Genomic DNA, 514,381 nt, shown 5'->3' on the forward strand with positions numbered 1-514,381 from the left:
TTCAGCGGGTCACTTTGGTGTCAAGAAGACAAAGGCTAGGCTAGCGCAACATTTCTATTGGCCAGCAGGCAGCAAAGAGGTTGAAACACTTGTTCGGTCATGCGACGTATGTCAGCAAGTTATTAATGCCAATGACAAGTGACAGAATTTCACTCAGAGCAAGACAGGGCAAAATATAAACTTTCTTCGATCGCCTCAGCTGTGTCTTGCCTGCCCGAATGACTGCTAGGAATTGCTTTGCATTCTATTCTTTATCTGTTTATTCTCTTTGAATGTGTCTACTTCGACAGCACTATATGTGGAAATCTGTATCCCGCGCTCTTTATCATGTGCGCATTTCGTGTTGAATACAATAACCATAATGATGCTTTTGAGAGCACGGATGGGATTAGAGCGTTTGTTTTCATAGAGTTTGGTCTGGCGTTGTGAAGAGAATTGGGAGGATGCTCACTTTCACCAAAGTGATTGGCGTTGATTTTGGGACACTCCGTGAGATTTCTCATACCCAAGCAAAGGGATGACCAGTGGATGAATTGGCGGGAAAGCCATTTCATTAACCCCGTCAAGGACGTCACTCATCGGCATATTGTATACGTCGAGCCGCATCGAACAGCTAGACTTCTGGATGTATTATCTGGAAGCAGGGGTGCCCTTGTGCCATAATACGTGCACCACATGGCTACCACGAGGTGACGGGGGCTGCCATACTACGTGCACCACGTGGCTACCATGAGGCGACGAGTGCTCCCACTTCGCCGCGATGAATCGAGAAATCCACATGGGAGCCGAACTGATGAAGCGCCCAGCCATTTTCGCGACGAATGAATAATTCACCCGGGCGACGTCATCACCCTGCCCCGCCTGGTTCCTGCCGACGACAAGTCGCCCAAACTATTTTCTGCGCACGAGGAGTCACTGAAGTGATTTAAGGAAGAACACGCCTATTGTGAGAGGAGAGAGCCGCTTCCAGCCGCCCAGTCGGTCTGATGCGCTCCTTTTGCTACCTGGTTGCTATCATCCACTATCTGTAAATATTGCATAAAGTTTTCATTTCTTCTTCATCTGCGGAAAGAGTCCGTCTTTCGTCCTCCGCCCCGAAGTCACAACGATTTCCACAGTCGGTATCGGCGTGGGCTCCGATGTCAGCTTGTCCAAGAGTGACAACACCGTCGCCGTCCGCTGAAGGCTGTATGTGCAGTGAAGGCGTGCGAGGGGAGCGGACGATCACCGCTCGGTCTCGCCCGTGCGAGAGAGACGAAAGCGGGAAGGAAGCGCGCTGTTTTTCGTCGTGGAGGAGAGACCCAACCACAGAACACCGGTATAAACTTAGACAAAGGAAACTCTACCTTGCAGAGTGCAACGGAAATAAGATTAGCGGTAGCTTTCGGAACTAAAGTATACTACCGAGGGATGGCGCTGACAAATTCAAAACTAATATCATCATTATTATGCAGTGAGCAATATGACCTTGGCGGTAGTGGCTGACAGTACTCGTCGCGCTGTTCGCTCACTGCTTTTGGGCGGAATGTTACCGCTTTTCGGGCGCTATTCATATGTAGGGTACTCTAATATTACTACATGTACCTTGATTATGTCGCTAGGTAACCTAGGGGCCTAAATCGGCAAATCCTACTTGAAACAAATAAGCTTACATTGTTTGTTGTCAATGGTGAATGAATAAGCACATGCTCACAGTTTTCGTACAGGTCAGGTGGACTTAATGCCGGCAGTCAATAAGTTTACAACACCAATAGCCATCTATTTAATATAATTTCAAGCTGAAATCGAGAGAAGCTTCAGACAACGATACCGGGCTAGCCTCGTACTTCTGGCTGTGTACAGTGCTATTTTACGTGTTTCATATTATACATATATTGTCTGCGTTCGACGATTTCAGCCAGATGAAGAAAAACAAACATAAAACGTGCTTGGCAAAGTTGTACTGTCAGCAAGATAAGGTCGAGCTGCAGTGTCCCATTTTCAAAACATATTGGCGAAAGGCTACTAGTGTGTGGGAAAAAGAAACCTTGCGCAAAGTTTTGCATCACGTATTGCCTGATCTTTTGTGGCACATTTAGTGTTCAGAGGCAGCAGTAACATCTTTGGCACAAGTGGAGTACTAGTAGGAAAGCAAGGAACGTTTTGGAGACAACAGTACTTACAATGACCTCTACAAATATCGTGTGTGTAAACAGGACACCAAATATACAAATATGTAAGCCCAATGAGCTCACGGATTCCTGGGGAAAAAATTTCCGGTTTCATACTGAAAACAATATATTGATTTGTGTATTCAAACAAGGCAGAAAGGTTGCAAGGACACAGACAGACAGACAGACAGACAGACAGACAGACAGACAGACAGACAGACAGACAGACAGACAGACAGACAGACAGACAGACAGACAGACAGACATAGAGACAGACAGACAGACATAGAGACAGACAGACAGACAGACAGACAGACAGACAGACAGACAGACAGACAGACAGACAGACAGACAGACAGACAGACAGACAGACAGACAGACATACAGACAGACAGACAGACAGACAGACAGACAGACAGACAGACAGATAACTTTATTGATGGTCCTGAGGAACCGCGTTAGGGCACCTCCATTTTCAGGTAGTCCCCGTAGCCGTCCAGGGCCGCACCCACGTCGGGTGCGGGCCGCAACTCACCCAGTATGTATCCCGCCATCCATCCAGTCCACCCATCGTTCACCCAACACATTGATCCTTGACCAACCATTTACACAAGTCATGCAGTATGTATCCCCGCATGCACCCAGCACACACACTCAGCACACAGCACGCCCGCCACTGAGACACGTTACCCAGTGTGTATACCACCAATACATCCCACCATCTACCACTGCACCCACCATCTACCCGGTATACACATGATAAATTCCATCATACCCACCAAGCCCTCCCTCATGCACAGCAAATTTTCTACCAAGCAGAGCATGAAATTTGTGACGGGCAATGCTGGGATTTTTAATAGATATACACATATGTATACCTAAATGGCGTACGTTACGTGTTTGATGCTAGTGGGCCAAGCCTGTGGGCTATGAAAGAAATTCGGGAGAGGCTCCTAAGATTGCTCATATGGATAATGCGAAAATGTTGTTCCACTTCTAGAGCTCGGAAAGTCATGATGTTGCATCATCACATGCCCAATGGTGCACATACTAAATGAAAACTTTAGACTGCCATATGACAGCGAAATCTTCAGTGACGCACGCCCTAGACACACCTTTAGTCAACCAGAACTGTGAAGATGCCTTGTCAGGTAAGCGTGCTCGTATCGCATCTCAGAGGCCCGGGCTCGATATGTAATTTTTTTCATAGATAGACTTGTTTAGTTTACAGGAACGTTCCAAAGAAAGTTGGCATTCCGAGCATTTATTGATGGTTCTTAAGGCGAAAGCTTCGAATGTCTAGGTTTCAAGGTCGCGTTGTGAGGTACAAAAACATCACGTGACGCAAGCAACGTCCGAAGCAAACCAAAGGATGTCCTGCCGTGTATAAAGGATGATTTATGATAAGCAAAGTTTATTAATGATTGATTTTAGATTGAGTTAGAGTCGTTAAAGTCGCATTAAAATTGATTAACGTGGGTAAGGGTGCATTAGGGTAAATTGCAGTAGGCTTTACAAGGCTTTCCTCTGCACTTCTTAGTCGATAGCTAAGGACACTTGAAACTTTTCTACTGCTTGCGGCGTAGGCCATCTTTAGTACCATCGCTCTGTCACTCCGCCGTCGTCGATGGATTTTCGCGTGCTAAGGTACATAATGCTTTCAGATGAAAACAAGTATGTGCCCCCGGAGTGATTGCGTATATGACAGTAAGGATGTGACTGAATACTCGTCGCTCTACATGGCACAATGGAAGCCAGTTTGGGTTACTGGGTGACATAGGCCGTTCGTTAGTATGTGTGCCATTATTAAAAAAAAAACAGCTTTGTCCCCAACATGTCAGTATTGCTGCCTTTTCGCGTGGGTTTGTGCCACTGGGCATGGGCCGCGGGATACTGGGTAAGAGAAGTCAAGTTTATTTACAACATACACAAAGGTCTGTGTTGAAGGCCACCCTGGCAAGAAAACTGTAAACATACATCTTGACGAGGGCAGGAGGCCCCAACCAGGCCCCCTGGCCTGGTGGTGGCGCACAGCGCACACATCCGCAACACAAACAATAGGCTTTCATAAGTAGCTTCATTAATGCAACACGTGATATATATGCACATCCCTGCGTGTGAATAGAATAACATACATGTATGCGCATAACGAGTGCATTGCAATCAGGGTAAATACCATTTGCGCCAGAGAAACATATACTGTTGCGCAGTTAAAAACCAACCTTAATAAGAACAGTAGTTAAAAGCAAGTTAAGCAACAGTAAAGAATGTGCACGTGCAATTTACAAGAAATATTATGAATGTGCATGTGATAAGTAGATTCTGAACAAGTAGTGACAGGTTATGTCAATGTGGGCCATTCCTGTCTATATAGAGTGCTGTGTATGCGCCGCTCTTCAATGTTCAACTTTGACACCACCTTGGGCGTCTTGATAATGTGGCCCGCTGACGAGGTTATGCACAACTTGGCATGTGCCCCACGGCCACTACATATGGGTCCAGTGATGTCACTGTGGGTCATTCCTGCTCATAGGTGCTGCTCTGTATTTGCGACTGGGTATGCGGCACGTTCATGAACCACTTTGATGCCAACATGGTTCACTGGGCAATGTAGGTTCCTCCTCAGGAGGGGGAACTTAGGACCAGTTGGTCCGGCATGTTTAAAGAGCAAAAGAACCGCGACATCATACGGGACGTGAGACGAAGTATTGGACATGACGAACGGCAACTAGCAACTGTGGTTTGTTACCATAAAACAAATAGCGGCAAAAGGTCTAGTCATCGCGAAGGATGCCTTGAAATACTGAAGAACACGATGAAACACATGTGGTATAAGGCATTCTAGATGTCTATGGAAAATGCCACGGGTCAAAGGGGTTGAGAACACGGCTAAACAGGGCATTCGACTCGTGTTCTCAGCCCGCTGAGAATTATCCCAACCACGTAGGCGCGTGGCAGAAGGTCCGCGCTAGGTCCCCTGTACTACTAAGCACGAGTGGTGCTTAGTAGTACAGCACGATCGGTGGCACGTGCACTGTGCCACCAGTGTGGTGTACAAGTTCACGTTGTGGTGCGGCATTGTTTACGTTGGCCGAACTGGTCAATGCAATGCATTGCATTAATAATAGGCTGCGGCAGGGCAGTATATCCGCTCCTTGAAGGGTGATAGCGGCGCGAATCTCTCCAGGCGCACCAGGGAATGCAAATACTGCTACCCCAAATTCAATCAAACCATCATTGTAGGTCGGAAGACTAGACTTGAGCGAGAAATTTGGAAGCGCCTCACATACTTCTCTTTACAGGTGTGTAAAGGAGCCTTTGGTGGCTCTCCAAGATAAAGAAATGCGGTATTTTATTAACCAGTGATAGTTGTTTTTTGCCCCTTGGCACTTTCCATAATCATCTAGGGTGCTTGGTAATGATGATAATTACCTTGATGAGCGTGGCGCATACCCACTCTTGAGGATTAGGTAAGAGTCGGGTAGACTTTACATATGTGTTCAGATAATGAATTTAAAATCTATAAGATTGTTGCATAAATTGAAGCGAGGGAAGTTCAAAACGCTTCATTAGGCACCAAAGGGGGAATGAAATGAATCATAGAATAAGTTCGGTTTGTTTCAATAATACATTTTTCTAAGGCAATCCACATATTCCTGTAGGAGTACCCAAGCACAGACGCTCCGAAAGCCAGTAGTCCCTGAGTGTTCAATGGCAGGCCCAGCTTTCGCACTGCAAATTCCAAGTCATTTTTCTCAGGGAGGAGAAACACCGGCAATCCAGTAAGCAGTGTTCGATCATGTCTTAATAGTTGGGACAATGGCACAAAGGGGATATTGCCAGACCAGATCGGTGCATGTATAAATTTAGAGATCGGACTCGACAACGCTGCCTCGTTAATGTCACGTTTTGCAAAATTTCCTGCTTTCTTCCACGTGTGTTTAAACTTCTTCAGTATGTCAAGGCACTCTGCGCGCAGATGTGACCTTTGGCTGCTATGTGTTTCATGGTAATAAGCCACTGTTGCTAGTTACTGCTCGTCTTGTTCACTATTTCGTCCCACGTCCCGTCTGAAGTCGCGGTTCTTTTGCTCATTGAATAGGTCACGCCTATCTGTATTAAATATTGATTTTAAGACGTTCTGATGGTTAAATATACATTCCAAAACCAAGATATTGCTACGGTGGGAAAAGAGGATATTGTCGACGACGGTGAAGATGCATACCAAGCAACTCCACCAAAATGTCACAGGCATAAAACTATTTACACGATGTATTTAGAAGAGATACATAAACAGCAGTTGAGAATACCGAGAGGTTGTTGCCACTTTGTCATCTTTACCGTCATCGACAATGTTCTTTTCTCCCACCATAACAATATTTACGCAGCAAGCCGTAGCAGGAGGCTCCATTAACTTTGACCACCTGGGGTTCATTAATGAGTGCCGAATGCATGAAATACGAGCGTCTTTGCGTCTCGCCGTCATTGAAGCTTTGACGCCACGGTAGGTATTTGATTCCACAGCCTCGTACTTAACAGCGCGAGCACAAAGCTACTTAGAAACCACCGCGGTTCCCATGGTTTTGTGCCACTGGGCAAGTGACCAGTGACGTCGATGTTGGACTGTCCCTTGAATATATGTGTCTTTGCAAGTGCAAGTGAGTATGTTTTGCACTTAAATCAGCCGCCTTGTCAACAACTTCGGTCACTGGGCTATAAGGGCCATTCCCGTGGGTATGTGTAACTAGGTATGTGCCCAGTGGTGTAAATTTGTGCTGCTACCGTGGATATATGCTAGTGTATGTGCCATTATTAAATGCACTACATTGATGCCAACAAGCGTAACTAGGTATTCTAGGCAGTTTATGTGAGCATGTGCCACTGGGTAGGTGCCCTTGGGCACTGAGTGTGTTCTCAGTACACTCACTGTAGGCGTTTCCGTAGGTATATGCTACTTTCTCTGCCCCGCGGAGAATTAGGCTCTGCTCAACAAAGCTCTTTGACTGCAACTTTACGATAGGCACAATTCCTGGCAGCGAATCAAGTCTGCGAAATACCTGCCGCTTTACGCATACGCCTGCCGGCTCGACGCCCTTTCAGTGAACATGTGTGAGCTACTTAGGATGGAAACAAAAGAAAATTGCGCCGCTCGCTCCTCTTAAACCGAAGGCTGTCCTGGCATTTGACGGTAAGCTTGACAGCAGTGCGGGAGTCTACACCATGCGGCCTCTTAGCGTGTTGCAGTTCCTTCTAGGGACAAACTGTCGCTCTTTGAATTGCACGTTGCACAGACCGAAGATACCGCAGCCTAATTATATGAGCCGATCTCGTCGAGTAATGGGTACTTGCCCTTTTTCAACAGAATGCTTTGATGCCACAACAACGATGACCACACAATCCAAAACACATGAGTTCAATATACGTCGCGAAAGCTTTACGCGATCGTTGTAGAACAGATATGTGATTCAAAAGAATCGTTTTATTTAATACCGCTAGCAAAACCATGAGGTGACACTATCTGGTTTTTACTTCAACAGCAATTATGTGCTCAAATTAGGTTTGCCTTGTCCGTTCCTCTATTCCGTTACGCTCACGACGAGCGTTGCCATCGACGACACTGTAGGGTGATTTCTTCAAGTAGCTGAAGTAGTTGGATCACATCGTAAGGTCTGAAGAAGTTTGCCCAGACCGAGACAAATACAAAGCGGTTCAGAAAGCACGAAAGCCGAACAACAAGCAGCAGTTCAGTTCGCCCCTTTAACTATTAGGCCACTCTGGGACTCTCATTGGTTGTCTGCCCAGTGTGGTTTTGCCCTGAGTTGGCTTTTGTGCCACGACGCACCGTAGTTTTGAAGCAACGAGTGCGAAGCTGCATTTCTCCTTTCAAAGGCCTTGTTATGTGTGCCTCTAGTGTACGCTCACGAGGATCACAGCCTGCCCCTACAGTTGTGTTGAAACACTTCAGCGTATGACAATGGTTCTTTTATTCAAATGGCCAATGACACCCAATTGCTTATGAGTACAGAACTTTATACAAAACATTCGTTGTGTGCAACCTAATTGGAAACGGACTGTTTGCCTTATTTCTAAAAAAAGAAAAGTGTAACTTTTATCTTTATAGATTACGAATTGTATTAGTGTGGGGCCACAAATCACTGCACACACATTTATACCAAGAAAGGCAACCCTACCAGAGCTTCTGATGAATGCGGCGTTGAACAATATTTGTCTTTCTGCAGCTTTAAAACGCTTAGGCTGATGTCGCAGTCCAAAAACGCGGATTCAGAATGCCTCTTGTTTTTTTTCATTTTAGGGCCTCAGTGAAAGAAGAAAGGAAGACTGCTTTCATGTCGTACTCTTTTCAGCTGTAGGCGTATATCTAAAGCGACATGCGGCAACCCAATAACAAAGCTATATCACTGCAGGTGCATGAGAATGACCCTAATAATCAAAAGCCAAGTGATGAACCGAAGTCAGTTTTCAGCAGACGCTGTGAGCTTGATCTACAGCAAGGTGCTCATTGCTTGGTGCTCGTGTCCTCGTCTCCGAATTTTTCCGGTCGTCCATGCTAGGGGAGCTGCGCCAAGGGGTGCCCATGATTGTGCGGATGAAGTTTAGGAGAAGGTAATTCTATTGGCCAAACCCGAATTCTAACACTAAGTAAGATCTGCCACTCGCGGCTCTCATACTGTAGGTTGGCTTGCCCTACCAAAGCTGGGCACGGCAACTTACACTATGAGAGACGCGAGTGCGAACCAGATCTTCCCCTCTGGTTAACCTCCCTGCCTTTCCCCTTTCCTCTTTCTTTCTATCAAAGCTTAATTTCTACGAAAGTTGGATCGCTAAATTGGTCTGCAGACAATCGTTACATAGCTCAACTGCAGCCTACCACCACTCTTGCAGATTGTCTGCGTCTGCCTTCTACGTGGAGCGATGGGGCACCCGTGAGCCGCGTCATGCTCGTCCACGGTCCGAATACCGTAATGTGAATCCAGCTTCGGATGCACGCTGGCACAGTCTTAAGGACTATTTCAAATAAACTCAGCTAGTCCGTTCAACGGGGTCATGCTAGTTGCTCTTATGGGCGCATACCTCAATTGGCCATCAACTATCAGCTATCAGCTATCAGCTATCAACGTGCAAGGCAAAATATACGAAGTGAGCGCTTACGGAACGACCGCCCGCGACACAGTCAAGGGCGTGATCAGGGGCATAGCGCTCGAGGACAGCGAAGCTGAAATAATGCAGCAGATTGTTACCAAGTACAACCCCCTCGCCGTGGGAGCGAAGCGTATCGGGCACACGACGACAATAATCGTTGTGTTCAACGGTATCAAGGTTCCCAAGTATGTGCGTTATGGATCCACGCTCTATCCGTGCAGTCTCTACAGGAAGCAAATAGAAGTGTGCAAAGTATGCGGCAAGGTCGGTCACAGGCGCGACGTGTGCCCCACACCAAACGTACGTGTTTGTTTTTCATGCGGTGTTTCTAATCCCAGAGAGGGCCACACGTGTGTCCCCAAGTGCAAGCTCTGTGGCGAAGAACACCCCACTGGAGACCGCCTCTGCAGAGCCAAATACAAGGTTCCGTACGTCGTGCGGCGACGGCGATGGGAACGCCGTAACGCCGAAGAACAGCGAAAGCAAGCACTCGAATCAAGCGCCTTTCCACGCCTAGGACGCTCCCGCTCGCGCAGCGCTTCCCGTGGCGGGTCCCGCAGCGCGTCGCGCCACGCATCACGTTACGCTTCCCGTCATGCCTCGCGCAGCGCATCCCACTATCGTGACTCATCGGACAGGAACAGTTGCGGCGCAACGCGATTGCGCTCCCGTGACAAAGTCAGCTGGGCCGACGTAGCCAAGGGCGAAGTTAAAGGCAGCAGCGTCAGCTCCAACGCGCCACTAGTGGCCGAAGCACTCCGAGCACCTGGCAGGCATGGAGTACAAGCCCAGCTACTACAAGGAACTCGAACAACTCCGCGCAACCAATGCGACCCTGGTAGAAACCACGCGCCGGCTTGCCGAAGAGCTAGCCGAGGTCAAGAAAGAGCTTCAAGCACAGCAAGCCCATCAAAGGACAGAACCAGCTCAGTCACCCGAGACACCTACACCCGCCACCGACACGCCATCACACCAAGGCATACAATCAATGGAGACAACCCAAGACGAGCCCCAGGAGGAGAAGACCACTGATCCAACCCCCAAGAAACGAGCACGCACCGAACCAACACCCACCGTTGTCCCCGAGCAGAACTCCGACACGCTATCGCACCAAGTCACAGAATCAAAGGACAAAACCCAAGACGCGCCCCAGGAGGAGAACACCACTGACCCAACCACCAAGAAACGATTACGCACTTTATCACGACATCACAGGGACCTGACCCAATTGGAAATTCAGCTCGAAGCCAAAATTGAAGCGTTCGCCAACACCTACGCCAGCACGGCTGCCGTGACCGACCAACGACTGGCACGGCTGGAGGAACTGATCACCACGTCCTTCCGCACCATACAAGAGCGTTTCGAATTCATTGAACACACCCTCAAGCCCATAGTCCGCAGCCCCATCTTTTCAGCGGAATTCGCAAAACACCCATACCTCCAAGAACAGACGCAAGCCCCACCCTCGCCACAACTATGTCCCAACACAAATCCACAATAGCATCACTACCGGGCCTTACGGTCTGGCAGTGGAACTGCCACAGTTACAACAACAAGTAAGCCATGCTGCAACAACATATTACCACAGTAAACAAGAAACCCGACGTTATCCTGCTGCATGAAACGGCGACGGTGACCCCCACCCTCCCTGGGTATCGCGCTCACGTCAGCCAAGCGGAGGGACGGGGCGTCTGCACGTTCGTCCGCAAAGGGCTCACGTTTATCGAGCACCAACTCAAACAATGCCGCAGCAGGGTGGAATACGCCTTCACCGAAATCATCCCAAGCAAACAACGGAAAGGTAGCCTGTTCATCGCCAACATCTACAGTAACCCCAAGCACCAAACACAGAAATTCAAGACCCTACTACACACAGCCAGCACCCAAGCCAGAGAGAACACGTTGCTGATCGGAGGGTACTTCAACGCCGCCCATCGAGCGTGGGGTTATGTGAAGGACACGGCCAAGGGACGGGACTTATTACAGGATACCCTGGACCACAAATGTGTCCTAATCACGGACCCCGCGCATCCTACGCGCATCGGCAACTCCGTAGCACGAGACACCACACCAGACCTTACGTTCATAAAAAATGACCACACGGGCAAAGTAACATGGCACAACACGGGCGTCGTCCTGGGCAGTGACCACTACATCCTCGAAATTACGATACCCAACCAATTACGGAGCAATACCATTATACATAAGTGGACGGACTGGGACGAATTCCGTAAAGGGCGCCTCACCACAGCACAAGACATCACAGAGATCGAAACCTGGACTGCGGAACTCCGCGATGCAGTGCGCTCAGCCACAAAGACCCTAGAAACAGACGAAGACGTCATCCTAATAGGCAGCCGCCTGGCCCATCTTATAGAGGCCAAACGTTCGATACAGGCGCGTTGGAAGCAGCACCGGCTACATCGCAAATTGAGGAAGAAGGTGGCTGACTTAAATAGGGCCATTGAACAACATTGCATGCTCCTGTGCCGTCAACAGTGGAACGAGATCTGCAACCGAGCTGGCAGGGAATCGCACCGCAGTTGTACATGGAATCTATTTCGGCACCTCCTAGACGAAACAAAGACCAAGTCAACCCAGCGAGACCGCCTGGCCCGTCTCATGCACACCATCACACAACAACAAGGAAAAGACGCTGTTATCAGGAGCCTGGAAGCCAAGTATCTGCCAGACACGCCAACAGAAACCCACCCGCCGTACGGGGGGCTGCCCAACGCGTGGCTAGACCGAGATATTACCATATCAGAGGTACGGGTAGCGCTGCACGAGCTCAACACCCGCTCAGCAGCCGGCGCAGATCTCCTTACAAACAAGATGCTACGCAACCTGGACGACGCTTCGATAGAGGCCCTAACGGACTACTTCAATGAATGCTGGCATTCGGGCAAGCTCCCCCGAGAGTGGAAAACGGCTAGAACGATCCTGATTCCGAAACCGGGCAACCCACTAGACATCGGCAACCTGCGTCCCATCTCGCTGACGTCCTGCGTGGGCAAGGTGCTGGAGCACGTGGTCGCCAACCGTTGGCAGGAATACCTAGAGAAGGAAGGCCTCTATGCTGACACGATGATCGGCTTCCGGCGCAGACTCAGCACACAAGATGCCACGTTACAGCTCAAACAAGAAATCGTCGACAACAAGACACAAGACAGCAAAGTAATTCGGGGTCTCGATTTACAAATTGCATTCGACAAAGTCAAACACTCAGCCGTGTTAGGACAAGTATCAAGGCTCAACATGGGGGTAACGAGCTACAACTACATTCAAGACTTCTTGACCAACCGCACGGTGGAACTGTACGCCGGAGACCTCAAGCTCCCCGAACACAAGCTCGGCAGTATGGGTACTCCACAGGGTTCGGTTATATCGCCGTTACTCTTTAACCTCGTCATGATCGGGGTAGCGAGGGCAGTAGCGGGGACCGGCGTCCGGCATACGATCTACGCCGACGACATTACCCTGTGGGTGGCCGGCGGCACCGACGCCAGCATCGAGCAACAGCTGCAAGCGGCGGTTACCGCCATCGAGCAGCACCTTGATGGCACAGGCCTCATGTGCTCGCCCGCCAAATCCGAGCTGTTCGTCCTCACACCGCTTCGACCGGGACGGAAGCGCACTCCTCTTCGTGAGTGTGATCACATCAAAATTGTGACTGCATCGGGGCAACGCATCCCCGAAGTTTCCAAGATCAGGTTCCTGGGCCTGCTGCTCAACAAGAGCGGCCGCAACGACGAGACCATCAACAAGCTTACCACCAAGGCAATGTACGCCATCCGGCTCATACATCGAGTCTCTGCATGACGGGCGGGCATGCGTGAGGACAGTCTCGTGCACCTTGTACAGTCGTTCGTGATTAGTCACATCGCCTACGTTGCGGCCTACCTTAACTGGCACGTCACTGACCGGACCAAGATCAACACGCTGATCAGACGGGCTTACAAGGCGGCGCTGGGTTTAATGGAGACCACGAGTACGGCTCGGCTCTTGCAGCTCGGCGTCCATAATACCCTAGAAGAAATAGCCGAGGCGCAGCTCAGCGCGCAATTCGAGCGCCTCTCTACCACCAAGACGGGCCGCAGTATACTGACGTCCCTGGGTTACAGCCCCCAAGCTACCAGCCGGCAACCGTGCGAGATCACAGATGAGGCGCGGGCCCACATTTTGGGCCCATGGTTCCCAGCGCACGCCGGCGAGTGTGCATCCTCACCGAACCACAACGAGACGGCTCATTCGGCGGCACGAGCGCTTACTTTCCGTGCCCCCGAGAGTGACCGTTCCGTGTGGTGGTACGAAACCAAGGACAGAGTGACTAGTTATGCCGAAGTAACTAAGTGTTACCGCTTAGCTCGACGGACAATGCCGCCTCCCCACCCGGCACTTAGTCGAGAGGAGGCCGTAATCCTAAGACAAATACAGACCGCGTCACTCCTCGCCCCCGCAATGCTGCACGTGCTTCACCCAGAGCTCTATCCGAGTGGGCTGTGCGGTGTTTGTGCAGCGGGTCCGGCGGACCAATGGCATATCATGTGGGACTGTGCCAGGTTCCCGACGGCAGCTACCTCCAGGACTTACCCGCCAGAACTACAAGGTGCACTGCAGTCTGCAGACAAGGAATCACAACTATGGGCCGTCCAGCAGGCCCGGGGTGCGCTCGAGAAGCACAAGCCTCATGACCCACTACAAACGGGCCCAACTGGGCTAGTGCAGAGTAGGGCATAACCCCGGGTCGACGCTTGGCCAGCGTCACGACACGTTAAATCGTCGTTTGCCGGCACTTCATTAAAGTTATTCCTATCCTATCCTACCTCAATTGGCCAAAGGTGTTCGCGTTGAAAGACAGTTCAGCCAAGGATATCCGACTGCTTGAGGAACATGGATGGAAAAAATTAGAGCAGAAATCCTGTTCGATAATTACCTAGCTCAATGCGAAGCATTTCATGCCTGCACGTGGCGCAAATCACGAAAGAACTCACGTCTGCCTAGAGAAACACTGGCTCGAAGACCATCGCATTCGTGGGCCGCAACACCCTGATGACACACATGCGCTACGAGAGGCTGTCGCAGACGCTATACGCAGCAAGAAATTCGTCTTCAACAAAGAGCACTTGAAAGTGCGCGTACCCGCCATGGTTGCCATGGTTGCCATGGTCTGCTGAGCACGCGGTCGTGGGACTGAATCCCGGCGACGGCAAACGCATTTCGGTGGGGGCGAAATGCGAAAACGTTTGTGTACTTGAATTTTGGTGCGCGTTAAAGAACCCCAGGTGGTGGAAATTTTGGGTGTCCTGCACTATGGCGTGCCTCATATTTAGAAATTGGTGTTGGCCCGTAGAACCTCTTAATTTAATTTTTAAAAGCGCGAGTGCGTCGCGTATGTGGCGGTGCTCCAATCAGTACCACTTGGTCTGGACTGCCTGTTCAAATATTGTTTGCTTGGAATGGCACTGCTAGTCGGCTGCACATCGCTTCTTTTGTGATCATGGTCGACACCCGCGTCTATGTCGCCACCACGATGACGCACTAATAAAACATTGGATGACCCTGTCATGTGCGTAAGTGCACAGATGATCATAACTTAAAAAAAAAACCTTGCGCGCCAAAAGTTGTGGCCAACTTCAATGGACGCAGTGGACCCTCATCCATGCGATTATCGTGTTGACAATGCTAAACAGTCCTACAACGATTCCTGGGATAGACGCGGCTTTTAATAAGTCATTATGAGCTAGTGATCATTCTTCGTTAGAGGACGTCCACACCACCGTAGATACTGCTTTTAAAACTAAGAGAAAGCAAAGTGAGAGTGTCGTCAAAGAATTCTCATAGATATCCAAGTCGATATTAGCGATTTGTCTACTTATAATACATAATGTACAAATTTATAAACTAAAAAAATAGCTAAGGTTAAGCCCAGGATGTGAAGCATACTAGCCTTTATTTTAACGCGACAGCGTTAAGGAGCTCGTGTCGCAGAAAAGCCGGTGTCGTCGGCGTCGGCTCAGGCGTGCGGCGCTTGCTCAGGCGCACATTTCGTTGTCGCGCCGAACGCTGCGTTGCTCGACGCTCACCGCGTCCGATGCGGGGGGCGGCGCTGCGAGCGACGGCGCGAGTTGGAGCGCCGTTTCTCCGCTGTCGTGACGTCACGGTGTCACGTGGTATTGAGGGCGACACCGCCGCGCCTGAGGAGCTGGGTTGAGCTCTCGTAATATGCTTCGCATAATAATTCACAGGTGTGCACCAATGCTTGCAACTGGTACAACAAAGACGTCGAAGCTGTGCGAGCGAGTCCTCGCACCATTGTGACATACATTACCCGGTTTTAATCGAGGCGAGGAAGAGTTCCCCCCGGTTGCTGTACACGCGTTCGCGCAGAAAGTGCACTGAAATGGACAACCTCACTGTAGTGCACAATTTATTTCTGGACTCTAAATGGACTACATCAAGATATTTTTTTTAACTTCATCAAGCGCCATTTCCACTGACACTTCGCACCTTGAGTAAAAACAAGGCATCCGAACTTCAAAGCGAAAGTTTCTTTTCCTTTTTTCTTTGACTTGATCACTGCTACTGCTGCTGCGGTAGCTACTGCTGCTATCTTGCAAGCCGCGGCTGGAGGTGGTATAGAGCGTGCATATAAATGGCAGCAGCGTGGAAAGGAGGAAAGGTAATTCTAGAACCTCGTTAAGAATTTTCACTGCCTCTAATGTGCACACTGCATTTTGGGGCTACTCGGGCGTCACCATATTAACCTAGTGACGGCTGTAATTATCCGTGATTTCCCGTAAAAGCATTGCAGAAACTGCAAAGCTTACTTTCTACTAACACCAGAGGGGAGCTGGATATAATGGTAGAGAGGAGGAAGCGAGGGAAGGCAGAAAATTGGTACAACCTACGCAGTCACTAAACGAGTAAATGACAGCCATGCCCCACTTCGCTCGCAGCTCCCATACAATGGGCGAGGGCGGAAGAGGGAAAAGGCGAAGTGAGAAGACCATCAAACGCTACTTCTTAACATGTCAGCGGTTGTGGCAAACATGATATGTTTTAGTTCAAGGTCTGGCACCATACGTTTCTCCAGTTTATGAAATATAAACACTGTGCAAGCACTTGACAGCACTTGACAAGCGGACAAATGGCGCACGGCGTGGTGACGCAAAGCCGCATCAAAGCACCGTAGTGTCTAGGCGACACCACGGAAGTGGTCGGACGTGAATCAAATGCTCCTGTGCCCGCCGTGGTTGCTTTGCGGCCATAACATTGCTCAAGGTCGCAGGTTCGAGCCCGACCACGCCACCAGATTTCGGCGGTGCCAAAATACAAAACCCTGCTATACTTAGATTTTGGTGCATGTTAATAAAGCTGTGGGGTGGGGTTCAAAATTATTCACGAGTCCATCGCTACGCCGTACCTCATAATCCGTTTGTGGCTTTCACACATACAGCGCCATAATTCAACTGAAGGTAACATTTTTGCCAGAAGGCGATGTGCCCTTTGAGGCGATCATTACACTAACCTTTTCAGACCTTATGAACAGTTGCGCCCAACAAGGTCTCAAAGAAACATGACGCGGTGTGTTATGTTTATTATGCAGACAAACAGTACTTACGCAAGGTAACGTTCAACATGGACTCTCCAATCCTACATTTCGCTAAACTCTCAATAACTTAATATTTGCCACCAAAACCGGCTAATAATATCGTGAATCAAAGCAAACAGCACAAAAAACATCGCTTGCATCGATTCCCACGGTGCGTGGGATATGTATAATTCTGTCTCAACTTTGTATTATCCTTTTTTTCTAGTTGTCTGTAGTTAAAGAACAGTAAGGATGTTTTCAAAGCACCCTCTACAAAACTGCAGCTTTAGAATGCTCCAATGCGCTCAAAACATCAATACGCACCTGCATATGGGATCCTGGTAGCGTCATTCTTATTACTTGGCTCCACTTGTTTCATTCGTATTTATTATAACCGTTCCGCAAGTACCTCACTGAAAACTAACCTAGCACTTACTCCACTAGCTAGCCACCGCAAAGTCGCCAGTTTTTCGCTGTTTCATGAAAGTTTCCATCCCACCACACTTCACAACGGCTTCGTGCCGGGGCCTCAGTACATTTCGTACAGCATTGATCATCGCAGTAAGGTAGAATTTTTTTCATGTTAGAAGGAGTCTTTGTTTCAATCTTCCACCCTCCATACATATAAATAATGAAACCACCCTCTGTCAAGTATGGCAGCCATCACCAATAGGAAACGTTTTTTGCAAAACATTAGTTAACCTTGCATACTCAGAAGAATCATTACGTTACCAGAAATCATTGCACTTGTATGTGTGTTTGCTTTACTCTACTACTTTGTAACCACTCCCAGTTTTAATGCCATATGGCCTTGAGGGTACATTAAACGGTACGATAATAAACTAAAGTGTGAGTGTTAGGGTTTCAGTCAACATGAAGTATAATTTCTTCAAAATTGCATTGTGCGTTTTGGAAGGTTTGAATAATTTTTGCATTTTCACGTAACAAATAAAATAGTTAGAGAGCGTATGATGCTTCGCGGTGATGCCCGCAAAGTGTATTTGCAAACAGCATATGAGATACTTTGTTACTTACCAAGTTTGTATCAAGTTTGCTTTGTTACCCTGCTACATTTTCTTCTGGTCGTAACGGCTATAACGACTTGAAAAGAAACAAGTTGGTACTCAACATGTTACTACTCTGGTCTTCATAACGCGCCCTTAAAATCAAGTAAGCCTTTGATAAAATTTCAGCACTGCCGCTCGGTCCGACAGAAAACTATAGGCTGCTCGTTTCTTGACAGGACTCATACCACTTCATCTGGTAAACTGGCAAACATTTTATGGTGAGGCACATAGCTGAAGAGGACCTGCTGTCATTATGGTGACAGTTGAGCTTCTTATGGCTTGGTGTGGGCAGCTTGTAGACCAATAATCTCTCTTTCGTACGTCTTCCTGAAGAAAGAGACGATGAAACCGTGACACACATGCAAGCAAAATATCAAATGCAAGCAAAGATCGTCAAATAAAAGAACAAATCACGGTTCTGGGTGAAGCGTTCAAAAACATACGTTGCGAGGATTCTGGCCCAGTGGTGAAACATTTGCTGTTGCCTCATACGTTCTGAAAGAAAAGACTCCAATGGCGCGAACACATATGAGCCGTGTATTGGTGGCTGTAGTAGAAGGAAAAAAGAGCCTCAATCACTATGGCCGAAGTGTGGGTGAGTTTGTGATTCACGTATGACTAAGAACAGTTCACAAAGCTCTTCATGACAGAAAATCACACATAGAAGACTGTTTTGAGTGAACATTTCTTTCAGTGGTGTCTTTGTGTGGGCTCTGCTTAGTGAAGCATCAATTAGATGACATTTTTTGCCAGACCATATGTACTAAACATAGCAATTTTGTTCAGCACCAAATGAAATTATATCAACTATCACCGGAAGTACATTTGCACCAATGTGCAGCGAATTTATTGCAACGTATCATTTATGTTTAAACAGTGAAAACTATTTCTTATATATACTGTACTCCGTGTCGGGAATTTTAGCAACGTGGCAAAATAACAAGAGCCTTGTTTGAGTTCCCTTTGAAGAGCAATAACTTGGTAATTATTAGTTTCCACTTTTAAGAAATGACTGCCGGAATCTGCGTTATTCTCATCACACGCAAAGAAATTCAAAGTTGCAAATGTAAAGAAGTGCTCTTTTTACTCTGCGGTGCACACACACAGAGGCTGCAAGGTTAATCCGCCTTCGTGGATAGTTTCCAAACAGATTGTGCTCGGTTCCAGCGGCGAATTTTCATGCTAGCTCGCACATTTTGTAAAGCAACATGTCATTACCCGGCCAGACGCAGCAGATCACTAATGATGGAATTCGTGCATGAGCAGTTATGCCAGTTAAACGTCGCCAGCTGATGAAATTCACCGGCTTTAAACACGTTCGCTGAGCGGCGGCTGTCAAATCTTGGAAGCATAAACTGACTGAGATATGATTGCTATTATATTTAAACAAACCTGCATGATCTTGCTAAAAGAAAACGACTACCCCGTTCGCAAGCATTAGTGCCGCACAATTTGAATCGAAAAACGGCGCGTACTGCAATCTATACCAGGGGGCTGCTGCATATCAGGTGTCAGAGAGGTCTCACAACCTTTATTCAAGCAATAAAATACAGTTTTTAATAACACAAGTGCACTAAAACAACTGTCTGCTTATTTATTTATTTTGTAACAAAATGACATGTTAATTATGCTTGTCATTTACTATATGTAAATTCATAGATCAAATATTTAGCCATGTTGAACGCCTCTGCAAGAAAAAGTACAAATTTAATGTATCCTACCAAATTACCGTAGCTCCGTCTGTGCGGTTCATGCTAAAACGTGCCGCGGTTGATTTTTCGTCCTCTGTGGCGATCGCTGGAACTTGATTGTGTGCGGGGCCTTACTTATGATCACGGCTCAATCTCGCGCGACATATATGGAGGAAAGTGGGAAGGCAGCGCGGTAGGGTGGCTGGGGGCTCCTTCGTTTCCGCCAGCCAGTTCATACTTTGGACGGCAGTGCGCCGTCGCGCGCGCCATGCCTGAAAGGGCTGTGGAAACGGCTCATTCCATTGCGCGCGCTGTGTTCTCGCCGCTCTTGCCTTGAAGCGATATAGCGCACGGCCACATTCCTGGCTAAGGCTTCCACGCTTGCTCGCAGCAGCGTTTTACCAGTGACTGTCGGCACTCATCGAGCGTGACGTGTTCATGTTTGCTTGTGTGCACTGGCACCATACTTCCTAATTCATTTAGTAAGCTAATGTTTCCAAGATTATACGGCCGACAAGACTACTGTCCTTACTTCGTATATCTGCCCACTGGTTAGCTGCCTCAATCGATACTGGCCTTTCGGACGAAACTGCGTCTCTTCTTTTTTTTTTGAGAATGATGACTTTCGTAACTCGCAAAGCGGCAGATGTGAGTTTTGGAAACTCATCATTTTCAACAACAATATAGAAGCCATTTCGGCCCAAAGGCGAAGCATCAATTGCATTAGGGAATAAGTAGACAGCTAGAGGGATTGAGAATAGTAATTTTGTCGGCCGTATAATATTGGAAACATCCGCTTACTAGCTGAATTAGCATGGTGTCAGGGCACACAAGGAAATCTGAACACATCACACTCGATGAGCGCGCACACTCGATGCTCAAACGCTGGCGCGAGCAAGAGCGGAAGCCTCAGGCAGGAATGTGGCCGTGCGCTATATCGCTTCAACGCAAGTGCGACGAGAACACAGCGCGGGCAATGGAAAGCGCGGTTTGCGCAGCCGTTTCAAGTACGGCACGCGTGACGGCGCACGGCCGTGCACACTACAGACTTGCTGTAGGAAACGAAGCCACCTACCCCTACTCACCCTACCCACCTTATAGCGCTGCCCTCAAATGTCGTGCGAGATTGAGCCGCGACCATCAGTCAGGCCAAGCACACACTCAATTTCCAGGCACCGTCAGAGAGAGCTAAACATAAACCGCGGCGCGTTGCAGCATGAAGCGCGCACGTGGAGCTACTGTAATTTGGTCGCCTACTTTAATCTGTACTTTTTCTGCTAGGGGCACTCAACGCGGCTAAATATTTGAATAAAATACTTGGCTAAAACTATGTTTTGTCCTATTATTTCAGAAGAAAGCCCCTATGCTGCTCAAAAAAATTGCAGACTGCGAAAAGGCTTCATGGCTTTCTGTCTGTGCCTCCAGCATAAGTATATATGCCGTTTTTAATTGATGCTGCAATCAATTTGTGGTATTATTTAGGTATAAAACCCTAGCTTGCACACACATATAGTGGACTGTTGTAATGCAAGCCTACGTATATTCATCATATTTATTTTCAGTCTGTGAAGCTGACCTAATTTAAGTTAGATTATTTCTGTTCCCGACTCACGTTACTACTATAATGCCTTAGTGATCTAGCATTTCACTTTGACATAATCCGGAATCGCCTATCCTGTTTAGGGTACGCTGGGAAGAAGAGCCGAATCTATTAGACAGGTAATGATTAGGAGTGAAAGTCTAAGAGGAATATCTCAGACACCTTGCTTTACAGATGACGTTAACAGGCTTAACAATGATGGCGACGACTGTCAAAAATTATTCAGGACATTAGACGGCAACGTGAAAGGGTTGGGTTGAAGCTTACTCTAAGCATAGAAAGGCAAGAGAACAAAAGTTCGCGTTCAGTAATCAGCGTGTAGAATACGTGCAAGAGCACGTTCTTCTAGGCAAGTTACTGTCAGCGTAACATCTTCATGAGAAATTACATTTACAAAAAAGTAAAAATGGGTTGCAGTGCATATGACCGGTATAAACAAGTCATGACCTGAAGCTTACCGCAATCATTTAGGAAAAAAGCACACAATAATTGTTTTCTACCAGACTAACGTACAGGGCGCAAATACGCAAGGTAAATAAGCAACTTCAGAAAAAGCTGCGCATCTCGCCACGAAGGATGGACAAAAAGCTTATGGCTTAGCATAAGGGAAAAAAAACAGGATGGTGTGAACTATAGAGCCAACAGGGACAGCTGTTGCGTGAAATGAAGCAGGAAAAATCGAGCTCGCAGGTCATGTGATATGAAGGAAAGAACCGGTGGTAAATAGACTTACCTAATGCATGTCAAGAGAAGGGAAATTCAGTAGATTCGAGAAAATTAGGCGAGGTGGTTGAAATGAGAAAATTTGCCCGTGCTAGCTGGAATCATCTTGCGCAAGACAGAGGTAACTGGAGAAAGCAAGAAGAAACATTCATGCTTTCATTCAGTCAATTCATTCAGCAGCAGCAGCAGCAGCAGCTGCTGCTGCCGCTGCCACTGCCGACGCCGCTGCTAGCTAACTTCAACCATTAGTGAACCAAATCATTCCATTTTACACGTCATCTTGTAAGGTTCGAGTGGGCATTCAATCAGAAAGATGTTTTGCAAGTTCCACACAGTCATCAGCATGACGGAACAACGAATATTATGAAATAACCAAAGGGATGTCATTAACGAAGACGTTAACAACAATTTAGATACATTTTTTCACTTAGAACCACAAGCTTTCAGCTACAACTAAAACTGAAAATGCCCTTAACATCCGTGAGGACCAGTTGAAATCAGTTGCTTAAGAAATTTTCGAGAAAGTTGTAAAAGGGCCTACGATACCTCAAGAAATTGTTCACCTAACAAGATTTTGAGCTTCAGGTTGTCAAAGGTTTTCGCAACATCTAAGAAGAGAGCACATGAGAAGAGGTTCTGATCGAATGCCGAAGATCGTCTAAAAATTCCTCAAGCAGTGCAACATTATGACGCCCACAAAAAAAGCCAAACTGTCAATCAGTTAGAATAGAATATTTCTAACCAAACAAGACGTATTCTGGAATAGAACTTTTCTAAGACCTGATCAATAACTGGTAAAACAGAAATTGGCCAACAATTCTCACTCTTAACTTTCCTCCCTGACTTGTGTAATGGTATAACTACTGTAGTCTTTAGGTATTCCTGGATAATATCTGACAGCGCATCCAAATTCTCTCGCATGATATATAATGATAGTATTCCATCGTATCACGGGACTTGTTAGGACGGAAACTGAAAAAAAATTTTCCAGATGACATTTCGAAATTCTCTGGAGAACATCTGACGCAGATGTGGATTGCGGTAACGACCGAGTGTTTAGGAATAGGGCGAATGCGTTTTAGGACGCTCTTACGAAGTGTCTGCTGAAGGAATCAGCTGCTCCTGTGGGATGTTGCTGGAAAGCATCAAAAAGAGACCGTTATTGGAAACTCACTCCTCTGAGTTTACTTATGGAAGACCTAGTTTGGCTAACACTATTTGAGGATTTCTAGAATTTAATCAAAAATAGGGGCGTTTTGGGCCCCGCAGAAGTGCAACAACTCAATTTCTTGCTGACTGATATTCTAGTCATTGTGCTTAGTTGTAGCATTTCCTGCAGTTTCGACAAGGTATCTCGATACGAAATCGCAGCAATAATTTCCCCGTTGATAAAGCAATGACCCTTACTTATCGGTGTAGCTACCAACCGCGTGCACCGCCATTAAAAGTTTTCCAGTTGTGTGTAGAACTTTTTATAAGCTTCACACGACGAATGTTCTTTGGTTAAGGATGCCCAGTCAAACGAAACGATAAGATTTTCAAGCTTAGATTGCCTAACTATAGTGAGAAGGTATTTGCGTCGTCCAGATCTTGTTCCAATGTGAAGCGTTCCAGACGCGTCCGGTAAGGCAAGACGGCATGCTACAAGGTAGTGGTCAGCTCAGCTTTGCAGAATACTACATGATCTAATTTAGTAGTTGGAGGCTCTGACTGCTATGTGTTCTAAGCAGGACTTCAATACGCGAACATTAAGTAATTCCGCTATAGGTGGAGCTTCAATTTACATTCCGAACCATGAACTGCAACGTAGATAGATAATCAGACATATCTTTTCGGGGCGTAAAATGCTGATAATAAGTATCCGATCAAGCAAAATTGGTCCACTGAGCCCCATTCCCGCATGTTTTACCAAGCTCTGCAAGAACATTTGAAAGCCTGCGTGAAGGTGGTCCATGGATAGGAAAGATGTGCATACAAAATGACCTCTTACAACCTTTGACCGCCGTACATTCAGCATGTAAAAAAAAGCATAACCAGGAGGAACTGTACAATGCCTCTGCCACCAAAAACGTTCCGTAAGTCGAAAGCATGTCCTGAAATTACCTTGCTTAATGGCGAAACAAATGCACGGTTTTCAAAGGAGTTAACATCGGAAAATTAAAATAGTTCATTTCATCGCGACTTTCGTTAAATTGAGGTTCCTTATATCGAGGTTTGACTGTGAACGTATTCACGGCTATTTTAGTGCATGACTGTACGAGATGATACGAATATGGCATTCAGCACAAATGATTATTTTTCCACTGCTAGGCAGCGTCTTATCACAAGCAATGCAGTTGTAAGCTTCCCAATGAACAAGGCAAACTGATAATAGATAAAAACTTAGACAACTAGCCGAGAAGCAAACCAGCAAACTGATGGCAATCCGGTAAAACTGTTCATAGAAGGCATTCTTCCAGAAACAAACAAAAAGTACCGCTAACAACGAGAAGCGCAGAAATCGCCCGAGGCCTGCCGTAACTAACTGAAACTGCCAACAAACCTCACCTCACAGAGCAAAGCCAGAAGCGACTACACGACGCACAGGGGCGCAAGGCACATTTTTGCGTTGAGCGATAAGCCGCAGCAAGTAGCAACCCTCGCGCACTAGCGCAGACCGTAGGTAACGGCTTGGAATGGCTGTGTTGCCGAAATAGTACTGTGAGAGTGCTCACCGAACAAGCTGAAGAGGTCGTCCATACATATCCCACAGTAACCGTCCTCGCAATTGACATCGTGTGTTGTCGCTTTGCCAAAAGCGACTACTACCAATAATCAATCAATCAATCAATCAATCAATCAAACAATCAATCAATCAATCAATCAATCAATCAATCATGCAATCAATCAATCATTCAATCAATCAATAGTTTCCCGTGCCCAGGAAGAGCCATAAAGTGTGAGAGCTCACGGATGCATACACGTAAAGAAACATCAGCGGAATATACGTAAAAGGAAGGAAAATGAATAAAAACAATATTCAGAAGAACAGTGTACGTACAAGAACGCTCAAGTTGAGTACAAAAGAAAATAAAGGAGAGTTGAACAGTAAGTCAAACTGCGACACATTAGCGAAAAGCTCGGAAAAGAACAATAAAAATCATGAAAATCAGCGTTATAATGACTATCTTGTGAACGGTTGAGTGTCGGTAATAATAATGATAATGTTAGCAATGATAACGAATGAAATGTTTATTTTTGAGCCGAAGAACAGCTACGGAGTCTGCGTACGTGTGTGCTTAAAAATAATTTTTGAAACGAACTACAAAGAGAAGACAAATGCTGTAGACCAACCAAAGGGAGGTAGCGAAGCACATACAAATAGGGAAATAAAAAGCGAGCAGGTGCACGTAAAAGCGACATAATCGTACAAAATTATTCTCTACATACACATGAAAGCAGAAACAATGAACTGCTAAATGGGTCAATACAGATAAAATAATTATAGCGCGTTTTTTGGAGACCAGCCAAAGGACACTATAATGCAACTAGATCACGCGCAAAACCTGGTATGCTGCGTGGTATATTTTGGCGGCACAGAAAATTGCACACAATCAAGAAGCTTTGGACAATGTATAATTGCATGGAGTACTTTGCAGAGGAACAGAAGGAACGAAAACGGGAAAAGTGGTGCTTTTGGAATAGCCATGAGCTTAGTTTCTCTGGGGTTAGGTTAGAATTTAGGTTATAATTTCATTTGCATGTTCCCGCCAATAATACAGAGCCACATTCTGGCAGTGCAACGCACACCATAGAATACAATTTCAGAAAAGCAAACGGGGAGTGGAAGTCATGCAATATAGGACAAGCGATACCTAGATGGTGAAGGGCACGCGGTTTCGCATGCTTAGCTTGTGAAGAGAAGTTCAGCGCTTCGTTAAAGTGTACACGACGATTTTTCTTTAATCTACCCTGGGCACTGGAGCCCACCAAAATATGTAAGGTAATCGCACATGGTGTGGTATCCGCATATAGCTTGATACTATAGTTATGGAACCATTTATTAGTAGCTACCATCTTTGCGCGAGTTGCCGGCTCGGAAGCAGAACATTTAGTTGAGCCGATCAAGGTTCAGCCTCAGGTTCCCACATTTTAGCGTGTGATGAGACGTTGCCTCGTAGTTCGAAAGATGTGGTGATGCCGCCACGCAAAAGCCCGTCACAGTGGTGCAAAGACAGCAACGTATAATTTCATCTTTCCTCTAACAAAAAAACACACAGGATGCGCATCCGAGACCGACATGGCTAACAATATCACGCATTGAGGAAAAGCGACCAATATTCAGTTGTTCTTTTTTTTGGAGACACATCATTTGAGCGGACTTCTTTATTTCTGTCGAGTAGGCCACTGATATCTTTTTATATAGATCCAGCATGTTGCGGTCCTTTCAAATCACATAGGGTCCTTTGTTTAGACAGGCACTTTAATAAATAAATGATGTATGCTTAAGCTGCATTGGGTTTCGCTAGGATTATTTTCTTCCCCTCCATTTGTGTTCCTATATGACTTCAGCTGCAGGCATATGCTACCGCAGGTGCCGCTAGTAGGAACGATAACTAGATCGGAAGGTCGCATGTTCATCGTGACACATCTTAAGCCATTAGGCGACACACCGTTCTAATAGCACGTTTTAGTTTGGCGTGTAAGCACAATATGCAGTTTTTCTCGTTCAGCATTGGGAGTTTTCAGTTTATTTGCTCGCAAGAAAGTTATAAGCAGCTCTAGGCAGCTCTCGCTCATGATTTCGAGTTTAGGACCTGAGCCCAGTGCAGCTTCGTTGCTTTCCAATTATGTGTACAGAGCTAAATTCATTTATAGCTGCTCTGATTCGTTTTCGAGTCATGAATTTACTCTAATATAGGCGACACCGCTGAAAAGGAAAGCAGTCACAAATTTTCAGAAGCATGCCGGAAGAAACGCAGCTGGTTCCAGTGGTTATTTCCTTCTCACGGTACCCCGAGGTTTGAGAATTCGTACGGGTAGCGGGTGTCTACTCTGTTCCCGTGCCTATACTCAAGATCGAATTTCGCTTACGGTGAGCTTCAGAGGCAGAACCTGAACTGTTTGTTTTCATCCCAAATTTGTTTTCACCCCGTGACGCTTTGACCAAAAACCGCGCTAAACCTGAACAGTTGTTAGCCTCGTTCTATCCCTGCTTAACATCCGTGTTTAGCTTCTGAAGGCCTGACAGATGCTACGGCCTCTTCATTCTACGACGCCATGTGATATAATCCAACACGAATTGGAGCGCGAAGCTGCTGATATGAAGGTCAAAACAGTCATTTATCCTACCCGTAGCAGTGGAGCAACGCCACGAACGAGTGGTTGCACCTTTCGGAGGATTGCTACGAACATACACTTCCCTTATTTACCTTCCGGTTCGATTTAGAGGCTTTGAAACCCATGCCTGTCACCAGGCAGGCCGGACTTTTGCACGCACAGCACAATTATTTTCTGGGTTTCGACACTGGAATCCTTGAGGCCGATCATGATAAGTTTTTTTTCACTTTCATTTTTTAAAATTTATTTACCCTAAAGGCGCAGCTTCGGCATTACATAGGGGGGGGGGGGGGGAGAACAAGTGATATACAAAGGTATAAGGAAACGTGCATGTATGTCGAATATCTTCATATGAAGTCGTACAGGCTATGCAACCTTTACATCACTTCTCATTCGACATCTTACGTCAATAATTCTTACATTATACAGAAAATAATCTTACATCATCTGGCATCTGATGGAAGGCAGGAAGAAATGATAATGCTTTTAATTTACTAATGTTTCATTAAGTGCTTGGAAATGTGTATGCACCCTACACCGACGTCAATGCCGACGCGCACCACTTCTGCGTTTTCGAGCTCGAGAGCTGTGTGTCGACGTGGTGTCCAAGGCCAAACAGGCATCCGGCTTTGCCAGAAGGCGTACACACAACTTAAGGAATCGCTACATATGACACGCCCTTCAATATGCGTCATCCGTGTCGGCACCATATATAGTCGGCGCTGTGTTACCACGACTCTTTGAAACCGACAGTCCAAATGAGGCGACATGTCGTGCTGTTTCGTGGATGCAGCACAGTTCGTTCAGAAGCTTCTGTAACTTCGTAACGGCAACGTTATTCGTACTCGGCGATATTACACAGTGAGCCAGTACTATGGTGCACACCACACAGCCACAAGGAATCACAACGGTCCTCCCACTGCGTGCACGTGTGTGTAGGCGCCGACAGTAACTTTCGATTTTAATACGCAGCATAATATAAATGCTTCATTTATTTAGGCGTAGTGCATTTACCAAACCAACCAATAACGTTAGCATTTCTTGTATTTTTTATTAAGCTTTCTTTTTATGACGCCATCAAGCGTGGCAGCAGCGGGCTCCACTTCGGATCGTCTCCTGCCACGCGCGTGCACCCAGCGCCGGCCAATCCCAATAAAGAAACGCGTCACGCAGAGAGATACGATCTCTCCAATGCTATTCACAGCGTGTTTACAGGACGTGTTCAGAGACCTGGATTGGGGAGAATAGGAGATTAGAGTTAATGTAGAATACCTGACTAACTTGCGATTCGCTGATGATATTGCCTTGCTTAGTGACTCAGGAGACCAAGTGCAATGCATGGAAACTAACCTGGAGCGGCAAAGCAGAAGGGTGGGTCTAAAATTAATCTGTCGAAAACTAAAGTAATGTTCAACCGTCTCGGAAGAGAACAGCAGTTTACGACAGGTAGCGACGCAATGGAATCGTTAAGGGAATACATCTACTGATTGCAGGTAGTGACCACCGATCCGGATCATGACACTGAAATAATCAGATGAATAAGAATTGGTTGGGATGCGCTAGGCAGGCATTCTCAGATCATAAACAGCAGGTTGTCATTATCCCTCAAGAGAAAAGTCTATAATAGCTGTGTCTTACCCGTACTCACCTACGGCGCAAAAACCTGGAAGATACCGAAGAGGGTTCTACTTAAATTGACGATGACGCAACCAGCGATGGAAAAAAGAAGGATATGTGTAACGCTAAGGGATAAGAAGAGAGCAGATTGGGTGAGGGAATAAGCAGGAGTTAATGAAATCTAAGTTAAAATCGAGAAAAAGAAATGGGCATGGGCAGGGCATGTAATGAGGCTGGAAGATAACCGATGGTCATTAAGGGTTATGGACTGGGTTCCAAGGGAAGTGAAGCGTAGCAGGGGGTGGCCAAAAAAGGTGGGCAGATGAGATTAAGAAGTTCGCATGGACAACATGGCCACAATTAGTACCTGACCGGGGTAGTTGGAGAAGTAGGGGAGAAGCATTTGCCCTGCAGTGGGCGTCAGGTTGCCATCATCCCTCAAGAGAAAAGTGTATAACTGCTCTGTCTTACCAGTACTCACCTGCAGGGCAGAAACCTGGAGACTTACGAAAAGGGTTCTACTTATATTGAGGACAATGCAACGAGCTATGGAAAGAAGAATGATGGGTGTAACATTAAGGAATAAGAAAAGAGCTGATTGGGTGAGGGAACAAACGTGAGTTAATGATATCTTAGTTCAAGTCAAGGAAAAGAATTGGGCATGCACATGGCATGTAATGAGGAGAGAAGGTAATCGATGGCCATTAAGGGTTACAGACTGGGTTCCAAGGGAAGGGAAGCGTAGCAGGGGGTGGCCGAAAACTAGGTGGGCGGATGAGATTAAGTGTGCAGGGACAACATGGCCACAATTAGTACATGACCGGGGTTGTTGGAGAAGTATGGGAGAAGCATTTGCCTTGCAGTGGGCCTAACCAGGCTGCTGATGTGGTGATAATGATAATTATGAAGTAGTTGGCGCTGAACTTGGTGGAATCCATTCCCTGAACGAAATGTGGCAGCATCAGAACTTAAGTGAGTGCGGAAAATGATGAGCATGGGCTGGTAAACATATGCAGAGGCGAGACGTCTCGTACGACGGCGCCCTGCATTTACCTTAATATTCTAAGTCTGTCTTAGTGCACTTTATGACAGTATGAGTAAAAAACAGCTCACACTCAAGGAAATGCGTGTGAGCGACAAATTAAACGGCACAAGAAGGCTCCATCGCTGCCATTCGCCAACGGCAACAGAATGCGACTTCAAGAACAGCTAGGGGATTGCACTGTGCTGTATAGGATTGCGTTCCTCTGCTTCAGGCTTTGGATTTGGATAAATTGGATAAAAGTTGGATAAACATTTGGATAAATTTTGAATTGCATTTTAGAAATGGCAATTTTCATAATGGAAACATATTCAAACAAAAGAGCTGCAGCACAGTAGCTGCTGATGGGCAGCGAAGCAAACTAACATCAGTGCTCGATATGGGAGAACTACATGTTGTCACGGTATCGCGTCGAGAAGTTGCACATTGAATAAGTTTTATTTTTATTACCGGCGAAAGCGCCCAACAGCGCCATGGAAGCAGATGCGGCAGCTGATGCATCGGTAATGAGCACACCTGCCGGCGCCTAAATAGGTGTTATCCACCTCAACGCACCACAGTAGGAGCTTCGGCGCAACGGAGTCATATAGTTAGCTCATACGCGCGCTTATTGATGATTTATGTTGACCTCTAACATGTCATAACCAGCCACATACGTCTCGCGTGGCTCCATAAATAGCCATAAGTAATTCGAACAAATACGTCTATGCTTTATTTCATTTCTTTAAACAGCACCATGAAACTGGGAAATTACACGCGTCGCAAAATCAAGGTACTGACTCTTTACTACTGCTGCACATTAGCTCCACATTTTCATCGCTGCCTTGTAACAGACGTTCAATGCACAGGCGCTCACTAGCTCACGACCCTTTCAAGTTGGTTTAAAGGCAACACCGTGAAGGCTTGGGCTAGCCGGTGCAACTGCTCGAATAGACAAAGGGAATGGAGGGGACGCTGGTGTGCGTTATTTTTCTAGTCCGTCTTTTCGCGCTGTTACCCCGTCTAGTTTGAAGGCCTCTGCTGAAGCCCCAGTATATAATTGTTTTTGTGTTTTCAATTCGAACACTTTTCTTCAATACCTCACAAAAATTTATTCGAATTGTGTCACTGTAAAATCTTGTGCTTAGATGAACATCGTTTGGAAGAAAACTTATGATATGTATTCCTTTAATAAACCCTTTACATTACTGACTATTAAGCTGAAACATTATGGTATAATTTTATATTAGAATGTTGAAGGGAACTGACAGAAAGGTCTTCTTTGTTTAAACGTTGTAAAACCGACATGTAACCTGGAATAATCGGTCAGAAATTGTTCAATTTTCCTGATTAGGCAGGTAGCATTGCAGATCACAAATTGCGGTAGAACCCTTCTGCGACGTAGCATGGCACCGCAAATCTAAGCTGCTATCGCACTTCCCTCTTCTTGAAGTTTTATTCCAATTAGCGCTGTGTAAACTTTCGATTGCATGTAAACTCACTTCAGAAGCAGATGAGAGACGGACCGCCTTACCGTGCGGTATAGCCCAGCTTCATTTTTAACCAGTCTGGTTCATCGAGGGTTGTACCACGACAAGCAATTCGCAGTGTTGCGTGCGCGAATAGTTGAATTCCGCAAATAATTCGAGCCCAATTGTTTCCGTTAGCGCAGCCATCTAAAAATGTTGAAACGTGAGACCTTATACGAAAATTCCCTTCAACGTTCAACTTACCAAATGCGCTAGCACAGACAGATTCGATGGACTGGGTCTGCACAATACTTTTGACGAGTACGCAGTCGCGACGTTATATGCTCAGGAAAAACCACTTTGTTCTTCAACTCAGGACAGGGAAGTATTGGCGAGGTTAGGCTTTCCCTGAGACCCCAGTATTGCTGAGAGGAAACGGCACAGATAGACCGCAGTGTTCTATCGCACATCGCGGTGGCCAGAATTCCCAAAAACATGCACCGCAAGTACCATCCCGGACGACGCAGAGCAAGGGTAAGGACTCTTCACAAACGTTTTGGCATGGGACTGGGGATGTATTATACGGGTGCCAGTCGAGCCAGCTCAGACACTTTCACCATAGTCCCTACATGCAACAACAACATAACAACGGCATCTTTCAAAATCGCCTCGGCATGCGTGGCAGAGGCTGCAGCAATTACATTGGCCATTCAGGACGCCGAGCGCCAAACCGATTCGGCTGTCATATTATCCTACTCAGAAGCGGATTGCCGCTTGTTTCTGCATGGAACGGCACCCATATTAACAATAAAAATTTCAGGCAATCAACTAGAGGGGCACCACACTATCGTATGGTGTCCGGCACATGGGCGACTGGAAGGAAACGCGAGGGCAGACCATATTGCACGAGGATTAAACGTCCGAGCAACGGCATGGCCTAGCGACGACCTTCCACCGAATTCTCGTGACATCCTCCTGCAGCAAAGGCAGGAGCGGAGACGTTTTGGACGTCCTCACTCCGGTTTAAACAGCCAACAGGAGAAGAAGTGGCGTCGTATTCAGACGAATACATACGCCAACCTGTACCACCTACACAGAATACACCCCACGAGGTTCACTGACGAATGCCCGTGGTGCACAGAAACACCCACACTAAAACACCTCACATGGGAGTGCTCCAGGAGGCCTCCGCACATAGACAGCCCCATATTACACCAACATCCACTAATGAGGAATAGGCAGTGGGAGGCATGGCTTGCGGACGATGGCCGGGAGAGCCAGTTGGCTCTTCTGGACCAAGCCCAGCGAGGCGCTCGTGCCAGTGGGGCCCTGGAATAGGGGCTGCAACCATCGTGCCTTATTTTAATTAGATTCAATAAAGTTTACACCCACTCACTCATTCTTCACATACAGAAAATTTGTGGTACAGTTTGAAACAATGCGTTTCACCTATTACATTTATTGAAACGCTTGGTTTGGCTTTTTCGATGGAAGCGATGTCCACTTAGGCGCGAAAATGTTAGGTAGTACCGTGTTTCGTGTTATCTTCGTGGAATTCGTACGCTAAACACTGTAATGTTTTGTGTAGATTTATTTTTCACAACACTGTACATATTATCACGTTTGAAGAATTTTATAGGGGCACGTCATTGCGCTTTCCACTCTGTCGGCAGCCACATCGTCACATTTGAAGGCTGAAACGTTACTCGTGCACTCCCTGACGTCAAAATGAACCCTCATGCAGCAGCTACGCAAGGCCATATGCCCCGGAGTCCGGCTCAGTTTTTCTCCACCCAGTGCCTTCGTTACTCTCCACTACTCCCTTATTGCAGTAAAGACCTCAAACTGGCACCACCCTCTGCAACTATCTCAGTCGCAGTGTCTCCACTTGGAGACGCGACTTTCTTTGACTTTTTCATCGAAAACGGAAGGAATCAAGCTGCACACATGTGCGCCTAATATTCCATACAAACGTAATAAACGCAATCTCATATGAAGCGGCGAAACGCTACTGAAGAAAAAGGCATTTCAACTCGGACGACTCCATGTTTTAGCAAGCTGTTCATGTTACCCGATTACAGCAGCCTCAGTCATACAGACAGTTAAATATTCACGTTTTATGCAAAGAGGTACTATGAAAAACAGTTACTAAATACTAAGGTTTATGTTACTGAATAGTTTTGACCCTGCTTTTAAGCGCGTCTTCATACGGAGACACCGCTTTACCACGCCGACGAACCACATGCACCACGCGAAATTTAAAACTACTGACACTTTTTGGACTTGTTGCGGCATCTAGTGCACTGTCGAAGAAGTAGTTTGTTTTTTTACCATTCTTTCAAGTTTCAAGTGGCGGCAATTTTACATGTAATACAAATATCGCCGTACACACTGTTTGACCGTGAAGATGGAAGACTGTCATGTCTCCACGTTATGTCGCGTCCTCGAGTGGGTGTCCGGATGCCTGCGACTCCTTGTTTGAGGCCAGATCAATAGAATTTCGTTAGGACGACGCAAACCGCAGTAGCAGCCCGAAGTGCTGGTTTTGTATTTGAGTATTTTGCCTGCTGACCTCTAGCATTGCTTTTTTTTAAATTTCATTCTTCAATAGATCCTTTTATGTCACCGTCCTAGCACTGCTTTTTTTAATTTCATTCAATAGATCTTTTTATGTCACCGTCCTTGCTCTAAACCTAATGCGAGTTCTTGAGGTACGATGTGAAGAACCACAGGTATCAGCAAGTCCTGTCGTAGTTTCTGTAGCGATGCAAGCAAGATTAGTGTGTGGCGAAAACCAGGGACACTGCCAGAAATGCGACTTTTTCCGGTGCAGAGCAGCTCAGGACCCCTTGTTAAAACATCCCAGCATGTTGATGTCAATGCGTACTTGCAAAAAAGAAAATTATTATTGCGTGATGATGCCTACATAAAAAGATGCAACCAAATTCGCACAATATTAGTGCGAGAGAGGTGAACTCTTTCTTCGCACTCTGGACACCTAAAATATCAAGACTTGGTAGCTTAACGCTTTCCGTGCAGAATATCGTAATTTGTGACGAAAGGGTTTGTGCGTTAGGGTTGGTCAAGAGACCATCTTGAGTGAAGCGGCAATGGCCATGTACTTCTTGGTACGCTAAAATTAAACACAATTACTTCTTCTGACGGGTTGTAGAGAAGAGTGTAACGAGAATTACCACTACTGCGTATTTAATTTTTTTTCAAAGAAAATAGTGAAATGGCTCATTTAAATAAAGAAGCAGTAAGGTAAATTGTAAAAAAAAAATAAAAAAAACGTACACGTGCTGGCGAGAGGTTCAAACAATGTCTCGCGTTGTCGGAGCCGCTAATGCTTTATTTGGCTGCCAATACCACGCGGTATTCTGCCGTCTATGGCCACGGATACTACACGGCTTCACATAGTTGTCGTTGCTAACGTGTTTGTGGCGCTTCCTTGATTTTCGGCAATGGATGTCGACTCCGCCCTGAGCAGCAGTCTGATTGCGATGAACATGATGACGATTGCGGCAACTAGGGCCAGCAGAATCCAAAGGATAACGGGTTGATCATCATTTTTTGTGGCATTCTCCGCATCTGCTGTGGTTGCTGCCGCCGGCTCGCGAGCTGGATCCGTTTTGGTCGGGCCTGTTGAGGTCGTTGCCGAGCCGGTCAGCATGTACGGCTTTTCCGGCGTGGTCGTGGTTGCTGCTCCAGGCTTCCTGTGCGACACTGCCCGTGTAGAGATGGAAGCTCTAGTTGTGAGCGATTTGGCGGAAATATTGGAGAATTCATACTCTATTGGCAGGCTCCTGGATGGCTTGCCCTTTAGTCCATCCGCGTTGATAACACGCGCCGCTACGTACGCCGTCAGCTTGAAAGCACTGTCGTCTGGAGTGGTCGTTTCCCAGTCGCGAGGAAGTGCGATCGACACGTCGTGCTTCGAACCGGGGGGGAGGGGGTCTAGGTTGCCTTTGACGACATTGGACAGAAGCTCCTGGCTGTCGAAGTCCCTTTCAAGGTTGTCTCTACTAGTGTCACCTCTGATCTCCACTCCCGCAGCTGTAATTGAAGGTACAGAAGACAGCTGTCATCCGGTACGACGACGCGCGAGGCGCAAACACCGCATCTGTTTGCTGACACTCATTACAGGTTTATACAGGCCATGATACCCCAATATTTATGCACACACACACGCACACGCCCACACACACACACACACACACACACACACACACATATATATATATATATATATATATATATATATATATATATATATATATATATATATATATATATATATGGCATTGTCCCCGCTATTTAAACCTTTTGATATATTTCTTAGCTACGGTAATGTTACAAAGCTAAGATTTACTGGCAACTCAATTGTTACGTAAAATTTGCTAGCTGAAATAAACAGCATATTTGTTTTGGGGGTGAGCTTTTACCAAATCCGCCATGGTTGCTCAGTGGCTATGGTGTAGGGCACGTGGGTTGGGGCCTTAATCCCGGCCATGGCGGCCGCATTTCGATGGGGGCGAAATGCGAAAACACCCGTGTACTTAGATTTAGGTGCCGGTTAATGAACCCTAGGTGGTACAAATTTCCAGAGTCGCCCTCTGCGGTGTGCCTAAAAATCAGATCGTGATGTTGGCGCATAAAGCCCCATGATTTAATTAATTAATTTAATGTTAGTGTTTATCAAGAATGGTTTTACACACGTCAAGACAGCACTGTTAAACAATTCGGGCAAACACTATAAGCAAGATTATGCTATCATATTGCCACAAGAATGAGATGGAACCTCTGCATGATACAGTTAGTCCTCCTTCCCCCTGCCCCCGTTTTATTTAAATTCTGTTTACAACTCCTTTGTTGGAGTAGAGTTCTGCAGTGATTCACAAAGACGCTACCCGAAGTGTATATGGAAGGTGCGGTTGAGTCTGCAAAATGACCTTTATCTAACATAATATTATTATATATATTTCGGCTGTGCCAGCTAACGTCCGCTGAGGTGTTGAAAAGAAATCAGAAAAAGACGCTGTGCGAGATACCATTTTAGGACCTACGGTGTACGGTCGTGAGAGGCGTGATAAACGAACACTGTTGGTCTTCAAATCCTATCTTACCATGCTTTGAACAGCTTGGCTAAGGTTAGCGAGAACACACGGTACTTCCATATACATAAATACCTAGCCATCGTGCAGAAAGTAAAAAAAAATTGTTGAAGCCTTCTTTGCAATGAAATTAATTGAGTTTTGCTAGCAAGAATCTGAAGGCACGTCTCGTATTCGTCTGTTTTATATTTCTGTTCTTGCCAAATCTTAAGGTTGCATATATCCTTTACTAAGTTTAAATACTTCATTTATTCCTCATACGCCCAATTCAGGAGTTAGAACGACGTCGAATTCATCAGTTGCTTTTGTTTGCCGGGCGCTGTCTTTAGCATGGCTTTGTCTTGTTTCGCTTGCGAAACAAAGCCCAAAATTATTTTAAAATATTCGAAAATGCTTAAGCTTCGCTTCTAAGAGCAGAACGTGACAGCTTCCAAACTACCTCATGGAATCCCCCCACGTACCTTTTGTGCCGTCCTCGACATTGCTTCCCTTCCCTCGGCTTCCCTTCTCTAACTGCAATGGTCCATCTGTTACCTGCCCGCATGCATTACATCGAATGCCCAGCGCAATGTTTTTGTTATAGCGCCGCTGTGTGTGGATAGGATCCCGGGGTTACTTCGTAGGGAAAAGCCGAGAAAAGTCGTTGGTTGGCCGATTGTGGTGGCAGTGCAGGGCATATCAGTGTCTCACACCTCCGTAGGGCAGTGGCTACAGGCAGTGGCTTATGCAAGCAAAAATGGGTCTTTGTTTCCGCATAACAGTGTCATCTTTCTTGTATATTCCAATTACACTCCGACACTCTCATATCTGTAGGTTGTGTGTAAGTCGTACTTTACGAATTTCTGAACGCATTTTGCTTTGACAAATTGAACTAGTTCAGTCACGCCAATGTGCCAAACGGAGAGCCTGTTATAGTTGAGGTTCGGGATGATTGTCTCTGATAGACAACATCGCCCATTGTGGAAGCCGACGCGGTCACCGGATTTTCTGCGAAACGGAGCACTCAGAGCTCTGGTGTTCAAATTTAGAACGAGACTAAGCTCTGGTACCCACCGACGACAGCCCTGTCAAACGTGCTCAGTGTGAAGGAAATTGTCTTGCCTCAAGCACACGGCCAGCAGACTGCCTAGATCGTGCTTTGATTCTGAAGCCAAGCTAAAAAGGGCCTGAACGATACTGTTGTAGCCTTCTGCCAGAGCTATCACGGTAACCATGCAAACAGTTAACCGATATTATTTCTAAAAGCATACCTGCCATAATCAGACCAGTTTGTCTTTTTCCCGCCATCTAGCTGTCCCACACTAAACGTGGGCCGAACCCGTACTTGTGTGGCCTGATTCTGAAAAAAAAAAACCCTGCTCTGATCACGACGGTAGTGAAGGTTGAAATATTGGCGGTTTATGTGGGCGTGCGCCACTGGGACCACTGGGCTTCAATCAGCATCTAATGGTCCGAATTGGCTGAAGACGCGTGTTCCACTGGGTATACGTGGACTGCATGGCGGCACTTTCAGAAGGCGCAGCTGGTCTAGTTAGAGTAATCATCATCATCATTTACCTATTTTTTGTCCACTGCAGAACGAAGGCCACTCCCTGCAATCTCCAGCTCCCTTTGTCCTGAGCGAACCAATTCCAACTAGAGCCTGCAAATCTCATATTTTCATTACGGCACCTAGTCTTCTAGCGTCCTCGGCAGCGCTTCCATTCTCTTGGCATCCACTCTGTAACCTTAAGGGTGCAACGGTTATCTAAACTACGTATTACATGAACTGCCAAGCTCCATGTCCTTCTCTTAATGTCGAATAGAATATCAGCTATCCATGTTAGCTCTCATCTTAATCGCTCTCTTTTTGTCTCTCAACGTTATGCCTAGCAATCTTCGTTCCATAGCTCATTGCACGGTCCTTAACTTGTTCTCAACCTTCTTTGTCAGTCTCCAAGTCTCTGCCCCATATGTTAGCTCTGGAAAAATTCACTGATTTTACACCTTCCTTTTCAATTTTAATGCTAAGTTAGCACTGAGGAGCTGACATATGCGATGCAACCATTTTTATTCTCCTCTGAATTTCCTTCTCATGATCAGGTTTTGCTGTGATTAATTGACCTAGGTAAACGTACTCCTTCACAGACTCCAGAGGCTGACTGGCGATCTTGAACTCTTGTTCTCTTGTCCGGCTATTCATCATATTTGTTTCCTGCATATTATTCTTCCATCCCACTTTTACACTCTCTTATGGTCCTCAATCATTTGTTGCAACACGTCCGAATTGTTTCTGAATAGAACGATGCCATCGGCATACCGAAGGTTGCTGAGATATTGGTCATTGAATCTCACTCCCAAGTCTTCGCAGTTTATTAGCTTGAATAATGCTTCCAAGCGTGTAGTCAATAGGATAGGAGACATTTTGTCTCCTTGTCTGACCCCATCTTTATAGGTACCTTCCTACTTTCCCTAGTAGAGAAATAAGGTAGATGTGCAATCTCCTTAGATATTTTCGAATGCATTTACGTAAGCGTCGTGTATACTTTGATTACGTAATGTCTCTATGACTCCTGGTATCTTTACTGAATAAAATGCCTTTTCGTAATCTATGAAAGCCACGTAGAAAGGGTTATTCTACTCTGCGTATTTCTCTATTACCTGATTAAGACATGAATGAGATCCATTCTAGGGTATCCCTTCCTGAAACGTGCCTGTTTCCTAGGTTGAATAAAGTCCAGCGTTGCTCTTATTCTATTGAACATTATCTTGGTGAATATTTTATATATTATTGGAAGTAAGCTAATGGGCCTGTAATTTCTCAATTCCTTAACGTCACCCTTTTTGTGGATTAGTTTGATGTTGGCATTCTACCAGTTCTCTGGGACACTTGAAGTTGATAGGCAGTTCGTATACACGGTAGCTACTTTTCCAAGCATTATGTCTCTACCATCTTTGAATAAATGTAGTAGTATTCCATCTTCTCCCGCCGCTTTCCCGATCTGATGTCTTGCAAGGCCCTTATGACGTAATCGCTAGTTACAGGAGGACCATTCGCATCCACTTCCTTACTGCTTTGAATGAAGGCATTCTGACTACTCTGGGTATTGTAGAAGTCAGTATAGATTTCTTCCGCTTCTTTTACTATACCTGAGATTGCTGATGATTTTACACTGCTTATCGTTCAATGCATACACATTGGTTTGCCCTATTCCAAGTTTCCATCTCGAAGAGTTCAGGCTGCCCCACTTTTTTTCACTACTTCCTCAGACTTCCGCACGTTATGTCGAATATCCGTTCTTTCAGCCGTGTTGATCAGCTTTGACAATTCGACGAATTCTATGTTATCGCTAGAGTTGGACACTCTTATTCTTTTTAGTTTCTTTATTAGGTCCTTTGTTATTTGGGAGAACGTACCTACTGGTTACTTTAGGGCCTTATCTTCCAAATCAATTGCTGCTTCTGAAGCCAGCCTAGTTACGATTTCATTCACTTCCCCTACGTCATCTTCATCTCTCTGTTCTAAGGCTGCACATTTATTTGATAGTGCCAACTTGAATTGGTCTGCTTTTACCCTTACCGCGTCTAGGTTGCCCTGTTCCTTCTTCACCAATTTTACCTTTTCTCTCTTCAAATTGAGGTAAGTCCTAGCCCTCACTAACATATTATCACTGCAATTTACCCTACTTAACACGTCTACATCCTTTGCTATGCCGTGATTAGCCGAAAGTATGAAATCAGTTCTATTTCCTGCCTCACCATTAGGGCTGTTCCAAGTCCGCTTCTTGTTTCAACGCTTCCTGAAGAAGGTGTTCATTATTCGCAGCTTTTTCCTTTCCGCGAATTCTACTAACATCTCTCCGAGAAGTGTTCCTAGAGTTCACGCAGTAGCTTCCAATTGCTTTTTCACCAGTCTGCTTTGCCCCCACTTTTTCATTGATGTCACCCATGAATACAATATACTGAGTTCGCACTTGTTGCATCGCTATGTCAATATTTTCATGAAACTATTATACTTCTTCGTCATCGTGACTAGAGGTTGGAGTGCAGGTTTGTGCTACATTTATTCTAGACCTCCAATTAGCTTTATTGCGACTATTGCTGCCCTCTCATAATTGCTGTAGAATTCGTCAATGTTGTCCGCTGTGTCCTTATTGATTAGGAATGCTACTCCAAACTGCTTCTCATCTGGGAGTCCTCTAAAGCAGAGGACGTGGCCATTTGCCAGCACTGTATAAGCTTCCCCAGTTCTAACCTTACTAAAAGCCCATTATATTCAAAACTATGTCTGATACTTACTCAAACAGTCCTGCTAGGCTAGCTTCACTCGAGAGGTCTCAGGTGTTAAACGTTGCAGTGGTCAGTTTCTATTGGCGGCCTCTCCGGGTGCAGAGATTTTTAGCACTCTCTGCTGCATTACAAGTCTGACCGCCGCTTTGGTCATGTGCTCCGCAGTTGCTGGGTACTGACTGGAATGACTGGAATGAGTCATTTGTGAGGGAGTGGCCGAATACTGCACCAAGTAGGCGAATTCCTGTTCCGGTTAGGGAGTGTCTTGTTGAAGCTTAATGGGTCTTCCTAATTGGATTGTATCTGGATGAGTATAGCCCCACTTGCTCTTGGCGTTTTTGCAGGTGTCAGGCGCCACTCCAAGCCTAGGGTGGTGACTTTGCATTTTTTGGCAACATCAACACGCCGCATAGTGCGTGCAATAAATACAGCCTATATGTTTCATAATGAACTTCAGTAAATTATTGGGTTTTACATGTCAAATCCACGACCTCATTATGAGGAACGCCGTAGTTGGGGACTACGGAAATTTTGACCACCTGCGAGTTCTTTAACGTGCACCTAATCTAAATACACGGGTGTTATCGCATTTCGTGCCCATCGAAATGTGGCTGTCGTATCCTGGATTCGAACGCGCGACCTCTTGCGTAGCAGCAATACCTTAGCCGCTAAGCTACCACGGCGGGTTTAACCTGTAAATTGAATACAAATATTTCGTGGATAAAAGATTGTTCATCTGATGCGAAATAATTTCCTGAATTTTTTAGAGGCAGCCATGTTCATAGTAGACAGTTCATCTAAATAACTTTTTTTCACTTAACTTTTTTTCACTTGCTGTCTACAGTGGTCATCGTGCGTTCTTCGTTTTTTTTTACTAGTCGGCTGCTTGCACTGAATGTAAAAAATAATTGGTAAACGCTCCTAATTCATATTTGTGTCGAACAACGGCTACAACGCAAATAAATACTGTCTGTACAATACATCTGCGCTTTTGTAACATACAGCGCTACATTCTTACCTAAAGCTGCTCACTTAAAGGTAAGGATTGTTGTTTCAATGTTCTGGCTGATTTCTACCGTATGTCACAAGATCACAAATCAACGGCCCCAAGTTCTCATTGCTATTTTCCATGAACTGGCAACCCAATAGTTATTAAATATGAAGAAGATTTGTTGCAAACAATTACATTTTGTTAATTCACTGCACATACTAGCCCACCCAGTAAGTGAACGGAAGCAAAGATTTTTATCAATTATATATCAGCGCAACGCAACAACAAGAACAACAACAAAAAGAATTAACTTTACCAGTAGGCTGTCGCACTTCTCTCTTATTTTTTTTTTTTGCGAGGCGGTTTGCTAAGACCCTATGTGAATTTGGTCTTTCAAGGCGTTGTTACAGAGTTTAACATCGTTATCACCTAACGTAGTAGACATGATTAGGAACACCTCTGAGAAATGAAATCCGACACTTGACAGACTAGCAACTGAAATCTGTACGCGTTCTGGACAGCTAAATATTGCCTTGCATCCACTATGTATTGTATATTGCAATACGGTTGTCCAAATACTAATCACATTTAAAAAGTAGAGCTTCACTCACTGGTATTACTAGTTATAATGGTCTTGTAGAGTGTCCTCATTTAATTTGTTTTCTAGTGCGAGATGGCCGCTCACAGATAATACGCACCTAATCCATGTGTCATGCGCGCGCCAGGCCATGTCCACGTCAGTCTCAGAACAGCAGTTCTGTCGATCTCGACGTAACCGTCCACAGCCTTTAGGTCTCTGATTTGACCAGGAGGCACATCAGTCTGCCACAGGTCCCTGGTGACCTTGAAGTAGCTGCCATAGGCGACCCTTTGGAACGGAGCCGTCGGCTCCCTTTCTCCCAGGAGGGTATCCTTGAATGTGTAGTTGTCAGGCGCTAGTACGACTGGTACTGACGCTGCACAACACATAACGACAGTATAACTACCGCAAAAAAATTAAGCAAGGCAATCTAGCGGTGTGTGGGGGGAGGAGGATTTACCGGGAAATAACATTTATGATTGCATTTGACACCAACCCTGCACGCGGCATTCAATGCTCTTCCAGTACCTGCCGACAACTGCAGTAATAACACACTCAGATGTGCCGCAGGTATACATTGGCTATTTCCATAATACGTTGTTGAAATGGGCTGGTTATTTTCGTAGTTTTTTATAAGATATAAGAAGCTTCGGCCATACATTATTTAATGTGTTTCAAGACTTGCGGTTCCAATATATTGAACTTCTAGACATGGAACCGATTTCGAGAAACCATGCAAGTGTTTTTAGCAGTTATTGTGATAGAAGGAGTTGTGCTATGTCTGTCATACCTGATAGCATCCACCTTGCGTTAACTGGACAATGTTTATAAACTACCAGCGGCCATTGCATGGAAACTTATGTCCAAAAGTTACGCCGCTCCGCACCCTATACAGATCTGCTAATTTGAACTACTTTATAACTATAGAAGAATTTCAGTCTTGCTTTAAACAATCAAAAGATCGTGAATTTATTATTATGCGATAAGCGTTTGCACTATGTAAATAAACTTCGAGGTCAAGCTGAATTGAAGATGAAGGGCCTTGCTAGACATGACCCGATGCATGCGCTACTACGTTGCTCAACGAATCGTTCAACAACATACTTGAAGAAAAACAGCGCTAAAATTATATGAAGGAAAAGAAGAGCATGTACGACGGGCAGGCACTAAACCAGAAATCATGTAACTCTGTCGATTTGTTTTGGAGTTGTGAAGCATATTTCTCAATATGTAAGTCCTAACAACCACGTATCTTTATTTTTGCCAGAAATAAAATACCTCTAAATGGATTTCACACATTATCAAAACGCATTTGATTCAGTAGAGATACCATCAGTCATTGCGGCATACGGGAAGGCTCGACAGCTACCTTGGTTCTACACAAGAAAACTAGAAGGGTGTGATGACCCTAATATGGGGCAAAGGTTCGTGTACTCAATGGTTTGGTTGGTTCTCTTAGGCGGAGCCTCCGAGAAACCAATTGAGGACAAAGCCATTGGTTTAAACACACACACAAAGACTTTTAATCAAACTAAAAAGAGGCATAAAATAAATAGAAGGAAATAGAAAGTATGCCTAAAATAAACACTCAAGCAGACATTGCGGCAGGGAACACGTATAGGGCTTGCATGAGGTTAACGGGTGCGCGAGTCCGGGCTTGCCACGAGGGCGGGGACGCGTCACAGTCCCAACGCGGCGACAAGCTGGCGAAAGGAGTGGTGCCGGTCTCACCGTAGGTCGCGGTGTAAGCTGACCGACCGGGCGACCGGAGCGCGCCAGCTCTGGCTAGGCGAGGTAAAGCAGGCGGCTTGGTGGCGCGAGTAGACGGCGTCGGCGTTCTGAACGGGCAGCTGGCGTAGAACGCGAGCCTGAAGCCACACTATTCTCGTCTCGCCCACGGGCGCAGAAGCTCGAACGCCGGCCTCGGGCAGCAGGTGGCAAGGCAGACGGGGCGGCGTTCTTGCCGGGCAGCTGGAGTTGAACTCGGGCCCGTAGCCCGACTGTTCTCGTACTGCCCACTGGCGCAGAAGCTCACCGGCGTTGAGGAGCTGAGGGCACGCTCGGGTAGACGGGCAACGCACAGGAACAGGTTGGCAGGAGGTCCCGGTCAGGTGAAGTCCTGGTGGGCTCGGGTCCGGAACCCGACGGCCCGTCTTCAACGCCCGCTCCGGTGGTTGACCTCCTCCTGCCGTCGCCTCCTGGGACTCTCCTGGCGTCACCCCTGCGTCTCCTCTGCGTGTCCCCACCGTCTGCCAGCGCACCACGCTTTTAACGCGACAGCGTTAAGGAGCTCATGTCGCAGAAAAGACGGTGTCGTCGGTGTCGGTGTCAGCGTCGTCGGCGTTGGCCGTGAGCGATAAATCCCAGCAGGCACTTCATGAATAAAAAACAACTTGCAAGATGGGCTGGGTGGGAATTGAACCAGGGTCTCGGGTGTGTGCGACGGAGGCGCTACCACTCAGCCACGAGTTTTTTTTTTCTTTATTGCCTGTTTGCAGCACAAACCAATAACACATTCAAACGCTAAAACATGTCAACCACACTTTGGCTAACATTATATATTAAAATCGCTTCAGCTTGATCAGTTCATCAAGAATAGCCACCCACTCGGGAGGCTCACTCTGGGCACGATATATTTCCCGAATATACGCGACACTTTCGATGAAGTTTATTCTCGCCGGACGGGTATCGACATCCGAGTGTCGCACTGCCATTCTCGTTTTCCACAGACTGTGGAGGCCAAGGAGCATAAACATATCGTACGGAACTCCTCCTTCGTTATCGGTTGGCAAATATCGAATACCAAGAGGTGTAATCGGTAGTTCTTTTTTAAGTGTACGTTGTAAGACATCCCAATGAAATATTGGATCCCAGCAATCGATGAAAACGTGTTCAATGGTCTCTGGCTTTTTACAAAGTAAGCAGTTTACTGTCCATGGCACATATATTCCTTTTTCGTCTAACCATGTTTTTACGGGTAGCGTGTTTGTGTGTAGCTTAAAGAAAAACGTTTTTTGAGAGGGTCTAACTGGCATTTTTTTCACCCGTTTCAGTACATCATCTCCTTGGCCTCCCCAGTTTACAGACCTGTACAATGGTATTGGCAACATTGTATCAACTAAGTCTTTATACAGTGTTTTTCTTGTCCCAGAACATAGATATTCCATGGAAAACCGCACACGCAACATACGAAGTGAATCAACCACTTCGCGCAGATATCCCCTAATACTTCCTCCCTTCACATCACTAGTCGTTACAACATATTGCGGCAGTGCTTTTCCCAAACGAACTTGAATTACTGTGCGTAGAAAATCATTTCTCTGATCCCGAAAAAAAAGAAAACGCGACACAATTTGTCTAATAAACAAATGCGACAGACCTAGCCCACCACTTCGAGCTGAACGAAACAAATTGGTTCTGCTTATCCTCTCCCAACTGGAAGCCCATATGAATACGGCAAAAACACGGTGCAGTTTTTGCACACTTGAACGACACATTGATAACACTTGCATAATATACCACACTTTCGCTACTAAAAAGAGATTGCACACAGAAGCACGTCCAAACATTGACAAATCTCGGCCAAGCAAACCCTTTGATTTTTCACTCATTCTATCAGCTTCATCGGACCAGTACTGTGCGGTATCATTATAGTGCTCGAGTGGCACACCCAAGTACTTAGTTGGCGTTGTTGACCACCGGATGTTTGCAAAGTGAGCTGGTATAATGTCCCAATGACCGTGCCATATACCGATGCTTTTTTGCCAATTGATCTGGGATCCAGATTGTTCACAGTACTTCTTTACAAGACGTACAGCTTCAAGTGCGCTATCACGATCCTCGCAGAAGACTGCGATGTCATCAGCGTATGCCAGTACCTTGACTTCAGAAAGCTGTAGTCGAAATCCTCGGACGTTGTCATTGCGTATCACTGCTAAACAGAAAGGCTCGAGGTACAATGCAAAAAGCAATGGACTTAGTGGACACCCTTGTCTAAGGGAAGATCTGAGTGACAGCTTCTCGCTGAGGGACTTATTAATTATAATCTGTGTCGTGCATTGGTCGTAGGCCATTTTGACGCCATCTAAGATTACTTTCCCTACGTTAACATATTCCAAAACAAGAAGAAGAGCATCGTGGGACACACGGTCGAAGGCTTTCGCCAGCTCGAGTTGCAACAAAGCGACGCGTCTAGCGAAGACGTCGCAACACTCTAGAACGCTTCGCGCTACGTGGCTGTTTGTAGTAATAGTGCGGCCTTTTATGCCGCAAGTTTGATGCGGACCGACAAGATTTGTAATGACTGTTTGAAGCCTCTTTGCCAATACCTTCATGAGTATTTTATAATCGGTATTAGTTAGGCTAATTGGCCTGTATGCCCCAACCGATAAAAGCGCCTTATGGTCATCTGTTTTCGGTATTAAAACCATGTGTGCACTTCTGAAAGACGGTGGCAATCGCTTATATTTATGTGCCTCAGAGTATACATGCTCCAACACTTGAGCAAGCCCAGGGGCAAATGCCTTATAAAAGGCGGCTCCTAAGCCATCGGGACCTGGTGATTTGCCTGCAGGAAGTTCTTCGATCGCGTGTTCTATTTCTCGGACGCTTATCGGTTCCTCGAGACTGGCCTTTACGTCGTCATCAACGCGCGGCATAAAATTCACGAAACTTGCTTCAAATTCAGCACCCACGTGGATTGGGACGCCGAACAACTTGCGGTAGTGTTCAGTAAAGGCCTGTTCAATCATACTCGAGTCGGAAGTAACCTCATCCCGATAATTAATCTGTCTTATTTCATTTTTCCTTGCGTACCTCTTTTCATCGGCAATGGCGCGTTTGTTCGGCGTTCCATCAACCCACAGTCTTTCCATCCGTGCCCGAATAACTGCTGCTCTATATTTTTCCGTGTCAATAGCTTCCATTGCGTTTTTAACTGTTCTGATTTCATCACTAAATTTTCCAGGCTCCGCACTGTCCATAAAAATCAGAAAATTTAGTTCCTTCTGGAGCTCCTTTTCTTTCATTTTTTCATTGTGTCTTCTAACAGTTCCTACTTCAATCGCAACCATTTTCACGCGAACCTTAAAGTCTTCCCATACTTCTGCCCAAGGTACACTCTCATTACTCAACATGCTTTGAATTTCGTGCTTTACATCGTTTATAAATTTTTCATCACTTAGGTGTTTTTCGTTGAATTTCCAAAGTGCCCAATCAAAGCGCGGCTTTTTTGGCTTGGCACCGAGTGCAAACCACACTATACTGTGATCGCTAAAGGACACCGGCTTCACGACATAGTTATCGCATAGAGGCACAAGATCTAACGAGATGTAAGCTCTGTCAAGTCGTGCTTGGCTATCTCGTTGATAGTGTGTAAATTGCGACTGCAAAGTACTGGCCAAAAGGCGACCAACGTCTTCTAGGTTGTAGTCATTTACTAAGGTGTTCAATATCACTGCACTCTTGTCCTGCGGGTACGAGGATCGCCACTCCGCGCTTACCCTGTTCGAATTTCGACGAGGCGACCCGGTAGCCGGGCAGGGCAGCCTCGCTACCCTAAGTTCCTTGTAAGATCATGACTTGCGGTTTGTCCGCCTGTGAGACAACGAACTGTAGCAGCGGAGCGTTGCACTTTTTGAAGCTAGCACAATTCCATCGCCACACGACCAGCTCTATAGTTGAGTTGTTCGCCATGATTGATACCTTGGATTTGTTTAGCACCTGCAGGCGCCATCTATGCTTCGATACGCATCACTCTTGTCGCGAGCGCTACCCTGCTTTCCGCTAGTTGCTGGACCATTAGCTGCAAAGCGCTAATCGACTGCTTAATTCCCAATAGGATACTACTGGACTCAGGTTCCGCCAGGCTTCTCTCCTCCGTCAGGGGAGGGGCCCTGCGTTTGACCGAGCGAACTGACTGCTCCCCTTGTGGGGTCGGTGCACTTTGCGGCAACTGCTGTTTCCGAAATAATTCAAAATCCGCCCTCATTTGCTGAATCTCCGCCTTGAGGCACGCGTTTTCTTCCGCTAGCTGCGCTATTCTAGCGTCTTCTGAAAATTCTTCTGAAATATTATGACTAATATGATAACATCTCATTGGTCCTTTAAAGACGAGAGAGACTACGCATTGCACGTTAATGAACGAGAGATAAACTCACGAGGAAGTGGTCCTTCCCCGTCCCAAATTTTGGCATCAGGAGGGAATCCCGGCCTACGGTACGCATGGCTGGTCTTGTTGTCCCCGTAAATGTATGCCCAGATGGCATACCTTCCTTCGCCCGTGAACTGGGTGAAGAAGCCACTGTACGTACCATCATCTGCCATGATATCAGGACCTGCAAAATTAGTACGAAGACTTGTTGAAAACGGGATTATATAGCAGACTTTTGACTCCATCAATTTCTTCAGACTTAAATGGTGTAGATATGAGCCAAAGCGATGTGAAAGTAACTTTTTTTCAGCAGATAACACGTAAAATGGCCGATTTGGAAATTTCCGAAGTATGTGGTACTTTATTTTTCAAATATTTCGTTACGTTTGTTCTCTACCAGTTCACACCTTGGATTTAGGAAACGATGATTCTAGCTTTTTTTTGTATCGAAGATTTCATGTTTGGTAAATGGTTTACTGGTACTTACCATTGTCACTGTGTCATTGAGTGTGTGATTGTACGGCCAGCTGCGCACTGAAAGGCCTTTTTGTTTTGCCCCTTCTTACAAATCTCCCATACGAAGTTGAGAATATAAATTGAAACAAATACTTTTTAAACAAAAAGGCTAGAGTTCACAGAAAATTCACTATATCATAATCATACGACACCATTTGCAACACAGGACCACCCGTCTGCTCCGGACACTCAAAGAAAAAATTTTCGACCACAGTTTTCTTTTATAACGTTATTGTGAGAGAAATCACATAGACATTCGCACCACATCCATGCCCTTTAGATCTCGATCGGTGCCACGGTAATGCTTTTGGTATCGAGGGCACTTGAGTGGCCAGCGCACCAACAATTTAGGGTCATGCGATATTCTATGTGAGGGGAAGATAGCGAAGTTCAGAAAGTTAGGTAAAGAAGGGAGGTTTGTGGTTTACTAAACAGCTTACTTTCAAGGCCTTATGAGACTCCCTGCGGAGAATATAACACAAAACTGCGGTACTATTCCTTACGGGAGAGCTGAAAGTTTGGCCATTCTCTCAGCATGCCAATGATGCTTGTGGCGCATTTACATGCCTAACCTTTGCCCCCTGGCTTCGATTCACCCTGTGACTTTGCAAAAGAATCATTTGATGCAATATATTGGCGCATAAATGTAGCATTTCCCAACCATTATGCGCTATCTAAAGACTGAAAATGGCTCATTCATACTGGCAAATTGCAGAGTTCACGTGACTACGTTGGTAACAAACTGACTGGTCGCCTATTATACGGCTGAAAACAATCAGTTTGGTCGGCAGCCTGTCGTAGCAGATCATAGCCTGTCGGTAGCAGCGCCGGAGCTCCAGAGTGGCTTGGTCGCAGGATTTTTACGAATAACAACTTGGCTGCCAATAGAGAAGGAGACACACGCAGCCTCCTGTTGCCTCTGCAGTGGAACCAATGCGTTTTTCTTCAATCCCTCACATGAACATTGTCAACGTGCAAACTACAGCTTTGCAGATTCGTATTGCACATACCTTAGTGGCGATGCAACAGGTACAGAACAAGAATAGTAGCAGTTTTACCTGAAGGACCAGCAGCGATAGCAAGGTTTCGCGTTGCTCTTTATCTCTAAGGACGGTATTCGAGAGTGTACGTGGGTGCGAATTCGTGGAGCGATGCTGCACGCAAGTTAACTCGTGCTGGGTTGCAGAGACAATGCCCTGGCAGTTAGCAAACATCTAATAACGTTTGCATGATGAAGAACGCGGACAGTAGTGTTGCAGGTGTACCATATCAAGGTTGCATGAGTTGCACGAGACAGAAGGGAAGCCATGTGCCATCGCAATACGCATATCAACATTGTCACTTAAGTACTTGTGAAAATTTTTAAAGTTTAAATTCCGCATCAGAAGCGGGCGTCCTTCATGTGAAATTAAAGTACGTGTTTTCATGTGTGGAAACCGCGATATGATACGGGACAAGCTAATGAGAGCGACTCCGGAATAATTTTGACTTACAGCATTTATACTACGTACACCCAATGCACAGCACGCGGTGATAGCAGCGCGACGTTGAAGGCACTGCGCCACCACGGCGGGTGCAGTTCACGTGCAGTGGATGCGCTTCACGTAGGCTCCGTGTTTGAGGATCCACTCGACCAGATTTACGACTCACCGAGACATCAAAATCGCACTAAACGATGAATACCACCGAAAAGAATCTGTTCCGACCGCTGTAGGGAGTGTGAGTGCCATTCATTTGGTATTCTCCGTCTTTGAAGTTTTGCATTTGGGATCACCTAGCTGAGCTTTACGCGGATTCCGCCGCTCACCGAAGGGAACTTTTCGGACTCGCTCAGCCTAGGCAAGATTAGGTTGAGTCACGACATCGGACACCAACCGAGATTGAACAAAAACCATGTTTTCCGCAAATCGGGCATCATTCACAAACCGCAACCTCTACCGAAGCCACGGGAATCTTTTTTGAAAAATTCTCTTGTACAGAAGATTGAGGCAGTATCAAGGAAGGACACGATGCTAGATACAGGCGGAAGGTTCATCGCCCTTTACAAGATTCACAGCTACGTACTCGTCGACATCCTGGAACCCGGACCGGGTTCCAACGCAACGAGTGCATAAATTACATTGCTACACCCATATCCTAGAGAACATGCACTCTCGGTAAGACGATTACCGACAGGAGCAGTGTGCCCAAGCCTCGACAACAGGCGGTTGCCCCTTTACTAAACAGGGACCCAAGAGTAATGATAAGAATTACATATAAGTCTCGGGAACGGGTAGAACTTAGTGGCTGACACGCCAAGCCGACGCTATTCAAGGCTTTGGCAGACTGCGCTTAGGCGACATGAACTACGAGGTGGTCGCCTAGGTGGCGGAATTCGACGCAGCCTGTCTCTGACTGGTGCATAGCATTGTTACCTGCACTAATTCTGACTGAACTGTGTGCCCGCAGGCCGGGGTCATCGTGCGAGCTCGCATGCTTGGAAAGCTGAAAACTACAAACATCAGTTTCCAAGGAAAGACGGTCACTTGTTTTGTTCACTTGTACGCTATTCAAGTGGCTTGGGTTTGCCCCTTCCCCCCCCCCGCCCCGCCAAGTGTGCTACATCTGCTACCAGCCAGGCCACTGTGCCGACGTGCGCCCCGCGCTGGACGCTTCGGACTACCCGCACTAAGGAGAAGCCGTGAGTGAGCACTTGCACACATGCGAGCCCAAGTGTATGCTGTGGGTGGCTCGATCTAAGCTTACGTGTACAGGGGCAAGCTCAAGACAGGAAAGATGTCCAGGGGGCGAGGAGATAGTTGTTTAGCTCGGACGCGAAAGCAACGACTTCGAGATCAAGGAACTGAACCCCGTGAACCTCCCACTCTAGGTTGAAGTCACTAACGGTCTTCGCCTTGCAACCAGTCCCGAATTAAGGCGAGGGAGAGGAGGGGTAGAAAAAGTCGAAAAATTCGCCGGACAAGCCAATCTGAGAATAACAGTCGACAGTTATATTTTAGGAATGAATTAATTAGTGATACAAGTAATTACCACTGTTCAAAAGCGTTATGTACGAGGTGTTACTCCAGCACGACTGCAATTTCGCCTTTTCATAAGAACACTCGGCTATGTCTAGTGCCACCACCGTGAGGCCTGCACCGTGAACTTCCGAAATACATAGCGTGTTGCTGCGCGTGAAAGCTGACAAACGCGTCATGCAGCAATCATATCCGGCCTCGCGTTCCTGTCTGGGGACCTGCGCCATCTAGTTGCACTCCGAAGAATAGTTTTCTCGTTTGACCGCACACTCAGTCACATGTACTCAATGTAAAGTTGGCGAGAGGTTCACTGAATAACGGCACATACACAGTGAAATTCATAGAGCTGTTCGCTTAAGCGTGGGCGTGAAAGGCGTTCAATGAAAAGTAGCACATACCCAGAGCAGTCGCGGCGGAGTTTTGTATTGCGCCAGGTTCTTGTCCATGAGGAACCCTTGTGACGTGGAGTCATTTCCAATCAGCAATAGGAGAATTTCGGAACCTTTTTCGGCATATACAGCGGCACATTGCCTGTGGATAATTACCCACGCTGGCGTCAAGGAGGTTCGTTGGAAGACAGCAATGACCGAGCGGCATGTACGCAGTTCCCGAAAATGGCGTCGTGTTTAAGCATCAAATGCTTTTATCTCCAGTAATCGGCAACCTTCAACTGACCTTGAGCCAGAAGACAGGGCCCTTACACTCAGAAGAGAACGTCCGGACCTCGTTGCGAGAACAACTCAAGATTATTCTGGCAACCAGAAAGAAATTAAGACAAAACTCAGTGTCCTTCCACTCTGTGAAGCATGACCAGCGAAGCAGTTTATGTGGGCCCCTTATTGGCGAACTGCACCTCCGACGCTGGTCGGCCCGGCACTGCACTATCTTAGCGATCGGCCCACGTATGGTGAGTGCTTAACGCCTGATTCATCTCCGCTCCGGATCGGGCTGGTATTACACTATCTTCGGAATCAGCCCACCTATAGGGAGTGCTTAACGCCTGCTTCACCTCCAACGCGGGTCGGCTGGGCATTGCACTATCTTCGGAATCGGCCCACGTATAGGGAGTGCTTAACGCCTGCTTCGCCTCCGCCGTGGGTCAGGCCGGTATTGCACTATCTTTGGTATCGGCCTACGTAAGGGGAGTGCTCAGCGTCTGCGTCTACTCTGCGCGGGTCGGCCCACCATTGCACTACCTTGGGGATCGGCCCACTTATGGGGCGTTTTCTGTGGAACGCCACGAAAAAATCGTCGGTAGGTAGAGGTAAACAGCTTAGCTGCAAAAATCTGGAGGACGCTTAAGCTTCGCGTTTAAGATTGGCAGGCGATAGCATTCAAACATCCCTGAGTGTTTCTCATGCATCCCGGCAAGTGCAGCTCATGTAACCGTAGCGTGTTCCGGGAAACGCTGTCGGCGAACGCTATGTACAAAGGTAAGGTAGCCGCATAGGGAATCGAGGGTGCCGCGCCACTCCTCCTAAGACAATCCTCTGACGGCAGCCGGAAAACGCTATCGCGTCAAAGCGGTTTGTGTTTGACTTTCACGTAACAGCATTGTTTTCTCGTATATCCAATTTACAATCCTACGCTATCATGCCTGTAGGTTGTGTGGTAGTCGTACTTTAAAATTTTCCAGATGCATTTTGCCATGAAAAAGTGATTAGTTCGGCAGATTCTTTGTGCTACATGGAGAGCCTGCCTGGCTGGGCATGCGTATTTCTTTATGCGTGGTACGGAATAACATTTTGCCGATATGACGGTCGACGCCTGGCGCAGTCACCGCATTTTCTGCGACACAGGACCCTTAATGCTTTCGCCCTAATAACCGTGTCTGGACCCGAACCCTTTGTACAGGACCGCGTTATATACGCTAGTTATTGCCCAAACAAGTTGCAAAAAATATTGCATTCGGTCTCTTCCAACTGTTTGTTCGCAATATCATCCAAACTGGAACTTCTAGCAAGGTGATTTTTTTTCAATAGCGTCATTCAAAGGCAGATAGAGGGCACCACACAGTTGGTTGTCATCTTTTAGCGCTGAGAAAGAGTGGGCTGTTCAACGGCACCGGTCCGTTAGTTCTGCGGCGCGGGTTTTGTGCCGTCTCGAGAGATGGCTCTCTGCTGCGTGACCAAGACGGCAGCGTTCGACGCGCAGCGGATGGCTCTTTGGCCGAAATGGCCATTTCATTGGCATTCAGTTCGAAACAGGGTCCTGCGCTGTTGTTTGGTGTGGTAATGTGTGCCGTTGCAAACATGCACTATAGCCATCTAATGGTTACATATAATATCACCTCCAACCAATCATTTTTGTCGATAGCCATTTCATGCTTACGTCTACAGATGACGACGCTCGAGAATTACGGAATACAGAGATACTTGTGGCACTACAAGAAGAACTCGCTGCGCTAGCAATCAGCAGCACAATGCAGCCCCTTCGTGCTAGAGCAGACAATAGACAAGGGGATTGCTCTTCTACAGCAGAAGTTTGAAGACTTTAGGAACATGGTTATGATAATGTTCGAGGAGACACCAACATGAGACTCAGCAATTAGCACAAAAACAACAAGCTGCACAATAGTAATACACTACGAAACCAAATCTGGAAGGAACAGAACAAGAAGAAAGTGAAGTAGAATGCATACATCATTTTCACCAATCATTTTTGTCGATAGCCATTTCATGCTTACGTCTACAGATGACGACGCTCGAGAATTACCGAATGCAGAGATACTTGTGGCACTACAAGAAGAACTCGATGCGCTAGCAATCAGCAGCACAATGCAGCCCCTTCGCGCTAGAGCAGACAATAGACAAGGGGATTGCTCTTCTACAGCAGAAGTTTGAAGACTTTAGGAACATGGTTATGATAATGTTCGAGGAGACACCAACATGAGACTCAGCAATTAGCACAAAAACAACAAGCTGCACAATAGTAATACACTACGAAACCAAATCTGGAAGGAACAGAACAAGAAGAAAGTGAAGTAGAATGCATACAGCGTCCCTTCGCTACCTTGTAATTCATAACGTTGACAACAGCCAGCAACGTGACTACTGAAATAAAACGACGTCTAGCAATCAATGCCGAAGGAACTAGAGCATCGAAAGAAGAGCGAGCTCGCCGGGCAGCAGACGTCAACTGTGGCCTAGGCCTGGGGTGCCAAACATGAAGACTGCGATATTAATCTCCTTTTATGCAATAAAATTTTGCAACCAATCAGCCAAATAAGCCATGCGCCTGAGGCTAAATGCTTAGAGCACAAGAGCTCTGTGCTGGAGGCCGGCACCGTGATCAAATCCCAGTCGGCTAATATTTCTATTTACATATACCATACACATATGCTCATATTGCAATGCTGTGTTCACGCTGTGTTCACGGTGAACTGCATATTACGTAATTGACTCTTATTTGTCGACATTTAACACGACGTTGCCATAGGGGAAAATTCTCCTGAACATTCCATGATTCTCATTCTAGTAATAAAGCTGAACAAAAAGCAATAAAATGCTTGTAGTGGGTGGTGACAGCACCAACGGGTTTACTATCGTCTCATCTTGAGAAACACCGAGGTTCCACTGCTCCAACTGCACTAGTGGAACCTCATAGCGCCGCGTTTCCAGACGCGTGTTAACTGCCAGCGCGCTACCTCTGCACCTCAGCAGCTGTTGCGTTCTGTGCGGCCGTGACACCAATCAGGCTGCCCCAGCGTGTTGTTATTGCAGGGTGCGATGAGATTGAACACGAAGGTAATCTGCTCTGCCGTGATCGTTTGCCCTTTAAATGATAATAATAGAAGCTCACCAAGGTGTCCGAGAGATGCAAATGATAGACTGCAAGATGAGGTGGTCGTGTTAACAAGTGGCGTTTCTCCATTTTCTGGGCGGTATGCTTGGATGCTCATGCGCGTAGGCAATAACCTGTCTTTATGGACCGCCGCACTTTCTCTAACTTTATCGCAGTTGTTGCTGTGGGCGCAACTGAAGCAGGGACCTCTGAAGCCGAAGAAGAGTGTAAGTTATCTATGGCACAAGAAAATGAGTATTGCCATAAGGTGAACGAATGCGTTGCTATATTTCCAGTAGCTTCAATGTGGTATTTTCTGCGCCATTCTTTTTCCCACCTAAATAATTATCAAGAACTAAGCCACGTAAGGGCACCTGAGAAGCTAAGTCCTTGTGAAGCTGATCATAAATTTGCATGCGTCTGATTGTATTCTGACAAGCATATTTTACTGTTGCGATTACCTGCAGTCCAAAGAAGAATGCAAAGAGAAGAAACCATCAACAATTGACCCACGTCGTCATGAAATACACTCTCTGGCATAGGCCCCCTTTGCTATGACACTATGCATGGACCATGCGTCCTACAATAGAGAGCGGATCCTGGAAATAGCTCAATAACAAACTACACCTTACTCGGGAGAACGAACAAGCATATGCGCCAAACCTCAAACATTAGGAAAGTAGGCATAAAAATGTGTGCCTAATAAAAGAATTATGCTCTTGATGAGGCATAACCGTTGGTACAGTATTATATTAGGTGTGTCTGTTTTTTATCGCAACGTTATTGCGTAAAAAACAAGTCCAGCAACCAAAACATCTCAAATGGTATTGAATGGTCATATTACCCTGTGGAAACCTGGAGTAAAATAAAACAAAGCCTTAGAAAAAGAGCATAAAAATTAGCATGACTTCGAGAACATTAAATTAAATATAAATGAAACAATAGTGCGGCAATAAACCCTTGTGAAAGATCTGCACTGTCAGTGCCGTAGGGCAGTCTAGTTTTCCTATGTTTAAAAACACTTGTGTAACCCAGACAGAAATTTTAATCTCAATACATGTCTAAATATGACATATACAGTGTCTGTACCACATCCAAAATAACACGTTTCGTGTCATTGGTTCGGCTGCTCAGAATACTCATGGTAACTCCATCTTCTCGCCACTAAACCTTTTCTCAATAATTAAAATTATCTTCTACAACGATAGAATCGGTATATATCGCCCACTTAAAGTACACATATACATTGTCATTGGCTGAAATATTCTCAACAGGCCCAAAATTACCAGATTTTCATTCCATAATCTCATTTTGCTCTTACAAAAAAAGAACTCTTGGTTTTGCTGGTATGCAAACTTTGGGTACTATAGAATCTAACGTAAAATCTTCGCGAAGATTAGAGCGTTAACTTTGAAATTATTTTTCAACTTTGTAAACTGTATCCTTACCTCGATGTATCTTCACCTTCACCTTCAGCTTTATTATTTCTTCCAGTATTTTTTCAACTTTGTAAACTGTATCCTTACCTCGATGTATCTTCACCTTCAGCTTTATTAATTCTCCCAGTATTTTTTTCAACTTTGTAAACTGTATCCTTACCTCGATGTATCTTCACGTTCACCTTCAACTTTATTAATTCTTCCAATATACACTAGAAACGTCCTCCGGGGCTAAAAGCTGCTTGTGGCAGCTTTTAGCCCAGGATGTTTTTGGCGCGCATCTTTTTGGCCCATATCCCATGTTACTGAATATAAGCAGTTCTTATGTTTAATGCGTCATATTAGCTTTTACTGCTTCACGATGGTTAAACTTTTGTAACATTTCTTGGTTATTTTTATTCGCAATGAACGCCTTTTTCACAAATTATAATGTAGCTTGAAACCGGAGACACAACTGAAGTTTTGAACCGTGAGACCTCCTTCTGTATAACGTTATTTATATAAACTTAGCGCTAATAAAACAGGAATATTGAAACTCAGTCGAACTAGCCACGCTAATCTCATCCCTTCACTTATATAGACACAGATTTATAGCAGCGTCACTGGCGCACAAGAGCAATTATGGAAATAAGGAACAAATTAAATGCAGCAGCTAGCTGAAAAGTGCTGCAATAATGATTCATCAATATCCGCTTCTTATAGTTCTTCACTTGCATAAGCGGCTTTTGGCAAACCTGAGGGGCGGTTTTTCAGTAATATGCCCAGAGGAGAAATTAGCACTCAATTTAATCTAACGCAGTGTGCTAGTGTTCTCTATGTGCTTGCTAGAGCTATTGAAAATATGTTTCCTTCTTAACATTGGTATGAAACTTATCCGTGGACAACCGACCACACTCAGGCTCTATTGTTGCAATGAGGAATTCAATACTGCCCTCTTGATTAAAAAGATATCAATTCCTAAAAAAATCAATAGGACGTGGGAGGTTTTCTTTCGATACGATATTAGAATGAAAAGTGGCCTAAGCAAAATCTTTCGGTAAAAGTACCAGACATTATCAACACTAAATTTATACTTTCTAGTCTACGTGCTTCAAGAAAGATCCGAATATGATACGCACCTCATTGGGAAAACTGTTTTTGCCAACTTCGGCTCTGAGGATGCGCCTAATGTGAGTACATGAGTTCACTTTAAATCTGTAAGCGTTGATATGCTTACCCAACTAGAAAACCGTCCGCCCGTCCGTCCGCCATGCAAGACGATCGCTTTCAAGTGACCGCCCGCAGTAGCGACTGACTTCGTGTTGCCTGTCGCTTCAACGCGAACGACGCGTCGAGAACACATTACTCGCCGACCTCTCAGCCCACGCCACACCCTGCCTGTTTCGCCGATCGCTTTCAAGATACGTACCCGCGCGTCTCTCTTCGACGCTAACCTAGCGGCGAGAACACAGCGCGCCAAGCTATCCGCAGACAGCACTCCCTCACTGTTAGCAAAAATGATCCGAGATGGGAGTAAATGACCTGTCCTCTAACGCATTCCGCGATGGGAGGTTAATATACTCCGGGTAGCCGGAGTAAAAGATTTACTCCACTGCTGAACGGAGGTTGTGGATGTACTTATGGGAATATATGTTTACTTCCATCGCGGAGCTTCTGCGGGTAACTATGGGAGTATATGTTTACCTCCATCGCGGAGATTTTGCAGGGCACTATGGGAGTACATGTTTACCTCCATCAAAAAAGCTTTTGCACGGAACTATGGGAGCACATGTTTACCTCCATCGTGGAGTTTTGTAGGGAACTATGGGAGTATATGTTCACCTCAATCACGGAGTTTTTGCAGGAAGCAATTGGTGTATATGTTTGGATCCGCTTTTGCGGGGAGCGATGGGAGTATATGTTTACATCCATCGAGGAGCTTTTGTAGGTAACAGCGGAAGCATACGTTTACATCCATCTAGGAGCATTTGCAGGGAACTATGGGAATACTTTTTAACATTCGAGGGAGGTTTTTCAAAGTACCATTGTATTTCTTTACATTGATCATGGAGGTTTTACAGAAAACATATGGGACTACCTGTTCACATAACTCGGCTAGTGTGTCGATTTAAGAATTTTCAATATTGATTTTCCACACTGAGAAATACGCAATATATTGGTTTGCAAGCTGGAAGATGCAAACTAAAGTAAGCAAAGTGGTGACTTGCAGACAATTAATTTATTGCATAAGCACAGAGGCTAGGAAGAAATGGACGTCGCAAGCACAAACTCTCAACTGGTTTTAGATTCTTTCTTGCCCATGAGTTATCACCACAAACCACACATTAAGAATACAAAGCAACACATCCAGCTGCAGGTTTAAGCCAAGACCTTATGAAGTACATCAAAAATACATGGAAACCAGCCACAAGGGCCTAAACAAGGTGCAGTACAGTTGTTGTAGAAACAACATAGCTATAGGAGTGCATCCTCTGAAAAATCTTGACTGTGGTACTACAAAAGGTACAGCAAAGAGTAAAGAGGACATCATTTCTCATCGATATTGACATCGGCAAGAGTTAAAGGAGCAAAAAGTGGAGTAGACGCGACAACACTTATTGCACTTCAAAATAAATGATTAGGAAAATGGAAGTTCTCGTAGGCACTAACAGTGCCATTTTTACAGTAACAAGCTGGCAGAGTGGACTAAATAAAGCAGAGTTCAGCTTTGCTTTTTCCCCAATGTTACCGAAAGGCAAGCATGGTGGCTAAGAGAGAGTCATAAGGGATGATAAAATGTTCATTGTATTGTACCCTACCTTAAGAACGGGTGAAAGTGCATGCTGTTACGTTTTGGCCGAGCAGGATGACCGAATGACAAACGACGTTACTTTATTGCGAGAGTTGCGAGTTTTTTGCGAGAGTTGAATCTTTCTTTTGTTCCTCGATCAACGTGTCCTGATCAACGGAAGACAACGCCTGAAAATCGCGGCTCGTGGGGGGGATGCAACTGGTTTCAAGTTCGCTTTCTTCGTTGACGGATTCCTGCGAGCCTAAACTTGGGCCGCTGTTGTTATCGGCCAGACCGTGATGTTGGTCCGCAGCGCTGCGAGTGATAGCGCGTGGGAGAAGCTGCGGTTGAGTTTCCGCTTTTTTCGCCATCGACCTAGTAACAATCATTACAGGGTTCATGTCGAGCGTCACTCCGGACTTCAGCAGCTCTTTTGCCGTTCTGTTTGATAACTAATATGGACACCTTGGCAATACTTCGTCCGGGATGGTTGCTTCGGTCTCACTTTCACCGAATGAACCTTTCAAAGTTACTTTGGCTACTGGTAGGCTCAACGTACTTTTTTCCAAGGCTTGCCATAAAGACGCGCAATCCTCCGTGAAATCTCCTGCCTTTACGAAGGACGAGTGCACCACGTCATACGTTGCGCCTGTGTCGCGCAATACTTTACATTCCTTTCCGTTAACTTCCATGTCATGAGGTTACCGGCGCAGTAAGTCTTCGTTTGGCTCGAGAACAAACTGGACCGGGGACACTTTCGGAACCCGGCATCCCACGGCCACTTGTGCGGCTCTCTAGCAGTTAAAGCAGACAATTTGTTTCGGCGCCTCAAATGACATGTGCCGTAAATTGAAGGATTCCTTTAGTTTATTCTTAGCTTTCTCTGGCTTACTAAATAATCTCGGCTGTGCTGTAGAGACCCCTGCTACGCGCCCGCTTTTTTCCGGTATTATCAAAACGGTGTTTAGCGCAGTAGTCATCGGCATACTCCGCAGCCTTCCGTGAAGTTTTCACGTCTGACCTGTCGAGCACCCGTTCCCTCAATTTAGTTGGCAGCGTGGAACAGAACTGCTCTAGGCAAATTTCCTGAAACATTTTCACTTTGTCATCAAACGCATCAGCGCCTTTCAGCCAGTTTTCCAAGAAGCTTGCTAGCTTGTATGTAAACTCCGAGTAGCTTTCGTCTGGCTGTTTAGTTGCTTCTCAAAACTTTAACCGGAAAGCTTCAGGCGACAAGTTATACTTTGCTAACAACGCTCCTTTTACGTTCGTGTAAACCTCCGCTTCTTCGGGGCTCATTCTGGCTATAATATTGGCGGCTTCCTCCGGCAACAAACTCAGAAGTTTCTGTGGCCAGGAGAACAGCTCAAAGCCCATTCTTGTGCACGTGCGCCTAAAGTTTGTCAAAAACAACCCCAATTCACTACCGATGGAAAAAGGCTGAAGAAAACCTCTCACGTCGTAGGTGACAGGACTCTGTTCTGCCTTTTTTGACAGTGTTTGTTTTACTTGTTCCAGTTGACAGTGCTTAAGTTCTTCGTCTCTTTCTCTGGCTCGGCGTTTCTTTTGGATTTCATCCACTACTTCTGTAATTTCATCGTCTTTGGCCCCGCAAGTTAAAATTTTCTTCACCATTTCGGGTTTCCGAATAGCTTTGCGACATTCCACACCGAGCTCTTCTGCTAAGGCTAAAAATCTATTTTAGCAAGCTATTCAGCTGCCCGCAACTGTAATGAAAGTCCCCTGTAGTCGCCTTTCCTATTTCCTGCTTACTCGAAGAAATTATAACGCTCGGCGTACCAGAGTACAAGACCAAAAGCCTCACCGACTGCTGCCGCAGAGCCTCCGGGAATCCGCCATCCCACCGCTGCCACCAGCTGTTACGTTTTGGCCGAGCAGGGCTCCAAGCCGAGACAGGAACACGACGCCGAACGACGAACGACGTTACTTTATTCCGCCGTAGCTGCTGCCGGTTGATACAAAAGCAACCACGGCGTGGCTGCGCTTACCTTTTAACCAGCCTCACCTTCCCAAAGGGAGAGCGAAACAACCCTCCTCATGATAGGAACCATGCGCGGTAGCAGCTTATCTCGCTGAATGGCTCGCCGAGCTTCGGCACTTGGTGTAGGCAGACGCATGCGCGTGAGCGCAACAATACCCTTAATAGCAGCACCCCATCACGATTCCTTGCACAGACTCACTCTAGGAACTTTGAAGCCGGTGAATCAAGCCCTTAGCTTCGAACATACATCATGCTTAAATTTCCCCACACAATAACACTGAGAGAAAAAGCTGTCTGAAGAAAAGCAACAAAAGTGGCAGAATAATGACAAGTGAGCTTCTGATGGACACTATCCAAGTTTCCTTACTCATAATCAACCTCGACAATTCTGCTGGTGCACGGCTTACAGAGCCTCTGAACGACTGTCTGGGTTAACTTCTGACGATTAAGTAAAACAAAAAACAGGCAGTGCTGAAGACTGCATCATAAAAGAACACGTGGATTAGTTGAGGTGACAACTTTTGGGAGCTTCGTTCCATGACATCTTGGGAAGAATAAAAAGTAAAAAATCTTTCAGAGAAGTGTGCCAATCTTGCAAGACTTATAAGAGATTTCTCACACCCTTTAGAGGAACAAGGGGTCTAATTGCTGGCTCACAGCCTTGCTTGCACACAGCAAGTGCTCCTGTGCTTGAGCATGGTCAAGGCTCGTTGGTTTAGTGGTAGCCTGCATGCCGGCTAGCAGCATCGTGGCATCTGCTTTTACGGTAGCAGCCATACAAAGTCCTTGCTGACTTTTAACACAAAGCCAGTATAATAAAATGCGACAAACAAAAATTATGACTTACTTATTAAGAAACCGTGCAAAGAAGCTATCTATTAAAGCAAGGTATATGCAGGTAACATTTATTTTATAATTGTTGATAATTACATTTCAAAAGAAATTAAAGGCTCCGAACCAGTGTTGCATTTACAATTCAGCCGCATCCACACTGTAACTCCCGTTAACAGCATGGCTGTAAAATGGTGGAAGCCTCTGTGGCGCTGCATATATTGCACATAATTAAATAAAGAATAGAGACTGTTATCATTGTGAAACTCCTGGTAACACTGTCACTGTAACAATGACCCTGCAGATATTACCCATAGCTAATAAGTAAATAAAGGTACATATAAGCAACAAAATAAAAAGTTCACTAGTAGCAGACAAGGGAGGCATGTTAAATTTCACATTAAAATTGCGTCAGTCCTTTGAATATAATGCTGAGAACACATGTGGTTTACGAGAATCAAGTGAAGCATGCAGAAAATTGTTAGCCATGTAAGCCAATTCCACGGCCTCTAAGACCTACAATGCCACAAACCAGTGTCTGAAGGTGTACACTCCTGGCCATTTGTGCAAGTGAAGTGAACAGAGTACGCTTCCATTCAAGCCAGGGTACTATCTATTTTCCGGTTTGCACTGCACTCTTTTCACATGTTGAATACAAACCACCTTGGCAAGGAACAGTACCAACAGATGAGATAAAACAAAAGACAAGCACAGTGCTGACTGACAGGTGGATACGTTTGCTGCCATGCTATCCCTTTTTACACTGTCAGGAGTCACCGGCAGGGCATGTGCGATAACATGAAGCAGATGACATCGGTAAGTGAAATGGCGAATGGATACCTGAGATGAGGAGCCATGTGAAGTGCCAGAGAAAAACTGACGGAAAAGGGAAGGAAGGCCAAGGAGCAGGCATTGCTGACATAGATGAGAAGCAAGGCAGTGGAATCTGTAGCTGTACTTTGGAGGTGGTAAGTAGTAGCTTCGGACCACGGACAGACGAGAGGACATCCGAGAGTTGGCCAGCAACAGCTTCCAAGACCTGACTACATCGCCATGGCTGCGCTCTGCAACCCCAGCCCAACGCCACGCTGCCGTAACCATCCTTGTCCAGTGCCACAATCACCTGACCACGTCAGCAACACAATACTCAACTAGTCCAGACCGCGTCCTGTGCAACGCAAGTCTCGTAAGGGTGCTACAACCTTGTCACTCACAACGAAGGTCGGTGTCTACGCTGTGTTGGAACTACACAAGCTGACATCTTGCGCCACACCGTGCCGGCGTTGACTGCTACTCTGACGGTTAGAGCATTCAATTCTTGGGGAATATGTGTCACTTGGCCAGTCAGACTAGGAACATTATACAGCTAATATCTCATTTGTTTTGATTACGTATATACCAAGTGTTGTGATTATCTCTTTTGTGTACAGGATTTATTTTTTGCGCACTTTCTTTGCTGTTCATTTATTTTGGGTTATAAATGCGTCTTGGAAAAATATTTAATTCGTTTGCATTGTGGTTTTTGTCCATTTCTGGAGTGCTGAAATTCGTGACAGTTGGCGAGCCTGTCAGGATTTGTTCGTCCTGCCCCAATCTTCCACATGAGCAAGGGTCTCGCTTATGCCATGGATGTAAGGTATCGAAGCCCGTTTTTTGGGGCCCAGGGTGGGTGGGTACTGCGTGAGCCAGCTGGCACCCTAATGATTCAATGAAGTACTCAGGGTATCCTCAAGCCATCAATTGCCGCCGCACAAGTGCATTGTCCGCAATGCGGTCTCCCGTTGTTAAGCCCACATTTTTTGCCCCACAACACACCTCTTTTGCGAAGCGCATGTGTAGTTGAGGTAGCGACCAGTATTAGTTTGCTTTCTAAACATCTTGAATAACAGGTTCGGCCCTTCGCTTGGAACAAGGGTGTCCAAGAATTTCAGTTGGCCTTCGCGTTCCACTTCTATGGTGAACTTAATTTTGCTTGCATATTGTTTAGGTGAGCCGTGAAGAGGTCAAGGTTTAACTCAAGGTTAACTCGCTTACATAGACACCTAAGATCTTCTTCAGATATCTCGACTTTTTCAGTGTTTTGCAACGACAGAACGTTCACCTCCTCACGGCTCACCTAAACACTAATTCAAGCAGCAATTAAAGGGAAACTGAAGATTGTATGTAAATCAAGAAAACGCTCATATACGGATGCGGGAACCTTATAAACGATGCACGTAAAATTTTGGGCGAGATTTTTCGCTTAGGAACGACGTAATCACCAGTTAAATCTGCGCTGTCGCTCCGCCCCCTGTCGAGCCCCGCGCGCTGCTGCTGACGCTGACGATGCGAGCGGAGACCGGAAACCGCGGCGTAGTGACGTCAGCACTAGTGTTCGGCACCTTCGCAGTCTCCGCGACCATGTCTGACTGCACTTGTTTCTGAGTGCGTGCCCTCATAATCTGCCGCGCTCGAGCTTGCATTTCTTTGCTTGTGTTTGTTTCGAGTGGTAGTTGACGCGCGAAGCATCAATTAAAGTGGTGGGTCGATTATGCCGGCGTTCTGTGCAGCCTACGGATGCACGAACACCAGCGGCCATGCCGATGTTCGATTACTCCCCGCAAGACAAGAAGCTTGCAGCTAAATGGGAGGCTGCTGTGAATGGAAAGAATTTGAAGCGCTCAAGAAGAACAGTGCTGTGCTCTAACCACTTCCGTGACGACGATTACTGCCAGAGTTTATCAATAAGGCGTGAATGAGTGAAAGTGTGACTTTCTGCTAGCAGGCTTTCTAAACGCAGCGCGAAAAGGTCGGGGCAACGAACGCACAAAGGCGGGTGGACGGATGGTAACTGGTCTTGGAAGACCTTATGAATACAGGAACTTGCCTAAACCTGGATGTTGATTTATTACTAGCGCCTTTGTGTTAGCACGCTGAACGGAAAGTACATGCTCATTTCCAGCCCTTGACGCAGGTTTGGTTGGAAACCGCCGTTAATTTTGTATTCGCGTGTGTATTGTGAAACAGCCAAGATGCAGCTACCGTAATGCAGTGCAAGTGTAAAATTTTAATGTGTTTGAAATCTGGCGCACGCCAGGACGCTGCGCTCCCCCTCGCGCATAGAGAGAAAGCGGCTGTCACACGTCGCCGACGGAATTCGCCGCCTTTATGGTAAGTTTACCATTCGCGTGCGGATGGCGCGCTGATAAAAGCCACTACACATGCTACGAGAGCTGGAAAGCTTTTCCCGCATATAAACCTGTGTAAGTTGCCGACAGCCTTGCGGCAGCGCACGAATGTCGACGATCGCATCCCTCCTTACGTTCCACGAGGAGGCATGCAGGTTTGCCCGGAAACGAACTCACTGGATCACCGAATACAGCTTTGCAAAAACCTACTCACGAAAGAACATTTCTAACACGAGGCGATGCTAACATTACGCTTTCGTTCGCGTCGAAAGTGCTGCTTGCTACCAGCACATCTTGCTTCGTGGAGAGGCCGGCTACGCATACAAGTAGGGTGCAATGCCGAACTCCTCAGACAAACGAAAGCTCTCGAAATTTACCATTACCGTCTCACCAAACCACAGCGCCAAACCACCTTGCACCGTGCTTCACGTGTGGCGGCAGCGGCCGGTGCGGACAAACACCAATGTTGACGTCACGAGGCGATCGACCAATCAGAGGCGAAAACGAGGTGCGCGAGCTGCCCGAGTCTGCTGCTGCACTTTTCGTCGAAATAAAAGTTGTTTGCGCTTTCTTTCGCTCAATTTCGATGCGATATTCGGATTCGGAGGGCTGAAAACATATAGCTCTCCACTCATTTTGCTGGGAAACTCTTCAGCTTCCCTTTAAGTTCACCATAGAAGTGGAATATGAAGGCCAACTGTCATTCTTAGACAGCCTTGTGCAATGTAAAAGGCCAAACCTGTTACTCGAGGTCTTTACGAAGCTAACTCACACCGGGCGCTACCTCAACTACACAATGGTGCACCCTGCTTCGCAAAAAGAGGTCTGTTGTCTGCTCTCTTCTTCGTCGGGTGAAAAATGTGCGCACAACAGCGGAAGACAACATGGCAGAGAATGCACTTGTGCGGCGGGAATTGATGGCTTGCCGATACCCTGAGTACTCCGTTGACTCAGCGGGGTGCCAGCTGGCTTGCGCCATACCCATCCACTTTGGACCCCCCAACAAATGGGCTTCATTACCATATATCCACTGCATAAGCGATACCCTTGCAGGCGTTGTGGTCATATTATGTGCAAGCTCTGCACGTTCCAAAACTTGAATACGAGCTCAGGCATGTGAAAGACCCTTCGGAAAAGGATAAATTCTGAGGCGTAGTGTAAGTCATTCGGTGTGCAAACTGTCGGTACGTCTACATCGGAGAAACCGGCAACTTCAAAAAAAAGAATTAAACAGTACAGGAATGATGTCCAGAAACGAAACTTTGCATCGAATGCCCTGACCGAACACTGCGCAACTACATTACATACAATTACCTTGAAAAAACATCGCTTGATTAATAAGGAATTAAATCATTCTACGTGTCTTTATTTTGAATCTCTAATCATCTATGTCCATGTATGCCATGTACCTTAATCATGTTTTGAGCTGCACATAAAAAGGCTACCTATTTTGCTGCTGGTTTCTTTGTGAACAAAGTTCCCGCGGGAAGCCGAAACGTAAACAGATATTTTAAACAATTTTGGTTGCGTTTGCTTAGTCCTGACATTTTGCATGGTCCCCACGACTTCAATTTAACGAGGCTTAGTGCATGTGCACATGTATACAATTACACGCTTACCTAATGTCTCTCAGCATATCTGCTAGGCTACGGCTCATTTTGAGCATCGCGATTTCTCCTCCTCAGGGGCAACACATCTAGAAAGATATGCATTGAATGCATCTGGAATATTAATCATTTCACTGTAATACACATATTGTTACAAACATCACACAAACAAATTTGAAAAAATCTCAATGATACTGTCCAATTTATTGAGGCTCAATGCTGGCTTCTCAATGACACTGCGGTCATTCAGGAAGCACAAACAAGGAGCCCCTGTGATGCTCCTATCCTGAATGCCAGAAATCTCCACACCAGTTTCGCCAGTTCTTTGCAGAACAGGGGGTCCTATCCATGGAACTAGAGCAGGTCCCACTCTTCGTCAATGTATACATTTTCTAGATGTACATGCAATAAAAAAGGGCAGAGGCACGTTAAGACTGTTGTTGTGTGGGAACGTGAAAGCATCTTTAGTGAACCAGATGGCTGCAACGTGACATGCGCAATATGACGCATACCCTAGGCACACCTTAAAGCTACTGACAACCAATCTTTAAGTACTTAGTTCTTCATGGCGCGACGCAAAGCTCACCCTCAGTTGCGTTTACATCTGCAACGGTTACTTCCAAAAACACATGGATATTGTGGCATCACAGACGTGTCCTTGTTTCACAACCCAGGTTATATTCCTACCCAGTCTGCCGAACTTTCTTATTATAGCAGCTAACTTGCTTTGTTTACGGGAACCTCAGAAATCTCACATCAGGTATTTTTTAAGCATTTTTATCGTTTTTGCAATCGGCCATTGGTCTTATGTCACTAACTGCTGGCAGCAAAAAGAAGTATTTCCAGTGGCATTAGTGTAAGGGTTCCACACAAAATTATATGGCTTACGGCTGTTTGAATGTAATCTTTAAAGAGACTATACAAGCAATACATAACCAGGTTCAGTGAGCCCACGTTGACTTTCAGCTTTGTGAAGCGTAGAAAGTGGTACAGCTTGTACGGCATGGTGTTCTAGCACAAAAAAAAACTGGAAAATGAAAGATTTAAAGGACAGAAAAGAAGGAAAGAAAGACGGCGCCACACTCACAACTGTTTATTAGGCACAAAACTTGCTGTATATATATCGCGCACACTCTCGACATCAGGGGAAGAAAAGAGCAAGCGACTGCTCATGTTGTTTGTGTCAAACTCAACAATTTCCTTTTGCATCATATAACAAAACAGATGTTTGACTAACACACGCTTGACCAGTTATATGAATGTGACATGCCTCTTGCAGTTCCTGCGCAGTTTTATCGCTACTCTTACCCAGGATTCTCCCCTCAGAAAAATGTTGCTCACAGTACAGCAGCACGGCCTGTAATACGCTGAAAAATGGGCGTTCATATCCGTTTTAATGTTGTTTGCACGTTCCCTCATTCAGTCGTGCACACAACGGCCAGTCTGCCCGATGTTGGTTTTCTCGTAACTTAGCGGTGCCTGGTAAACCACAGCAGTGGAACACTTTACCACATAGTATTTTGCCTGCTTGACTTTGTACATTTGCACTGCACATCCCATGATTCGGGGACATAGTCGAGACAGTTTGTTCGAGGAAGAAAACAGGTACATCAAATCTGTTCGCCGCCTTGAGGCTGTGGCTCACCCTGTGGTAATAAGGTGCCACTTGAGCCATTCTTCGGGAATCGTGCTGACTTCCCTCACTCCCCTTGGGATTATTGCTACATTTGAGTTTGTGCAGCGAGGTTTCTGCCAGTAGGTGATGACCGAATGAGGAAATCTCGCATTTAACAGCCGCTGGACATGATGCTTGAAACTAGAGAGAAAAGCTATGTGGAAAAGTGGTCCACTGCTGTGGTTTACTAGACACTGCTATGTTATGAGAAAACCTATGTCGGGTAGATTGCAGGTCGTGTGAATGACCGAATGAGGGAACAAATCAATTTAAAAAAGGACACAAACACCCATCTTACTGCGCATTGCAAATCATGCTCCGGTAAGCCACACTTTTCTGAGGTAAGAATCCTAGATAAGAGTATAGATAAAACCGCGCGGGAACTACTAGATGCATATCACATTCAGATCAGTTGTCAAGCATGTGTTAGTCAAATATCTGTTTTTTATATGATGTGGAAACGAAATTGTTGGGTTTGACGCAAACAAGATGACCTGTCACTTGCTCTTTTCGCTGCCCCTGATGTCGAGAGTGTGCGCAGTACACATGTACTGCGCACACTCTCGCAAGTTTTGTGACTAATAAACAGTTGTCAGTGTAGTGTCATCTTTCTTTCATTTCTTTCTGTCCTTTAGAATCTTTCTTTTTACAGTTTGTTGCACTACAACAACATGGCATTTATCAAAGACAAACTCGCTCAAGAGAAAGTTACTGTGTGGTACAGGTTGCACCAACCAATCAGAAGAGCTGCCCTAGTATACCCCTCTGGTCACCCTGTGAGCAATTAGTGATAGCCAAAATACAGCTTGTATCGCTACAACCTTGGCTTGTGCTGTGAGGCTATCATCCCATAAACTATAAATGCAGAAGTACATATTAGCATGTTTTATGAAATGCCAGAGTAGTACTATACTGACTGGAAGTGACGTAAATGGTAAGAAGAAACATATTGAGTTTATCAGCACTGACTGACTAGTAATTGAGAAAGTTGTTGCATGTTGATGTTTAACTTTTGCGTGCAACAAAACAAGGGGCAGAAGAGAGACCACAGGGCACAAAAGCTATCAATTCATTGTTTAAGTGTACGGCCGATCGGAACGGCGGATCCAACGCCACCATGTCGCTAAACGGAACGCTTCTCTGCTTACTGCAGGTTTTTCTTGGCTTCACTGCTTCTGGATGCGCGCGCCCCCTTGATGCGTCTTGTGCCAACAGCCAGCTGATCAACAAAGGCCCTTCCTTTTCAACGCTGTCATCATCCGGCGGCGCAACTCTACTGGCCTATCATTTCAAGTACCACAATGTGACGTCATCGCTAGGCGCCGCTATAAAAGAAGACCGGTATGATTTCGTCTTCTGTGGGCACAGCGGATCCAAAGCCGCCATGTCGCTAAATGGAACGCTTTTCTGCTTACTGCAGGTTAGTACCAGTTCTAGTTCAATACCTAGTGACTGTCGAGGCTTAGTGGTTTTGCCGTGCCCACGGCGTTGTTTTGTAATAGCGTATGACTACTTTGTCGTTTAAAACTACTAATTTGCGGCGATGTCGAGGAAAACCCAGGACCTACCCAGAAGGAACTGTCCGAGCAACTACTTCAAGGTCAGACATAAATTTGCAAGGAACTATTAGAAATAAGAACTGATTTTACTAAACTGAAAGAACAGATGTATGACTTTAGGCGTACTATTGAAAATATGGTGTCTGAGCGCTTAGTGGAGAAGGAAAATACTGATCAATTGCAAGCCACATTGAAATCGTTTGAACACGTGATGTCTTTTCAAACTAAAAAGCTAACAGACCTCGAAGACCTTAGCAGACGCTCTAATTTAATTATTCATGGTATACCTGAGACCTCCGTAGATTCAGAAGAGGAACTAAAAATCAAGGTTGGGAAAGGCATTTTTCAAGACAAACTTGAGGTTAAATGCGAATCTGTTGGGCGTATTCATCGACTTGGTAAGCAGGTGGGAAAGTGGCCTGTAATAGTACACCTGCAAGGCTTCAAGGAAAAGAAACAAATACTGAAAAACGCAAGCCAACTGAAGGGCTCAAATATCATTATTAAGAATGATTATTCTAAAACAATGTTAAGAAAACGCAGTCTGCTCTGGAAGAGCGCAAAGGCCGAGGTAGAACAAGGCAAAAGAATCAACCTGATACACGACAAACTAAAGATCGATAAGGATATGTATTTCTGGGACGAAGTCCAAAACAGGCGGTTGAAAGGACAAGCTACAAAAGCACCACCACTCAACCGTCAAAACCGTGACGTAATGTGCATGCGCACGACAAGCAACTTCGTCTCTTTAATTTGAACGCCCGCAGAATTAGGAATAAAATGGGGCCCCTTGAAGTTTTGCTGCTGCAGTACGATCCTCACATTATTGTAATAACTGAGACATGGTTACATGAACAAGTGAATGATGACGACATTTTCCCGCCTTCGTGTACGATTTTTCGTAATGAAAGGCAATCAAGGGGAGGTGGTGTGGCCGTTCTCCAACACAAATTTGACGCTGCCTTGCTGGAGGACGTACAGGAACATTAATGAATCTGCATTAAAGCAACCTTGCGGGGCCACGCATTCATCCTATACGCATTATATAGACCGCCTGACTCACCTCTTGAATACTTACTGAAATTAAAGGTACATATGTCTAAATACCAGTACAACAAAGTTCTTTTGATTGGCGATATTAATCTGCCTGGAGTCGACTTGGAACGCTATGATACCTTTTCAACCAATACCAATCATGCAAATGCTGTGTTTGACTTAATGCCCCCACATAATTTGATACAATTAGTTCAAGAACCAACTCATTATCAAGCCGCCTCTAACTCTGTTTTAGATTTGGTGTTTATTTCTCGTGATTTCGCTACATCCACCGTTGTAATTGATCAAGGGCTATCTGATCACTGGCTTGTCTCAGTTTTCATTCCCCTGGTGCCGCTTTCGCAGACTGCAAAGCCGCCCTTTCATCATGTGAAAGAATATACACGTGCCCTTGATGCACGCATTATCGACCACCTAGAAACTTGTCTAACAGATTTGATTAATACGGATGTTTGAAGTTTGTAGGACCAATTTAAACAAATGTACTTCTATTGCATTGAAAACTTTACACCGTTTGAACGTAAGAAGGTGCTTAAACATCCACCATGGATGACGAGAACCATCATTCACCTCAAGCGTAAAGCAAAAAGAATAAAGAAAAAGCATGCTGATCCCCAACTTATATCCGACACTGTAAATAAACTTGCAAGTGTGCTGCTTACTTCGAAAGACTACTACTTAATACGTCACTCCCAAACTTCATAATAGAAATGATCCAAATAAGTTTTGGAACTATATCAGCAAAAAAAAAACATATCACAGGTTCTTTTCGTTGACTCATTGGGATCTGATCAGACCGCCATTGCTCAACACTTCAATGACTATTTCCATAGTGTATTTTCTGCCGATAATGATTCTTTACCCACCAGAAACAAGGACCATGCTGTAAATGTAAACTTCATTTCTCATCCTGGCATCCGTGCTATGTTGCTTGACTCTAAGACTAAAATTTCTTGTTGGGCTGCTGAGCACGAGGTCGCGGGATCGAATACCGGCCACAGCAGCCGCATTTCGATGGAGGCGAAATGTTAAAACACCCGTGTACTGAGATTTAGGTGCACGTTAAAGAACCGCAGGTGGTTGAAATTTCCGCAGTCCTCCACTACGGTGTGCCTCATAATCAGAAAGTGGTTCCGGAGCGTAACACCCCATATATTAATTTTTAAAAGTTCTTGTGGTCCCGACAATATACCGAACATATTTCTTCGTCGCTTTGCAGAGCCGGTTTCTAAATACTTAGTTATTATTTTTCGTGTCTCACTGCTATCAGCGGAATTGCCAGATGACTGGAAGACAGCCCGAGTTGTGCCTATATTCAAGAAAGGCGACCGTCTAATAGTACAAAATTATCGCCCGATCTCCTTAACAACTTCGTGTTTTAAACTTATCGAACACAGAATAGCTCACAAATTACACGAATTCTTAGAAGAAAACTCAGTTTTATCAACTCAACACGGATTTCGAAAAGGATTTTCTACCACAACACAATTGGCTACTATAGTTCACACCTTTGCAGCTTGTCTAGATACGAGCAGTCAAATTGATGTAATATTCCTAGATTACAGCAAGTCATTCGATACAGTCCCACACGATAAACTAATTACTAAGCTTCGGATGATTGGCATACCAGAATTATTCATTTCCTGGATTTCAGCCTATCTGTACAACCGCAACCAATACGTTCAGGTGGGAGAAGTCTCTGGCTGCCTTCCGGTAACTTTTGGCGTTCCGCAGGGAAGCGTACTTGGCCCTCTATTTTTTTGCTATGTATTCATGATATCGCCAATGTCGTTAACACCCCAGTTCAGATTCGTCTCTTTCCTGATGACTGTGTTCTGTCTAGAGAAGTTACCTGCATTATTGACCAATATGACCTTAACTCTAACTTAGGCAATGTGTTGAAATAGTGTGAACTATGGGGAATGCTTCTTAAGGCAACTAAGTGTGTCTACCACCCCATAACGCGCAAACAAGTCCCCTTAGACTACACTTACAATTTAGCTGCAGCACCTTTACTGAATGTAACATGCTATAAATATTTAGGCTTAATATTAACGAGTGACTTATCATGGAACTTGCACATCAATACCTTCTGCTCTGCCGCTTTCCGGAAAATATGCCTTCTGCACCAAAAAACTCAAGACTGCTCCATCTAGTGGTAAACTACTTTCTTACTTTTCCTTAATTAGGCCAAAACTTGAGTATGCTTCCATAGTTTAGGACCCTCACACAAAAATTAACATTAAGAACCTAGAAAGAATAAAAAAAGCAGTACGATTTATTTACAGTAAATTTAAGGCTACTGACTCCCCCACTGTTTTACTAACCGATAACGGTATTGAACTATTGCAAATTCAAAGAAAGAAAGTCGGCTAGAGTTTCTTTTGAACTTTATTATTCTTAAGATAGCCTTAGACACCGCAAAAAACGTATCCCCCTTGACAAGCAGACCCACTGGGCACCACTACCCTCATTCTCTAACACCTATTTTCGCAAGGACTGACACGTCTCGGTACTCTTTTTTCCACAAACAAAAGATGGCTGGAATAAACTAACTGAAGCAAACCCCCAGCGCCCGTGAACTGTATATCATTTGTGTAATCTTGCTATTTCGTGTATTATTATAGTTGTATTGTAATCAATTTAAAATTTTTCTTAATCGTCTACCTTACGACCAAACAATTTCTGTAAAAAACGTGTTACACAATTCTTTCATCTTGTTCTTCTCTGTATATCGTCTTTGTTTTTTGCTCACCCTGCTTTCTCCTTGTCCGCAGTATTGTATAAATAAATAAATAAATAAATAAATAAATAAATAAACATTTTATGGAAGCAATACAGAAAATATTTACATTGAATGTGCACTTGAACTGCACAAACGTTATTTTAGAATGAGGGCAAATGTTGCAGTAAAAATGTACAAAAGCATGATAAACAGTACTTGCATAACAAATAAAATTAGAAAGCACAGAGTGATTGCTATTCGGTGTCATTTGGAGAGTGTTCCTCTTTTCCATGCATTCATAACGAGAGCGGACTGACACGGCCCATTATTTTAAGTGGTATTCCTCACTGTTATTGTTGGCCATTCAGTTACCAGAGTTGAACAAAATAGATGAACAATCTAAATCTGATGCACAGCACCAGTCATGTTGATGCATTGTCATGTGGGATATACGGTGCTCTCCTGGGTGCACGTTGAGGCACCCACCAGCCTGCCCCATATGCATTTAACCAAATATACAGATGATCAAGTACACTACTTCTAACGGACACAAGACAAATTCGGTGGTATCTAACAAGAAAGCCTCCCTAGCATGGGTGCCTTTCTCAATTCACCTGTGGACTACTAGGAATGCACATTTGAACACACATACATATGTGTACACATGCACAACAGTCCACAAGTGAACTGAGAGAGGTTAGCAGGAAAACGAGGTTCGCTTGATTAAAGCAAATGTGTCTAGTGTGTGTGAGAGGCAGTGTACTGTATTCCTTTCAGATGTGGTCAAATTTACACAGGGCAGACTGGCCATAGCTAAATGTGCCAAATGTGTGCCAAACAAATCACCAGTATGGTCGTCCAACTTGGCCGTGCACTGCCGCGATAGGGCCTCTAGCTAAATTAAGATCGTTCATCTGTTTTCACCCACGGCGAAGAATTGACGTGAGAAATCAGTGAGGCGTACCACATAAATAAGACATGCTTGAGCCAGCCGTCATTGACAATAAAAGAAAAGCGTCCTTTCAAGATGACAAGGGATAGAAATTATTCTGCATATATTTACTTTTCTTTCTATGTAAACACTGCTCATCGTGGTTTTATGCCTTTATATCACAACTTACACCTCTCCTCTTAAAGAACTTGTGCGCAATATAAGCACACATCCAGTGATATTGTTATTTTTAATTCTTCCATGAAACTAAAGAAACAGTTGTTAGCAGCAGTCATGTTGTATGGTCTCCCTTCCCTCCCTGTGTAAATTCTGTCCTGAAAAGTTCCATGAACTGACCGGCAAACTCATAAGGACACTACAAATTTCACCTAGTGAAAAAAGCTGGTTCTCAGAAATTGCATGAATACGGTGATCGGTATGTGTGTGCATAGTGTAGCACACTAACTTCGACACTACTGCAATACTTCAGCTGTCCCATGGCTACAGTGCTTTAGAGACCACAGGAGTGTAAGTGCAAAACAAAAACCAACAGGTTCATCAACCAATAATTTGACTTCAGCGAACACAACGTAGGCTGTTTCGTGTGGCTAAAACACTAGCTAATATGTAGAAAGTATATGAACAGGTAAACTTAGCTATAGATACTCGCTCATCCAACTTAAAAACTTATTATGAGTTGCTGGGCATATGACGCTTGCTCTAGACACTGGTGCTTTCAACAAAGATGATTTTAGAATGAGATAAAATACTTTCATCTGCCCAGTAATCGAAGTTTTACTGATAGCATTATAATTTAAACTTGCTGGTTGAAGATATTCTGACCTCAACAGCACCAAGAAGCTTGAATAGAAGACTGCTCACCGTGCAGACCAAATACATAGTATGAAACAGAGCACATTAAAAGGGACCCAAAATATTAGAAATTATTCTTGACAGCTGCTGAAATCGGGCTTGTTGGTTGATAATCACTCTAAAGATTACGCAAGTGCCAACGGGAATGTGATATGTGGTGCTGTTGAAATCAAATTCATTTGATGAGCAACACTGCAACAACGAGCAAATGCCATAGCAAAAGCAACCAGACAATTCAGCACTATGTACGAAATAGCGTTTTTAATGATTGAGCATCAATATTGATCTACCAGCTATGCGATTTATACTGTGTTGATTTAAAGCGAAAAATAATGTAACTGGACACAGACTCTTAAATGCTGCAATGCCGATTTGCATGAATTGGCATAGCTTACGAATTTTTTTAATGGGAGAGAAAAAATCACGCTTACTAGAAAAAACCTCAGTAGAGCAGTAGCGTCATCAATACTTCCTTTTGGGAGAGTTGGTTCATCTTGAAACATATGGGTAACAGCACAAACAGACTAGAAGATGGCAGACAGGTACACACAGTGCTGACTAACAACTGATTTTATTGGCAAGGATAGCACAGCTTGCATGTCTCAGCACACCTTGTAGGGTGTCCCACATAACTTGAGTCAAGAATTTAAAAAAATGGGCAGGCTCTGCTTGGTTAAGCAAAGAATGCGTTGCATATTGCGCGAGTTGGGGCCCAGCTTTTCCTCCGGTTGTCGTGACGTCACGTCACGTGGTTGCGCTAAAGGTCAATGGTGGCTGCCCGGCCGCGCCCAAGGGCTGAACTTAGTGATTGCAATATGCAACGCATAAAAATAGAAGCAACCTAATAATAAACATAGCAAACTTAAAAGAGAATAGACCCACATATGAGACGCGCAGCAATGAACAATGGCTCATACCCTCAGTGGTGGCTGCCCAGCCGCGCCCAAGGGCTGAACTGAGTGATTGCAATATGCAACGCATAAAAATGGAAGGCATGTAGGAAGCGAACTAAACCGAATGCATATTATTCGCAATGGCCTAAAGTACCTCGGACAATTTTTTTTGTTTACCGCATAACTCAATAATTAATAAAATTTTTTTTACCCAACCCTGGCTGAGTTGGGTAACTTTCATTATTGGCTGAGGACCCCAAGTATGACACACGCACTTGTAGAGCCCCTTCAGAAACTACCGATCGAGTTGTTTGCTTTGCGATACGTCTCACAAAGTCCTTCTTTCTGGACTTTAAGAAAGCCCGCGAAATATGAAACAAGCCACGTGACAGAGCGCTTGCGCAGTGGTATTGTGCTCCTCTCAAGCATGCCTTCGGTGAACAAGGTCGGTTCCCGTCGGATGACGCCGAAAATGCATGCTGTAGGGGGAGCGCTGCCAATGAGCTAAAGAATGCCCTGCCAGTTTCTCGTCGCCAGTCACGATGCAGCCGACTTTGTTCACGGAACGCACGCTAGAGTAGCACAATAACACTATGCTCCATCGCGTGGCCTTTTTCATATTTCATGGGCTTTTTTTTGCAACCCGGCAAAAAGGACTATATGACACATTTTGTAAAGGAAAGAACGCGATCGGTGGTTTGTGAAGGTGCTCTACAAATCTGCGTGCCATACTTGGGGTCCTCAGCCAATAACTAAATGTTCAGTAATTAAACTTAATTAATTAGCGAGTTATGGGGACAACAAAAATGTGTCTGAGTTAGTATAGGCTATTGCGAATAGTATGTGTACGGTTCAATTTGCTTCACACGCATCTTTCATTTTTAAGTTCTTGGCTGAAGTTATGTGGGACACCCTCTATATGCCAGAGTTAAGCAAGGGAAATGAAGGGGAAAATCATGTCAAGGGTGACAGCGTGCCAAGAATACAAGCGCACTAACGCCAACAAAACACAACAAAACGCAAACAATTATTTTTCTTTGCAATCTGAAGCCCCGATAGCAGCACCCATAAGATCACATTCAGCATCAAAGAGAGCAAAGGAAGGGGTGCTAAAGCAGTTGCTACCAAATTTTCTAATGTGGAAAGCTTTTAAACTTATGGGCGCAGTCTTGTCACTGCTCTTTCCTAGAATCGTCCTGTCTTTCAACCGAGCCACACAATACGTATACTTGCGAACGTGCGCAAATAAATGTGTGTATTCGTCATCTAGTGTTCTTTTTTTTCTTCAGTTTTTTTTCTTCAGCGACCAGTTTCGCCGACGTAAAACATCCGACGTGACATGGGGATGCAATACACCACTCTAGTGGAACATTTTACTTACGGCGGTTGGTGGTTCTTCTGGAATGCACGTTTTCTGGCATTACAGATATGTGGACACAACTTTCCCAGCTCATTTAGGACATTCAACAAATTGGCCCACCGTGCCTACTTGCCACCTTAAGACTGTGGGAAAGATGTGCATGTAAGGGACCACCTCTGTCTTAGGTGCCTACAGTTGATCACCAGCCATTTTACTTCCACATCCACACTTGAACTTTTCAAGGAATACTTCTGAAACGGCAGTCAAGCCCGAGATGGGGAACCCTGCAACTAAAAGATGGCTTACCTGATTATGAAAGCTGGGCTTAATCTGATGTGGGCAAAATTTTGGGAGAGCCAATTTCATACGTAGCACCTATATACCTCTCAGTTGTCTTGGAGTGTGCCGAGTGAAAGGGTAGCAACTGTTTAGCCCGTGGGTTGGAGGCTCAGCCAACGTGTTCATCACTAAACATGATTTCTAGGTATAAAAACTCAAATTAAAAGGTCTGGGAGTTTAAAGATGAAAGGCAACTCACGTCCATGTTTGCTAAATATAGATAAAACTTCGCCTGCTGTAGAGGGTTAGGAGAAGGCAGGCTGCATTCAAAAGCAGTAAATAATTGTCCGCATGCATAAAAATGTTTAAAACCGGCCACCCGTTCAACACCTGTTCCAGTGTGTTGTCCACCTTGGCCTGAAAGATGTCACAAAGAATAGGGGCTACGCAAGACCCTATGCAGCTGCCATCGCACTGCAAAAACAGGTGCTTGCCAAATAGAACAAAATTCAAGTTCAAATAAAACTGCAATAATAATAATAACAATATATGGGGTTTTACGTGCCAAAACCACTTTCTGATTATGAGGCACGCCGTAGTGGGGGACTCCGGAAATTTTGACCACCTGGGGTTCTTTAACGTGCACCTAAATCTAAGTACACGGGTGTTTTTGCGTTTCGCCCCTATCGAAATGCGGCCGCCGTGGCCGGGATTCAATCCCGCGACCTCGTGCTCAGCAGCCTAACACCATAGCCACTGAGCAACTGCGGCGGGTAAAACTGCAATAAAGATGGGAAATTATGAACGGCCAAACCAACGGTGTTCTGGAAGGATTCGTCGCTGTTATCTTCAATGCAGTCTTTGACACACGCTAGCAGTTGATCTTGCGTAACAGAATCAAACAAGTCCTCCACGTGTGCCGAAAAACCAAAACCCACATTATCATTTCCCTCTAAAAACTGTACTACTGTGACTGATTTCTTTAAAGGAAATGGGTCGTTCAAAGCTAGCGTTTGAGCTTCTTTAGCAAAAGCTGGCTAACACACTTCTGCCAAGATCCATCTTCACTATCTGCAGTGCTAAAGGATACTTCGGGCTTATGTGTCTTGGCTGTTGAAACCCCCTTGATGCTCTTCCCTCTGCTGTTACATATGTCCCTGGCAAACTTTCCAAGCTATGATTGCTTACAAAACTCAACGAACTTGATTTTTACTCGCACTTCACTTTTCTTTCTGGGGACACAGTTCTTATTAGCCTCTACCAAACTTTTTCATTGTAAATTCTCTTGGGTAAAATGGCGAGCCCACTCTCTTTGTCAGCTTGCGTAAGCATCGGGTTGTTGTTCTTAAAAAAAGATATGTCATTCAATAATCTAGTACAGTGCGTGTCCGGGGTTTATGGAGCAAGCTTTAGCAAGCAGTCAACACCTTCAAGAAGGCAGGGGTCCCGATAATCATTTTCTGAGTGGCCACTTTTCAATTCAATGCAGTGAGATCATATGCAGGAACATCAGTTTCGACCCCAAATTTGGATCCTTTCTGCAGATGACGCATAATCCTCTCTGGTATATGGACGTCCCCATGACACCGACATTGCTTCCATCTTGCGTCATGTTCTTGTCGCCTGAACACCGCAGCAACTCATTCAAGATGCACCTCCTCCTGCACTCAATAAGCGGTAACGGCTAGGCGCTTCAAAGATGCGAGCGTCTTAATCGCAAGCCAATCGGGATGGTCCTTAAAACACAGAATATGGAACCAGCCCTTAAAAAGTTGAACTTGTCCCAGTTCTGAGCGACTTATTCTGCAAAACCTTTTCAGATGCCCCCACACTGGTCTGACAATGCGGAAGAGGACATTTACTTCATTAGGGACATGTCCTTTCCTGATGCAAAAGGTGAAGTGTCTTGCCTTCCTATAATAAGGTTTTAAAGCACCTCCCTTTTGCTCCATCAACTCAGTCACATCGCCCATGCAACATGCTAGTCAAGACAGTTCAACTTTTCCATCCGGACATGATTCGTCCATTATGCAGTAAGTGCCCTCTTCGGCCCTGTGAAACCAGCGGGGGGGGGGGGGGGGTAGTGTTGCACTCGAAAAGACTTTGCAGAATAAGTCGCTAAGGACAGGATGCGTATTCTGTCATTTAAGGACCATCCTGATCGGCTCGTGATTAAGAAGCTCGTATCTTTGAAGGGCCTAGTTGCACAGCTCAGGGAGTGTAGCTGGAGGCGTACCTTGAATTTTCTCTCTGTTTTACGGGAGACAAGAAAATGGCGCACGATGGAAGCAATGTCAGCGTCATGGGGGACATCCATATACCAGAGAAGATTATGCATCATCTGCAGAAAGAATCGAAATTTGGTGTCCAAGCTGATCCTGCGCATTATATCACTGCAATGAATTTGAAAGTGGTCACTCAGGAAAGGATGATAATCGGAACAGCTCTCTTCTTGAAGTTCTTGACTGCCTGCGAAAAGTTGCTCCGAAAACCCCGAACTCGCACCGTACTAGGTTGTTGAATGACATCTCTTTAAGAGCAACAACCTGATGCTTATGCAAGCTGGCAAACAGGGTGAGTTAATCATTTTACCGAAGGGAATTTACAATGAAAAAGGTTTGGTAGCGGCTAATAAGAACTTCGACCCCGGAGGGGAAAGTGAAGTGCGAGTAAAAGCCAACTTCCTTGTGTTTTGTAAGAAATTAACCTCAGAAAGTTTGCCAGGGACATATCTAACAGCAGAAGTACAGTTTGAGGGGTTTTTTACAGCCAAGACACATAAGCGCGAAGTTCCGTTTAGCACTATTGTTAGCGAAGAGGAATCGTGGGAGAAGTGTGTTAGCCAGATTTTGCTAAAAAAGCTCAAGATGTTAGGTTTGAACGACCCATTTCTTCTAAAGAAATCAGCCGCAGTAGTACAGTTTTTAGAGGGAAATGATCATGTTGGCTTACGTTTTTCAGCAGACGTGCAGGACTTCTTTAAATATGCTCCGCAGAATCAACTGCTAGCGTGTGTCAAAGACTGCATTGAAGATAACTCTACTTTTATAGTGGTAATATTGTTGCACTTGGTTGGCTGCATTGTGCTTGCGTTGTTTTCATGTCCATGTAGTTTCTTTTGTAGCAGTTGCTACGAGTAGGTGGATGTCTGATTTGCCCTTTATTAATTACTTCTCTCCACCTTCTGGGTTCTGTCAAACAAAACGAAATAGAAATTGCAGCTAAGCAATTGATGCAAGAAAAAATTGTTAATATCCGGACATGTTAGATCTAGTTTTATATAGAAAACGATATGTGCATAACAGCTATGAACACAAATAAGCAGGAAGTTGCAAAAATACTTAGCCTACTTTGTAAGCTGTGTTGAGTAATATGTTGCTAAACTTATTCACGAATGATACCGAGGTCCTACTCTTTCGAACATATACACCTCATACATACCTCAACCAAGCAATCAGATTACACACTGCGCTATGGCGGTCATTCGAGGTTTCCCTGCACTTCTTTTGGCTCCTCCGTAATGTGTACAATGGTGTGCGTTGATGAGGGGGGGGGGGGGGGGGGGCTCACCCCTACGAAATAGGTTGGGAAAGTTCGCAGTTAATTTATATCAGTGGCACATTTACGCTATCACAGTGTGAACACATGCAAGCCGCATTTAAAATAGTCAAGAAAATTATGTTTGCAATAATGAAGAGTGGCACTGGTCACATGGGGCGAGCGTCATCTGCAGACCTATGCGGCTGTGTGGCCCCCGTGATGCCTTAAATACCAACCAGTACACACTCATGAGCCGTGTTGCGCCCAACAACGTATAGTTGTGAGACAAAAAAAATAAACATTTAAGCGTGTATATTGCACGCTATACTTCACTGTAGAAAAAGATTTTATGACGTATTTTCGATTTTGAACAACTTCTGCCATATGCAGCCAGCAAAAGTTTGGCCTTTGAGATCCGCACTTCAAATCAGAAGTCTTTTCATGACGTTATGAGCTCCGGCCCTTGCTACGTGCGTTGTCACTTCGTTTTAAATAACCTTCTGCTGTCGTCAACATCAACTGTAGCCTCAGGAATTGTTGACACGGTATCAGATGTACGCTTGTGCAGTGTGCGATGTTTCCGTGCGTGTTTAACTGTCTCAGTCGGAAAACATCAAATCTACGAGCGTTCATCACTCGTGTAGCGCAGGTTACACCGGGGTCGCCCACATTTGCTTTCGCGCCGGTGTGTTCAATGTGCGCGGGTTTCCTTCCTGGCGCCCGTGCCTTCTGTGTTTATCGTGCGAATCACGAACATTCCTAAGAAAAAAAACACATATCTCTGCAGCGTACATGTGTCCTACGTGGTGTGTGCTAGAAATGCGCGGTGGTGTACGATGTTTTTGCAGCCAAGTGGCTGCAGTGCATTCGAGCGAATAAACGCGGTTACGTAGTGTTTCCGCATTATCTTTGTGATTTATCTGCATCTGCGATAGAACCCACGAGGCGTTTGCATGATCTTGCTTTGTGATTGTGGAATTTTGTGTTTGTTTATCTTCTTCAATGACCGGTCTTTTATAAACGTTCTTGCTTGATAATAAAAAAGTAATGAGGATGAAATAATCACGCTTTTCATTCCTTGAAAATTGGCGTCAGTGGTAACTTTACAAGATAATAGCAATCCAGCTCTGGACATCGAGCTGTAAAGAAAAATATCTAAACTTGTTACAGTATGTGAGTATTGCTATGATGTGTCAATATCTCTAGCATGTTCTCAGTGCTGAGGGCTGTCCATTATGTTAGAGGCAAATGCAATTGTGTACTCATCTGAAGTAGTGTATATGATTTCTTCATATCATTTGTTCCAACTACAAAAAATTTATGGGGGCATTGTTCACTTCTAGAGTTAAAAAGACACCATGAGATATTACTCAACACTATGCGTTACAATCTTTCGACATGAATTCAGGAGTATTATATGATGTGCCGTGCATAGTTACTTCGTACAAGTATTTATATGAATCCACAAAATCTGATTCCTCCATCGCCTGTTTTTTGCCTGTACTGATTGCTTGCTATATACTTCATATTCAAATGTTTTCTAAAAATCTGCGACAAGAATGATCTACCTTAGTTTTGCTTCTACTGCTGACATTGATGTAACAATTTGTGTAGAAAGATGTTCACCATGAGCAAAATACTGATGCAAAATATATAGCTGATGTTGAATCAGTTTTTCTAAAGCTGCAACACCATTTATACTTTGTGCAATAAGCGAAATGTCAAGGCAATGAAGGTAACTGTAGAATGGTGTTTTGTCATTTTACGGGTAGAAACAATTTCTGGTACCCAATCTGAGCTGATGCAGCAACCTCACCCATACTTCACAGAAAAATGGAAAGTTTCTTCACAAGTGACTGATTAACACAGGCTTGGGAATATGTCTAGCATATTTAATGAAATCATTCTGAAACATAACTAATCAGTGTTCTAAAGATGAAATGGTAGTGGTAACATGGCCAGAGGCTCCAAAGTGGTTGTGTTATACCCCTGTCACAACGGACATTTTGATGTCATTCGAATCGAATGACATTAGCATTCATTGACATTATTCGGTTGCTACGCAGCAATATTTTGTGCCATTAGAATCGAATTACTTCTGCAATCAAATCAATTTCAGAAAATCAATCGGCTTTGCACTGGCGAATGACTAAATATGACATTGAAATTCATAATTTCAGAAGCAGTGATGTAAAGAGGTAATTAATTTTGTGTGGTTTAAGGTATCTGCTATTTTTACTAGAGGAAACCTGTATGGCAGGCTTTCACAAAATGTTTTTTTACTCTCTACCTCAGTGGCGTCTGGTGGTTGTCGCTTTACTAGTCAGTCATACTGCAAGGAGTCGGGCGCCTGTATGCATTTGTTTGACAGTCTCGTCACTTCCTCTGATTGCTTTGTTTACAATGCAAAGCACACATCAACTGCTTCAGCTACTGCTACCTAGCGTCACCCAGCACTGTGATGTCAGTCGTATTGTTTGTCTTCAATTTATTGGCTATGGCTACTAAGCTGGTCAAGCCTTGTTTTTGCTTGTAGTGGCCAGAAATTCTGGAATAGGAAGTTGTATACGCGTGTTATTTTGGTGAAGTGACATGCCATATTTATATTAAAATAAATTGACTTTTCAGACATTGTACATATACCTTGCTTTTGTTTTCTCACCAATTTTTTTGCAATGATTGCCATTGATATTGTCACGTGGTAGTGACGGTGAAGAAAGAAGCAGTACGGTGGAATACAAAACTAGCTTTTATTGGGTGAACCTGTGCCCACAACACAGGCTACACTTATAGCACAACGAAAGCGGCGAACACAGTCGGCGATCGTCGAAAATCTGATCAGCGGTTCAAGCGCGTCGGCTTTTTATACACAATCGTCGAATGTTCCAGACTAATCGTTGGGTCCCGCGTCCCTTCGATAAAGTTCTACATCATTCGCGTCAGGCGAATAAATCAGATAACACAAAGTGCGGCGACAACAGACTGCGGATAGAAGCATCGATAACGTTCCAGAAACTTCGGATACATACAGGCGCATCCCACGCTGTGCGATTACATTTGTTAGGCTGCGAAACGTGGTTGCCCCATAAAGATAAGTATACGTGTCAATATCATGACGGAATGGCATCAATTTTTGTTGTGTACCGCAAGCACGAGTCCAATGGCATTCATCGCACTGAATGTAATTTGCATCTAATGGCATTAAAATGTCCAGTGTGACAGGTATTAGATATGGTATAGCAGCTTACACTTTGAAGGAGTTTCGGTAGGTTAGCGTGTTCTGTAAGTTGGGGTGAATCAATACATACTGGCACACCTGTCACACGTGTAAAGCTGATGTTATTAAAGCTTAGCCTTAATTTTTTTTGATTAGTTAGATTAGGGCAGTTCGTCTTGGCATAAGTTTACAGAGATATCATTCAGCATAGCACATATAACTTTGGTAACGTGAGATACTAGGTTACACTATTCCTCATCTTCGGTTACAGTTACGTGATTATGCCTGCTCTAGTTAAATATGTTCGCAGTTTATTCATGTCGACTGATGGCAATTTTACTTGGCTCATTTGCTCTGCAACTGAGCTTAAAGACCACTTCAACCTTTAAGTAGCCAGCTCCAAAAGGGCCCGGCGTTTTAAAAGTGGCCCACCCGTACCTGAGGCACGATGTTAATTAATTTAGTCACAACTCGAGATCCGCGATACAAGTTGACTCGTATATAGGCGGGCAGCACAGCGATCGTGAGTCGCGGTGGTTTTCGTGGCTTGCCTATGTGTTCGATCATCGCTGCCAAAGATGTCAAGACAGCCAGCTGCATTTTCATCAGACACGACAAAATTGTAGAGACGTTATTGTCCTGACGAATATAGGTTCTAAGCCTAGTGGCTTCCAGCGATATCAGCGGCTGCAAGGGGAGCCTAAATATACGGCACTCCGCTGCGGCGACACTCGCGTTGATATGCCTTTAGTAACATCGTTTTGTGTAAAACGAAGGAGTGCTGAGCATAGACGTTTGTTTGCAGCTTCTTGGCTGCGAAGTATTCTGGTCGTGCTTGCAGGAGCTTGTTCGTATACCACACGAATCGCCGCGCAAACCACTCCGACGCGTTGCACGGCGGATCGCGCGCAAAGCAGGTGTTTCGCGAACGCGACGGAGAGCGCCGCCGCTCAAGTCTGTTGCTTGCCCTATTGCAAAAGCCAGCGTCTTCCAGTGCCTTCCAGTGTGCAACCAGCACGTTTTTATTGCGAAAGCAATACTGCTCGCACACTTTCGGCCAATTGGTGGTCGTGGCGCCTCCTTACACAGTTGCGCGTCACGTGACCGTGTGACGTCATGCCAGACCGAGAGACGGGGCCCCACCTCGTGGCATGGATGGTGTAGGCGAAGCCTTGCGCGCTGCTGCTGCGGCGCTACCGAGAGAGGACACTCGTTGGTGTTATGTCCCGCCAGACCGAGAGACGGGGCCCCAGCTCACGGCATCGATGGTGGAGGCGAAGCCTTGCGCGCCGCTGCTGCGGCACTATCGAGAGAGGGCAGTCGCTGGTGTGACGTCACGCCAGACCGAGAGATGGTGCCCCAGCTCGCGGCATCGATGGTGGAGGCGAAGCCTTGCGCGCTGCTGCTGCGGTGTTACCGAGAGAGGACACTCGTTGGTGTTATGTCCCGCCAGACCGAGAGACGGGGCCCCAGCTCACGGCATCGATGGTGGAGGCGAAGCCTTGCGCGCCGCTGCTGCGGCACTATCGAGAGAGGGCAGTCGCTGGTGTGACGTCACGCCAGACCGAGAGACGGTGCCCCAGCTCGCGGCATCGATGGTGGAGGCGAAGCCTTGCGCGCCGCTGTTGCGGCGCTACCGAGAGAGGGCGCTCGGTGGTGGGACATCACGCTAGGAGGATAAATGGAGCTACAGCTCGGCACCTCGCAATGGTCGGCGCGCTGCCTTGTACTATGTCGGATGATGTATAGCCATAAGTTTAACAAAGGGCAACCATGTCCACACCATCAGCCGAACCAAGGCGCAGCCAAGGGTATTGCTTTGGCAATCTTCCAGGCTTAACCAAGCTAAGCCTTCAGCCAATTTGTTTGACACTGGATTGCACTGGGGACGCTGGTGCTCGCTGGGACTGACTGGGACACCAGTCAGAAAGCTGGGTCCCACTGGACGAGACGCTGGTTCCACTGCCATGACGCTGGGGCGCACTGGTTTGTGCTGTACTATGCTGTACAGGCACTGGTTCTCGCTACAGTTCACTGATTCGCGCTGGAAACTGCGCTGGTTGTGTGCCACGCTGGTTCCAGTGCGTGAAGACGATCGCTGCTGAATATTAAGTGCTTTATACATTTTCATCGCTTCATACTAGTCCGTTGTCCTAAATAAGGTTATATCTTGGGGTCATAACACTATTTCGTGTCGCAGCTTGGAATAAAGGTGCGTAAGCTGCCCTGTTTATACATGCGCATTTCACACTAAAGATCACTGTCGTTTTTTGCATTTTCCCTTTTGGCTGGGCAGATAGCAAAATTCTTGAACGAAATCACGCAGTCCAGAGGACGCCACGTTTTTTAGTAGTTTGCGCGTAACATATGACTGGGATTTGTCGCCATTGTGGAGTGGAGTATTGTGGAGTGGACATGAAATCCAGAAGTTGTTCAGACGCGCTCGAACGGACCCCGAGTTTGAGGCATACCGCTGATTGATATTATCGCACCGTTAACGAAGCTGAGGCCATTCGTGCGCTTCCACTTTCCCTATTGTACTAAAGGAAAATTCTGAGGCTCAAATACACGCATTTTAGCTTTCATTAGCTACCCGCGCCGAGATCGGTCCCCACCGAAGCTCAGGCGTATCCGCCGAGTCCGTCTGCACGCTATCGGCGTGTCTGGGTTCAGGAATCAACAATTCTAAACAAGGATAAATCACTCCATATTTCAACTTTCGCATCGATGTTCTTAAATAAACCGTTTTTTTTTTCATGTCTACGGTGCCATTATAAGAAGCGATGCGCGCCGATGTGACGTGTCATAAACACAAGTATAGGTGCTGTCGCCGAAGGCTGCCAGCACTAGCCTGCGTTTCTCTGGCGAAGATATGTGACTAAACGGACGTGTCGATCGAATCGCATCACTGAACTAAGAAAACGTTGCATATCTAATGCGAGAAGAACAAGAATCGGCTATCGAAATCGGTAGTAACAGCGCTTACAGCGTCGCGGGTCGGCGGTTAATTTAGGACTTTTTTCGAAGTTAAAGTACCTATCGCAAGTGAAAATGGATGCTGTGACACTTCCGAGCATACTACTGAATAAGGACAGCAACTTTATTTCTCTGGTACAGGCGTGACCTTTAGTTGCTGGGCGATAGCCCATCTACTGCCTGTGTGAGACCTCTCTCTCCCAAACTTAAATATGGCAAATTATTCTCAAGTGGTCACCTGCTATTGTGGCGTAGTGGTAAAGCACTGGGTTTGGGATCTTTAGGTCGGACGATCGAATCCTAACCTGAGCATTTCTTTTCACTAATACGCTCTCTATTGCTTTCTGTAAACAAAAAATATGTACGTTTCCGGGCACAGCGTATTTACCGCGCTAGAGCTCCTTTTCGCACCAGTACGCCGCGCCTGAGCAGCGCCCCAGCATGCAGCCCGCGACACAGGGCCGGCGTTGCATTGGACACTGGGTACTGGGTTTTGCAACAGGATTGCAAGGGAAGCGGCAGCGACGGCTGCAGACGACGCAACGAGGACACATTTCGTTGTCTGTTTCGATTAGTAAACGTCGCTGTGACGGCGAAGTCGCACTTTCTGCTGCAATTTGCCCGTGAGTTTGTGAACTGCTGACGACAGTTGTATACCACGACTTGTTTGCGTCCAATGTACAAACGGCGCGATTTCGTAGATTGAGCGGCTGTACACAGCCAAACCATGCCTTGCACAGGCGCACGACATCTTGTCGCATTGGCGTTTTCCCGTACACCGAAAATATTATCGTGGATTTTTGAAGCGTACAACCCAGGGAAGACGTCCAGCGCGTTTGAGCAGTGAGTGCAAGTAACCTTGACACGTTCACACAAAACACGAATCTGTCGTTGCAGCTGCTCGGTGCACTGATAATTCGTTCTCTCAGCAAATGATCATATGAAATAACCAGCGAAGACACTGGGCTTCACAAAGTTCACACGGACGCGCGCTGACACACGCACGCCCGTCCCTAGAATCTCCATGGGGAGCTTCCAACCACGTGACCTGAAACTCCGTGTGGAGTATAATCGGGTCATGTCGTTTTAAATACTCCGTTCTTAACCTATTGGAGTATAATGAAGACATATGCCGTCTTCACTCCGCTATGACGGAGAAAATCCTTGGGGCATGGGAGGCATTGGGGCTGATAAGCCGATAAAACTCCCATCTCGGCTAATTTTTGCTTACAGTGATGTTGGCATTACTGACCGCTTTAAAGACAGCGTCCGCGCGGTCACGCTTCGTAAGGGTTCGCCGCGGATGGATAAGGCGCTCAAGAGCAATAACGTCTTATAATGATCGAACAATCATTAGCGCAGCTCGCGTCGCTACAGGCAGTACTTTGCTTGTGTCGTCATTGCACATTTAACCGCCGTGCGCAGCAGTTCGTGGCGCCACAGTGCTGACGTATGTACTGGCCGCATCAAGCTTCATGAAATTCATAATGACAACGGACTGCGTGGAGCTGAGCAAGTGGCACTACACTTACGCACACTTAGGCAAATCCCACAGGGGTTCCTGCACAATTTCTTTTTTTTATTGCACTTCGTCCATAAAAAAATGCGGCCGCCGCGGCCACGATCCAACCCACGACCTCGAACTCAGAAGCGCAAAGCCATACACTGAGCTACGTGCCGGGTCTGCGAGACATTAGCTTAAATGCACGATAGAACCCTACTACATTCCTTGATCATTTCGATTAGTACAATCACACTTGTCGAGTTCTCACGTGGATTAGTGCCGGAATTGTCTAAGGGCGCTGCAAGTACGTAAATGGGCACTTACGTATACGTCCTCTTTCCCTTATAACAATTCTGGTGGCATTGTACGCTTACTGAACAACATGTATAATATCATAGCCACGTTTAAAATGTCAGATGCTTTTCGTCGAGTCTGAACAGAACAAGCAACTACCGAGATGTCCTTACCTTTGCCGTCGTCACGCAGTCGGGCAGGGCAACTAAGTCTCTGCGTGTTGCGGACCACCACCGTCACGTTTGCGTCCAGGACAACATGGCTTCCTTTGCTCAAATCAACGAATATGATTGCATCCTCTGGTTGCTCGACCTCGTCCTCCGACGCTTCGCACAAAGCCACTATGGGCTCATTGTTGACATCTCTGATTTGGGACGTGACCACCATGGAGACAACGACTGGACCCTGACTTGAACACTCCACATGAAGCGTCCACGTACCCGGCTTAAAAAATAGATCAACCAATCAGTCAATAAATTATGCAATCAATGAATCACTGTATCAGAATGTGAAACGGAGCAAAATCATGACTGCTGGCCACTATGTCGCGAACTCTGTCTCTCTCTCTCTCTTTATATATATATATTTATATATATATAAATATATATATCAGCTGGGGCAAGTAACACCATAAAAATGTTTACTGCGCAGAACTTCTGAAAAAAAAAAAACTGGGTGTCCGCCAAACGAACGCGTGCTCGCTTGACAACGACAGCAAAAGTGAAGACGTCATGTTCTATTACTCAAGCCTCAAATATGTATACGTAGCAAGAAGGTGTCCACATAAATTTGCAGTTGAAATAAAGCGCAATTAAAAGAGCGTTGGTGCGCAATCAGTCTCAGCGCCAGCGGCGACGCTACATTGAATATGTCGTGAACTGCGTCTACGCCCCAATCCAGTACGCTCGCAGCGCACCCGCACGATTTTTCTACACGCAGTGCCTCAGCGGTAGAGAGCCGTTAGGCCCACTCGACCATTGTCTACTACACTCTAGCGGTAAGTAGATAAGTAGCTACAGTCTAAGGAAAATCCCGGGGAAAACCAGAGTAACTGGGCCGTGTTGTACCCGTACAACCAGCCCGTATTCCAAATCTATAAGATCCAGAATTATTCTGCGAACTCCCTTTGGACAAACCGGGGGCTGCGCCGAAAGCCACAGCACCCTTACCCTCCCTTGACAAGTCAAGAAGCTGCGCCGCCAGGCAGTGGAGCCCTGTGGAGGAGCATCGGTGAGCGATATGTCCAAACGCGCAACTGAGTGCTACACAGCTCGGCGCCGTATTTCCTTTCCCTGGAGGTCGCCAAGCGCGGCAAATTTGAAGCGGGTGGCAGGCGCTACATTGAATATTGAGAGCCATTGACGGGCTGGTTGGACCTATCGAACGACAGTCGAGTGCTGGCTTTTTATTGGACCGTTTGAGTGACAATCGTTTCTCGGGGCGTTATAAGCCCCGATGCCGCCGCCTGGAAAACCGGATCCACCGAACCACCATGAGCTGAGTGCCGCTCTCCAGTGGATTAAGATGTGTTACACGTTGGAGTCTCGCCGGACGTCGCCTTGCGGGAACAGTGGCGTTTGCTGTTATCTCTCAGCCCCGGTGCCGATCCGATCTTGTCTTGTATAACGACCTGTATATAGTGCATAAAGTCCCTTTTGTTATTCTCACCGACGCCTGACTCGGAGCCTTCGCCACCGACTAGAGAGCTGGCAACCCTCTGTCACGAAACGGGTGACGAGCGATACGGGACAACATCAAAGTCGCAACAGTGGATGACAGCTACACCATTGACGGGCATCGGCTACCTCGGCGCGGTGAGTGCCTGAAGTTTACCTCAAACACCAGACTTCCTCTGACACGGGTTATGGTAGCTTAAGGAAGGATTTGGTGTTGCATTGTGTTAACCTTGTGTGTTTCAAGCCTAGTGAGAGTGTTTTGAATACCAGGGGATGCTGAGGGGCTAAACAGGCCAATGTGTGAAATACTTGCGGATGTCTTACTAGTAGCGTTATAGTAGCGTACGGCAGGTATATACAAAAAGGGTAAACAGCAAGAGGACAGTGTGAACGATGGAGAAGTACAAGGTCAAGGAACTTCTCCAAATTTGTGAGGAGTTGGGCATTGAGTTGGGCTCAACAGGAAGAAAGAATGCGATCCTTGAGGTCATGAGGACTGAGGACGTAATGGCTGAGGAAGCCGAAGAGGCCTGGGCGGATATCAATGAACGTCGCGAGGAGGAAAAGAAGGAAAAGGAACGTTGCGAGAAGGAAAGAGAAGGAACATCGCGAGCACGAGCTTAAAATGAAAGAGTTGGAAACCCGAAATACCTCGTCCGCGCCTAGTCTCACTTCTAACGGTCCAAGAACACGTGATCAACTTCCACATTTTGTCGTCGGAGAGCATATGGACAAATACCCCGTCAAATTTGAGCACGTGTGCGAACGGAATTGCATTGAACGATCCCTCTGGGCACAGAATCTGTTAGCCTTGCTTCCTGGGGAGGCATCAGACGTAATAACTTGCTTATATCGAAAGAGCCGTTTGAGAGTTACAGTGATGGGAAGGAAGCTCTACTGCGGAAGTACTAATTGTCGGCAGATGCTTTCCGGCAGAGGATCCGGTATGCAAAAAAGTGCAGGGAGTCAAATTTTGACTTCGCATTTTGTCTAAAAGCCGACCTGGTGGAATGCCTGAAGCTTGAAGAGGCTTACGACGACTGCGACAAAATCGTCGAATGCATCGCGTAGGAGCAACACTACCATTACTTTGATGAGGATGTCAGGCTCTGGCTGGAAACTGGCTAAACTAGGTTAAATAAACAAGGCAGCAGAGTTAGCGGAAGAGTTTTACACCCGCCGCAGCTTGCACAGCAAGGCAGTCCGCGTAGAAAAAGCACATAAGAGAGATGGGTTGTCCGGGAAGCCCGACGAACGGAAGCATATCACGCGTCGCGAGTTTCGGAAAGACGAGTTCCTTACAGAAGAAACTGTAAGGGAAGGACATAATTCATCTCAGAGAGCTAACGATCGTCTCAAGCATTCTCTAGCCAGCGAAACGATACGACGCGTTCTTTTGAAAAACAAAAGCCTTTAACCTGCTACAATTGCAAAGAGCAAGGGCGCAACGCTGGGAACTGGCAAGAGAAAATTTCTTTTGCAACAATACAGGAAACTAACAAAAACATACGACTATTGTAGCCATATATGCAGAAAATTAGGGTAAACGGCAAGAATTGCAGAGCACTTCGGCACTCTTTAGCAACTATGGACGTTGTCCACCCGTCTTTCGACTCCTCGATTGATTTTACGGGAGAATGCGCTTCGATACGGCATGTGGCAGAGGAGGAGAGTGTCTGTTTACCAATCGCAGCGGTTATTATTGAAGGAGACTTTGGGAAACTTAACAAAGAAGCCGCTGTGTCTGCCGCCCTCCCGGAGTACTTTCCCTACCTCTTCTCAAATAGCTCAGAGCAGCTGCTGATGGATCAGGGCAAATCATTCTTTGCCGACGTGGAATACATGGCCCCCACGCGATCCAAAGCGCGCCAGCTGTCGAAGGAACTTGACTTTGCATCGGTGAGCGAACAGCGGTGCGGCACACGGACCGATAAAAGTAACTGGAGTGGCGAGCAGGCACGGGAGAGGCAGAGCTTGGAGGCTGGCCTGGGCGAGCATGCCCTGGAAGTGACTGGGAGTGACACGTGACGTGCTAGCCACGATATGGATACGACGCTGCAGTTAGGCGACGTGGGCTCCACACTCGCTCCGGTTTTCGCCAGCTGGCAGGAGCTGGCTGCGCTTGAAAGGGAAATCCTGATTCTCGAGCAACAGGAATACTGTTGAATAGCCGATGAGGAAGGGGCCGAAATCCTGAGGACAGTTGATATGAAGGTATGTGGTTTAGAGCTAATGCTGGAACAGCTGACGTTGAACGCGCGACAAAGAGCCGCTCAAAAGGAGGATTAAAAGGGAATCATTTCAGAGTTTAGGGAGGTTTTTTCGAACCGTCCCGGAAAGACCACGGTCCTAGAGCACGACATCGAGTTAGCAACTGAGCAACCGATCCACAGTAAACCGTACCGTTGTTCAGCCGTGCAGAAAAAAATCAAGGCTGAGGAGATTCAGCGCATGCGTGACTTGGGGGTTATAGTGCCAAGTGAGAGCGACTACACATCGCCCTTGATACTAGTCCAGGCTCCAGGAAAAGATCCGAGGCCATGCGTCGATTATCGGCGTCTGAACGCGATAACGCGAGATCAGACATATCCGATACCGAAACTGGAAGAAAGGGTAGAGACGGTCTCGAAATCAAATTATATATCTAGCCTGGACCTCGTTGGAAGCTATTGGCGGTAACCCTTACGGAACGAGCTAGCTCCTACGCCGCCTTCATTTTGCCGCTTGGAACGTTCCGCCCACTCATGTTGAGCTTCGGCCTCAAAAACGCGCCGTATTGTTTCTCTAGCCTGACGGACAGAGTGCTTCATGGTTTAGGCGAGTTCGCATTGCCATACCTCGATGATGATGCCATATTTTCGGACACTTGGAAATCACATCTGGAGCACTTGCGAGTCGTGTTGAACACTTTGGAAGAGACAGGCCTTAGTGTGAAACATGCTAAATGTCACCTAGGTTGCCGCGAAGTGACTGATTTGGGCCATGTGGTGGGGCGCGGTCGGCGTAGACCTTCCGACATCAAGGTAGCCGCTATTATGAACTATCCCAGGCCAACCCCGAAGACGGATATAAGGGCCTTTTTAGGTTTAGATGGATATTACCAACACTATGTGAGAGACTACTCTGACCTTGCCAGCCCGCTAACCGACGCGATTCGGAAGTCGAAGCCCGTTAAGGTGACGTTGGACTCGAAGAAAGAAAATGCGTTCCAAATGCTGAAGCGAGCATTGAGCCATAAGCCGGTTCTCACAGCACCAGACTTTTCGAAATGATTCATCATTCAGTGTGACGCGAGTGATCACGGTGTGGCAGCCGTGCTATGCCAAGAAGATGCTAGTGGTCATGAACGACCAATTTTGTATTTAAGTCGCAAACTAAGTTGTAGAGAAGAGGCATACAGTACCTCTGAGAAAGAGGGCGCCTGCGTTGTGCCGGCCGTTCAGAAGCTGGCTTGTTATGTCTCCGGTTCTAAGTTTCTTGCGGTAACGGACCATTGCCTACTAACTTGGTTAAGTAGCATGCCGTCTGAAAGCGGCCGTTTGCTGAGATGGGGCATGACCCTCCAGCAGCACAGCCTCTTTGTCCGTTATAAGAAGCGAAGGTTGAACGCGAACGCAGATGCTCTAAGTCGTGCATTCTAGGTCTCGCTTCTTTTAGTGACTTAGTAGTTACCTTCTCTTGCTTCGCTACAACCTGTCATGTTCGCAGGGAAATCGCGGAAAAAATTGCATGACCTCCTTTGCTTCCTCAGCAGCATGTTTTCGGTCCACGTGATTTCAAGGGGACCATTCTATATATAAATATAATTGCTGATTATTAATTGTTCCTGATATTTTGGTGTGTTGTTAATTTGAAAAATGGTTGTTTGCGCCGTTTGTACCAGATCGCACACCTGCCTCTTGTTGCAGCGGGAGCAAAAAGGGGGATAGCAATTTAGTTAGGTTGATTTGGTTTATGGGCTTGTCTGGTGTTTTACGCGAGACAGAGGGCACTTGCTCGTGTTGGATATTGCCTTTTGCCGGTCGGTTTTGCAAGCTGCAGTACGACCATCCTTGACAATTGTCGAGAAGCAACGGCATCGGAACGACCCGAGGGCGGCTGGTCGAGGTGCCTTGGCGACAACGCTGTGAGCAGAGCTCCTGTCCCGGCGGCTTATAAAGAATTGCTCGTAGATACAGCGGGGCGTGCCACTTTTGACGGAGCTCGACGTTTCTGAACAGGCGCGAGTAAGAGCGGGCGCGAGGGAGAAAATCTGGGGGCTTTTGCTCCTTGAATATTTGACTCAGCCTAGGCACTACGGAGGAGGTTTCTTAGAGTGCGTTGTATTCGTTTGTCCCCTAGACATGCTGGCATTGCGGAGTTCGGTCGAGTTGGTTTATACGCTCCGCCGCTGGCTGCCCGCGCGCTGAGGCAGTGGGCCCGGACGCCGCTTGGTGATCGCAGTGTGTGAAGGGACAATGTTCTGACTGCTGTTTTATAAGTCGCAGGTCGCATTTTTCGTCGCGACGATAGATCGCATTTTTCTACGAGCACTGCTTTAGGAGGGCACATGTAACCGGCAAACGGAGGCCTCAGGAGAGCACCTGAGGTTATATTAAAGCTGGCAGCGCAGGATCTCCGGGGCACTCAAGCGGTAGCGGGGGGGTCAGAGCTGGAAGCCGGGTGGCCCGTGGGTTGAGGCCGCAGAGGCCGAAGCGGGCCTGGGGGTGTTCGCATAAAACATTGGCTGTCTGCGATAGCGAACAGCCAATCTTAAGCTCCCCTGGCACGCGCAGGCCTCTGCGAGCCCCAACTCACGGACCAGTCCGGCTTCTAGCTTTGATATCCCCGTTTCCGCTTTGGTGTCCTGGAGGCGCCGCCAATAATGCGAAACAATGACACGTTGTTTTTATCAGTAAAAACACGATCGAATAAATATGATTGCGTCGAGCCGCCAACTTGCGATGCTACGTTCAGCACAACCGCGCCCGGCGACTTCTGCCGCACGCCTAGGGACAAGCGCATACACCGCGCGCCAAGAAACTCCTCCGTAGTACCTAGGCAGAGTCACATTTTCAAGGAGCAAAACTCCCCACAATTCTTCTCTCGCACCCACTCTCACTCGCGCATGCGCGCAAAGGTCCGTCGTCTCCGCAAGTTCCACGCCCCGCTGTACCTACGAGCAGTTGGAAATACGCGTTCCGGCGAGTGGGACCTGGGCACGTGAAGTTACCTGGCGTCCGGACGCTGGACATGAACTTGGACGAGCCTGACGAACGTGCGCGCCTGGCATCCGAGCCACGTGGAGGCTGCTCGTCTTCCGGGCGCCTTATCTGATCGCGGGGATGCTGTTGTGCCCGTACAATCAGCTCAGATTCCGAATCTACAAGATGCGGAATTTATCCTGCGAACGCCCTTTGGACAAACCCGGGGCTGCGCGGAAAGGCACAGCGCCCTAACGCTCCCTTGACAAGCCAAGATGCTGCGCCGCCATACAGCGGCGTCCCGTGGAAGAGCATGGGCGAGCGACATGTTAAAACGTGCAACAAATTGCTAGACAGCCCGGCGCCGTATTTCCTTTCCCCTGGAGGTCACCGCACGCGGCAAAATTGAAGCGGGTATACAGCGCGGTTGCTGGTTGGACCTCTAGGACGACCGCCGAATGCTGGCTTTGTATTGGGCTGTTTGAGTGACAATGGTTTCTCGGGGCTTTATAAGCCCCGACGCCACCGCATGGAAAACCGGATCCACCGAGCCACCGTGAGCCGAGTGCCGCTCCCTATAATCGGATACAACTTTAGAAAAAAGGGGAGGCCCCGCCCAGATGACCGAAGCGGCGAAGTCACCGGCCGTCCGGCGCATGACGTCGGTCCAGAGTGCGCACCAATTGGTGGATGCTCTTGTGCATTCGCCTCGGAGGAGTAAACGCCCCCTTTTTTCTAAAGTTGTATCCGACTATAGTGGAGTGACCTGTGTTACGCGTTGGATTCTCGTCGGACGTCGCCGTGCGGGAACAGTGGCGTTTGCCGTTAGCTCTCGGCCCCAGTGCCAATCAGATCTTGTCCTTTACAATAGCCTGTATGTAGTGTACAAATTCCCTTTTGTTATTCTCAGCGACGGCTGACTCGGAGTCTTTGCTACCGACTAGAGAGCTGGCAACGCTCTGTCACGAAACGGGTGACGAGCGCTACGGGACCACCTCAAAGTTGCAGCAACCGTTAATCCTAAAAAGGGCGCTTTCGTCTCTCAAAGGATGAACTGCATGAATTTACGTGCCATGTGTGAATTTCGGAGAGTAAGTGTTTAGTCTCTGGTCGGAAAGAGAGCAACCGTAGGACGAACGACAACAGTTACTCCCCATGCACTTCGCTGTATTCGTCCATGTCACGGAGCAATGCGGCGAAAACGGTATTTTCTATAAGTCGTGAATAGTTCGAAGTTCGTGCACTGTCTATTGAACTACATGCATAGCAGCACCTTGCCTCATCGTGAGAAAATTGCGTGAAACTTAAAAGCTGCAATGTGAAGAGCCATGCCCTTCGTGCACACACCATAAGTGAACGATATAGACTAAACGCGCAAGTCAGTGACAGACAGCTAGACTTTCAATAGTACCTAAGTTCCTTCCGTTTCAAGGAGTTTGCGAACTGAAGCGATGTGTAGCTCAAATGGGATAAGCTAAGCGACTGAGAAATTGGCCTTCTCCGTCGTCTTGGGTGCCCCGTTTGAGCTCGACGTATACATCGCGTAACGCTTCAGTTTAAATCACTCTAAGAATACTCGGGCTGATTGCTTTTCGCAGTCGGTTTTGGTTGCAAGACCATTCAACGTTAGAGTACCACTGCATAGCGTGCACAAAATGCCAAGTCGCTTTTGCTTTGCCGCACTTGCGTTCCGATGCCTAACTTCGTCTAAATATCCATTCCTGACAACAGACCATCGTGGTGAAGGAGTCTACTTCCGGCAACTGAGCGTGACGGACGTATGATGATGGGCTCCATCGGAGCGACTACAGCGGCCATGCCTGGTCGCGGAAACACGCCTATTGCATCGGACAATGAATACCAGGTCGTACTGCCTACTTTGCCTACAGGTCATTTTGTCTTGAACACCGTTTTCCTGCACGGGGACATCAGTCCCCGCCCATACTGGGTGGAAGATTTTCGTGATGCGCTCGCTCCACTTTCGCTCCTGCCAGATGTTATCGCCTTAGACGCGTACGGCATGAGTCATGTGTGGGCGGTTACATTCAAGGATGCCGACGCCACGAAAAAGATTCTCAACATCGCCGAGTTGAACGTGAAAAATCCGAGGTGTCTTGTGATCGACCCTGCAAACCGGGATGTTCGAAAAAGCTGCACTGGCTCCTTCACACCGTACCAGACGAGGACGTGCGTCTTGCTTTCTCGCCGTTTGGGAAGGTGACGGACGTCTCAAGCGAGCTGTGGCACGCTTATGGCGTGTCTGATAAGGGGTCAACTACGAGGATGGTGACCTTGAAGTTCAACGCTGTCGTGAAGCTCGACGACCTGCCGCACCAGGTGAACGTAGTTTCAGAGCTGGCGCTTGTTGTATCGGGCAGGCCACCCCTGTGCCTTCCCTGCTGTGACACAGGTCATATTCGGCGTTACTGCCGAATTCCACGGTGTGGTTCGTGCCATCGCTATGGACACCACGAGGGCCAGTGCGCACGGACATACGCCAGCGCCGCCGGACCAGTGAGCAGTGATGAGACGTCAACACTTCTCATGGATGAGGCCGATGCGGAAGGCGCATCGAAAGAAGCTAGCGGACCAGCGGTGCAGGAGACCACGTCGGCTGCTCCTCGGGCGCACCAGTTGGACGCACAACTCAAGGCTCGCGCATCTCCTGGACAGACGCTTCTACCTATGGGACCGGACGCTGACGCGGTGTCAAAGAACGCAGTAGATACGCCTGACGCGACTTCGGAGAACGCCACCAAACCGCTGGTGGAGCCCATGAACCTTTCCCCTGAAGGGTCGAGCAACATGACCGGAAAGTGGTCGCAGAATGATGCCGCGAGCAAGGCGTTGCAACCGGATGCAATAGGCGGTGATGAGCCTCCTTTTAAAGCATCAGGTATGAGGCGAGCGTCCTGTAAACTGCGGCCAAACATTCCGGCCGAATCACGGCAGGCGGGGAAACCGCCTCCATAGTTTCGCGCTGCAGATCCCGAAATGGGGTTTGGGGGCTTGCGATGTTGTCGTGAGGGTGGACACCATAAGATAAGGCTTCTTTTCTCTCGATATGGCGATCCAGCTTCCTGAAGCACTACGTGTAGCGACTCGGAATGTACGAGGTTTTGGAGCAAGAAGGCTACAGTGTCAACTTAGTCGCCTTCTCTTTGAAAACAATCTACACGTGGTGGCAATCCAAGAAACCAAAATTGATAGCCAGGAAGCGACTGATCGAATGGTGTCCACTTTCCGTCAGCATTAGGATGTTTGTGTGTGTCATTCTGTCGGTGCCTCTGGTGGCTGTGCCCTTTTCATCCGGAATATAGTGTCGGTATAACTGTGCAATCGCTCTTTTCGTGCCAAAGTGGACGCCTCCTGGTTGTTGATTATGGTCTGAATTTCCGTGTCATTTGTGCTTATGCTCCAATTGTAAAGCAGAGAGAAAACAGTTTTTTGAGCATGTTCAGATTTATCTTGATTGTAAAAACGTGCTAGTTTTGTTGGGTGAGTTCAATTATGCTTGTCGTTCGGTAGACTGCGTAAAAAGGTTTGCCAGTGCGAGATAAGAGCGCGGAGGTCTTGGATGTTTTAGTCCACTACCACAACCTAGAAGATATCGGAAATGTTGTCACAAATAGCAGGCGTCCGCAATTCACACATTTTCAAGGCGATAGCAATGCACGATTGGACAGGCTGTACGTGTCGCTTGAACTTGTGCCACTATGCACATCGTACGATGTTAAGCCAGTGTCTTTCAGTGACCACTGCCGAGTTATTGCATCCTTTGGTAAAAAAGGACAAAAAAGTACTTCAAGTGGGAACTTTGGAACCTAATGCGAAATTGATGGAGGATGAGGGTTTCGTTAAGGATGTAGATGAGAAGCTAAAGAAGCTACTCGCAGTGCAATCTTTAAGTATGGGTGTAGAGTGGGAGGAGTTTAACCAATTAGTAAAAATGAAAGCCATAGAAAAAAGTAGCACATTGCGTAATGAATGCATACGAAACGAAACACTGCTTCGTGAGCAACTTGAATTTCTTTCGGGTAAAGAATGCTCCCAACCAGGTACGTACACCAACGAATTAAGGAACATAAAAATTGAGTTGGAGTGAATTGATGCAGAAAAGTACAGAGCGGCGGTTATTCGTGCACGAGCCGAGAAGCTGTGGGCCGGTGAAATGCCCAAAGAACGCGCGTTATCGGACGAAAAACGATACGCTTGCAATAAGGAAATACGGCAAATAAGAAGCGGGAATGACGTTTCGGAGGACCGCAACGTAATGAAACCAGTCGTCGCTGATCATTTCAAAGAATTTATCGGTCAACCACGCACCATTATAGGGGGCTTTAAAGCGGAATTTCTGTCGTTAGTGTAAAGCTGAATGAAGAAGAAAGAACGCGTCTGGAACAGCCAATTTCCATGAAAGAAATAGAGGATGCAATAGATGCACTACCTGTTGAAAAAGCACCCGGGCCTGACTGCCTAGGGGTAGCATATTATAAAACATTCAAACCAATTATAGCCCAGATTCTATTCAAAGTTATCGCTGAGTCGTATCAGCAAAAACGGATACCACTCTCCTTCACAACTTCGCACATTGTTCTGATGCAAAAAACTGAGGCACCTGAAAAACGTCAGTTGGTGGGGCCTTATCGCCTGATAAGCCTTACCAACGTCGACTATAAGATATTTATGAACGTGTTGGCCAAACGATTGCAGGGTGTGATAACGAGGCTGGTCGGCACGCATCAGACCTGTGTTATAAAGGGTAGAAGCATCGCCACCAACATACACGTAGCTCGAAGTGTGCTAGACTGTTGCGATGTATTTGGCGATCGAGTGGCTATGATGTAACTAGATCTCGCTAAAGCCTTCGACCGTGTTTCCCACGATGTTCTCTTCGCCATATTAGAGCACTCTAACGTAGGAAGCGTAATAACAGACGGTGTCAGGATGGCGTGTGCTAACTGCTCAACTCGGGTGATTGTTAACGGGGACCTGACAGACAGCGTGGAAGTGCTGTCTTCTGTCAGGAGGGGATGTCCGCTGTCGCCCCTGCTATTCGCGGCTTGCCTTGAGCCTTTGTGCAAGGCCATCCTTGACAATGAACGAATAACTGGCTTCAGGTTAAAGTCAACACAGGTGAAAATATTGGCGTATGCCGATGACATCGCCATATTCTGTTCAAATAGAAATAGTATTTGTGAGGCGGTTGCGGTAGTTGATCCTTCTGCAAGTGCACCATGGCGCAAATAAACTGGGAGAAGAGTTATGGGTTTTGGCATGGTGAATGGGAAGAAACGCCAGACTACTTCGCTCGACTTCGGTGCTCAACCATTGCAACAACCTACCTAGGCGTGCCTCTCGACTCTTATCGCGACCCTGAGCAGTACTGGAATGAACAAGGGGTGAGAACAATGGATAAGGCTAACGCGTGGCAGGGGCGACAGCTGTCAATGTTCCCGCGCGCCACAGTTTGTAACCTATTTCTTATGTCCAAGATATGGTACGTCATGAATGTGCTGTGTGCTTCGCGGAACAACATCCAAAAAATTCACCGTATCTTCGCCGTTTTCATATGGGCATCGACTTCGGAAAGGACCAGCCGCACACACTTGTTCTTGCCAGTAAAGAAACGGGGCCTTTCGTTGGCATATTTATTTGTGCGACAAGTTGTGTCGTGCTTTACGCACCTTCGCGATCAGAATGATGTGTTCATTCGCACAGTCATGCAAGTGCTTTTATGTCGTCACCTTCTAGGATTTGTTGTATGCTCGTGTGAAGCAATGCTTGGTGCCGTTAAAGGTTACCTGGGAGAAGTCTTGCTTGCGTACAGAATGTTGCATCTGCGGTTTTCTGTGCAGTACCTCGCTAATATTACTAGGAAAAAACTGTATAAGGACCTTATTGACACTATATATGCTTCCTGTACCGAATTAACGTATGTCAAACCGTGGAGGCCCAGGAGATGTCCTCAAAAAGGGTTAAAAGAATGCCAGTACACCCTTCGGTAAAAACATTTTTCTTTAAATTACACACTAACACATTATCAGTTAAAATATGGATGTATAACAGGGGTATTTTTGTCCCGTGGTCCATTAACTGCTTCTTGTGCAAGAAACCTCAAACGATAGAGCATGCGTTTCTAGGTTGCTGGGACCCCATGTTTTTCTGGGATGTGCTACAAAGGAGTTTAAAGAACGAGTTACCTTTAGATCCACATGGAATAAGATTCTTACCGGCAGAAACGGAGGCTTTTCCGTATGACGCTATAATGCTCCTGGGCCTCCAGAGTTTGTGGAAAGCAAGAACGCAGTTCAACAATGATGATGTCAATTTGCGACATACACGTGATCACTTCATTGAATGTGTAGTACGGTTCAGGGATGTCCATCGGGCGCTCCCTGAACAACCAACATGGATTGACATGTTAGATAAGCTTGCAGCATTGAAAAAATTTTAACATGTCATGCCAGCAAAATCCTTGTTGACATATTTGCTTTTTTGTGTATTGTTTGTGTATGTCTAATCCGGCAATAAAGACAAAAAAGAAAACACCATGGTGAAGTGGTGGTTGGAGTGCCTGACTTGTGAACGAGAGGACGTGAGTTCAAATCCTACCTTCGGGCATGTTTCTTTTCCTTTTTTTCAGCTCATTAATTTTTTTTATTGGGGTATAAATGCCTAATTTCATCAATTCCACCTTAGCGGGGCATTGAAAAGAATTACCGTTACTCCCTTGAGGAGCATCGGAAAACGGCAACTGTTTGTCCTCGAAGGAGTAAACCCATCGGGAGTAACAGTTCATCCCATGTCAATTAGTCCCCAAAAGGACTAATGTTTGTGACAAATCAGTTATTCCCCAAAAAGACTAACCTCCCTACCCCTTTTAGTCCTTTTTTCTTAAAGTGTAGTCTCTTGTCTCGCCTAGTTTTTTAGAGCACTGCACTCACGGAAAGCTTCACGTTATATAGATTCGAACAGGGCAAGGTAGGATCTGCTGCATCTCTTTACCTAAATAACCATGCCCCATTCTTTTGCTTAATTGAAGGTAGTCATTGCAAGTAGAAACGCCGGTGCACTGAACATGAAGTTGCCTTGGAGGATACCGGGTTCACAAATCAGCATTCAATCGTTACTGAAGGAAACAACAATAAATAAATGGTCAGTTCCCTAATCAGTGAAAGGCTGCACACCCGAAACGACAATAAGGCGGAGTAGCTGCGTCAACAGCGGTAAAAAATAGGCTACGAGCTAAAAATTAGAAGGTATATAAATGGTATAACTATATATAGCATCATCTACATGAACAAAAAAAAAGTTATTTGGTTGCTTACATCGGAAAGTGTTACCCAAGGAGAAACTCTACAAAAACTTTAACGTGATGAATAATGAAAGTAACTGTAAATAGTTTGAAGATATATTTATTTCATTGAAAGTTGTTATGTGAAATACAAAACTACGTATGCTGCTTTATTTATGTACAGAAAGTGAGATAATAACAACTTCCAACGTAAGGATCGGGTAATCCACTACTCCTCTTTACTAATTCCTCGATAACTTTCTAGGGCATTTCATTGGAACTATAATGAAATACGAGTTGAAAAAAATATGTAAATGTGCGTATTAGCCACAAGTGGTTGGGCCGACCGTCCGAGCAGGGCAGGGACTGTAGCACGAGCGCTGTTTCCCGAGCAAAGCGCCGGAGTGAGTGAGCAATTAAAACGCGCTGGAGAGGATTGCCGACTATGGCACCACCTATTCACTACGATTACCGAGGGAACGTAAAAGAAGTCATCCGGCATTCTAAAAGCGCCTCCCTTTGAGTCAATCATAGTACGGCTTGAGACGCTCTGCTTTCGGAATGTTTCGTCCGCGACGGCGCATGTGTGAAGGCTGTTCAACTCGTTCGATCATGTAATTAACGGGGGTGCACGTTCTACGATAAGGTAGGGCCCTTTATACTTGAGCAGTAGTTTTGAAGAGAGCCCAGGTGCAGTGGAAGGAATGGAGAGCCAATAAAGAGCTCTAGCAAGGAAGGTTGGTGCAGAAGTGGTACCACTACAAGTGCTCTTCTGGAAGTCATGATCGTGGTGCTCTTCTGAGGCACGTGCGAGATCGCGGCACTCTTCAGTATGTCTTTGCACTGCGGAAATGCGCGCACATTCAGATACATCCGGAGGGTACGGTAGAATTGTGTGGATGGCGTACGACGGTGGCCGATACTACACAAAGAAATAGGGTGGAAAGTCAGTGGTGCTCTGAGTAGTAATGTTGTAGAGTAGGTTAGGAAGGGCAGAATGACGTCCCAATTTCTGTCGTGGGAGGCGACGTACATTGCAAGCAGGTCACCGAGCGTACTGTTGAAGCGTTCTGTAAGGCCATCGGTTTGAGGATGGTACGCCGTAGCTGTGCTATGAACATGGTGGCACTCTTTAAGAATGGATTCAACCACTTCGGATAGGAACACACGTCCGAGATTACTAAGTAGTTTCTCAGGTGGCGCATGGCGCAGGATGAATCGAAGAAGCAGGAAGGAGGGAACATCACACCCGCGCGCTGTAGCGGCCGGGAGGGCGACGGATTCTGCATATGGCAAGATGAGCTGAACTGCCACAATGGCCGAGTGGTTTGAAGGCGATGTCAGAGGAAGCGCCCCATACAAATCAATGTCGACGCGCTCAAAAGGCCGGGTAGGGCAAGGTAGAGGCGGCAGACTGACTGGCGAGAGGAGAGGTGGAGATTTCCGGCGCTGAGCATCGGGGCAAGCGCGAACTAGCTTGCGAACGTAGTTGTAGATCCCTTGCCAATAGTACCGCTGTGGTAGGCGCAGATAAGTTTTGATAACTCCCGAGTGTGCACACTGTGAATCGGCGTGGAATGCTGCCCATGTATCCGAACGGATGATGATGATGATGATGATGAAGCAACATTCACTGGGCCCGAAATAAATCAGTGGTGCACGCAGGCACCAGACGGGGTGGTCTGCGGTCGGTGTACTACTAATATCCACTGGCGCCGGTCAGGGTTATAAGTACGCCGGTGAGACCGTTTGTCGCAAATAGCGAAATCGTGACCTTGAAGAGGCAACGTGCGTGTGTTTGGTATCGCTTATGGCCGAGAAAGTAGTTTACAAGAGAGACAATGCAATGGTCCTCGCGCTGCTCAGACGCGATGCTGATAAGCTTGAGCGAAGAAACTGCAAGGTGGTAAGGGAAGAAGCAGGCAATGTCGGATAAGAAAAAAAGTGAGAGCCCGCCACTGTCAGTATGCTGACGTCCGCTGAGGTACAGCACGCGGATATCGTAGTCCTTGAGGCGAAGTGTCCATCGGGAATATTCGCTTGAGGGAGCTTTCAAGGTGGGCAGCCAGCATAGTGTATGGTGCTACGTGAATACATCAAATGGACAGCCACCAAAATAGGGATTGAACTTTGCGAGAGCCCAGATGAGATGGCTAGGCACTCCTTTCTGTCACCGTTGAGTTGTCTGTTTTCAGAAGCGTACGACTTTGATAGGCCACTACATTTAAGAAAGGCCTTCGCGTTGGGCGAGTACACAGGTGAGGCAAACAGCGCTGTTTTCTGTGTGCACCTCGGTAGGTTTTGGGGATCGTATTAGCGTAAAATTGGCAGAGACGTCAGCAAACGACTGAGCTATGCGAACGCCTAGTTCTAGTTCGACGTGTGTGCTACAAATATTGGTATTGTGTTGCGAGAGAAAATCCCAGCCGAGAATAGCGTTAACCGAGGATAACGCTGCAGTGTAGGCCTAGGCAAGAGTTCGGCAAAATGGAGAGGCCAACGGGGAGAGGGTGGTCGGGTCCTCCCGACGACTTCGGCGTAGCTAAGTGGTGCAGTCGACGCGACCATTTCGGATGGCCAACGAGGTCCTCATATAGCCTAGTTAAACAGCCGAAAGAAGATGTGGGCACTGGTCTGGCAAGATATGGGCGATTACCTGCTCGATTGTACGATGGAGCGGAGGCATAAAAAACAATGCAGGCTGTTGTAGATAAGTAGGCTGAGCCAATAATATCAAGGAGAGCTGTTGTGCAACTTGCACCTGAACGAACGCCTTCATTTAAGCAACGGAGATGGTAGCTAAACTAGCAACGAGATCGTCGAACGAGGAAGGGTGACGTGGCAACGAGCCCTGCCTGCGTAGGTCCTCGTAGCTTTGGCATAGAGTGACAACAATGGTCAATGACTGAAGTTTTGGGGCAGGTAGCATGTTGTATGCATCGTCCTCTATCCTCTTTATCAAATTTCTGATTTAGTCGGACTCCGACATGGTCGCGTCGACATTCTTACACAAGTTCATTGCATCCTAAATGTACCCACCCAGCAAATGATTCACCTTGCTGCTGTACACGTTATCGAAATCGCGATTCCACCGGCAGCTCGAGCACAGCAGGGCGCCCGAACAAAGCCCCTAAAGAGGTATTGAACGAGAACTACGTCGCAAAAGCAGTCTGACGGCACTTGTCACAGACTGGCGAGAACCGCAAAAGGGAAGAGCATGTTGTTCAGCTTAGTGAAAAGGTCTCATTTGTTTTGGGCGCTTACTCTATCATATGTCGTCAGCCAGTTCTCGACGTCGGTGTCGTCCGTGCCTTTCAGAATGACAGGATACCTTCGGTGAAGTACAACGCAGCACATGACCGACAGAGGAGGTGCTGGCTTGGATGTCTCTTCAGGCATGAGTGAGCGTAGGGTACGGGATCGAAGTTCCAGGATTGACGCTGTAGGCCTAAACAAACTCCACCATTTCTAAACATGTTTGTTAGCTGGCGGCAGTTAGGCCAGGGCACGAACTCTCAGCACGAGCAGCGTTTCCCGAGCACAGCGCTGGAGAGGATTGCCTACTATGCCATACCTCTTCTTCGCTACAGCTCACATTTTCAAACCTGAGAGACTCTGATGATCTGTGTTGCCGTGAACTTCCTATAAGCAGATGCGAGAGCAAAATTCAGACTGCCTCGAGCTATGTCAAGCTCTTCGGGTTGCACAGTATTCCATTAATACGGCATTCATAAATGCGCACTAAACGGCGTGAGTGATACCAACCAAACTAGAAGGTCAGCTGAGGACAGACTTTCAAACAGACATATATGAACTGAAATGCTAATCGAACGTGGACTGGTACGTCAAAATTTTTATCATGTCTCTTGACAAAAAACATATTCAAACAAAACTTATCAGCTTATTATACGAATCCTAGCTTCTAAGAGTAAAGTCATACCATGGCTGGGCTTGGTATGGTAAGTAGTTTGTCCTCGTCATTTTCAGTTTCCAGACAGCTCTGACACCTCTTTCCCGTGGGGTCAACAAGCCAGCCCGTGAGGGAGTCTCTTCCAGTGGATAGAGGCGTGATGGTAGCGATCGTGTTGTTTCCCAAGCCTTCATCAACAATAAATGTTTCTTGGACAGTTCCGGTGAAGCGCTTTGTTTTGTGCATAATCTGTGAAACGAAGAAATGCTAGTTTACTTACTTTACAAGGGGTTCCAACCAATCTGTCAAAGAGGTCTATCGCTAAAAGCTGTTCATCAGATCGGTTTGACACAAGCTCATGCTACCGCCACTTCTGTACAAAGGGATCGGCGATACCAGCAAGCGAGCAACAATACTGAAAAGGACAAATACATAAGATAAAAATTTCCTAGAATACAAGTGCGCGTGTAGCAAAAGTTGTAAGGGGTTCATAATTTTAAAAAATTTGTTAGCAAAGAAAGAACTTTATAAGGCTATTTTCGGAAGTTACATGGCAAACTTCTGTGTTCGCCTCAATGTGGGTAGTTCAGCTGATAGTTTTTCTGCGAAGTAGAATATTTAGTCAATAGTGTGTTGCCCATTTATTTTTTTTTTTTTGTGAGTGACGCGATCTGGCCATTCAGGAAGATGTATTTTAAATAGTTCTCGCGAAGGCTCAGGAAAAGTGGTTGATATAGCGTAACGCAGAGGACAACATCGGGTACCCAGTATTTAGATACATTACAATGTATCGTCAATTCTTCCTATCACCTTGCAAACAGGTTGTCAATGTTTATTAGGGAATTCTAAACTCTAATTCACCATGAATTTACCTTTACACCCATATATGCGAGGACCAAGAACTTCAATTTCATTAAGGAATTGTGACCTCGAATTCACCCTGAATTTAACTGTACACCTATACACTCCAAGACCAACATCTCCAAATTCAGCTTTCTTCGCCGGCCAACTGAACTCGAACTCATTTAGGCGGCGGTGTTCGTTGTGTGCCATTCGATAACAATGTGTCTATACTTAGCGACAGCAAACACGTGTTTGCGTAATTTATCTTGCTGAACTTGTTCAATCTTGATGGATTTCTCTATTCATATATATACATACATATTATATATATATATATATATATATATATATATATATATATATATATATATATATATATATATATATATATATATATATATATATGTCCCTCTCATAGTGTCCTTTGTACGTACCCACTACCGCACTAGGCCTTACGGGGCTGCAGTATGCTTAAATGTAAATAAATAAAAGAAATAAAAAGGACTTACTGCAATGCTCCCCGCACGCGGTTCGATGCATACTACACCGAACGGAAGGAGTTCATCCACCTAACCACAGTGTGCGAAGTGCCATACTTATATTTATGTTCTTGGGATTCACATGCCTAAGCCCTGTATTTATTTTTTTATTATGCCTTTGGGGCCACAGACGTTACGGACGGGAGTCCTTATGAACAATCAACAAAAAACAGCAAAAATACCACGCGTACCTAGTAATTTGTACCACATTTAAAGAAATATGCAAGTTCCACGTACAAGAACAGAAGTCACTCTGTTTGCCATCGCTTGCAGCAATTCAAACTAGTGTATCATGCGTAAATGATTATTTGTAATCATCGTCTCATATATTGTAATTAGAGTAAAAGTATTATTGAGAAAGTACCCAGTCATGCTGAAAAACTGCCGGTCCTGCGTTCTGATATTCAATACGCACCCTATAAATGTTTTTCCACGCGTGAATTAAAGCACACGAAATGCAAAAAATTACCGCGCGACTACTTGACCTTTTAAATAATATATCTAAACCATACAAAAATATTGTGTTACCCACCGACTTGCATGACACAGCTGCTTTGTGAGATAGCATTTAGGAAAATGTTTCCAATGAAAGTATCTGTTTGATGTAAATTTTAAACTAATAGAAAAAGTTTTCATTTCAGCTTAACAGTCGGTGTTTACAGAATAGCGACATCTGCTTGCTGTCCAGCTACAGATATTTATAGTTTTGCACGCTTCGATTGTTTTGAAAGACAACAATTTGGCCATATTGAAAACATGTCAAGCCGGACATCAGTTTTAACAGAATGAATAGAATTTCGCTTCCTCTCTTAAATGCAATAATTACAGTTAAAATTGGTCGAGCGATTGATTCGAAAGTGCATTTCACGTGCATTTGAATAGGCTGATTGTATACATGGATCTGAGCTAACTATCTCCAAAGCGCGGTAACACACTTTGTGGTGGCCAAAAAAACTACGATGCTAAATAGGTGTAGAAACTTCAACTGCCTGCAAGAATAGTCTTCGTTCAGCAATACGAAATCTGCACTTACATGCAAGGGCTCGTGGGAGTACTTCTTGTTCAAGTTGAAAGGATCCTTAAAGGCCAGCGAAATGTCGACATTGGGATTGTATCCGTCGCTTGGAAAGCACTCGCCGTCCGTTGACTGAAACGTGACCAATTCTGCAGATTCAGCCAGAGTGGTGAGTTCGTTTTTCGCCGTACGTAGCGATATTTCCGCATCGGCTTGGAGTTTTGCTATTTGTGGTTTCAGTTCATGGTGATTGGGCTCCGTGGTACCCTCGTCATGGATCAATGGTTCAGTGGCGTTACGTTTCGAAGTTTGAGTGTATGGGATGAGCCCCTGAAAGGTATAGGTACAATCAGAAGGACCGTGATTACTGAGCTCCTAGCTTAGCTACATATCACATGTACGGACCCTGGTCGCAAGAAATCAGCGTACTAATCCACTGTTACGTTTGCATATCAAACGAAAATTCTGCAGTAGTAATGGCACAATCTTTGGCCTAAAAAATACCATCCCCTGTCTTTAACGAGCAGCTGAATATTACTCGAACATATATTGTTTACTAACCTCGAAAGTATTCTTGTCCCCAAATTATTCTTTGGAATGTCACAAATCGGTTTTCCCTGTTTATATTCTTGTGAAAACGATTATGAACTTTCGCGCACAACATGAAAGAAGCACATAAATAATAATCACCTCTCCGTTGCAACTATTATTTTCAACAGAAATTATGCGGACACATAAACCATGTCCACGCAATTGGCGCTGTCATCCCGCTGCCGTGCTATCGCGGTATGCGTCCTTCGCGCGTGGCTGGTTAGACGGTTGCGAGAAGAGCGCTGTGCGCTTGCCTGCAAAAACCTCAAAACCCATGTGCGCACGCCGTCCCATCGCAGTCATTGCCAAATTGCCAAAACAGCGGAATGAGCTCAGGCCTAAACCGTCCTCTGTTTGTGCGCATTGTGAGCATTGCGAGCATTGTGCGCATTGGCGTTCATGCACGGAATGTTTACACGATACGGCCTCACATCTTGCAGCTTTGAGGTGTGACTCCTGCAAGCGACTGTCGGCGTTCCTCATTACGGCAACGTCGTGAGTCGCGTTGTCTATAGATACCCGGTTTGTAAATATCGCTCATTACTGTGCTTGTAATCTGCTATTGCAAAACTTAAAAATTTTGCAAAATGTACGCAGTTGATGCAGAAAACTCGTTTTTTTTACAAATTAGCAACGTGTTTATGCCGATGTGGCTAATGTAATGTGTGTAACTGGATGTGTGGACTTGGTAAGGCAGTTGGCATTTAGCCTTCCCCATGAAATACTGATATACGGTACATGCGTAGACGCATGTAAATCTGGTGCACGTTCCAGCTGCACAGCAGCACTTGATTTGGGTGCCAAGGCACTTTGCGCCAGCGTATCGACCCCACGTATCGCTGAAACACCGTCCAAGGAGCTCGAGCACAACAGTATGCATCTCCGTCAATGGGCAAAAGTGCATATGAAGGTGATAGTGTCGAGTAGCACGTTGAAGATAAGTTTTTTTCGACAAGTTTAATCAGAAAAATTTAGGTGCACTTGATGAGCAGAACAATGAACAACAATGTCACATTACATCAACAGGTAAGGCACATTACGATGATACATACAAGTATGGCAGGATTAAGGTGTCAGTAGGGCAACGGCTGCACAGTAATGCCCCCATTGCGGAGTTTTATAAAGCCTGTCGACCATTTCCGCAGGAACTGGTCTTCACTTAGGTTCATCATGTCTCCGAAAGCCTGTTCTTGCATGTTTTTGCGTAAGTGGCGTAGTAACGGGCTTCAACGCGGCGGCAACGCTGCATATTTTCTTGTGTCAAGTGCTCTGTTCCTAGTAATTCGCACACCTTCGTTGCCGGTTTGTAAACTACTTGTACACTTGGTCAAGTTGGTCTAATTGATTGAAGACTTCGGCATCCATATATATAACATCGCGGCGCCTGTTCCACCGTAGGTCCTCTTCTTACTCCTGATAAAGAGAGCTACCTGGATGTTCCTAGGAAATAGTTGACAACTTTCCTGCCTGGTATTCAGGATTGTTTACGAGGTCGTGAAAACCTGGCAATGCGAGGACGGAGCTAATCGTTGAGATACTCGAGATGCTAAGTCCACCCTGGCTCGTTGGAACAGATGGAGCTGATGTGCCCACAATGTTGTTTTTTCTTCCCGAAGGAAAGAACCACAGGGTGCCGCTAGCGTCTGTGAAGCTTCGCGTGGTGTGCGAGCTATGCGTGCAACGTAGTAAAAAGCCTCGCAAATGCCATATTTTATGTAGCTGCGCTTGGCTAGCGACAATGGGAACTTTGCTGCCACTGACATCTTACGCATGTCTGAGCAGGTAGGTCTCCTACGCCACTTTCCTAGACGTGAGGAAAACTACCCCCAGGACTTTTATCCCTGCAACCCACTCAAGTTCTTACCATCGCCTTACTTTTGTCTTAATTCAAAATGGCTCCGGATAATTCATAGCAACCGTTGAACAAAGAAGACATAATAGCTGTATTCGTTTCTTCAAAAGAGGGGCGCGTCGTCCGTATGCGTAGAAACCTTTATGTTTCCTTGGCCTGGCAAGGGAAAAACACGTATCGCTGGGCAAAGTGAAATGCTGAGCAGCAAAGGCTCAAGACATACAACGAACAGGTGAGGGCTCAGTGAACGAACTTTCCTAAAGCCGTGTGTGACCGCAAAAGAATGGCTTAGGCAACCGTTGACGAGCAGTTTGGCCGGTAAGCCCGAAAACAAAGGCCGATCTTATCTTCTAATTTGGCGTGAAAACCAGCTTCCAGCACCAGTTTCCAAACCAGTTTCCAGCACGCCAAATAGATACCGACACTCAACACGATCGAAAGCTTTCACTTGGTCTAGCGAAACAAAGCATCTTGTGTGTTAGTAGCGAAGGTATAGCATCCCTTGTGAATGCTAGAGATGAAAAATTGTTTGGCCTGGCACGCTACGCATATGCGCCCGGATGATTACACGCTACACATATGCGTCTGGCGGTTATGTCAGGAAGGGCACTAATTTTCTTCACTAGCATTGAGGTGACCTTTAGCGGTGAGAATTTGGAGTGGTGCACTCTTGCGAGTGACGTCACGGCCAGGACGCCGCTCGCTCCGGCTCGCACAGCAGCCGCGCGCGCTCTTGCTTTCTTGGTGCGTGCTTAGGGTATTGGTGGCTTGAGCCGTACTTACAGAAGGTATTTAGGATTATTTCTGTTGCCGTGTGTGGACCACAGTTTTTTTTTTGAAACCGCATGAGTGAATAAAATTTGCGACTTGGATATCGCAACCTATGTAGTGCTGAAGGGGTCTACTGGTCTTGCAATGCATATATGCGCCTTGTCTGTTCATAAATGTTGCTTCAAAATAACACCTGCAAGTGCAACACGCGAAGTTATTTAGGATGCTCCTCTAAACACTTGACATTTTCCTTATACTTCAGTATGGGAGACATTTCATTTTACGTGGAAGAAATACATAAAAATCCATGTTACGATCAGGCCCTGCGAAGCTTCCATCATACTTCTTATCCGTCTGGTGAGTTGTTTTAATCTAATGTGGCAACTGTATTAAGGCCTAAATGGAAGAGACAGGTGCGAATTTCGGGTGAAAAAGTTGGGTAATTTCATCGTTATCAGAACTAGGCACCCAGGAACGCATTGGCGGTTAGCACGACAGCGCATCGTGCACAGTATATATTTATTTCACGAATACCGTAACAGCAATAACATGAAAGAAAACTACATGTTTAAGATCGAAAAGTAATCAAATGCAAGCGACGAAATTTGTCGTAGTGACCCTCAGTAGCTTTTATCGACGATATCGCACACACCTCCCTTAACGGATGCAACCGACTGTCGTAATGGTGAGGCGCGCTTTGTTCGCGACACCCAGCAGTTCCGTACAACTTCGACATGAAACCATATAGTAGCTCTTTACAGCTACAATTACAATGCCTATTGCATACTCGAGGCACTACAGCGCACCTTAGGCTGCGTTGAGATGAAAAAAGCAAGTACATCCTGCCACAACATGTCTCGATCCTGCGTTGTTTGATTACACAGACTGAAAACTATTTGCTTCGTCAGTGTATAAAAGAAAACCTCGCTTACCCGTCTCTTCAAGACACCAGAAATCTCACATGAACACTTATTTGATCTCCACTGGCAAACAATATCTTAAATATGTGCAACACTACTAATGAATGGACCTTCGGCTTCTTGCTGGGTGCAGCAAACCCGTCCAATAGGCATATTTCCCTCAAACATTTGACCGGAGCCTCCTGTGTAAGTTCTCCAAACTGATTAATCATGTCTGTTTCTCAAGCAAGAAGCACCGGTAAATTGCTTAAGTGAGTTGAACGTGTAGCACGGAACGGGAATAAATATTGGTACATTCCTTTCTGTGTGCTGCAAACAGCTGTAAACCTCAATCAGCTTTGCTTCAACTTACCGCCACTTAAATTTAACCGGGGTAGAACGGCCTAAATTTGAAAACCAGTTAAAAACGAAAATGGTGCCGTCCGAATATAAACTGCAGTGGTATTTAAGTCCTCGTGTTACTACCGAGGGTTTCTGTGAAGAAATGTAAAAATTCTATATGATACCGGGAACTATTTGTCATGAGCAAACATGTTATAGCGGGTTAAAACCAAGATAAATATTGCAGCAGTCATATATAGTCAGCGTTTAATTGTGACACGCACATTGCACCATGGTGGGCATGAAATCCTTAACGAGATTTCTATGTGCTCTGCTATTACGTCGATGCTTTTATTATTTACGTGGGCTACCACTGGAAAGTGTAGATCCGCGCATGAAAGACCCGTAATGGGCAGGTCTGAGCTCCCTCGAGTGGCACTATGGCGTTGCCTTCGAGAAATGTTTTGTCGTCTAGGAAATAAGCTGCTTGATTACATTTTTGCGAACAAAGACATCGTAAAATATATATTTGAGAGGCCCGTGATAAGCATACAAGCACTGGGGCCGAGAGTGAACAAACGGGAACACTGCAGAAGGCGTCTGGACACAGCTCGAAGTGCAGCAGACGACAGGCGCGAGTCCGTGCCCTGACGTTACGCGAGCGGCGCTCGCAGCGCCCCTCTAGGTCGTTCTCGGGGCTAATATTGTAGTCCGCGTTTACCAAGAGCGTAATTGGTCGCCAGGAGAATGGGTTGGAGGCCTGGCTGCCTGACTTGGGGAGGAGGACGATATGGCTATCGCGAAAAGAATCTGGCTGAACGCCATCTGATACGAACTTATTATCCATGGAGAAAAGCGCTTCTTCCGTGGCATGGAACAATCGCACGTAAAACTGGATTGGGATACTGTCGGGCCGGGCGCAGATGAGGCATTCATGTATTTTACTACTGCTCGAAGCTCCTCGAGTGTCGCTGGCTCGCACAGGTGCTATAGGACACTGGATGATACTTCGGGCAGGGCTCGTCAGAATTCCCTCAGTCTGTCACCGTAATCGTTCGTGCACCAGCTGCCTTCATCGGCTGTAAACACCTCGCTGACATGCTGTTTAAAGACTGTGCAAATGTCTGATTAGTGGCCACTGCGAGCGCCATCCAGAAGCGTAATCTGAGGCATTCGGGTAGAACCTTTTTCCTATGTCTAGCCCGCACGTATGTACCGGATGGCGGCTGGGTAGGACAAAGGATTACCCTGGGTGGCAGCCTGACTGGCAGCTCTGGACGATAGTCTAAGTTTAATGCTTGGTGTTCAGCAGGTAGGCATACTCATGCGCTGCAAACATATTCGTATGTGCACTGTGGACGATTCAAATCTACCTAATTACTTCATGTAATTAGCGAGTGATTCGCGTTTTTCGAATGCGTCCGGCTCGGCTGAGTAGCGGGCGCCACGCCGCCTTCAAGTCGTCCCAGGAGCGTCACGGTCGCACAAAGCTAATAATGCAGCGCCTGTAGCAGCGATGCTCTCGATATCTGTAAGCAGATTGACATCCATTCGCCAAAATTGCGCTGGATGGCAGTCTCGCCTAGATCCAGACGCATGTACAAAGGGTGATGATCGGAAGTGCGGGGTGTACCCGTGGGAACGATATAATTTAGCAGCTTTCGAGATAGCAGCTAAGCTCAGGGGGCAAAACAAATTTATCTAACCTGCTTGTTGACGAGCCTGTTTCCCAAGCTGGTCCGAATAGATCATCGTGCAACTGCACCCACGCGTCGGATAGGACAATTGGAGTAGAGTGCGGGTGCATATATCACCAGTGGCCTAGCCCGTCACGCGTTCATCAGAAAATCCACTGCTAATGTGCGGCCGTCTAAACGCGTGCGTACACTGCGCTCCATTCCTAAAGCGAGAGTTTACAAGCACTGCTCTTATGTCACAGGACATAGCGTTTGTAAAGAAAAAGAATGCATCGACAGCAGAACGGGTCTTCAAGTTTTACGCATCAAGGCGTGTGCGGTAATGAAAATTTTTACAAGAAAAGCACATCGTCGTCCCGCGCTCGCGCGCAGTGCAGCACCTCTCTGTTGACTGACCGTCCCCCGAGACGTTTTCGGGACTTCAGATTCGCTCTCCTTATATGGTTGCTACTCGAGTCTGTTTCTGTTTCTCCAGTTCTCTTTATTTACTGCTTATCAGTGTCCATTGCTTCTGCCAGGAGGAGTAGATCGGAAGCTTTAAACACTTGATCTTTTAACGACGAGCCCGTTGTTCGCGGCATGCGGAAGCCGCTGGCTTCGGCAAGTACAGTCTCTAGCGTGGCGTCAGGTGTCGGCGTTTCCCGGACCTGGGGGCGGTGGCCATGGCTTACCGGGCGACGCGGCCTGTAAGGGAGCTTGGCGGCTCGCAAGTCGTCTTCATGGGCTGTGAATCGCGCTGACTCGCCGATTATAAATTGTAGGGGAGGGGCCGTTTCGCTTGAGCTTAACTCTGTTGCGCTGACTTCGGTAGTGCTCTTCGCAGAAGAGGGGAATGGTGGGAACTGCTCATCTTCCGAGCTGTCTGCAGCCTCCAAGAAAGACATGGGTTCGAAACGTTCGTTGCGGCGTGGTTCTCTTCAGACGAAGCCTGTACATTGGGGTACCGGTCGTATTTGAGTGCTTCTTTGGAGAGCTCATCATTCTCTTCTTGGTCGCCGTTTTCTTCGTTGCTGACAGAGGTGTCATTGTTTGTGGCTTTCCCGGCATGGGATCTCGGGAAGCAGTAGACCGCTGTGACCTCCTGGTTCACGGCACAGCGGCAGCAAGGGGGCATGCACTTGAGGTCTCGTTGCCGAAGACTTCGCACCTTTCGCATCGTGACCTGTGGCATGCCTTTCCTCGGTGTCTTTCAATCCCACACCGTGGAAACACCTTCCAAATTCCTCGGCAGTCGAGCTCTATTCGATGGTCTTGTATTGACATAAAATTTCACATGCTCTTTGATATTTCCATGCGAATGAACCTCATGCCGCTACCGATTAGTGGTCGTTCTTTGAACTGTGATTCTTGAATTTCAAGAACATTTCCATACAGAGACAGGACTGCCGCGAATGCGGGGTCTCCCACGCATGGGGGGACACGGAAGGCGGTAACGTAGAGGTCTTGTGGTCCGACTTGGGTGAGTGGGACCGAGGCACCATTCAGAACGAAGGAGCCCCGGAACGATAGTTTTACAATGGCTGCTGCGGACGCGACAGCTCCTCCCTGGTTTTAGAGGGTCTCAAGACCTCCGGGCCCTACGGTTTCGTTGATGGCATCGATTGATTCATCGCCGCTGCTGCCCAATGGCGCGCCGAAAGTGAAGCAGTACACTTTAGGCGGGGGTTCCCTAGACGCCATCTGGTTCAGTTATATGACTAAGTGTAGCCCTGGCTACCACAGCAGGACCACGGCGACCACATCAAGCTGTTGCTCACGTTGGGCGATCGTTGGAAAAGCACGCTTATCATTCGCGAGCACGTGCTGACGACAGGACAAAACTTTCGTCACAGAAATTCAAGCGTCTTCGTAAAGATCACAGCGGCAAAAAATTTTCGAACCACGCATACCCAGGCTCTCCATGTGACGGAATGAATTTACTGACGTAATTAAATTTCTCAACCTAAGATACGTGGAAACATGGTAAACCACGACTTACATACAGCCTACGAGGCGACGCGATGGCGCTTTCGTCGGCCAAGGTAAACCAATGTTGCTCGTCGAGGCGCACATATCCTAACGCAACCGATCTGCGCTGGCCCTCATGCCGCTGCAGTCGGTCCGCACATGGACTACTGTCTTTTATGCATAGGCACGACTATTGCACCTTCACAGATGTGCTAGTCAACGCGTCTGCTTTTTATGAAATGATACATTCGATCAGCGAACGACTCCTAACTTCCATCACTGCAGCTAATGAATGCTTTCAAGCACCTAACAACCTTAAAGAAACATTGACGAGAAAAACCGATCAGTTCCTTTAAAAATTAACCTTTTAAATTTTTAACAGTGAAGAATCCACCGTCACTTTGAGAATGGCTTGGTAAACTAGAAACCACGAACCAAATGCAGACAGCTGGTGACTCCCCCTAAGAATTCCTGTGCCAGCTACCAATGAAGCCATGATTTTGATTGAGCATATTCGGGCCCTTTTATATTTTAACGGGAAAGACGTACTCCACGAAACAATAAATAATGCACATATAGAACTTGCCAAGTTTTAGAATACTTACCATGCTAGAACACTACAAATGTAAAAAAAAAAACGTACTACCAAATCCGCCACGTCACCCGGACGAGCAAGCGCTGGGATTTTGGCAGCAAATCTTAACCAATCTATTGACAAAAATTTGGCCTCCTCACGTGCAACTGATTTCTATAAAATTGGCACATGGTGTTTTGAAACAATAAGCTATCCGTTTCAGGACATTTGGTGTTTCCCGAGTATCGCATTAATAAAATACGCAGTTTTCAATTAGCGTTCGTCTACTTGTTTATACACATTCGTTGACGGTGGTTTTCCGCTGTTTCTTGCACGAACTTTATTTTTCCTCACTCCAGGGATTTCGTAGTATGGGTATGTACGTTCCTAATTCACCTCGTTCCGGCCCTCTTCAACAAGAAAAGAAATGCGGGAGCGATGCCGGAATCACACCTCTGTCTCACAGCATAGCAACCCAAGCTCATTATTTAATAATATTATCCATTACCGTTATGTATAAATATTTGTTCCTCTGCAACCTCTGCCACGCCTACTTCCTTTATGCGAAAGCCAAGTATATTTAAAGACGTTTTCCGCGTTCCTCATGTGGCCGTTTCTGGTTTTGTTCGCGCCGTGTTTCGTACAACGCAGCATTCGAGATGAACCAAGTTGAGTCAGTTCTTTGGTGGTAGAAGCTAAAGTTAAGAAGAAGCCGGGTGACCTTGCACTGTTTAGTGGCAGGGCAAGCTCGAATAAACTTTGAGATTTCAGCGCTGCAGTGCAAATGCCACAGCTACATGAATGTAGACCCCATGACAAGGACACTGGCACGTGACAGTGCACTACACTCACTTCCAGATAACGTCAAAATCCATCTTTCTCTCGCTTATGCTTGTTGACTATCTACGTAGAGCCTACAATGGGCGTGTCCTAAACACGCGTTGAACGGATGCTGTAGGAAGCGTGCCGTCTCGGTCATACAACCGCCGTAACCACTGTCTCGCCGTTGTTCTTTAGTAACAACTATTCCCTATACACAAACTTGAATATTCCGCAAGTAACGCCTTACGCAACTCAAGTGATTCTTTAGTGCTGCGCCCCGAATTAGCAGTGCAACAGCGTCACCCAGATGGGAACTGCAGCAGCGCCCCACATTGACTGTGACGGCCAAACAAGCGGCTATCTTAGAAGCTACGGCATCCGCCACCCCCCGTAGAGGCGGTAACGAGCATGAACTATTTCCGCAGTATTTCCGCAGTAGTAGAAGTGGCGCCAAGTTGACACCTAGTTCTTGTTACGCGAGGAAAATACACAAGGACAATAAAAATTATGCATGTTAAGAAATAACATATTGCCATGCAAGGTAAAACAACTTCGCCTAGACGGAAACTTCTAAAATTATTAAATGATCACTGTATATAAGAAGCAATGCGAAATTTCAGTGCAACTCTATACGTGTTTTGACAATACATTGGCTAGCGAAGCCTGGTGCAGCACGTTTACATTGGAGCGAAGTGAAGCGCGAATGGATCGCTAATGCGGAGATCCCGTGAACCAGCGCGCGGATGAGGCGTGGGCGCAATTCACGGCAGCCGCCGCCGACAGACCGACCCGTTGCCGCGTGCTACTCTGGCGCCATCTACTATCTATGGTCGCCACACTACGCGCTTTTTCTCACAATTTCGCAATACCCCCTTCCGCTTCCTTCTCATCGTCCCGCTTCAGCCTCCTCTGCACTTTCTTCATCGTTGATTTCATCCTCCACTGCCCTCAGCATTCGGTTTCATGTTTCGCCATACTCGTTTGCGCGGTCCCACCCTGGTACGAGCCCAGGCGCGGCGACTTTCACCGGAAGAACGGGCGTGTAAGAAAGAGCTGCCGTGTAAAGAAAGTCTGCAGTTAATACGGAAATGTTAAATAAAAGTTGGAACAGGTACATAAGTGTAACCGGAGCTAGACGCCTCGCGGACTGCAGAGGGGGCAATAATTCAGAATTACACGCCCCAATCTCTATGTCTCAGGTCAGAGAGGAGAACAATCGGCTATTAAGTCAGCGGGAGGCGCGGACAGAGGGAGCAATCGAATTCGTTTTTGAATGGCATTGCTCTGTAGGTGGTAAGTCGTGGTAGTATTAAGGCGCATGTCGAGTAGTCTCGCCAGGGCAGAAAAGGACGGAGCATTGAAATTGCTGGCTTCGGTCAGTGGTTATGCGCAACGGGCAACCGAACTGCGGTACCCATTTGGCAATAAATGCTTCCGCCACTGTTTCAGCCATGACGCCTCATAGAGGGGTCCTCTAAGGCCACCTTGAACACCGGGCGACCCACATGAGGAGGTACTTGAAACCTTGGCAGCGCGGAAGAGGCCCCACCAAGTTTAAATGCACGTGATCGAAACGGTGCTGCGGTGGTCTAAATGGCTGCCACTAAACGCATGTGCCAGGTCACCTTCACGGCCTGACAGGCTTGCAGCCTCTCGAACATCTTAGAATACCTTTGTTGATCCCTGGCGAGATGAAGCTGCCTGCGATAAGCCTCTGTGTTGCTTTTATGTCGGGATGGCTTAGCCCGTGCACTGAATCGAATATCGGCCGCCGAAACTGCAGGGGCTTGAACTGGAGCTGCCTGGGTGTGCCACCCGTGGCCAATGTTGTGTAAGGAAGCGGCCCCTCCGCAAGCCGGAGAGGTGAGCCTCCGTCCCACAATCGGACCAGTTCCGCATCGTTTTCCAAGCGGGTTGGAGATTGAAAGGGCCAGAAGACACAGCACCCATCCGTGACATTGCATCAGATGACCGACTTTATGTCCCAGAGGTGTGGCAGATGCCCACAGAAAATTCCGATAAGTGAAGTTGTCGAAGCTCATGTTCTGAGTACGAGGAAATGTATTAGAAATTGAAAGCTAATGGCTTGTGATCAGTCAGAATGTGAACATTACAAATTTCAAGTAAAAGAAACAGAGATGCTTGACAGCGCAATAAATGGCCAACATCCCTCTCAAAGGCGTTGTTGCGAGCTTCTCTAGGTTTCAGGCGCTTTGAGAAGAAGCTCAGCGGCCTTCGGCTTGTGCCATCGTGCTGCTGCTGTACTGCACAAATTGACATGCTCGATACGTCTACCCCAGGGCGAGTTGGCACGTCGGGCAACGGATGAATCAGCATCGCTGCAGTCCCCAATTGCGTTTTTGCTTCCTCGAAGAGCTGGTCATGCTCCGAATACCAGTGAAAGGTATGGTTTGTGTTTCTTTCAGGTCTCGCAGCGTGGGCCAACTTCTTCTCTATCACTGTTTATAGAAGGTCAAAAGAGCACCCTTCGGGCACGTGAATTAAACTTGTCTGCCCCTGTATGCGCAGTATGAAGGCAGGCGAGTACTTCTCTGCGCATCTTGGCAGGAATGATGAGGCGGTTGCTCCGAAACCCGAGGCAGTCCTGCGTATGTAGCTCATCACGGAAGCTCCAGTAGCAACGTAGTTCGCCACTGATATCAGCTTTGCTGTCCGCCCACTGCGTTCTAGAATGCTGGCAAAGTTGCACCATAACCGGGTCCTCGTCGGTCTCTTGGAGAACTTGGCTTAGCCGACCGTCTGAAACCTGAAGGCAAGCAATCGTATTCACGTGGTAATTCAGGCACTGTTCTTTCAGTAGCGCTTTGCTCGGGAATCGCGATAAAGCGTCAGAGACAAACAGCTGCTTTCTAGGAGTGTATTTTACGACTTTTGGGCACCTTTGTAAGCTGAGGCGCATGCGCTGAAGTCGTAGAGGACATTGGCATAACGGCTTCTTAAATATCATTTCTAGTGGCTTACAATCTGATTCTTCGCGCTGCCCGAACAGATAGTCACGGAATCTTTCACAGACGTGAACGATTGCCAGCATCTCTTTTTGAATCTGAGCATACCTTTTGCTGCGTTTCTGTCAGCGAATGTGAAGAGTACGCTAACGGAGGCCCATCCTGTATAAAAACTGCAGCAATTCCGGTCTGGCTGGCGTCTACCGATAGCCTGATCGGTTCACCCTACTGGTAGTAGCTTAATACAGGAGCTGGGGCAAGCGCTTCCTGTAGAGCCTTGAAGTTTGCTTCTTGACGGTCTTCCTAAACCCACGCGACATCCTTCTTTAGTAGTTCTCGATGTGATGCCGTTAGGTTTGACATATTCGGAACAAAGCGGGAGTCAAAATTTACCATGCCCAAAAACGTCTGCAGCTCCACAAGGAGCTGCATGGTTGCTTGGCGTCTGGACTTGCAATGCGTCGTCTAGCCGCTGTGGATTGAAACTCAGCCCGTCACGTGTCAGAACGTGTCCCAAGTACCGCACAGATTGCTGTAAAAAGCGGCATTTCTTTCTATTCAATTTTAGGTTGTGCTCTTGGCATTGTCGCAGGACGTTGACAAGGTTGATGTCATGCTCGCTTTCGTTCTGCCCCACACTAGAATATCGTGCATGACTGCGGCTGCGCCTTTGATGCCTTCTAGTATCCGGTGCATGGCACGCTGAATTATTTCCTGTGCGGACGAGATCCCAAACGGCATGCGTAAAAACCTGTAACAGCCATAGGGAGTGCTCATTCTGCAGATTTTCGAGCTCGCTTCATCTAGCTTGATTTGCGAGGAACCCGAGGCTGCATGCAAAGTTGTAAAGTACTGTGTGCCGCTGATCGAAGTTGCTATGTCTTCCAGTGTTGGCATTGGATAGTGCTCGCGAAGCAGTGCTTTGTTCAGATAAGAAGGGTCTAGGCAAATTCGTACCTTCTCTCCTTTAGTGACGACGACCATGTTGCTGGCCCACTCCGTAGGCTCTGTCACTTGCGCTATCACTCCCCATGTCTCCGCATGGTCCAGCTCTGCTTTAACCTTGCTTTTCAATGCTATTGGAATTCACCGTGCTGGTTTCACCACTCCCTGGGAACCAGGCTTGAGTTTCAAGTGGTAAACCGCACCCGCCAATTCACCTAGGCCCTCAAACATGTATTCGTAAGGCTTCGCAGCATCGTAAAGCTCTAGTTTCTCGACAGAAGAGACTCTTAGGAGTAAGCCTAACTCTTCAGCAACTGCGCCTCTCAATGTCAGGGCAACTTCGTCTTCCACAACAAAAAAGTATATCTGAATCTTGCTTCCTCTCGTTGCAACTTGGAGACGAATTTGTTTCGTTGCTTTTTTCTGGAAGCCAAAGAACGTGTTTGGAACTACGTTACATTCGTGTGACTGCTTGTTGGTTACTTTCTGCAACTGGCTGCGTGAAATATTTGAGCAGGTTGCGCCTGTGTCCAGCTTGCAGCAAACTGGTTTTCCTTCTATCTGAATGGTAGCCGTCCAGCATAGTCTTTCCCACGTGCATGAGACACTGTTTCCAACCAGAACTCGCCTAGCGTTTCACCGTCTTGGGTGTCTATAGATGCTACCTTTTGCTCTTTTGAGCAAAATTTTTCGGGCAGCTTTTTGCAGGCTATGGCGAAGCGATTCCTTCCACCGTATTTTCTGCAAGTGCGTTCTTTTGCGGGGCAGACATGGTTAGTCTGATGAACGTTGGCGTACTTCGTGCAACGCCGACCTTTTGCTTGAGATACTGCGTTTATCTCGGCAGCGTAATGGCTTTTGGGGCGTGCCTACATTTCTTGGCACTGTTCCTTGCCATGTTCTCGCGAGCGGCACATTTCTACCGTCTTTGCAAATGAAGAATTTTCACACATGAGCTTTTCTTGCAGCTTTTTGTCTGTTATTCCGAGAATAACACGGCTTCTGAGCATGCGCTCTTCGTGTTCCCCAAACTCGCAACTTTTTGCTAGCACTCGTAGGTCTTTTGACCAGTCGTTGAAGCTTTTGCCTTCATATTGGTCACGCTTTCCAAAACGAAACTCGTGATAGGCTAGGTTTAGTGCGGGCTTGTAAAATGCCTCAAATTTAAGCTTCAGGACTTCTGCGTCCAACTTGTCTTCATCCGGTGCAAAGGCAAAAGTGCTATACGTCTTGCCCGCGTTCTCTCCGATAATCATCAGAAAAGTGGTTGCCTGTACCTCTTTGGGTTGCTGGTTTAGGTACGTTGCCGTTGCGAAGAGCTCAAACTCGTGGCGCCACGTCTTCCAACTTTGCCTTACGTCTCCTGTGGTGTCCAGGACTGTCGGCGGTGGCAGTAGCGTGGTGACTGGAGGGCTGGTCTGATGGCGCTGTTCCCCGTTCTCCATTCTCATACAAGTTCGGCCCTTCGAGCCATCCTTGTTGGCTTGCTGACCGTCCACTTTTCCTTCACCGGCTACGTACAGTCGCGATCTTTTTGACGGTGAACACGGGAGCGCGTGGCTTTCCGTACTGCCAGCGCAGTTTAGTGGCGACACCGAGAAGCAGTGCGCATGCGCAGTGCGTCTGGCGTGTGAGAATTCTACCTTCGCGCGCACTGCGTCACGCAAGCACGCGCGTGTCGTCTGCTACACGCGCACCGCGCCAAGGGAGCCGTGCACTGCAAGAGCGGTAACAATGTTGAAGTTGAAATTACATTCCACACGATGCATGAATAAACTTGAAACTGTTATCTTTTGCCGACGTTCCTATAGTTGTAGGCGTAACAGTGACCACCCCTGTGTTCGAGGAAGGTATGTATTTGTTCCCATTACCACGTTTATCAGAGCAGCTGCTTAACCTCAGCATGTCCCGTGTTCCTGAAGACGAGAGGTCGAAAATAGTAAAACTTTCACTGAAGGAATATTTTCAGCACTTCATCGGCGCGTTAGTGCACAAGCCCCTGAAGACTGTCAATAGGATCATCCAAGCATTCAGGAAGGAAGGCTGCATTTCTGATTCCCTACATAGGCGTCGGGAAATGGTAGCGACAGATGAAGGAGACGCGCTTATGGTAGCTTCAGTAGTGGAGAATCCCTTTCAGTCCGCGAGGGAAGTGCGGGAGCTGCTTGATGTGGCCGCTTCAGTTCTTATTCTACGGCGACCCCTCAGGAGCTCTGGATTGCGAAGTTATGCGGCTGCATAAAAGCCCGTTCTCAGCGCTTCTATCAATGTGTCACGACTGCAATTTGCCGAAGCTCACGCCTTGTGGACTTCCGATGACTGGGGCCGACTAATCGTCTCGGAGGAGTCGACTTTTTCAACACGTCAAAACCAGTGCGCACGGCTGTGGCGCTCAAGAGGGACACGGTAAGAAAATTTTCTCTACGGATTTGATTTTGTGTGAAGAACTAAATTTAATATACTTTCGATGCTGTTACGAGCCAGCCAATCTGTAGGGAGTCGCGGCGAGCGGACGCACCTGCGTGAACTTGTGGGGCCCGCTGTCAAGACTTGCTGTCGGGCTTCTACACCGCATCGAGCGCCCTCTTATTTCGCAGCGCTACTGCAGCGAAATCTTGGACAACGTGCTCCTTCCTTAGGCCCACGCCGCTTTACCAGATGCCGGTTTTGTGTTTCAGCATGACCTTGCCCCGGTTCACATAGCGAAAATTGTGAAAGAACACCTAGAAACTAGTAGGGTCCATCTGGTCTCCTGGCCGGCCAAGGGCGCTTACATGAAACTTGTGCGAAAATGTATGGGGCTGCATAGAAGAAGCCATGGTGCGACGCCCTATTCATTTGGCAACTGAGGACGAGCTGTAGGAAGCCGTTTGCCAAGAGTGGGAGAATCTTAGAGCAAGTAACTTTGCGCCTGCCCTGTACTCTTCCCTACCGTGTAGAATGACAGCAGTTTTTGCTGCAATAGGGAATATGACAAAAGTGTAAAGAAAATGAAACAGCGAATAATTCAAGTTTGCAGCTATTACTTTTCTAAGTCTTTCATTATCTTGTGAAAAATGCACAAAATAAAAGTTCAGACGTCTCCGTTTTTTGCTTGTTTTCTGCATTGTGTGACTAAAGCAACCCGGGAAAAAAGAAATAAAAAATTAGGTCACGATTTCCAGGTATTTAGCGTAACGCTAACAATGAGGATACAAACCATTTACATTGGAAACATCTCGATTATGCTTACAGTGATAATTCAGTCACTGCCGGGGAAACAAAGAACAGCTAGCAGACGACGAGCGAGCGCTCCGATGACGTGATGCGCGCGAAGGAAAGCTACTCTCGCCGCGCATGCGCACAGAGATTGTAAGGCGCCGCTTAACTGCGGTGGTAGTATCGAAGCCACGCGCTCCCGTGTTCACGCTCAAAAAGATTGCGACTGTACATCAGCCGCAGTCCGTTCACTTCTGACATCATGTGGTTTGCAAGCAATCATGTGTGTCAAGAAGCGATTTATTGAACGGAACCCACTCTTATATATACATACTATCAAAGGGGGCGTTGCAGCCAACTCAGTGCGCGTGTGCATGACAGTGCATTGCATGTGCGGCGTGAACGATGTGGTTCACGACGCACATAATTGCGCGAAAACCACAAAAGGTACGCAGTTTCTTGGAGTCACGAAGCAGCAGGTGGGTAAGCGGCTGAACATCTTGCGCACAGGATGGCATAAAGCGTCTGTGAAAATTTATGAGCCCCAGAAACTCTCGCAACTATCTGAAGGATACGACGTAAGAATGGATAATTGGAGGTATTGGTCAAACATCACATTGACACGTATACTTATTTTTTTATCGGGCAACCACGTTTTGCAGCCTAACAAATGTAATCGCACAGCGTGGAACGCGCCTGTATGTATCCGGAGCTTCTGGATCGTTATCGATGCTTCTATCCGCTGTCTGTTGTCGCCGAACATTATGCTATCTGATTTCATCACCTGACGCGAATGGTGTACAACTTTGCGGAAGGCACGCGGGTCCGAACGATTAGTCTGGAACATTCGACGACTGCTCTATGAATGCCGACGCGCTTGACCCGCTGATCAGATTTTCGACGATCGCCGACTGTGTTCGCCGCTCTCGTTGTGCTTTAAGTGTAGCCTGTTTTGTGGGCACAGGTTCGCCCAATAAAAGCTAGTTTTGCTTTTCACAGTACTGCTACCAGGGGGCGGACACTTCGTATACATCCCATTGGCCGTTTTCGAGCAGACGCTCTTTCGACGCTAGCGCCAAGGTCCCCTTCAGTTACGGCCCTAACCAATGGGCGACGCATTAAGCAAAATGACGGTGCACATGATTGTTTACGTTGTCATGGCAACAGCAACAGCAGCGGCGCGGCACCTCCTCTCCCAAACGTTTTTTTTCCTTTTTGTTTTTATTATGCCGACCCGCTCCACTCCCTTTCCCCCATGCCGCGCGCGCCGCTCACTTTTTTTTTTGTTTTTACCCGTAAGCGGCGCGTTTTTTGTTCTTTTTTATTGAACGCTTGTTACCGCGTGCCATGCGCCAGCTCGCAAGCAATGCGCGCGCTACGCCACGCATTGGCATTGCTTGCGAGCTGGCGCGTGGTGCGCCGTGGGCTATGCGTTGGCAGGCACGCAGTCTTGCCCATACATATATTATACCAGAATGTGCCGGAACAAAAAAAATTCCACTTCCAGCACAACAGATGTTTAGTCTCGCTTTATTGACTTCGTTTCCGAAAAGCAATTTTTCTTACAACGTGGCGTCATACACGCTCAAAAAACGAGCAAACGTGAGAGGTGCATGACATATACAAGAGTACTAAAGACAAAAGTTCACAGATGGTGAAATAACAAAACAAAGCGCTAGAAAACGCGAAGGCCATTTCATGTACACACATATAAAAACAAGATTTTTATATAACGTCCTCAAGACCTAAATGTAGACGAGCTCCTGATATGTGCACTAAGATATTGCACAAAATTGGACGACGTGTACGACATAGTCATGACAACTATAAAAAGGGAAAACTCACTAGTAATGGCAAAAACAAGGACACGCAAAATACCTGAAAGATAGAATAAAACGCTAACATGGTTTGATTGAGAGCCATACCGAAAGAAAGCTAACCTATAAATCTGCACAAAAGTATATGAAATGCTTGACATGTTCATTACTGCTGAACAAATTGAAAAAAACATGGCAGAAAAAATAACATTGTACTAAAAACTGAAACACACGCCACATTTTGCACTTGGCCACAACTTGAGTAACGGTGGCGAGGCGAACAAAAGATAGTCGGCTTTTGCAGCAGCACATAGAAAACATTCGCAGAAAGGCTTATTCCTCAATCAAAGACCAGGTAAAACAAGCCAACACGACTTTTTATTCTACCCGAATGCAATGCTTAGCAATAAAATGACGTCACTTAATGCACAAAGTCGTACTTACTGGCCTCTCCCTTGTATAATAAACACGAACTGCAAAAATCTGCATGTAGGACATTTGCAATGCTCATGCTTTCCAGAGGAAAAAAAAGCGTATCATGCCTACACATGAAGGTTGTTCGCGCGGTTTCCCATCGGGCGTTACTGAGATAGTACACAAACACTAACAGTAATTTTTCAGCTGTTAGTTGGTTTGTAGAACGCGATACACAGAAAAAGCACTGAGGGCGGTATGGAAAGCTGGGCAAGTTACTGAAGTTGCAGAATGAGACTTGGCACAGAAAAAACACAAGTCACAGACCAGGTGACAATGAGGAGGAACATCTATTTGTTAGCTTTCTCTACCGGGAAGAGGCAAGTGTAGCACAATCAAGGCGCAACGACGTCCGGAGCCTCATGGAGTACACAAATGGACAGGGCTGTGTTCGTGTACATGCGCCTTCTGATGTCCTTGGGTCTGAGCGCTCACCTGTTGTCTTTAGGCACACGGAACAACCTTGCAGAACTTGTTTTTGAGGTATTTGTGCACCACTGCACGATGCACGAGCGGTACGAGTCGTGAAACGGGTGAAACATCGCGGAGCACAAGCACACAGCTACCGAGGACCACAGAACTGAAGAAACTAGCCACGTCGGTCAACGCACAGCAGCGCACGCATCTCGATGACAGTAGATAACAAAAATAAAGCGCTACGTAGCGGACTAAGCAGCAGCCGGGCCGGCGGGGATGGCACGGCGGCGCGGGCGCGTAGACAGTCGAAGGTGAGGGAGTTGAGAGGGTGTTACGAGAGAGGGCGTAGGGAGAGGAGTTGAGCGGGGGGAAGGGCTTGGCCACCTGGATCGGCGCGCGTGCGCGCGACGATCTACGAGGCCATGCAAGGGAAACGGATTTTCGCGTCGCCCAATACCGAGATGGCGCCAATTTCCTGTGCCACCGGAACCGGGGAGTTTCCCCCCCCTGCTGCTACTGTGTTCTTTGACGTCACGACCACGTGACAATATGAACTGAAGGCGAGACAACGACGGTGGACGAAGAGTGAACACACACACTGTGTGGTTCACTCTTCGCCATGTGTTTGTGTGGGTTCTCTCTTCGGCCACCGTCGTTGCCGCGCCCTCACTTCAGGTCGTGTGTGACGGAGGTTGCAGACGGGAAGTGCTCGATTTACCCCAGCTGGGATTCCAGTGGCTTGATGATGCCTTGAGGTGAAATGCGATGGCCGAGCAAATCCATGGCTTGAACTCCGCAAACGCATTTCTTGGTCTTTAGGACTCGCCGTGTTCATCCAGTCATTCAAATAGGAAACGAACGTGCTCTTTGTCCTCTCTGGCTGTGTGGCTTATGAAGATAATGTCCTCAAGGTTGATGAAAATGAAATGGAGTCCGCGTGTAACCTCGTCCATGGACCTTTGAATAGTTTGCGACGCATTCTTCAAGCCCTAAATCATATGGACAAACTCAAATAGGCCAAATTGAGTAGGTATTGGTGTCTTAGGTGTGTCGCTGGGTTTGACAGGAATTTGGTGGTATGCGGCCATCAAAAAATCTTGCTGTATGTTTTGGTACCGGTGAGACAAGTGCCTAAGTCATGTATGTGGAGAAGGGGATATTGATGGGGTGTAGTGACGGTATTCGAAGCTCAGTATTCACTAAAAGACCGCCAATCACCACGGTCCTGCTTTGGAAGCAGTTGGGGATTTGAGATGTAAAGACTGATTGTTGGAGGAAGAACGAATAATGCCAAGCTGAAGGATATGTTCGAATTCCCAGTGGGTGACTTCCAACCTCCGTTCAGCAAGCCTTGGTGGTCGGGCGAATACAGGTGGTCCGGTGGGTGCAACACGATGCGTTACCTTGTGTTTCACGGGCAGTGCATCGTTTCGGGGCCTCGTGGGTGGAAGGTCTCAGCAAGTATCATGTACTTTGAGAGTGGCCGAAATTTACATACAGAAGCCAGATTATCTTAGGTTCCACATAGGCCAAGTACATCGAAAGATGCGATGCTATAGTTTATGCGCCGATCACGAATACACCATGTTTGAAATGGCTGAGGAAGTCGGCTTCCAGAATGGCAAAGGGGACGTCGGGGGTCAATAACACCAATGTGTGCAAGCGCCGGATTTCGACATCTAGCGTCTTTGACCGCATGTCTTCGTATGCTGCGGCCGAAGGCGTACCTACAATGAAGTCGTTTATGACATGGGCATTATCATATGGTAGCGCGACGAGGACATGCATGGACTTTACTACCTGCGAAGTGGTGTACCGGAGTTGAAAATGGGTCTCTAGCTGCGTACCTGAAACTCAAGAATTCTTAGGCCAGAAACTGGGAAGCTGAAGCTCTGCGGCGATGGCAGGAGACGCAATCGTGGCGTCGTTTTTGTGAGTATGAGTAGCAGCAGCATCGTTCATAACTAGTGTTTAAAAAACGTCAATCTCCTGTGTCACCACTTGTTGGAAGGTCGGCTTAGTGGAGGCAAGAAAGAGAAGTTTTGGTAACTTGAAGACTGATAGCCAACTGGCTTTTATTCGAAAGGTAAAGAAGGTTTGCGGCTGTGGTAACGCCCCAGTAGGGGAGTTCCTCGATTCCAACTTACAGCAGAGGATAACGACCCCCCAAAGTGAGTAAAACCGGCTTTCCGAGAAGCGCGGTTAAAGCAGGGACACACGGTCGCTACAAGCTCAATGACGAAATTAACCCACATATTATTTCGCCGTCCGCGACTGCGTTTCTTTTCTCTACGCATTCATTCTGTAACCCTAACGGTCCACAGCTTATCTAACCTACGCGTAACGCGACCAGCCTAGCTCCATTTCTTTCACCTAATTTTGATTAAAATATCGATCTGTGAACCACAACGCTCTCTTCCTTCCTCTTAAATTTCCTACGAATAGGAAAGACACTCTCAAGATGGGGAAGAGTACCTTGAGAACATTATCACGGACCACCTTCAGCATTGCGATGTTGAGATTTTTGATCAGTTGGGGGAAATTCAGAATCTAAACTAGGCCACATACGTTGATTACTGGGAGAATTATGAAACGCTTCCTAGGTTAGAAGCCAGTTCAAGTCAAACATGCTGCATGATAATACGAAGAGCGAACAGGCAAGGTGGGAAGGGGGAGACACATCACCAGATACTCATGCAAGCCATAATAATCAGTAGGATAGTGTACGTGGCACTCCACCTCGAACTTAACGCAGTAAAACTCAGTGAAATCTTGAAAAGTGTCAAGGTGGTGCTCACACTGCCCTGAGCGGGTCTACCGGCACACTTGTGAAGCCACAGGTATCGAACACTCTCGAACACAGTGAGGCGGCGTTAGGGCGTAGCATCAATGCTATTCGAATAAAAAACAGGGAGAAAAAAATCAGAGATTGGGCTACGAGTCCACACATGAGCAAGTGTGCTAAAGAGCGTTACCGAGAGAGACGAGGGACTAGATAAAGATACCTCCGCTGCCCTGAAACAAGAACCCTGTCTTTCACGAAGGCGGGCGTAAATACAGGGCAAAAGCATTGCAAGCTAGGTATATTGGTCGACAGGAGGAACTATATACGGATGCTCCAGGATAAGAGAGCAAAGCGGCACAGGTGGTTAGAGAAGTCGGAACTGCGATGGCGTGCTCCACAGCCAGTGGCATCGAGAAGGTAAAGTATTAGAAAGTGGCCATAGCCTTTACCGCCAGCCAAAGGGGGGTTAAGGTGATCATCAGCGACGCCAGAAGCGCTCTAAGAAACAATCAACCGGGGAGAGCGACGGTGTCTGCCAGCCGTGTACTAAAGAAGAATGGAGGACTCGTGGTGGTTGTGCTCGTTTGACATTTGGGCACCAGCTCATGAAGCACGTAGAGGGAAGGGGGTCATTCGTTCACCCGAGTTCTTACTTACCGGTTCACTTCCGCAAGCTGCCAAGTCACCGAAACAATGAATTGAAGAGTGGATATTCGCGCTCACCAGCAAATCAGAATACACGACAGACTATATCCACAAACTTACACGGGAGGTGACAGGACGCTCAATAAGGAGGAGGAGCGTATGTGGAGGAAATTCCAGACGGAGGTTTTTGCAATCCACGTACTCTACAGCAAGGGGCGTCCAGTAGTTTTAGGGTCAAAGTACAAGTTTTGTGAAGAGGCAGCAAATTTGATTACATGATGTGGACTTGTCCGAATGAGTACGATAGCTCATACTCTAGAATCCTGGGAGGCTTTGTGCCACAGCCCAGGCCCCAACGTCCTGCAAGACATCATCGTTGAACCCCTTGCTGCTGATTTGTCTCAAGTGATCCCCGCCGACATCTTAGGGTGACAGAGGAGATGCCCTTCTCTGCTGACGTTCATTGACTGGTGTGTTACTAAAGTTGTCCCTCTCTCTTCAGATAGAAAGTTGGAAGACATTCTTCAGCGAAAGTGTATAATGTAACACAGCTCACATACCGCTAAATGACAGAAACACGGACCGACAAGAACATATTACTTAAAGTCTTTATTTGTCGCAAGTTCTTTTGCGTTTGTCACATTGTGTTTACCATTCGGCACGCGTTTCCTTATCACCGGATTCCGTTTCTGCTATTCTGAGGTTGTGTGTGCCCGATTTTATGAGTGCCCCATAAAAAACCCATTGAAATGGTATTTCTATCAGTGAGGCACACCGCGAAGAATAATCAGTTATGGGTGTGCTAATCGTTCGCAGGCAGCCAGAGCATGCGGTGTGCCCCACAGCAGCAGCCACAGCAGCCCAGAGGAGCGCACGGAAGCAGCAGCAGCACCAGTAGGAAAGTCGAAAGAAGATGGAAATGAAGCTTCGCTTTAAAAGATGCATCTGCAAGATAATATAACGTCAAACTTCTTGCTACAGTGAGCTGTGGTGGTAAGGAAGCGAGACAGTCTTCTCCGTATATGGCCGCTTTGGACAGTATAGTACACACTTGGGAATCCATTGTTGGTTCAGACTAAAGTGTCTATTGTGTTCTAAGGCTCTCGTGCGTAGAAAATAAATAGCGAAAGCTGAGCTGTAGCTTACGTATTTCTGTTATAGGCATGCGCAACAAACGTGAGAATGGCATCCCAGTAAGTGTAGCCCAACGTGACATTCATAGTCAACATGCCACCGATTGTGTGATCAAAGCGCTAGAGTGAATGTAACCGTTCGTTTGCGGTTTGCTAGACGTTCGCTGAACTATGTTCCCGCAGTGAGGAGGGCTTGAATCTGTACCGACAGGCACATACCACCTCTGTCACTGAGTTGTTCATGAAACCGGCAGTTCTTGCCTGCTGAACTTCGGCTGTTAGCTTTGTTGACTGCTAGAGTGTCAATGACGTAAGGGCCAAAGACAACCACGACGCGGTGATGGGGACCCATGTGTGGCGTGACGGCTTCAAGCAGATTGGGAGGGATTTGGCACAAGCTGCATGTCGACGTCTTAGCAGAGTGGGTGACTATGCGTTGCGACGGCAAGTCGCCACACCGGTTTTAGAGAATGTAGGAGGGTGTCGCTAGGGGGGGTCGATAGAAGGCTCATATTGACTGCTGGAATTTTTCTTTATAGTACAATATTTTTTATTGTTTTGAATTAAAACAGTACATCCCGAAACGGTTGGGCCAATATCCTTATTAGTGACCGTCAATATTTCCAAACATTGGGAGCTCATCTTATTAGACATAACAAAATAAAAGATAATAGAAACATGCACGAAGAAAAATGTAGTATATGTGGAAGCATATCCCTCACAAGAAATGGTATTTCAGTGCAAGTACAAAATTTCTTGACACCAGAGTGTCAAATGGCTAGAATCCGTTTCTGTAGCCCTTCTTTTATATGACACTTTATTACATTGCGTGTTTTATCTTGCGTGCTCGTAATAAAAAAAAATAAAAGGGGATTTACGGGCCAAAACCGTTTTCAACAATGAGCCAAACCTTTGTGGAGCACTCCGGGAATTTCGACCCACTGGGGTGCTTTAACGTGCACCTAAATCTAAGTGCGCGGGTGTCATCGCACCTCTCTTCAATCCAAGTTGGGTAATCGTGGCCAGTATTCAATCACAGTGACCTCGTGCTTTGAAGCGCTTGGTGCAAATATTCTTTAATATTCACACAATCTCTATATGTTTTATTCATGTAACTGTTAGAGGGTTTCAGTCACGCAATTATTTGGAACTCTAAGCTCTCTAAACCTTCTTGCATGTTGTGAATGCCCTTTAGGAAGGGCTCTTTTAGGACATGTAATATATCTTAAATAAACGAAAAAAACAAAATATATGCCAAATTTTCGCACCATAACATTGGAACAATCACTTACAGTAGACATTGCGAGTCACAAGGACATTGAAATTTAGGGTGCTCGTGCAACTAGTGCTAGAGGTTGGTATATTAAATAGGCTTACTTTCAGTGCGTAGTTGCTTATGATGCTATGAATGCTACATGACAACTTTTAAATCAAATACATGTAGAAATGGTAACATGAGGGGTTTTTGAAGAAGTGGTCTGCTTCGTTTTTATATGTAAGCATCATCCGGGGTGAACATCTGCGGCGAACAATTTGTTGCAGTTATGACCTCGGGTCATGGTCGATGTTGAAAGGTAGGCCAAGCACAGCTTCCAATTTGCAGGATGAAGGATGTTACCGCTATAGTTCTGCCAAATGGCTGGCTGACTATTGAGGCCACGGAACGCTAGAGGGCCGTTCACAATAGGTGCACCCACGACGAGGCGTCCACGCTGTAGGAGACTGCGTCGCAGAGGCACTGTCTTTTTTAAATTACAACGTCGGCTACGCGATCGACGTCAGCGAGTCGCCGCAGTGTGACAGCATTTCGTGGCGCCCAGACCGGCAAAGTACTCCGCAGACTGTCGTCAGGCCAGACTTCGTGAAGCCGGCCGCCGAGCGAAAACACTGCACGGACAACGACACAGGCGCAGCTGCGGCGCTTCTATTTACACTTGATAGTCGCTCAAAATAATGGAAACGTACTTCCTAAGTTGAAAAGCAAAATCGTCAGACCTTGTGAGCAGTGTTCTGTGGAGTTAGAGTTGGTACCGATTCTGTTAAGAGGAGAACGTACCTGCAGCCGTGGGATTCGTGCACGTATACCCATAACTGTGGGCCTGAACCAAACCAGCAATAGGGTTCACTTCCGCCAGGAGCAAGATGAACTAGACTGCGCTTGATTTCGCACAGTCCGCACGCAAGAATTGGGCAGCGCGCCACACGGCAGGGAAAGTGAAAGCCTGCTACGAAAGTGAGCAGTCAGGGCAAAGTGCGAAACATGGCCGCTTGTATCAGCTCGTGGCTGGTTGATGCGACGCTGATTGTAAGCGCAAATTTTGTTTTGCAGCATTTTGTGACTATTGAAGCCGCCAGTGCATGTTTCAACAAGAATGTTGGTTTCTCGTTTATTTAGAGCCAATGTTGAACGGCGCGAATATAAACAAAGGCGCCTTGCCATACCTTATGTGGAGAAGAAAAAAACAAAAATGCCTTCATAATACATTGCCTTTGACAACCAGCTTATATAGCTGCCTTTGTTAGTTTAATAGGCTAAGTAACATAGAATATATCTCTCAAACTGCGCCAACTTGTCCCTAATAGATTGTTGTCGAATTATTATTACTGAAATCAAAAGCAAAAACACGGGTAACTTGGGCGCGATAGTACGAGCTAGTGCAAGAACACGACATCATAAATTCCAAGCGCCCACGCTTCGCCTCGAAGGCGCCGCCCTGTTTAGTCATGTGTGGTCGTGCCGTTGCAGTGTGTAAAGCAAATTGCGCGACGCCATGCGGACGAGTCTGTTCGCACCACCGAAAGGCCCCTCAGTGATCCGTGTAGAGACTGTTGACGTCCGTGCATGATGACAGGGGTGCCGAGAGGATCGAAAAAAATCCCACCAATCGTCGGCAGACGAAAATTGGTGTCGTGTCGACGTAGGGCGAAAGAGCTTTAAAGAAACGTAGCTGGTACGAGGAATGCACCAGCTCAGATCTCGCACATAGCAAAGGACCAGAACGCATCATCTCTATCGCAGTATGCGTATCTCCTTAAGTTCACCCAACCCCTCTACGATGCTTGCCAAAATTATTTCGTGCCAGCTATATTTTACATAGGACAGGGAACTGAATTGTACGGTGCTTGTATAAGTACACGAATGTTTTGTTTTGGAGCACTTGTATGCGTAGTTTTCAGTAAATGCTGTAACTGCACACTTTACTCGCTGATAGTAAATAAGAGAAAAAATGTACAACGTATGCAAGTTTCACAGCGGCACCACATGATATCGACACGCGTACTTACTTATCTTTTTCGGGTGACTTTTCACCATCTCAGAAGTGTTATCGCTCAGTGCTCTCCGCGCGCATGTATCCGATGCTTCCCGAATGTTATCGATGCTTCAATCTGCTGCCAATTGTCACCAAAGCTTGTGTAATCTGATTGCATGTGCGACGCGAATTGTGCCGTACGTTTTGGAAAACACGTGGGTACCAGCGATTAGTGTGCAACATTGGATGACTCATGCATAGAAGCGGGCACTCTTGGCCGGCAGATGAGATTTTCGAAGATCGCCGACTGTGGTCGCCGCTTTCGTTGAGCTTTGACGGTAGCCCGTTTATATGGGCACATGTTTGCTCACTAAAACGTTAGTTTTGTCACTCAAAGGTTTGCTACTCTCTTCAACGTCACTACTACGCGACATTTGGTGGAGGGGCGCATAGATCATGTACGAGACGCCCCCGACACTCGGTTATCGAAGCCCGGACCGCGAAGGCACCTAGCGTCGTCCCGGAAACTCGAGCAAGCCGCAAGCTACAACAACTGCCCCCGGAGCACGCACTTCTACCTGAGAAGACGAAGTGCATGGCCAGGACAGCAGCCACGATCACAGCTTCAGTTCCACATCACCTGCTCGTGTTGCAGTATCCCAGGGAACCAGTGACCATAAGCGGATCCTCAATTCGAGACCGAGAAAGTTGGCTGGAAAAGTACGAGAGTCGCTACATTCAACCACTGAAATTTTAACTACAACCTGCGCTATACTTTCTTCCACTTTGAAGATGCCGTCAGAACGTTGTTTAAATAGCACGAGTCCATCTTGACAATGCGTTAGCTCTTCCACAGCAGTTTCTTGAATGCCTTCCCGAGTGTCGACCGCAAAGAGAGAGCTGAAGCCATACTGGAATCCCGTGCGCAGCTGCCAAATAAACGCGAGCACTGCAATCGCCAAAAATGAGATGACATGCCTGTTCCGCCACGCTAACCCGGACATGTGTGAGGAAAAGATTCGCTTTCCGGTGCGTGGTGTGAAGGAAGACCTTTTCGCTGAACTAATCCTTAACCCGCCGAAGTCCGTAGCTGAGCTTTCGATGGAAGCACCGGCAAATCAGAGAACTCTTTAAGTATGTTCTACGCAGTACAACTGCCGCTCCACGCCAGACAACACAGACCTTCAATCACACGGCTCTGCTGATTTATGCGAAACGATAAAGGCAGTTTCGTGAGAAAACCGCCGGAAGTTGTTCCAAGCGTCGCAGCCCCCAAGTTTGTTCGATTGCTTACGCTGTCCTAGAGGAAATTCAGCGGTCACTGGAGCTAGCAGAACCTCTGGCATGGCCTAGAACTCAGCCAGAAGCGATCACACACACCGCGGTCACCCGCCGTCAGGGACCCCCTCAGCGGCAGCGCCAGCACCTTTTAACGCCGGCATTCCACCGTACACCGCCGCGCCGCCAACGCCCATTCGTCACCCAGCGCAGCTACCAGTGGAAGACGGACCTTTGGTGCGTCCCCACCACTGTTCGTTCTGTTACGACTGCAGAGAAGCCGGCCATGTTTACCGCCGATGCCCATACCACGACTTGGGACTGCTGTCAAAGCACATGCCCGCAGCAAGGTGAACGTCTTTGTGATATCGGCCACAATGTCGGCGCAACACAGTGGAGCCTTGGATGAACGTCTCGTTCACCAAGGCTCCACTGGTGACAGGTACGCCGTCACCCTGGTGACGGCGTACCTGTCAACGCAGCACCAGCCATACACTGGCCCAGCCTGGGGCCGGTCCGTCAGCCCATATCCGCAAGACTAAAAGCAGCAACTGATGGTGATGCAGTTGCTGTACATCGAAACGCCGAAGATCCTCCGGAGACGACGACGAAGCTTCAAGATCTAGCTCGACGACGTAGCAACGACACGCCGTTATCACAAGAGAGACTAGACGCAGAGGATACGCCGACAAAAGACCTGACGACGCGACGTACAAGTCACATATTTACCCAAACCAGGCTTGATTCCATGCAATGACCTAATTGCAACGCACCACAAAGAACCACCGACCTCGACGTAATTCTCGACTGCCACTCAGTCGCCGCTTAAATATGCACAACAGCCGACTACTCCGTCATCAGTAGACATTTCCCCGTCAATTTTTGAAAGGCTTACCTGCATTAGAATGTCATCTAACTCGGACAGCTGGAGGAAACCTGATAATGCCGACTGAAATCTGCATGGCAAGAACTACCATTCATGACCGCACCTACGCTACCACCTTTGGCATCTTGCAAGAGTGTTCACGAGATATTTTCCGCATGGAGTTCCTGAACCAATAGGGCGTTATCATCGACTTGAAGTTGAAGTCGGACACACTACCCGAAGATCAAGCGATACCGCCGGAAAACGCTCGAAGTCACCATGCCTACAACGTGCTCAAAGAATAAGTTAGCATCCCGCCTCGCTACAACATTGTCATTTCCCTCAGCGCCTAGACAGCTGTAGATCTAGAAGGCGTCATGGAAGGTGACAAACGTCTACTGCTCGAGCACGAAATTTACGGCGCAACAAGGATTGCTCGATGGCAAGGAGGGATAGCGAAAGTGGTGTTGACAAAATTCAGCCAGGAGTGCCAGAACATCAACAAGGGCACAAAGATCGAGTGCATCAAAGGAAATGTGGAATCAAAGAATGCGCCTTTCTTCTCGAATTCACCGCATCTATCTCGATGACCAAAGTTTTCGATCCAGACTAGGACATAAATTCAAGCCTTACCATGAGTATGCAGCCACAGACCATAGGTCTTCTCCGGCGATACAAAGACTACTTTTCAATGTCATCGAGGATTCGACAAAAAACCTGTTGCAAAGTGTAGCATAATTACCGAAAAGTGCAATCGATCACTCCTTGAGAGCCCTTACTGCGTTTCCACGCGAGAACTTGAAGCTATAAGGCGCAAGTCGCCGAAATGCTGCACAATGACATCATCCAGCCGTCGAAAATCCCGTTGGCAATTACTGTAGTATTGGTGATGAAAAATGAAGGGATACGTTTTTACGTCGATTATCGTTGGCTGAACAAAGGAGAACTGGGGAGAACGTATACCACCTCCCACAGTAGACGGCGCATTGGATTGGCTCTGAGCGCTAAATGCATTCCGTCGATGGATCTCAAGACGCTACTAGCAAATAGAAGTCGGCGACGGAGATCGCGAAAGGACAACCATGCCCTCTATGAGTTCGAGGTACTGCCACTCAGACTTTTCTCTGTGCCGCCTGCAACACCCCAGCGCGTGATGGACACGGTGTTAGCAAGGTTGAAGTGGCAGGCCTGTGTCGTCGTCGTTGACTTCGCCGCGAATTTCAACGATCACCTTAGGCAGCTCTGGACAGCCTTAGAGGCCATCAGTTCATCAGGGCTCACTCTGAAGCCGGAAAAGTGCCGCCTCGCTTACGCCAAGCTGCTGTTCTTGGCCACGTCATCAGCAATTATGGAGTACGCCCTTATCTGAAGAAGATATCTACCCTCGCGAACTTCCCAAAGCCCACCGACAAGAAGGGCGCGTGCAGATTCTTTAGCATGTGTGCCTATCACATGCGCTTCGTCAAGAACGCTTCATCAAGTTCTGTCACGAAATCGGACATCGATTCCAAGCGGCAGGTGTCTGCAAGCCGAATCGTTCCAAGTGTGTAAACAGCGCCAGCACTCACCATCAGTGCTAGGCCACTTCGATGAGGGTGCCGACGCCGACATCCACACCGACGCAACTAGATTACGCATAAGAGCCGTCCTAGTCGAAAGGCCAGACAGCTCTGAAAGGGTCTTTGCTTCGGCTAGCCAGTTACTGTCGAAAGTAAAAGTCACTCATTAGAAGACGCAAAAAGTATTGCCTTGCTATAGAAAAAAAATACGGGGTTTTACGTGCGAAAACCACTTTCTGATTATGAGGCACGCCGTAGTGGAGGACAGCGGAGATTTCAGCCACCCTGGGTTCTTTAACGTGCACCTAAATCTAAGCACACGGGTGTTTTCGCATTTCGCCCCCATCGAAATGCGGCCACCGTGGCCGGGATTCGATCCTGCGCCCTTGTGCTGAGCGGCCCAACACCATAGCCACTGAGCAACCACGGAAATTCCGTCCTTATCTATAAGGCAGGCCCTTCAAAGTCTTTAGCGAGCACCATGCCTTGTGGTGGCTGGCCAAATTAAAGGACTAGTCAGGACCTCTTGCACAATTAACTGTGAGACTCCAGGAATTTGACATCATAGTCGTCTACAAGTTGGGATGGAAACACTCTGATGCCGACTGCATATTATGCCCCCCATTGACCCATCGCCGCAAGATGCCGAGCATGACGATGCCTTCATTTGAATAATAAGCGTGGAGGACTTCACTGCAAATCGACATGCAAACCTAGAGCTAAAAAGCTTCGTAGAGTTTTTGAAAAGAAACACTGGCGTTGTCTCTAGGTGATTTTAGCCTGGATTATCTCAGTTTTCGCTAGCAAACAACATACTCCCAAAGAAGAACTTCTCACCCGTCCCCGCCAACTACCTTCTCGTTCCCAGAGCACTGCGTCTATAGGTAGCGGCCGCCCTAAAAGACAATGCGACCGCAGAGCACCTCGCATTCACACAGACGCTATCGATTATACAGAAAAGGTATGGCTCTCTGCTCCTCTCCACTGACGTTGCTGCTTTGTCAAGGTATGCCGAGACTGCCAGAGACGCAGGACACCACCAACAGGACCGACAGGGCCAGCCTCCTTGCTGAGCATTTGAGTAGAACAGGATGCGACTTCTTGGGACCTTATTCGGCGCCAATATCCGCAAATAAGTGGATCGTCGTGGCAACTGACTGCCTAAGCTTCGCTGAAACGCAAGTTCTGTCGGAAGGTACCGCAGCCGAGATGGCGAAATTTTTTTCGTCGAGGATATCCTGCTGCGACATGGCGCCTCAAAGTCCCTATCACCGATAGGAACGCGGCCTTTACACAAGATCTCACCCAAGCGATTCTGTACTGCTGCCAGACTAGCCACAAGAGTGGGTGGTAGACAACTGCCTGTGGGTGGTAGACAACTGTCTACCACCCACAGACGAATGCTCTTACGGATCGGCTGAAAAATCTCTTGCCGACATGCTAAAATGTACGTCGACGTTGAGCACGGGACGCCGGGTGCAGTCGTGCCGTAGGTAATCTTTGCTTTAACATGATAGTGCAAGAATCCACTAAAATGACGCTGTTCAACATTGCTATCCGAATTAACGCACGACGACTATCCACGCCATACTGTGGCACTTCATTGACATCGAGAATCTCGATGTCACCGCCATCTCCAGCACTCGGAAGATGCCCGACAGTTCACCCGCATAGTTATCAAGAATCAGCAGAGGACCAATAGCCGCCGCTACATCCTTCGAGAACGATACCTGCAATATGAGCTTGGAGACCCTGTTTGGCTTTGCATGCCGATACGCCGACAAGGACACAGTGAGACACAGGCTTTTACGCCGCTATTTCTGATCCTACCAGGTCATGTGGCGCATGGGCTCAGTCGGCTATGAGGTCGTGCCAGAGGGCATTTCGCTATCAATTGGTGCAGTTCGCGGCTTGAAATAGTCGATATTGTGCGACTTACGCCGTTCTGCCAGCGGTAACGAGCTTCGGCATTTCAAATGGCTGAAGTTCAAACATTTTTTGGAACTTTCTAACTTTGGACTTTTTTTAACAATTGTCCTTTCGTTTTGGCTCTCCTGTGACATTTGTAGCATGGGAACGATCTTCTTGAGAGGGGTTATTAACACGTGTACTTGTTCATTTTTTCGAGTGACCGTTTTCAACCGTCTAACAAACGTTATTGCTCAGCGCATGATGCACCCGCACGCATCCCAAGTTGCTCGAATGGTATGCACGGCTCTACCTGCTGTCTGTTGTGACCGAAGCTTGTGTAATCTGCTTACCTGTTTGACGCGCATTGTGTAGAACTTCCAGGCCGACACGCGGCCGCCAGCGATTGCACTGGATCCTTCGTTCACTCAATTATATAAGCCAACGTGCTTGACAGGCAGATCAGATTTTCAACGATCGCCGATTGTTTTGCCACTTTCACTGAGCTTGCATGTAGCCTTTTTTTTTTCAGAACACAGGGTCAAAAAGTAAAACGCTAGTTTTGTCACTCAGAGTTTTGTTGCTTCCTTCACCGTCAATACTACGAGAAAATACAAAAATCTTACGATACCGGGAAAAGGACGCGTTTCGCTTAACATTGCATGAGCTTACATGAACGCGAACAATTCTGAACTATTTGCTAACCAATAAATAACGTGTGCACTACAGTGCACATGTTCATCTTCACGCGTAAATATGGTTTCCGCAATTGCTTCGGCCAGGAGACTGCCCTTGATATAAGGACTCTAGACAGAGAGAACAAGTGGATTTATCAATATTAACTTAGCACCTGAAATACCGAACACTAGAATAATGGCTGCTCTCCGCATCATTAACATGGCAAAATCCTCTTGTTACGTTACCAGGTGTAGCTTTCTTCATTTATCTCAATATGTGGACAATGAGAACACTAATCTAAATTTATTTGAACTATACTAATGAGTGTGAGAGCTTCCCTGAACAGATATAAATTTCCCTTCGCAGAGAATATTTCACGAAGGCTTTAAAGCATGAGGTTATGTTATATTGTTTTTGTTGTACAGTGTGCTCGTTGGTAACAGGATACTCACCAACCCATGATATGTGAGCTCAGGCGCCGAGCTGTTGGCTTCGATGTAGGTTCTCGACAAGTTTTGAAGGCGGTCAGGAAAAAAGTAACTTTGTCCTTTTGTTTCCGCAGCCAGTTTCTCAAGCTTCTCTTCAGCTTTGTCACCCATCGCCATTGTCACCACTTGGACCTTTCCCGCTAACAGTTGAGGCCAGACGTCGTCAATGTGGGGCTTCTGATTCTCCACGCCGTCCGTCAAAAGAACAATAATGGCGCCATCAGGACTCTCACTGGGAGTATTCAGAGCCTGCCAGCAATAAATACAGATTCAATGTCATAGGGATTTATTAATAATAAAAGTTTTAACGTTGTTTTAAAATCACTATGGACACTGTGCATTTAGGTGAACACCATATTGGTCTTCTCACTAGCGCGATTCCCATTACAGATACAAAAATAATATTATTTTTCATGCAATTTTCTCTACGTTGCATAAACTTTGTAGCAAGTTCTTTCTTTGTTGTCATAGTCAATGTTTGCCTATGGTTGAACACGTCCCTTACTATCTTCGTATATGTCTCCTTGCGCGAGTATGTGGTTATTGCAGGAATGAATTCCACGCGGCTAAGTAGTTCTCAGCGTCATTGATTATGTTTTGCTGATGGCTTGGTGTTACCAGAGCGTCGACAGGGTAGAGCATCTCTGTTACCGGCCATATTTATGTACAACGCCGACATATTTTTGTATACTTCTGCCACACCTAATAGGAGCAGACACAATATTTGATGCGTCAAAGCCGAATTCAATATTTGGGTTCCAACTAAATTTGTGCGGTAATGTGTTAATCTTTTTGTGTCATCAACAAAAGTAACAATTCCACATGGTCTGTTAAACCTTGTCGGAAGGAAGGGCTAGTCAAGCTTCATTGAAGCTTTCTGGTGTGTAGCACTACGTGGAGAGTTCGTCGAAAAAAGTTTTCAATCAAGAAAACCCTTTTCCCGATATAGAAGAGGCATGTGCAGGTAAAACTATTATGCGCGTGGCTGATATATGCCGTTTGAGTTATAGTAAAAAAAGTAGGGGGTTTTACGTGCCAAAACAACTTTCCGATTATGAGGCACACCGTAGTGGAGGCCTCCGGAAAGTTCGACCACCTGGGGTTCTTTACCGTGCACCTAAATTTAAGTACACGGGTGTTTTCGCATTTCACGCCCATCGAAATGCGGCCGCCGTGGCGTTTTGAACTATAATAACCAACGACCTATTTTCTGCGATAACACTTGACACACCACTGAAATATATTCTATGATCCCGTCTGCTTTCGCCCGTTCACATGCGCCATATGTAGAAAGTAGGCGTAAACCTATGAAAGATGTCTAAGCTGGTAGTAGAAGGCGATAGAGAGCAGACACAACGCTACTGCAACTGCCATACTTGTGAGCATAAAAGGCGACAAAGCGAGAACTAAGACGAGATGATGCTTTGAGTAAATATGTTCATCTTTCTGCTCGTAGTGTTCACGCGTATATAAAGAATATACGCGGCTGGTGGGGTAATAGCTATGCTGCTGCACTGATTAGCACGAGAGCGCTGATTAATATCCAAGCCACAGCGGCCGCATTTGGTTGGGGGTAGAATGCAAGAACACCTGCTTACTGAGAATCGGGTGCCTGTTAGGGACCCGGGCATGTCCAAATTGATTCGGAGTCCCACGCATCGGTGCACCCCATGATCATACTGACTTGTGAGATTGTTTTTCTTTGTCTAATAAGTGCGTTTCGCCGCCTGACAAATGTTAAGTCTAATTGGTCGGCGTAGAATGCCCTCAATCAATTGGAAGTTTCTCTAAAGTTTTCGGTAGTTCCATCCGCTGTCTCTTGTCACCGAGCATGGTGTTATCTGATTTCTTGCTGGACGCGAACTGCCAAATAATGTTCTGAAAGCACGCTGGCACCCGCGGTTATGTTAGACTCTTCGATGGGTAATGTACAAAAGCTGACATGCTTGACTCGCTGATGAGTTTTCGACAATTGCCGACTGCTCTCTTCGCTGTCGTTGTAGTTGCATTTTCACTTGTTCTTGTGGGCACAAGTTTGCCCAATAAAGAGTTTGGATTGTTATTCGCAATTTCGCTGTGTGTTCTTCACCTTACTACAACGTCACATCTGTTGGAGGTGCTTTTGTGTTCATGTGCCTGACGCACCCACGACGCCGTGATCCAACCCAGAGCTCAGAAGACAGCACCAACGTTGCGCCCCCGCCAACGAGCACGCCTCAGACTACAAAACCTGCCCGCTGCCGTCCGCACTTCTGCCCGTCATGACGGACCGAGGATTGTCAACTGCTATCGTACATCAACAGCCCAAGGAGGTACCGATTTTCTGTACACCATTGGCTGAGAACTGAATTCTGTCTGGGGGCTTGCAAGAGGACCGCTACGTTCAACAGCTGGAGCAGCGAGGATAAGCTGCGGCATGTCTATTTACCTTTGGATGACGCTGCTCTGACTTGGTTCTTACATACAAACGTGGCGCCGATTTCGTAAGACCTAATTGAAGGCCTTCACAAGTGGCTTACAGAAGAAAAGGGCTGACGTTCTCTTGGAAATCCGAGTGTAGCTACTGAAAAAGAACACGTAAGCTTCATCGAGGTAATTTCCGGCCTCTTGCACAGCCCGGACACCGGTATGCCTGAGGACAAGAAAATTCGGTTCCTCGTGCGTAAGCAAAAACTCTTGGTTTTACGCGCCATCGACTAATGTGAAAGCCGCCCACGTACAAAGCAGAATTCGTGACGGAGGCAACCATAATTGAGAAGACTCTAGAGATTCGTTCTAGACACCTGAATTGCCGCTTGATACTAGAGACCACAGCCCTTCAAGAGCGCTGCTTCAACGACTTGGGCAAGACGACAACAGCAGTTGTGCGATTGAATTCGATTTGTGGCATAGTCGGAGAAGAAATCCAGCAATTGCGAACAGTTCCCGAAGCGCGGCAGCCTTAACCGGCAACAATGACCTATACAGCCTTTTCCCGCCGTCATCACTAATTTCATCGCCAGACGCCGCCACCCAGCCTGCCCATGGACCCACGCAACGCCCCGAGCAAGACGACCATTTGAAGCTCCCCCGACCACAGGCCACACTACTACCACTGAGGAGAAGCAGGCCATGCCTACCACCAGCGTTTATACCGAGAAATGGAACCACGAGGATTTGACCTCGACACGTTGCGCCGACAGAAAGGGGAATTTCCTCGTGATTTCGCCGACTACCTCAATTAAATGTTGTGGAGACTCCGACGACCTTGCCACGCGCTGTACTCAGGAGCCCTCCTGTCAACGTAGCGCCCATGAAATACTGGCCCAGCACGAAGCTGGTCAGTCAGAACATATCTGGAAAACTTAAAGCAGCAACTAAATGGAATGTGGTTGCTGTTCGCCGAGGTGCTGAAGATCCTGCTCCACTGAAGATGGTGCTGCAATTTCGTACTCGACGACGCAGCAGCGAAACGCCGACGAGACACAAAACGAAAGGGACAAGGCTTCGCAGCCGTGATAAGACGCCGCGTCTTGACCGAAACACAAGACGACTAACTATAAACCTCGGCATGCTTCACGATAGCCACGTAGTCATATCGTTAGTGGACGCAGAAGCTGACTACTACGTCATGAGTGGACCCAACGCCGCTCAGTTGATCAAGTATGCATGGGAAAACCTTCAGAAGTGGGCAGCTGCAGGACACCAGATAGCGCCTACAAGAATCTGGACGGCAAGGGTTACAGTGCATAAGCACGCTTACCCTGCCACGATTGCTAACTTGTGCAACGCTCACGAGACGTAATCCACGGCGTGGACTTCATGCGCCAACACGACGCAGGCATCGGTTTAAGAGGAAGCTTTAGCTCGGGCGAACTCCGATGCTGCCAATTTGATTACATGTAAAACGCGAAAACGTTTTTCTGAAGTAACGTCACAACACAATTTATTGGACTTTCTTGCATTCGAGAGATAAACTTAAATTCTAGTTACTGTTGAACCGGAATTTCGATTTACCGCCTGACTTTTGCTAAAACGGTATTCAAAAATTCAAAACTTTAAGAAATGTTTACGAAGTAAAATGTCTGCATCAAGAAGGGATAACGCGGTTCTGTAAACAGTACTCATTAGATGATTGATTTCAGTGTCTTATGATACTTTACGTGAAAATGTTGCGTTGTGTACAGTGGTGCTGCAAAAAGTTTATTTGCCTATTACAAAGTGCTTTGAATTTCAAGTGTACCATAACAATTTTGCCCGCTCTAGAGGTGCCATTAAATGCAATTCAAAGAATTGTGATATCCTTTTTAATTGTTGAGTTACACGGTTGTAAATGTGATAGTTTCGTTTCCTCATAATTTTTTTTACTTTTGCCCACTTTTAATAAAACATGGACGTCCTTAATCAAAACATTCTAAAGGAACAGTCACTAGATTTGAAGTGTTTATTTCAAATGGAATAGAATATACCTCGCCAAGTATCGTGCAGTCTTGGCAGAGAAAAACGAATTCTCCTTTTACGTATGTTCAGATGGGAACACTTGAGCTAAAGGTTCCTCTTAATATCATGTACATAACGATAATCAAAGACCATTTGATATCCCCGGAGAGCTGTCTGAGTCACCAGGCCTGGAGTGCGCATGGAGGTCAAGCTAGCATTCTGTATCTCTCTAACATCTTTATTTCCGTCGGCGCAAAAATACCGGAAGATGTAGAAAACGCTGTCAGGGCGAGCAACATCTAGTGCTAGACTTGTAATTCACGTCCGAAGATGAATCGTTCGTCTGTATGAAGGAAAAGCGAAATTATAGCAGACAGACCTCATTCAACAGTAGAAAGACCTCACCAACCGCATGACAATCACGTACGTCGAAGAAATTATGGAAAGCAGCCGTACGCTTGTTCTTTATGTTTATGTCGCATCTGCCCCGACGGTCATGGTTCTTGGCCAGTATTCGACATCAATCCGAGTCTCCCTAGAGTTCGCAACTCTAGTCAAAAGTCTTTTTCCGGTGATACAAGGATTACTTTTGCAGGTCATCGAGGATTCGATATACTCCAGGTTCTAAACATCGCATAATAACGGACGATTGCGCTCGGTCATTCCGTCAAAACCCTAGCCGGAATTCGACGCGGGAACGAGAACCAATTTAGCAAAATGTTGATGAAATGCGACGCGACGAAATGATACGGCCTTCGAAAAACGAGTGGGCACCTGCTGTGGTCTTCGGGAAAAAAAAAAAGGATGAAGGCCTGCGTGTTCATTATCGTCGGCTGAACGACATTACGAAGAAGGACGTATAGCCGCTTCCACGGATAGACGATATATTGAAACGGCTCTGCGACGATATGTATTTCGCTATGAATAAAGCTAAAGACTGGCAATTACCAAATAGAAGTCGACGAGAGGGATCACAAGAATGTCACCTTCCGCAGGTCAGAGGACTTCCACGACTTCAAGGTCATGCCATTTCGATGTTCTTCGGCAGCGGCGACGTTTCAGCGTATGATATATATGGTATTAGCAGGGTTGAAGTGGCATGCCTGTCTCATATACATGGATGACTTCGTTGTTTTCTCATAAAAATTGTAGGAACAACTTAGGTAGGTTGGATAAGTAGTAGAGGCCATCCAATAATTAGGACTCTAGTTAACACTGGAAAATTGTTGTTTCCTTCATTTTGTGTTCATGATTAGTCACGGCGGCCGCATTCTTTGGGGGCGAAATGCGAAAACACCCATGTATACTTAGATTTAGGTGAACGTTCAAGAACCCCACATGATCTAAACTTCCGGAGTCCCACACTAGGGCATGCCTCATAATTATAATGTAGTTTCAGCACGTAATACCGCAATTTTTTTTTAACTTATGATCCTCCGCCAGGTCATCAACAATTCTACATTCCGTGCTGATTGGCAGAAGACATCACCCACTGCTAACTTTCTATAGCCCACGGACAAGAAGGCAGTGCGCAGATTTTTAGGGAAGTTTGCCAATTTAAGCGAATTTGTCAAACACGTCGATAAGGGACGTCGCTGTCAAGTGGAGAACGCCGCGAAGCATTCGAAGAGATTAAGCGACGCCTGGCGCTCCCACCAGTGCTCACCCACTTTGATGAAGACTTCGACACCAACATCTGCTACGACACCATTAGCGATCGGCGATTCCGTCAAAATTTTAACAGGGATTCAAGGTGCGAACGAGAAGCCATCAAGCATCGAGTCGCAGAGCCATCCCAGTCGAAAGGGAAGACGTAGTTGAAGGGGTCATTGCTTCCCTAGCCGGTCATTCTTGAAAGCGGAAGCCGCTCATTCCACGACGGCAAAGGAATCCTTTGCCAACATTTGGGCTACCAGGAAATTCCGCCCTTAGCTTTATGGAAGGTCGCTAATTAGTCGTAAGGGGCCACCAAGCCTTGTGTTGGCTTGAAAACTTAAAGGAACCTGAAGACGCCTCGCACGACGGAGTCTCTAACTCCAGGAATTGGACACCACGGTCATCTGCAAGTGCGGATGGAAGCATCCTGACGCCGACTGCTTTTCATGCGCGGCCGTTGACCCGCTTCCGCAAGGCCGATGATGACAACGCCTTTCTGGACACTATAAGTGCACAAGACTTTGCTGGGCAGCAACAAGCAGACCTGGAGCTGCAAATCCTGCACAAGTACTTGGTACGCAGCAGGAACTTTGTCTCTAGGCCACTTAGACTGGGTTTGTTCTTGTTTTCGCTGCAAACTGATGTCCTAATAAAGAAGGAATTCTCACCAGTCCGGGCCAACTACCTTCGTGTGCCCTCAGCATTGCCTTCAGAGGCTTTGCATGCTTTGAATGATGATGCGAACGCCGGGCTCCTTGGATTCTTCCTTGCGCTATCGAGGTTACAAAAAATAATAATGGCGCGTATTACCGCCAACGTTGCCCACTACCGAAGGACAGGCTCACAGTTCCAGCTAGAGAAGACACCGCAAACAAGGGCAGCGGGATAGCTGCAACCAATCAAACCACCTTGCAACCATTATAGCAGGCCGGCATCGACTTGTAGGGGCCTTTTCCGGTTTCAACGACTGGGTATAATGGGAAAATCGTGACTACCGACTACGTTACCAGCTACGCTAAAATGAAAGCGCAAGTCATAGCGAAATTCTTTTGTCGAGAACATCCTCTTACCACATGGTGCCCCAAAAGTCCTGACCACCGACATAGCAAGTGCTTTTACAGCGAAGCTTACTCAAACCGTTCTTCAGTACAGCCAATGTCACCGCAGGACAGCCCCCTACCAACCGCAGAGGAATTAGGCGGAGAGATGTCTAATTAAGACCATCGCTGACACGTTATGCATGTACTTCGACGTCGAACACAAATTCTGCGATGCCGTTCTTTCCCTAAATAACCATCGCTCGCTTACAACACGGCTGTCCAACAAACAGCGCAGATGACGCCGTTCAAGCTGGTTCACTTAAGGAATCCGACGAGGGCACTCGATGCCACACTGGCAGACCTTAGTGACGAACGGGATCTCGTCGTCGGGACCGAAGAAGCATTGCAACTTGCCTGCCTGCGCCAGAAGAGCCAGCAAAGGGCGTATTGCCAACGCCACATGGAACACAAGCCCTGTAACCGTTTTAGGGTTTAGACTCCGTTACGGTGAGGAGGCCAGTGCGATAAACCGTTGCGACGCTAATTCAGCCCCTACAAGATCAACCAACGTATTGGCCAACCGCACCGAACTTTCGGTTTCGGCTATTCGGTTTGTTCGCAGTATTGGAGCCATGCTGAATTGAGGGTGGCATTGACACGTGAAGCTATTCAACTTTCTTCTGTGACAACTTTTCACCGTCTAACAAACGTTTAATGTAATCAGTTGGCGCAGAACGCACCTGTGTGTATCGGACGTTCCTCGAAATTCAATAATATTTCTATCCATTGTCTGCTGTGACCGATCCTTGTGTAATCTCATGGTTTGCTTAACGCAAACTGCGACGAGCTTTCCAAAAGCAGGCGGGCGCTCGCCAATACGCTAGAACCTTCGACGAGACGTGTCAGATACGGCGCGCTAGACCCGCTGACCAGTTTTTCCGATCGGCGGGTACGCTTTGTGTAGGTGAGCTTTGAGTGTCACTTCTATGCGGGCACGGGTGCGTCCACGCCCAATAAGTAATTTGTTTCGTTATTCACCATTTCGCTATTGTGTTCCTCACCGTCATTGCAACCTGAATATATTGCGGTTTTGGCAGGTGAAGCCTCAGAACGAAGAATAACAAATATCGCATAAAACAATTGCATTGAAAACTGCACACATGACTACCATTATACATACCATATTCCGCACCAACACGACTGCCAAGCATATAATGCTACACATATTTAGGAGAATAAGCGCTTAGTGATATTCTGCTTCCCATACCCCCTTTTAACATGATTATGAATAGATGACCTCAATAAGCTGTTTCTGTGTCGCTTTTTCTTAAATATTATGACCGAGTATCAATATAGGTGGCTTAAAAGATAATGTGGAGCAAATAGTGAATTAAGCTCAGCTTGTCCAGCTACTCAGTGAATCAAAGATGAATTTTCAAGCAAAAATAAAATACATGAGCTGAATAAAAAAGTACATAGAAAATATGGACACAAAATGGAGATGGTATCCATCAAGATGAGCTTCGGTCCTTGTTTGCGGGAACGGGTGACTTTGAATGCCCGACCACTTGTGCCTAACCTCTACGAAGTAATACCCCTGAGCTTAAACAGCACTCCCACGTGTTTTGCATGTGTGCACAAAGTTTCCAGTGGATATGTATTTTCCTTAGAAAAACTATCACAAAATGCAGTTGACTTATGCACTACGTGAGCGGAAATAAACGTGAACTGCGCGCCCAAGAAGCCCCCACTTTCAAAATGTGGCATTGAAGAAACGCACGAAATTTAACTGAGCGGGCTCAAAGCGCGACAACGGCCATTCACGATCACTCGCGAAAGGTAAGTGTTTAAGCTAGACATTTCCTTTTTATGCAAGAGAATCAAGGGCTGACAGATGCGCACACTACTGCTACTGATAGCGAAGCCTGTGTTCTGGTGAGAGAAATTTAAACAGAATTGGGCAGAATAGCCTAGCACGAGGCTTGGCATGCTATTTCCTTTTTATGAAATAACGAGAGATCAAAGGAAAAGAGCAAAGGTACAATAACGGACATGTGTTACTTTTGTGTCAAGCTACGTGGAAGTGTATCTCCACGCAGCTTGATACACTGAAACATTCTGTCGCAGAGGCTTAGGCACAATATTTGCAGATAAAGATCTGCGTACTCGGGTAAAATTTTTAGCACTGATATTACATGTTGCGTAAATGTTGCCACGCAGATGGACGCCTGAGGGATATATGACCGTCGCTCTCAGGGTCGCAGCAGTTTTTACGGTTATGGTGACTTATTAGCCACGCTGTCTGGTAGTAACTTGCACAAAAAATGATGGAGAAGAGCCTTCTATATTAAGCACGAATGTGGCGATGGCTTTAACTTCATATGTAGAATTTCAGATGAATCTTGAAGCTCAATTTCATCTTTTGTACACCCTATTAAACAGGGACAGCTTTAGAAGTATCCCTCTGCTTGAAAGGATCGTATGCCAATTACCCCGAGAACTTGCCAACAAATCTAGATTTGAAAAACTTTCTGCATTTATTCTAACTTTCTCAGCACTTGTTTGCAGGTATGCCTGCTTTTGTACATTTCTTTTCAGCCCATGCAAAAGTAGTTCTCAAACAAAACGCACTTTAACTTTGCAATCTTCGAGTTGTACCAGGAATAGTAAGACTTCGAGAATTCTATGCGGATATATGTTTAATAGGTATAATGATGTAAGGCGAATATCATTGATTTCAGACCTCGATTCCTAACTTTGATGCTACGCAACGTGAAGAAGGTTATGCTCGTGACATGTTTTGGCAGTTGCTCAAACAGAAAGCAGACTCAAGGAGATTGGCACAACTTGTCCAATCTCTTGTCTGAAACATGAGTGTCGTAACCACTCAAGAAACTATAACCCCTTCCTTTGCAAGGATTCCAACACGATGGATTACATCACACGGCAGTGCAAGCGTTTTGAGAACATCAAAAACCGATTCTTCGCTCACCAGTTCATGCGGCTTCCTAACAAGACAGCAACATCGTCGTGCAAAGACGTACCTGCACCACTGGTACCACTCACCACCGAGCATGTCACCAAGATTATCCGACGTAAAACTGAGGCCATGTCTCGAGCTTTCACGTGCTCCTGCACCGTTGAGTCTACGTACCCCATGATACCACTTGTCCTAGCCATTGTTCTTCAGGAGCTGTTCAGCGCTGGCTTGGACTCTGCGTGTTCCATCGCTTTTGCACGCCAAGATAACCATCTCCAGGTCTCCTATGCTCAAGGCCCGAGGCCTCCACTACGCCATCTCAATCCGGCTGAATGGAGGACTGCCGATGGCCGGGCCATTTGCTTTAGCTGCCACCATATAGGTCACGTCGCACGCTATTGCAACAGCCCTTGGTCTTGAGCTCCTCATGAAGCCTATGGGCATAACCATCGCCCGGAGAGGAATCCTGACCGCTTCGAACCTCGCTTCGCACAATCGCGTACCACGAGCAATGACGCTCCCACGATGTCATATCACCCGTTGTCGCTGAATGAACGTCTGTCTTCGGATAACTATACGATGCAGTGCCCGGAGGAGACGCTGCATCAACCATAATGTCGACTGGACGTAACCTAATAGACGTTAAAGTTGGCAGTGTATGCGTCGCTTCTCTCGTTCACACGGGTGCAAAGAGCTTCCTCATTGCTTGAAGAAAGTCCTCACACCGCCCACGTTGTCAACCATCCGGTCACCGATGGTGGAACTCTTTGAGTCCTAGGGATGTGCTTACTACACATCAGTGTCGCCGACCGCTACACAACAGTACTACTTGCTGTGCTCAAGTAGTGCTCCCATGAACTCATCCTCGGCATGGACTTTCTATCAGCCCATTCCGCCCTGTTTGATTGTGGAAGTGGTGTGTTCCAGCTCGACCTGGCGCTCTAACGCTCCCCCCACATGTCAAATGCGTTTGTGCTCCGTCGATCGCTCTCGCCTGCCACCTCAAGCTATTATGTACGTGAACTTGACTTCCATACCTTCCATTTCCGATGAGGATTACATGTTGAATACATCATCCCATGTTCCATTGGTTCGAAATATTACCTTTCCCCACCCAATCGTTACCATGACTAATATCTCAGTGTCACTACCCATCTAGAAGTTTAGCTGCTGCACGCAAATTGTCGATGTAGGCTTGCTCTGACCAGCGTCTCTTCTGTCGCGCACGCCATTTCTGCATTCGCTGCAGGCGGTTCTTCGTCCGCCACTAAAGGCCAACTTCTCGTACATTTCAGCTAATGTCAGTTATAACAAAATGATAGTGCCTCGCCTCGTCCCAGCACTCACTGCCGATTTCCGACGTGTGTTAATTTGATATCGCGATACGTTTCATTTCGATGAACGCCCGTTGGGCCAGACATCCATCGTAAGTCATCGGATTCATGCTGGAGACGCCAGCCCCATCCGACGACTCCTCCCCCACCCCCATTGCGAATCCCATGCTGGGCGGCAAGTGATTCAGCGCCAAGTCGACAAGATGTTCAAGATAAATATAATTGCACGTCCCTGTAGTCCCTGGGCATCACCTGTCATTCTAGTAAAGCAGACGAATGACAGCTTATGCTTGCGCGCCTACTAACTGCACTTGAACAAAGTCACACATAAGGATGTTTACCCGCTGCCGCAGACTGATGACGTCCTCGCCTGTCTACTTGGGTGCACCTACTTCTCATACATTGACATCCCCTCAAGATATTGGAAGATTTCTCTCGATGACCTGGACCGCGAAAAGACCGCATTTGTTAAATTCGACGAACTTTTTTAATATAAAGCTTAGCTTTTTGCTTATGTAATGCACCGCGATGTTTGAAAGAATAACAGAATCTGCTTCGTCCTAGGCCACCGAGGCATTTCTCGCGGCGTGAAAAGTCACCCCGACGAAATTCCTGTCATGAAAGAGTTCCCTGGGCCGCGTTCGGCCAAAGACCTGGAGCTTTGCTAATTTGTTTTCTTAGGCGTTTTGTCAAGTACTTCGCCGACGTTGCCCGTCCGTTAGCACAGCTCCTGAAGAAGGAAAGCGCATTTTCATGGGGTCCTCAATGTGCCGCTGCATTCGAAACCCTCACCTTATTGCTTCCTATCCTCCCATATTGGCGCATTTTCACCCCACAACACCTAGACAGGCACGAACGGTCGCCAGCGGACACGGCAATGGCGCTATCCTCGCACAGGAGCAACAAAATCTAGACCGCGTCATCACCTACGTCAGTCGCCATTGTCCCTTTCTGAGCGCAAGTTCTGCACCCCTGAACGCAAATGCCTTATTCCAGTTTGAGAAGTCGAAAAATTTCGACGGTACTTGTTTGGTCACACCGTTTCGGTCATAACGGACAACCATGCGCTGTGCTGGCTTTCCTTCCTCAAAGACCAGACTGGACGCCTTGGTAGCTGGGCGCTGAAGCTTCAAGAATACAGATTTGATATCCTTTAGAAGTACGCCCTTATGTGCCAGAACGCCGATTACGTATCACGTGATACCGTCAACTGTCCCGATTCCACCGTCTGAGATTCCGACACCTGCGTCCTCGCCTTTTCTGATTTGAGCGAAATACGCAGCCAGCATCTCAGTAATGCAAAGTAGCGCACCGTCATAGATCGTCTGCGCTATAATCCCTCCGAGCCGCCCCAGCATCTGTTTATGTTCGGAAACAATATTTTCTACCGCCGCAATATCAACTTCGACGTTCCCGAGCTTCAGCTCGCAATACCCACGACCATCCGGTATACTATCCTCAACCAGGTCCACTACGCCCCAACAACCGGCCACCTGGGATTATCCCGTACATGCGACCGCATGCGGCATTGATTCTTTTGTCCAGGCCTTTACCGTTCTGCGTGCTGGTACATTTCTGGTCGCGAATGCTGCTGACGTCGCAAGCGTTCGTTCTTGAAGTCTGGGCACACTATTCAGCCTGTAGACATTCCGACTAGTCCGTTCTACCACATCGGCCTTCATTTCGTTATGCCATTTCCAACTGCTCTTTTGGGGAACAACAAGTGCATCGCCGTAGCTACTGACTACGCGACACGATACGACATCACACGGGCACTGCTGATCAGTTGCGCCACGGATGTTTCAGGCTTCCTGCTTCACGACGTCATCCTTTTCCACGGCGGTCCAGGACAGCTGGGGCCGTATAACTTAAAACGATTCCAATATGTTTCTATTCCAATTTCCTGATGTCAAATTTGCGTTACCACCGACGCAAGCATCGGGCGGTCACCCGCAGGGTTGTCTGAACAGACCAATCAAACGCTCTCCTCGTTCATACGCGGTCACTTTTGTTTGCTTGAAAAACGAATAACGTTGCCTACACTGAAAGGCTTGTCGTATATAAATGGCTGACAAGAGGCGAGGAGAACGTTCAAGTGGAGAGAGATTCACTGGGGCAGAGCCAGTGCACAGAAAATCGATAACTGGATGAAGAGGGTGGTGCTGACACCTGCATTGGTTGGCTTTCCCTTACTTAGCTTGTGGTGGCTGGTCGAAAATTGCAGCGGCATGCAACGGAAGCTTAAGAATGACGCTAAAACTGACCCTCAGCAAAGAAGAGTTGGCAGAATGAGGCAGTAAACGTGCCGAAAGTGCTTGAAAATGTTACACTGTCACGCAAGAAGTTTAACTATACGCAAATACACCCATGCTCTCCGGCAGGTGTGAGTAGCCAGCGTCTCAGCGATCGGCGGCAGCGATCTTTTACTCCTTTCGGAACGGGGCAGCCTGTGGCTATTCCAAAAAAATTCAGTATTGTTCGGCATATTAATGCATCTTTATCGCATACACGTCACTTTGACGCGGTGAGTTTGCGTGGTTTTGTGACGTCGTGCGACAGGCAGGTGAAGTGGGTGCAGCCCGAAAACTTTTTACCAATAGCCGAGGGCTAATGGCGACAAGGGGTCGAATCAGAAATAACTGTTTTTATTTTTTCTGTCAAATCATGCATAATCAGTGCGTAGACATCATATCACATCATCACGTCATCAAACGTTTGGAATAGCTTTACGTTATAGCACCCCTGTTCACAGATCGTAGTCGGTATTTTCTTTCACACGTTCTCGACAATATTCGCTTTTGTTAAACACGTCATATGCTAGCCAGCGCCTACCACCCACTGAATAACAGACTTACAGAACGCCCAAACAACAAGCTCATCACAATGCTATCGATGTATGTTTCGAAAAATCACCGTGATTGTGAGACAAAGTTTGCCTTGCTCGCATACTACTCGTCCCGCCACAACACTGCTGGCTTTTCTCCATTTTATGTCTAGTTTGGCCGCCACAACGCGCGGCCCTTTGAGACAACACTTCCAGCAGCTGCGCACGCTGCTACGAATCGTGCTCATACAGCTTATAGCATCGCCCCGGACCGTCGCTCTGCCTCACAGCTGACTTAAAGGGCCCGTTAGGATGACCGCCTCAGAACCGTTCATTTCAAACCAGGCTCCTTGGTGCCTCTTTGGACCCTTTGCAGCAAGTCGGCCTGTCTTTGATGTTTCTTTCTCACTACTCTGGGCTCTACAATGTTTTATGCCAGGTCATCGAGGTTAGATAGGAGATAACACCGCTGTATGGTCGCACGTCATCATCAGCTTCCCCCACCGATATCGTGCAGGTGTGCCGTCTTAAGCCGTAGGTTTTTGTTTACAGGCCTCCCCTTGTATAAGCGCGTAGTCGGCGCTCCACCTCCGCAGTTGATGTTACACGCCATTGCAGCATTCTGCATAAGGTGCTAGGCAGGACGACGAAGAGGACGATCCGCAGAGATCCGCATCTTAAGGTGGCTGTCACGGCTTATTTGAATGCATACTCGTGTCGATTTTATGCTTTGGGGGGGGGGGCGCTTTTACCTTGGTGTCTCGCTATGTATGCGAGTTACTGAAAAATAAAAACCAGTTGGAAGTGAGTGCTTGTCTTTATTGTTCTTTTGGTACCTGTCTATGTACGCGCTGTAAGTGATGTCTTAAGTAGCAGAGCTCATTCGTGTTGTGTGGCTATCCCACCATCTTGGCTGCGACTTCTCTTATTCTGTAATATGCTTTGCCAAATGCTTATCGCCGTCACAATATATACGGTTCCGACGTTAAATAAAGAGGCTTTACACTTGATCAGCTAGTATTAGATCAGACGCACACTTGCAGCCGTCACTGCACTGATTCGTGGCGCTGGTATATGACACAGTTTGAAATGCGGCGTATCATGGAGGTCATGCAGTGTGGCCCTAAAATGTGCTTATCATTCACTCAGACTTAACCTCGGCAATGCATGGCGTCCGCAGCGTACAGCTAACTGCATGTTCTGTACGATATCTTCGACCATCTAGCCCCCAAGTAATGGCCCTACTTCAATTTCTGTCTAACGTGTCCTTAACTGCTACACCCGGCCATCTGGAGGCGGACTCAACCCATCGCCCACCTTCCATATCAGGGAGTACCGCAATCAAAGAGATGCCTGGAGAGGCCTGCTACAACTAAACGAAAGTCTAGGATATACCACACGAGTTCACAAACCCTTCTTGTGTCCCTTGTGGGTTCGCCTGCACAGAGGAGGCGCCACGTAAGAGTCTTCGCCTTTATGGGGTCACCTTTACGCTGACTGTAGCCATCCGCTGGCAAGAGCAACGCGTCACCACCTACAGATCTTTGTGGCCATATTTTGCCCCAATACTGTGAACGTTACCAAACTGCAAAGGTAGTGCACGAGATATTAGTACGCGCGTCATCGGCACTTCTAAGAAAGCGCTTGTATCCGTGCCGGTAGGCTAACTCATAACTTTGGATACATGGCAGTTAAATGAAGCCTTCCTTCACTTCATGCATGAAGCTTTTTGCATGCTTATAGCGTCCATCGTGAACACTGCCTCTGGGCACCCTTACGGGTTAAAATACTCATCCACACTGAGCTTTCTCTTTACAAAATTTGTAATTATCTAAATTTGAAGAAACCACGAAGGAACGGTAAAAGACATCCACAAGTTCACCTCTTTAAAATACGCACTCTTCCTACAACCCATCAGCACAGTAAAGTCCCCTTCCTCTCCAATACTTAGCACGTCAGGTCATCGTGTGCGCCATATATAAGTGTCGACAGATTGAAATGCTCACCTTACGCCTCGTGTATTTCACGACACTCGTAGTCTTAATAAGGGTGCTCGAGTGAGCACAGTTATAATCGCCACTCGCAAATTGAGGGTTCGGCGAAAATGAGCTCACAGAAAATTCACCCGCTAACACAATGCAGTAAAAATACGTCCCACACCAGAGCCTTCCTTTTACATATCCCACATAGCTCATCATAGACTTGCGTATAGTAAACTGAATTTCCAATAATAACTTTCAATTTTCCTATGTGGCAAGAGTTGCGCGCGAGTTGAACGATCTAGCTGCATCGGTAACTTGCATAGTATCGGAACCAGCTTTCATTAACTTTTTAGAAGATGTCATACATGCTAAAAAATGTGTCCCTCAAATTCTTGGGAAACTTTTTTATATAACCTATCGTCGAAGTTATTTTATTTGGATCTTGTTCTTCATTTCCTTGGTCCTTGTAGGTCATGCGCTGTTAATTTCCAAAAACATGAATTGCCACGAACTCGCCCAAGCTTATCTTTTAGCAAAATAATTGCTACGTTGTAAAAGGGCGTGCTACTCCGGAGATTCGATGCCACAAACCCTTGCTTTACCAAGTAAGCTGGCAAGTATGATTGGCTGTCGTAGCATAAAGACCAAATAAAGAACTCGAAGTGAAGAAACGAGTAATTACTAGCAGCGTTTACGGTTCCCTAAGAAACGTAAGATTACAATAATAAAATCTCAAGTTAACATCCGCTCCAACTCTACAAAAACGTATTTTTGCGTATCTTGTTGCATAAGGCTTTGGAATTGGAACACAAGCACAACACGGTGGACGAGGGGCTGTCCTCCTTCGTAGCAGGTCTACAAACTGAGCAAGGGGTTGAATTGCTGGGCATCGGGAAGAAATATAGTACATAAGTATTAGCGCAGCTGCCCTAGCTAACTAAACAAATATTACGGAATTCTGCCTGTTGTAGCCTGGTTTTTCGCAGAACACATTTGGCCTAACCATGAGTAAAGCCAAAGAAACCCAATCAGAATTTCTTGTGTGTGACCTATTACTTCAGCAGTTACTGCATGCGCTCCATAGAGCAAGCACGCGCTTTCTTTATTAGTAAATAGAATTAAAGAGCCCAATAAACTATATATTGAATTATTGTTGAAGGCACACTCGATGCACATTTTTATAACAATCGACAAGGAAAATGCAGTTTAAACTAGACTTCTCAAATTTTCTCTAGACTTCTCAAATTCTCAAAATGCAAGTACGCATAAATACGTACCTCAAGAGCGCGTTGAAGGCCACATCCTATGCAGGTATCGCCATCCGGCGACATCATCTTCAGAGCATCCCGAAAGCCTTTTACGGTTCGGTGATTGACTGTCCTCATGGGATGCTGCACGTTCGCGGTGGTGCTGTATGTAACGATAGCCAGCTGTACCAAGTCTTCGGGCAAACGCAGAAGGAGGCCGTCAAGTGCCTCTTTTACTGTTTCTAGTCGCTTATGTGCCTGAAATACAGAAGACATGACATGAAGAAATGATCTAAAATAAGCGGTGCTCTAGAAATGCAGAAATATTTATGGCTGTTGGCTTTCATCATTGCAATGGCAAGTTTTAAAAACACACGAAAGTGGAGACAAGGTATGTGGCTTAATGCGAGGATATCCGTTTTAGGTCATTATTAGAAGGGTGCTCCAAAAACAGCTCTAACAGCAGTCCTAATTGAAACACAATGATACAAAGAAATCGACTAATCTGTGTGAACGCAATATATTTGGATGTGCCTAGCTGACTAACAAAAATATAATTGCAGAACAAACGAAGCGGCAAATTTACAATTTACAGTTTACTATGAAATTGCTTCTAAATATTGAAATATTTTTTTAATATTCTTTTTCTGCAAGGAGGACACAGTGCTCAATTACGGGCCTCTGTGATTTTTCACTTCTGTTTAATCATGGGCTGCCAGGACCAGCCAGGGTGATTTTGGTATGGCGGCTCTCTGAACGTTCTCTGGCCAATAGACCACAAAATGTGGCCAGGAGCGATCGCCGACATTTGTGTGGGGTCTTGACAGATTGCAAGGCGGCCGCTTGAGGACTTTTACCTCGCTCACCCTACTTTGTATGGTCGCCATCGGATTGCATACCTTATAGCTTTATCTTTCTTAGGTTATAGCGGACACCGTACGTACGTACGTATGTATGTATATGTATGCGCGGGTGGGGGCAGAGAGAGAAAGAGATAGAGAGAGAGAAAGCTAGACAGGAGGCCGCGCTCTCACTCATCATGTTATTTGAGTCGACTTCCGCACAAATTGTAGTGCGCGAAGTTGTGCGTTTTCTGTTGATCTTTCTGTGGCTTCGCCGATGTGCGCTAGCTATAGGGCGCTTATGTTAAAGGACTCTACTCGTTGAGTATCGACCACACGTACAGTGCTCAGCACAATAAACGTGATAACACGAGCGCGTAGCTGCGGCGCTTGTCGTGCCACTGGTCAGTTCTCGTGAAAGCGAGCTGGTGCATTGTGATAAGCGTTGAGGGCGAGAGTGTTCGTGACTCACATAAGCTGTTCCGGCCGAAAGTCGTTCGGCCCGGGATTCATGGTGGCGCCGCCCAGAGCGCTTGAGGCCACGATTTTGGCACAGCGCTGACGTGGTGACATGAACTAACAGCGGACGCGTTTCGCAGCACTTGAATAAATATTTTTCGCGACCTATTAGCACGACTAATGGAATGAAACTAGGGCCAAGGTGCTTGAGGCATACTGCGTGCTAAAACAGAGATGAATGAGCGCAGAAAATAATCCTTCAGCCTTTCCACTTTGTGAAGGACAAGCAGCGAAGCTGCGGTGGCGTTTGCCTCAATCGACGCATCTATGTGTATATAGGTATCACGCTCAACACGCGTTTGGCCCGTGCCAGAGCTTCGTGGAAACTGCCGATAAGATAGCCTACGCGACCATGACGTAACAAGAACACAAAAGGGGCACACGAGCGATGATATGTGATGATTGGGGCGCGGTGAAAGGAGCGCAGAAAAGAAAACAAGTTTCTTATTATTTGCGATTGAACATACTTCGTGTTTAATTAGCAGAATGAAACTTGAAAGGACAAGAGCTTTATTTTAGCATGCAACTATGGGGCTGTACATTTCCCTCCCGGAGAAGCCCATGTATTGACAGCAGACGGGAATTCCACAATGTGTACAACTTCACTGTGACTACGTAATTACGAAAAGTGGATGAAACTCCGCGTAATGTTAGTGTCGTCTTAGCAGCAAATTGTCATATATTTGTTTCAAGATACTTTGATAAAACAAGAGTTACAGCCGCTTTTTCTTGCCATACTCCCTTTGTAAACGGCCATGTATTGACAACAGAAGGGAATCATTTAACGTTGCAACTTCACTCTGAACTTATACTTATGACAAGTAAATGAAACTCGGCGTAATGATAGAGATGTCTTAGCAAACAGTTTCAGTATAATCTTTTTTTTCAAGATACGCAACTTTCATTGAAAGCTAAAAACCATTCGCGAGAAACTGAAGAATAAAATTTGTTCAGGTCGAGGCGACGGGCAGACGGACGGGCATCGACCGCTGCCAAAGGGTATCTAAACACAGCTTCGTTGCAAGAAGGCTTCCTTCATTCATGGCTTTATGCACGCTAGACCACACTACAGCTAAAAGACTTAACTAAGACCTCACTAAGACAAAAAAAAAAGAAAAATGCTGACTAACGAATTTTAGAATACTAGAAATATCCACCTCAACCATTCAACTCCGACATCAATTTGCGAAAGATAAACAGAATTACCGTGGATTACTATTGCTGCATTTCATTTCGGCATCCCCATAAATATTTTGACGTCTAGTTTCTCCTTCATCACGCAACTGCAGGGCTTTTGATATTGAGGGCTGCATTACTCAAGACCACTCAAAAATAGCAAAGGCATCTAATGATAATATTCAATCTTCTTTACACTAGAGAGAATGGTCCATGTCAAATTTGAATTCATTCCTTCCGCCCATACCCTATATGGTCATTACTGAAGTAGGCTTATTTAATATGCTCTCAAATATTGACATTAACAATGATATGGTTACGGGGAGAAAATATATGTATTCACAGTATATACAGGTACAAGGGTGTAGCTCAGTGACCAGGGTAACACTGTTAACCAATCTCCGAGACACTTCAATCTCTTCACCTGAATCCGCGGCCACCCACAGTTCATCGACGGAGGCTCTGGGAAGCGGTCTACAAGATATGGAGCATTTTATGGCTTTAGGGCGCACTTGTGGTGGCCAGTCTAGCCACCCAATGCCTCTTTGCTTGAGAAAACGAGTCACCGACACTGCCATATGGACAGGGCTTCTGTCCTGCCGGTCCTGCCTCCTCTCATGTTAAAATTCGTGCTTTAATATAGCTCCCCAGACGCCGCTGAAACAACGTCCGCTGCTGGCCACTCGCTCAAGAATTCTCTCTACAAGTCTATGAAAACGAAGTAATGTTTGTCACTGTTATGTTATATTCGGGCATGATATGAAGAGAAAGAAAGAGAGGAAATGACGCATAGAAAGGCAGAGAGGTTAACAAGAGGCACTTCCGATTGGCTACCCTGCACGCGGAGAAGAGTGAAGGGGGACATAAAGAGAAAGAGAGCGGAAGCGAGAGATCTAAATAAATACAGATGAGCACAACCAAACCGCGTACACTACCAAGCGGTAGGTGGCCGCGTTCTTACAGTCTATTGTGAAGACCCGCAGACCGCAGGAACCTTATAATGGGAGTAAGGTCTTTAGCGTGAGTGTTCTGAGGGAGTACTGGCCTAAAGCTTTGAATTCTGATAGTGAATGATTGTGCAACTGGTCCAGTACTCTGCACAGTACTTGTCTCTGGGCATTCTATCGCGGACAGACACAGATAACATGTGCGAGAGTCTCATCGATGTTGCATGTGGTGCACGTGAGGCTGTTGGCCATTCCAATTAGTAAAATCATACGAGTTCATAAATACAACGCACATTTCATATTTGACATGTTATGAAAACACGAATTGCGAATACAGTCGTGCACAATGAAAGCGTTGGCTTTGCATTATCGAGAATTCGAAAGACAGAATAAGCAATAGAACATCAGGTTGCCTCAGTGGTCCATAGCACTGCATCGATAAAGTGCTCGAACAGCCGCTCATTGAAGCCACGCCGACTATGTTTAACAACCGTGAACCAGGAACAGTTAGCTGATACGAAATTTATGGCGTCTACTCAAATTGCACCCTCTCTACAAGTGTAGTGGGCAGCACTCATAGAGCCGCGTGGTGGAAGGAGAGACTTGACAAGCGCGATTGAGCATGTAATCTCAACGATGGTAGGCGCGACATCAACGCAGTCACCTGAAGTATAAACGGCATTTATATGTAGGCCTTCTGTTCGTACAAGTTGGTTACCTCGGACGTGATACCACAACAGAAGTCTATACGTCTACGAAGTTTCTTCTCGACGGCATGGAACCGGCCGCCGAACAACGAAATCTCGAAGGAAACGGAACGCCTTCCGTCGCCAAACTCAAACTTCTCGAATTCTAGCCCTGAGACGGTACACACTGGTTCATCCACACTGAGGCGCAGTTTCACCGTCACCGAGTCATGCCTCAGGTGCTCAAATACGACAACGTCGTGAGTGCGCTTAACCCGATCACTGCAGCTTTGGTCCACTACATTTTGCTAGCCCCTCCGCCTATGATCAGTATGCCATCCTTAACGGGGAGTTGATTAGGCGCACCCCCGACTGTGAATCGCGACGAATTTAAGAACGTCTCTCATCAGAGGACCTTGGTGCCAGCAAACTGACCGACCTGCTTCGCCGCATGACAACTCCTGAGAACCGGTCCATCATTAGCAGACTCGAAAATCCTTCGGGAGCTCTTCTTCCAGCGTATACTGAACCAGATACACATGATTTTATGTGCCTCACCTACGATGTCTGTCGAGGCCTTAGCGACAATGGCAGACCAGATCATGAATTCTTCCCATTCTACGATATCGGCTGCTGACCGTTTTATAGAAACCGTTGCGACAAAACCACAGTTACACCAGCAAATTGACGAACCTGACAGTTCATGCACTCACCCTGCTGCACAAATAGTAGAGTTGACTAACCAGTTGGCTGCCTTACGCTTTCATGTGAATAACCACCAGCACCGTCATCATTCGCATCACCAAAACGTGGCACGCCTTCCGTCTCCCTTTATTTGTTCGTACTACGCCAGATATGGCAATGGCGCAGGGCAGTGCCATCCACCTTGCAACTTTCCGAGAAACGGTGGAGCCAGTCACTCATGACGGCAAGGGCTACTGGCCCTACATCAACTAACCTCTTCTACGTCACCGACCGTGTCACGAAAGTTTGCTATATTGGAGACACTGACGCGGCAACTTATGTCATTACCCTACTTTTCAAGACTGAAGAAGACATCGCCACGACACGTCTTTTCTCACTGCCGTCGCACGGTTCCAACATTAAACCGTATGGCCAGAAATCTGTCAGTACTGACTGTGGCTAGCAAGGCCCTTTTAGATGGCTATTCATCGTCGGCGACCGCGGGCCGATCATCAGCGCTGACTTTCTGTGAAAGTTTCACCTTCTCGTCGACCATTAACACTCCTGCCTTACTGACTACATAACAAAGCTGTCCGTACAAGCTATCATGACGCCTACACCACATTTGCGTCTCGTGCAATCACACACCCACGTACCAAAACCGTGGTCCACCATGCTGCTGGTATTTCCAGAGCTGTTCCAACCACCCTGGCCAGATCGTCCAATTATGCACAGCGTCGCGCATCACACTGGGACAAAAGGACCACCAATATACGCCCAATCTCGCCGCTTATTTCCAGACCGTCTGACAATTGTAAAGTAAGAGTTTCAACATAGGCTCGAGTTCAGCTTCTTTCATCCTTCCGCTAGCTCATGGTCATCGGCATTACACATGGTGCCCATGAGGTAGGTGATTGGGGGCCGTGTGCCAACTACCGTGCTTTAAAGGATGTGACGTCTCCCGGTAGGAACCGTAGACCCAACACCCAGGATTTCAACGCATCGCTTTATTGTTGCTGCATATTCAGCAAGGTGGATTTAGTAAAAGGCTACCAACAGATTCCTGTCGAGCCTTTGGACATTGCTAAAAGCGAAATAATTATTCATTTCGCCACGTTTGAATACGTGCGCATGCCACTCGGTCTCCGCAATAGAGCTCAGACATTTTAGCGGTTCGTTGATCAAGTACTCCGTGACCTGACTTGTTGCTTCGTCTATATAGACGACATTCTTCTACGAAGTAGCTCTGTTGGGGAAAGTAATCTGACCTACATAAGCTGTTTGAACGCCTTCTTAAATATGGGCTGGTTCTAAACATCTTGAAGAGGGAGTTTGCCGTTGCCTTCTCGATTTCATGGACCATCGAGTCGAAGAGTATCGCATCCAACTCTTCCTATCCCGCATCCAAGCCATTAGGGATTCCCCACATCCGTCGTTCATCAAGCAATTAGCAATTACGGGCATATCTGGGCCTCATCAGTTACTATGTCCATTTCATTCCTCATTGTGCTGCATTTTTTCAGCCTCGGCAAAGTCTACTCTTTGGCACACTACGAGCTCACACACCATTATCTTCGAGAAATGCAATTGAATCTGCCTTTATCACTGCCAAGAGCACCATAGACGACCGCACGCCAAGTTTCATCCTAGACGCCAGCGCTCGTTTCTCCCCTGGCGGAGCGATTTCATCTCCAACGGGTGTAGTTTTCGTCGCCGCTTCCCTTCGCGGTCGCGCCCGCGTTCAGTTCGCGCTGTGCGCGAAACGTCTCTTGTTTGCGACAAGAGACGTTTTCCAGTCCGCCAAGAGACGTTTTTCAGTCCGCCATTTCGGCTACAACCTAGAAGGGCATGAGCTCGTTATTCCCACTGACGACAAACCGCTCCTTTATGCTAATATTTCCAACAGTTCCGCGCACTCTCCCCGCGAAATCTGCCAGCTTGCATATATCTCCGAATTCAGTACTGATATTTGGCATACCACTTGTCCCGATAATCCCTATGCTGACGCTCTGTCACGGATCCATATAAATGCACGCCTAGTAAATCGTTCCGGCATTGACATCGTCCACCACGCTACCACTCAACGCACTCACTGTGAAGGTCAAACGCTCTGGGCTGCCGATTCCCTTTAATTCGAAGATATCTTACTGCCTCGCTGCAACGTTAGTGATATGCGACATGTCTACGGGTCATCCTCGACCGCACATTCCACAACAATTCCAGCTGCAAGTTTTTAATGCACCGTACTCCTTATCGCACCCTGTAGTACGTGCCACACAGCGTCTCGTCCCTTCACGCTATCTGTGGCCGCATATAAACGCTGACGCCCGTTGCGGGGCTCGGGCACGCGCAAAGTGCCAGCGTGCCAAAATCAGCCGATAGACGAGAAAACCATGGCCAGGCAGCGCTACTGCGCCTCCTGACAGCGCCCCGAATGTGGAAGCCTCAAGCCGCGCGGTCGCGCCGTGGCGCAGTCTCCGCTTTGTTTACATTGTGTTGTCCGCGCTTTTCTTCGCTGCTCGTTCTCACGGCGCTCCGTTTTCGACGGCGGCAGATCGCCTGCTTGCGCAACAGCGATGTAAAGATTGCCGTGCGGTTTCAAGAAGGCTGCCGACGCCGACAGCTTTTTTCGTGGCGGCAACCTCACGTTAGGGGAGCGTCTGTTTCCCAACATGTACGGCGTTGAACAAATTGTGGACGGTGATGTGATAGTGGAAGCCAAGTGCGTGTCACAGGTGTCCGACAAGATCGCAGACGACGTCGAGTTAGAGGTACGCACCATGTTCAGAAATTTAGCCACTTTTATTTCAATTACAGCATAAGTCACACTGGCAGCAGGAACTTCTGTTGTCATACTACTCGATGACTGCAGATCCATTGGGCTGCTTCTTGACGGTTCCGTCACTTCACAAAGGCTTGTTCTGGAGTCTGTTTCACACGTGTCTTGCCGCTGCTCAAGAGCTGCGTCGCTGCAGTAGGAAAGCACATGTCCCGGTGGTGCTGATTGCTGAGAAGACTGTTGTGATTGCCATTGGTCTGTTTGGCACCGCTTCCACCTGCATCGCACATGAATGAAACAGTATCTGTGCCTATTTGTTGTGGGGATTAAATTACTCCCAATAATACGTTTGCAAAGGTAACGTTCCTGTGATTGTGCGCATATATTATTCTACAAGAGTGGTACCACTACAAGTTATGATACTTGCACACTTAGATACTTAGAAAGCATGGGCAAACAACAAATATAACGCGCACGTCTCGAGCGGCTGCTTTCCGATCTGCCGCTTCCCGACGACGGCGACGACCGCGGCTTGCATTAAATACGGTCTGCTACCACACAAAAGTAGCGCGCGCGGCCCCTTTCGTTACCTGCACAACTAGTAATTTAAGTTGCAGCGTTTTGAAAAGGGAAATAATTCTCTTGAGCTCGTCCATGCCGATCGCGAGGGAAGGCACAGTGCAATCAAATAAATTCGGGGGTTCTAAGTGCCAAAACCATGCCAAAACCACGAAATAATTATGAGGCCCGCTGTAATGGGGAGTCTCAGGAATAATTTTACCCTCTGGAGGTTCTTTAACGTGCACAAAAATCAAAGCACATGGCAACAAGGGTGTTCTTGCATTTTGCCCCTTTCGAAATGAAGCCGCCGTGGCTGGGAATCGAGCACGCGTCGTCGAGCTTAGCGGCGCAACATGCCTGCATTTAGCGCTAAGAAACGGCGGATGCCACCACAATTCAACAACACGACACGACTAAACAAACGGCCGTGCACTAACAACAGGCACATGACTATTCCGCTTTCAAGATATTACACGCGAAAGCGAAAGTATGAGACTTACTTGACCCGGCGCACTGCAGTTATTCATGCATGTCGTCTGTCCTTCTCGTACCACTTCCCAGGAAATCTGTAGAACTTCACGGGTGGCGTACGACCTTGCGTGTTTTTGAGGCTGCTGTGGCAGTCAACAACACATCACAATTTCGTGCCACCTTTCCTGGCTGATGAGGTCGCACTCGGCATCGCAAAAACCACGCGCACGAGCGCTAACGCAGCGACGACCCTCGAAACTTCCATCGGTCCGCTAGGGGAGCATTCGGTGCTGGTGCCGCGCGGGCAAACTATAGGTTGCCTCGTCTATGCAGTATGAGTGCGCCTGATAATTTTCCACAGCCCGACGTTCGTTTCCACCACGTTCACATCGATATCGTTGGTTGGAGGACGCTGGTAGCGGATAAAACAAATCGTCCATTAAAAACAATGTTTACTAGATTGACCAGACGTAGCCATACATAGGTAGTGACTGAATTGTTGCTTAGAGATCACTGACCACTTCACAGTCTCACTCTCAAGTATAATTACTCGAAAAATGTAAGGCAAGCCACCGTACCTTGCATTACTAGGCCCCCTATACACAAGATGCTAGTCCCATGGGGTCGTATATGTAGACTCATTCGGACACCACATCCCTCCAATACTGCGCAGTTAAATACCTAGTGCTCCGGGGCTGATACCAGCCGTTTGGCTTTGTTCGTGCTAGTGAGAAGTGGCTTCCTAGATGCCACGTGGCTGCGGCGGCCACCTTCATGAAGACGTCGCCTCACCGAGCTTGCGCTAGCGCCAAGCGTGACGTCATTTCTTGTCTTCTTCGCGGCAAAACGTGGGGCGTACTTTGTAACATTCTGAATGCGTTCATCTTCGTCCGACGCCATTGCCATCGGTCGGTATCCTCGGGGCACGTTTTGTAGGTGGCCTTGATGGCTTACACATAACCGATCCTACCATTACGTGATCTCCGTAACTGCCATAATTGGTGACTGCGACATGCTTCTGTCATACAAGGAAACTATTTGAACACGCTCTGCGAAATATATGCCTGGCATGGTTGGTGAAGTACGGAAGTCCTCATGCATAGTTTCGTCCTTATGCAAGAATTTACAGAGTAACGCGAGTGATAAAAGCCGGTGTTTTTCACGTACAAAGTATCAGATAAGACGGGCAACCATCGGTGGTTGTCAGAATTTTTCGCCGCAGAGGCTCGAAGCATAAGCTTATCTATTCGCAACAGCAACCTGTCATGCTCCGTGAGCATTGGGGTGGGGTACGTATCATACAACGTCTCGTGCTGTTTGGCAAGCCCCTAGGTCATTCTCCGCCGGCAAAAACGGCGATTTCGTGGAAAACGCCTTTCTCCTCCATGTTTTTCATGTTTTTCTCTCACCTTTCACGGACGACTTGTTCATCCTTACGTTTACCGAAGCCAGTTAACATAACGGCGTGTGTTAGCCGGCTTTGGCTGCACGGGAACATTTGGCGAACGGAAAAATGTATCACGAGTCTTCACGTGAATGAGAACGATTTACTTATTCAAATATATGGCGTGTTGTTATGTCCACACGGCCATCAACTTGAGTACAAGAAATGAACAGAAATCTTGCGCACCAGGGAGTAAAATATTGCAAGGCTACAATTAAAAGTTACATACCATCAAAACAGAAAATACAACAAAACACGTGCCCTTAAGGCATCCGGTAAACTAATATGCTGTGCAATACTTCGCTTTCAATACTTCTGCAGTGTCTGCGCTGAAAAATACAGAAAGTAAACTGGATCACAGTGTGCGCCGAAAATACTCAGGCATAAGCAAGTTGTAATCTTTCGCTCTACCTTTTCAAAAAACTTATAAGGCACATCGCCATTGGGGGAAGGAGGAAGGGGAGCTGAGAAGTTAGCTGCGCAATGCCACAGCCTTCGTCTTCAGCAGCGGTCCTGTTTAGAGGCCTGCACCGGCTAATGTTGGCCATCGTGGCTACACGAGTCGATGTATTGAAGTATTCGGCTACCCATAGAGTGCCATGCTACATAACCATATGCAAAAGGACTAATGCTGAAAGCGCTCGCAGTCTCTGGTTTTCCTTTTGTTCTTTTGCGTTTATTTTCTTCCCTTTTTGTAGTAAATCCGTCAAATTCTTCTCCGTATCCAGAGGAAATAAGATGATGCGAGCAGCTTAACTTTGATTCGAATGATTCCGCCACACTAGCACGTCCCGAAAACGGGAATTAAAATCATTCGTCAGGCGTGCACAACCAGCTTCTCGCCAAAGCATGTCCGCTTTAAGCGCTGTGGTAGGCCAGTGTTCAATGTAAACCACGGCTTGCCACGCCCCGGCTTGGCGAAGCCTAGACCGAACGACTTTCGGCCGGACGCAGCCTTTCTCCGTCAACAACACTCTCGCCCTCAGGGTATACCACAATGCACCATCTCCGTTTCACGAGACCTCACTGGTAGTGCCACAGGCGCCGACGGCCATGTGGTCTTAGTTTACCTTTCATTTGCTCAGCACTGTACATTAGATCATCATTTTACCCTCATGATCGTCCGATAATATTTCTCGTGTGAAACGTTTGCATAGTAATAAGCGACGTGCATTTTCACGTACGAACCACAGCCCGACCTCTTCAGCACAGGGGGATAAATAGAAGCACCATCAGCCAAAAGCAATTTTACGAAACCAGACTGAAATAGCAGCGGTCGAGCTGCCAGCGGGCTGCCAGAATTCTAAAAATTGAAGAGGCCCAGTCAGAGCTTCCTACATTCGTACAAAGCAGATCACTTATTTGTACAAGCAGGTGAATAAAACACAGTTGACAAAAATATTTACAGAGGCCTCCACTTCGATGACCAGCTGACCCGGACGGTTTCAACATTTTACCATAATATTCTCCTTGCCCACGGAGCTGACGAGACTACAAAAATAATTCACTAACCTACATAGAAACGCGCTCACTACTCTGTGCGTACGATGGTATAACAAATAAGCATGCGCGCAACCTTCCACTGCTGTGCGTAAAGAGCAGTTCGTTCACCATGAACACAAGTTACACAACCGCAGAAATTTTGTGGAGCCCTTGATAATTCATAAAAAATGCCTCGAAAATAATACAGGCTTATTCTTTGTAATCTCGACCGAAACACTAACCCTACACAGTACATCCGCTTCCGGCACAGCAAGGATCCGGTTACCATATATATCACGTACCACTAAAGAAAATCTCAATTGCGAACAGAAGTCAGTGTCGGTTAACACAGTGAGCGCGGGTGACGCGCAAGGATGCGGGTGCTATACCTCACACTAAGCTATTCGCCCACGGTGTGCCTAGACAAACAGGCTCCGTATCGCAGATCGCTTTCAAGATACGTCTGGCCCAGCCGTGCAATATGCAGCAACCGCCTGAAAAGAAAGCCCCACCCCCACTCTCCTGTGGGAAGACGGTGTGCTTCCTCTCTTTTGTCTCCCCTTGCACGCGCGAGACCGTCGCATGCTCTCACAGGCACATATAGCACACAGCACCCGAAGGAACTGCCAGAGGAGATTAACCCAGCGTGCCTCCTCCTGCCATCCTTCTTCGCGATGCTTCCTTCTCTCCACCTCTAGGAGCCTTCCTGCTCCGGCGCTAGCTTCCTTCGCAGATTCAAGCATCCCATCGCCGAATGCACTGGCGCGCTACATACGTTTGAAGACCTGTTATGTAGGAATACGTCATTACAAGGTATTCTACCTCTTACCGCCAACTCTTCACTTTTACCCAGAAGACAAATTACGCATTCTACACTACCAAGCGCACATCGAAAGTAGATTGGTTGATTCTTAAAAATAGCTCGCATTTGAATACAGCTGACAGCAGGTTGTCAATTTGGACTGTCGTTGACGTGCTGTTTGCGCTTACGTTTGCCTTCATATCGCACATCAAGTCCTGCTTTTCGACATGATCAGCAACTACAGAAAACGAGGCTCTACACTATTGGGCGTACCTTGTACGGCGCACTCTTTTTAATTGACAGCACTCCTCCTTTTAATTGTCACCGTAATGCGCAGTTAAAGAACATTTTATGCGCCACAATTTCAAATTTTTCTGCCTACGACACAGTAGACATAAGCCAAGCTGGGTTTGCCTTAACGAGCCGCAGTGCCCTTAGCCAGTGAACTGGTGTCGGCACCCTTGGCAGTCGTGGTATGTACGCTATGTAGCCGAACGCCGCTAAGCAATGAAAAAAATGAACTGCCCCACGACGACATATAAAAAGCCCACAAAAGATTACCGAGCCTAATGCTGAGAAGAGGGCGTTTGTCAGAAAGGTGACTTTGCGATCCGCTTGCTAGATACGCGCACCACAAACGGCCGCAAAATTTGGCTCAGATGTTCAAAGGTGCGTATGCTACTCGTGGACTATGTTATTTCATGAAGCCCCAGTAGTTGTTCAGCGCCCCATTAGAAGCGCGCGCAGATGCATCCTCCCAAAGCCGTTTTTTTTTCTGGCGCCATCAAATATTCCACTGAAAAACAAATACCTGACAATTACAACACTCCATAATGTAAAAGTTTGAGAGCAGCTATATATGTGCTTCGATTTCGCGTGTGAATATTTTGCATTATGATTATATAGGTACATGGTTTATAATAGAACCAGAACGCTTTGTTTCCATACAGACAAGGTGCACTACACTGACGCCATATCGTAGCCATAGTGTCCGCACAGCTCTTACTGCGCTGCGCTATGCTTCTCACGCCTTTCGTTTCACCAAAGAAAATGGCGGCCTTTCGGCGCGGGGAAATCCTGCTACTAGTGCCACCGGCGACATCAACCAAGGGACCTGTACACCGAGCCTTTCTCGTACCCACCCGCTATCAGTGATCACCGTGAACAGTGATCCCCGTCATAGACGCTGGAACCTCGGACTGACCTCAGCAGCTGACGCCGCCGACGAACGCAGCCGTCCCTACCACACGCCGCCCTGGTGCTCCCTCGCGAGCGCAGATGACATCGCCCACGTGGCGGTGGATGCCTTGGTTACCGGCAACTCAGGGCATGCGCAGACCATTTTCCCTCTGCTCCTTCTCCACTTTCAGCCACACGCTTTCACTATGCTCTCTTGCTTCACTTTCCTCCTCCCGCTTATTTCTTTGACGCTGCGCTCCGCGCTCGCTTTCATGTTTCGCTATGATCGTTCTCTCGGTTACGAGGTGTTAGGCCACCGAGACACGCTGTCGCTCAACGCAGAAACGGCCGCCTAAGAGCTACGCTCTGATACGTTTCCGTCAGCTCCGAGAAGGTTTGTGAACTTTCGAAAACTTTAGGTGGGAGCGAAATCATACGTCGAAGTCAGTCAGTCAGCCCGTTTTTATTTGCGGGAAGATCACATCATCTTGCAGGTGGCAGAGATTAAAGGCATGATTGCCTGACTATATCTCTGCCCCCGTAACAAATGGAGCAGTAACAAACAGAGCAGTTACAAATAGTACACGCGCACATCCTACAACATACATACATCCTATAAAATATGGCTGTACTTAAGCAATATGGGCAGTTTATTTTTAAGAATCACATTGAAGATTTGCTCATATCAGAAGAACACTTAGAAGGAAGTCAACAACTCAAACGAAAATTTACATTTATCATTGTTACTTAACAATTTCAACGGAAAACAAAATTGATCGCAGTTCACGTTTGAACGTTTTTCTGGGTAGGCAGAAATCCAAAATACAAGCACAGTTATTTAACATGTCCACTACCTGATATTCCAGATCTTGTTTTTAATAATTTGTTCTTACTTCTTTATTTCTGCGTTTGGGGTTACGGATATCATATTGCGCCAAGACAGGTGTGTAAATACTGTAGAGTTTCTTCTTACATATTCGCTGTGCCAGTATCCATAAGTAGGTAAAACATTTATAGGTAAAACATCAAATCTGGGAAAAAGTGGTTGCGTTCGCAACAAACTAATAGAGATAGTGTGGTTCACCAAATGTTCTTGCATGTTTTTGCAGCATTTGTAGCCTATCATAGTTGCCTTTTGTCGTTGTCCGCCAGACCAGAATGCCATACAAAAGTTTAGAATAGAACAGGGAGTATTATAGTAATTGTTTTAGCCAGAGAGGTAGAAGAGGAGCCAATTTTGTAATACACCCAACAGACTACGCGAGTTCGGAGAGCAGATGATTGACATGAGGGGTCCAAGACAACTCTTCACTACACCATACCCTAAGGAACTTTATCACACATACTTCTTCTAAGGTATGTCCTCTGTGCTGTAGGTTAATCATTTTTTATGCTCATTGATTGGCCTAAGTATCATGTACTTTGTTTTTACTGCATTCAACTGAAGTTTGCTTTGTTACAACCATGTGGATAAATTATTTAGATACAGATTGGCCGATTGTTTAATGTCATGCAGTGTTCTACCTGTAAAGAATAAACTAGTGCCGTCTGCAATCATGGTTATTTTGGGTGTTCTTTGTAGTTCCGTAATGTCATTCACATATAAGAGGAAAAGTAACCGGCCTAATATCGACCCTTGCGGGACACCTACTTTGATGTGAAGCTGTTTTGAAGAACTATAGTCTATTTTAACAAACTGACGTCGAAACGATAAGTAGCTCTTGATAAGGTCTAATGTGATACCTCGAATTCTATTGCAATCTAATTTTATAGCTAAGAAGACATCGGGGTCAACGGAATAAAAAGCTTTGCGCAGATCGAGAAATATCCCTAAGGTGAAGAGCTTATCTTCAAAATTTCTGATTATTTGCTGCTTGACAGCACGAAGAGCGTCCTGAGTTGTCCTATTTTTCTGAAAACAATACTGTGAAGGTGATATCATATGATACTTGGTAAAATATTTTGACAGCCTGTTATTGACAATTCGTAAATCTTTGAAAACACCGGTAGCACTGAGGTTAGCCGGTAATTCGTAGTATCGTCAATTCTACCTCCTTTGTGTATTGGAATTACTTTGGCCAGTTTTAATTTACCTGGGAAGACTCCAGTAGAAAACGCGAGACTAATACAGTAGAGACTCAGTAGACTCTCACGTTTCTACTGAGACAGTAGAAACGTGAGACGTAAGACGAACGTGAGACAGGGCTGATAAATAATGACACTCGCTTTACAGGTTCAACTTTAATTTCATCATACCCACTTGCGACATTATTTTTAAGCGTGTTATAAGACCGTTGATTTCTATTTCCGTAACGGCATTCAGAACGAATGAATTTACTCGAGGAGAAGGCCAGTAGAGCCCACTTCGTTGAATAGACGGCTGGGGTACGGCTGCAATAATGAAATACTCGTTAACTTCATCTGCCAGCGTCTTGCCTCCTATACAGTCATTGATTACTATTTGGTCAACTTTGACCGGTGATGGGTTTCTGCCAGTGAGGTAATTTACCTGTTTCCGGAACATTGCCGGATCCGTACTTATTCTAGCAAACATTGCTTCATAATATGCAAGTTTGGCTTCCTTTATATCAGCGTTTAATTTATTGCGATATTTTTTAAAATTCCTTGAACAAGTCACCGTCTTTGCATTTTATGAATTTGTGGAACATATTATTTTGCTTCTTGATGCGTTTTAGTAGGGCGGTGTCATTGGAGGGGTTTTTAATTTTACGATTGCATTTTTTATACTCTCTCAGTAGAAATGCATCATTGTAGTAAATAAGAAATACCCGAAGAAAAGCCTCATACGCAAAATTTGCATACTGCTGTAAGAACACATTTGACCAGACAGCCCGCTCAATTAAAGAATCAAAATAGCTTAAGGAGGAGCCATTCACTACCCTATGTTCAAGCCAGCTGCGTTTATAGTTCGTGGTTAGGGTTTGTTGTGTGGCAAAGAATACAGGCAGATTTAGTTATTTATTTTCAATACTGCCAGTCTCTTTATCAAGACCCTAGCAGGTGGGCATATTGTTACAATGTAAGCGTTGATACAACATTATTCATAGAACATGTGAATACAAAGTACAATAAAATAGATACGCTACATGTAGCTACACAGTACAGTCTGGAAAATACAAAATGCAAAAAAAGAAAGACATCGTTTCATGCATATAATTAGTGAAGTCAGCTATAACAATGAAACAGATGTTATAAATACAATAAATTGTCATTCAATACAATCTCGTGAAATATAAATGCTACACAACAATTTACAACCTGTCAGTGCATAACTTAATACAATCTAACATAACATAACATAACATAAGAGAAATCTAAACAATGTAAAAGACAAATTTGCATAAGACTAAAATATTTCTAGCAGTCATTCCTGATTCTTTTCTACCATGTTACTAAAAATAGAAGGCTTGTCTATATCAGCTATTGCTGAGTCGAGGCGGTTCCACTCCCTAACAGCAGTAGGGAAAAAAGAGTATCTAAATGTGTCCGTTTTACAAGGGTACTCAACTAACATTTCATTATGCTTATTGCGTGAAATACGGGACGTAGAGAAAGTGATGTGTTTTGAAGAATCTATGTTAAAGCGGTTGTGCAACAGGTTGTGTATGAATTTTATCCGAGCTTGCTGTGCTCTGTTTACCAGTGTGTCCATTCCGGATGAAGCCAGGAGTTCTGTGGGCGAGTCAGTGGTTTTGTACTTGTGAATAAGCCGTATTGCTTTCTTTTGAACTTTTTCCACTTCGGCTATGTTTGTCTTTGTGTGAGGAAATCAAACCGTGTTGGCGTATTCTAGTACTGGCCGCACAAAGGTTTTATAGCAAAGCAGTTTGATATGACTGGGAGCAGATTTCAGGGACCTTTTAAGGAAGAAAAGCTTACGGGTGGCTGCTGAAGTGATGTTGGTAATGTGCTCATTCCACTTCAAGTCTGATGTTAGAGTCAGTCCTAGATACTTGTGTTGCTGAACATTAGTTAGGGGTGTACCATTGAGAAGGTAGGTGAATCCTGACTTAATCTTCTTTGTTGTTACTACCATTGTCACTGATTTTTTGATGTTGATAGACATTTGCCATTGATCACACCAGGCATTTATCTCGTTAAGGCATCTGTTCAAAGTAAGGTGATCTTCATAACTTCTTATTTCTTTATATATAATGAAATCATCTGCAAAAAGCTTTATGCTGCATGCTATGTTATGACGATATCATTGATGTAAATTAAGAATAGTAAGGGCCCCAAGACCTAGCCCTAGGGAACGCCAGATGTGACAGGAACTGTATCAGATGATGCTTCATCATGAAAAACGAACTGTGAACGTTGTGATAAAAAATCCCTAGTCCAGGCTGTAATGCTTCCATTTCCAATAACTGACTCCAATTTTGCAATTAGCTTGTTGTGATACACACAGTCGAATGCTTTGCTAAAATCGAGAAATGTTATATCTGTTTGACCACGATTGTCAATAGTTTGTGCTAGGTCATGTATAACTTCAGTCAATTGTGTTACTGTTGACATTCCGTGCCAAAATCCATGTTGATTGGCTGTTAGTATGCCATTCTCTTCAAAATATGTTGTTAGGTGCTTTAAAATTATATGCTCTAGTATCTTGCACGACGTACTAGTTAGTTATATTGGTCTGTAGTTGGAAGGAGAGTTTGTGTCACCTGATTTACGGATTGGTATTATCTTTGCTTTTTTGCAGTCATCTGGCACACGTCCGGTTGAAAGTGATATGCGAAAGATAATGCCAAGATACCTGCTGCACCATTCTGCGTATCGCTTTAAGAATTCATTCGGGACGTCGTCAGGGCCACTAGATTTTTTCGTGTCTAATCCGAGTAGGAGGTTAAAGATTCCTGAGTCAGTTATGTTTAGTGAGTCGATGGTGAAACCTGTAGGAATTATTGGGGGGACAAACCCGTTATCTGCAGTGAATACCGATTGGAAGTACTTGTTGTATGCATTGGCTTGAGAAACTTTTTCATCGTGGGGTCGTTCTGGCGTGATTACTTTGCGTGCACGGAAGTGATACCAAAATCTGTGGGGATTACTTTTTACGAAGTTAGGCAGGGTAGTACTAAAATATTCTTTTCTGGAGTGGCTTAGTTTGACTTTGAGTTCTGCCTTGGTGCTAATCAATTTTGATGTCTCAAGTGATTGATTTTTAGTCTTCTTCAAAGACCGACGTAACCTTTTCACTTTTCGTTTGGCATGAATTACCTCACGCGTTACCCATGGATTGTATTTGCGCGATTTTCTTGTTTTTAACGGTATAAATTGCTCAATGCAGTCATGTACTACTGTCTTAAACTTAATCCAGAGGGAATTTACGTCTGCCGAAGGATTGCAAGCCATTTCCGCAAAATCCGTGAATTCATGTGCCATGTACGTCAAAACACTAGCGTCGTCCGACTTCGCAAAGTCGATAACGGTGCTTTCTAAAGAGCTTTTTTGTATGCTAAACGACAGAGGTAGGTGACATATAGGAATATCGTGGTCGGATATACTTTCAACAATACTAGTGTTAATTTTGTTTACAAAGAAGTGATCAGAGAGTAGTATTAGATCGAGTATATTACTTGCAGTACCATGTGAGCGTGTTGGTTGTTCAACTACTTGTTGTAGGTTGAAGTTGAACATTTCATCAATTAGTGCTTCTGAAGTACGTGATGAGTACTGCATTTTCTTCCAGTTAATTTCTGGAAGGTTAAAGTCCCCCATGATGATAAGTCTTAGGCTGTGAGCGTGGCGCTGCAGAAACTCATGTATGTTCTTTATAAAGCTTTCGTCCGAGTCAGGACTACGGTAAACACCGCCTACAATTATGGCAGTGTTGTTGCAGGTAATTCTGCAGAACACGGCCTCAGCATCCCTCACATTTAGCAACGGTTCGTATGGGAGGGATTTCTTTATTAGCAGTGCCACGCCGCCACCACGTGTCTGTCTGTCTTTTCGAATGGCCGAGTAATCAGGAGGCACAAATTCGTGATTTAAGACAGCAGAGGGAAGCCACGTTTCTGTAATCGCTACTATGTCTGGATTATGTTCAAAGAGTAGATTTTCAAGAGCGTCAGTCTTATTTAAAATGCTTCTCACGTTTACGTTCAATAAGGTCAGTTCTTTGACTGCGCGTGGCTTCGCGTGATTGGACGCTTTGCTCCTACGTCCTATGTCGCATGATGGGGCCCCTGCTTTGAAATCTGATGCATTCAGGTTTAAAACACACATATCTATAGAAGTAGAACTTTGTGAAATAATTTGTATTGCCATAGAAATAGCATTTTCGTACGCATAAGAGGATAAGAGATTCATGATGTCCCGCGTAGAAGAGTCGTCTGCCAACATGTCGATGTTTACATCTCCCAAGAGAAGAAACTGCCTATTAATATTATTACAATATATTATTACATTTTAAATGCTGCAGGAAATGCCGCTTGTATCCAGTTGGTGGTCGGTACAGATCAGCAATTAAAACGTACTGGTTTCCACTATTAGGCACTCTATATCCCTATTCATAACTGTGCACTCATCAAAAATATGATATGCGTACTTTCTTTGTAGATGAATAATCAGGCCACCACCTCTACCAGTTCTGTCTAATCGTATTGGCATGTAATCAGTAAAACTAGCGGAAGACTTATCTTTGCTTAACCATGTTTCTGTGAACATGAATGCGTCAAAATTACCTTGCAGGGCCTTTAGCCAAATGTCCAGCTCATCTTGTTTGTTCCTCATGCTACGGACATTTAAGTGTAGTAAGGAAAAAAACATGGCTGTAAATATTGAAGATTTTGTTTTTGTAAGTCGATGGGCATCTTTCATTTTCTTCAGTCGGAGCGGAATATTCGCCTCTAGGTGCACCGCTATTGAGGCCGCCGCTGCAGAGATTAAGGTCGTAGGCCAGATCACGTGATCGCGGCTCATCGCGGTTGTCGCAGTGGTTTCCAGTGGGAGGCTGAATGTCGGTAAACTGCGTGCCCACAACTGTACTATTCCTAGTATCGTTCAGTACAGTTGATTTGCCATCGCAGACGTTATTGTGATAGCTATAGAAAGATGGATTTATCAAACAGCGCGAATAATACGTTGTTGAACTGCCCGCTGCAAAAATGTATGACGTACGTTTGTAAAGCCTCCGCTTTACATATTGTCAGAAAACTAGATTGTCCAATAAAGTGGGCTATTCGAACTCCTATATGAGCAGAACATTGCATGATGTGAAATTACTGATCAGTAGTCGCTTATCTTTGTATGTCGCCTAAGATATTCAAGTGCAATTCTTTCCATTCGCTGATTATTCCGAAAGGTTAGTATTACAAAACAGCGCAGGAAGCAAAGGCTCCTACCTTCATACTCCTGGAAACGTCAATAACAAGGACAGCTCGCAGGCTTCTGCCAGGTTTCTGCTGAATTTCATCAAACTCCACCAGAATGGGCTTGGACATATTGGGCGGAGGAATGCTGAAGGAAAGGTTGCAGACATAGCGCACTTGTTACTTCACAAGAAATGTATAGATATTGTTAAGGAAAGCCTGCCAACTTAGGTGAAGACAGGGCGAGTATATCCAGAGCCCCACGGGCATAGTGTGTCAGTTTAAACACAAGCTTTTTCTTCAGCTACAGAATTACGCAGCGACAACAAATGATACCTACACATTCTCAGTGCGATAAATATACAGCATCAAGAGCGCAATTTCATTATTAAAGTAAGCCTTTGTATGCCTACATTCCTAAATTTCAGGGTTTGGTGCGTCTATGCTTACATTCCAAAGGTTTCGGGTTTGTCGCATCTGCTTAGTGAAGTGGTGGAGCGTACAACTGCACTATTTCGTGGATCAGCCAGCGCTAGGATGCGTGTCTTCTCTGGATACAACTGACACCCTACATGCTAGTGTTGTTGTTGCACTTAGGCTCCAAAGAATACAGTGTCATAGCAAAGTGGCCGATCCAGGGGACGGTGCAATACGTGGACACGTGGATCATGAGGTGGGGGTCTCTGCGTCTGGCCGTCTTCAGAAGCAGGCTGGTAATCGCGATGGTGCAATACGCTGCGCAAATTAAAATCTGTTGTATTGTCTTTATTGCAGTGCTTATGAATAGCTTTGCGTTTCGTAAATTTAACATATTCATTTAGGTTCTCAATTTTTTTATACAAAGACGGAGCAACCGCGAAAGTTACAGCTTTCTGAGCATCTTCACGAAGGCAGCAAGCATCTTCTTCGGAAGTGATACACAGCTCAACATTAAAAGCGTGCTTTGGAAAGGCATCTAATAACGAATATTTACTCATATATGTGGGCATAAAATTTATATACAGACCCTTAGGTTATAAATTAGTAAGAAAATAAGGACCGTGAATTTATAATACCACAATAGGATCGCTTCTAAACATAACATGCACAGAGCGAACGTACAAGGTGACACATGTTTAGTCATATATATATATATATATATATATATATATATATATATATATATATATATATATATATATATATATATATATATAAATAAATATATATATATATATATATATATATATATATATATATATATATATATATATATATATATATATATATATATATATATATATATATATATATGATGCGCAAAATTTTATTGTTGTTCATGACGTTGTGGAACGCTAGGTATATCAAGGCACTGCAATGGCTTTCGTAGCACGGGGCTCACTCACTATCAGGGCACGGTCCTTCGTCTTCCTCGTCCTCTTCTGTCAGCACATACACAGGGGTACGTCTACGTCATTACAATGCCCCCTGAGCGAAGCGTAGCCATCCTGGCGACTGAGGGCGCGGAGAAGATAAGCGGGTAGTAATACGGTTTCAGGCGGTTGACATGTGTTGTCTCTCGCCCACGGCGACGCAGGTCTGTTGACACTGTGAGCTTCTGGCCGATGTACTTGACCCGTGAAGTGGCCTCTATGATGCGGTATGGACCATGATAACGCGCCAGGAGTTTGGAAGAAAGGCCAGCTAGGACTGTGGGCTGGTATCCATAGCCCTAAAAGCGAACCAGGAGCAAAGTCGTGCGGCGGTTGAAGAGTACGGTCATGTCTTGTCCTTTGAGCTTTTTGAGTCTCACTAGTCAGGGTTCGTGCCAGCTGACGGCAATCTTCAGCATATTTGGCGACTTCGGAAAGCGGAGTATACTGTGTTGCGTCAGGTTGGCACGGCAGTATGGTGCCCAATGAGCATGAAAAAAAAAATTATGGGTATTTACGTGCCAAAACCACTTTCTCAATATGAGGCACGCCGTAGTGGAGGTGTCTGAAAATTTTGCCCACCTGGGGCTCTTTAACGTGCACCTAAATCTAAGTACATGGGTGTCTTCGCATTTCGCCCCCATCGAAATGCGGCTGTCGTGGCGGGGATTCGATCCTGCGACCTCGTGCTCAGCAAACTAACACTATAGCCACTAGGCAACCACGCCGGGTCCAATGATCATGAAGGCTCAGAGCCATACAGAAGGAAAAAGGGGGAAAAGCCGGTGATCGCTTGGGTCGCGGTGTCATATGCGAATGTAAGAAAGGGGAGTATGGTGTCAACGTTAGAGTGCTCGGATGAATCAGAAATCCGCAACATGTCGACAAGTGTGCTGTTGAACAGCTCAGTCAGACCGTCAGTTTGGGGATGGTGCGCGGTCGATTTGCTGTGAATTATCCTGCACTCAGAAAGGAGAGCTTGTATACCCGACGACAGCAAGGCACGACCCCTATCAATCAGAAGTTCTCTTGGAGCACCGTGGGGAAAAAAAAAAACATTGTGAAGGATGAAAAAAACCAACGTCACAGGCGGTCCCTGCTGGCAGAGCTGCAGTCTCAGCGTAGCGACTAAGGTGATCTATGCCGACAATAATCCACCGATTTCCACACCCGCTGAATGGAAACGGGCCGTAGAGGTCGGTGCCGACGCGGTCGAACGGACTAGACGGGCATGGTAGCGGCTGGAACGGTCCTGTTAAACGCTGGATCTTGCCTTGTTGGCATGTAGTGCAAGACTGAATGTACTTTTGCACAACGTTGTACATGCCTCGCCAATAATAGCGTTGACACAATCTGGTGTAAGCTTTGAGGACGCCGGCATGAACGCTTAGAGGATCAGCATGAAAAGGCATGCAGAAGCCAGAGCGCATATGACGAGGTATAGCAAAGAGCCATTTCCCACCGTCGGCCATGTAGTTGCGGCGATATAGAATGTTGTCCCGTACGGAAAAGTGGGTTGCTTGGCGACGCAGTGCTCGTGTCGAAGCGACATCAGACGGAGCGGAAGGGTAGTCAAGTAACATTATAAGTGTTGGGTCCTTGCGCTGCTCTGTAAGCATGTCAGTGATGGTCGCCGGTGACAGGGTGGACGAGGAAGCTGACAGAGACCCCAAATTAGGCATCAGTGGGGAGCGAGACAGCGCATCAGCCTCGGAATGCTTGCGACCGGATCAGTATACGACGCGGACGTCCCACTCTTGCAAGTGAAGCGCTCAACTTGCCAAGCATCTCGGCGGGTCTTTCAAGGAAAAAAAGCCAACAAAGGGCATGGTGGTCTATGCCATGGCCGTAGACCGTAGTTCGCCGTAGTTACCTAGACATTCACCGTAGTTACCTACGGCGAATGATAGGCCGTAATGGCATGGGCCAAACTTGCTTAGTTCCCGGATGATCGCTAGGCACATCTTTTTTGTGACGGAGTAATTGTGCTTTTTGTGAGTACGGCTCGAATAAGCGGCAAAGTATTCATCGTACCCAGCTTTCCGTTGCGCTAAGACCGAGCCAAGGACAACTCCGCTGGCGTCAGTATGAGATTACGTGGGAGCATCAGGGCCGTAGTGGCGAAGAATCAGTGGTGAGGTCAACAAGTGGCGCAACTGCTGAAATGCTGCATCACATTCGGGTGACCACGCTGCTATGCCGTTAGTGGTGGAAACTAATCTTGTCAAGGGCGCCATGAAGGATGCGAAATAGCGTACGAAGCGGCGAAAATGAGAACATCAGCCAATAAAACTTTTGAGGGTTTTGATAGAAGTGGGCGCCGTGAAGTCTGCCACGTCGCGGCGCTTGTCTGGGTCCGGGAGGATGCCGTCTTTAGAGATAACTTGACCCAAGATGGTTTGCTTGCTTGCAGCAAAACGGCACTTTTTGAGGTTAAACTGTAGGCCGGCAGATGCGATACAGGTCAGAATGTCATGAAGGCGAGCGAGGTGTGTCGCAAAATCGGTTGGGAAGACCACGATGTCGTCGAGGTAAGACAAACAAGTCTCCCATTTGTGGCGGCGCAGGATGGTGTCCATCATACGCTCAAATGTAGCAGGCGCATTGCGCAACCCGAAGTGCATTACGTTAATCTCGTAGAGGCCATCGGGTGTAACGAATGTGGTTTTCGGACGGTCAGGTTCATGCACAGGAATATGTGAGGAATATGTTACCCCTTTTTGACTTGGAGAAGAGGCCAACGTAATTCATGCGCCCAAATTTTTAGTGGAAAAACGGCGATTCCAAACTTGGTGTTATTGTTTCGAAGCTTTCAACGCGACCTTGTCATACTTGCAGAGAGCACAGGCTCCAATATTTGCTTTCACGTGCTGTTTCATGTTGCGCCACCAGCAATGTTGAGAAACTCGTGCGTAAGTCTTGGTATATCGGGGATGACCAGTAGTAGGGGCATGAAGTGACTTCAGGACGTGCAACAGGAAAGGTAGTCGCACCGCAGGTATCGACATATGAGCCCGTATCTCCGCTCCTAACGTGCAAAAGAATTTAGCCTCCAACTTTGTAGCGTCCCTGAATTCGTGTATAAGGCGAGCTCTGTTGGTTGGACCCACTGGCACACCCAAATATTGTGATGGGTTTAAAATGACAGCCTTGTGCAGTACTCGAGTCTTCGACACCCATTACTGTTACATCATAACTTGACAAAAAGTAGGCGTCTTGGTCCGTTGTGCCACTTATACGCACAATTGCGAACTATTTCTGTAGCAGCAGGGACCACCTTGCTAAATTTGGACTTAAGTGGCTTGACGATTGTGACGAAGCTACTAGATTTCTATCTGCCATTACGGTAATGTACCGGCCGTATTAGTAGCTAAGAAATTTCTACACAGCCACTATAACCACCAGACATCACAACCGTAACAAATGACGACGTAGCTCCACATCCGAGGGCTGAGAGTAGGCATAAGACAGTATTCACGGCTCTACTTCAGACCATCTGTTGTAACAGCGCCAGTGCTGACTTGACTGGCGGCCGTGAGCGAAATAGTCGCAGCGGTCTCATAGAAGTGTACCACTAGTAGTGGCTGCAGCAAAGCGCGCCTTAAGGTCAGCAAATGCGTCTCCTTGTTCGGGTGTCCAAACGCACACAGCGCTTTTTCCTACAACATGGTTGTCCCAGGTATACGTCACCGCGCAAGACCTCTACTCAAACGGTGGGAATATGAAGGAAAGCTTCAAAAAGCTTTTCAGTTTGCTTTGCGCGCAAGGGCCATAGCAATCCACTAAAGGACTAGCTTTATAGAATCTGAATGCATGCAACTTTTTATGACAACGTGACCGAGATGCCTTCATCACAAGGAAAAAGGAATATTTAACATTAAGACAAAATCATAGGCGAGCTGGGTGATCAAGGCTAGTGGAAGCCTGTACGATATGAATGCTACGTAGACGGACACCTCCAAGGTCATGTTTGCCGTTGCTTTGAGATGCTGAAATCTTTCATTCTGCGTATATAGGTGTTTAGTCTTAATTATTCAGCTTCTCAAATATTATAATAGATCGAGCGTCAAAGAGGAGATTCTAGAGCGACATGAAAAACTCCCGCTGCACATTTCTGTGCCTCAATACGTGGAACATAAAAGAGTTTTTCCAAGCGTGAAGGAAGCCCGTGAATTCACGCAATGTGCTTCGCGCGGCCAGTCACGCTAACATTCTGGGTGCGTTTGTCGACCTCTTTCAGTCTCGGAAAAACACTTTTATGTAGCACTTATTGAGCAACGTGAAACTGTAACGGGAATTCTTCATGTCGCCTAACAATGTTCTCTTTGGCACTTTTTATCTAATGACATTTTAGAAGTTCAATAAACAATTAACTGTAATTATTTAATTAGCCGGAATAAAAGAAAGCGATTTCAGCAGCTCTAAGTGGCGGCAATCAACATTAACTTGGTTCTGTTTAGCTACATGGCATTCCGATGTCCTAATCTCCGCTTCAAATTAGGGCACCCTGTTAATGTGCATTGTGCACTTTTCCTGCCAGGTAACATATTCGCGTAGTGGGAACAGAGATGAAAATAGTTTATTTCGATGTCAGGTACGAGCGAAAACTTCCTAAATCACATCAGAAGAATTGTAACAAATAAAAGATCCACTTAGTCAAATTGCATGTCAGGAGCTGATAAATACATTGGCTCCAATTATTATAGGCCTGCTCTTTTTCGCGTATGATAATGTTTCTTTTTGTAAAGCTTCGAGGATGGTACCTTGAAGCCTTAAAACTGCAATCAATACCAATTTCCTCTTGCTGTAATAAATTTACACCTGAAGAAATTTACGATTCTACTAAACTCCGACGCCACGAGGTCACAAAGACCACTGTACTAAAGCTGGATTTCCATGGGCGTCATACATTTATTTTTGAAGGAGCACAAAAAGGAGGGACACAGGGCGAGTACCCTGTCCTTCAATTTTTGTGTGGTCGTAGCTTGCCCCACTGATTAAACATACACGCCAATTACAACTCGCCCTGATTTGACGTTAATGCGTCAGTGGTTTTCCAAGCAATAATTAAAGGCGCGTACCGCATGAAGTCTTTGTTCCGTCTGATGACGTCCCAGGTGGATTCGCCGTTGCAGATCTCGTTCTGCATGTTAGGTGCTAAGTTGTTGTGTCTATGACTTCTCTGCTTCGAGTTGCAAAAATGTTTTACCTATAAAGCAAAAAACTCATTTTAAGGAATAGGTATCACTGTGGTTTATAAAATATCACCTCCAATGTGACGACTATTGGCTTATACCCAAAGACGAGAATTTTGTTTTATCGGCCGATATGAAAACAATCATACAGAAAGCATCGTTTATGATTTTCAATTGACACATACAGCCAAATGTTTTTAGAAAGCTACTCGTTTTATTATTGAAATTATCTGTTAGAAGGTTTATCTTGGCTGTGGCGATCCTTCAAGAGCGTTTATTTACTGCCCATTTCGTGTAGATAAGGCAGCCCTTAACCAGCGATCCGGAGCCGTATGCAGGTGCATATACATATCATTCGCCTTGTCATTGGGGGCTGCCTGCAGCGGCACGAGCGCCGGCTTGGAAGACGACTACCACCCTTATCTCCCACTCTCATAATCTTCTCGTGCGGCTGCGTCATGTGAAACGGCCAGTGGGAGAAGTTCAGGGGCGCTGTCTTTCGCTAAAGCTATGCCAAAGTTTGTAAACTTCATGCGTGTCAAAGCAGTTCAACGGCGACATGCGCGACTCTATAAGCTACAGCGCCGGACGCCGGCGTAAAAGTAAATTTTTTTCTCTGTCTCTCTCTATAAGCTACATCCATCAGATAATATAATTGCTGTGTTAGACATTATAGTGTGTATATATATATATATATATATATATATATATATATATATATATATATATATATATATATATATATATATATATATATATATATATATATATATATATATATATATATATATATATATATATATATATATATATATATATATAGATGTAGTTCGTTGACGAAAGTACACGGCCACTCGCTCGCCAGAGCAGTCCCTTTGTGATTCAGAGCCTCTGTTGGTGGTTACAAGGAAAACGCAGTGCTGTTCATGGTTGTAACGAAAACTCAGTGCTATGCGTCGCTACAAACAACACTCAGTGCTATTAATGGCTGAAGTCACAACTCAGCGCTGTTACTGTTTGAAAGCAAAACGCACACTTGTAATAGGTTAGAAGCAAAACTCAGTAAAATTCATAGTTTCTTGCAAAACTCTGTTGTTCAAAGTTACAAGCAATACTCAGTGCTATGCCTAGTTTGAAGCCAAACAGAGTGCTGTTCGTGCTTGCAAGCAAAACTCAGTGCTGTTCACTGTTACAAGAAAAACACAGTCATGTCCATTGTTACAAAAAACTCAGTGCTGCCAATCGTTACAAGAACAAATAGGCGCTTTTCATGCTTACAATGAAAACAATGTTCATGGTTAGAAGCTAAGCTGCTGCAGCATGGGTAACTACAACATAATAGGTGGTGAGCTATGGAATATTTTATTCAACTTAGTGTGGCTGCTTTAGTTCTGTGCCAATCAACCGAAGCTTGTGCACTTCGTGATGCGATGAACGGTCTTGCATTGACGCGATAGGGAACTACCTAATCCTTAGAAACCTAGCCTCTTGGGTGGTGGTCTTCTGTGCGTAGAACGCCTAGGAAGTCCGAAGCCCGCCGTCAGACTTGGTTGCTTCCCTGGAATACTTGGATGTACCAAGCAACCTGTGTCACGACGGTCCGGTGACTTCAAGTGCTGGGTCTTGATCACACACTTAGACATGGTGTGAGCAGATTTCTTGCTTTACTTCACCTGCTGCATGTCGTGGGCGCACTTGGTCCATGTGAAGGCGCAGCACCTCTCTTGCGGTGCCCACCATGAATTTAGTACACCGAGCTCTTGTTGGCGTCACCGTGCCGGGTAGCCATCACTGGCCAGTGTGATTGTAATACCGCGAGAAAAGAGGTGCTCCCGCAGAAGATACTTGTGACAATGGCCAGGGGCCTACTCGGCCTCGGGTCCCATGCCACCTCTCCCTCTGGAAAGTGTGCACTTAGGCAGGTCCTAGGTTGAAAACCCCACAGAATTCCGGTGGGCGATATGCCTTCTGAGGTCAACGTTGACCTGTAGCGTAACAAGAGTGTACGAATACGAATGAGCAGACTTGCATCCTTATTTTTCTTGATGCCTTCCTCATTGGTTCGCACTGCGCACTTCGTCAGCCTATTTGACTGAGGATAGTATGGAATAGAGCTAACATGACGCACATGGTCCTTTCAAAAATCTTTTTGTCACTGAACTGTTGTCGCCCGTTGTCCGAAAGGACTGTGTGGCGTAGTCAAAAATGCGCGCAGATCACTCGCAGTTGCCCAACAGTAGTTTCTGCACTAGCTGTGGGAAGGGGGACTTCCTCAATCGATTCTGTTTCCGCACTACTCTCACCAAGATCATGTGAACTTTCGCCTGGCCTGCTTAATCAATATGCAGGCGAGACTAACGTTTGCTGATTTTCGGACAACTTGAAGATACCTGTCCGTCTGGCATGGACCAACATTACGCACGTTTCCGGCAGTTTATACAGCTTTCTCTATGTCATGGTCCAAACCGAGATGCCAAAACATCGTACGAGCGAGGCGCTTCATTGCCGTCACGCCTGGATGGGTGTCGTGACATTCTCACCGAACAAATGCCCTCACGTACTCGGGCAGTGCAACACGATGGCCGCAGTAAATCAGTGCTTTATTATAAGCGAGTTCATGTATGCGGGTGAAATACGGCATAAGGCGCTGCTCCTCAGTCCTCAGTTAGTTTGGCCAAAGTGGCAGAGAACAAGTCTTCACCTGTCGAAGCAGCATGTCTTCGCTGGTGCTGTCTTCCAAATGCGGTGCGCAAAGAGAAGAATCTGTAAAAGCTTGGGCATCTTGCAGAGATTCGATGGGATCATCTTCACTAGGATGATTTTATTGTGGCAGGGCAAACCGCTCAAAGCATCGGCATTCGCGTTCAATGGTCCTTTCCAGAATTCTACACTGACACGCTGATAATAGTAGCCCCCAACAGTGTAAATTGGCCTCCGCGATCTGTTAAATCGGTCTCTTTGGATGAAACAGCCCTGTCAACAGCCTATGATACTTTATCAAAGGAAATTTATTTATGAAAAGATAGTCTCGCCACCTCGTCTCACTGAAATCTAGGGCAAGAACTTCCTTTTCCAGTTGAAATTAATTGCACTTAGCCGGTGTCAATGTCCAAGAGCGAAAAGCTCGCCGATCATTTTCGGCCATGATGAGATGGGACAGCCCTGCGCCCAAGCCTAACAATGACACTTCACATTAAAGTTGAAGGAGTTTTCGCGGGTCATAATGGACAAGAAATGTGGTCTTGCCCAAGGCACTCTTTGCTTCCTGAACTTCGCTATCGTGGAACGCCGCCCACTACCACATCCCACCATTTGCTAGCTAGTGATATGAAAAAGAAAGCATTTGTAGACAAGTTGGGCAAGAATTTAGCATATGTAACCAAGCCCTAGAAATATTTCTCCTACCTTACAAATGCTGCGTTCGGCACGGCGAGTACCATTTCAAGGTTATCCTGCTGAGGGCGAACTTTGACATCCATGCGTTGGCCCAGAACAGGCAGTTCGCTTTTTCAACTTCAGGCTGTGTTAAAGAAGCCGCTAAAACAGCTACCGTAGTACAGAGGTGTCACTGCCCTTTTCCACCACGGTGATGTTATCTATGCACACTTGAGCATTCGGTAAATCTTGCAAATCAAATTCATGCGTCGTTGAAATGAGCCGGGGACTGAAGCAACTCCAAATGCTAAGCGATGTTAGCAGTAAAGACCCCGGTCTCTGTTTAATACCACTATCTTTCTAGTTTGAGCGTAAAACGGCAGATGATTGTACGCGCTGGGCTAGACCAGAGCGCTCAAAACTTAGCTTTCAGAAAATGCCACAAATACTTCTTCAACATAAGGGAGTGCATACCGTTTCAAGGATGACGCCGGGTTCAATTTTAAATCGAAATCCTCGCACACTTTTATATCGCGTTTGTTTGTTTTTTGCTTCCGTAACCACCGGTGTTGCCCAAATGAGGCGCTTACGTTGAATCTACTCCGTCTTGTACAAGATGGACGATTTCGGCCCACTGTTTCGAACGCATCACATAAGCAACTGTACGTGTCCCAAAGAAACGTGGGTGGCCTCCTTTGACGTGCAGTGGTACAACAGGGCTCTTGCAACTGTCAAGCTTGTTGCCGAAATGAACGGAATATTCATCAAACACAGGCTTCGACCTCGTCATTATCAAGCACAACATTTAAACTGTAGATATTTCCAGTGCCCCAAAAGGACAACCCCTCTTACTGAAGTTCTCTATTCTGTTCCAGACGCAGAGCAGTGGCCCGTTATATGCCACCACGAGTTGCATGCTGCTCAGAACAGTCGAACCGCACAGTACAATCATGCTTATCCGGCCGAAAAATGGTAATTGCCCGAGGTAGAAAGTTAGGCGGAGGGATGTCTTTTCAGTGACGGCCCCCATTTGCTATGTTCCTAATTATGTTCTTCGGCATGACGTCGACCAGAGAACGCGTTCTATAATAATTCCAAATTTCCCGCCCTGTCATGTAAACTCTTCTTCAAGAGGCTTCAACGTGTCGGCGGGGCTGCACCATTACTTTTTCGTTCTGAGCTTCCATTTCCTCCACGGCAATGACACCAGGTTCCCGGGAACGGCCACTGCTGCGAACCTTCCCCAGATGACCTTTCCTGCCACACTGGCAACACTTCGTGTCCCAATGACGGCACGTGTATGGAGCCACCGCAAGGCTCACATGAATGGTTCTTTGCCGCGTTCCGCCGCTGCGTCCAGGGCCGCCGTCCTCCCTTCGACTGTACAATATTAATGCTGGTTCCCGTAGCCACTGGGTCTGCTTCTCGCATGTCTCGACCGTCGTTTGGCGCCTTCTTTGAGTCTATGGCAAACTCTTGTGCCTCCTAGTAAGTTAACTTCTTCCGTGTTAGTGGGCTGCGTCGGGCCTCGCCGTCCTGGGTTTCCGCATACTATGCAGTCTCGTAGAATACGGTGCAGCGATTTGCTGAAGGTGGAACTGTCTGCCAGTCTCCAGAGTTCGACGATGTATTCCCACATTGCCTCGCCATCCCTCTGTTTAATTATGAAGGATGGGAATCTTCCCACTATTTCATTAGCTTGAGTATTGTAAGGTTTCTCGAGGTATTCAACCACTAGATCGTATTTCTGACTGTTCAAGAATACGGTCGTACGAAGGCCTTGCATCATGCGCATGACATTACCGCTCAATGAGGACACCAGAAGAGCTCCGCGTTTCGCATAGCCGGATATTCCATTGCCTTCCAATCGTATCCTGTACGTGCTTCGACGGCTCACCCTCTCGTCAAAAACAGTTGGGCGAGATGCCATCCTGCACTCCATTTAACTGGAGAGAACTCTCACATGAAGTCCCATCTTTGTCACGACTGCTGCAGCGTGGGCAACAACCACAGATTCAGTAGGTGTAAGCGATGGAATTGTTTATTGGAGATAGTGTTGTTGTTTGTTTTTTATTCTGTGCGAGCGTGGCCACTGCGTGGCGCGGTAAACGGGCTTCCCTTGACTAGATGTAGCATAAATTTAGTGCTGTTCTCGGTTACAAACAAAGCCGAGTGTTGTTCATCGATAGAAGCAAAAAAGAGTACTCTTCATGGTCACGAACAAAACGAATTCTTCTTATTTCAAAGAAGCTAAACTCATTGATTTTAATGGTTATAAGCAAAACAGAGTGCAGTTTAAGGGCATAAACTATACGCAGTGCTGTACATGCTTGCAAGCAAAACTCAGTGGCTTTCATTGTTACAAGAAAAACTGAGTGCTGTTCATAATTAGAGGCGAAAGACGATGCTCCTCATGGTTATAACGAAAACTCAATGCTGTCCACGGTTGCGAACAAAACTGAGTGGTATTCATGGGAACAAGCAAAGCTCAGTGCTATTCATGTTGACACGAAAACTCTGTGCTTTCCATGGTTACAAGGAAAACTCAATGCTGCCCACGAATAAGCAAAAGTGAGTGCTGCCTCGTGGTAACAAGCCAAACTGATCTCTGTTTATGGTTACAACCAAAACTCATTGCTGTTAATGGTTACGAGCCAAAACTCAGCGCTGTTCATGGTTACAAGCACAACCAAGTGTTCTACCTAGTTACAAGGAAAAAGCAGAGCTGTTCATGGTTGAAAGTGTTACTCGGTGTTTTCGCGCAAATAGACGAAGAATGAAGTGCGATAATGGGCTGCTACATCTCTGAACACAGCCTTGTTGGGTCTTCTCGTGTGCGTACATTTGCTCACTTGCGCACCTGTAGTAGGCAATCTTACACACGTGGCGTTCTTCTCAAAGAGCCAACTGGCGTTGGTGCGTCAAAGGTGTACGTGTGATTGCTGCGCAAAGGCTGGAGCATCTGGCTGCTGTGTCTTGGAGCGAGGCTTGATGCTACCATCGAGAATGTAATCACATTTTTGTAATTGTCAAATATGTGCTATTCACCAAGGCAGCGGGAGCAGACTTTGTCAGTGAAACCTGGCAATTACAGAAAAAAAACCTTTCCTTGAAAACTGCGATAGTAGTGCTCTTGTATGAGTTCAAACGTAGCGGTAGTTTTCGTGCCTAACGCAATTGCCCATCTCTATATCATCTCCTGATCCAGGTACATTATTACGGGTGCGTCAACTTGCCCAAACAGACTGAAGGTGGTTACAAAGTGGAAATATGCAAAGGCAGATGATTTATTTAAACGTATATAAGGCGCACGCTGTGTTTCCGCTGTGCGCGCTGCCCTTTCGCCACATGTCCGCATGGGCATCCTTTTTAAACCTTTTACTGCCCTACTCCATGCTTCATGTAGCCTTTACTGTCTACCGTACAAGAAGCACTAACTCTCCATGGTGTTTAATGTACTCTCGCTGCGAGCCAGTTACCTTATTTTCCGCAGTATTGGTGGTGCTTTTTATTTCTGTTTGTCGACTATTTTGCCCCTTAGACCTAAGCAGAGTGTTTATGTGGCAAATAAATTGCGCGGTATTTTTTATCAGAGTGCAAGAAGCCATGCTCGGCAAAATCGGGAAAGAAATCGAAACTTTTAATAAGCCTTTAGCGACCATGGCCTCAGATGTTAGTTCTTAGAGCATGCCATGTAAGTAGGTAGCGTTGCGCCAGTACCTGGGTAGTAGCAGTCAAGACGACCAGCGTGGCAACTGCGATATAGGCGCCTCCGTGACTAGAACTAGCGCTTTAGTTGGCTATGGTAGGTTAGTTAAGAAAACGCTTTAAAAAGACGCAAGAATGGATACATTGTGTCACTACTTTCTTTACCTTGCTGCGTTCGTGATATACCTGTTACAAAAGCATCGGTTATCATCATCATCAAGTATATGGCGCCGCACGACATATCGCTGTGCTATCGGTTTCCGACGCCATTCCGCTTTTTGTGCAGGAATTGAATGTAGCCTTCGATAAAGAGTGAAAAAAAAATAGGCAGACTCGACTTCTATATACTTCAGGAAATGTGAATCATGCTTGCTTTCGTAGAAAACGGTGTAAGTGATCAAATATTGATATTGCTATTGTTCGCACACTTTTCCAATACCTATACAGCATGTACCGCACTTCTAGTGCTTAAGCAACATAGCAGACTTAGGAGGCCATTATTTGCACGAACTGAAACAATGAATATTGTTACGCGCAGGACGAGTCAGTAACACGAGCAACTACTTAGAGGTTATATATAAACAACGGTTGGAGCGGTGACCTTTTTAATGCACAGCGCGAGCTCAGTTTCTTCTTCATCCTCTTATCTCGAGTGATGGCAACAACGCGCCTCGTTCAAAGAAGGAAATACCACACGCGTGTAGCATAACACTCGGCGGCTGAAGCGACGTCTCAGAGCGTCTACATGTCATCACTTGGAGGGTCATACTGTTTCCGTCGTGCAATGTGCCCGACGTCGCTTGACTGGGAAGCAGATTGGGCGTCAGGGGCGATCTCGTGACGGGAGTGACGGCGCGAAGCAATCGGTATGGGCTTATGTAACGAGAGAGAAGTTTTTCTGACACGCCGACCTGACGCAACAGAGACCATAGAAGCACAAATGAACCAGGCGGGAAGTGCATGTCTCGGCGCCCCTAGTCTTAGAAATCCCTTTGATTGTCTTGGGACATCAGAAGCCGGTCACGGGCAATTTCTCTTGCGTGGGCACAGCAGACGATGTCGTCAAGTGCATATTCACTTCTTGGTGCCACGTGAACAGGGAGGGTTGTGTCAAGGGCAGCGCTGGTTCTCGTCAGAAAAGAAGGAAAAATGGGGAATAACCGGCTGTGTCATGCGCGAAGAATTATAAGCAAATGTGACACACGGTAGAGCGAGATCCCAGTCAGTGGGGTCAGAAGAGACATGTTTCGCGAGAATATCTGTGAAAGTGCGATTGAGACGCTCTGTGAGGCCATTTGTTTGCGCATGGTATGGCGTTGATATCTTGTGCCTCGTGTCACAGGACTGTAGTACGCCTGCGATAACTTTTGATAGGAATGTCCGGCAACGGTCTGTGAAAATTTGTGGCAGAGCGCCATGTAATAAAATCACGTCCCGTAGAAGAAAATCGGTGACATCTGTGGCGCAACTTGTAGGAAGCGCTCGGGTGATGGCGTAGCGGGTGGCCTAATCCGTAGCCACAGGGATCCACCTGTTCCCAGAGGTAAAAAGAGGAAATGGGTCAAGTAAGTCCAAACCAACCCGAAAGAATGGTTCCTCGGGAATGTCGAGTGGTTGAATGTAACCAGCATGAAGCATCGATGGTGTCTTGCGTCGCTGGCATTTCTCACACGCCGCTACGTATCTTCAGACGGAGCGAACAAGCACTGGCCAAAAGAAGCGTCAGCGGATCCGGTCGTAGGTACGTGACACACCCAGGTGACATGCAGTGAGGAGGTCATGAAGTTCGTAGAAAACACCCGAGTGAAGGTGTTCAGGGATTACAAGGAGTTATGCAGGGACGTCAGGGTGAACGTTGTGGCGGTAGAGTACGCCATCTTGAAGTGTGAATAAGCGAAGAGAACAGTCGGCGAGCGATGATTCGAGGCAGTCAATGATGACAGGCATTGAGGGGTTACGGCGCTGCTCGTCGGCGACATGGAGCAGTGGAAAAACAGAGAACACCGCGGCGGTGTCACCATCAGAGGTAGAGGTCGCGTCTTCGACTGGGTAGCGACAGAGGCAATCTGCGTCCTGGTGTAGGCGTCCCGACTTGTAATTCACTGTGTAGTCACTTCTTTTAGTCGGAGGGACCAACGACCAAGCCGGCCAGTAGGATCATTCAGTGACGAAAGCCAGCAGAGCGTATGATGGTCTTCGATTATTGAGAAGGACTTGCCATACAAATATGGGGCAACTTTGAAACAGCCCAGACGAGGGCAAAACATTCGCGCTCGGTAATAGAATAGTTGCGCTCTGCAGCGGTCGGGAGCCGCCTAGTGCAGGCTATCAGGTGGTCGTGTCCGTGTTGGCGTTGCGATAACACAGCGCCGATCGTATAACCACTGGCATCGGTTCGGATCTTTGTAGGTACGTACGGGTCAAAGTGGGCCTAGACCGGTAGATTGGTGAGAATTGTGATAAGGCATGAAAATGAGGCAGCCTGAGGGGAACCAACGCGTAAAAGGCTTCAGTGAGTGGTCGACGGATCGCTGCGAAATCTTTCAGGAACTGTCGGAAATAAGAACAGAGCCCCAGATAACTCCGGACGTCTTTGACAGAATGAGCTACAGGAAAAGCGGTTACCGCTTGAACCTTCTCAGTGTCGGGTTTTACTCCGGAAGTGTCGACCAGATCGCCAAGCACTGTATTCTGTCGGAGCCTGAAGTAGCGCTTCGATTACTTTAATTAGAGCCCGGTCTTGCGGAAGGCTTCAAGGATAGCTGCGACGCTTTCAAGGGGCGTCTAAAATGTAGGAGACAATGCAAGGACGTCGTCGGGGTAACAAAGGCAAGTCGACCATTCGAAACCTCATAGCAAGGTTCGATCATCCGTTCGAACTTGGCGGGGACATTGCATAAATCGAACGGCATAACCTTGAATTGGTAGAGGCCATCTGGAGTGACGAAATTGGTCTTTTCTTGGTCTCGTTCGTCGACGGAAATCTGCCACTACCGAGATCGACGGTCGATGCACGAGAAGTATTTGGCACCGTGAAGACAATCAAGAGCGTCTTCAATTCGCGGTAAAGGGTAAACGGTCTTTTTAGTGATTCGGTTTAGTTGGCAGTAATCAACGCAGAAACGCCACGTGCCATCTTTATTTTTGACGAGCACGACCGGCGACGCCCAAGGACTCGACGAAGGCTCAATAATGCCTCTGGTGAGCATCTTAAATTCCTGGTGAATAAGTTGCCCTCTGTCGTGGGCAAGCGATACGGTCGGTGGATCATAGGGGCAGCATCACCAGTGCTTATACGTTGCTACGCAATGGACGTCTAGGACGTCTAAGCAATGGACGTCAATTGTCATTGTCAAATATATCGCGGTAAGAAATCAAAAGGCGATAGAGGGTGGCTGCTTGGTCAGGTGTGAGGTCCGGAGCGACGAAGGGACGTAATGGGGCGTCGAGGTTCAAGGCATCCTGCGGGTGATCAGGAGGATCTAGAGACACGTCGGCTACAAAATCAGTGACGTGGTCGTCTGTCACTGACCGGAACATGGCCACCACTATGCCTTCAGGTCACACTTGCTTCGTCAAGTCAAAATTGATAACGGGGAGACACATCCTATTAGCGGCTAGGGTTACGACGGAGTGTGCCACAGAGATGTCGCGCGCCAGGAGGACATCACGAATAGGTGCGCCGACATGGTCGCTATAAGGCGCGGCCGCCGTTGAGGCCAATTAAACGAAGGCTAGGGCTTTCGGAGGTAAGCGAAGAAACGCTGTAGTGCAGAGGGTGTTCAGTTGTTCGGGGCGAACGTCTGGAAGAAGAGTAAGCTCTAGGCACAGCGTACCAGTGGCGCAGTCGACGAGGGCAAAATGCGTCGTCAGAAAGGCGAGCCCGACAATTAGGTCATGAGTGCAACTGCTCAGCACGGTGAACAGGACTGGAACTTGGCACCCACCGATTCTTATGCTAGTAGTGCACATACTCCTGATGGCAACAGTGGCACCACTGCTGACGCGTACGGCTCGAGTGATGACCGGCGTAATGAACTTTTTTAAGGAGACAACATAGATTAGCACTCATTATGGACAACAGTGGCACCAGTGGTGATGCGTACGGCTCGAGTGATGCCCGGCGTAAGAACGTTTTTAAGGTGACAACATAGATTAGTGCTCATTATGGACACTTGGGTTCCAGTATCGATTTATGAATTCAACGGAAAAGTATGTACGTCTACATAATTAGGTTCGTGTTGCTGAGGAGCGTCAACGGAGGATTTGGACAGGACGAATGTGATGCAGCACTACCTCCAAGACCTGCATCGCCTTGGTTTCGGTCCGTCGGTTTGGCGAGGAAAAGCAACGTGTCTAGGGGAGGCGGAGGAAGAAGAAGCATCGAAGAACATGTAGTAAGATCGGCTCCCGCTTTCAACATCGGTTTTGACCCTTTAATCAGAATGTACCCTTGGCTGGATTACATCAATCGACGCCTCACAAGCAGAGGATCTCGGCAACACCACCCGCTCGCAGTAACAGCTGTCTGGCTCGCTGTTATCGGAACCCGCCAGCGATACCGCCGCCCGGCCTGCTGCCGGCGCCCATCGCTGCTCGCCCAGTTTCGTGCTTTGATGTCCTCGCCGGAGCAGCCGTGCTCCCTAACGATGTACCCATGCTAAAGGCAACGCGCCAGATATTCTACACCGGGCCACCGGTATCCCCAGCTACAGAGTCAGAAGCCAATGGAAACGCCACCTTCGCGGATGCAGTTAGACGAGTGAACGCGCACCTAACAATCAGTTCCAGCAATAGTACAGTGCTTCCCTCAACCTGAACATTCTCGTCTTCTGCGCTGCGACCACCCTCAAATGGAGTGTCGCAGCATACTCGCAGGGACCCAGCTCATTAACGGTGCTTACACCTCCCAGCGATAATTCATATCTTCGCCCCCCCCCCCCCAACCACACTTCACGATCTCGAGCGACGTCCTGAAAATCGTATGGGGCTCTTGCGTTGCCCAGGGGGCGCTGCCAAAAAGGTGCTAAAAAGCGCCATCTGTCCTAAAATGGGTCGTACCAAGCTCGGTCGTCTGCTTCGGAAAGCACGTTTTCAATATGGACCCGCCGCTTTCGGTTGTGTTGTATCAAGGCCTGCAGCGAATATCCGGTGCCGAAGATTTTTTCAGGGGTGCACGCTGCGTAAAGGCAAGAAATTATGCAGTGCCGAATACTTGTATGCCGTTCAAGAATTAAGCGGCGAAGTTTTAGCGCGGTGTCAATCGCAAGTGAAGCGAGTCGCGTACGAAGTAGAACTTCAGGTTAGGTTTCCACCCTGCTAGATTCAGGCGCATGAACGCGAGGAAATGCTTGATATAAATGAATCCACAGCAGCGATAAGCAGACATCATGTGTACGGAACTGCTCGAGCAGACGGTCGTACGCGCCGCGAAGGCAGCAGTCTTTCGACATGCCGCGAAACGGCGGGCCTCCTGCAATCTTTGTTGACTGCATGCCGCTAAACAAGTAGTTATGTCTGCGTTGTCGTAGCGGCCATCTGTCCCTTTTAGTAACTGGTAATAACTGATGCAATGCATATAAGCTCGCATGTACGTGCGAATCGCGCTGCAGCGCGAGCTCGTGCGCTGCTGGCTTGACGCAGATTTTAATGAAAGCGCTCGAACATCGATCTGGTGTAATCAATACTACCTTGCTGCGCTGCCTCAACATGGTGACTTGAGGTCAGTATGAGTACATTTAACTCTCTAACCTGTGCTGCTCGTAGTGGGGTAGTGAATTGTCACCGAATCAGCCCGGCCATTTGTGGTCATTTGCACACACCTGGTCAGTTAACCACTTCGCATCGGTCGAATTGTTAATTGTCGCTGTGGCCGGGTCTCGAATTGTGAATTACCAGCCATGCCTGCTGCTATGTCGGTGTGCTGTGGGGACTGTAGGTGCAAAAGACCGACATTTAGAACGCAGATAATCAAGCAAGCTTCAAGACAGGCGAAGCAGTCAGCATGGCGCGAAGTTTCGCTTACTCAGCGCGACGAACTGCAGCTATGCAGCCCGCCCGACGCTCCACTTCGTGAGGCCTTGAAGGAAAACGGTAGAATCTGATGTTGGGGTTCAGGCCTTCTTGTTCATGGCATCCCACGACGCAGAAGTAATAACGGTGACGCCTCCGCGAGGCAGGGCTAGGTCTCTCCGGATCGGCGTCACCGATTCCGTCTGCTGCCAGCATTACGTCTCACGGCACACGAAGAACCTGTTTTCGTTAAATTATAGGCTGCGGCGACCTCGCAGCATGGTCGGCATGGTCTGTGCGAAGTGACGAGCCTTTTCACACTCGCAACAGGGCAGAAAAAAGTGCGAATCTACGCAAAACTCGGCCTAGAAACGTGCTTCGCCATAGCCAGGGCTCAATACGACCCAAGCTGGTACGACCCAGATGTCGTTTCCCGCGCCGCCACCAGGCGCCGCTACTATACCTCAAACTCCAGCGCAAGACGCCCATGGCGCAATTAGAGAAGTCCATCCATCAAAGCGTCCAAGAGCTCATTAACAGGGCCATAGAAACATGTGTCCACACCATAAAGGAGCCAATCATGCTTTCCGGCACTCTTCCTTTTGGCACAACCTCTCCGACACCCGCAGGAGCACCAGCAATGCGTACGCCTTGGGTACCACCAAGCTTCATTGCTGCTGCAACAACACAGCCTCACCATGTCTAGCTCTTCAAATTCATCACCATGGGCAACTGTCCTGCAATGGAATTGTCGTTCTCTTTGTAACAAGAAGGCTGACATGATCACCCGGTTCTCCAGCAAGCGAGACAAGACCAGTCCTAGGGTCATTGCCCTTCAAGAAGTCAACGGCCCTGTGCTGAGCATAATCGGCTATTACGGCTACGCCCCAGCTGTAAATGTCGCTGAACCCACAGCGACAGCATTGTACGTGTGACGGGGAACTATACACGTGCAATTACACACGTAACCGTGGTGCAGCGTTACTCTTAGCGTTGTCGGATGCCGGTTAAAAGTCTCATCACAGCGTACAATGCTCATCTTTTGTGTCTACGTGTTTCCCGAGAACACAAGGAATAAGGCAACTAGGGCACTCGTTGATCTCACCTTCATCTCCCACTTTAAAACATTTTATCCGCAAGACGCCATATTGTTGTGTGGGGGCTTTAACGCTCAGCACGTCGCCTGGGGATTCAACAAATGCAGCCAGCGCGGTCGGCGCATCATGCAAGATACCTCGGAGTACGGGCTGACACTCCTCAATATGCCTCAAGCACAAACAAGGCTAGGACAGACAGTTCACCAAGCAGACACATCACCAGATCTTACCTGGAGTACTCGTCCACAGCTTTTTCGATGGGAGGTGCTGGACGATTGCATGGGGAGCGACCACTTTCCGATCCTCATACGCTTTCGCCGAGGCCACCCCAATCTGAAGATGAAGTCACACGCCACTACACGTCTAAGCCACATAGCCCACTGGGACAAATACCGCGAGTTACTGCAGCAGCAGTCTCCAGCCAAGAACATTGACCATCTGGTATCACAGCTGTGCGTAGCGAAGCAAAGAGCCACCAAACACTTACGGGTTCCCTCTGACCGCGCAGAGCCTGATAGAGATCTGCTCACCTTATGGAATAGAAGGCACCGGATACTCGCTCAGTACAGGCAGTCTGGTCGCACTGCTCGCCACAAAGCAGGGTTGCGTAACATACAGCGTTTGATCGAAGAATATACGACTATGCTCGCGTCAGACCGTTGGATGGGAATTTGCGAATCCATCAATGGACAGGCTCATACGTCCAAGCTTTGGGCCATCCTGCGCTCTCTTCTCGGCCAGCGCAAGACAAACAATGGCGCGGCTCGTGTGGCCCTCTGCGAAGGCAACAGCACTCAGGAACTTGCCGAACAGGCTGCTGAACTGTTTTTCCCGCAGATGACTCGCCCCGCAGACACCACATACCAGAAGGATGTACATTCTGAAAATAATGAACCACTTAACAGCCCCTTCACCATGATTGAGCTGGAGCACGCCTTGCAGCGTGCTAACGTGCGTAGTGCTCCAAGGGTTGGTGAGGTGGGCGTGGCTCATCTAGGCAATCTGCCCCTTGAACACAAGCACGTTCTTCTCGAAGAATTTAATCGAGTCTGGGATACCGGGATGCTACCCTCCACTTGGAAGTTTTTGGTGGTCAAGCCCATTCCGAAGCCTGGTAAACCACCACATACCTTATCCAACCTCCGTCCGATCTCTTTGACCTCGTGTGTCTGTAATGTAATGGAGAGCATGGTCAACACACGCTTGATGTGGTACCTTGAAGATCGCGACCTTTTGGCTCCTACACTGTATGGATTTCGCCGTGGGCTATCAACACAGGTTGTGCTAGCCCGCCTAAAACAGGACGTCCTCGACTCTAATTCGGTGCGCCCGCGAGGCGTTGTCGCAGTAGATATACGCAAGCATTTGATTCCGTCCCACATAACACTATAATGATCAAAGCATGTGCCCTTGGCATTACAGGGTAGATGTACAACTTCATAGCGGGTTTCCTTGAAGAGCGAAGCTACCAAGTCGAAGTTGGTCACGACGCCAGTGCCATACGAATCAACCACGTAGGCGTCCCCCAGGGCTCGGTTATTTCACCAACGCTGTTTAATATAGCTATGCACCAGCAACCTAAGCGCCTTGCCGGCGTATCGGACCTGAAACACGCGCTGTACGCCGATGACGTCACCGTGTGGACGCATCAAGGGTGCATCGGGGAGCAGGAGGACGTCTTGCAACGAGTTCTCGACATTATTCACGCCTATGCCACGGAAGCGGGTTTACACACTGCCCCAGACAAAACATAGTTTGTCGTCATTCATGGTGGCAGGTCTACATTTTGAAAGCAGGAAGAAAAGCAATCATTTAAACTGTACATCGGTGACCAACCCATCACACAGAAATCTACTATCCGAATACTCGGTATGCACCTAGGCGAGAACTGCACAGCGAACACTTGGTTCCAATGCCTTACGAAGACCAGCAAACGAATCCTGCACGCTTTACGCAGAATCTCTTCCCGCACCCATGGAGTAAACGAACGTGAAATGCGGCAGTTCGCTCAAGCTTTTCTTGTCTCCCGTATCATGTACGGGCTGCCGTATCATCCAGTCAACCGCACACAGATGCACGAGGTCGACCGGTTACTTAACGAAGCCAAACGCATTCTAACTCGACTCCCAAGGTACACAAGCCTCGAAACGCTTAAAAGTTGTAGAAAACTCAACAAACTGTCCGAGCTCGCGGACATGCATATCTATACACAAGAGACGAGACTTCGCGCCACAAAAGCCGGGTGAGACACACTCATGCTCCTTGGGTATGACGTCCACAAAATGCCCATTTTGCCCAACAACACGCCGCCGTGGGAAATCACGGCTCTCACCGATGGCAGGCCACTTACTCTCAATATGGACCCTACTCGGCGAATGCGGCGCCTTGCATATGCCAAGAGGCATGGCAAGGCTACGAGTTCACTCTCCTTCACTGAACGCATCGTATACACGGACGCTGCACTGCCTGCAGACAACATTAGTAACACCTGTTATGCGGCTGCGTGGTATGACCAGACAAATGAAAATCAGAACCGCCGCCATCATATATCAGCAGAAACAATGTCCAGCACCCGCGCTGAGCTAATGGCCACCCTAGATTATTTTGAGTCGGCCCTCGCAACTTCCTCTCAAACTGACCCAGTTCACCATCATATGTACACAGATTCCCAGGCTGCCCATCGGGCATGTGCAAATGTTATTTACACAGACCCCGTACTGCAGAAGATCCGGCACCAGGCCCGCCTGCTCCGCGAATGCGGTCAGGACGTTACCATTCACTGGGTCCCTGCGCACTGCGGTATCCCCGGAAACGAGAAGGTTCATAGACTGGCGCGCGCTCATCTCTCTACCGCGCTAGCAAGAGCCTCCGATAATCCTCATCCTCTCCTAGCTACCACACCTGAGGTAGCAGACCCAATGGCAGACAAGCATGCGACCAAACAACGACGTGCCGCCTACCACGCAGCAGTGGGCAATCCACTCTCTATACCGTCACTTCCACCGAAGGTATTCAGTCGGCGAGAGTCAGTCTTGCTTCGGAGAATCCAGACAGGCAACAGCCTTACTCCTCACTTGTTGAACCGTTTCCACAAGGGTGGCACACCACCACCCGTAAGTGGGTACTGTTCCATGTGCACATGTCGTACTGATCTAAACCACCTTCGTAGGCAGTGCCCCCTCTACATCCCTGCAAGGCTTCGTGCCCTGGCCACCATACAACGGAGACCCTGGCCTTCTTCTCTCCGGACTTGGGTTTGCCCGGATACCACGTCTCCGGACCATGCCGTCGAGCTCTGGCGAGCACTGCTGCTTTTCCTTCAGGACCCTGCAGCACCACCCGTCGGCGATGGGCTCCGCGACAGCCATAAGCATCATGCGGTCCCTTAGCTGCCTCCAGGACGTTCATTAAGGGAAGCTGGAAGGTTTTCCAAAAAAAAAATGAGTGAACATCTGTACATAATGGTTTTCAATCCTCCGAATTCGAATATCGTATCGAAATTGAGCGAAAGAAAGCGCAAATATATTTTATTTCGACGAAAAGTGCAGCAGCGGACACGCCCAGCTCGCGCGTCTTGTTTCCGCCTGTGATTGGTCGGTGCGCCTCGGTACGTCAACTCTAGTAGCCGACCGCTGCCGCTACACATGAAGCGCGGTGCCAGGTAGTTTCGTGCTGTTCTTCTGAGACGGTAATGGAAAATTTCGAGAGACTGCGTTTTTCTGAGGAGTTCGGCGTTACTCCCTACATGTACGAGCCGATTGCGAAGAGCCGGCCTCTCGAAGAAGCAAACGATGCTGGTGCGAGCAGTGCTTTCGACGCGAACGAAAGGAAAGTCTTGGGATCTCCTCGTGTTGGAAATGCTGTTTGGTGAGTATGTTTTTTGCAAAGCGATCTAGTGATCTCGCCGATCTTTTGCCGATCTAGTGAGCTCGTTTGCGGTCAAACAACTGTAGTGTTGTGTTCCTGCATGCCTCCTCGTGGAACGTGAGCGGGGATGTGATAGACGGCATTTGTGCGCTCTCCAAAGCTGTCGGCAATCTACGAAGACGGTTTAAAGGCGTGAAAAGCTTCCCGGTTCATGCAGTACGTGTAGTGACCTTCATCTGTTGACTACCACTCACGTTGACTACCACTCACGTTGATTACCACTCACGTTGACTACAACGCACGCTGACTACCACTGTACATACACGCAGACGCACCAACAAAGGAATGCAGGGTCGATCGAAGCAGATTACGATGGCACGCACGCAGAAACAAGCGCGGTCAGGCATGGTTGCTGACGCTGCGAAGGAATGAAACACTAGAGTTGACGTCACAACACCGCGGTTTCCGGTCTACGCTCCACACGCTCACTCGACGGGGGGCGGAGCTATAGCGCACTTTCAACCGACGATTACGTCGCTCCTAATTGAAAAAAAAAACCCCAAATTATGCCTGCATGGTTTATAAGGTTCCCGCATCCGTATATGAGCGTCTTATCGAATTCGACAGACTCTTCAGCTTCCCTTTATAAAAACGGAGGCAGCCTTACGCTTTCCCCTTTTGAAATAACACCCCTCCTCTTTCCACCGCAGCGTCTTGGGCGCATTTTAATGTGGAATAAACGTTGTTTCATTCATTCATTGAGTGAGTCTACGGTGACGGTGAGCTATGGCGTTGAGGCGACAACGATCGCACGGAGGAGCGGCTGTCAGGGGCATCAGAAATAGGGTACAGCCGGCGAGGTGAATAACTGCGAACGCACGCGAATGGGCGAGGAGCAGAGAATGAGCTCCAGTGCGCCGGCATCCAGGTGGTGCGGCAGTGGCTGGATACATGACCAACGCGGTGGCAGCGGAAGCAGATCGGTTTGTCGTCTGGGCTTCACTATTCAGCAGGATTGCGCCGTCTGGGAGCGAAGCACAGGTCATTAACGCTTGTGGTTATCCGGATTGGTGCCGAATCAGGTCGGGAGACAGAACAGGCGGTAGGGATATCAAGGTTTGCAATTTCTTGCCGCACAACGGCTTGAATAACGGAAATAGAGGGGGCCGCTTGGTCATCATAGTCAGCACAGATTTCTTAAGAATTTATCTTGCGATTCTCAGCTTGCACTCTTTATAAATTTCACCAGTTCCCAATCAGACCTTAATGTACCCGTAGACTCATTGTTTTTAGACTTCTAGAAAGCTTTTGATAAGGTACCCCCCACAGCCGTCTTTTCATGAAAGTTTCAGTCCTGAATCTCAATCTTCTAATTTATAATTCGTTGCGCAGCTTTCTGACTGACCGGCCGGGAACAGTTCGTTTTTTGCAAATAACATTTCATCCCCTCTGTCTCCTGTGCTTTCTGGGGTTCCCCAAGGCTCTGCTCTTGGCCCACTCCTCTTTTTAAATCTACATTATTGACCTTCCTAATGACATATCTTCGAACATACGCCTATTTGCGGACGACTGTGTTATTTACCACACCATTAACAATAGCTCTAGTAACCCTGTCCTGCATTGTGACCTACAAGCAGTTGAAAAACGGTGTAATACATGGTTAATGCTATTAAATGTCAATAATACTCATTATTCTCTTTCAATCGTCGGCATTCTTATGTAGCACCTTCATATCTCTTAGGTAATTGAACAATATCATCTTTGACCTGTTATAATAATTAGGGCTTATCTTAACGCAAGATCTATCATGGTCCTCTCACATCGCAAAAATAACTAACGAGGCTAACCGCACCTCAGGCTTTCTCCGGCGCCATCTAAAATTTGCCCCTCCTCAGGTAAAAACTCTTGCCTACAAATCTGTGGTAAGGCCGAAACATGAATACGCATGCTCAATTTGGGAACCTTATCATACTAATCTTTCGAACATGCTTGAATCTGTCCAAAACCGCACAGCACGAGTTATCTTCCATGACTATTTTTGATATACTAGTGTCCCTGCGCTAAAATCTAATGCGAATTTTCCTAGACTAGATGCGAGACGGCAAGTGCCCAGGCTCATTATATATCACAAGTTTTATCATGCCCCAATCGGTAACAGCGTCATATCGCCAGCTCATCGTCATTCATCCCGGGCCAATCATTCAAAGTCAGTGTAATCGCCGCATGCGCGCACATCATCCCATCATCATTCGTTTTTTCCACGTACGGCGAGAAACTGGAATGATCTGCCTGAAGAAGCGGCGGACCACACCAGTGCGACTGCGTTCAGGACTGCCACCGAACACATTTTTCTTTGAAGCAGCCCACCCCTTATGTAAAACCCCTCTGCAGGGGCATTTCAGTAATAAACAAAAAAATAAATAAACAAGTAAATAAATAAATAAGAAGGTACAGTCAGGGGGTCGTGGATGAATGGGGGTCAGTCTCGCCGCTTCAATATCCCGGCGAACGATACGGGCGACGTTCTCTTGAAATGGTCATGTGGCGGTAAGAGCGAAGCAACGGGACGTGGCAGGGATGTTTGGGAGCTTGGAAAATTGTGGGAAAACCCTGCGGCTTTTGGTGACCTCGAAGCGGCGGCATTTTTTGACGATGTCGTCGACGGTAAAAACGCCGTTATAGACGAGCCAATTGAAGGCGTCGTACGCGATTCCTTTTAGGATTAGGCCTACCTTGTCAACCTCGGTCATGCGCTCGTCGAGTTTCCGGCAAAGCACGAGCGCTTCCTGTATGTAGGAGACATACGATTCCGCTGATGGCTGGACACGGCTGGCAAGCTCTTCTCACGGAGCCTGTTGGCGACCTGATGAGTTGCCAAACAGGCTGTGAAGCCGCTATTTGAAAAGGGCCCACCTGCAGAGCTCGTCCTCATTGGTGCGAAACCAGACATGCCGTGACCCGTACATATAAAAGATCACATTGGCAAGCATGATGGTAGGGTCCCAGTGGTGGCTTTGGGTAACGCGCTCATACATGCTGTGCCAGTCGTCGATGGGAACGTCATTTTGGGCGGAGACTGTCCCAGGATCACGGAGACTAGGAACAGTAACGTACGTTGTTGTAGGCGCCGCAGGTGTAGGCGGCGGTGGGGGACGGGGTGGTTTCATCGGAAGCCATGGCTTAGAAGACGACGGTGCTACTGCTTCGGAGGTCCGTGGCGAGGACGGGGAACGTTCCACCCCCACCACAATGTTACGCGAAGGATGAGTCAGTAAGACGAGCAACTATTTTAAGGTTATATTTACAACAGCGTTTGCAGTGGTGACCGGTTAGGTTCATAGCGCGAGCCCAGTTTGTTCTTCCTCCTTTTTTCTCCGGTGATGGCGTCCACAGGCCTCGCTAAAAGAAGCAAATACCACCCGCGTGTAGCAATATTTTTCTAATTAACATTTGCGCTGATTACTTTATAGCACTTATTGAACTTCATGAATAGTAGTGTATTTCGCTTTTGGTTCATATCTACTTGGGAGGAATTTGGAGCATGGCGCCAGTTTAAGGCATTCGTCGCGAAAGTTGACGACGTGATGCATTGCTGTTCCATTTTTTCCAGAATTTCAATGCAGAAATCACTATTTTGGGAGAAACGTAGGTAGAACAACCCTGCAATTGTGCTGCGAAATTCACAGCACTTACTTCAAAATGGCTTGTATAGAAATACGTTCCAAATGAATGCGGCCACTTAAAGCACTGGCATCAATTCGTCGATTGCAGTGCACGCTCTAAAGTAATTAGTTACAGATTTAAAACAGGAGCATTTACTCATTCAGTTATGCATGTTGATTTCTACTGTAAGCGATATCTGCCGCTTTGACACAAAAGTTTAAAAAACAGACGACCTGGTGCCTCAAAAAACAGGCGCACCGCTAATATATATATATATATATATATATATATATATATATATATATATTTATATATATATATATATATATATATATATATATATATATATATATATATATATAACCAATTGGAACTCCAGAAACCTGAGCTCTGCTGCGAGTAGAAACGGCGCTGTTGCTTCACAACACGGCTCGCGTCTGCTCAACCTATATATATATATATATATATATATATATATATATATATATATATATATATATATCTTGTATCTATATTGTCACGCGGTAGTGACGTTAAAGAACACAGCAGCAGTACTGTGAAAGACAAAACTAGCTTTTATTGGGCGAACCTGTGCCCACAAAACAGGCTACACTTAAAGCGCAACGATGGCGGCGAACACGCTCGGCGATCGTCGAAATTCTGATCAGCGGGTCAAGCGCGTCGGCTTTTATAGAGCAGTCATCGAATGTTCCAGACTAATCGTTCGGACCCGCATGCCTTCCACAAAGTTCTACACCATTCGCGTCAAGTGATGCAATCAGATAACATAACGTTCAGCGACAACAGACAGCAGATAGAAGCATCGATAACGTTCCAGAAACTTCGGTACATACAGGCGCGTCCCACGCTGTGCGATTACTTTTGTTAGGCTGCGAAACGTGGTTGCCCGATAAAGATAAGTATACGTGTCAATACCCCCCTCTTAAAAAGCATCGACCCGATGCTGCAAAGAAACGAAGGTAATGAACAAAAGCACTCGTAGCAAAGAAAAGAACAAAAATGGCGAAGTTTGTCAGCGTCCGTAAAAGGGTTTAAGGCGCACCACATGGACCACTTCAGATCGTGCGCGGCGCCGCTGTGAATGCGAAATGCCGTCTGGCACGACCTCATAGTCCAGAGCGCCAATGCGTCGGATGACCTTGTAGGGTCCGAAATAGCGTCGGAGTAGTTTCTCACTGAGTCCTCGTCGGCGTATAGGGGTCCATACCCAAACACGGTCGCCGGGCTGGTACTCGACGAAGCGTCGTCGGAGGTTGTAGTATCGGCTGTCGGTCCTCTGTTGGTCCTTGATCCGCAGGCGGGTGAGCTGTCGGGCTTCTTCGGCGCGCTGGAGATAGCTAGCGACGTCAACATTCTCTTCGTCAATGACGTGGGGCAGCATGGCGTCGAGCGTCGTCGTCGGGTTCCTGCCGTAAACCAGCTTAAACGGCGTGATCTGTGTTGTTTCTTGCACCGCCGTGTTGTAAGCGAAGGTTACATACGGCAGGACCGCGTCCCACGTCTTGTGCTCCACGACGACGTACATCGCTAGCATGTCGGCGAGGGTCTTATTCAGGCGCTCCGTGAGACCATTCGTTTGCGGATGGTAGGCAGTTGTCCTCCTGTGGCTTGTCTGGCTATATTGCAGAATAGCTTGGGTGAGCTCTGCTGTAAAAGCCGTTCCTCTGTCGGTAATGAGGACTTTTGGGGCGCCATGTCGCAGCAGGATGTTCTCGACGAAAAATTTCGCCACCTCGGCTGCGCTGCCTTTCGGTAGAGCTTTTGTTTCAGCGAAGCGGGTGAGATAGTCCGTCCCCACGACGATCCACTTATTCCCGGATGTTGACGTCGGAAACGGCCCCAACAAATCCATCCCAATCTGCTCGAATGGTCGACGAGGAGGTTCGATCGGTTGTAGTAACCCTGTTGGCCTTGTCGGTGGTGTCTTGCGTCGTTGACAGTCTCGGCATGTCTTAACGTAACGGGCGACGTCGGCGGTCAGACGCGGCCAGTAATACCTTTCCTGTATTCTCGACAGGGTCCGGGAGAATCCGAGGTGCCCAGCGGTTGGATCGTCGTGTAAGGCGTGCAGTAATTCTGGACGCAGCGCCGACGGAACAACAAGAAGGTAGTTGGCGCGGACTGGTGAAAAGTTTTTCTTCACGAGTAGGTTGTTTTGAAGCGTCAAAAGATAGTCCACGCTTAAAAGATAGTCCATGCTTAAATGCCCTAGGGACAACGTCGGTGTGCCCTTCCAAATACTCGACAAGGGCTTTTAGCTCCGGGTCCCCTCGTTGTTGATCAGCGAAGTCTTCCGCGCTTATTATTCCAAGGAAGGCGTCGTCATCCTCGTTATCTTGCGGTGGTGGGTCAATGGGGGCGCGTGATAGGCAATCGGGATCTGAGTGTTTTCGTCCGGACTTGTATGTTACAGTAATGTCGTATTCTTGTAGTCTGAGGCTCCACCGTGCCAGCCGTCCTGAAGGGTCCTTTAAGTTAGCTAGCCAACACAACGCGTGATGGTCGCTGACCACTCTGAATGGCCTGCCATATAGGTAGGGGCGAAATTTCGCTGTAGCCCAAACGATGGCGAGGCATTCCTTTTCCGTTGTGGAATAATTGCCTTCCGCTTTTGACAACGACCGGCTAGCATAAGCTATCACGTGTTCATGTCCATCTTTTCTCTGGACTAGGACGGCACCGAGGCCTAGGCTACTGGCGTCAGTGTGAATTTCGGTATCGGCGTGCTCGTCGAAGTGCGCAAGTACGGGCGGAGTCTGCATGCGTCGTTTGATTTCTTCAAATGCGTCGGCCTGCGGCGTTTCCCACTTGAATTCAATGTCACATTTAGTTAGCTGTGTCAGCGGCTCAGCGATGCGTGAAAAGTCCTTGACAAATCGCCTGTAGTAAGCGCACATGCCAAGAAATCTACGCACTGCCTTCTTGTCGGTGGACTGCGGGAACTTTGCGATGGCAGCTGTCTTCTGCGGGTCGGGGCGGACTCCAGACTTGCTGACGACGTGGCCTAGGAACAGAAGCTCATCGTAGGCGAAGCGGCACTTTTCTGGCTTCAGAGTGAGCCCTGATGACTTGATGGCCTCGAGTACTGTTGCAAGCCGCCTAAGGTGATCGTTGAAATTTTCGGCGAAGACAACGACGTCATCCAAGTAAACGAGACAGGTCTGCCACTTCAATCCTGCTAAAACCGTGTCCATGACGCGCTGGAACGTTGCAGGTGCCGAGCACAGTCCAAATTGCATAACCTTGAACTCGTAGAGGCCGTCTGGGGTGATGAAGGCGGTCTTTTCGCGATCTCTTTTGTCGACTTCTATTTGCCAATAGCCAGACTTCAGGTCCATCGACGAGAAGTATTTAGCGTTGCAGAGCCGATCCAATGCGTCGTCTATCCGTGGGAGGGGGTATACATCCTTCTTCGTGATCTTGTTCAGTCGACGATAATCAACACAGAAACGTAGGCTTCCGTCCTTTTTCTTTACCAGGACAACAGGGGATGCCCACGGGCTTTTCGACGGCTGGATGATGTCGTCGCGCAGCATTTCGTCGACTTGTTCTCTTATAGCTTCACGTTCCCGCGTCGAAACTCGGTAAGGGCTCTGGCGTAGTGGTCGAGCGCATTCTTCGGTTAATATGCGATGCTTTGCGACTGGTGTTTGTCGAATCCTCGATGACGTCGAAAAGCAGCTTTTGTATCGTCGAATCAGACTTCTGAGCTGTTGCTGCTTAATCACGGGGATACTTGGACTTATGTCGAAGTCTGGCTCGGGAACTACAGTCGTCGGGGTGGATGCGACAGAATCCGAGAGGACAAAGGCATCACTGGTTTCCACAATTTCCTCGATGTATGCGATGGTCGTGCCCTTGTTGATGTGCTTGAACTCCTTGCTGAAGTTTGTCAGCAACACTTTCGTGTTTCCTCCGTGCAGTCGAGCGATCCCTCTTGCGACGCAAATTTCACGGTCGAGCAGAAGACGTTGGTCGCCTTCGATGACGCCTTCTACGTCAGCGGGTGTTTCGGTGCCGACCAAAATAACAATGCTGGAGTGAGGCGGGATGCTCACTTGATCTTCGGGCACACTCAAGGCATGGTGACTACGAGGGCTCTCCGGCGCTATCGCTTTATCTTCCGACAGCGTTATTGACTGTGACTTCAGGTCGACGATTGCGCCGTGTTGGTTCAGGAAGTCCATACCGAGAATGACGTCTCGTGAACACTGTTGGAGGATAACGAAAGTGGCAGGGTAAGTTCGGTCATGAATGGTTATTCTTGCCGTGCAGATTCCAGAAGGCGTGATGAGGTGTCCTCCTGCGGTGCGAATTTGAGGGCCTTCCCATGCAGTCTTAACCTTCTTCAGCTGGGTGGCGATGTGTCCACTCATGACGGAGTAATCAGCCCCTGTGTCTACTAAGGCGGTAACCACGTGTCCGTCGAGAAGCACGTCGAGATCGGTGGTTCTTTGTCTGGCGTTGCAGTTGGGTTTTGGCGTCGGATCACGGCTGCGTCGTGTTAAACTGAAGCTTGAACGTCGCGTCGTCAAGTCGTCTTTCGTCGGTGTAGTTTTGGCTTCCTGACTTCGTCGGGACGGCGGCGTGTCGTCATTAGGTCGTCGAGATGGTTGCTTCGTCGTCTTCGTCGGAGGCGGAGGATCTTCGTCAGTTCGACGAACAGCAACCGCACCTCCATCGGTTGCTGCTTTTAGTTTTCCGTATATGGGCTGACGGACCGGCCGCGGGCTGGGCCAGTGTATGGTCGGCGCTGCGGCGACAGGTAGCGGCCTGGTGACGGCGAACGGGAAGCTCGTAGATGGCTCCACTGAGTGGCGGCGAGGTAGTCGGCAATATCGCGGGGTCGTTCGCCAATCTGTGGCCGCGGCGCGTTAACGGCGAAACCTCGCAGTCCCATCTCCCGGTATGGGCATCGGCGGTACACCTGGCCGGCTTCCCCGCAGTGGTAGCAGAGCGGGCGGTGGTCAGGAGCGCGCCAAACGTCTGTCTTCCTCGGGTAGGTGCGATGCGCGACGGGTGGTCGTGCTGGCGGCGGCGGCGGACGACGAAACTGCGGCGTGACAGGGCCCTGGCGCGGTCGCGGAGGGGGGCCTTGACGGCGTGCGACGGCGGCGTAGGTCATTGCTTGCGGCTCGGGCTGCGGCGATTCAGGGGCTACTCCAAGTTGTTGTTGGAGTTCCTCACGCACGACATCGGCAATCGAAGCCACCTGAGGCTGTGATGATGGGAACAGCTTTTGTAGCTCCTCCCGCATGACAGCTCGGATAGTCTCGCGCAGGTCGTCGGTGCCCAGTGACTGAAGTCCGGCGTAGTTTGTCGCGTTCGTGCGGCGGTCGAATTGCCGGTTTCGCATCTCGAGTGTCTTCTCGATGCTGGTTGCCTCGCGAAGGAACTCTTCTACGGTCTTCGGTGGGATTCGTATCATTGCGCCGAAAAGTTCTTCCTTCACACCACGCATGAGAAGGCGGACTTTCTTCTCCTCGGGCATATCCGGGTCGGCGTGGCGGAAGAGACGCTTCATTTCCTCCGTGAAGATGGCAACGTTCTCGTTCGGTAGTTGCACTCCGGCGTCCAGCATGGCTTCGGCCCTTTCCTTGCGCACGACGCTTGTAAAGGTGCGCATGAAGCCGGTACGGAACAGGTCCCATGTTGTCAATGTCGACTCCCTGTTCTGGAACCACGTTCTGGCGGCGTCTTCTAGGGCGAAGTATACGTGCCGCAACTTGTCGTCGGAGTCCCAGTTGTTGAAAGTCGCGATTCGCTCGTACGTCTCCAGCCAGTATTCCGGGTCCTCAGTTGCTGCTCCATGGAAAGTTGGTGGGTCCCGAGGTTTCTGTAGGATAACGGGGGACACTGGGGCAGCCATTTGGGTTGTCTTGATCACTATCTTCTTTGTCGTTTCAGGCAGAAATCCGTGCTCTGGGGGCAGTCTTTGCAGTCTGCGACTAGCACGCTGGTCTTCGGCGATGTTAGTTTTGTCCTCGGGCTTGGGCTTGGATCGCGACTTTGCGGGGGCGTTCGGTACATGAACGCACTAGCACCTCCACCAGATGTCACGTGGTAGTGACGTTAAAGAACACAGTAGCAGTACTGTGAAAGACAAAAGTAGCTTTTATTGGGCGAACCTGTGCCCACAAAACAGGCTACACTTAAAGCGCAACGATGGCGGCGAACACGCTCGGCGATCGTCGAAAATCTGATCAGCGGGTCAAGCGTGTCGGCTTTTGTAGAGCAGTCATCGAATGTTCCAGACTAATCGTTCGGACCCGCATGCCTTCCACAAAGTTCTACACCATTCGCGTCAAGTGATGCAATCAGATAACATAACGTTCAGCGACAACAGACAGCAGATAGAAGCATCGATAACGTTCCAGAAACTTCGGTACATACAGGCGCGTCCCACGCTGTGCGATTACTTTTGTTAGGCTGCGAAACGTGGTTGCCCGATAAAGATAAGTATACGTGTCAATATCTAATATAGGAGGTTTATTGGGGTTCGTAGCGACCACCGGTTCTACGATGCACCGAGCACAGTCCCCGAGCTCGAGCCTCTGCTGCGCCCTTGATGCTGCCGATGCTGCTGACTGCACGCACGTTCCTCATCTTCCTTACAATGGCCCCGCGGAAATAAAGGAGTCATCCTGGCGACTTAGTTTTCTGGAAGGATGGCAGAATTGTGATACGGCTTGAGACGCTGAACGTGAACGACTTCGCGGTTACGATGTCGCATGCCGGACGGCGGCGTTAGCGGCTCAACCAGATAATTAACGGGTGATATTCTCTCGAGAACGCGGTATGGACAGTCGTACTTCGGAAGGAGTTTTGAAGCGAGCCCAGGCGTGCGGTGTGGCACTAACAGCCAGATGTAATCGCGAGGGAGAAAAGTGGGAGGCGAGTTCTGGGCATCGTGAACAGCATTTTGGCGGTTCTGGTCGTCCGAGGTGAATCAGCGGGCAAGCAGGCGACATTCCTCTGCTTGTCTGGCGGCTTCCGAGAGCGGCAGGCATTCAGATGGGTCCGGCCGGTAGGGCAGAATGGTGTCGGTGGTGTGCGAAGGATGACGGCCGTCAAGAAGCTAAAAGGGTGAGAATCCGGTAGTGGCCTGAGTCGCGGTGTTGTAGGCGTGGGTGACAAACGGAAGAACTAGGTCCCAATTAGAGTGATCAGGTGAGACATACATGGCGAGCGTTCCATGGTACCGTTAGTCTGTGGATGATAAGCAGTGCCTTTACGATGAACAATAGCGCATTTAGCAAGCAGTTGTTCGATGACTTCAGATAAGAAGGCGCGGCCTCTGTCGCTTAAAAGTTCACGTGGACCTCCATGACGAAGGAGAAAACGACGAAGTAGGAAATTGGCGACCTCCTGCGCTGTAACGTTTGGTAGAGCAGCAGTCTCCGAATAACGGGTTAAGTGGTCTACCGCAACGATTATCCACTTGTTGCCGGCAGGAGTCAACGGAAGCGGCCCGTAGAGATCTATTCCCACGCGATCACAGGGTCAGGATGGGCACTTTGAAGGCTATAATTCACCGGTGGTATTGTGCGGTGGCGCTTTCAGGCGTTGGCACTCATGACATGAGCGGACGAACTGAGGGAAGAGGATAATGTGCACTCGCAGGGGGAGTCGTGACTGGCCTTCGGGCGAAGTGGTGATCGGGATAGCGCGTGAGCGTCGGAGTGCTTTCGCCCAGAACGGTACACCACGCCGATGTCGTATTCTTGGATTCTCAATGCCCAGCGGGCAAGGCGGCCCGATGGATCTTTGAGCGTCGACAGCCAACATAGTGCGTGGTCGTCGGTCATGACGTCAGAAGATCGGCCGTATAAATACGGGCGAAACATACCAAGCGCCCACACAATTGCCCAGCACTCCTTTTCTGTAACGCTGTAATTGGTCTCCGCCCTGTTTAACATGCGACTCGCGTAGGCGACGACGTATTTTGGGTGGCCAGGTTGACGCTGTGCCAACACAGCACCAAGGCCTACACCGCTTGCATCGGTATGGATTTCGGTGAGCGCTTGGGGGTCAAAATGGCGAAGAATATATATATATATATATATATATATATATATATATATATATATATATATATATATATATATATATATATATATATATATATATATATAATGCGATGAGGTTTATTCTCGTTCACGACGTTGTGGAACGCTAGGCAAAACAAGGCACTGCAAGGGCTGTCCGAAGCACGGGGTCGCTCGAGATCACGGCACGGCCCTTCGTCTTCCTCTTCAGACGGCACATACACAGGCGCGCGTCTGCTTCATTACAATGCCCCGGGAGCTAAGCGTAGCCATCCTGGCGACTCAGGGCGCGGAGAAGATGAGCGGGTCGTAGTACGGTTTCAGGCGGTTGACATGTACTGTCTCTCGCCCACGACGACGCAGGTCTGGTGACACGGTGAGCGGCTCGACGATGTAGTTGACCGGTGAAGTGGCCTCGATTATACGGTATGGACCGTGATAACGCGCCAGGAGTTTGGAAGAAAGGCCAGGAATGTTGGCTGGTATCCAAAGCCACACCAGTGAACCAGGAACAAAGTTGGGCGGTGGTTGATGAGCACGGTCATGTGTTGTCTTTTGACGTTCTTGAGTCTCACTAGTCAGGGCACGTGCCAGCTGACGGCAATCTTCAGCATATTTGGCGACTTCGGAAAGCGGAGTATACTCAGTAGCGTCAGGTTGGTACGGCAGTATGGTGTCCAAAGGGCATGATGGCTCACGGCCATACACAAGAAAAAAGGGGGAAAAGCCGGTGGTCACTTGCGTCGCGGTGTTGTACGCGAACGTAACAAAGGGGAGTACGGTGTCCCAGTCGGAGTGGTCGGATGAAATATACATCCGCAACATGTCGCCAAGTGTGCGATTGAAGCGCTCGGTAAGACCGTTGGTTTGGGGATGGCACGCGGTAGATTTGCGATGAATTATCCTGCACTCAGCGAGGAGGGCTTGGATGCCCTCCGACAGGAAAACACGGCCCCTATCACTCAGTAATTCTCGGGGAGCACCGTGGCGAAGGACAAAATTGCGAAGGATGAAAAAACCAACGTCACGGGCGGTCGCTGCTGGCAGTGCTGCAGTCTCAGCGTAGCGAGTAAGGTGATCTACGCCGACAATAATCCACCGATTTCCACGCCCGCTGCATGGAAACGGGCCGTAGAGGTCGATGCCGACGCGGTCGAACCGACGAGACGGGCATGGCAGCGGCTGTAACGGTCCTGTGAAACGCTGTGTAGGTGTTTTGCTTTGTTGGCATGTAGTGCAAGACTGAATGTACTTTTGCACAAAGTTGTACATGCCTCTCCAATAATAGCGCTGACGCAACCTTGTGTAAGTTTTGAGGACGCCGGCATGAGCGCTTAGGGGGTCAGCGTGAAAAGACGCGCAGACGTCAGAGCGCATATGACGAGGTATAGCGAGGAGCCATTTGCGTCCGTCGGGCATGTAGTTTCGGCGATATAGAATGTTGTCCCGCACTGAGAAGTGGGTTGCTTGGCGACGCAGTGCTCGTGTCGAAGGGACATCAGACGGAGCAGCAAGGTAGTCGAGTAACATTGCAAGGGATGGGTCCTTGCGCTGCTCTGTGAGCATGTCAGGGATGGTGAACGGTGACAGGGTGGACGAGGAAGCTGACAACGACGCCAAATCAGGCGTCAGTGGGGAGCGAGAGAGCGCATCAGCGTCGGAGTGCTTGCGACCAGAGCGGTACATGACGCGGATGTCGTACTCTTGCAAGCGAAGCGCACAACGTCCCAAGCGTCCAGACGGGTCTTTCAAGGAAGAAAGCCAACAAAGGGCATGGTGGTCAGTAACAACGGCGAAAGAACGGCCGTAAAGGTATGGGCGAAACTTGCTTAATGCCCAGATGATCGCTAGACACTCCTTTTCTGTGACGGAGTAATTTAATTCTGCTTTCTTTAGAGTACGGCTCGCATAAGCGACGACGTATTCATCATAGCCAGCTTTCCGTTGCGCTAAGACCGCGCCAAGGCCAACTCCGCTGGCGTCAGTATGGACTTCCGTGGGAGCATCAGGGTCGTAGTGGCGAAGAATCGGTGGTGAGGTCAACAAGTGGCGCAATTGCTGAAATGCTGCATCACATTCAGGTGACCATGCTGCTATGCCGTTACTGGCGGAAAGTAAACATGTCAAAGGCGCCATGATGGATGCGAAATTGCGTACGAAGCGACGAAAATAAGAACATAAGCCAATAAAACTTCGGAGGGTTTTGATAGACGTGGGCCTTGGGAACTCTGCAACAGCGCGGAGCTTGTCTGGATCCGGGAGGACGCCGTCTTTGGAGATAACGTGACCCAATATGGTTAGCTTGCTTGCAGCAAAGCGGCACTTTTTGAGGTTAAGCTGTAGACCGGCAGAGGCGAGACAGGTCAGAATGTCATGCAGGCGAGCGAGGTGCGTCGGAAAATCGGTTGAGAAGACGACGATGTCGTCGAGGTAACATAAACAGGTCTTCCATTTGTGGCCACGAAGGATGGTGTCGATCCTACGCTCAAAAGTAGCAGGCGCGTTGCACAACCCGAAGGGCATGACGTTAAATTCGTAGAGGCCATCGGGTGTAACGAATGCGGTTTTCGGACGGTCAGGCTTGGCCATGGGAACTTGCCAGTACCCGGAGTGCAGATCCAAGGAACTGAAGTATTCTGCGCCTTGTAAACAGTCGAGAGCGTCATCGATTCGAGGCAGAGGATAAACGTCTTTCCTCGTTATCTTGTTTAGGCGTCTGTATTCGACACAAAAGCGAATGGAGCCATCTTTTTTCCTCACCAATACGACAGGTGAAGACCAAGGACTTTGAGAGGGACGGATGACTTTACGTTGGAGCACGTCATCCACGTGCTCCGTGATGATTCGGCGCTCTTCGGCAGAGACACGATACGGGCGCTGTCGCAAGGGGGAGTGGGAACCAGTGTCGATGATGTGAGAAACACCGGTGGCACGGCCCAGTGACGTCTGATGACAGTCGAAAGAAGAGACAAACTTGTGAAGGAGAGCGAGAAGTTGGCGGCGATGAGATGGGGAAAGTGCAGGGTCGATGGCCTTGTCAAAACCCACTTAAGGTGATGAGCCGGAGACCGAAGCGATGGCGTCAAGGTGACGGAGGGAGGCGGCAGGAACATCGAAGTCGTCGACGTAGTTGACCGCTTGAAAGTATCCTACCGTCTCTCCACGCATTAGGCTGATCGGGTACTGGTAGTAGTTGGTGACCAGCATCACAGTTGAGCCAGAGGTTACAGTAAGCACGGCAAACGGAAGAACAATGCCCTTGCGTTGAGCAAACACATCGGACGGCGTGAACACTACGGTGGCGTCAGATGCGGAATCAGACGACAAGACAACAGCCATCGACGACTCAGGAGGTACGGTTGTGTCGGCATCAACAGTGAGTTTGTCGGCAAAGTGAGGAGAGCTGGTCGGCAGGAATTCACATAGTGGTAAAAGCGACACTTCTGCACGTGAACAGTCAATGACAGCATGATGACGTGACAGGAAATTCCAACCAATGATGAGGTCGTGAGAGCACGATGGTAGCACGAAACACCCGATTATGTACAGAACGTCGTTGATGACGACACGGGCCGTGCATACAGCTGAAGGGTGGATTCGCTGCGCGCTGGCAGTGGCGAGCACCAGGCCAGAGCGAGCTGTAGTCACTTGTCGTAGCTTGCGGCAAAGACCCTCGTGAATGACGGAAACGGCTGCTCCGGTATCGACTAGTGCCACTGCTGGTACTCCCTCTACAAAAACGGTAATTACATTTTGCGGCAAAGATTGAGGTCTTGAGAAAATCGACGTATTTGCAGTTCTTGCCTCAGGAACTGCAGCAGTCCGTTTCCCTCGTCAGTAGGAACTCGACGACGCAGGGGCGAAATCGAACGCCGACGAGGGGAAGGGGAACGCCGAGTTTCCAACCGGCGATCAGTGTCGAGACGTCGCGGTGATAATGGAGGCGTGGCGGCGTATTGTGGTGCGTAGCGGGGCCTGTCAAAGCTGGTACACGTAGTTGAGGCGCGGCTGCGACAGAAGCGTGCCACATGGCCAGCAATGCCGCAGGCGAAGCAGATAGGCCGGCTGTCTTGAGTGCGCCACGTCTCGGTGGGACGAAAAAAGTGTGGTGACGGTCGGGCAACTTGAAATGAAGTCGGATTCATGGGCGATGGAAAGGAAGCGGTCTGCGCAGGTGGCCGTGCAACCACGGCTGCATAACTGAGCGGCAGCGACGTAGGGTGGTTGGCAAAGTTGGTATGGGCCAGGGGCACACTCATAGGGTTGGGTGGGGGGGTTGTAGGAGCTGCAGGAAGCGCTTCAGATATGTGATTTCGGATGGCTTCCTGCAGCGTTGGAGGCAAAGCTGCCGTAGGTGCGTCACTGCGAGGCAGCAGCGAGAGCTGCCTGGCCACCTCTTCACAGATAAAATCTTTGATATGCTGCGAGAGGGTCGAGTTGATGAATTCGGTAGAAACCGCGATGCTGGAGACGGAATTGGCGTGCTGGATGTTCTGGCGGGCGATGGAACGTTGGCGGCGCAGCTCGTCAAAGCTCTGGCAGAGGTTAATGAGGACGGATACGCTAGTTGGGCCTTTGGCCAGCAACATCTGGAATGCGCTGTCCTCGATGCCCTTGAGGATGTGTTTGATCTTGTCATCCTCTGACATGCTGGGATTGACCCGCTTGCACAAATCGAGAACATCCTCGATGTAGCTGGGGAATGTTTCTCCAGGCTGCTGTGCGCGCTGGCGTAGACGCTGTTCAGCGCGTAGCGTACGCACAGCTGGGCGATCAAACACTTCTGCAAACAGAGTCTTAAAGGCGGACCAGCTTGTAAAGTCTGATTCGTGGTTGAAGAACCAAAGTTTGACAACGTCGGCGAGGTAGAACGGCACGTTGGTCAGCTTAGACTGGTCATCCCAGCGGTTATGGGCATTTACACGTTCGTACGATGAGAGCCAGTCTTCCACGTCGTGTTCGGCGGTCTCACTGAAAATGGGTGGGTCGCGCTGACGAGGGACGCCGGCGCAGATGACAGTGGCAGCCGGTGGGGCGGGCATCGAGGTGGCGGGATCAGGCATAGTGCAAGGCGATCTTGTTGGCAGGGTTCGAGTGCGGAGCTCCAGGACGAGGCGAAGGATCTTAGCAACCTCCATCAAATGCGATGAGGTTTATTCTCGTTCACGACGTTCTGGAACGCTAGGCAAAACAAGGCACTGCAAGGGCTGTCCGAAGCACGGGGTCGCTCGAGATCACGGCACGGCCCTTCGTCTTCCTCTTCAGACGGCACATACACAGGGGCGCGTCTGCTTCATTACAATATATATATATATATATATATATATATATATATATACATGTATATATATATATATATATATAGTACAAAGCGCATAAATTCAGTTCGCGTGAATACAGTAACGTCGCCTCTACTGACCGTCACCAAGAGGCTACTGATCAATGACAGGGTCATCGTTGAAAAGCGTCGACAGCAGTTAGTTGCCTCCTTTTGTTCCACGTTGGAGACCCGAGCAGCACGTAGAAGACAGAAGAACCACATTAGAGACCACTTAGGGACGACAGATGTGGTTACGATTCAACGTTTGTGATTTGGTTCGTGAATTGCCTCAACAAGGGAAGATGCAAGAAAGGGGCAGGAAAAGCGGAACGGGCCTGTTGTGAAGAACAGAGACGTTCGGACATGCAAAGACGCCACTATAGTGTGCTCGAATAGGTGGAGCCGTGTTGTAAAACTGATTCATGTAGTTTTTTATTATAATCCGTTTTTAATACTCTTCCACGTCGCTCGGATCCGTTCTTTCTCCAGGCACCTGGCACGGAACCTTCCGTGCAACCTTCGTTAGCATTAAGGAAACCTACTTTCACAACAGTGTCTAGACTTGAAAGAGCAATCTGTGTTCAGTGGTACGGCAATCAAGAGCTTTACACTGATACATGTATATTGCGTGTTTCTTGTGGACGATGCACGCATGCACCCCGACAATGACGACGAACGCTCTCTGGCTCTGTAGCTGGGGGTCCGAACTGGCCAGCGCTGCATTACCCTTTGTAAATATACTTTGTAAATAGTCTCCAGTCCAAAATACATCGTTCGCGTAACATTTTGGTAGAGAAGGCCGTTCCCCGTCTTCGCCGCAGAGCTCCGCAGCGGCCGCACTGTCCTGCTTTCTGCCATGCCTCCCGGTGATGACACCTCGTCTGCTTCTACTCCTGTGACCTGGCAAGCTGAATAGACCAGCGCTACATTATCCTTATAAATATACATTGTAAATAGCATCCAGTCCTTAGTCCTTCGTTCGCGTAACAATACTCTCACAAGTGCGGCCTAAATTTGGAGCAAGGGGTGCCAGCATTTAATGGAAAGCAGCTTCAGACGGAACGCTATGATATAATGGTTAATTTTAGTTTCGATGTAGTTTGCTGAGGTGCACAATTCTTTTAATATATTTACACATAAGTCATGTATGAGTGCTCCATATAACGATGAACAGAAGGAAAACAAGCTAAGAACAGCAGCCAACGTTTCGAAAGTGCACTTGTCTTCTTCAAGGCGACTTGAAAAGTCCATTTGTCGAAAATCTGGCTCCTGCTTTCACCTTGCTCTCGTTTTGCTCATCGTCTTGAATTTCCATCTCCCACCTTCCCAGGGCTTTGCCTGGCCATGCTTTGCCTCAGTTGCTTTTCTTGTACTGGTCTATATTCAATATCAGCCCATGAAAACAACCATGAGTTGACTCAGAGATGCATGCCCAGTATTTAAATTAAAAACAAGTTTTTGCCGCCCAGTACCGGAAGCTACAGATAATTCCTGCATTTTCGAGAAAGCAATGTCAGATGGATGCTTCATATTACTCGTGCCGTAGCCGAGTGAATCGAGGTATCCCAATATTTTCATTTAGTTGCTAAGAACTATTTAGTTGCTAAGAACTACATGCGCTACGAGGGAAACTGAATGCTTTATAAGCTTTCTATGCATCATTTATGCTGTTACTAATACTTTGCCTGGTAGCTCATCAATATTGTTGACCCGACAAATACATCAAGAATAAAATGCAAATATAAATATAAATCTCTGCCGCTCAATTTATAGCATTTTTTTCTTCATGCTCAAATGTGGTATTCACAAAAATGTCAGTCATCAGGAGCGACACATGTTTTGATGAAGAAATTGGAGGACTTCATCATTCCCTTAGCGCACACGCTGGTCGTATTTTCGCCAATGCATTTATGTTTGTTTATGAAAGCTGTTATTTTTTAATCCCTACAGAGGTGAATCTCCAGGACACGCATTTACCTTGCCAAAGCCGTTTTAACCATATACTGAGCTTCAACCAGCTGGTCAACAATATTTTTGACCGACTGTATCTCCCTTAGTTTTCAGACAATATCTTCAATATTTCTGTTAGTGTGCATTTCAGCAATATAATGAAGAAATAAAGCAGCAAAAATATTCTAGGTGAAGCCTTCCTCATCATGCCAGTTAAAGCTTCAAAAAAGATCTTACGTGACAGAAGTAACTTCAAACAACTTACATTGTGCAGACGCGGTAGGAACATAATCGACGATTCAACGGGGTCTTGTTCTGGCTGAGTTATGGAGACCTCACAGTCTTCGGTGGCATAACAGCCGTCATGATATTCGCAAATATCAGGGTTAAGAATGACATGGTGAATTCTATCCGAGCACGAGTTCCATCGTATCGCATCCTGGAAGCAAGAAAGTATGCTAAATACCAGAGCATTTTGAATCAGACATTTTAATATCCACAGACTTCCCCCAAGAACTTATGCCCTGCAGCTATAGGGAAAAAATCACGTGGGACAATCGCATAAAATATTCTTTTACTTCTAGGGCATATATGATTAGTTAATGGCGGGAATTACACAATTAAATTCCGGAAAAATTTGACCCGGTATAGGTTGACTGAAAATCTTTTGCCTTAGAGATGGGCGTTAAAACTTTAATATTGTGCTCTGTATTGTGGTTGTATTGCGCAACATGTCACAATATTTTACATCATAGGTAAGCGCCAGCAATAGTATATAATTAGAAGGTATTTTATTAATTCAGAACATTTTATATATCTGTTAAAGCAAAAGTTATTTTCGCAAATGTCAAGACCCGTCAAGAAACAAGCAACCAAATTGTCATGAGGAAGTTATCTCATATTATAGCGTTTTTTTGCGTTGGTAGTTAAGAAAAAAAGTACAAGGGATATGTAAAATACTTGATTACTGGTCTACCGTTACAGGGCAGTGTTTTCAGGCAATTGTAGTAGAAAAAGCACGCGTTCGTTGGCTGCAGGTCGGTTCGAAGTGTGGCGATTGAATTACTTAAAATTATAGCGGGGGCATGCCATGCTCGCAGGAAAATGGTGACGCAGCTGCCTATCGCTAACGCTCCACTTTAGGGCGGACCGTTTTGAAACGCTTGTGGTAAATTAGGCGGCGCAGACCTGCCAGTTCCATGCTCTCCTGTTCTTCCAATTCCTGTATTTGTTAACTCGTGACATTTTGCCTCCCCCTTCCCCAAGCTTCCAACCTGGCCGTTGAGCTGAAGTCGACGAGCTTTCCTCTTTCTTCTAATTCAACCAGTCTCTCTGCCACTGGCTCTTGGTAAATACGCAGACTTCTACTAATTTTACACATAATCGAAAGCACGGTTATTGAAAGGCACGAGTGCAGAGACATCATTTGGAAAATGGTGTAAATCATCTCTCTGAGAAGTTTCTACAGAGAGCATTTTTTTGTTTGCTTTTCCGGTGGGGAAGGGGAGGGGCGAGGTCGATCGGTCGCCTCAAATTATGAGTGCTGCTAGAAACAAAAAAATTCATGGGGTCGCGTGGCATTCGAAATCATCACATTTAGGCTAGCTTGCCAGTTGCCCCAATCACTTCACTGACGCAGCTACATATACATTTACATATAAGACTACACATTTACAAATAAGAAACCGTTTTCCAGCTCGGCGGACGTGTGACGAGACAGCTAGGTCTGTCATACCATACAAAGTACCACAGGCGCTATGGTCACTTAGCACAAGTCGACAAAAATAAGGGGAGGTAGGGACAAGGTGAGAGCAAGTATTACTGTGTTAGGTTCCTTCTACAGTGGGCCATAATAAGGCTTCTTATAGCGCTCATCTTGGGTTTTCCTCCCCTTTTTTTGTAGATTTGCCTTAAATGGCGATAGTTCCTGTAGTCCGTAGTGCAGTATGAACCGAATCGCCCAGCAACAAGTATCACTAGGTCTGCAACCTTAGGCATGCTCCGGAAATAACTAGCATCGAGCATCAAAATGCTATCTTTGAGACAGAAATGACAAACACTAGGCTGTGCCGCTGCAAGCTTCTTAAGACCATGCGTGGCAGGAAAATGGCAGTTGGGAGGAGTCAGTTGCGCAACTTTTTGCATGCTTCGCTGGCAACTGGAGTCGAGCATTCTAGGCAATGCAGCTGTGTGCATGACAAGAAACCTGCAGCTTTATTGGGCGATGAGTAATAAACGACAACGTTTTGTCAGAGGGAACGTCAACGGATGTCAGTAAAATGACATGGCACCAGTACAGGCTTTCATTAAGAGGTAACGCCATACACTATTGGGTTGTCTGCTTTCTTCACTATACAGAATAGTCAACCTCGCCTAATGTAGAAGTAATGTGATGCGCTATACAGAAAAATCAATTGCTGGGTACCCACCTCATTGCAACAGGGGCAGTAGGACAGAGGGTATTTGTTGTGTCCTAAGCGCCCGTACTCATAAAACACACCATAGCGGTAATGCGCCCACTCATTCACGAAGGCGTAGGCTGAAATGCAAAAGAATTCTAGTAAACACTGTTTAACAGATGCAGCTTTGAGAAGGGGCATTTCTAAAGGGAGTAGGCATTGAGCGCTATTGCAGTGTGCGCGTGACGACAGCTACATTTTCCAACTAATATATTGATTTGTCCATACAAGAGAACACATTTTTGCACGACAAGATGTTCTGAATTGCATGCTCAAAACCGTATGCCTACTGCGCCATAATCCATAAACCATAATCCTACTGCGAATTCTGCGACAAACATCTCCGTTCAGTTTTAAGCTGTAATGAGTCCAGCGCACCCACGTTTGGTTATTGCGGAGAAGTTAGCTTGCCTGGTGAAAATGAGCTACATTGGGTAACAACGATTAGCAACGCGAAAGAGCAATGCCGATATAATGAACTTCATTGATTTACGCACTGCTGCGGGCTCTAAAGGCATAAAAATATCGTGTGGTAAAAATACCAAGTTTATTTTTCATGAGCTAATCATGGCATGGCAGATATTTACTCGTTAGCAGAAGTATTTGCTTTTCACTGTTATATATTTATGCACTGATTAGCTGTCTTGTGGAACTTTAGAGTCCACTTACGAATCTAAATATACAAATCGATTCTCTGAAAACCTCCTTTCTTTCTAGATAAATAGGGTAATTGGACTGTGCATGTGTAATCTGTATTTATTTTGGAGACGTCATTACGTATCCATCAATATTTACGATGCACTAACACAGATACGTGAAAAAAATCTCTCGTCGATCATAGTTTTTCTATATAGCGCACAGTTGCTTTATACAGACTCTTGCGCTTTTCTTCATATATAATTCACGGCTGATCGCAGCCACCGCTATGCTCTTGCAAGAACGAGACAGGATAAATTACCATGACCACCTTGGTCTTAAACTAGATACCAAGTGGACGCTGCGCTTCTTGCACAGTACATAAAATTTTTTTTTTCAACCACAATATTCGCCCGCGCAGGGTAATTTGGGTGTCCCTAGAGCCCACTGCTAGCGGAAAAAGTGGCGGCAGCCATACACTCTGGGTATCGCGTCACTGTGGATTGCAAGCAGTGTGGCTGGCAGCCTGAATTTCACAAATTGGATATGTTAAAAAAGTTGCTACCAAACTGCCCTGGAAATAATCGAAGCACACATATAAATATTGGAAGATGAATGTGTCATTGCACAGTATATATTGCGGTTTGGCTAAGAAATTGCATGCATTTTTGCATTTACTTCTCACCTGAGAAATTGTGTCTATTCGACCGGCCTCAGGCACCATTTTTATGTCTGACGTGTATTTTTATGCCTCTGGTGATATGGTATACTTATACCGGAAAAAGGTCAATCCTCATTCAAAGAGTTAAAAAAAATATTGGAACTCTATTTTCAAATAAGAAGATACGGTCGCAAAGAATCTTCGGAAACACGTCGGTATGTCTTGTCTGGTCCATGAAATCTTTAACGGGGATTCGAAAAGCAAGCTCATGGTAGTAATTGTGAAGTTAACTTATATAACACTTTGCCATCATATTATATACTGCATTATTGCTTTTCTTGAAGTAGGTTCACCAAGTGCAATTTTCGTTTTTAATTTTACTGTAATTTAGATTTCTTTAATTGTTCTCCATGTCTGATTGATGTCTCTCTTTCATTCGCCACGTGCATCTTATTTCTCCATATCGTCCTATAAGCCGAATAAGGCTCATACTGGTCTGTGCGTGTTCTTCTGGATATTTGGTGGCGAGAAACAATATTATTATTATTATTATTATTATTATTATTATTATTATTATTATTATTATTATTATTATTATTATTATTATTATTATTATTAGTTGTAGTAGTAGTACGAGCCATGGTAGTCTATCATATACTATTACAATGTTGTTGGAAAATGAATAGAAAAGTGCCATACTTGCGTCGTTTAGGGCCTCCTTTGTTGTGTTGAGCTCCGCCAGAACGTCGGGCGAAACACGGATGAAGTCGCCACGTTGCCCACACCTCCTCCGTAGCTTTGTACTGAAGGAACCTCCTTTGTGGCCGCTCTTCAGAGCTTCAACACGTACATCGCTCTTTGAGAACAAATATTTAGGTTCGCTTCGAGCTGTTATCCTGTGCGGCCACGTGTTGGGAAACTCCATAACCACTTGCTTGATAAAAACCAGGCCACCAGTGGCCTCGTGCAGGAGCTCTGACGACGATTGTAGGAGGTCCTGCATGTGACAACATGGCGTTTTTTTTTCTGGCAAGACACAAATAAGCTTTGTGGTTTTACGACCGCTAGCGTGTAGATCCGCCGTGGGTTTTTCATTCATTAAACAACCACAGCGCGAAGGTATAATTGATGCAGGAAATATTTGTAAATTCGGCTATTTGTTTGAAGTCAGAGTTACAGGCATAACCTGACAGCAACCGACGATGACTGGAGCGCCTCGCATCGGAGGCACACGCGCATACTAAAATTGAATTCGCGCAGGGTGTTAGAATGCATGGAAAAATATTGAAGCCTGGAAGTTCAGAGTAATATTGATTTCAACGTACGACTCAGGAACGTGAAATAAATGGGTTGCGGGAATCTTCAAGTATTTCTATACGAAAAATATTAATGATGTACACTGGAGCAAATCAAGCGACGAGGCTTTACCAGCAAGCATGAGACCGTTATGGCAACAAAGAACGTTACACAATAAAATCAAAGATGATGACACAATGCTGTAGGTGTTGTGACTATGGAAAAGGAACCACCTATGAGTAACTACTTATTGGTTAAACCAAAATCAGGAAGGAAACAACTTTTCTTAACTCAAAGTGAACCTCCTTACTTTTGGAAGCAAGATCAATGATGTCTTAAAACGCGTAGCAAGAAAATGACTTACACAGTGGAAAAAGAGACATGGGCTTGCTATGGTAAAGTTAAGAAAACGATGGATCAAATTTAACTTGAATAGGAATACGTCTACCTACTTGCGCGTTTAGGCTCACATAGCCTCCCTGAATCCTCTGGGTTCAGGTATAAAGAGGACAAAGGTAGAAGGTTTGGTACCAGAAATGTAGCCAGACAAGGCACAACGGAGGCTTTCAAAATCAAAATTTCTAATAGTAACTCAGAATGTTTGATGTTGGAAAACTCTTTTCTGTAGAAGAAAGAGAACACTTTTGGCAAAACTAGAAAAAGAGGTTGGTGGCGCCACAGATATCTCAATTTCAAAGGGGACGATCATACCATCAGTTCATACATCCATCCATCCCATGTGCGCGAAGGGTGTCTTTACTTTGGCTTGCATGCAAGATGCGAGCTTATACCTCCGTGGTCTTTGGTGGACATTGTTCGAAAAAGACAGTAGAAGTTACCGGCATTTCAAAGTGATAAAGCCATTTTATTGAAAAGTCACTTGGGCTGTAGTTCCGCAATGTTCGCGTGAGTACACGGTGTCTTTTCTTTATTCCGTAAAGACATTGTGTGTATGACAATGGGCAATAAGTACAGCCCGAAACTATCAGAAAATAGGAAGTAACAGGTTAAAACTGTCCCAATGAAATTATACATTATGGTCTGAAGAGCAGGAATCAGCAGCAAAATAAACGAAAACAATATGTCATTTTTGGTCGAACACGTTTGAGTACCCCGTTTGAAAACATTCTATTAGAATAAACGTAGATTATCGCTCGCAATTTCCCACATGCCTTTAGGTTGTCGACAATCGCTTCATCTGGTAGGGTGTCCGGATGGATCGAGACTAAGAGGTTAACGTAGCCTCCGTCTCCATCGTCGATTTCAAGTCCATTCTCGTTGCCCAGGAGACAAAACAAGGCCAGCGCAAGCAGTAGACGCTCGAACATGACAAGGGCTTCTTCTGTAACGGAAGTGACAAAACATAAGGAAATATTTTAACCATTGATTTACCAGTTGCTTTCACCGTTATCCACAACCTTCGTATTCTGCACGCTTATCTCGCAGCTGCGATTTCATTTCTAACTACGGCTGAGGCTAAAGTATTTACGAAATCTTATTCCATCTAGCGAAAAAATGTGGACAATATGGACATTTATTAGACCACAGACGTCATCAAACAATGTATAAGCTCAACGAAACTGCAATAGTTGTATACGCACAAATGTTTCGAAAATTCAGCATGTTAAAATGTTACGGAAAACTGTCAGACGAGGAAACATACCGTCAACGCCAGTACAACTGAATAAATCAGCGATGCGCCGGGCTGTGTTTTATGCGCTCCGATCCGGTGAAATAGAACTAAAGAACCTTCGACCATCGGCTTGTATCTTCGCGCAGGTTAAAAAGGTCAATTCTGTGTGAGCATAGAAAAATGAAGGCAACATTGGGACAGTCTGCGCGCCAAAGACAAACAAGATACGGGATCATTATGGATGAAAATTGGTAAGCAAGTAGCGAAAAAAATATTCAGTGCCTTAATTCAGTGCCAGTACTCTGAAGATCGATGATCAGCCAAGCGATGTCCAGTGGGTATGTTAATTGAAAAGTGCATCTCTGCTGCAGGTTGGCCCGGTATTGCACTGTCTTAGGGATCGGCACACGTATGCGGAATGCTTGAAGCCTGCTTCACCTCCGCCAAGGGCAGCCCGCATAGCATCATCTATGAAGAATTGTTGGTCTACGTGCATGGTGACGAGATCCGCCGGAACCTAGCCATAAACAGCTATGCTGTGACAATCAGTGGGCGATAGCATATGCGCAGCAATGAAAAACACTAACAGAGTTCGCGATAATACTAATACCTAAATGCTCATTTCACTTTCCCTGGAATAACCGCTATGTCTTAATACCCAATACACTAGCTAAACCTGAGTCTATCATATCTACAAGATAATCTATGTGGAATACGCGTGTAATATATAGAAGAGACAATTATTGGGCTTGTCATAAAAAAGCTAAATTGGCAAATTTGCGAAAATGAACAGTTTGTATTCAACACACACATGGCAAATTGACTACACAAACACAAAAATGACAAACAATGGGAAGAGATGGGGGAGAAGTCTAAGATACAGCAATTCCTTCTGAACTTCACTTTTTAACTCTAGCCACCTATTGTACAGCTCTATAATATACCACCGCTTAAGCGTCCATCAATTTCGTCATCCTAGTTTCCAGTAATATATCGGATACCACATTTGCTTCGTAATATGCCCTCTCTTCCCAGCCCTTAACGTTACGTATAACACTTTTTATTGTATTGCTCATTGCCCCGTCCTTAACATCTCAAACTTCTCTGTAAACCTAACAGTTTCAGCGGAAGACCTTAGTTCCAGTTAAATACAAAAATACTGTAGTCTTTTCAACGATAGCGGTAAACTGCCAGACAGGACTTGGTAATATCTGTTGCATGCTGCCCAGTCATTTTTCCTCGTGTAAGTTTATTCCTAATCACCATGTTCTCCCATTATTAGGTGCCCTAGATAAACATGTTCTTACAGAAATTTTTACACCAGGAGTGCCAATAAAAAATTCTCGTTCTCGTGCCAGGCCATTTAACGTTGTCTATCTCTTCTCAGTTGTAATGTTCTGACGTGCTCTTAAACATTGTCGGCTAATTTGGCTTTGCTTACCCTTTCTTCGAGAAAGTCACGCTTGTATTTTATAAGCCTAACGCCACATTGTGATTATGTGTGAATTCATCTTACCTTGCCATACTATTTATTTTTGTGGTTTTGTTGTGCAGGAAGCGTGCGACACATCAAGCGTTTGTGACGAGCCGCTTTGTCACCAGCACTTGCGCTGGTGTTACCCGTCGTGCAGCCTTTTGCAGTAGACCGCGTACATTTCCATGCATTCGCCCTCGTTTAAACACGTTCGATGTCACGGGTGGTCTAACGAAAAGCTGAATTGCTGTTTGTGTGCTGTAAAAAGTCCTTCAAGAGATCCATTATGAAGAAAGAACAAATCGGCTCCGTTTTGAAGCGCACGTGGAAAGACGCAAGCCACCAGCCAATCGTTCTAATAGAGTATGAGCCTGCGACGAATGAAATACATCACGAATGTAGGCGCCGTTGCGAAATCGGTTTCAAAACACAAGAACTGTAAAGAACGTGGGCGTCTGTCGGCCACTTTGATGCATCTTCTCGTTAGCGAAACCCGATTTCGAAGCGCGTATTCGAAGAGAAAATATTGCACAGCTCTCGCACTTAACGTCTAAGTCTGCACTCCCTTTGAGTGTTGCAAGTAGAGGCAGTGATTGCGAACTTGTATCATAAGTGTGTATATTATGTAAATAATTTCACTCATGACGAACGGGACCAGAACTTCATACAGTGACGACTAAATTGTACAATTGTTTTCTAAGGGGTCAGCGTACAGTTGCTGTGTTGCTTTGGCCACCTGCATTCGCGAAAAGCATTTGTCTTTTTCGGCTTCGCAATATTTAGGTGTGGGTGCTGGGTATAAAGACGGAGCTCTCTCTCTCTCTCTCACACACACACACACACACACACACACACACACACACACACACACAAACACACACACACACACACACGCACGCACACACGCACACACACACCACAACTGCCATTAGCACTGCTGCTGAGATAAACCGTCGAATAAAGCAACTGCGAGTCCTATATAAAAAGAACAGACCTACACCGCCTATTTATTGTGAGACACAAATGCATTGTTTTTTCTTAGTAGCACCGAATCGTTAAAAACCGCCTGTGGTATATAGCACAATTCTAGCACTTGACCTTATTACTTGATGAAGGGGGCATCCCTTCTACGTAAAAAAGCTTGTTCGAATAGTAATATTCAAGTAAGTTAAATGACTTGGAGTTCTTTGCTTTACGGCAAATAATGCATTTTACAAACTACAGCCAGAGAGTTCGCAAGGCTCATCTGCTTTAAGCGAATTGCCAGGATGACACATTTATTTTTTACCATATTACAAGGTTAAAAAAAAATGGAGGACGCTTAAGCATCGCCTTCAAGAGTGGAACGCGATAGCATTATCGCACCCCGTTTGCACCGCCCACTCATTCGCCCGGCATACTCTTGAGTCACACAAAGACGAAACGTGTGCCTGAGCAAGCGGAACCAACCAAAGAACTCGGTATCTCGGAGAGAGAAACGATCTACGCAAGCCAAACGTCGTGATCGGCACGTGCAGCCGGGGCCGCGACGCGCCTTGAAGCCGGACGCGATCATGGGGCTGACGCCTCGTTGGGATCGTCCTTTATCTCGCTTTGGAGCACCACACCGACGCATGCCTCCTCGCCAGTAGCACGGCACACATCGCAGGGGACGTTTTCCCACCACACGCGCTTCGGTGCAGCGATCACATCAGAGGCGTCCCGCATCGAACGCTGCACCTAGGAATCGCGCTGTGAGCAGAAAGAGGAGCCGCGTCGCCGAAACACGTGGATTGGAGTGACCAATGCTGGAAGTTGGAAGGGGAGAGAGTGAGAAAACTTAATAAACGCGAGGGCGTTGGGGCATCCTCGCACCGGTCCCCGCACGGCCCCAATGCGCTCAAACGAGACGAAGGGGAGAAGTGGGCGAATGGCGCGCCATCTGTTGGGGCAGCGCCGTACATTGCGAGGAGGGGGTCTTCTGTGTTTGCCGCAAGCTGTGCGTGTGCGCCAAGTACAAAAGAAATGTAGCAGAAACGTACTTCGCCACTCATTTAACTGCGACTTCTGTAATATACATGCTCATAATTACAGATATACACCGCAGCATAACTTTCTACGGCACGTTTCTATGGCAAAACCGCATTCACTAGAGGCGCTTTTGTCTCGCTTTGAACCATCGAACTCATGGCAGACTAGTAGCGTCTCCGTCTCACACTCCAGAGACCCTGGATCGATTCACACCCAGCCCATCTTGCAAGCTGTTTTTATTTATGAATTGCCTTCCGGCCATTGCTCACGGCCAACGCCGACGACACCGGCTCTTCTGCGGTACGAGCTGCTGAACGCTGTCGCGTTAGAATGCACATCACTGCTGATATCAGAGGTGCCGCTCAACTGACATTCCAGCCGCCTCATCCCCATGCATCTACGTAGCAGGCGCCCGTGACGTAAGTCAGACGAGCTAACCGAGCGGCTTCCCATGTTGCGTTGGCGGGATTTTTTGAAACATGCCGCTGCATTAAGCTCATTTTTAATGACGCACGTATGCAAAGTAATGTGTGCACCTTTAAAAAATAAGTGCCCAAATTTCATATACCTCGCCGTTTCCTCAAACGGATGGCCTACTTCGGTATGGAAATGCGGATCGTTTGCTACAACCCTTGCAACTGCAGCCGACGGGACGCGTATGTCATCGCACATGAATATAGGAGCGGCAGTTTCATATGTGGCAGCAGGAACATTAATGGTACCAGCAATGTATTACGTTCGTCTTGCAGTGCAGGCGTGTGCATGGAACAAACTACAGCGACTACAGGCTTGGTATAGAGTTTGCCTAGAATGATAGCAGAAAAATATCCTTGCTAGGTGCGATACGTCACAAAGAAAGGCGTTATGAAGACAATTCAACGTGTGTTAGGAAAGGTGAGAACGTCCGTCAAGAAGCCACAATCTTGAGTTGTAGTGTGGTGGAGCAGTACCACCTCCGCCTTCCACACAGACACTCAGGTTTTATTCCCAATGGGTGTACTTTTCTGTTCGCCATTATTTTTTGGTCTTAAATCTATGAGTAGCAGAAACCTTAAAGATAACCGACTGAACACATCAGCAACTTGGTCGCAGAACCTTCTTTATCGCCACCGTTTACTGACAAATCTCACAAAAGTATTATATAAACATTCGAAAGCTGATGGGTTAGATTTTCTTTATTTTATCAGAAGGTGATACAACCTAAACAATATCTGTAACAGATGCTTTGTAGTTTGCACATGCGGTAAACGCCCGTGGTGGCATCCGTCTCCTTCTAGCACTAAAAGAAAGCGATCAAACATTGCCCGTAGAGTGCCGTTGTATTTGGGTCCGTCGCGCGGAATGTTCTTTAAATTTCGCTTTGTGTAATACATGCTTGACAATAAAATGGCGTAGCAGAGACACACAGCTACAAACAATGTTTAAACCAATATGATGTAGTCATCATGTGCGTCACCGCTTGAAGGAGATGCGACATAGCCATGGCCACGTGGCATAATATCTGAAGGGAATCACCGCGGCTTTAAGGGAGGACAATGTTTACCCACTCGTACTAGCCTTATTACGGTGCACTGAAAGGAAATTCTCGTGAGGAAGCATTGACTGATTTCTCGCGCCTGCGGCATAAAGGATGTTCTACATCCACCACCTAGCTCTGAGTTGTGGCGCTGGCTAACACTCACAGGGTTCTACTCGGAAAGCAGAGATACAGCCTCTCTGAAAATGCCTACGAAATAAACCCTTTCAGGAACGCTATACCGATAGTACTGCGGATTTTAACACCTATACCTAAACAGTTTAAGGTGTATAATAATTTTACTCCGCGTGAGAAATTATTTGGCATTTCCCTACAGTGCATTCGGATGTATCTTTGAAGACACGCTTGGTAAGAAGGGTTCACTCTAGAATATAATGAAAAAAATATATAATTATGTGGACTGTCACTGATAATGTACTCATTCCTCTTAAGGAAACGTGTTCCGTAACCTTCGCTGACGTTCATAGATATTTGTTTAAATATTTGCAGCGATGATACGTTAAAATGCAGCAAGCCTACAGCCTAAGGCTGCCACAGCAATTATACATGCGCCCCAAACCACTTCCCGCATGCTACGTAGGAAGCGGGCGCTGTTTCTATATTCCTTTATCTTGTAAGCATTTTCGCAACCAACTTCATTTGTAGTGGTAAAAACAATAACCATAGAAAGAGTTCAACCTCTCCTCCGAACCTACATTAATAAAAGTCGCATTCTGGTCAAACAAAAAGAAATTACGAAGTACGATGGGTTGTAATAGTCCTACCGTGCCAAATAAACATTATTATTATTATTATTATTATTATTATTATTATTATTATTATTATTATTATTATTATTATTATTATTATTATTATTATGCGCCTCTACGTATGACAGACTTGCGTCAATCCAGCGAACTTGGATTTGGAGCGAATGAGACTGAGAGTGCAAGCTGGCTTACCGATTTATCAGCTGATGAGGACCTCAAGAATGCTTGAGTACAGGACTCGGCTGGCACAGAGCACCCAGTTCCACCTCTGCTGAACTTAGCACTCCCAGTGACGTTCGACCAGAGGAGGTAGCGGTCAACTCGGTAAAACCACAGCTCTGGCGTTTTCGGTTTCTGCAACGGAATAATACTTAAGTTAGAGGGCACCATAGGGAATGGCATAGAGTTGAGATTAGCGTGCAAACAATTTACACATACAAATATATACAGCACCAAATTCAGAGGCAAATTACTAACTAACGGGAACACAAGGCGTCCAGAGCGATCGCGGCCTGCTTGAAAGAATAAAGATAGACTGGCTGCCACATAAAGGCCCTTCGCAAAAAGGATACACGAAGAGAAGGGCTAAAAACGAACAAGCAGCAAGAAATTCAGTATTACTCACCTGAAACGAAGAACGTCGGCCGATTGAGGAGCTTTTCTTCTTGTACGAGCACGGAAAATCCGAATGCTACCTCGCGCGGGATGCTCGTGCAGCGTTGATGGCCCAGAATTCGCTCAGAAAATGGCACGCACCCACTGCGCGAGGTAAACCAAGAATCAAATGGTATTATGAAAAGAAAACGAAAAGTACGAAAACAATACCATGAGGGAAAAACAAAAAAAATGAAGATTTTTGTAGCCGGCCATAAAAAACTGAAGAGGAAATAAATCGAATATAAAAAAGTTGCAAGGTGATTTACCGTCTGCTCTATGTAGATGAAGTAAAAGTTCGACCTGGGCACGTTGTGAGTGAGAATAGGATGTTTTTACTATGATGTTTATTCCGAGGCCCTAGGTCGAGCATCAAGGTTTCATGGACGTCATCTAGAGTTTTATGCGACATGCAACATCTTATAATGCGTAATCGCCATCACGATCATCGCATCGCGCCTACATAATCACCATTAGAATCATCATCAGGATCACTATCACCTGCGTGCTTCTCCTAAGAACCTATACTACAGCACTATAATTCAGGATCATCAGTTAGGTCACAGTTTTCTATATAATGTCACGGGAATCGACGCACGAATAAGCTGAAAAGTGGCTTTCGAAGTAGACGTACCAGAAAAGGAAAAGAAACCGTCCTGTCTAGGCCGCATGGTTACCTGTACGGGGAACCCACTAGGATAGCGACGAAACAACTTCGTCTATTCTCAATAAATTTCCATCATCGTCATCCTGTCTTTCCTACCAAGCTATTGAGTCCATCGTTATAGATAGCCTACTACCCTCCTCGTTCAAACAGCGCATTCGCCGTCGATGCGATAACAGTGACGTCCCGAATGCGCTTCGAGCGTTAGTATAGTTGCTGACGCAATAATAAATAGTTGGATGACCGTGTCATGACCTTAACAACTACACCGGTGAGCACAAAGTGAATAAAAAAGAACCCTGCGCCAACCAACAGTTCTGGCCAACTCCAATGGTTGCTGTCGACTCTTATCCACACGATTACCATGTTGACATGCGCAACAATCCCACAAGGACTCCTATGGTAGACGCATATTTTCTAAATTATGGGGTTTACCGTGCCAAAACCCCTTCCTCATTCTGAGACACACCGTAGTCGAGGACTCCGGAAATTTCGACCACTTGAGGTTCTTTAACGTGCACCTAAATCTAAGTACATGGGTGTTTTCGCATTTCGCACGCACCAAGATGCCGCACCAAGGCAACGTGAGAAGAGCAGCAAACGCTACTCCTTGGCGCGACAGCGGTTACGCCAAACTAAATGAATTTTAGTTTAAGGTGTGGTTTCTGCTATTTGTGAAAAACAAACACCCTGCATACTTCTCAAGCGGACAAATGGCCCATGGCGTGCCGACGCAAAGCCGCATCGAAGCTCCTAATTAGTGTCTAGGCGACACCACGGAAGAGGTCGCACGTCAAATAAACACTCCCGGCAGGATTGCGGCCGTAACATTGCTCGATGTGGCGGGTTCGATCCCGACCGCGCCACCGCGTTTTGGCGGGGGCGAAATACAAAAGCACTGTTGCACTTATATTTTGGTGCACGTTAACGAAGCCGGGGCAGGGGGTGTTCAAAATTATTCCGGAGTCCGCGACTACGTCGTGCATCGTAATCCGTTTGTGGCTTTGACAGGTATACAGCCCCATAATTCAACTAAAGTTAACATTTGTCCCTCAAGGCGACGTGCTGTGTGAGGCCATAGCAATACTAACATTCTGAGATGTCATGAACACTGGCGCCCGACAACGCCTCAAACAAACACGACTCGCGGTTTGTTCTGTGTACTACGCAGAGAATGGGCATTTACGCAAGGTAACGTTCAACTTGATCACGCCAGTCTCATATTCAACGAAACTCTGAATAAATTAAAATTTGCCGCCAAGGTGACTGCCTAATGTCGTCAGTAAAAGCAAACAATAGAAAAAACATCGCTTGCATCGATTCTCACAGGGTGTCGGATCCGTATTGTTCTCTCTAAAATTCGCTTGACCTTCCTTTTTTTGCTAATATGTATATAGTTTCATCAAACGTACCCGCGGCTAATACAGTTGTTAGTGTTAGAATTATGGGGTCTGACGTGCCAAAACCGCTTTCTGATTATGAGGCACGACGTAGTGGAGGACTCCGGAAATCTCGACCACCCGGCTTTCTTAAACCTCCACCTAAATCTAAGTACACGGGCGTTTTCGCATTTCGCCCCATTGAAATGCGGCCGCCGTGGCCGGGACTGTTGTGAAAACACTTTTCCAATCTGTTGTAGAGGTTGCTGTGAACATGTGAGCTAAATATAACTGCTATGGGTGCATCAGGGATTTACAACCTCTTGTCAGATACTACAAAAATTTGGTTTCTCTCACTTCCGCAATGCCATGATGTAGCGTTCTCGAACTTAGCTGGCCCGCCAAAGCTACTTGCTAATTTCGTCATGGCGAGGCCAATATAGTATCAAATATTTACTCATGTTGAGGTAAATGGATGAAAAATAAAAGCAGGAAGACTGGAGTGTAGCTGACGTTTAAGTAAAGCGAAGCCTTTATGGGGCCACTGGTTCATTCGCCGTTTGTGTGCTTACATGAAGTGTGGCTTTTCAGGTATAAATATCACTTTTAAAGAACAGCATGCTATTCTAGGACTAATTAATAATGACTAAGGACTAATTATTAAAAATTCACTTATCAGGTTTTCAAATTATTACATTATAGCCCATATTGAAAGTTACAAATTGCAGCCGTGTAGTTCGCAAGGCGGATCCACTTGGTACAAATTTTGAAGATGACACCCGTTTCGAGATACCAATTCCCTAACTTTGTGGAGAAGGGCATTGACGTTCCACTTAATTCGTTAACAAAACGTGGATTCATGCACTGAAGCACACAAGTAACTGGAAGTCCAATTAATTTTCCGCAAAGTTCGCAAATTTATTTCTAGGTACGTGTATCATTCTGAGAACTCATTTAAAGTGGATCCGCCTTGCGTAGTCCACTGGTACAATTTCTAAATTGCAATATGGGTCATAAAATAATTAGTTACAAATTTATGAAGCGAATTCTAGTTGATGAGTTGATTTTGCATATAAATTCTTTGTGCGAGAAGTGTCCGCTGCTTTGAGCAGACCGGCTCATAAATTAGAATCGAGCTATTGCCACATGCCACCTTTCAAAAATTTTGAAAGTGTTCGCTGAAACTCCCTGTATAATATTTGCTCATGTCTTCATTGGTGATTCATAGTGTCGGGTAGCACTCGTGGTTTTTCTGATGCACCAATTTCTTCTATTGACGCTGCGGTTATAAGCGCCCAAAATGTCTCGACGCGCTAGCTTTTATTCCAGAAAGCCTATTCGATGGCACTTACTGAAGCTTGCACCTGTGGCGTAACGGTTTCAATAACAGGTTGCTGAGCGAGAAGCCCTGTGTTGAAATACCGGCCTTCGGACAATTTCAATACTAATATTGTGATAGCAAATATATGCACACTCCTAGCGCATACCTGCCATCGCCGTCGCAGTGGCCTTCCGCATAAAATCCGAGGGCGAGAAAATCGACGCCACGCGCCGCGTGCCGTATTCTGCGTGTTGGAGCGAAAACGTGCGAGAGCCGACGATGGCGGCTCAACTATGCGCACGAAAAAGAGATAGCCCGGCGTTCTGCATAGCGCACAAGGTTTCGGGGGGAGGGGAGGGTCGCTTTCTTCCGGGCGGCTCGTGTGCCGGCCTGGGATGGGTTAGGTATAGGGGTATGAACGCTCTACTAGGGGCGGTGTAGAGTCCGCCGGCGCAGAGGGCACTGATGATCGCGGTTAAATCTCGCGCCCCATATATGGAGGAAAGTGGGAAGGCTGCGCGGGAGGAGGGGGTGCGGCTTCGTCTCCCACAGACAATTAGTAGTTTGCACGGCCGCGTGTTTTTGCTCGCGCCGTACTTGACAGTTATGTGCAAACGGCCCACACCTTTGTTCGCGCTGTGTTCTCGTCGCTCCTGCGTTGAAGCAATGGACCACACGTTCACAGCCTTGGCTGCTGCTGCCGCATTTGCTCGCACCAGCATTTTAACAGTGACTGTCCGCACTCGTCGAGTGGCGTCTGTTCATGTTTGCTTGTGTGCGCTGCCACCATGCTTGGTAATTCAGTTAGTAAGCGAATGTTTCCGAGCTTATAAAACTGGTAAAACTACTACCCTCATTTGTACAGCTGTCCACTAATTTGGTGTCGCAATTGATGTTTCGCCTGTCGTGCAAAAGTACGGCGCGCTCGACCGCGCCCGGCCGTGTAAACTACGAACTTGTTGGCGGAGCAGTATTGCCATGTCGGACAAGGCGGCGTGGCCCAAAGCTAGACAAACTGTAGCTGAAATGTGGCACACACTAGAGTGAGCAAAAAATGTAAGCGACTAAAGCCATTTTTATTCAGTTTTATTTGTATATACATTTTGACATTTGAATACGGCAGTCCCTTTTTGCACAACACGTCGTAACAAAATGTCCGTGACGCCGCGACGTACCCTTTAGACCAACAACTGCGGCATCATGTTTGCACTCACAACACGTTTTTATTGGTCCCGGAGAATCGGAACCCGGAGTTCAAGAGAATCGCTGTCGAGGGCCAACCAGTCGAAACGAGTCTCGAATGTAAGCACGAACAACAAACTTGCAGGAGGGTTCGGCTTTAAAAGTGGAACGCGATAGCATTCAAACATCTATTACCCCTGGCACTTTAACGGCCGTTAAGGAAAACGGCAGTTGGCCTTAACGGCCGTTAGGCGGAGTTACACGGCTGCGCGAGCGCCGTTGGAAATCCAACGGCGATTGAAATCAACGGAGCTCGCCGGTCTCCGTTGCGCCGCCGCTTCCGTCCGTTTCGTCGTGCAGTAGACAAGATGGCAGGCCCCAGCAGCAACGTGTCCGCGCTTCAGGTGAGCGCGCCGGCGCAAAAGCGTTTTGCTCGTAGTGCGCAACCAGGAGAAGCAAATCGGGTGGACAATCACGGTCGCAATCATAAGGTGGCCGGCTATCCGCCATTTCGCGGCTGTTCTGGGGTGCGCGTCGCAAAGTCGTACCACGTTCAACACTGCACCTGCTGAATCGCGCAGACGGTCACTCGCGGTACGAAAGAAAAAAGGATATGCACAGTGAAGCTGCGGTTAGTACAAGCAATGAAACGTGAAATGGGACGCTTCACCACGTTGAAACCACAACAAACGCAGCCATTTTGCAACGCCATGGATCGGATTGGATCAGCTAATTGAGCTCCTTCGCTAGTTTTGCAAACAACTTTTGCAAATAGTTAAACAAACACATTGTACAGCATGTAGCGCAGAAAATAATTGGAGAAACAAAATTTTTTTTAGAGTTGGCGAGGTAAAAAGTTCAAGAGTCACGTGATCAATCGTCGAAACGGAAGTGAACCGACTGAGCATGGAAAGTGCCGTGTGAGCGCTGCCACCACCGTTCCGTTCCCACTGCCGTTACGGCGTTCAACTGCCGTTCGCGTTAACGGCCGTTGCAAGTGCCCGTGTAACAGGGGTATTAGACTGCTTCTCACGCTTCCCGGCAAATGCAGCTTATGTAACGCTAATGTTTATTTGCAAACGCTGTCGGCAAACGCTATGCACGAATGTGAGCTTTCTGGTTCTTTTTCTTTTCTTTCCCCTCATGCGGGCGCCACCACCACCGCGGCTGCGAGCTCCATCTGGTTAATTTTGCAAGGAACCCAGCAGGGCGTGCAGCTCCCACTATGACAAACCTCAGACGGCAGCAGGAAAAGGGGTTTGTGTTTGAGTTTCCGAATAACAGAAATAAATTATCTCGTATATCCAAACTATAACATGACGCTGTCATTTCTGTACCTATGTGCAAGTCATATTTAACGAATTGTCTGACGCATTTTACTTTGACAAATTCAATTAGTTCAGTAACGCCTATGCGCTAAGCGGAGGGCCTGCGTGGTTCGGCATCATTTTTTTCATGCTGACCACGGCGGCCACACCGGATATATTGCAACACGAGGCCCTTAACGCTATCCCGTTCTGATTCATCTTGCAGGCAAGGGAAAATGACAGTAAAGCTTACCGTGAGAAACGTGTAGTTGGTCGAAAGCTGTGCCCCGCGAGATACTTCACCCAGAAGCCATGGGAGCGAACACACTGGAGCGTGACATCTACCCGCGCTTCCCTTATTTCGCACCGGCGCAGCGGTTGCTTTACCCTATCTCATTTCCCTCCCTTCACTCTACACCATTTCGGTCTTATCTTGCCAGAAAACAACAATCGTGATCGATCTTGTCCGCATTGCATTTCTTTAACGCTGGAACCCCGCTGCTTTCAAGTCACGAATGACATGCGCGATATCAGCGCGACAGAGCATTCTCGACAGGACAGAAGCGAGCGCATTGTTATCAAGAAAGGAAACGCAAGCAAAACAGATGATTCTTGTGTGGGAAAACAGTTGCACCCTTTTGGGTTCATATTGGCCGCACAACGATAATCGTCATCTATCTCGCTTGTGCTTCCTTTTTTTGTAAACGCTTTACTATCGACTGCCTGTCGAGAATCCTCTGTCATGCGGATAATGCGCTTGCCGTCCGCGACTTAAAAGTACGGCGCTCGCAGTCTTTAAAAAGGAAATGCATTTCTTTTTTTTTGGCTACGAGCTCGGTACCTCCACGTCACGAACGACACGCTCGTTATCAGCATGACAGAACGTTATTGCCAGGACAATGATGAGCGCAGCGTTTTGAAGAAAAAGACAATGCAGGCATGACAGATCGCAATTGTCTTTGTGGGGTGAATATGCGCGCAATAGGGGGCGTATGTTTTTAGAGTGCTTCTGAGCATAGCCAACTTAGTACAGTGTAGTGGGAAACTTCGTATACTTCCTGGCTCATCCCGATGCTCGGGTGTTTGATGACTGAAACAGGCAAGACAAAGATGAGACAATGTTGCTGCGTGATAGCAAGGTGAAGCACGGTTTAACTTTAAGTGCATCAAAGATCAAAGTTATCGCCAGCAGCCAAAAGAGTTCTGAGGTGAGGGTGTGTATTTCGCGCACGTTCACACCCACGGCTGCACTCCCGGTTTAGGCAGATAAAACATAGCCTTCGAGACTTGTTTCTACTCGATGAGAGCCACCCCTTGAGCGTGGATTATGGCGCCACTTGCAGCCCAAACACAGACAGGTCGCAGATGTTTCGTCGCGCAAATGTAGCCACGCAGCCGAGTTGCACAAGCCGATGCAAAAATTTTTTTATGTTGCCAAATTGGCTATATTTCACCAAACCTGGCAATGCTGTGGCGCCACAGCAGCCCCATCCCTCCCACGCTGCCTTCCCACGTTCCTCCATAAATGGCGCGCGAGATTCCGGCGCGTCAGTTGCCCCTACGCCGACGGACTCTCTAGACGTCACAGATGGCTTTCAAGATCAGCAGTCCGTACGGGCGCGCGAGAGGAACAGAAGAGAAATGCCCCATCTCCCAGAGCCTTGCGCGTTAGGAAAGACGGCGCGCTATGTCATTATTGTGTGCGAGGTTTAGCCGCTATCTTCGGCTCACCCTCACGTTTCCACTCGAACCTGCAGCATAAGGCGCGCGGCGACGATTTTATCGCACTTGGACTTTATACGGAACCTCATGGTGACGGCGACGGCAGATACGTGATATCGCAATGATAAGGCCCCTCCCCCCATTATACCTATTTCTATAAATATTATGAAAATTGCCCGAAGGCCAGATTTCAACACAAGACTTCTGGCTCACCAACCTGTTATTGAAGCCAATGCGTCACAGAGGCAAGCCTCGAGAAGTTACATAGCATAGCTTTTCTGGCGGGCAAGCTACCGCGTTGGGACACTTGGGGCGCTTAGAAAGCGGTGCATCAGAAATACCACCAGTGCACCACGGCAATATGAATGACCACTACATATACATACATACATACATACATACATACATATATATATATATATATATATATATATATATATATATATATATATATATATATATATATATATATATATATATATATATGTGTGTGTGTGTGTGTGTGTGTGTGTGTGTGTGGTGTGCTGCATGTAAATATCTGTATATAATATCCGGCCTCACTATACTTCAAAGCTAAAATTGATTTTTTCGAACAACATGCTCCTCTTTCACAGCAATGCTTCTGCTAGCCGCCTGGTTAGCTCAGAAGGTAGAGCGGCTGCCTCGCAAAGGTGGTGGTCCCGGGTTCGAGTCCCGGACCAGGACGAACTTTTCTTCAACCATGAGGCTTTTCTTTCGAGGAATCCGTATGGGTTTCCTTTGTAGCAATTGTTACGAATGGGTGGTTGTCTCATTTTCCCTTCATTTATTACTTCTCCCCACCCTGCGGGTTTCCGCAGAACTACTACGTCGCAGCAATACTTATACTAAAAAACCACGTTTCATAGACGCACTCAAATGGTGAATGAACCACTCCCACCAAAAATGCTTCGTTTCACGTAGATTTGAGATAGACTGGAGCCTGGCTGTTCTTTTTAAATTTATTCAACTCGAAATTTGTAGAGAGACATATAATTTATTTGAAAGATGGCAGAGAAATCGGCCAAAGCTAACGCGCTCTAGCCTGCTACTCTGCACAGCGGGAGAGAGAATGGGGTATATAAGTGTGAGGAAAGATGGTGATGAGAAAGAGAGCTGCGCAGGGTTGGAAGGAAGTTAAAAATTCTGATAATAAACATTCAGGAAGCTCGGCCACGAATCCACTATTGGGTTCCATATCTAGTCTGTAGTCACCAATTCAATGGAACTTAAAGGCGCTAGGAGTAAGCTGGTGTGTGAGCAGCACAAACGCCAAACTAAAGCTTTATGGCAATAAAGAGCTGCAATAAGCGGCTCCGCGACGGCGAGCACCTGCAAAGCTATTTTATCGGCCGGATTCTGGAGACCACCGAGTATCTCGCGCATTCACTCTACCAGGGGCTTCAACATTTTCTGAACGCTTTCCTTCTCATTATGTCCATCTCTTTGCTTGCCAGTATTGTCATCGGTTTCATTGGCCCTATCATTCTTGGCTTCATGGCGCAGACGACCACTAGGGCCGGCTGGCATGGCCGGGGGCCTAGAGGGCAGCAAATCCCATTCCGTGTTTAAGCCAATGGAGATGAATGTTTGCCGCGTGCTGGCATCGACCTTGAAATAGTAGTAGACACCGTTACCGTCATCGACGCACGCACAGGCAGGGGTGGTCGTCGCGCCTGTGCCCTGCTGTGTAGTTCTTCGGAAATGGCTTTGTGACGCTTCTTTCGCGAGCGTTGGTCACTTTGGGGAAAACATTGAGCAGCCCCTTAAGTGAATATTGATCTCTTGCCATTTTTCGAAGAATACGGACTTCTTATTTCATCTTTGGGCATTCCTTCGTTGTTGCTTCGTGAGAGCCAGTACAGTTGGGACATTTAAATGAAGACGAATCACAGTCCGTGGTATCATGCACGCCACAACAACGCGAGCAGGCGGCTTTACTTCTACAAGGAGCGCTGACGTGCCCTATCGTTAGGCATTTCCGGCACAGGACTGGTCTCGGAAGGAATGGTCGTACGCGTTCTATCACGTAGCCCATTTTAACAGACACTGGCAATGTCGAAGAAGAAAATATTAACTTGATACATCGGGAGTTCCCAAAGCGGTGAATCTGTAGAATGCGTACCAATGACCTGAAAAGACTGTTGAAGTCCGCCTACTTCATTTCGAGCTCCACGTCGAAAATCACAGTCATTGTTTTCTTTCCCGTAAGTAGTAAAGGAGCGAACGGGAATTGCGCTTAACTATGGAATGGTCTTTCACATCTTCACTATTGCGGAATTTTTCACATCTAGTGTCCGGATGTTCTTACGAGTGTTCATCCTGATTTATTTGCCCAAGGACCACGCTTTCAAAATATTCGGTTAGAAACTGCCTGCTCAGAGAGTTCATGCTGCGTGACGTCGAGAGCGGCACGTAAGAAACCATGAAGGTTTCCTGCTCCCTCAGATTCAATGAAGTCGCCTCAGTCGACAACGGCGCATCTTCTTCATACGGCAGCGCATGGCTACGATGTACTCACTGTCAGTATCCATGGCTTCTGGCGTTGAGCTCTCCCAAGAATCGAGCTTCCCGAGACACGTCGTCCAAAAATGAGCGATGAAGCCGACGACTGACCTTGTTCAGGTGGTCGTGGGAACATCTTCTTGCTCATTCTTGAGGAAATGACTATCACAAAAATGGCAGAAACGTAAAAAAGTGCATAGCAACTAGACAAACTTGTAAATGTAGGATGCTTACATGGCCAAGCCATCATGAAATTAGCAAGTAGCTTTAGCTGTCCAGCGACTTCGGAGAACGGTGCATTATGTCATGACGGAAGGGAGAAGAACCAAATTTTTGTGGAATCTGACACGAGGTCGTAAATCCCTGCTGTTTCCAGTGCAGTAATATTTACCTCACATGTTCACAGCAGCCTTTACAACAGAGGGACAACGTGTTCTTATAACATTAAAAGCGTATTTCAGGGCCCCTTGTAGGATACAAACTGCGTTGCTCGCACGTACGTGTGACGTAATTATAGACATCGAGAAAACAAAGCTAAAACGAATTTGAGGCAGAACTGTACGGATCCCACGGACTCAGTTAATCGATGCAAGTTATGTTTTTTGAGCTGTTTGTTTGGATTGACGATATTAAGCAGGAATGCTGACGGCAAATTTTAATTATTCAGAGCTTAGTCCAATCGAAGATTGACGAGTTCATGTTGAACGTTACATTGCCTAAGTGCTATTCGACTGGGTAGTACAGAGAACACACCACGAGTCGTGTTTACTTGAGGCGTTTTGTGCGACATTGTTCATAACCTTTCAAAAGCATGGTATTGCCATGGCCTCACATGTCAGAAAGCATTGTAGCACAAATTTTTAACTTTAGTTGAATTATGGGGCTGTAGTTCTGAAAGCCAAAATCAGATTATGAGGCATGGCGCGGGATTATGCGGCGTGCTGAAGGTGATCTTAATGATCACTATATCAGGGCGATGTGATGATTGCGATGGCGATAACGGATTACATATAGTTGCAAGTCGACTTCATCTCTAGCTGTCGCGGACGAACAGTTGGCGCTCCAGCGAGGACCTCGCAATAAGCTGCACAGGAGAAACACTGTATTCTCACTCATAACTAGCCCAGGTAGACATTTTCTTTCATCTACTTCGACTAGACATTAATTCGCCACCGAAGGTTCTTTAATTTTGATTTCTTGTATTTCTTTAAGACTTACTGCGTAAATTGAAATGTTTTTCATTTATGGTATTCTTTGTTTTACTTTTACTTTCTGCTCTTCTCATAATGCCATTTGATTTTTTGGTTAGCTCACGTAGTGGGTGCACGCCATTCCTTGAGGAAATTCTGGGCCATCAACGTTGCGCGAGAAAAACACGTCGGGAGCATTCGGATTTTCCGTTCTCGTACAAGAAGAATGGTTGCTTAATCAGCCGACGTTCTCCGTTTGAGCTGAGTAATATTGAATTTCTCGCTTCTTGTTTGTTTTTATTCCTTCCCTCCATATTTTTTTGTTTTCTGCAGGGCCTTTCTGTGGTAGACAGGCTAGCTGGTGTTGCCTTTTCTTCATTCTTTCACGCGGGCTGTCATCGCTCTCGACGTCTTCCATTCCTTTACTTGGGAATTGGCCTTTTAGCTTCGAGCTATGTATAGCTGTATGTTTAAATTGTTTGCATGCTAATTTCAACTGTATGTCCTTCTGTATGGTACCCACTAATATATTATTCCGTTGCAGAACCCGAAGACACCAGACCTGCGGGCTTGCCAAGTTGGCCGCTGCCTCCTCTTGTCGAACGTCACTGAGGATCATAAATTAAGCGAAGATGGAATAGCGTGCTCTGTGCCAGCCGAGGCCTGCACCCAAGCATCCTTGAGGTCCTTATCAGATGAGAAGAAAATCGTAAGCCAGCGTGAACTCTGTCTAGTTCATGCCGAAGCCCTGTTCACTGGTGTGACACCGAACTGCGATACATATACTGAATAATATATATATATATATATATATATATATATATATATATATATATATATATATATATATATATATATATATATATATATATATATATATATATATATATATATATATGGCAGTCCCAGTAAAATCTGCCATAGTTGATTAGTGAAGCAAGGTGTCGCGGGATCCAATCCCGGCCACGCTGGCCTCATTTTGATAGGGCGAAATGCGAACGCACCCGTGTGCTTAGATTTATTTACCCGTTAAAGAATCGCTGGTATTCCAACTGTGCGCCGTCCCCCCTTCCGCATGCTTCGTTATCACATCCTGGTTTTCGCACGTAAAACCCAACATATTGTTTAATTTTTTTTAGTCCTAGTAAACTGGTACTCGTTATCTGCGAGCACTAATGAATATTGCTAACCATTGCTAAAAAAAGTAATGTTTATTTTTGCGTGCAATAAATACCAAAAAGCGACGTATTCCGTAAATTCTATTTTATGTAAACAGTACGCGATATTCTCAATGTAGGGTCGAATTGGAAGATCAACTTGTTCAATGGTTATTGATTTTCATACAACTCTTGCACTTCACGTACGCCTCCCACGCTGATTAAGTTCGTTACGAAAGCGCTTACAAACTAAAGGAATAGAGCAACCGCGCCCGCTTTCAACGTAGCATGCGCGAAATATTGCCGGATGCGTGTATACTTGCTATGGCAGCCTTAAGTTAAAGGCTTGCCGAATTTCAGTGTATCATCGCCGCAAATGTTGAAAGAGAACAAGACCGTAGAACTCGACATCAACGTGATGGCAGACGGAGGTTCCAGAGCAATCTTCCTGAAGAGTAATAAGTAGATTATCAGTGACTCCTCACATAATATTTTCCTTATTATTTTTTAGCGTGAACCCTTCTTGCCAAACGTCTCTTTAAAAAATGTTCACCTCAAAGCAATGTAAGGAAATGCCAGACAAACGATTTCATGATGAGTAAAGGTAAGCAAACTTCGATGTGGTGTAGAAGAGCTGTTAAAATGTGCGCTAGTTCGAGTGTTATAGGGTGCCTGAAACGGTTTACTTTTTGCGCCTTTAGACACGTAAGGTATCTTTCAAGGAAAGCTTTCTCCCAAGAATTTCGTTTCATAGTGCCCTAATAACGCAGCTACGAAAGTGTAGACATTTCTCTTCCTTCGTTATGAAGGTCCCTTTCATCACGAAGGAAATTATTTGCATCAAATACACATCGCGTTCCCCATCATTGCCTCTACTTGAAACGCTCAAAGAAAGGGCAGAATGAGACATCAGGCGCGAGAGATGTGCAATATTTTGTCATCGCATGCGAGCCTAGAAATCATTTTCATTTACGAGAAAACGCATCAACATGGCCGAGAGACGTCATCGTTCTTTGAAGTTGTGCTCATTTGAAACCACTTTGGCGACGGAACCCACGTTCACGTTGTCTTTCATCCGCCGCGAGATAATACTCCTTTAAAACGTTGCACCGATGGCTTTCGCCTTTCCACTTGCGCTTCTAAAACGTAGCCTATGCCCTCTTGCTTCATATTGGATCTCTTGAAGGACTTTTTACAGCACACTTAGTGAAACCATCTTTTCGTTAGGCCGCCCGTGACATCGAAGGTGGTCTAACGAGAGCGAATGCATGGAAATGTACGCGGTCTGCAGCAAAAGGCTGCATGAAGGGACACACCAGCGCAAACGCTGGTGGTTTTGCGGCCCGTCACACAAGCTAAATGTGTCGCACCCTTCCAGTAGAACAGAACGGCAAAAATAAATACTGTGTTAAGGTAAAGTGAATTCACACGTAATCAAAATGTGGCGTCGGGTTTATAAAATACAAGCGTGACTTTCTACCAGCACTGGCGAAGAAAGGAAAATTAGGTGACAATGTTTAATGGTACGTCAGAACATTAGTATACAGAAGACATATGTAACGTTAAACGGCCTGGAGGAAAAAACGAGAATTCCTTATTCGTACTCATCTTGCAAAATTTGTTAACAGCATGGTTATGTATGCCACTTCATCATGGGAGATGCTGGTGACTACGAATAAATTTGCACGAGCATAAAAATGGCTGGAGAGCTTGCGGCCGATATTACCAATTCTTCTCTGGCAGTTTACCGCTATCCTTGCAAAGACAACTGCAATACCGTTGTATTCTACTGCCACTAATATATGGTGCCAAACTTTGACGTTCGAAAATATATTTGCGATTACAGGGACCGAGCAACGAGCAATGGAACAAAAATTGTTATGCGTAACCTCAAGGGCTGGAAAGACAGCGGCTTATGGTACGGAGCGAAGGCGGTAGCCGATATTTTACTGGAAACTAGGATGACGAAATGACAGGACGGTTAAACGGTTGTCTATTAAAGAGCTGCACAATGGGTGCCTTGAATTAAAATGTGGAGTTGAGAATGGCAGAAAATACGTGGCCCAATGATAGTGCTAATATTATGGGGATAAAATAGTGTGTCACCGGTATTAGTAAGGATTAGAGATCGTTGTGGGAAGCCTTTTTCCAGCAAATCACACGAATAGGCTGATAATGTTTAAAGAAAGGATTGTGATGATCAATATTATTTGCAAAAAATGTCAGCAAACATCTCAGAATTTGCGTTGCATTTATAACTTTAAAGTGGTATTGAAGAATGAAAGCTTATTTCAGATAATTCTGAAGTTTGCAGTAAAAAAATCTGCTTCAGGGACTTAGCTACTTCTTACTGTGAACTCCTAAACACTAAATATCTCTTTGAGTAACAACTTAACAAATTTGGAGCATCTGAGCCTAAAGCATACATTGGACATTAAACAACACCGAGGCGTAATATGCTTAATGCATAGAGAAAACAATAACGACTTTATCGGGCTCTCCGCAAATACCTTTACACCTGCATGAGTTGGATGAATCCAACAAGCTTGCGCGCGCGGGACACCACACTGGTTTCCCACCACCATCGCGCACGGTACTCATGCGTTCGAGCCCAGGATGAGCGTACAAGTGGTTATGGGCCCCGCGCTCTCTGCATCCTGTTTCACGCAGTCGATTGTGATTCGAATATAAACCTTCTGGTTTGAGCAATGGTGTGCGTTAGAAAACCGTTTCCTTTCGTAAATGTTGAGGTATCCACGGGAAGGGAATAAGGCTGATGATATGGTATCGTTCATTCCACCGGTACTTCAGCAGAAAGGTATAAACCCGGGAAACGAAAACACGAAACCGGAAAGACACGTCATTTTTGCTCCAAATAAAAATGATCAGAAACTTTACGTTTCTTTTTTCCACTCATCGGCGAACCTGAAATTATAAAACAGCTTTCGGTTCGTGTTGGCTACCTTTACTGGAGCTTTTGTTCCATGCATTGCCTGCCTTCGTGGTTGAACTATGCTGCCTCATTTGTCAATACACGCCATTTTTCGGTCATCCTAAAAGCAACAACACCCCTACCATGGTTTTCAGCGTGTTACGCCATTGAGCGCACTTTGTGTGCATTACTGCGGCAATATCGGCATCGCATCTAGTGAGCGGGCTGGCCAGACTCTAATGGCTGTAAAATATGCAATAGTTCTGCACATATCATTGTTTCTTGTCCACAGCATGAGTGTGAATGGCAGGTATTGATCTTATACTGAGTGTCACTTGACAATAGGCTGTTCAGAGAAGAAGTGTTACTGGGACTTCGACCAGGCATATCACTGAAGCAAGCCATGAAGAGCATCTGGTAATATTTAATTAAAGATGCCAATATTCAAGGAGTACCGGAGGCATGCGTGAATATCTTGGGAAATGCACACACAGATTCCACAGCTGCCTTGGTTTTCCACAATTAGAAATTGCGTATCAAAATAGTCAGGCACGCAGAAACAATCTCTCGAATACTATTCAGCGAATGCATTTAAATATTCAAGATATTACGCGGGGAATGCTTAGGAGTCGGTATCAACAGCAGTTATCTCAGCACCCTTGGGTTTGCAGATGAAGGTGTCCTGTCTAGCAACACTGGCTACGAATAGGAAAAAATGACTGAGCCCCCAAGCCGAAAAAGTGTCGGATTTGGATTGAATAATATGCAGAAAGCAAATAATACTTTTACATTGCCTGGCGAGACAACAGAAGTTCAGGATCGCTATTCAGCTCCTCTATTCTGTGATACAGTACGTTTATCTAGGTCACTTACACACATGGGATCCTCATCATGGGAAGGAAATTTACAGAGGAAGAAAAATAGGTCGGAGTGCATACGGTAGGTTTCACCAAAGCCTGTCTGGGAGCGCCGCTTTGTCGTTGAAAAGAAAAATCTAAAATCATTGCATTCTACATTTGCAAGCATATGCGGTGCAGAAACTTGAAGATTAACAAATAGGCTAAAAACTACTAAGGGACCGCAAAAATAGCGATGAAAAGAAATATTTTAGGCCTCATATTAAGATATAGAATGATAGAGGTGTGAATCAGAGTTGAAACTGGCATGGCCGATATTATAGTATTAATTAAGAGGAAAGAATGGATCGGGCAGGCCATGTAACGCGCAGGGTAGACAACTCGTAAACCATTAGAGTCACTGAAAGGGCTCCAAGGGATGGAAAACGCAGCTGAGAATTGCAAAAACCTAGGTGAGGTGAAGAAATGAGCAAATTTTTAGGCGCAAGTTGGAATCAGCCAGAGCAAGACAGCGGTAAATTGAGGTCACAGGGACAGTCCTTCGTCCTGCAGTGTACACGAAATTAGGCTAATGCTGCTGCAGCTGCTAATCATGATGATCATGAAATTGCAGGCCATGAATGGTCTTTTCGTGGGCTACAACCTCACCGGGCATAAGACCTCTGTCTAATATTTTGAATGAATGTATCGATTCACGAAACTTACTCGTGTACTGGGTAAAAGTAACACGTCATAGTTATTTTATTTTATCTTATTATTCCTGCAGAAAGCTGCTATGTCGCTCAAAAAGATTACAGACCTCAACGAGGGTTTGTGACTTTCTGTCTGTGCCCCCAGGATGTGTAATATGTCGTTTCGTATTGATGCTGAAATAACTTTGAGTTAATATTTAAGTTTAATACCCTAGCTTGCGCACACATATACTAGACTGTTTTAATGTAAGCTCACATGTATTCACCACATTTCATTGTAGTCTCTGGGTCTGGCATAATATAAGTTACGTGATCTCTGTTACCGATTCACGTTGCCACCAGAAAGCGTCAGTGATCAAGTATTTGGCTTTTACATCATCCGGAATCTCTAATGCTATTCATGCTACGCTGGGAAGTAGGGTCGAATATATAAAATAGGTAATGATTAGGAGTTCTAGTCTAAGGGAGCATCACAGACACCTTGGTTTGCAGATGACGTTACCAGGCTTAACAATGCTGGTGATGGCAATCCAGAATCATTCAGGACCCTAGAATAGTAACGTGAAAGGCTTCCAATGATGCTTAATGTGCAGTATAGAAAAGGAAGGGATGAACTTATCGCCTAGAATATGCGCAAGAGCACGCCCTTCTAGGCACGTTACTGCAAGCGCAACTTGTTCGTGAGAAATCCGTTTACAGGAAAATGAAAATGGGGGTTGCAGTGCGTACGGCAAGTATTACCAAGCCATGACCAGAAGCTTACCGCAATGATTTCAGTTGATACTTGAGCAATCATCAGGGACAGTTCATATTTCAGATTATTCGGGAAAAATTCAGCCCGCAGGTCATATAACATGTAGGAAAGATGACCGGCGGAACATTGGACTTACATTATGACATCTGAAAAGAAAGTTAGGCTAGGCAATGAAATTAGAAAATTTCGGGGTGCAAGTTGGAATCATCTTCCGCAAGACAGAGGTAACTGGAGAACGCAAGAAGATGTTTTCATTCGGCAGTGCTCCTACCGCTGCTGCTGCTGCGATTGCTGCTGTTGTTAAGGATATTGAAGACGGTAAACGATTATACCGCTTGCCACTGCCTGTCCTCATCATTACACCCCAGTCGGCGTTGTTTTTTTTTTCGTTTTCCCTTTCCGCTTGAGTATAGCAACAAGTTGAAGGACCTTTCCGTTTCTCAATACGTTCTTCCCTTTCATTCGGTTCATTCCGAAATAACGTTTCGGTTCACATAGATTCCAGCTCTTGGATCTGAATTATTCTTCGGTTACTCCTTGTGGCCTGAAGAAGTAACACGTGTAATCTTTCAGTACAGCTTCGTGGTAGCACTGAGATTTGGTATGAAAATAAATTTGATCAGTTTTCCAGAAATTATTGTTTGGTTGTGCAAATGAAATCCAATCAATTCGCCCAGGTTCGTACCGTTATTTCTCCGATCCGGAGACGAGCCGGAACTGCATGGTTTTCGATGAACCGAATCAAAAACGGGTACGAAAAAAGCTTCGGTTTGGTACTCTGGTCAACAGAAATGAGGCTATGTCTTGCACGTGTAGACACGTGGTAAACGAGATGAAGAAACATCTTTTCAGTTACACTGTCTACTTTATTTCATTCCAAAGAAGAACAAATTCAGTGGGGGCAGGAACTGCGTCTGATGTGACGAGAGTTTTAAATTGCAACATGAAATGATGTAACAAAGGAAAGGGAGCTTGTGCACTAGATGAATTTCGGCACAGCGGGTCAGATAAGTTGTCCGTGGGCCTGATCAGCAGCGCTCGCGAAGGGGCAATAAAGACATTCCCACGGCACAGCCGGTGTAGTCTTCAATGGCTGTATGGCTGGTGCGCTATCGCCGCGCCGCTGTACGTAAAACGCTTATGTTAAAGCTACGTTATGGAAAAGACGAACCATAATAGGGGCACGTGCTTGTGCGAAAGCTCGGTGAGGGTTACCTCAGGGCGTGCTAGGCAATAACCCTGCGACGTTGTTTGCTTTGTTTACTGTTGGTGGAATAAGAAACATAGATGAGCATCGCGCTGCGAAGTTGATATCTGCGTTCAAGGCTTGACAATCTGGAGCCATGGTATGGATAACAGGAGGTAGGTTTAGGTGAGACTGCGGCTGTGGCACCAGGAACGGTGATTAATACGCCGCAGTGTCGTCTTCGTGTGGTCCACGCGTGAAACGATTATCTTTACTAATTCACTGAAACACAGCTCAAGTACTTGTGACACTGAGTGTGTACAAAGTGGGCATGTATATGTGTGCGAGCCCACTACATTGGACCTTTTCATACCCGCCTGATGTTCCGGGCCTTGACTCACTTACCAACCCAAAAGTGCCTTTGAAGTAGTTGGCTCGGGCGCCATCGCAGAGTTTGCGCGAGCAAACAGGTGGGGAGTTTCTACTGAGATGAAATCACTAGGATGATCCATGTGACCAAACAGCTGCCAGGAGTAGGGCTGCTGAAACTTTGCTTGTAGGAGTGTCGTGAGTGTAGAGGATAAAAGTAAGTCCCTCAGCGCAGAAGAATGAAAATTCCTACGATGTCGCATTTTCGACATCGCTTCTAAGGCAACAGTTGTAGCTTTAATTCAATAGTAGAAATATTCTTTATTTTGTTGATTTTGTTGTGTCGTCTAATGAGTAGTGCAAATAAATAAGATTGGTATGTCATTCAATAGAACGTTACTGTTGCTTGCTCACACTAATGAGGTTACAGTGCGGAAGCCACGATTCAGGAGTTTTGTGCGCAAAATGTCACGAAAATGTGTTTCTTATACAGATTTCATCAAGCTGCACAAAGCATTGAAATTCGCTTAAGATGAATTCACCTTTATTGTCTGGAACGGTACCGCCATATACGACGCCGACTTCATAAAATGCATCTTAGCTTATACCATCATCGCTTTACTAGAAATGGCGCAGGATGTTGTTCTAGAACTGCCTGCTACTTTTTGTAAACCTGAAGGTACAAACCTCCCGTTTCAGCTCCGAGCTCCAGCTTGATATCCTCATGTTCCTCGACTTGCTCTTTCGTATCCAACCTCAATGTACGCCCAAGAAGGCCAGTGAATGCCGACATTTAGACGTTCCTCTTTGCCACAACCAACATTTGATTTTCGTATAAAATACAAAAAAACAATATTGTTCCCCTTTTTTTTGGTAGTTGCTTTCATTGTTTCGTTAGTTCTTTTCATTTTCGTGTTTGTGTAGTCCATTAGCCATGCGTTTCTTTAATACAAACTGGTCATTTTCAGAAATTTTCTAATTTGTTTTTTTAATATGATAAGCCCAATACATTTCCCTTTTATATATTATGCGCCAATTCCACATGCACTACCCTGTAAATCTGTTCTACTTAGTAGTGTATCGTGTAATAAGACATAAGGGTTGCTCCAAGGAACGTTAAATGAGCATTTAGGTATTATTTTTTGCTAATTGTGTTCTTGTTTTTCAATGCTGCATGTATGCTATTGCCCACTGATTGTTACAGCTCAGCCGTGCATGCCTAGGTTCAGGCGCATATGATCTCAGTGCAGACCGACCAAAAATCTTTGTTACATGGTGCTATGAGGGCCGACCCTCGGCGGAGCTGAATGAGGCTTCAAGCACGTGTGCCGATGCCTAAGATACGTGTGCTGATCCCTAAGACAGTGCAATACAGGGCGAACCTGCGGCGCAGATGCAGGTTGCCAATAACGTGCCCACTGGCCATCGCTTGGCTGGTCACCGTTCTTCAGAGTAGGAGGGCACTGAATTTTTTTTTTCGTTGCCTGCTTATCATTGTTTAGCCATAAGAAAAAGCCATACTAGGACAGCCTGCGCCTCCAAAACAGACAAGATACGTATCTTGTCTGTTTTGGAGGCGCAGGCTGTCCTAGTATTGCTTTTTTTTATGTGCTGACGCAGAATCATCTTTTTTTATCTGCGCGAAGATACAAGGCGATGGTCCAAGGTTCTTGCAGTTATAGCTCACCAGATTGGAATAAATAAAATACAAGCCGGAGCATCTGAGATTTATTCAGTGCACCGGTGATGACAGTGTTTGCCAAGCTGGCTGCCACCAAGTTTGTTGTTTAGTGGAGGGCACGAAATTCGCCAAATAGATATTTGCTGCAAGAATTTCTGCATGATCATTTCCTCTACTGACAGTTTTGCTTAACATTTTTACAATGGTGCATTTTCGCTAAATTTATGCATTTACAACATTCGCAGATTGGTCGATCTTATACATTGTTGGATTGTGTTTGTGACCCAGTAAATGTCCATATTTACCCGCCGTGGTTGCTCAGTGGCTACGGTGTTGGGCTGCTGAGCTCGAGGTCGCGGGATCGAATCCCGGCCATGGCGGCAGCATTTCGACGGAGGCGAAATGCGAAAACACCCGTGTACTTCAATTTAGGCGTACGCTAAAGAGCCCCAGGTTGTCGAAACTTAAGGAGTTCTCCACTACAGCGTGCCTCATAATCAGAAAATTGTTTTGGCACGTAAAAACCCCATAATTTAATTTTTTTAGATGTCCATTTTGTATAAATTTTTGGCTAGATGCAATAAGATTTCGGAGCTACTTTAGCCCCAACCCTAGTTACAGATAAAATTGCAGATGTGCGATAAGCGTGCAGAATAGGAGGGCAGAGATAACGGTGGAAACAGTTGGTAAATCATTGAATGCTTCAAATGCTTCCTTACGTTATGTGACTTTCGTTACAGAAGCCGTCGTCATGTTCGAGCGTCTACTGCTGGCGCGGGCATTGTTTTGCCTCCTGGGCAATGGGAATGCACTTGAAATCGACGACTCGGACGGCGGATACATTAACCTCCTAGTATCGATCCACCAAGACACCCTACCAAATGAAGTGATTGTCGACAACCTAAAGGCATGTGCCAAATTCTGAGCAATATTCTACGTTAGTTTTGAAACAATATTGTCAAAGGGGTACATATCTATGATAATCCAGAAATGACACATTGTTTTCATTTATTTTGTTACCTATACTTGCTCGTGTGACTTTTGTGTATACTTTTACTCGGACAGTTGTAATCCAACATTTCGTGTTACATAATATTTTCCTGTTCTATTTACTGCCCATTGTCATTGACATAATGTCTGTACAGAATAATGAAAAGACACAGTACACTCACGTGAACATTGCGGAACTACAGCACAAATGACTACGAAGACATGTCTTTCCACCACTTCTTTTATCACTTTTCAATGCCTGTAACTTTTGCTCTCTTTTTGGACAATGCCCACCTGAGACCACGGAGGCGTGCGCTGACATCTTTCATGTAAGCAAAAGGAAGGGGTGCCCTGCACGCACATGGGATGGTTGGATGTATGGTTTGATGCTATAAGCATCCTTTTTGAAACGAAATGATTGGTGGCGTCACAAAACTGTTCTTTTTTCTAAATTCGGCAGAAATGTTTTTTCTACACAGAAACGTTTTTCAGCATCAAACATTCTGAGTCACATTTGGGAACGTTGTTCTGGAAGGCCTCCGTCGTTATTCGTCTGCCTACTTTCCTAGTAACAAACATTCTACCGGTATTGACAAAGTTTTGTTACGGACGTGTTTACTTTGCCTTTTTTAACCCTGAACCCAAAAGCGTCAAGGAGGCTACCTGAGCCTAAACCGATAAGCGGGTAGATGTCTTCCCATTCAAGTAAATAACTTTCCATAATTTTCCGAACTTTACCACAGCAAGGGCATGTCTCTTATTGAATAGTGTAAATCCTTTTCCAACTACGCGTTCTAAGGCATCATTGACCTGACTTCTAAAAGCAAATACCTTCGCATTGAGTTATCATATGTTGTTTCCTTCCTGATTTTGTTTTAACCCCTTATTTAGTTACTCATAGCTAGCTTCTTTTTTACTGTCACAAAACCCAGAAGATTGTGTCAGCCTCTATTTAATTTGTGCTTAACGTTCTTTGTTGTCATCATGCCTAATATGCCGGCCGCATATGTGTTGGAAGGCTTCATTTCTTTTCCTGCACTATGCATCATTAACACTTTTTCCTATACAGATACTTGGACATTCTCGCAACACATTTCTTTCATATTCCTCAGTGGTTCGTCGAAATAAATTTTTTATCTCTGAACTTCCAGACTTCAATAATTTTCCAGGCTTTATATAACACCCTGTTGGAATTCAATTTTTAGTATTCGCGTACGTATTCCATCGCAGGCACTCCACTCACCCTAGGTTGATATCAAGTTCCAGGTATACCTCTCACTTCATGCAAGTAGGTGAATTTACAAATATGTCCTGCAGCCACCATACTTTAGCGCTGTGGCTGTTTAATGAAAGTAAAACCTACGGTAGATCTGCACATAACCAGTCGTAAAATCACAAAACTCATTTGTGATTCACCAGAAAAAGAAACGCCATGTTGTAACATGCAGGCCCTCCTTCAATCGTCGTCTGAGCTCCTGCACGAGGCAACTGGCGGTCGAGTTTTCATCAAGCAAGTCGTTATGGAGTTTCCGAAAACATGGCCGCAGAGGATGACAGCTCGAAGCTCACCTAAATGGTTGTTCTCAAAGAGCGATGTCCATGTTGAAGCTTTAGAGAGCGGCCACAAAGAAGATTCCTTCAGTACAAAGCTCCGGAGGAGGTGCGGGCAACGGGGCGACTTCATTCGTGTTCCGCCCCACGTTCTGTCTGAGCTGAACACAACAAAGGAGACCCTAAACGACGCAAGTACGGCTCTTTTCTCCAATGTTGTAGTAGCGACGCTATAAACTGCTACTTCTGCTACTACTACTGCTATGATTAATAATAATAATAATAATAATAATAATAATAATAATAATAATAATAATAATAATGTTCATGGCCATCACAAGCTTGTGAGATGATGTATAGGAACAAGATACATATTGCGAATGAAATACCGACATCAATCAGACATGGAGAACAGGGAAAAAATTAATGACGAGAAATTGAGGACAATATTGCAATTAGTTAATTTTCTTAATGACAATAAATTGAAGCAGTAATATTATGATACCGAAGTGTACCGAGAGTTAGTTTCACTACTACTACTTCAATAATTCCGTCAGCGTGATTTTCGAACCCGCGTTAAAGATTTCATAAACCAAAACGACATACCAGACGTGTTTTCCAAGTTTCCTTGCGGCGCTATTTCTTGTTTCTAAATGGAGGTCGAATAATGTTTGACAACTGTTTCTATTAGCAAGTTTTGAAAATTTGGTAGAACAAGCTTACTTAACACATTTGGAGCTGTTACTGGTGTGTTATTGTTGCGACAGTTTTAAGAATAATTTCTATCATCCTGTGTAGCATTCATCACCAACAATTTGCGCAGAAGAGACGCATTGTAATGCCGTACCTCAATGCCGCGTAGCGCAATGCATGTTGAATAATTTTCTTTTCCCCAAAGGGGCGCAAAGCTTTCATTTTAAGCAACAGCCAAGCGACTGACTCATCTTGAACAAATAAGTGAAAAATTAGCTTGCAAAGACATGTTACTAACGAAAGATATTGCAACAAACTTACCACAATCCAGGTATGGAATAGGCGTACATATAAAAGAAACACAGCTAGACCAAGGCCAGCAGAGAGGTATGGTAATTACAGGAGTGTTAAGTGGAGAGCGAAAACAACCCAGTTTTTTTTGTATTGATAACTACTCATCATTAGTGAACCAACGCCTTCCGATGTACGTGTCATTTTGCAATATTTTATTGGACATTTATTAAGAAAGATGTACGGCTAGTATCACATTGTAATCACCTTGCCGGAACGCCGAACATTCAGAAATTGCCAAAGGGAAGTCACCAACAAGATTTTAAACCCCAATTTCGAGAACATTGACACCTGAGGAATAGTAGTATTCAGCTACAACATAGAAATGAAAATGTCCTCGTCATCGGTAAGGACCCGTTGAAATCGGATGTTGAAGTAATATTCAAGAATGTTGTAAAAAGGCACAGAAACCTCAAGAAATAGTTCACTTAACAACATTTTGGGCTTCAGGCGGCCAAAGTATTTCGCCACATCTAAGAAGAAACCACATGTGAAAATTTTCTGATCGAATGCCGAGAATAGCTCTTCTGAAAATTCCTGAAGCTGTGCAACAGTATGACGCCCCCAAACAAAACCAAACTGTTGATCAGTCAGGATGGGAAATTTGTTACAAAATAAGACATAGTTGGGAAGATATATTTTTCTATGAGCTGTGCAATAATTTGGAAGACAGAAATTGGCCAAAATTTCTCGACCTTACCCGTCTTCCCTTACTTGCGTAATGGTATGACAGTTGTAGTCTTGAGGTATTCCAGAATAATACCGGAGGCCGCATCCAGATTCTTTCGGATGATGTGTAATGATAGTGTTCCATTATATCACGGGGGCTAGATAAGACGCAAACTGGAAAACATTTCTTCCAGATGACATTTCGAAATTCTCTGAAGAAAACCTCATGAAGATATGGATTTCGTTAACGACTGAGTGTTTGGGAATAGAGAGAAATCCCTTTGGGAGGGACGCTCTTACAAAGTGCTTCTTGAAAGCATAAGCTACTGCTGTGGGATGTTGCTGAAAAGAATCGAAAAGAGACCGTTATGGAAAACTCAATCCTCTGCGATGATTTATGAAAGACCTAGTTTGGCATAAACTATTTTAAGATTACTAGAATTAGTTAAAAATGAGTGTGGTTCGCGCCCCGCAGAAGAGCAACAACCCTATTTCTAGGCGACTTATAATCTAATCTTAGTGCTTGGTTGTAGCATATTTTAAAGTTTACATAAAGTATCATGAATCAAAATCGCAGCAATCATTTCCGTGTTCATCTAGCAGTGACCCTTACTGATCGGTGTAGCTACTACCCGCGTGCAACGTAATTCGAAATGTTGCAGTTTTGTAGAGAACCTTTTATACACTTCGCCTGGGGAGTGCTCTTTGCTTAAGGTTGCCCAGTCAAACGAAACTATAAGACTTTCAAGCTTAGATTGCTTATTACAGGGACAAGGTATTTGTGCTGGCCAGATGTAGTTCCGACAGACAGCGTTCCAGACGCGTCCTGTAATACAAGACGGCATGCTACAAGGTAGTTGTCAACTAAGCTTCGTAGAATACTACATGACCTAACTGAATAGTTGGGTGCTGTGCCCGAACTGTGTCCTAAGCAGGACTGCACTACGCTATTATTAACTAATTCCACTCTAGTTGGAGCTCCAATTGCACCATCCAGACCACAAATGACAGCCTAGAAATATAATCACACACGCCGTTTCGGGGCGTAAAATGCTGGTAATAAAGTCGCTGATCGAACACAATTGGTCTACTGCAACCCATAGCCACATTTATTATCAGCCTCTGCAAGACAACTTGAAAGGCTGCATGAGGGTGGTCCATGGAGGGGTAAGATGTGCATACAAAATGATATCTTACAACCTTTCACCGCCATAAATTCGGCATGTACAAAAAACGCAATACCGGAAGGAACTCATTATGCAAAAAGGACGTGAGGCGTGCCGACAGGACAAAATAGTAGAGAAGTACACAACACGGATGCCGACTATCAACTGAAGGGAGCACTGAGGCGAAAAAAGAAAGAAGACACAAACTCATCCACGCAAGCTCAGCAATGGTATCACCACGTTCAGTCGGGTACACGTGCCGGTTTACGTGAGAGATAACTGTTAAGGCACTTAATCTCTTCCTTGTGTAAAGTAATCGAAGGCTGACTCACGCACGCACTTCTACCATTATAGATATGCCATGCCTCTACTATAAGACGCGTATCTTCATTCTTATGCCTGTACAATATCGCGCATTCATCTAACTCTGGCATGCAGTTACAATATTGGCAATGTAGGGAAAAATTAGAAGGCGATCCAACGGTTAGCGACCTTTTATGTTCCATTAGCCTCTGATTGATACACCGCCCCGTTTGCCCTACGTAGAACTGGCCACAGCTAAGAGGAATTTTATAACCCACACCCGTACGACAGTCAGTGAACCTGTTGTTTTTATTGTGCTTCGCTGAACAAATATGTGTTCTTTGTTTGCCTTTTACGTGCTCCTTTTTCCTCCGCACGGCAGCGCATATCTTACCTAGCTCATTGGGAGCACTAAAAGCAACTATAACATCCGATCTACTTGCAGATTTTTAAAGCTTGTGCGACGCTGAATGAATGTACGGAATAGCCACTGCTCTTCTTCTGCTATTACTGCTATCAGAAATTACGTCCGTCCCCCTCGAAACCGACTTCTTTAGGCGCTCAGCCACAGTGGCCGCAGCTACATTAGGATAACCTGCTTCTGATAGGCGGCTGATCTGCGCATTAAAACTGGCGCTCAGTTAAGGCACGACATGGCAATTCCGTTTTTTACTACGTTGGAATGCTTGGATTGAAAGTTTAGCAACGGCTTCGAAGATCTTGGGAAGTACTGCTAACAAACGCAATCTTGTTCGAAGACCAATGAAATGTCAAGAAAATGACTTACGCGTCGCTGAGGAAATTCCTTGGTAAATGTTAATCCTCCTCCATAATGTTTAAATTGCTCACTTACTGAGCTAGCAGCGAAATCGAATCATTCCCTATTGCAAAAAATCAGGTAGTCATGAAGGTAGCGATGCCCTAATAGTTATATCTTACGTAGACCGGCACGTGTACCCGACTGACACGCGGTGATACGATTCCTGAGCTTGCGCAGATGAGTTTCGTATCTTCTTTCTTTTTACGCTTCAGTGCTGCCTTCAGTTGATAGTCGGCGTCATTTTGTCCGCTTCTCTACCCTTGTGTCCCGTCTGTACGCCTCACGTCTCTTTTGCATATTGAATCCTTACCAACTAGCTCAGCTTTGGGTCCTTTTAAGCCAGGGGGAACTGTACAATACCTCTCCACGATGCCCACTTCGTGTAACAAAGTTTGCTAAAAAGCCATGCGACCTGAAATATCAAGGCAAGCCTAGGAAACATTGATTACTGTTATTACAACAACGTCTACAAAGACAGCTGCAGACGCAGCCTGAAATAAACTGTTCCTAGTATTTAAGGACGCATAGAATATTAATGCTTACAACGCTAAAGCTTTGACAAGAATTGCATCGAAATTCGTTTTAGATGAAATGAACTCTGTTTTTTCGATGAAAGAAAAAAAGGGATGTTGGCTGAACAATGTTTTCCACGCCTTCTTGTTTACAGACTCGAGCAGCAGACGCTGTTTCTCTTGCACGGAGGTATCGCCTCCTTTCTTCTTACAAAGCGGATAACCTTCCTCCTTTGCCGTCATTCTGGCTGTCCAGAAGGGGTCACGCTTACCTTTGGTTAAGTTATCGTTGACGTAGGTCTTTACAAATGACACATTTTCACATAGTTGCTCCAGCTTTCCACACGCGCTTGAAACTGTTTCTTTTTCCGAGTTACGGATGTGAAGCGCACCAGCACCACAGGTGTACAACTGATATTCACTTTCTGGCACTGAGTGACCACAATGTCGTCAGATAAAAACCCAGAAAGTTCCTGTTTTGTTGCATTTGCATAATTATTTGTGTTAAGCTTTGGTTGCTTTTCTGCTGTAAACCCTGAATGTCAAGATTCTTTCATCTGCTTTACTGCTCAACATATCTTGAATTTCTTCTGGATTTTGCATTACTCCTGTACGGATTATCACAATTCTTTTCGGAGCTTGCACTTCAGCACCCTCAGACATTTGACATTCAAGAATTTCATGCTGCTGTTTCAAAATATAATCGTACTTTTCGCCCAAGAAGGACACCGGTCCTTCGAGTTCCGCGACTTCGATAAAGCCTGAACTATTCCTGCTGCAATAGGATAGAATCGACCTTCTTTCTCAGAGCCGGCTAACAGTGCAAACATATTTTTCTGATTTCATTTAGTTCATCCAAGAGTGCTGACTCTGAAACACTGCTTGCCTCAAGTTCAGTCTCTGTGCCTGTGTTTAGGGTCTTGTTACTTCGGCACGTTTTACACACCCAAGCATCTCATTTAGGTTCACCCCTCGTAGTACGTAGTCGAACCTCGACATAACAAAGTTTTATTTACAGCAAAAACTTCGTTAAATCGCCACTTTTCTTATTTCGATGTTATAAATATTAGCAGTAAATAATTTCACAAATTGCAGGAACAATCCCGGTGGATATTACTTTGTCTCTAATGACTTATAAATAAATCCCAGGAAGGTACGGCCATGATAGCCTGGTTATGAGCGCAAGCGGTGCAGATCGCACAGAGAGCAATGCATCGGCGTCGCCAACTGTCCGTAGTGCCCGCAACTGGGCATAGCGCCCTCAATTTCAAGAGCGCAAATGGATAAGGATATTCGCTCTAAGAGAAAAAAATTCGCAGTTACCCAAAAACGCGGAGCAGTGGCGGCATTCTCAGAAAGACAACTACACGAAGTAAGGTTCGTAGCTTTATCGGTGTCACGTGCGCTCTGGCAAAGATCTCTTGTAGATCAAATGACTTGCTGCAGTAACGCAATCGAAGGCTTTGTACCACTCACCCGCCATGGTTGCTCAGTGGCTATGGTGTTAGGCTGCTGAGCACGAGCACGAGTCCGGGGCCCGGCGGCCGCAATTCCATGGGGGCGAAATGCCAAAGCACCTGTGTACTTAGATTTAGGTGCACGTTAAAGAACCACGGGTGGTCTAAATTTCCGAAGTCCTCCACTGCGGCATGCCTCATAATCAGACAGTAGTTTTGGCAAGTAAAACCCCACACTTTTTTTTCGTACCGCGCCTCGGAAACTTGAGATTACGTGACCGCCAACGCCAGACGCGCGCGAACAAATGTCGCATGAAGGCCGAGTGAAATTCTGAGGTGACGTTGTGACATGTATAGGTAAAGTGCAACGTAGCAACTGTCTCTCGATGGAGGATGCCTAAACTGTGTTGCACTATGTATAGCGTTAAGGGCGCGCGGCTTCGCTTGCTTAGCTTGTGAAGAGAAGTTCAGCGCTCTTTTTTAAGTGTACGCGACGATTTTTACTTTCATACAACCTCGGCATTAGAGCTCACCAAAATATGTATGATAATCGCACATGGTGGGTTATCCGCGCGTAACTTAATACCATAGATTTGGAACCATTTATTAGTACTTACCCTCTTTGCACCAGTTCCTGGCGTGGAAGCAGAGTGTTCAGTAGAGTCGATCTTGCTTCAGCCTAAAGTACTTCTATTATAGCGAGCGCTGCAACGTTGCGTCGTAGTTCTCGACTCGCGGTGATGCCGCCACGCAAACGCGCGAGAAAGAAAGGAAAAGAAGGCGGATGTCGAAATCAATTTGCTCTGCACCTCTGTGCGTGCCACAGCAGTGTAAAGACAGCAACATATAATTTCATCGTTTCTCTAAAGAAGCAGACGACGGGCGTCGGAGACTGACATGGAAAAGAATCTTACGCGTTCAGAGGAGGTGAGCGTTACTGCGCTGGTTTGTTCGCAACATTTCATTTGGAAAGATTTCTTTATTTCCGTAGAGTAGACCACTGCTTTCTTTTTATATAGTTTCACTATGTTGCGGTCCTTTCAACTCCCAGAGTGTACTGTGTTTAGGCAGGCACTTTAATACCTTATTGATGTATGTTTAAGCTTCATTTTATTTCCCTGCATTAGTGTTACTATAATGTCTCAGGCAGCAGCAATATGCTTAGTATTGTACCTTTGTCTCCAGGCACCGATAGCAGGAGCGATGACTAATTCGCAAGGCCGTATGTTCATCATGACACATGTGAAGCCGCGCCGCGACTTACACTTCTGATTGTAAACAGAATATGCCGTTTTCTCGTTCAGTATGGTGAGTTTTGAGTTTCTTTGTTCTGTTACGTTTCGCCTACAACGCGCGGTATAACCCGGCGCGAATGCAACGTACGCCGGAGCTTCGTTCAAAGCGGCGGACATTTTGGCCCGTTCGGAGCGGCCGCGACGCATCCCCGCCGAGCGCGTCCCGGCATGTTCAGTGCCACGTGTCTTTGTGTGTGCGTGTGTGTGTGTGTGCCCACGCTTGTCAAAGCGCGGCAGCCGGGGAGAGGAGCTCCCCCAGTGTGAAGCGAGGAGGTCTGACCGGCGCCGGCCCGGCTGATGCGTCACCTCCTTGTCCCAACGTGTCTCTCAATCCGTCCGTCGCCGCTGTCACGTGGTGTCATCTCGTGACCTTCCTTCTTGCCCGCGACGCCAAGAGTATAAGAGCAGCTGCCCCCGGACGCCAGGAGAGAGGCTCCGATTTCTGCTCTTGAGTAACGTGCTCTCCCGTCTCTCTACTTCGGTCGACCTGACCGCCCGCTCTTTGCCATGCTAGAATAAACAAGTTGTTCTGTTAGCAGTCGCCTCATGCTTTGCTGGGACCTTCGGATACTTCCAGTGTGCCCCAGGCCGCCAGGCCAACGCTACCCTTGGGGCTTGCGACCCATTTGCAACAACGGGCGCCAACGGTCCGGTTGCAACAACGGGTGTCAGCACTGAGGTTCCAACAGCTGATGGCAGCGCTGAGATTCCAATAGCCGGTGCCATCGGTGCGGTTCAAACATCTGGTGGCAGCGGTGGGATCGCGACAACGGAGGCCAGCAGCGGAGATATGCGGTTGACTGTATGCTGAGCAGCACAACGACCATCCGGGAGCAGTGCAACGAGCCCTGTGTGATGACTGGTTGCCTGCAGCGGAACGACTGCGCTGAATTCTTGGTTGCGAGGTTTGGTGAGTGCGGGACTTTCTTCTTCTGAGTTTTGCCAGGCTTTTTGTTAGTGTCAGAAACAGAGCTGGTAATTGTGGTTGTCGTTGCTGCCGGGTTAGTTTGCGGCAAGACAATAGTAGGCAGTAGAGAAAGCAGCATTCAGAGCAGCCATGGATTTGAAGTCGTTGCGCAAACCGAAATTGGTGGAGCTTGCAAGAGAGTTGGGTCTGGATGTCTCAGACAAACTCAGAAAACCAGAACTGCTAAGGGCTATTCTTGAGTTAGGAGCTGAGGATGACGAGCTGTCGGAATGCCTTGAGACCATTGAGGAGAGGGAGACTGCAAAAAGACAGGAGCGCGAACTTAAAGAGCAGAAAGATGAGCGTGAACGTAAAGAACAGATAGAACGAGAGCAACAAGAGAAAGAGATAGAACGAGAGCAACAAGAGAAAGAAAAAGAGCGAGAGCAACAAGAGAAAAAAGAAGAGCGTGACCGTCAACACGCTTTAGAAATGAAGCGTCTCGAGGTAGAGATGGAACGCGCTCGTAATGGAAATCAGGCACACGGTGCAGGAGAACGAGTATTGTTTAAAATGACTGACCTGATGCGGCCGTTTAAGCTTGGAGAGGACATTGGTTTGTTCCTGGTTAAATTTGAGCGAACGTGCGAAAAGCAGGGGTTCTCTCGGGAAACGTGGCCACAGCGCTTGCTCACTTTGTTACCCCGCCAGGCGGCCGACGTAGTCGCTCGCTTGGAGAGAGAGGAGGCAGAGGATTTCGACAAAGTGAAATCGAGTCTGCTAAAAAAGTACAGGCTGTCCGCGGAGGCGTTCCGTCGGAAGTTTCGAGAAAATGAGAAAGGCAAAAGTGAGTCATATACAGAGTTTGCCTACAGGCTAATGTCAAACATGCAGGAGTGGCTCAAAGAAGAGAAAGCGTTTGGTGACCACGAGAAAGTTCTGCAGTGTTTCGGGCTAGAACAGTTTTATAGTCGGTTACCTGAGAACGTGCGCTACTGGGTCTTGGATAGGCCAGACGTTAGTACGGTGGCTAGAGCCGCAGAGCTAGCCGAAGAGTTTGTGACGCGTCGGGCTCGCGGAGCTAAGGACGGTCAAAAGGGTGAATTTGGCTCCAAGTTTGAGAGGCCGAAGTTCACGCCCATGAGAGCAAAGGGGGACACACGTAGTGCGGACGCGAGTGAAAGCAGTCCGACTGAACGTAAGGAGACGGCGGCAGCCGAAGCCGAACGCAGAAAGCGGTTCGAGGCGAGGCAAGCGCGCGTGTGTTATACGTGCCAGAAGCCGGGTCACTTTTCGGCGCAGTGTCCAGAAACAAAAACAAAAGTTGTGTTTTTGTCATTATGCAGCACTGACGAGAACATGAAGCTTCTCGAGCCTTACATGCGAGACCTCCTCGTAAACGGGAAAGAGTGCCGAATGCTTCGCGATTCCGCAGCTACAATGGATGTAGTTCACCCCTCTTACGTAGAACCCGATATGTTCACGGGCGAGTGCGCATGGATCAAGCAAGCCGTGGAAGCTCATAGCGTGTGTCTGCCCGTAGCAAAAGTGCTTATTGAAGGACCTTTCGGAGCACTTGAGACGGAGGCGGCAGTGTCATCTATGCTGCCCCCCCAGTACCCGTACCTATTTTCGAACAGGTCCGATCACCTCCTGCGCGAGAAGGGGCTTTTGTTTGGTGAGGCTAGCGTTCAGGCCTTAACCAGATCGAAGGTTCGGGAGCTCGCTGCAAAGGCGGTAGTTGCGGGGCCGACGTTGTCGAACGATGAGAAAGGGTCAGAGCCGCATAAAGCTGATATTCAGAGCTCGCCCGAACTGAATAAAATTGAGCCTGTAGCGTTAAAGGCGCCAGATACTGGAGAGGAAATTCCCGATGCGGGAAAGTTAGAAGAGCTATCTCCAGACTTGCTCATCGCGCCTACGTCAGACGGACTTGATAGGTTGCTAAAAGTCAGCCGGTCGGCTTTGATAGCCGAGCAAAAGAAGGATGGCAGCCTAGAAAACATACGCTGCATTGTCAAGGAAGGTATCGCCAAGAAAAATGCTCGCTTTGTGGAAAGAGGTGGGGTCCTGTACCGGAAGTATCTAGACCGCAGGGGAGTGGAGTTCGATCAGCTGATCGTGCCTCAGTGCTACCGTCAGGATCTGTTGCGCTTGTCTCATGGGGGTTCGTGGTCCGGACACCTAGGAGTTAAGAAAACTAAGGACCGTCTCTTGCAAGAGTACTATTGGCCAGGGTGTTTTCGGGACGCAGACCACTTTGTGAAGACATGCGACACCTGTCAGCGGGTGGGCAAACCAGGGGACAAAGCGAGGGCGCCGTTGAAGTTGGTACCTATCATTACGGAGCCTTTTAGACGGCTCGTTATTGATACAGTGGGACCTCTGCCGGTAACAGCCACGGGGTACAGACACATTTTGACTGTGATCTGCCCAGCGACAAAGTTCCCTGAAGCAGTGCCGCTTAAAGAACTCAGCTCAGTTGAGATAGTCAATGCACTACTGTCCATATTTGCGCGAGTTGGTTTTCCTGCGGAAATCCAATCAGATCAGGGCACAGTGTTTACTAGCGCTTTCACGACAACTTTTCTCGAAAGGTGTGGGGTAAAGCTGTTACACAGCTCAGTGTACCACCCACAGTGGAATTCCCTTGAGAAGCTCCTCTCCGTCATGAAGCGCGTGTGGAGAGCATTGTGTTTTGAACAAGAAACTGACTGGGAGCTGTTTCTGCCTGGGGTGATGTTTGCATTGAGGACCGCGCCGCATGCCGCTACGGGGTGTTCGCCAGCTGAGCTCGTGTACGGTCGCTCGCTGCGATCTCCGCTTCGCATGCTTCGAAACCGATCACTGCCCTCTCCAATGGCTGCAGACCATCTCTTTCACAAATGGCCGCCTCCTGCGCTGGAGCCTCGCTTTGCAATAACATTCCTTTGAGGTGCGTTACAAAAAGGGGAGTCTCAAAGGTAACGCCGATGGCTTAAGTCGAAGCCCCTAACGTGGGAATCAGCCTCAAAATTGTTTGTTATTGATGTTTTTCTTCCTGAGGCAGGATTTTTAACATATTGCTTTTGTGTAGTGTTTCAAAGTGATGATATGCTTTCTAGTGCAATTTTCCGATTTGTGGACGCGTTCTGAGTGCTGCTAGACTACTGTAAGGAACTAGGCAGTAGTATAAAAGGGGAAAGAGCCTGGCATGGCTTAGTGAGGGTTGTGCCGTGCTTGCTGACTGAGCGGCTGAGTTTCGGCGCAGTTCTAACGCTTGCTGCGAAAGAGAACAAAAATGGCAACTCTCCCGAAGTCACTTTGCAGTGTCCTCTGTGAACCTGAACGTGAGAACGAGGCCTTCTCGGTGCGCTGCGCTCAAGAAACGCCGAGGGACGACCGACTTCGGTTATGAGCATCATCGAGCGACATCCCTCCGGACAGCGGATGCAGTCCCCTGACCATCGGGATCTCCCTCCCCCGGCGGGGCGGTCTGTTACGTTTCGCCTACAACGCGCGGTATAACCCGGCGCGAATGCAACGTACGCCGGAGCTTCGTTCAAAGCGGCGGACATTTTGGCCCGTTCGGAGCGGCCGCGACGCATCCCCGCCGAGCGCATCCCGGCATGTTCAGTGCCACGTGTCTTTGTGTGTGCGTGTGTGTGTGTGTGTGCCCACGCTTGTCAAAGCGCGGCAGCCGGGGAGAGGAGCTCCCCCAGTGTGAAGCGAGGAGGTCTGACCGGCGCCGGCCCGGCTGATGCGTCACCTCCTTGTCCCAACGTGTCTCTCAATCCGTCCGTCGCCGCTGTCACGTGGTGTCATCTCGTGACCTTCCTTCTTGCCCGCGACGCCAAGAGTATAAGAGCAGCCGCCCCCGGACGCCAGGAGAGAGGCTCCGATTTCTGCTGTTGAGTAACGTGCTCTCCCGTCTCTCTACTTCGGTCGACCTGACCGCCCGCTCTTTGCGATGCTAGAATAAACAAGTTGTTCTGTTAGCAGTCGCCTCATGCTTTGCTGGGACCTTCGGATGCTTCCAGTGTGCCCCAGGCCGCCAGGCCAACGCTACCCTTGGGGCTTGCGACCCATTTGCAACAACGGGCGCCAACGGTCCGGTTGCAACAACGGGTGTCAGCACTGAGGTTCCAACAGCTGATGGCAGCGCTGAGATTCCAATAACCGGTGCCATCGGTGCGGTTCAAATAGGTCCCAAGAAATTTATAGGCAACTCCAAAAAGAGGTCATTCGCGATTTAGCGTTTAGTACCTGTTCCCAGCCCCTCTATGATGCTTTCCAACTCTGTGCACAGAGCTAAATTTATTTACAAACGATTTGAGTCTCTAATATAGGTGAGGCTGCTCATAGGAAAAGTCTCGCAAATCTTCAGAAACATTTTGGAAGAAACGCAGCTTGGTTCAACTGGTTATTTGCTTCTCACGTTTGCCCGGGCTTTGAGAATTCCTACGGACAGTGGGTGTCTACTGTGTTCCTATGCCTGGACCCAACCTTGGACTTCGCGTACTGTGAGCACCAGAGGCAGCAACTGACCTGCCGTTTGTTTTAATCCCATGACGCTATGACCAAAAATAGCGCTAAAATTTAGCAGTTTTTAGCCTCGTTCTTTCACTGCATAATATCAGCATTTAGCTCCTCATGACACGACATGTGCGCTGCAGCCTCTGTATTTTGCTATGCTATGTGATATAATGCACGACAAATCGCAATACCAAGTTGCTTATATGAAAATCGAAAGTATCGTGCCCGTAGCAGTGGAGCAACGCCACCAAAGAGTGGTTGCACCTTTCGGAGGCTCGGAACGCACATACACTTCCCTTCTTTACCTTACGGTTCACTTTAAAGCCTTTAAAGAAGACCCATGCAGCTCTAGGCAGGCCAGACTTTTGCACGGACAGCGCAGTTATTTCCAGGGCTTCGTCGCAGAAATCCGAGAGGCCTATCATAAGGTAATCGGCCGAAAAGACCCTTTCCACTTCGACGAAAGAGCTCGAGCCTATGTCGCAAACGAGAAAGTTCAGAAAAGCACACACAACGCTACGACAAAAAGCCGCCGTGCACCTTTATGTCGTAGCCATATTTATTTATATAGACAGTATTGCCAGCATAGGTAACGAATTCTGCAGTGGCCAATGACTGCCAAAGTGACATTTACGAACATTAGTAAGAAAAGAGGACCAAGAACGGATCATTCTAGAATTGTCCTAGCGACATGTTAGCAATGAGAGCTTTGTTTATTTATGCAGACGAAGCACGATCGATTGGTCAGGTAAACAGGCAACAGGACAGTGACGAAAAAATACATGTCCTTTTGAGAGATGGTTTTTAATGAGGAGCTCATGCAAACTACACCAACTGTTTAAGTTAGGTCAATGTAAGAAGCGTCTTATTCCCGCGACCATGTACCACGCTGCAAACGTGGGTCTCAAATATACCCATGTTTGCTGTTGTAGTGATGCTAAGCCATCCTGTTCGATTATAATGTTCTTAGATCTAACGTGAATCACCGAATGCAGCGGAGTTTCAAACACTTTTGATGCAATGCACAGGATAGATATAGGCCGATAGTTGCGAGAAATCCAAGGACACCTAAGGATTTCTGTTGAGTCGTTAATGTGACCTCATTAATGCGGAATTTACCGTTGCTTAGCGGTCCTTCATGTTTTGCGCGGAGAGTAATGCTTTCTAGTTTTACTGCAGGGTATGTTATCGAGCCTTGTGATTAGGTTGGTGCCGGTAAATTCTTTGTACAGTTTTTGCCGTTTCTTCTTCAGCATATTGTCTAAAGACTGGATCATGTGGAGCATATTTCTGAGAAATCAAGGGCGCCACATGTAACTGAAACATCGGGTCATGGTGTTTGCTCCTTCGAGGTGCGCTGATGACGTGGCGTCGTGGCTATTCCCTCTGCGCACCCGCAACATGCAGCATGCTATTGTCGCAGCAGGTGTCCCATTTCGCCTACCGTGCTTCATTGAGTCCCGAGCCAGCAAACGCGAGACAAGGTCTGGAGTGGTCCCGTTTCGCTGCTACAGATGCCATCAACTTTTTCGCTCAATGGACATTCGACGCTGTCGAATCAAGAATCAGTCAGTCAGTCAACAAACTTTATTAAGGTCCTAAGGAACTACTAAGTCGTAGTTGCGGGCCGCACCCACGTTGGGGCCGGAAGACCATGGTCCTCCGCCCGTTCCCGGGCCCTTTGGACAGCCCTTAGTTGGTCCTGGGGATCGCCGCTTTTAAGGGCCTCTTCCCAGTCCTCTTGTTTAATAAAGGATGCGTTTTGTAACGCAGAGCATTGCCAGACCATGTGTGCTAACGAGCAGTACTCTTCACTGCACTCGGGGCAGTGTGGGTCGATGTCCGGAGCAAAGCGGCTAAACTTTCCTCTCGAAGAGAAAGATCCCGTTTGTAACATTCTCAATGTGGAAGATTGAGATCTAGTTAGCTGTGGGTGTGGCAGCGGGGATTGCCTGCCCCCAAGCTGATAGTGTTTAACTATTTCATTAAAAGAAAGTAGAGGATCAGAGTTATGCTTACAATCCCACTGCTTAGTGTATCAGGACCATTGCGGAAAGTTCGACCTCGCGCCTGCTCATGAACTAGCTCATTCGGGTTGGGTTTGCTGGGATGTACATTGGTTCCCATGTGCGCCGGGAACCATGCGATAGTGTGAATAGCATCAGGCGGTCTTTGCTTGATTATAGCCGCCGCCTCTTTCGAGATTAGGCCAGATAGAAAGGCTCGTATGGCTTATCTAGAGTCAGTGTAGATGTAAGGCTGCGAGGGGTCATTCATAGCTAGCGCGATGGCAGCTTGTTCAGCCGCCGCTACCGTGGTGTGTCTTAACGAAGCTGCACTGAGAATTTTCCCGTGAGGATCACCTACAACAGCTACAAATGAATCTTTGCGCCCATACTGGGCAGCATCTACATAGGTAGTTAATTGCAGGCTTTTGTGCGCAAAGTCAATGAGAGAGCGTGCTCGTGCCTTGCGTCTAGCTGCATAATATTGGGAGTGTACATTCCGAGGGAAAGGGCTAACTTGAAAGGTTGCCCTAACGGTGTGAGAGAGCATGATGCCATTCTCGTCGACCGCCAAGGGGGCTAGACCTGCGGACATTAATATGCTTCTGCCTGCCTTCGAAGACGAGATGCGGACGGTTTGTGCCGTTCATTAAGCCTCGATTACCTCCGTCAGGGTATTGTGAACCCCTAATTGTAGGAGCTTCTCCGTGCTGGTGCTAGTGGGAATTCCAAGTATGTGTTTAATGCTTTTGCTCATCAGTGCATCAATTTTGGCCTCCTCCGAGCGGGACCAGTTGAGCGCCGATGCTACGTAGTTTATGTGACTCATGAGGAAGGCATGATACAGCCTAAGGAGAATGCTCTCACTGAGGCCGCCTCTGCGGTTCGAGACTCTTGTGATTAATCGGAGCATGTTTTCCCTTTTTGCCTTGACGCGGACAACAGTTTGATTGCTGCTTCCCTTTGCATTTAGGATGAGACCTAGAATCCTGACCGATTCGACTCTAGGGATCATCTGACCAGATTCAGCGTATAGGTTAATAGGAATCTGTTCGAGAGGGGTAGAGTGCCTCTCGCCCCTGCGATTCGGTCTATAAAGCAGAAGTTCTGACTTTGAAGGTGATAGACAGAGGCCCGTCCCTTTTAAGTACTCTTCCGTAATATCCAAGGCCTCCTGAAGGGCACGCTCCACGGCCCCCTTGGACCGCCCACCGGTCCAACCGCTGATGTCGTCCGCATAGAGCGCATGATTCGCGCCCTGGACCCTAGCCAGTTTTTCCGAGAGGCCTTTCATCGCTATATTGAAAAGAAGGGGTGATATCACTGCACCCTGCGGAGTGCCCTTAGCCCCTAACTTGAACTCCTCGGATCTTAGTTGACCGATTTTAATAGTGGCTTTACGGTCCCTTAAGAAAGAGCTGACGTAAGCGTGAAAGCGTTTCCCTAAGTTTAGGTGCGAGATAGATTCCAGAATGAATCTGTGTGTGATGGTGTCAAAGGCTTTGGCAAGATCTAACGCTAAAATCCCTCTGACCTCCCTGGTGTTCACGTCGATGATCTGCCTTTTGATGAGAAGCATGATATCTTGCGCGGATAGAGAGGGCCTGAAGCCTACGATGTTATGCGGGAACAGTTCTCGTTCCTCGATGTATCCCGTTACTCTCTCATGGATGACGTGCTCAGCCACCTTGCCTACGCAGGACGTGAGCGAGATTGGTCTAAGATTCTCGGGTGTGAGCGCTTTACCTGATTTCGGGATAAGGACAACAGAGGCCGTTTTCCAGTCCTCTGGGACCCAGCCAGTTTCCCATGTGCGGTTTATCTGTTCCGTAAGCTTCTCAATTGATTTCTCATCGAGGTTACGCAGGTGTCTGTTGGAAATGCCATCCGGCCCGGGTGCTGAGCGGCCGTTCAGCTCGTGTAGCACCTTTCTGACTTCCCTTTTAGTCACCGGGGCATCAAGCTCCTCCATGGGTTCGCCTGTATACTCTGGGTAGTCCTCGTTCCCCGTGGGGCCTACGGGGAGATGCCTGTCTGCTAGGCTCTGAAGTACGTGTACATCTGTTAGCCCCTTTCCTTGAATATCGTGAATTATTCTATCAATAGCTAGGCCCTGATTGCTTTTGGATTGTGAGTCATCTAATAGTTGCTTCAGGAGGTTCCATTTGCCTCCCCTACGCATCTGTCCATCAACTGCCGAGCAAACCTCGTTCCATTGCTGCTTGCTCAACTCTTGGCAATACGCTTCGATTTCACGATTTAACATCGCTACTTTTTTACGCAGCCTCATATTGAGCCTCTGCGTTCGCCATCTGGCGAGTAAGGAGTTTTCGGAGTCAATTTCGACTGTTTTAGTAACAGCCTTGACGTCCTCTTTGATTCTCCTTAAGAGGTCTTCGAAGGACGCGTACTCCTCCAAGTCCTCTCCCCGGCGTTTACGGAAGGCGTCTCAGTCTACTACGGTGAACGCCCTAAGCGGGGCTGCGGCAACTTCCAGAGAAATCTCCACAATAAAATGGTCACTTCCCAGGTTTTCTTGCTCATTGTGCCAACTAACAGAGGTGGCATTCTTAACGAATGCCAGATCCGGCGTGGTGTCCCGCGAGACTGAATTACCGATGCGCGTGGGAAAATGTGGGTCCGTAACCAGCTCTAATGAGCAGTTTGTAACCGCTTGAAGGAGATTTATTCCTTTAGGGGAGTGTCGCACATAACCCCACGCTTCATGCGCTGCGTTAAAGTCTCCAGTTACCACAAGTGGAGCATCCCTTGCTTTCGCCGCCGCCTTGGCTATAATCGACAAGAATGCCTGGTGACGGTCTCTCGGGGAACTGTAAATGTTTAAAATGAAAACGCTGTTTTTAATCCAGCTGCTGGGAATGATTTGGATAAGCATTACTTCCGCCCTCGTGTTGCCCAACTGCAATTTGTGCTCTTGAAAGGAACACTTCTTTGAAACTTGGACCGCCAGGCCGAGTTTGCCCTCTCCGGTTGCCGAGATAGCTCGGTAACCTGGAAATGACTTAATTTCAGTTCTAGTTTCCTCTAGTAAGATAACATGCGGTTTGTTCGACTGTGTCGCGATAAATTGCTGCAGTGGTGCCTTTCGCCTCTGAAAACTGGCGCACTTCCACTGCCATATGACAAATTCTTTAATGTGGCCCGCCATTGTTAAGGCTTGAGAGGTCCTCTAGGACGCTACCTGTAGCTTCTCTAGCTGCCACTGGAGTGACTTCCATACTCACTGGTTCAGCACGCTTATTTGCGCGTTTTCTAGAACTTGGACTCTAAAGAACAGCATTTGATTTCCCTTGATCAATTCATTCACGGATTTTTGCAAACCGTCCAGCGAGCGTTGCATCGCTGCCTCTGCCATGGCAGTTTCTTCGGCTGCCTCCTGCGAGGACGTGGCCCGGCGTTTAGCAGTACGCGCCTGCGCTTCTCCGATTGCCGAAGAGAACTCTTGCCTTTGTTGTAAGTTTGCTTGCAGAAATGCCTCGAAATCGGCCTTCATCTTTTGGATTTCTGCCTTGAGGTTAGCGTTTTCTTGCAAGAGCTGTGTTACTCGGGGGTCTTCCCTATGCTCTGGCAATGTTATCTGCGTTACCTTTTTTGGTGCCATGTCAGTCTTGGACTTGACTCGGTCGGCCCATGAGGGTCCAGGTCCTTCTTGGAGGCGCGCCCGGGATTGGGAACGCGCCTTGGAGCGGGAAAGCCCTCTGGAGTGGGAGCGGTCCCTGGAGCGAGACCGAGGGCGCCCTCTGGACAGGCTGCGTTGACGATCCGCTGGCGTCAGCGAACGCGCACGTGCAGGCGCGCTGGTGAGACTGGAGTCACGTGAACGAACTTCCTGGGCCACCTGTGACATCTTGGCACGCCTGCGCCGTCGTCGTCTTTGTCGTACTATGTAGGGCAGCTGGAATCGCTGCTTGTACTTGCGGTCCGCAGTGAGGTGAGGACCCCCGCAGATGGAACACTTTGGCGTGCACTGATGATCTTCGGCTGGGGAGGCTACACCGCATCCCCTGCATTTCTTGCTGCTTGGGTTAGGGCACACATCAGCTCGATGTCCCAAATCGCCAGAGTTGTAACACACTTCCACTTGCCTTCTGTATAGCGTGCAGGGCCGCATGCCCGCGCCACACATGACGTAGTTTGGCAGTCTCATACCTTCGAAGAGCACCATCACCGTCGTAGTAGTCTTGATGCGTGTCACCTCGAGCGCTTTCGGGTTCCGTTGGTTGACAATCATTATGCGCAGCTGAGCATCGCTGAAGTCGGCGTCGACCCCGCGAACGACTTCCTTGCATGTGTTGTCCGAGGCGGCTAAATAAGCTGCCACATCGTACTTGCCTTCCCTGAGGTGTATCTGCTGAACGCACGCGTAGGCACACGCGTTCTTCCTCACTGGCGTAGAAACGACCAGAATGTTCTCAGCAGCGTTGGGGCATATGATGTCTTCACCAACTTCGTACGGAGCTAAGGCCGCGGCCATGGCCAAAGCTTGGGCTAGTCGAATCGTACTGACTTTCTTAACGTCGAGGCGTCCTCTTGGTCTGACGATGATGCGTATATGATCCTGAGGCATTTTCGGGAGTCTTGAGGCATTTGCGAGCGGCATCATCGCGCTCTGTCGGGTGGCCGTGTGGCGGCCACCTTTCCCGCCATTGTGCGTCTCCGTGCTGGCCATCACCTTTGGCGTCTCCGGCCGAGCCTTTTTGTCTCTGCCCACTGCTATGGTCCAGCCCGGGCAATTCGCTTCGGCGGGGTCGATCTCGACCCCTTCCACCATCTCAACTTCAGGCATTTCGCCCCACAACTACGAGTAGGCCGTGGCTTACCACGGACGCCGCGCCGACGCTAGGCTGCGTCCGGTAGGGTGAGCCGACGAACACCTTGGTCGGTAGTTCAAAGTCTTTGAAATTGTCGAAGAGCTCACCTATCGACAAGATTCCGGTATGGGCTGGTTCCTTGCTACATACTGCGTCGAACGATGTACAACTTTCCAGGATTTGGCAAAAAATTCACCAAGATCATTTGAAAAAGCAGGAGCCGATGTTTGCACGTCCGCACTACTCGGCGCCCCCTGGCGTCTCTATCAAGAATAATCATGATTTTTAATAATAATATGAAATAATAATTATATCATTTTTATTAATAAGGTGAAGAAGAAAAGCCATACAATGATTTATATAACGTGCCCAGGGAAAGTACTCAGTTCATAGTTTTGATGCACACATAAAGAAAAACAAACGAACCAACGCAAGGCAATAAAGGAAACGTTACAGGAAAAAACTATTAGAAAAAACTTGAAACTTGACAAACAGGTACACAGTGAGCACCAACCAAGCAATTACACGAAATTCTGAGATCGAAAACGTGCCGAAGGCGAAAAAAACTATAACAGGTAGAAAGCGTTCCTAGAAACAAGACTCTAGAGCAAGTGCCAAGCACGTTGCAGAAAGCAAACAATAAGTCTTGGAAGATATGAGAATGCCGAAAGCGCCCGTTGCAAGGACTTCGCTTCTGCGGAGGTGCGAGTGCCTGTTCAAAGAGGCATTGCCATTGAAGGGATTATGTTCCTTAGCATTCTTCTACGGAGCCTGCAGGGAAGCAATTTGGTAGTTCCGAGCGTATCAAGGAAAGCCAACAAAGACAGTAAGTACAGCACAGCAGAAATTACGTGTACTTACTAATTGAATAAATGATAAATTATTGGCAATGAAAGTGGATGACAAAGCATCTTGTCGCAGGTGCGCAAAGATCCCGCGTCTTCGCATTACACGGCGACCGTGCTTACATTACGAGTGATGCGAAGACTTGGGATATTTTCACCACCTGCGACACATTATTTTACATCCACTTTCTTCTAAGCGAATATAACAAATATTTGGTTTTCGAAGAAATTAACATGAGCCAGTTTAACTGGTATATTTAAGGAATGACCACAGGTTAGGCCACAGAGCGCGACAGTCCTCAATATTGTGTATCATAAGTATTCTAGTATCTTCAGCGTAAAGAGCGAATGAAGATTTCTGGACTGCTAGCGAAACATCACTTATTAAAATTAGAAGCAGACATAACACCTAACGTTCCGAGACACGAATACATATTGAATAGAGGAAAAAATACTAATCATTGAAACTCTCAAATAACGGACAATTGAGCCAACATATGCTTAGTAGAGTTACAATGACAAGGCTCTAAAACACTAGTGCAAGACTGACAACGCCTACGGCTTTGCAAAGGGCGCAGTACACAACAACAAATCTGTCCATTCGCGTAATAGCCGTGGAAAGCTGTGTAATGAAGCTGGCAATATTAGTGGTACAGTACAGCGGCCATACTAAAAATAATGCTGCTTGTAAAGGAGGGCACTATTTACAATCTACAATGCTTGTAAATTGAAGAGAGAAGTGAAATCATTTGATAGTATGTGAATATGGTTTTGTGGCAGCATTTAAAGGCAGAAAACCGCGATCGGTTTTCCGAGCACGCGGGCATCTCGATATTTAATAAACATTCATGTCAGCCGAGGCACAAAGATACAGCCTTAGGCTTTGATAATGTCAACCTGGATGCCATCTGGGCTGCATGGCAAAGATGGACACCGGCACTTGAGGCATTCGTGACGAGACTTCCATCAAATAATAACGAACTGGAAATTCCAATAGAAGAGCACGGCTGGTGATGGATGGTGCCGTAAGGTGATTGCAATATAGAGAAATAGTGTACCGCGAAAAAACACGGACTGCTTGCATTTCTCCACCGCAGGGCTGGAGTAGACGGATCGATCACCACATTTGCTGCAGCACACACGATGTTGTCAAGAAGACTGCCGGCTGGCTAGAGGCGCTCTTCTCGAATTAGTCTGCATGAGACTGGAGATGCCACTAATGTAGGCAATTACAGATGAACTGCAGGAGGCGGAATTTTCCCATATATTTGTTGTGCTCGGAACATTTGGCTTTATAGCTGTACCACATCACGAGGGGCATGAAATGCATGTTTGACATAAAGATGTTGGAAGAGGCCGGTCGAATAGACAGCATAGCGCAGGAGCGAAGTAAATGCGGAAATGTACGTATGTGTAATTTCTTTGCCAGATAGCAAAACAGATGGTGTTATGACACTTTTATCTTCCAATATTTCTATGCGTGCATCGATTATTTCCAGGACAGTTTGGTAGCTCCTTATTTTAAAATATCGCATTCATGAAAAACGGGCTGTCAGCCTCCCTGCTTACACAGCACAGTGCTCAGCGATTACAACGCGATATCCAAAAGTGTATAGCTCCCGCCGATTTTTGCGTGGCGGTAGGCTCCAGGAACGTACAGAAATCGCAGGGCGGGCGAATGTTATGGGTGATGGAAAAAGTAATGCTACAGTGCAAGAAGCGCTGTCACCATGAGGGATGTTGTTTAAGACTACAGTGATTATGGCAATTTTTGATGTCTCGTTGTTGCAAGTGCACTGCGTTGGTTGCGATCAGCCATGAATTCTGACTCAAAGAAAGCGCGGGCTTCCGTATAAAGCAACTGTGCGGTATATAGAAAAGCTAAGAGCTATCATTTTTCCAGGTACCTGCGTTAGTGCTTCGTAAATATGGATAAATTCGTTTCCCGTTTCTCCTAAATAAATACAAATTTCAAATGGAAGGTCCAAATACGGTAGTTATGCAGAAGGAAAAGGGGTTCCCAGAGAATTTAACTGCGGAACTGGAGTGATAAGTGGACTCTACAGTTCCACAAGACAACTGACGAGTGCGTAAAAGTACAAGAGTGAATAGCGAAGATGTTTGCTAAGGAGTAAGTCTCTGCAATGCCATGATTAGCTCATAAATTTAGATTGGTACGCTTCCCAATCCACGTTTTTGTGCGTTTAGAACCCGTAGCAGTGCATAAATCAACCAAGTTCATCACATCTGTATTGCTCTTTCGCGTAGTTAATTGTTGTTGTCGAATAGAGAGGGTTTTGTGGCAGGAAAATTAGACTTCTCCGGAATAAGCAAATGTGCGCGCACAGGATTACTTACACATTAAAAAAAGTGGACATGTATTTGCTTTCAGAATTCGTAATAGTATAATTATAGCCTATGCTTTGGAACATACAAACCCGCATATCTTGTCTTTTAAGTATGTGCATACGTCTTGTATGGTCAAATGAATGTCTTAGTTTGAAATTTAGCTCTGGTCACGCGCCCACACCACAATCGCGTTCAGCACATAATCTCTTTAGAAAGCACCCCTCTCAAAGGCGCATCTATTAAGCAGTGTTCACTATAATTCTTTTTCATTTCAGCCTACGCATTCGTGAATGACTGGGCCCACTTCCGGTACGGCGTGTTTTATGAGTACGGACGCTTGGGACACAAGAAATACCCTCTGTCGTACTGCCCGTGTTGCAATAAGGTGGGCTCCCAGCATATGATTTTTCTGTGTAGCGCACTGCATTACTTCTTTATTAAGTCAGCCTGACTATTCAGTATAGTGAAGAAAGCTGACAACTCAATAGAGTTCCCTCTTATTAAAAGCGTGTACTGGCACCATATCAATTCAATGACGTCTGTTCACGTTCCCTCTGACAAATGGTTGGTGTTTATTCTTCATTGCCCCTTAAGTATGCAGGCTTGCCGTCATCCACACAGTTCCATTGCCTCGAATGCTCGACTCCAGTCGCTGGCGAAGCATTAAAAAAGTTGCGCAACTTACTTCTCGCCACTGCCATTTCCCTGTCGCGCATGGTCTTAGGAAGCTTGCAACGGCCCGGCGTAGTGTTTGTCATTTCTGTCTCAGAGATAGTTATTCGGGTTACATAGTAATTCGGGGAGCAAGCGTAAAGATGTGGAGCTAGTAACAATTGTTGCTGAGGTATTCGGTTCATATTTCACTACGGACTATAGGAACTATGGCCACTTAGCCCAAATCAACAAAAAATCAGGGAGGAAAATACACGGTGAACGCGATCAGAAGTCATATTAGTGACCACTGTAGAAGAAATTTAGCTCAGTAATACTTGCTCTCACCTTGTCCCTCCTTCCCCTTATTTTTGTTGATTTGGGCTTAGTGGTCATAGTCCCTAAGGCCTTTAGCATGGTAGGGAAGACCTATTTGTCTTGCCGCACTGCCGCCGAGCTGGAAAACGGTTTCTCATATGTAATCGCTTCAATGCCAATGCGCTTGTAGAGTGATTGGAGCAACTCGCAAGCTATCCTTATTGTCGTGAATTTTAATGCCACGCGACCCCGTGAGCTTTTTTCTGCTAAGCACCATTCACAATTTCAGGCAATTGGTCAACTTTGCCCCTCCCCCTACCCTTCCCAACACCCAAAAAGAAATAAACAACGCCCTCTGTACAGACTGCTCAGACAGAGATGCTTTACGACATTTCCAAAATATCTCTGCATTCGTGCCTTTCAATAACAGTGCTTTCGATGATGTGCCAATTAGTAGAAGCTTGGGTATCTGCCATGAGTTAGAGCCTGAGAAATCGAGAGCGAGAAGAGAGGGATTTTTTGGACTAAAGAAAAGAGGGAAGCTTGTCGACTTGTGATCAACTGCCAGGACGGAAGCTTGCGGAAGGGTGACGAAGTGGCGCAAGTTAACAAATGCAGCAACAGGAAGAGAAAAAAATGGGATGGAACCAGCCGGTCTGCCCAGCGTTAACTGCCACCATCGCTGCAAAAGGTTGAGCCCTAAAAGGCAGTGTTAGCGACAGGCAGGCACGACAGCATTCTTGTTGCCAGCATGGTATACCCCTGTGTAATCGTAAATAATTCAGTCGCCACAATTTCAACCGACTTGCAGCTAATGAGCGAATACATTTCCTTTCACACTCACCTGAAAATACTGCCCTCTGACTAAAAACCAGTAGTCGTGTATTTTTCATATGCTTTGTTTTTTTTGAGCTCCCAAAGCAAGAAAACGGTAATCTAAAATACAACTTGTTCCAGACGACTAGGTTGCTTGTTTCTTGACGTGTGTTAAAATATTTGCGAATAGAACGTTCGCCCTAACAATTAAATAAAATATTCTTAGTAAATAAAAGCTGTTTAATTATATGCTATTGCTCACGTTTACCTACGATGTAAAATATTGCTACATGTTATGCAATACAACCACAATATACTGCACAATATTATGCTTTAATGCCCTTCCCTAACGCAGTAAAGTTCCAGCGGACCTATAACGGGAAAAAAAATTAAGTAATCTACTTCTGTAAGTCCGGCCATTACCTAGTTCTATATGCCATAGAAGGAAAATAATGTTTGATTCGATTGTACCACGTCATTTTTTCCCGTAGCTGTAATGCATAAGTTTGCAGGCAGGCCTGTGTATATTAAAATCCGTCTGTTGTTTAGAACTCGAAGGCATTTAAACTTTTTTTTTTTGCTTCCAGAAAGAGGTGCGTTGGAACTCGTGCTCGGATAGAATTCACCATACCGTTCTCAATCCTAATATTTGCAAATATCACGAGGGCTGTTATGCTACCGAAAAGTGCGTGGTCGCGATAACTCAGCCCGAACAAGACCCCGTTGAATCGTCAATCATGTTCCTACCACGTCTCGACAATGTAAGTTTTTCATAGTTACTTCTGTCATGTATGGAATTTTATTTAGCAGCGTAAATGATGGACAGAGAGGTTATTATACAATTCAATTTCCCTCGTTGACGATGCAGCAGAAAGCGATGTCTTAACTTCGCGTTTCTTTCATTTTGACTTTTAAGAACTTGGGATAAAGCCATTAAGGGAAGAATGTGTGCAAGTAACCTATAAAACATGTAGTCTTCAACACACTTATTGCAGTCGCCCAACAAGCTTATTAACGCGATAGCGTTAAGGAGCTCGTGTCGCAGAAAAGCCGGTGTCGTCGGCGTTGGTGTCGGCGTCCGCGGCGTTGGTCGTGAGCGATAAATCACGGCAGGCACTTTATAAATAAAAAGCAACTTACAAGATGGGCTGGGTGGGAATCGAACCAGGGTCTCCGGAGTGTGAGACGGAGACGCTACCACTCAGCCACGAGTTCGATACTTCCAAGCGGTACAAACGCGCCTCTAGTCAATGCGGTGTTGCCTTCGAAACGAGCCGTGGAAAGTACTACTGCGGTGTATATCGGTAATTATGAACATGTAACTTACAGAAGTCGCAATTACACGAGTAGCGAAGTGCGTTTCCGCTGCATTTCTTCTGCGCTTTCCGCACACGCAGAGCCATCTTGCGGCTAACACAGAAGACTCCCCCCTCTATATGTACGGCGCTGCCCCGACAGATGGCGCGCCACGCGCGCATTGGAGCTGTGCGATGACCGGTGCGAGGTGGGTCGCGGCCCGGACTCTCTCTCCCCTGACAACGCTTCGCCTTGCTCCCTCTGCAGAATCAAGCGTCATTCCTTTCTTTAGATCACTATCTGTCTATCTCTCTGCCCGTGCCGATCACAACGTTTGGCTGGCGTGCATCATTTCCCCCTCCGAGATACCGAGTTCTTTGGTTCGTTCCGCTTGCTCAGGCGCACGTTTCGTTGCTGCGCCGAACGCCGCGTTGCTCGACCATATGGCTGGACGCTCACCGCGTCCGATGCGGGGCGCCTCGTAAGTGATGGCTGCCCTGTAGCCCATTGTCTTACACCCCTTGGCGGGTCGACGGGAACGCTGTCGCGTTCCACTCTTGAAGGCGAAGCTTAAGCGTCCTCCAATTTTTGCTTTTAATGTTTGGGCACCGTGCCACGTGTATGTCGTAAACGCTGGTCAAAGTGGACTGTTCTCTGAGCGATGTGTGCGGAGACACATGACACGAGGCTTAGCGTGTCTACTCATAGTTAGCGCACTGCGTCACCGGTGATAAATGAAAATAATCATAAACGCCCTGAACGGGAATTTTAAGGTACGCGGAACATTATATGATGGACAGCGCGGTGCGGAAATTGTTCTGCTTGGATGTGTGAGGGTTATTGCGATGTCGTAGGCGCTATTTAGTTTTATAGGCGTGAGCATTAGGAGCTGAAAGATGCACATGTCTTTATCGTAAACATATGCATTCCGTACAGCGCCGACCGCTATACAAAAATACTATGCGAATCTTCAGCAGTCCCCGTTCAAGGAGGATTAGCTTAAAATGTTTGCACGATGCCCGGCCGGGCCTAACCAACCCGTTGATGACTGTCGCCACCAGCGGAGGGGTGGCTGCTGCCTGTGCGTGCCTAACTATAGCATGAGTAGGGGATGGTGTCGTTTAGCATCCCCTTTAGTAGCCTTCCATGCTCACTGGATTTTTAGAGGGCTTCCCATCCTGCTTGCTATCCTCCTTTTAGTACTCGCTCAGGCATTTCTGCCTAAGGCTTAACGCCTCTTTTCTGTGTATCGCATGTACGGAATGGCGAAAGCGGATGGCCTGGTAGAATGTTTGGCTGCAGTGCGCCTATTCTTATTGCGTACAATGGGTCGTTGGTTACTTTACTCCGGATGTCCGCCATCAATCGCACACACAAGGAGAAAAACTGCGCATTCTCGCCTTGTATTGGGAAACAGGTTTTCTGGCTTTGCATGGCATTTTTCGAGCCACTGGCCATGTAACGCTAAGCAAAAAAAAAAAACTATGCCACCGTTGGGCGGTAATTATTCCAAAGCGCACGTAGTTCACAGCTACTGAATGAAAAGGTAAGGATAGCGCTAACTAGGCTACGACACGAGCAATAGAAAGCATTCATTTGACGTTGTTTTCACCACAACGCAGGAATCATCTGTGGCTTCTCGTACTGGTCGACAAACGCTTGGATCTACTTTCATTGCCAAGTGTTCACCTCTGAATCAACATAGTGTTGTTGCGTGTCTCTGGCTTTGTTCATGAGCTAATCTCGAAAATAGTACAGTACAAGAATAGCAACTAAGGCAAAGAAAGGAACCGCGTTATATTGAGTAATCATACACGACTTAGTGCAAGCAAATTAAGACAATTGTGGAACGAAACAAACAACGACGAAATTAAAAATGAACCATACCGTCATTGCTGCCCTTCCAAAGCAGCTTTCCATTCAATGCTGGCATCCCTTGCTCCATATTGAGATCGCACTTGCGATAGCATAAAATTCTTCGGTGGAGTCCCGCTGAACGCACCCAGCTCATAGACGTTTACACATACATAGCGTTGATAAAAGGTTTGTGACCGCGGTGTATATAATCTGCATATATACCCACACACGCAAGCAAGCACACACACGCACACACGTGTATATATATATATATATATATATATATATATATATGCGCGCAGTGCAGATGAAGGCCGCGCGGTGTAGCAACATCGCCATCTCTCCTGCTGGTAGTGGAGCTCCCACTTTTGGAGTTCCATGTAATGTTATTGGGTGCAGGATCACTCCCGAAAGAGGCAGAAGCAGCACGCAGAAGCACAAACACACATCAAACTTGTATCGACACAAATGACACAGAAAACGGCACACACACGCGACAGTTCCCCAAAATACCTCATAGACGACATGCAGCCATATCTATGTATCGGCCACTTATTATTGGCCTACACTTCAGGCGGAAGCGCACGTCACCGTGTCGGAGACCTCGTGGAACCGATGTCAGCCAGTGGGGTCGGCCAGCAGGGTGGGCCAGCAGGGTTGGGCAGCCGATTTGGACAGTCGGGTAGGACAACAGGGTCGGACAAAAGGGTCGGACAGCAGGGTCGGACCGTCTGGAGGGGCTCAGCTGGCCCTGTGCAACAGTCGATATACTGGTGCCTCCGCGTGCCCGGCTTCCCTCCGGCAGGGTTTGTGTTCGGTAGCCCACGGCCCCAGTCACCGGGTCACGTCCACAGCTGGCGAGGTAGCCATGTGGCCGCTCACCCGAACGCTGGATCACCCCGGTTCAGGACCGCCAGCCCTCCTGGACCAGTTGACCAGTGGAAGAGCGGGGCGAGAAAGCTTCTCAGCGGGCGACAGCGTTGACTCGGGGGTGGCGTAGTGACGCGGGCGGCGATAGCTCGTATGGGCCGGACACGCAGCGAGGAAGCTCTTTGCCGTCGAACGCCGAATCTCGCGCACTGCTTACGCCACATGGCCACGGGCCACACTCTCTCACGCCACGATTTTTGAGGCGCCACTGCCGACGCTCACAAATCGGCGTCGATGTTGATGATGGTCCTTTTCGCCACCGCACGGCGCACTGTCTTCTTATGTTTATGCTTCCAATTGCCGCGTACCATATATTATCACATTCCGTGCGGTGTGGAGAAAAATGTCGTGGTTTCGCTTGAAAGGTAGGACATCGATTTCTATAGCATATTACGAGACAGTTACACGAATTACGGTTAGTACTTTTGTCGGCCCTCTAAAGTTGTGAACATTTGCTTACTAACTAAGCACGGTGTCACGCGTGAATGGGTAAGCATGAGCACATCGCGCTCAATTAGCATGGAAACGCTGTGTAGAAACGGTGGAGTGCGGAAACACCAGAGCGCGAGCGTGCGAATTGTTATTCGCATTTTCGCTTGCTTCAACGCGAACTAAGCCTTGAAAGCACAGCGCATGAGAAGCTACCGGCAGTCGGCGCATGCACGTTGTCTACATCGCAGATCGGTTAAGAGATGAGGCCTGCTCGGGTGCCCACTTTGTCCAGAGCGTATATTACTTCACGATACGGCCCCCGCACGCCCTCGGGTGCTGAAAAGAGTATGGCGCATGTTTTCTCCATTTTTTTCCTTCGCCGCGCGCTTGAGCCTTGATCTTCTGTAGAGCCTTGCAAGTTCTGACAAGCACATACAGCATAGAGCGCGGGGCTACAATTTCATCGTCCTTGGATTTTACACTGAACATCACGGCGCAGACGACGCCGATGGTAGAAATGCGACAGGAGTGCCCACATAGTTACTATCGCATAATGTGCTGCCGCTGCTTCTACTGCTACAGTATCCGGTCATTCCCTCGCCTTATATTTTGGTGGAGGTGGCTGCACTTTTTCCCCACTCTTGAATTAAATTAAATTATGGGATTTTACGTGCCAAAACACCTTTCTGATTTTGAGGCACCCCGAATTGCAGGACTCCGGAGATTTCGACCACATGGGATTCTTTAACGTGAACCTAAATCTAAGTACACTGGTGTTTTCCCATTTCGCCCCCATGGAAATGCGGCCGTCTTGGCCGGGATTCGATCCCACGACTTCGTGCTCAGCAGCCCAACACCATAGCCACTGAGCAACGACGGCGGGCAGACAGAGCGTGCGAACTCTTGAAAGGTGCTTCAAACAATGCCTTTCAAATTATTAAAAACCAAGTGACTGTTGTGGAGGTCCCCGAGCATTGTAAAGCTTTAAGAAGCGCCACAGGTAATGAATCCTCACGCGGCGCCCATCTGCGTTAGACGAAGCCCTTTCGAGCATAGCCACTGCTCCTGACTTCAACCGCTTTGAAATCGGCACCTATCGCTGCTATCATCTGTCGCGCAAGAGCCGTAGTATTTGCCCGCACAACTTCGGCAGGTGATACAGGGTCAAGTTTGCGAAGCTCTCCATTCTTCCTGCGAGCATCCGCCGGCGCCTAAGTCTCGTTGCCTATGCCGAGGTAAACGCGCCCCTCATCTGTGCGGCCGTCTCTTCGTCCGGGGCTTTCTCGCAACCACTACACCTTATATTCTAGCCGTTTCCGATACCTTCAGCAGTGCATCCAGCTCTTCGCTTGATTAAGCCGACGCAAGCCATAGCAGGGGACGATGCTGCACATCTGCAAACTGGCCAAAGTGTTTTCCCTGTGCTTTACCTGGACACGTCGCACGATTCTACCATTGTAGCGTGACGTCACATCGGTAGAGCTTCCAGCACCTATCGTGCGTGTTTCCCTGTACCTGTTGTCCTCTGCGTCCCGCAAACCTGACCAGCCATCACGGCACTCAGACCGCTGATCTCTCGCTACCCGCGGCAAGAAATTGACCCATTTCGCCAATGTGTCTTCTCCTCCTACGCTCGAAATGGAAAACTAATTACCACTGTTCCTGGGGCACGAACTGCGTCGTTGACGAAAAGACTAAGGACCCAATCTTCTGCTACAAATGTGATGTAGGCACGCGTGGGCGTCCATCACATTTCCAACATGTCCAACAGTTTTTGATTGTCGACAACCAACACAGGGTATGGCGATCAGTCAAAAACGTGAAATGTCGACCGTGGAGGTATGGGTGAATTTTTTGAGTAGATCACACAACTGCCAAGCACTCTTGTTCGCTTATCGAGTATTTCTTTTCCATGGAAGTGACAACGCGGCTTCCATATGCAACAACCTTTTCGCAAAATTTGTGGTCGCGCTGCAGCAGAACGGCACCAATTTCTTAACCACTAGCGTCAGTATGCAGTAATGCGGTCACCTTGTCATCAAAATTACAACGAACAGGTGGGGATGTTAGTACGCGCTTGAGTTCTTCTAGCACGGCTAGACACTGATGGTTCCAACCGAAGGAACTGGAACTAGCAAGGAGCTTGTGGAGGGTTGAGGCAATGCTGCCGAAGCACCAGATTAAACGTCGAAAGTATGAGAGGAGCCCAAGGAAGCTGCGCAGTTCTTTTCGACGAAGTGGGTGTGGAAAGTTGAGCACTGCGGAAATCCTCTCTGGATCGGGCTGGATGCCGTCTTTGCGGACGAGATGACCCAGGACTTTATTAGTTGTGCTACGAAACCGCACTTCCTCGTCTTTAGTTGAAGTCCGGCATTAGAAAGGCATGTGAGCACTTCATCTAAGTGTCGCTGATGGTCAGTGAGAGTCGATGAAAACACGACGATGTCGTCGAGGTAACACAGACAAATTTTCCACTTGAAACCGCGAACACTGTCGATCGTTCTTTCAAATGTGGCGGGAGTATTGCATAGGCCGAAAAGCATTACGTTAATCTCGTAAACGCCGTCCGGAATAGAAAAGCTGGTCTTTTCTTTGTCCGCTTCATGGATTTTATTTAGCCAATATCCGGAGCGAAGATCAACGCTGGAAAGGTATTGCGCGCCTTGCGATGAATAAAGGGCGTCATTGATAGGGAGCATCGGATATACAGTATTACGGGTGATCTTGTTTAACGCGCGTTAGTCAACACGAAGTCGCACCGACCCATCCTTCTTCTGCACTAAAATGACGGGTGATGACCAAGAACTGGCAGAGGAACGTATGATGTTTTTTTCAGCATATCGGCGACGTTCTCCTTGATGATTTGGCGTTCGACCAAAGAGACTCGGTAAGGGCGGCGGCGTGCAAAAGTCTGGCTATCGGTGTCGATACGCAGGGAAGCAACGGAGGTCTGTTTGAGTGTCGAACTATTCATATCAAAGGAAGCCTGTTGCTTCGTGAGCAACTTTAGCAATGCTTCACTCTGATGAGCCGTAAGATCAGGACAGTGTCACAGACGCAAGGGCAGATCAAGCAGATTTACCCTCTTGAGGAACAGCTTGTGAGGCGGCAATGGGAAGCAAGGAGATTGGTTGAGTGCCCTTATAAAAGGTCACCGCAGAGCCTTGAGGTAGGAGGATTGTCTCAGTGGCCGTGTTTAAAGCGATGAATAATGCATAGCTTTCTTCGAACCGTACCAGGTGGGAAGCGAAGACAATCCCACGGTCAAGAAAGCGGCCGTAAGGAGTGCTGAAGACGTCACCATTGGTGATATCTGTGGAAGAGAGAGTTATGATTTGCTCGTGGGCGGGCGGCAGCACAGAATCGGCAGCAGGGAGAAAAGACAGTCGTGGCACATCGACACTCTCGCCGCAATGAACTGCCTCGGTCATATGGGCTACACGTTGACGAGAAGAGATTAAAGTGGACGCTATCGATACGAAGTCCCAACCTAAATTTACTTCATGTGCGCACGGGAATAAAATCTCGAACTTTATGTGATGACGGACACCATCAATGAAGACGCGTGCTGCACGTTGGGCTGATGGCCAAATGATTGTTCCATTAGCCCCAATCAAGGATGATCCAGTATAAGGCGTCTTCATTTTCTCTAGACCAGAGAACAGGTCCGCAGGCACAACCGATATAGTAGCTCCCGTGTCAACCGGAGCTAACAAGCGGACACCCTCCACAGACACCAATAACATCTTCGACAGACGTTCAGGAGGGCTTGAAGCACTTCGCTGCGGTGCAGTTATTTCTCCAAAACTACTCTGGTCAGTTTTGCAGTCGCTGCACTTGGAGTTGGGAGACATGCCGAAGTGGCGAAACAGAACGTAGGAGCGGCGATGGGGAGCGGCGTCTCAAGACACGTGAGTTGTGGCCGGTGTTACAGAAATCGGCCGCAGACGGAGACCGACGAGTGGGTGGATTATCGGCATAAGTGCTGCAGACGCGAGGAGGTGGCTCATTGCCTTCAAAGGTGGCGTAACCACGATGTTCGCCTTGCTGGCGGCGTCGCCAAAACCACCAGGTATGTCCTCGAAAGCTGCAGTGATAGCAGATAGGCCTCGACGAACGCCAGGCAGAGCAGTAAGGTGGGGTCCGAGCTCGGGCGACTAAAGGTGCCAGGTGATCGGGAAGTGGCACAGGTGGTGTGATTGGAAACGGTGCGGCTGGCATTGCAGCAACTTGGGAGTAAGAAGCAGGTTGTGGGCAAAGCGTTGGCATGGCGGGCGTTCTGCAAGGAGGCCAATTGCTCCGTAAATATTCCGTGCAGGTCAGTAGAAGCAGGTGGGACCGGAGCCCTGCTGCAAGGGGGTGAGCCATGCGCTTGCAATTACTCACAAATTGGGGCTTGATTAATATACCAGAGCGCATTAATGTTTGCGAGGGGGTTGTTTGAAAAGTCCTATTGCAAGCGGATTGGTTGCAGGGCGTGGAGGCGCTGATAGACGGAGATGACGTCCGACACAATGAAGGGTTTTGAGTGTCGAGTGCGCTGAAGGGAGTTGATCCTATACCCTTAAGAAGGTGTCGCACACGGTCAGTTTCTTGCACAACACTGCCGACGAGGCAGCAGAGCCCGAGGATGTCCTCAATGTACGAGGTATACGGCTCTACATAATACTGGATGCGCTCAGACAGCCTCTTTTTCGCAAGTTTTGAATGAACTGGGGGTGTGCCGAAAATCCGCCGTAGCTGCTTCCTGAAAGACGACCAATCACGGAAGTATTTCTCGGGATTCAGGAACCATGTGTTGGCTGCTTGACATACGTAAAATGGTACGTTGTTTAACCTCGATGTCTCGTTCCAATTGTTGCACTCGCTGACACAATCGTAGTTGTGGAGCCAGTCTTCAACGTCCTCACCGGGCAAGCCAGAGTATATTTCAGGATCGCGATACCGGTTGTCGACAGCCCTGAGAGTGGGGGTGGCTGCAAGGAGTCATGATGACTTTGTGCAGATGAAGATGAAGTCCGCATAAATGCTTGCTATACGTACATATATATATATATATATATATATATATATATACGTACGTATAGCCAATTATACTATAAATATGTCACATAAATGTCATATAACTGATATTATAGTTAATAGATTAGCTCATGCCGCCGTTTGACTGCTTTCAGGTCCCTGCAGTGTTACGCTTTCATGTAGCGCCCGGGAAGGACAGCGAGCCTCAACTTATCCCTTCCGCCTTTTCACTTGTCGCGGCTGCACCTGAACACTGTGGCAGTGGTAGATAGGGGTGGTAGTCGTCTGCCAGCGAGGCGCTCGCGGCGCTGGAGCAAAAGACTAATGTCAAGGCGCATGCGTTAAAAGTTGCCTTATCTGCAGGAATTGCGCAGCAAAATAAGCGCTTTTCAAGGAACACTAACAGCCACCATAAACCTTCTTACAGATAATTTCAGTACATAAGTCAGTAGCTTTCTAAAAGAGGTTGGCTTTTTGTGCATATTAACAATAATGAATTATGCCTTCTGTGTAGTTTTTTATATCGGGCAACAAAGCAAAATACACGTCTTCATGTTCGTGAAAAAAGTACAGAAAATAAACCAATGCTCATCACTTTGGAGGCGATAACTTATAGGCGATTGTGACGCTTATTTCCTAAAATCAGTCCCTTGCTTCTCAGGTAAAACACTTTTGCAACTCGGAGCAGGAAAGTCATAGACACAACAATTTCGCACCTAACATGCACAACGAGATCTGCAACGGCGAGTCCACCTGGGACGTCATCAGACGGAACAAGGACTTCATGAGGTACGCGCTCGTCATTATTGCTCAGGAAATCAGTGATGCAGTAAGGTGGGAATTGGGTGAGTTGAAATTGGCGTATTTTTTGAATAAGCGGGGCACGCCGCGGCAACAAAAAAGGGAAGGACAATGTGCTAGTCCAATGTCCTTTCGTTTTTATTCATTGGAAATAAATTTGTGACGCCCACGCAAATCCAGCTTTAGCACAGTGGAGTTTGTGAACCAGTGGTGTCGCCATTTAGTGTCACCGTAAATTTGTATACGTGCATGATTATACAAGCGAGTGAAAATTGGTATTGATTGCATATTAAAGGGTCATACGTATCATCCTCGAAGCTTTGAAAAAACATATACCATTGTACGGGAAACTGAGCAAGTCTACAAAACTTGTACCCAAGTTGAGGAGCCGCAGTGGTTTTCAGCTCCTGACATACAATTCGAAGTAATTATCAGACCTTTTATATCTTCCTGCTCTTAAGACGTGATTTAGGAAGTTCAGAATGGTAACAGACGTTAAAATAACATATTTTCACCGCTGTTTGCACCGTGTAAATATTTTGCCTGTAAAAAAGGGCACAACACATATAAACACGGTGTCCTAGCTAACTTTATCCAGAGAATTTAAACACCTCTACACCATGTCTGTAACCACCGATTTCCCACTTCGAAATGGTGAGCTGCTTCCTTAAATGAAGAGCGCCTCACAAATTCTTAGTTGTTATCCACAACTGTTTACAAAGTTGATCGAAGCCGAGATAGTTCCAGACACTTCTGGACATCATCCAGTACAATTTCTGAAGGGGAGCCTCGAGTCAGGTCAAGTCACTCTGAAGCCCTTCCTAACAGACCACTGCAGTTTGTTTATTCAGGGAGAATTTGACACAGCCGTAGAGACCGGCCGTGAAGCACATGTCACTACAACGGGGGTGGGCCACAGGCAGTGTAATGGCCTTGTCATACCCAGAAACCTCACTTCACATACTACGTGAACGCTTAACATACTATTTGGAACCACTATCTTCCTAATATCCTATTTTCTGCCAATACACAATAATAATAAACAGCACAGACGATTCCATTCTCCCTTGTGTAATAAGGGCATCTTCGGGTCGTCTGGATTTCACGTCCGACGTGCCATCGAATCGAGCCTTTGATTCTCCAGAAGCATTAAGGTAGCGATGTCGCGACCCCATACACTATCTTCATGGTTCCTGTGGATGGATGCAGGCGAGCAAAATGCAGAGCTTCAGGTTTTCGTAGTCGTATAAGCCTGGTTACCTTTTCTTTAGTTCGTCGTTTAGTTAGCGTCGCGAGGAGTGCTGAAAACTTTCTGCCATGGTTTCGTCTGCCTTTTGGGCCCAGTGACCTACCTACATGAATATTACAGCAACCTTCGGAACATGTGTTCCCTGAACAGTAGTCTGACATGAAACTCTTTACCTGCAGACGCACCACCGAGAGTCTGCCTTATTCTACCCTTTCTGGCACTTCATATTACCGTGAACTGGTAACAGCCCATCAATCATAACTAGCCATGCAATTCGTACTCTAATTCTACCACCACTATCGTCTACAGTACGACAGGTGGATATAGGACACGAATGTTCAATCTCACTGTACGGCTAGCCTTGAAGTTCGCAAAATAAGTTCAGATCCTGGACTATGTTCCACCTTCCAAGTACCTGAGGCTGCAGCCGTAATCTCTGACATCCAGGTATTTGGGGTAAAGAAAGACTAGATGAACAAAGGCTACATTATGTATATAGTGTGTGTGTATCTGCGTTGTCAGAAGCAAGAGACGTCCCGTGGTTAAGATGCCGTACTTTCATTCTAAAACCCGCGAATTTCGCCGTCTGCTTCTGCAGCCATTGCGTTCTTTGATGTTTACACGGTTCTCTTTTTCCTCGAGAATGTCTCACTTGAGAAGGTTCAGGAAACGCCATAATTGGCTGACCTGAGCAGTGTCGATATATCTAACTAAAAGCTCACTGGGCGGTTGATATTATAGTTCACTGGTGATACCTTGCTTAAAATATCGCAAGAACCTCCATGACGGAACTCATCTTACGGCTATTGGGATGACAAGGTGTTTCGTAAAATACTGAGTCATCGCCTTGAATCTCAAGCGGGAGAAAGTTCCTGTCATTGATTACTTTGTTTGTATCGTGGTAGGTGAGCAAGCTATTAAACTGTAGTTTTCCTCGCTTGCTCCATAGCTTCATCTCGCCGCTTCATTATGGCTGAGTAAGAGGTAATTACATACAGCAGGTGCATAAGCAAACACTTTGTCGGGTGTTCAATTGTGTTCGCCAATGACACCCGATAAGACCTTAGTGCAAGACTTCCGTGTTTCATCTTTAACTTTAAATTTAAGTGTGCTGACTATGCCTTGAATTGTACGCTCATTTATACCGTTGCATTATGGACGATGAGAGGACTTGCAGAATTGATGTATTTAATTATGCTTTAGGAACTGCTTAAGCTTTCCGGTTGCGAACCCTGTACCGCAATCTCAAAGAAAATTCCGTGGTTTGCCGGCAGCGAAAATATTCTTTCAGCATGAAATGTAGACGTAGCTGCTTTCATTTTTGTGGCCTAACGCCGTAACATAGGTAGTGGCATGGTCAATGACCATATAGATGGATCTTTTTGATAAGCGGTATCCACAAAACCATCCAATGTATTTGCCATTTTCAAGGAGTCAAACAGGTTATTCAGCTGCAGAGAGTGAATCAAGTGATCGGCACTTTGATGATTTGGTCCTCTTGCACTTCTGCACTATATCACAATGTTGAACGTAGGTGGTGACACCGGGTATTCTATCCGGCTGATGCCATTGTAGAGATAGGAGAGACAATCTCTTCTTCACGCAAACATGTACAAAATGCCGACAAGCGCCCGCAAATAAGGTTGGGTGCAGTTAATAAGGCACGTATATCTTAGGCATTTCCTTCTGATGAAGACGGGCGATGACGGCCCTTTTATAGCGATAACCTTCTTTGGAGCGCTCCTTGCTACATATTTAAATCGATGGGTGAGAGAAGGTGCACTAAAGGAGCTCGGGAAAGTGTGCTAGCTTCAACTTTGCTTACGCCTTTCGCTTGTTTAATGTTCCCGTCATGTATTCACAACTTCGACGACCCCGGAAAAGCAGACATTGAGGATTGTTGACATTCTTCAGGCACAGTTTATGCACAATAAAGAACTCTCAAACTCACTCATACGGTAGCACCGAATGATCCGTTACAACAGTGAACGTTTTCCTACGAAATTAGCAATGTTGATTGTCATCTGGCTGCTTCCGCTCGGCACCAATACCTTCACCAGATGTATCGAGGTATACAATACATGGTCTTGGAGCGTCGTTTATGCGAAGCACTGGTTCTGGAGTCACACGCTTCTTGAATTCCAATAAGGCTTGTTCCCTTTCTGTCCCTTCGATGCTGCACTTGTTCTGTGGCAGTTCAAGAATTATTTCTTCGAAACTATTTCTTCTGTTTACGGATCGGACAATGCTACAGTTATTTCGCTTGTGACGAAGAACATCGGCGGGCTGAAAAGACCCGTTGCCATCGCCTGGCTCCTACACAGTTAGTTCGCTGGCTGCGCCCTACCTGCTGGTGCTGAGTTTGTCGCTGCCACTCTACTAGCCGAAGAAACCCCGCTTACATGCTCATCTTTTCTGCAGAAGGCTGAATATAATAACATACTTAACTCATATGTTATTATATGCAGCCTTCTGCATAAAAGATGAGTGAAATAACTGTAGCGCTGTCCGATCCCTAACCATGGCAGAGGAGAAGATGGACTTATCAGCCTTTGCGATGACGCCAACGAGCAGCAACATGGTCTCGTTTATCGAAAGATATTTCAGGTTCTTCATACTTCGGTCAACTTCGAATCGTGAATCGATGGCCCCAGCGTCTTCCTCTCCTCCAACTTCTTTTTTTAGTGCTTTTTCGCGGGACAGTGTTATTTTCAAGTGCTGCAATACACCGACCGGTCGCTACATTATCTAGATCACTGCCTGAAGACTTCACACGCTCCAAATGCTTCGCCCTCGAGCCAGATACAGGAAAACCTGCGCTTCATCGTTATGTTCTGGCTCATTTTTATTCCGTGGAATTTTGAATGTCACTGGTCTCTGAGCTGTGTGGCGCCATTTTTGAGCTGCCTTGAAAGATGGCGCCATGCTGCGTGGCGCATTCTTCAGCTACTTTTCTTGTTGTAGCTGGGCAGTGCGCTCCGTCTCCCGGACGTCTTCCGCTGCCTGTCGTGCCGCCTTCAGGCGCTTTCCTTCTTGCTGGACAGCGTTCATACAGAACAGTGCACAGTATGGCGGGTCGCGGTGTGGTGTGGTGGGGCGTGCCGTTGCGAACGGGCTCTACACCCACTTCAGGATGGTGGCTAGATCATCTCCAATTTGTCTACTCTGCCGACACATTTCGTGATTACATCTACTCTCGATTGCTTGAGAGCCAGCAATTATTAAGGCTAACAGACAGTTTGTCGCTCAAAGTGAAGAGAAATAAATTGTGCACAACAAACCTACAGTCACTTGACCCGACTTGGATAAGTGCTTAAAACATGCATATCCTAAGCACTGAGATCGACACGTTTTGCCGCACAAACTATATAAAAGGGCGGCTTCAACTCCAGCGTACCCCAAAGAGAAGTGAACCTTATATATATATATATATATATATATATATATATATATATATGTATATATATATATATATATATATATATATATATATATATGTATATATATATATATATATATATATATATATATATATATATATATATATATATATATATATATATATATATATATATATGCCTTAGCCTGGCTACGCCCAATGCAGGACAAACGCCTGTCCAATGCTTCTCCAACTAATCCGGTCATGTACTAATTGTGGCCATGTTGTCCCTGCAACCTTCTTAATGTCATCCGCCCACCTTACTTTCTGCTACCCCCTGCTCAGCTTCCCTTCCCTTGCAATTCAGTCCGTAATCCTTAATAGCCGTCGGTTATCTTCCCTCCTCATTACATGTCCTGCCATGCCCTATTCTTTTTCTTCATTTCAAATAAGATATCGTTAACTCACGTTTGTTCCCTCACCCAATCTGCTGTTTTCTTTTCGCTAACCTTACACTCATCATTCTTCTTTCCATAGCTCAATGCGCCGTCCTCAATTTAAGTAGAATTCTTTTCGTAAGCCTCCAGGATTCTGCCCCATACGTGAGTACTGCTAAGGCACACCTGCTATACACTTTTCTCGTGGGGGATAATGGCAATCTGCTGTTCATGATCCCAGATACCTGCCAAACGCACCCCAGCCGATTCTTATTCTTCGATTATTCCAGTCTCTTGATGTGCGTCCGCGGTCGCTACCTGTCCTAAGTAGATGTATTCCTTTACCACTTCCAGAGCCTCGCTACCTATCGTAAACTGCTATTCTTTTCCGAGACTGTTAAACATTACTTTAGTCTGCAGATTAATTTTATACCCACCCTTCTGTTTAGCTTCTCCAGGACAGTGAGCATGCATTGCAAATGGTCCGCTGAGTTACTAAGCAAGGCAACATCCTCAGCGAATGGCAAGTTTCTAAGGTATTCTTCATTACCTCTTATCCCAAATTCTTCCCAATCTAGGTCTCTGAATACCTCCTGTAAACACGCTGTGAATAGCAGTGGAGAGATCCCATCTCCCTGCCTGACGCCTTTCTTTATTGGGATTTTGTTGCTTTCTTTATGGAGGTGTGCGGTGGCCGTGGGGCCGTTATAGATATCTTTCAGTATTTTTACATACGGCTCGTCTACACCCTGATTCCGTAATGCCTCCATGACTACTGAAGTTTCGACTGAATCAAACGCTTTATCCTAATCAATGAAGGCTATATATAAGAGTTGGTGATTTTCCGCACATTTATCTATCACCTGATTGATAGTGTGAATATGGTCTGTTGTTGAGTAGCCTTTACGGAATCCTACCTGGTCCATTTGTTGACAGAAGCCTAAGGTGTTCCTGGCTCTATTTGCGATTACATTAGTGAATACTTCGTAGGCAATGGGCAATAAGCTGATCGGTCTATAATTTTTGAAGTCTTTGGCATCCCATTTCTTAAGGATTAGGATTATGCTAGCATTCTTCCAAGATTCCGGTACACTCGAAATCATGAGCAATTGCGTATACAGGGTGGCCAGTTTTTCTTGAACAATCGGCCCACCATCCTTCAACAAATCTGCTGTCACCTGATCCTCCCCCGCTTCCTTCCCCTTTCGCATAGCTGCCAAGCCTTCCTTTACTTCTTCCGGCGTTACTCATGGGATTTCAAATTCATCTACACTATCCTCTCTTCCATTATCGTCGTGCGTGCTATTGGTGCTGTATAAATCTCTATAGAACTCCTCAGCCACTTGAACTATCTCATCCATATCAGGAACGATATTGCCAGCATTGTCTCTTAAAGCATACATCTGATTCTTCCCTATTCCTAGTTTCCTACTGAGTGCTTTTAGGCTTCCTCCGTTCCTAAGAGCGTGTTCAATTCTATTCATGTTGTACTTCCTTATGTCAGTTGTCTTAGGCTTGTTGTATAACTTCAAAGTTCTGCCGGTTCTATTCTAGCTGTAGGGTTAGAGGCTTTCATATATTGGCGTTTCTTAATCAGATCTTCTCCTATAATAGCTTACTGGCATCCTGTCTAACGGAGTTACCACCAACTTCTATTACACGCTCCTTAATGATGTCCATAAGATCGCCGTTCATATCTTCAACACTAAGGTCCTCTTAGTGAATTAAAGCCGAATGCCTGCTCTGTACCTTGATCCGGAATTCCTCTATTTTCCCTCTTACCGCTAACTTATTGATCGACTTCTTATGTACCAGTTTCTTCCGTTCCTGCGTGAAGTCTGGGGTAATTTGTGTACTTACCATCCTGTGGTCCCTGATGCGCACCTTGCCGAGCACGTTCACACCTTGTATAAGGGCAGGGTTAGCACTGACTATGAAGGGTGTTTCGTTTCTAGTCCCACCATTAGGGCTCCTCCACGTCCACTTTCGGCTATCTTACTTGCGGAAGAACGTATTCATTATCCGCATATTATTCTCTTCTGCAAACTTACTGATAACTCTGCCCTGTTTTTTCTAGGCCCTATGGCATATTCCCCCATTGACTTGTCTGCATGCTGCTTCATGCGTACCCTGGCATTGAAGTCGCCCATCGGTATGGTGTCCAACAGTACTTCATCCATCACCGATCCTAAATTTTCGGAGAAGCTTTTGACTTCCCGGTAATCATGACTGGATGTAGGGACGCAAACCTGCATGTCCTTCAGTTTGTACCTCTTATATGTTTCACAACCAGAGCTACCACCCTCTCAATAATGCTATAGAGCCCCTGTATGTGACCAGCTATATCCCTATTATTCACGAATCCGAATCCTAGTTCTAATCACTCCGCTAAGCCCCGGTAGCACAGGACGGGCCCGCCTTTAAGCATTGTGTTTGCTTCTTTCGTCCTCCTAACTTCACTGAGACCTATTATATACCATTTACTGTCCTCTAATTCCTCCAATATCACTGCTAGACTCGCCCCACCAGATAGCGTTCTAGCGTTAAGCGTTGCCAGGTTCAGATTCCACTGGCGCCCTGTCCGGAACCAGTGATTCTTAGCACCCTCTACTGCGTCGCAGGTCTGAGCGCCGCCGTGGTCAGTTGCTTCGCAGCAGCTGGGGACTGAGGGCCGGGGCTTGATTGGTGTATTCATATAGGAGGTTGTGGCGAAGTACTGCACCAGGGTATCCAATCCTGCTCTGGTGAGGGAGTGCAATACCGATTCTGGTCTCTGGGATCACGCCGCACTCCGGGCATGTTTACTAAATTTTATGAACACGCGAATTTGTTTTAGTCCGGTAGAAATGTGCGCGGCACCGGGATTTGAACCATGGTCTGCTTGCACGCGAGGCGGATTCTCTTCCTCTACGCCACCGCTGCACCTCATATATATATATATATATATATATATATATATATATATATATATATATATATATATATATTGTTACGAAGAGTTAAGAAGAGTTGCGAAGAAATGGTTTTATTTACAGGCGATGGATGAAGATCGTAGCGTGATAGCAGCGCAGCTCGGCCTCTCTAACTCTTCGCCTTCTTCGTCTTCCCTTCTTTTCTATTGTCCGTGCCTTTCGTATCTGTTACATTTCCCCGCAAGCAGACGAAGCCCATGGGGCGAGTCAAGGTGTACAAGCAGGGTAAAAAGGCTTCAGGCGAGCAATATGAGTCAGCTGAGTTCTGCTTGATCGCCGACCATTGCACAGGAGGCGAGCTATTACGTAATTGAGTTCGCTCAGGCGGTCCACAACTACAAATGGGCCTGAATATTGTGACAAGAACTTTTGGCACAATCCACGCTTGCGTTGCAGTGTCCAAAGAAGCACCACGTCACCTTTTTCCAACGATACTTGTACGTGACGGTCGTCGTATCGCTCTTTCGAACGACTTTGCGAGGCCAGAGTACGATGACGAGCTATTCGACGGGCTTCTTCGGCGAGACACAAGGTCTTCGATACAGAATCACCGCTGTGCACAACGAAGGGTAAGAAAGTGTCCAGAGGGCTTCGCGGTAACCTTGCATAGAGGAGATCAAATGGGCTATAGTTCGTGGTTTCGTGTTTGGCCGTGTTGTATGCGTAAGTGATGAAGGGCAGCACGTCGTCCCAGTTCTTATAATTGGAGGAGACGTACATGGCAATCATGTTGGTCAGCGTTCTGTTCGTTCTTTCAACTAGGCCATTGGTCTGTGGATGATACGGCGTGGAATGACGGAACTGGGAAATGCACAAACGAAGTAACCCTTCAATGGCATCAGCCGTGCACTGGCGACCGCGGTCGCTTATGATGACACGTGGTGGGCCATGACGAAGGACCACGGAACGCAACAGGAAGACCGCCACGCAAGCGGCGGTGGAAGACGGTATGGCTGCAGTTTCTGCATACCGTGTAAGATGGTCTATGCAGACAATTATCCAATGGTTCTTGTTGTTAGATAACGGGAATGGACCCAAAACGTCAATGCCTACTTGCTCGAACGGCGTACTGGGCGGTGTGAATGGCCGAAGGGGACCCGGGGCTGCGGTGGTCGGTCGCTTGTGACGTCGGCACGTTTCACAACTAGCGACATAGCGCTTGGTTGTTTCGTACATCTTGGGTCAGTAAAAGCGCTCCTGCGTGCGGTGTAGCGTTCGTACGAAACCGAAATGGCCGGATGTCACATCGTCATGCATGGCGCGTAGAACTTCGGAGCGAAGGCTCTCGGGGACAACAAGCAGAAAACGCGCTCCATGCCCGGAGTAATTAGCTTTGTACAGCAATTTATCACGGACAGTAAAGCGACCGCTGCCTTCAGAAGTACGGGCGGCGACGAAACGCGGATCAAGGGTAATATCATCCCGTTGTTCTCACTCAAAGTCTGCCGCGTCAGGGAACGTAGGAGTAACAGCAGCGAGACAGTCGTCAAAATTCTCAGCATCGCAGTCGGTAGTCGCAAGAGGAATCCGAGAGAGGCAGTCTGCGTCAGCGTGACGACGGCCACTCTTGTACGATACCACAAAGTCGCATGCCTGGAGGCGCAGCGCCCAACGTGCGAGGCGACCAGAGGGATGACGCAAACCGACCAGCCAGCATAAAGAATGATGGTCGGTGATAATCTTGAATGGTCTACAGTAAAGATAACATCGAAACTTTTGTACGATGAAAACGGCTGCCAGGCATTACTGTTCCGTAACCGTATAATTGCGTTCAGATTTGCTCAGACAACGGCTGGCATATGCGACAACATGCTCTGCGCCACTTTGACGTTGTACAAGCACCGCTCCTATCCCGATTCCACTAGCATCAGTGTGAACTTCAGTCGGGCAAGATGGATCGAAGTTACGCAAGAGGGGTGCTGACGTTAGTATAAACTTAGTTGAGAGAATGATGCGTCACACTCTGGTGTCCAATGGAAGGATGCATTTTGTCGCAAAATACTTGTCAACGGGTAAACGATGTCGGCAAACCGGGGAACAAAACGAGGAAAATACGAACATAGGCCAATGAATGAGCGGAGTTCTCGTGCTGACTGCGTTGGCTTGAAGGAGCTCACTGCTTCAATCTTACGAGGATCGGGTCTGACGCCATCCTTGTCGACTAAGTGTCCCAGGACCAGTGTTTGACGTTCTCCGAACCGACACTTCTTTGAGTTTAGGACCAGTCCAGCTTTCTCTATGGAGTCGAGAACGAGGCTGAGGCGTTCGTTATGTTCTTCAAACGTGCGGCCAAAGATTACAACATCATCGAGGTAACACTTGTATATCTCCCACTTTAGACGATGAAGTACTGTGTCCATGAATCTTTCAAAGGTGGCAGGAGCATTGCAAAGGCCAAAAGGCATAACATTAAATTCGAATAGGCCATCTGGAGTCACGAAAGCGGTCTTTTCCTTGTCGGCAGGGTCCATAGGTATTTGCCAATACCCTGATCGCAAATCAAGTGTTGAGAAGTAAGAAGCAGCGTGTAAGCAATCAATGACGTCATCGATTCGCGGTAGTGGATAGACATCCTTCTTCGTCACTGCATTTAGATGTCTGTAATGTGCGCAGAATCTCCAGGAGCCATCTTTTTTTCGGACCAGGATTACTGGGGCTGCCCATGGACTAGATGACTCTTGAACGACACCTTTGTTCATCATCTCCTTGACTTGCTCAGCAATAACTTTGCGCTCGGACGATGACACTTGGTAGGGCTTCTGGCGGATGGGGTGTGCTGAGCCGGTGTCTACTCTGTGACGAGCGTGGGACGACGGTAAATGAAGGGGTGCATCTCCATGCGTGAAGTCGAATGCAGCCTCATGCCTGGCAAGGACTTGTACCAGTGCTTGTTGTTCCGATGTACTGAGAGCCTTGCTGATCATGCCAAGCATTAGCTCTTCAGTATGGCGATTATCGCAAGGACAGCAAGCTGTAGAGACGTCCGTAGTTAGTGCCGCTATTGAGCTACATATGGCTTCATTGAAAAGAGCGATTTTCATACCGCGAGGAAGGACAACCGGCGTGGCGGAACAGTTCAGCGCCCACAATGTGGCGACTCCTCTCGTCATGCACACGACAGAGCAGGGCATGAGTATAATTTTTTAGCACAGTTTACGCGGATAGGCCTACCTACCAGGTCAACACAATCAGCATCGACAGTAGTTGTAGAAACACGAACGGGCGTCAGGCACCACGATGGTGCAATCACTTCATCAAGAACACTGAGTGTGTCTGTGTCCCCGTCTTCACCACCCAAGCTTTGTTCGGAATGTGCTGATATAAATAACTTGTTCAATGAGATTTCGCCATAACCACAGTTCATGGAAGCACCGCACTGTTCAAGCAAATTGATACCAAGAATAACGTCGTGCGAACAACGAGAAACACTTTCCCAGCCAACAAAACACTCACAGCACAAACACCAAGGGGATGAAGCCACTCCCCGCCTACTCCACGAAAGGTAATACTGTAGTTCCAAGAAAACATAACTTTGTGGCCTAGACGGTTCTTGAAAGCGAGACTCATCACAGACACAGTCGCTCCAGTATCAACTAACGCCATGGTCGGTATTCCGTCAATCGAGACATTCACTTTGTTTTTGAGCATCACAACAGGCAGAGGAATTTCTGGCAAAGACCGTCCGGGGACCTCACCTCTATTGGCCGCGGATGCTAGTTTCCCGGCGGCGGTGACGAAGAACGGCACCGAGGGGACGGGGAGCGACGGGGACGATTATTTGGCGGTGTCAAACTCTGCTCAGAAGTTGGCGAATCGCTGCGTCTGGTCTCGTGTGAGAAGTGGTCCATTGGAAGGGAATCGGTCGTCCGCAAGTCATATGAAGTACGGGTTCTGGGTGGCGAGAACATTGGTGGTGTCCTTCGTGATTGACTGCCTTGGCGACAATACCGTGCGATATGGCCTGTGGAACCGCAGTTGTAGCACACGGGAGGATCGTGGTTCACAGCATCTTCCTCGAAACGGATGCTAGGCTGCTGCGGGTGGCGAGAAAGTTCGTTGTCATGTGGATAACGTGTCTGTGCGCCTCGCTGAAATCCGTTATATCGTTCATAAGTCACGTCGTGGTAGTAGGGTCGGTGCTCTTCTTGTCACGGCCTGAGAGAAGTCACAGGGCCTCGGGGGTAAAAACGCGGCTGCTCTCGTTGTGGCCGAGCGTCATAAGTAGCGCCTCTGTCGTAGAGACATGGCTGCTGTCGGGGCGTGAGTTCATAATCCTCGGTGCCCCTCGCCGCAGGATACGGGGCGATGGATGCCACGTTTGACTCGAAATCTGGTGGTAGGCGGAAGCTGTGAGTGCCTGAATGTGTCGCTTGTGCGTGCAGGCTGAGCTCTTCCCGAACTATTTGTCTGATCGTTGATGCAATGTCGAGGGGCTGGTTGCTGTCCACGCTTGCAACTGTTGTCATGTTGGCTAGCCTGCCAAACTTCGGCGTGATGCGCCTCGTTTTCAGCTGCTCGAAAGTACGACAGTGCCGAATGATGTCAGTGACGCAAGCCAGGTTGTCCTTTGCGATGAGGAAATTATAGACATCTTCGGCAATTCCTTTCAGGATGTGCCCGACTTTATCTTCCTCAGACATTCCAGAGTCCACCATCCTACACATGGTCGTGCAGGTTTCGCCTGGCACTTGCGCACGTTGCAGTGGCGTCTGTTCTCCCCTTTTCCTTTTCGTCGCGGAGTCGCCGAATCGCTCTTTGATTTCGGAAACAAATCTTCCCCATGTTGTGAAGGTTTCCTCGTTATTGTCGAACCACAGCAACGCAGTATCCGTCACAAAGAACACGACGTTCGAAAGCTGAGCAGTGCTGTTCCACTTGTTGGTGGCACTCACCCGGTGATAATGGATGAGCCATTCCTCGACGTCTTCGTCCGATCTTCCGGCGAAGGCACGTGCATCTCTCAGTTGCAGGACAGAACTTGTCGGGGCAGCAGTTGGAATGGGCCGGTGTTCGTCTGCGTCGTGGGACATGTTCAGCTCCGGTGAATTCGGTGGAAGTCCAGCAATGCGACGGCTCCGTCGAAGAAATTCTGGTTCAGCCTCCGTCTTCGGGTGTCGATTACCCCGCACCTTCACCACATCTGTTACGAAGAGTTGCGAAGAAATGGTTTTATTTACAGGGGATAGATGAAGATCGTAGCGTGATAGCAGCGCAGCTCGGCCTCTCTAACTATTCGTCTTCTTCGTCTTCCCTGCTATTCTATCGTCCGTGCCTTTCGTATCTGTTACATTATATATATATATATATATATATATATATATATATATATATATATATATATATATATATATATATATATGTGTGTGTGTGTGTGTGTGTGTGTGCGCGTGTGTGTGTGTGTACCTTTATTTCACTCTATGCTTAACTCGAACTGTGATATATATTAGGCTCCAAAATATCGTTTGTTGTTTCATTGCTTTATTACAATGTATCTTCATATTGTCACGTGGTAGTGACGGCGAAGAAAGAAGCAGTACGGTGGAATACAAAACTAGCTTTTATTGGGCGAACCTGTGCCCACAAAACAGGCTACACTTATAGCACAACGAAACCGGCGAACACAGTCGGCGATCGTCGAAAATCTGATCAGCGGGTCAAGCGCGTCGGCTTTTATAGAGCAGTCGTCGAATGTTCCAGACTAATCGTTCGGACCCGCGTGCCTTCCACAAAGTTCTACACCATTCGCGTCAGGCGATTAAATCAGATAACATAACGTTCGGCGACAACAGCCAGCGGATAGAAGCATCGATACCTTTCCAGAAACTTCGGATACATGCAAGCGCGTCCCGCGCTGTGCGATAAGATTTGTTAGGCGGCGAAACCTGGTCGCCCGATAAATATAAATACACGTGTCAATACCCCCCTCTTAAAAAGCATCGTCCCGATGCTACAAAGAGAGCGAAACACAAAAGGACACTTATTAAACAGAAGTAACAACACAACGAAAAGAAACAAAGTCCAAAGGTCAGTTACGCGAAGTCCCAAAGTTCGTTAACGCTGGTGGTATGGCTTTAACCGCACAACGTGGACAATTTCAGGTCGTGAGCGGCGCCGCTGTGACAGCGAAATGCCGTCTGGCACGACCTCGTAGTCCAGTGCACCAATACGTCGGATGATCTTGTACGGTCCGAAATAGCGACGCAAAAGCTTCTCGCTCAGTCCTCGTCGGCGTATAGGGGTCCAAACCCAAACACGGTCACCGGGCTGGTACTCGACAAAGCGTCGTCGGAGGTTGTAGTGTCGGCTGTCGGTCCTCTGTTGGTTCTTGATCCGCAGGCGGGCGAGCTGTCGGGCTTCTTCGGCGCGCTGGAGATAGCTAGCGACGTCAACATTTTCCTCGTCAGTGACGTGCGGCAGCATGGCGTCGAGCGTCGTCGTCGGATTCCTGCCGTAAACCAGCTTGAACGGCGTGATCTGTGTTGTTTCTTGCACCGCCGTGTTATAAGCGAATGTTACGTACGGCAGGACGGCATCCCAGGTCTTGTGTTCGACGTCGACGTACATCGCTAGCATGTCGGCGAGGGTCTTATTCAGCCGCTCCGTAAGACCATTCGTCTGCGGGTGGTAAGCCGTTGTCCTCCTGTGCATTGTCTGACTGTATTTCAGAATGGCTTGGGTGAGCTCCGCTGTAAAGGCCGTTCCTCGGTCGGTGATGAGGACTTCTGGGGCGCCATGTCGCAGCAGGATGTTTTCGACAAAGAATTTCGCCACTTCGGCTGCGCTACCTTTCGGCAGTGCTTTTGTTTCAGCGAAGCGGGTGAGGTAGTCCGTCGCCACGACGATCCACTTATTTCCGGTTATTGACGTCGGAAAGGGTCCCAGCAAGTCCATCCCGATCTGCTGGAATGGTCGGCAAGGAGGCTCGATTGGCTGTAGTAATCCGGCTGGCCTTGTCGGCGGTGTCTTGCGTCGCTGACAGTCTCGGCATGTTCTGACATAACGGGCGACGTCGGCGGTCAGGCGCGGCCAATAATACTTTTCTTGTATCCTCGATAGTGTCCGGGAAAATCCGAGGTGTCCAGCGGTCGGATCGTCATGTAGGGCCTGCAATACTTCTGGACGAAGTCCTGACGGGACAACAAGAAGGTAATTGGCGCGGACTGGCGAGAAGTTCTTCTTCACGAGTAGACTGTCTTGAAGCGTGAAGGAAGATAATCCGCGCTTAAATGCCCTGGGGACAACGTCGGTGTGCCCTTCCAAATAATCGACGAGGCCTTTAAGTTCCGGGTCCGCTCGTTGTTGTTCGGCGAAATCTTCCGCGCTTATTATTCCAAGGAAGGCGTCGTCATCCTCGGCATCTTGCGGCGGCGGGTCAATGGGGGCGCGGGATAGGCAATCGGCGTCTTAGTGTTTTCGTCCGGACTTGTATGTTACGGTGATGTCGTATTCTTGTAGTCTGAGGCTCCACCGTGCCAGCCGTCCTGAGGGATCCTTTAAATTCGCTAGCCAACACAAGGCGTGATGGTCGCTGACGACTTTGAATGGCCTGCCATATAGGTAAGGGCGAAATTTCGCTGTAGCCCAAACGATGGCGAGGCATTCCTTTTCGGTTGTAGAATAATTGCCTTCAGCTTTTGACAACGACCGGCTAGCGTAAGCTATCACGTGTTCATGTCCATCTTTTCTCTGGACCAGGACGGCGCCGAGGCCTAGGCTACTGGCGTCAGTGTGGATTTCGGTATCGGCGTGATCGTCGAAGTGCGCAAGTACGGGCGGCGACTGCATGCGTCGTTTGAGTTCTTGAAATGCCTCCGCCTGCGGCGTTTCCCACTTGAACTCGACGTCGCATTTAGTTAGCTGCGTCAGCGGCTCAGCGATGCGTGAAAAGTTCTTGACAAATCGCCTGTAGTAGGCACACATGCCAAGAAATCTACGCACTGCCTTCTTGTCGATGGGCTGTGGGAACTTTGCTATGGCAGCTGTCTTCTGCGGGTCGGGGCGGACTCCAGATTTGCTGATGACGTGGCCTAAAAATAGAAGCTCCTCGTAAGCGAAGCGGCACTTTTCCGGCTTCAGAGTAAGTCCTGAAGACCTGATGGCCTCTAGTACTGTTGCCAGCCGCCTAAGGTGAACGTCGAAATTTCCGGCGAAGACGACGACGTCATCCAAGTATACGAGACAGGTCTGCCACTTCAATCCTGCTAAAACCGTGTCCATCACGCGCTGGAACGTTGCAGGCGCCGAGCACAGTCCGAATGGCATAACCTTGAACTCGTAGAGGCCGTCTGGGGTGATGAAGGCGGTCTTTTCGCGATCTCTTTCGTCGACTTCTATTTGCCAATAGCCAGACTTTAGGTCCATGGACGAGAAGTATTTAGCGTTGCAGAGCCGATCTAATGCGTCGTCTATCCGTGGGAGGGGGTATACGTCCTTCTTCGTGATCTTGTTCAGACGACGATAATCGACGCAGAAACGTAGGGTTCCGTCCTTTTTCTTTACCAGAACAACAGGGGATGCCCACGGGCTTTTCGACGGCTGGATGATGTCGTCGCGCAGCATTTCGTCGACTTGTTCTCTTATAGCTTCACGTTCTCGCGCCGAAACTCGGTAAGGGCTCTGACGGAGTGGGCGAGCGCATTCCTCGGTGATTATGCGATGCTTGGCGACTGGTGTTTGTCGAATCCGCGATGAGGTCGAAAAGCAGCCTTTGTATCGTCGGAGCAGACTTCTGAGCTGCTGTTGCTTAATCATAGGGAGATTTGGATTAATGTCGTAGTCTGGTTCGGGAGCCATGGTCGTCGGGGTAAATGCGGCGGAATCCGAGAGGACAAACGCATTACTTGTTTCCAGAATTTCCTCGATGTACGCGATCGTCGTGCCCTTGTTGATGTGCTTGAACTCCTGGCTGAAGTTTGTCAGCAACACTTCAGTTTTCCCTCCATGCAGTCGAGCGATCCCTCTTGCGACGCAAATTTCATGGTCTAGCAGTAGACGTTGGTCGCCTTCAATGACGCCTTCTACGTCAGCGGGTGTTTCGGTGCTGACCGAAATAACGATGCTGCAGCGAGGCGGGACGCTCACTTGATCTTCGAGCACACTCAAGGCGTGGTGACTACGAGGGCTCTCCGGCGGCATTGCTTTATCTTCCGACAGCGTTACTGACTTCGACTTCAGGTTGATGATTGCGCCGTGTTGGTCCAGGAAGTCCATACCGAGAATGACGTCTCGTGAACACTGTTGGAGGATAACGAAGGTGGCAGGGTAAGTCCGGTCATGAATGGTTATTCTTGCCGTGCAGATCCCAGTCGGCGTGATGAGGTGTCCTCCAGCGGTGCGAATCTGAGGGCCTTCCCATGCGGTCTTAACCTTCTTCAACTGGGCGGCGATGTGTCCACTCATTACGGAGTAATCGGCCCCTGTGTCGACTAAGGCAGTGACTGCGTGGCCGTCGAGAAGCACGTCGAGGTCGGTTGTTCTTTGTCTGGCATTGCAGTTAGGTCTTGGCGTTGGATCACGGCTGCGTCGTGTTGAACTGAGGTTGGAACGTCGCGTCGTCAAGTCGTCTTTCGTCGGTGTAGTTTTGGCTTCCAGACTTCGTCGGGACGGCGGCGTGTCGTTATGTCGTCGAGATGATGTCTTCGTCGTCTTCGTCGGCGGCGGAGGATCTTCGTCAGTTCGACGAACAGCAACCGCACCTCCATCGGTTGCTGCTTTTAGTTTTCCGGGTATGGGCTCGCAGAGCGGCCCCGGGCTGGGCCAGTGTATGGACGGCGCTGCGGTGACAGGTAGCGGCCTGGTGACGGCGAACGGGACGGTCGTCGAGAGTTCCACTGAGTGGCGGCTAGGTAATCGGCAATGTCACGTGGGCGCTCCCCAAGCTGTGGACGCGGCGCGTTGACGGCGAACCCTCTCAGTCCCATGTCGCGGTATGGGCATCGGCGGTACACATGGCCGGCTTCTCCGCAGTGATAGCAGAGCGGGCGGTGGTCGGGGGCTCGCCAAATGTCCGTCTTCCTCGTATAGGTGCGCTGGGCGACGGGTGGGCGCGCTGGCGGCGGCGGCGGTGGACGACGGAATTGCGGTGTTGCAGGACCTTGGCGCGGTCGCGCAGGGGGGCCTTGACGGCGGGCGACGGCGGCGGCGTAGGTCATTGCTTCCGGCTGCGGTGGTTTTGGTTGCACCTCAGGAGCGCCAAGGGATCGGTGCACCTCTTCCTTCACGATGTCGGCGATAGATGCCACTTGAGGCTGCGACGAAGGCAGGACCTTGCGCAGTTCTTCTCGCACAATGGCTCTGATGGTCTCTTGAAGGTCGTCCGAACGTAGTCCTTGGATGGCATACTGCGGCGTGTGCCCCTGGCGGTTATATTGCCGGGTGCGCATCTCCAGAGTTTTCTCGATCGTCGACGCCTCTGCAGAAAACTCAGCCACAGTCTTCGGTGGGTTACGAATAAGTCCGGCGAAAAGGTCTTGCTTGACGCCGCGCATCAGGAAGCGAACTTTTTTCTCTTCCGACATTTCCGGGTCGGCGTGCCGGAAAAGACGGGCCATCTCCTCCGTGAAGATTGCGATCGTCTCGTTTGGCAGCTGCACTCTGGTTTCTAGTAGAGCTTGGGCTCGCTCTTTTCGCACGACGCTTGTAAACGTGTGCAAGAAGCCGCTTCGGAAAAGGTCCCACGTCGTTAAGGTGGCTTCCCGATTCTCGAACCACGTCCTGGCGGCGTCTTCCAATGCGAAATAGACATGCCGCAGCTTGTCGTCGCTGTCCCAACTGTTAAACTTAGCGACCCGCTCATACGTTTCGAGCCAGGTTTCCGGGTCCTCGAATGTTGATCCGCGGAACGTCGGAGGTTCCCTGGGCTGCTGCAGCACGATGGGGGATGCTGGGGCTGCCATTGGGGTTGCCTTGTCCACAATCTTCTTGGTCTTCTCAGGTAGAAGTCCGTGCTCCGGGGGCAGCTGTTGAAGACGGCGGCTTGCTCGATGTTCCGGGACGGCGCTGGTGTTGTCTTTGCGGTCCGGGCTTGTATTACGGCTTGTCGGGGGCGTCCGGTACATGGACGTCCAGCACCTCCACCAGATGTCACGTGGTAGTGACGGCGAAGAAAGAAGCAGTACGGTGGAATACAAAACTAGCTTTTATTGGGCGAACCTGTGCCCACAAAACAGGCTACACTTATAGCACAACGAAACCGGCGAACACAGTCGGCGATCGTCGAAAATCTGATCAGCGGGTCAAGCGCGTCGGCTTTTATAGAGCAGTCGTCGAATGTTCCAGACTAATCGTTCGGACCCGCGTGCCTTCCACAAAGTTCTACACCATTCGCGTCAGGCGATTAAATCAGATAACATAACGTTCGGCGACAACAACCAGCGGATAGAAGCATCGATACCTTTCCAGAAACTTCGGATACATGCAAGCGCGTCCCGCGCTGTGCGATAAGATTTGTTAGGCGGCGAAACCTGGTCGCCCGATAAATATAAATACACGTGTCAATATGACTAAACATTTATCAGGTTCTACGTTCTCTAAGTATAGATTAGGTCTACAAGCGCTCCTATAGCAGAAATATATGTACGTAGTCACTATTTCTTCGCACTCATTTATAACCTAGGGGTCTGTATATGATTTTTGTGCAGACATAAATGAGTGAAATATTCGTTACATTTGCGTGTCTGAAGCATGTTTGCAATCTCTAGCTGTGCATTGCTTCCGAATAAGAAGCCGGCCACCTCCGTCATACTGCTACGTTAACTGTAGATTTTAGCGGTTGCTCCCTCCTTCTGATAAAAGCAATGTAGAGCGAACATAATATGATTATGTTCAAATATCTGAAATGCGACGCTTTTGAGAAGCAACGTAATCAAGACAATACAACAGATTAAAATATGCACGACGTATTGCACCATCACGATTACAGGGCTGCCAGTGAAGACGGCCAGACGCATAGACCCCTACCACACGACACACGTGATCACGCATTCTACCGTCGCTTGAATCGGCGCCCTTTGCTATGAAGCTTTAGGCTCTGGAGGCCGTGTGCAACCACAAGACTAGCATGTAGGCTCTCGAATCCAGGGGTGGCTTCCAGCCTAGAGAGGGCTGATTGTGGAAATTGTGCAATAGTATGCTACACCGCTTTATTGACGAAAAACTAAGTAGGTGCGACAAACCTCAAACCTTTGCATTGTAAAGCTAGACTAAGCAGATAAAACAAACTCTAATGCTTGGTAATGTAGGCATACAAAGGCTTGCATTAATAAAGGAAATGCGCTTTTGATGATATATATATTTGTTTCATTGAGGATGCGTTTCCATCATTTTTGTCGCTGCACAATTGCGTAGATAAATAAAAGAAATATTATCTTTAAAGGGAGAAACTATACCCGTAGGGCTCTCCATATATTCGCCTTCTCTTCGCCAGTGTTCGCACAGCCATACCTTAACAATATCCATATATTTCTTGCGAAGTGACTATTGCCCCGTGCCTGCCTCCTTGCCTTCAGCCTTCCTCCGCCCAACATGTCCAAGCCCATCGTGGTGCAGTTTGATGAAATTCAGCAGAAACCTGGCACAAGCCTACGGGCTGTCCTTGTTCTTGACGTTTCGGGTAGTATGAAGGTAAGTGTCTTTGCTTCCTGCGCTGCTCCTAAATATTAACCTTTCGGAATATAGCGCGAATTTGAAGAATTGCGTTCGGATCTCTAAAATGACATACATGGTTAAACTGATACAAAGCGGTAATTTCACCATACTCCTTAAAGAAAGCAACAAAATCCCAATAAAGACGGGCGTCAGGCAAGGAGAACCGATATCTGCAATGCTATTCAAAGCGTGTTTACAGGATGTATTCAGAGGCCTGGAGTGGGAAGAATCGGGGATAAGAGTTAATGAAAAATACCCTGGTAACATGCAATACGCTGATGATATTCCCTTGCTTAGTAACTCAGGGGACCAACTGCACTGCATGCTCACTGACTTGGAGGGGCAAGGAAGAACGGTAGGTTTAAAAATTGATCTGCAGAAAGCTAAAGTAATGTTAACAGTCTCGGAAGAAAAAGTAGGTTACGATAGGTAGCCATGCACTGGAAGTGGTAAAGGAATACATCTACTTAGGTCAGATAGTGACTGAGAATCCGGATCATGAAACTGAAATAATCAGAATAAGAATCGGCTGGGGTGTGTTTGGCAGGAGTTCTCAGATCAAGAACTGCAGTTTGCGATTTTGCCTCAAGAGAAAAGTGTATAACAGCTCTGTCTTAGGAGTACTGACCAACGGAGCAGAAACTTAGAGGTTCACGAAAAGGGTTCAACTTGTATTGAGGACGACGCAACGAGCTATTGGAAGAAAAATGATGGGTGTAACGTTAAGAGATAAGAAAGGAGCAGATTGGGTGAGGGAACAAATGCGAGCTAATGACATCTTAGTTGGATTCAAGAAAAATAAATGGGCATGGGCAGGAGATGTAATGAGGAGGGAAGATAAGCGATGGTCATTAAGGGTTACTCATTGGATTCTAAAAGAACGGAGGCGTAGCAGCGGGCGCCAAGACGTTAGGCGGGCGGATGAGATTAAGAAGTTTGCAGGGACAACATGGCCACAATTAGCACATGGCCGGGGTAGTTGGGGAAGTATGGGAGAGGCTTTGCGCTGCCGTGGGCGTAACCAGGCTGCTGCTTCTGCTGCTGATGATTATGAATTTCATGTCATGCCTTACTCTGCTGATAAAAAATTATAACAGCCCAGTTTATTAGGCAATGTTGTTTTCTGGGAATCTGTAAACCCGAAGATTTACGAAGGTTCGTCATACATTATTGCACTAGGCCGTGCACCATCATGTTATACGTGCTGTTAGATAACTTTATCTTTCTTTAGCTACCGCATAACGTCTACATAGGCAAATTAGCCTTACTCAACGATCCTAGGAATCGATAACGGAAAGGGCGTGCAGTTTTCCGACTGTCAGCCTCCCACTTAAGACCACTCCGACAAACATGGCGGGGCGTGGTCACGAGATCTTGCCTAGAAACCTAATCAATGCAGCGCCCGTATACATAGTTTTGCAACTCTAGGCTAACATTCCGCTGCGAAGGGAAAAATAGAAAGATGTCTGCAGGCTTCAATGTTACATTGCGCTGCGACCAGAAGTTTATGAAACGTTCACAAACCTTCTACAAGTTGAGGGATACGTATTATAGCGCAGCTCTTAGAGACCCGTTCCTGCCTTGAACGACGACGTGCCTCGCCGTCGTTGTACCTGCTAACCTAGCGAACGAGCATAGCAAAAGATGAGAGCGAACGCTGAGCGCAGCGTGAAATAAAACAGCGCGAGGAGGAATGTGGAGGTGGAGGACATAGTGAAACCACGAGGCGGAAAGTGGAGGAGGAGTGGAGGGGCAACGGCCTTCCATAAGCCGAGTTGCCGACATCCACAGCATCCCCCGCTACGTGGGTGATCTCACCTGCGCTTGGGGGGAGGGGCGCCAGTATGGCGTAGGTTTGGGAGGCCGACGCTGATCGGCGGCGTCAGCTGCTGAGGTATCAGCATCCGTGGAACAAGCGTACGGGGATCACTATTCCAGCAAGAGGCTATAGCGAATGGCTACGAGGCAAGTTTGGCGTGAGGCTGCCTTGGGTGTTGTCTCCGCTGACACTGGTAGCACAATTTCACGGCTGCGAAGGGCCGCTCCCTTGAATGGTGGAGGGAAGGCGTGAGAAGCATAGTGCCGCGCAAGGCGGGCTGTGCGGACGCTATTGCTACGACATGGTGCCAGAGAAACTCGGGTTTTCTGTATGGAAACAAAGCGTGCTACTCACAGCGTTCCGGTTCTAATATAAACCATGTACCTATATAACCGTAATACAAAAATTAACAAGCAAAATGAAAAGATGTATATAATTGCGCTAAAATCTAGTATTAGGGAGTGTCGTAATCGTCGGTGATTTTTTCGGTATAATATTCTATGGTGCGACAAAAAAACCCTTGGCAGGACGCTTAAGCATCGCCTTTAAAGGGGCCCTGTACAACTCTTCGCACTTGCTGAAATAACGCAATCCGCGGGTTGCATACGCTGTTGCGAATATCTGAGCCAAATTTTGCTGCCGCAGGCGGTGCGTGGAGCTAACAAGTGGATAGCGAAGCCGCCTTTCTCTCAAAGGCTCTCTTAAGAGAACGCCCTGTCCTCACTTTTTTCTGGACATTTCATGTCCTGATGGGGCGCTCTCTTTGTCAGGCCCTCAGACGTCTGTTATGGATAGGTGCGGTCGGTAACATAGCGCAGATGGCGTGGCCGCCGAGTAGTGCCGCCACCACTACACGGGCTAAGCGCACTGCGGCTGGCTGAGGACAACCGCGTTTGGCTTAATGGGACCCTAGAGGCAAATGTTGGGTGGAGGTGAATTGCTTAAATAGCTTTCCAGAAACCTCGCAATGCTTGTTTCGGGCCAAGAAAAAACTTTATTTACGGGAAAATTGTATCTGAAGGGTCCAAATAATGTTTTCGAAATTCAGATCTCCTGCCAGCTGACTGGGGGAGTGATGACGTTGCGTACCCCATCACCGCCCTTTGCTGCCGTCAGTGAGAAAAGCGGCGCCCGACAGACGGCGGAACCGAGCCATAACAGAGCGGCTGATTCGCCACTGCAGCTGTTTTTTAAAAGGTCAAGTGGCGTAGACCGCTCGGGCATCCCGCGACATCACATCGAAGTTGAATTCTCTGCTACTTGCGGTTTTTGCGAGTTTCGCGAGCAAGCAAAACCAGCGATGCACTTCGCGATCAGTAAGATACTGAAACGCGAAAGCGTGGGCGGCGCATAGTGCAGTGAAAACGAAACCTTTCGACCGCCAACGTCGTTGTCGACGGTAATATCAATAGTTTCTTTTTTTCTAAACATGAAATGGAACTGAAAAAGCAGCATTTTATTTTATCTCATAATACAATACGACGATGTTTCTTGCAGCAATTAGTTGAGTACTAGTGACAGAATTCGACTGAGGAGTGCTTTCGTCATCTGGCAAGGACTTGAATGTCCCGGAGGAGTCTCTAATAATCTTCCAGTTGCCTTGATTGCTCTATTATCAAAGCTATTAGTGATAATATTGACACCTTAAAGATCCTTGAGCTCTAATATATCACTTTAACTTGACTTAGTATTTGCCTTTAGTGTCCTGTTACGTTTAGCGCGTCGTAGGCATCAACATGGGATTCGTGGCGTTTAAAACGAAGTTTGACTTGCGCGCCACGGTGACAGAAGTAGGTTGTGAGACCCCGAGCCAGTTGGTATTCCATACTGACGTAACCAATGCAAAAGTGGACAGTGGACCGTAATACGACGAAAAGGACACGCGCCAACTTCCAAATGGCGTTTATTAAAAAAGGCCGTGCTTATATACGCTTTCGCACCTAATCACAATCAGATACAATCGTGCAAGTCAACATTCTCACCACAAGTCTACAAGAGCGCGTCAAGGCCGAAGGCGGCCTCCTGCGTACAGATCCCAGGTAATCAAATTATTTAACAGTTAGGGCTATGGACGGTTCGCTAACGCACACGTCCTAGTTCTCGTCGGTAGCTTTCGCCATCCGCCGGACATGGAAAATGGTCTCCAACATCCTGCACTCCAAAGCGCTGAGGCAAGCACGATTATGCCGGGATTCCGTGCACGTTCAGGTGGCCCGCGGTCCTGGAAGCCGTCAGGTCAAAATGAAGCAGAGGCCCGAATTGAAGACTCTCATAGACAACTCAGTGGAATGCACATGGCGGCACGAATTGTTTTTCCTCCGGCGTCGTAACCGGCCGCTTCGCAATCAATCTTCCGGACAGGTCCACACAGAAAAAGGCGTCTCCCTACCGGACCTTGTCAGACCGACCCTCGCCCTAGGCCCTAAGTTTGCCATCCAAATACACACCTCGCCCGCGGAACTCGTCACGTTGGTTCGTGACGTTCGGAAGCAGGTTCCGGAGGTTGAAGTGGAACGCTGTGTGTGAAGGCGCCGACATAGTGTGTCAGTATTCCCATCGTGTAGAAAACATTCCTGTTGGACGAGGGACATCTTACCTAAAGAGTAACAACCTGCGTCTTTTGGCACCAGACAATGAAGGTCTGTTCAATGTCACACGCCATGCGTCCTTTCTTAGAAAAGCGGAAGTTGCTGTGAGAGCACTTTTTAACCTCCGGCCAGATGGTAATCTGAAGCTTGCCAACTCTAGAGCAAAATGTATGTTAACCAAGCTAAATGTAAGCTTACTCGCACTGTTAGTTGAAAAGAAAGAAAACGCAGCCCCGCAAAAGTTTGTCTCAGCAAAAACGCACAAAAGCCTTACGCCGGTTCGCGTTAGTGTCACCGAAAGGGGAACGTGGCAAACGTCGATATCTGTTTGCTCCAGCTTCACCTCAAAGTGCTACTAATTAGTGCCCCAATTTTGGTTAATATTTCATCGCAGATCATTCAGTATGTTAAGTATAACACTAATGCTCCGTATAAGTGCTTCGCTATTGATAATAAATATTTATATTATTCGATTCCCCATAACGCGGTTACGGGCGTCGATGAAGAAGTCTCTTTTTTAATTTGGAGCTGTGGCGTTCAAGAATTAGTCTGGAATCACAGTCAACCGTTTTCTGGATGTTATAACAATCTACCTTAACTCCACCTTCGCAGATTAGAACGGAATGGTTTATCTGAAAAAAAAGCGGCGTTTCCATTAATTCAGGCATTGCCCCTATTCTGAGTGTTCTGTTTTTGGTGCAGTCAGATAAGAAAATTTAAGCTCTTTGCAGTACAGTACACATGGTAAAGTGTTTTCCGTTTGTCGATGATTACCTTATCATGTTGAATTGTAAAGATGTCGGTTTTGATCCTTCCCTCCAGCAAACACTGGCGCTGTTTATCGATTGCCTGGAATCGCTGGCTCTCACTCACGAACGTCTGAGAATAGTGCCTAAAGGTTTATTGATTTGAGCTTGTCCTTTTCAGGCGGACATTTCTGCTGGAAATATGAGCCCCGCGCTAAAAAACCCCTGCTGCCATTTGCACGAGCCCGTTGTAAATTGGTCAAACTCGGCATGGTGCTGGCTTGCTTGAAAAACGCTTTTCTGAAATCCTGTTACTACTCAGTTCAAGAGAGCTTCAGCTCGCAGGCAGCTCGTTTTAAGGCTATTGACTATCCTAGCTGCCTTAGTGTTTCCGTTTCAGAGACGCTGCGTAAGAACTTGCAATCTTGTGAAACTCTTTCGATCAACGTGATACCGGTTGTAGGAATCAAGCGGTTATCCAATATATTCACGCTATCTCACATAAACTATAGAAGATAGGCCACAGGCCACAGGCCATCGTTCTTTCTGCGCCTTACAAGCTATCTTATTTATGCGCTAGAACGCGCCCCGTCAGCGGACAATCAAAATCATGCAACAATGCGCACAGAAAGGGTTTCGTCATTTGCAAAAGAGTAGTGTACAGCATACCGCTTTCCTGCGGGCAGCGAAACGTGCGACAGACGGGAAGGTGCCCAAATGTGATGCTGCAGGAGCATAATCATAAAATCCAAAAAGAGAGAATGTGTATCCTCGGTATATATGCCGTAAAACAAAATTACTGGCTAAAAATTCGCATGAAAACGCAAGGCTCATGATTGAGGCAGCGCCTATCGCAGACGCTAACTGTGTTAGGAAACCCCTATCAAGGGGCCTTTATGGTAAAAAAAAATGAAATGAAATGAAATAACGTTAACTGCTAATGAATTTGCTTACCTGGGCTCTGTACGCGGGATGCCGCCTTAGGCCTAGGCGCGCTCTCGTTTATTTGTGGTCAGCGTGTTGACTTACGCGATTTTATGTGATTGCGATTAAGTGGGAGAGCTTACATATGCATGCCTTTTGTAATAAAAGTAAGTTGGAAGCTAGCGCTTGACCTTGTCACCTTACTATTGTCCCGTGTCCACACTTGCGCTGGTCACATCGACAATTAGAAGGCGGAGTGTTGTGGGCATGCCTGAGTGCACTATAGCTTTGTCAGTGCAAGGCACTGTAGAGGGAAAGGAAGCATAGCTGAAACCGCCTTTGTGAATAACTGGAATTATGCTTAACGCATTGAAGTACTTATTGCCACAATGCATTTTATAAATAGACTAATTTCATTTCAAATGTATTTCTACAGTTCAAGTAAAAGTTATTCGTGGCCGGTTTAAGAGCGGGACGCGTTAGCGTCTCAAGATACCTGACCGCTTCTGGCGCTTCCCGGCAGCTGCAGCTTATGTGCCCGTATTGTTTACCGAGGAACGCTTTCATCGAGCTATATGCACGGAGGCGAAATTTCTGGTGGAAACGCGGCCTATAGTGTGGGCCGCGATGCGGCGTTGACTAGCGCCATCTCTAGGGGCTGCAAGGAACGGCACTCGCCGTGCCACGATGCGTGCGCCGTCTGATGCACCCAAATCCCGGAGGCCGTGACCGCGCTATGAATGGTAGAAACGCCAGAAACGGGATTTGTGTTTGAGTTTCCGTGTAACAATATTACGTTTTCTCGTAAACTAAAATTACAATCCAACGCTATCCTGTCTGTAGGTTGCATTTTGATTGTACTTTACAATTATCCGGCACATGTTACTTTGAGGATTTCAATTAGTTCAGCAACGTCTCTGTGCCACTGCCTGCGCGGATATGCTTCTGAATTATTTTTCACCAAGCGACATCCGACCCGTCCGACGCTGGCATCAGACTTTTCGTGACACGGTGCCCTTATAAGTTCTCCTAAAAAGAATATGCCCGAATACATTACCTACCCGACCATGCGTTTCGTTTCGTGATCCAAAATACCTACCAGTATGGCTGTGCAGTCTGCGCCATTATTACTTTCTCTCTTACACCATAGAATAGAGCCACTTTTGGTGTGGTTGCTGATTATGTCGGAAAGCAGGACTTGATACCAAATTTCAATGAAAACGCCAGCGTAAGCACCTGAACGATAGTGTAAAGTTGCCACCTGTTGTCAGCATTATTGAAATGCGAGCTATGTTTAAGAGACCACCAAACTATTTTCGATGTGCGCTTGGTAGCATGGAATGCGTCATTTATCTTCTGGGTAAAAGTGAAGGGTTGGCGGTAAGTTTAATGATTAGACATGACAAGACAGAATACTTTGTACTGACGGATTCTTACGTCGGAGAGCTTCGATTTTTTCGCGCAAGCGTATTCAACTCGCCAGTGAAATCGGTAACGCGATGCTTGAAAAAGCGAGCGCCGGAAGAGGAAATCACCTGGCGGTTGAGAAAAGTCCGGCGGGAAGGAGAAAAGACAGGCGTAGCGTAGTAGGAGGGTAGGTGGAGGCACGCTGGGTTTACCTCCGCTGGCAGTTACTACGGGTGCTGTGTACTGTATGCGCCAGTGAACGCACGTGATTTCTCGCGCGTGCAAGGGAGGAAGGCAGGGAGGAAGCGCAGAATCTTCTGCCCGACGAAATAGGCGGGAGAAAGGCGTTCTACCCCAGCGGGTGCTGCGTATTGCGCGGCCGCGTCAGCCCTATCTTGGAAGTTATCTGTGATGCGGGCCGTCTAGCGGCTATTCCGATCGGCCTGCAGGGGTACTGACCTGCGAACCTTTCCCAACCCACTGCAGCTGTTTCGATCGTCCTCGCCGGGGTAGCGATCTTCGAGCCCTTCCTGGTCCGCTGGGACAAGTAGCTTTTGAGAGCCAACGAAACGCCTCCTTCGGAGAACTGGCGACGCCTGCAAAGTTAACCGACCATGCACCTCCTTCGGAGAGTCGGCGATGGCAAGAAGGCTACCCACGTTCGACGGACCTAGTATTGTTACTTGATTCGCTGTCGCCTTCATGGTCTACTTGGAGCAAGAGAACTCCTGGAAAAGGTTGTCTTGCGGTGCGTTTGGACGGGCCGCATAACTGGTCACAGTATGCTCATAGTCGCGCCGGCTACCTAAGTTGTCCGCTCTGCAATCAAAAATTGCCGCCTGGGGTCAAGCATGACCACTGTGTACGAGGACCCTCTAAACTCGGTGTGTTCTGTGAATCTAAAGTGCGGATATATGTGTATAAGCCCTCACCCTCAAAGACGGTTCGACTGCGCCTCCCACGACAACTTTGGATGGTCCGATTGGACGGACGTTGAACGGCAGTTTTTTCTCCCCTAGAGATTTAGGGAGGACCGAGGGTTTTTAAGCAGCATTTAGGGAGGACCGAGGGTTTTCTTGCTGTGTGCTTCGTGCTTGGTGCTTCGTCTTTCGTGCTTCATTTGGGAGTCACGCTAGACTGTTGAAATGTATCGCCAGTCGTAATGTAAATATTGCAAATAAATCCCGTACTCCAAGTTCTCGATGAGAGCAAGTTCCTCCCTTCAACCACGTCGAAACCTTACAATTGACTGACAGCAGTGGTATTGTCATCCAACTCTTAGAGGGCATAGCCGCAGCAAAGGTGGATAGCTTTGTGTGCGCTATACCACCCATACGCTTGTGTGTGACACGCGCTTTCTATGTAGAACATCACGAACTTTTTCAGTTCGTGTTTCAGTGCGTTGTAGTGGTACATGACACACGTGCTCACAGCATTCCTGCTGCGCCGGAAGGGGTGTAGTGTAGCGGATGTAAGCGAATGTACTACTATCCCGCAGTACTGGAGTGGTATGTTGTCGAACGAGCCTATACTCACGACCCGATGGAACCAGCACCAGCGTATCCAGGAGACTAGTGACGCAAGCTTAGGTCGCTTGCCTCACAATTTTCTAGCAACTAAAATGAGAATGAGACTTGAAGGGGTCAGGGATCTCTAAGCAACGATATTGTCGCTACCTATGTATTGCTAAGTCTGGTCAATCTACGTATGCATTGTTTTTCATGGATGATTGACGTGACATATATATAGAGTGAGGAATTTGAGCAGACGCCATAAACTTCCTATTGGTTAACATTTCCTTCTTCGCGGTTGCGAAACCTATCAATCAGCAGGACTTCACTGAGTGCTTCTTCGAACACCTTATCGGTGCACCGCTATCGACCGCCAAAACACGCTGATGTTCATCTGCCTGCTCTGTCATTCGAATACTGTATCACATGCAGCTAACGCTTTCGTTGTGCACCACTATATTCGCAATTCGCGTTTTCACATCACGCCCAAATAGCAACATAACACTGACCAAAATTCATTTTCATACACTTAAAGTAGGAGATCTTAAGCGAATGGACATCACCAGACGCTGCACTGTCAGCGTCTAGGGAGCCTTATTAGAGGGTGCATTCAAACAGGCGAGGAGACAAAATAGGCAAGACAGAAGCCCCGTCCATATGGCAGTGTCGGTGGCTCGTTTTCCGGAGCAAAGAAGCATTATGGCGTTAGAGTGACCACCGCAAGCGGGCCTAGATGAATATAATGGAAAATGCCTGCGGAGCCATAAACCATCAGGGTCTCGTAAACCGCTTCAGAGAGCCTCTGTCCATTAACTGTGGGTGGCCATTGAGGCCGAGCAAAATCGTCTGGCTCGTACTGACCTCGCCTTCCACCTGTTCCGACAGCTTTTACGGCCGGAAGGCGGCAATCGTGGCTGCTCGAGCAGACATGACGAAGTCCTAGTATAACAGAAGGCCAAAGCCAAGTGGACAGATCTAGCGTGCATAAAGCCACGAGTGAGGGAAACCTTCATACAGCGAAGCTCTATAGAGTTACTCTCTTGCGGTGGTCGATGTCCGTCCGTTTACACGTCCCGTCGACCTATTAGTCCACAGTTTCTCGCGAATGGTGTGTAGCTCAGTGGAATTTCCGCATCTAGGAAAAACATTCATAGTGAAATTGGTTGCTAGGACATCTCTGTCGCTACGCCGAGTTTCCTTTAGTTGTCTTAATTATAAGTTCAGAGTGAAGTTGTAAACGTTACAGAATTCCCGTCTGCTGTCAATGGCCATCTATGGAGGAAGCATGGTTACAGAAGCCGGCTGTAACTCTTGTTTAAACAAAACAATCTGGAAACAAATTATACAACTTTGATCGGCTCACACGACTCTAAAAATATGCAGAGTTCCATCTACTTTTCTTAATTATGTGGGCCCTAAGGATAAATGGGCTTCTCCGGGATGGAAACGGACAGCCCCGATTTGTAAGCTGGAACCAGACGTAGTCCTTCCGAATTTCTTTCCGGTAATTAACAAGCAAGTATGCTCAATCGCAAATTACAAAGAAACATTTTTATTTTCTTGCATTCCTTTCACCACGTCCCGGAAAACACAGTTTTTAACGGCCAGTTTAACGGCCACCTGCGTCACCACCAGTGCGCGTTGCGTGTTGCGGTTAGGTCAAATTCACCTAGGTGACCTTTTAGACAGTGTCGACATGGCTCTGGCATGGACCGGATGGGTGTTGAGCGTAATAAATATATCTACATAGATACGTCGATTGAGGTAAAATACTACGGCCTCCCTGCTCGACCTTCTTCAGAGAGTGCAAAAGCTGATGAATTATTTTCTGCTGCCATTCACCTCTTTCCTTTATTGAGCGCGCAGTATACGTCAAGCACCTTGGCCCTACTTTCATATCATGAGCCGTGCTAGCACAACGCAAAATAATAGTCAACGAAGTGCTGCGAAACGCGTGCGCTGTCAGTTTCCGTAACCACGTTAGCACGCTGCAGAAACCACGTCTTGCAGTGCTCTGGGAGGCGCCACCGCGAAACGCAGACTGAACGACTTTCGGCCGAAACAGATTACGTGCGTAACGAACTCTCTCGCCCTCAGCGTATACCACAATGCACCAGCTCGCCTTCATGAGACCTCGCCAGAGGCACGACAAGGGCCGTAGCCACGCAATCCGGGTATCGCTTTCCTTTGCTCAGCACTGTATGCGGGGTCATTACTCAAACGTGCATTCCTTTAACATCAGCGGCCTATAATTAGGGCACATCAGTGAAACCAGAGACAGATGTACCAAAAAGGCACAACTTTGTGGACCGCAACTTGCGCGGAACACTCTGCAGATCACATGCACGCATAATCGAGTGCGCGGCGCACCGTCTAGCTCTCTCTCTCTCTCTCTTTCACGCGCACAAAGACATACATACGTGCGTACACGCGTACGCCATGACCTTAGAAAGATAACGGTAGAAGTAATGCAATGCGAAAGTGAGCATCCCCAGTTGGCTGAGCGAGGAAAAAGTCCTCAAGCGCCCACCTTGCCATCGGTCAAGTGTTCACAAGGATGGCGGCGAGCGCTCACCACCTAGTTTTCACGTTTCCTGGGCAGAGAGAACATCCCGGGAGCAGCCAGACCAAAGTTAGCCTGGCTGGTTCTGACAGCCCGCGGCTTGCAGAACCGTCCCACACGAATAAAACGAACGCGAGGCGGAAGTACGTCGCGCGGTGGAAGGAGCAACCTGAAAACGACGAAGGTACTGTGGTTGGTTCTGGCAGACCGCGGCTATCTAGAAGTGGAAATTCAAAGAAGCCCACAGTTGAGCACTGTGTTCTTGCTGCAGAAAAGCAATCTTAAAAAATATTTCAATTTTTCCAAACACAGCATATATATAGTAAACAGGAAATATTTAACTTGGGCCTGAATAAAGTCTGCCTTTTCATTTCTATTCACCTTCTCACATCAATATATACTGTGTTGATACAGATTAGTCCGATTTCTTTTTTTCGTTGAGTTTCTACTACCACTGCTTTTCAAAGCTGTTTTTGAAGCATCCTCTTCAGAATTACCCAAAACCAAGATTCGCTCGTTGAGCCACAGCATTTGTCTGCGCTTTCCTATATATTTTTAGAACTTGCCACTGCAATAAAAACAGCCAAGAGGACCCACTCCTTCAATTTTTCCTGCCTTTCTAGAGCCCCCCATATTTTTTAAAATTTCTGCACGTCATGTCTTCTATATTTCAGGCGCATAGGCGACTAGAAACACTAAAAGAGGCACTTGACGGCTTCCTCCTGCGCTTGCTCGACGACTTCGTACAGCTCGCCATCGTCGCATTCGGCACCACCGCAAAGGTGCAGCACCGCATGATGACAGTCAATCACCAAACCTTAAAAGGCTTTCGGGAAGCTGTGAAGAAGTTGTCGCCGGACGGCAAGACCTGCATTGGATGTGGTCTTCAGCGCGCTCTTGAGGTACGTATTTTTGCTTACTTGCACAACAATAATAAAAAAGAATGGAGATGTCCAGTTTAAACACCATTTTTTTAGTTCAGCTTTACAGAAATGTACATCGCTGGTGCGTCCAACGACAACTCCTAATATATAGTTTTTTGGGCGCTTTCATTCCAATTACTAAAGAAGAAAGCGCGTGATTCCTCTACGCAGCGCATGCGGTAGCTCGCCTGACCCAATAGTCCTCTGAAAGGAATCGTCATTTGATGTCTTTGGCTTTACTCATGGTTATTCCAAATGTTGTTTTCTGAAACCCAGCCTACAACAGGCGCAGTTTCGTTAGATTTCTTTAGCTAACTAGCGCCTATGCACTTTTATTTAGGTAATATTATTCCGTGCCGATACCCAGCAGTAGAATCCCGTGCTCAGTTTGTAGGCCATATGCCACGACGTACAGCCCCGTTTTGGTTTGAGCCCGTGTTGTGCGTGTGTTGCAATTCTAAAGCCTTGCGTTGCAAAATAGGAAACAATAGCTTTTGCAACGTTTCGGAGGATGTTAACTTCAGATTTCATTATTCTACTGTTACGTTTTGTAGGGCGCAGTACAAGCTGTTAGTAATCACTCCTTCCTTCCCTTCAAGTTGTTTACGCAGTCATTATGCTACGACAACCCATCACCCTTGCCAGCTCACATGGTAGAGGAATGATTTATGTCACCAAGTCACCGTAGTAGTATGCTTTCTTACGACGCAGCGATATTTTATTTACTTATTCTTTATTTTCAATACTACCACTCTCGTTTCGAGGCCATAGCAGGCGGGCATATGACTCCATGATGTTTCCTTTATGCAATGAGCACTGAAGCACGTACATATTGCTGCAACGCCGAAAACAGGTGTCGAAGAGCAGTGTTCAGGAGGCACAGCGGCTGGCGCCTTTTTAATACAAAGCGCAACAGAGATTTCTTCTTCTTCATTGCGCCTTGACAAAAAAAAACGCTCATGCATACTCGCGTGGACCTCCTCTTTAACGGATAACAGGTGCCGCATTTCCGTAGCGCCGTAGGAAGCATCGAACCAATGTGCAGTTTAAGGGGGACAACGGTACAGTGGGACAGAGCACAACAGGACAGAGCCCCACATTCTAAAAAAAAAGAAACACAAGAAGCAAAAGTCAGTTCTCCAGCCACGGCTTCATCCGTACAACATGCACCACTTCGGGTAAGTGCTTGCGGCGACTGGAGCTATTGTCACTGTCGGGGACAACCTCGTAATTCACGCCGCTCAGACGGCGTATCGCTAGGCAATGCCCAAAGTACCGTCTTAGGACCTGAAGGAGTCCACAGCCACGCGTGAGTATCCAAAGTCATACTTTGTTGCCCGGAGTGTAGAGAACGTGCCTGTGTCGAAGATCCTATCGTTTGGCATCTTGGTCTTGCTGAATGCAGACACGTACGCGGGCAAGCTGCCTGCCTTCTTAGGCGCGCAGAGAGACTTCAACGTCGGTAGGTATATCTTCAAGATTATGCGGCAGCATGGCATCCAGCATTGTCGTGGCTTCCCGTCCGTGGACCAAGCTAAATGTTGACATTCCAGTAGTTACTTGTCGAGCGGTATAGTAGGCGAATGTTACGCAAGGCAAAATCTGAACCAGTTCTATGTTCTACGTCAAAATTCATGCATAGCGTCTCTGCGAGGGTCTTATTAAGATGCTCGGTTAGTCCGTTCATCCAGGTATGCATTAGTAAGATCTTGATGAGGGCTAGTTGGTTCATACTTAGAACTGAGGTGAAACAGCGCGAAAAAGACGAGGACACAAGGAAACAAATACCACAGACAACCGCTGACTGCCAACTGGAAGTTTATTCGAAAATCACCGGACATTTATAGCTTTTATCAGCATAGGCATGCGCACATCATTCACAGAAACATCTGCAAATCATCATTTTATTCTTTCTTCCAAAAATGTTATTTCTTTTCCCGACAAGGCAAGAGAGGGAGTGCTCACACATTTATCGCCTTCCTTTCCTATATGAAAGGCCTCTATTATCTCCCTTTCCTTCTTGCTGTTTCCTTTCCCTATGAATTTAGTCTTTTCAAATATGGGGGTGCATTGACACTTGTTACAGTGTCCAGCTAAATGACTCCCATAGCCATTCTTTAGGTTAGTGCTGTGCTGACGAGCTCTTTCATTGAAGTATTGTCCCGTTTGACCTATATAAGATTTCCCACAGCTTAGCGGTATTTGATAGATGACATTGCGCCTGCACTCAGTGAAACGTGTTTTATGATTAGTGGTGCACAAGTGCCTTTCGCGCTTGTTCACGCGATTGCATATCGAGGACAACTTGCACGGGGCACTGAAAACCAAATTAATGTTATGTCTATTAGAAACTTTCTTCAGATTGTGAGACAGCTTGTGTAGGTATGGCACCACTTTCACTGGCCTTTTGTCTTTGTTTTTTTCTTGGGAAGCATTGGAACTTCTTTTCTCTTTCTGCAAAATGGCTTCGCATACTGAAGTAATCACAGAACTGGGAAAGCCTGCGTTCTGTAGTCGCGATATCTGATTTAAAAAACTATGATCGCACTTATGCTCACATGACTTACTATGTGCTGCCTTAATGCACGTTGTCGCTAAGCCTCTCTTAATCAATTTAGAGTGTGCGCTGTCGTAACGCAACAAAGTTTTCTTAGATCTGCGATGATGTCGCCAGCATACCCTTACGAAAATGGGTGTTGAATTTCCATTGCCGATTAGTTGTACTATAATTGAGTCAAGTCAAAGTACATGGAATTTCAACACCAGTTGACTCACCACAACGAGAGTTCAACGGAATTTCCGTTGTGCACTGCCAATGATTTTTCCGTTGAATGCTTTCCAATTGATTTCCAATTGACCGGTACCATATGGTCGCTTTCAATCGTGATCTTGCTCCATTAGGATCAATAATACGCGCATCGCGTTCGAGCCTCTTTATCGCGATCATAGGCTGACTACCATTTGTTTGATACAGTGTCTCGATGCTTAGCCAAAGGTTAGTGTGGATCCAAGCACTATAAGTAGCATTGAATTTTTTTAGGACAATTGTTTACATACTGAAGACTACTGAAATCATAAATATAGAAATCAGAAAACAGAAAAAAAACAGAAAACTGAGAGAATGAAGGAATAGCATAATAGAGCGAATAATAATGAGGAGCAAGAATATGTCGAGAACAGTGTTATACAATCAGCTGATGATAACGGCCCTATTCACAATGACAAACGAAATATTTTCCTTTAAAAAATGTTTTATGTTGAAATTTTTACAGCACATTAGACAAATTTGACAAGTCCCTTGGACCTGGAACACCTGAAACTCCATGAGGATCACTTAATTGGACAGTGTTATCAGCTGTCACTGTCAATTGCAATCAAGAAATTTGATTCATATCAGGCTTGATTGCAATCGAAAGTGGCTCTGTGACACCAGGTATTAGATGGAATGACGAAAGCCAGGCGTTCTTCAGCTTGTGGCTGTTTGGGTTTGTTGTTCCACATGTTGACAAACTGAGCAGAGAAAACACAGACAGAAAGAATGATACGAATGCTTGTTTGTCATCTAGTTTCTTTTGTCTGTCCATGTTTTTCTGCTCTACATTTTCTCAACAGGCATCCATGTTTTCTTAATATTCCAGAGGTGTAAATTAGGATAGAGTACAGGCACACTACAACAAGGCAACAGCAACTATCTGCAAATTACTGACAACCATCGTGATTGTTGCCCGAGGATCAGCTAGGTCACACTCGTTACAGTACGAGTATGCATCCTATCCTAAAGGGAGTCAGGATAGCCGTCTGCTACAATATGAAAGAAAATGCACCTCTCACTCTATTGCACTGCTTGTTTCTTATTAAATGCAAGTGTCTATATGCAGATTTACAAGCACCCTGCTTGTATTGATACAAGTGCAATGCTGTTTAATGATGTTTGTTAGCATGCTGCAAGTGTACATTTGAATTACCCTAGCTATTTCACTAAGTGATTGTCGAATAAGAAACGTGTTTTTGCCCTCATAGGAAAAAGCTCATTTGAAATATGTCACACTGTTTGGACTTATAATATATTCCCCAATAGACCTATATTTTGCAAGTTAGATCTAGCATGCAAATGATGACTGCTGTTGGCCACACAGTGTTGCTGCACCAATTTTCAGATTTGCAGACGTGGATAAGCAAATGAAGAGAAAATGAAGCGCATGTTCTGTGCCACCCCATGATTCCAACGTATTGCTTGTGATAATATGAGGGGCCACTCGTGAACCTGTGTGCTACTCCCCCAAGCAGCGATTACTCAAGGAACCAGACATATAATGCTCTTTATTATTTACAGGCATCGCAAAAGTGTACAAAAGCATACTATACATGAAAAAAATCTGTATATATCACTTTTGCTCACAGCACACATCATAACAAAGCATAAAAATGTGGCACAACATCACGTAATAACTTAACAAAAGCAAGCATGGTTAAATAGGATGTGCTTAATTCAAAAGAGTCCATAGAGCTTTCCAACAAAACTGAACTCTGTTGCAAGGTAATGTAACATTTTCTATGGTGTTGGAAAATCAAAATGCAGCTGCAGTATTCATTTTGTAACAAGCGATGAAAGTGACTGTAAGGTCTTGTGAGCAACTTCCAGACAGCGAATAGCTAAAGCAAGTCTAAAGCCCTTTGATGGCATCTCATATTACTCATCTTTTATTATGTAGTTTAAGAAAAATGTTACTTCACCATGCCATTTGGACAACTATCACTCACTTATCTCAAACAAAATATTACGCAAACATCTAATTTTGCCAGCTACAGTTGGCAATCTGAAATTGTGGATATCTGATGCCATTGACTTAGCGTCTAAGTGTACCATTCATAAATTCAAATGGAAAAAGAGGGTGACTCCACAAAGGACCCCAGTTTACGGCACTGTCGACAACATGCAAAAGAGGAGAGCATTATATGTCACGTACTTAATACCGTACAATTCCTGGTACTCAAGAAGAAACTTCTTCATCTTTCTCCTAACTGTAGCAAGCTCCTGAATGCAGATGCAAGGGTCAAGAAGGTAATGCATGATCACAAAAAATTTCAACTAATGGTTGTACTGTCTTTCTAGAATGCGTCCTATTAATGTGACTGGGAAACAAAACAGCAGCCAATTCCTCCAACCGGCAGCTTTCCACTCCTTTATGTCCTTTAAAGACCTTGGCAGCCTCGTGAGCTCCCATATGGGGGTGAGGCTCAGAAGACATTTGTCTGCATCGGGAAGATGTCGGCATAGATGAAATCGGTGGCACTGTCTAGACTTCAGCCACATAAACATTGTTGCCCGAACAAAACCAGAACAAACGGCATGCACGTAGTGTACTACAAAGGCCTCACTAAATGAAAAAAAAAATGAAAGAAGTGTCAGCACACTTGCTACTTTGATGCCACAACTAGGGGCCTGCACGGCCTTTTGTGCATGGTACAAAAATGGCTCGTGTTCTGAGCTTGTTTGCAGAAGCACTTGGCAGACACACGCGACAAAACCCATTTCCTTTTGAAACAACCTGCCCAGAGTCCTCACACGATGCACAACCATAAGCACTGTTGAATTGTGTCATACTAGTTAGTTCACATTTGGAAACGCTGTCTACTGTACGGGGACCAGGAAATGTCTTTGACGTGTGCGATACACCCCTGCTGTCCCTCCAAACAACTCCAGTGGATGATATTTCATTCATTGTTTTCACAAACTGTATCAAAAAAGAGTTCATTGATAGCTTCCCTGTGCCAAACCACAGCCCAGACAACAAAAGAGTCTGTGTACATTCTTTGCATGGCAGTTCACTAATGATCAAAAGAAGAGACCACATGCTCGCATCAGAACTTTCGAAAAGGGGCACACCGTCAGTATTCAATGTCAATGTAATGTCATTCGAAGTCACAGGCAACTTGTAGTCATATCTTTTTGTGATGTCACACACATCAAAGGAAGTGCCTGTTCTACTGTATTGCAGCTTTCCTGATTGTAACACATCTGGAATTTGGCCCTTCAGATCCATTACAAGAAAAAATGATGAGCTTTTCAGTAAGCTGCCACTCGCATAGTTCACATTGCACTGACTGCCAACCACATCATTTCCTGGTAATTCTGGTAGTTCACCAATATACCCAGAGCACACACTACAGTATAAGTGCTTAGCATACTGCTTTTCGGATCCGGCAAAGTGTCAAAAAAGAAGTATACTTTGATGTTGGGTACGCGACACCTTCTGGCAAGTGAGCTCTGAGAAGCTGCAGTAAGCTATCGGTGGCTTCTTTTGAGCAGCCATGGCGCAAGCTGTGGGCCATGACCATTAAGAGGCTTTCGGCTTTCGTAAGCTTGGCTCCAGGAAACAGGTCTTCATCCTAAGCAGAGAGGAATGGTAGCAAACAACGGTGGTGTTAGAAAAAGTACAACATTACAATCATACACTTGTAGATGCCTGTTTTGTTACCTGCACAGTAAATTGGACAGAAAGTTCTGCCATGACAAGGGCTTCATGAGTTATCTTGTGGCACTGAGTTTATACTGGCTAACATGTTACTTAACCTGGCAACCAACTTTAATGCACAATTTTAAGCTACCCCTTTTACTTTGTGAACCTGCCTCGACATAATGCAGATGCCAACTGTGCATGGTGAACACCAGATGGCCACCAAAGAAACCTCTTTAAAGCAGCCATGGTACATGCAGCACAGTGAGACTAAGCACTGTCTTGCCATGAAATGTGTGCTTCGGGACAGCAGATATTTTTAACATGTACTTTTGGAGTACTATTAAATAACGACAGATGTTCAAGGAAGATTTGAGGGCTTCATTTGCAAACAACCCCCAAAAAAGCAGGCTTTGGCCACAACACGACAAAATTACACACACACACACACACACACACACACGCACGCGCACACACACACGCACGCGCGCGCGCGCGCACACACACACACACACACACACACACACACGCGCGCGCGCGCACACACACACACACGCACGCGCACACACACACACACACACACACACACACGCACGCGCACACACCCGCACGCGCGCACGCGCGCACACACACGCACGCACACACACACACACACACACACACACACCCGCACGCGCGCACGCGCACACACACACACACACGCGCGCACGGACGCGCGCGAACACACACACACACACACACACACACACACACACACACACGCACGCATGTATATATGCTAGAACAGGCGCCAAGATAACGCCTGAACGTTAAAGGAAAACCCTAGGAAATTCCATCAGCGCATTACGTATTCTAAGGCTCTGCGGTGCTCTGTTTCTGCCTCAGCTCCACTTTACCAGCACCGGTTTACTAATGCTTTACCATCAGTAAACACAGTTTACTGATGTAAACTGTGTTTACATCAGTAATATGAATTTAACAGCGTTGTTTTCTCCTTAATTGGGAGAAATAACTGCTGCGAGCAATGATCGCATCGGTACGCTCCCTACTTCATTCCATCACCTCAATATTTTCACTATATGACTCGGTCACTACGCTGCATAAGCTTCAGGAGATAACCTGCGGCAGGCGTTACAGTGGGGCAAAATAAGACGTCACAGCAACAAAATAATATCTGGAAATTACGCCTGACACCACAACGCTTACCAAGTCAACCTTCCAGCCTCTCGGAAAATGCTGCTCGCCGGGGTCAGGATACACGTCAGCGCAATCAGCGTCACATTCCGATTCGCTGCTCTCAGACGACGAGGTAGACAAGGTTTCATGCGTGCTTTCCAATGGATGACAGTCTTCAGTTGCAGCGTCAATTGAAGGGAATGGTGCGATGTGGCCTGCGTCAGCGTCTGCTTCGTTTTCGCAGAAACTCTGGTCACTTGCATCAGTAGAACCCAGTTCACTGTCCAACGCGGCAGACGAAGCACCGACTGATGAACGTTTTTGAACCTATTTTGAGCGTATGGGCACGTCGATGGACGGGTCCCATAAGTAATTTCCGAATTGTCTTCTCGGCGACATTATTCGTGAACGGCGCTGGGCCTTGCACGATTACTTTACGATAATATATAGAGCGCAACACCCAAGTAAAACATAGCGAACAGCGAATGCGGAGTACAGCGGAGTAGTCATACAATCACGTAGTAGTGCACCCGCTGGCTAGAAAACCTAAAGCGTTGCCAGACGGTCAACTGCCTCGACGCTCAATGACTCAACAGTGAAACGTTAGATCAGCGTATCCAAGAGGTAGGTCTGGAAAATGCATTTTATAGTATTAGGCAATAGTGTGTGGCTTACAGGGCCGCAAACATTTATTAAAGTTTTGTTTCAAGTTTTTGTTATGAGTTTTTTTAAAAATAATTTTAAGCCAAACACAGCCATATCTAAAAAGTGAGCAGGAAACACTGATACCATCTCTTTCGTTTGCGTCGTGTTTGCATTTTTCCGTCGCCATTTCGTACGTATTTTTGTTAGTTGTCTCCCGTCAAGTTGGTTCTTTATTTTATGTTCCGGCCTCTGCACGTGCGTTTGTTTGCTCGGACAGCTGGAGCGTAAGATGTCTCACGTCCTTGCGAAGTGAGTTGACGATAACAAGTGGGACGTGTATCCCGTGAATGCTTTGGCCGACACGGATGTGGCCTTCCGTCTCATATCGCAGCAGGGGTCAATTAAAGAAGTATTCAACTCATCAGTTGGAAAGAAGGAGCGCCACCGGACCCGGCAGTACTCCTTGCCTTCGGTGAGTACGTCTCGTGTTTTTTGACGGCTGTCCCTACTAAAGTAACATATTTAACAGGGAGAGGTGGGCTAGTTGGTGGTCGATATTGGAATGCATCATGTAACCGCGAAAACGACAACGGGCGATGAAACATCTGCGCCTGTCCTGTGTGTTTCTTTCCTCGTCCGTTGTCGTTTGCGTGGTTACATGATTCATCCCAACTAAAGGCACGTTACACGGAACCTGTCTCAGAAAAGTTTATGCGCTGTCCAGGTTGCCGGTGTAGCGTGTGTGCAACACGCTACACCGGCTACACAATCAATTGATCACTAAGACACGGAAAAAAAAACACATCTCATAGCGAATATGATCGACGCGACCAGTTTGTGTGCTAGACCTTGACATTTTTCATACGTCTGCCCGAGCAGCGCAATGTAATACAGCCTAGCCACAAATTCGTGCCAGCTTGCCCGCTTATCAGTCATTCTGCTCCATATTTCAGCAAAGTTCTGACTGGTGTCGCATAAAAGTCGCGGGCCACTTTTATCGTCGCGACAAGAGATTGGAGGATTTTTTACAAGCACTGCTCCCGGAGGGGACATGTAACCGGCAAACGAACGCTTCAGAAGAGCACTTGAGATTATAACAAAAGAGGCGGCGCAGGTTCTCCAGGGCACCCAAGGGGTGCGGGAGGATCAAAGCTGGAAGCAGGGCGGCCCGTGAGTTGGGGCCGCGGAGGCCGAAGCGTGTCAGGGGCATTCACACTGTAAGGCATTCGTATTTCGAGCTGCCGGTCTTCTACAGGTGGATGGTCGCGCATTTATGGAAAAGAAGCAATATTTATTTATTTACAATATCGCAAAGGCCCCAGTAAAGGGATTTTACATGAGGGGTGGGCTACTTGCAAATGCTTTAAGTGTTATATACAATTTTTTTTATTACTGTATTGAAGTCGGTGCTACTGGAGAGGAGCGCAACGTCAGAGGGAAGGTAATTCAAATCTTGCAATGTTTTGACAAAAAATGAAGAAAGATTCACAGTGGTTCGAGCAGATGGTGGGTATACAGCTGTTTCGTGATTGGTGCTGACTTGATGGCAGGAGTACAAGGTGACGTGTGATAAAACTTGAACAATAGGCACAGACGTGCTATTCTGCGGCGTGCTGAAAGACTTCCAAGGTTTGCACGAGATTTTAGTTCGGTGAGACTAGAATGGTATGAGCATTCTGAGAAAATGAATCTGGCTGCATGGTTCTGCACAGATTTTAGCATTTTATTAGGGTTACATTGGTGAGGGTCCCAAACAGTACATGTGTATTCCAGTTTGGTCTGATTATTGTGTGATAGGCGAGAAGTAGGACAGAAGGATGTGGTAGATAAAGGTTACGATGTAAACAACCAAGAACGCGGTTAGCTTCATTAGTAGTGTGCATTGTATGAAAGGACCGTGTTAAATGTGATGACAAATGAACACCTACATACTTGTACGCACTTACACATGAAATTGCGAAGTTATAGATCAAATAATTCAGTGATGAGTAATATTGCTGGCAATGAAAAGAAAGTAGTGATGTTTTATTTGTGTTTAGTGACATGAGCTACTCGTTGCACCAGATTTCGAACCGTTGAAAGTCAGACCGAAGGGAGTGAATGTCAGACAGGTTGTTAATTGGACGATATATGTAGCATGCAGTCGTCTGCAAAAACTGTGATGTTAGAAGAAATATCACTCAGTAAATCATTGATATATATTAGGAATAATAGTGGGCCTAGGATCGTGCCCTGAGGCACGCCCAAGCTGACAGGAAGGTAGGCAGAAGACTGTTTATTGGCGTGCACGAATTGCTGGCGGTTTGTTAGAAAGTCACAAATCCATTCAAAAGCAAAAGAATTAACGCATGAAAGTTTTAGAAACGGGCGTTCATGAGGAACGTTATCAAATGCTTTCTCGAAGTCCCCCCCCCCCCCAAAAAAAAAGGACACACACTCACACGATATATCTCACGTGCTCCTTTCTTCCGCATTCCAAAGAAAGCCTGCGAAATATAAAAAAATACCATGTGACGGGGCAATGGTGCACTGTTATTGTGTTGCTTGCTCTCAAGCGTGCGATGGATGAAGACGTCGGCTGCAGCGAGACTGGCCCGTGACAGGGCGTTACGTCTGGTGTAGGTATCTGGGCGTGCGGCTTTTATCGCATGACGGCACAAATGCATGCTGCTGGCTGAGTGGTGCCGAAGCGATAAAGCATCTAAGGAGACGAAAGAGAACAAGAAGATAGCTTTATTTCTTTTTTATTCTTGAAATGGACATGAGCTGGCGGCCTGCTGGTGGAGTGTAATGGGGTTGGGCGGGGAGGCGGCGTTAGGGCCGGAATGATTTTGCAGTGACCTTCAATCCAAAAAGTGCCTTTCGATTATAATGCGTGTTCGAAGAGGTCACCATCTCATAGGCACATTTTCCAAGCCGTTCTTGATCGTGGTATCAGGGATGGAGTTGCAAACTTGTCTTACTTTTTCTTTTAGGTTCTCTGATGTTGTAGTTGGTGTCCGGTATACTTGATCCTTGATGTAGCCCCAGAGAAAGAAAGCAAGGGAGTTAAATCTGGCGACCATGCTGGCCAAGCAATGAGCCCATGCTGTCCAATACACTGCTGCGGGAATAATTCATGCAGCCATTTGCAAGCTTTGCTGCTGCCGTGTGCATGAGCACCATCATGCTGATACCAAATATCCTTGATCCTAGCCAATGGAACTCGGCAAAGAAAATCCCCAGGCGCCCCATCAAGGATGTCATTCATATGTTTCGCCTGTAAGCATGTTATTAAAAAACAGGGGGCCAATGATAGTGCCACCGTAAATTCCACACTACACGTTAACCGACCGCTGATATTGGTAATGTCTTCAAAACCCAGTGAGGGTTTTCGTTGCTCCAATAGTGAGTGTTGTGGATGTCCACGTGGGCATTACATGAGAAGGTAGCTTCATCAGTCCACCATGTTTTGTTGGCAAAGCCCGGCGGAAGATAATCTTCCACCTTGATTATAATCCAGTTTGCAAAGTGCTTTCGATTTTTGAAATAGCGGGGCTCCAACATCTGGTGCAGCTGCATGTGGTATGGATGAGGCTGCCTCTTCTTAAGTACTCTTCACATTGAAGAATTTGGCACTCCAGCTTCAGCACCCACACTACGAGCACTTGCATGTGGGTCTGAAGAAAACTGACACAGTATCTATCTCCACGTCCTCGTCCAGGATTGAAGATTTATGTTGCTTCTTCGTAAAAGTCCCAGTCTGTCTCAGCGTTTCATATGCATGCACAATCATCATTGAGCTCAGATGCTTACCTGGATGCCAGTGTGGAAATAGCTAAAGTGCACGCCTTCTATGTCCACTTGATGCACCTAGAGCCAAAACCATATCCTCCCTTTCCTCATTGGAGTAAGCCATATCCGCTGCTCAACGTTGGTCACAGCTGAATAGCGTTGCTGTAGAGAACACGCAGGGATATGTGTGCCTGAGGAGCTCTGGATATTGGGGGCGAGCTCCACCACTGGAAAATCTCATGCCACCATCGGCGTGACGTGCCATATGAGAGGTCACGTGGACACAGTGGCCGCATTGGCTGCATTGGAAGCACCGAAGCGAGCTGAAAATGAAAGTTTAAAGTGCCACCTGTGCTACAGTTCTGATTAAGTGGTGAGGCTTTACAGCTTGACAACATTTGAAAGTACTCTAATAGGTAGTGGCTGCCTTTGGAAGCGTGCAGCATGGTAGGCTGCTGCTCGGTGCCGTTGTGCCGGACGTACGCAGTGGAGCCTGGTGTCAGCCTTATTCACACGTAGCCACAGAACAAAGAGCCACATGAAGCTTGACTCGCGAAACTTAGAAGTGGCAGACAGCCATCACCTACAACTCCGGTATGCAGCAAACAGGTGCGAGGAAGATTTCTGCTATGGTGTCAGGACTGTGCGATGTTCGGTGAGTAGCAGAAAACGCACACCGAGACGCTTGCCCGCGCCCACTGCCTAGCTAATGTCATGACGGTTTTGGTCTATGAACTTGTTGACGCTAGATACTGGCAAGTTCACTGGAACGGAAAGGGAGCGGCAAGAAGCACATTAAAAAAAAGTCATGGCATATGGTCACGTTATTGTTATGAATTATTGCACTGGATTACGACGAAGAAGCACAGGGAAATCGCACACTGAGAAGACCGATAAGCATACAGTGCGATGCAACTTGAGAAATAATATTGGAACGTCCAAGAATTCAAAAGACAAAAAAAGATTTAATCGTTGCGATGGCACATCACAGTCACCGTAGGTGTCGAAATCTCTATCACAAAATTATTTTTGAACAGTTGTGATAGCGTCCATGCAACAAAGATTGCCATTGTACTGTAAAATGCTCATATCCTGCAGCCTAAAGCTCACGGCACGGTGCGAAAACGCGCTCACAGCGAAAGCAAAACATTGTTCACAGACATGCATGCAGACGTGCAGTCGGTCGCTGCGAACCCGTGTGATCGCTGCATTGAGGCTTCATTCTGTTATGCCCCATTTGGTTACACAGACAGCCCACTATAAGAACATATTTCGCATAGTTTATTCGCAGCATTTGCCTACCTTTCACGCAATTAGGGAGACTCCATCCTGGCGACCGCGTGCAGTGGCGCTCACTGTACATATGTATTCGGCAAAGAGATAGCGTCTGTAAACAATTCTGTGCTTTCAGTTTGCCCAAGATTATTATATCGACAGTCAAAAACTTCCCTCGTTGTGAGAGTACTTACATAAAAGTTGAGAAGGGCCGCCACGTGGTGTTTTTTTTAGCGCTGTAAGCGAAACCTATGAGGAGCGCGCCGCGTGATCTCATACTACGCAAGGGAGGAGCTTCTGACAGATGGCGACTCCGTAAGTCCTCGCCCCCAACATTGCAGTTCGCTGGAATTGGTTCAGACGAGGTACATAAGGTATGATCTACATCCGGTAAACTGGAACAGCCTGTGGGCGCACTCTCTCGGGGACTGACACGCTGGTGACGGTGCACAAGTGTGAAGCCAGACGCGGCCACCCGATACTGCAACCACAAAGTGATGTGCATCCGTGGGGTGCGAGATAAAAAAAAAAAAGTCTGGTAGACAGTAAGTGCGAGAAGGAGAGCAGACGGGGCCAGTATGGAAAGAGTTGTCTGAAGAATACATGTGCAATCTTCCTTGAATATAGCCAAGGTTTTTTTACCATTAGTTAGTTTTGTCCGCATGCGACTTATCCGCTGTTATTCGAGCCCTAAGGTTTAAAGTTGTAGCATCATCGTTCAATTTGAAAACTTTTACAAGGTTATTTGTGTACAAAGGCAAAATTCCAGCAGCAGTAATTGCTTTCCATCATTCCCACGCACTTCGCCCTTTCCTTCTTTCAAGCAGAATCAAAATGCTGCTTTCATCTTTTCTCTTTTGTGGCCTTAGATGCTTTATCGCTTTGGCAACATTTGGCCAGCAGCATGCATTTGCACCATCCTGCAATAACAGCCGCATGCCCGGATACCTACACCAGGCATAACACCCTCTTGCGGGCCAGTCTCACTGCAGCCGACATTGTTCATCCATCGCACGCATCAGAGCAGCACAATAACAGTGCACAAGTGCCTCGCCACGTGGTATTTTTTCATATGTTGTGGGCTTTCTTTGGAACGCGGAAAAAGGGGCCATGTGAAATATACCGTGTTGGAAACAATTTATTGAGAGGTTTCTGTAAATGCTCTACAACTTTGCATCTCACACTTGGGGTCTGCAGCCAATGCTTAAAAAGTTGATTAATTAAACAAATAATCCGTTAGTTAAGGGGAAAATAAAAAAACAGCCTGAGTAACTCTAGAACAGTGCCAACATTATGAATTTGGTTCAACTTGCGTCCGGAGTGCCTTTCATTTTTAAAACTTTGGCTCAAGCTATGTGGGACAAGCTGTATATATAGTACAGGAGGGAGATTGAAAGGTTAGATGACATAGCTGGCTGTTCATTACACTATTACCAAAAAAGTTGTTTGTAAATTTAATAACTAACCCTCATTTATCACTAGTTGCGAATAAGTTCATTATGTAAACTAGGTTGGTACTTAACCAGACTTACTTAGTCAAGACAAGCATGGGCCGGTTTTTGTAGCAATGCCTTTTCCCATGGAGGAAAGAAACAAAGTAGGACGTCACATTTTTGAAGAAGTGACTAGCGCAAGGGTGGACATGAGACAATGAGACACTAAAAAGATGACAAGGACAAGCGCCTGTCCTTGTCGCCTTTTAGTGTCCACTCTTGCGCTAGTTACTTCACCATGGAATACCAACTAGCCCGGTCTCGCACCCCACATTTTTGAAGCCGGAAATGCAGCCATGTTGGTGTGGCATCTCCCTTTGTGCCTCCACTCAGCTCGCCAGAACAGTTAGGCACGAGCTTTGAACTTGCATTGCTATGAGCTGCCAGAAGTGTGTGCTGCTGATGCGCATCAGAACAATGCCTGTGAAACTTCTTGATCAGTTTTAGTGAAGCAGACGCGATCCTGTGCCCATCTGGGGCATGTTGAAGAAGATGACAAAGACCTGCACCGCAAATACTTGAGTATGTCTGTTGCTGACACTTGCACTCACAGACCCAAAACATCTTTCAAGCTTACACACCTCGCTTCAAAGTCAGCTTGTCTTGCGAACATAATGTGCTGCGAGAAAGACGCGGGTCGAACAAGCTTATTTCACTTTTCAGAGGCCTAGCACAGCAGCGAGAGCTTAAGGGGCATGGTTGCTATGGCAAGGTTTTCATTTGGGGCACCATTACCAGTGCTGCATTGCGAAAAACAGCATGCGACTTCCGTCACACTACCTCCAACACGTCTGTGTTGGCCGGCGCCTCTCCTACGCTCTCCTTCCTCCATGCCTTTTCCCGATAACAATGCCTTTCAGTGCTCTTCGCTTTAGTGAGTGGTCAAGCGAGGCTGTGTATCGGGCGGAGCTTTAAAAGAGGCCACTCATAAATGCGAAAAGCACTGAAAGGCATTGGCATCGAGAAAAGGCATCGCTACAAAGTACTGGCCATGCTCGCCACTTCTTTCTGTATAAGTAAATACAAATAAAAATTGGCTCACAAATGTACAGGACTTGACACAGCATAAGAATTGGGGATAAGAGTTAATGGAGAATAGCTTAGTAACTTGCGAATCGCTGATGATATTGCCTTGCTTAGGAACTCGGGGGACCAATTGCAATGTATGCTCACTGACCTGGACAGGCAAAGCAGAAGGGTGGGTCTAAAAATTAATCTGCAGAAAACTAATGCTTAACAGTCTCGGAAGAGAACAGTAGTTTACGATAAGCAGCGAGGTACTGGAAGTGGTAAGGGAATACATCTACTTAGGGCAGGTAGTGACCGTGGATCCGGATCATGAGACTGAAACAATCAAAAGAATAATGGGCTGGGGTGCGTTTGGCAGGCATTTTCAGATCGTGAACAGCAGGTTGCCATTATCCCTCAAGAGAAAAGTGTGTAACAGCTGTGTCTTACCAGTACCCATCTACAGGACAGAAACCTGGAGGCTTATGAAAAGGGTTCTCCTTAAATTGAGGACGATGCAACGAGCTATGGAAAGAAGAATGATGGGTGTAACATTAAGGGGGATAAGAGAGCAAGTTGGGTGAGGGAACAAGCACAAGTTAATTACATCTTAGTTGAAATCAAGAAAGAAATGGGCCTGGCCAGGGCATGTAATGAGGCGGGAAGATAACTGATGGTGATTAAGGGTTACGGACTGGATTCAAATAGAAAGGAAGCATAGCAGGGAGCAGCAGAAAGTTAGGTGGGCGGATGAGAGTAAGAAGTTCGCAGGGACAACATGGCCACAATTAGCACATGACCGGGGTAGTTGGAGAAGTATGGGAGAGGCGTTTGCCCCACAGTGGGCGTAGCCAGGCTGATGATGATGAAGCAAGTGATCATTGTTAGCATTGTGTTCAGTGGGGCTGGTTGGTTCATGTTTAGAATAAAGACAGGGACAGCACATCACGGAGTACAGGACAGCGCTCTGTGCTGTGCTCTTTACTCGCTCGCCCTGTGTTGCGCTGTTCCTGTTTTTATTCTAAAGGGATCATTGTCTGTGTTTATATATTTTTAAATAAGGTTTCCATTGAAACCGTTCAACGGTGTGGAGTAAACAAAAATATCGGGACATCTGAACATTCGAATATTATTCATCAAACAACCATGCAGGCTGACTGATCACTGGTTGTCCAGTTTTAATCTTTGAATAAGTTGGGAATCAAGCAACCGAATAACTGGTATTGCCAAAGGCCTGATTTAATGGTGCTTTTATAGTTTGTCAACTACCATTGGCAATATTGAATTAAGGCGTGTTTGTAAGAAGGCATTATGTTGATAACTTCGATGACAGTCTGTGAAAATGCACTGCCCACAGATAATTTTCGTGCGCGTGATACTGCTTAACCAATTGTTGTTGTATGTCTTTAAAAAAATAGATGCTTTCTTTTATTTCAGATATCAACCCATGCAGCACCTGTACTGTTCAGGTAAAGGCACTTCAAGAAGAAAATCGGGAATTAAAAGATGAAGAGGAACATATGAAGCGGATGGCAGAAAAACACGATTACATTTATGGTAAAAAGCCTTTAAACATATGTTGCCACAACATTATACAGTCAGCAGCTGTCCTAACCTTGGTGCTTGACCACTTGTCATTGCTTTTGAAAAAGTTGAAGACCCTTCAAAATAAGAAAGAAGTTAATTTCATGAAACATGTTTTTCAACGGAAAGGTTTTTGCTTCCGTTATTACCATGTGAACTTGGTCACAAAGTGCCAAACTATGTCATAAAAGGCGCTGGTAAGAACACTCTTCCTTTCCTATGAAAGCACAACAAAATTTTTCAGGTAAATGAAGAGAAAGAAGTTTTACACCATAATGCATTCGTCGAGTATCAGCCATTTCTAACATTTTTATAGGCCATTGAAAGGCAGTAAAATGGCCTGTATTTAGGATTTTTTCCAGTAAAAGCTTAAATTTTGCATCAGGCAAATGGTCAGGACCTGTACAATGCTGAAAAAAAAATGCTTGGACGGAATATGGTACAATAGTGTACACATGTGACGACCACTCAAGAAAGCTGATACGGTGTGCTAATTTAACAATGAATTGAAAAATATGCAAACACTGCCTCTTGTGATAGCTCATTGTGTTGTTATTAAACTGAGAAAGCTTTGTTAGAATAATTTTTTGCTTAAAGGGAGAAAAAAGGATATTGAAGTGCTATTCCACCAATCTCAAAATGTACAATACATCTCACTTCAGGAAGCCTCTTGGCGCCAAAGACGGAATGCATGGATACGAGCGCTCCTGTGCCAATAAATAGAGGTTAGTCTAAACTGATTTTAAGGTAATTGCTTCATTGCTAGGGTGGTTATGAGCCTCTTCAGTCAAGCAGGGCTGCTAGATTACTTGTGTTTACCAGCATGTCGCTGTCTGCTAATTTCCTGCTTGGTGCCCTTACACAGCATTGGGCAGTGCATTGATACCGACGTATTTGCTACCCGACTACTTGTGCCAGTCTAGTTAGAATTGGGCAGAATGCAATAAATAAAATAATAATAATAATTGCAGATTCTCGTAAATATCAAACGAGTAAGTTGGTGGGAATGAGCTGCCCAGTATTGTGTAAGGATGATGAGCCGGCCGTTAGTAGACAGCGACATGCTACTAAATACACGTAATCTAGCAGCTCTGCTTGACTGAAGAGGCTCGTAACCACCCCAGTACTGAAGGAATCAACATAAAATCAGTTTGCACTACCCTTATGGCACAGTAACGCTCGTGTTTAGTACTACAGGCTCAATATATAACAAGAGATCAAAGGACGAGAGAAAAGAAATAAAATGTGCATGCATCCGCTAGCACAAAAACTTGGAAAAGGACAGCAGAAGCACAATGAGATAAACAAAGTGGCGAGTGATCGCTTTTTCATTCTGCGTAACTTGTGCATTTATCCACTTCCAGTTTCATTTCACTTGCTGCCATGGCTCAGTGGCTGCATTTTGACTGTGGTGCAATCCAAAAGCACCTGTCTGTTGTGATATACTAAAGAACCATAAGTGATTGCTTTCATAATTTCGTAATCAATTTATTTTGCAGAAGCACCCAAATTAGTCAAAACGACCTAAAACGGCACTTGGCAAGGTTGTAAATCAAGCCAAACAAACAGTTGTACCTTTTGTTGCTTGCCCAAAGGTGCATATATCTATCATATCCTCTGTCTTAGCTAGCTAACATAAATGCATGAAATGCTACTGTTAGAAAAATGAATTTTTCGCACTATCCTTAAACTTGTTCTCTGCAAGCTCCAAGTCTCTTCAAGTCAAAGGCAGGAACATGCACATTGGTATAGCAATGCAGCATCAGAAATCGCTGTTTATTTAAAAAGGCAGGATGACCTCTCATTGATAGGCTGAATTTTTCATATCAATTTTGTCTGTGAAAGCACACATTAGGGTTGATGCCTGAGGAAACTTGTCACTGTCTTCACTGTAATTATGCATTTATGTTTCTGGCTAGAAACGTCATTTATAGTCCTAATATAATGTGTGCTGTGTAGCATCCATGTCTGAACCTGTACTTACTATTGCCAAAAAGCAGTCGTCCTGTCTCCCTTTCTCATCCGTGTTTTCTTCGATGAATTCATAACAGTGAGCTTGCATTCGAATCCTTTTAAGCCACTGATAACTTACACCATCACCAGACAGTAACTTTATTGTCAAGAGCTTGTACAATTTCACTTGATGGAGCTCACTTTGGTGTTACATGACAAAAAAGTGTCACCTGATATTGAGGGCTATGGTGCTTATCAGAGTAGTATGCACTTGAGCTTTTCCTGTGCCTTTATGCTGTGTGTAGATATCATAAATGGATATGAAAGTGCCAGAAAAACCAAACTTGCCTCCGGTGGGAGCCGAACCCACAACCTCTTCACTACAAATTGCGTTACCGCGGCAACTGTTCCAACTTCTAGATTCTTGGGTATTTTGTTTATGTGTAACCGTGGGTGTGTTAGCCAGTTCTATTCATGCCAATCCATTGGATGTGGACCATCCTTTTGGCCAATGGTGACGCATATGTGAACTTTATGAGCAGGCAGCTGACCAATAAACTCTTGTATGCTATTTGAAGACATCAAACCTGCCTGATTCAAGACCCTCATTATGAAATTAAAGACAAAGGGAACTGAGGGGCCCAATTTTGTTAAACACAATCATGTGAAACCAACAGATAATAAGCCAAATAAAGCATAAAGGAAGTTATCTGTATTTTTTTATTTAAGTGTAGAAATGATAAAGCAAAATGATAGTCGATGAAAAACAACTTGCTGCTGTAAGTCATGTCAGTAACTGCTGCAGGTTACCGCATTGTTTCTCTCCTTTAAACTTAGCTATTTGTTCCTAGATGTGTCACCCGCTGTGGTTGCTTAGTGGCTATGGTGTTGGGCTGCTAAGCATGAGGTCGCGGGATCGAATCCCGGCCACAGCGGCTGCATTTCAATAAAGACAAAATGTAAAAGCGCCAGTGTACTTAGATACAGATGTTTAAAAACCCCAGGTGGTCCAGATTATTCAGGAGTCCCCCACTACAGTGTGCCTCATAATCAGATCGTGGTTATGGCATGTAAAACAGCATAATTTAATTTTTTGTTAGGTATGTCATTGCCAGCAAATTCTGAATCTTACTCTGCAAAAGGTTATGGGCTATACAGCTTCCACATGTTTTTTTTTTTTTTTCATGTTCCCAGGTGGACATTGGGGCCGGTGTGAATGTTGAACAAGGCACCCTAGAGAGGCTATGCTGAGCATGCGAAAGTGGCCTTGGCAAATTTGCCAGGGCTCTTTTGTGGAATGTATTCACCCCTGAGGAGCTACGGGACGAACCGCTCCTGGGTGAGAAGAGCAACTTGCACTTAAACCAGCCATTCAAGGAGGCCTTGGACCCTATTCGTATCCGAGCTGTGATTGGTATGTACGTCAGTCCTAGTGGTACAACTCCAAATTCCAGTCTTGGAACATTATTTTAAAAATTCGCATCTCCTCGTGCGTTACTTAGCAAGAGATATGCGCCAGCACAGCAATATTAGCTTTTAGTTTAACTGGTCAAGCTCGGCACCACCAGGTAGCTGGACCGTACAGAGCGATCAGGCCACTCACGGACGTCTAGGCTAAAAGCTCCTTATCACAGCAATAGTAGCATGGAGAGGATTTAGTGTACGCCTCCACCTATCCATCAAAATCTCCAAATCTTGCCTGTGGTTAACAGAAAACCAAACACGCTTGGCATTGCGACAGAATGCTCGCAACACATGCTGCTTCGACAGCTCGCTAGGGATCGACTGCCAGTCAGCTGGCAGAGAAGTTTGAGAGGCTTGGTGCGCTGGCTCAAGACAACTAGAAGGAGATGACAGGATGTCCCATCACGATGCAGAGCCAGTGAAGGCGGAGCTTAGCCTGGCGAATGAGTTGGAGAAAAAGCATGGCTATGGAGGTGGGTAACTTGTAATTGGCTAAAGTTCTCTTAAAGGGCCCCTGAAACAGTTCGGACAAATTTTGTAGACGCGTAAGATACAGCTAAAGTTAATCATTCACACCACAATTTGTGTGAAGCCTTGCGTATTAAGAGAGCCACTGACGATTACAAGTTACCCTCCTCCGTAGCCATGCGTTTTCTCCTCAACTCGTTTGCCAAGTGATCAGGGCTAAGCTCCGCCTTCACTGGCTCTGCGTAAGGATGGCACGTCGTGCCGTCTACTTCCAGTTCTCTAGGACCGAGTGCGCGAAGCCTCTCCAACCTCTCCACCAGTTGCTTGGCAGTCGACCCCAAGCGAGAGCTATCGAAGCAGAGTGCATTCTGAGCAGTCTGTCGCAACGCCGAATGTGTCTGGCATTCCGGTAACCACAGCTGAGCGGACTGATTAGTCTGCACGGTCTAGCCACCTGTTGGCGCAGAGCTTAACCAGCCAAACAACGAGCTAATATTGCTCTGTCTCGGCGTAAAACAATTTAAGCATTTACAAAAACATGTTAACGATTACGCTCGTGCAAAATATTTACACCAGCAGTAAGGAAGAATACACTTTGTTACTGTTACTGTTTTTGGTCAAGCTCTGTGCCATCAGGTGGCTGCGCCGTGCAGTTTGCGCTTCTGCTCATCCTGTGAAACGGCACAGTCAAACGGCCAGGCCCTGTCTCCTTGTGCTTGCATTTACACAAATACCGGACTCTCGAAACACTATTGTGGTTTTTAGTAATCCTCCGGTGTAAAGTGACAGCTGCAAACGTGCAAATCCTGGCGCCGATTCGATATCGACAGTCCGATGCACTGCAGCCACTTCGCTCGTCTGCTGCCTTGCAGAGGGACATGGTGTCGCAGCTTGACATTGCCAGTTATGTTTTCAGCCTTCAACGTAACAAAGGCGAATCGTGTTTCTTGCGAAAGGACTGAGACCGACAATGACTGCGGAGCTCTCGTAAAAATGGAGCACGTTGCAACACAAGCAGACGACACTTGCTGTGCGCCAGAAGTGTAGTGACAAATTTTTCTTGTGCATTCTCTTTCTGTTACTTTCTTTTTATAAAAACAAATTAACTAACATTCCAACTATTAAGAACAACATTGGTTCACCACAAAGTTAAAAAAATTATTGATGAAGCGCGCTGGGCGGCCAGTCGGATAGCTTGCCCTACCAGTATCATTAGGACAGTTTACATCAAATGGTTAGATGCGGCTGAAAATTCAGCCGAGTGGTGTGCTGTGATCGGCAGCAATGTAAATTTTTGAAATCTTATAATAAATCATGTGCTTTAACTGGAGCACCTACATGTGTCAAATAATGATCAGAAGGACCTATCCTCTAATGGCTCAGTATGTTTGTACAGAATCATCAAAATCATTTCGGGGTCCCTCTAATGTAAGATGCTTTACACAGATTGTTGTGCGAATGTTTTACTGTAGCTGTGCCCCACGTGCCTACAAAATTTGTCCGGACCATTTCGGGGACACATAAGTGTGTCTTAGCAACAAGGCTGTATGTCAATGCTTATTAGCCTTCATATAGCTGTGATACTTTAGTGTTGCTATCATTGCTTCCACTTTTGGGTGAAGCTTCAACTGTTTTTGTCATTGAAATTCATTTTTTCTGATTGCCCGATAATTTGATAAGGTTTATGCACCCTTTTGGGTAAGAGAAATTTCCTGTGAGGATAAATGAATTTATAAAAGGTCAAATTTTCATTCAACGAAATTTTTATACAACGAAGTAAAGTGCTGGTTTTACTGGCTTCGTTATAGAGGATTACCTGTACGTGCAAATGAATTATATAAAATTCCAATGAATAGCTGCTAACACACTGACCTGTTCTTTATGCATGCCAAAGAGCTTGGTGCCAGTACTGAGATGTTTATCTTCATTCTGCCTCTGCTCTTTACAATATTGTGGTGCACACTTGATAACTGCAGACCCTGGCTCAAAGTACACAACGTAGCTAAATTACTCTGTGATGATGTTTTATGACTGACACTAGCAGTGTGGCCTGCACTTAAACATAGCATAAGGCTTCAATTTGTTATTATTTTATTAGACAGCTAGAAAATCCTGTATGCATCGGTAATCTTATGCTGTATTTCTTTTCCAGACTACACATGCTCCAAGTTTCCCTCTACCAGCCTCTCCTACATAAAGAACATCATCTCCCCAGTACTGGCAAGAGAAATGAAAGAGCCTGAAGCTCAATAAATTTGTGGCCTATTGTATAAAAGGAATGATTCACATGCTTTTTGTTAATCACGAAGTTGTTTCTTTTCATAACACCACAGGGAAAGAGGCCTTGCAATGGAAAGCTAGAAAATGCACCTTGAAGATGTCCCGAGGCCAAGCCATGCCTCAATGGCGAATATCAACATTAGTTAATTTCATGTTGCATTGCACCTTACAATCCATAAATTTAATATTGCATTCCACTTGAAAATCCATAAACTTAATGTTGCATTCCACTTGAAAATCCATAAACTTATTGTTGCATTCCACTTGAAAATCCATAAACTTATTGTTGCATTCCACTTTACAATCCATAAACTTAATGTTGTATTCCACATTACATTTCATGGAAATACAATTGTTCGTCCATGGGAATTCCATAGAAAGTCAAGGCAATAACTGGTAAATGAAATTACAATGGTTTCACGGTGGCCACTTTTCAATGCTGGTCAACAAATCTGCAATAGTGGGACAATGATATTTCAACAAAAATTTTGTTGATTGAGCAATAGGACGGCAATGGAATGTCTACTAAAATTCAACACTAATTTTCATAAGGGTACGTTCTCGTCCAAAGAAAAACAGAGGTTAATATCACAAAAACAGAGGTTTTTCTTTGGACTGCCTTAGGGGCTCCTCAAATGAAGCTATGAAGGATGATATGACGTCGTCTAGATAGGCGAAGCTTGTTCGCCACTTCAGGCCTTACAGCACGGTGTCCATTACATGTTGAAAACGCGTTGGCGCTGAGCACAAACCGAAAGGAAGGGCCTTAAGTTTGCAAAGACCGTCGGGGGTCACGAAGGCAGTTTTCTCATTATCTCTCTCATCGACCTCGATCTGCCAAGAAACGATTTGCTGGTCCATTGATGAAAAATAACCTGCATGCGGCAGCCTGTCCAGCGAATCGTCGATGCGTCGCAGCGGGCAGCCGTCTTTCGTCGTGACCTGGTTTCATTTGCGGTAATCGCTGCAGAATCGCAAACCGCCATCTTTCTTCTTGACTAAGACCACGGGTGGCACCCAGGGACTTCATCAGTGTTACTATTCGTCAGCGTCATGTCGTCCTCACGGGGAGTTGGGGGGGGGGGGGCTAATATATGTCGTGGGGAGCGTGTGTGTGTGTGTATATATGTATATATATATATATATATATATATATATATATATATATATATATATATATATATATATATATATAATTACATACAATATGGTGTTTCTGTCTATTTACTGTAAATGAACTATGCAAGTTACCATCTTGGGTACACTGTACGCACGTTAGAAGACAGTTTAACAGTGCTATAAAAACGAACGCGCACAACCCGAAGACAGTACCTTTGACGTAGATTATATTAGAAATAGTTGCGAGAAAATTGGGCGAATGTTTTTTAGCATTTATAGCATCTTCTAAGAACTACTGAAAACCGGTTGCGATACTGCGCAAGTTATTAATGCAGCTAGATTGTTGAACTCGCACACAACATGTCGGGAGATGGAAAATTGAAATGTATTGTTATTGCAAAAAAAAGTTATTTAGTGTACTATATGCAAGTCCATGACGATCCATGCGGGATGTATAAAAGGAAACCCACCGTGAGGGGCCTGTTTTTATTCCGTTGTGTTGGTGTAGGAATTTTCGGCAAGCTCATTTTGCTCGAATCCCTAACGTTTATGGTGACGATTCGAAGTGTGTATACTCGAGCACCCTCACTAAGACTACGAGTGCCATAAAATATACAAAAACCAAGTTTAAAATTAGACGTCGACACTTATGTTTCATGAAAGGGATTAACTGACGTGCTAAAAATTAGAGAGGGAAGGGAGAATATTGTCCTCATGGGTTGCCAGAATAGTGCGTCGTTTAAAGAGGTAAACTTGTGGATGACTTCCAACCTTCCTTTGTAGGTTGCTTAAAAATAAATAATTAAAAATCTTCTAATACACGGCTCAAATGTCGACAAGCATCATTATCAGGAAGGGTATACAAATTATACGAAATGCTTGATGCACGAAAAGAAGTAAGGTTTTATTAAATAGCATTGTATCCAATGTTAGAAGTTAGGAAGTCAACCCTAATAAAAGCAGCTTGCTCAGAAGTGCCGAAGACACGCATGCGGACGTGGTCTGCAGTAGCTTTGCAGTTTCGTAATCACGGCATCGGTGTCAAAAAAAGGGGACAAGGATCTGAAACTCGCAACGCCTACATATATTAGGCCCAAATGTCGTGGATTGCCGACGAGGATCCTTAGTAAGTGAAAAGCCCGTTGTACGAGCTCCATGAAACGCCGCTGTATTCAACATGTATCATATACCAGCGCCACCGATGAGTGCAGTGACGGCTGCATGTGTGTGTCTCGCGCTTATATTCAGCGGCTTACAGCAGGTCAGTGCGGTGTGCACCATACGACAACTGAGATGCGCATCGAAATATTTCGGAAGTATGCTACGGTCTTACGTGTCAAAGGAGCGACTGAGGCTGGTGACCAATCCCGCTATTTTTTCAGAGACTGGACCTGGCCATGTGCCCTCTTCAGGAGTTGCATTTGATTTAACGTAAGAAATACTGTTGCCTTAGCACCGGATTTAACGCACTGTACACGCTTCGTATAAATCTCTGTAGAACTCCTCAGCCACTTGAACTATCTCATCCATATTACTAATGATAATGCCGGCTTTGTCTCTTAAAGCATACATTTGATTCCTGCCTATTCATAAATTCTTCTTCACTGCTTTTAGGCTTCCTTCGTTCCTGAGAGCATGTTCAATTCTATCCATACTATACTTCCTTCTGTCAGCTGTCTTACGCTTCTTGATTAACTTGGAAAGTTGTACCAGTTCCATTCCATCTGTAGGGTTAGACATCGGCATTTTTTGTTCAGATGTTTTGTACGAGTGGCACCAATGACGATAAGGGAAAAGAGAATCGTCTACAGGAATTTGACATCCCACAAGTGACGCCGGCAGATGTAAAGAGCGCCTTGGGAGCTATGCAAAGGGGGAAGGCAACTGGGGAGAATCAGGTAACAGAAGGTCTCTTGAAGGATGGTAGGTAGATTGTTCTAGAAAAACTGGCCACCCTGTATACGCAATGCCTCATGACCACGAGCGCACCAGAATCTTTGAAGAACACCAAGATAATCTTAATCCATAATGAAGGGGACGCCAAACACTTGAAAAATTATAGAACGATCAGCTTACTGTACATTGCCTACAAAGTATTTACTAAGGTAATCGCAAATAGAATCAGGAACACGTTAGACTTGTGTCAACCAACGGACCAAGCAGGATTTCGTAAAGCCTACTCAACAATAGACCCTATTTACACTATCAATCAGGTGATAGAGAAATGTGCGGAAAATAACCAACCCTTATAAATAGTTTTCATTGATTACGTGAAAGCGTTTGATTCAGTCGAAACCCCAGCAGCCATGGAGGCAGTGCGGAATCAAAGTGTAGACGAGACATATGTAAAAATACTGAAGGATATCTATAGCGGCTCCACAGCCACCGTAGTCCTCCATAAAGAAAGCAACAAAATCCAAATAATTAAAGGAATCAAGTAGGGAGATAGGATCTGTCCAATGCTATTCAGAGCACATTTACAGGAGGTATACAGAGAGCTCGATTGGGAAGAATTGCGGATAAGAGTTAGCAGAGAATACCTAATTAACTTGAGATTCACTGATGATATTGCTTTGCTTAGTAACTCAGGGGACCTATTGCAATGCATGCTCATTGACCTGGAGAGGCAAAGCAGAGGGGTGGGTCTAAACATTATTCTGCAGGAAACTAAAGTAATCTTTAGCAGTCTCGGAAGAAAAAAAGCAGGTTATAATAGGTAGCGATGCACTGAAAGTGGTAAGCGAATACATCTGTTTAGGGCAGGTAGTGACCGAGGATCCGGATCATGAAACTGAAATAATCAGAAGAATAAGAATCGGCTGGGGTGGGTTTGGCAGGAATTCTCAGATCATGAATAGCAGGTTGCCATTATCCCTCAAGCGAAAAGCGTACAACAGCTGTGTCTTACCAGTACTCACCTACGGGGCAGAAACCTAAGAGGTTAACGAAAAGGCTTCCACTTAAATTGAGGACGACGCCACGAGCTATGGAAAGAAGAATGATGGATGCAACGTTAAGGGATAAAAAATGAGCAGATTGGATGATGGAACAAACTCGAGGTATGACATCTTAGTTGGAATCAAGAAAAATAAATGGACATGGGCAGGAGATGTAATGAGGAGGGCAAATAACCAATGGTCATTACGGGTTACGGACTGGGTTCCAAGGGAAGTGAAGTGCAGCAGGGGGCGGCAGAAAGTTAGGTGGGTGGATGAGATTAAGAAGTTTGCAGGCACAACATGGCCACAATTAGTACATGACCGGGGTAGTTGGAGAAGTAAAACTTAAAAGGTAAAGCCTTGGAGGGCCCGGAGTATTGGGAAAGAAGTTTCAATTACAGGCTGAAAAGGCGGCAAGGGGTCCAAAGAAGGACTAAGGACACTGGCTTTATGTCTACGGCTTTGTGCGGGCTACCGTAACGGGCCTTTTGAGTCAGCTGCCAGGCAGCGCGGTGGTCACGGACGAGGTTACGACCCGTTTGAGAACGAGCATTAGCGTCGCGAGCATATTCTGTGAGAGCTTGCGGAGATGATGGCGGTAGTGTCTCAAAGGGCAACGTGAAGACGCCGCCAAACAAGAGATAAAAGAGGGAAAAGCCAGCGTTATCGTGGCGGAAAGAGCTGTACGCGAATGTCACATACAGGAAACCTTGTCGCAATCGCGGTGGTCTGCCCATACGCACATGGATAGCATCGTGATCAGGTTGCGGTTAGGGCGTTCTGTAAGTCCGTTAGTAAGCGGGTGGTAGGCGGTGGTTAGCTTGTGAGGTGTGGAACAATAGCGAATATTGCTGTCGACAACGCCAGAAAGAAAAGAGCGACCACAATTTTAGCGCAGCTGCCATGGAGCGCCGTGGTTTAGGATTATGTCGGGAAGGAGGAGGTCAGCAACGTTCGTGGCGCAACTGGTCGGCAGTGCCCGTGTGATGGCGTGCCGTGTCATGCAGTCAGTAGTTATGGCGATCTAATTGTTCCCCAAAAGGAAGTTGGAAATGGCATATCGAGATCAAGGCCCATGCGGTAAGACAGACTGCTTGGAATGTCGATATGATGAAGTGGGTGGGCAGAGTGCAAGGACGAACGCATGCCACGTTGGCAGAACTCGCCACCAGAAGCGTACCGGAACACTAAACGGTAAAGGCCTGGGGAAAGGAGCCAACGCCCCACCCGGTCGTATGTACGGGATAATCCGACGTGGCCAGCTGTTGGGACATCGTGGAGCTGGTGGAGACGAGTAGAACGGGGGGTCGTAGGCACTACGAGCAAAGCTCGGGAACGTCGGAATGGGTATTGCGATGGCAGAGCATATTGTTGCGGATAACGAACAGGGGCAGGGACGCGTCGGAGCGATTAGAGCGTAGAGGATCGATGATCAACGGCAAGTTTGCATCACTGAGACATTGCGTATATCCCTCAAGTCGGAGATGGCGATGACGCAGGTGAGGAATCTAGTGCGGTGATATAGGTAGTGTCCAATGCTGACGTGACGGCCAAACAAGGGCTGTCGTTATTTTGAGGCTGCCCAAACTAGCGAAATTCATTCGCGTTCAGTGATGAAGAACCTGCACTCCTAAGGGGTGTGGAGTTGAGAGAGGTAGGCGATTACGCGGTCTAAGCCTTGTTTGTGGTATGCAAGGATAGCGACGATGCCGTGTCCGCTGGCGCCCGTTCGTATATGTGTACACGGTGTGGGGTCAAAATGCGCCAAGATGGGAGGAGTAGGAAGCAATAAAGTGAGCTTTTCGAATACAGTGGCATGTTGAGGACACCATTAAATAAACTTTTCTTCTCCAGAAGGTGTGTTAGCTGACGGGCATTGTCGGTGAAGTTCTTTGCAAAACGTCAGAAGTAAGAAAACAAGCGTACAATGCTCCGGACCTCTTTGGCTGAACGCGGCACAAGGAACTCTTTCATGACACGAATTTTCTCTGGATGAGTTTGGACGCCGAAAGAAATCGCAAGATTGCCTAGGACAGTAACTTCACGATGGCCGAAACTGCATTCGAAGAGGTCAACTGAAGGCCAGAACGTCGGAAAACACCAAGCTTTGCCCATAGGCTTGTCAGGTGGCTCGAAAATTTTAATGGAAAAATGATCACATCATCTAGAAAACAGACGCATGCCAACGATTTGTAGCTACAAAGCCGCAAGTCCATTCTTTCAAACGCAGAAGAGGCTTTTTACATAAGCTAAAGGGCATAACGTTAAATTGAAAATACCTGCGGATTTATCGAATGCGGTCTTTTCGCGGTACAGGTCACCGACAGAGGAGAGATCGGTGGATGATAAGTAGGTATACCCGTTATGAAAGTGGAGGGCGTCAAGTATGCGGCAGTGGGTAAACGTCCTTACGTGTGACATTGTTCAAGTGCCGGTAGTCGACCGGTGATGCCCAGAAACTACATGAACGTTCAGTGACGGCTTTGGAAAGCAAAAAGGTGAGGCGTTCAGACAGGACACAAGAGTAGAGAAGTAGACAAGACTAACGCCGACTATCAACTGAAGGGAGCACTGAGGCGAAAAAAGAAGGAAGACACAAAACTCACCTGCGCAAGCTCAGGAATGATATCACCACGTCTCACTCGGGTACATATGCCGGTCTACGTGAGAGATAACTGTTAAGGCACTTAATACCTTCCTCACGCAAAGTAATCGAGGGCTGACTCACGCATGCACTTCCATCATTATAGATATGCCATGCCTCTACCGTAAGACGCGTATCTTCATTCTTATACCGGTACAATATCACCCATTTATCTAACTCTGGAGTGCAGTTGCAATCTCGGCAATGTAGGAAAATGTTCGACGGCGATCAACCGGTTAACGACCTTTTGTGTTCCATTAGCCTCTGATTGATACACCATCCCGTTTGCCTTACGCAGAACTAGCCACATCTAAGGGGAATTTTATAAACCACACCCATATGACAGTCAGTAAAACTGTTGTTCTTATTGTGCTTCACTGGACAAATATCTGTTCTTTTCTTGTTGCCTTTTACCTGCTCCTTTTTCCTCTGTACGGCAGCGCATATCTTACCTAGCTCATTGGGAGCAGTTAAAGCAACATTAAAATCATAGCTACTTGCAACTTTTTAAGCCTGTGCGACACTGAATGAATGTACGGAATAGCCACTACTCTTTTTTTGCTATTACTGCTTTCTGTCATCAAGTGCGACCCCCTCGAAACCGACTTTTTTAGACGCTCAGCCATAGTGGCCACTGCTACAGTAAGGATAACCTGCTTCCAATAGGCGCCGGACCTGCACAATAAAACTGGCGCTCATTTTGTGCATGCAGGATCTGGTGAGCGAAAACTAAAGGATAATCCAATCTTTATTGCAAATTGCATCCTTACGAACTAGCTCAGCTTTCTGTCGTTCTAAATGATGGTTTTGGTGAGCATCTTGTCGACCTCGCGCTGAAACACTTTGCGCTGAGCATGGGACACGCTATAGGGACGTCGTCGGAAGCGAGTGGCGTCTCCAGTATCAATCCGATGAGTTACGACGGAGGTTTGACGCAACGGGTGGTTATCAAAATGAAATATGTCGCGATAAGCCATCGACAGCTGTTAGATAATGGCAGTGTGTGCTGCGACCAGGCCAGGCACTATTACGTTGTGAGAACTGACATCGGTCGAACTGGACTAGGAGATGACGTTAGCGGAAGAGGAAGAATCGTCGCCAGAGAATGCATAAACGGCATGTTCATCGACAGAAGAGACGCTCGCCAGAGCCATACTTACCTGTATAATTTGCTTGCACAAGCTAAGCTTCAAGATAGGTAGTGACACTGAGTAATTAGCGATGGTAACAAGGGTGTAGGGAACGGTAATATTTCCGGCAAATGGAAGTTTGGATATTGGAGTCAACAAGTAATCCCTGTCGGAAATGGAAGGTATGATAGTCAAGTTGACGCAAATCAGCATGTGATGCCAGTCGAACATGATCGACAGAGTACAAACGCAGTTGACGTGTGGGCGGAGCGTCAGAGTGAAGAGGCAGATCAAGCTGGAGCACACCGCTTCCAAAATCAAACAGGGCGGGATGGACTGATAGAAAGTCTATGCCGGAGATGGGCTCATGAGAACGCTGCATGAGCGCAGCATGTAGTACTGTCGTGGGGCGGTCGGCGAACCTGATACGTACTTGAGCACATCCCTAGGACAGGGAGCGTTCCGCCATCGGCAGCATGGATGGTTGACAATGTGGGCAGTGCGATTCCCTTCTTCAAGCGATGACGAAAGTCTGAGCACTTACAGATATCTGTGCGCCCGTGCCAACGAGAGCAACAATGCGTAAACCTTTGCGTCTATTAGGTTACATCTAGACGGCAGCCTGGTTAGAGGATTTTGCGGGAATATCGTTCATTCAGCGTGCTCTCCTGGTGCTGCATCGTATAGTTTTCCGCAGGCGGAAGTCCAATCGGAGCCTACTTGGGGCAGAATTGAGGCAAGCCAAATGACTGACAATGAGAGAGCAGCGAACGGGACTGGTGTCCACGTGGGGATGGTGAGCCTGGATATGACATGGTCGGAGCGTCATTGATGGTGGTATCTGATTGAGTGAAGTGAGGTTCGTAACGGTAAGGATTGCTCTCAGGGAGATGGTTATGGGCAAACAGTCCATGGGGTGAAGAAGCCACTGTACATGGATAATCCAAGCCAGCATTGGACAGCTCCTGACGAACAATGGCTTCGACAAGTGGTATCATCGGGGACGTAGACAGCGGTGCTGGAGCACCTGGAAGCGGCAGACATGGCCTAAACTTCGCGTCGGATAATCGTTGTGACATGCTCGGTGGTGAGTGGTGCCAGTGAGGCAGGTAACTATTCGTACGACCACGTTGGTGTCGTGGGAGGCAATCGCATATACTCCTGAATGGTGCGTCGTCTTTGGGCGTTCTCGAAACGCTTGTATTAGCGTATTATGGAGTCGAGCGTGTTGCAGCCCTTCCAAATGAGCAGATTGAATGCTTCATTTGCTATCCCTTTTAAAACAAGTCCCATTTTGTCCGACTTCATCATGTCATCATTTGCCAGTCATCTTCCGCCTTGCGGCAAAGGGCCAGCACGTCTACGGACACCGTATTTGTTTGGGTATTAACCCCAGCACCTCCTTCGTCGTGGCCACACGACCAATGGCGTTTCCAAACAGATCATGCTTCTTTTGCTTGCAGGAATCCGAACTTCTGATTTCAGCTTTGCGATTCACGAACCAGATATTTGCGATTCCTCGTAAGCAATCTATAACATTCCCCCAGCTTGACCGTATCGGCCCATCGGTTGTCCTTGCACGCTTGTATAGGGCCAGCGAGTCGTAAATATCGGCGTTATCGTTTCCGGAAAACTTGCGCGGATCACAGTGCTGCCCAAGGACAACCGTTGACGTTGCCGGCGCTCAGGAAGAGGCCGCCTCTTCTGCCATTGTGGAAAAATCCTAGTGACGGCCACTGCGGAGCTCCGTCGTAACGATTTTTTACCGCGCACATCCACCAAAAATGTGACGTAGCTAAATATTAGGAAAAATTATATTTGCAGTATATTTACACAGAAATCACAGCCAAGATGGCAGAAGAAGCACGAAACATGAACGAGCTCTCCATAGTCGTCTTCATCGTCTTGCAGAGCACTTTCTTCGGGATGCAGGAATGAGGTGTAACATTATTCATGGCACCTCCTTGGTGGCAATCATAGTCTGCCGATAGGAGAACTCAAGATGTGCTCAATTTGTTTTCACGAAATGGTGTGAGTGTGCTTGGCGGGCGAAACACGCCAGAAGTTCAGGCTTTGTGTCCTATGTACCGCGCGCCTGTTGAGGACGGCTCGCTCAACATTCGGGCAACATTAGGTCTGAGGTGTATTCGCCGGTGTTGGGCGTTTGGCTGTAGTCCTGTCCTATGGCTCTTCTGCCTCATTTGTTTGTGAAAGTTACTACTAACGTGCTTACCTATCATGTAACCAGAACCGTAAAAACTGCTGCGACTCACCAAGCGATGGTCTTACATCCCGCAGGCATCCATCAAATTAGCAACATTTACGCACCATGTAACATAAGTACTAGAAATCTACACGAGTATGCCGACTTTAGCTATGCCAACCTTTATCTGCAAACATCCTGCGTAAACCTCAGCGACTAGATTGTTTTAATATATCCAGCTATGTGGAGATAAACTTCAACGTAGCTTGACACAAAAGTTAAGCATACCGTTATTTTTTTTTTTGTTCTCTTCCTTTGCTATCTGGTTATATATATGAAACATGTAGTGTCATGCCAAGCCTTGTGCTTGGCTATGGTCCCCACTTCTCTTTCAATTTTTCTTAATACTGATGACGTATTTTCAATACTGGTTTATACTACAGTTTTCTTCAGACGTACTCTTGGAATACGCAAGGTGTGCGTACGATGCACGTGTTATGCGGCGTAAGTACAATGTCAGTGCGTGATCAGGAGACAATTGGCCTAGGCTAGCAGTCTGACGAAACGCAGAATCAAAATTCCTAGCATTTAACCTCACCCGACGAAAATGCTAAATATCACACCTTTTGTGTTGACCGCTGTATTTAATCCAAATCGTAGTACATCGGTTTCTCGAGCTATATCGTCGGACTTGTCTTTCTTTGCACGGCGACGTACAAGAGACGCCTCTGTTTGGTAGGAAGACAGGTAGAGGAAATAATGAGATTATTGATAATAAACTCTTGCTGACCGGTGGAGCACCACGTAAGCTTTCGCGTGCTGCCGCGATTGCAAGAGTTCTCTGATTTTTGAAGGCGGTGCAGTTTCTTTCAGGCATCACACAGAAAAGATTTGCCTAATGTGGAGGCTTCGCTATCAGCAGCAGCAGCAGTGGTTGCTTAAGTCGGCACTTGATTCTCTTAGGTAAAAAGGAAATGTCATGTTAAACTTTGCCTTTCGCGTGTGGCCACCCGGGCCCATAGGTGATGGGTTTGAGCATGCGCAGATAACTTTTGTGCGTTCCTTCAATGCCGCATCTATGCAGCTTTTCAATCGAAAATCGTTGTTAGGGTTAGTGTTGATTCTTGAATGTATTTAACAGAGTGGGCTTGCAATAGCAATTATCGCTACTAAATTAGTCGAGACGAAGCTTTGAAAAAAAATGTACGTTGAGAAACAGACAAGTTGGACACATTTTGAAAGTGTCGGCCTATTGGGCGCGACGTTAGTTTCCAAACCTTCATCTCCGCTCTCAAAGCTGACGCATTTGAGCAGACAAGTACGTTTTGTAATAGTATTATTCAGAAAACATACCCACTGCAAGCTTTCTACACACATACCAAACACTTGCGAGTGCTGTCTAAGCTCAGAAATGTTACTTCGAAAACGTTAGGCAAGCGTTGTTGGACATTCAAGGTCACCCGTTCCTGCGTAGCTCATCTGGTGGGATACCAGATTCAGTTTGTGCCTGTGCTCAATTTGTGTGTATTCATCTCATGTGCTTTATTTTCACGTGACCCGCCGTGGTTGCTCAGTGGCTATGGTGTTAGGCTGCTGAGCATGAGGTGGCGGGATCGAATCCCGGCCACGGCGGCCGCATTTCGATGGGGGCGAAATGCGAAAATACTCGGGTACTTAGATTTAGGTGCACGTTAAAAAACCCCAGGCGGTCGAAATTTCCGGAGTCCTCCACTACGGCGTGCCTCATAATCAGAAAGTGGATTTGGCACGTAAAACACCATATATTATTATTATTATTATTATTTTCAGGTCAAAATTCATCTTTGATTCACGGAGTAGCTGAAGATGTTGAGCTTAGTTCTCCATTGGCTGCATATTATCCTTTCAGCCATCTGCGTTGATAATCGGTGAAAATATTTGTGGAAAGGGCAGCGCGGAAACTGCTTATTGACGTAATTAATAGATAATCGTGTTCAAAGAGGGGGAAAATCTAAATATTCCCATATGCGTATTTTCCTAAATAGGCGTAGCATTATATGCATGACAGCCATCTTGGTACGGAATATGTTATGTACAGCAATTATGTGGGCACAGTTTATGCAATTGATTTTTGCGACATTTATTTATATTCTTCTTTCTGGTATTCTTCGTGAGCTTGGCCGTAAAAGCAGTTCTCATGTACGTGATAAGGACTTTTGGAGTGGCATGTCATAACAGGATGTCCTCGACAAAAAATTCTACCTTTGCAGAGCGCTTTAGTTTCGGCGTAGTGGATAACGTAGTCCGTAGCCACGATGAACCGCGTATTCTCAGTTGTTGATGCCGGAAATGACCTCAAGAAGTCTATTCCGGTCTGCTAAAATGGTTGAAACGTGGCTGAATTGGCTGCAGAAATCCCGCTGCTCTGGTTTGCGGTGTCTTCTGTAATAGGCAGTCTCGGCATGACTTTCGGTAGTGGGCAATGTCAGTGGTCAGACGTGGCCAGTATTACTTTGTTTGTATCCTCGATAGCATGCGAAAAAATCCAAGATGCCCAGCGGTCGCATCATCATGAGAACCATGCAGAATCTCCGCACACAATTCTGAGGGCAAAAGAATGTAGTTGCCCGGACTGGTGAGAATTCTTTATGGGGACAACAGTTTGCAACAAAAACGAATACAAATCTTCCGTAAGGACCCTACGGACAACCTTGCTGTTGCGTTCCAAGTATTAGTGGAGGCTTTTTAGCTCAGAGTCTGCTCACTGGCGCCCACCGAATTCTTTCTCACTTATTGTTCCCAGAGATGCGTCGTCATCATCGTTGTCTTGCGACAGCGCGTCAACGGGAGCACGTGAAAAGCAGTGGCCGTCATGTTGCTTCCGTGTGCAGTTGCAGACAACAGTAGTGTCGAATTCCAGAAGTTAGTGACGCTGTTGTGCGAAGCGTCTTGAGGGTCTAGAAGAACTTGTTGTTGGGCGAGTAGGTAGATATTAGCGAGCATTGTTTAACTGCGCGGACAAACAGACCACAAAGACAGCATGGGGCATGGACGGGCGCACACTTGCAACTAATGTTTATTCCACAACGACCACATATAAGTACACCCCCGACATACACCACTCCGCGTGTGCGCTGGCGTGAGCATGAATTGTCAATTAGAAATAAAACGAATGGGCACCTGCCTGCCCATTGCTTGGCGTGCACGTGCAAGCCGATCATGACGGAAGTAAAGATTTTGTGCCGCAGCCGAGATAGCCGAGCCAGAGAGCTAGTCGAGGCGTACCATATTAGCAAGAAGGGACAAGAATGTGTCAGTAACACCTCAGTTTATTTACATAACAATGAGATGAGGTTTACTGACGAGCGTAAGTAGGTTGCGTTCTCCTTATACAAGGTTTTACTTTTCCTTCATCTTGCCTTTCTTTCTTTCGTGCACGCGCAGTCGTGTATGTCAGGAGTTTACTTATATGTGGTCGTTGTGGCATAAACATTAGTTGCAAGTCTGCACTCGTCCATGTTCCATACTGTCTTTGTGGTCCGTTCGTCCACGCAATTAAACTATCTTGAAGGTCCTCTAAATTTTCCACTCAACACAAGGCATCGTGATCTCTTACGATTAATTAAAGGGCCTATCATAAAACTAAAGGCCCAATTTCGTGGTAGCCCGAATAATGGCAAGGCATTCTTTTCCTGTCGTTGAAAGAGTGGCTTCCGCTTTCGAGAGTGACCGGCTAGTGCAAGCAGTGACCAAATCAACACCGTCTTCCTTTTAGACTGGAAGGGCACTGATACTTGCTGCTTTGTGGCTTCTCATACGCGCGTCAAATGCCGGTAAGAGTTTTGACGGAGTAACCAAGCGCTAAGGGCGTCGTTTTGGATGTCCGTGTTGATGTCTTCAAGGTGGGCGAGCACTGGTTAATGGCTGTGTTAATGCTTTGCAGCGTTTTCCACTTGATAACTGCATCGTATTTTTGAGGAATGTCAGAGTCTGGGCAATGCGTGAAAAGTCTTTGACGTGGCGCCTCTAATAGGCACCAAGAAATGTGCGCACTCCCTTCTTGTCGGCAGGCTGTGGAGAATCAGCCATGGATGATGTCGTCTACGGATCAGGATGGATTGCAGATTTGTTGGTGACGCGGCCGAGGATCACAAAATCAATGAATGCGAACCAACACTTTTCCAGGTTCAGCGAGAGTCGTGATTATTAGATGGCATGTAATCACCATCATCATCATCGTCGTCATCACTATAATAATCATGGGCCTGTTTACGCCCACTGCAGGGCAAAGGCCTCTCCCATATTTCTCCGGCCACCCCTGTCATGTACTGCAAACCTCTCAATCTCACGCACCCACCTAACTTTCTGCCACCTCTTGCTACGCGTCCCTTCCCTTGGAATCCACTCCGTAACCCTTAAAGGGAAGCTGAAGCACATTTCGGAAAAAATGGGTTCTGTGCGGCATTCTACAGTTTAGAGCCCATTGAACACGAATATATCCTTTAAAAGGGCGTAAAGAAACACAAGCGGCTGTCTTTTGCAAGAAAACGCGCACGAGCACCTCAGGGCATCGCGCGTACGCCGTTGTTGCCCGTGATTGGTCGGAACTGCTGTGACGTCATTCCCGGGGATTGCCGGTCAGCGCCGCCGCTTACGAGCGAGAACGCCGCTCTGTTCTAGCTTCACAGCTGAGTTGTAAGCATTAGGGAACATTCTCGCTGGCTTGGACAGCTTGTATCTTCGCCGTACATGTTCGAACCGACATCTGATACAGAATACGATGGCGGCAACGGCGGCAACGACGATCTTGAGTGAGCCAACAGCGAGAGAAATGTTTGCACTTTCTCGTGCGATGGAAATCTCACCTGGCACGTACGTTTCTTTCATGTACCTGCACGTTACATTGACGGGAGAAAAAAAAACGTGCTAAAGTGTCACTGGGAACTTGCTGCTGGAAAAATGCTGAAGCACTAACTTCTCTTTAGATTGCAAACACGGGTGCGATTCCGCGACGTCAGGCACCTTGCCGCTGCTTGTCTCAAGTCCCGCGTTTTTTTGCATGTTGATACACGACCGCGAACATAAGTGCTGTGTATAGCAACTTCAAACTCAAGATTATCTGCCTGTGTTACACTGGATGCTTCAAACTCTTCCATTAGTGATGGTAGTGGAACAGGTTCATCAGGGGCTCGGCTCTCAAGGAGCTCTGCTAGAACTTGCAAGAGTGTAAGACATGGATGTCATGAATTTCAGCCTATCATGCATATCAGAAAATATGACAACAGTGGGATTACTTGCAGTAATTGAAATACTTCTTTAGTAATTTATGTGATGGATTAGTTGTCTACTGATTTAGCAATGTGAATAATTTGGTGTCTATAATTTCATGACTAATGTAATTTATTAATTACGTTAAATATGCACCAGTAAGCTGTGTACGGCGCCAGAACGTCGGTAGTGTGATGAGGTGTCGTGGAGAAACATGTGGGGAGGGCATGAAACGTTGGCAATGGTATGGTACCTTTAAGAAAAGTTGGCGTCCCTTCATACTTTGAATGTTTGGAAGCAATAACAACTGTTTGAAGCCATAGCATTACTTTCGTGAAAGTGTTAATTGCTAATGTAATTCAAATCAATGAGCCTAAGAGGAAAGTAACGAGTAATGTAGTATATTTATTTCAAATAATAATTTTCCATGCGCGATACATAGCTTGTTCTCTAGGTACCATGGCAAGAAAACATTTTTTGTCCAGCGCCGATGCCTCTATTGGGCTAGAGCACGTCGAACGTTGACAAGTTCAATACCTCACAACGATACTTCATTATTTAAGCCTGTTCGCCTTACCACGGGCGCGACTGTGCCGACGCTCGTTGTTGCGGCATTTCGCTGCTGGTAGCAAGCTGCGAGTGCGAAATCTACGGAACGAAGTTTCTACACGCTGCTGAGCACGAGGTCGCGGGATCGAATCCCGGCCACGGCGGCAGCATTTCGATGGGGGCGAAATGCGAAAACACCCGTGTGCTTAGATTTAGGTGCACGTTAAAGATCCCAAGGTGGTCAAAATTTCCGGAGTCCTCCACTACGGCGCGCCTCATAATCAGAAAGTGGTTTTGGCACGTAAAACTCCAAATATTATTATTATTAAGTTTCTACACGCCAAGTTCAACTACCCTAACGCGAGCATAAAAATATTACCGTATTGCCTCATGTCGTGCGATTTAACACGAATGCTGAACGGTTTAACCTGCAGGCACAGCGTGGTAGGAAGAATAACAAATATCACTGAAAGCGCAAGCGTACCTCCGGCAGGTATTTCACCACATCAAAACAGCGCGGAACAAACAGCCGTAGCACAGTGTTCCTTGACAAAGCTGAGTGGCAATACAGGACGAAAACGGCAAGCACTTTGCACGCATGCGCATATTCCCGGCTGTGACTCCACCTCGCTTCGTCATAGGCCGCTGTAAGGCCATTTGTTCGACACTCAGGTGATCATCTTTTAAAACATTGCCCGTGTGCACATTAAAACCGTTACCTCATGCTTTCTACTCTTTGCGAAGGCCGCTCTTGGAGCTGGCGAGATGTTACTCTTGAGGGAGATTATAGACGGAACAACGCCGGGCTTCAGTAGCGCTGATATAATTAGAATACCGATTGCGCGCATCGTTGCCAAGCTCCGATGATAATCACTGTCGTGGAAATGGTCCGAGCGCAGCATAGTTCATTTCGTCGGCACGAAATTATCTCTCCTCACCGTACGGACCCACTGCGCTACAAGGTTCTTGTTCTTCGAGATCATGTGAAACATCACATCGTCTTGCCCGCCTGTGTTCGCACAGCTGCATTCTGCGCAAAACGAGGCCATGTTGGGTGCCCTTGGCTGTAGGCACTCACGCAGCACAGAACGGAACTCACGCAGCACAGGCGGCCGAGTGATACAATTTCAGAGACGCGACGTGGACCACATCGGAGCGATGCTGAGCCATGGTTGGTTCAAGAGGGGCGATTTCGTATGTGACGTCAGTTACTTGACGCAAGACATCGTAAGGGCCGGAGTAGCGTGAAAGTAATTTCGCCGAGAGGCCAACGCCTCGCGACGGCGACCAAAGGAGAACCAGGGCGCCCGGTGTGTAATGGACGTCACGATGGCGGGCATCATATAAGCGCCGCTGAATTTCCTGCAACTCCACAAGTCGACGTCGAGCAATATGGCGTGCTTCTTGTGCTTTGAGGATGGCTTCATGGGCGTACTCAGATGTGCAATTCAGACTAGCAGGCAGAACGATGTAGAAAGGTAACTTAGGGTCGCGGCGAAACAAGAGGACGAATGGAGAGACGCCTGCGGTATCATGGCGAGACGAATTATACGCGAAAGTAACAAACTGCAGCGCAACGTCCCAGTCGCGATAGTCATCGCAGATATATATATACAGCACGTCTGTAAGGTTGCGGTTAGGGCGCTCGGTTAGACCGTTCGTTTGTGCATGGTAAGCAGTAGCAAGTTTGTGTTTAGTCGCGCACGAGTGTAGAATGTCATTGACAACTTTAGAAAGTAGTGGCCTCGGTCAGGAGCTCTCGATGGGCGCCGTGGTGAAACATGGCGTTTTCTACGAGGAAGTCGGCGACATCGGTTGCACAGCTTGTCGGAAGAGCCTGTGTGATTGCATATTGGGTGGCGTAGTGTGTTGCTACAGAAATTCGCTTTTTTCCCGAAACAGACGAAGGAAAAGGGCCTAAAAGATCACCACCTACACGGGAGAATGGTCCTGATGGTACGTCAAGTGTTTGAATGCGACGAAACATTATGTCACCTCCACCACTGACTAAATTGATGTTTATCCTATCGCCTCCTGCCGCTCTTCCCATTTTCATGACTTGGAAGGCCCTTCTGACCTCATAGATAATAGCAGGAGTTTCTGTATCCAGTTCATTACTGTTGCGAATGGAATTATCCTGAGTCATCTGGCTACTTTAAAGGTCAATATAGAATCCTTCCGCTTCTTTTACGATGCATTCGAGATTGTTGATGATATTACCCTGCTCATGTCTCAGAGCATACATCTTGGTTGGTCCTATGCCAAGTTTTCTTTTCACTGATTTCAGGTTAGGTCAATTTTTTACGGCTTCTTTAGTCTTTCTCACGTTATAATTTCAAATACCACTTCTTTTCGCTTCCTTGATCAGTTTTGACAGTTCCGCGAATTCTGTATTATCTCCAGAGCTCCACACTTTCATTCTTTCTTCTTCCTTTATTAATTCTTTTGTTACTTTAGAGAGTGTGCCTACTGGTTGCCTTGGTGCCTTGCATCCCACTTGAATTGCTGCCTATGTAGCCAGCGTAGTTACAGTTGCATTCATTATATCTATGCCATCTTCATCTCTCTGTTTCAATGCTACATATTTGTTTGCAAGTACCAGCATCAAGTTGTCTGGTTTTAATTTTACTGCCTCTACTTTCAAATATTTTTTGGAGCAATTTTACTTTTCTCTCTTCAAATTGAGGTGAATCCTAGCCATCACTAATCTATGATCACTGCACCTTTACCTTACCTATCACTTCCACATCCTGCACTATGCTGGGATTAGCAGAAAATATAAAATCAGTTTTGTTTCTTGTTTCACCATTAGGGCCTTTCTAGGTCCACTCTGTGTTGTTGCGCTTCCTGGAAAGTTTGTTCATTATTCGAAGCTTAAGACTCTCTGCGAATTCTATCATCATCTCTCCTCCAGTGTTCCTACAATCAACGCCGTTGCTGCCAATTGCTTGTTCACCAGCCTGCATTTTTCCCACCTTTGCATTGAAGTCGCCCATTACTACAGACTACTGAGACGTTTTTTCATCGCTTATTCAGCGTCTTCGTAAAACTGATCTACTTTATCATTGTCGTGACAGGACATTTGGGAATAGGCTTGTACTACCTTCAATGTATACATCTTAAGTTTGATTACGACTACTGCTACCCTTTCAATAATGCGGTAGAATTCGTCAATGTTGCCGGCTATGTCTTTATGAATTATTAATCCTACCCCGTATTACTTCTTATCTGGGAGTCCCGTATAGCAGAGGACATGACTTTTAGTCCGTAATATATAGGTCCCACCAGTTCTTCTCATATCGCTATGGCCAGTCATATCCCAAACAATATCTGATAGCTCCTCAAGGAGTCCTGCTAAGCTAGCCTCAACGACAGATTTCGGCTGTTAAAGTTGTTAAAGGCATTTCGGTGTTAAAGGTTCATTTTCCATTGGTGGCCTGTCTGGATCCAGAGATTCTTAGCACTGTCTGCTGCGTTCCAGGCCTGAACACCGCCTTGGTCAGGCGCTCCGCAGCTGCAGCGGACTTGGAGCCACGGGATAATTGTAGGAGGCATGAGGGAGGGGGTTTGCCGTATACGGAACAAGTGAGTCCAATTCCTATTCTGGTCAGGGAAGGTCTTTGCTGAAGCTTAGTGGGTCTTGCTAATTCGCCTGTACATCGATTATCATAGCCCCACTTGCTCTCTGCATCTTTTGCCGGCGTCCGGCGTCACTCCAAACCTGCACAGAGAGTGCACCGGAGGAGGTCAAATTCAGGCACACCTCTGTCATTTAAACAAAAGGAAAAGAAAAGAGAGAGGACTCGGATTTCCGGCTACTGCAACCGAGCATTCGACATAGATTAGTCAGATAATCAAACAGGCGGTGAGGCTACCCCGTCGCCGAAAAGTACAGCCGCAAGGGCCCTACATGCCTAAGAGATGCGTGGATTTATCCGCTTTCTGGAGGTTTTAGATGGACCTAGGTTGCAGGATATAGTGTCAATTCTCAGTAGTCGTAACATCTTTATTCCCAAATCTTACGCACACATGCGGCCTTGAACGCGTGTGAACCTTGTGCGAAAAAAAGAATGGGAAAAAGTTTTCAGCGTTCACCAAGAAGCCCCGAGGCGCGTATCGCCCGCGCGTTGTCTTCCGCATCATATCGTAGTCTTCCTTCGCGTAGTCCGCTCGCACATATTTACTTACGTCAAAATATTGAATTCGGCTTCGATACATCAAATGTGTCTGCGCCAATTAGGTAAGGCATAGGTAGACAAAAAACCTGTATGCGTAGTGTATGAATATAGCACGTCATAAAGATGCTCAATCCTGTCAACATTCCCGTAACACTTCGAACACGCCATGAGCGAAGCTTAAGGTAATCCGTGACCATTAGAATTACTCGGCGGCATTACGTTATTTCCCGCGACAACCGCACACTCGCTCTAGGAGATATATACAATGCATAATGATAATGCAGCGGTGGCGTAGAGGAAACAAAGAATAGCAAGTCTTAAACCATAGGCAAATATTGATTATGCGAAGAAAGGAAAAACGATTGCGACAAAGGTAATGCAGCGCATTAACATTGCACGGGAAGTACTGGATATGTTGTTGAACAAATTTCGTATTACTTTATGGCTGTTGCGCAAGTGTAAACCCAAAATCGCGTAACCTAACATATATATGTTAGGCTACCGCAAACGCACATGTACCAAGAGATTTTTTAACAATGCTAAAACTTATGTTGTTATACCATCCGTAGAACATTGTATATATTTATTATGCGCAGGTTTTGAATACTTCCCGTGAGAGTCCTGAAGGCGCAATTATTGTTCTTTTAACGGACGGCGTGGAGAATGAGCAGCCCTACATTGACGACGTCTGGCCTCAACTGTTAGCGCTAAAGGTCGAAGTTGTGGCAATGGCGATGGGTGACAAAGCTGAACAGAAGCTTGAGAATCTGGCTGCGCAAACGAAAGGGCAAAGTTACTTTTTTCCTGACCACCTTCAAAAGCTGCCGAGAATCTACATCGAAGCCAGCAACCCGGTGCATGAATTCACATATCATCGGTTGGTGAGTACCCTGTTATTTACGAATAGAATGTACAACGAAAACAATATAGCCTCGTAACGCTCAAAAGTTCACCCGCCGCGGTTGCTCAGTGGCTAAGGTGTTGGGCTGCTGAGCACGAGGTCGCGGGATCGAATCCCGGCCACGGCGGCTGCATTTCTATGGGGGCGAAAATGCGAAAACACCCGTGTACTTAGATTTAGGTGCACGTTAAAGAACCCCAGGTGGTCGAAATTACCGGAGTCCTCCACTACGGCGTGTCTCATAATCAGAAAGTGGTTTTGGCACGTAAAACCCCATGTTTTTTTTTTTTTTAACGCTTAAAAGCCTTCTTGCAATGTTTTCTTCGAAGGGAAAGTTATATCTGTTCACAGAAGTTCTCAATCTCATTATAATAGTTCGATAAATTTAGATCAGAGTTCTGTTCGTGCACAGATAGAATTAAATGAGGCACAAAGCCACAACTTCTAAAGTAAAAAGGGGGCCTGGACATGTTTTACATGAGGACTGGGGCAATAATTGTTGTTTTCTGTACATCAGGGTGCTGAGTAAATATTGATAAATCCGCTTGTACTCTTTGTCTAGAGTACTTATATTGAGCGCACTATCCTTGCAAAAGCAATTTTGGCAAACAAGATATACGCAATAAGATGAACATGTGCTGTGAAGTGTTTATGTTAGTTAACGGTTTGGAAATAATTCTGAAATGTTTGTTTTCAATTAGGCCTTAAGCTAAGCGCGTACTTTTCAGGGTATCCTAAGGTGACTATATTGTCACGTAGTAGTGACGGTAAAGAAGCAGCCAAACTGGGAAAGATGAAAGAAGCGTTTTATTGGGTGAACTTGTGCCCTCAAAAACAACGTACACTCTAAGGACGGTGACAGCAGCGAATACAGTAGGCGATCATGGAAAATATATTCAGCGAGTGAAGCGCGTCGGCTTTTATACATCAGTCGCCGAATGTTCCACAGTAATCGCTGGGATCCGCGTGCCTTCCACAATACATTATTCGCGTCGCGCACACATGCAATAAGATTACACAAGGTTCGGTCACAGACACCTAATGGAATCATTGATAACAATCCAGAAACTCCCGATGCATACAGGCGCATCCAGCGCTGTGCGATAACATCTGTTAGGTGGTGAAACGTGTCACCCGATAAAGACAAACAAGCGCACGTGTCAATAGTGTCACGTAGTAGTGACCGGTGACACAGGCGGGAAGTTGGCATTTTTACGGGGAGAAGCTGGGGCCCGACAAGTTTTGCTATATATATATATATATATATATATATATAATTGCCATAGAAGGAACTTCGTTTGACCTCGAAGCATTGTTAACAGAAGTGACAGGCTTGTATGTGAATCTACAAGACCTCAGAGTAGGACACAGTTCAATTTCATGCTTGCCTTCTCCCCCACCATGGAGATTCTGGTATCCCTCGGTGGTGTAATCTACCTTAGTGAAATGTTCGTATACTTCGCTATCACTAATACTGCTTCGCTTTTTCAACGGCACTGCAGACTCTTCCTTTATTTTTTTGATTTTCTGTCAGTCCGAGTAAAGTGCATGACTGCTGAGGATTCTTACTTCGAGTGGATCCGGCTTGGCCTCATTTTGGTTACTGAGTGAATAATACAGGGTGCGCCGACTATCATGCACCCAGACTTACACAAGGGCCTGTTGCCTCACTCCAAGAAAACCTAGTGCACATTGTTTCCACTAAAGTTGTGTAGCCGCCAGCAATTCTTTCGTTCCTGAGATTTAATTTGACAAATGCAATAATTACCTAATTCGAGAAGTGCTGTCGTAACTATAAAACTGTCAATTAGGCAATTGTACGAACCTCCTGGCACCCTCAAATGACGTCTAGCTTCTGTGTTTTCAGTCATGTAATAATTGCGCGCAATTTTTGCCCTGCTGCCAAACAAACCACATGAAATATGAAAACTATCACGTGACTGCGTTCTCATGCGCATCCTAAAGCAGTGCCCTCAAAGAAGCTGTTTGAAAGTAACTGCATTACCCGTCGCAAACCCGAAGACTCAGCGCATCACCTTGATAATGGTGAAGCATGTTTCGCGGCTTTGAAGCTATTGGGTACTCTCTATGTCAATGGATGGATGGATGGATAAGCTTTATTTTCGTCAGAACGCATGTGCGGACGGTTCCGTGCTAGATGGCCATCAGCTCATGGCTGACGGCGACCTGGGTGACCCATTCCACGGCCCTGGTCTGGACGACCGGGTCTGAGCTGGCCAACACGTCAAACTTATCCGTCTCTCAAGGCCGACTGATCACATTGATAACAGAAGCCCCTTGATAACGCGGTCGAAGCGCCGCTCTGACAACGCGCGAAGCGCGAGCAGCAGTGTAATAGGCTTGTCATGTTTCGAAATCCCGGCATTGCTCACATCGCATCGACACAGTGCGCGAGGAGCTATATCTCGCGCCAGAAACTTCCTTCGGACAAAAGGAAAATTAATGCGACAGTTTTAGCTTTGACGAGAGTGTATAAGTACGGCAAAAACAGGTTCAAGGCATCACATAAAAGCACACTAAACAGACCGGGAAGCGACCCACGAGTTGAGAAGAGGCAGAACTGATGCGTTCAACAAAGTAGATAACCACTTCGAAATTAGCCGAATTGGCAATCGAGACGCCTGCGAAAAAACATAAAAATATACATCAAATTTCAGTGTGCCCTTATAATCGGTAAATTCGTAAGCGCCGTTTAACATCAACTGCTGCCCAAAAGACGCGTTGGAATAGGTCTCCTTCCACAGCTACGCAGTACCGAGCTTGCTTTGTCAGATCTTCAGTAGCTTTCTTGGTGACCAACGCTCGAATTGTACGGCAGGCAGCCGCTATTGTTGTCTAGAGCTAATATGACGTCCATCTCGATCCTGTAAGCACGATTTTTCGCAGAATCATAAAGAAAGAAATCGAGTGGACAAAGGTCAGGTGACCTAGCCGGCCAATTTTCAGGCTGGTGCCTTCTAATCTATTGTGCGTTAAAAGTCGCATCCAGCCAGTTTCGCGCTCGGCTGCTGCTTTATGCTGGCGCTCATTTCGATGATACCACAGAAGTGGAAGACGTGACAGCGGGACTTCACTGAGAAACTCATCCGCCTCTCCTTCAAGGATTTCGTCCACGTAACCCTATCCAGCCAGTGTGTGATCGTAGAATATGTGCCCGATTATAGCACCGGCGTGGATTCCGCACCCCACATTGAACGACCACTCGTATTGGTACCGATTGCGATAAGCCCAGTGTGCTTTGCAATCCCTCCAATAGCGTGAATTATACAAGTTCACATAGGCCTTTCTGTGAAAATTGGCTTTTTCTGGGCACATCATGTTGCTAAAAATTCCGCTGACTAATCTGTTTTCGCGAGCACCCAATTCGAGAAATCTAGACGACTCTACAAGTCCCTACCTTCCCAGCATTGGTGCTGGTTGATGTGGTATGGGAGAAAGGCCGTCGTTGCAATACTCCAAACTGATTACTTGCAAATTTGTGCCTGGGCCGCGTCGTCCCGCACGCTAGCATGAGAGTTTGAGGCCACAAATGCTAGAAAATCCATGCGTGGGCCAGGACTACGCAATACGGAGTCCTTCGCCACTGTTACTAAATCTGCCGGTTTGTCTCAGGTTTTCATCATTTTTGATGATAGTCGACGCATTTTCTCTAACACCACAATTCCATGACTGATATGTACTTGCAACCTTCATCATGCTGTCATAAGCAGCTCCCAAGGGAAGGGTAATCTCTCCTCGTCATTAGAGAAAGGCATGGTCACTGGGGCGACACAAAACACGCCTTCAAACATTAGCACTGACGTTGTCATTTCGCTTTTGTGGTGATAGGTGTTGTGGCAAAAAAAAAAAAACCGTTCGTGTACTTTCTCTACGCTAAGACAACAGCAACCGCAGCTTATTCCAAATAACACCAAATGCGACGTGTTGCTTCGGCCGAGGTGCGGCACAAAAGGCACTAGCTCGATCACGATGTTTTTCACTATTTCATTTATTTCATTCTGGCTAACTCAGACGGGATGGTTAGAGTGCGTTGCTTTATGACGCGGGTGGGTGCGCAGTCCCATGGTATTTTTCATATTTCGCGTGGTTTACTTATTCTCACAAAAACTAGTACGCTATGAGTACGTCGCTAAATATACCGCAATTAGATGACCATAGCCTGTGCCTACAAATGCCTCACTGACACTTTGATAATTAGGACATTACGTGTTGAGTTGGAAAATTTATTACAATTACTTAGATAAGTCTCAGTAATGAAAAGAACTACTGGCAGCTACGCTACAGTACGTGAAGCAACATGCACTAGGTTTTCTTCGAGTAACGCAAATGCTTATTTTTACGGGGTAATACTTGACTGGGACACCTTGTATATATCTATGACCTCTGCGTGCAAGTGTCGATGTGCTCATTATTATTCAATGCAAATTATGAAAAGTACTTTTTTGTTGAGTCGTTAGTGTTGCGTAACGGAAAGACAAGCTATACTGAAACACATATAATTCACGTGCATTCCATGCGCCGTTGACAAAAGACTCTGCCTAAGGGGTCACTGAAGTCTGCAGGTTTTTTCGCTGGTCGACGAAGCATGCAAAACAAATTGAAGTGAGCTGAACATACAGCAACACATTCATTCTCTAAGCATAGGTTCTCCGTACATTTAGAAACAATTTTTAATTGTCTACCTCCTTCTCTTCCGAAAAATATATTAAACTTTGTTCTGCGTGTGTATTCAAATGTACTCTATACGCACATGGTCTTCACAGTTGAAATTTAAAGCAATCCATGCTGAAGTGAGTAAATATTATGAGGCAGCCGCTGCTAGTGCTTCTAGTGCGCCTGTCCTCTTCTTGTCAGGATTCGCAGAAACGAAGCGAAATGAGGAATGAAAAGCCGTTCACGTCCGCGCCAACGATGACGCAAGCAGCTATAAGCCACAATAAAATAATAAATGAAAAGATCGAGATACCTGAAAGGAAACCTCAAATTATGTAGCTGACAAAACTGTGGTAGTGACATTTCAGGTGTGTTGTAGAGCGGGGGGGGGGGGGAGGTGAGAATGCTTCGGCATCGCCTGAGGGAGGGTGCTCTGCGCCATCCGGCAAACTCTACGGGGTGATCGGGCCCCGCCCTCACCCCACCCCCACCTCTTAACGCCTACGGGACACCCTGTACACATTTATGGCATCAGCATGCAAGTGACGATGTTTCCTTCCCTAATAAATGTTGCAAATAAATAGAAGTGTTTTTAGTGAGTCATTAGCTTTCCTCACTGGAAAGAGAAGCGATACCGAGACACATGCCATTCACGTGCATTTAACACGCCTTTGATGAACGACGGCCGAAAGGGTCACTAAATCTACCGGTATTTTAGAGGGCCAAGAAAGTACACAATGCGTTTTTATGGGAGGTGAACATACAGCAACATATTCACTCTCTTGGAACAAGCTATACTTACCCTTAGAAATAATTGTTAATTGGCTACATCCTTCACTGTAACTATATAACAAAGATTGTCCTATGTACACATATAAATATATTGTCTATGCGCATAGTGTGTACAGTGAAAATATAAAACAATGTTGATGTGACGAAATCCATATGAGGCAGCCACCGCTCGTACATCTAATGTACTTGTTCTCCTATTGTCAGAATTAGGAGAAATAAATAGAAATATAAATTAAAATCTGTATATGTCTGCTGCAACAATGATGCAGTAAGCTAATAGCCACAATAAAATTTTAAGCGAGAAGGTCCGGGCCGGCGAAAAGAAACTTCAAATAATGTGGGTGACAAAACTCGCAATGACGTGTTAGGTGGCGCAGGGTGGGGTAAGCTTCGGCATCGCCGGGAGTGGAGGGGAGGTGGCTCAGCCCCTTCGGAAGACTCCAGCGGAGCTCGGCTGCGCCAATAGTCGAGTGCGCCAATGCAGCGGATGATCTTGTAGTGTCCCAAATGGCGGCGTAAAATCTTCTCGCTAAGTTTTCGTCCTTGTATTGCGGTCCATACCGAAACATGGTCCGCGGGCTGGTACACGACGTAGCGACGTCGAAGGGTGTAGCGTTGGCTGTTGGTCCTCTGGTGATTCTTGATGAGCAGGCAGGCGAGCTGTCGGGGATCTTCGCGGCGCTGGAGATAGGCGGCGACATCGAGATTTCTTCACTAGGGACCTGCGGCATCAGTGCGTCGACAGTGGTCGTCGGGTTCTATCCTAAAACCAGCTTGAACGGTGTCATTTGAGTCGTTTGCTGAACTGCCGTGTTACAAGCGAAGGGTATGTATGGCAGGACTTCATTCCACGTCTCGCGCTCTACATCAACGTACATTGCTAGCATGTTTGCGATTGGCCAGGGTCTTGTTCAGCCGATCCTTAAGACCATTCGTCTGCGGGCGGCAGGTATTTGTCCTCCTGTGGCTTCAGTGGCTGTGTCATGGAATGGCTTGGCTTAGCACCGCTGTAAAGCTCGTTCTTTTGTCAAGGATGAGGGCTTCTAGGGCACCATATCGCAGCAGGATGTTCTCAAAGAAAAATTTTCGCAACGACGGCTGCGCTTCCTTTCAGCAGAAGTTTCGTTTTAGCGAAGCGGGTAGAGTAGTCCGTTGCCACAACGATGCACTTACTTCTGCATTTTGATGCGGGAAGGGTCCCAACATATCCTTCCTGATCTGCTGAAATGGTGGGCAAGGAGGCTCGGGCGGCTGTAATAATCCTGTTGGCCCTGTCGGTGGTGTCTTGTGTCGCTGACAGTCTCGGCATTTCTTGTCATAATCGGCGACGTCGGCGAGCAGGCATAGCCAGCAACCTTTTCTGTATCATCGATAACATCGGAAATAATGGGAGGTGCCCAGTGGTCGGTTGTCTTGTATGTTGCGCAGTACGTGACGATGTGGTGCTGAGGAAACAAGAAGGTGGTTGGCACGGAGGAGTGAGTTCTTATTTACGATTTGGTTGTTTTGCAGCAAAAATGAAGACAAAGCACGCTGAAGTAGCGTAGGGTCAAGGTCGGTGTTGCCTTCGAAATACTCGACGCGGCTTTTTATTTCCGGGACTGCTCGTTGCTGTTCGGCGAAGTCTTCCGCTCTCATTAATCCGAGAAAGTCGTCGTCACCCTTGCGATCTTCCTCCGGTGGGTAAAAGGTTACGCGTGATAGGCAGTCGGCATCAGATGGCTTCCGTCTCGAATTGTAGACAACACTGAGGTCGAATTCCTAAAGTCTCAGACTTCATCGTGCAACGCGTCCTTGTGGGTCTTTTAAATATGCTAGCCCGAACAAGACATGGTGGTCACTTAGGTCATTGAAGGGTCTGCCGTATACATAAGGGCGGAATTTCGGGGTAGCCAAAGGATCGTAAGGAGTCGAATAATTGGCTTCAACTTTCCACAGCGAGCGACTAGCCTAAGCAGTGACCCTTTCAAATCCGTCTTGCCTTTGGACTAGGACAGCTCCGAGGCTTAGACTTCGTGGGATGCTACTGCGAGTGAATCTACATATTCGTTTAAGGATAGACCTTTGTGACCTGGCACCCACACTAAACGAACGAGTTCGGTTTCAGCGCCTTCGTCCAAGTGGGCGAGAAATGGTGATGACTGCACGCGTTGTTTAAGCTTTTGGAAGGGCTCGACTTACGGCGCTTGTCACTTGAAATCAATGCCTGATTTCGTGAGGAAAATTAATGGCTTGGCGATGCGCGAAAAGTTCTTGACGGAGCCCTTGTAATAGGCACATAAGTTAGGGGATCTGCGCACATACTTGTTGTCGGTGGGCTGTGAGAATTTAGAAATGGCAGATGCCTTTTGCGGATCATGGCATACTCCGAATTTGCGGCTGATAAGGTCCACGACCAAAAGCTAGTCGTAAGCGAAGCGGCACTTTTCCAGCATCAGAGTCAGCCCTGATTAATCGATTGTTTCGAGTACTGCACCAATCTGCCTAAGGTGATCATCGAAATCCCCGGCTATGAAAATACGTCATCTATATAGACGAGACAGTTCTGCCACTTCAACCCTGCTAACACCGTGTCCATCACTAGCTCCAACGTTGCAGGCGCCGAGCACAGTCCGAATTGCATGACATTGAACTTATAGAGGCCAACCAGCGTAATGAACATTACCGTTTCGTGATAGGTTTCATCGGCTTCTATTTACCTGTAGCCAGCTTTGATATCCTTCGACGGAAAGCATTTAGAACTATAGAGCCGATCTAGTGCATCCTTTATCCGTGGGAGGGTGTAAACGCACTTCGTGAGCTTATTCACCCAACCATAATCGATGCTGAAACGTAGGGTTCCATCCTTTTTCTTCAACGATACTACACGAGGAGGCCACGAGCTTTTCAACTGCTGGGTGATGTCTTCGCTCTGCATTTCATTTCATCGTCTTTTCGCCTTATAGCTTCACGCTCTCGCGTGGAAACTCGGTTAAGGCTCTGGTGGAGTACATCTCTGTCTTCATTGCTTGGATGACGTCGTCGTCTTCGCTGGCTATTTCGAGGAACACCTTAGGCGGCTTGCAACAGTACTAGAGGCAATCAAATCATCAGGCCTCACTCTGAAGCCGGAAAATTGCCACTACACTTACCTTAAGCTTCTGTTCTTCGGCCACGTCATCAGCGAATCTTCAGTCCGCCCTGACGCGCACAAGACAGCTGCCACCGCAATGTTCCAGCCGCCCATGGACAAGAAGGCAGTGCGTAGATTCCTTGGCATATGTGCCTACTATAAACCCTTTGTCAAGGACTTTTCATGCATCACTGAACCGATAACACACATAACCAAATGTTATGTTGCGTTCAAGTGGGAAACGCCGCAGTCCGACGCATTTCAAGAACTCAAACGACGCATGCAGACATCTCCAGTAGTTGCGCACTTCGACGAGGACGCCGATATCGAAACCCACACTGACGCCAGTAACTTAAGCCTCCGTGCCGTCCTAGTCCAAAGGAAAGACGGACTTGAACGGGTGCTTACGCTAGCAGGTCGCTGTCAACAATGGAGGGCAATTATTCTGCGACCAAAAAACGATGCCTTCCCACCACTTAAACTACAGCAAAATTTCGCCCTTACCTATGTGGCCGGCCATTCAAACTCGTTAACGACCATTACTTCTTTTGTTGGCTAGCAAATTTGTAGCACCCTTCAAGACAGCTGGCACAGGAGAGCCTCAAACTGCAAGAATATCACATCCCTGTCACATAAATGTTCGTAGGTAAACACTCCGATGCCGATCTCCTATCACGGACCTCCATTGACCTGCCGCCGCCGGATTTCGAGCATGACGACGCCTTTCTTGGAATAATAATCGCGGTAGATTTCGCTGAGCAGCATCGAGCAGACCGAGAACTAAAAAGCCTCGTAGAGTATTAGGAGGGACACACCGATGCTATCCCTAGGGCATTTAAGCGAGGACTGTCCTCTTTCTCACTACAAAACAACCTACTCGTAAAGAACTGCTCGCCAGTCCGCCCCAACTACCTTCTTGTTCTTCCCTCAGAGCTGCGTCCAGAAGTATTGCACGCCCTACATAGCGATCTGACAGCTGGGCACCTTGGATTCTTCCGAGGGCTATCGAGGATACAAGAAATGTTCTACTGGCTACGCCTGACCTCCGACGCCGCTCGTTACGTGAAGACATGCTGAGCTTGTCGAGGACGCAAGGCACTACTGACAAGGCCAGCGCTATTACTAAGACCAATCGAGCCTCCCAATACCGGCCATTTCAGCAGATAGGGATGGTGTGGGCCCCTTCCGACGTCAAGAACTGGAAATAAATGGATCGTCGGGGCGACTGAATACCTAATCCGCTTCGCGGAAACAAAAGCTCTGCCCAAAGGTTGCGAAGCTGAAGTGGCAAAATTCTTCGTCGAGAACGTACTGCTGAGAAATGGCGCCCAAGGGGTCCTCATCACCGACGTAGCAACGGCCTTGACAGCGGATCTCACAAAAGCCATTCTACAATACAGCCGGGCAAGCCGCAGAAGAACAGCTGCCTACCACCAGCATACGAATGGTATTACGAAGCGTCTGTGATAGGACCCTCACCGACATGCTACCAATGTACGTCGATGTTGAGTACAAGACCTGAGATGCGGTCCGACCGTACGTAGCGTTCGCTTACAGCACAACGGTGCGAGATACAGCGCAGATCTCGCCATTCAAGCTGCTTTACGGAAGGAACCCGACGACGACTCTCGACACCATGCTGCCGGACGTCGCTGATGTAGAGACGAACCTATCTCCAGCGTGCCTAAGAAGCCCGACAGCTCGCCCGCCTGCGGATCAAGAAGTAGCAGGGGACTGAATGCCGACACTTCATCCTTCAACGACGCTAGGTTATGTACCAGCCTTGCGACCGTGTTTGTATTTGGACCCCAATGAACCGAGAAGGGCTTAGCGAGAAGCTTTTATGCGGCTATTTTTGACCCGACAACATCGTCCGACGCATTGGTGCACTCGACTATCACATCGATGCCACTTATGGCCTGAAATAGTCCATGTTGGGGGACTTAAGCCGTTCTCTTAGCGTTAATGAACTCTGGGACTTTGCGGAGCGGAACTCTGGACATTCTATTTTTGGACTGTTACATTGGTCTTTGTTTCTTTGTTGTTTTCTCACTTTTGTTTAATAAGCGTCCTTTTGTGTTTCACTCTCCTATGTTTGTAGGATGGGGATGGTATTTTTAAGAGGGGGGTTTTGACACGCGTACTAGTTTATCTTTATGCAGTGACCATGGTTCACCGCCGCATAGTACAGGACGCGCCTGCATGTATCGGAAGTTTCTCGAGAGTTATTGATGGTTCTATCTGCTCTCTCTTGTCACCGAACCTTGTGTAATCCAATTTCATGGAATGACGCGAATGCTGGAGAAGTTTCTGGAATGCATGCGGACACCAGCGATTACTCCGAAACCTTCAATTACTGATGTTTAACTGGATGCCCTTGACCCGCTGGTGAGATTTTCGACGATCGCCGAACATGTCGCCGCGGCGCCGCTCCTTGAGTGTAGCCTGTGTTTCAGGGCACGGGTACGCCCAATATGAGTGAGTTTCACCATTTGCAGTTTTCCTATTGTGTACGTCACTATCACCACCGTGTGGCAATACCAGCTGATCCTTCATGCGTGCGCTGACTGTAGCGGCATGGCCACCAGCGGAGATCAGCTTCGCGAGAATATCTACACCTCGAAGGGCAGCATTGGTATGCCTTCGCAAACAAACGCGTCCGGCAATTTGCTTGCGTATTAACACGTCACGATTCTGACGGAATATTTCTATTGGCGGTGAATGTCTAACAACTAAACACGACTGACTACCACGAAGATGAGCGAAAGAGCCAAATAAACACTGTCGCTTGAAAAAAAATGTTGCTGATAAAGCGAAACCTTGAAAGAAATTGAAAGAAATTGCAAGCTCCTCCGACGGTGTTTCAGCGGTAAGCGCGGTCGACGTGCGGGCGCAATGCGTTTTGATACCGGAAGCAACTTCTCCTTTGCAGCTGGAACATGCATCAGTTTGACATGCACCCATGTTTGCGCCATGTGTCGGCCGTTCAGTATGAAGGCTAAAGACCAACTGCCTGACGAAGTCCGTACACCCATTGACACACATTGCACGAGATACATCGCCATGAATGCGTTGATACCTTGTAACACAGGAATGATTGCTATTTATTATCCTTGTATCTATAGACTTGGGGATTCGCAGCGCTCTTGTAATGAGGAACGGCGACAACCGCTTTCGGGCGTCACACCTTGAAGCTGCAAGAGTTGAGACCGTGTCGTGTCAACGTTACGCGCACGAACGCTTGCGCGCACAATGCTCCCATCGCTCACGATGCGCACAAACACAGGAAGGATTAGCCCTACGCTCACTTCGCTCCTTTGCCCAGCGACTGCAGTGGGATGGCGTGTGCCATTCGGCTTTGTCATTTTCGTAGGTAAGCGCACGGCACTCTTCTCCCAACCTCCTCACCAGCCACACGTGAAGGACACATGCGCCGCCATCGATACCGCGACAGCAGGACAGCGACGTAACAGCGCCAACTGCGGGAACACAGTTCATGTGTTCGCATATATTCGGTCGAAAATAGGAATTGCAACTGAGAAGTGATTATTATTCATGTACGTCTTTCATTTTGTGCGTGGAAGTTCGTAATCGTTTTCACGAGACTATAGACAGGGATTATGGGTTTGGGACATTACAAAGAACCAGTTGAGGTTAAGAACACTTGCGAGGTTAGTAAAAAAATATATGTTCGAGTAATTTTCAGCTGCTGGTTAAAGGAACAGAAGGGTATTTTGGAGGTCAATGTTTCTTCCCAATATTACTGCATAATTTCTCATTTGATATGCAAATATAAGTGCGGACGTGTCCGTTGACTGGATTCGCAACCAACGTCCGCTCACGTAATATGCAGCAAAGGTAAGAGCTCAGTAATCAAGATCCTTCCGGTGGTACCTATCGCTTTCAGGGGCTCATCACAACCAGTGAAACTGCAAATGTTAACGCCACTGAACCAATGGTTCAACGCCAGGTTGCCACGAGGGCCGTTCATCATGAATTCACTCTACAAGTAGCACCATTTAAAGCAGATGCGGAACTATCTCCTCGTAAGGCAACAAACGAGCTCACAACCCTGGCTGAATCTACAGGATTGATCATCTCCCAGTCTGCTGACGGCGAGTGCTTTCCAAACGACGGATACAATCCCAGACTCGACATTTACATGGCCTTTGCAGATCCGTTCAACGTGGGCAAGAGATACCTAAAGCCTGTACCTGTAAGCATGGATTTTGAAGCGCTCATAGAAGAATATTTATACAGGCAGTTCAAGTTTAAGCACCCATTTAAAATCCTAGTATTTTTCGCCACCACAAAGTTCGTTGCCGCTGTTTGAAGAATGAACAGAAAGATATGGCTCCGGACCACCTTCTATTCACCACTTCAAATGCACGAAAAATGCACTTTTGAAACACTTATTCGACCAATTTTACCGATATTCATTGCACTGAGGAGAGGAAGCGAAATTCTAGTCATTCTACAAAAACTGATGTCTGGCTTCACATGTTTTCAGTGCGGCCAATAATTGGCGTCTTCCAAAGCATTCGAATAGTGTTAAACATTCAAATTATTTACCTGGACCGAAAACACACATCGCGTTTGGTAAACAGCGCCGGTTATTCTCATGCGAAAATATTTCATAGTACTTTACTATTTACATGAAACAGGAACTATGATTGCGAACGTTTTCCGATAGTCCTGCTCGCAAATTAGCGGTGTATTACAAATCGGTGAGCAAGACATTATATTGGTATACTTTTGATTATCCGCATTGTCGAATAGTAACGTGCAAATTTTTCGTATTTCATGCGCTTTATTTCCGGATTGGCAAAAAACTTTTATGCAGCACGTATAGAGGATTGGAACGCTGGATCGGGTGTTATTTACTATCGCCGACTGCTCTCTCAGTAATACTTTTGCTCTGAATATTATATGGAACGAGGTGATTAATAAGAAATAATGATTTATGCGTAATAGAATAGCATGACTTGCTGCTAGCCAGAGCAAACACAGTCACTTTGGTCATGTCCTTCTACGTGGCATTTGGGCATTTGCATATTTTTAAAAAGTGGCGCAAATTAGGAGGAATTCATGGTATTTTTCATGGTTTTTTGGTAATTGTTCATAAACACTGCCATCTGAAACGCGTTTGGTCCTGAAAGCATAATAAATAAAAATAAATGAATACATAGGTTATGCCCATCAATCCCTAGATCATAAATATAAGACTGACACTTCGCACACTCGATAGGTGCAGGAACGCCTTGCGTTCGGTGTAGAACGCATGGAAACGCCTGCACGGAACGTTGCAGGAAGTCATTTTTATTTCTTTTAAGCATACTGCAGCCCCGTAGGAACTGTTGCCGGAGTGGGTACGTACAAAGGACAAAATGAGAGTAATATATAAATATATAAACAGAGAAAACCTATCAAAACTATACAAGTTCAGCAAAATAAATCGTGTAAACACGAGCTTTCTGTCGCTAAATGTAGACACATTGTTATCGAGAGGCACACAACGAGTAACGCCGCCTAAAAGCCTTCGAGTTCAATCGTCCGGAGAAGGAAGCTGAACACGAAGGTGTTGTTTGCAGTATCAGTATAATGGAAAATTTATCGTTAATTCGAGTTCACAATTATTTAATAAACGTTGACAAGCTGTTTGCAAGGCGATAGAAATAATTGAAGATACATTGTAATGTTTCTAAAGACTGGGTACCCAATGTTGTCCTCTGCGTTACACCGTGTCAATGGCAGTATTCATGAGCCGTCGCGAGAACATCTGAACATCTTAACATGTACACCTCCCGGAATGCCTTGTTCTCGTCACCCGCAAGAAAAAAATTATTGGGTAGTTCACTATTCCCTGAAGAAACTACTTAGCAGAAAAAAAATATCAGCTACAGTACACACCTTTAGGAGAACGCAGAAGATTATTGTGTAACTACCGAAATAAGCCATAGAAATTCATTTCTTTCCGAACGAATAATTGTTTTTTTTTTCATTATGAACGCTTACATGCTCTCGTACACGCACACTTGTATTCTAGAAAGTTTTTACCTCACGTATTTGCCCTTTTTTATTATTGTTGCTCGCTTGCTGGCATCACCGATCCCTTTGTACAGAGGTGGCTGTAGCGAGTGCTACTGTCCACCGCTCCGTTGTACCGCTTTTAGCCACTAAGTCTTCCATCTATTTGACAAATATATCTGTTTGCATCACATTGTAGAGTAAGTGAACTAGCATTTATTCGTTCCGCAGATTATGTACAAAACGAAGCGCTTCACCGGAACTGTCCGAGAAACATTTATTCTTGATGAAGCCCTGGGAAACAACACCATCGTTTCCATCATCCGTGAATCCGCTGGAAGTTACTCCCTCATGGCCTGGCTTGTGGACCCCTTGGGAAAGAGGTGTCACAACTGTGAGGAAGTTGAAAGCGACGGCGAAAAATCACTCACCATACCAAGCCCGGCAATGGTACGGCTTTACCGTAGAAACCAGTATTGATAGAATATGCGGATTACTTTTCTTCGGATATATTTTTTTTACAAGTCATCGCTCATCACTTGCCAATCGTGGTAATACTGTAGGCGCAGTGCCCTTTGGAAAGTGAATAAGTGTTGTACAGTTAAAAGAAGAAGACCGATAGAAATTTTAATGTCCCATTCGAGGTTCGAGTACCATTTCAGTTCAGACATGCCTGTTTGAATTTCTTACTTAAACTAAGCTCCCAGTTTGTTTAGCGTCTCTCACACTGTTCTGAGTGTAAACATGAATGCAGAACTTATGTTATACTCCACAACCCGGAAAGCTTGATATAGCTCAAGGAAGCCTAGATTTCGCTCTCGCACATGCTAACGGGAAGTTCACAGCAACACAAATTGTCAGAGTCTATCAGGTTTGAAAACGTTACCTGTAGTGAAGAAGGGGTACGCCATAGTAGGCAACGCCGCCTGTGCTGAGAGTCCGTGTCCTGCTCCGACGGTCGGCCCAACCATCAGTGGCTAATAAACACCTTTAGAAATGATGGAGTTCGTTTCGGCCTACAGCGCCAATCCTGGAACTTCGGTCCCGTGCCCTACGCTCAATCATGCCTGAAGACACATCGCAGCAAACGCCCACTCCTCAATCCCAGTCAGGGCCTCCTCAGTCGGTCATGTGCTGCGATGTACCTCGCCACAGGGACCTTGCAGTTTCAGCGGCGCGGACGAAACGGAGGCCGACAACTGGCTCACGACATATGATAGGTTAGGAGCCAACATCAAATGTGACGAGCCCGCCAAGCTGTGCTACGTGCCCTTCTCTCTCGCGGGTGCATCTGGAAACAACCCCGAGGCTGATCTTGCTATCCGTACTTATTCAAGACCTCTTTAGTGGCTGTGTTTGGTCGCCCTGCTGTGCGTAAACTGCGAGCAGAATCGCGTTAGCAAGAGCATGAACCGCAGCCGGGTGAATCATTTACCGGTTACATTGAAGATGTACTGGGCTTTGCAAAGTCAATGCGACGATGTCGTAGTTCGTCTAAATCAAGAATGCCGTGTAGGCGATGGCGAACAAAGCATAGAACATATTACTTGCCAAGAATCTTCAGTCAGTGACAGACATCGTCACTATATGCAAATGCTACGAGGAGCTACGCAGGCAGCGCTCGTTGGCACGTTGCCCGTCTTCGCTCGACGACCTCGTTGCTGGTTTGGATACCATCTCCGACCAGTCAGCGTTGTTTGTTGAAATGAACGCGTGCGTTCGGGCGGAAGTTGCACGCCAGCTCTCCTTGATGTCCTTGGTTTAGCGGCCGCATCTACAATAGCCTGCATCGCATCTTATGTATCCGCTCCATCGCACGATCGAGCAGGAAGTCGCCGACATCTCGGCAGACCATCGCCAGCATCTTGTTCCGGCTGTTCCACTAGGGTACGCGGACATCGTTTTGCCGCCACAACAGGTCTCTGCGGCTGCACCACTCAGCTACGCTGATGTCGTCGCGAGCACCCAACTATTCCCTCCAAGTATGCTCCTCTGTTATGCCGAGTTCGTGCCTAGGACTGGTCTGCAGCCCCGCATGCAGTATTGTCAGCAGCTGCCCCGCACAATGCGTTCTGTGACATGGATGGGACCTGCCCCGGCAGCGTACTTAGAATTGCTAGTACGTACAGCGGGGCGTGCCACTTGCGGTGACGACGGACCTTTGCGCGCATGCACGACTATGAACCCGTGCGGAAAAGGAAATGTGAGGATTTTACGTCATTGGAGGAGTTTCTTAGAGCACCTTATATGCGTTTGTCCTTAGGCGTGCCGGCAGAAGTCGCGGTGCGTGGCAGTGCTCAACTTAGCGTAACAAGTTGGTGGCTGGGCGTAATTATATTTATTCAATCCTCTCTTTCATTACTTGTAACAACGTGTCATTATTTCGCATTATTGGTAGCGCCTCCAGGACATGAAAGCGGAAACGGGGAAACCAAAGCTATAACCCGCACTACTCTGTTAGTTGGGACTCGCCCAGTCCTCCGCGTGCTAGGGGTGTATAAGATCGGCTGTCGGTTATCGCGGACAGCCAATTCTTTATGCGAACACATGCTGGCACGCTTGGGTCTCCGCGGCATTCACCCACGGACTTCACTGCTTCCAGCTTTGATACCCCCGCTAGCCCTTGGGTGCTCTGGAGATCCTGCACCGCCTACTTTATTGTAACTTCAGGTACTCTCCTTAGGTCTCCATTTGCTAGGTGCAGTGCTTCTAAAGAATCCAATCTATTTTCGCGATGAAAAAAAACGGAGCCGCTAATTATACAACACCAGTAAAATCTTGCCCCTTCAGACACAGCGATCATCAAGTGGGGCGTCTGAGCCCACTGCCTCACCGCACCGGCCCCCAGCGGTAGAGCCTAAACAAAGTGGACCACACTCCGCAATGCCGGCATGTCTAGGGGACAAACGACTACAACATGCGCTAAGAAAACACCTCCATAGCGCCTAGGCAGACTCATATATTCAAGGAGCAAACGCTCCCAGATATCTCTCTCGCGCCCACTCTTACTCGCGCCTGCGCACAAACGGCTGGCGATCCCTCAAATGAACGTCTCCGCCGAGGGCTGCGCCCTCCGACATTGCATCTGAGATTCAAGTTTGTATATGCTGCGACGCGGGGCTTCCGCCACAGTGAACGCGATGCAGCAGTGGGCAGTGACACCCATTTGGTGATAGAAGTGCGCATCACTTGAAATGTGGTACATCCGAGGCACGTGAAAAAACTTGAAACGCTTCAAGAAACGGTTGTGCAACGTTAGGTAAGGATTGCGTGCAGGCCTTTGACAGCACCACGTCTCGCTGCCCAAAGCTTTGTCACTCCATTTTCAACGATGCTCAAGAAGGATTCATGCAGAACGTGGACACGCGCCACATCAAAAAGGAAGAAAACGGTGGCCCCATTTGATCAAGGAGCCACGAAGTAGCCGATTCCTTAGAGCGAGCTTCTTTAAAAGGTCCTTTGATGTGTGTGCTGCCGGCAACAGCCCACATCACTGCACCCAAATATAGACAGTTTTCTTTGACCTAAGACAAAAAAGGGTTATAATTAGTGAAATCTACAGGTTTCACTTATCTAAATTATTCTTAGAACCGACAATGCTATCCTAACCAGCAATTCTAAGTATCATTTACAAATCTACCGTAGCCGTATTGCAACACATGCAGATATGTGGTCTGGCGGTGCCCCTTTTATGCTACCTCTGCAATGCATCTGAATCCATCGATCATGTTTATTATCACGTTGGCAATTATTTGCTCATCGAAAACGATGTCTAGAAATTCCGCTTTGAAATCTTAAGACTGCCTTTAAGCACTAATGTTATTCTCTCCCTTGGAGCAACGGTATTAGTATACAGCCACCGGAAAGTTTGCCTAGGCATATTTCAATTTTTGTGTGACGCAAGAAGACTGGCATATTATTTGTTAGTCTCCATATTTGATTTATTTCATCTTCATATTAGAAATTTCTAAAAGTAAAAACACGTTCACAGGTAAAATATTATTATTCAAAACCTAACCTGTTCATTTTTATGTATATCCATTACTTTATGTGTTTCAGTATTAAGTTCTTGTTACTTTTCCTGTCAAGGCAAGGCAGACTTTTATAATAAACACTACATTATCGCATTCATTATTAGTTTATTTCCCATTTTACCTGACATGGTTGCTCAGTGGTCATGATGTTAGGCAGCTGATCACGAGGTCACGGGATCGAATGCCGGCCACAGCGGCCGCATTTTGATGCAGGCGAAAACACTTGTGCACTTCGATTTAGGTGCAGGTTAAATAACACCAGGTGGTCGAAGTTTCCGGAGTCCTCCAATTCGGCTTGCCTAATAATCACAGAGAGGTTTTGGCGCGTAGAATACAATCATTATTTTTTTTCATTTTAGATAATTCATTTATTTTCTTCTTTTGCGTTAGGTATTTATTAACGAATTTATTTTATTTTTCATTCATTTTACTACCGGATTCGTCGCCTATCCCCCTTAAGAGGTTTGTGCCATTAAATGCGGCTTCATCACCGGCATCATCCGCATGTGTTCAGGCCACAGCAATAAGAACGACATGGCAAGTTTTTGTTGCACTTTAAAGTGCATATTTCCGAGAACGCTAGTACGATCAGGTAAGACTTAGCGTCGCATACGTTATGCGGAGCGCGCACTCATCCAAAATATTTCGACCGCCCGCGGAGTGACTAAGTGCATGCCACGCAGAATGAGAAGCGCGCATATATTTGCACAAGTGCGTGCATAAGCCTTCAAACCATGCTTCAAAGCATAAGCCCTTCCCCGCTGCCACGCGCCAGGCTTAGCTCTGACGCCCGATTTTTCGTGGCACAAGATTTTCTTATACCCGCTATGCGTGAACGAAAAGCGCGTGGCCAAAACGTAATTGTCTCGTCTCTTATTGGAATAAAGCTCAGAGCAAGCATGGAACTCTACTAAAACACCGAGCTTGTTACGGTCCTTCTGTTACGAAAAGTAACTTACCAGTTCTGATGGCTTCAGCGCATGGCTTTTGTGAAATGCGGCGAAGCATTCAGTGTAATGCTGTGATACAAGTGAGAATTTACGCGCCTACGCAGTGTAAAAAACGTCTTATTATAAAAACTGTAAACTTCCCTTGGCCACGCTTCTGGCCTTTGTTATCCCAGGTGCTCTTCTGAGGCCTCCAAGCTGAATCCTACAGTGAGTCGCAGCAGAAGGAAGGAGAGAATTTGCGTGCCTACTAAGTGTATGCAACATGTTATAAAAACTAGAAACGCCACTTGGCCACGGTTGTAGTCTATATTATTATCTCAGATGCGCACCTGAGGCTTCCGTCTGCCGGTATTTTTTTTTCTCTTCGTATACAATTTCACCGCAATACCTAGACGTATAGAGAAGAAGAGTTTTAAAGCACGTTCACCATCATAAAATGCCCAAAAGGCCTCCCGCTCGCCCAAGAAAAGCAAGAAGAATACCTACTGCATCACAAATGACGCAAAAGTTTGTCAATAAAATGTAAACGGAAACAAAAGCTTACTCTTCAGAAATCATCCCTCATATTGTATATATACGAACATGTTTAGGTTTTTTATTGGCATTGTATGGATACAATTTTTTGAAACCACTGCTTATTCGAACCAGGCATATAATCTGAAAAAAGTGCAAAAATGCCGTATTGCCTTTGGTTAAGAGCTCAAGCGTAAATACTTGAACGACATCTGGTACGCTAACGAGAGACCTCAAAGAAACCACCTGACAAAACAAAGCAAGTGTAGATGTTATCAACTTGATGACAGTATAGTTGTTCTACACTTCCTATTATAACTGGGAGATCATTCAACTAGCCTAGGAGAAACAGTGTACTTACTGGGAAGCACTTCTTAATTAGCTCTTAATTCTCAAGACGTGCTTAAGTAAGCTTGAGTTTATTATATGTGCGTGAAGGAGTGGGGTAATTGAAAATGCTTTTATATAAACCTGTAACGTTGCAGAGCGTCGTCCTCACGAGCAACAGTATACTTGAACGCTGTTATTTTGCCATCAAGCCTGTTTGATGATTTAGAGCATAAAAAGACGTATACAAATACATGCAAGAAGAAACGCATTTCAAGATGGTGAATGTGCTTCAGAAAGCTTCTCCACAAATACTCATGTGCACAGCGTTGACATTGTATACCAAGCGAAAAGAAAAATAGCGGCAGTCTATGCGCTCAAGTGGGCCTCTGATTTAACAATAGACTACAGCCTTGACCCAGTGGGGTTTCCAGTTTTTATAACAAATTCTCCATTTGCTTCACTGCAACTCAGCGTAGCTTCAGCCTGGGGGCCTCAGGTGAGCACCTGCGATAACAATAAAGACTAGAAACGTGGCCTAGTGAGGTTTAACATTATTATAATAACACGTTTAACACTGCGTATGCGCGCAAATTCTCACTCGTTTTGCTGCAATACACTGAATGCTTTGCTGCATTACATTAGTGCTGTGCGTTGAAGCCATTAAAAATTACCATTTTCTTTGAACTTTTCCTAAGAATCGAAGCAAGCTCGGTGTTTTATTAGTTCCCCGCTTGGTCTACGTTTTATTCCAATAAGAGACGAGACCAGTACGTTTTGGCCACGCGGTCTTCCTTCACGCATAGCCGGTATAAAAAATATCCCACAAAGAATCAGGGGTCAGAGTTAAGCCGTGCGCGCTGCTTAACTCTGGTTTGAAGGATGCTTTAAGGGCTTATGGACGCACCTCTGCAAATATATGCGCGCTTCTCATTCCGCGTGGCATGCATTCAGTCACACTGGGTGGCGTCGAAATATTTTGAACAAGTGCACGATCCGCCTAACGCTTGCGGCATTAAGTATTACCTGATCGTACTAGCGTTCTCAGAACCATGCACTCTGGACTGCAAAACACCTGCCTGGCTTGTTTTTTTTTTTTCCTTTGTACTTGCACTGTACCAGTTTTAGAAGAAACACTTAGCGCGTCGTCCTTATTGCTGTGGCCTCAGCACATGGCTCCACGATCATGCCGCCGGCGTCTTCTTCCTTATAGATATGGCGCGTGTCCACGTTCCGCAAGAATGCTTTTTAAGCGTCGTTATAAACGGAGCGTCGCGGATTTCGGCAGCGAAGCATGGTGTTGTCAGAGGCACACAGGCCTGCCTATATGTTGTCGCCTCCCTGACAGTCCTGCTCATTTTACTCTCAAGTCTAACAATATCCTGATCCACTTAGTGAATAAGTACTCGAATGCATACATTTTGTTCTTTGGAGATTTCAACTATGCAAAACTTGACTGGTTTTCTGTGCAACTACGTTCAAACCCAGTGGGTGCTAAGGACTTACTTGACGTTTGCCTTAACTTTAACTCAATGCAATTAGTAACTAAACCAACACGCGTAAGATAGGCTAATCAGAACATTTTTGATCTTTACTAAACACTCATCCCGTAGATCTGTCAACCACTACCTACCCCCGCGACATCAGTGATTATAACGTAATCCCTGTCACCGTCCCATTATTCCCAGCTTACGCCGTTCTTACGAAAACGTCATCAGCCGCTATGACAAACGCAATTAGGCTGCAATAATTCAAGAAGTACCCAACTTTTATGAAATATTCGAATCAAGTTTTTATTCGCGCTCTGTGGAAAACAACTCATCGCTCTTTCAGAATAAACTTAACGCCCTATCAGCGAAGTACATTGTAACTATAACCGTTCGCACTTACCGACATCAGCCATGGTTTAGCAAAAGGCTTAAAACTTTCGGAAACACAAGGAAACGTCTTTTTCGATCCAAAAGAATAAAATTAAACCCTGATGTCTGGAAAAGCTACTACGAGTCTCGACGTGTCTACTTGGACACTATCCACAGACATGAACACTCGTTTTATGATACCGACCTTCACCACATAACTGATAACCCGAAAAAAGTTTGGCAGATCATTAATCCCCACACAGCCAGTACTATCAGCATCCCCGACCAAATGGGTGATCCTTTATCAGACGCTGACTGCGCTAACGTTTGTAACACAATATTTTCTTCAGTTTTCACCATGTAATCCGATACGCCCATTCAATGCATTTCTGCTCCTCCCATGGCAGAATTGGCGGCCATAATTTTTTAAATAAACGGTACCTGCAGCCGAACAGAAGACCTCAACATGCCATCGTCTGCTCGCCCAGACAAAATCACTTTAAAACTTAAAAAAAAACTTTAAAACTAAAAAACACTTTAAAACTAAAAAAAACTTTAAAACGAGTTCCTATTACCTGATTTGTACACCGGAACGACCTTGCGAACTTTCAATTCGATGGTTAGGTTACCAGTTGTTAACGACTGGGAAAACAGCAAGGTTAAAAAAGAAACAGAAAGATATCTGTTTCTTTTTTAACCTTGCTGTTTTCCCAGTCATTAACAACTGGTAACCTAACCATCGAATTGAAAGTTCGCAAGGTCGTTCCGGTGTACAAATCAGGTAATAGGAAATCGCCTCTAAACTACTGCCTGATTTCCATAACAAGCCTCCCTTGCAAAATCGTAGAACATGTCATTTTCTCACAATTAATGGACTTTATCGAATCAAACGTTTTTTTTTCTTTCATAACAGCACCATTTGCAAGGCATGTTTTGTGAAAACCAGTTGGCCATCTCTCTTCATGATGTGCATTCAAACCTCGACACTAATACACAGACGGACGCAATTTTCCTCGATTTCGCAAAAGCCATTGTCAAAGTAGCTCATAAACACCTGCTTCTAAAACTTTCACAGCTGAATATTCACCCTAACATTATAAGATAGCGAAATGAATGTGTTACTAATCGCTCTCAGTGTGGGTGAATCAATAATAGTACTTCTAACCCGCTTCCTGTAACATCAGGCGTTCCACAGGGCTCTGTGGTAGGGCCCCTCCTGTTCATAATATATATTAATGATCTACCACCTAATGTCTCAAGTCACATCCGCGTATTTTTTGACGATTCTGTTGTCTACCGCACCATAACTAACATCAGTGACCAAGTATTGCTTCAGAACGACCCGAACAATATTCAAAATTGGTGCGATGACTGGCTAATGCTACTAAATCTTTCTAAATGCAAAGCAATGTCAGTAACCCACCATCAAAATCCTCTCGTATTCCCTTATGTAATAGAAAATAACCGTATTGAACCAGTTAAATCTTTCTAATTCTTAGGAATTACTGTTTCTCACGACCTTGACAGGTGTTCACATGTGAATAACGTTATAACATTTGCCAACAGAGAGCTCGGTTTTTTAACACTATTTGCGAAAAGCTCCTCCCCACGTAAAACCACTAGCATATAAATCGTTCATCCGACCTAAACTTGAATACGCTTCTGACGTGTGAGATTTATTAACGCCCTTGAAGCCGTACAGAATCGCACAGCTCGGTTCATTCACTGAGCATACTTTTACATAAGCGCATCATACTTAAAAGCAGACTCCCGTTTACCAACTCATTTGTATCACTGAGCACGTGCTGGCGGGCCAGTTGCTTATGCATGATTGCAAAAGAAGGTGCGAAATAAAATAACAGACGAAGGAAGGAGACACAAGACAACCACGCAGGCGCACTAACGACTGAATGTTTTATTTCTTGACAAAGGAATATATAGCTGCTGTCAAGGATCATACAACAAAAAGAAAAAGGGCCATCATCTGCATCGCACAAGGAAGCCACGAAGCAGAACGCCTTTCGTGATAACAATGTCTGTCTTGTTGCGGTGTCGTGGCCACCCGATTGCTGCAAGCGTCTTCGTTCCGTGGCTTTGTACTTGTGGCGTCGTTTGCTCTTAGGTGGTGATATTGACTCGAACCCTGGTCCGATGACAAAGGCGCAGGAGGAGAAGCTTGACTTATGCTATCTTCGGCTGGTCGCTTCCATCCCCCGAAGCAGAGTCGGGCAGATCCGGCGTTCCCCGAGCTCAGAGGTAGAGGACGAGCGCGCAAGCCAAACGTGCGACTCGCTCTCGGAGGAGGCAATGGCAGATGCTAAACCACGTGACTACTAGCAACGTCCGATGTTTCGCTTATCGAAAGCTCTCGGCGCTGCCGGGAAAACCGGCGGACGCGCCGGCGGAACGAGCGTTCGTCGCAGTGGCCTAGGTTGCCTAGGTTACGGTGGGCCGTCGCCAACAGCAGCAGCGCGGCTTTGCGATGACGTTTCAATTTCGACGACTGCTCTGACGACAGGGCTCGGAGCGCCTCAGAGCGTTCGAAGGTGGAGGAGAGCAATCGAGATGAACTAGCCGAACGCAGGGCGGGCACCCTCTTTCAACCAGCCGAAGACAACGCCGCTCGCGAGAGCGCGCTCAGAAACGACCAGTCGAAGATGGCATTAGTGTGCGATGCAATTAGGCGTCTCGAGACAAATATCGCGAGCCTTCTAGAATCTGTAAATAAAGTTCTAGAAATGTATAGCATCCTTAAGAATGACTTAGACGCGCTAACTAAACGCGTCAATGAACTTGAATCTGAATGTGTACCTATGCCTCCAACGCAAGTTCCAGAAACCTGTGACAGCAACGTTCGCAAAATCCAAGAGAAAATTGATGACCTCGAAAACCGTTCACGATGATCGAATGCACTGTTTTTTGGCATTGCTGACAATGACCATTCAGAAACGTGGGACAGTACCGAGGCTATAGTTCGAGAATTTCGTAAAAATAAACTGGGGTTTCAATACAGTCTATAGCCAGGGCCCACCGCCTGGGTCGGTTCTCAGCCGAGGAAAATCCGCCAATAATAGCTAAATTCTACAATGAAAAAGAAATCGAGACTCTGCTCAGCAATGGCAGCAAGCTGAAGGAAACAGATTTCAAGATAACACGGGTCTACTATGTTGCCGTTCGCGATAAGCGCCGAATGCTTTGGCAGTACTCGAAGTCAATAAAAAAGGAGGGCGATCATCCCCGCCTTGCTTTCACCAGCTCATTCTAAATAATGACGCTTACGTCTAGGGCGCGGATGCTAACTGCGCAGTGCGTTTACAAACATCTGGAAATGTTGCGCCAGAGGTAGAGGGCGGCGCCCACGGAAGTGCTGACAAATGACCCAATCATTCTCCTGCCTCATCTCAAGTAATCAACCCTTCTTTGCCGTCAGTTCATAAGCCTTGCCATATTACCGCATTAACTTTCCTCTATACAAATACCAGAAGTATCCTCTCTAAAGCTGTTCCCATTTCCTCGCCTACCGATTCATGCTCTGCATCCTTAATCGCGTTCACGGAAACGCGGCTTACGGACAATGTTCCCGACGACAGCATTTTTGTTACTGAGGAGACGTTTAACATATTTTGCTGCGACAGGTCAAGTCGGAGAGGCGATGGTGTTCTGTTGGCAATAAAAAAAGAATTATCATGTGTACCCATCATAATTTCTACGTTTCTTGAATGTGTATGGGTGTTGTTAAACGGTAGCAGTACTGACATACTTTTTGGTGTTTTTTATAGCCCCCTGATATGGGAAGTGCTTTTGTTGAAGAGTTCTATCGCATTTTGAGTGAAGTGTGTAACCGATTTCCAAATTGTGTGTTATTAATTTTTGGGTGTTTTAATTGTCCACGCATCAATTGGACAACTCTATCTGTCAAGGAGAGTGAAAGAGAATCGAATGCATTTCTTCAGTCATGTCTAGATTTTTCGTTATCCCAACTTATCATGCAACCCACACGGCGCACTGCCACATGCTCCAGTATTCTTGACCTAATCCTTACTAATATCCCTGACATTTGCGCCAACATTAGTCACCTGGATGGGCTCTCGGATCATGACGTCATTACTGGGAACATTGTTTGTCGGCATAACAGTAAGAAGATCATTGAAAAAAAATTAAATGCTATAGCAGAGCTAGCTTTGATCGTATGAATGCACAATTATCTCTTTTTGCAGACCAGTTTCTTAATGACTTCTCGTCCCGTACAGTTGAAGAAAACTGGGTCGCGTTCAAAAATGTGTTTACTGACGTCGTTAACAAATATATACCGTCCATAACAATCAGGAGTAGGAGCTCTACGCTATGGTTCAACAAGCAACTTCGGCGTCTAAACAACAGAAAAAAGCGATTGTACAGGCAATCCCAGAAATCCAGTCTTGCATCATCGTGGCTTAAATACAAACAGTGCGACAAAGAATACCAAGAGTTACTTAAATCCAGTCGTCGTCACTTTTTCAACCACGGCCTGTCATCTATGCTGACTAACAATCCTCGTAAATTTTGGCAAGTAATGAATCCAAGCAATCACCCCAATGTTGTGCTTACCGATTCCACAGGCGCCACTGTTCCCGAGTCAAAGTGTGCTAAAATAATAAACAATGTATTCTCGTCTGTGTTCACTCGCGAAGACGTCACTTCATGCCCAAACATAGGTACACTTTCCGATATCATCGTGCCGCATATAAATATTACCGAGTCCGGTATCATATCACTACCTAATAATCGTAAGATATCTGCATCTGACCACATTGGGTTCAACAACAGGTTGCTTAAAAGTACATCACGAAGCACTTCGGGAATCTCGTGCGCTCTTTTTTCACAGTCATTGTCATCCGGCCAAATTCCTAATGACTGGCGTACAGCCAAGCTCATACCAATTTTTAAGTCTGGCGATCGCTCATCACCGCTTAACTACCGGCCTATTTCATTAACTAGCACCGTTTGCAAACTACTCGAACATATCATACATTCTCAAATCATAAAATACTTAGAAGAACATAACATAATCTTCAAATACCAGCACGGCTTTCGCAAGGGATATTCATGCGATTGGCAACTTGCAGGGTTTACTAATGACTTCCTTTCATGTATTGACGCTGGAAACCAAGTCGACGCGTTATTCTTAGATTTTTCCAAAGCTTTTTACCGCGTTCCTCACCACAGGCTACTATTATAACTCAAATATTTCAACATTGACGCATAAGTCATTGCATGGATAAAAGATTTCTTGTCATTTCGAACTCAATTCACAAACGTTAATCATTGTAACTCCCCTTTTATTCCTGATTCCTGTCACAAGGGAGCGTGCTTGGCCCTTTCCATTTTCTAATTCATATTACTGACTTGCCTAACTACATGTCGTCCAGAGTAAGACTGTTCGCCGATGACTGCGTAATTTACCGTATCATTTCTACTGACACTTACCCTCAAGCATTGCAGTCAGACCTCAACGCAATAAACACATGGTGTTCAGACTGGCAAATGACACTAAATCATACTAAAACTAAGTGAATGTCATTTACGCACTCCCCTTCCCGTATTCCAACTTCATACTTTAAAGGTAACAATGTTGTCGAACTTACTACCACGTACAAGTACTTTGGAATCAACTTGCAATGGGATCTAACATGGCATCATCACATCAACGTTACTCTTGCATCTGCTAACCGTACTTTCGGAATCATGCCACACAGACTAAAGCAAGCGCGTTCACACCTAAAGAAACTCGCGTACACCACGTTAATCAGGCCTAAAATTGAATATGCATGTGCCATCTGGGACCCGAGCCCAGACGACATTATACGTAAGATTGAATCCCTGCAAAGCCGTGCTGCTCGCTTCATTTTTTCAGATTTTTCTCCGTACTCCAGTGTCACATCTTCAAAAATTCGTGCTGAACTGTCTTCGCTATCACTACGACGGAAACACGCCCGCCTATCTCTCTTTCACAAACTTTATCATCACGATCGTTTGCGCGACGACTTCTTTCAATCGCCCCCTGGCATTTTTCCTCGCCGTGATCACCCCTGCAAAGTCAAACGCCCAGCTTGCCACTCGGCCCATTACGCACAATCATTCATCCCCAAAACCATAGCTGACTGGAATACCCTACCATCTGATATTGCCACTGAAGTTAACACCGATCAATTTCATCAAATGCTGTGGACTCATTTCAGAGTTTGACGTCTCTGTGCGTCTTTGGTGTTAGCTATTTTTTTTTTCAGGGCAAATTTAATACCTTTGAATCTTGTTTGACATCGTATTGCAGTTTTTTTCTCTTTTTGTGTTATCCTTGAACCCCCGGTGTTTCAATTTTCACACTTCATTCTTATCTTTATTCGAACTTTAATCCACTTCCAATATTCGTGTATGCGTATTTTGTGGTGTTCTTACTATGTTTGCTGAATTTTTTATTCTTACTATTTTTTTGCATATTATTAGTGTGTTTCGTGTGCTCCCCTATGTAATACCCTCTCCAAGAGGGCCTTTAGGGTATTTGAATAAATAAATAAATAAATATACTTCTAAGCGACAATCCCAAGATACACCAGTTCCTTCGTCGAAAGAGAAACTGAGGCTTCACTGATACAGTCATCACCACGCTTCTTGATCTCAAGCGCTTCCAATATCTCCCTTGTCTGTTGATTATCAGCAATGCTCAAAACACAGGTTCTATCACAATCGGGAATGCACTTGTGAGCCTTACAATGAGAACTTACATGACCGGAGAGATGGTTTTTCATCTTATATCGGTGCTTATGCAATATGTCATTCAGACATCGACCCGTTTGGCCTACATATGATGAACCACGCGACAAGAGAACCGAATAACCTAGTTTCCTTACACATCCGACATGTTTCTTCCCATGTTTTTGCACACACCTGTTTATTTTCAGTTTTATTTTCTGTATTTCAGTATTATTTTCAGTTAGCAGTGTCAGAGTTCAAAACAGCCTTGCATACTCTAACCATGACTCATGAGCTTCCGGCAGATAACTATTTCAGATTTGTACGTTTAGAGTTCACTTTCTTATCGTGTCTTGTTTGCTGGCAGTTCAAGCCAAGGGCTAGCAACCCCATCCTCTCCTACCATTCAGCTCATTCAAAAGCAATATAAAGAAGCATCATTCAATGATGTCTAACCAATGCACTTAACAAGTCATGTGTGCATCGGCTGCAAAGCAGTTTTCGTTGTCAGATCAGCCGCCTCAAATAGGCAAGTTATCCTCACCATGTGATCGTATCTGTTGCAGAAGAAATGCTCAGACAGCTCAGGCAACCTAACGTTGTAAACCAGGCTCGAGCACGCTTTTCTGAAAGCAGGCGTGCTATCATTGCATATGTTCACGGCATATCTCACAATCGAAAAAAGCAGGTAAAAGAGCTGGTGTTCGGGTTTCATTTTCCGCTCCGAAACGTCTTGGTTATGTGTGCCAAGGTGAACGCAGGGCATCGGGAAATTAACTGGCGTGCGCAAAAAAAAAACAAGGGCAGAAACATGACGGCCCTATTGAAAATCCTAGCATTGCCCATCATGAATTTTATGCTGGGCATGATGGAAAATGTGCTGGGCATGATGGAAAACATGGTGGTTATGGTGGAATTCATCGTGGGTATAATGGGTGGATGGTGGGTACAGTGGTAGATGGTGGGATGTATTGGTGGGATACATACTGGGTGACTTGTCTCAATGGTGGGCGGGCTGGGTGAATGGTGGGTGTAGTGGGTGGATGGTGGGATGACTACTGGGTGACCTGTGTAAATGGTGGGTGAATGCTGGGCGTGCTGGGAGGATGGTGGGTACATACTGGGTGAACTGTGGGAATGGTGGGTGAATGATGGATGTGCTGGGTGAATACTGCATGTACGTACTGGGTGAAATGTAAATGGCGTGCATGCTGGGTGAATGGTGGGTGTACTCGGTGGTTCGTGAAGCACATAGTGAAGAAAAATTTTGCTTTATAGTACGATTTATACAGCTTGATTGCTATGATATTTCAACCACACTAGAGGCATTTTACTGTCAAGGAGGAACAGGGCACTTATTGAAGAAGGCAAAGAAGACAAAATTAGTCACAATGTGACGTCATGTCCCACTTTGAAAACACAACCTGATGAATATTTAATTAAAAATTGAGAAACCTCTTTAAGAAAATGTAAATTTCTTAGTAAAAAAAAGTATAAAAAAATATTTCCTCAACCGGGATTCGAACTTGGGACCTTAGCATTACGAGCCTTGCATCTTACCACTGCACCACGAGTGTGGTAAGAAGCCTAGCAGCTTACCACTGCACCACGATGCTGTTACGTTTTAGCGTGCATTTTAGTTATGTCAACAGTAAAAACCGCTGTCTGCGTTTCTGTTTACATTTGAATTTTAAAAGCCAAGATGCAGGTTCCCTCCACAGCGCCAGCTGCCGCATCTCTAGAAGAGCACAAGTGTTGTTACCATCGACAGGTAGTACATCGTGGAGTGATAGAACATCGCTTTTGCTGTGCGATATGCATATTGAATAAGAAATTCGGAAATAGACAACGGTGACCGGGGACATAGTTAGGGTTGTTACTGCTAATTTCGACAGTTGTCTCTCGCTCTTTACACATTTGAGCGCGCACATAATTCGTGTGCTCAACGCAAAATAGCTACATAAACACTCGTGAATGAGTCTTCATTCTGACAGCATACTGGCTTCTCACGGCAGCGCTGTACCAGATTAATGTGACTCGAGCGAGACAGGTTTTCACGCAACTTTGTGGAACAACCAAAAACTTCTTTTCCGCTTCGCATAAGCTTGTGCAATAATTCTGGGAAATTAACTAATGTGACAGTGTAACCGCACATATAAGTCCACAGGCTTGTGTGCCGCATCTTACCAAATAAAACAAAACGGATACGCAGCCATTCCCGCAGATGGTATGATTTTAATGAGCGGCCGATTTTGAGGAGGCGGGTAGGTGCCGCGTCGTCACGGCACAACTATAACAATTGGCCACGTCGACTTTAATACCGGTGTCGGTGCTATCAGCATTGCCGGCTTGAGAGAAGCACGGTTGAATACCGCGCAAGAGAAAAGTACAGTGCACACCACCGATGCGAAACTGACAAACAATTTTAAAGGGCAGCGACGGAAAGCGCTTCTGTTGCGACTTCAGGACTCTTGGCCGTCGCGACCGGATGTTTGTTGCGACGTCAGAATTTCTGTCATAATGTCAGAGTCGCTGTCATGATAGAAAGCTGTTGTTCCGACTTCAGAACTCTTGTTGTCGCGACAGAACGTTTCTGTTGCGACTTCAGAGATCTTGGTCTTCGCGACAGAATGCTTCTGTTGCGACATCAGACTTTCTGTCGTAACGTCAGGAATGTCTGTCAGCTACGGAAACGTGAGGAACTTCTGTCGTACAACAGAAATTTCTCTAGTTGCGACATGAATTCCTGTTGTCTTTTTCAACTGGTACCTTGTGGATTCTATCGCAGACGCAAGTAAATCACAAAGCTAATGAAGAAACACGGAATAAAACCGTGCATAAGCAGCCGCGTCTATTCGCTGGAATGCACGGTAGCACTTGGCTGCGAACATATTGTACACCGCCGCACATTTCTGGCACCCACCACATAGGACACATTCACGCGGCAGAGACATGCGGTTTTTTCCAGGAATATTCGTGGGTCGCACGATAAATACAGAAGGCATGGACGACAGGAGCGCAGTACGCACACATTCACCACACCAACACGAAAGCAATGCGGGTGACACGGGTGTAACCAGCGCCAACCGAGTGCTTAATCCTCGTAGATTTGATGCTTTCTGACTGAATAAGTTACAACGCGCACGGAAACATCGCACACTGGCCGTGTACCTCCGAGATCATGTCAACAATTTCTAATGCTACCGGTGACGAAAGCAACGAGTCGTTTAAAACGAAGTGACGGCGCAGGTAGCACGGGTCAATGCACGGGCAGTAGCGCAAGGCGTCGTGGGTGGGCATGGATGGGCTTTAAAACAGCTGAAAGTAGGCGGCAAACTTTCCGGAAGGGAGCAAAGACTTGGCTCGCCAGCCTCGACCAGGCACGGCGGACCGCACAAGCCAGTGGAGTTCTGGGCTAGGGGTTTCACCCCCTCGCTTTCCACAGCGTTTTTTTTCTTTTTTACTAAACCTTTTTATAGATATTTCTTCAAATTACAGCCCAGAGAAGGCTTCCATACGCGAATCTCGAAGGCCATCTTTTTACTGCCCGCATGCGGGGGAAGCTCCTGGAAATCGAAAGTACGTCACAGAATTTCTTTCTGCGCTAAACTATAGCGGATAATATAAACTCTGCGACGGTTGTTTATGTATTGCAACATTTATATGCAGTTCGGTGCAACAAGGCACAAAGTGAGTGTGTGCTGGTTATTATTTTAGTCATCGCGGAGGCCAAACAAACTCCCAAGTTCACAGGTGGCGCCACCCACCACCCCAGTTCAAAGTTGTTGCTTATAGTATCCATCCACAAGTCTTGTTCCCTTGTTTACATGTGCTGTCGGTCGTGCGAGTTGCTGCGATGTGTTTGTTTGATCGTGTTTTTGAGTTTGTGTAATGAATTGTGACTTAGTTCGCGTGCACAAAAGTGCCAGAAGATAGCTTGTGTCTCGCTGCATACTCGCGGTATGCGTGGTGCGCCAGGCAAACGTGGACCAACGATTTTCATGCCATGGAGTGCGTTCCCTTTGTCCGTGGTGGTTGTGGAGAGTTCGGTGGACGCCGCAAAGAAATGATGCGTATTATTAGCGTTCCGCAGGTCGTCCACTACGCAACTGCACGTATGCGGGAATAACTTTGCAGCTCCGGCAACTTGGAGGGCGCTTTTCGACCGCATCGTACCATTTAAAAGGTGAGTACAGGCATGCTGTGCTTGCTTCTCGTGTGTGCCTAGAGTGCCTTGCGGGCGCAAGAAATCGAACTCCCACGACGACATTGACTGTGCCGATGCTTGCTGAGCGTTGGTTGACATAATTTGCTTGCGCAAGTTTATTGGCTTAATGCTAAATTTAAAGTCTTGGTGAGCGCTTCCTTCCGATGAGAGGGATTAGGTTCGGCAACAGTCCTCATTTGAGCGAGCTGCCACTTTTCTGCTGAAAATGGATAATAAAGACTCATTTGCCTCTTTACCTATTCTTACTGCAATAACGTTTCCTCTCTTACTTATGCTTCGAGGTTGTAAATGTCTGTCTAAGCGGTTGTTGGTTTGTGAGCAGTTATTGGGAAAAAGTATAAACACCATGCAAGTGATCTTTCGCGCGACAGCGACGCGATGTAGATGGCTGTCGCGCTCGCTCGTTCCCTACAAGTCGTACCCCATGCGAGCGGTCTTGCGCGCGACAGAGACGCGATGTAGATGGCTATCGCGCTAGCTCGTTCCCTACAAGTCGTACCCTATGCGAGCGACGACATTGAGAGCCGTCTCCCCGGTGTGGCCGGTATGAGGGCAGCAAATACGCGCCAAAAGTGTGCATTATTAGTTTAGTTTGCTGTGTTTTACTCAAAGGAGCAGCGTAAAACATTTCTTTAAAGTCTTGCAGTAGGTTCTTAACCTTGCACGTATGAAAATAGTCGTTTGCTTGTTCCGTGCAACAAGCGGTAGTACTCGACTGATGTAGTACATCCAGTTCCGGCTTCGCGCTATTGTCTGTTCGCTCATAGCACTTCTGGGCGACGAATTCTAGATTTCCAGAACCAGGCGACAAAGAACGAGCGATACGTTCGCGCGACGGCCCGTTTTCTCCCTCAAAGCCGTCGCGCGTCGCCGTTGCGCACAGAATATCCCTCATAGGGTTCAGGCAAAAAAATTAAAGCAATTGCGGCTTGCTACTACTACAGCTTACATTTTGAGAGAAGGTGTTTTGACATAACTAGAGATGACAAGGGAAAGTTGCTTAACCGATAGAAAAAAATGAATTGTTACGTAAACAAACATTTGTTTGTAATGTGCTGTAGCTGTAGGTCTTAAAATTTTATTGTCATGAAGAGGTCCCTATTATCACAACATTCATCAGTAACTTTGACCTTGTGCTTTGTTCCCACCCTGCAGTGGTGCAAACATTGTTTTTGTGACTTTTTCTGTGCTCCTTGCATGTGTTCACAATGACTTCGTTAAAGTGCCACTGCTATAAGTTAACACAGAACCTATCTTGCAGTGGCAAGGCCGTGACCAACAACAGTGTCCACGTCAGGGAGGAGCTATGGCTGCAGGAGCACTGTGTGTAATCGGATGGTCTGGTCAGGTATGACTGAAGTGTATGTGTTTGCAAAAGTAGGATCTCGGTATCATTCGTCAATAAGTTTATGGACATATTACTCAGCAGTGCTTACTAAATAGGCTAAATATCTGCTCAACTTTATTCAACTTGCTGCTTATTTGTGTTTGTATACATTATGTACACATTACCTTGTTCACTTTAAAGCTAGATCTAACATGTCTTCAGGCATATTTTTTCTTGCATCAATCACTTCGCTGCGCGTTACATTTTATTTTGCTTAGTACACATTATATCTCCCTCTTGTTATTTTGTTTTATTGATTTGAAACTTTCCTGTGTTATACCTTTTATATCCACTTTTTTTTCGTTTAGGCTACACGCTTGTGCAGTTTCTGCACACGTAAGCATTAAAAGTGTAATGGGCCAAATATGTCACAGGTCTAAGTATGCAGCATGCTTACCATTGTTTAACATTGGTATTACAATTATTGTGAGGGTTACTTGCACGAACAAGACTAATTGAAAAAAGTTGCACAAGACAGTGCACTAGACTTCAACTTACAAGCTTTATTCAGAAAACACGCAATGAGGCCCCACCTTATGCTCAAAAATATCTGCAGACAGATGCATAAAGAAATGTGCCACATGGGAAGAAACCAAATGCACAACAAAGCCAATACCGCCCACCACAACAAGCCATTACAAAGCATTCAGCAGGTTCTTCTCAAGGTACAACAAACACTCCTTTATCAGTGAGTTCCAGTGAAGGAGTGCTTACACATTCATCAACAGCCTTTGAAATGCCAAACACCAAATATTTCCTTATCTAACTGCCTGCCAAACCATCTGAACCCTTGCTTGTTTTGAAAACACAGGTAGCATTTACGAGCACATCTTCGGCAGTGGTCAGCCAAACGGGCAGTGCCTGCTAGAGCGTTTACAGCGTTCCGGTGCTCCCTAAGCCTCTCATTCAAGAACCTGCCCTTTTATCCAATACAGCACTTTCTACAGGGAAGTGAAATCCTGTATACCACCCCCACATTGCAGTTAAAAAAGTGGATGACATGCTCCTTAGTGCATGTACCCTGATTCCCGGCGTTGCTTACCAACCTGCACATTCTTGCGAGCTCTAGTGGTGCTGAAGAAAACACCTACACTGCACTGGTTTGCCACGTTGTTTAGGTGGTGGGACACCCCATGTACAGATGGCACAGCCACAGGGCGCCCACTGGGACGTGCGTTATTGCACCGAGCAGCTGCCAGATCTGTTTTTACCTCTTTAATGAGGCTCCCACTAATTGACACCAAGGTGTTATCGGGATACCCGGCCCTACATAAATGGCTCGCTTGTTGCTGAGCGCTGCAGGAAACCTGGTGCACAAGATTTAACCAGAACAGCTCTCGGGCAGCTAGGAGCTATGCATCCTTTAATATGGAGTATGCCAAACGGTAGTCGAGCAAGGGCTTCTTTTTCCTAAGAGAGTATATATAATAAAGGAAAGTATGATTTAAAATTAAACGAATATCGAATGATTGCAGGCGATCATCTTCTGGCAACTCATGTGTGAACTTGAGTCCTACTGAACACTGTTCGAAAACACCCACAATGTTTTTAACAGCAAAGCCAGCACAACAAGAAAGTCATTGGCACTACCACATTGCCGACTGGATGTGCAGTAACGCATGTCCCAGTGGTAGCCGTGCAGCGCTGCCATACGTACACAGGGTGTCTCACCGCCTAGAAGAAAGGTGGCGAACAAGTTTGGTGTAGGCATTTTTTCAGCACCGCTAACGCTCACAAGAATATGCAAGTTGGTAAACATTGCCGGGCGTCAAGGTACATGCACTAAGGAGCATGTCACCTTCTTTGTTAACTGAAATGTAGTGGTGGTATACTACATTTCACTTCCCTGTGGAAAGTGGTATATTGAACAAACAGGTGCCTGAATGAGTGGCTTGGGGAGTACCGGAACGCTGTAAATGCTCTCACAGGCGCTGGCTACTTGGCTGATCACTGTTAAAGTACCCATAAATGCTCCCCATGTTTTCATAACACACCAGTGCTCAGTCAGTTTGCCAGGCAGTTATATAGGGAAATGTTTGGGGTGTTTTGCATTTCGAAAGCTGCTGATGAATGCATAAGCACTCCATCACTGGTACCAGCTGATAAATAAGTTGTGTCTTCAGAAAAATCTGGTGAATGCTTTGTAATGGCTTCTTGTGGATGCTTATCAGCTTCTATGTGCATTTCGTTATCCCCCTATGTGGCACATTCGTTTATGCATCTGTCTCCACATTAACTGAGCATGCGGTGGCCTGTTTGCGTGTTTCTTCTGAATAAAGCTTGTCAGTTGAAGTCTACCGCTTTGGCTAGTCCGACCTTTATTCCATACACCTTGTTTGTGCTAGTAACTATGTCACAGGAGCTGTGTCAACGCCAACTAGCCCAACCTTCTCCATTAATTTCACAATTATTTCTCAAGTTCCCAGAACAATGGACACGAGCTTGAATTTCTTTAAATGGTACATGAAGGCCAGTATTCACTGTGCTGTAAGTACTACAGCAGTGAGGAGTTTTCTAGTAAGCTTGCTTTCTTTCTCTACATTTTTTTATATTCTTCTTAAGCTATACCCATTCATGCAAGTAGGCATTGTGGCAGAGTCTGTGTCCAGTTGCATCGTTTTCGACTTTGTCTATACTGCATAGACCACATAGTTGGTACATAGTTCAGTCTATTGATGCACTATCATTAAATAAGCATGCAGTTTTGCATATGCAAGATTGCCTGCTCACTATTGCAAAAGCATTTGCTGGTTATTGCTATGTTGCTCATCAAGTGAACTTGATTTCAACAGCACCACACAGAACATCTGCTTGGCAGTGGTGTAATTTTAATAGTGATTATCAGCCAACAAGCTCTCTACAGCTGTCCAGAAATAATTTTATTAGTTTGGGTCTCTCCACATATTTGGTTAGCACAGTGGGCTGTTTTCTATTTATTCTGCTTGGTGCTGTTCAGGTGAGAATATTTTCAACTAGCAAGTACAAAGTGTAATTCTGTCAAATGCCTTTGATTACTAGGCAGATGAATTGAAAGCATTGTACGTAATCCAAAAAGTATTTTTCACAAAATACTAGTGTCATGAACAAGCATCATATGCACTGCAACTCATGGTTTTATGTTGGTATGCAGTTATTTCAAGTTAAGGGTGCTTGTGCATGTATTTGCCACATATTAGCTAATGCTTTAGCTATATGAAACTGCCTATGTTTTGGCTGCTGAAGTCAAACTTGTGGTTGATGAACCTGCTTGTTTTTGCTGTGCACTTGCATTTCTGTTGTTTCTTAAGGGTTGTAGCCATGTGACAACTGATGTATTGCAGCAATGTCAAAGGTAGCTTCCACCCATTATTGCTACAGTGTGCCAACAGACACCTGTCGCCGTATTTGTGCATTTTCTGAGAACCAGCCGTATCCTCTAGGTGAAATTTGTAGTGTCGTTTTGAGTTTGCCAGTGAGTTCATATAACTCTTGAGGACAAAATTTACACAGTGAAGGAAGGGAGACCATACAACATGACCAGTGATGACTGAATTTGACAGAAGGAATAAAATTAACACTGAATGTGTGCTTATATTGTGCACAAGTTCCTTCAGAAGGAAAATGTGAGTTGTAATACAAAGGTGAAAAATCACAATAAACAGTATTTGCGTAAAAAAAGGTGAATAGTCAGACTAATTTCTATCCCATGTCATCTAGAAAGGACGCCTTTTTTCATGCATTCATAATGGAGGCTTGCTCACACGTCTTCTGGTATGCCTCTCTGATTTCTCTTGTCAATTTTTCACCGTGGGTGGAAATAGATAAACTAATTTAATCTGGCCTCAAGCCCTATCACGGCAATGCACGGTCAAGTCAGACGAGCATGCCGGTCTTCTCAGTAAAATGTGGCGATTTCTTTGGTACATATTTAGTTGCTAACATTAGAATGCAGTACACTGCCTCTAACACGCACTAGACATATTTCGTGGTATGTTTAACAAGCGTACTTGCCTGCTCGCTTTTCTCACTTCACTTGTGGATTGTGCTGCATACCTGCCTACTTTATTTTTTCGCTCGAAATATATGTGCATAGCATTCCACAAGCGCATTGAGAAAGGCGTCCAGACAAGGGAGATTTGTATAAATTACCACTAAATGTCTTGTGTCCGTCATTAGTAGTGTAGTCTATGCCTCTGTTCATGTGTATGTTTGGTCAAATGTACAGGGTCGTCAACTCTTGGCACGAACACGACTCAGCGTGACCACGCCCCGCAGAGTGCCAGCGTGCATGGCGCAGGGGGGATGTGGAGCTTCGTGTCATCTGCTAAAGTGCGGGAGCATGCCATGCTTTAGCGGATGACACACGACATGAAGCCCCACCTCTAAGCCCCTGTGCGCCTGCACCGCTTAGCTCCGTTGCACAGCCATGCCATGCGCGCTGGCAATCCGCGGTGTTCAGCCACTCTGCACTATCTTCGTACTAAGAATGGACGGTCTTGTACATGGGGCAGACTGGCCGGTGTATAAGCATGTGCCCAGGAGAGCACCATTATTCACTCAAGGGACAAGCATGCTCATCCCACTTGACAATGCATTGACACAACTGGTGATGTACGCCAGATTTAGATTGTTCATCTCTTTTGTTTACTTAAGGCAACCGATTGATCAACAATATCACTGAGGCATACCATTTAAAAAAGAGGGACATCTGTCAGCCAGTGCTCATTATGATTGCATTACAAAGAGGAATACTCTCTAAATGACACAGAATAGGGATCACTCTGTGCTTATTTGTTCTATTTTTATGCAAGTACTGTTTATCATGATTTTATACATTTGTATTGCAACTTGTGTCCTTTGTTTTAAAAGGTCGCTTGTGCAGTGCAAGGGCACACGCAGTATAAATATTACCTTTAATTTTTGCATCAAAATTAATGTTTAATTGGTAGTTTTCGTGTCTTGTCTTCTTTCTGTCCCTTGTGTCACTCAAAAGGTAAACATTAACGTACAACTTTCTTAATTACTTGCCCGTCAGTGTTGATAAACATGAAATGTTGTTTTCAGCCAGAATATTCTTGCCATTTCTCATTTCCGGTCAGCATAGTGCTAATCCTTTGGCTTTTTATAAAGCGTGCTAATATGTACTTCTGATTAATGCAAAACTTAGTTCTAGTTGGTGGTAGCTGAACTTGGACATCATGACAAGTGCAAACACACACACAAAGAGACACAGTCTGAATGGGCGTTAGACATCAACTGAAGGGCTTAATGACAAAAAGCAGCAACGCACATATTGCGCAAAAACCTACAAAAAGATGTAGAAGGTGCAATTGTCCCTAAAGAGAATTCCGCTGCCGCTGTACTAGCGCTGTACTGTTACAACAAACATTTCAAACCTGGTCGCAGTAAAAGGAGCGTGCACACCGAGTTCTGAAGTTTGAAGTTGTGACGGGACTTGGCGCATTCATCGCTGCAATTTAGTCATGACGAAAATATAACTGCTGAGATCAGTGAGTGGTGCGAGTGGTTTTCAGAGCCCACAAAAGAATTCACTTGTTTTCAACCATGCAAGGGTAATCATACTTTCAAGGCATGTCTCCAGTGTTCTTTAGAACAAGGCCACGTAGTGTGTGATGGTGGTGGATTTTGGAGACTGGCGCGCGTAGGTCTCTAGGTAACATGTGCTGCACTGTTCTCCGTGTGACACTGCAATTTTGGAGGCCTTGACGTCACTCGTTCTTGCACTGTTCTCTGCATGGCGGTGCGCCTATTTGAATCAATTGTTTCGCTTTCTCTGTTAATTTCATTATTGCAAGGTTAGACTGTACGAGATATGAGTGTTTGCTGCCCTTAAAATGGAAAAATTTTATTAGTTTATACCTTTACACAAAAATGAATTTCTTGGTGAGGTTGGGTTTAACCCCAGTTTCTTTTAAAACTTGTTCGAGGGGCAGAAATTGGAAATTATAGAGTTGCATCAGAAATTGACGGACCTAATTAACCTATATCATATTGTTTTATACAAGTGCGTTTTAGTGTTAAGAATACTGCTCAGGAAAAAAAACACTTCATATCTATTGCAGGTACAGATTGGTGTGGGATTTGTGATGCCACTCAACAAGTGGCATTACATATTCAAGTCTGCTTCCGACGGAAAGTGCCCATTAGAGGTGGCATGGCACCTGTGGACACCAGTGCAAGCAGGTGAAAGCAGCCTGATTGGACAGGCCTGCCGAACAATGTGCCGTGCATCTGGGAAGCTTCCGGCAACACCGGAGAAAGTGGCTGCTTTGAAAAGTAAGTCAACAGTCACCTCATTTAGGAAACATAACTGCATATCTGCAAGTTATCTGAATGAGTTAGCGTTACATGATGTATACAGAGCGACAAGAAATGCCAAAGCAAGAATGAGGCAGGTGCCTATATATTATATCTTTTTCTTCTGCTGTATATGCACTTTGTCTCGACACACAATTTAAATGTCTCTGTGCGTATGAAAAGCAGCACAAGATAATTTCGGGATATAGGATTCCTGTGAAAAACCGCCCACAAAAGCTTCCGCCATAATCAGTTTCAATTAAAAACAATCAAGAAAGTCGGGTGGCTACACGAGCGGTTAATTTTGACAGGACCTTAACAGCTTGCATTCACCTGCTGCTCATTGTCTTAACAGAAGTGAACATTTAAGCACCTCATTGACTTTGAAATTTCTAATGTAGACTTTGCATGCGCTATTGTAGCTTTTAACGCTTCAGCTTTCATTTCACTTTTTTGAAATAATGCTTCTCAAGAAAATTGGGTTCCGACACAGCTTGGCAAATTGTATGGTCTAAAAGAAGCTTTTTAAACCACTGCCTTCTTAAGTGTTGACTGTGGTCACCTGATGTGCTGCTTTACAATCTGCAGCCTTCACAGCCATGCAATTTCAAAACACTATTCTCATTATTGGGATGTAAGGTTATAAACAGGGATAAAGTGCCTCAGAAAGGGTAGCCAACGTTTCGTTAGGAAGACCTATCTTCTCAAAGGCTGCCTCGTCATCCTCGGCATGTTAGTTTTAAAGTGTTAGTGGAGTGACGTCACATGCAGTTGTCGGGAGTGGCTGGTTGTAAAGGGAGAGACTTGAAGGAGAATGAGCGCAGTCACTTGATGTCTGTAAGCATGATTCCTAAGACGTAGGAACAATAGTGGGAGTGGGAAGGTGGGGAGAAAAGGAGAAGAGACACCAAGAGGGAAAGCAAGAACAAAAAAAGAAAAAGAAGGGCAAAGGAAGGTGTTGGGGAAGCAAGAGGTTAGGGAGCATTCAGGGGTGTCTTTGGCAGCATGTTCTTGTGGCTTTAAAGGAGCCGGTGAGGCAGTCAGTGCTCGAGTAGCAAAAAGAACCCGAAAAGACATTAGTTGAAAGAATGACTTGAGTAGCATAGCAGCAATGCGTCGGATAATTTAGAAGGAGTTAAGATGGCAGCAAGGAGTCCGGAATGCAGTGCATAGGGCAGCTGGAAGGCAGCGGCATGGTCTTTCTAGGGACGTTAGTCCCAGTAGCTCAACGTACGTGTTGTCACAGCGGTACACAGAAGTGGCGATACCCTGTGTGGCTGAGGCACCGAAGAAGGTATCCTGGCTCCTGGGACTTAGGAGTGTGTTGGTGAGGGTGTTTCGAAAAAATATAATAAAGAACAGACAAATATGGGGGTGAACTGAAACTGGAATAACAAATAAGAGGGTGGCATGAGCAAAAGCGGGCGGAAGCAGATGTACATGGGAAAACATATTTATGCGAACATATTTATGGGGATTCTGCAGACTTCCTATTGCGCTGCACTGACAGGCCCCACACATACCTACGATACATAGACGACATATTCATAATATGGTGACATGGTCAAGACAGCCTAGATAAATATGTAGGATTTCTAAATTCTTTTCACCCAACAATAAAATTCACATCAAAATCCTCAATGGAGCGCATAAACATTCTGGACACAACAATATACATTGACACTGGGACACTAATGACAATGCTGTATGGAAACCTTTGACAAACAACAGTACCTAGAATATACAAGCCACCATCAAGCCACATTGCAAAGAAGGCATCTTTAAAGGCCAAGCACATGGCTACGTCACATGTGTTGAAAACCAAGACTACATAGATAGACTTGATCACCTTAAAGAAACCCTATCAAACGGGAACCACCCAAAGAGTCCCCTTCAGGAAGCCTGCACCAATGCAACCAAACCTGACTGAGCCGAGGTGCTCAAGCCCCACCCTAGGATCACAAAGAACAGCGCCTCTTCTTACTACTAAATTCTCAAACACACTGCCAAACATGAACAACATCCTCAATAAATACTACCCAATTCTCGCCAGCAACCAGAAACAAGATTTTTCCCGCCCTGCCCAGAGTAGTCTTGAGATGCAACACTATAATATTAAGGATATTCCTGTACGTGCCAAACTAAAAACAACAACGAAGTTGGGAACCAGTCCCTGTGGCTGCCCGGGTGCTCTACATGCAAACACATTTAATCTACTACTACAGTAATAAGTACAGCATCAAATTACTCAAACAAGGTAATTTCGAGTTTCATCTGCACATCAAGCAATGTAGTCTACTGTCTCGAATGTGCCACTTGTAGCAAATAATACATAGGTGAGACAGGACAAAAAATTCATAAAAGACTGAACGGTCATCGCGCAGATACAAAACAATTTACCTAAAGCAGTAGCCAGATACAAAACAATTTACCTAAAGCAGTAGCCAGCCACTTCAATGAACATGTCATATGTGACAAAGCAAGGCTCTATAGACTACAAATTTCCGCTCGCCTCGCTAGAGGAAATATATGGAATCATACCTCATACACAAGTTTAAATGCCTACATCCAATGGAAATAAATTTTACACATAGCAACTTAGAAGCTTTAAAAACTTTAAAGCTGTAACTTAAATCGGAAAGCCTCATGTCATCAACCAAGCCACAAAACACATTGTGCCACCACCTAAACTTAATTCTTAACCTCACCTATTCCACCGTTTCTAATTTTTACCTGCTTACTACTCAATTTATTATATTCTTTCATGTTTTAATGTTTATATCAACTGTATGACCCCTTTTCTCATGTACACCTGCCTCCGCCCGCTTTTGCTCATATAACCCTCCTATTTGTTATTCCACTTTCAGTTCCCCCCTTTTGTCTGTTTTCTATCATAATTTTTTAACACCCTCACCACCACAATCCAAAATCCCAGATGTCAGGATACCTTTTTCTGCGCATCAGTCACACAGGGTATCACCAGCTCTATATACCACTGTGACGACACCTGCGTTGAGCTACTGAGGCTGACATCCCTAAAACACCATGCTTCTTCCTGCCAGCTACCACATGCATTGCATCCCAGACTCCTTGTCGCCATCTTAATTTCTTCAACATTACCCGACGCGTTGCTGCTACGCTACTCAAGTCATTCTTTCAACTGATGTCTTTTGGGGTGTTTTTTGTTACTCGCACACTGACCGCCTGACCAGTTCTAAAACGGCAGAAACATGCCGCCAATGACACTCCTGAATGCTCCCTAACCCCTCACTTCCTTAACACGCTCCCATGCCCGTCTTTTTCTTGTCTTTCTTTTTTTGCCTCTTGGCATGTCTTTTTTTTCTCCTTTACTTTCGTTTCTTTTCTCGCCGCCTTCCTATCCTCACGGTCTTGTGCCCTCGTCTTAGGAACCATGCTTGCAGACGTCAGACGACAGCGCGCATTCTCTTTAATGTCTCTCCCTTTACAACCAGCTGCCACTGACAACAACTGCACATGACCTCACCCTACTAGTCCTTTAAATCTAACATCCCAAGGCTGACCAGGCCACTTTTGACGAAGATAGCTCCTATCGAAACGTTGGCCAGCCTTTCTGACGCACCTCATCCGTGTTTATAACCTTCATACCACAGTGTGCTATTCCATCTGTCAGCCGCTTTCTTGATTTTAGATGTTCTGATTATTGAAGTTTGTAAGACATGGCCTATCAGCACTTTCGGCATACTTTCAGTGATCTAATTTTATTTAAGCATAAGAATGAGGAAAGAACTGCTACACAAAGAAAGCACCTCGTACATTATTCGCATGTACGCTCTGATCTGCATAGCTGATCTTGTTCTACGCAAAGCATCCTAAAATTTTCATGCCTCTCTTCGGTGCCAAGAAAAGCAAAGTGCTGGGCATCATGCGGAATTCCAGCGATTTCCGCCAGCCTGGATTAGAAAGGACTGTATAGTGTGGCTGTAACTGGCATTCTTCTGCCAAGATTCAATTGTTTTATGGATCAAAGTACCAGGTACTCTTGTAGTTGCATCAACACTCTGCCGAAGATTTCATTTCCTACAGAAATATGCTTTTTTTTAAACAGACGAGCATGAAAGATTGCTCTGTATTACGTTAAGATGCTTCTTTAGGCTTTTTTACATTGAAGATGTAGGTTAGCTTAGCAAAGTAGCAATATGGAGATTGAAAAGTAGAAAAAAATGGCAGATCCCATGCCCTGTGAGAATCGATGTACACGTAGCACACATTGTTTGCATTGATTGGCAATAATTAACGGTGATGTTAGTAGCAAGTTTGTAATTTTTTCAGCGTTTAGTCCAATACGAAAGTGGCGAGTTGATGTTAAGCTTTACCTTGCATGCACCACTTCTGTTTGTCTGCATAGTCCGCAGAACACACAGAGAGATGTGTTTGCTTGAGGTGTTGTTGCGAGTCATTGTTCACAATCTCTGAGAGGGAATTGAGCGTTGTCATTGCCTCACATGGCGCAGCGCATCATGGCAGAAATATTAAACTTTAATTGAATTATGAGGCTGTGCATACTTCAATTAGGTATTGTAATTGTATGTATACATAAGTTCGCAGTCTGCACTACATTTCACTGCATAGCGAAGACGCTCCTGTTCTGTGTGACACTTCTTTCAAGTCTGGGTGTCCTCGACATCGAGTGCACGCCTTGCTGGCGCGTGTTAATGGGCTCCTTCTACATACATGGCCAACGCACTGTTGAGATTCCAGCTCAAAGTGCTCTCTTCAGACTAAGGACGATTCTAATGTTTACACTATCACAGCCCAGCATCTGCATTTTTCTCGCATAGAAATTAAAACCAGCACAGTACGTGCAATACACCCTAACGGTGAAATGCTGGGGCAGCAGCGCCGGTCAGGATGTGCAGAGGTGAGCGCCATCTGGTAATGTTGCAAGAAATCCAACGGCATGCATGAGAAGACCATAGCAGCTGCAGCGCCCGTAATGTTGGGAGAAGAGGCAAAAAAAGCTTCACTTTAAAACATTAGTTGCCATCATTTGCAGCTAAATAAAGCTTGCAAGCCAGCCATTATACAGCTTTTACATGAAATCTTTTATGCCTATATGGCAAATGCTAAAGTTACGACTTCCTCACCAACCGCATGAGCAACAAGTAAAGCTAACAAATGATAGAGTGGACAAACCAGACAGCTTGCACCTTGCAGCTCTCCTGCATGCGTTAGAGACAGTGTAGCCAAATTGTGCTTCTCCGAATTTGACAGGAATTTGGGTGGTCGAAGAGCAGACAAATTATGCAAAATCAGAAGCCAAATATCCACCCCATGAGGCTTTGAGTACAGCTCCCATGTGTATAAATTTTGCAGTTAAGCCAACCTCCAGATGAGAAGAGGCGTGGCTTTGGCAAAAAACATACAAAAATTCCATGTAAATCTGCAAAACAATGTGATGCATGTGTGTGCATTCTCACTGCAAATAAACCTGTGCCTGCTTGCGCGCTGGGTAGCATGTTTGTGTGTGACATTTGCTGTATTTTGTTATCTGAAACTTTTTTGAAGTGATAAGAGCATATTTTCTTCATTCACTTATTTCTGGAAATCATTGGAAAAACAATTTACTTATATATTTATTGCACTCTCCTTTTAGACTGCCTGGAGAAATACATAAGTGACCATCCAATGATGCCACCTACACCACATCCAGAGAACCACCTTGCTTCCCTGCGAAAGCACCTTTGGAGCTTTCTTTTACACAAGCAGGACGCCAGGGCAAGCGAGTGGAAAAGTAAATACAGTACAAGTCCAGTGATGCTTTTTCAATAAAGTGTGATGGTATGCTACGTAGTATGGTGCTTTACAGATTGATTCGTTATGGCATGAAAATAGCCGCATCTTGGCAACATGTATATACAGACTGTACACTTCATAAGACTCAACATCACATATAAAGATAGCCCGTCATGAGCTTCCGTATAGCAATGGCTGCTCCTTCAATTCATCACACAACTTGCCTTTGACGTGCTGCGCCCACGATGATGTCCAACCAAGTGCCCACCGTGCCACCCATCACCCACCGTGCCGCCCAGCACCCGCTGTGCCCAGCAACCAGTATGCTGCCCAGCACCCACCATGCCACCCGTCACCCACCATGTCACCCAGCACCCACCGTGCCGCCCGTCACCCGGCATGCCACCCAGCACCCACCGTGCCACCCGTCACCCGGCATGTCACCCATTACCATAATCCACCATGATGATGGATGATGGATTCCACTATGCCCAGCATCGGGCAAATTTTCAATAGGGGGATGTGTAAAGAAAGTAGCTTATTCGGTTCCCTTTTCGTATGGTTCATCATATGTAGGCCAAAGTGGCAGATTTCTGAATGAGAGATTGCATGAGCATCGATATGAGATGGAAACCAGCTCTCCGGTCATATAAGTGCGCATTGTAATGCGTAGAAGTGCATTCCAGATTTTGATAGAACCTGTGTTTTAAACAGACCTGATGATCAACTGACAAGGGAGATATTGGTAGCGCTTGAGATAAAGAAGCGTGGTGATTATTGTATCAGTGGAGCCTCAGTTTCTCTTTCGACAAAGAAACTGCCTTATCATGGGATTTGCACTCCGAAGTTATTCTGTATCGCGCCTTCCTTGAGCGATGCAGATGACGGCCCCGGTTCTACTTGTTGTTTTGATCCTTGTTAGCAGCTATACATTTCTTTTGTCAAGAAATAAAACACTCAGTCGTTAGTGAGCCTACATGGTTGTCTCGTGTCTCCTTCCTTCGTGTGTTGTTTTATTTGGCGCCTTCTTTTGTAATCTTTCGTAGCGCCGTCACATCGCCAGCTTATCAATACTTCACTTTTTTATTTAGAGTCCGCTCGCCATCGCACCATACATTTCACCGCCGGGACAAACATCACATCGTACTGGTCAATCATGAAGTGTCGCCCGCCCCAAATCACGCACTGTCACCTTTTCGCCCTCATTTTTCACTCGTGTAGTTGTAGACTGGAACGACGTACCTTACGACATCGCTGCCATCACCAGTTCATCTGCATTTACTGAAGTGTCAGCGATTCTCTCACCCTCATTAACATTGTTTTAACTATTGTTGCAATCTCACCCCTTATGTAATGACCCGTGTGGGGTCTTTAAGGAAATAAAGAAAGAAAAATAAACCCTTACGCAACCTTTCACAGGCGTTTCTTGAAGCATTTGAAGTTGCTTCGCGTGCCTCGAATACACCACAATGCAAGTGATGCGTGCTCTTATCACCAAGTTGGTGTCAGTGCCTACTGCTGCATCGCGTTCCCCGCGGCGGCAACCCAGCGTCGGAGCGTAAACGAACTTAAATCTTGGCGGAGGCCGCGGTCTTGGGTGCTGCCATGCAAGTAGAAGTGGTTTGTAACGAGAGCCAATAAGCGCACAGGGAGATGTCCACATACCCGGCCCGGCAAGCCGGTGACGTACTCCCGACATTCAGTCCTTGCGTGCGGCAACACCGATACCATCGCAAGTTGTTGAAGTTGTGTGCAGCCACCTGGCGCTCCACCACCCGTGTTCAGCCAGTTCAACTGTCCATATTACGACACCCCTTCGGATATGTCGCCGACATTGCGCCCGACGACAACTATCCGCCGTTCACCTTCTCCACACCGTCGCTTATAGTCATCAATGCTACCACGCCCCATAACTTGTGAGGAGGAGAAAAGTAATCGTCGCAGTCCGAGATGTATGGACAGCGACACCATCGAAATGTGAAAGTCCTCAACCTGTTCACTCCAACGTAATCGAAGTGTTTGTTAACGCTGTTGATGCATCTGCGCTGATGAGCACAAGAGTCGCTGCATGTGTTAAGAGCGCTAAGCTTTGCCCCTTCGGAAAGTCACGACCCGCCTTTCTTGACTGTCCCTCCGTACAACCAGTGCTAAGGGCCAAAACACGGTCAATCTGCTCGTCCGTTACGCCCTTGCGCGCCCGCTTGCTGACGCCCAAAAGACGGATGGTATCGCAAAAGTCGATCCACGTCCAGTCCGCATGCGCAATCCTAATGGGTGACGCAACCTGTTGACAGCTGGCAACTGTTGGGCGGGGCAAAGGTGTTCAACGTTGGCAACTGCTTTTGACAGTAGACATCTCTTCCTTTACGTAGAGGAGGCGCTGCAGCAGACGACACTCGCATATTTTTGCAGATGTGATTTCACATTTCCGCACCACGGTGAAAATGCCACTCTACGCTGCCACATTCTGTTCTGAAGCGGCATGTGTTGCATTGGCACCACGTCATCGTTCTTTAAAACACTTCACAGTCATGTTATCTGGGCCAACTTTTACAGATGTATTGCAATCGCATCATGTCACAACATGCAAAGTATTCTCGGGTGGTTACTTCCAGTGCGCGCTGCCTTGGCTGGTTGAGCAACACCTCTCGAATTATCCAACCTGCTGCGTTCTACGTCACGCGAATGTGATAGTCACGCCGGAGGTGATTCGTCAGAAATCGCGGTGTTTGGCGCGATGGCGCAGTTTCTGCAGTGCTAGTGACAGCTTGCAAGAATACGGAACACAATCACATGGGTCGCAGAATACAGCTGCGTAGGTCGCCAAGACACCCCTCTTTTCCACTGAGCACGTGTGTGAGGCTCCGAGTACAGCTTGATGGTATGCTTGCATTTGCTTGCTCGTGTTATTTTTTCATTCTGCACTTGGATGCATGAAAAGCCTTTTCCTTTTTTTTACATGTATAAAGCCACCAAAGATGAGGCAACAAAGATGCATATTAGAAATTTATTACTTGCTGCTTGTAAGCTTTCCAAACAAAATATAACTTGGTGTACTCAACGGTGACTCGACGATGGTGGTACAATGGTGTACTCAACGATGAATGATGTTTTGTGTGCAACAAGGGTGAGCATAAGGGGTTAACTTCATGCAGCAAAGAATGGAAGGTTATGCAGTGAGAGTACAATTCATTATGACTGGCATAAAAGTAATATGTATGTATAGCAATTATCTTATGCAGATATATACTCATGAGATGTTTCCAAGGGGAGTATTCATTTGGAAGCAAATAAGTCATATTGCCTATAAGAGAACGTATCTTGAGTGAAATCGAACAATTGCATACTCTCTTCCTAGCCTGGGTGGCCAATCTGTTGCCACCTTACTACTTAACGTACCTAATTTAACACTTCAACAATGTACAAAACATTACGAAAGACCACCAAATAAGCAGTACCCTCGTAGGCATGCTCCCTCTCTCCCCCATGGCAGCAAACAAAGATCTGCGACTTGAGACTGTTTGATACTGTCAGCATCATACACGCATGTTCTATTTTGATTGCTCTACATATAAAAAATAGGCTCACATAAGATGCACATAATCCATGACGTATTACAAGCTCTACTCAGGATATTTGAGTTAGTTGGGTATGGGCTACATGCTGTTTATACATTTATGCAGTGAGAACCTAGATAGCTCATGCACAGCCATATTTTAGGAAAACAAAAACGCACAACATAATGAGCTGGCCACTGCCTGTATTTACTTGAAAGCAAACCGAGATTAACAAATCCAGCTTAGCAGTGAGTTCAGTGACCTCTTGTGGTGTTAAAAGGTTGATGTAGTTAGAAGTTGTGCGTTTCTCTGTCTTAATTGGGAGCCGTCTTAACAGGCACATGGCAATAAAATGAAGGCTCATATGGCGGAAGACAGGGCCACACAAAAAGCGACGAAACATTTATTGCCATTTATTATTTGCATAACAAACCAGCGAATAGTTTCTTAGGTTCAGTTTTGTGAATAATGCGCAAGGTGTTATGCGTAAAACTGAAAGATTGTTGTGCTCCATTATCTATTCACTATTTGGGTAGCCAAATGAATGATAACATCATTAGCACTGTGAGAGCGCAGAAATTGGCAGCCAAGGGGCCGCAGTGGCTCAGCCTCTGTGCCAAATGTGAGATTGTTCCAGAAGAAAGCACGCATACTGGGGAATTGGGTATGCATTCACATCCACTATTCAAGTCCACAGATAACAAGTAATCTTTCATTTCTTGATTCATCGTTCACCATTGCACAGATCTTGTTTCAGCGGTGAGTGCGTGCAGTAATATTACTTGGCAAATCAAAGCTGTGGTTATTCAGTGCACTCAAAGCAACTTTGCGTCAGAGTTCGATAATAAAATGAACCTACATATGGGTCACCTTAGTATTATCGGTCGCTTTGTTTACTCGTTGTTAACTGTTATGCCTGGACTATACGGTGCCACTGAACAATGCTGTATTCCTTCAAACGCACTAGTATAGCTGCGCTATGCAAAAACATCCCTTAACATCGCGCTTAAATTAAGTTGGTGTAGATTTGCTGTCAGAATGTGCTTATAAGCATAACTGCCGAGCATTCAAAAATTGTAGAAATGTAAGGGTGGATACTCACATTTGCAGGTGTGATATTTTACATTTATAGCGCAAGGCCACATCGATGGACAGGAAGGACACCACACAAATGCTCGTGTTGTGACCTCGCAGTCACAATGCAAGTAGTTTTCTGTCGTTTTTAGCTATAAACGCGTGAAGCAATCCATAATTTCAAAACTGTAATAAGTTAGCTGAGACACCATGAAAAACAAGATAACACTAAGGTGTACACATATATATTTCACCTGCACCACAAAGAGCTTATGTGACAAACATTTGTGTGCTAATTGTAGTTAAAAACAGGGTGCATTTCATATTTACAGCACAGAATGTTCAATGAATAAGACTTTAATATGTCAAACATACATATGGTGCCTTGTCCAAAGCTTTTCACACAGATAACTACGATTGGCACAACTTGAGTAGCATATTCATAAGGGACTACTACATACAAAATCCATTTGACACCTATCCTTTGATATTCTGCCCTCGGACACGGAAGCTCAGACTGTAATTTTTCTTTATGTCAATATTCAAAAGGCGAACAGGTTTTCGGCATCACATGTTTCAATCTGTTTGAATGTGCATTCATTGCCGGTGGTAGATATTCTAATGTGAAAATAGCTTTTCGGTACCATTTTTTGCTTGTGTAATTTAAAACTCACCCATAACTTCTCTGCTCTACTTCTGCACACTTCCTTCAGTACTAATAGCGGTCCTATTACTTCATTAGGGCAGTAAATGTTGTGAAAGCTGTTAATTCATAATATTGTATGCCTATCCAATAAAACAAGAAAGTTGTAGAGAAAGTAATCGCGATAAACCGGCTGAGTTGGTGGCACTATTCTACATGTTTTCCTTGTGATAGCACAATTGTTCCCACTTGTGCTGCGGCATGGTTGTGACCGATATGCTCGCGAAGGTTTCCGTCATTCACATTTCAAGGGATGAGTAACTTTTCCATAGTATGACATCATCCTCTAACTATATCAATTACCTAACTATACGTGGCAGGTTTAGCTGTGTCACTATTGGTGTAGCTGAAGTGATGTATCACACATAGTTTCCGCACTCTACCCGATTGGCAAAACAAATGCAGGAATTGGTCTTTGAGCTATTGGTTCCATGGCGGCTTTCCACTAAACTGAATGTTGAAGATGCAAATTTAACTTCATCGAAAGACCCATACAAACCTGAGCCGAGAACGCATGACGCTAAATACAGTCACCATGTATGTCTGAAGAACAACATGTGACAGAACGATGAGCACAGGAATTCATTTCACTAGTTCACAAATAACTGCAGCTGCATTCAGTATTTCACTGCTGGTATACAAAACACAAACTTTTATATCAGCAGTTTGGGTGGTATAATCAAGCGGATCCCTCTTATTAATGAGCAATGGCAGAAGCTAATTAAAAATCTGCTGCACTTCTCTAAAATATGCATTCTCACATGCAGTGGGTACAGTCCATAAATTGGTTTACATACAGGTATGAAATGTTTTAATTGCATCATGTGATAAAATTCAAGTAGGACCAGCTGAATACCACGTAAAACATTTTTAATGGGGTAAAGTTGGTGCAACATGCCTTCATATTAGAAATTGTGGTGTTTTGTTCACACACACATGAACGTGAATGCAAGGTACGCATACATTTGTGTTTTTTTTAAATATGGGGTTTTATGTGTGAAAGCCACTCTCTGATTAGGAGGCATGCCGTGGTGGAGGACTCCGGAAATTTTGACCCCCTGGCATTTAGGTTTACGTGTTACTGTGTGCATCAAATCAGCGGCACAACTTATACCACAAGACATAAAGAGAAATAAATTTTTTTGGCGTACCAGTCTAATTCCTATTAGCTACGCAGTGCTTTTTCCTCACATGCAGCAATTTAACTCCGGCATAGGTGAAGCTGAAGTTGCTAATCTAAGCTAGACATAAGTGTCATGTCCAGAGTATGATAAAACAAAGAAGTGACTATGTATATGGGCCTAAAATTGATCGTTTGACAATATCTTATCTGGCTGGGTAGCAATTTTATGTCACGAAAGAAAAATTCAGCAAATTGGCTAGCATAATATAGGGAGCAGACACTCTGCCGTCAGAGTCACTTGAAAATTTTGTGAGCACTTCATCCCCATGGGCTGGCTTCGATCACATAACTAATCCTGACATAATTGTGAAATTTTGTGTTCAGGGTAAACTCATGCCAGCCAATAGGCACGTTTTATATTGTGATAGCAACTGACTTGTCTGGGGCAATGCACTGTGGCCATGATCATGCTAAAGAATGACAAGAGGCGAGGCGCCCCTTTCCATAGTTTGGCAGCGCAGCTGAAAACGGTTCAGTTAACGATTGCAACCGTGGCCTGTGCGACATAAAGATCAGTGACATAGCCACTTACAGCGTCCAACATCCTGCATTCACGTATGATAGCAACAGTAAGCTTACAGATAGATGAAAGTCTACTGGAAAAACATTTAATGAACATACTTTGCAGGCCGATGTTAATGTTGTGCACATTATTTGATGATGACTGTTGGCAGAGTGAACACGAGGAAAGATAATAAAGCACTTATCAGGCCCATAATGCTGGTACTTGGGCCATTGATCACTTTAAACTGAAGGATCCTGCCATAACAGGTGACCCGAACCATATAATGAAATAGGCTGGAAATACAAAGTAACAGCAAACCTGCGCTCACCCAATTCTGCCTCCATTAGTAACGTGACCATAGCTAGCCAGTGAGGAAGAGCTCTAGGCAAACCTTTTTCACACAGTTCTGCTGGTTGCTAGCAGAATATTATATAATGCCATACCTGTGACATTTACTAACTTGTTACTACTCGTCTTAGGTGTTCATTTTTACATTCATATTGCTTTTTGTCAGCAAACGCAAATTTTTACCTAATTAGAAGGAGGTATCCAGTTCTTACCTATAACAGATTCATCTGCCATGCCACTGACGTCTTCACAAACAATCTGTGATTAGTCACCAGTCAAAAAGAAGCAGTAGAATTTTTGGCTATGTAAGGCGCTTGCATCACAAAATATAAAGCAGTCTACTTCGTGAAATCTAGAAATTCTTGCGATTCGCACAACTGTCCACGTGGTTAAAAACAAGGCTGCCAGAAATTTTCATTCATGACAGTGCTGTCAGGCGTGTCCGCATTTCAGGACAGCGCTGCACGTCTTGACGCATGTTACTACTATGATGTTCTCTGCACTCCACCACAAGAGAACAACCTTCGAAAGTGTAGTAACAACTTCTGAAACAAACGATACATGCACGGAGCATGAAATACGGGTGTGAGAGGACTTATCCGCAAGGGTACGACATATCAAAACGCGATAGGCAACACTTCTGCACAGTTCACTTCTGAGCACACACACATCGCGCAGAACGAGCGCTTCTACACCAAGTAATTCTACCACACACGAACATGTATATCAAGACTTGTAGCTTGCGAACACACTTCTTAACACCACGAACACAGCTCGAACGTCGCGGTCACCACGGCGCATCGCAGCGGGTGCAACGACTCACACACAATGGCAGCGATAACGAGGCAATAAAAAGGTATCGCTACTTATCGTATCATTACTTCTAAAAGTTGCGAGGACTGGAGTTCACCACTTCGCGGCAACAAACCGCATACACCAAAGAGACACCAATCGCGTTCGCTAGGGGCGCCGATCACGCACTATTTATTTCGCGAAGCCTGAACATGTGTCCTGCTTAGAATGCACGTGTATGTGATGAACTTCTCGTTCGCGACGCACACGCGAAGCGTGGTTCAAAATGTCACGAAGTAGACGGCTTCAAATATTTGTTCGGATGCTCTCGTGAACACCACACACAATCCCTGCACTCGATTTGTTTCTATCAGCGATCGCACGCACTGATGAGGCGCGGAAGGGTACACTGGCTTGCTACCTTCGATGACTATCTCTGTAGGTGCCAGATAACTCAAGTAAAAATCACAAGAAAAAAATAGACTGTTTCTAGCTTATATAGCTTAGCTCAGGGTTCGCGTTCCCGCTTCGCCTCGCTTCGAGCAAGCGCCATATTTGTTGTGATGACGCCCGACACCATCAGCCTCACACCAGCCAATGAGAGACGAGCAGTTGTGCGGACGGGAAAGTTGCAACCGCTCGTCCCTCTCCACTAGAAAGCCATCAACACGCGGTCTGGGATTAGGGGTGCACGACACCTTCGAAGAACTGCGGGAGGCACACTTAGCGATGCAACTCAGTAGACTTTCCAAAACGATAGTAGGGAGGGATATATTGGAAGCGATCGGCATTGGAGTTGATCCTCCAGCTGGGGACATGAACATTCAGGTCAATCGAGAAATGCACAAGGGCTTGTACATAAAACCTTAACCTAAAAATATGCATCCGATACATCACGAGAATCGTAGGAAGGCAAGGGCCAGAGCTTTACATGCTAAGTACGAGAAGTACAACAGGGCGGTCTACGTAGATGTCGCCGAGTATAAGAACGTATTTGCAGTTGCGGTGGTGGATGGGCGGGGATGCTTAGTCACCTCTGGATCAGTGAAAACCCGCTCCTCAGAAACTGCAGAGGAGGTGGCGATAGCGCTAGCTATATGTAATACTGAAGCTGAGCTGATTTTCAGCGACTCTGAAACAGCCATCCGAAATTTGGCGAGGGGCAGAACCTCTGTCACAGCGGCAGGATTACTAAATCGAGCCACGGGGCGAGGGACTACGGAGGTCGAAATTGTCTGGGTACCGGCCCACTCGGGGAACCCTGGGAACGAGGCGGCTCACATGAATGCTCGAGGTTTCGTCAGCCGAGCAGGTGAGCCGGACGTTCCAAGGAGGTCCACGAGAGATGGGCTGGTGTCCTTTCACGACATTACTAACCATTACAAACTTGAGCGGAGAATTTACCCTCCACCGGACAAGCAATTGGTGAAGGCGCAGGAAAGCGTGTGGCGAAGTTTGCAGACGAGATCTTTCTATAACCCATACGTGTTAAACAAAATCTACCCGGACGTTCAGCCGGAAAGCAAATGGTGCCAGGAACTGGCCACCTATGACCACATATTATGGAGCTGTGGCATAGCGCCGCCACCGGCGGATATTATGCGTGATCCTTCTCTCGAGCAGTGGGAGGCCGTGTTGGCCAGCTCAGACCCGGTCGTCCAGACCAGGGCCGTCGAGTGGGCCACCCAGGTCGCCTACAGCCATGAGCTGATGGCCATCTAGCACGGAATCGTCCGCACATGCGTTCTGGCGAAAATAAAGTTTTTCCAACCATCCAACACGCGGGCGAGCGAGGGCGGAACGGACGGGCGGGTTGACCGTGTTTGGGTGGATTGACCATGCTTGAGCCCTAAGCGCGTTCACACCTTAGCAGACTTGCACTGCTTGTTTGGCCATTGATGACGTCTTATGTGCCATAGAACTCATCATCCTTGTGTTTTCAAGACGTTATCCTCCGCTAGTATGTAGTATCGCGCTACAATGCCTTTATTCATTGCGCATCAGCCGATCTAGAACTCTCTATGCTCTTGTTTTGTCCCTCAGTGACAATTCCGCGTTTTCCGGGGCACTACTAGTCCAATCCTACACACACAAAAGCCTCGATCGTGTCAACGCTCGCGCCCACGTCCTGCAGCGGAATCTCAGACGCTGTTGCACTACAACCTCCATCTGACCGCTTTCTAGCTCGGACAGGTCTGCTGCTATCTTTTACGACAGTGGACATAACACAGGGCTACAGCACAATCTGGGTTTGCAACACGTTTGCGTGCCCTGTGTTGCTGCTACCAAAGAAAAGTGTTAGAAATGTAGAAGCGATCCAAGACGTTCAGGTTGTGGACGTGACCAACGACTACCACTGTGCTAGTTCCTATGCGCCCAGTGCTTCTACATGTGCCCCTGTCGTCCAGTGGTGTGTTCGCTTCTTCGATTGCCGATGACGTTGGAACGGCGCAATGGTCTGAGCTTTTGTTCCTTTTAGAAGAATTTCGCCTTTGTTTTGATGTAGGGCAATCTTTCCTTGGACGGACGCCGGCTGTTACACATCGCATGGATACTGGCCTGCAACCGCCATTGCGGCAACGTCCGTATAATCAACGAACAAGTTGACATGCCGTGACTCGAGGTGATATACCACCTTGCAACAGTACAGGGGCATCCGTTGTCGTCCTAGATATGAAGAAAGATAGCCATTGCAGTTCCATACCGACTACCGCCTCCTCAACGTGATCACTCACAAGGACGGCTACCCTCTTCCGCGCATAGGCGACGTGGCGGACAACCTACAAGGAGCAGCATTCTTTTCAATTTTATATTTGCGCTCAAGGTATTGGCAAGTACTCATGCAAGACGCCGATCGGCCGAAGACAGCTTTTGTCACACTTGACTTTTTTTACGAATTTAACTTAATCCCTTTTGGACTTTGTAATACGCCGGCAACTTTTGAGCCATGATCTACACAATTACACGAGGCGTTATGTGGCACACGTGCTCGTGCTACCTCGACGACGTTGTTATGCGTGCTCCTGACTTCCTCACCCACCTCCAATGAATCCGGTCTGTTTAAAAGCATTTAACAAACGCTGGGCTACAGATGAGCCTCAAGAAGTGCCGATTTGCCGCTTGTCAGCTGACAAGTCTAGGTTACGGCGCATCCAAGATAGCAATTGTCCGCGACTCCACCCAACTTCAGGCCGTGATTGAATTCACAACACCAACTTCCATCAAAGATTTGCGCCGTTTCAGTGGTCTGTGCTCTTACTTCGGACGTTTCATTCGCAATTTCGTCGCCATCATATCACCCCTGACAAAGCTACTTAGAAGCAACGGGCTTCTCACATCTTGGTCGTCCGCGTACGATGAGGCCTTCACAAAGCTCCGTCGTTTGCTAACGTCTCCATCAATTTTACGCCATTACAATCTGACAGCCCCAACCGAGGTGCACACAGATGCCAGCAGTGTTGGCCTCGCCTTTGTTCTCACCCAGCACAAACGAGAATTTCCATAAATGTAGCGCCTTATGCAAGACATCAGACAAATTGCACTGTGGCAGAAAAAGGATACCTGGCCATCATCAAGGCTTTCACCAAGTTCAGGACTTATATGTATGACCGTCGTTTTGTTGGAGTTACGTATCATGATGCACAATGTTGGCTGTCCTATTTGAATGGCCCCTCAGTCCATCTTGCCTGATGGGCAGGACTACGATATCCGCGTGCTGCACTGCAGCTGACGCCAGCATTCTTTCAGATATGGTTTTTCTTTCAGATATGGCGTTTCAGATATGGTTTTTGATGCACTGAAACGATCCCTCGATCCTAGCGAGGTTCCTGTCATTACCACAGAAGGGGTTTTGCCCTTGCTTCCTAAAATAAATATTAGGACAGGTCATGGTCTTGACGGCATTCCAAATGCTTTTTTAAAGCATTATGCCGACCAGATCTCGGCGCCTCTTCCTAAAATTTTCTCTTTATCTCTGCAAACCAGTGAGTTGCCTAAGGATTAGAGGAAGGCTCGTGTTGTCCCGACCTGTAAAAAAGGGGATAAGCTACTCGTGTCTAACTACCGACCGGTATCAATTATTTCTACACCCTGCAAACTCCTAAAGCACATCGTGGCCCGCTTTATAAATGACTTTCTAAAGGAAAAGAACATCATATCACTTTTTCAGCATAGTTTCAGGAAGGGCATGTCATCCACTACTCAACTAATTACGACGGTTCATGACTTTCTCAGCGTGCTGGATAACTCGGGACAGATCGTTGTTCTTTTTCTGGATATGGTGAAAGCTTTTGACAAGGTACCGCATTCAAAGCTTCTTAATAAATGGCAGTTGATTGGTCTTCCGCTTTATCTTGTAGGATGGGTCAGAGCTTACTTAAGTGGTAGAACGCAGTCTGTTGATGTGAATGGCACCCTTTCGGAATCGCTTGCTGTTACTTCCGGTGCTCCGCAAGGTAGTGTTAGGACCTTTGCTGTAATTAATATATATAAATGATTTAGTAAATGTAATTCCACCGTCAGTGTCAGTAAAGTTGTTCGCAGATGACTGCGTTGTACATAAAGAAATGACATCAATAGAAGACCATAAATTGCTCCAAGAATCTTTGTTTAAAATATGTAACTGTTGTGAAGAATTGAATATGGATTTAAACATTGATAAAAGTGTGCTTCTGCGACTTACGCGAAAAAGAAATATTAGCTGTTACTAATATTGCCTCCACAACAGTCACATTAGCAAGGTCTCACAATATAAATACCTAGGAGTAACTCTTAACAACCGATTAACCTGGCGCACTCATACTTCTGAGATCTGTTCAACTGCATTGTCGAAGCTCTGTTTCTTGAGACGAAAATTAAAACGTACTCCTAGCCATATTAAGCTCTTGGCTTATAAAACATTTATCAGGTCTAAAAACTGCAATACTCGTCCGTAATTTGGGACCCCCACGCTAAGAAATACATCTATCAATTAGAGCTCGTTCAGAGAAAGGCAGTACCTTTCGTTTTGCATAAATACAGAAGGTCAGACTCCCCAACACAACTTTTGACGGGCAATAATATCCCGTTGCTTAGTACACGTAGAAAACTGAACCGCATTTCTTTCCTTCATAAAATTTTGGCAGGAAAGCTTAGCATTGCTCCCCCTCCTTCCTCAGGTCGTACACTACTCTAAGGAGCCGACATTATACCGAGCACTCATAACAGCCTATATTTGCAAAACAAACACATTTCAGCGCAGTTTTTAGAGCGCAGCTCTTTGGCGTCCGTTCCTGGGTTTCGCGTCGTCGTCGGCGTCGTCGTCGTCGGCGTCGGCCTCGTAACCAGCTCGCCTCCGCCGCCGCGCTCCGCCGCCGCGCATGCGCCGCTGCTCCGCCGCCGCGCATGCGCGCTGTCGGCTCTCCGGGCGAGGGAGGATGATGGAAGGGTGGAGGAGAGACTGTGGAGGAGGGCTGGCTAAACAAATGGCTCTTTGGCGTCCGTTCCTGGGTTTCGCGTTGTCGTCGGCCTCATAACCAGCTCCGCCCCCCTTTCATCCCCCCAGCGCTAGCAGCGACCGACTGATACCGCTTTCGTGAGTCCGCTACCGCACTCACGAAAGACGTCGTGCACTTCCTGCAACTCGCATTAACCGTCCATCGATCCACACCGATGTTAGTAGTGGGGGACTTTAATGTTGACATAAAGACAAACAGCAATTTCCTAACACTTATGCGGGAGAACATCCCGTTCCTCTCGCTCGTAACGCGTCCCACGGCTGTGACAACCTCGCGAGGCACTTGTATAGATCTCGTCTTTGAGAATCAAGCATTGGTGTACCAAGTCGAACATATATCAGTCTATTTCTCCGACCACAAAGCTTCCTTCATGACTGTCAAGAACTGTTAATGGAGTCTTTGTTAAAGGAATACGTGTGAAAAATAAAAAAAAAATTCTGTGATAGCGCATACATGTGTTGCTCGATTTCTTTGCCTCAATCTATCGAAAAGGTGAAACAGCTTATTTGCTGCGCTCAAATTTCGCATTAGGAAGTAACGTAATCGTCGGTAATTTTTTTACCTCAAACAATAGCTGATTAGAACGCGCTTCCTGAATCAATTTTTCGCTCTCCTGACATGGTACAGACCCCTTCAAACTTTGTTTCTTCTGTAGAAAGTAAACAATTTCAATGCTCATTGTTTAGTTTCTGCTCTGTCATTTTTAATTTTTCATTCTCTTGTATGCTACATGCAATGAAACCTTTTTTTTGCATTTTGCGTGCTGTTATGATTTGTGTTTTCATGCCCCTCCTGCTTGGGCCAATCTGGCCTGCAGTATTGTGAAATAAATAAATAAATAAACAACCCCCTCACGCTCTCTCCCTTGCCTGATGACCATACCTTCTGCTCACTATCCCACTTTGCCGTTTCTTCGCTCGGTCTTGCCACCATCGCGTCTGAGCAGCGTAATGACCAATGGAGATCATCACTACTACCAACCACTTGCACGTTGCGTCGTCAAGCTCGCCATTTCGCCATTCGCGACAAACTGCTTCATTGACGCAGCTCTAACCCCGACGGGCGCCAGCGGCTATTAGTGAAAACTCGCAGTTTGCGTTCCCCCATATGCGCAGCATTTCACGCCGATACACAGTGTGCACACTCGCAAGTTTTCAAAAGTTTTCATGCCTTCGACATTCGTACTGTTGGCAAGCGATGTACTGCTACGTTGAGGAGTTCTTTCGGGCTTGGCTCGACTGTCAGCGCCGGAAATCTCCATCCCTCCTCTCGCAAGCCCATCTGCAGCCTTTACCTTGCCCCACGCAGCGGCTTGGCCACGTCTGCATCGAGTTGTATTGGCACCTTCCACTGACATCGGCTGTCAGCCGCTGGACCGTTACAGCTACAGCTACCTACAGTAGGCAACGTCCGAGTTGCTAAGCTCTTCCAGGAACCCGAAGACCATAAACCTAGCTGGCTTTCTGGAGGTGCGCTTCGCGAAGATGTGGCAGACCAGGTGGTCCATACTCCGAGTTGTCGAGACCTTGCAGCAACCAGAAGGGGCCAAACCATTCCCGGAAGCACACCTGGTGCGGTCTTTCCTCGACCTCGTTCTGACGAGCGCATGCAGCCAGTTCCCAGTAGTACCAGCTAACCGCTCACTGCCATTCCTCCGCAGAGAGGCCAAACGGCACAGAACCACGCAGGTCACTGGAAAGGAAGATCGCACATAAAGATCCTCGTCACTCGAACGGTGCCGCTTCTACGACCATTGGCAACTGACCTCGAGCGCCCATGAGGTTGTCGTCGTAACCGCCGTTAAACTCCTCTTCTTCGGAATTGCATCGTCGTTGTCGCTGCCGTTGCCGCTAGCCGGCGCCGAGGAACCGCTGTCAGAGACCGAGGCTTCTCCCGCTTCGTGCTCGTGCGAGGACAACGCGCCACTCTTGGACTCGGCTTCACTACCCGACGAGCGATTCTTCCGAGCCGTTTTCATCGGCAGCTTGCCTTTGAGTGCCTTGGCCGCTCTTCTACCGTCAACGGTCCAGTCGCGACTGGACCGTTGACGACTGCCCAGTTGGAGTCGCAGCGACGCGTCGTCACTATCAGACGGCTCCGAGTCGCTGGACGCGGTTGTGCCGCCGAGTTTGGAGTCACGCGTGGTCTCCGTGCCTCGAAAACTTGTCGCGTTGATGCAGTAACCGAGCCGGCAAGTCCCTTCTCTAACAGTGTCACCGGGAGCTTCAGTAGCCAGTAGGGGACCGCTGCACTTCAGTGTCCCAAGCCACATCGGATGAAGGGTGACAGAGGGAGCCGTGGGAAAGATGCCTCAGCGAACACCAGGGCTGTAGCTCATACCATGGAGATGGTCACGTACCAGGCCAGGTAGGCGTAGCTTCTGGCCGCGGAATGCGGGCACTGCTGGCCACCCTACGATCACGGTGCGTCCCGGAACGCAGCCGTTGTCCCACGTTGGGCACCAATGTGGAATCGCTATGGCCCCCCCACCACACCAGTAGGCCTAGTCCTGGTCGGGCGCGGGCAAGAGCGCCCAGCGGAGTCTCGAGCCGCCGCTCGGTCACACGAGTCACTTTGTCCTCCACTTGTTGAATATATATATATATATATAAATATATATATATATATATATATATATATATATATATATATATATATATATATATATATATATATATATATATATATATATATATTCAAAGAAATGTTCTGCAGGTCTGGTGCATAGGTAGTTGAAGAAACGAAGGGGCACGCTCACGAAAATCGCATGTTTCATGATTGAATGGTTCGGCCGTGGCCGTGAACCTTGAGTTATTAAACAGCCAGTTTTCGTAAGTGCGCTCCTTCAATTACATATATATATATATATATATATATATATATATATATATATATATATATATATATATATACATATATATATATATATATATATATATATATATATATATATATATATATATATATATATATATATATATACACATATATATTTCGCGCGTATCGCAAGGCAGCAAGGCTTTGTTCTCCCTATTTAACTTATTGATAAATTGATTGGATTATTGACTGCATAATGTATTGATTCATCGATTGATCTACCTTTAGCCGGGTACGTGGACGCTTCAAGTGGAGTGTTCAATGAAGCGTCAAGTCTTTATCACCATCATGGTCAAATCCCAAATCAGAGATCTCAAGAATAAGCCAATAGTGGCTCTGGCAGGCGTGTGGAACGACAAGGTCATCAAACCAGAGGACGCAAAAATATTCGTTGATTTGGCCAAAGGAGGCCACGTTGTCCTGGACGCAGACGTGACGGCGGTGGTCCGCAACACGCAGGGACTTAGTTGCCCTTCCCGACTGCGTGACGACGGCAAAGGTAAGGACATGTTGTCAATTGCTTGTTCTGTTTAAACTCGACGGCAAGCGTGACACATTTTAAACGTGGGTATGTTATTATACATGTGGTCCAGTAAATGTATACGAGAAAACTAAGGCCGATGAAATGCAGCTAGTGTTCTTACTATGAAAGGAGAACGTGTATCTAGGTGGTCATTCAGATACCTGCAGCACCCTTGGAAATTTTCGGCATTAATCGACGCGAGTACCGGACAACTTTGATTCTGCTAAACGAGAGGATCAACGCATCCAGTAGAGCGCTATCTTGCATTTAATGTCTCGCAGACCCGGCATCCAATAAGGCGTTTTCGCTGTTTAGCGCCTTATCCCTCCTCGTCGAAGCATTGTCAAGCGTGACCAAACTTACTACGCTGGCGTCTGCGTATGGCATGACCACGGGGACCATATCTTGAAAGCGATCCGCGATGCCGACAGGGAGTTCCGACTGCTGATAGCTTGTCGCACTGTGTTCACGCTGCTTAGTTAACGTTGAAGAGATACGTGCTGGTTCGTATCTCAAAAACGATCGGCGAAACAGGCAGCGCGCAGCATTTGCTGAGAGCTCGCTGAGCGCTGCATTTTCGCCGCTCTGTTCGCGTTAAAACGACAGCCAGCACGAAGTCCCTCGCTGCTGCGGGCTCTTGCTTGAAGGTAATCGTCTTGCATGGCGGATCGACAGGCGGGCAGTTTTCTCGTTGGTTAAGCATAGCAATGCTTACGCGTTTAAGGTGAGCACCTTTGTACTCGGATTAAGGTGCCTGTTAAGAACCTCTGTGGCAAAAACAATTTGCCGAGTACGGTGCGTATCATATTCGTATCCTGTTTGAAGCACGTAACTCCGATGAGTAATTTTATTGGTCATAATGTCTCACACGTTTCCCGAAAGATTTCGATTTGGCCACTTTTTATTGTAATGTCTGTATCGAAAAAAAAAATCCCAGCTCCTGCGATTCATTTTGGGATTTTTTTCATACCATTACCATAAAACCCTTCAGTGTACGTATTAGGTTGTCAACGAATAAATTTTATACCGGGGCTAAAAATGAAACATGTGGCCGATGCCTCTTGGAAGGTACGGAGAACGGTACCACTCTAAGCTAGTTAAAATGAGTGCTAATTTCTCGTATGGGAAAATTATATTTAAACCACATCTCAGAGTTTCCAAAGCCGCTTCTTCAAGAGAACATCAGTAATGAGCGGATATTGACAAATCAATTTTGCTGCACTTTTGAGCTAGTTTCTTTAACTAAATTTCTACCTTAATTTCCATAATGGGTCTGCTGCACTTCTTGAAGCGATGTTGCAACAAATCTGTCCTAATGTGGAAAGGGATGAGATTGGTGTGGCTTGTGCAGTCGAGATTCAATCTTCCTGCTTTATTAGCTTTAAGTATATGCAGACGTTGTTGTGCAGTAGGATGTATAATGGTTCAAAACTACAGCTGTGCCTGTGATTTCTAGGTACATTAGAATATGTAACAATGCATTCATTGCGAATACAAGAAAACCAACAAATGTTACAAATGTTTAACGATCCTGAAGCAATAAAAGATAAGCTGACAAATATTAATGTAAGAACTGTCTCTATTAGCAACTACAGGGTATGGGCAAAATATACTTCGGAGTAAATATACAGTTAACAAAGTCGAAAATTAAGTTCGTGCACGAATGTACAATGGTAATGCTGGCGGTTTTACCATTGGCTTCTATAGTATTCAACGCTATCATACGAGCAAAAGCAGCAGTTCTATTCCTGCAGTTTTTGCGTGATTGTAAAAGAAAAATGTCATTATGGAATGAAAATCTGGTACTGCTGGGGTTGGTGAGAACATTTCTGCCAATGCAGTAATGTAAACTTGTATTTGTAAATGGACGATAAATACCGGTTCTATGGTAATACAAGGTAACTTTAGTTACTGGGAGAAGCTTTAATGGCGAGAAGACCATGCGCGTTGTGAGCCGCCGACCGAATGACACGAAACGCGTTGTTTGTACGTGGTACAGATACTCTATACGTGATATTTACGGCCGTACTGAGACTACAGTGTCCATCGGTGGTACAAAAGTTGTTTCAGATTTTGGGAAACTACATTGCCTTAAGGCGCTGGGAGTGCGGATCTTTCACAAGATCTGGTGATTGCCATAGCTCTGTTTGGTAATATTTAATTTAGGGATATCAAATTCATGCTAAATTTTATGCTCCTTGTTTTAGGGGACCAGTGAGCCTTATTTTTTTTTACCTTAGATTTCCGCAGAGTTCGAGAAATTGGCAAAATCACAATCGAAATTTACGTATTCCGGTGAACGTCCAGGAACATAAATCCCACTTATGCTTTTTCCTTTGTGATTGTGGGTGCCACTGCTCTCCTGAAAATTAGCTTATACGCAGGGCTACACTGCAATCTTCAAAACCATTTCAGTTTTCCTGGCTGCTAGCCTTGTTTCCTACGCAATAATTTCGCGATAAAAAAAAACCTGTTTTCCTATACCAACGCAGGTACCTCATCAAGAGCATAATTCTTTTATTAGACGCATATTTTCATGCTCACACTAAAGTTCGAGGTTTGGTGCGTGTGCTTGCTTGGTCTTTTGCCGAGTACGGTGTAGCTTTCAACTATTTCCAGAGGCCGTCCTCTATAGCCGGCGAGCTATCGCGGGATACTGTGTCATAGCAAAGGGAGCCTATACCAGCGAGTATATATTGCATGGTCACGTAGGTAGAGTGTTCGGGGTCTCTTCTTCTTGCATTCTGCTTTGGGCTACAGGCAATCGCAATAGTACAAAATGTTGGAGAAATAGAATCAGTTGCATAGCATTCTATTACCAGCTTCACGAAACCTTACCTACTCTGAGGCCCTTATGCAGCTTAGTTCTTCATAAATGTATTCTTGGTAAGAAAAGAACGTTGCAGAAAATACCACCGTAAAGCAAAGAGAAGAATTGCAACGTATTACGTTACTGCATGGCGTAGGGTACTTATATTCTCGTACCAAAGATCGCTTACACTCGTCTGCGACTTCAGAGATGCCTGCTTCATTTGAGCCCACAGCAACAACTGCGATGAACCTAGACAAGTGCGACGGTCTATAAACACCGGTTAGTACGTACGCACATGCGCGTTCTAACATACTGCCCAGAAAATTGGAAACGGCACTTGGTAACACTCCTCGCTCATCCTGTCGTCTGTCATTTCCAGCCCTCGGACGCCTTTGCGAGATTCTCCTATTAGAATTTTATGTGTGAAACGATCACGACATAGCAGATTATTGTTGCGTTCAAGCTCACCGGAAAGTGCTTTAAGAACACGCTGGAATGGCCTAAATGGTGTCACGGCAGCTCAAGAAGCAGCAGCTGCTGAGTAGGAGACATAGTGCTCAAGAAGGTACAACGCGTCTGGAAACACTGACGCTATGAGGAGTACCACTAGTTGAGTTGAAGGCGTCGAAGCCCAGTGATCTTTAAGACTACAGGAAAACCCTTTATGTTTGTCAGCTTCCATAAATGTATTTCACAGCTTTTGCTTGACGTTTATTACTGCATTGGGAGTGACATTGACAGCCCAGGAGAATTTCCACTACCGGCATCGCCTTGTTATATGTTAGCAAAAAAAAAACGCCAGTTAAGTAATACGCAGTTTCTGGTGCAGTCTGATTCTTCACCGTGAACACAGCATTACAGTATATGTATATGTGTATGGTATATGCAAATAGAAATAACAGCCGACAGGATTCCATCATGGTGCCGGCCTCCACCACAGAGCTTGAATGCTCTAACCATTTGGCCTCAGGCGCATGCATCATGGGGCGGAGTCGATTGGTTGCATAATTTTATTGCTGAAAATGAAGGAAATATCGCAGTATTCATTGATGGCACCCATGGTACTGGGTATGTTTGGCTTCGGCTGCTCGGAGAGTTTGTTCTTCTGGTGTGTTAGTTCCTTCGTCATTGCTAACAAGACGTCCCACCATTTCAGTAGCCTGGTTGCTGGCGATTGTGAACGTTATGAATTGCAAAAGAGCGATGGCAGGCTGTATGCCTTCTATTTTGCTTTCTTAGTGTTATGTTCCTTCCACACTTGGCTTCGTGGACTATTGATCTTGTGGAGCTTGTTGTTTTTGTTGTGGCAATTACTGAGTCTGCTGTTGTGTCTCCTGGTAAATCATCATAACCGCGTTGCTGCAGTAGTCAAACATCTGCTGTAGAATAGCAAGCTTCTTGTCTATTATCTCCTCTAACGTGAAGGGGTTGCATTGTGTCGTTGGCTGCTAGCGCAGAGAACTGCCGTTTGGTGCTACAAAACGTTTAGTATGACTGTATTCGGTGTATCTCCAGCTTCGTCAGCCGTCACTGAAGATTGGCGCCTCTCCGCCTTCACTCTCTTGTGGGCGATGGATGGTGAGGGTTTAAGAGCAGTGGGTGTATCGGAAGGAAAGAGCAGCGCTGTCCATGTTACCGTGCTGTCTGGACTCTTCTTCAAATTTAGTGCATTACGTACTTATGGTACGTGACGCCATTTCCGCTGGCTATCTATCTATCTATCTATCTATCTATCTATCTATCTATCTATCTATCTATCTATCTATCTATCTATCTATCTATCTATCTATCTATCTATCTATCTATCTATCTGCCAACCTACCTACCTACCTATGTTGGTGTTGAGGTACGTTTGTATTGACCCGTTTTTCCGCCTACCTGGGTCACTGGGTAGTCAGTGGTCGAATCAAAAGCGCTTCGAGCTGCTTTTTTTTAGGTAATACTGTTCGGGAGCAGTCATCACGGGAACTTCCGTCACTTTTTTTTGTCACCAAAGTGTATATACGCGCCGTTCTTCAACGAACCTCTTTAATACCGACGTGGATCATTATAGACGTGGGACTGCTTAGGTAGCATTGGTTGAAAAAAAAAAATCACGGCTCTCTTGTAATCGGAAATAGATGTAAGCATGAAAATGCCTACCAGTACAGCCGATTGCTTGGAGGTGATATTAGCTACAACCTTTGAATGCGTATAGTGGATGTTCGTAACGGCACATTCCACCACATATCAGCACAGGAAACGGTTTCGAGCTGAATCTCACTGCAAGCGTCGTTTCGGCCGAAGAGCCGTCCGAGGCGCACCGGACGCTGCCGGCTTGGCCAAGCAGCGTGGCGCCATCTCTGGAGCCGGCGCAAAACCCGCGCCGCGGAACTCGCGGAGCACTGCCGTTGAACAGCAACTCTTGCATGGGCCCCTGTAGCTGCCTTTTAACGCGATAGCGTTAAGGAGCTCGTGTCGCAGAAAAGCCGGTGTCGTCGGCGTCGGTGTCGGCGGCGTTGACCGTGAGCGATAAATCACGGCAGGCGCTTCATAAATAAAAAGCGACTTCCAAGATTGGCCCGGCGGGAATCGAACCCAGGTCTCCGGAGTGTGAGACGGAGACGCTACCACTCAGCCACGAGTTCGATGCTTCCAAGCGGTGCAAACGCGCCTCTAGTGAATGCGGTGTTGCCTTCGAAACGAGCCGTGGAAAGTTATACTGCGGTGTATATCGGTAATTATGAACATGTAACGTATAGAAGTCACAATTACACGAGTTTCGAAGTGCGTTTCCGCTGCATTTCTTCTGCGCTTTCCGCACACGCAGAGCCATCTTGCGGCAAACACAGATGACCCCCTCCTCTCAATGTACGGCGCTGCCCCGACAGGAGGCGCGCCGCGCGCGCATTGGGACCGCTGCCAGGCGCGTCGCGGGACTCCCTCTCCCCTGACGACGCTTCGCCGTGCTCCCGGTTTAGATTACTATCTATCTCTCTGCCCGTGCCGATCACGACGTTTGGGTGGCGTAGATCGTTTCCCCTCCGAGACACCGAGTTCTTTGGTTCGTTTCTTTCGCTCAGGCGCACGTTTCGTTGCCGCGGCGAACGCTGCGTTGCTCGACGCTCACCGCGTGATAGGTGGGCGCTAAGTCCGATGCGGGGCGCATCGTAAGTGATCGCTGTGCCGTAGCGCATTGTCTTATACCCCTTGGCGGGTCGACGGGAACGCTGTCGCGTCCCACTCTTGAAGGCGAAGTTTAAGCGTCCTCCAATTTTTTAGGCGACAGCGTTAAGGAGCTCGTGTCACAGAAAAGCCAGTGTCGTCGGCGTCAGCGGTTTTGGCCGTGAGCGATAAATCCCGGAAGGCTCTTAATAAATGAAAGACATCTTGCAAGATGGGCTGGTGGGAATTGAACGAGGGTCTCCGGAGTGTGAGACGGAGACGCTACCACTCAGCCACGAGTTCGTTCCTTCAAATGGGGACAAAATCGCCTCTAGTGAATGCGGTGTTGCCTTAGAAACGTGCCGTAGAAAGTTACGCTGCGGTGAATATCGGTAATTATGACCATGTAACTTACAGAAGTCGCAGATTCACGAGCAGGTAAGTACGTTTCCGCTAAAGTTCTCCTGCGCTCTGCGCACACGCAGAGCCATCTTGCGGCAAACACAGAAGACTCCCTCCTCGCAATGTACGGCGCTGCCCCGACACGTGGCGCGGCACTCGCCCCATGACCGCGTCCGCCTTCATGGCGCGTCGGGGCCCGGCTATCTTTGCCTATCGCGACGTTTGGCTGGCGTAGCGCGTTTGAGTAGGCGGCGCGAACAGGATGCGATAAGGCTATCGCGTTCTACTCTTGAAGGCGAAGTTTAAGTGTCTTCCAATTTTTTGAACGTCGCTTCTGGAAATGAACAAAACTTCCACGTACTACAAGTTACAGCTTGAATGATATTGTGAACAAATACTAGAAAGAGCTCGCATGCACTAATATTTCTAATGTGGTTGGGAATTATCAGCGTATGCAATGCAGTCCCGTACAGAGGGTAGGAGTCAGATAAGGTTATTAATGTAAGAGCGTTGGGGGCTTGTGTCGCGGAAACTTCGACAACGGTGTCAGGCGTCCACCATCGTATCGGCAAAAGATCACTCTGAACAACGCAGATCCTCTGTGCAGCACAAAGAAGCTGCAGAAATAATTGAATTTCACGTAGTAAAACACGTCTGAAAAATGGTAACGTACTACTTAAAACCTACAGGCATGGTAGCGTCGTATACTCAAGCACACATGCGAGAACACAATTCTGTTACGCAGAAACTCCAACACATACCCCTTTAACGCGACAGCGTTTTCCAGCTGCCACTCGACGTTTGTCTTCGTAACAGCGGCACAGTCTTCTCGGTTCCTTGCACACCATCAAAAAGAACCACAAATTTCGCCGTCGTGCATAGTGTTCGCCGTCAGCGTCACCCAGTGGACATTAACGTTACCTAAGCTGCAGGTGCCGGAAAGCGTGAGAAGCACTCTGGAATCTCTGAATGCTGTCGTGTTCCACTCTTAAAGGTGTAGGTTAAGTGTAGTCCAAATGTTTTCTTAAATTTTGAATGATTGCCAGGATTATCGTGATTTCTTTTAGCAACGATATCCGGATATTCTCGTCTCAGTATAACGGTTCTAGCTTTTGGCTCAAGGTCACTTGATGTTCGCCGACAACTGAAGATAAAAGATTCCATGCTTAAAGCTTACGCCGACTTCGAGTACTGGGTATGTGTCACTCGGTGTTCGCTGTTCTCCAACTAACCACTTTGATGCATACTTGAGTCACTGGGTATATGCCAGAAGGTGTGTGGCGCTCTTTATTGAACGTCTTTGACGCCAACACATGTAACTAGGCACAGGGAATGTGGCACTCTATATGATCAAGAAGGTTCCTAAAATCTCCGATGCTTAGCGGAATTGACTCAACGTCACAAGGATTGCTCAAGAACAAGAACCTGGCGCATTAAAAGGCTGCACCACAAATGATGTGGTTATGGCCAACGTTTCATTGAACGCCTTTCACGTCAACGCTTTCTTAAGCAGCGCTATGAATTTCACTAGGTATGCGCCATTCTTCAGTGAACCTCTTGCCAACTAGGGTCACTGAGTACGTGCCGCAAAGTGTGCGGCTAAATGAGAAAACTGTTCTCAGCTCTCGAAGGCACCGGAGCGCCATGCTTCTCGTCTCGAAGGCCACACGCGGACTTCTCCGCAGTGCAACTAAATGCGTAGCATGTCCAGAAAGCTACGCGAGCGTGGAGCACGATTGCCGCTGTAAGAGTTTCTGTGCGTTCGCGCGTACCAAAACGCCATGCATTTCGGAAGTTCAGGCACAGGCTTCTCGGCAGCAGCACCAGATAGAGCCGAGTGTTCTCGCAGAAACGCGAAAGAGGAGTTGCGGTGGAGTACACGCCTCGTACATAACTTTTTTCGACAGGGGAAGTCTGTTGTATCACTAATTATTTCATTCTTAAAGTATAACCGCCGATAGCTGTTCTCTGATTGGTTTCTGCCGCAAATTTTTCGATTTTTCTACCCTTTCTTGCCGGCCACATGCTTCAGGACTGGTCCCAGGACAAAAGCCAAGAGGGACCCCATCCTAGAACGAGTTGTTTACGGGGCTCTGCTCCTCGATGTTGATGCTCATGTTTCCGCTTCCGAGCTAAACAAGCATATACTTGCCAACTGGACATGATACCCTTGTTGAGCTCTCCCCTGTACTCGGGAGGTCCGATCGAGCTCCGCACAGCATACACTTGGTGTCACATGCGCGGAAGTGATCAGTCACGGCTTCTCTATAGTTCGGGCAGGCCTAAGCGTCCAGCGTGGGGCACACGACGGCACAGTGGCCTGGCTCGTATCAGATGTATCATAATTGGCGGGTCGGGGGGTTAATCGGAGCTACCCCAATAGCCTAATAGTGAACACACCAAGTGCCTGTCTTCTCTCTAGAAGTCTTGACCGTGGTTATTGGCTTTCCAATTATGCGGGCTCCCATGTCGTTAACGTCCTGCTGGCGCACCCAAGTGTGCCATCAGTTCAGTCAGAATTAGTACCGGCGACAAGGTTATGTACTATTCAGTGACAGACATCTTCGGAAGCCGCCACCTAGGCAGCCACGTCGTAGTTCTTGTCGCCAAAGCGCAGTCTGGCAATGCCTTAAATAGTGTCGACTTCACATATTAGCTATTATGAAGGAAAAACTGTTCCTGAGTCTTTTATGTGAGTCATTCTCATAAGTCCTCCCGCAAGAAAAAGCGCTGGCCTTGGCCCCTGATATGCCGAGTTTCTTCACCTCGAGTCCATTCTTTGGTCTGATCAATAAAGTCCATCGTAAGTATAGGCGCTAAACTCCTCATGTCGAGGCTGACGCACTCTGCCTCTCTCTGTCGTCTTGCTATCTAGTTTTCTCAAGGATAGGAGTGGACAACGCAATTCAATGCAATTTTCGCACTTGTTTTGTTTGATCCTGGTCCGGGTTGCAGGATTCCGATAAGTAGGGAGTCGCTAATCTTGTACGGTGCACCACGCACCTGTCTGTAGCGTCGTCTCATTCCCTGAGCGTGCCTCATTTTTCTGCACAAGAGGATTTTCTTAAAAAAAGATTACCGTGGCTTCGGTAGCGCTTCAGGTTGGTGGTGTAGCTCAACTTCTGGAAAACATGTTTTTTTTTCTTCAATTTCTGTCAGTGCCCAATGACATAACTCAGCATAACCTTGCCTAAGCTTGGCGACGTCTACATATTCTCATACATGAGCGGCGGGAATCGCGTTAAGCTTATTTGCATGGTCTGCACAGCAAAACTTCGAGAAAACCAAATGGATAGCACCTACAGTCCATACAGCGGTATCAACGAACTGTTCGCGGCAGTATCCATGTTTTAGTACACCTTTCTTGTCTCGGAGAGTCGTTAATCTGGTCTGTTGGATCTCCAACACAGAGCCCACGTGAAGCGTGTCCACTGCACGTGAACTACACTCGCCGCGGCGGCGCAGTGGCGTAAGATTTGTGTTGCTATCGCCGCGGGCGCCAGTTCAGACCCCGTCCATGGCGGCTGCATTTCGACGTGGGCGAAATGCTAAGAGAGCCGTGTGGCATGCATTCGGTGTGCGTAGGTAGTAAAACTTAATCCGTAGTCGCCCACGACTGACTGCCTTGTTTAATATTAGGGTTTTGGCACGTGAAAACACACTTTAATTTGGTTATAATTTAATTTGGACGCCCCCCTGTAAAGCGTATTGGCACAACCTTGAAATCATCACGTATGCAGAAAATGTTGAGAGGAGTTTTGCAAACACCCAAGGCTTGTCCTCTGTCTCATCTCGTGCGACGTTAATGTGGCACGCCTGCAACACCATTGCCGACGTTGTTCAGCAAACTATCGTTGTCAGACTTTTCAGCACCTGGCAGGGCTTTGTTCCTTTAGCCCAGCAGGAGTTCAACTCCGTGATGCGTCGCTCTACGAAGTCGCACCCGCGTATGCTTTTGTATCAACGCTGAACTGTGCAGCCAAGTGGTTCTCCGGAAAAATTCTGTTGCCAAGCCACTCTGGAGCGCCGGCGCAGCTACCGACAGGCTACGATAGAAATATTTTCATATTTTGTTTATTCAACTGTTATTTTGACGTCGTATATTTTTTTTTAGAATTTCCAAACAGTAATAGTTCTCTGGATCATGCAAGACCTTGTAATTATAGCTCATTTGTTGCAGTCATCGAGCGATGAGCGAGTGGCTCAGGAAAGACGCTTTGCAACCAAAGCGATTATTTTCGGCGATATAATATACAACCGGTCGCTTTGCGACCAACTTTGTCCCGTGACCCTCCCGATTCACCAGTGTGAATGAGCCATCTTCAGCCTTTTGGATAGTTCATAATGACTGCGAACTGCTGCACTTATGCGGAAATATATTGCTGCGGATGATTCTTTTGCAAAATCAGAAAGCCATTCGAAACCAGGGGGGCGGAGTTTAAAGAAGTTTATGCGCCATAGGGGCACGGTGACTGAACGTTCATGCTTTCTGCTCGCCCGTAAGGAATAGTACCGCCGTTTTGTGTGATAGTGTCCGTAGTACACTCTGTGGGAATGCTCATCGCTGGCGTCTCGGAAGGCCATTGAAGTAAGCTGCTTAATAAACCTCGAACCTCTCTTCACCTATCATCCTCAAATTCTCTGTCCCTCCGATGCATACCATATCGCCTGAAGCTCCACCTTGCGTGTATTCCTAGAACTATTACGTGAAATTGTGGGTGCGCTGCCCGCTCAGGTGCCCCCTATACCATAAACAATACCGTGCAGCGATGTAGAAGTAAAGGGCATGAATATGGCTCGAATGTTGTCGCGATTCGTGCAGCAATAAAATAAAAATGTGCATGGGGAATTTTCCTCTAGGTGTGCGGAACAGTTGAGTAGTCCTTGTGCCGCAAACGGATCGTGTAAATGTGATATACTGCTGTTTTGTCATCTCTGGGATTTCCGTTTCAATTTTATTTGTTGCAGTTCATGTTCTCCACGTCGTACGTGACATACGTAATGAGAAGGGGTAAAAAGGTCTTCCAATACGCAGGTTTTCGTAAAATCACAGGCACTCAATAGCAGAGTGAGAGTGGTATGTATAAGTAAAGCATTTGACAAGCATACAATCTCCGATACAAATCAAATGACAAATCATCACTTCTGGAATCCAAAATTTTAACGGTTAAAGAGCATCCATAATTAAGTAAGAAAAGAAAACCAGTACCACAATTCAGAAATTTCCAAATCAGCCATTTTACGTCATATCTTCAAAAGAAGTTCCCTATGCGATCACCTTAGCTCATCTCTGTGACAAGCCGGAAGAAATTGATTGATTCAAGAGTTTCCATAATTGATTCCGTTTTCAACAGCTATTGCTACTAATATTGCAGATCCTGATATCATGCCAAGAGATGGTTCATACAGCGGCTACTTCACGCACTTCACGGGCGGAGGAAGGTACGCCATCAGGGCGTACGTCTACGGAAACAACAAGACCAGTCATGCGTATCGTACACCGGGATTCCCTCCTAACATTATTGCTTGGGATGAGGTAGAATCACTTCCAAGTGAGTTGATCAATGGCGCATTAACCTGCATTGCGTAGTCTCTCTCGTCCTGCTTTTACATGGCCAAAAGATCAAAATGACAAATGAGGCGTTATCATAAGTGCAAATATATTCTTTCAGGAAAGTAATTGCGCAGAACTGAGTCCAAGGCAACGACAGTTGCTACATTTCACGCACGCTAACAAACATTGTTCAAAATAGAAATTCAAGTGAGCAGAAGAAAAGCGCATGTTAGAATGAACTGGCCTTGTTTAGTTTTTATAGCGATAGCAATTGTATGGACATTCAAGGCCCATATCTGCCGTGGGCTTCGCCGTGAGCTTCTGTATAAAGACCAAGGGTGATAAAATCCTCACAGCAGGCAGTATGCTCTTTGTGCGAATAAAAGAGTGCTATGGGAAGCTGGCAAATGCTGCTGAATCTCGCGTGCACGAGAGATGAAGCAGAAGCGCGCCTCCTTATGTCGCCCGCGAAGCACGGGAGTAAGGAGAGCGAGAGGAAGGGGGGGGGGTCTTCTCCTGCGGCTGCAGCTTATATCACGGCGCGTGGGGTGCCGTATTTTGAAAGCGATCTGCGATGTGGCCAAGGTGCACGCTAGCGCGGGTCTCACGTTCAAAGCAATCTGCGATGTTTGCAGGGTGCGCGTACTGCCGGCCGCTTCATATGCGTTGTCCTTTCGACATTTTCTTTCTGTTGAAGCGAGTGTTGCAACAAGCTTATTTCGCTCGCTGCTGCTACCGCGTTTGCTTACGCCAGCATTTCGTTAGCGGGTTTCCGCGGTCATCCAGCGAGATCTGTCCAGGTTTACCTGAGCTGGCGTGACACCGTACTTGTTAATTTGGTTAGTAGGAGCAGGTTTACGGGTTTACACGGCCGATAAAGCTACTATCCTTACTGCATATAGCTATCTGCTAGTTTGCTTTCATAATTGTTGCTTCGCCTTTTCAGCGAAACAACGGTTTTTAGTTGGTGCCGCTTCCTAGTAGGGCAGCTGATCAGCCACTTCGCCATATTTCTGTTGTAGTAAGGCCTGATGTTCCAGGTACTTTTGCGATAAAGTTCTACTAATTACTTGGTTACTCCTTAAACAACCCTACAGGACATACACAAGCTACAAATGGTATCTTTTTATGTGGCCAGAATTCGTACGCTAGAAACGCAACAGAACCGTCAGGAATACGTATACTTGTACAGTTTCACAACGCCAATACTGAAACTGCAGCAGTAGAGGTCCGTTCATGTCATCATCATCAGCAGCACCAGCCTGAATACGCCCACTGCAGGGCAACGGCCTCTGCCATACTTCTCCAACTACTCCGGTGATATATTAATTGCGGCCATCTTGTCCCTGCAAACTTCTTAATCTCATCCGCCCGCCTAACGTTCTGCCGCCCCCTGCTACGCTTCCCTTCTCTTGGAATCCACTCCGTAACGCTTAATGACCATCGGTTATCTTCCCTCCTCATTATTTCTCCTGCTCATGCGCATTTCTTTTTCTTGATTTCAACTAAGATGTCATTACCTCACGTTTGTTCCTTCGCCCAATCGCCTCTTCTCTTGTCCCTTAACTTTACACCTATCATTCGTCTGTCCATGTGAATTATTACAAGGTTTAAAAAAGCGCATCACTGCCGATTGCAGCGGCGCCGCTCAACTGACACTCCAGCAACCTCAACGCCATGCATCTATGGAGCAGGCACTCATGACGTCAGTCAGACGAGCTATCCGATTGTCTACTCACACTGCGTCTGCGGCAATGCGTGAAATATGACGTGGCATTAAGCTTAGCTTTAATAGCACTCCTTTGCATAGTAATGTGTACTCCCTTAAAAAATAAGTGGCCAAATTTCATAAACCTCGATGTCATCTCCAACGACTTGCCTAGCTCAATGCGTCGCCCTCAATTTAGGTATAACCCTTACAAAGCTATTATACACTTTTCTCTTGAGGGATAATGGCAACCTGCTGTTCATCATCTTAGAATGCCTGCCGTTCATGTAGCATAACGAATATCTTAAAACGAAAAAATGCTCTATGGGATGCAAGTAAGGTTTTGCGTATATACCAAACTATTGACGCTTAACTTTAAGTAGATGTCCAAAATCCGAATTTTATTCTTCTTCATTATGCTATATTTATGTCCGCTGCAGCACCAATGCCTCTTCGTGCGATCTCCAGTGACTCAAGTCTTGCGCTAGCTAATTCCAGTTTTCACCTGCAAATTTACTAATTTCATTGTGTAACTGTAATGGTCCACCGGTTATCCCCCCTCCACACTACATAGGCGGCCCCAATACATTTATTTTTCTCTTCATGTGAATTAGAATATCGGTTATCCCCGCTTGCTCTGTGATCCACGCTGCTCTCTTCCTCGCTCTTTGAGCGGTGTTTAACATTTTCTCGAGCTTCTGTGAACTCCAAGTTTCCATCCCATGTGTTAGCACCGGTCGAATGGCATGATTGTACACTTTTTCTTTTCAATGGCAGTGGTAAGCTCCCAGATAGAATTTGACAATGCCTGCAGTATGCACCCCAACCGATTTCTATCCTTCTGTAAATTTTCTCCTCGTGATCGCCATCCTCCGTGAGTAAATAGACATAGACAACCGTACTCCTGTACATACTCTAGAGGCTTGCTGGTCATCCTGAATTGTTGTCTTCTTGCCAGGCTATTGGACATTATCATTGTTTTCTGTACAATATTCTTAAACCCCATTCGTATGCTTTCTCAGTAAAGGTACTCAATCATTTGTTGTAATTCGTCCGCAGTGTTGTTGAACAGGACAACATCATGTGCAAGCCGAAGGTTGCTGAGTTTGCTGAGGTTGCTCGCCGTTGACCCTTACTCTTGAGCCTTCCATGTCTAATGGCTTCAATACTTCTTCTAAGCCAACAGTGAAGAGAATTGAGGCGATTTTGTCTCCTTGTCTGACCCCTTTCATGATACGCAACTTTCTAGTTTTCTTGTGTAGAACCAAGTAGATGTGGCATCTCCGTAAATATTTTCCAAGATCATGACGTATGCCTCCAGCACTCCTCCATTGCGCAATTTCTAAAAGTGGTGGCATCTGTACTGAATCAAATGCTTTTTCATTAGCTGTGAATGCCACATTTGGCGCAAAAATGGATTACTGGTTGTTTGGAACTACATATTAGGAATGTGCTTTAATATCCCAAAACAAAACCCAAGCATTACTTGATAGTTTGATGCCTCCACAAAAGTTTTGCATTCGGAAGATTCTTGTTTCTGTTATGGCGCCATCCGTCGTACATGTCCTTCGTTTTGCTGTCGTCTTTTTAGCGCTGTTTTTCTCCAGGTATGATAAGGGGCGAATTGATGTGCGATGTATTGGCGCATGCATCAGGTCGTGTGTTGCACGTCGATTGCACTGCACCTTTGCGTCTACCATTTAGAATGACCTGGAAGTTGATTTACATAGTGCGAGTTCTTTACGCATATAAATAAGTTGACAATGTTTGGTCGTTTGAAAGCGAGCATTTATGGTAATAAGAATGTTCGACTTACCTTATCACTTTAAAATTGGTTGGGAGCGGCGTAACTTTTGCACTTGAGTTTCCAGACGACAACCACCGGCAGGTTATAATGACTCCTTAACGCAATGTGCATGCTGTCATGTATGACATAACGACGATATGACGTACATAAAAGGACTGCTTCAGTCCCAATAGAAGGTTAAAAACGCCTGTATGTTTACTCGAAATCGATGCCGTGTTTAGCAACGCAATACATTAGAACCGCGGGTTTTAAATACATTCTTAGTTATTTTTTTAATAATGTATAGCCGATGCTTGGCATATAACATAAAAATCGTTCGTAAATTACCAGTCGATTTGAACGATGTATTATTGAAATAGCCAATGCATACCTCCGACGCAGCTCAGTCTGTTATTACCGTAATTATCTGCAGGTACCGCAGGAACGTTCAATGCCGCGTGCAGGGCCGGCGTCAAATGTATCCTTAAATGTTATTTCCCGGGAAATCCTCCTCCCCCACCATCCGTTAGATTGCTGTACTTAAAATTGCCGCGGTAGTAATACTGTCCTTATGTCTTGTGCAGCGGAAGAACCAGACAAAGAAGTGATTGAAGACTCTGGCAACTACACATTCGAGGATACCCTCCTGGGAGAAAGGAAGCCGACGCAGCCATTCCAAAGAGTCGCAGGTGGAACCTACTTCCAGGTCACCAATGACCTGCGGCAGGCTGATGTTCCTCCCGGCACAATGAAAGACCTAAAAGCTGTCGAGGGTTACATCGACATCGACAGAACACCCATTGTCAGACTTACGTGGACATGGCCGGGCGCACACATGACACATGGAAAGGGTGCGTATTTTCTGTTAGCTAACATCTCGCATATCGGATGCAATTAACTATGAACACTCAGCAGGAGAATTATGAGAGGTAATACGAGCGAGTGAAGCTATATTTTTTCTAACGTATTCCCTTTCTACCCCATTCTAACGTACAACGCACAGTGGATGCAAAGTAACATTTTACTTTCCAGAACACGTAGATTTCAGTTCCTGGCCGTTGAGGCCGTGAAGACTCACCGTCCTCAACGCGCAGGGACTGCTTCGTCGTCCTCCCCTACCTACGTGTAGGTTAAGAGGCGGGCACCCCAGCTCGGTGGAACAATAAAGTTTTCAATCAATCAATCAATCCTACCCAGTTAAGTGTCGCATCGCATTTTTCAGAAGGGCTCCTAATCATCGCTAGTATGATAGGCTGTAAAAGATGTTAAACGCGAACAAAACACCTTGAAACAAACAATTCACATAGGGCCTCAGCAAACCGCCTCGCAAGAAAATGCAATAAATAAAATAAAACCGAGTCAGCGCACACGTACAGATCTTATTTGTTTTCTTTATTTTCATGCATTGCATTGATTAGGCTCAGGCTGTAGCCATCAAAACATCAATTCATTGATTGAAAATGTCGGTTTCCGTTATTGTACCTGGTGCATTAGTGAGTAGAGAGAATTAACACTTTTCTTTGTTTGCTACAGTATTTTTGTCATATTTCATATTTCTTAGGTGACCAAGTCATGAAAAGTAGCCACGATAACTTGCTGCAGCTAATTTGTGATTCTGTGACATATGGGAAAAAATATGCCAGAACGTTGAAACAGCAATACTCACACCTAAGTAACCAGTTTTCAGTCACTATAAAGCGCTGTATATTACAAAGCTAAAGACGTATTGCTTAGACTGCATATCTTGCATTTTAGCTGTTACCCCGATGCCTACAAAGACGACGCATAAAAGTTTATTAAGTATTTAAATAGTAGCCAACATTGAAACTTTGCGAGAGGCACCTCTAGCACCACGTTCGACATAAATATGAATTAGGACCGTTTACCAATTATTTTTCTGCATTCATTGTAAGCAGCTTGCAAGCTAAAAGCTAACAGAGAAGAAAGGATGGGCACAATAAAAAGCAAGTGAATATGTATTTAAATCAGCTGTCAATTATGAACATGGCCGCCTTTCAACAAATTAAGATAATATTTTAGCGTCAAATCAAAACAAACAGTCACCCCGAATGAAAACCACATTTTCACTTCACAATCGTACGGAAGTTTTGGCGAAGTATGTGTATTCAAATTTCACGTTAAGAAATATTTGAGCACCGAATGTAGCTGCTTAGTGGTCATGGTGTTGGGCTCCTAAGAACTAGGTCACGAAGGCAAAGTGCCAAAACACCCGTGCACTTAGATTTAGGCGCACGTTAAAAAACACTGAGTTTATGGACTCGCCCACTACGGTGTGCCTCATAATCAGATCGTAGTTTTAGCAGGAAAAATCCCACATTTTAATTACCTAAAGAAATATTTGCGCTGTAATTATTGCATGGATTTGTTGCGATTACATAGTTATAATTGGCATTTACGGCGTGGTGATTTTGCCAAAGTATTGTGACCGATAGCTTCTCCTGAGGAAAAAATGCTGTAAGGTGCACCAGTTTCTAAGCTGTTCATTTGTTATCATCGCCGTGGTAGCGTGTCGTCTTTTAGCAGCGGGTACGTAATCACTAATTACCGCGATGAACGCTAGTGGGAAGAACCTGAAGCGTTTCTCGCTGGCGAAGCGCGAGAGTATGTTCAACAGACAAGCGTAAGCAATCCTACAAAAGAAGAAATTGCTGTGATAAAGACTTGTTATACGGTGTTTATACGTGTCTAAATAAATTCTGCGGTTTCGCGTGACAAATGTAGAGCTCAATACAACACTCGCATTCGAAACAATAATCCCGAGCATTTCACTCATAAAGTCTGTATCTGCTAATGAAGGACTCTTTTTGGCCATGGACTTTTTGTGATTGAGACTTTTAACACGCACGACTTATATCTAGATAATATACAGTACCTTAAATGTGTTGATTCGTGTTGTCGACAAATTCGACTTCTCCCTGCCATCTGCTAGCCGCCTGATTAGCTCAGATGGTAGAGCGCTGCCCCGGAAAGGCGGTGGTCCCGGTTTCGAGTGCCGGACAAGGACAAATTTTTCTTCAACTCTGAGGCTGTTCTTTCGAGGAGCCTGTATGGGTTTCCTTTGCAGGAATTACTACGAAGGGGTGGTTCTCAGACTTTTCCTTAATAACTTCAACGTGTTGGTAACGCTACCGTATTTGCTAACCTGGATTCGTGATATGGCGTTTCACGACGTGTCCGCTGCATATTACGTACGTGTAGTTTAACGATCACAATGTTCGGGGTGCGACATTTTGCGTCAGCCATTTTGAAAGAAAACCTCTTGAACATGAAATACACACCGTAAGGCTGAACGTTGTTTTCGAACCAAATTTTTGACCCAAAGCACTCGAAGAACGGCTCGCTATCCCGCTGAGCTCAAAACTTATTCTACCATTTGCCATAAACAAAGCGTTCCACTACAGTTTTTGAGGTCGCATGTAAAGTTTTTCGCCGCCAGCGAGCGCATAGCCAGAACTGACGTTCACTTGGATGTCGTAGCGCAACCAGACGTACCACTATCCTGCACTGAGAATAGCGCTATCGAGGCACCCTACTCTACCTGGACACACTGCGCCTTCTGGCGGCACCACTGTGAAGTATGCGCCTACACAGTGGTGCCAGAGAGGCTCTTTGAAGCCCTGTGGACCCAGTTGCACAACCCCACTTGAAATGCCAACCTTTCAGGCGTCACTAATGTCGGATTCAGCGCACTTTTTTTTATTGATTTGCTGACTACGCAACCTTAAGTGCGAGATAGCTAGATAGCCGGAATAAAACAAAATGGTCTGATAATGTCAAGGAAGCTATTCTAACTGACATCGTTTAATTATTTGCATGGTTACCGTGATGGCCCTGCCAGAAGGCTGGAAAAGTATCTTTCAAGCGCTTTCGGTTGCCTTCCTAACCACAACAAACACTAGGCGCTTTTCAGGGCGGTGTGCCAGAGCATCACCATCTAGATAGCACTAGGACTGTTTACTCCGATCCATGAGGTCACGTTACCTGGCGAGAAATTTCTACTAACAAGGCTGACGAGATGAAACGGTGGCGTCAAAATACTGTTGCCTACTCTGGAGCATTCCCATTATATTCGATGTCAATCGGGCCAGGTAACATGACGTCATGGATCGGAGCAAAAATGCTTTGCGCTGTCTAGGTGGCGTTGGCTAGAAGTAATTCGATCTCCTTCACACTGAGCACGTTTGAAAGCGCTGTCATCGGTTGGTACCGCAGCATATTCTTGCGGTATATTTTAACACGATAGCGTTAGGGGCTCCGTGTCGCAGAAAATGCGTTGCCCGTGTCGGCGGCTTTCGTCGCCAGTGTTGCACATCAGTGAAAATCATCCTGAACAACAAACACGCGTCCCCTACGTGTGGCGCATGCGCGTCACTGAAATAATTCAATTTCTCTAATTAAAATGCGTCAGAAAAGTCGTAAAATAATACGTACGCACAACCGACAGACATGACTGCGTGGGATACTAATATCAATATACAAGAAAGATAATTCGGGTAAGCGAAAACTAACACACAAAGTTCTTTTTGCTTGCAATGAGTCACTGCTTGTAGCCTTTGCCTTACGGGGCTAGGAGCCACTGCTGTGCCTTTTACTGCCGCCAAGTTCGGCTGACCACTGTTTTCTGTCGGCGTTACGCCACGAGTTGATCCCTCAATCCTAGTCATAGTCAGCTGCGCTGAAAAAATGAATTGAGCTGGCCAGGCTATGTGATGCGTAGGGCAGATAACCGGTGGTTCAGTACGTTATAGAAGGGATGCCAAGGCAAAGGAGGCAATGTCGAGGAGAACACAAAATTTTGATGAGGGGGGGGGGATGACGTGAGGTTGTTTGGAAGCTCAAGTTGGAATCAGCTAGAGCAAGATTATCGTGTTCACTGTTCAACACAAAGCTTGAGCGTCCTCCAAGCATGTAAATTATTTTTCGGGCTTTCTTTCACATGCAAAACAACAAAGAGCCGTGCTGAAAAGAACGCCCCAGGAACAAATGAAATTTATGACTGCGACCTCGCTTTAAATCCGAAATGTGACGTATCGGATCGAAATGAAACACATAAAAACATAAACAGCACATGAAACATGTACTGCAGGACTCAATTCATATCTGCGAAAAATACTCCAACTCGTACTTTTGTATTACCTGCGTGATAGCTAGCATTCGCCGTGCATATATATATTTATATATGCAGTCGTCCTTAATGGTTACGGACTGGAGAGCACGAGAAGGGAAGCGTAGCAGAGGGCGGCAGAAATTTAAGTGGGTTGGTAAGATTAAGAAGTTTGCATGGACAACATGACCACAATTGGCACATGACCGGGGCAGTTGCAAAGGTATGGGAGAGGCCTTTGACCAGCAGTGGGTTTAGCCAGGCTGATGATGATGATGGTCGTGATGATTATGATATAAAAATACCATGCGCCCTGCATAATCTTAGCCATGCAGTTCAAAGAAGAATAATGATTAAAAACAAAGGTCAAAATACGATTTCTAGACCTACGGTGTTTGATAGGCTTCTGAAGACGGCATGCCGTTGGTCCCGAAGTCGTACCTCGCACAGAGGCTTCTTTTCCTTATTTATTTCAGTACCTTGGGTGATCCTAGCTCGGAGCGCGTAAATATATGTATTACAAGAAATAAACCGCATCAACACGATAAATTTATTGTCGATGTTTTGGCCAGGGACCAAGTTGATCAAGATTATTTTACGGACATAACGTCACGTTTCTTATAGACTTCGGATAACATGGTTGTGCAGCATTGTCGAACTAGATTTACACAACTGAGTTGTGAACAGAAGTTAAAAAAAAACAGGGGGATGGGGATTAACGTCACAATGCAGAGGTTGCATCTGTTTTCGTTACAGCTGCGGAAGTGGAAATCAGAGGTAGCATCAATGAAGAGAACCTTAAAAGGGACTTCGACAGCCAGGAGCGTCTGTCCACTGTCGTGAAAGGCAACCTTGACCCCCTCCCCGGCGGTTCGAAGCACGACGTAACGATCGCACTTCCTCGCGAGTGGGAAATGACGAGACCAGGCGACAGGGACTACAAGCTAGAGGCGTACCTAGCGGCGCGTGTTATTAACGCAGATGGACTAAAGGGGGAGCTGTCTAGGAGCATTACATTATTGTTCACAATCCCAAATTTTACCGCCGAATATCTCACAACAGGAGCGTCCATCCCCACACAGGCAGTGCCGAACACGAAGCCTGGACCAGCAAGAACCACAACAACGCTGGCTAAGCCGTACACGAAAACAGCTAAAGCAACGACCTCAACACCCCCGCCCAAAGCGGAGCCAGTTCGCAGTACGGCGGCAACAGCCACACCAGAGGTGGATCATGCGAGAAAAAATGACCATTCATCCGTCATAATTTGGATTCTCCTGGCGCTAGTTGCCGGAGTCGTTATGACAGCCATCACAACTATACTGCTACTCAGGGCGACGTTGAACCCTATTGCCGAAGATCAGGGCCTCACCACGACCACGGCAACACTGACAACTATGTGAAGCCACGTGGTATCCTTGGACAAAATAAAACGTTAGGGGCACCGACAATGCGTGGCATTATTTTAACCTCTGCGTAGCATGAACACGATTCTCTTCTTTTACAGTTTGCCTAACGGTTTCTTTATTTACATCGACGGTGTGATTATTTCCTTTGGGAAAAAATATCAAATCTAGAGCAGTGAAAATTCTTGTGCTGCTTTTCCCTGGAAACCATCGGAAAAAGGTATTGTGTTTAATTTCTACATACCAAGAAGGCGATGTCCATGCCGCTTCCACTACAATGGCTTCGCTCAAGATGGTCACGTGACTAACTCCAACGCATCCCTCGAACCGCAAATTTTCCACGTGAATATTTAGCTCCTTCAGGCATGAATACCTACTCTGCAGGAAAAACTTTAAATCATACAGGTATCGATATTTTAGGTGTCCAATCTGCGAAGAAAACCATTGACTTCTCTCGGACCATTTTTATGCAAATTTGGTCACGTAATCAATGAAGGTATCGTGGCTGAACCCTAACTTTTCTTTTTTTTGAAAGCACGCTTTGGCAGTTAACATAAAAGTAGGGAACAATTTATTCGCAATTGTGGAAGTGGAGCATTAACGCGTTCGCGGGTTGTAGCATTGGAAGAAGTCCTTAGCTGCGATTCAAACAAGAAGCCGGCAGTGACCCTGATTTTCGCCACACAATTCTCGTCCTTTGCCGCACTACGGAAATGGCGACAGGAGATACTGATACCAGTGATCCTTCCCAATATACATCGCAGACTTGCATCAGGTTTACACGTGTACTTACTTATCGCATGGTCGCGTTTCACCGCCTAACAGATGTTATCGCACAGCTCACGACGCACCTGCAGGTGTCGGAAGTTTCTGGAATATTGTCGATGGCTTCACCCGCTATCAGTCACCGACACTTTTGCAAACTCATTCTATGTATGCGCTACGCAAATATTGTAGAACTTTTTGGAAGACACGCTGGTCTCAGCAATTACTCTTGAACGTTCGATGACTGAAAGCCGGCGCGTTTGACCCACCGATCAGATTTCCGACGATGGGCGATGATGGCCTTCGCCGCTATCGTTGTGCTTTAGGCGTAACAAGCTTTCGATGGCACATGTTCGGCCAATAAAGGTTTAGCTTCGCCGTTTACAGTTTTATACTGTGTTTGTCACAGTCGCTAACACGGATGGTGACATAAAATCGTCTATTGAGAAATGACGTTAAAAGAAACTGTGCTAAATTTAGGCTCAAACTTGTCAAATACGGACAACACTCTGTTCGTTCTGCTTTTCAGCTTCTCTCGAACGATATTCTATGGATCTGGCCTCGAACCACCAGTCAGTGATATGCGGACAACCACTCGACACATGCGCACTGCCTTCTTTACGCTGATGACACCACTATTTTCGCATCTGATAGAAATTTATTTGCATTGCAGGATAAACTTAACGCTGACCTAACGAAAGTTCATCCATGGTGTGTAAAAAACAAGCTAACCATTAACCCATCTAAGACAACATTTATGGTATTCCATTCTTCAAAAACTTTGCACATTGACTCTATTGTAGTGTCTCTAAATAATAATGTATTTGCAAGATCCGCTTCTACTAAATTTCTTGGTGTAGTGCTAGATGAAAACCTAAAGTTCCAGTGCCATATTCAACCACTTATTCAAAAAATCTCATTTGGTATTCACATCATAACAAAAACTCGCTCTTTTTTTCAGCAAACCATTCTCATGTCTTTATATTACGCGTATATACACAGTCATCTCTCATACTGCCTGTCATCTTGGGGTAATACATATACCGCACATCTTCATCAGTTAGAAGTTTTGGAAAAGCAGGCATTACGATTAATTGCTTTCCAATCGCATACATCTGCCTCTGCTCCAATATTCTGTTCCCTAAATGTTTTACCTTTACGCATGTTATTCAATCATAAGCTGTCGCTACTTATGTTTCGTCTTAGAAATACCTAATTTAATATTCCAGGTTTTAGTCGCTCTAGCCTCATCAATTATAACAACACAAGATTTTCAGCACAACTCAATCTTCTTCTTCCAAAAGCAAGAACTAACTATGGGAAATTTACCGTTGCGTTTTCAGGCATTTTTGTTTGGAATTCTGTACCATCAGAAATGAAGGCGTCTACATTATTATCATTCAAGCGTAGAACGAAGGAGCATTTCATGAACACTTTATCTGACGCGTAGCATAATTTAAGAAACCTAGAATTTTTTGATGTTGTTCACTTTACCATTACGCAATGTACTTTTCAATTACCGAATTACTAAATCTTGCCCTAATTGATACTTCTCCTCGTTGTTAGCTTTACGTGCCATTTATCCTCGTTTGAATTGTTGCATGTTATTTTTTAGATTTCTTGAATTCTTTGTTTTAACTCTGTGAATATACTTGTGATATTGTTAACAGATTTCTTTTTACCTTTACCTTTACGCATGTTATTCAATCATAAGCTGTCGCTACTTATGTTTCGTCTTATAAATACCGAGTTTAATATTCCAGGTTTTAGTCGCTCTAGCCTCAGCAATTATAAGAACACAAGATTTTCAGCACAACTCAATCTTCTTCTTCCAAAAGCAAGATCTAACTATGGGAAATTTACCGTCGCGTTTTCAGGCATTTCTGTTTGTAATTCTATACCATCTAAAATGAAGACATCTACATTATTATCATTCAAGCGTAGAACGAAGGAGCATTTCATGAACACTTTATCTGACGCGTAGCATAATTTAACAAACCTAGAATTAATTATATGTTGTTCACTTTACCATTACACAATGTACTTTTCAATTACCGAGTAACTAAATCTTGCCTTAATTGATACTTCTCCTCGTTGTTAGCTTTACGTGCCATTTATCCTCGTTTGAATTGCTGCATGTTATTTTTGAGATTTCTTCAATTATTTTTCTTCTTTTTAACTCTGTGAATATACTTGTGAAATTGTTAACAGATTTTTTTTTCTATCTCATCGTTTATTTCCGATGTAGAAACTGTATAATATATGACATGACTCACTGTTTGCCTCGATCCTACTATCCCCTTTTCATATTTTGTTAGGAGGTCCCCCCGACAGTTGTTACTTCGGGACCTCCGAATGTGTGCATATGCCCATCTTGTATTTGTTTGGTGAAAATAAATATTGAACGCGACATGACTACCGGACCACCGTCGTTCATTTGATGGTCCAGTGACGTGCTCATCTACCATCTTCACGAATAAAAAGTGTGAACTGCAATGTTTGTTCCACGTTGGAGAATTGACGCAACTAGAAATTAAAAGGAATAGTAGGAAAGTAAATTTCATTTTTCGGCAGTGAACTAGACAGGCGTAACATGTCCAAAGAGAGTCAGTAGTTTTATTTCTTCAAGCGGTGCATATGGTTATGTGGTGCATATGGCATGTGGTAAAGGAAGTGAGTTACAGTGTCTCCATACGCAGAGGTGGTTGAAAACAGGGTCAAAACTAGTTAGCAACAAAACGCTTTGTATGGAGTAACTCTTTTGTAAACGAGTAAATTGTAAATTTTGTAAATTGTAAATGAGTAATTTTAGCAGCGTCCAACCATAGCTTCAGTAGTACGTAGACTCGTTCGTATTTAGCCATCCTTTCTTTCACCTGTGTGTCACCGCTTCACATCAAATGGCGTTCATTACGTTTATGTCTCAAATTTTAGCACCTCCTGTGTGCAGAGTGACTCCTTCGCTTTTGGATGAAGAAAGACAAAGAAGAATTTTGCGTCTCCTTAAGGAGGCACCGCCACTTAAAGGGTTGGAAGGGGCCGTCTCCGTTGTGATGCAAGTTTGAAGTCTTTACAGTAATAACAGTCTAGCGGAGCTTAAAAAAGGCACTGGGTGGGGAAAAACAGAACCGGACTTCAGGGCGTGTGCCCTTTTGTATCTGCTGCACAAGCGTTCATTTTTACGTCAGCGAGTGCGCGAGTCCCGCACCAGACTCCAAAGGTGTCCATGTGGCTGCCGATAGTGTGGAATGCGTAATAACGTGCCTCTATAAAATCATTCAAACGTAATAATAATACTGTTACGGAAGGTTGAAAAAAGGACAGATGATGAAGATCGCAAGACGCTGGATGCGTCGTATTGTTGGCGGTCAGCAATTTTATCTACTCTGACTCATGTGATATATATTGTTACGAAGCGTTGCGAAGAAATGGTTTTATTTACAGCAGATGGACGATGATTGTAGCGTGATCGTACCGCAGTCCGGCCTCTCAAGCTCCTCGTTCTCTTCGTCTTCCCTTCTTTTTTCTTGTATTTGCCATTCCTATTCTTCACATTTCCGCGCAAGCAGATGAAGCCCGTTGTGCGAGTCAGGATAGACAAGCAGGATAGAAAGTCTTCAGGCGAGCAATATGAGTCAGCTGAGTTCTGCTTGATCGCCGACCATTGCATAGGAGGCGAGCTATGAAGTAAGTGAATTCGCTCAGGTGGTTCATAACTACAAATGGGCCTGAATATTGTCACAAGAACTTTTGGCACAATCCGCGCTTGCATTTCAATGTCCAAAGATGAACCAAGTCGCCTTTTTTGAACGATACTTGTACGTGACGGTCATCGTATCGCTCTTTCGAACGACTTTGCAAGGCCAGAGTACGAATACGAGCTATTCAACGGGCTTCTTCGGCAAGACAAATTCTTCGATACAGAATCACCATTGTGCTAAACGAAGGGTAAGAAAGTGTCCAGAGGGCTTCGCAGTAGCCTCGCACACGACGTAATAAGAGCTATAGTTCGTGGTTTCTTGTTTCGCCGTGTTGTATGCGTAAGTGATGAGGGGCTGCACGTCGACCCAGCTCTTATGATTGGAAGAGCTGTTCATCACAAGCATGTTGATCAGTGTTCTGTTTGTGCTTTCAACGAGGCAATTGGTCTGTGGAGGATACGGCATGGAATGACGGAACTGTGAAGTGCACAAACGAAGTAACTCTTCGATGGCCTCAGCAGTGCACTGGCGACCATGCTCGCTGATGATGACATGTGGTACGCTATGACGATAGACCATGGAACGCAGCAAGGAGACCGCTAAGCAAGCGGCGCATGAACACGCTATGGCTGTAGTTGCTGCATACCGTGTAAGATGGTCTAGGCAGACAGGTATCCAACGGTTCTGGTTGTTAAGTAACAGGAATGGACCCAAAAGGTCAATGCCTACTTGCTCGACCGGCGTACTGAGCGGTGTCAATGGCCGAAGGGGACCCGGAGCTGCGGTGGTCAGTCGCTTGTGACATTTACACGTTTCACGACAAGCGACATAGCGCTTGGTTGTTTCGTACATTTCGGGGCAGTAAATGTACTGCTGCATGCGGTGTAGCGTTCGTACGAAGCCGAAATGGTTGGATGTCACATCGTCATGCATGGCGCGTAGAACGTCGGAACGGAGACTCCTGTGCACAACAAGCAGAACACGCGTTCCATGCCCGGAATAATTAGTTTCTTTAGCGCAACTTATCACGGACAGTAAAGCGACCGCTGCCTTGAGAAGTATGGGCGCCGACAAAAAGCGGATCAAGGGTAAGGTCATTCCGTTGTTCCCGCTGAAAGTCTGCCGCATCAAGGGAAATGAAAATCCCCTTGGTCCAGTGGAAATTCATCGTAGGGTCCTAATTGCCCTAGGCGCGACGACATAGCTACGTTGTGTGCGTCATCCAGGTTAGTATTTACTGGTAACCTTCCTTTGGTTGTCTACCAAGGTCTCGTCTTCGTCTAAGAGGATTATATTGTTTCTGAGGCTTCCGTATGTCAATGGACAGACGGTAATGGAGCGGGGTTTATTGCATGCTACTAACTGAACTGCGCATATTACATATTAACAGGCAGAAAAGATACAAAATAAATGTTCACCCCAAAGTCACGCAGGCTTTCATACCACTTATCCTGCCCGAGCATGAGTGGTTCTTGTTGTTGTCACCTTTAATTTATGGGCACGTCCGTACTGACATGGGTCACGCGAGAGAAAGGAAAAGCGCTGTAAGGAGCGCACGTGTACTATTATGCCACAAGCTATGGTTTTTTCAAAATTTTGCAAAGCTTCGCGAAAGGCGCTTCCAGAATAGCGTTCTCCTTATCGATTCTTCATTGTGCCTCATCTTCCAGGGGCTGTGGAAGACTTTTGAAACTAATAAGATAATGGCCTCATTATTTTAGGACTTCGTCTCATGAATCTCGTGGCTGAAAGTTTCCAAGGGTGTGTGGTCACAAACTGTGGCACCCGCGGTAGACTGCGCTACGCAGCCCTCCACTGGTATCTCGGAGTCCATGCGCCACAACGCAAAGCATGAAATGATTTTATCTCTATTTTGAATGCATCACATATACTGCACATATATATGCATAGTCCAGGCACTTATTTGTAGGTATCAGGCCTTCAACACCGAGAACCTTCAACCGTACGATGGTGTCATCAGTGCAGCCAAGGAGAAATTTACGACTTTACCGTTTCAAGCAAGTCAGTTTCACACAATAATTACTACAGAGAACTGCGGCGCTCTCGCCTACGGGAGAGGCCTGAACTTCGTCTCTTTCACATCAAACTGCTCTTTGACTTTGCCTACTCATCATTTTAAACAAAGCCCTGCGTTAGAAGTAATGATGTAGGCATTACTAAAATTGTTCGAAAGCCGGGTTTTATACCAGCCTGGTATTGAAACCATTGCACGGCAGGTGCACTCTTGTGAAATGGTAACATAGAGGAACAGTAGAAGAAACACATGCATCAGAAAAACTACGAGTGCAACTTTACGGTATGGATCACGACTAAAATTATGAACAAATAGATATGATGCACTGCGTTTAAATATTTGTATGCAATATCCAGCCTGCCCATATTTCATTGGTAAGAAATCATTTCTTTAATAACGTGCTTGTATTTAACAGTAATATTTACACTCGGAAAACCACGATTCACGCAAAGAGACACATGGCGGATGAGCGACACACGCCAAAAATGCTTCGCTTAACGAAGATGCCAGCTAGAGTTTAGCCTGCCTGTTTTTGTTTTAAATGCGATAGAATTTATATGGACACTCCAAGCGCATTTCCCGTCGACGTTGTCACCGTCGGCGTGAGATCCTTTATAAAATACAAGGGCAATAACACTGTCACTGCGCGCTGCAGCAGCATGTGCGAGTGAAGGCGTTTCAAGGGAGCCGACAATCGCGGATCAATGTCGCCCACGCGAAGAAAAAAACGGGCACATAGTGCGGCGTCTCCATAGGTACGCGAGACTCTCAAGGTTGCGAAGCACCGGGGGGATGGCAGACAAAGGGGGGCTACGTCCTTCTAACTGCACGTGTGGCGGCTGAGCACGGTTGCCCGGTCGTATCTTCAAAGTGATCGGCGTTGGGGGCAAAGTCTAGGTACACCGGCTCCTCGTATCTTTTTTTCGTCTTTCTGCGTTGCTTTCTGGGTGGTATGTGTTCTCGGCGCTCAATTTTCGCTGAAACGATAGGAAGAACGCACAACCAAACACCCTCTGCACTACAGCGTTTGTTCCCTTACCTCCAAAAGCCCTAACCTTCGTCGAGTCGGCCTCAAGGACAACCGCGCCTGATGGCAACTATGTCGTCGCCCCTATTCGTGATGTCCTCCTGGCACATGACATCTCTATGCCACACTCCATCGTAACCCTTGCCGCTAATCGGATTTGTCTCCTCGTTATGAATCTCGGCTTGACGAAGCAAGTGTTATTTCAAGGCATAGCGATGGCCACGCTATAGTCTGTGCCAAACGACCACGTCACTGCATTTGTAGCCCGACGCGTCTCCACATCCTCGTGATTACCCGCAGGGTGCCTTGAAGCTCGACGGATCATTACGTCCCTTGATTGCTCCGGACCTCGCACCTGACCAAGCAACCGCCCTATATCGCCTTTGCTTTCCTACCGCGACATATTTGACACAGACAATCGCCCACTTCGCCAGAGGTCCCTTGCAGTGGCGTAGCCAGAAATTTTGTTCGGGGGGGGGGGGGGCTACGCCACTGGCCCAATATATATATATATATATATATATATATATATATATATATATATATATATATATATATATATATATATATATATATAGCTGCACGTTGCAGCTCAGCCTCCTCCTTAAGAGGAAGCTTTAGCTCGGGTGCTCCTATTTAAGTACATGTAGAAGGGGAATTCGTTTTTCACTGCAACCACTGCACCAAATTTGAGGAGGTTTGTTGCATTTAAATGAAAAAGTTTTATTCTAGTGACTACTGCTTTCGAATTTTTCATTTATGTGGTCAATTATTTATTAAAAATTGGCCAAAATTGACAATTTTCAGGAAGCGATACTATCAAGTTTAAAACTCCGTGACTCAACAATGAAAAGTGATATCACAATTCTGTGAATTGCATCTAATAGTGCATCTACAGCGGACAAAATAGATATGCTACACATGAATCTCAAAATTTAGTATTGTGGAAATACGGCTTTTGCAGAACCCTTGTACACAACGTAACCAATTCACGTAAGGTACAAATTGACACAGCAAACTTGTCCGCTTTGACTGTTATAATAAATACCGTTTACAGAACCACAATATCTGTTCTTCATGCATAGCTATTAGTATGTAAACGTCGTGCTTCTATTTTTTCAAACGTTCGAATTTTTCAAAATATTTTAAGCAAAATTCAGGCCCTAAGTCGAAGTTCTGTTTCCAACAGACACTAGGATTTAACTTTCTCTCTCAAATGCAACCAATTTCAATAAAAGCGATTAGCAGGATTATCTCAGAAAAGCGTTTCTGCGTTTTACAAGTATTTGAATAGGCCGCGTCGGATTGGGCCCGAGCTAAAGCTTCCTCTTAAAAAATTTATCGAGGGATCAAATACATGGATAATAACTGCATTGTCATTGCCAAAGATGCTGCAAACAAATTCTTGAAAGCTACGCACTGTAAATACAAGTAAAATATGTATTTTTTCATAAAATATTATACTCGTATGTACCAAAAATTGTGCCCAACAAAACTGACGTCAATGCTTCCATGTTGTTTGTCTATTTATTAAGTAAAGAAAATATCACACGAACTTTAGAACTATATCAGTTCGAAACTAGGAAAGCAGTGCATGCCGCTGAAATGAAAAATTAAAAGGCAATGAACTGAACAAGTTGAGGACAAATATATTAATGAAACTTTGCCATTCAAGAACCGTGCTTACATTCTTGTATATATGCAATGGCCAGTGAAAAATCTCAATGACGCTGTCGTTTGTTGCAATGTATTACGCAGGAGTAGCTGTCCCCTGTCGTGTATCGTGAGTAATTGCACCGAAATTACAGTTGCGACAGGGAGCACGTATAAAAAGCAGGAGTTCTGCAAGATATATGAGGGCAAGTCAAATGAATGAGCCAACAACGGGGTACTTTATTTAAAAGTAGTCTTCATGAGAATTTAGACATTTGTCCTATTGACTAACGAGTCGCGTGATTCCCGTCTTGTAAAACTCCTTGGGTTGCTGCTTCAAAAAGTCTGTATCTGGTTCCCTTGAGCTGTTTTTTCGGTTGCCCCAAAATGTAGTGATTGCACGATGGTTTTGGCCCGGTCTTGGAATGTCTTTGCAACGTCCTTTGAACCATTTGCTCCAACGCTTCACAGTGGTCAATGAAATGAAGTGTTCAACGTACACGGCAGTTAATGGTGATTAGTTTCTGTTTTGGAAACACCTTCAGCTGTCAAAAACTTCGCGACACTGAGCTGTTCAACTTTTGAAGTGTCCATTATGTGACGCAACCATATTCAACCCAGTGTATGAGAGCATTAAAGAACATTTATCTTCACACCTGCGTGTCACTTTTGTAAATGAGACATGCCGTTCTCCTACGCGCATGCCTCGCAGATAATGAACCGAACCATTATTGCGCGGTTAGGGTAGGCTCACTTTCATTCGACTCGCCCTCGTACATAAGAAATGCAAAGATACAATGGGATATACAAATGCGAAAATACGGCTTGATAAAGGACAAAGAAGTGTCACTGGAAACAGAGTTCACTGCATGTATACACAAAACCTCGCAACAAGATATTTAAGTATACGTATAAGTCTCCAATGAGTCTATGTATGTAAGAAGAAGTAACTGTATATAATGCGTCAAACAAGGCAAATAAACACCCATTCCACCTCCCCTCTCACGCTTTCACTCGCACATACAGCATGCAGCGCGTGGTCACGATGTTATCATCCTTGGACTTTATACGAAACATGAGGGCGACGGCGACGGCAGGAATGCGCCTGGAGTGTCCATATAATTGCTTTCGCAATAATATAATAAACGTATCCGGCAACTGAAGCGTCCCGTCGCCCATTACTTTCCACAAAAAAGTATCAAAATCAAACTTTCACCATGCGACAATTCGCTGCGCCGCAACAATGTATTTTTTTTTTCTGTGAGGCGGAGGCACCGAAATGAAAAAAAAAAACGCTTAGGAAAGTATGTTGGCCAGAATCGAATGCCTACTTCGGGCACCTAATGGGGCTACGGAAAGAATACCGAAGAAAACATGAGACGCTTGGTCCACTGAGAACCATACGCATACTGCTCAGTATCCTACAGCGGCGAAACAAGAGTTTCCGGAAAGGTTCCGCTCAAGGAATGCGGTGCAATCCTTCGAGTCCCCACAGTGATGGCGGCGAGCGACCACTGTTTTTTTTTCTCGTCTGCTAGACAGAAAGCGTCCAAAACTCTGTCAGGTGAAAATCCACTCGGCCAGAGCAAACCGAACGTGCACCGAAGTGCACCGCACGGTGGTCGGGGCCATACGAGAAAGACGAATGCGCTCTGGCTGGCTGTGGCAGCCCGCGGGTAGGGTAGCGAGAACAGAAAAAAAAAATGAAGAGGCTCAATGTGTCCTCGCGAATAAAAGTCAAAGTAGAAAAAATAAATAAGAACGTAGTTACTTTGGCTGGCTTTCGTGTCTTGACCTGGATGTTCTGGCTTAGGTTAAAAAAAAATGTTGGTAATTTTTTATGTGACATGACGGCACAAATGAACCACCCCAACGCTTCGTCTCATTGGACCTCGCTGCGTGCTTTGTGAACTTGTCTGTTAGTGTGTTCATTTGGCTTGTCTCGTTCTATGTTCCGATGTAAGACTTTAGAAAAGTCAATGGACCTTTTTCGTCAAATGTTTATAAGAACATTAAACCCACAAAGTTCCGCAATTGAAAATCTAAAGCACAACTTTGGAAATGTCAATGCACTTTTCACATCAAGAGCTTATGAGATTTATACCCATAAAGTTTCGCAATTGATATCCATGCGCTCCATAGATTCCGTGGCCTCAGTGAGATGCCTCGGCGAGCCCGCTCACCATCAAAGCGCCCTTGAAACTTTGTGCTCGGATGGGACTGCTTGGCGTTATGTGACTCCCGGTGTATGGGCGTTGCCACAAAATCCAGCCCGAGTTTGCAATCTTCGCGGTTAAATGTCTTTTCGCGAGCGTCAAAAAGACATTCTAGACAAAATCCCGAGGGATTTCCGGCGCCGGGGGTCGCTTTGGTCGGCGGTGCATGGACAGCACGAAAAAATTTCGGGGGGGGGCTGAAGCCCCATAAGCCCCCCCCCCCCCTGGCTACGCCCCTGGTCCCTTGTTAAGCATCGGATAAACACTGGTGATGCAGTTCCCATTCACCGCCGACCATATCTGTGTCTACGGCAGAGCGGCAATTTATTTAGGAGGAATAAACAAGACCCTCGCCAGAGGTACTGTTGAGCCCTCTTCGATTCCTTGGGCGTCGCCGGTAGGGCTCATCAATAAGATAGATGGCTGGTTGCGTTTCTGCGATGACCACCACCACCTCAACCGAATTAATAAAAAGAATGTTTACCTTTTACCACGAATCGACGACGCTCTTGATTGTCTTCCCGGTGACAAATACATTTCGTCTATCCACCTTCAATGTGGCAAATGGCAGATTTCTACCGATGAGCAAGGCCGAGAAAAGACCGCTTTCGTCACTCCATACGGCCTCTACCAATTCAAGGTTATGCCATTCGGTTTATGCAATACCCCCACCACATTCGAACGGATGATCAACTCTCTGCTTCAAGGCTTGAATGGCCAACTTCCCTTTGTTGTCTCAACGACGTCCTTGTGTTTTCTCCTACAGTTGAGATGCACCTTGAGCGCGTCGCAGTTATCCTTGATGTCTTCCGCAAGGTTGGGCGCCAATTAATCTAATCGAAGTGGCACTTCAGGCGCCGACAGATTACAGTGCTAGGCAATTTCGTCGATGCTTCCGGAGTACAACCCGACCCGGAGAAGGTTCGAGCAGTAACGGCTTTTCGTATACCTCAGTCTGTCAAAGATGTCCGGAGCTTTGTGGGGCTCTGTTATTATTTCCGACGGTTCGTTGAAGAATTCCCAGCAATAGCTTGACCACTCAATCAACGTCTCAAGAAAGACGTGCCTATCACGCGGGGTTCCTCTCATGCTGCCGCATTTTCACGGCTTGCCACGATTCTCACCAATCCACTGGTCTTGGCCTACTTTGACCCGTCCGCACCTACAGAGGTCCCAACCGATGCCAGTGCTTATGGGATCGGCGCCGTCTTATCGCAACACCAACACGCACAAGACAGCGTTATAGCCTACGCTATCCGGCTCCTGACAATTGCAGAGCGCAGCTATTCGATTACCGAGCGCGAATGCCTTGCTTTCATCCGGGCTGTTTCAAAGTTCCACCCATGCTTATATGGCAAGCCCTTCTCTGTAATCACAGACCATCATTCGCTCTGTCGGCTTTCTTCGCTCAAGGATCCTACTGGCCGACTCGGTCGTTGCGCCCTCCGAATACAAGAATATCCCTACACAGTGACTTAGAATTCGGGATGCCCACACCAGGACGCATATTGTCTCTCTCTACCCTGTCGAATGCGCGACTTCTACGTCTGATGCTCACACCGACGCCTGTGTTCTCTGTTCTTCCACCGCTCAATATCGCCGAGCAGCGCCGTGACTCGCCCTTGCTTATCATCATTGACAGCCTTGAATCATCACTTGCTGACACTTCCCTTCGCTTATTCACACGTCAAGACGGCGTACTCTACCACCACAACGCTCAGCCCGATGGCCCTGCATTACTCCTTGTTATCCCTAAACACCTTCGCTCGGCTGTTCTCCACGAACATCACGACTGCAGGTCACTTGGGTGTGTCACGCACTTACGAATGGATCCGCCGACGCTTCTTTTGGCCAGGACTTGCTCGCTCCGTTCGAAGATACGTAGCTTTGTGGCAGAAGTACCAGCGACGCAAGACACCACTGACGCTCCCGGCTGGGTACCTTCAACCACTCGACCTTCCCCCGAATCATTGTTCCGCGTTCGTTTGGACTTAATTGGCGCTTTTCCTCTTTCTACCTGTGGGAACAGGTAGATAGCGGTGGCCATGGATATCGCCACGGGCTATGCCATCACGCGAGCGCTTCCGACAAGCTGCGCCACAAATGTCACCAATTTTCTTCTACGCGACGTGATTTTATCACAGAGCTCCGTGACAACTTCTCACAGACCGTGGCCGGACATTCCTTTCCAAAGGTATAGCGTACATTCTAGAGTCCTGTGCCACAAGGCACAATCTATCCACGTCACACCATCCGCAAACAAATTGCCTCACGGAGCGTCTCAATCGCACTCTCGCAGACGTGCTCGTGAAATATATTTCTTCAGACCACACTGACTGGGGCCTCGCTCTACTCTTTGCCACATTAGCCTCTGTTTTCTCGCGCCACGACACCGCTGGTTATTCCCCATTTTCCCCCCTGTTTGGCCGACAACTAGCACGGCCCCTCGACACTGCCCTCCCTGTTCACGCAGCACCAACCAGTGAATATGCACTTAGCGCCATCGCCCTCTTTACTCACGCAAGAGAAATTTCCGGTGATCGCCTTTTGAAATCCCGAGAGAGTCGAAGGCGTTTGTACGACTGGCAACACCGAAACGTGCGCTTGCCGCCAGGATCTTGGGTGCTTCTATGGTATTCATCGCGTCAGGTCGGCCTGTCAGAAGAACTGCTTTCTCGTTACACAGGCCAATACGAGTCCGAGCCGTGACTTCCGTCACCTACGAGATTACCCCTGACGCCTCATCTGCTTCCCAGTCCAGTGATATCGTGCACGTAACACAACTGAAGCAGTATGACCATCCCAGTGATTACATTTAGACGCTCCGAGACGTCACTTCTCCCGCCCGGGGATTATGCTAAACGCGTGTGATATTTCATAATTTGAATGAGGCGCGTGGGCATCATCACTCGAGAAAAGGGGAGGGAGAACGAACTGAGCTCCCGGTGTGAATATACCCAGCCAGCGCTGGAACCGCTGTTGTAAATATAACCTGTAAATAGTTACTCGTCTTAGTGACTTGTCCTTCGCGTAAAAATATCAGCATGTTATAAGGTTTTTCGTGTAACAGCATGTTATAAGGTTTTTCACGCATTTTTATGTTAATCAAGTGTTGAGAGTTGTCGCCTAGTTTTGGTGATGTTTGGTGTGATTAAATCCTCCGTGTTTCGCCACTTGGCATCACTCAACTTCATCTCTGGAACGCACGCCCCCGAGATCGGTGAGTACATTAGTGAGGAACATGCGAGGACTTCATTCCAGACCCGTCACTGATACTCAGCAGTTGCCGAGATAGAATGGGAACGCTCGGCCCCAACAGCTAAGAATATAAACTATCAAAGCAGGAGACGATGGCGTTCTTTGAGAAGGCTCAGCGGGACCAGTATAAACAGCACGAACTCACATAAGAACTGTACGTCATTTGTGAGAACAGTAGGAACGGGGAAAAGAAATCCCTGAGTGGAAGTACGGCTAGCGGGGATAAATGTTTGTTCCGGTGATGACACTCGTGCACCAACGTTCACATCATCCGACGCATCCTCACCTAGAGCGGGGCGGTTTTGTCCCAGGAAACCAATGACGCCTTATGATGAACGAAGAGACGACCTGGATGCGTATTTGCATCAATTTGAGGGAATTGCAGTCGGCCAAGTTTGGAAGCAAAGTGAGTGCGCCAGTGCACTGAACCTGTGTTTAGTGGGTATGGCATTGAGTGCGTTTCGCTGAATGTCAGTGGAGAAACCGCCAGACTACGAAAAAGTCAAGAAAACTTTATTTCAGAGGTTCAGGCTGAGCGCTCAAGTGTTTTGTGAGAAAATTAGATTGTGCAAGATTGATGATTCCGAAACTGGAAAACAGTTCGTGTGCCGCCTTCCAAATTATTTCGAGAGGTAGATAGGCCGATCAGAAACAGAGGAAACATATCAAGGCTTCGCGACAGATTTGTGGGACATCAATTCGTTGCCAGGTTACTAATAGATGGGCAATATTTATTAAAAAGAGAAAACTACACACGTTGGACGAAATGGACGAACACGACTACCAGTTTGTAGAGGCGCAAGCATTAAGAGATATTGAAAAAAGTGATGAATATGCGCACACGGCAGCAGTAGGAGAAGTGAGGAGGCAGGTCCAAACTAACACTCAAAGAGCGCCAGATAGACGTTTACTAATCATCCATTTGGGTCATTTAGCAGCGAAGCGTTTGGTAAGAAATGGCCCACGTGAACCACAGCTAATGTGCCAGTTGTGCCATAAGAAGGGTCACAAGGCAGACGAATACAGAAATAGATTTGTTAAAGGACTGCACGTGTAATAGGTCACGAGAAGAGGGACAAAAAGGAAAGAACATGCCTGCAGTGGAAAATGATATACAAGGGCGCTAAGCTACAGTTTGTAAACAGGGGAGCCAATACGGTTCTAGGAAAGAGGAGTTTAGTGTTACCAGAAAGCACGACCAGTCCCGTTAAATCCGTAACCCTTGTAGATAAGTCCAATAACTAACTGCCAGATGATCTACACCAAGTACCGACTCCATCTTACACAGGGTTGCTTACGTCCAAGTGTGTGGTGGGCCTTGTATGCGATTTTGTAGTAAGAACTGTACTGGGCATGAGAACGGTAGTGGGCCCGCACACAAGTTGGAAAGGGACAGGGTAGGATGGGGGAGAGAAGGAACACAGAAGCAGGGAAGCAGACGTAGCAGCTGTGGTGCAAACACGACCAGGAACTAAGGACACCAAAGTTGTGACGGCCGTGCAGGTTTCAAATATTAAGGCAATAAATATAACCGCAGCCAAATTTACGGAACTACGTGACAAGGCCAAGAAATATATATGAATCCATGATCAGAAGACGGGAGAAATAGAAGGAAGAAAAGTTGGGCAACACTCTTAAATAACGAGAGTCAAAAGAGTCATGACTACCTCGACTCTTTTTTGTTCAGTTACTGACTGCCTGTTTTACGAATGGTACTCGCAAAACAAAGTCTGGACTGACGCATGAAATAGAGGACTCCCATGCTGCTTGAAGAGAGTCAGTGAAAGGCACATATGATGCTATAGGTTCCAACCAATGTGGAATCATTGGTTCACACTATGAAATAATTGATTGACTACACCAAAGAAAACATCATATATTTAATTACCCCAGTTTAACGATATAGCCGCAAATGGTAAAGTGCATTTCATGCAGTGCTTTATTACCAATAATCAGCAAAGCGAGAAATACACGTAGCTTTTTTTTTAATTATTCAGTACGAAATAGCAGAAACCAGGTGGTTCAACGCCAAACTCCCAAAAAAAAAACACTGGATGGTATCTATATAGAACACGCTATACATAAATGTGTACTTTGTAAGTAAAAATACATTAAAGTGGGGGCGGTAGTACATAAATATTGAGAGAACACGCATCCAATAGAAAAAAAAGGAATGAAAATATGACACGAATATACACACAGTGTCAACAGAATCTGTGAAGTACACCCCGCGGAGTCATCATGATATAAGGCTAAGAGGAGGACGATGAATACACTTTATTACTAGAAATGAGCCGACGGTAAAATCGTCCGAGGTGGGCGGCGTCCCTAGTCCAGGATGACGTGGGCCTGAGCCGATAGCTCGGCCCTGCTCACCAGACGATGCTGGTCTTCAGGGCTCGAGCTTTTCATCTGGGCCTCCCACTGCTCGACGGTTGGTCCGGTGATGCGCGGTGACGATGGGTTTTGTTGACATTCCCATACCATGTGTTAGAGGGCATTGGACGTAGACAGAAGCCGCATTTGTGAGTATAGCTCGTTGTATACTTGGCGTGTAGCAGGGTGCCGTGCGGGAATGTGGCGGTCTGTAGTTTTCGGAAGACCACCGCCTCTTCTCTTATCAGCTTGGGATGCGGGGCTGCATAGATCCTCCTACGCAGTCTGTAGTGGCTTAGGTTATTGGCGTATTTTTTCGGGGCGCTATCTTGTTAGTCTACCGGTCGGTGCTCGTGAACCCGGTGGGATAGCCCGGAGAATGTGATCTCGGGCAGAAGCACTAGCTGCTAGATTACCCGCCAGGGACTCGTGTCCCGGGGCACAATGTACAGTTCTGGAAAAATTGTCTCGTTTTTCGAGGATGCTGAGGGCTTGTTTGGAAATGCGGTCCTTTTGGTAATTTCTATGTGCTGTTTGTGAGTCGGTGATGATTGTGATTTGATCTTCCTCTCGCTGGCCCGTAGTGGCCGCCAGGGCTATCGCCGTTTCTTCTGTGCAGTCGATGTCTGGAGTGCTCACCGAGGGTGCTGCTACCTCTTGTCCTTGGGCGTTGCTCACGCTGATAGCGTCGGCCGCTCTGTTCTTGTACTTTGCCGCGTCGGTGTATCGGATTTCTCCTTGTTTTGGTCCTTTAAGCGCGGCATTACCTGGTAGGAAGGCTTCTGTGGGTTTTGGTGGTCTCTTTGTACAATCATGGCGGCCATAGTGGAATGTGCGAACTTCGTCCAAGTGCAACAGTTCAAGATTATTGCCTTGGAGCAGCCCTTTGAGTACATACTGCATCGCAAGTGGGAATGCACCTTTAAAAATATCATACCTAATGACGCTGTGAGGTGACATCAGGGAAGCTGTGATGTGACATTAAAGTTTGGAAGGCAGTCCATTGCTTGTGGCTCATTTACGCCATAAAGTTTCTTGTACAGAAGTAAATTTAGATTAACAGCCAAGGAGTGGCTTCCATGGAGCTGTTTTGTTCTTATTTGATAATTCTTTTCTTGTGAGAGATGCAAGATTTTTTATTTGCGCCATGCAAAAGCGACAAATTGCACTTCGTGAGAAAGAGCATGTAAAGCCCCCAAGCCATCTTCATGGAAAAGTTATCTCCACAGCATGCTGGGACTAAAACCCTCAAGGAAATTTCATTTTTCGCTTTTTAAACTATTATGCCCCTCTCTCGCGGCTCCTTTAGTTCATGAATCTGTGGTTTCGGAAAAGGTTTTGAACTATATTTCTGTACATCAGCACACTTCGCATCAATTGCAAGGTGCATAAATTTTAATTAGGAACGGTATTTTGGATGCACATTCAGCAGCGTATAGTACACAGCCAAAACCTTGTGCACATCCCTGGCAGAGCCGATTGGCTTACATATTTCCATTTCATCCATGTAGAGGAGTATGTGAAGTATCTTAGTGTCTGAGCTGGGAAGCACAGTGTTTACCTACAGTTTATAACCTCAACCGTCCCGAAAAGTGCGAGGTGTAGCACTTTCATCAGCTTCAGTCCTCATAGGATGTTCAAAAACATGTTCACATTGTACAAACTGACGTATGACACTACCAACTGAAATGTACTGATATGAAGCTCGGTTATCACCTGGATGGGTACGCTTCTGTGCCTCAACCAAGCGAACAAGAAAGTTGCAGTCCAGGATCCAGGACGTGTGTCAAACTTTCTGGGAAAGCACAGCCACATTCAATGAATACCTGTTTTATGTACCCGGCGAAGTGTCGTAAGAGTGAGTGCACCAGAGATTGCATTTACTGAAGCAAGCTGTCACTGACAGAATATGGTATTTTTCCGCTCTCAGAAATTCCAATGATGTTTGCAACGCTTCGCAGCAAAGCCGTCACGAAGCACTGCATTGTTGACGGATCCAACGGTTCTTGGCCAGAGGTCCTGGTAGCGAAGGTGGCTCACTTTGCAGACGAGAGGAAGAGGGGCTGTCAACATTTCCGTCGTCAGGACAAGCTGTAGAAGCTAAATCAGAGGCATCAATCAGATCACACAATTATTCTGAAGCTTCTTTTGCTGAATCTCTGCAACATGTTGAAAGCAATCGCTGGTGTTGGCGCTAGGCGCGCTTCCGAAAGCATCCAACAATTTCCTAAGTGTTTTGGCAGCCTTAAATAGCACAAGTTGTTCTGATTTCTGGGTGTGACGAGTGTACTCCTAGCTGCCAAATCACACTTGTGAATTTCTGCGAGAAAAATGGGCGTCGCGGGCACGTAAAGTTGCAGGCGGAACTCATGATTCTCTGAAGCGTTTGAAGCGTACCCTAGCAGAGGTTCACAGCCCATTTTTGTCGTCTGATTGCGCACGACTACTTTGCGCCGTAGTTTCAACTATCGTCAATAATACCAGCATGGGTACGATGGAGCACTGCAAGGAAAAATGATACTAGTTAACTAGTGAAGCTCGTTTCTTTAATTATTGTTCAAACAAATGTTTCTTTATTTTTGCGAAACGTTGTAAGTAAAAAATAACTATAAACAGCCACATATTGAGCGGGATTGATGGCCCGCCCTAGCCTGCGAAAGCATAGCCTTTGAGATTTATTTTAAAGACAGGTCACATGAAGTAATTGAAAGGGGCTTGCAGTACACAAAAAACATAACCTTCCAGATTTGCAATTGCTCGCAGTGTCGTTTTGGGTTTTTAGTCCAGGCGCTCATAGTACAGGGTCCTAAATATTTCGCTGTGCGTGTTCGAAATAAGGTTTTACGCTAACCCCTGCACTGTTCTTACTCACATTTTGCAGAACAATCCCATTTTGGCGTCAACTTTGTTTAGTATAGCACTTGGCATAGTTGATTGCCTTGTTTATTAAAAAAATGTAAATTTGCTTGCGCTTACGGGGGTGAAAGCTGCTGCCGCGGGGCAACCATAAACTTATGTTGCCACCTGCCGTCAGCTGCAGAAAGCAGCGTCTCAGAGAGGGCAGTCGCCTGTTCCAGTAGTGGGCAACACGCGGCAGTCCTCCCTCAAACTCTGCTTTCTGCAGCTGGCTGCAGGTGGTGACACAAGTTTAAGCTTTCTTCCACTATGGTGTTTTCCCAGCCGCTTCGGCAAGTCGGGCAGTGCCGAGCCCTCCGTCTCTTCCACCGTCAGCCTCCGCTCGCACTGGAAGACCGCACTGCTCAGCTCGAACCTGGCAGCAAAACTCTGGGCCGTCCAGCGAGCCGAAGAAGCCGGTTCTAGAGAAGGTCACGGAAACGCCCCCGTGGCGGGTGCCCAGACCCACTAAAAAGATGCCGGACTCAAATCTTATTGATTTCAAAATAAAGTTCACGCTCTCTCCATGGTGGTTAAATTATCCCTTTCTTATTTTTTTCGACTTTGGTTTCGCAACTGTAAAAATGGCTGCAACGGCTCCTTGGAATCAGAAACCACGGGGACAAATGACTATTGAAGTGCGAGTGACATTTTTCTCTTGCTTGTGTTGTGCCTGCGAAACCTGCCAGCGGAGACACGGTGTCGTTGGAACCACCTTCAACTCAACGCTCCTCGATTGAGGAGAAAGAAGCGGTTTGCTCGTTTCACACGGGCCATCAAAGAAAATAGTGAAGTTCACAGGCACCCGCAAACTCGCCGACCTTCACGGATGCCTGCGGGCAGGTAGGTTCGCGCACCTGATGGCAGGCAACGATCTTCTAATACAGGTGAGCGTAAATAATGTGCGCGTTATGAAGCGCAAAGAGTATTTGGTCTCTGTCTGGTTCATATGGGCAAAATAGCGACAGCATGCATAGCGGAAATGTCGAGCGCTATTCGTAACAGTGAAGTGCCCTGTGTCACTTCACTGTGCTGCCAAATACAAATGTTTTTGTCACGTCGCGGCCAATGCACAGTGTAGCGCATACTTGCCCGTACGAAAACAACGTTGCTCAACTCTAACTCTTGCCGTGTGGAGAAGTCGCAAGGAAGCCAACTTTTCTAAGACTTCTGTCCTCTGAAAACTTATGCGGTTGGTTTACTACTCATATTGATATTACCACTGTTGATCGAAGAGTTGCTTTCACCACATCTCTTGCCTCTTCAGGATGGTAGAAATTGTATAGCTGCAGAAAAGATGAAGACTTTTCAATGGTTTATCGAGATTTGTCAAGTCTACCAAATTTCGACTCCATGCCAAAACTCACTACAGGAACACAAAATATGCAAACGTATACTATTTCTTTTTTGGAAAAGCGTGAAAAGCACTTATCCAGCCACTTCAAAATTATGCCTGGTGCATGACATTGTGAATAACAATGAAAGAATTCTATCCGCTCCATACAACATACTGACACAGAGTAAGACACCCCGCCGTCTACCTTCCCACTCATTTTGCTAGAACATTCTGCACGTTATTCAAAATTGCAGCACAGTTTCAATAATAAGTGTTTCAAGCTGTATGAAAAACATTTTAAATAGCATTACCTTCATGAGTACTCTTGCTCTCCTATCGCTACCCTATTTAATGGGAGAAGGTGAAGTACTAGCAGCTTCTACCATTGCAATGGTGCTTTAGTTAGCGTAACCCGTCATAGTATGCCATTGTCTACACATTTCTGCAGTGTTAAACCCATTAACAGACAAGACAAGGAAAACAGACTTGTCTGCCTATTCAATCTTTGTCCGATGTGATTCGTGTGCTGCAGCAATCACGCAGCAATAAAATTAACTTGAGTGAACTGAGGGAAAAAAGTGTGTTGAGATTTTCAGCAATATGACTATGAAAACCTTGCTCGATCAGCAATATGGTTCTAGCTTTGTGAAATTATCCGTTCTTATACGCTGATGGTTGCTGACATTGCTAAGTGAGAACAGACTTGCTTGCCTAATGCGTTCTCTAGTTAGCTCAAATATGGGCAGCAGGATTAGTGCCGCGCTATGCTGGGATTGGTTTAAATAACAAACCCATATGCGACAGTCCACATTTCTGTCCAGGTTTCTGTTCCAGTCTGTTTAATTAACCAATGTCTGTTTATTGTCCACTGCTTAGCACCTATTGAGCAAAAGTATTCATAAAGAACCAGGGTGTGCTTTCTGATCCTCAACGAGCGGTTCCAGTGCTACGTTGACATGGATGAAAGCACAACAGTGCATGATGGAGCACTGAATAAGTTAGTGGTTTCTCCTAGCCACTCCGAAGCATCAGAGTCATCAAAAAAGCCGTATGCATCCTGTCCTATGCAATCTGTACTATTGAATTATTTCTGCATAACATTAAAATTTACCTTCTGCTGGGAGGCTAAAATATCGGTATTTGAGCAACAAATTAAATGGCCCCTCACCCACGAGGCAACGCAGCTAATTTGGTTATACGCTGGAAAAGGTTACGTGCCCTTTTTGGAACTCCTTACCCCATGAATACTTCAAATTGGTTGACTAATAGCCGAGTTAGAAATATTGCAGTGCCGCAAACCTATGATTTAAGGAGGCGAGCGTAACCGCCAGAAAGAACACTTGGAAAAATGGCCGCAGGTTTTTCCACATATGCACAAAGCGGGCCACACTCTAAAGAAAGTGGTCAGCAGGTACAAATTACGCATTATTCTTTGGCTCCACATAAGCTGACCCTATGTGGTAAAAATCTTGCAAGGCCGTATATGACTTGCCCAGTCGCTGCGGTGTGAGAAATTCCTCTTAATCACTTCAGGTTGCATATCTGCCAGACAGGCCATTTCGTCAGTGATTTGGCAAGAGAACACGAGCTGGCTGTCAAGAATAACATTAATGCACATTTTCCTATGCACTTTGATTCCCGCATGTGTGAGCCAGATCTTTTGCATATATGCATTCTTTGTAAAAGCAAAGTTTTCATGGCATGTGAAATAAAGGAGGCCTTCTTCATCAACATGAAGCGTCACGTCTGTGTCAACGATACCTGACTGGCTTGACATAGCACTGAACGACAGAGAGAGAGAGAGAGAGAGAAAACATTTATTTATCATGAGTTTGGGCGACTTCCTCGCAGGGTGGAGCCCATACTTCAGGGCCCCATTGGCTCGCGCCACTACGCGTGCCCGCCGGATCAGCCGTCGCTGCGGGTCTGAGCTGGTCAGCGCAGTCTCCCAGGAGGAAGGGGAAGGTGAAGGAATAGGGGAGTAGCCCGGAGGGTGTGGGCACTTCCAGGTGCAATATTATACTGTGGGCTTTGCTCCACAATAGGGACAGTATGAGGGATATTGTGTGGGGTGGAAGAGGTGAAGATAAAAGAGGCAGGGAAATGAATTAGTTTGCAGCTGTCGCCACGCGATGGCATCTTCTCGATTAAGGGAATTATGTGGTGGAGGGTAGTGGCTCCTGGTATCTCTGTAATATTGTAGAGTTTCAGTGTAGTTCAGTGGTTCTGTCGGTGCGTCGTCTGGGTTGGACAGCTCTTCCAATGGCGGCCGGATAGCGAGCTCTCGGGCTACCGCACTAGCGCGTTCATTACCATGGAGAGAGGCTTGTCCAGGTGTCCAGACGATACGCACCCTGTGTAACGCTGAGGGGTGTAATGATGTAAGGATGCGGTGTGTGTAGGGTGCCACCCTCCCTTGTGCCAAAGTCCTGCAGGCGGTCTGAGAATCAGTGACCACTGTGATAGGTCCATCCGGCGCCGGTATGGTTGAAGCGTGTACGATGGCTAGGGCAGTAGCAGTCTCTTCCGCCGTGCGACTGTCCACAGTGCTGAGCGTGGCCGAAGCTCTCAGAATGTCTGCACTGTCTAGTACGACTAGACATAGGGCACCTTTTTGTGGGTAGCGGGCCACGTCGGTGTATAGGACCGGAGTGTTTGATTTGTCATCGCCAAATAGGCGAGCGAGGGCTTGTGCTCTTGCCTTTCGCCGACCTTTATAATGGTCAGGGTGCATATTCCGGGGAATTGGGGCCACCTGAATTTTGTTGCGAAAGCTAAGCGGAAGAAGTTTGCGGTTTTCCTGTTGTAATTTTCTTGGTATTTGGTATCCTAGCTGGGATAGTGTGTGGCACCCTTGCATTGTTCGTTGAAGACGTTGGAATTGGCTGTTAAAATGACCTTCAACTAGTTCGCGGATGGTGTTGAGCACCCCCAGTCGCAGTAGGAGCTGCGTAGACGCATGTTGGGGTTGTCCTAGCGCTGCCTTTAGTGCCGTACGGAGGAGGGTGTCCATCTGGTGCATCTCAGTCTGAGTCAGATTATGATAGGAAAGGTGGTAGGTTAATCGGCTAATTATGAGGGCTTGCACGATTCGGAGTACGTCTTTTTCTTTCACTCCTTGTCGACGGTTTGTAATGCGCTCTATTATGTGCGTTATTTGGGTAACTTGTTGGCGGAGCACGTGTAGGGTATGTGTGGCCTTCCCGTTGTGTTGTATGTGAAGTCATAGTACACGTAGTCTGTCTACCCTTGGAATAACATGGCCGTTGAGATGCAATGTCATGGCTGGTGGAATATCGGCCTTGTTCCGTTTTTTGAATACAAGCAGGAGCTCTGACTTCTCAACTGCGCATGTGAGTCCTCCGGCTCTCGCATACTCTTGAACTATATTTACGGCTTCCTGTAGTGCATCTTGAATGGCGCCGTCTGACCCTGTGGTCACCCAGATTGTAATATCATCGGCGTACAGGGCGTGCTGCAGGTTCGGAAGTTTGTCGAGGAGCGCTGGTAGCTTGGCCATCGCCATGTTGAACAGGGTGGGTGAGAGAACCGAACCCTGGGGAGTCCCTCTGCCGGAAAGATTTATGATATCCGATCGAATATCACCTAGGCCGATGGTGGCTGTTCGGTCAGATAAAAAGGCTCGGACATAATCATATATGCGCTTTCCGCATCGGGAGAATGCAAGGTTGTTTAGAATGAGGTCATGTAAGACGTTATCGAAGGTTTCTTTGAGGTCCAACGCCAGAATGGCCCTCGTTTGAACTTCACTTGGACCATCCACAACTTTCTCCTTAAGTTGTAGGAGTATGTCCTGCGCAGACAGACCTGGTCGATATCCGAATAAGGTATTGGGAAAGAATTGGTTCGCTTCGAGGTGAGGCTGGAGGCGGTTTAGAACTACGTGCTCGATAAGTTTGTCAATACACGAAGTCAAGGAAATGGGTCTGAGATTTTGGAGGGACAGCAGTTTCCCGGGTTTCGGAATTAAGGTGATATCGGCGTGTCGCCATTCCTGTGGAAGCGTTCCGTTTTGCCCATTGTCGTTGTAGCATGCAGTGAGTTGCCGTATGGCCTGGTCGTCGAGGCTGCGTAGCAGTGCATAGTGAATGCCGTCTGCCCCGGGCGCCGTGTTTCGTCTTATGCCGTGTCTCACTTCTGTCTCTGTAATACCGTCGTCCAATTGGGTTGCTTCCTCGTGTGGATAGTCTTTGTACTCCTGTCAGTGGCCTGCAGCAATGTATCTTTGTTGCAGTGTTTGGAGGAGCGCGTAATCATTCATTTGTTCTTTGTGGATTATAGTGCGGACTATGTTCGTTTTGTGCGTTTTTGTGTGCTTTGGGTCGAGCAGTGCCCTGAGGAGGGGCCACCTTTTGGAACTACTTAGTGTGCCATTGAAACGGTCGCAGAGGTTGTGCCAATTGCTATTAGTGAGGCTGGGGGTGTATTCTTCAGCTTCTCCTGTGATCCGGGCGATTCCTTGTTTCAGCCTAAGGTTGTGCCTCTGCCTCTTCCATCGTTTGGTCAGGCCTCTTCGAGCATCCCAGAGATGTCTGTCCACATCCGTTGTCTCCGTTGTTGCAGTAATTTGCTTAGTGGCCGCTTTAAAATCTGCTTGTAGCTGTTGTGTCCACTCGCGTAGAGATAACGGGTCGTGTTGTTCAGATGTGGTTCTGTTGCGCCTGAAAGTGTCCCAGTTCATTATAATAATTGAATGTTCTGGGGTGCGTATGGCCACTAGTAGGACTTCTGTGGCCAGAATGCTGTGGTCACTGCCCAGACTCTCCCTTAGGTTGTTCCAGGAGCATCGATTCAACCCCTTGACCATTGTTAGGTCAGGGCAGGTATCCCTGCTTACACTGTTACCCGTTCTAGTTGGTTTGTGAGGTTCTGTCAGCAGAGTGAATTGATGAATGTTCATGGCGTTGGCTAGACGGCGGCCTTTTGCAGTTTCTGTTTGGTACCCCCAGGCTGGGTGGGACGCATTGAAATCAATAATCAATTTTGTGGCTTGTTTACTGGCGTCGCGATCTGGGTGCACTGTAGATATTGTTTCAGGAAGAAAGCAGGCCCACGAGTGTAAAATAACGTATATTTCCGATTGGCGTATATGTCGTTCAGGCAACTGCCAGACTTCGTCTTCGTCTAGGCCAATCCAACTTCTTCGTTTCCTTCACCGTAACATCACCCTCCCGGTGGAGTAGCGCCGTTCCGGTGCAAATTATAGAGCCTCACTTATTGGAACGACATAGGGCTTAAGCCTGGCGACGTGAACAACATCGCTGGTGACGTGGCGATGCACTTAAGGCTGACCGACTGGGGCGATCTCGTATGTCACGTCGGACACTTGGCGTAAGATCTGGTACGGACCAGAATAACGGGAAAGTAGTTTTTCCGACAAGCCGACGCGACGTGAAGGCGTCCAGAGAAGGACAAGGGAACCAGGTGAAAAATGATAGTCTCGGTGCCGAAGGTCGTAGCGTCGCTTTTGAGAAGCTTGCGAGACAGTGAGGCGATGACGCGCGACATCTCGGGCCTGGGCGGCCAAGTCAATTGCATCGCGAGCGTAACCAGTGTTGGGTGATTGTACTGCGGAAGGTAGCAACCTGTCAAAGGGCAAGGTGGGGTCGCAGCCATACAAAAGGTAAAATGGTGAAAATCCGGCAGTGTCGTGACTGCACGAGTTGTATGCGAAAGTGATGTATGGTAAAGCGACGTCCCAGTCACGGTGATCGTCGGAAACGTACATTGCCAGCATTTCAGTTAGCGTGAGGTTGAGTCGCTCGGTGAGGCCGTTCGTTTGAGGGTGGTACGCGGTAGCAACCTGGTGTTCTGTTGCGCAGGAGCGGAGGAGGTCATCGACGACTTTCTATAAGAAGTAGCGGCCGCGATCCGTCAGCAACTGGCTAGGGGCACCGTGGTGCAGGATGACGTCGTATAGTAAGAAGTCTGCGACATCTGTAGCGCAGCTGGTTGGTAGCGCTCGCTCGATGGCATATCTCTGGCATAATCGGTTGCTACAGCAATCCATTTGTTGCCTTTGATAGAAATTGGAAAGGGGCCCAGGCGGACGAGGCCCACACGAAAGAAAGGCTCTGTCGGGATATCGATTGGTTGAAGCAAACCAGCGGGAGGTGTAGCAGGCGTCTTCCGGCGTGACACAGGTCGCAAGAAGTGACATAACGGCGCACAGAGCGATAAATGCCGGGCCAGAAGAAGCGGCGCCGCAGGCGGTCGTATGTACGAGTGATGCCCAGATGTCCAGCAGTAGGAGCGTCATGAAGTTGCTGGAGCACGGCTAGTCGAAGGTGCTTGGGAACGACTAGGAGGAGCTCCGGGCCGTCAGGACGGACGCTACGACGGAATAAAGTTCCATCGCGCAAGGTGAACATGCGGAGGGACGTTTCATTGGGCGAGGAGCTTAGGCGTTCCATAAGTGTTCGAATAACAGGATCGTTGCGCTGCTCGTCGCCAATATGGAGGAAGTCGGGGATGGATAGAACACTGATGTCTGAGTCTGCATCGGTATCGTCCGGTTGATCCACGGGATTGCGGGACAGGCAGTCAGCGTCTTTATGCAGGCGCCCTTACTTATACATAATAGAAAATGTATATTCCTGTAGACGCAATGCCCAACGTGCAAGTCGTCCAGTTGGGTCCTTCAAGGAGGAGAGCCAGCAGAGGGCGTGATGAGCGGTTACGACGCAGAAGCTCCGACCGAAAAGGTACGGCCGGAATTTCGCGACCGCCCATACGAGCGCGAGACATTCTCTCTCGGTAATGGAGTAGTTTCGCTCGGGTGTGGAAAGAAGGCGGCTAGCGTAAGCGATGACACGGTCTTGGCCCTGTTGACGCTGAGCGAGGACAGCGCTGATGCCATGACCACTCGCGTCAGTGCGTACTTCAGTGGGCGCAGAAGGGTCAAAATGTGACAGAATCGGGGAAGTTGTAAGCCGCTCAATCAGGGTAGAAAAGGCTTTCTCCTGCAGGGGTCCCCAAGAGAAAGAGACGTCTTTCTTAAGAAGGTCAGTGAGAGGGTGAGCGATGTCGGCAAAATTTCTCACAAATCGCCGGAAATAAGAGCATAAGCCCAGAAAACTGCGGACATCGATTGTTGAAGAAGGTACCGGAAAATTTCGCACGGCCCGAACTTTCTTTGGATCAGGTTGGACTCCGGCGGCGTTTACGAGATGGCCGAGCATGTTAATTTCACGGCGACGGAAATGGCGCTTGGAGGAGTTTAGCTGAAGGCCAGCCCTACGAAACACGGAGAGTATGGTTGTGAGGCGCCGCCGGTGGCTCTCAAAGTTAGGCGAAAACACAATCACATCGTCGAGGTAACAGAGGCATGTAGACCACTTCAAGCCGCGCAAGATAGAGTCCATCATGCGCTCGAATGTAGCTGGCGCATTCCATAATTGAAACGGCATGACTTTAAATTGGTACAGACCGTCCGGTGTGATGAAGGCTGTTTTCTCGCGGTCCATCTCATCGACGCTAATCTGCCAATAGCCGGTGCGGAGATCAATTGACGAAAAGTATTGTGATCCGTGAAGGCAGTCAAGAGCATCATCAATGCGCGGCAGGGGATACACATCCTTCTTTGTTATCCTGTTCAGGTGACGGTAGTCAGCGCAGAAGCGCCACGAGTTGTCTTTTTTCTTGACTAAGACAACCGGTGATGCCCACGGGCTACTGGAAGGTTCAATGATGTCCTTGTCCATCATCCTGTCTACTTCTTTCTGTATGATGGCCTTTTCTGTTGCGGAGACACGATATGGCCGCCTATGAATGGGGCTTGCGTCACCGGTGTTGATGCGATGCGTGACAACAGATGTCTGGCCAAGTGGACGGTCGTCCAAATCAAACATGTCCCAAAAATATGACAGGAGCTGACAAAGAGCTGTTGTTTGTTCGGAAGGAAGGTCAGGGGCGATCATCTTGGAAACATCGTCCGCAGGCGTCGAGTACGGAGGAGTGGGTGACAAAGGTCCGTTGGTACTGACGAAGGATTCAGAAGTCAAAGAAGAAATATCACATTCTTCCAAAGGAGTGAGATGCGCTATGGCGATACCGTGTGGCAGCACATGCGACGAAAATCCAAAATTGAGGATGGGCACGCGAGCGCAGTTTTCGCGGATCCGGATCAAGGTGCTCGGTAGGGCAATATTGCGCGCCAAAAACACGTCAGTAAGCGGCGACACGACATACTCGCCATCAGGTACGGGAGGACAGGACGTCAGGAGGACATTTGTAGCCGCTTGTGGAGACAGCCTTGCAAACTCAGCAGAACATAAGCGGTGTGAAACACAAGTTGTTGCGTCGGCAGGAAGCGGCAGATCCAACTGTACAACACCTGCAGAGCAGTCAATTTGAGCAGAGTTTTTCGAAAGGAAGTCGAGGCCGAGAATTAGGTCGTGTGTACTGTGTTCAAGGACGATAAATAGAACAACGGCATAATGGCCCCCAATGGTCACCCGTGCTGTGCATATTCCAAGGACAGGTGAAGTACTCCCATCGGCGACTCGCCCAGTGCACGGCACGGCGGGTGTCAGAACCTTTTTGAGCCTTCGGCGGAGAGCAGCGCTCATAACTGAAAGATGCGCTCCTGTGTCAACGAGAGATCTAACAGGGACGCCATCAACTTCAATGTCCAGTAGGTTTCCACATGTAGGCAGGGTCAACAGAGGATTTGTGGGCCGGGTCGGAGTTGCAGCTTCACCTCCGGGAGCTGCACCGCCTAGTTTCCCGAAGTGAAGCGACCGGTTGCAGAAGGGTACAAAGAGCGGTGAACGAGAGGCGAACGGGACCTACTACCTTGCGGAGATGGGGAGCGGCTGGATCTTGGTGGAGCACTGTCGGCGTTGATGTTCCTGGTCGGCGTATAGGGCGAGAAAGTACGATGGTCTGGTATTTGGCGGTAGTGACTAGGAGATGACCAGCGAGGAGGCGACGACCCATCGTTGCGGCAATTACGGGCGATGTGTCCAAGACCGGAACAATTAAAACGGATAGGTTTATCATACGCTGTGCGCCAGTCAGCTGGGTTGCGACGAGGGGGCGGAAAGCTTTGCGTCTGGGAGCGAGCGGCCGGAGAAATCTGGTACGTGTTTGTATGGCGGACCGAGCAGAGAGATGGAATGCCCAAACTTGCTATTTCCTCCCGAACGACCGCTTGTATAAGGGAGATAGCGGGCACGCTTTCCCGACAGTCAGAACGGACTGGAGCCGGAGCCATGGCCTCAAGCTCACGGTGAACGATGCGCGTGATTTCGTCTGGTCCTGTGGGCTGAACGAAGTGCGGCGGGTCTTCGCAAGACGATGTCACGGCGGTATTGGGCAATCGGTCGAAAGTCTGAGCGACGCGGCGGCCCTTCGCTTGTTCGAAGGGCCGGCACTCCTTTATAATTGCCTCCACAGTGGCACAATCCTTGCACATCAGGAGATTGAAGGCATCGTCTGCAATACTTTCAATATGTGACCAATCTTGTCTGCCTCGGTCATGTTGTTATCAGCCTTGTGACAGAGGGCCAGCACATCCTGTATGTAGACGACATAGGATTCTTGGACGTTTGAGCGCGGCACGCAAGTTCTTTTTTTGCCCCCAGCTGACGACCGACAGGTCTGCCAAACAGGTCTCGCATTTTTTTCTTAGCAGACATCCCAGCTCGTTAGGTCAGCTTCGTGTGTGTCGTACCATTGCCTCGGAGTTCCTCTTAGGTAAAATATGACGTTTACTAGCATCAGTGTTGGATCCCACCTATTGTTGTCGCACACTCGTTCGTACATCGTAAGCCAGTCCCCGACGTCGGCATTCTCCGTGCCACAAAATGTCCCTGGGTCCCGCGGATGAGTGAGGATGACCGTTGGCAGGGGCTGCTGAGGCGTTGTCGCTTGTGTCGGTTGATGCGCCATTGTGGCGGCAGGTAGATGACGTCCGCTGCGAAGGTCCGTGATTGTACCCCGCACCTTCCACCAAAATGTTGCAGGAAGAAAGCAGGCCCACGAGTGTAAAATAACGTATATTTCCGACTGGCGTATACGGCGTTCAGGCAACTGCCAGACTTCGTCTTCGTCTAGGCCAATCCAACTTCTTCGTTTCCTTCACCGTAACAGTAATAAGTAAAAGCAAGCTGGATCATACGACATTTTCTCCCCTGTATGATTTGATAGTTATACAAACTTGTTTGAGTATTGTGCGCAAACATATGTGTGCACATGGCCACCTTCGCCTATAGGTATGATCCCGTCTGCTTTGCATATAGTAGGAAGTAACGCTTTTTCCTGTCCTATAAAATTGAGGGAGTAGTCTTGCAGGACATGAGCCTTTAAAAATTCTTTTTTTCCCCGCACCGCTACTGAATGTTATGCTCTTTTGGCTGATGAAGTAAACTGCAATATTGTTGAGTCGTTCATGCCAACGCTGCGGCAACAATCCACTTGACCTCACCTCGTCGTACGTGCCCCCTTTCCCCTATCTGGCCTTGCTCAAGGCCCGCGCAATATGCTTCAAATAATGAATTACCTTTTTATTTCTTTCTTTCTTTTTTTTCACAATAACCCTAGAGGCCCTCTAAGGAGGGTATTACATAGGGTAAATGTTACATTGGCGAGGCAAAGAACACTGCCTAAATGTAAATACAATACAAAAACAAAACTGGGACAACATTATTAGTGCATCAACGTATGGAAAAGAAAAAAACCAAAAAAATAAAAACAGTTACGAATACACCAAATTTAAATGATTTGCACAAACTATTGTGACGTCTCGGAGGCTTAGGTTATCGGCGCATTAAAAAATGTTTACAAATCAGAGTGAAACGTTATATATTAGGTATGCATGGTACTGCGTAGAACGTCTGTAAATTTCGAGGCATTTGCTTCCATGACATTGTACGATGGGAGATTATACCCCTCTATCGTGGTGTGAGGTATAAACATCTGACCAAATGAGAGTGAGCGACACATGATGCATTTGACTTTGCAACAATGATCCCGACGTGAAAAAATCTCTGAGGGTTCACACATGAAGTCGTTATCAAGAGATACGTGATAGTAAAGCTTATGGTAATAAAGTAAAGTAAAGATATATTACGCTTTAGTAAAGCTTAAGCGTAATGTATCTCGTGTTAAACGAGATATATTACGACGAAGTGACAAAGCTTCGAGGTCGGCGCGATTTCTTAAATTCTGTTAGACTGATTTCTCGGTAATAAGCTGATAAGCTGAAGCGTACAGCACGGTTTTGCAGGGCTTCTAAGTCAGCTATTAGGTATGTTTGATGGGGATACTATATGGCTGACGCGTACTATATTTTAGGGCGTATTAGTGTTGTGTCTGTTAATTTGCGTAAGTGTACGGGAGTATGTTTTAGGTTATGTTTAAGGAAACCAAGCGAACGGTTTTCAGATGCGAAGATGTGGTTAATGTGATTATTCCACACCAAGATAGATGTTAGTTGTACGCCAAGGTATTTGTAGCTGGAAACTTGTTCAACAAGGGTGTCGTTTAAGATGTAAGATGTTGAAGTATGGGGTGCCTCTTTAGTAAAATACATGAATTTAGTTTCAGCAAGATTTAGAGGCATTAGCGACATTGCACATCGTACGGTTATTCCGTTTACGTCAGTGTGAAGAATAATATGATCACAGGCAGAGTGAAGATTACGACATATGACGCAGTCGTCAGCAAGTATGATATTGGATTTGATGTCGTGTGGTAGATGATTATTATAAATTAGGAAAAGTAGGGGCCCAAGCACACTTCCCTGTGGTACACCAGATGTCACGGGGACTAGAGATGAGTTGTGATCGTGAACCGTTGTAAATTTCATCTTGTTAGAAAGTCTTTTATCCTTGTGACGACAGTAGAGTCAATTTTCACCTGTATAATCTTGTGAATAAGTCGACGATGAGAGACATGGTCACATGCTTTTGAATAATCTCTAAATACGGCATCTACTTGAATTCCGGTACCTATTGATGTATGTATATCATGAATAAAGCCAGTGAGCTCAGCGTCACATGAATAGCCTCTGCGAAAACCGTGCTCTTGCTTAAATATCAGGTTATGTTCTTCAAGGTAGTTATTGACCTGGGAGTGTATAATGTGTTCAGCTAATTTAGAAATGTTACTTGGTAAAGAAATTGGTGGATAGTTAAGCGGTGAAGAACGATCCCCAGACTTGAAGAATGGCACAATTAGCCACCTTCCGATCGTTAGGAATAACGCCTGTTGACAGCGATTGTCAAAATAAGGCGGACTGTATTGGGAAGATGCTTGGGGCTATATTTTTTAGAACTGTTTTATTTAGGCAGTATTGTAAGTGCAAGATGAAATCTTAAGAATGGCAAGGATAGAATTAATTCCAAAGTCAGTAAATATTATTTCTGGCATAAACGAATCAGTGCGAGTCATGTTGGCTAACGGCTCTAAATATTCACGCATGAATACTGAAGAAAATGTTTCGTACGGTACTTGGGAACAAGCAGTCTCAGATAAGACTGCCCCGTCATGATCAGTAAGGACAATGTCAGGATTATGCTTGGAATTAATGACACGCCAAAAGCGCCGAGGGTTGGTTGATAACATCGATGACAGGTCCCTTTTATAGAATTGTCTGTGCGTGGCTTTGAGTAAACTTTGGTATTCCTTGTCACATGCTTTGTACCGATGTCAGCATTATGATGGGGTAGGGAGAGCTAAAGTAGAACCGATGGAATATATACAAGCTATGTGGAGGCCTAGGACAAAAAAACAAGTGAAGTCGTTCTCATGGCTTGCATAGTTTTATAGAGAATTTGTCCCACAGTATGCGGAAATAGCTGTACCAATGATAGATTTGACAAGAAAAAGGGCAAGTATTGAAGTCATGAAAGAGCGTTTGAAATGCAATAGAAAAGCTTAGCACATCCGCTGGTGCTTTTGCCATCAGATCTGCGAAAGGAGTTTGTGTTACACACCGGTGCCCCGGACGAGGCATCAGAAGCAATAATCCAGCAAGAGGCAAAATACTCCCTCCGGTATTCTACACTAGTAAAAGACTAAAGCCCATATTCTGAAACACTCCTTTCCTTACTAAGGACGTCTCACACGCTGTATGGAGACCTGGCGTCAATTCTGAACCGGAGTACAAAGTAAGGGCCTCCTTGGTGCTTCTCACGTTTAGGGAATTGGCATGCTACCTTCTTGCTTCGTAACCGTGCTCCTCTACCTGATCGCATGCTTCTCCTGAGGGTGTTGCACGCGGTACTTTCGGCTTGGGTGGGTAACATGCGCAGCCAAGGCCGTGGTAGCCAGCCGCCGTGTATTGACGTCCAGTTCGGTTCCGCGGACCGCGTTTTTGCCATTTATTGTTATTGTGATTCTGTGAAAAGCGAGTAGCGAGAATGGCGACCTCGCGGTATTCACCCCGCAGGGGCGTCTGCGCAAGCAGGCGTTTGGTGTGTTGCGACACCACGGATCCGAGCACACGAGGGTTGGCCCCTCCCGCGTGTAGCCGTGCGCGGCTTAGCCGTGTCTGGGGAAAAGGGGATCCTGGGGGTTGAGCCGATGCCGGGTGTTTGGACCTTTAAGGCCCCCCGGCGGAGGCAACACACCTCTTCGGCCTCGGCTTCACATAGACGGCACCTCCAGGCTGACCCACCTGGGGGAAATCTTCAGTCGCCTTTTCCTGTCCTCCTCTCCAATCTTCGTCTTTCTATCCCACTTTTGCATCTTTCCTGTCTTCTCTTCACTTCTTTTGCTTCCATATTTCATGGCGGCAAGGGTTAACCGTGTGTAATGTATCCAATCTCGGGTATATACATTAGGTTATAGTGGCTGTGTACTGCTGGCGCTGGCAGGCTGCATTTATACAGAATCTTGTCACGCCCCCGTGTTGGGCTCCATGGTGGGTGGCTGGCACAGCTGCCGAAATTTCAGAAATTTCTATGGCTTTTAGCTCATTCCCCAAGCTACCTGATCGACCTCTTTTCAAAAGAGGCCGCACCGATGAACCCTTCAACTTTTTCGCCAAGAGCAAAGATATTTTCCCACATTTTCACGTGATCCATACCGAAACGAACCAAAGGACAGTAAGAACGCTTTCTCCATTTGTTGTTGCGAAGTGCCTCACTGACACACTGGGCCCTGGATACAAAATTACTAAAATGGCCAGTGGCGACCTTCTCCTTGAAGTTCGTGAGAAAATACAACACGACAAATTGCCAAATCTTGTTTCATTTGGTGAAACCCCAATTTCAGTAACCCCTCACCGTTCCCTCAACAGCACAAGAGGTGTAGTTTCAGAGCAGGACCTTCTAGAACTGACTGAGGCAGAGCTCCTAGAGGGCTGGAAGGAGCAGCATGTCACTAATGTGCAACGAATCAAGATCCGCCGAGATGACAAAGAAATACCCACAAAACACCTGATCCTTACCTTTTGTACCAGCACTCTCCCTGAAAGCATCGAAACAGGCTATATGAAAATTAATGTCAGACCGTACATACCGAATCCACGACGATGTTTCAAATGCCAAAGATTCGGCCATGGCTCTCAGAGCTGCCGAGGCCGTACCACCTGTGCAAAGTGCGCGTCCCATGAACACCCTGCGGACAACTGCAACGACCCACTTCACTGTGCAAACTGTGACGGCGAACACGCCGCCTATTCTCGCTCCTGTCCTTCATGGAAGAAGGAAAAAGAAATCATAACACTTAAAATAAAAGAAAATATCTCGTTCAAAGAAGCGCGCAAGCGTCTTTATATTGCACAGGGACCTACATTTTCCGAAGTGGCACGGCTGGGAGCACGGCCACAACGGTATTCGGTGGCTGTTAGGACCACCCAGAGTGGACCGGCGGCATCGCCACTCGCCCCAACTGCGGGACCAGCTAGTGCTGGCCTGCTACCCAGCAAGATCCAGCAGCCCTCAGGGTCTGCTGTTTGCCTCTGCACGGGTAGAGAAGCCCGAAACACCCGCGAGCGGACACCGCGAGCGGACATCCAACGCCTCTGTGGAGGCGATGGATACATCACAAAGTGCGTCGGCGTCCCAGACGCCGATGGCTCGGCGCAGTTCTCAGGAGCGCGCCAAAAAGGACAAAACCCGCATCACGGGGCCTGGAAAGAGCCCTGCGGGCTAAAGTAGCTTCTCTCTCCTAAACACACAGCACATATCAATAACAACATGGATACACCAATATTACATTGGAACGTTAGATGTCTCCTCCACAACCTCGACCACGTCAAAGAACTCGTACATAAATATAATCCCAAGGTACTGTGTGTACAAGAAACACATATAAAACCAACACAGTCAGCCTTTCTGACGCAGTTCACCATTTTTCAGAAGGACCGTGACGATGCCAACACCTCTTCCGGTGGTGTAGCAATAATAGCTGATAAGTCCGTTGCATGCCGTGCTCTGGAACTTCAAACACCTCTTGAGGCAGTTGCGGTTCAGGCCTTATTGTTGGGAAAACTAATTAGCATCTGTTCTATTTATATACCGCCTAACTTTCGGCTCCTTCGAGCAGAACTGGAGGGATTAATAGATGCCCTGCCAGAACCATACATACTGGATAGGGATTTCAATGCACACAATACACTTTGGGGGGATTCCCGATGCGATGCAAGAGGTCGAATAATTGAACAAATCCTGTTTTCTTCAGGCGCCTGCATGCTAAATAAGAAACAGCCAACATTTTACAGTCTTGCACATAACACATGCAGTTACATAGACTTAAGCATAGTATCCCCGACCTTAGTACCCCATTTAGATTGGAAAGTTATTCAAAACCCTTATGGCAGTGACCATTTTCCTGTGATCCTCCAATCTGCAAAAGAAGATGATCCTTTCCCACACGCCCCTCGATGGAAGATTGCATCTGCAGACTGGGAAAAATTTAGGACTCTGACGTATATGCCTCGAAACGCTCTTAACGATTTTAGTATAAACGACGCTGTTGCTTATTTTACCGCTTTTATCATTGACGCCGCATTGGAGTGCATCCCACAAACAAACGGGACCCCGAAAAAAAGGCGAGTGCCCTGGTGGAACGAGGATTGCAGGAATGCACGGAAAAAACAGAATAAGGCCTGGGACATGCTGCGCCGCTCTCCAACAACTGAGAACCTTGTTAACTTCAAACACATAAAGTCCCAAGGAAGACAAACACGGCGCACGGCTAAAAGGGAAAGCTGGGAAAAATACATCTCCGGTATTAACTCCTATAAACAAGAAGGAAATGTATGGAGTCGGCTGAAAAAATTAGTAGGCCACCAACCTCACCTCCTTCCTTTGGTCGATGTCCAAGGCAATAACCTTAAAGACCAGGCTAACACCCTTGGACAGCATTTCGAACATGTGTCCAGCGCCGAACATTATTCGGACCATTTCCACAAATTAAAGAATCTGCTGAAAGCAAGCCGTTAAATAGAAAGTGTCGAGAAAACGAACCTTACAACAGTCCCTTCAGTGTTATGGAATTCATAGCATCATTAAACACTTGTCAAAGCTCTGCTCCCGGAGCTGACCGTATTATGTATGAGATGATAAAGCATCTGGACTCTGGCGCTCAAATGGCTCTGCTGTCCCTCTTTGACACTATTTGGGCAACTGGGTTCCTTCCACTGGCATGGAGAGAAGCCATCGTAGTACCCATTCTAAAACAAGGCAAAGATGCATCCTCAGTGGAAAGTTACCGTCCCATTGCTTTAACAAGTTGTCTTTGCAAATTTTATGAAAAAATGATAAACTGCAGGCTCTTGCATTTCCTTGAAGAAAACAAACTGCTCGATCCTTATCAGTGCGGCTTTAGAGAAGGCCGTTCTACAACAGACAGCCTTGTTCGCATAGAAGCAAACATCCGCGAAGCTTTTATACACAAACAGTTTTTTCTGTCTGTCTTCCTCGACATGGAAAAAGCATATGATACAACGTGGCGGTTTGGAATATTACGAGATCTTTCAGAAATCGGTATCCGCGGGAATATGCTCAACATAATAGAAAGCTACTTAACAAATCGCACGTTCCGCGTTAGAGTTGGGAATGTTCTGTCCAGACCATATACACAGGAAACTGGGGTGCCGCAGGGAGGCGTACTCAGCTGTACGCTTTCCATCATAAAAAGGAACTCCTTACGTTCAGTAATACCACCCGGCGTGTTCTACTCCCTATATGTAGATGATATACAGATCGGCTTCAAGTCGTGTAACCTCGCAATCTGTGAACGACCCATCCAAATTGGACAGAACAAAGTGTCTAAATGCGCCAGAGAAAATGACTTTAAAATCAATCCCCAAAAAAGCTCACGTATGTTATTCACACGAAAGAGAGGACTGACCGCAGATCCCAATCTAGACTTAAATGGACAGCGCATACCTGTAAACACAGAACACAAATTTCTGGGCATAATTCTGGATAAAAAATTAACTTTCATTTCGCACCTAAGGTGTCTTAAGCACAAGTGCCTAAAAACAATGAACATTCTAAAAATCTTGTCGCATGCAACATGGGGCAGTGACAGGAAATGCCTCATGAATGTCTACAAAAGCCTTATACGTACACGCCTAGACTACGGGGCCGTGGTTTACCAGTCTGCCACCCCAAGCGCCTTAAAGATTCTTGACCCTATTCATCACTTAGCTATCCGCCTGGCTAGCGGTGCCTTCAGGACGAGTCCTGTGGAGAGTCTCTACGTTGAAGCCAATGAGTGGTCGCTTCATCTTCAGAGGTCGAACTGCAGTTTCCTTTACTTTCTGAAAATTAACGCGAACCGCGACCATCCGTGTTATGAAACAATAAACAATCTTGCATCTGCAACGCTGTTTGATAATCGACCTGCAGCTAGAGAACCATTTTCTCTGCGCGTAAGAAAACTTTTTGAGGAAATGGAAGTTCCGGCTCTTGAGCAAAACCTTATGGCCCCAGCAAAGCCACTGCCACCGTGGCAGTGGCAGCACATAGAATGCGATACATCCTTCATAGAGGTTACAAAGCACGCTCCAGAGGCACACATAAGAATGCATTTCTTAGAACTCCAGCACAAGTACCCGTACACAGAATTTTACACTGACGCTTCGAAGTCCCACGCTGGCGTTTCCTACGCAGCTGTCGGCCCATCGTTCTCTGAATCCAACGTTATGCACCCGGAAACAAGCATCTTCACCGCAGAGGCTTACGCAATACTGTCTGCTGTCCAACAAATCAAGAAAACAAAGCTACAGAAAGCCATTGTATTTACAGACTCCCTATCCGTCGTAAAATCTCTGATATCACTCAAGAACCTGAAGAATCCCATACTCATTAATCTATATTCACTCCTGTGCAAATTATATTCGTGTAATAAACAGGTCATAGTATGTTGGGTGCCTGGGCCCACGGGCATCGAGGGCAACACGCTCGCTGATGAAATTGCCAAATCGATTACAAAAAAAGCAGGCAACCCTTCCATAGGTATCGCTCCTTCAGACCTAAAGCTATTTTTGCGCAAAAAACTTAGAAGGCATTGGCAACAGATGTGGGATACCGAAACTTCCAATAAACTCCATTTAATTAGGCCACACTTCGGAAATTACGAACCAATAACAAAAACAAGGCGAACTGAAGTCATTTTCTGCCGCCTCAGGATAGGCCATACCTATGGCACACACTCTTTTCTATTGACCGGTAGCGAAGTTCCAACCTGTTGTAAATGTGGCGAAACACTGACCGTCCTCCATGTCCTGCTGGAGTGTCGGGAAGCGGAATCTCAAAGAAAACAGCACTTCCCTCTAGCGTACCGACAGCAGATCCCTTTACACCCATGTATGTTCCTTGGTGCTGACCCGCTTTTTAACCCAAAAACAGTTTTTAAGTATTTACAAGATGTTGACGCATTACAAGCACTAGGCCCACAAGTTTCGTAGCACGGCCTCTAATCAGAGGCTCCTGCTGCGAAAGCAGCGCTTTGTATAGCACTTGCCTCCGGGCCCTTTCAGTTAAGGACCTTCTTGAGGCAGTAGTGCTACTGACAAATATGCATTTTTAGTATCTCACACCTTCATGGTATAACCTTTAGGTTAACAGCACACCTCACAAGCCATTGTCATTATGTTAACATGTTTATAACCTGTTTCTTGTCTTATGCCTCTATACAGCCACACTATCTCGTCATAGACAGCCACCATACCCTTCGTTTATACTTTTCTCACCGAGTACATAACACCATCGTTTGGCGCTCTTTGGCCATGACTGGCCCTTGCGCCACAAAACCCTATACATCATCATCATCGCGGTATTCATCCGAATGCTATAGCTTTGAAAGCTATGCAAGGTTTCTTCGACGTGGGGGCAAATGCAATTCTTTACGGGACTGTGTACAAGCCCTCTCCTTTACCTCCAGTCCGGCATCTGATTAACAGGCAGAATCCACTTGTATGTTACAACGAAGCGTACTTCCTATCCCGGTGTCGTTTTTCCAAGCGAGCTGGTAAAGCTGTACTGGCAGAGTTGCAACTGCATACTAACACTGACAACAGAGGAGCGCCGCTACCTACTCTGTTGAAGGTTCTCATCGCAGTGCGTTTATTAAGGAGCGGAAGCCATGGAAACTGTTGTAGGCGACCTTGTCTGTGTGTCTCAGCCTGTATGTGATGATGTGTTTGGAAAGTGACACAGCTGATGTGCCTGTATCTCATGTGCGTTCGGCTGCCAAACGCCAATGAAGGGCGTTCAGACATGACCAGGTTGTATGGGATCGGAAGATTCCCCGGGGTTACTGGTTGCATCGATTGTACTCATATACCCATTAAAAGGGCCGGTGGAGACGACGCAGAAGTCTTCCGAAACAGGAACATTCTCACATGCTGCACTATCTCCATGAATGTGCAGGTGAGTGGCCCATTCTTTCGTAACCTCTTTGAGATGAATGCAAGACAATTCGCGTTTCTCTTCCCTTCCGTACATGAACCACGCAGGTGCTGACACTGTACCTAGTACACGGATGTACACACGCACACAGACAGACAGACAGAGAGACAGACAGACAGACAGACAGACAGACAGACAGACAGACAGACAGACAGACAGACAGACAGACAGACAGACAGACAGACAGACAGACAGACAGACAGACAGACAGACAGACAGACAGACAGACAGACAGACAGACAGACAGACAGACAGACAGACAGACAGACAGGCAGACAGAGGGAAAATGAAGTGTTGTTAGGTAAAACCACGGTTACCTCATCGCATTACAAATGTATATATCCCGAGCGAAGTTGTTCACTTGTCGCACTACACATTTATATCTGGCAACCACATATTTATCTGGAAGGCGTGCACATTCATGGCCATGGCTATGTAACCATGCCTAAACAAGATTTCTTAAGCTCAGCAGGCAACCGCAAACGTCATAAATGCAGAGGAAGTCTACCCATTTTGAGTGGTGTTAACACGTGTGTGGACATCGCATCTGTGCACACGGAATACATCAGCTCATGTGGTACTGTCTCAAATTATTATTTTCCTTTGGCATGCGCTCTTGTGGTCCGAACTTGAGTTTTTCGAAGTCGTGGCAAGCCGGCCTGGCACTGTTCTTGACAGTTGAATTTTTACTAACAGAAGAGCGTCATGTATGAGCAGAATGCGGTAACTGGCATCCTCCTTGGCAATCAAGCTTTCGCATGTTCGCTTTGTCTTATGACCTGACTGAAGAACTCGCAAAGGACTGCAATGAACGTTTAGGAAGAAAGAATTTTGCTCAAGCAATGTGAAATAGGCACGAAGTCATTGCTCTGCTATGATCCTGACAGGTACAACAGGAGTGAAATTAGAACGAGTAATTCCACTGCGCGGGCTTTTGGACTCTGGAAGAGACCATTCTGCATGCCTCAGGACAAAGCTGGAAACGCTGACAGCTTAAAATTAAATTAAATTATGGCGTTTTACGTGCCAAAACCACTTTCTGATTATGAGGGACGCGGTAGTGGAAGACTCCAGAAATTTAAACCACCTGGGGTTCTTTAACTAGCACCTAAATCTAAGTACGCGGGTGTTTTCCCATTTCACCTCCATTGAAATGTGGCCGCCGGGATCGGGATTCGATCCCGCGACCTCATGCTTATCAGCCCGACACCATAGCCCCTAAGCAACCACGGCGGGTCGCTGACAGATCGAACGGTTACACTTATCATTATATGTCCAGATCTGCACAACATTCCTTGCAATTTGCGGGAGCCCATGCCTAATGACAATGAGCCCGAGTGTTAAGATGCAGGCTCTGGCTTACCGGGTACCCAACATCGATGGCGCCTTGTACAGTGTCACTCCACAAGGGCCCAAAGTGAAGATGACAGTGATACGGACACTGTGTAGAGCTAAAACTGCGATCAATGCTGCGTAATTAAAGTGGAGAAGTGTTCGCATACCAGGCAGGGCCGATTCTTTACGTTAAATGAAACTGACTTCAATAATTGATGTGGCATGAGGTCAGGTTTATTATTGCTGCCTCCACTGAGGAAAACGGCTTGTTGCCCGAGGCCACGTTCAGTTATGCCTCCTGGCCAGGGGCGTAGCCAGGGGGGGGGGGGGGAGGTGCTTATGGTGTTTCAGCGCCCCTCCGAAATTTTTTCGTGCTCTCATGCGCCGCCGACGAAAACACCTCCCGGCGCCGGAAATCGTGCTCGATTTTGTCTAGAATGTCCTTAATTCATGCTCGAAAAGACATTTTAGCGCAAACATTGAGAAATCAGGCTAGATTTCGCGGAAAAGCCCATGCATCGGGACTCGCATATCGTAACGCAAGGAGCCCCACCGAGCACAAACCTTCAAGGGCGTTATGATGGCGAGCGGGCTCGTCTCGGCATCTCGCGGAGGCTGCAGTATCTATGGAGCGGTTGGATTTCAATACTGAAACTTTGTGGGTATAAAGTTCTAATAACATTTTGATGCGAAAAGTGGATTGACATTGCCAAAGTCGTGCTTAAGATTTTCAATACCGGAACTATGTGGGTTTAATGCTGTTGTAAACATTTGACGCCAAAGGTACATCGACTTTTCCAAAGTCGTACATCGGGCCAAACAACGAGACAAGCAAAATCAACATACTATCAGACAAGTTGACAAAGCACGCAGCGAGGTCCGACGAGACAAAGCGTTGTGGTGGTTCATTTGTGCCGTCAGGTCACAGAAAAGAATATGAACATTTTTTTTTCACCTGCGCCAAAGCATCCATGTCAAGACACTAAAGCCACCCTTGTAACTAATTTCTTATTTATTTTTCTACCTAGACTTTTATTCGTGAGAATGCATTGAGCCTCTTTATCTTTTTTTGTTGTTGTCGCAGCCTATGGGCTGCCGATCCAACCAGAGCGCATGCGTTTTTCTCGTGCTGCATCGACAACCGCGCGGCGCACATGGATGCGCGTTCGTTTTTCTCTGGCCGACTGCATTTTCACCTGGCGGAGTTTTGGACGCTTTCTGGCTAGCAGACGAGAAAAAGAAACAATGCATAGTCGCTCGCCGCCAGCACTGCGGGGACTCGACGGATTGTAACGCATTCGCTTGAGCGCAACCTCTCCGGAAAATTTTGTCTCGCCGGTGTAGGATACCGAGCAGTATGCGTATGGTTTTCTGTGGACCAAGCGTCACACGTTTTCTTCGATATTCCTTCGGTAGCCACACTAGGTGCCCAAGTAGGCCACCTCGCGCCCCACAAAAAAAAAAAAAAGACATTGTTGTGGCGCAGCGAATTGTCGCATGGTGAAAGTTCGATTTTGTTACTTCTTTTGCGGAAAGTAATGGACCACGGGACGCTTCAGTTGCCGGATACTATTATATTATTGCGATAGCAGCTATACGAAGACTCCAGGCGCATTCCTGCCGTCGCCCTCATGTTCCGTATAAATAAAGGCCAAGGGCGATAACATCGTGACCGCATGCTCTATGTGCGAGTGAAAGTGTGGGGGGGAGGGGTTGAGCCGATGATGGTGGCTCAGTCTTGTGTGCGCAAGGGAGAAAACCGGGGAGGAAGCGCGCCGCCTTCAATCGCACGCGATACATTTTGAGATTGGAGGGAAGGGGGAGGGGGTGCTGTGATCTGTGTATCTGTGGTTGCGCAACCTGTTTATTTGCCTTGTTTGATACATTATATATAGTGGCTTTTTATTGGGTACGTAGATTTATTAGAAACTTATACGTATAGTTAAACATCTTGTTGCGAGGTATTGTGTATATGCGCAGTGAACTTTGTTTCCAGTGACAATGTTTTGCCCTGTATCAAGCTGTATCTTCACATTTGTATATTCCATTGTATCTTCGCATTTCTAATGTACGAAGGCGGGTCAAATGAAAGTGAGACAACCCGCGCCGCGCAATAATGGTTCGGTTCATTATTTTCGAGGCATGCGCGTAGCACATACGCATCTCATTTACTAGTGACATGCAGAGGTGAGGTTAAATGTTCTTTATTGCTTTCAAACACTGGGTTGAACATGATTGCGTGACATTACGGACACTCCAAAAGTTGAACAGCTCTGTGTCGTGAGGTTTTTGACAAAAGAAGATGTTTCCCAAAAAGAAATAATTCGCCATATGGCTGCCGTATGGCTGCCGTATGCGTGGAAGATTGCGTTTCATTGGCCACTGTGAAGCGTTGTAGCAAACTTTTCAAAGGACATGAAAGTCACAAAGCCGATCCATTCCCGGGCCACAGCCACCATGCAATCACCCTCAACACAATCGAAAAGGCCGTGGTCGCTCAGTGGCTATGGTGTTGGGCTGCTGAGCACGGGGTCGCGGGATCGAATCGCGCTCACAGCGGCTGCATTTTGATGGAGGCGAAAACACCCGTGTACTTACACGTCAAAGAACCTCAGATGAGGGTGACGACTCTTTGTCTGCAATTGTGACCGGGAATGACTCATGGTGCCGCTACTACTAGCCTGAAACACTACGGCAAAGCTTACAGTGGAAACATTTGAATTCACCACTCCTAAGGAAAACAAAGGCCGTCATTTCTGCCGGAAAAGTGTTGACTTCTTTTTAGATCGTTAGGGGCCATTATTTTTCGAATTTTCTAAACCTGGAGAGACTCTAAATTGTTTCAGATATTGTGAAAGGTCGGATCGGCTGCGTGTCGCAATCAAGAACAAACGACGTGGAAAATTGAGCATTGGGAACATCTTCCTTCACGACGTTGCCCGTTCCCACGTCGCTGATGTGGTTAATACAAAACTGGCAAAGTTAACATGGGAAATGCTGCAACATCCCTCATGCAGCCCAGACCTGTTGCCTTACGTCTTCCACATTTGGTAAAATTTGAAAAAAACTACTCAAGGGAACCGGATTCGTGTCGGAAGATGACGTGTAGTCATTTACAGATTTTTGAACCAGACACTCAAGGAGTCTTATGAGACGGGAATTACGTGACTCGTTAGTAGGACAAGTGTCTAAATACTCATGGTGAGTAGTTTTAAATAACGTACCCCGTTTGTCATATATTCGCATTGGCTCACTTTCATTTGACTCGCCCTCGTATATGTTGCAGAACTCCTGCTTTTTATATGTGCTCTCTGTTGCGACTATAATTTCGGAGCAATTACTCGCAATACCCAACCGGTGACAGACGCTCCTGCGCAATACATTCCAACAAAGGACAGCGTCATGGAGATTTTCCCCTGGTGGTTGCATATGTACGAAAATGTAAACAAGGTGGTTGAATGATATATATATATATATGTATGTGTGTATGTATATATATATATAGATGGATATTGTTCCCTCGACTAATTCTATTAGGAGGAGGCCGGGCTGCAAAGTGAGCCCCCCATGAACGAAATTTCTGGCTACGCCACTGCTCCTGGCATGAGGAGTTCATGCTGTTTTGTTAGAATTGCTCGACCCTCGCTTTAGCTTTTAAAACGCACCCCTTCATTCTGTACAGTGTACTCCGTTAGCCCCGCTCATCAGCATATTGCTGCATTTTTGAGGCATGTTCCGCTTCTATCATGTTTATCCTTGCCTTGTCCTCAATACACCTTTGATTTCTGCCGCCATCTGCAACCGGAAGGCGAGCCTCCACCTACGTCAACAATGCAGTGTCGAAAGCACAAAGACGGCCACATAGGTGTCGGCGGACAACTGACTCAGCTTCCGAACCTTGGTCCATGAAAGCCTCTTCTGCATTTTGGCTGCAAGATGACTTTGAGGTTGCCATTTCTGAAGGCAGACCTGCACTAATGAGAGGAAATGGTGGCGAGCTCTGCTGTGTTGTAGCCTATGCAAATCCATTTTCTGCCGGGCTAAGGTGACTGTACCGCACGAACTCTGCACCTAACAGTGTTGCTGAACGATTCAGAATGTTTTCCTATAAAACAAATAAACTGTTCACGACTGAAGCAACATTCTTCATTCCACTTCACTCTATGTCCAGAACAAAGAATGGCAGCAAATATTGCACTGCACGACTACACTCTACCTCCTTTATGTACTGCTTCACGAAGCACATCACGTATGATGCGCACTAGGTACATGCTCAACAGCTAGTTCCTTGAACACAAGCTCACGGCGCTTTGTTGTAATGGTAGCTTGAATACTTGCATTCACAATAGACATATGGTTTTTGCCGAACCATGTAGTGGCACTAGTAGTGCATAAAAAGGGGTATCGGTTGTCTATGTTCCTGGAAGCGCAGCAGTGCGGTATTGGGACAGTTGTGGAAATATCCAAATATCTTCGTAATGTGCAAAGGAATGGGCTGTTTTTTTTACACTATCTGGTCATGTGTTCATTGCGCAAAACCTGCTCCTAGAGCGGAAAATATGCGTCAGAATTATAGCAGCAAGAACTAATTACACTGGCATTAATTATTACCTTATATTACGCATGGCAAGTGGTCCAACCACAATTTTCTTTTTGTTCATGACGGTGACGTCGGACAGCGAGACCAGCATGTGTTTGGGCTATTAGTGCAATGAAATGGCCCGTGAGCAGCACTCCCGGCAATAATCCGCATCTTGAGGGGTGAGGCGCGCTCAGGTGGCAGTAAGGCTACAGAAACGATTGTAGTAGTCACATAAACTATGTTCTACTTACCATCGTCACTGTCGTGACACCATGCTTGGTTCTTCAGCATCATGCTGGCATTGCTGTCTTCAACGCAGTCGCTGGCTGGTGTCTGCGACTGCCTGTCGCTGCCAAATGGATTTGGCACTCGAACTGCCACATGTGGCACGACCCTATTGAAATATTTGTATGAGAAATTGAACGAGATGTATGCATGTCGCACAGATTTGACGAGAAATGAACGATATGAAATGCGTATTGGACGAACTCTCATAGAAAACGGGCGAGATCTGTATGATGTGCTACGCAGACTTTTACGAAGTGCACGAGATTTATGCGATGTGCGACAAGAATGCATAGAGCTTGTAGGACATGTGTGCGATGAGTTGTGTAGACCTGACGAGAATATGTATGACGTGTGTGAGGTGGCGTGTGATGTGTACGCACTGTAGTCGTATGAGCAACATGATCTTTGAAGATGACTATGAATTGCATAAAAAGTGCGTGCACTTAAGTAGTAGTGCATACAAAAGCTCATTAATGACAGTCAGATTTATGAGTTGTTCTAGTAAATGCAAGAGCGTGATCAATGTGCTGTATGTGCACATTGAATCATTGTGACACATATATACCAGCATAAACTACAGAGCAAATAAGACGTTCAGAGCTCAACTTCTGGAATTTCATCCCCATCAAAGTTGGTGTCGGCACTTTTGATGCAATGATTTTAACTTGGGGACATATTCTCGGATGAACACTTATGGCGATACTACTGCCTTTGCATGACGCATTCCTCGACCAGCCAGTAAGCACTGGATAGCACAATGTTATTGTCGAAAGCTATCATCAGAGTTTGAATCCCTTGTTCAGAGTGAGCTGCCTAAGATTTTATTGCAATATAGGAGTCAGGTACCATAAAAGGTTCATATTAAAATGTTACATGTTTGTTTGAGCACGCAATAAAATAATCTGGCAATTTGATCATAGCAAATTGGAGATGCTTCAAACAAGGACAAGTTGGCAAAGTTTATTGCAAGCAGTTTGATCAGTGATAAATTATGTATGCACTTTGGCACATCCTAATAATATTGCTTGCATCAGAGATATAGGTCAGAGGTAGTATAATGGCAAACTTGAACCTGCATATTTTCCAAATAGCCAAGTGCATCAATCACAATACTGTCAAATACAAATCTGCTAAGAGCATGTTAGTGCCTGTTTATGTCCAATTGTAGAAGGCAGGCATGCGATCGGCCATGCATGCCCACATATAAAAATAAAAAGCAGAACCACAAGACAGTGCAAATAGGTTGGTGAACATATAGCCGCAGACAAAGTCCATCGCACTTTGTCACAAATAAATAAAAACATATTGTAATTAAATACCTATCCGTAAAAATGTCATGTGATAAATTGTGGTAATGATCACACTTACTGCTGTGAAAACCTATTTGCACTAAGTGTTTCACAACTTGCTGAGAGAGCTTGACCTAGTAAAAAATCCTCATATGTGCACAGCAGTGGCAAAAAACGAGATGGGCGTCGTATCTTGCTGACCATTATCTCCCTACATACTACACAAAACTGAATTTGAATTTAAAGGAGAAATGACAAAGCAGTTCGTGTGCCAATGATGGTTAAGCGCACTGCAATGCCTTGCCATGCGTTGAAAGCTGACCTCCAAGCAACCAAAATGTAAGTGACCCTACATTGAAGCAGGGTCTCTAAATGACGAATGTGTATCACATCCTGGCATTCGCGGACGCAGTCACCAAATGAAACAGACAGAATGCGAGCAGTTTCCGAAAGCACTCGCGAAAGACTGTACGGACGTTCCTACGCGTTCCACGCATATCAGAAGCGCGCGCGCGCGCACGCGCACATACACACACACACAGACACACACAGACACACACGCACAAAACGCGAGCAGTTTGCGGAAGCACTCGCCAAAGACGGCACGGATGTTTTTACAAAAAAGCAAATCCCGCCGGCGTGGCACCATTTCCCGATGCACAAACAGCACCACCAATTAACAGTACACATCCGTAGAACGGCGCACAAGCCGGCACAAGCCGCACACCACTCGACGCCAAATCCGTTGTCGATTACGCCGCTAAGAAAGACGAACACCTTCTAACATTCACAAACCAAACGGCGATGTGCTGCGAACTTCAAACAGATTTTAGGGCCCTGGCTGGTTGATAGGGCTGCTCCACAGGCTGTCCTCGCTGTTCAAAGCAATGCCAGCAAAGTTGTTGAAAAAGGTCGCCTAAAACATGCAAGAACATTGAAATACTACGCCTGCACTACCCACGCTACCAATGCGATCACGGTTACCGGAACCACAGACGGCGAAGTAAACAAAAGACGTCATTTCCCTTCATTTCGGACCAAGACCTAAAGTAGTTTCTCAGTTGCACGACGCTTCCTTTCGAGCAGGGCGCGACTTGTACCTAGGACTGTGAGGGCGCTGCGGTCGAGCTCTGCCCCAAGTGAGCGGCGCCGCTGTGCTGACATGTGCACGTTACTTGCGGGTGTTTGCGCTTCTTGTGCTGTAGCCAATTTTATTTTCTCACTGCGTGTACCTTGTCACTGTCCTCGTGCACGTGGCTGGCGGTCGAGGTCTTTTACGTCCGGTCCAAGTTTTGCGCTCACGGAGACGCCAGTACCGGCGAGAAGTGGGTCGCCGAGCGTAAACATTGCGTGTGCACTTTGGTTTGTAGGCCCACCTTTTCTTCCATCTCACTCCTTTCTTCGGACGTGCACCCTCAGGTATAGTGTCTGTAGAATATCATACTTAAGCTTAAACAACAACAGAAAAAAATAACGGCTGCTTTACTCAGCGAGCACCATGTAAATGCCGAGTGCCGCGACTAACAACCATAACTGTGCCAGGCTATAGCAGACGACGCTCGGATGCTTGGCGCGGAGGTCGATGGCAGTGTTGCGGTGGCGGGAACGGCAGCGGGCTGCATGGTGCGCATAGGCGAGGAGTGGGGGTGCTTAAAGAGGATCTATAAACGTTGTTGCGCCGGGCCGCCGCTGTGTTGCTGATAGTTTGATCATATTTACGCGGTGCTTAGAGAACATGTGCTCCTTTTTTGTGTGAATTAACAATCACTAAGCCCTAGGGCATCTGCAACGCTATTAGCTCGCTGTATGTTTTTGTACATTTTTGTGCAGATGCATAGGAGCACTGTTTCAAAAACGCCGAGCACTGTGGATACGGAGGCAAGGAGGCTGAAGGACCTGAACAAGCACCTGGCCACCATGCTTCGGGATGCAAAATAAAGATGATTTGTGTTCATTGTGGGCCCTAAAAAGTGTCCTCTTTGTCTCTGAGCGGGCACATCGGCCGACTCACGTGACCGAAATTAATCGCTGCAATGTTGGCAGGAGGTTTTAGTGTGTGGAACTTCACCAAAAATATTGCATGAACAAAAGAACTCATTCAACACAAATGCGAACACTTGTAGAATGTAGCTAAACAAGAATAGTGTCATTTTGCATAGCTGAATGAGAGCTATTTCATGTAGCATACACAAACGAGAACGATATCGTTGAGCATCGCTGTGCGAGAACTATCTCGTTCAGTGACGATGTCCACTCGTACACATGTGACGTACGACGTCGTTGAGTCTACGGAGCAATAATAGCGTACAGAAGTTCTCGTGAAATTCTCATACATATTTTTTTCAATAGGGGAGCGTCTCCACTCAGCCAAGCTTGTTGTGTAGTGGTTCTGGCGGTGGCCCGCCGCCCGAAATACGTTACGATAGATATTTGCAACATTCAAGGAAAAGAATATTTCTAACGTTTATGGGAAACAAACACGTAAACGTACCTGTGGTCATGCGGTTGATCTACAACACCTTTGCTTTTTTTTCGTTTTTGCTTCTGGTCATCCCACAGTTTTTTAGTTGTTTCACTTCGCATCGGTGCACGTGCAGCATGTTATTATAGTCTGTGCACAGCCGCTCCCACGCTTTCGCCTTCGCGTTCGGCAACACAGCGTCTGTTTTCTAGCTTTCCGTCACATTGCTCTACCTGTGCACATGTTCTGTGAACAAGTATTTTTCTTCCTTGGTGAACGAAGCTCTGCATGGCATGGCAAATCTACACACAAACACACACGAAACAAAACGCAGGCAAAAAAATTGGAAAGTGACGCCTCATCAATCAAACTTTCAGAAGCTGACACAGTTGCTAGACTGAGTTGGCTTTCCTGCCGTATAAATCAATTTAAACGATTTTTACGTTATTAACCCAACAAATGGGATTGATGCCCTGGTAAAGAAGTACAAATGCAATTTTAACAGCGCCGGCACTTTACTTTGGCCATTCATTCGAAAGCTTTTACACTTCCTTGGGTAAGGTGCTCCTTGCGCAGGAAAGGCGAAAGATAGCTATTAGAATTCGCGGTGGAAATTGGAGGGCACCTAACGTTATGTAGGAAGGAAGATTCCTTGCGGAAGGCAGGGAAACTGTGTAAGTTTAGGAGTACTTCAGAAGGCGGCCCTATGGCTCCAAAAATGAAATCATGCTTAACTCAGTAAGTAAGCCTTCAATGCCGTGAGGCCACCTTAGGTCATTCTGGAAGGTTCCTTACTAAGGAGTCCTCGGTGAAAGCTTCTTTGGTGCTTTCTCTGCCAAAGCTACCCTCTTGCGTCATTACGATGCTCCTGGCCCAGAAAGACGCTTCACCTCACTGCTGGCCCATGTTACGTTAGCTTGCGCATGCGCGCTGTACATGCGCGCTTAACCACCTGCGGTTAAGCACGAGCAGGCTTCCAGGCATCAGCGTTCATTTCATTCACACATTCGGCACGATGGACGTCTCGCAGCGCCGGCGGGCTAGTGTTGCTAGAACGTATCCAAGTCTTACCGACGACTGTGGTGGTATCTCGCGTTCACCGAATAAATTTGGAAGAAAGCGTTCACGCGTCTCCGCATTAGCAATTCAATTTAACAATTATGTGACCATCCAGCTGCCTTTTTTTCAGTATAGGTATTCGCATGAGGCTTATGAGGTGCTTCGAACCCAGATATACGGCTACCGTTCCTTGCATGAGGACTGGCGAAGGGAGCTTTCAGCGTAGGCTGGCATCCTCCATTGGCCCTTCGCTGAACGCAGGCGTCAGGTGAGGTTAGCAAGCGGTCGAAGGAACAGAAAGTTTCATTGTTTAAGCCTACGTAATGCACAACAGAATTACTCTCCTGTTGTGAAAGAATGCCTCTTTCTCGCATGGGCAGTAAAAAAGAAATTCACACTTATTTGTGTGGAAGACAATTCCGCTCGCCAACGGATCACCAGCCCTAAAATATTTGAGTAAATCCAAGATCAGCAACCGCTGAATAATTCAGGAATACTCT

The 514,381-nt window shown here is 46.5% G+C and overlaps 3 protein-coding genes, 4 long non-coding RNA genes and 1 pseudogene across 15 annotated transcripts; 5 read left to right on the forward strand and 3 right to left on the reverse strand.

The window, feature by feature from the left end:
- The first annotated feature begins 11,933 nt into the window (after positions 1-11,933).
- Positions 11,934-13,133, forward strand: LOC139047079 (uncharacterized). Its single transcript, XM_070521029.1, has 2 exons — positions 11,934-12,354; positions 12,880-13,133. Exons 1-2 carry the CDS (start codon positions 11,934-11,936, stop codon positions 13,131-13,133), a joined length of 675 nt encoding a protein of 224 aa, XP_070377130.1.
- Positions 13,134-34,116: 20,983 nt separating this feature from the next.
- Positions 34,117-231,701, reverse strand: LOC139061303 (calcium-activated chloride channel regulator 1-like). 2 transcript variants are annotated; one of them, XM_070541085.1, is made up of 13 exons: positions 231,408-231,701; positions 229,382-229,491; positions 227,218-227,391; positions 189,778-189,905; positions 183,318-183,432; positions 162,409-162,636; positions 144,861-145,145; positions 111,013-111,324; positions 108,628-108,846; positions 90,705-90,975; positions 48,525-48,701; positions 42,485-42,742; positions 34,119-35,468 (listed from the first exon to the last, which is right to left on the reverse strand). In XM_070541085.1, exons 1-13 carry the CDS (start codon positions 231,631-231,633, stop codon positions 34,825-34,827), a joined length of 3,147 nt encoding a protein of 1,048 aa, XP_070397186.1. In that variant the 5' UTR covers positions 231,634-231,701; the 3' UTR covers positions 34,119-34,824. The 2 variants fall into 2 exon arrangements, with proteins under 2 accessions (XP_070397187.1, XP_070397186.1); XM_070541086.1 differs by lacking the exon at positions 144,861-145,145 and having other exon boundaries at positions 34,117-35,468.
- Positions 205,475-207,472, forward strand: LOC139061433 (uncharacterized; annotated as a pseudogene).
- Positions 231,702-232,848: 1,147 nt separating the features above from the next.
- LOC139061307 (uncharacterized) lies at positions 232,849-246,327 on the reverse strand. Of its 2 annotated transcripts, XR_011515351.1 has the most exons (5): positions 246,168-246,327; positions 240,033-240,166; positions 239,600-239,761; positions 233,668-233,799; positions 232,849-233,346 (listed from the first exon to the last, which is right to left on the reverse strand). It is a non-coding gene; the product is annotated as an uncharacterized lncRNA (long non-coding RNA). The 2 variants fall into 2 exon arrangements; XR_011515350.1 differs by lacking the exon at positions 233,668-233,799.
- Positions 246,328-251,498: 5,171 nt separating this feature from the next.
- Positions 251,499-461,755, forward strand: LOC139061306 (calcium-activated chloride channel regulator 1-like). Of its 7 annotated transcripts, XM_070541090.1 has the most exons (18): positions 251,515-251,614; positions 251,683-251,813; positions 251,894-252,058; positions 254,353-254,424; positions 261,718-261,884; positions 263,416-263,713; positions 286,514-286,623; positions 288,611-288,784; positions 298,222-298,349; positions 318,905-319,019; positions 331,276-331,503; positions 375,708-375,992; positions 388,498-388,806; positions 390,849-391,067; positions 439,479-439,749; positions 451,507-451,683; positions 455,764-456,030; positions 461,061-461,755. In XM_070541090.1, the coding sequence occupies exons 4-18, from the start codon at positions 254,370-254,372 to the stop codon at positions 461,705-461,707; spliced, it is 3,450 nt and encodes a 1,149-aa protein (XP_070397191.1). In that variant the 5' UTR covers positions 251,515-251,614; positions 251,683-251,813; positions 251,894-252,058; positions 254,353-254,369; the 3' UTR covers positions 461,708-461,755. The 7 variants fall into 7 exon arrangements, with proteins under 7 accessions (XP_070397188.1, XP_070397189.1, XP_070397194.1 ...); XM_070541087.1 differs by lacking the exon at positions 251,683-251,813 and having other exon boundaries at positions 251,499-251,614; XM_070541088.1 differs by lacking the exon at positions 251,683-251,813 and having other exon boundaries at positions 251,499-251,614; positions 251,894-252,033.
- Positions 335,826-339,852, reverse strand: LOC139061305 (uncharacterized). The gene is made up of 2 exons (XR_011515349.1): positions 339,189-339,852; positions 335,826-337,914 (listed from the first exon to the last, which is right to left on the reverse strand). It is a non-coding gene; the product is annotated as an uncharacterized lncRNA (long non-coding RNA).
- On the forward strand, positions 339,989-355,097 carry LOC139061304 (uncharacterized). The gene is made up of 4 exons (XR_011515348.1): positions 339,989-340,275; positions 348,791-348,910; positions 352,085-352,304; positions 354,975-355,097. It is a non-coding gene; the product is annotated as an uncharacterized lncRNA (long non-coding RNA).
- LOC139046987 (uncharacterized) lies at positions 408,929-422,748 on the forward strand. Its single transcript, XR_011507026.1, has 4 exons — positions 408,929-409,215; positions 410,519-410,605; positions 416,707-416,920; positions 422,577-422,748. It is a non-coding gene; the product is annotated as an uncharacterized lncRNA (long non-coding RNA).
- Positions 461,756-514,381: the final 52,626 nt, after the last annotated feature.

This window comes from Dermacentor albipictus, chromosome 6 (assembly GCF_038994185.2).
Source record: "Dermacentor albipictus isolate Rhodes 1998 colony chromosome 6, USDA_Dalb.pri_finalv2, whole genome shotgun sequence".
In the NCBI taxonomy this organism is placed as follows: Eukaryota; Metazoa; Arthropoda; class Arachnida; order Ixodida; family Ixodidae; genus Dermacentor; species Dermacentor albipictus.

Coding starts and splice junctions, on each gene's coding strand:
- LOC139047079 (XM_070521029.1), top strand. CDS start 11,934: ATGCACACCATCACACAACAACAAGGAAAAGACGCTGTTATCAGGAGC. Junction 12,355..12,879: donor GGAGCACGTGGTCGCCAACC/GTTGGCAGGAAT, acceptor TTGATGGCACAG/GCCTCATGTGCTCGCCCGCC.
- LOC139061306 (XM_070541087.1), top strand. CDS start 254,370: ATGGAACAAAAATTGTTATGCGTAACCTCAAGGGCTGGAAAGACAGCG. Junction 261,885..263,415: donor TGATTGTCGACAACCTAAAG/GCATGTGCCAAA, acceptor TGTAACATGCAG/GCCCTCCTTCAATCGTCGTC. Junction 286,624..288,610: donor ACTGCCCGTGTTGCAATAAG/GTGGGCTCCCAG, acceptor TTTTGCTTCCAG/AAAGAGGTGCGTTGGAACTC.
- LOC139061303 (XM_070541085.1), bottom strand. CDS start 231,633: ATGGAGTTTCCCAACACGTGGCCGCACAGGATAACAGCTCGAAGCGAA. Junction 227,392..229,381: donor ACTGCCCCTGTTGCAATGAG/GTGGGTACCCAG, acceptor TCTTGCTTCCAG/GATGCGATACGATGGAACTC. Junction 183,433..189,777: donor CGGAACAAAGACTTCATGCG/GTACGCGCCTTT, acceptor CCTTTCCTTCAG/CATTCCTCCGCCCAATATGT.